At 40.0% G+C, this 576,716-nt stretch overlaps 6 protein-coding genes across 20 annotated transcripts; 2 read left to right on the top strand and 4 right to left on the bottom strand.

Moving 5' to 3' along the window:
• Positions 1 to 1,201: 1,201 nt before the first annotated feature.
• On the top strand, positions 1,202 to 86,205 carry REPS1 (RALBP1 associated Eps domain containing 1). Of its 5 annotated transcripts, none has more exons than XM_047733660.1 (20): positions 1,202 to 1,890; positions 44,231 to 44,354; positions 45,887 to 46,083; positions 46,213 to 46,366; positions 46,876 to 46,943; positions 47,518 to 47,680; positions 47,963 to 48,026; positions 49,292 to 49,446; positions 61,184 to 61,305; positions 64,662 to 64,742; positions 70,638 to 70,725; positions 71,958 to 72,059; positions 74,180 to 74,252; positions 75,554 to 75,672; positions 76,676 to 76,740; positions 78,859 to 79,044; positions 80,165 to 80,260; positions 82,284 to 82,432; positions 83,158 to 83,263; positions 85,937 to 86,205. In XM_047733660.1, exons 1-20 carry the CDS (start codon positions 1,738 to 1,740, stop codon positions 86,003 to 86,005), a joined length of 2,334 nt encoding a protein of 777 aa, XP_047589616.1. In that variant the 5' UTR covers positions 1,202 to 1,737; the 3' UTR covers positions 86,006 to 86,205. The 5 variants fall into 5 exon arrangements, with proteins under 5 accessions (XP_047589616.1, XP_047589615.1, XP_047589614.1 ...); XM_047733659.1 differs by having other exon boundaries at positions 46,876 to 47,006; positions 74,183 to 74,252; XM_047733658.1 differs by having other exon boundaries at positions 46,876 to 47,006.
• Positions 86,206 to 87,830: 1,625 nt separating this feature from the next.
• Positions 87,831 to 163,966, bottom strand: ECT2L (epithelial cell transforming 2 like). 7 transcript variants are annotated; one of them, XM_047732107.1, is made up of 22 exons: positions 163,871 to 163,966; positions 152,038 to 152,164; positions 150,766 to 150,878; positions 131,526 to 131,688; positions 128,137 to 128,389; positions 127,065 to 127,233; positions 126,187 to 126,325; positions 124,361 to 124,529; positions 120,356 to 120,484; positions 115,124 to 115,216; positions 113,405 to 113,587; positions 111,540 to 111,643; positions 109,188 to 109,313; positions 105,718 to 105,804; positions 104,312 to 104,526; positions 103,195 to 103,342; positions 101,199 to 101,272; positions 100,943 to 101,099; positions 100,206 to 100,271; positions 98,762 to 98,850; positions 89,925 to 90,097; positions 87,831 to 88,460 (listed from the first exon to the last, which is right to left on the bottom strand). In XM_047732107.1, exons 2-22 carry the CDS (start codon positions 152,137 to 152,139, stop codon positions 88,333 to 88,335), a joined length of 2,880 nt encoding a protein of 959 aa, XP_047588063.1. In that variant the 5' UTR covers positions 152,140 to 152,164; positions 163,871 to 163,966; the 3' UTR covers positions 87,831 to 88,332. The 7 variants fall into 7 exon arrangements, 5 of the variants coding, with proteins under 5 accessions (XP_047588063.1, XP_047588064.1, XP_047588065.1 ...); XM_047732108.1 differs by lacking the exon at positions 109,188 to 109,313; XM_047732109.1 differs by lacking the exons at positions 100,943 to 101,099; positions 101,199 to 101,272.
• Positions 163,967 to 165,908: 1,942 nt separating this feature from the next.
• On the bottom strand, positions 165,909 to 178,580 carry CCDC28A (coiled-coil domain containing 28A). Its single transcript, XM_047732114.1, has 6 exons — positions 178,422 to 178,580; positions 176,368 to 176,567; positions 175,465 to 175,628; positions 171,904 to 172,058; positions 169,997 to 170,019; positions 165,909 to 166,452 (listed from the first exon to the last, which is right to left on the bottom strand). The coding sequence occupies exons 2-6, from the start codon at positions 176,523 to 176,525 to the stop codon at positions 166,398 to 166,400; spliced, it is 555 nt and encodes a 184-aa protein (XP_047588070.1). The 5' UTR covers positions 176,526 to 176,567; positions 178,422 to 178,580; the 3' UTR covers positions 165,909 to 166,397.
• A 78,005-nt stretch (positions 178,581 to 256,585) lies between these two features.
• NHSL1 (NHS like 1) lies at positions 256,586 to 506,411 on the top strand. Of its 5 annotated transcripts, none has more exons than XM_047732101.1 (9): positions 256,586 to 257,248; positions 426,079 to 426,231; positions 452,159 to 452,286; positions 470,171 to 470,363; positions 474,517 to 474,648; positions 480,840 to 484,076; positions 484,592 to 484,724; positions 489,174 to 493,253; positions 506,402 to 506,411. In XM_047732101.1, the coding sequence occupies exons 1-8, from the start codon at positions 256,966 to 256,968 to the stop codon at positions 489,907 to 489,909; spliced, it is 4,995 nt and encodes a 1,664-aa protein (XP_047588057.1). In that variant the 5' UTR covers positions 256,586 to 256,965; the 3' UTR covers positions 489,910 to 493,253; positions 506,402 to 506,411. The 5 variants fall into 5 exon arrangements, with proteins under 5 accessions (XP_047588057.1, XP_047588058.1, XP_047588062.1 ...); XM_047732106.1 differs by lacking the exon at positions 256,586 to 257,248 and adding an exon at positions 379,204 to 379,488; XM_047732105.1 differs by lacking the exon at positions 256,586 to 257,248 and adding an exon at positions 422,708 to 423,272.
• HEBP2 (heme binding protein 2) lies at positions 505,385 to 514,195 on the bottom strand. Its single transcript, XM_047732113.1, has 4 exons — positions 513,985 to 514,195; positions 513,091 to 513,226; positions 512,128 to 512,308; positions 505,385 to 506,115 (listed from the first exon to the last, which is right to left on the bottom strand). The coding sequence occupies exons 1-4, from the start codon at positions 514,084 to 514,086 to the stop codon at positions 505,917 to 505,919; spliced, it is 618 nt and encodes a 205-aa protein (XP_047588069.1). The 5' UTR covers positions 514,087 to 514,195; the 3' UTR covers positions 505,385 to 505,916.
• A 14,146-nt stretch (positions 514,196 to 528,341) lies between these two features.
• SMIM28 (small integral membrane protein 28) lies at positions 528,342 to 533,377 on the bottom strand. Its single transcript, XM_047732086.1, has 2 exons — positions 533,260 to 533,377; positions 528,342 to 528,913 (listed from the first exon to the last, which is right to left on the bottom strand). Exons 1-2 carry the CDS (start codon positions 533,368 to 533,370, stop codon positions 528,434 to 528,436), a joined length of 591 nt encoding a protein of 196 aa, XP_047588042.1. The 5' UTR covers positions 533,371 to 533,377; the 3' UTR covers positions 528,342 to 528,433.
• Positions 533,378 to 576,716: the final 43,339 nt, after the last annotated feature.

The following is a 576,716-nucleotide window of genomic DNA, read 5'->3' as shown; positions in this document are numbered from 1 at the left end:
AAGAAAGGTAAAAAATTATTTAAAATAAAGTATCTTCGGTGCCTGGGTGGCTCAGTTGTTAAATGTTTGCCTTCGGCTCAGGTCATGATCCCAGAGCCCTTTATTCGAGCCCCATGTCAGGCTCCCTGCTCAGCAGGAGGCCTGTTTCTCCCCATCCCACTCCCACTGTTTGTGTTCCCTCTCTCACCATCTCTCTGTCAAATAAATAAATAAAATCTTTAAAAATATATATATTTTTAAAAGGTAATAAAGGTAATAAAAGCCTGTAACTATGTACTAACATCCCATTAAGGTCTGGAGTAAAATGAGTAAAGATTGACTCTACATGGCACAAATAAGACTATAAATAGCTTCATGTGAATTAAGATTTTTGTCTCCAAATGAAACAGGGCAGGTTTTGCTGCCAAAGTGCTGCTAAAAGACTTTTGGGTTTTCAGTGTTTTTTGATTCTGGAATTACGGGTAAAGGACTGGGAACCTGTAATGATGTGGGCCCAGGGCCCACACCAGGTTACAAAGTTGATGGTATATATTTGTGGCTCTAAGTTCCCGGTGGCCAGGACGACCTTGTACATAGAAGAGAACTTTGCCAGTTTTTCTCTCTATTCAGCAAATTTCGTTTCTCAGGTCAACATGTTTTGGAACAAGAGTGGAAGTTAAGCCTTAATGTTAGTGTCACTATGAGAGCTCCCAGATAGACTGAATGTTCATAGTTCTTTGGAGCACCCAGAAATATTGCATTTATTCTCAGTAACATCTGACATCTAGAAGGTACAAACAGATACAGTAGTAATAACCTGAACAATGTTCCTCTTTCCATGAATGTTTATTAAGCCTTTAGTGTCAGAAGCTTCGAAACAATCTAAACAGCAACGGGTATGTAAGTTGCCTTGGTGTTAAAGAGCTGCTCCTGTGGGCCCCTAGTCCTCACGTCCCCGGGGTCCCAGCTCCTCCTCTCCCTCCGCCTCCCCCCCCCCCCCCCCCCCCCGGGCTCGAGGGCCACCCGGCCTTCCGCCTCGGGGCTCCGGCCACCAGGGGGCGCTGCGGCCCCCCTCTCCCGGGAGCGGCCGAGCCAGCCCGGTGGGTGTTTCTCTCCCTCTCGCGCTCTCTCCTCCCGGCCTCACATCCGGGTCTGGAGCGCGGCCGCCGCTGTCAGTGTTGGTGCGGGCGCGTCGGGGGCCGGGCCGGGGCGCAGTAAATGGCGGCGGAGGGAGGCGGAGCGGCGGCCACGCTCAGCTCAGATCCCCCGAAACTTTAGACTCGCAGCCTCACAACTTTCCGGGAAGTGCCGCCGCTGCGGGGGCGTGGACGGAAGGGGAAGCCGAGGCGGGAAGTCTTGTGGGGTGGGGGACGCTGCGGGGAGCCGGGGAGACTCGAACCCGCGGCGGGGGCGGTGGCGGAGTCCGCCCGTGCCTCGCGCCGCCGCGGCCCCCGCCTCCTTCCCCGCGCCCTCCCCTCGGCCACCGAGCCGGAGCCCGAGCCTCGCCGAGCCGAGCCCGGGACTGCGCGGGGCCTCGCAGGCGGCGGCGCGCCGAGCCCCGCCGGGCCCCCTCCTCGCGACCTCCGGGCCCTGTTGCTCGGGCGCCCCCAGCGCGCGTGAGGCCGGGGTTGGGGCTCCCCGCGGTTTCGCGGAGTCAGGAGGAAGCCGGGCCGCGCGCAGCCCCCGCTGTCCCGGGGTCGTGGGGCCGGGTCCCAGGTCTTGCATGCGGGGCGGGGCGGCCGTGAGCCGGAGGCGAAGATGGAGGGCTTAACGCTGAGCGATGCGGAGCAGAAATACTACTCGGATCTCTTCTCCTACTGCGACATCGAGAGCACCAAGAAGGTGGCGGCCAACGGGCGGGTGCTGGAGCTATTTCGGGCCGCGCAGCTGCCCAACGACGTGGTCCTCCAGGTAACGCCGCCGCCCTCGCCTCCGGACGCGTCCTGGGTTCTGCCGGACGCCGACCGGTAGCTTCCCGGCGGCTCCGGCCTCGGGCCGTCCGCCTCCGGGGGTGGGGGGTGGGCGCCGTTTCCAGCAGAGCCGGCTGTGGGCTTGTGCCCCCGGGCTGGGGCCGCAGGTGCTCGGGCGGCCCAGACTTGCGCCACGGTCGAGGGGGAGGGGTCGCTGTTAGAGGACAAAAGTCATGCAGGGACATGGTGGGGGTTGGGGGGGGGGCGGACGTGTGTGTATTAAATCTGAAGGGACCAAGTCCATTATCTCTCGGCTGCCCCTGAGAATGTGTTTTTCAGCATTGGAAGAGCAACTTCAGATTAAGGATCTTGGATTGTGACCATGTCTTTGAATCCTAGATCCTGGTGTGTATAACATGACTCTTCGGTTCCTGCAGAGTAGTAAAGTTACCGGTATAGGTAAATTTTTTTTTTTTTTTTTTAATTCTTGAATTAGCCAGCAGACGCCACAAAGTGGGTTGTGTAGGACTCGAAGAAGCAATTTTCTTAAGGAAGCTGAATTCTTAGGGAGATCAGAAATTTGAATTTGTAGCTAGTAGTTTGCAAGTAGATATGTATGGAAAGAACTTGTAGTTAGTGTGGCTGATGTAAACTGGACTGTTTTCGATTGCCATTCGGTAACATTCGGTGGAACTTGTGGATTCGGGTTGGGAGATAAGTATTGAGCAGCTGGAAGTCAAACGTGCGTATTTGCCTAACTCCGATCTGTAGCACTAGAGGGAGAACCAAGCAGAGTAAATTTTGAGCTTTGTCACATCTGTTTTTAAAAAAGGAGGTTTCCTAGAAATTCTTATCTAGTGTATGTAGTGAACATTGTTGTTACTCTGTTTAATGATTCATGGTTGCTAGTCTATCTAAACAGCATATTAGGAACAGGTTTTAAGCTTTCATCTTTACAGTGATCCAAGCCACTTACCCACATCTCCAAAACTTAGAGCCATATGCATGGGTATAATGTAGTATACTGCAGAGAGCACTGAATCAGGAGTTTTGAGGCCCCGGGTCTTTGACCCCATTTTCTTGTTCACTAGCAGTGGGACTTTGGGCCAGGCACTTCCACTCTTAAAGGGCAGATGTGGTCATTTAAAGAATGAGAGTCAGGCAGGTTCCTTCTAACAAAAATTCTGGAAGTATAAAAATGTCCACAGAAGTCTCTCTGTTTTAGAACTTGCCTGTGCATTAACTATGACTTAGTTGAATGAGTTCTGCCCTTTTGCATAATCTTGTATGTTTTATATTGGTTTTTTAAAAATCTTGGGAGGAGAAGTTGGGTGTCTTAAATACTAACCTGTGGGAGATTCAAAATTTTGTGCTATTGTAAAGGGACAGAGATTAAATGTTTTGGATTTCACTGGCCACAGTCTCTCTCCAGTATTCTTTGTTTTTGTTTTTGCAACCCTTTAAAAATGTAAAAATCATTCTTACCTCAAGGGCGCATGAAACCGGGCCTGTAGTTTGCTGACCCCAGCTAAGAATGGTGGTGACTGTGTGGGGTCCTTTGCTCACCTCATATGGCTTTGGAGTTAGACTTTTAGAGGTCTGGTCAGAACGTGCTCATTAATGCTTATTGCCCTTTTTCCTAGCAATTGAAAACATACTTTCAAGTTATTTAGGAACTAAAATTAAGGCAAAACTTTTCAAGTTCTAGTTCCTTTCTGTTTTTGGGGTGGGGAGGAGTTGAAATAAAATAAAAAAATTTATTACTTTTTTTTAATGGTGCCAGAAGATTTTTGGAATTTTAGCATATTATTTAGGATAGACAAATCAGTATTAATTAACCTTTGCTTGACATATGTTTAATCAAGTTATTTTTACATTTTGCTCAGTTTTGTTAACATTTGAAAATAAATTCTGGTTGCCTTTCAATATAAAGAAAGGGCTTACATAGCATAAATATTCAGAATTCAGTTACGAATTAGAAGCTTTAGTACCTCCCTGAAACAGAACTCTTAGAGTAGTATATACTAAATAGTATTTTGGGTATCTTGAAGGCAGTTTACTTAAAAATCTGCCTAAGACATAAAATGTGAGACAAAAGAGGACTATGGATTTAGGTCTCTTAAGCGTGTTTGGGATTGTCTGAAAACACAGCCGCCTGTTGCTTTCTAAGTGAGGAACATTTGAGTCAACTCGAGTGTATTGAGTCAGCTACTTAACTGGGCTAGGCATTTGCAGGACATGGAAAGAGGAGTGAGAATCTCTCAAGGACCTTGTAAACTACCCGGATACACACGTGTAACATAAAATACCATGTGAATGTGTAGGAGAGGTACGAAGGAGGTATGAACAGGAAAGTGTCTTTGACTTAATTGAGATGGGACTTTAAATTAGTGTGGAGGGAGGGCAGTGGGATGGAGGACTTCCCGACAGAAAACATGACAGAAGGTAGAAAGTGTAGGAGCCTTTTCAAGGAGTAGCAGATAGGTTTTGCTGAAGCTGGAGTGTGTCTTAGGGATAATGGAACATAGAATTAGAAAGAGACCATATTATATTAAGAAAAACCCTAAAGAACACGCAGAAGATTTCATATTTCAGTAGGCAGTGGAAACTTGTTGGTTTTGACCTAGAGTGAGGAAAGGTAGAGTTAGCGGAAGGAGGCTCGTGCAGTGGTCTCCAATGGTTGCAGGGTAATGGGCATCCAGACCCAGGTGACAGCTGTAGAATAGGAAACAGATCTGGATGAACAGGTCTGAGTTACTGAAGGACTGCTGGGTAGACACTCTGTGAGGTGCTTTGTTGAATAGTGTTTAATTGAGGCCAGATTATCAAGGCTGGGTGGAGAGCTTTGAACTAATTGTAAAGGTAACAGGGAGGTGTAGTTTAAGAGAAGTGACTCATAAAAGGTGTGCTGTACAGGACCTTCAGGAGATCAGTGCAACTGGAGTTAGAGGGAAGAAGCTGGAGATGAATTTGGGGATCCATTCTCTGTTGCATTTATGAAGTGGTGAGGAACTGGGTCATGGTGCTCAAATGCAGGAGTTGGGGACATTGTGGGGAGGATGATTTTGTCTCCCCGGAGGCATTTGGCACTGTCTGGAGACCTTTTTGATTGTCATAACTTGCAGGGAGGGAAGCAGTTCTACTCGCGTCTAGGGAGAGAGGCCAGTGATGCTGCTAGACATCCTACAGTGCAAGGAGAACCCCCACAGCAAAGGTGTATCTGGGCCCAGATGTCCGACGCCAGTGGTCCTGAGATTGAGAAATCCTCGCCTGGACTCTGGTGGTAACAGTGAGACCGAAAATGAGGCTAGAAATTAGGTAGGCTTGATGGCCTGGGTGATGCTTAGAGGGAAGAATAGAGCAAGGATTGGACTCTGTTGGACACCACTCACCACTTAGAAAAGGGGCAGAAAGAGAGCCTGATTTTAAAAAAGATTCTGGCGACTTTGATTTCCCGCATTTTGAGGTGGTGGTGGAAGTCTCTAGGAGATAGTTGGAAACTCATGGACATTTGTCCACACCGAGTACTTGTTCTTACAGTGAAATTTAGGTTTTTGGGCATCTTCCTCTGCCTTTCTCACCCAAGTATCTCAGGGTTAGGGGACGGACAGCTGCTTACACTGTGAGCATGCATGTACACATCAGGGCTTTGATTAATGTAGTAGTTTTCAGCATTTGTTAATAAAAATCATGAGAAAGCTGAGTCATCTGGGGGAATGAGGATAGAGAACAAAGAACAGAGGGCTGAGGACTGAAGGAGGAAGGAGCTGGCATTTATTGAGTGCGTGTTATGTGCCTTTTACTGAGCAAGTCATTTTCATGCAAGAACTCATTTGATCCTTACAAGAACCAGTGAAGTGGGTATTATTTTTTATTTATTAACAGGAATGTGATAGCCAGAGAAGTTAAATAATTTGTTAGTAAATAAAGCATCTCTCCTTTACCATTATTCCTTGCTACCTTTCAGCTTTTCCCTTTCACTGTTCATGTGATTGGTTTGCCCATAGTTCTTCTGAAGAGCAGAGATTTAAGATTGTTTGATTTTGAGTTATGTATGGATTTCCTCTTTGCATAGTGAATAGTTTTATGTATGATGCTGTCTTGAGACACAGCCACTTAAGAGAAATAGGAAGAAGATCTTGTAGTTGGTATCCTGTGCATACAGAGATACAATTTACATTACAACTGTCAGACAGACATTTTGAAGTATATTCATTACACTGATTTTGGAATAGTAGAGTAAGACTGGTGCTGAGTGTGAAGGTTTGTTTTGGAGACAGTGTGTCAATAGACAAAGTGAATGAACTAAAGCTTTATAGAATTGTGCTCCACAGCAGAGAGGAACAGGACTGGGCGGAGAAAAATTTGGTTCATAGAATTTAATCATGAGGAATTTTGCCCTTTGCTAAGCAAAGAATAAATATTTATTGACTTAAAAATCAGAAATAATTTATTTTTTTAAGATTATGGAAGGTATGCTACTACATTAATGAGTATGTTTTCTTAGCTTTTACTTAAAGCCTCCATTTGGGGAAATATTTTAAAACTTCATATAGACTTTGAGTGCATAATAGCTTGATAAAAGATTCTAGTACTAACAGTTCTTTCGTTGAAGGTTATAACCAATGTACACCTATTCATGAAGCTCAAGAAATCTTTAAGGTCATTTATGTTGAACAACGTCTTGGTAGAATATTTGAGTAACACATTAATGGGTGAAAAATGACAACAGTGAAATAGAAACCATTTTGTCTTTCTAATTTTGTTCAATTATAAGATCTACTCATTAGTGATAATATTAAAATAGGGAAGCAGCGCTTCATTTGTTCATTGAAAGTTATAAATGTAATACAAGTAAATGTCAGGCTTGTTATTTTGAGGTAGTGATTTCTTATTTGTAATTTCTGAATCACTAAAATAATTATAACAAACTACAAAAATAATCTTGCCTTTAATCAGATACTTTCTGTACATGATTGAAAAACACCATACTGTTTGTGAGAGAAGTCCTACTTAATGGCTTTTTGTAGTGTCTTATTTACTTTTTAAATTTCTTTTTCCTAGGGCGCCTGGGTGGCTCAGTGGGTTAAGCCGCTGCCTTCAGCTCAGGTCATGATCTCAGGGTCCTGGGATCGAGGCCCACATCGGGCTCTCTGCTCAGCAGGGAGCCTGCTTCCCTCTCTCTCTCTCTCTCTCTCTGCCTGCCTCTCCGTCTACTTGTGATCTCTCTCTGTCAAATAAATAAATAAAATCTTTAAATTTCTTTTTCCTATATCATATCATGCTAGTTTTAGTCTTTTAAATTAATAGTCCAGAGTTAGAGTCTTGGTATTTGGGGAACTCATGCTTAGGATTTTGATGGAGCTGTAAGAGAGAGGCTGGTAATAAGGAGCACTAAACATGGGAGGCAAATTCTGGTCCTGTCTTTAGCTAGCCTTGTGACCTTGAACAGATCACTTAATGTCTTGGATTTTTCTTCTCACAGCCAGAAGTGATTGGATTGGGTTTTTCAAAGGTGTTATAGTGTCAAAATGGCCCTTCTAGCCAGCCACACCTTTAAGAACAGAACACAGTCTTGAAATTAGTTGCTCCATGGTTTTAACACATTGATTTGTTACATTCTTTTGAAGAAAATCTCAGCCTGGAATGCTAAAGTGACTATATGTGTATATATACATGTGTGTATATACACAGGTGCATACACACACGCACATGAGCAGGAACTAATTAAATGGTTGTAAGGTCCATGGTTCCTAAATCTTCAGCTATTTGGCCAGTGAAAATTTGAAATGGGTGATAAGACTTGACATTTCTCCTTTTCCTTCATATATGTTTCATCTTCTATAGCCTTTCCTATGATAGGTGTATCTTCATTCATCTTTTCCCTCCTTTACTTCTATATAAAGAATCCATGTCTGGTGGGTTGTGTATATAGGCATGACATAAAAATCAGGACATAATAACTTTGGCTCAGAAATCTTTTTTAAGTTCATACCATACACTAAGTTTCATTGAGATTTAGTAAATTATAAGACTTAGGTCTTAAAAAATACTATATATATTTTAAGATTTTATTTATTTATTTGAGAGGACAAGACAGAGAACACAAGGTGGGGTTGGAGGGACAGAAGGAGAGGCAGAAACAGACTCCCCACTGCACAGGGAGCCCTAGGTGGGGTCCAGTCTTTGGACTCCAGGATCATGATCTGAGCCGAAGGCGTACATTTAACTGACTGAGCCACCCAGGCATTCCCCGAAAATATTGTATCTTTATTTCAAGAACGGACTTCTTGTTGAATTTGAGTCTACCTTGTTAAATGATGAAGCCATTTATTAGATTATGTATCTTCTAATGTTTTTGGATTGCAGTTTCCTTTGAATTTCTGGTGCACATACTAGACATCTGCTTAGAAAACACAGTTCACAAAATTGTGCCTATAATCGGAGGTTGCTAGCCTTCCTCCAGTTTAGTTAAGCACATCCCATGAACCTCTATATTAAAGTTTTGAAGAAGAGCGGACCTGTGAAGTGCTAAATGTAACATCTTTCTTAAGTCAGTTTTGTATATTTTCATGACTACTTCTTGATGGCCACTATTTAATATACACCTGTATGTGTGTGTATATATATGTGTGTATGTGTATTTTTATTCAGGGGTGGGTGTCTATAGCAGTGGTAAAAACTCAGAAATCTTTCCTGCCTTCATGGATTATGTTAATGTTAACATTAATGTTGATGTTAAATGAACTGTATATGGTTAATATAAATCATTGCACACTCTAGGGACCTACTTAGTTGTAAGGGAAGGTTCCTCTGAGGAGACATGGACAGAGATAAGGGAGAGAGAATGAGATGTTTCACAGAGAGGGAAAGCATGTGAAAGGCCTGAAGCTTGAAGGGCTTAATGTGCCTGGGGAAATGAGAAGCTGGAGCACCTTGATGGGGGTGCATGGACATGGTAGGGACCACATACCGCAGGGCCTTGTACACAGCAATGAGGAGTTTGGGTATTAAATTATGAAGAGTTTTTAGTAAGAGAGTAGCATCATCTGAATTACGTTTTTTTAAAGATTACCCTGCTGTGTAGAGAAGAGAATACGGGACAAACAGATTGGCAGTGGATATGCAGTAATTCAGATAGGAGATGATGATGTCTTAGATTAGTGAAGTGGCAATGGGATTGAGAGGAGAAGACATATTTGAGATTTCTTGAGGCAGCAAAACTAGGAGGACATGATAATGGATTGGGTATGGAGCATAAGGGAGAGAAGGGAGAACTCAAGAGATACTGCTGGAAGTCACCATTATCGTATGGATAGAAGAGAGGTTTTTTTGTTTTGTTTTGTTTTTTGGTGGAGAGGTAATGGTAAATTCAGAAGTTTTTTTGTTTCTTTTGGTCATAGGTTCTCAGAATCCTTTAAGATTGTCGGGTAGGCCTCTACCAGAGAGGATCAAAGATACTTGGCTTGGAGATGTCAGTTTCAAGATTACCAATGTATTATTAGTGATACTTCAAAGCCATGAAAATAGATGAAATCAGGGAGGACAAGAAGCAAGAGACTATAGAGAGGAAAGAAGGATTGACTAGAAATAGAACCCTGAGGAGTGCAGCACATTTCTAAGTTGGGGAAACTGTAAAGCCTCTAGGAAGGAGGCCAAGAAGGACACAGTGGTTGTAGGGAAATTAGGGATGTATATTGGATTATGTCATGGATCCTAAGTAATGTGAGTATTTCAAGAAAAGAATAGTTAACTGTATTGAGTTTGGCCCAGAGGTTGAGAAGATGTGGGCAGAAATATGGCTGTTGGTTTGGCAGTCTAAAGGTTATCAGTAACTTTGATGAGCCAGTTTCATCAACTGGTAGAGGTGAAGCCAGATTAGAGTGACTTGAGGGAAACCGGATGGCCCAGGAATTAGGGATAGGGCGTGTAGATAGCTTTTTAAAGAAGTTTGCAGATGGAAGAAAATAGACAAGGGGTAGAAGCTGGAGGTATATGAGGATATAAAGGAATTCTCTTTTTGTTACTTTTTTGAGTATTAAAAATACTGCAGCATGATTTCAGTTAAGATTAACAAGGGAAGAAAGGAAGATGAGGAGAGAGAGTATTGAAAAAGCAGGATTGTTCAGAATCCTGGCTATACAGGATGGTCTTAACAGAAGAGGGATTCCCTTCCTCAATTTTGAAAGGAGAGAAGGAGGAAGAGCATGGATATAGAACCAAGTAAGTACATAGGTTCAGTAGAGGAAAATTAGGACAGTCTAGCTTCACAGTTTCTACTTTTTTTTACAAACTCAGACAAGATTAACAGTTTAGTAGTGGGAACAGTCTGAATATGAAAATAACAGAAAATCTATTTACAGTAGCATCAAAAAGAATAAATATTTAGGAACAAATTTAACAAAAGATGAGGCACCTGGATGGCTCAGTTGGTAGAGCATCCAGCTCTTGATCTCGGGGTTGTAAGTTCAAGCCCCACAATGAATATAGAGATTACTTAAAAATAAAATCTCTTTTAAAAAAGCACCAAAATTTTTATACTACGGACATTACTAAGAGATACTGAAGATTTAAATAAATAAGAAGGGGTGCCTGGGTGGCACTGTTGGTTAAGTGTCCGGCTTATGGTTTCAACACAGTTCCCAATCTCAGGCCTGGGAGATGAAGCCCCACATTGTGCTCGATGCTGATTGCAGAGTGTGTTTGAGAGTATCTCTCCCTCTCCCTCTGCCCTCCTGCTCTTGCTTACTCTCTCTCAAATAAATAAAATCTGTAAATAAATAAATGGGGACACAGTCTGTGTTCATAGTTTGGAAGATTGATATTGTTAAGATGGCAGTTGTCCCTGAACTTAACTGTAGATACAGTAGAATCCCTATTAAAATCCTACTAGGTATTTTTGTAGAAGTTGTAAAGCAGAACCTAAAATTTATAAGGAAATACAAAGGACCCAGAGTAGCCGAAACAGTTTTGAAAACAAATAAAATAGGAGATTTGCCCTACCTAATTTTAAAATTTACTATAATATACGGTAATCAAGACAGTGTGGTTGGAATAAGACTAATAAGCATGAGGGACACCTGGGTGGCTCAGTCAGTTAAGTGTCTGCCTTTGGCTCTGGTCATGATCCCAGGGTCCTGGGATCCAGTCCTGCACCTGGCTCCTTGTTCAGTGGGGAGCCAGCCTCTCCCTCTGCCTGCCTCTCTCTCTCTCCCTCTGTCTGAAAAAGAAATAAAAATATTTTTTTTAAAATGAAATTGTTGCTCATCAGAAAAAAAAAATTTTAAAAAAGACTAAGCACAAAAATTAATAGAACAGAAATTAGAATCCAGAAATGAACCCTTATTTATGATTACCTGGTTATTTAAAAAGTGCCAGGAAAGTTTAATGAGGGAAGTATAGTCTTTTCAACAAATGGTGCTCAGACAATTAGATATCTTTATGTTTTAAAAAAATGGACTTGGACATATTGTTGTATATACTTCACACCATACACAAAAATTTTCTCAAAATAGATCATAGACTTAATTATAAAATCTAAAACTGTAAATTCTAGGATACATTAGAGAAAATCTTTATGACCCTGTGTTAGGCAGAGTTCTTAGATGACACCAAAAGCATGAATCATAAAAGAAAATACTGACAAATTAGACTTCATTAAAATGTTTAAAAACTTTAGCACCTCAGAGATTACTTAAGAAAGTAAAAAGACAAGCCACAGATGGGCAGAAAGTAGTTGCATATTACAAACACTGTAAAGGTCTTTAATCTAGAATATATATATAAAGAAATTTTACAACCCATAATAAAAGGAAAAAACCAATAAAAATGAGCAAAAGATTTTAATGGATATTTCACCAAAGGAGACAGTGTAAATGGCCAATAAGCATATGAAAAGGTGTTCAACATCATTAGTCATTAAGGAAATTCAGATTAAACCACAATGATGTTATCACACCCACCAGAATGACTATAATTAAAAAGACTGACATTACATGGTATTGTGGAGAAACTGGAACCCTTCTGCACTGCTCTTGGAGATGTAAAAGGTATAGCCATTTTGGAAAACAGTTTGGCTGTTTCTTAAAAAGTTACACGTAAACTTATCATATGAATTAGCAGTTCCACTCAAAGGGATCTACCCAAAAGAAATGAAAATGTCTACAAATGAAGAATTGTAAATGTCTGTTAGCAGCCTTATTCACAGCAGTCAAAAATTGGAAAGCAGTCTAGCTGCCCATCAAATGTGAATGGGTAAACAAAACATGGTATCTCCATACAGTGAAACATGATTTTGTAAAAAAAAAAAGGAACAAATTACAAAATACTACAGCAAAGATTGATGTAAAAAACATGGTAAGTGATAGAAGCCAGATACAAAAGAGTATGTGCCTATACAGAATAGTGGTTACCTAAGGCCAGGGTAGGAGTGGAAACACTGGAGGAAAACATTTGGGGTGATGGTAAAGTTCTGACATTGGATTGTGATGATGATGCACGACTCCATGAATTTTCTTAAAATTCTGTGAATCATGCACTTACCCATGGTTAGATTTTATGGTATATAAAGTATACCTCAAAACTGTAAATTTTTTTGAAAACAGTTTTGCAGGGTGAGGGAATGTATGAAGTAGTCACCGTGGAGGATGTGAAGGTAGGATGAGAATAAAGGACCGTCTACTATCTGCAAAATACAGTTCTAATTCCAAAACCTCAGTATCAGCACCAGTACTGGAATAATAATTCTGGCTTACATTTATTCACTGTTTTCTGTGTGCTGGCTCTGCCTGTCTTATATGTACTGGATTTTTTACTTTGTACATTATTTAATAGGTTTAGAAGGAGCTGAAAAAGTTGTGACTTAGAATGAATTAAGACCAGTTTCACATGATGTGATGAGAACTGGGTGTTAAATGCAACTGATGAATTATTGAACAGTACATCTGAAACTAATGATATACTGTATTTTGGCTAATTGAATTTAAGTTAAAAGCAGTTTCTGTTGGCTATGAGTGGTATGCTGAATTTATAGACACTTAATTCAGATATCCTAATTTTTTGGAAAATCGCAGGAACATAATGCTCAAAAATAATCTGAGTTTGAGATAATCGTACTTTCTAAGTAGTAATTTAATCAAACAGTAGTTTTAATCTACAGGAAACACTACTTCCGGTTGTCTTCTATTAAAATAATCACTGTTGGGACTCTTGGTCTCCACTCAGGCCATAATCTCAGTGTCCTGGGATGGAGTCCTGACTCGGTCTGGAGCTCAGTGCCGACTCTGGTTAAGATTTTCTCTTCTTTTCCCACTGCCCCTCTTAGTCCCCTCCCTGCACGTGTGCACATGCACGTTCTCTTCCTGTTTCTCTCTCTTTCTTTTTAAGATTTTATTTATTTCGGAGAGAGAGAGTGAGTGAGAGCACAAGCCAGGGGAGAGACAGAGGGAGAAGCAGACTCCCTGCTGAGCAGGGGGCTCTATCCCAGGACTCTGGGATCATGACCCAAGCCAAATGCAGATGCACAACCAACTGAGCCACCCAGGCGTCCCCCTTTCGCTCGCTCGCTCGCTCGCTCTCAAATTAATCAATCTTAAAAAAAAATAATCACTGTCAGTCTCATTCAGTGTCATGAATCTTTTTGTAGGCTAAAATCTTTTTTTTTTTTTTTTTTAAGACTTTATTTGTCGAAGAGAGCGAGAGAGCAACAGTGAGAGCACAGGCAGGGGGAACGTTTGGCAGAGGGAGAAGCAGGCTCCCCGCTGAGCAAGAAGCTTGATGCGAAACTCAATCCAGCACCCTGGGGGATCATGACCTGAGCAGATGCTTAAGAGACTGAGCACCCAGGTGTTCCATTGGCTAAAAGCTTTTAATGTTACTTTGAAGTGCTGATTTGGTGTTTTTGTGTTTCTGAATTTTTGTATCCAGGCTGAGTTTGCATAAGTAGATATGAGACCCAATCCTCACAATCATATGATATACTGTGTTGGATGAAAAATAACTAAAAATACTGTCCTCAGAGTGATTATTGCTTCTTGTCCATGGATAATTATGTCAAATGTTGTATGTGGAGATAGATATCTCTATATCCTTGAAAAGAGAAATTGTTGGCCAGAAACTAAGTATTACTGATTTTTCTTCATGTCTCATTTATGACTAGAAGGATCAGAGGTTTGTTTAAACTCAAGTGTTAATTGATACTGTATTTTTTAATAGTTGATTTAGAAGAGTTCATATTTGGAGCACCTGGGTGGCTCAGTTGGTTAAGCATCTGGTTCTTAATTTCAGCTCAGGTCATGATCCCAGGCTTGTAGGATAGAGCCCCCCCTTCAGGCTCTGCTGGGCTTGGAGCCTGCTTAAGATTCTCCCTCTCTGGGGCGCCTGGGTGGCTCAGTGGGTTAAAGCCTCTGCCTTCGGCTCAGGTCATGGTCTCAGGGTCCTGGGATCGAGCCCCACATCGGGCTCACTGCACAACGGGGAGCCTGCTTCCCCCTCTCTCTCTGCCTGCCTCTCTGCCTACTTGTGATCTCTGTCAAATAAATAAATAAATCTTTAAAAAAAAATACAAATTAAAAAAAGATTCTCCCTCTCCTTCTGTCTGCCCCCTCTTCTTTTCTCGCTCCCTGTCTTTAAAAAAAAAAAAAGAATTTGTATTTTTTAGGGCACTTAATTGTATTTCATAGAAAAATATTTAATTGTAACACCCTTACAATATTCTATGTCAACAAGTATTGAGTACAGTATAGTCAAAATAGGAATGTGACAATTCTAGATTTGAATCTCTGCTTGGTACTTATTAACTCTCTTACCCTGAACAAGTAACTTAACCTCTCTTGAAGACTCCCATTTCCTCATTTGTAGACTGAGGATAATACCAGATAATATCAGACGTTTTCGTAATACCAAAGTGAAGTGTAAACATGCAGCAAAGTACCTGATTCTAAGAGGGTGATCAAATAAGTTTCATTCAGACAAGCTCTGCTTTATGAGAATACTCAAAATTTATAGGATCTTGGCTTTATTTTTTTTTTAAAGATTTTTTATTTATTTATTTGACAGAGAGAGATCACAAGCAGGCAGAGAGGGAGGAGGAAGCAGGTTCTCTGCTGAGCAGAGAGCCCGATGCGGGGCTCGATCCCAGGACCCTGAGATCATGACCTGAGCCGAAGGCAGCGGCCCAACCCGCTGAGCCACCCAGGCGCCCCAGGATCTTGGCTTTAATAGCAGAAATCTCTCCATATTTCTTCTAAGCCTAGATTTATATCTTTTATTATTTTTGTTGCATGAAGTTAATAATAACTGCCCCAATCCTTTGATCCTATCAGTAATGCCATTTGTTTCACTGTTTTACTATGGAATTAGAGGATTTGTCCTTTTGAAATGCAGTATACCACCAAAAGACGATAATAAAGGATGATTTTAAGGTTTATGTAGCTTACAGAATGGTGATAACCATTAACAGAAATAAAGAAGTGAGGAGGATTCTATAGTTTTGTGGGGAGACATTGTGCTGAATTTTGGATGTGCTCAGTGAGATGCCATGCTCAGTCCATCTGTGTTAGCAAGATTCCGTAGGGATTTCAAAGCTTGAGAGTAAGTAACAGCTGGGTAGCCTTAAAGCTTGTGCAGACTTGATGGTGGTTTCTGAATGAGGCCATTCACTAACAATGAAGATTGCAGACTTCATTATATTTGAAATGTTCTTTCACGGTCAGTGGTAAATTGCAGTGTTGTCATAGAGATTTAGGTATTTTCACTTAAGACCTCAGAGTTTTTTTGAAATATTCTTGAGACCATGAGCAAGGCAAGGTGGATGTGGAAGTATAACACTTCCCTGAAATTAGTATAGCCTCCAAAAAGTTGAACCTTGGATGCTAAACCCAGAATCATTTGCATGTTTAATTTACTTTTTTTTTTTTTTAAAGATTTTATTTATTTATTTGACAGACATCACAAGCAGGCAGAGAGGCAGGCAGAGAGAGAGGAGGAAGCAGGCTCCCTGCTGAGCAGAGAGCCCGATGCGGGGCTTGATCCCAGGACTCTGAGATCATGACCTGAGCCAAAGGCAGCGGCTTAACCCACTGAGCCACCCAGGCGCCCCTGCATGTTTAATTTAAAGGGTTTGCTAGCTATTTGCAGGCAGTCCCCACAGTCATCCATACATAGTGTGATTGCATCTTAGCTGAGGAGTGACTCTTTGAGCTAGAATAGTCAAGCCTACGAGTTGCCATCAGCATCTCATTGCAGCTTTGTGGTTCTTGTTTAACACAAGATCTCATTTAATCCTTATAATAAGCCTGCCAGGTATTGTTATTCCCATTTCATTAATAAGAAAATGTATGATTTTATGATTCTCTAGAATTAATGAATTCTTAAAGATTTGTGAACAAATTCCTTGAAGGTCAATAACCCTATAGCTGTAGTATTGCTATACGATTTTATTTAGAGGATGGTACTATTGAATCCTGTTCACTGAATATTCAAAATACATATTTTTCCTATTTAATATTCTATAATAACATTATTCATTAATTCAGGAATCACTATTAAACACCAGTGTATGCATCCAGGGCACTGAGTGTTTAGAGCTGAGTGAAAGAGACCTGGCTCCTGCCCTTCTGATAAACTTAAATCTTTTCTCCTAAGCTCCAACACTCCAGCAGGGTAATTGTTCCTGTTGAGTTCATGATTGTATCCCAGACACATTTTTGGGTAAATATTTGTTGAATGAATATTTATTGAATGAGCAAGCATAAATTTATCTTTTTTTTTTTCAGAAGCATTTTTGCTTATCACTAACTTTAATAGTGTAATAATAATAAAATAATAACAATATAACACATACTGTTGTGTAGTGCCAACTATATGCCAGCTACTGTTTTGCCCCCTTTACTAGTATTAATTCATTTAATTCTCAATGTGGATACAGTTTATAATCCCTGTTTTTAAAATGAAGACACGGAAAGGGTAAGTAACTTCTCCAAGATCACACAGCTAGTAAATGGTAGTTAAGATTTAAGTAGTCCTGTTTGTAAGAACTATGTTCTACTTTCTAAGTTTTATATGATTAATACTTATTATCCCACTTCCATGTTCATGTCTTTGATTTCTAACATATCTAAAATACTCTAAATCCCCACATTTCTTCTTTGAAATTATTTGACTTTTACAGACCATGTTGAGAGGCCCATATGTGCTTGCAGTCTGCCCCTAGTAGTGTGAGTCCATTCAGAATCTAACAGCTGGGGGCGCCTGGGTGGCTCAGTGGGTTAAGCCTCTGCCTTCGGCTCAGGTCATGATCTCAGGGTCTTGGGATCGAGTCCCGCATCGGGCTCTCTGCTCGGCAGGGAGCCTGCTTCCCTCTCTCTGTCTCTCTGCCTGCCTTTCTGTCTACTTGTGATCTCTCTCTGTTAAATAAATAAATAAAATATTAAAAAAAAAAAAAGAATCTAACAGCTGCAAGTCCTCTTTGCCTATGTCTTTCAGGCAGATGTCTTCAAATATTTTGCAAATAAAACTTAAAAATAGGTTCTTATGCTACATTTATTTAGATAACTGATTATTTTTAGTAGTCTGCTAAGTTTACTAATAATTTTATTAAAATAAAGGGATACGGGATGCCTGGGTGGCTCAGTCAGTTAAGAGTCTGTCTTCGGCTCAGGTCAGATCCTAGGGTCCTGGGATCGAGTTCTGCATCAGGTTCCTTGATCATCGGGGAGCCTGCTTCTCCTTCTGCCTGCCTACTATTCCCTCTGCTTGTGCTCTCTTTCTCCCGTCTCAAATAAATAAAAATTTTTTTAAAAATAAAGGGATACAACTCAAAACGATTTTTATGTAAAACATTTATATAAAAACAAAGAACATCGTAATAGATTGTTTTATTTGCTAAAGCAAAGTTAGTCAAGATCTCCTCTAGGAAATCTGGGTAACATTCATTCATCTGACTTTTTTGAGGTCCTGCTTATTAGCTCCAGAGGACTGAAACTTGGGAGAAAGTTTATGAAAACATGGTTTGGATCTCCTTAAAACAGAGGCAGTGGCTTATGCCATAGATATGTAAAAGATCAGCTAGGATGACTTTGTAGAGTACAAGAAAGGTAGTGAGGAAGCCTGAGGTAGCTGCTTAGGGTTTTGGAGGGAAATGAGCGGAGAAGCAAGGAAATAAAAGAGTGTGTCATGGAAAAGAGTAGTCTGTCACATGCTACAAAACTCAGTATTGTGTTTCACGGAGGTATAAGAGTGAGAGATTACTTGCTGACAAGTTTGTATATTACTTTCAAAACTATTTTTTGATTTAGACTCTTGGTTAACGCTGACTGGATTTTTCTTGTACATCCTCCACATTGTTACTGAGATTTTATTTATTCTTCCTTGGTATCCAGAACAAATCCTTCTCATGATGAGTTCATTTCTATATTGAGATAATATGCAAACTAACTCATTTTTTTTAAAAGATGTATTTGTTTATTTACTTATTTGACAGAAAGATAGAGAGCACAAGTAGGCAGTGCGGCAGGCAGAGGGAGCAGGCTCTCTGTGGAGCAGGGAGCCTGATGCAGGACCCGATCCCAGGACTCTGAGAGCATGACCTGAGCCGAAGGCAGCCACTTAACCGACTGAACCACCCAGGTGCCCCAAACTAACTCATCTTTTAAAGTCCTTTGGTTTCCTTTATAATCTTTATCCCAAACATAATACTTATCTAAGTAATCTGAGTCATCAAGAAATCTCTGTAATGTTCTGTTGTTTTCCATGGAACTAGAGACATATTTGCAATAATAATTCAGAAACTTTATAATATACTACTGCTGCTTTGTTTTGTTTTGCTTTAATTTGACATCCTGCTTCTTAATTTTTCCTAATCATCCCAACAAGATAATCCTTCTATAGTTTTCCCACACTGTTCTGTATGTTTGCATTTGCATACGCCTTGTATGCAGCCTCCTGTTCATATGTATATCTTTTGCTTGATAAGTGGCAAGCAACTTGAGAGCAAATATTAATTTATCCTTATTTGTTTCCCTCACATCCCTGTTCATGATAGGCATCGGAAACCTCCTGCATTAGTTAATTGACACTTCAGGCCTTCATTTATCATCAGTACATTGATGGGTCCTAGCCTAATGTCATGATTTTACCATACTATTTTAAAAATTTCGAACAACAAGGATGCCTGGGTCGCTCAGTTCTTTCAATTACACTGAGAATGCTAGTTAATACTTTTGAAGTTGTTCAGGTGAGTCGAATCAGATAAAGTGAGCACGCATACTAATAACTTTTCTTTAAGGCACTGTACCTCAACTCGGGGCATTTCTCTTAATTTGTAAAGATGATCATGGTTCACTTTAGAAGTAAGCTCACAAGTTTCTCTGTCCTTCAGAGGTAAAATTTCTAATTTTTGAATTTGACAATAAACAGGAAGTGGTAGACAATCTAAATAAGGAAATAGCTATGTTAGTAGTTTCTAATTTAATTTAGTTGACACTTTGGGAGGTAAAGTGTAGCATTCTCATAAAATGCCTGGCCCAGCAATAGACCTATCAAATCTGTGTATTCCTGTCTACCAGCCTTCAAGTTACCTACCAACTCACCCCCACATTTCGCAGTCTTGTTTCTGATTATTCTCTTAACATGGACTGTGTGTTCCCACCCAACAAATCTGTTTTCTGTTTCTCAGTTACTTGTTCTGTATCAGTATTTTCTCATCGTGCTACTTTCTTTATCTGCAGTACCCTCCCCTAACTTCCGTCGGAACTCCCTCTTTTTCAGAACATGAATTAGCTTTTGTAGATTTGGAAATCTAATTTGAACAACCTCACCCTCAATCTGAGACTTGAATTTGTCTCCTACCCACACTTTGGTATGTGTTTCGCACTAGGTTGCTCTTTGCTCATTTATGTCATTGTTTAGCTGCTTTTCCAATAGATTTACATCTCGACAGTATTGTAAGCAAACTGAATAAAATCCAGGTTTCTTTTATTTTGTGACCTCATGATGTCTAGAGCAGCAAAAGCACATAGTAGATGTTTAGAAAATGGAGCTAGCTTTTTCGGGAAAGGCCGTTGCTTTGCCTTGCTTATTGCTGTGCTTTCATAGACGTGATTGGGATGATGATTAAGGCAAGTCTGGACTCCTCACGCAGGGAAGTAAAAAGTGGGGGTGGTGAAGCTTGAAGCCTTGGATGTTCCTCTTCCAGCACTCTGGGTGCTCTCTCTGCCCACCCCAGACAACATTCTGGGCATGAGAAGAGAAGAGGAGGAGGTGGCGAGAACAGGAACAAATAGCACAGAATTCTCTGAGCTCTGACTTTGGTGCTTTGCTGACCAACATTGCCAGTTCCCTTCATCCCTTTCACAACCTTCTCCTCCCTCCCCCCATTTCTTTTTTTATAGCAGAGTGACTATGAGAAGTTTACCGAGAAACAAAACTAGGAATTGGTGGGCAGGTAAAGAAATTATGGTAGAATTTGGATATCTTGGCACTACAGCATATACTTGCTTTTATAAAATGGAATAAAGCACAGTTTCACTCAAGTTCAGTGTACCTGGCTGAAGGTGGAAGACCACAGACCCACCTAAAGATGAGGGCTCGAGGCATACACAGTATCACACACTGATAGCACATTCCCTAGCCAGGCCACTAAGACTTGTGCCACGTCAGAATGACAGGTTACACTGTTTGTCGTGGTCTGTATAAATCTCGCAGGAATAAGAGAAATTGCTCATGGGAAACCTTTGAAACATCAGGGCCTACTGTTTTCTCTGCCTCTCTGCAAAAAGCTAAGGATTTAATAGCCAGAGGAAGGGAATTTGTGGTCAGCTCTTCTGTTACTACCCATGATTTTGAACCTTGGAGAAAGAAACCTCTTACTTTCCTCATCACTTCTCTGCAAATTCCCCCTAAGACTTGATTCTAAAGTGAATCCAAATGTCATGTTTCTGATTTGCATGTAACAAATGGCCAGAGTGGTATTGTCATAGTTACTAATTGTATCAAGGCTATTTTCTACATAGTGCTCTGCTCTTTTTTTTGCTTCCTCTATTTGACCCTGCACACCCATGGAGCTGCCTTCCCTATTTTTCTTCCTTATACTGCCAAATAACAAATGACCCAGATTCTTCTCTACTGCCTATATACTCTTCTTAACCACTAGTAATCTAACTTTCATATTACCCCCACTCTCTCTTTTAAAAAAGTATATTCTTTTTCTGTTTTTAAGAGAGGGTTCTTGGGGCGCCTGGGTGGCTCAGTGGGTTAAAGCCTCTGCCTTCGGCTCAGGTCATAATCTCAGGGTCCTGGGATCGAGCCCCATATCAGGCTCTCTGCTCAGCAGGGAGCCTGCTTCCTCCTCTCTCTCTGCCTACCTCTCTGCCTGCTTGTGATCTTTGTCTGTCAAATAAATAAATAAAATCTTAAAAAAAAAAAAAAGAGAGGGTTCTTACTCTGTTTTACCATTTCCCTTGCAATTGACACTGAATTACTTCTTGGTGGGTGTTCTCTTTTTCCCCCCGCTCACCATGATCCTGAATTATTCTGTTATTATATGTCTTTAGCATCCTCTCTTCATACCGTGTGTCTTTCTCTTGTTCAGAATTAAGTTTTACTCCTTTTCCTTATGTCCAACCTGTGAGATCTTTGAGATTTTCTTTGAAAGATGTCAGCTGATCATTTTTTTCTGTCTTTTGCATTACCCAGCTGAGCTCTTACCAGCTTATTGCTCAGCTACTGCAGTAGCCTCCTGAATCTCGACTAGCTTCTCCGTAATTGTTAAAGAGTACATAAGTGATATATGACACTCTTCAAAGTGCACGGTAAAAATTAGTCACATTCAGAGCCTCACTGTTGAGTTCTGTCCAGTTTGCTGCCTAGCCACCACTGGACTCTCTGCTTTGACCTGTTGTTGCACTGCCCGCGCCCTGCCGTGGCCCCTGAAATTAGAATGCCCACCTTGTTTAGACTTAGCAAAAACCCGTGCATTCTTTAAGGTCCAGATCAGGCTTTCTTCCCCCTCCCCCCCAATAATACTATTTTCAACCAGAAGTAATCCCTCTGTAATTCTTACAGTATCAAGTCCTAATTATGTAGCATCCATTATGAGCCAGATGTTGAGCTTTTTGGCGTATGATTAATTTTAAACTTAGAGGACAGATGTTATTCCTGTTTTATAGCTGAGAAACCTGGGGCTTCAGAGGTTATGTGCTCAACAGGAACTGGGATTCAAATCCAGCTCCATTTGATTACAAAACTTTGTATTCAAGACACCAGCCGTTCTGAGGTATAAAATTACAGCCTTATATCATGGCTTATCTTTTTCAATCCTGTGTTGTGTTTACAACTAGGTCAGAAGTTCCTTTGTCGGTGGGTTGGGGGGGGGTTGGAATGTGTGTTAGAACTTTGTGTGCTTCTCAGGGCCCACTATGTACTTTGAACACTGTATGGAGTACTTCAGAGAACATTTTGATGAGGTATTCCTATAGTGCTACTAATTATAATAACCAGTCTGCCTTCTTTTTGTGTGAGAGCATTTTCTAAAATGTGACTATAAGAAAGACTGCAGGCATGGGTGCATACTTGGTTTAAGGGAGGCAGTAGAAAACATTTGTTTCCTAAAATGTCGGATATACACCCACCAAGATGTGAAATGTGCTTTCACAGTAAGAAAGCTGTTTCCTTTTCAGTTGTTTTCCAGGTCTGGTGAAGGAGAAATTTCAGTTTGCTACTAATATTTTTTAACACCTTCCTAACACATTACTCTTACAGGCAGACCTTGATGGATCCACAAGCATATTTTGCAGATAGTGTTATTTAGCTGAAATTAAGTAACAGTTTTGTTTTCCTTGAACTTGTTATTGTTTCTGTTATCTTCTGTTTATTTCAAGTGATACTTATTTTTTATTGATATTGTGATACAAGTTCCTTTTAAATTAGGGTTTTAAGGGGCACCTGTGGCTCAGTTGGTTAGGTGCCTGACTCTTGGTTTGGGCTCAGGTCATGATCTGAGGGTCCTGGGCTCAGGTTATGATCTCAGGGTTTTGGGATCAAGCCCTGAGTCGAGATCTGTGTTCAGCATGGAGTGCTTAAGGATTCTCTCCCTCTCCCTTTGCCCCTCCCCCATTAGCACTCTCTTTAAATTAAATAAATCTTTTTTTAAAATGTATTAACTTTTCCTAAGTCCCGATGTAACAAAGAAATACTAAGAACTTAACAGAACAAGTACCCCATGAATGGGCAGAATCTGTGAAGGTGATGTGAGGATGCCTCAAGTTTGGGAAACAGTGGCTTAATGGGAGAAGCCAGACTTTAGAGTTTCTCAAAGCTAGATTCAGAGACCCCTGGGTGGCTCAGTCGGTTAAACGGCTACCTTCTGCTCAGGTCATGGTCCCAGGGTCATGGGATTGAGTCCTGCAGCAGGCTCCTTGCTGGGCGGGCAGTCTGCCTCTCTCTCTCCTCTGCCTGCTTGTGCTCGCTTGCGTGCGCTCTCTCTTTCTGTCAAATAAATAAAAATCTTTAAAAAAAAAAAAAAAGCTAGATTCATATTTTGGCCCAGCTGATTTTTAGTCTGTGATCTTGAGCAAGAACTTTCTTTGCCTATTTTGATTTGTAAAATGAATATAACAATACCTACTTTTTAGGGTTGTTTGAGGTGGTTTGATATCTTTACCAATTTTGTTACTTTCTTTAGTATTATTTCCTCATTTAGTCAACTAAAAATCTTTGATAGCATTTTAAAGACATAGTTTAATTCTTATGATTTCTTACTCTCAAGCAATTACTTAACTCCTGTGGGCCTTAGTTTCCCTGGACATTAGTTTTCTTCTGCACGTTGGGAATAATATAGCACTTGCATCATAGGATTGTTTTGAGGACTAAATTAATTCGTAAAATACTCAGAATTGTGCTTGGTACGTGGAGTGGTTCTAGATAGCAATTAGATACGTTGTTTTTATTTCCTTTGAGAGGTTGTAGCATCTTGGAAGATCCCAAGAACTTTTTTCTTTGTTATCATTATTCTGACTAGGGGAAGGAAGGTGTTTTGTGATATTTGTATATGTTTATTAAACACCTGTTGAGTATAAAGCATTGTTGCACTGGAACCATGGTACACTGGCAAGGGATAATAAGGAGGTCTTTAGCAAAACTGCTCTGAGCTTTTTATACCTTAAAGTGATTGCAGCGTGCAGTTAAACTCAAAAGATTTAACCCCAAAGAACTGGAGGGATGAATGTTCAATCACTGTGAGTTTCTATATGTTACTGTACTTTCTAATTGAGTAAAATGCTGCAGAACATTTGAGATATATATGTATATATATCACTGTTTCTTTAAGGTGGTGTCATGGGTTCATATTAGTTTCATGATAATATTTGCCACTATTTTTTTAAAATTTTTATCTATTTTATAAAACATACCTGGTTTTAGGACAGGTGGTGTTTTTATTTATTTTTTTTTAAAAGATATTTATTTATTTATTTATTTATTTGACAGACAGATCACAAGTAGGCAGAGAGGCAAGCAGAGAGAGAGAGAGGAGGAAGCAGGCTCCCTGCTGAGCAGAGAGCCCGATGTGGGACTTGATCCCACAACCCTGAGATCATGACCTGAGCTGAAGGCAGACGCTTTAACCCACTGAGCTACCCTGGCGCCCCAGGTAGTGTTTTTAAATTCTGCGGGTTAGTTCCTAGGATGTTGGTTGTAAAAACAGATGTGGTAAGCCAAATCATTTCCCTATTTTTTTCTTCTCCCCCACCCCATTTTTCTTGAGTAATTCGATTGGTGCTGTATTGATAGAAGGGAAAATTGACCCTAAGACATAACACAGAACAAGTGCAGAAAGTTTTCGGTATCAAATATTTAATCCAAAAATATGATAAAACACTCATTTACAAAATAAAAATTCTGATGCTTGATTTTATACCAGATATTGTTCCTTTGGAGCTAGAGTACAGGACCAGGTTTTAGCAAGTAACTTAATTATTTCCACTTAAATCCCCGATTCAAGCGGTGAATTTAACTCCTTTTATTTGTGCTCATCATAACAACTCACATTTAAATATACATCTGTGTAATTTTTTAAAGGTGGCACATAGCTAGAAATCTTTGGTACTTTGGCAGAAAGAGATTTTTGAAAATTAGATGTTTTCAAAGAGTAGTTTGCGTTGTAATTATGGACTTGATATGAAACTTGTATTCAGAGAAATAGTATTTGCACTAGAAGGGATCTTAGAGCTAGAATCTAGACCATTCTTTTGTTTTGGAGGGAGGTTGTGATATATTATGTAACTTACTTATATTCACATAACAAGCAGTTATCAGCACTTGATCTTGTGGTCTGCCCACCAAAGAACCAGAAACTCTTTCTTTTATGATGTAACATAGTAAAGCTCTGGTGTAATTTACCTTACTATGTGAATTTACCACTGGCAAACGTTATCCTTTATAAAATAAGGTAGTGGTTAAGAGCATGGGTTTCCATCTGTGTTCTGTCAGGTTACTGTGTGTCCTTCAGCAGGCTTTCCTGGGTGTCAGTTTTCTCATCTGTAAAACTCTACCTACCTTAGAGTTGTGAGGATGATTATATTGGTTAACATGTTACTGAGCGTGGATGGGTACCAGACATAAATGCACATATGCTATTACTGTTAGCTTATTATAATCATCATTATTGTCATTTATCCTGTAACAACCTGCAGTAGCCTGTGGCACAGGGTAGAGTGTTATCCTGAGTGGAATGAATGGTTTCTGTTTATCACAAGTAACAGCAAGTTCCCAGGTCTGTGTTTGCTGATGCCTGACCAGTGGTGCAGAAGAGTATATATCAGAGTTACATCACAGGTGCTTAACCATGTCCACTCAGACTGCTCACAGACTGCAGACACTTCTGAGATCCCCTCTGTTCTGTGTGTTAATGAAGAATAATGGGCCCCCAGTCCTCCCAGTAACTGCAGTAGTAATAATAACAGAGTGCTGTGGGTAAGGACACAGTGTGGAATCCTCAGCTTCCCACACTTAATTCAGCTTCTCTGTGCTTTCATTTTCTTACCGGGGTGGCTCGGTGGGTTGGTCGTCTGCCTTTAGCTCCGATCTGATCCCAGGGTCCTGGGATCGAGTCCTGCATCAGGCTCCTTGCTCGGCGGGGAGCCTGTTTCTCCCTCTGCCTGCTGCTGCCCTTGCTTGTGCGCTCTCTCTCTCCCTCTCTCTCTGACAAATGGATGGAATCTTCGAAAAAAATAAAAATAAAATAGGGTAAAAGGCTCTGTCTTTCAGGAATGAAAGTTCCCTTTGTGGAGACCGAATGAGCTAATTTGTAAAGTTCTTAGAATGATACCTGGCCCACAGTACTTAAAAATGTTTACCTTTTATTATTATTTTTTTTTAATTTGATAAATCAGGAGTTGCTGTGGCTTTAGAATAGTCCATTAGGCCTCCATGTAAGAAAACAATGACAGGGGTTTGATTACTAGTAACAGTTCCTGAAAAACATTACTCCTTAATCAAAAATTAATATTTAATACACCATATCATTAAGAAGTGTTGGCTTTTCCTGTCACCTTACGCATCTTACTGGTTAAACGGGATCATTTATCATTTAGAGTATTTTAGAAGGGCAGTTACAAGTCTGGGTTTGCTTGAGACGGTCTAGCTCATACCTCTTGTCCAGGTGTAAACAGTACCCCCTTTCACTCTTGTAGATGTCCCAGGTTGGCTGTGCATTTTATAGTCAGTCTAAGTATAGTTTACTGGCTGGATTTATTTTACGAGACTATTCCCATGCCCCAATAGTATTTTCTAAAGGCATACACTACTATTTTAAGCTTTAGATGGTTTATGGTATTTTTCAAAATTACTTTTGCATTTTTGTTGTTTTTCTCCTTACCTTTAGTCTGTGTTTTAGTTTCTTTTTTTAAGTTTTTTGTTGTTGATGTGGAAAATAAAAAAAAAAATTTTTTAATTGGGAATTTGGGACTTGAACTACCAATGAACTTTATAGGCATACTGTTTTTCATATCAGACTTCTTATGTTTAGAGGCTATCAGAAGTGTTTTGTTTAGAAACTAATGACTGTGATACTGATTATAAGCTGTAAAATATTTATTGGTCTATATGTACTATCTTTATCATAGTAGGACTGTTAATGGGAGTGTATATGGCCCAAAGCAAGTAAAATCTATGGTCATATATTGCTGAAAGGAATCTCTTTAATTATCTATACTATCCAGAAGTTCAAATTAAGAACTCCATAAAATTTAAAAATCTGATGTGCTTGGGTGGCTCAGTCAGTTAAGTGTTTGACTTTTTTTTTTTTTTTTTAGATTTTATTTATTTATTTGATAGAGAAATAGCACAAGTAAGCAGAGCGGCAGGCAGAGGGAAAGAGAGAGGCAGGCTCTCTGCTGAGCAGGGAGCCTGATGTGGGACTCGATCCCAGGACCCTGGAATCATGACCTGAGCTGAAGGCAGCAGCAGCTTAACCAGCTGAGCCACCCAGGTGCCCCAAGTGTTTGACTCAGATTTCAGCTCAGGTCGTGATGTTAGGGTTGTGAAATGGAGCCGGGTGCGTGAAGCCTGCTTGAGATTCTCTTCCTCTTCCTCTGCCCCTCCACCCCTCCACCCTGTCTCTCCCTCTTTAAAAAAAAGATTTTTAAAAAATCTCTCTCAGCCTTCTTTCCTTCCTGCTTCCATCCTTCCAAGATTTTATTTATTTATTTATTTGAGAGAGAGGGAGCATGAGCCGGGTGAGGGGTAGAGGGAGAAACAGACTCCCTGCCAAGCAGGGGGCCCGACGACGTGAGACTTGATCCTGGGACTCTGGTATCATGACCTGAGCTGAAGGCAGGGGCTTAACCAACTGAGTCACCCAGGCACCCCCTCAGTCTTCTTTTCTGTTTACTGTTTAACTCAACACATTCTTTATGGTTCCTTGCTTTAGCAAGTAGAATAAAACCTGTCTTCTAAATACTAATAAGCTTGTAGGTCCTATGGCAGTAATCTGTTATAGTGTGTTCTTTTGATAAATTTCTATGATAATATCAGTAGGTTAAGAAAGCATATAATATATTTAAACTCTATTGAAAAGTTACAGGAGACATTCGTAGTTTTTCTTTGTATTGAAAAGTATACCTTTTACAAATGTAGAAAGGGAATTAATATTTATCCAGTACTTATCTGATATTTCAGTGCCTGATATATAATAAGGGCTCAAGAAAAGACTGATATACTTATTTTTGAGGTGCTTTATAAAATATTGTGTGCCGTTGTCAACAAAACAATGTGTAGACAATTTTATTTTGTCTAAGGACATACTATTGAGGAAAAACTTGGAGAACTCATACTTAAGAGGATTGAAAAGAGGCTGAAATATGAAATGGAAGTTATGCATGAAGGTACAGGTGACAGAAAAGAATCAAGAGAATGTCTTTTTATTTACAGAATAAGGTAAAATCTTAGGCGAAAGCAAAGAAGCAATGTGGTCTTGAACCTTAGGTTTTAAATGAAAGAGCATTTGAGGTGTGTAAGGAGCAATAAGCACTAATGGTTTGGGGTAAGAAAGAACTGTAGCAAAAGTGAGATGGGGTGTTTGCTCTGCTACAACTTCTAAGTGTCTCGGAAAGCTTGGTAAGATTGCGTTCACTTTAGATTTGAGTTTACTAGGGAATTGGCAGTGGAGTTGGTCACAAAGTGTTAGCTAAAGTCATTTAGGAATACAAATGTACTTCATGAGGGTAGTAATAGGGCTTATTCACTCGTTAGTTGGACGGGTTGTGTATTTAAATTGCTTTTATAACAAAGGAAAATACTACATATTAGTGTGTCCACATAGTTTGTAAACAAACTAAGCATACTCTGTGTGGACAGCAGTGTTTGAAAGGAAGTGAAGTCATAATGGAAGGGCTGGGCTTTGATGTATGCCCCTATCATCTTTGCCATTGCTTTTTTTTTTTTTTTTTTTTTTTTTTTTTTTTTTTTTGCCTTTTCTGCTTACCACAGTGTACTCTAGTGGTGAAGGGGATGTCAAATGTGCATGGATCATGTGTAATCCAAATTACTTTGCACAAAGCAAATAGTGTTTACTATTAGAAAATATTTAACTTTTAAAGAAATGGTAAAAATGATCTTTCCAATCAGAAAGATTTAATTCTCTCTCTCTCTCTTTCTCTCTCTCTCTCTCTCTCACACACACACACACACAAGATTTAATTCAGATGAAGACTAATAGAATGAATTTGGTACATCAGGAGGGTTTGGGCACCCTGAGGGAGCAGTTCCTTCAGCACTAAGTGCACAGTACAATGCCAGATCTTGCCTTGGTTCCAGTATGATTAAGTCATACTCTCTGGCCCCAAGGATCTTAGTAGAGGGAGGGGGTATCAGAAGTGTGTGGTTGGCTAACAATTACACAGATAATTCAAGGAATTCAGATGGTAGAAGCTAGAGTACAAGTCCAAAGAAAAAGTCATTCACTTATGGAGTAGTAGGAAGGATGGACAATGTTAAAGGAAGGAGGAGGCTTTTAACGGTGTATGTGAAGGAAGCGGTATAAATTTAATAGTCAGACATAAGTGACCTGGTGAGAGAAAAGCAAAAGCATGAAAATAGGGTAATCTAGTCTAGATTGGCCAAAGTAAGAATTTGGGGGTTGTAATTTGAAGAGTCGTGGAAGCTGGACTTAGAAGTTTTTTCTTTTGAAAATAATAAACATTATTTGGAGCTCTATATTAGGATTCTCAATCTGGTAGCCTTGTGCATGGGAGTGGACAGAGATTGCAGCAAAGTTGAATAAAAAATAATTCTTTCATTTATTCTCCCAGCCAACAAACATATTGATACTTGTACATCAGGGGTTGTTCTAGGTGCAAGGAATGTAAGAGGTCTTCCTTATACTCTGGAGTCTCATTCTTCTGGGAGATGTTAACAATAAATAAACAGTAGGGTGCTCTAGAAAGGTCTCTGAGATTCAGACACTTGAGCTGAGACCTGACTGGCAGAAGCCAGCCAAGCAAAAATCTGAGTGGTAAACATACAGAGGGTACAGCAAGTGCAAAGTCCCTGAAGCAGGAAGCAGGAACAGTCTTTTTTTTTTTTTTTTTTTTAAGATTTTATCTATTTATTTGACAGAGAGGGCACAAGCAGGAGGAGCAGCAGGCAGAGGCAGAAGCAGGCTCCCCACTGAGCAGGGAGCCTGATGTGCTGATGGGATGTGAGGCTCCATCCCAAGACTTAGGATCATGAGCTGAGCAGAAAGCAGACACTTAACCATTTGAGCCACCTAGATGCCCAAGGAGCAGTCTTGATTTACTGAAAGAAAAGAGGAAGAGGTGTTTCAGAATTCCTGTATTAGTTAAACTGTGGGAACGAGTATTAAGAACTGTACCTGACAGACCAGTGAAGGATGAGGTAACACATTATCTTAGAATTAATTTCCCCTGGTTATTCTTCAGTTTTCTCAGTACCTTGAGTCACTTTGCCAGATAACAGGATCTTATATAAAACCATTATATAATGATGTATTAATGGCCTAAGAATAATATTTTTCTCTGCATTCAGAATCTTAGCTTGAAGCACTCCCAGGACCATTCTATAAACAGGACAGGTTAATATATAATAATGCCTGTGTGTGTGGTTATTGTTCATGAAATTTGGTTTCACTTTTTTTTTTTTTTAACTCTGCTTGCTAGGGGACCTGAAGGGACATTATTGAAGGTTTGCTGTTTATTTTATGCCATTTTTGTAGTGTTAACTATAGAACACCCTTTGGGGACAGAACATGTAAATAGGTGGTCCACATATTTTAGTTCGTCAGCATATGCTTTAAAAATTATTTTGATTCCACATTTACTTCTAAAAATGAGAACATATCAGAAAATTCTAGATTTCCAGCTTCAGAAATCTGAAGATGGCTTCATTTGGCAGATAATCTTCTATAATAGCAGTTATCTAGAGCTTAATAGCAGTTTCCTTCACATCTGCTCTCCTAGGTTCACTATGTCCCCCCACCTGGCCAGTTTCACTAATTTATGCTACTTGCTTGCACCTGTAGACATTGTGTTTCCAGTGGCTGTTCTGGAGCCAGGGGCAGATAGCATTGCTGATGAAGGAAGAGGTCCTCTTATCACTGCTCTCTATTTGTACTCTGTAGAAGAAGAGGGTATGCTCTATAATACCATTTCTCCAAGTTTGGTCTGCAGACCCCTGGTGGGTGAGGTCAAAATTATTTTCATACTAATAGTAAGCTGTTTTTTTTGCCTTTTTTTCTGTGTTGATATTGCATTGGTAGTGCAAAGTAGTGGCAGATAAAACTGGTGTTTCCTTAGCACAGGTGAGTGCATTTACCAGATTTACTAGTATCGTGTTCTTTACTGCTGTGCAGTGAACAAGCCAGTTTCAATTAGAATGTTCTGTGTATAGACCTGTACCCCTGGAGCTAATAATACATTATATGTTTATAAAAAAATAAAAAAATTATTTAAAAAAAGAATATTCTGTGTACAAAACAAACTGAGGGTTGCTGGGGGGGGGAAGGGTGAGGGTTGTGGGGTTATGTACTGGGGAAGGTATGTGCTATGGTGAGTGCTGTGAAGTGTAAATCTGGCGATTCACAGATCTGTACCCCTGGGGCTAATAATACATTATATGTTAATAAAAAATTTAAAAAAAAAGAATGTTCTGTGTATAAAAAATAATTTTATTAAGGCTTTATCCTTGAGCATATTTCTTTTTAGTATTTTGTGAGAGGAAATGTAAGTGTGCATAGAGCACTTCTCCTGCATGCTAAAGTATGATGATTGTCTTGAGGGAAAGTACTTCTTTTATTTGAGTTGTGAGCTGTACTGTTTTGTTTTTTTCATGAAACACCGTTTTTCTTGAAAGAATGGCTAGCTTGAATAATGGGCAGCTATTTTCTTGCAAGTGAAGAAAGTTGTGCGTGTCACTTAAAACAACTATTGCTTTTTATTACTAATGGTGAAATTCAAGCTTTCTGACAAAAATTAGGATTTTTGAAAAACTTTTGTCTGCAACTAAGTGCTTGACTATTTCTGAATATTTAATGACTTTTCTGATGAAATTGATGGTGATATGTTAATAATGTTGTTTTTAAAATATTTTATAAACAAAATGTGTCTACTTTTAGAAGAGCTCCATAGCTCAATGAACTAGTAGTTTACTAAAGACCAGTGAAGGGTACAGTGCATCTGGTACACCAGTGCATTTTAATGTAAGCTATGCAAAAGGTATGATATGGCTTTGGATTCCATATTGCAACGAAACTTTCAGCAATTACTATTTGTTGAGTTTTGTGTAGTATCAAAACACAAAATGAGAATTATCTGACAAGGTTATATAAATCATCTGTTTTCAGTACATATCCGTATGAAGTGAGAGTGTTTTCTTACATTTAAAACAAAGCAGCATTTTGGGATGATCAAATGCAAGGCAGGTATGAGAATCTTTACCTAACCTGGACATTAAGGAAAAATTGCCTATATATAAAACAAATACTCTTTTCACTCAGTTTTTTTGTTTGTTTGTTTTAAAGATTTTATTTTTGAGGGAGAGAGCATGTGAGTGGTGGGAAGGGCAGAGGGAGAAGCAGACTCCTAGCTGAGGAGGGAGCCCAACATGGGATTAGATCGCAGGGTGCCGGGATCATGACCCAAACTGAAGGCAGACACTTTACCAACTGAGCCTTCTAGGTGCCCTTTGTTTTTGTTTTTAATCTCAGTGCTCAACATGGGGCTTGAACTCCTGATTCCAGGATCATGAGTCATATGTTCTACCTACTGAGCGAGCCAGGCACCCCTTCACTCAGTTTTTTAGTTTTGGAAAACAGTTATTTTCATAAAATTTTATGTTAAATGTAATCAGATTCTTATTTTTAAATGAATTTATACATACATATTCTTAAATTTCCCAATTCAAATTCTAATATGGCAAATACCAATAAATATAACCTACAAAAACAAAAGCTTTGGGGGAATTCTCAGTACTTTCTATTTATTTAAAAATATTTTTTCTCAGTAACTTTTTAAACATGTATAAGTGATCCTAAGACTAAAAAACTGTGAAAATCACTGCTCTAGGGTCTCAGCATTGATTCCCAAAGTGTTTTATTCCAAGCATCTGATCTGTGAACCACTAGTTATGAAGCATTTTAATAGAATCTGAACCAAAAAGGAGTTTATTTCTAGGCTGTAGAGGTTTTTTTAGTGCCTCTTATGGTCTAAAACTGCATTGTGTAGTCTCCACAGGGGCTGCAATATCTCTCAACTTACTCAGCTCCTGAGTCTTCAACTTGACTGCTGTTCTTTGGAATACATTTTTGGAACTACTGCTCCATAAGCATGCCAATGTTAAAGAGTTCTGTTTAGCTATGCCTTGGAGACAATTGGGAACAGAGAGCTTTGGGCTTAGACTAATAAGGCTTTGAATCCTGGCTCTGCCACTTATTAGCCTCAGTTTCCTTTCCTATTAACGAGGATAATGGTAGCCAATATTAGAGAAGTGTTCTGATCATTTATGATAACAAGTAAACAGCCTTCCTAATCATAGGTACTCTGAGTATAATTGTTCCCTACTTTTCCTACTTTAATTTCTCTAGTAAATGTGAATCTTCATTACAGATATTCCCATGTTAGTAAAGCTAATGAGTCTTAGAGGTGTAGGGACTAGTCTAACAAGTTACTGGAACAAGACAATGACACTGATTTGGTAGCCAGTGTAGTGCATACATGTAGACCAACCTCCCTGGGCTTTCAGGCCAGCAAAAATATAGTCAGCTTTGCCACTGATTCAGTCCCATTTAACCTTTCATTTAAAAAATGAAAGCAATAGAGTCACCTCATTTTTAACCTGATAATGACTATAAAGAGAGGATTTTTTTTTTTTCTTGAAAATTTCAGTTATGTATTTGAGAGCGTGTGAAAGAGAGAGCAAAAGCAGGGGGAGGGGTCGAAGGAGAAGCTGGCTACTACTGAGCAGGGAGCCCCAGGCGGGACTTGATCCCAAGACGCTGGGATTATGCCCTGAGCCGAGGCAGTCATTTAATGGACTGAACCACCCAGGTGCTCTAAAGGGAGAATCTTATTTTCTATTCTGTTTTATTGTACAGTTGACCCTTGAACAATACGGGTTTTAATTGAGTGGGTTCACTTACACATTTTTTTTTATTAACACAGGCACAGTATTGTAAATTTTTTTCTCTTATGGTTTTCTTAATAACATTTTCCTTTCTCTAGCTTACTTTATTGCAAAAATGCAAAGTATAAACATTTAACATAGAAAATATGTGTTAATCAACTTCATGTTATTGATGAGGCTTCTGGTCCACAGTAGATTTTTAGTTAAGTTTTTGGGAAGTCAGAAGTTTAAGTGTATTTTTGACTCTGTGGGGGTTTAGCTCTCCTAATCCCTGTGTTCAAGAGTCAACTGTATTAAACATGCATAAAATTTCATCTTGGGGAGAATATAGGCGCTTTCTAGGATGCTTCTCCATATTATCTAGTTTCAATATAATTCTCATTCTGTTTTTTTGAGTTTTTATATTTTGTAATTCAGCTCATGGATTCAAGCTCAGATATGTAATTTGGCGCCTACTTTGATCTTTTTTCATTTCAAATAAGAAATAACTTCTATATACCTTTATTGTTGCTAGCATTCCCGTACCTCCTGTTCTGAGCCTAGGATGGAAGAGCCTCTCTTACACATTTACACTGCTTTTTTGTTGTTACTATGTTCTAGGCACTCTGGGCTATACGACATGCTTTAGCAGCTAGTGAGGGTACTTGCCCTGAGGAAGCCAACATTATCCTGGGAAAAGGACAATGTACAGCATGTCTTGGTGGAAGATTAAAGGCATAACTTTGAATTATAGCTCTGCCGTTTAGGCCCTCTGGCCTTTGTTACTTGGCCAGTCTGATTCTTTCTTCCTCTTTAAAATGATAATAATACCAATTCTGCCACATTATTTTTAGGATTAGATGGGGAACACTTTGAGTAATTAGGACTGTGGTTAGCATTATGTGTTCTCAATAAATGTTAATGCCCCTCCCCTACCAACAAATGTACCACCACCACAGTATTTGTATATCTGGAAGTAAAAATATACTCGTGTTCTTTGCTCTTTGGTGAGCTCTTTGAGTTATTATTAAAGAGCTATTTATTCTTGTTTTTATACAGTTTTAAAAGGTTGGTTCTATTTCTAAGCCATGGTGTGCAAGGCAGAAGGCCAGCAACTAGAAAGCCTGCTGATAGAGTAAAAGAAAGAGCTTGGCAACAGGGAAAAAGTCACAAATGATTAAAAAGAACAGGAGAAAACAAAACTCTGTGAATAGTGTTAGTTCATTAGGTGAAGAAAAACATTCCACTTTTGGGGCGCCTGGGTGGCTCAGTGGGTTAAGCCGCTGCCTTCGGCTCAGGTCATGATCCCAGGTCCTGGGTTCGAGCCCCACATCGAGCTTTCTGCTCAGCAGGGAGCCTGCTTCCTCCTCTCTCTCTGCCTGCCTCTCTGCTTACTTGTGATTTCTCTCTGTCAAATAAATAAATAAAATCTTTAAAAAAAAAAAAAAAAAACATTCCACTTTTTTTTAGGGGCTTTGAATATATAACTGCAATATAGTATAATATACTAATTTGTTTATAAAATCTGTATTGCTAAAAATATGAGTCTGCTTTTTAGATCCTTCAAAAATATATTTTTGTTTTCATCAAAATAATATCTGCATAGGATTAAAAAAAAACAGGGATTATAAGGGCTTTATGGAAAAGTGCAACAATTTCCTCTCCTTCCCCTTTCCTATATTTCATCTTGGGTTTCAAGGAAGTTGATGCTGATGGGTTTTGCCTCCAGTAAGTTGTGATTCTCTCTATTTGCCTTGTGCTGGTCTCCAGTTTCAGGGGCAGCACTTTGCTCTGCGACCTAACTTTTCTTACAGATATAAGAAGAGTTCTTGGTTTTTCAGTCTGTTTAGCTTTTTGCTTGTTAGGAGGGAGTGTTGACTTCTAAGCTTCTTATGTACTAGACCAAAACCCAGAAGTCCATGCCTTTTTCCCTTCAGCTTTCTTATCCTTCTCTCTGAACTTGTTAGCTATACTTTTACATATTCAGTACTGAGAACATTTGCACCTTGTTCTAAAATCATAATTCTTAATTTAATATGTTCTGACTTTAGATTGAATCTAAAAGTTGAAAAGCAAAGTGTGTCTACATTATGAAGACATAAATATTTTTAGTGCAGATCCAGTACTATAGTACTATGTTTTGTTTTGTTTTTAGAATTTTATTTATTTGACAGAGAGAGAGCACACAAGGGGAGGGGCAGGCAGAGGGAGAGAGAGAAGCAGGCTTCCTGCTTAGGGTGAGGGGCTCCATCCCAGGACCCTGGATCATGCCCTGCCCTCCCCTCCCAACCCTGTTTGCCTTTGTATCCATTTCTTCCCTTTTATTTTTTCTGAAATCTTCTTGGAGCTTTCTGTCATTCTGCTCTAATTTGGACTGGTTGCTCTCCAGGTCATTTGTATAGCTGTCATCCTGCAGCCTTATTTCCCTATTTTCTTGATGCATATCTGCTTTTTTCTGGAGGCTTTGTCTCTAAATTTTGCTGAAAAACATCCTCAAATGTTTTCTCAAGAAAGAGTTCATAGGACATAAACTTTATTTAGATCTGCATTCATGAAAGTGTTCTTTCCATCATCTTCATGCTAGTTTGGATACAGAATTCTAGATTGAAAATAATTTTGTGGGGGGCGCCTGGGTGGTTCAGTGGGTTAAAACCTCTGCCTTCGGCTCAGGTGATGATCCCAGCGTCCTGGGATCGAGCCCTGCATCGGGCTGTCTGCTTGGCTGGGAGCCTGCTTCCCCTTCTCTCTCTGCCTGCCTCTCTGCCTACTTGTGATCTCTGTCAAATAAATAAATAAAATCTTAAAAAAAAAAAAAGTTTTTTCTTAGAAACTTGAGAGTGTTGCTTTATTGTTTTCTGATTCAGTGTTAACTGATGAGAAGTCTGATTCCAGTCCAGTTAGTATTTCTTCTTAGTGATCTGTACCTCTCCCCCTTCTCCACTTCATTTTTACACATATTCTGGATGCTCTGAGGATCTTCGTTTTATCCTTGCTGTTCTGAAGCTTCACAGTAATGTGTTTAGGAATTCCTTAACCAGTTGTGTTGAGCCCTCAGTAGACTACCAGTCTGAAAGCTTTTGTCTTTAGATTTGGGGAAAATCTCTTGTTCTATAATTATGAGTCTTCTATTTTCTCTGCATTTTTTTGTAGACCTCATTTATTAAAAATGTTAGCCTTCCAAATTAATGCTGTTTTTCTCTCATTTTCTAATTCAACTTGTCCCTTCCTACTTCTGGAGAAATTTTTCTCTGTCTTCTAGTATTTCCTTTGAACTCTGTGTATCTCTAGACATCTTATTCTTTGGTTGTTCCTTTTTCATAGTATCCTGTTATTGTTTTATGGATGCATTACTGTGTTAAATCTGTCAGAGGATACTCACTAGAGTATTTTTAAGTGCTCTTTCTTTCTTGAATTCTTTCTCTCAGAGTTTTTTCCTCTTTTTAAATTTGATAGTTTTCTTCCATTATGTAGCTTTTCCTCGGTTGCTTATTGATCTCTGGTAACCTGTTTATATTTAATGCAACAATAGAATAACTGAGCTCTTTGTTCTTGCATTTAGTTCCTTAAAAGACTGCCTTCCTTTGGAAGGAGTGGACCAGGGGCACCTGGGTGGCTCATTCGTTAAGCATCTGGCTTCAGCTCAGGTCATGATCCCAGGGTCCTAAAATTGAGCCCCGCCATCAGGGCTCCCTGCACAGCGTGGCCTGCTTCTCCCTCTCCCACTCCCCCTGCTTGTATTCCCTCTCTCACTGTCTCTCTCTCTCTCTGTCAAATAAATAAATAAAATCTTTAAAATAAAAAAAAAAAGGAAGGAGTGGGCCAGATGCTGACTCTTACTGGATTACTAAATGCAAGAAATAGGAGCTTTTCTCTGGGATAGCAACCCTTGTCCATATCAGCTGACCTGGTACTTCCCTACATTACTTTAGAGATATAACTTCCAGTTTTTTGTTTATTTATATTTGGAGGGTAAAGTCTGGTTGCTAATATTCTGTGAGCAGCTGCAGAGATAGGGATCTTGATCTCTCTTCCAATCTCACCCTTAGTCATACCTGGTCTCACTCTAGGCATACCCCTGCATACCACTTTTAGGTGAGTCCCTGGATTTTATGGGGCAAATTCTTCTCTGTAGGTATTGTTGGCACTGATTTTTTTCCACCTACTGTATTAGGCATGACTCCATCTGCTTTCTGATTGCTAACATTTGTTGAGATTTCCTGCCTGTTCATTGTTTCCCCTTCTCTGTTACTAATTTTTGTGGATTTATTCCCTTACTCTCATTTTAATAAGATTCCTGAAGGGAGAGGAGGTAATTTCCTGTGCTCAGTGTATTGTCTTAAACAAGAACTTCAAAATACTTATGAAGGCTTGAAAGCATCCTATATTTTAGAAGACTTTCCATCAAAAATTATGATAAAACCCACTTTGAGGCTTAAAGGCATTAACTCTTAGCTCTCAGGAAAATGTGGTTTTCAACAATGACTTAGTCTCTCAAGTCTCTGAATAAAGAGCATTATGATCAGGGTAGTAAATAAAAAGTAATAATTATATTGTGGACCAGACACTTTAGTGTTTTATTAAACACAGCCTCATTGAATGCTCACAGCAATCAGAAGAGGTAGTATATTATTTCCCCCAGTTAACATAGAAATTCAGACACAGTAAAGTAATAAAACTTGCTCAAGTACTATATGATACAGAATGATTCCCTAACCACGTTGATCTCTGTAGGTATTAAAATGAACTATAATCTAGTTTACCTTTTCGTCCTGGAAGTTAGTGGCTTTTGATGAAGTATTATGGAAAAGAGCATTCAGGGAGAAAAGTCAATACTGACTTATTTAGGATTGATATCCTTGTGAAGCCAATAAAATTAATGAAAACTTTCGGCCCTTCTCTCTTCTGTCTCAGACCACATAGCTAACTAAGTTCTTTGCTGGTCAGTAAGATGGTACAGTCATTCAGAGTTTTTTTGGAGTACTTGACTGTGTTACATTTTAAAGTGTATTCTGTTTCTAGAAATTTGTCCTACAGTTCTACAAGTGCACTAGCGTACATGTGTGGGAATGTTTACGGCATTATTTGTAATAGAAAGCTAGAAAAACCTAAGTGTCCATCAGTAGGGGATTGATTAATTTGTAATAGGTATGTCCATGCATGGAATGCTGTGTAAAAAAAATGAAAAAGACCTATGCTGATATAAAAAGATCTTCAAGTAATATTGTATGAAAAGAGTCATTTACAGTATGATCCTATATGTGTAAAAAGTATATGTTAAGTATGTGCACTCATTTATTTGAATACATGTGGAAAAGATGGGAAGAACATATGAAAAGAGTTGTTATTCTGATGGAGATTGTAGGAATTTTTAAGTCCATATCCTTAAATACCACTTATTTTACCATGAACATGTACATTTTACAATGTTATGAAAATAAAGCTTAATGGTTTTCAGTAGCTCTTGGTAGTATACCAGCAACACTAGCTGGTCCTGGGTTTCCTAGGTAAATTACAATCTAATGGGGGAGGTCTGGGAATCCATATCCTAACAGGGGCTTTAAGTGATTCTCAACATTAGGCAGCTGTGCACGCATGCTCATAAATATACATAATTCAGACTAAGAGCAAGTTACCATAGAAAGACAATTTAAAAAGTGAGACTACTTTGAATGATGCTGAATTAATAATAAATTTCAAAATTTGGAGGTGATAAATGATTTGTAGGAAATTATCAAACATTTTAAAGATAGACTAACCTGGTTTATTCCACTTGACCTGGAAGAAAGTGAGACACACATCAGAGATACTGCTCAGCCCATGTCATAGGTGAATTCTTCTGAATCTTTATGGAACATATTTCTAAATCTATTTAAAGTATTTCGGAGCAGAGAGGAGAAGAGTAAAACTTGTTTGTTCTGTTTACAAAGCCAACAGAGCACCGTTTCCAAACCTTTCAGGTATAGATAGGGGTTTTGGGGTTCTTGTTTTTTGTGTTTTTGGGGGCCTAATCATTTTAAGATTGTGGTTAAAATTTTATAAATATTATTTGAAACAGTAATATACACCATGACTAAATGAAATTCATTTTAGGGATCAGAAGACGGTTTGATGTTAGGAATTCTGTTAATAGAATTATGAATATTAATAGACCAAGGAGAAAAATTATGACCTTTTAGTTTTCTGCCCCAAAGTACACACAATAAAATTAATATGTTTGTGGTTTTTGAAAACACAGAACCCCAAACAAAGCTCTTAGACCGGTGGAACTAGCTGAATAGTTTTCTTCCTTTTTAAAAATATTTCATTCATTCATTCATTGAGAGAGAGCATACTATGCACACAGGTTGGGGGTAGGCACAGAGGGAGAGGGACTTGGAACTTGCTGAATAGTTTTTCTTTTTAAAAATACTTTATTCATTCATTCATTCATTCATTTTTTGAGGGAGGGGGAGCACATGCTTGTGCACACTCAGGGTAGGGGCAGAGAGAGGGAGAGAGAATCTTAAGTAGGGTCCACACCCAGCGCAAAGACCCACCTGAGGCTCCATCTCTTGACCTTAGCTGAAATCAAGAGTTGGATGCTTGACTGACTGAGCCACCCAGACTCCCCATAGCTGAATAGTTTCTTAACATAACAAAGGTGTTACAGAGTGTTAGCCAGTATCAGGCTTAATGGTAGAACACTAGAGGTGATCTTGTTAAAGTTAGGATATATTTCCATTCAAGTTAAAATCTGTTTATTTTGATAAATGATTTTAAAGAGTATTTGGAGGAATAAGCAATATGAGAATATTCCAGTAAATTCTAAACAAGAAAAAAAAAAGATTGAGGGCTGGGCTAATCTATCAGATATTTATTGATTCTATTATTTATTTTAAGAAGATTTTATTTATTTGTTAGCGAGAGAGAGAACAAGAGAGAGCATGTTGGCAGGTGGGGGGTGGGGAGCAGAGGGAGAGGGAGAAGCAGGCTCCTTGCCTAGCAGGGAGCCTGATTCAGGCAGCTCCTGGGACCCTGAGATAATGACCTGAGCCGAAGGCAGGTGCTTAACCAAATGAGCCCCCCAGGTACCCCTATATCATATATTTGAATATTACAAAAACTAAAGTAAGGAATAGCTATATGAAACTGTGTAATACATGTAGTCAAAAAACTCCATGTATGTGTGTGAGTAGTCTTTTCAGGTTACTGGAGAAAATATGAAAAAAAACACTCTCATATAATAGTGGGAGAAAAAATTTCAATAACCTTTTTGAAAGGCATTTGGCAATAGTGAATGCATTTTTAAGTATATGTATACTTTGGTCCAGTGCTCTGCTTCTAGGAGTTATTCCACATATTTTTTAAGAGACAAATTTTGTCTAATTCACAAGGTTGTGATGATAAATCAGACCTGATACTGTTTCATCAGGGATCGTTTTTTGTAAGTTTGTATGTTACAGCTCCTTTCCGCCTCTGCTGTTTCAAGAGCTAGTGGCCTCTCTAATTGGTATAGCTCGGAAAGATAGACATCAGTGACACATATGCCTGACTTGGGCCACAGAATGAGTTCTGTAGATGATGTAGCCAGGATTAGTTATAGAGAAATACCTGCAAATATTTTGCCTTTTAGCCCTTTTATTTCCCTTTTCAAAATCTCATTCCCCTTTTCTGACAGGGCAACTTAGAATTTTGTTACATCTGATACCGTAGAAAGATAATATCCCTTCTTGCTCTTCTACGCCCGCTGCCCCCCAAGCCCCTTAGAAAGAGCTTTGGGTTTGTAATCAAAGGACCTGGCTTCTTGAGCCAGTTTTTCCACTGGCTAGTAGCTCTGAGACTTAGGAGAATCAAGAGTACTCTTCTAAACTTACTTTCCCTGAGAGCCAAGCATGCTAACCTGTCTTTCTCCACTTACAGTCCTCATGTTTATTCCTTAATCCATTGCAAATGAGATTTTACCCTACTACATCTGTACTAGTGCTTAAGCGGCAAAGACCTCCTAATTATAAAATAGAGTGTGTTTTCTTTCCTTTTTCATTTGGCCCCACTAATTCTTTTGTTTGGAAATTATTAGTTTTCTGACTAAATAATATAAAATATTTTTGGTAGTAGATACAGACTTATATAAAGAAAACCTAGAAAAATCCCTTAATCTCAGTACCCAGAAATAATCACTGGCATATTCTCTTCCATTTATATGTACATATCTTAATAAAACTGGGATTATACTTTTATATGCCTGCTTTGTATCCTGCTTTTTGTTTTCATAACATTAATACTGTAAGCAGTGAGTTTTAACTGTTGTATGGTTATCGCATTATGTGGTAGTTTAATAATCAACTGTATCTATTTTGTTCTTGTGTTAAGTTTAGGTTGCTTCTTACTGTGAACACCTTTGTACGTGAATTTGTATGTGCAATAATGCTTCTCTTTAAGGTTTGTTCCCACCTTCCAGAACCTCTTTCCACCCTTGATTTCCTCCATATGCTGGTACTTTTCCCCACTGCTTCTTTCATAGGCTGCTTTTTACACCTACCCTTAGGTTTTGGTGTTCTCCACGTTCCCTTTCCCTGCTCTGGGCTTGCAGGCAGTCTCATTTACTCCCTTAGCTTTAGTCATCACCTGGGTTGTCTGGTTCAGTTGTGGAGCACATCTCCACAACATGCTCCCTTCTTCCGAACTCCCCCCTCTGCATTTCTTGTTCCTTGGGCATCTCCTTCTGACTGATACCTGAAACACATTATAACTAGGATAAACAAAGCAATTACCTGTGATTTCCTTTGAGGTCTTCCCTTTATCAAACGTACATACAGGGCATATTTTAGATGTTTTAGATTTATTTTATAAGCAAAAGTACCTAAGATGTGTAATGATCCTTTACAAGGTGCCAAGTGGGCAGAAAAGAATCATGGAAAGAGACAGTAATCATAACAAAATGCCTGCGTATCTTTCAAGGCTATGTGGCCTTCTTAAATCTTACCCTCATTTTCCTCCTAGTTCCCTAGTGTGAACCTGGCCTTTTATCCTCCTTGCCCTTTAAATTTACACTGAAGTGATGCCCCTTAGTGGCAAAATCAGGAACTTCCTCCATTGCTGATCAATCACATAAAAATGTCTTTTCTTGTGGTTATTGTGATTGTGACACATTGCTTAACTGTTTGTGGGTGCTTTTTTTTGCAATTCTAGTAAATACTTGTGAATTGTTACCTAACATCGAGGTACCCTAATCTTTGAGTGTTTCAGGAGAAAGAAAAGAGACAAATACGCTCCCTTTCTACAGGAATTTGTATCTTTTGAGAAGGTGAGACAAGGATACTTAGTGTTTATTTTGAAATGATAATGTCTGTACAGTAGACATTATTCCAACTTTTGCAGTTGTCATTTAATTTCATAACCGAAGCTGCTTTTTTCTAGTCTGTCACGTACTTGTCATAGCCAGTCTAGAAATACTTGTCAAATGACTGGAATGAGGGTGTAGATCCTTGAAGACCTTCGTGCTTTAAAAATGCAAAGCAGGGGCACCTGGGTGGCTCAGTGGGTTAAAACCCCTGCCTTCGGCTCAGGTCATGATCCCAGGGTTCTGGGATCGAGCCCCGCATCGGGCTCTCTGCCTACTTGTGATTTCTCTCTGTCAAATACATAAATAAAATCTTTTTTTTTTTTTTAAAAAAAAGCAAAGCAAAAATTGTTTTAAGGAAAAGTAGTATAGCCACATTAAATACAATATGGGAAGAGGAAAAACCCTGCTCTTAATCTCTCCTAACAAAATTGCTGATAGATTTGTATATCTCTTTTTTTTTTCAGATTTGTGTTTATGTGGTTAAAATTATGTATCCTACTTTTTTCTACTTACTGTGTCATTTTATGACTATTACTTAAAATGGCTGCATAATAATCTATTAGTTGCAAGAACTTTGGGCCCTGTTGTATGCACAGTGTATGAAAAGTAGATGATATATTGTTTCTGAAAAATAGAACTCTTAAGAGAAAATAGTCATTCTAATAAAATAAAATTGCTTTATCATATGGATTTTACCAAGTAGGAGAACCATAACCTTCTTATTATAAGGTCAGTGCCTTTTAATTTTCAGACTCATAAACCTGAAACCTGAGGAAGCTGGTCGTCATTTGAGTGTAATATACCATGTGTCAGCTATGTATTTTGGAGAATTATAAACAGAAGTTAAATACCTGCTTATTTGGAGAATTAGTATTATAAAACTTAATATTAACATTGTGTTCTTTTATAGATTATGGAGCTTTGTGGTGCAACGAGACTTGGTTATTTTGGAAGAAGTCAGTTCTATATCGCTTTGAAACTTGTAGCTGTTGCCCAGTCTGGTTTCCCTTTAAGAGTGGAAAGTATAAATACAGGTAAATATGGAATACATTAGTAGCTGAAATGAAAATAGACTTATGCTCACAAACGAAGTAAAGTCAGTAGAATTGTTGAGTCTTCCTGACATTTTAGTATTCTCTCTAGCTTCATTCATTGGTTCATTGGTGAATATTAGAAAAATATCTCTGTCTTAAACCTGTTATGGTGTGTATGTACTTAATACATATTTGGTAGTCATATAAAAATTGTTAATAGTGGTGATTTTTCAGAATTCACTAAAAGTTGCTTAGAGAGATTTTGGGTGAATAATTGTATCAAAGTAAATGATGGATTGTAGTGACTGACCACCTTCTTATGTGCCTTCCTTATTTTCTTCTTTTCTGATTCGTATAAAACTACATAATGCTTTGTGGTTTTTTGTTTGGGAAGACTGTGCATTTGACATTAGAAAGTTAACCAAAACTTTCTGATTTGGATAGAGACAAAGTTAAAATATTGGCAGACTAAAACCTACACACAGACCTTTGACTACCTTAGAAGTGTCACCTAGGATAATTAGTTTTTCTGTGATTGGGAGGCTTATTGATGCCGAAGTCAGTGGAAATTCTATAAAGGTAGCATTTAAATGCAGAGTTCTGTGGTTGTCATAGGGAAAAGAGGAAAGAGAAAACTTGAGGCTTTCTGTAATGTTGGTATTTTTATAAATAGTTTTTAAGCACCAGGTTCAGTTTATTGGTCAATGTGAGGTTTTCATTTTGGACCTCTGTTTTGCCTCACATCATTCTTCTAGAATTGAGAATTCATATTCTTTTCAAATAATTTTGAATTCTTTTACATAAATACTGAGTAAGCTTAGTATTTCCAACTCCTTAGTATGGAGATTCAAGAGAGATAAAGATAGTCATGGTGAAGGGAAGTATACTTTCTGCTAAAAATTCTGCTTCTGTGTGTGTTTTCCAGTCTAAAGGTGTGAGCTGTGACTGATCTGCAAAGAAGTTCTTGGTTTTCTTTCTTCTCTGTTTATTTGAATGTAGGATATCTGCCCATAGAAATGTCACAAGCCAGATTAAAGTGGACAGCTATCATGCCTTGTACCGTGGTGTTGGTAGGGGAACAGTAAAATATTTTCAGGAATTTGTGCCGTGAAGTGTCTAGATTAATCTAGTCTCAATCTAGTGATATATTCTCTCCTCTACTAACAGCTGAGCTCTAACATATAAAGAGAATCAGTATGAGCAGAAAAGAAATTGTCTAGACCTTCAGGTCAGACTGTCCTGGCTTCAGACTCTTGTCAGTTACTGTCAGTGACCTTGGCACCTTGTTACCTTAGTTGCAAGCACAGAGCCAGATAGGATATTTATTATAGCTATTGTTATTGCCTTTAGAAGGACAGTTTAGTGTTTTACTACTTTCTAGGTTAGAGTCTCCCTAAACAGTGAAAGGGAGTGGTAAACATATGTGTCTGTCTCCGTTTTTTTTTAAATTCTTTCTAATATCTAATTCATATTTCAGTTTTAACATGTGCTCTTTTTCATTTTAAAGTAATAATAATTTCTGTGGTTAACAGTAAAGGACCTTCCTCTGCCAAGATTTGTTGCTTCAAAGAATGAACAGGAATCCCGCCATGCAGCCTCATATTCTTCAGATTCTGAAAATCAAGGGTCTTACTCTGGTGTAATTCCCCCACCACCTGGAAGAGGACAAGCGAAAAAGGGATCTGTAAGCCACGATACTGTCCAGCCTCGTACATCTACAGATCAGCAGGTATTCATGTACCTGAACGTGTTACCAGTTGATGGCCTGTATAGATGTTTACATTAAAGCATTTAATGATACCTTATTAATGAAAATGTCACCTTAAAAATATTTAAGTCTTAATAATATTCTCTCCAGGATCCTGCATCCCCAGTAGTTTCACCCCAGCAGTCCCCACCAACTTCTCCACACACATGGAGGAAGCACAGCCGTCACCCCAGTGGGGGAAATAGCGAGAGGCCTCTTGCAGGACCTGGGCCATTTTGGTCTCCCTTTGGGGAAGCACAATCAGGTATTTGAAATTCTTTAGAAGTGAAGGTTATTTATTAAGGGTGGTAAATTGAAGGAAACTTGATACTATTCCTTTAAGAGTTGCCTCCAAGGCAATATTTAATTATAAATTAAGCACCTTAATTAGAAGCAAAAGCCAACCATGAAAGTTTGTAAGCAGATGCATCGCTTTGAACAATGGTAATTGCATTTACTTATTCATGTGATGCTTAGACAGAAGTTTATAGATACCAGATTCTCTGAAGATGAAACAAATAAATAATGATTTCCCAGAATATAAGGTATATATTATATTAGTTCCAGTATTGACAAGGAAAGCACAGTAATAATTTAAAAGAGGTATAATTTTAAGTTGACAGAAGACATTCACTTTGGAAATCATTAACATTTCTTCAAAGTTAGAGTTTGAAAGAAAACATTTATAATATGTGTATGAGGAGTTATAGTACAAACCTGGTAACTGTTTTTTTCTCTAGAAGTGAGCCAGCATGTGTACCCTTCTCTTTCCAGGTTCTGCTGCTGCTGACGCAGTGTGGTCGGGGCACTCTCCACCTCCACCTCCACCGCAAGAAACTTGGGTCAGTTTTGCAGATACTCCACCAACCAGTACTCTTTTAACCATGCATCCTGCTTCTGTCCAGGTGTGACATTTTATTGGTATTGCATTTTTGTTTGCTTCATTCAGAGTATTGCTACAGTCATTTTTTTTAATATATATTTTGCTATTGCAAATTTTGTAAATACAGGTTCACTCTTTATAGAACACGGAACTCTGCTCTGTGTCTTAGTCTGTTAGCAGTGGAATGTTTCAATATAAGTTTTGGCTGATTTTCTTTCTAATTATTCAACGAAGTTTTGAAAGTTTTCTGCGCCTAGGAATATATTTGCTTGGCTTTCTTAGCACATTTTTCATAACTTTCTGTTGCTTACACACTGCTGTCATTTTACGCACTTATATAATCATTGTGCAGAAACATTCAGTAACCTGATTATAACAAATATGTGGTTTGGTGATGACTTTGTGAAGACTTCTTATATTTTAAACATCCACAAAAAGTAAGTTTTAATTTCAAAGATAAATAACCTAGCAATCTTGGTCCATATAATTATATAGATAGATATTGTACTGAGGAAATAAATGTTTCATTACAGGACCAGACAACAGTACGAACTGTAGCATCAGCTACAACTGCCAATGAAATTCGTAGGCAATCCAGTAGTTATGATGATCCCTGGAAAATAACAGATGAACAAAGACAGTATTATGTAAATCAGTTTAAAACCATTCAGCCTGATCTAAACGGATTTATTCCAGGTGAGTTGTTAAAAACAAATTCTTCTGGATGGGACAGGACAGAGTCTCAATTTCATAATTTCAAAGGCATGGTTTTATTGGTCAGAGATTATAAATGATAATTCTCAAATTGTTTATCTAAAGAGTTTATAATCACTGGAGAAAAAAAACATGACATACACACATGTTAAGTTTCCTACCTTTTGCCACAGTGATAAAAGTCTTAAGACTCTTAACCTCACATTTTATTCTTGGGTGTGTAAGTTCAGCATAACATTAAACAACACTGTTTTAATATTTCAGGATCTGCAGCTAAAGAGTTTTTTACAAAATCAAAACTTCCTATTCTTGAACTTTCTCACATTTGGTAAGTGTGGTATTTCACATCAGTTCTGTAATATGGGTTGTTTCAGAGGAGCTTCCAGCAAGTAGATTTTCAGACCTTAAAAAATAAACTATTAGAGTAACCTTTTCAAGAATATGTTCTCGAAGAACTCAGTAATGATCAGCTTTTGTCTCACTCTCTGGAAAAGAAATAAGTGTCTACGGCCATACCACCCTGAACGCGCCCGATCTCGTCTGATCTCGGAAGCTAAGCAGGGTCGGGCCTGGTTAGTACTTGGATGGGAGAAAAGAAATAAGTGATGCCAGTACAGTGGTTCATTAAAAAGTGCTCAAATTCTTTAAGTTGTATCTGCTGTTTCTTGTTGCTAGCATAATGCTTGGAATAAAAGCTAATTGGTTCATCCATGGTTATATGTAGCCCATCTGGTTTTTAACAAGCTTATACCTATTATGTATTATTCATACTATTAGCTATACCTATACCTATCCCAAGTCATGAGCTTAAGAACAGTGCTTAGCTCCCACTTAAATCCCAGCTAAGTCTTTGGATAGCTGCTATGTAGTTGGAATTAGTCAGTCTAAACAAATTATAATCACAAATTACTTTTAAAAAACAATTCTCAGATAAACATAAATGTTATTTCTACTTTAAATTATTTCATTAGTAGGGTTTTTAGTAGCATAGAGTGCTATAGTAGAAGGAAGATGGATAATGCCTAAACTGAAAAATCAAGAACTAGCAACGTATACATGCTATTTCTAGTGTTACTTGTTAAATACAAAAGTGGTTGCTTCTGCATCTAGAAAGTGGAAGAATGGTGGGGGCGGTGTTTTTGTTTTTGTTTTTTAATATCAAGCCTTGTAATTCTTTTGGATGCTTTAAGGTGGATACATGTACCTTTGATAACAATAAAAATGAAGGTTTTTAAATTTTCAGTGACTTATTAAATAGACCTGCCTTTAAACTAAATCCTGTTACTTAAAAATGCATATGGATTAAAGTTTATTTTTTGGTGGTTTTACTTATTTAAGCTGTTTGTAGCATTTTATTATAAGAATTTCAAGTATTCAGAAAAGTTTAAGGAATTGTGCCTTGAATGTCCATATGCCCACTGCCTACATTTTGCAGTCAGTTTTCTGTATTCTCTTTTTTATACTTCTTCCCATCTATGGGATTTTTAAATTTTTTTTTTGTACTTTTTCTGGAAAAGGGTTTCTTTTGCTTCTTTTTGAGACGTAAAGGGATCCAAAGCAGATGATTATATTTATAGTAAGTTTGTCTTCTAGGGAACTTTCAGATTTTGATAAAGATGGAGCATTGACACTGGATGAGTTTTGTGCTGCTTTTCATCTGGTAGTTGCTAGGAAGAACGGCTATGACTTACCAGAAAAACTCCCTGAAAGCCTAATGCCCAAACTGATTGATTTGGAGGACTCAGCAGGTAAGATTGGGAGCTGAAGGTACCTGGTTACAGGCCTTGATAAACATAGCACTTGATTCTTTTTTTCCTTTTTTAAGATTTTATTTATTTATTTATTTGCAAGACAGAGTGAGAGAGAGAGTGAGTGTGCAAGTAGGGGGAAGGGGAGAATCTCAAGCAGATTCTGTGCTGACCACAAAGCCCATTTAGGGCCAGTCCCATGACCCCAAGATCATGACCTGAACCAAAACCAGGAGTCAGATGTTCAACCAACTGAGCTATCCAGACGCCTCAACACAATTCTTAAAGCAAAATCAAGATAGTTGTTAAAACATAAGAGCGCAGGGGTGCCTGGGTGGCTCAGTCGTTAAGCATCTGCCTTCAGCTCAGGTCATGATCCCAGGGTCTTGGGATCGAGCCCCGAATCGGGCTCCCTGCTTGGAGGGAAGCCTGCTTCTCCCTCTACCACTCCCCCTGCTTGTGTTCCCCCTCTCACTGTGTCTCCATCAAATAAATAAAATCTTAAAACGAAAGAAAAAAAAAAACTTAAGAACATAGACATTTCATTAAGAGTAAGTAGGTTTGCCATTCGAATGTGCTCTATAGGCTGAACTTGGATTAATGGTTTATTTAGTCAGTTTTAATAGGTTTTATTTATTTTTTAAAAGATTTTATTTATTGGTCAGAGAGAGAGAGACAGAGCACAAGCAAGGGAAGTGGCAGGCAGAGGGCAAAGCAGGCTCTTGGCTGAGTAGGGAGCCTGATGCAGGACTCAGTTCCAGAATCTGGGACCATGACCTGAGAGGAAGACAGATGCTTAACTGACTGAGCCACTCAGGCATCCCTGTTTAGTCAGTTTTAAAGAGACAAATAATATATGCCACTATTTCGGTTTAACTTTTGACTTCCTGAGATTTGGAGAGCATTTCACAGTATCTGGTTGTTTGCCACCTATAATTGCATTATATATTGTCTGGGGTGGGCGAGGTAGCCTGTCTGCATTATCAACGTTTTTCCATTGAATGCATCTTAATTCGTTGAAGGACTATGCCTGGTTTATCATAAGACCGATGCAGTGTGCAAGCATTTTCCTTTCAAAAGCCCAACTCTTTTCTTCTGACTAAAGAAATCTGGGAATTTTGTGTTTGATTATAGATAGTGCTATTTTTGTTACCATGTTTACAAGAATGCTCTTGTAAATGCCCATATTAACTGGTAACTTTCTTTAAAAGGAAGCAGAACTTTTAAAGGGTAAAGAAATGAGTAAAATTCAGAATGAATAAAGGAAATCTTAACGTTAAATTCTTAATGAGCCTAATTAAAAATTACCGTTTTCAGTTTTCTTATGTCAGTTTTTTTTTGGATGTTATGATGGAAGGAATTTTATACTTTTAAAAGAAAAATTAAAACAGAATTTGGCTCTCAAAAGGGCCTTCATCTATTAGGCAGTGTCTGTTTAACCCACAAAGACACATGATCTGACCTTATTGCCTAAATCATATAGAAGGAATCATATGCATGTTATGAATGTCACAAAGAGAACAGTATCCTTGGTGTTAGGAATCTGAGTCTGCTTCTAGTTTTGCCAGTTATTCCTGTGACCCTGGGCAAGTTCTGACCACTTACTCTGTTTTTTCCTTCTGTTTCTCCACCTGAAATGTGGATTTGATGCCATTCATGTTTCAGGACCTGAATTGTACACTGACCTTTTATCACTGAATAAATTGATTACAAACTTTAGCATTGATTTTATGTTTTTTAGAACATTATCTTAGGAGAATCCTAGGATTTTCCCAATCATTTCAGGTAGTTATTAGGTATCCTCTAATTTGAGCTAAGAGCTAAGTATTTTTGTCAGTAATTTTGCTTCACAGTACTTTGATTTACCCAATTAAGAAATGAATGAAAAGAATTGTGTCTAGCTTATTTGATAGTAGCCAAAGGGGGAAGAAATTTAGTAGTTTCTACTTGGTGTATCGTTTTAAAAATTGGGCCTTGTATTTGGAAATTTTCTGTGACATTAATTCTTTGAAAACTGATAGCATACAAATACAAGAAAATAAGTCAAGTTTATTCTGTTACGTTATTCTCTAGAGACTTGTCTGAACCTGTTATCTGTTGCATTCAGATTGGTAAATCTGGCTATTGCATGTAGTCAGTGGTATTTGTTTTGTTTTGTTTTTAAAGATTTCATTTATTTGAGAAAGAGAATGAAAGAGCATGAGTTGGGGAGGGAGGGGCAGAGGGAGAGGCAGAAGCAGACTCCCTGCTGAACAGGGAGCTGGAGGCCTGGGCTCCAGGGGTCTGTCCCAGATCCCTAACTAAGATAGTGACCTGAGCCAAACCAGACACTTTTTAACTGACTGAGCCACCTAGGCCCCCCATTGTTTTTTGTTTTTAATTTAAATAAATTCTGGTTCTTCGTAAACTTGGTCTACAGACTGAATTTTAGGGCTCATGATTGAAGAATTTCTTTTATGGGCATTCTTTTTTTTTTTTTTTTTTTAACATCTGTTAAATCTGTTTAGCCAAGAAACATGGGTTTTTTGGCCTGCATTTATCTGTACACTGTTGCTCTAATTTTAACTTTTTAAAGGTTTCCGAAGATCAGATAATTTTTTCCCATTCCAACACAGTATTATGTGGTTTTCTGATCGAATTTATTATAAACATTTGACTACACAATATTAAATTCAGATCTGCTTTGCCTACTTACAAATGATAAATTTAGAATTCTGTTAATTTTGGGGTGGGAGAAACTGATTAATCTTTTTTTACCTACCTCTGATAAGGCTGAGGTTCACAGTCCACAAAGTCCTTTGAGTATAGAAATTATTGCGTGACACTGTGGATCCATCAGTATCCACAAAAGTAATTTAAAATAGCTGTGTTTTTAGAAGTTCACGTTAGAAGTTTAGACACTAAAAGGGACATACCCAAACGGTTTCTTTTGGCTGATCTGAGAATTTATTACAGGAGGCTTTCTGACTGACAGGCAAATGTTACCTTCTGTTTTCTGTGATCTCTCGCAACATCACTTACATGCTGCTTATTATGGCACACATCACACTGAATCTTGTTCTTTTTTTCCTCTTTCTACTACCTCACTGAGCCCCTTAAAAAAAAACAGGAAATGCATCATACTCATTGTAGTATCCTAAGGACATAGCACTTTTAAATTATTGAGTGAATTAATGTTAAGTGTGCCACTTTTTAAAGTAGTATATTTTTATATCCCATCTTTGAAATATAACTGTTACTATAAGTTTGTGATGTTGGGACATACTAAAATATTAGCTCTGCAGGTATTCTGTATTGGCAATTTAAATAACTTATCAAAAAATAAATAGTGACTAGTGGTGACTTGAGTGACTTGAGTTACAGCCACTTGAAGTAACCAGATTAGGCTTTCTGTAGGCATGCAAACATGGCTTGGGGACATTTATAATTTTTCGAAAATTATTTGACCAGGTTCATAGGATTAAATAGCCGATAAAACAGAACAACTAATGAGCGTAGGTAGAGTGCTTATTTGGGCCTGCATTGAAATATTTAATATTTAAGATCAGCACTGAATTTGGCAGCTAGAGTAAATACAAAGGGAGACTTTGTTTTTATTGTCTTACCAAAAAAAAAAAAAGAGAGAGAGAGCATACCAAAATTCATCTAAGGAAACACCTTTCTGAAGCTGTTATTTCAAGAAAGAATGTTCATCTTCTAAGAATGGTTATCTACTTAAAAAAACAGAGTGACCTGCTAATCTGCCACAACACGCTATATCTTAAAAGGACAAAACCAAACATACTTAGATGCTGTACACTTCAACTCAGTTCACAGAGATTCTGCTTTGGAGCACAGTTGCTATTTGACACACAGCTTTTGTGATTATTTGGTAAATCTCTTTCTCTCAAACTAGCCTGGAGGATCCAAGTGGGTAGTAACTGAATCAGTCTTGTTCGTTACGTTTCAGCACCTAACAGGGTACAAACTGCGTATTTAGGTAGGCGCTCCCATGTTTGACATGACTACATAGCCCAGCCATTTGTTTTTAAAACTCCTTCCTGTCTTTATAACCCAGTACTCACGAGCAAATCAGCAATATCTGCTTGAGATGCTCAGAGCGGGAGAGGAGTTGTTCCCTGTTCCGTCTCTTCCTCCGTCATCACTCCTTCACATAGTAAGTTGGAGCATGTTTCATTGTTGCTGATACGGTATATAATGTGGGTCCCAAAACTCCTTGCAAGCTTTCTGATAGGAATATTGTTAAAAGCCACAGACTTTTTATGAATAGTTTACCAAAAATCCATACTTGAGACTAACTTGTGCTAAAATCACTGTTGAGTTTTCTGTTCATCCAGAAACTTTTAGCATAGAAAAGCCAACACAAATAACACATGGAGATAACTGTTTTCACCAAGTACAATCACACTGTACATCCTTGATTTTTTTTTAATAGTGCTGAACATCTTTATACTTTGTCACATACAGGGATGTCACATTCCTTATCATACCATGTATTCCATAATATAGATGCACCTTAATTTAACCCGTGTCTTAGTGATGGATTTTTGGGTAGTTTCTTGACTTTACCTTTAAAACTGTGCTGTTTAAAAAAAAAAAAGTACATATATCTTTATTTTGTATAAACCATTCTAAATCTTTATTTTGGAAAATTCACTCTCCCAAGTACCTTTAGTTGCAGAGGAAAAATCATGAAAATATGCACTGCAAGTATTCATCACCAACTTTACACTTAAGGAATTGCTTCAAGCACCCCCTCTCCATGCATCACCCCTACACATGTTCTTAATGCTGGTGTCATTTCTTTCCAGATGTTGTAGCTGACAAATCAGGACAGTTACAGATATTGGCGAAAATGTACCATTTAATGAAACTGGTCAAAATAATTAGAACTCCTCAAATTCCTGGTGAAGACATTAATAAGACTAGATAATATTTGAAGGAGAAAATTTCTACAAGGATGACCCAATAGGGGCTTTAAAAGATTATGATTTACCTATCAGGGGATTCATAATAGTCCTTGGGAATAATTACTGATACTTTTAATTTTTTTTTTTTAAAGGAAAAATTCTGTATTTTTTCTTTACAATTGTGCTGCAAAACTCAAAAGCAAAGTGAAGGACATCTATCTTCCTCTGTTAGAAAGAGGACTCCATGGAAATAAATGGGAGCTTTGTCATCTTGCTCAATACTGTATCTTTATTTACTGTGCTTATGTACAGGCCCTCCATAAATGCTTACTGATTGAATTCATGTTTTTATTAATTGTGCCACTAGATTACACCCCAGAATTGTAACATCTTTTATTCTTCGGTCTTTATACTCATTTTTACAATGTTCTCTGTAAGTTTTGAAAACAATAACTAATTGATATTTTTCATCATGAAATTCTAATTATCTTAAGTGGATTAACATTAAGTGGGCTTCTTCATTTTTAGCTGTATTTGGATAATGAGAGCCTCCTAGCTGTAGGTAATAATCTTTAAAGTATAGTAACTGAGTCAAATAGTAGCGCCTATAAAATGCTGACCAGTTGTGCCCCCCCCCCCCAAAAAAAAACAGTAGGCTACAATTTAATTGGGATTTTGGGTGACTTTTGTTTCTTTCAAACCTTGTTACACACATTTTTACCTTCACTTTAAAAAAAAAAAAATCCCTTGGGGAAAAAACTGAGAAACTTCTACATAGACTATATCGAGTTCTGCTTACTGAATAAGTTTCCGTTTTGTGGACTGTTGAAAATTAAAATTAAATTTTCAAATAGAATGTAGTTTTTTGATGGATATGACACCATTCAAAACAAAGCATATCTTAAAATTCTTTAATTTCTTTTGCATTTTCATTGCATATCCCAATCTTTTTTTTTTTTTTTTAATGATTTATTTGAGAGAGAAACAGAGAGCAAGTGCATGAGAAAGAGCAAGTGAGAGAGAGAGCAAGCATGAGGGTGGAGGGCAGAGGAAGAGGTAGTGCTTGACTCCCCACTAAACAGGGAGCCCGACCCAGGCCTCAGTCTCAGGACCCTGAGATCACTGAGCCAAAGGCAGATGCTTAATTGACTGAGCCCCCCAAGCACCCCTGCTTATCACTATGTTTTAAATGTGAATGAAGAAGGTACCATTAGTAGTTTTCCTTGAAGACTTAAAATTTGTCCAAATCTGTTTATTTTTTATATAAGAACTTTTTAAGGTCAGCATAGTATTCACATTTCAAATAAAACATGTAGTTGTGGGGCGTCTGGGTGGCTCAGTGGGTGAGGGCCTCTGCCTTTGGCTCGGGTCATGATCCTGGGGTCCTGGGATCGAGCCCCACAACAGGCTCTCTGCTCAGTGAGGAGCCTGCTTCCCCCTCTTTCTCTGCCTGCCTCTCTGCCTACTTGTGATCTCTGCCTGTCAAATAAATAAATCTTTTTAAAAAAAATGTAGTTGCTTTTGCTTTTATAAAGCTAGTAAATGAGTTTGCAGCTTAACTTGAGGCTTTGTGATTGAAGAATTCTTCCTAGATTTATTTGGCTACTTGAAAGCAAAATAAGTTTTAAACCGTAAGACTTTAGGGAGTGTATATATTTCTATAAGATTAATAATAGCTGGCAGTCATTTTCTTTTTCTTTTTTTTTTTTTAAGATTTTCTTTATTTATTTGAGAGAACGAGAGGGGAGAAGGTCAGAGGGAGAAGCAGTCTCCGTGTGGCGCTGGGAGCCTAATGCGGGACTCGATCCTGAGATTCTGGGATCATGATCTGAGCCGATAGCAGTTGTTTAACCAACTGAGCCACCCAGGCGCCCAGCCTGCAGTCATTTTTGAAACAGTACTAGCATGTTGAGTGTATTACTGAGAAAAACCTAGAATAGAACTGATGCTCTTTAAGAAAGAGGTGGTTCAGCTGGTACACTGTACTAAACTGAATCTGGCAACTTCAGAATGTTTGGAGGCTAGAAGGATGAAAATCACTGACGGTATTTTTATTTTATAGTATGATCTTAAAAATGCAGTTTGCGCTCTTTTAATATTATCATTTCTAACATTATTTTTTTAATGGAAAGTTTTTTTAAGATTTATTTATTCATTCATTCATTCATTCATTCATTTGACAGAGAGATAGCACAAGTAGGCAGAGAGAGAGGGAGAAGCAGGTTCTACACTGAGCAAGGAGCCTGATGGCAGGGCTTGATCCCAGGACCCTGGGATCATAACCTGAGCCAAAGGCAGCCGCTTAACTGACTGAGCCACCCAGGTGCCCACATTTCTAACTTTAAATGTAGATCGACAGTATGTCAGTGTGATCACACTGCGTTGTATCTTCCAGACACACTTTCATACATGGAGATACTTTTTACATAAAAGCCCTTTCGGGGTTTGCCTTAACAAATAATTTAGGCTCATGCTCTTCTTTTTCAGCCCTGATGCTCTGATGATGTCAGGGGCAGAGCAGAACCGTCAGGAGGGAGGCAGGGTTGACACAGTGTTCCAGCAGGAGGCTAGGTTGGAACACTGCATCAGGTAAGAGTAAAACTACACCCCTGCCTCCGTAAGGATACAGTCTCAAAGACTAACTTCTGTGGGTGGGCAGGAAGCTCTTTCTTGGAGTTTATAGGGAGCCAAGTTGAAGGAGGTGCAAGTTTATTTACGCACCTGATTCTTCTCCTCGGACTCATGAGTATTAGGATATATCCTTTCTAGAACTTAGGTAATTTGCTCTTTTTCTACGACCATTTGTTGTTCTGTATATGAAGCAGGAAAGAAGCAATGTGTAATTTTGTGAATTTATTCCAGAAATAATTTTTGGAGTTTCTAGGACAGTGAATTTTCGAACTTTTAGTCTTAGGACCCTTTTACATTCTTAAAAATTATCGTGGACCAGGAAGAGCCTCTTTTTACATGGATTAGCTCTATCAATAATTACCCTATATAAAAAAATAGTTACTGTATTAGAAATTAAAACTGATAAATTTCATCCTTTATTTTAAAATAATAATAGTAAGCCTTTTATGTATTGACAGATATTTTTAGAAAAATAACTGTATTCTCCAAAATTTTTAAAATTTTTAAAAATTTTTAAAAAGTCATTATAAATGGGGTGATATTGTTTTACATCTTTGCAATTCTCTTTAATATCTCGCTTAATAGAAGACAGCTAGATTCTCATACTTGTTTCTGCGTTCAGTCTGTTAGATGCGGTATTTTGTTTGACGTGTATCAGAAATTGGCAAACTATGTGCTGAGGACCAAATCCAGTCCCCTTTGTAGCCCACAAATGGGGTAGTGGTAGTGTGTTGTTCTTAATCACTGGGGGAAAAACAATATTTTATGACACATTAAAATTCTATGAAATTCAAATTTTAGTTTCTGTAGATGAAATTTTACTGGAACACAAACCAGTCTCATTCCTTCCCGAATTATCGATGACTGCTTTTGCACTGCAGCAATTGAATATTTGCAACAGAGACCATGTTCGTAGCCTGCAAAGCCTAAAATATTTACTTTCTGGCCCTCTGTAGAAAAGGGTTGCCATTTTCTGGTATGTGAAGGAAATGTGGCCTCCATGGTAAAATGGAGGACTGTTTTCAGATAATTACAGATATTCTTTGGTATTACCCCCAAACTCAGCAGATGATAATTTCTTAAAGGTTGATTGCATTGCGAAAGCTGAAATCACACTAATGAGTTGTTTGTACTGTTACATTAAAATCCATAGGTCTGTCTTACACTTTGAATACACTTTGAATGAATCTTTTACCCCATTGCATGATTTTGTAACAAGTGCATTGATTGTAAAATATCAGTTCATTGAATTATACAAATCTTTGAAACGTTGGGATGTTTTATTATATCAAAAAAGCATATTTGTTAATTTAACCAATCTTCTCAAAGAAGGATTAGGAAGCTCTTGAGAGTATGGACATGGACACACATTTTCCAAAATTCTTATTTTTGCTGAAAGCTCAAGCTTTGTCATTTATAACAAGTACTGAAGACAGTTGGTTTCCTTGAAATGTCAAGCTCACTAAATTCATTTTTGAGAAAATGCCTGCCTAATACCCAAATCTGAATAATTATAGTTTATCAGCTGTTCTTTCAGGAAAAGTGGTGTTCCATGAAAAAAGTAGCCTGTTCAGCTGACAGCTGAATCACACAAGTACCTTTCCTTGAGACAACTGTAATCCTTGATGCAAAGCAGAGTGCTTTATATGTATTTCCTCTTTTTGCCGTACAAAGTACTAAGAGGATGTGTTTTCAGAGTTGAGGTTTGATAAAAATAATTTTTACTGTGATAGTTTTGAGCATTCTTCAGTGAAGTTGCCATGCATGTTTGTTTATTTTAACTAGAATGTGTGGGAGTAAAGAATATAATGACTAATATTTTGGTGCCACTGCCTTGATTCTTGCTGATAAGCCAGCAGTTTTACCTACCATTGCTTTTGCATCCTCATTGTAGGTGCCAACACAGAAAAAAAGCATTATTATCATTACAAAAACCACTCTGACTTTTCAGGACCCCCCACCCCCAAAAGAGTGTTAGGGACACCCAGGAGTTCGTGGACCACAGTTTGAGCACTGCTACTCTAGGAAAATAACTCTTAGAATAACGATGATGTGTAATTACTTGGGTGAGTATTTTACTCCTCACCCTCATGAGGCTGGACCCACTGCAACTTTGTACCCAGTGAATCAGATTTCCAGTCTACCCCAAATTGTAACTGCCATGAGGTGGGGATGGGGTACAGTCCGATCCTAGATTTGTAAGTGAAAGACTGACAGGAGAAAGGTCTGGAATCCAAACTGCAGCCCCAGTTTGCCCTAAGGTGACATTTAAAGCTTAATTGATATAGTCTGACTTTAAGTAGGTTCTTTTGAAAATTAATCTTTCTGTGTAGGTAATACTATTTTAATTCTATTTTTCTTCATATGAATACCTGCTTTGGGGGCTCTCTTTCAGACATTTCTTCATGTACCACCTTCATTTCACTTTCAGTTAACATAGTCAAATTTATAGCCATTATCTTCCTTTTCTTAACTTCCTTTCCACTGGTTATCATAGAAAAAAAAAATCCATAATTGTCATTTACACTAAAAACCACAAGCTACTCCAACGAGGGATTTTCTGCTGCTATTTATCATAACTTTTTCATTAGTCTTTCTCTAAGAGCTTTGAGTCTTCATTGACTGTTATCGGAAGTGTTGGTTCCGTACCACTCTGATGCATTTACTGAGAAAGGGATAGAATTAAGGGAAAAAAAAGCAATTATTCTTGATCTTAGAAAACAAAAATTTATCAAGATATGATACCTTTCTGTAAATTAGAACTCTCAGTTTGATAGGAAAACAAAAATTTTTCAAGATATGATGCTATTCTGCAAATTAGAACTCTCAGTTTGATGGGACTATAAAGAAGTCATTTCAGGATAAGTAGATGGGGAAAGTATTTTGAGATAGACATGTAACACAAATAGGGCAAAGAAATTTTGAGAACTTTTTCAAATAATAGGTAGTTTTTGTTTTTGTTTTTGTTGTTGTTGTTGTTGTTGTTGTTGTTTTTTAGGAAAATAACAGTAAAGAAGAATGAATTTAAAATGAAAGAGAACCTGAAAGGAACTCAGATAAATACTTGAGTGCATAGTATGTATTAGATCCTAGTATGTGTTAAGTACTAAAATGTAAAGAATTTACTAATGAATAGAAAGGTAAAAACCTTTACACTGCTAAATTATTATATGGCTCTCTGTTTAGGAATTTAAAGTACAGTGCTAACATTTAATGGCAAATGTCGTTTTCTGATGGAGAAACTCAGGTGCTGTTTTATTCAACTTGCTCATGGTCAAACAGTGGGATAGTGACAGATATTAGAACCTTATTTTTGATACAAGTTCTCAGCAGATTAGGCATTCACCATTAATTTGGCAATTTATGTGATTTCCATAAATTGTAAAATTTGGGAAGATTGGATTCAGAATTCAGTTGCCATTGAAATTCCTTCTGTTTGTACATTGTAATGTAATTGTAGTGATAAAAGTTGGCTCATTCACTTTGCTCTTTGCCCACGCCTAGGACTCTTTCTTTCCTTTTGCTGTCTGCCTTGCCAATAGATGTTGCTTTTTGGTAACAGAGATTTGTAGAGAAAATGTGAGTGAATTAGTTATAAATCAGCAGTTCCCAAATTATATTCCAAGGGAATATGGAGGAATTTCATTTGATAAAAAAGGTCTGTGTTTGGGAAAAACCTGATTTAAATAAAATTTATTTATTCGCTGTAGGACATTACAAGTCTTTGATATATAGATATGCATGGGGGGAAGGTCCATCAGGAAATTAGAATATCCCCACATTTATTTGAACAGAAAGCCTAATTTTTTTTTCAAGATTTTATTTGAGAAAGCCTAATTTTTTAAAGCACTTTAATGATTAATATTCTATGAAATACACTTTGGGAACCGTTATAAGATTATTAGAAAATGATTCAAAGCATGTGCCCTATTGCGTTATTGTTATGTATAACACTTTTTTTTTTTTCTATTTATGCCTAACTATATTTTATTTTCATGGAAAGCTATGGTTTCAAGTAGAGAATAAGTATTACATGACGTTGTTAAAATGTTTATTTGGGGAACATAATAAGGAAAGGGAAGTTAGACTATAAATTACTACTCGTGAAAATCTTCTGTTAGGTTTTCTTTTATAAGTACATATTCCTAAACTAAAATATATTGTTTATAGAGAATTTCTCTATTTTTCAATTGCAGATGTTGGGGATCAGCCAGGTGAGGTAGGTTATTCAGGCTCTCCTGCAGAAGCACCTCCAAGCAAGTCTCCATCAATGCCGTCACTAAACCAGACTTGGCCTGAGTTGAATCAGAGCAGTGAGGTTAGCAGAGCTTCCCTTTTCTTTTACTAACTTAAACTGTTTTAAGGTAAGAAGTTCCAGACAGAGTAATTTCAGCATATAGCTCTTTTGGTGTGCATGCACAATTGAGAGAACATACCCAGTTATGACTGTGATAAATGTTTATAATTACGTGACTGAGGTTTTCAAAGTACTTTTTCATAATAAATATTATCGTTTGGTTTCCACCACTCATTACTGCTAAAACCTTGTGAGTTAGATGGGGCAGACGCATGAAGTCAACAAAGGGGTGGATATCTTGGCCAAAATATCTCATAGCCAGTGAGGGACTAGAGCTAAGGTTTAAACACAGATCCTTTGACATTCAGTCAGCTGTGGCGCCCACCATATCACACTGCCTTCTCATTCCTGTAGCAAAGTATGTGATAATTAATATATTTGGAATCTTAGCTTTGGAAGTGGTATGTGAGAAGTTGCTAATCCAGCTTTCCACGTGAAAAGTGCACTTTCTACAACCCAGGCTATTTATAATAATTCAGTTTTATGCAATACAAAATGGAAATGATTTCACTGTTAAATGCAGTGGTTAAAGAAAAGTCCTGTAAGACTAGGCACAGCCTGCAAAATGGAATTGCTCCCTTATCACTTTGTAATTCCTTTATAGAAAACAATAGAAGTAGGGCCCCTCTGATTAGAAAGAGATTGTCTGAGGCCCCCAGGCTGTTAAACCTTAGTGCTCTGTAGAGCTCCTATTGAAAACTGTTCCTGGCTGTTAGGGTAGTTTTCTTTGTGAACAAGTTAATTTTTTCCTTAGAGTTTTTAATATCACCGTCATAGTGCTACAAATCTAAAAGTTTGTTGACTTTCAAGAAAAAGAGTCTAAGCTTTCTATACTTTCCATGTATTTTAAAGGCTGAAAAGCACTGGATTAAAGTGACACTAGTTAATTTTGGACAGTTGAAAAGCAGAGAAGTAACTGGCCAGTTTAAAATACTTAACTGCTGCTTTAGGACATGATCACAGATACTGGTGATCAGACATTATAACACATGTATTATAAAACAGCCGTTTAAGTATTTTTTTTAGAGGGAGGAGTTAAGCCTTAGAAGAATTTACTAGTACTGAGGCTTTATAGAGAGTAGGATCAATTTTCTCGAGATCACTAATTTTTGCTGCATTTATTCATTTGTCATTTTTTAAAAGTACTATCAGATTAAAAATGTTTATATTCCCTTGGTACCAGTTCATAAATAAAAGCAACTCTCTAAGAAGCAACTCAATTCTAAAGCCCATCTTCATTCTAGGTAAAATTGTGATGTGATCGTCAAGCCTAGGAATGGAGTCCCTTCCAAATTCTGATTCCAGTAGTTGCATTTTCCCTTAAATATTCCTAGCAAGTTTCATTTTGTAGTATTTGCTAAAAAGATCATGAATGTCATATTTTTTTTTACTACATGTGGAAAACCAGAATGTTAATAAAACTAACATTAATTTTGAGTCCTTCCAACAATAATGCTTATAAAAGATACCTACTTACAATATGGAATTTAAATTATCTGTTTTAACTTTCTACCACAAAGCACTAATACTCTCTCAGCAAATACTTACTCAGCACCTGCGAATCTGAAGGAGGCACTGGGTAACACTAATAATAATCCCTAACATCTATGGAGCACTTCTGATGTGTCAGCTCTGCTCAGAAAGCTCTCTACGTGTATTAACTCTTACATCCACAGTCTATGATCTAGGCATTATTAATCTCATGTTACAGATGGTAAAACTGACACACAGGTTAAATAACTTGCCTAAGGTCATACAGCATACTAGGATTACAGTAGTCTGGTTGTAGAGCCTGTGTTCTGAGCCATTATACTAAAGTTACAAAGATCAGGGTGGTTCTGCTCTCCAGGAAACTTACATATACAGTCTTACAAAACCAAGTAGCACTTCGTGTTACCAAATAGGACAGGTAGTGCCTTTTCTTGGGCAAAAATCTTCTACATCTAAATTTTTCTCCACAATTAGATAATTAGGATTTTTTAAATTCCTTCATTACCCCTGCAACAATAATTACTGAGGAAACTACACTAACATCATGATAAAAGTGAATTATTGTGGGCTTTCTTTAAGAATCACTTTGAATGCATCAGGATTAGGTTGTTGAAAATTTTATTATCTATTTTTGTAAATAATTTTCAGCAACACATTTGCTAATATTTAATTTCTACATGTCTTCTCAAATTGAATATCACTATTTTAAATAGTAAGTAGAACTTTGAAGCATAAAAATGTATACTTTTCCATACTGAATTATAGAAAGGATTTTGGTTACTAGAGTAGGTGTGTCTGTGTGTAAACATTTGTATGTATATATTGTATATGTGTAGATGTTTTTCCTTCTTTAGAGGATAACTGATAATTCTTAAGCAAATTTTAATGATAATTTTAATTCAGTCTCAATATAAAAATATTATGCTATTTTATTACTGAGATCTTCAAAACAAATGGAACTTACTAAAATTAATATTGACTTATCACTCCACCTGTTTTAAGAGGTATGCTATTTGTGTGTGTACCTCTTTTAGAGGGGTAATATTTCATATCAAAATCCATCTTTTCTATGTAACACGTACTCCAATGCTTGATTTGCTCTCATTGTGGCCGCATTCTGATTTTTCTGGCATGGGGTGGGGATGGCGCCCGACTGGCAGCTCTGTCTTGTGGTCCAGCATGGCCCTGTGCGCAGTGCTTATGGCAGGGGCTGACTTGCTGCAGGTTGGCATAAGCTCAAACATAGATTAATTCCAAAAATCATTTATCTCAATTATATTTTATTAAATATCTAGACACATGTATAAAATATGTGCACGTCCATAATAGAATCATCTTTCAGGGGTCGCACTGGCAAGTCACACTGACTTGCTTTGTTTTGACCAAAACTTTGGTACACAGGATTCATTAGCGTCACCAAATTGATCCATTAACATTAGAACTTTGAAAGAAGGATTTGAAGTAATTCTTTCTTTAGTCAAGACAAACTCCTTTACATTTTTACTTTGTTGCCATTTATACCACCTAGACTCTGTTCCTATATTATGTTTTGAGTTTTAACTCTGTGAGACTTGGAATCTCTTCCATTGAGATTGTGATAAATTGTTATTAGACATTTGATGTGAAGCTGCTCACCTTACATTATAAGATGACCCAGCATAGATAAGAATAAAATGTTTATGGAAAAATAGAAATTACAGAATTTTGTCAGGCCTCTGAAACACAACTTGCAGTGCAACCTCTGAATTACTTTGCTAAATCTTCTCCAATGATCTTTTACTCCATCTTTCTCATCATGCTGACTTGTCTCTCCTCTGTCTGTTCAGCAGTGGGAGACATTTAGTGAACGCTCTTCAAGCTCACAAACTCTGACCCAATTTGATTCTAACATTGCACCAGCTGATCCTGTAAGTCAATCACTTAGCTTGCTTGTTTGAAATTAATTTTATTAACCCAAATTTCCATTCATTATGGTTTTTAGCTGATATGCATGATTGAGTGGAGTGCTTAGAGGGAAATAATGGCAGGCTTTCAATTTTTGTGTGCTTAATGGTGGAAAGATTTTTTTAAATCACATTTTTTGTATTTTCTAGTTATTTTGATGAGAGAAAACTGGGTGTTTTTAAAACCTAGTATATGTGTCTAAGGAAGCATTTTGTGAAAATTGATTTAGCTGACCTTGTTTTCATTTGCCAGTTAAGTGTTATGTTCTAGTAAACATATACTGTGTATCTCAGTGCAGTGACCCTTAGTAAATACTATTTTATTTGTATGCTTACACATCATGTAATATGTACTTTGTATGTAAATATGCAATGTCATCTTTCATTTTAACAGTCCAGTTAGAATGGCTTTGACTTAACTAGTATGTTGAGTTCTGTTAAAGAGAATCAAGTTCAGCAAAAAAAATACAGAGTTGTTGGTCACAGATTCCCATTGTGCAAGGGAGCCTCTGTCTTGTCTTCCTGTGGCTCACTGTGTTGCTCTGAAAATGCTACAAAGTTCACATCCTGATTTGAAGAATAAATGCTGTCCCCACAGAATTAATTTCATATAGACCTTACCTGTCCCTCAAATTATTTGAAATCTTTAAAACCTTAGCTGTTAATCATTCTTCTCACTCTTTACTCCTCCTTTTCCTTTTATTTTTATTTTTTTCTCTTAAAGAGGGGGACATACTAATAGTCACCTTTCAAAAGAAAAAAGGAAGTAGGAAGGAAAGAAGAGAGTAAGGATAGGATTTTTTTTTTAATGAGTTGAGTGAAAAGATACAGAGAAAGGGACATCTTTTGAGATGTTTCTGATCAAAGAGCCATCAATTTTGAATCAAATATAGTAACACCTTATTTGATGTGGATTTGGGAGAAATGGCATGTAAAGATAGTTCATCCTCAGTAGTTTAAATTAATGGATCTTATCTTTGCTTTATAATTTTAAAGAGTTAAGTCTGAAATAGGATGCTGTTACAGTGATTTCAAACAGATTAAGTATGGAAGTGTTTTAAGTGTCTGTTTCATAGTTTATTAATTAATATGTAGATCATCTGTGCCCTTTGCTTTTCTCATTGCTATTTTGAGGGCATTAATGTTTGGTTTCAACCTGAAACTTAAGGAGGAATAAAAAAGCAAAACATGATTTCTGCTTCTTATTAGCAGTTTTAATTAAGGTCTCTTGGGAAGTGACAGGGGTTATAAACTAAAAGAAAGTTTACCTTTGCTCTAAGGTTTATTTCTCCATATTATCTCATACTTACATAGTCAAGTTAATTTTATTTAAAATACTTAATAAAAATGCTTTATTGGAAAGGCAGGTTTAATGTAGGAATACAGAACTGTTCTATTTTATTCTCCAACCCTTAAGAGATGGTGAAAATAAACATTCATGGTATTATGATTTTTTTGGTCAGGCCAGGAAAGAATAATATATATAAAAACCTAGAACTCAGAGACAGAATAAACTGATCTGTAACTGGCAGGAAGTGCCAGGAAATATTGACTTCATCATAATGATGTTCTTGTAACCTCTTAGAAAAAATACCCAAATTTATGAATTCTAGCTCTAATGTTTAAAGTTATGTGGCTCAGTACTTTCTTTTGTCATCTGTAGTGTGGCAGGAAGCTGTAGGAAATTAAAAATGGTTAATTGCTATTTTATTTTATTTATTTTTTTTAAAGATTTTATTTATTTGACACACAGAGAGAGATCACAAGTAGGCAGAGAGAGAGGAAGGGAAGCAGGCTCCCTGCTGAGCAGAGAGCCCAATGCAGGACTTGATCCCAGAACCCTGGGATCATAACCTGAGCCGAAGGCAGAGGCTTTAACCCACTGAGCCACCCAGGTGCCCTGGTTAATTGCTATTTTAAACCTGAATTTAGATCTCTAAACTTGATAAAGTTGGCAGTCTTAAATATTTATAATCTGGTACCTAGAAATATCTTTTTTCTTTTATGGTGATAAACTTAAATCTTAACGTTGTTCCCCAACTAGTGATATTACTTTAAACTTGCCATTAGGAGAATGCTTGATCTCATTGAGGATCTAAGTTCTTATCCTTTATTTGATACTTACCTGGCAAAGTGCTTTCTACAGAGCACAGCCTATACCCATAATCCCAAATGATCCTTTGCAAGTCTTCTGTAAATAATTGTGAGTAAATAAGGTCCATACACATTAGAAGAGAATCACCTAAAGAAAAGTGCCACAGCAGTTCTAATATGAATTTACATACCTTACACTGTTGAAAATATGTAATGGAATGTTTTTAAAAAGCTAAAATTTGGTAATTAGCCATTTGCTCAGTTAAGTGGAAGTCTATGAAAAGCCCCACACTTCTCTGTAGCACTTAGAGACATCTGTATCACACAGTGCAGGGATTTCACATACAAACTCTGTATCACACAGTGCAGGGATCTCACATACAAAAATAGGCTCCCAGAATTGTAATGAAATTAAGCTTCTGATACCTTATTTCTAGAAACTTGATTGATTTTGTTGAACTGCTTATCATTAATAGCCTCTGGTAGAATCTGCTTCTGCTGCTAAATTCTAGACTGATAAGAAGTGTAGTGCACTAGTCTTTGCTATGATTTATGCCTGATCTTGAGTGCTATAGAACTTCTGAGTAATTCAGGGTATAAAAAGGAAGTTCGTTTGATTACTGATTATGGCCAGCTAACTCACCTGGTTTGGTAGAGCCCTCTTCTGGGTGCCTATGATATTCTCTAGGAGTATAAAAATGTCAAAAAAATTCCACTCTTTTTTTTTTTAAAGATTTTATTTATTATTTGACAGAGAGAGATACAGTGAGCGAGAGAGGGAAACACAAGCAGGGGGAGTGGGAGAGGAAGAAGCAGGCTTCCCACTGAGCAGAGAGCCTGATGTGGGGCCTGATCTCAGGACCCTGGGATCATGACCTGAGCTGAAGGCAGATGCTTAACAAGTGAGCCACCCAGGTGCCCCCAAAAAATTCCACTCTTAAGTAGACCACAGCTTAATCATGATAAGTTGGTGGTTATAATATAGCTCATTTTGATAATTATACATAGCTGTGAACAAGGTTGTTCAGCCACAGAGAACTATGGGCTCACTTAGCCCAGTGTATTTGGGAAAGTTTTCACAAAAGAGGTTATGTTTGTATGCTGAGTTTTGAAAGAAACTATAAATTGACAGAAGTGGACAAGTGCATTACAAGCAGAGAGAATATCACAGGCAGGATCTGTCGAGTGTGCTGGAAGTATAGAGGAGACATGTCAATGGGGGGATGACAGGGCTAAGTGTGGTTGAAACCAGACTGGAAAGATCTTTGTGTGATAGACCAAGGATCTGAACTTAATCTCATAGGCATGAGGAGCCCGCCAGGAGTACCATGACAAGATGGGGATGAGAAAGAGGCAGTTGGGAAAGATCACTCAGGCAACAATGCGAAGGGTCAAGAGAGAGCAAGAGAATGAGTGACACAGAAATGAGACTCGGGCAAGATAATGGGATTTAAGACAAATAGAAAATACAATATATGAGCATAATGAATTCAATAAAGTATACATAAAATCAGGTGCCCAAATATATGACATAAATGTGCCATGAGTGATTAGGAATGGGTTTCCTAAAGTTGATGAGGTGATTTGAATAGGTAGAAGAAACTGGGCAGAGCCTGCTAGTCAGTCTTTATACTTTTTTCTCTATTTTTAAATTAGAGGATGCTAATTTGGAGCATTTGATGGCTCAGGACACAGAAGCATATCGGCATTCATAGTTCTTCATTTGAATGTCGAAGTGCTTAGAGTGATAGAACTCTCTATCCTGCAAATAGCAATCACGGACGGAGCTTCTGATATATATGCTAGCTGGAGGTTAGGCCTGTCATCTGTGAAGAGCCCTGCAAGGAATTTCGGTGTCCTGCTGGCAGCCAGACCTGCTGGACTAGAACTGTCGCAGGCGCACAGCAGCCAGTGGTAGCATGGCTGAAGTATGTGATACAGAATTGATGTGCAGACACAGAAACATGCAGATTATTTAGAGGATGGCAGGAACAGTTACGATTTTCTTTTCTTGGAGTCATTATCATGCCTTCCATGTATTGTACTGGAAATATATGAATAGGTTACTTCATAGTTCCAACTGTTAAAAGTTTTATAAATCTGATTTTATACACCCAGAGAACATATATTAGATGAATATTGCTAATTAAAACATCTACTAAAATTTTTTTGCATGTTTTTTCCTAGCTTGTTTGGGTTTTGGAATAAGAATTTATTGACTCATGAATTACCATTTCTTTTTCCTTTGATCTTGCCTTATAAGGCTAAATTCTGATTCTTATGGCATTTATTTCTGCCACTAAAATTGTGAGTTAAGAAAGTAGTAGTTATTCCTAAAGCTGTGTTTTTTTATAACCATAACTACAACAAAGAACATCTTAAGTGTATTGTTAAAAATATTTTCCTGAAAGTAACTCATTATTTTGTGAGAAATCTAAACTTTTGTCCAGCTATCATATTCATCTTTCTAACTATAATATTCATCTTTCTAATTTTAGAGTTGTAGGGGAAATGTCAGAGCTCTGTCCACAATCTTGCTGGTGTGGGGGCAGAAAATTACTGTGAATGGATCTATCAGTATAATTGCAACAAAGAATTTGTTATAAATTGATTGAATGTAGAGATTATGACAGTAAGCCAGGGAGACTTGTCAAATACGAGACAGTATGCTAGAATGGAACTTCCTCTAGCAGAGGCTTTGTGTTACCTGGTACTTTCAATCAAAAATAGTGTCTGACTTAAACTGAAAAGTCATTATCCTTCACACTGAATCATAAACATAACTCCTAACTAGATACTCAGAACTTAAGGATCTCAAGTTCTGGTCCTTAGCTGCACCATATACAAAATATGAACTGACACCACACAGAAGGAGCTGAGCCCCTTACCAGTACTGGTCTCTTGCTGTTAAGGCAAATGCTCGATCCTATTCTGTTCCTCCCCGGTGGGTCTCAGCTCCCAGGACCAGGCCTACATGTGGCCCCAGGAGCACCTTTCTCGTTTTGTTCTCTTTCTGAGAGGCTTATATCTTCGTCCTCTCTTCTTACTTTGCTGTTTGCATTCTTTTCAGAAAGTCTCTACTACCAGTTTCCTTAATCCCCTAACTAGACTTGCCACTCACGAAGTTAAGGAATATCAGATATATTTCAGTCATGAAAAGGTTTAAGAAAAATACTGGAATGTTAAAGAGGAGGATTTACTTATGCCTCTTTAAAAATGGATGCCATTGTGGAAGTTTTAAATAGCTCTGTAGGACTAATCTGCAGAAACTGTGTATCGTGCTGACTTACAATATAGCAAGCACTATTACCTTTGTTTTATATGGGAAAAAAAGTGAATGTCATTTTTTTTCAGCAGTTTAGGGGAGAAAAAGTTCAGTCTGTTAGTCTTTGGGTTCTCATGAAATAGTTCACTTTAACCTAAAAGGTTCAGATTTATATAATATCATGAGATCATCTTACACTTTGCCTTTGAATATTGTCTTCTACCTTAGGTAGTTTTATAGATCTTATTTTTTTCACTCAAATCTTTAACCACTCAAAAGTTAAAATGCACTTTTTATAAAAGAAGTCAGATTATTAGGCACACATAGTGAACTTGATTTTTCACATGTAATTCTAAAACTTATAATTAAGAAATTTATTTTCATGCTTGCCTTAGCATAAATAAAAAAGTCTATTTAAAGTGTTGTTAGTTTTGATTATTTCGTGGTATCAGCTTGGCATTTTTAATGCAAAGTCTGTATTTCCTCCCATCTGTCTTTAGGATACCGCTATTGTTCATCCAGTTCCCATTCGTATGACTCCAAGCAAAATCCACATGCAGGAAATGGAACTGAAAAGAACTGGCAGTGGTAAGGAAGCTGTTGATGGATTATAGTTTAGACTAGCATCTAACTGAAATACACAAATAATTATTCTTTGAGGGCTCGAATTTCTTACATAATTTTTTATTTTTTTAATGGTACTTTCTAGAAGTATACATATATATGTATGCTTGTATATGTTGTTCAGTTAACATGACAGTTGCAAAAGGGAAACTGTTGAGGGGTTCCTGAATGGTTCAGTCATTTGGGCACCTGACTGTTGATTTTGGCTCAGGTCATGATTGTGGGATCTTGGGATCTAGCCCTGTGTTAGCCTCCAAGCTCAGCAGGGAGTCTGCATGAGGATTCTTTCTCTCTCTCTGTCTTCCCCCACCCGCTCCATCACTTCTCCAGCACACACTCTCTTCTCTCTCAAATAAATAAATCTTTTAAAAAATTTTAAGAAAAGGGAAACTGTTGAATTTATGTTATAAAGTTTAAAAAATAAGGACACTTGGAAATGTGACTTTTCTAATACCCTGTGGGTTGTATTTTTTTTAAAGATTTTATTTATTTATTTTAGAGTACATGTAAGCGGGGGGCAGGGTGGGGGGTAGGGGAGGAGAAATGGGAGGGCCGGAAGGAAAGAGAGAGAGGATCTTACACAGGTTCCATGCAGAACGCAGGACTCCTGTCACAAGACCCTGAGATCAGGACCTGAGCTGAAATCAAGAGTCGGTCACTTAACTGGCTGAGCCACCCATGTGCCCCAACCCTGTGGGTTCTTATGATGACTGCTATGAACTTAGATTTAAAGTACGTTCAGATTTTAACTGAGGAGGTATATGTTAAAATAAATTTTGGCTTTGACATTGTTTTGATTAAACTCTTGAAGTTTCTCCTCATTTTAGATTAAATGCTTTAGTTAGAGGTATATTTATTTTCTCAAAAGTATATTTATTTTCTGTATAAGTCAGCATCATAAATTACTTAATTTTACAACCATTTGTGTGGTGTCTTAAGCAGTTACTCTGAAGGGAAAAATTAACAGAATATGAACATGTAAATTGACTTTTTTTGTTATACCCTATCTTCTGTTATGGCAGAAAACAAAATTCTATATGAAAAAGCTTATATTTCTATTGAAAATGCTATTTTGTGTTGTATCTCCTGACGTTTATCTGCTACTTCTTTGGAATATAAAAATGAAGCCTTATACTCTGAAGTCTGTGAATTTATTAATTCAGTTCTTGTACTTCTACCTATTAATTTTCTATTAGATCATACTAATCCCACTAGCCCATTACTTGTGAAACCATCTGACCTGTCAGAGGAAAGTAAGATAAATTCATCGGTGAAATTTGCTTCTGGAAATACTGTAGGTAAGCAGAAAAATAGTATTACAGTTTCCATTTGAAGTTGATTAAGTCTGGACTTAGAATCTGAATAATTCAAATGTATAGCTATTTCATATTACCTTTACTGAGTAAAGTGGAGATGAGTCAACCCTTTTAAATACCCTACCCTCTGTATGAGTAAATGGTTACTTATTGCCTGCTAGACCTGCTTCTGTTTGTCATCTCTCTCAGTTAACCACATTTAGTCCATGGACTCTTTCCCCCTCACTCCTTTGTCTCACAGGAAACATGCATTTATTCAGCATATGTTAAAAGAATAGCATATGGCAGGCTCTGTTCTAGACACTGGAGATTTAGCAGTTAAAACAGAAGGAAAATCTTTGCCTTTGTGGAGCTTCCATTCTGTAAGGGATGTAAGAGGAAAAAAAGAATCTTAACTCCTGTCTTAGGAGATAAATACACTTGATAAGAATAAAAGCTGGGAAAAGGAAGAGGGAGTGACATTTTAAATAAGGTGGTCAAAGAAGACCTTACCAAAAGATGACATTTGGGTTAAAACTTGAAGGAGACAAGGGATTCGGCTATGAATATTTGAAGGAAGACGTTTCAGGCATAGGAAACAGCACATGTGAAGCCCTGCTTAGAGAACTGCCTTCTGCTGGGATCAGCAGGCAAACACCTGGAATATAATCAGTTAGCATATGGGACACCTGGGTGGCTCAGTCGTTAAGTGTCTGCCTTTGGCTCGGGTCATGATCCCAGGATCCTGGGATCAGAAGCCTGCTTCTCCCTCTTCCACTCCCCCTACTCTCTTGCTGTCTCTCTCTATCAAATAAATAAAATCTTAAATAAAAAAAAAAAGAATCAACATAATTGGCTGGCAGAAGTAGCAAGTGGTAGAGGAATAATCGGGGAGCAGTGTAAGAGTGGCTTTTACTGAATGAGACAAAAAGCCATTAGAAGATTTTGAATGGAGATGTGCTCTGCTCTGACCTTCCTTTTTTAATGAGGATCACTATGCTGTATTGGTAATAGGCCCCAAGAAAGCAAGAGTCAAAACAGGAAAGGCCATTTAAAAAAACAATAAGAATAATACATACAAGAGAAGAGGACGGCTTGGCCTATGGTGGTAGCAGTAGAAATGCTGAGAAGTGGTCAGATTCTGGCTGTATTTTGTAAGAAAAGAGCATAGGATTTGTCTACCTGTGTGATACAGGATGGGGCTGGGAGGTCATGGGCAATTCAGGGAATTTTGGTCTGAGCCACTGGGAATTGAGGAAAGCTGTGGTAACAGTAGGTTTTTTGGGGGGATAAACAGAAGTTGAGTTTTGGACATCTCAAGTTTGAGATGCCTCTTGGTACATCCACATGGAAATATGTTAGTTTTAGCATCTTTTCTGTACCAATTAAACAATTCAGTTATTTGCTAAGAAAAAGGAAAGGGACACATTTTGAAGTGAAACTGAACCAAATAACCAGTCTCTTCACTCTGTAATCCTTGAAAGTAAATAGCAATGTTCCTTTACATTGTCCCTGATTTTCTATTTAAAAATTTGTCATTGGGACGCCTGGATGGCTCAGTTGGTTGAGCAGCTGCCTTCGGCTCGGGTCATGATTCCAGTGTCCTGGGATCGAGTCCCGCATCGGGCTCCTTGCTCGGCGGGAGCCTGCTTCTCCCTCTGCCTCTGCCTGCCATTCTATCTGCCTGTGCTTGCTCTCTCTCCCTCTCTCTCTGACAAATAAATAAAATCTTAAAAAAAAAAAAAAAAAAAAAATTGTCATTGCGTCACAGCCATTAGTCTGCCTCTGGGACTTTGCTCCTTCATAAGATTTTGAGGATTTGGAAAAGATATTTTCTGAGGTGAAAAATGGGAAATATCTGGCTTATCTCATAAATTTTATTATTGTCTAAGCAGTTTTTTATTCCTATATTAACTTTCCTAGATTATAACTTAAATATGTCATGTTTAACATGATTTGTATGTAATTTTTTACATTTAATAACACTCAGGTGAACTGTTAACCTATTAGCCAGTCTTTAAATATCTTTGATTTGAAATAATAATTATTACATTTGTTTAGAGTATATAGGGTAAGAAGTGAATAAAAAATTGTTATTAAATAGGATATATTCCATTTATCAGCAGATGGGTACAGTAGTTCAGACTCTTTTACTTCGGACCCAGAACAGATTGGAAACAATGTAACTCATCAAAGGTCAGTATTTCTGTCAATAAAAAGCATATTAAAATATCTTGTTACATTTTAATATTAAGAATTCTTTTAGAGCCAAGTATGAATTATTTTCCTCTATTCTTCAGTTCTCTGAAGGCTATTAACTGTTGATTTAAGTAGAAGGAAAATAATTTTGATTCTTTTTCAACTTTAATAGGAAAGCAAGAGGAGCCCTTATTGTTCCCATGGTATCCTCTAGAAGGCCTAAAAAGAGTTATAGTTAGGATTAGCAGTTTAATATAGTCCTTTTTGTAAGTCAGCAGTTGCGAGTCTGTTTAAGTAATAAATGTACAGATTTCCTTGTATAGCCTTATGGCAAGTGCCCACAGAATTCTGTATTTTAAGATGCCATCTAGAAGCAAACACCTAGTGTTGGGCTCCCTACCTACCCTGGAGATCTGCGTTGCATATAACTTCTCAGGCATAAATACAAAAGGTATGGGATAGGATGAAGGTGACAAGGGATTTGTCTGTAAGGGCTTAAGTATCCTCTAAAAATTGTGTGCAGGACGGAAGCATCTTTTTCCCCTCATCTTTATACATACTAAGTATCCTTTTGCCACATGCTTGGAGAATATAAAGAGAGACTAGTAGTATAGCATCTTGGAAGAAATTCCAGACTCAGACTGCTTCTTTGTATAATTACTTCTCTTCAGTCATCTTGGATTTTATTTTCCTTTTATCCCTGTAAGTGAGGATCAGATTCCCAGAGTCCATGTGACTCTTTTCAGAATACAGAAGACTTTGGTAGCAAACATGTGAATCTCTAGGGCGGGTCCAAAATGAGCACAGCCACCATTATAATGAGATTGTCTGTGGGGACACAGAAATGGGCACCTCACGTAGTTGAGCCAGATTCTATTTCAGCTTATCAAACTTCAGACTTTAAATAAGGTGAAAGCTAACCGTGTCTGAAAGTAAAGTTTCCCTTTTGTGAAAATGGTTTTTCAAACTATTACTATCTTTAATTGAGTGGGAAAATGTTACTAGGTTTGTGTCTACTGAGTTTATCATGTTTAATAATGAACTTCCTTTTCAAATTTTTTGAAATTTGAAAAAATGTATAATTATGCTTCATAAAAAGATTATTTGCCACATTGAATAATTACTTATTTAATGTATATCAAAGATCTTGTCCTTATTCATTGTAATACTTACATGCCACTTGAGAAAATTGTCACACCAGTAAGATCCTTTAACTGTTTAGCCAAGTTTGAAAGCTTAAAAAGAAAAAAGCTCCAGTACCTGTAACATGACCAGTTTTAATGGGATGAATTGTATAGGTCTCATTCAGGAACGTCACCTGATAATACTGCACCACCACCTCCCCCTCCAAGGCCACAGCCTTCTCATTCCAGATCATCCTCTTTAGATATGAATCGGACCTTTGCAGTCACCACAGGTAAGGGTTAGAGAACCATAATAATCTATTATTTGATTTTAAAGTTTGTTAAAGAGCACAACATTTTTATTTTATATTCTCTTACTGTGTCTTATTTTTTTAATTATCTGAAGAGAAATTTTGAGTTTAAAAGGTGTCAGATGAGAGGAAATTTTTTTCCCTTAATGTGTTTGAGTTTTCATGATAAAGATAGGAACCTCTGAGAGATGCTGCAAGAGATTTTAAAACAAGCATGTGGAGAGATCAAGAAGAGAAAGCTGATAGGTCTTCAATTAGCTGACAAAGGAGAGAAAAGTCTCACAACTTTTTCCAAGGTTTTAATTTTTATATAACTGATTTTATTGTTATTAATAAATGTTGATCAGTATAGAAAAGTTAGGATCAGAGGGTGATGATGTTCTGTTTTGGGATGTTATGGTTTTGGAATGTTGAGGAAAAGAGGATATAATAGTAGGCCATTGGGTGTGTGGGCTAAGAAAGATTATATTATTTGAGAATCATTTACATAGAAATGATTGAGTGAAGTATTAGATGCAATGAGAAAATTTGGAAGTCTGCATATTTTATAGCTGAAGAACATTCAGAAATAGAAGAAAGCCAAGAATGGTTAATATTATGGAAACAAGCTTGTCAAGAGTGCCTTGTGCAATAGAACAAGAGAAATGTGGTCTGAGATAGAGAGCCTGGTGGCTCAGTCAGTTCAGCGTCCAACTCTTGATTTCACCTCAGGTCTTGATCTCAGGATCATAAGTTCAGGCACCACATTGGGCTACACACAAAACAACTCCCTTAAAAAAAAAGAAAGAAAGATAAGAGGTCTGAGAAAAGGCCATTAGTCTTGGTCATTAGGTCATACCTAGATAGTTTTACAGGATACCAAATGCCTCCTGATACTTACCAGGCATTCTTAGCAGTCTTTATCATTTGATCACATTCACTCCACCTATTTGTTCTACTAGCAAAGTATGTATTTACTAAAAAGACAATCTGTGTATTTACTTAGGACAACAACAGGCTGGAGTTGTTGCCCATCCTCCTGCAGTGCCTCCAAGACCACAGCCCTCACAGGTAATTCTCCAATGTATTCATTACTGACCAATTATATTTGTTAGGATTTGCTTCTAGTCTAGAATTATTTTGAAGATTAGGAATTACCTAATTGTCATTCTTAATGAGCATTTTCTTCAGGGAAGCTAAGTCTTATTTTGGAAGTCAAGAATAATGATTAGATAGAAACTTTAAAAGTGGACCAAATGATAATGTCTTGATAATGGAAGGTTTAGTGGAGAGAACAGTGGGTTGGGAGATAGGAGATGTCCCTGTCTAGATGTCCCTATCTAGACCCAGGACATATCCTGGGTCTAGCAGAGGCTCCATGACCTCACTGCAGCTTCCTGGAGATGTTACTCCATCCGTAAAGGAAATGTAAGTTGACCGCTTCATCCCTGCCAGGTTGAAATTGTTTCCATCTAGTAGGTTCTAAGACAGATTCTGGATTATAGCTGATAGTTTTTTATTTGACTGACTGGCCGACTGCCTTTTACATGAATGAATTTGGTTGATTTTTCTGAGTTAGATTCCTACAATGAAGTTGATTATTTGAAGTTAAAAAGATGGTTTCTTAATCATCAAAGATACTGAAATTTAAATATTTTGTTTATCTAAACTCTCAGCAAAAATACTTGTCTTGGGTTGAACTGTGAAACCCAGTGAGTTGGTCACTTGACTCAAGAATCAGTCCAGTGGGGAAGACAGACCTACAAACAACAATTACAGTAGAAGAGCTGTGCTAGATATATTTATGAAATGCTTCAGCACAGCTTGACTGACCAGTAAAGTCAAGGATCACATTGGAAAGGTGTTAAGTAAAATGAAGGAAGTGAGACTTTAAGCAGAGACTTGAGAGATCAAGAGGGCACTCCTCTCAGAAGGAATGATGTGGCCTGGCATATTCCAGGGAACAAGAGTTTGTTCAGGGCCGCCAAATGATGGGGATTGAGGCTGAAGAGGTGGGAAAGGGACAGAGTATCTCTGTATCATATTAAGGACAGAAGTCTTATAGGAGAGAGAATTTTTAAAGGGTAAGCAGGGAAGAGCCTGCAGATTTCTTCCTGTAACACCCTGTACTGCTGCTGTCATAAACTCACACTGTCTTAAGTCCTCGTGTACTTGTCTCTTATCCTGCACTGCACTGCTTCATTAGGGCATCCGACTTATCTGTTCATTCAGTGTAATTTCCATAGTGCTTGGCCAGAAGTTACATTTGGATTAAAGATTTTAGAAGGATTGCTCTGGCAAAGGAGGCGAGGACGAACTGAAGGGAAGTACACTGAAGTATTGGGAGGATAGTTAGAGCAGTGGTTTTCACACTTCAAAATAACCTTTCCAGAAACATTAAAAAAACAAAACAACAACAACAAAAAAAACTTGTTAAAAGCACAGACTCTTGTGCAGTAGCCTAATTAAGAAAAAGCTAGATGTTGGGGCTCCTGGGTGGCTCAGTGGGTTAAGCCGCTGCCTTCGGCTCAGGTCATGATCTCAGAGTCCTGGGATCGAGCCCCGCATCGGGCTCTCTGCTCGGCAGGGAGCCTGCTTCCTCCTCTCTCTCTGCCTGCCTCTCTGACTACTTGTGATCTCTCTGTCAAATAAATAAATAAAATCTTTAAAAAAAAAAAAAAGAAAGAAAAAGTTAGATGCAAGTACAGAGTCAAAGAGTAAGACCAGACCCTTCTTCTCCTTTAATGTACTTTCTTTGCAATAAGAATTTGCAAAAGTATCTTTTTTTTTTTTAAGATTTTATTTATTTATTTGACAGAGAGAGATCACAAGTAGATAGAGAGGCAGGCAGAGAGAGAGAGAGGGAAGTAGGCTTCTCGCTGAGCAGAGAGCCCGATGCGGGACTCGATCCCAGGACCCTGAGATCATGACCCGAGCCGAAGGCAGCAGCTCAACCCACTGAGCCACCCAGGCGCCCCAAAAGTATCTTTCTTACTGAAGGTTTGTCATCTTAATTTTTTGAGTGTCTCAGCATTCCACTTACAGTTTTTAGAGCTAGATGCTACCGTCGCTCATCTCCCTGAATTTACAGATACCAAAGCATCTCTACAGTATATTTTCAAAGAAGAAGGTAGCTGACGGTGATAGACTAATGAAGTGTGTGTTCCTCCATCCTGACCCATTGTGTAGGCTCCTGGTCCCGTTGTGCATCGCCCAGTGGATGCCGATGGCCTAATCACTCACACTAGTACCTCACCCCAGCAGATACCAGAGCAACCAAATTTTGCAGATTTCAGCCAATTTGAAGTATTTGCAGCATCAAACGTCAATGAAGAACAAGATGATGAAGCCGAGAAACATCCAGAGGTCTTACCGGTCAGTTTTAAGGGCTTATTTAATTTTCTGCTGGGAAACTCTTCCCACATTATATTCAGAAGCAGGTCTGTAAGCAGAGGAACCTCTAAAAGAGCAGATACCAGAGTGGACATCAGCGAGTAAAATATCTGCTGCTGCTGCTGCTTTAGAGAATTTATATTCCCTGAGTCTGTGCTTCTTAATTAGCTAATTGGCCTTAGATACCTGCTGGTTACAGTATAATGCCTAATGAGAATCAGAATGTGGTGGGGCGCCTGGGTGTCTCAGTGGATTAAGCCTCTGCCTTTGGCTCCGGTCATGATCTCAAGGTCCTGGAATCAAGCCCTGCATCGGGCTCTCGGCTTGGCAGGGAGCCTGCTTTCCCCACTCTCTCTGCCTGCCTCTCTGCCAGCTTGCTATATCTATCTCTCTCTCCCCATCAACTACATAAATAAATAAATAAAATCTTAAAGAAAAAAATCAGAATCTGGGTAGAAGTTAGCTGTCATGGGAAAAGGCACAAACAACCATCCGGGCATGCCTAAAACACTGCTCAGGAGCTCGCATCTGATGTGTGATTTGGTGAAGATTTGCATGTCACAAGTGGCTGTGGTTACCCTAGCTACACTCCATGCATACGATGTGAGTCACATTAGTTAGACCTACAGACCACAGGCTGCCAGATTCCATCTTTACAGACAGTGTTTAGGAGATGCTCTTCAGATCTAGTGGCAGGAACTTCTGCTAGCCACTTCTTCGAGCCTGAAACTTTTTATCTAGGGCTGGGGCCACTTGGGGTATAGCCTATGCTATCAGGAAGTCAGGGGAGGGCCTGAGGGGAAGTACAGGTGTGTACAGGGTACTGGTACTCATGCCTCTGGGGCAGAGGCATCCCCCTGACCCCACCACAAGAACTTTCCAAACAGTGCTGGGCTGCATCCTCAGCCCTCTCCTGCTCTCCACCCTTCTGCTATAGAGAATGGCCATTTTTAAAGGGTTTTCTCACAGTCCTTATTATGAGAATGAATATTTTCTTAACATTTTACTCTCCAATTTGTTAGCATACATATTTATGCATAATATACTGCTTGTGTATATACTGCTTATGTATAATTAGGAATGATAATATATTCATCTCTAGGTTGAAAAAGCTTCTGATTCTGCAAGTTCTCTTCGAGTTGCCAAAACAGATAGTAAAATTGAAGAAAAGACAGCTGCTAGTGTCCCCGCCAATGTGGTACGTGATGTCTTCTATAAAATTGATTATTTTGTACATATAAAAAGTTACATGACATCATTTTCACTTCGTAAGATTTTAAAGATGACAAAGATCTTAGAAGTGAAGTTAACTGCAGAGTATCTAAGCCATTCCACTGCCTTTAACTGTAATATATTTGGCCTGTTTCAAAACAGGGTCTGCCTGTTTAAAAATTCTAGGAGGTGATGGTCTGTCATCTAGTATATGCCATAGGTTCTCAGAATTTATATGGTGATGACATTCTTCCACATTTGGAAAGTACAACTTCCTTATTGGTCAAATTCCATTTGTTTTATTGCAGTCATAAGTGTCATAAAGAAAAATTACCAACCCTCTAAGGGTGTTGTGCTCTTTTTCTTTGACATTTTGGGAATAATTTTTCCCCCAACATTTTATTATGAAAAGGTTTAAATATAAAGTAAAATTGAGAGAATTTTATATTATATAGATCAGTAAACCCACACCATGACTGTACCATTAATATTTTACTATACTTGCATTATCACATACTGTCCATCCATCTATCTATGTATGTCAATCCTTCTTATCTGGTTTTTGTATTGCAAAGTTAATTATAGGTATTTGCATGTTTTTCCACTGAAAGAAAAGTTTTGGTAGTTTTTTTTCTTGTTATCACGCAGAGATTCCCAGCAGTTATTACAGCATGTGCTTCTGAGAGTGCTTAAACTACTCTCTCGACACTATTTTTTACCATATTTTTGTGATATTTTTTAAATAGTGAATTTTATTTTTGTCCGCTCACAGCAACAAATCAAAAATAGTATTTAACCAAAGATATGGCAGTTGATTGTCATTTCTATTTATTAACAGATCAGGTTATGGTAAATACCAAAATAACATATTTGAATCTGTTGAGGGAAAATACAGAATTTTTAAGTGTCCACTCGTATTTGGGGGTTATAATTTTTGTGCATCTTAGTTATTGTTTTTAAAGAATTTCCTGGCTTTCTATTTCTTTATAAATTGCTTTATTAAGATGACATATTTTAGGGCACCTGGATGGCTCAGTTGTTAAGCATCTGCCTTTGGCTCAAGTCATGATCCCTGGGTCCTCGGATCGAGCCCTGCAATCAAGGCTCCCTACTCATCAGGAAGCTTCCTTCTCCCTCTCCCACTTCCCGTTTGTGTTCCTTCTTGCAGTGTCTCTCTCTGTCAGATAAATAAATAAAATCTTAAAAGAAGAAACACATTTTAGTATTTTTGACTAGGAAATCCTGTAATGATAATGGATGGATATTTCTGGAGACTCCCCCTCCTTTTTTTTTCTTTTTAAAGATTATTTGAGAGAGAAAGCACGAGGTGGAGCTCTGAGGGAGAGGGAGAAGCAGGCTCCCCACTGAGCGGGAAACCCTACACAAAGCCCAGTCCCAGGACCCTGAGATCCTGACCTGAGCCAAAGTCAGATGCTTAACCTACTGCGCCACCCAGGGGCCCCTGGAGACACCCTTTTATATTTATTAAGCAGTATATATATTGAACATCTTCCTCGTTAATATTTAAATCATGAATATTACAGTTTTGAGTCAGATTTAGGCCTCAAGGAGCTTATGTCACCCTTTTTTAAAAAGTGGTTAGGTCTATTTCACAGTTGTGACGTCAACCCAGGAACACCCTTTCACACTGAAGTTGAACTTAGCCGTGTTAAAAATACATAAATTGTTTTAAAGTGGGACAGGTGGGGCACCTGGGTGGCTCAGTGGGTTAAGCCTCTGCCTTCAGCTCAGGTCATGATCTCAAGGTCCTGGGATCGAGCCCCGAATCAGGCTCCCTGCTTTCCGCCTCTCTTTGCCTGCTTCTCTGCCTACTTGTGATCTCTCTGTCAAATAAACAAATAAAATTTTTTTTTTTAAAAAGTGGGTCAGGTGACTTTTAATTTTTGGAGAGGAAGCAGTGTAAAGAAAGCAAATGATGTTGTAAACTGCTGAGTAACTGCGAATGTCTTGAAGACATCCCCATTGTTAACGGACTTCTTCTCTTGTAGAGCAAAGGCACCACATCTCTTGCTCCACCACCTAAACCTGTTCGGAGAAGATTGAAATCAGAAGATGAATTAAAACCAGAAGTTGATGAACACACACAAAAGACAGGTGTCTTAGCTGCTGTGCTTGCATCACAGCCTTCAATTCCTAGGTAATCAGAGCTGTCCCTAGACAAAAGGGGCAAAAAGCACAGCACTTAATGTATCAGAATGAAGGAAATTATGGTCAGACTGGGTCTCTAGTTGAGAAGAGGGTCCCAGGTGCTCCTCTTTGAGAGTTTTTTGAGTAGTTGTAATATTTTTCCCCCTTTCTGTTATCTGGCTCAATTCCAGCTTCATTTTAACAACCTAATGCAAACCCTAGAGCAGAATTTTTTAAAAATTAGTATAGAGTAACAATAAGATTTTAACTATGGTTGCCTGAGCCAAGAATCAGCCAACTAGGGTTCATGGGCCAAATTTATCCCGTGGCCTATTTTCTTAAGGCCCAGAGCTAAAAATGGCTTTTATATGTGGTGTAAAAAAGAGAAGGGAGAGAAAAGAGAAAAAGAAACCAAAAACAAGAATATGCTGCAGAAATCATATGGCCCACAGATTAAAATATTTACTATGTGGTTGTTGATAGAAAAATGGTTACCTGCTCTGGACTAAAAGGTGATTCTACAAAAAAAGAATGAGAACAAAAACAATAAAACTTAATCTTCTGAAACTTAGATACTTTTGGTTGACCACTGAAACTGAGCAAATGATGTTGAGCTATGCTATTAAGGCAAAAGATGTTCCCTCTACTTTCTGGATTTAGAGAGAGGTCAGGGAAGAATGGAGAGAGTTTAAAGAGAAATGACAGTCATATCTTCTTGCCCTCTTATTTTCTTAGGTCTGTTGGAAAAGATAAGAAAGCAATTCAGGCATCAATTAGACGTAATAAGGAAACCAACACAGTTTTGGCCAGATTGAATAGTGAATTGCAGCAACAATTAAAGGTATTCTGAATCTTTACTTGGGGAATTCCATGGACTCAGAACATCTCAGTTAACTGGAGCTTAGAAGTGATCCAGCATTTTTAAGCTAGTTTGAAACTTCCCAGGTAGTAAGAGAAATGTGTATCTAAAATGTTTTTTACACTGTTGAATCTTTGTATATTAGAAGGAATTTTGTATACTCAATTCTGATCTGATTGTCTTACCATATATTTATTTATATATATATACACACACATATATATATGGTTTTATATATATATATACGACACACATACGTGTGTGTGTGTGTCATATATATATATGCACATATATATATGGCATCACTGTTCCTGTAATATTCCTGAACTTTCCTAATGAAACCCAAGAGAGGAAATGTGACCTTGAGCACCACCAAGATGATATATGTGGTTCCCTATACTCTTACTTAATTCTAAGATGACTTGAGTATTGTTGGTTTATCCTTTTATCAAAGACAACTCAGAGTCTCTTAAAGAGAGATAAACTGGTCTAAAGAAGATGGGGACAGTTGAGATCATTTTGCATGTGGAAAAGGACAGACAAGCCTTGGGTAGAAGTGATGCTTATGGCCTGTGTGTACTCCCATCATTTACACTTGAGAGGAATGGATATGTTTTTCTTTCTTACCACTGTGATTTCTTTGAATCTCTGCAAATAAAAATGAGCTAGAATCATTTATGGTTTACCAACATTAAGCATTTATATCTTATAAACCAGTGACTCTCACATCTCAGTGTGTATACAGTTAGTCAGTGGTCGTGTTAAAATACAAATTCTGATTCATATTAAATACGGAAAGGGACCTGAGGATTCTTCATTTCTCATAAGCTTCCAGATGATGGAAATGCTGCTGGACTGTTGGTCCCACTTTGAGTAGCAAGGTTATAAACCACAAAGACGAGAGAAGAGTCCATGAAAGTGTAAAATGAATGCAGAGTTATTTTGTTCCCATAATATTCTGTTGGTATCCCTCATCCAGCATTTATCACACTATCTGGTATTATTATCTATGGCACATTTGTCTCTTTTCCCTACTAAAATGAACTCACTGAAAGTAATAATTTTTTCTGTTCAGGGTGCCTCTCTCTCTCTCTCTCTCTCTGTGTGTGTGTGTGTGTGTGTGTTCCAAATTCCAAACCAAAATACATTATACATTGAGAGAAAAGAGAGAGGGATGTGTTAATGCTCAGGCAGGACATCAAAGTCAGCGAGGACTCCTTAGATAAATTTGTAACCATCCTGTCTCTATCCCTAAAAATCTAGCTCATGTTAGGATTTGATAAATATCTGTGAATGAATGATATTTTTGTATAGCTCTTTGATCAGAGAAAATATTTGTAGTCATTCTGTGATTATGAATTTGGTCTGTTGTAAAAGAAGACTATAAAACTAAGGATAAGCTTACTAGTACCTTACCTTGATAATGAAAATTTTGTTGACACTTGTTTTCCTAAAGAACTAAAGGCACCTATAGAAACATGTATATAGGAGCTATTTGTAAAATCACTTTTCTATCTTGAAAAGAAAATAGGAAGTATGGTACAAAATAGGAAATGGTTCTGGTTAAAAAAGTAAGCATGTTCGAGAAAAAAAAGATGAGTTAGGATTTGCTGGCTATCTGAAAAGACTGCTCACAATCAACAGTGGTTAGAAATTCTGATTGCAAAATAAACTTATTCTTTGTGAAACCAAAAGTCAGATGCGGTTCAGGAGTTATCAGGACCAGATAACATCACCAGGGGAAAGAATCTGTGCTGATTGGTTCATCTACTGTTACTGCGGGGGTAGCATCTACTGTTACTGCGGGGGTAGCATCTACTGTTACTGCGGGGGTAGCATCTACTGTTACTGCGGGGGTAGCATCTACTGTTACTGCGGGGGTAGCATCTACTGTTACTGCGGGGGTAGCATCTACTGTTACTGCGGGGGTAGCATCTACTGTTACTGCGGGGGTAGCATCTACTGTTACTGCGGGGGTAGCATCTACTGTTACTGCGGGGGTAGCATCTACTGTTACTGCGGGGGTAGCATCTACTGTTACTGCGGGGGGTAGCATCTACTGTTACTGCGGGGGTAGCATCTACTGTTACTGCGGGGGTAGCATCTACTGTTACTGCGGGGGTAGCATCTACTGTTACTGCGGGGGTAGCATCTACTGTTACTGCGGGGGTAGCATCTACTGTTACTGCGGGGGTAGCATCTACTGTTACTGCGGGGGTAGCATCTACTGTTACTGCGGGGGTAGCATCTACTGTTACTGCGGGGGTAGCATCTACTGTTACTGCGGGGGTAGCATCTACTGTTACTGCGGGGGTAGCATCTACTGTTACTGCGGGGGTAGCATCTACTGTTACTGCGGGGGTAGGCCTTCTGCAAAATGCATGCATTAGTAACATCATTTGCAAATACTGGCTTTTCTGATAGTTAAAAAATATTTTATTACCCTGATTTATTTAGTAAGAAAAAGATTTTAAGATCATATTTTAATAGTACTGACATATAAAGAAACTCCTTGCTAAGTTGAAGTATCCTCTTAAAATATGAATGACTCTCCCTTTGTCTTAACAAGTTTAAATTGTTTTCTTGATGCTGAGTTGTTGTTAGATGTGCCTTCATTTTTATATACTTTGAAACATAACTTTGCATCTTTTTCAGGATGTTCTTGAGGAGAGAATTTCTCTGGAAGTTCAACTGGAACAGCTTCGACCATTCTCTCACCTATAAGCCAATTGCCGTTAACTGTGAACATACCCATTTTTAAGCAGTTTTGGGTTCAAGCCAGTTTGGAGACCCAAACATTCAGCTCACTGCTTAATTCAACATTAAATTTTATGATTCTGTTTTGCCCTATATGTTCACCTGTATTTAAGTATCTTTTATTTTTTAATTTCAACAATAAAAGGGTCAGGATGACTTTTCCTGGAGGATATATTGTGTTTGTTGGCATAGCCCAACCTTCTTACTCCATAGTATCAGGAATACATAACATTGGTCCAGTATACTTAAGTGGCCAGAACCTCACACTGATTTGATTTACAGAATGGCCTTCCCATTTGTATCTCAAGCAGAGACTGAAATATTTGCAAAAAAAAGTCAAAAAAATAAATTGTCAATTTGTCTTTTAGGTTTAATATTTTACATAAAGCATCTATATTTTGTAAAAATCTTGAAAATGAGTTTCCTACTGAATTTTTTATTTTAAAGAACTGTATTGGATGAGGCATTCTTTAACCATAATCAGCATTCTTTAGGAGTCATGTGGTACTTTTGGGCTTCAACTTGGAGGTCAGATTTTATAATTTTCCCAGTGAAAATTGAGCAGTTTCACCAGTAACCTAAAATTGTTGTGTGTGAGATTTTTAACTCAGCAGTCATATAAACTTATGAAATAGCTATGAAGTCAGGTCTTAATTGTCCCCTGGAAGCAAAGGGAAAGTGTTGAACTACAAACGACATAAGTACTGTCCACATGCAAACATCATCATTTTTTGCATGATTTATGCACTTAAGTCTTAGTTAGAAACTTATGCTTATCAGTTGCTACATTTTGTCAGCTATTTTGTCATTCAATCTTTGGTCATAGAGACTGGTTTTTCCCGTTAACAGAGCTTCTAAAGTGTGTCCTGTTCAGGTTGAAAAAATGTCTTAGGATTTGTTTCATATTATATGATATATACATTTTGATCATATATGTAAATTTGCATTCACTGCTGACTAACAGCAGATATTCCCTTTAATGGTTTATTCTATGGGATCATAGATGTTAGGCTGCATGGATATATCGTAACAGAATCAAGGTGTGATTTTACACTAAAAAACTGCACAATATTTTAACTTCTCTACATTTTTTAACAAGAATTTAAATTTTTAAGAATTAGAAGGAATTTATATGTTTATTGAAAAAAGAAAATGTTTAAAATAGCCCAGTTCACAATCCTAGATTGTACTAGTAGATTTTTACTATCTTAAAGGAGAATATGAAACAAAAAGGAAACTGACAAGTGAAAGTTTCCAAGATCAATATCAACTTTAAGTAAAAAATATTACTATTACTGCATACATTAGCAGAAGTTTCCAAGTGGCTAACAGGTTATGACTTCAGTTTGTTAAATAATTAGATGAAGGTTTTAAAGATACAAAAGACCACGAAACACATGTTTTGCTGTTTCTCTTCAAACAGAATTGTCTTAAGTTCTTTATATTTGTTTCTTTTTAAAAAAAATCTTTTTATATTTACTTAGATCACAAGCAACAGGGAGTGGTAGAGGGAGAAGCAGATCCCCCACTAAGCAGGGAGCTCGATGTAGAACTTGGTCCCAGGACCCTAGGATCACGACCTGAGCCTAAAGCAGATGCTTAACCAATGAGCCACCCCGGAGCCCTTTATTTTTGTATCTTAAAGGTATTTTATGTTGTTTTTTTTTCCCCAACAGCCAATTTAGCAATGTCTAATTTAACTTTTTAAACCTCTTACTTGGAGGGTCTAAAAATTTTAATTTTGCAACCAAAAAACACTTCAAAATCATAGGAAACTTTTTAGTACTTTGTAGGAATTTATTTTTAATGCTCTCTGGAGGAATATATTCATATTAAAGACATGTGACAGGTTTTTTGCCAAACTGCCATTTATATTTTTATACACATTTTAAAATCAATAATTATATCATGAAAATTTATAATGATATGATTAGTAAGTCAACAAAATATTTCTCTAGACTGATCATTTAAGAAACACTTTTTTATTCTGACTTTTTCATTAGTTCATAAAACAAAACTTTAAATATGCAATTATCTTTGTTGTGTTAAATTTTACTGCCTATGAAAAATAACCACCAAAAGAAGTGCTTCAAAATTTTGGACTCAAGTTGTTCTTCTGTACATTTCTTTGCATAGTTGAACATAGATGATAAAGTTAAAAGTTAGGAGGGACTTTATGGGTCATCCTACTTCACTCTCCCCATCCGTGAGAAATCATTCTGCTTCCTGCTGCATCTTCTGGAACAGGGATCTCTCGGTCTTTGCCAGGGAGAATTAGCACCCGTAATATTTTCTTACTTCTCCATACTACTTTTGATTGCGCTTTGAAGTACTGACAACCATAGGAATTTATCATCCTCAACCTCTGTAGCACAAATCCATTCACGTTTTGGACCATGAAGAATAAATGCATTCTTGATATCTGTAAAAATATTTAAGGTCCACTAATTAATCTTGGCAGGTCACAATCAAAAGAAAAGAAAATGTTACAAAATTCAAGAATTGACCAAGTCATCTTTAAGAATTTTTTGAAAACTAAAAAGGGATTCCAACAGATACAAGTCCAGTTTAGAATATAACTTCCTAAAAATACTGAATAATTCAAATATAATCTAAAATAATCTTTGCGATTGTGTAATTCTAATAGCAGTTATTTTTAAAAACTGGTAGATGATGTCATGTTCTTTAACTCCTTGTCTCGGTCCCTCTGGAAGGAGGACAGTAAAGGTCCCTCCCAGAAGGAACCAGTAAAGGTCTGCACTAAGAGTTGGTGCAGGTAGAGATGCTGAGAGCTAGGCCTGGACCACCTTGTTGGAATTAAGCCAACTCTGTAGCTGGGTGCCAGCTGTCTAGCGGGTTACATAGTGATGTTTTGACACAGACCACAGCTGACTAAAGGGAGATTGAAAGCAGATGTCCTACCCTCTTTAACCATTCCTGGTGATTATAGATAACTAACTCATATCAGTTGAGTTTGTTTTCTAGGTGGAAATACTTATTTTCTCCTTTGGTGTTCATTTTTTCTCAGGCTCAGATTTAAAAATGAGGCTAAAACTAAAGGGAAGGAATCCTTTTTTAAAGGGTGAGTTCCTTCTATAAGACCTTTATTCCAGCTTTAACCTTAAGTCCTGCCTTGACATGCGGTGAAGAGTATTGGAATGAGAGCTGTTCCATTCAGATTGCCTAACAGAAACTGAGAAAAGAGAAGGATCCTTTTAAGCTTGGCAAGTAAAGTGTAGGTAATAGCTAAAAATAGACATAGTATTTTTAAGTAGGATTTCTTTTCGTAACAGATGATAGTTCTATTGAGGTTATTAATGAATGAAATGTTTGTTACTAAACATCCTTTGCAAATCTGTCAGTTACAGAAGAACTATCAACTTGAATATGAACTTATGGAAGCAAAGGTACACTTCACTGTAATAATCACTGTAATAATCACTTCATCTTAGTGGAATGGAAATAGCATATAAAAATCTAAACTAGTAAAATCTATAGTCAGTATTGAGTCCTAGTAAAATGGAAAAGTGATAGGTAAAAGTATAAAATTGTAACATTTACAAGCTGTGGTGAGTAGTGGCTCTCTTGTCAGATTGCTTCAAAGAGCTCAGGATGATGTGGGTTCGTGCTTCTCTTTGTGATTTTTGAAAGTTGTTTTCCTAATATGTAGGGTACCTGTCTGACAATGCCAGCATTCCTTTCTTTTGCTATTTCCGATAGATGCAAGTTTACATTAATGAAATCCTAAAATTATTTGGAGAACTATTTGCAAACTTTGAAATGAACATTCCAGTACTTTTCCTACTTTATATTTTAATAGTTAATGAGCATTATGTAATACGGGTTTCTAAAGGTCTTTAACTCTTGGAAGAAAAAGAATACATACATTTAGAATCTGGAATGTCCTCTATAAGTAACCTATGAAGGGCCACTGATGCAATGAACTGGTAGGTTGATTTTGAAGTCCACTCAAACGGAGTATGAGCTGTGCCCCGACTAGAAACAAGCAGTGCATCATTGAAGAGGAAAAGACTGAGGTCACGGGTGTGTTCATAGGACCTGTGTTAAAGTGGAGAAGGGTTACATGGTAGGCATACACACATGCTTTGTTACACAATTCACCATTTTGGCGTTGATAAGCCAGTAGTTGGTGGTTTTGCCCGCTGCAGACAGGTTGAAATGGCTCATTGGAGTTCTCAGTAGTTTTTCTCCTGGTGTAAATAGTCTCTTCTGTCTCTCAGACCACTCCTATAGGGGGGCCTCAAGGCTTCTGGTGGAATGCTTTGAACTTACCTAACACTGGATAAGCATTCAGTGTGGGAATGTGGAGGAAAGAGACATTGAACTTTTCCTCCTTTACCACATGAATCATGCTAGAGCTGTGTTAAACTTCTGTCAAGTTTGGTATTTTGTGTCTGATGTATTTGGGCAATCTGGGGAAAGTTTCTGTTTGGTTTGGTTTCGTCTTCAGTGTAACAGGTTGGGGTAGAGAAAAGCACAAGAACCAATATGACATAAGGTGTCTTAAGTACACAGCCGGGAAAAGAAAAGCATTTAACTACTAGCTAGGAAATTAAAATTTTCCTAATTATGGTTGGGGGGAAATCAATAGATAACATACTTCCATCAGTATGAAAGGTGAGAATTAAGTTAACTCTTCATTTTCACGGAGGTTGCTATGATGGTCAGCTGTAGGCATGTTTACCAGCAGGCAAAATGTGCCCTCAGCCTCCGTCTGTTACCCTCATTACACTGTTGTGTTATTGGAGCCAGGTCTTGTGCTTGGCAGGCACCAGTGTACTCTCCTTTGGGTTTGCTTCTGTGAGTACTCACCAGGGAGTCAAGCAGTGTGTTGGGGAGGAGTGGAGTGGGGGAGCGCCCACTTCCCAGTATCTCTAGCCTCTCTCCCCCCACGTTGGGAGGATAACCAAAACCTTTTTTCTCTTAGAAGCATCAAGCAACCCTCACTTGCTCGAAGGAAGGGAGTCCATATACTGGCTTGATGTTCAGAGGAAGTCTCATTTTTAATCTTCACTATTTTTTTTTAATTGCCATTTGAAGTCTACATAACCTTTTACATAAATGCTAAAGTGTCATCAATTCATACCATTGGCTTTTTTAAGTGTCCTTTTTTGTTTCACTTTTCTCTTTTGGCTTGGGTCCCTTCTCCCTTCACTCAGGTCACCCAAATTACCCAACTCCTACCTGTCTGTCTTTGTTTTCTTACTTGTTCAGGTAATCACACACATATGTACATATATACACATCTATTTACAGGTAGGTTGCCATTATTTTACAAAAATGGTAATATCCACACTCTTTTTCTGTTTTTCTCACTTAGCAATGGAAATGACTTCAAGTTAACTGGTATGGCTTGCTTTATTTATTTATTTATTTATTTATTTAAAGATTTATTTATTTGAAAGAGAGAACGTAAGTGGAGAGAGGGGCAGAGAGAATCTCACACAGGCCCTACACTGAGTGGGGAGTTCAATGCAGGGCTTGATCCCAGGACCCTGAGATCATGACCTGAGCTGAAATCAAACTCAGATGCTTAACCGACTAAGCCACCCAGGTGCCCCTTTAATTTATTATTTTTAATGGCCAAATAATACTTTATGGTGTGTGTAGACCATCATTGATTCAACTCTTCTCCTTTTGATGTCCATTGGTGTGTACAGGCTTGGGTCTCTTTCCTACCTTCTTTTCTCCTTCCTTTCACTTGTTTATGGCCAGTATGTGCAATGTTCGAATAAACTGATCTTTATTTACAATCAAATCCCTTACATGTGTTGTTATTTCTATCAGATAGGCTTGGGGGGGGGTGCTGTGGTGGGCAGGTAGGATTGATTGGTCAAAGGTTTTATGTATTTTTATCAAAAACCTCCGGATTGCTGTCCTTAAAAGCTACTATAATTGCCACTTAGAATCCGTTTTATATAATAATGGCTCTGACTTGTACATAATACAAACTTTAATGTCCCTCTAAATTACCTGGAGATTTTTGTTAAAATGCAATTTGAAGGTAGTAGAACTAGAGTAGTGTGAGAGTTTCTGCATCTCTGACAGCTGCCTGACGATGCTGATGTGCAGACCACATTTTGAGGAGTGAGGCAGTTAAATCATGTATTAGTTACAACCATGTCATGCTAGGTGAAGGACTGGATCCAGGACTGAAACATTTTTTTTTTAAGATTGTATTTATTTATTTGACAGACACAGTGAGAGAGGGAACACTAGCAGAGGGAGTGGAGGGAGAAGCAGGCTTCCTGCCGAGCAGAGAGTCCGATGCTCGATTCCAGAAGGACCCTGGAATCATGACCTGGGCGGAAGGAAGACGCTTAATGACTGAGACATCCAGGCACCCCCAGGACTTAAAAATTTTTGAAGAATACTGTATTTCAGGTTCAGCTATTCAGAGAGTGTTAGTGAGGTCCTGGCTCTATTAGGTGTATGGATAAACAGAAATGCCCAACCGCTGGAGCCAGCCTTTCCTTTTTCATGCATTTCCTTCCCATTTCTGTGTGGCTGTGAGTTAGGCTGGAAGGAGTGGGTACTTCACATACACTGATACCTTGCAAGAAGCAATATTCTAGATCAAGTTGGTAGGATAGTCTGGCAATAATGGTGCCTATAGAACTAGGGATGAGGGAGAGAGGAGGCAAGAAAGGGAAGAGATACTTCAATCTGTGTGTAATGGTCTGTATGTGGTGAATGGCCACTCTAGTAAAAGAACCCCACCCGTATTCTTGCCCTCTTTTTGTTTAGCAATTTTACCTTACTACTGGATATGAACAATTATTTCTCCTATCATACCAATTTAGAGAAATGTTCAAAGCTATAAAAAAATGCGCTATTAAACTGAATTATCAGAGAACGTAATACAAGTTTGCTTTAAAGAAGTGCCTTTGAAAGGTAAAGAATCATTTTTTCATTCGGAAGTGGTAACCCCGAGAGTGGAAATAAATGAAAGAATTCCAGTTTTGTGACCCACGTGGATCGAGCGGGTGGTTGGACCCAGGGAAAAGCAGGAGCAGGCACATTATTAACTCGGAGTTGAGACCACTTGTCATCAGAGGACATAAACAGGGAAAGAGGCTTGAAAACACACAGGTTTTCATTATTTCAATCTGATTATGAGAATGCTATTTAAAATAAATCTGAGTTCCATCTAGAAAAAAGATTTTCAAAAGCCATTTACTAAGTTAAGCCCTTCCACAGGCTCCTGGGTGGCTCAATCAATTAAGCATCCAACTCTTGATTTTGGCTCAGGTCATGATTTCAGGGTTGTGGTATTCAGCTCCACGTCGGGCTACTGTGGAGTCTGTCTGTCCCTCTTCCTCTGCTCCTCCCACCACTCATGCTCTCTCCCTAAAATGAGTGGATACCATTCTTGTAAATAAATAAAGCCCTTCAAGATCTCCAACAATTTTCATCCAAAAACGAGACACACTAAAAAACATAGTAACTCCTCTACATATATAAAAGTAAATAATTTCATCTCTCATATTGACATAATAGAGCAAAGGAAGTGGAAACTATGGATCCTAATAACGTTTCAGAAAGCCACTTCTCATATTCAAAAGAACCAACTCCAAGGGTAGATTTTTTTCTCCATGAACTTGGATAGGATTTCTTTCCTTGTTCAGAAATAGGTCAAATGACTCAGCAAAATGTAACAGGTCTGTTATAGTTTAAATTCCTAACATCATTCTAGAAATGTTTTATTGTTGTTTATTGTATTAGAAGGCCAAAATGCTGAAGTACCCAATTTCTATAAATACATAAAACCTTGAAAGGAATTTTACAACCTTGGCATGAGCAGACGACAGCGAGCCGTAGGTTCTCTGAGCTGACCTGGGTCAAAACTGTAGCTTCTACACATCCACACTCTGACTTGAGGATTACAGTGGCTTTCTGAGTTTCCAGGCTAAGAGCCAATTCAGAGCCAGAGTCCAATATCTCTGGGAAGTCCCCTGTACATAGCTGCCCCGGTAACTGACTGTAGACCCCTTGGGTAAGGCTAAAAAGAAAGTTTACAATATGCATTTTTGGCAGTGTAATAGGGTTTTTCCTCAAGAGGACTTGGTCTGAGAAGTGGATGTCTCTCCCTTTGGTGATTCAAAGCCATGTCACTGCTCACCAGTCCTCGAGGGCTCCGCCTTTTGTCACCTCGGCATCAAGGGAGGGAAAGGGGAACAACAACAAAAGTCTACTTAAAAACCAGCAGGCTGAAAGCCACATAAGTGAAAATTGGTGTTTTCTGGAAAAACGATACAATGAAAGTACCAAATTACATAATATATTATAAAAGCTTAAGCTATCCCCAAATTCTGTGGGCTATATTGACAGAGGGACAAATAACTCCAAATTTCTTAACTCTTAAAAATGACACTGTGACTTCATCTCTACCCAGAGGAATTTTTTTCTTTTTATGGTGCAAGTATTTACGATTTTGTTCTGTGTCGTGGCTCTTGTTTATCAGTAATTTGTTTAGTACTCACTGCTTAGTTGCTAAGTTTATTATGAGGAAGGCTCAGTTCATCTTTCTAACCCGCTGGTCTCATCAGTAGACAGAGCACTGAGACTTGGTTCTGAATTTTGGACCAGCACTTATTCTGTAGCCTCAGAGAACTTACTTAAATCCAGATTCCCACCCATAACATGGTTCCAGACCTACTTGCCTCAGGAAGTGATTGTAATGAGTGTATCAAATGAGAGAATGTAAAGAATATGGTGGGGCCTGGCTGGCTCAGTTGGAAGAGCATGTGACTCTTGATCTCGGGGCCTGTGAGTTTGAGCCACACATTGGGTGTAGAGATTACTACAATAAATAAGTAAAAAGCATTAATAGAAAATATGGTAAATTATAAAGCCTTATACTCATGTAGGTCAATATTTTATGTATAAATATAAACAGAGTTTCCTCTGAGTAGAAATCTCTAATGGAAGTCGCGGGAATGGGATTTCCTGAGTTTTATGTGACTTTCCAAAATGATAGAAAACAAAGTTACAGACTAAGTATTCTGTAATATCTTTTGGAATATGAACCTATCTTGCATTTACTGAATTTTAAAAGTTAATGTAAAGTTACATTTAAATTTATTGCTTGACAAATCACTGAGATGGTGCCTATTTTAACATACATATACCTCATAATTAGATTGTAAAATAATTTAGTATTCTCCCATGATCCTCAAATTCTTAAATGTATTCTCTTTGCCCAAATGCTAAATTCTAATAACTGAGCCCTTTGGTTTCTGGTGGACAAGTAAAGAGCTTGCAAGTCCTAACTTCCATCCTCACAACAAAAAAGAAGCTGAAAAACTCAGCATCAACAGCTCTTCTTTGCACCGTCAGAGAATCAAAGCCACAAGGTAAACTAGCACCCCAAAAGCTGGAGAGACACACTGATACAGAGAAACACAGCTTACTGGAGGCAGAACCTCCCCGCTGGAGCAGTGAACTAGTTTTAAGAGATTAAGAACTCCTGGAAGCCTAGCCTGAGGAGAACATTCTCTCCCCATTAGCATGAATTTAAAACTGGCATATGTTTTACTTCCAGGAGCCCCACCAGGTTCTCACTGTGAAGATCAAAGAAAAATGTTTTCATCCATCCTGATAGGGAGAGGAAAGGTAGCCTTTTTGAAATGTGCCTGTAGAGTTCTCTTCTCCTTACCAAAAGACTTCCCTCAGGGGAAACTATTTTACCAGAATCTAACCAATATGGGGGAAGGGAAACACCTACTTCCAGCCCCTTCTAGCCTTCCTGTCTCTTAGAGACAGTACACAAAATGGAAGGAAACAAAACAAGAAACAGAAAGGAATGAAAAATATTTGTGAAAGTCCTAGCCTGGGGCACAAGCTCACTAAAAAACTAAGACCTAACCATGAAACTATAGAACTCTTCCCTTCTCCTCCTTTCCCATTTGATACCACATCAACAGAATTCCTTATAATGACAAGGGGTTATAGCTAAAAAGAACTAGAAGGCTCGGACCCCTATTTAAGCGGTCTCTAGGGAAACTCAATGAGGGAGACAGAAACAAGAACACCAAAATAAATTGTAGCCTGTGACACCACAGCTACAACAATAGTAAACACAGGCTAACATCTAGTCATATAAACATAAAACCTCACACTGAAGACCTATTTGCCTCAGTTCCTTTCACTTAATACATTATGTCTAGCTTTCAACAAAAAATTACAAGTCATGCTAAGAGGACGAAGAACAGTTTGATAAGGCAAGCATCAGAACTAGACTTATACGGCAGGGATGTTGTTGGAATTATTAGACCAGGAATTTGAAATATTTATAATAAATAAATCAAGGGCGCTAATGAAAAAGTGGACAACATGCAACAAAAGAACAGATGAGTAAAATAAAGAAATGGAAACTCTAAGAAATAATTAAAAAATTTTAGAAATTAAAAACACTGAAATGGGGGCGCCTGGGTGGCTCAGTGGGTTAAAGCCTCTGCCTTCGGCTCAGGTCATGGTCCCAGGGGCCTGGGATCGAGCCCTGCGTCGGGCTCTCTGCTCAGCGGGGAGCCTGCTTCCTCCTCTCTCTCTGCCTGCCTCTCTGCCTACTTGGGGTCTCTCTCTGTCAAATAAATAAATAAAATCTTAAAAAAAAAAACACTGAAATGGAAATGAATAATGCCTTTGATGGGCTTGTTAGCAGCCTGGACATAGCTGAGGAAAGAATCAATGAGCCTGAAGATACATCAATAGAAACTTACCAAGTGAAAAGCAAAGAGGAAAAAAAGATTGAAAAAGAAAGGAACAGATTAACCAAGAAATCTGGGACAACTACAAAAAGTGTACATAGGTCTAATGGGAATATCACATGGAGAACAAAGAGAAAGGAACAGAAGAAATACTTGAAGTGATAATGGCTGAGAATTTTCTAAAATTATTGACAGTTACCAAATCACAGATCCAGAAAGTTTAGAGAATACCAAGCAGGGTATACCAAATACCAAAAGAATACCAAATAGGCATATTACATTCAAACTCCAGAAAATCAAAGACAAAGATAAAATGTTGAAAGAACCCAAAGAACAAAAACAAAACTAAACCAAAACAAAACAAAAGAAAAAACCCACTTTACCAAAGAAGAACAAGAATTGCATTGGCTGTCTCCTCAGAAACTGACAAGCAAGAAGAGAGTAAAGTAGAATAAGTGTTGAAAGAAAAGAACCCAGCAACCCAGAATTCTGTAGCCAGCAAAACTGTTCTTCAAAAGGGAAAGAGAAATACAGATTCTCAAACAAAAATCATTGCCAGTAGGTCTGCCTAGCAAGAAATGTTAAAAGAAGTTCTTTAGGGGGCGCCTGAGTGGTTCAGTTGGTTAAACAGCTGCCTTCGGCTCAGGTCATGATCCTGGCATCCTGGGATCGAGTCCCACATCGGGCTCCTTGCTCAGCGGGAAGCCTGCTTCTCCCTCTGCCTCTGCCTGCCACTCTGTCTGCCTGTGCTCGCTCTCTCTGACAAAAAAAAAAAAAAAAGTTCTTTAGAGAAAAGGTAAATTATGTAGTTTGGAAACTCAGACTTACATAAAAGGAGAGTGTTACCTTCATGTATACATGAAGGTAAAATAAATTCTAAAAAAAAAAAAAAAACCAGGGATAATCCTAGCATGTTTCCTACTACACCAGCGTGTTTAGAATTGTTGGTTTGATAGCTAGTCTCCTCCCATCACTGCAGCTCGTTTCTATCGCTACTGAACAAAAACAACCAAACAAATAAAACAAAAATACTGATCATGAGAAAAGTGATAATTGCATGACTTTTCATTTAGAACTACTCTAGGCAAGAATAGAGGTGAAAGCATTGGGTTTCTTCCAACCACTCCCTGACCTACACCTATGGGAAATATTCATTGAAATAACAGGCAAATCAATTTTTATTTCTTTTATTGGAGTTGGACAAATTAAAGGAGTTGATTTCTCTCCACTTGGTTAGTTGTTGAATTGTCATCTTTGCCATTAATACTGACAATATAGTTTTGCAAACAATTTTCTAACATAGATATCAGCAAATTATGGCCCCACCATTTGTTTTGTGAATAAAGTTTTATTGTAACACAGCCACACTTGTTCATTTATGTGCTGTATTATTTATGTTATGCTGTTTTTATGTTATAATCATGAAGTAGTAAAATCATCTGGGCAACAAGACCTAGGATATTTATGATCTGACCCTTTACAGAAAAAGTTTGTTCATCCTTGTTCTAAAAGAGGAAAGGGGATGCTAGCTTATGGAAATTGTCACCTGCCTTTTGTTCTTACACTGCTGTAAGCACTGTGCAAAACAGAAATGGTGAGACCTCAATATAATGATGGTCTCTTGGTGAGACCTTTGTAATACTAACCTCAATAACTATCAGGGTAATTAACTGGTCTTCTCTTTCTTATAGGTGAGCAAATCACTAGTGTGTGACACTCACAACACTTGGCTCTCCTTTCAGTAGGAAAGTGACCAACCTCAGAATTCCTGCTTCTATGCAGTTTGTGGTTCTGGCAGAGATTATATGTTTTCTCCCAATCCATCCAGTAACTGCCTGGAATGTGAATAGGGTAATAAAGCTCCAGGGGAATGTATGTTTAAGTTTTCAGTCCAGTGCAAAGATCTGTTGCAGACTTAGGTCAGCCATTGTACTGGATCCCAGGTACAAGATAAGCAAGACTAGTCACAGCCATAGGACAGTTCAATGCTTACCTTAAAGAGAAACTTACTGCCTCATCACAGCAGTGAAGTTGGGCTACATCTTGGACCCTAATCAGATATCTGCTTTCTTCTGATAGAGTCTATGAAATAAAAAAAAAAATCAGAAACATTCATAAATTTGGAGAAAATAAAAAGTATCCCACTGAAGAACTGTTTTATATCCCAGAAGCTGTGTTGAGTAGAACTCAGTTTAATTATGAAAAAGTGGATGTTTTTATTATTGACAAAACAGGTTTTTGGTTTTTTTTAGAAAGACCACAGACTTCACAATTAAAACTATATTTGAGGGTGTTGTCTAATTTTTAAAACTACTGAAATTACTGTTTTATATATAAATGCTCGAAAAGTCTTCCTAGTATTAAAAAAAAAAAAAAGGGGGTGGGAGCAGGTAAGATGGGGTCTTTGAAGAAAAGGAAGTGAATAGATTGTTAAAAATTCAGAAGTTAGACCCTTGTACTGATCTAGCCATGAGATGATCACTTGATGTAAACAGTGATCTAGAGATAAATTCCAACTCTGTGAGTTCCAAGATTTTGGACTTTTTGTAATCCAAACTCCACTCTCCATACCAAAATGTGCAGATCTGAATTCTAATAAAACAGCTCCATCTTGTTTCCCCAATTTGACCAAATGAAAATGTTCAAATTGGTACTTTAGTTCAACATAATTCATATATTGAGCTCCTACTATATGCCAAACATTAGATGACAAGTAAATTGTAGCTCATGCCTGATGACGTTAACAGGGTTGTAAAAATGTGACAGAGATGTTCAGGGTGCTGCAGAATACCCAAGACGGGGCTTGGGGAGAGGGGCTTACAGCTGGAGATGTTGGGGAAACTTTACAAGGAAGATGATGATAGAACTGGATTTTTAAAGGATGAATAGTTTACCCAGTGGAGTGGGAAAGGCAATTTCAAGAAGGAAAAGCACGGGCAAAGCACAAATGTGTGGAGAAAGGCTAACATTATTGGAGAACTAAGTAGATTTGCATCATTTGATCATCAAGTGGAAGGCAAGGCAGTAAGAGAGAAGGTAGACTGGGACCAGATGATATTCTATAGGGAACAACTAACACCTAAAAATTTTTTCAGATATCCTCAGGGCACAGAATCCTACACCAGGCACTATGTATAGGAAGATATAAAACAGTAGAATACATGGTCCCTTTCCCAAAAGGAGGTCATGTTCACAGAAGTACCAGTTAAGGAGCTAAGACTGCAGAAAAGTTATGGGATGGGATCAAGTCCACTTGTGTGTCTTCTCGTATGCATCTTTATAGCTAGCAAGGATGTGAACTGTGAAAGCTTGCCAGCACACAGCACGCAGCAGGCATTCAACAGATGGTAGCTGAGTCGAAATCTACAAGCCTCCTTTTGCCAGTAACTTGATATATTCATGAGCATGAGATGCAGTGAGTACGTCAGAATACGTACCGGGCATCCCCAGACGATTCTCTGTATTTCTGACAGCTGATCTTTCATACCGATGTTTTGCTTCATCTAGCAAACAAAGGGATTTTAGGCAAACTGAAATTATGAAATTTTTATATGTAAAAATAGATTTAAATATTTTATGGCTCTTGTACACGGCTCAGGATTTTCACACACCTTAATAAGAATCTCAATTTTGTGTCCCCAGTGTTTGAAGACAAAGAGGCAAGTGACAAGACTGTGTTCACAATCTTCAGGGCAAAAGAGGTTATCTGTCTACATTCAGCCCAGATGCCCGTGTAATATGCACATCACAACAATATTTTCAGAATGATAGTACTATCTTCAAAGATGCTGAATTCTTTCAGAGAATAATTATGATTGCAATCTTTACTGACGCAGGAAAGTTCATTAATAAGAAGTACCCTCAAAACAAAGGATTTTACTTTTTTTCTTTTCGTTGTCTAGAAAAATCAATCCAAATATTCAATTCTTCACACTTTCATATTAATAAAAGTTTTATTGCACTTATCCACGTATCTGAAAACATTCTGTCTCATGTTGTTTGGCTTTGAATAGACCCTCTTAGTGCTCAAATCACTGAACCCAATCATTTCACATTAAGAGGAGGAAAGACTTGAAGTATGCCACGAAAGGATAAGGTATTTCATGATCTTTGAGTCAGTACGACAAAGTATTGTGACATTTATAAAGGACACGAACGCTCATCAGCCCCCAACCTCATCTATGTAACGTTTGTATTTTTTGAGTTGGTCAATTGCAGTGGTCAGGCTCCCACGGTCAGCGTGTCCTGCGGGAGTGTGAAGCCTCAGAGCATAGAGAAGATTCATATATTCTTCAAATCTTCGCGATGGGTACAAAAGCAGCTCCGGGAGGCTGTATGAGGCAGAGAAAAGGGAACCCTGGTCGCTCTCTGAAGACCAAAGTGTGCCATGTCCTTGGGGCGCCCCCACTGTGCTCTCCCTCAGAACTTACCTCAGCATTTTGGTAACAACGGTCCTATCATGTCTCTTCAGGAAAGCTCGGAATGCTGGTGTCATTTCTCTGGACTAAAGGTGAGCATTATGTCAAAATTTTGCTCTGTATTACAGTTCCGCCAGAACAGAACTTTTGTTCCGCCAGACAAGCATGATCTATGAAGCACTCAAAGCAAAAGGGCAACAACTACCTCAAACCAAAGTTCGACTAGTCCTATCGAGGCTTACTAATATACTAAGCACAATGTATTAATTATATCGTAAATTAACCCTATTCCGTAAACTTAATCAGTATAGACAAAATGGACTTTGCAACCAGCTAGGCCTGGATTAACATTACAATTCTAATTGAATTCTATCTAATTCTATGAGGCCCTGTCAAGTTATTTAACTTCTCCAAGCCTGAGCTTTCGCATGGATTACCCTACCTAACTCTTGTGGGTGAGGGGAACAATCCTTTCCATAAGGATCCTGCCCGTCAGGCAGTAAATGCTATCTCCACAGTAAGAAACTATTAATAGTATTCACTGTAATACTGCAGTTAACTATGTTTTCCATAGAAACATCATAAAGGGGCTCCACTCTGCTAAATATCTGTTTTAAAGTGTATCCTTTCATCACCGTTAGAGCACTCAGGAAGTGACCTCATTTGTCTTAGTACATAAGTGCCTCAGAGATGCCAGGAATGCATCAAATAGTCACGGGGTGTAATATTAACAGCTCACGTTTACTATTTATCTGCACACCCCATGCTAGTGAAATAGATATCACTATTATCCCTAACTATAACAATTTTAGTATCAATTTATAATATTATGTGACACTTTGCTTCCATTCTTGTCCTAAAGTTTGGTTCTCTGCAATGGCCTTATTCACTCAACTTTCACATAATCATTGTTCAGCAGTATTTAAACTCTCTTTGTGCGATAAGAATGATACTACATCTGAGGTCAGGTGAGGTGAGGTCAGGGAGACATCTGAGGTCAGGACTTGTCCAGAGGCCTCCAGGCATCCAGGCCTGCCCCTGAGGGCCTCAGTCCGGACAGGTGGACACAGTCCAAGTGAATATAGTGGACGCTAGAGGAAGTGCAAGGGACACTCTTCTGCTCCACTTTTGACGCACATTGAAGAGGGAAGAAAGAGAGAGAGCTCACTGCCTTCAGAGGAGAGCCCAACAAAAGCAGTGCGTGGCACAGGGGGGAGCTGAAGATTCCTGCCCAGACTACATACGGCTTAAGTCATGAAGGGAAAAATTGTTTATCATGAACTCTCCAAGCAATGGAAGACAAAGAAATCCTTATTTCATAGTGAGATTTCACAAATGGAGTGTCCTTATTCTAAGAAGCATATGGATTATTAATTCCTTTTCTCCATAAGAGCCTTGAACTCATCAAAGCCGCAGAGCACTGTGTTGGCAGAGTAGAATCAAGGCTCTTGCTCCTGCTTCGACCCATTGTGAAACATTTCTCTGTAACTAAACCACAGAGTATTGGGGCAGGTAGATGAAAGCCTGACAGTTTGTATGATTAGTTCAGTCCAACAACAAGTTCCTGGGTCCCACGTTCAAGCGTGTTAACCCTCAACTGTGTTAACCCGTAGTGATACAAAATTAAGTCAGGGGCCCCGTCCTCAAAGAGCTCACCGTCACCTGGAAGCTAAGGGTGGGGAAGAAGTCTTTCCTATTAATCCTAGTCCTTTGTTTTTTGTTTTTTGTTTTTTTTAGAGATTTTTTTATTCATTTATTTGACAGACAGATCACAAGTAGGCAGAGAGGCAGGCAGAGAGAGAGAGGAGGAAGCAGGCTCCCCACTGAGCAGAGAGCCCGATGCGGGGCTCCATCCCAGGACCCTGAGATCATGACCTGAGCCAAAGGCAGAGGCTTTAACCCACTGAGCCACCCAGGTGCCCCAATCCTAGTCCTTTGGATTGCACACAAAAGTTCCTTTCAAGCTCAGAAAGTCTCATTCATGCCTGGATGGTAACTCAATCATTACCTTCTCTATAGTTCTCAGAACAACCGGGTAATTGTTGAAGAAATTGGTATATGTGTTCAGCTGGCTTCCAAACTTGAGGAATATTTCTCCCACGCAGTGGGCTGGGCCCCATTCCTGCAGTCTGTCTCTCAGATTGTCTAGAAACTGCCTGCCATATGAGAAAGCATGCCGTGAAATATGGCCTGGGATAACCTAGAAACTTAAAAAATAAAAATAAATTAGTTGTTATTTGTGCGGCCTGGCCAGGCTTTTGTCCAATCTGTCTGCCTGACACAGAGCAGGGCAGATGTGCCCGGAAGGGAGGAGGGGCGGGGAGCAGGGGTGTGAAGGAGGAGGTTGACTCTGGTAGAGTCTTGCCTCTTCCTCTTAATTCCCTGAGTCGGAGCCCCAGGCTGGCCTCCACAGGACTGACCCTTGACTGTCCCACTCCCACGTGGCCAGCCAGGCAGACAGGGAAGGTTTCTTACAGTCCTCAGAGGAGAGGGTTCAACTCACTTCAAATGCTATAACTCCTGATCGGCCCACTGCTGTGGACCTGGTGTCACCCGCCATTCAGCTGTCACAGGCCTTGAAATAGGGACGAGGCCTAGTCCGCCCTCTTCCTTCTGCAGCAGCTGGGGCCCAGGGAGGGTGACAGCATCCAAGTTACCCAGAGAGTTACTGGAAGAGTGGCCCGGTGTATCTGTGCCCACACCCATGATCACTTTTCTGTGTGATCATTCTTGAAACAATACACTGTCATTCAGCTGACCCCTGGCCTTGGTTCTCTCAGCCCAGTATCCCATGAGACCCCTTGTTTTCTTTCCCTTTGCTCAACCGGACACTGCTAAGAACGGTGCCAGACCGTTCTCCTTGCTCCTGCCTCGGGGTGAACAGTGTATGGAATAGAGAACCCCCAGGCCCTAAGCTCCCCTCCGGGAACCGTGGTGTGGAAATGAGGCAGGGGTCGCCCCGGGGCCTCCTCACTATCAGTCGCAGCCCTGTGGCGAGAGCCCTCTCTTCTGAGATGATTAGGGGCTCCACGAAGGGGCCCCTTAGTACAGCTTTTGAAACAACTAAGTGTGGGTTCTTCCAACGGCATCATGCGTATTTGAAAAAGTGCCTCTTCAGGGTTTACCTATTGAGACTTAAAATCTGTAAAATATCTGAGAAAATGATGTGGATGTTTGCAGCACTGAGAATCGCTCTGTTTGATGACAAGGCTGCTTTCAGGGGCAATACATAGACATCTCTCACAATTTCCAGCATCTGCACATATTTTCTCTCGCTCTGTAAAAGTTCCCCAGCAACTCTCGATCGCTTCTCAGCTGAGTCCATCTGGAGCTTTCTCTCCTGTAGAAAGGCATGAGGAACACAAAGGTTACCGGGTTAGAGCCTCAAAGACCCTGAAAAGTCCAAGGTGGTAGAGAAATGACGGGCTGAAGAGTCAGGCAGTGACTCACTCTATGAAATACTATAAACACACTGTTCTTGGTTAAGTTTTATCTAAGGAGTTAAAAAAAAATTGTACCCCATCTGGCAGCTGACTTGGAACCCATGTTACATTTTTATGCGTACGATTTTTTTTTTAAATATTGGCGTTCTCCAATATTTATAATCATTTCGAATAAAGGTTTCCATTTGGAACCTTTCGTTGTTGTCTTAAAACAAACATCAGGTGTTTATGACCAATAGTGAGATGAGAGGCTGTCATACTCACGGCACGACCTGAGCCCCCTCGGCCTTGGTGATTCCTGGGGGTGGATCTGAGGGTGGGCGAGAGCCCATGCCGCAAGGTCCACACCTGCGCCGTGAGCAGCAGGTGGATTTGCTCAGTGTTGGGGGGATGGTGGGGAAGGAGCCCGGGATTGAGGTTTGGGGCCTGAGGGATTCATGTGTCTCTGTCCCCTGGCTGTCGGCCCTTAGGGAAGTCCGTTAAGTGTTGTAACTTGAGTTCCTCATCTACAAAATGGGGTTTTTAACGTCTACCTTAAAGGATTCCGAGAAGGAAAATACCATGATGAATTCTTTGACGAGGGGAGGGGTGAAAAGTGTGTGTGGCGCATGAGGAGAGGACAGGCCCCAGCCGCTGCCTGCCTTCAGCCTCCTCCCTGCTCTACCTTTTGCAAACAGAAAGACAGGGCCCTGAAATTTATATGGGTTATACCCAGACTTTGAAGTCAGACCACCTGTCGGTGGGGTAGTTAGAAACTGTGACCCATTGCTTTAAATTCTGTCTTCGTGTCCTATTAGAAGATCCAAGTAGCACCAAGATGGCTCTTGCTCCCAAGATACACACTTGGTCCTCTTGGTTCGACTTCTTTTCAGAACAGGACTTACTCAAAAGAAAAATCTACCCTTGGATTCCCCCCTCAATTATATTTAGGATTGGGTTGTTTTTTTTTTTAATTTCCCTAAGGGAAACTTTCAAGAAAAAAAAAAAAGAATTAACCATAATAAAGACTGAAGACTTTTTTTTTTTTTTTTTTTTTTGGTCAGGAGCAAAACAAATGGAAAATTCTCACTGTGTAAGGATGGGCTTACCAGTTTAATCAGCATCTCCAAATTTGGATCATTTTTGCTGAGACTTGATTTTGTGTTCTGTGGTTTGTCTTCTAGAACATTTCTTTCCTGAAGATTCAATGCAAAGTTGATTATCTGGGGGCAGGCCTTGAGCTGTCTAAGCGCCCAGTGGGTGCTGTGCCATTAGGAGGCTCCAGTAGCTGTCTGCACTCAACCACGCTGTACCCCGAATACAATGAATGAAGCACTTGACACATTAAATCTTATGTTAAGAAAAAAAAAATAACCTTCGGCTTCCTAAGAACTACGTTATACTTGACAAACAAAAGTCAGGGCAGCCCCCTTTTCCTCTGGGGAGGCAGGGGACTGACGCTCAAGGAATCCCACCCAATCCCGGCTTCTGCCTCATTCGTCCCTTGTCACCTGAGGGCAAATGGCTTATCTTTTGAAATTGCCAGAAGAAAGCTCACAGCACTTTGTAAAATCCACCCCTTTTTTTATCTAATGAAAATGTGTCAGAAACAGTTCTCATGCTCTCTCTAGACCTGTTTCCACATTTAAATATAGCATATTCTTTCTTCACTTTCCTTGTTAGCTGTTCTTGTGGCTTCCATATAAATTAGCACATTAGAAAAAAATAGTCCTGGGGCGCCTGGGTGGCTACGTGGGATAAGCCACTGACTCTTGGTTTTGGCTCAGGTCATGATCTCAGGGTTGTGAGATGGAGCCCTGTGTCAGGATCTGCACTGGGCAAGGAGCCTGCTTAAGATTTTCTCTCTCACATTCCCTTTGCCCCAACTCCTCGGCTCTATCTCTCAAACAAAACAAAACACAACAGTCCCACCTGCGGCCTGCAGGGTCCACCGAACAATGGAACAATGGTTGACATTCCTGATTATCACAGCTGCCCTTCCCTGTCAGAGACAAAACTACTCATGGTAACCCGTTGAGATCTACGGGTGAGACTGGAAGAAAAACATCAATTAATAGCCAAGACTTTTTTGTTTTGCCTTACTCTCCTCAGACAAAATGGAATTTTCATTTTGTATCTGCAGCCATGCTTTATGGCTGCCCGAAGCCTTCGTGTAAGAGCCAAGGTCCCCCAGTGCAGCAGGCAGGCTTCTCCCCAGTTTGCATTTTTTTCCCCCAAGAGAAGGTGGGGGGTAGGGGTGGGGGTAGGGGGGTGCAGGGGGAGCCAGAGAGAGAATCTCGAACAGGCTCCAGCCCAGTGCGGATTCCACGCTCAATCTCACTACCCTGAGATCAGACCTGCAGTGAAATCAAAGGTCAGATGTTTCACTGACTAAGCCACCAGTCGCCCCTAGACGATTTTTAGATTAAGATGTCATTCCTTACTTTGTTTTCAGGTATGAATACAGAGGAAGTAACAGGAACAGCAAACTTGGCACGTTTATAAAGGAACTCTTATTTTTGGGTTGGTGGGCCTTTGCCTAGGCTCTCTCTCTGAGAGCTCTGATTACATGGTGGGAATTTTCCTACCTTGTCTGCCTTTTCCAGATACATCCTCAGTTATAAACAGAAGACTGAGGGGTGGGGCGGGGGGCACATAGTTAACTTCTAACTGAGAAATTGTCTGTGATGATTAATTTCGTGTCAACTTGACTGGGCCACGGGATGCCCAGACGTTTGGTCAAATCGCTCTGGGTGTGTCTGTGAGGGTGTTTTTGATGAGATTGTCACCGAAATAGGTAGACTGAGTGAAGCAGCTTGCCGCTCCCTAATGTGGGTGGGCCCGATGCAATTAGTTGAATGACCATAGAATGAAAAGCCTGGACCTCCCTCAAGTAAGAGAGAATTCCTCCTGCCTGAGAGCCTTCAAACTGAGATACTGGTTTTCTCCTGCGTTTGGACTTGAATTGGAACATCAGCTCTTCCTGGGTCTTGAGCCTGCCAGCTTTTGGACTAGAACTGTACTATTGGCACTCCTGGGTGTATCTCCAGCTTATAGGCTCACCCTGCAGATTTTATGACTTCTTAGCTTCCATAATTATGTGAGTCAATTTCTTATAACAAATCTGTGTGTTTGTGTGTGTGTGTATATATACATACATGTATATATGTACGTATACATAAATGTGTATATATGTATGCTATTAGCATATATGTGTATATGTATATATGTATGTATGTGTGTATATGTATATATGTATATGCATGTATATATGTATGCTATTAGCATATATGTGTATACATAGTAAACTATATATATAGTATTCTATATACAATATGATATACTATACATAGTATAATATATATGGTATAGGATATTATATCCTAGTGCATATATAGCATACATATATACATACATACATATAAATATAAATACACACACACACACACACACACACACACACACACACACACTATTTGTTCTGGTTCTCTGGAGAATCCCGACTGGCGCATGGTCCATGAGAGTTTCCCGACCCAGCGCAGGGCACATGTAGCAGCAGGGCTCTGGCTTAAGAAGGCTTGGACGCCCCTGGAAATGTGTTAGGACTCTTCTTGGAAAGGAAGTTTGTGCTTGGGAAATATGTCACCTTGACGGGGAGGACAGTGAAAGCAAGGGTCCTTCCCTGGTAACAGGCGCACACCTGCGGGCCTGCCATGTTGCTGAGCGGGTCTGCAGCCGTGGCAGAGGGGACGCTGTGCCCAGCAGCCCTCCTTGCTTGCCCTTCCCTGCACTGTGCTGTCTTCGAAAGAAGTGTGAGCAGAAGCTTCAGGAATAGCAGGTTCACAGGGCAACAAATTATTTGTCTGCTTGATAGAACTCCCAGGTGTATTCCTACCAATAGTTTCCATGGGGCTGGGGGTGGCATCCCCAGCCTTCGATCATCCTAGAGCTGATTTTTCTATGAGCGTCACGTGGTTCTGAAATGACATTTTCATAGCAACCAGCTCTCTGAATGACAAGGCAATTTTCCGTGTTTTCCGAATCCTGATTATTTCACGGAACCAAGGGGGATGGCTGGGTTCTGAACATACTACTGGCAAAATTATTCTTGCTTGCTTGAAGAACTGGTTTTCAAAGCCACTTTTTTTTTTACTTTTAAGTATTGGAATCTCAACTAAGAAAAGAAGAACGTGCCCTTATTTCACCAAAAAAGTGTCCTAAGCTGCAAATGAAAACACTCTTTCATCTGTGCCAGGGCTCCACCGAGTGAGCGGATCCGTGCCAATGGTGCCTGGGCGCCTCCCGCCACCCCGCCGTGCTACCCCAGTCGGTGAGGCGGCTTCCGCTCGGAGGTGGCTTAATGTCACTCTTGGTGTGAAACTACAAAACACCCTTTTTAAAAATAATAATCCGTGAAAGGGAAGTTCATGGGAGAAATGACAAGTTGAAGGCTTTCCAAGTAGAATTATCATTATTGTTTACGAATCTTTCTTTCTTTCTTTCTTCCTTTACAAATTTCTTAACCTCAGGTGTTTAACTGCAGCAAAATAATGGCATAAAATTGCAGCAGTCACTTTACCTTCAGGAGTAAACTGAACGCTGCCTTTGGATCACATTTTGTTGGAATAACATTTTCTTCAAAATCCTCGCTCCCTTTACCACACCTCTTCAGCAGAAAATTGGACAAAAACTCCAGAGGTTTGTCCTAAAAAATTCACCGCCCCCAACACACCAAAAGAAAAAAGAATTTTCGGTTAAAGCATTCACCTGCAAAACAAGTCAACACAGGTACCGCAGAAAAGAGAACATATTTTTAGTAGCGTTTTCTTCTTTCTACCTAAATGATAGTCTAGAAAATAAAGTATTATTCAGTCAAGGTCTGTAAGTGGGACTTTGTAGTAATTTCAGTTCTCTTATTGTCATCCAGTTAGGATGCCAAGGTCTTGTGGGAAGCTCTCAAGATGGTTAGAACCAAAGTGGCCCAGAGTGGCCCACATCAGTCTCAAGGCCAGATGAGGAATGGTGACAGAGGGGAGCCTGCTTTCTCAGAGTGGGGGAGAGAAGCATGGAAGGGGCCCTTGCAGCAGGATGACAGTGCAGAACAGTCTAGGACACCCCCCATTTGGTTGCATCTCAGGCTACAGGTTTGAGCACCGGCAAAATGACGTCATATAAAATTATTTTATTTTTTTTTAAAGATTTTATTTATTTCTTTGACAGACAGAGATCACAAGTAGGCAGAGAGGCAGGCAGAGAGAGAGGAAGGGAAGCAGGTTCCCCACTGAACAGAGAGCAGATGCGGGGCTCGATCCCAGGAACCTAGGATCATGACCCGAGCCGAAGGCAGAGGCTTTAACCCACTGAGCCACTCAGGCGCCCCAAAATTATTTTAAAACAATTCGGTTGGCAGTAAGAACACTGGATCTATACCAAACAATGTTTAGAAATTCTTTGGTCTGGTCTTTCAGGAGATAGTGCAAGATTTTTCAAGATCTCGGGGTCATCCTTATGACAGCCCTGGTCATTTTACTGCCCCGGCTGCCGACGGGTGGCTGGACAGTGAGGAGCTGGGTCTTCAGGGAGACAGATCATGGCCACCTGCAGCTTCTCAGCCTCCACACTGTGCACAGCTAGCTCCAGAGATGCCTGCTGCTTCCCCAGGCAACCAACTTGAAACCAGAGCAGACCCCTGGTAGATAAAGAAGACGTACAAAGGCGATGGTAAATTCATCCACAAAGTAGAATTAACTACAGTGGAAGAGAAGGATTGCGGATCATTCCGTGGGGAACTGAAGCCCTTATGTGGCATCAGGTACATTACTATTGTCCCTGTTCCTAGCCTGTTCTCCACTTCCCCAGAACAGAGCTGCATAGTCTGTGGTCCTAGAGCCTCGCTGTTGTCTCGGGGCAGACAGAGGTCTCGGAAACTGTCTCTCCTCACTATTTTCTGATGCGTGGACTGACTTTTCTGGGAGAAGAGCCAAGACTGGTCTCTGAAAAAAATGCTTCTTCACGCTTCCCCAATGCCTGTCCCCAACCAAATTATTGATTTGCTTATTTCTGTTCTTTTGTGTTCTCTTTCCCTTCCTGTCTCAGCTAGCCTTTTTTGCTCTTCATCATTTCCTATCGGTTTCATACTTACTTGTTTTTCCTATCATACTATTAATGGTTTAAACTGTTGAGTAATGTTTATGTGAATCATAAAACCACTAACATGTTGTTTAAGGAAGTCACTTCTTTTTTTTTATTTTTAAAGATTTTATTTATTTATTTGACAGAGAGAGAGATCACAAGTAGATAGAGAGCAGGCAGAGAGAGAGGGGGAAGCAGGCTCCCTGCTGAGCAGAGATTTCCCCCCCCCCCATGTGGGGCTTGATCCCAGGACCCTGAGTTCATGACCTGAGCTGAAGGCAGAGACTTAACCCACTGAGCCACCCAGGCACCCCAAGGAAGTCACTTCTGACTGAAATTAATCATAAGACGGAAAACAGTGCACAATGCAAATATGTTTTAAATAACCTAGAAAATTTTTCCTGTTTAACTATTTTTTAAAAGAAGATTTTAGTTATTTATTTAAACGAGATAGGGAGAACATGAGCAGGGGGAGGGGGAGATAGAGGGGGAGAAGCAGGCTCCTGGCTGCCCACATGGGGCTCTATCCCAGAACCCTGGGATCATGACCTGAGCTGAAAGCAGATGCATAACCAACTGAGCCACCCAGGTGCCCCTATATTTGTCTGTTTTGTGTACCTAATACATTTTGGGCCCAGAATCTCTCAGTGGCTGTTTTTACAACCTGATGTAATTTCTCAGAGGAAATTGTGCCTCCCAAGGGATAAACTGGTTAAAAAAAAAAAAAAAATCAGCACAAACTAAAAATGTTCTTAAGTGTTAGGTTTTTAAAGTTTGCTTTCTTCAAAGAAACACTCACAGAATTTTCTTTTGAAAGTTCCATCAATCCATCTGCCAGAGTTTGTGCAATTTCTTGGTTATTCAGAATGTTAGCCACATGCATGTTGTCAGAAGTAAATTGCCCTGCAAATATATAAGGCCATATGCCTTGGAATTAATTTATTAATTAATAAAGATGTGATCAAGAGATGGTGATCAAGAAAACAACTTATTCCTCACAGTTGCTTTTTAGTGTATTAAAAAAATGTGAAGCATAAAAATTAAAATTCTACTATGCCGTGGGGATTATCCACCATGATAAAATATGAATTGAGCAAGAGTAACTAAACATAAAGCATATTAACAACTACCCACCCTGGTGAAGCTATATTAAATAGAATCTATAAATTGGACAATAAGGAGAGAACATGTGAACATTATAAACCTTATAAGTTTAAATTTTAGATTCTCTTTCCCACCAAAATTTCCTCCTCACACCCCTGTATCTTTGAGTTCAAGACTTAAATACTTTGAGTCTACAGCAAATAACATACAACTATAGTTACACAGACATCTTTTTATATTTTTAATACTTTGAACAATGTGCATTGATATGCAAATAATTTTATTCCATCTGACTTCTCATTTCTTACAAATATCATCAAAGAATACGTCTATCTTGAAAAAAGCTAATTTTTTTTTCTGCTTTTCTCTTTGGTCCTTAATTATCTGTGTAAAAAACCAGGAGAAATCATTTCTATATAGCCTTATAAACTTTTTAAAATACTGGCTGAACATCTACTAAGTGTGGTCAAGCAGATAGTACATAAATCAAGAAGACAGCTCCCTGATTTGGAAGCATTTATGTAAAGTGATGTAGGACATGCACTGACATGAAATTTCCACATGCAAACACCCATTGTGTAGACAGTCATTGTGGTGATAAGGACCTCAACAGGAAGCAGGGCAAGGAGGGGAGAAGGAAGTAAGACATAATTAAATAATGACTTAATTTCAAGGGTATTTTAGTCAGATGGGAAGAGTTAAGGGTAAGATAAATAGGTGGTTAAAGATGGATGCGGTGGGGGCACCTGGGTGGCTCAGTGGATTAAAGACTCTGCCTTCGGCTCAGGTCATGATCTCAGGGTCCTGGGATCGAGCCCCACATCGGGCTCTCTGCTCAGCGGGGAGCCTGCTTCCCCCTCTCTATCTCTGCCTGCCTCTCTGCCTACTTGTGATCTCTGTCAAGTAAATAAATAAAAATCTTTAAAAAAAGATGGGGGTGGTGGTCATTTAGCCAGATGATAGGTAAACAAAACAAACCAAAAATTTCATCTTAAAGAATAGACTTAGGGGAAGCTCTGGTTGACACAGAAAATGACTTCCAAGACTCTATTATGATAGATTAGCCATGTGTAGGGACTGCAAATGGGATGATAAATTCAGTGATGTCCAATAGGTTCAGCAGAGGTCCGGGGAGCCCCCATCAAACTGAATATTTTATATAGAAAATACATAGAACATAATCGTAGAACAATTTAAATAGTGGGTGCTGTGTCTAAGAGGAGCTTAACTTTTAGAGCAGGCTGGGGTGGGAAGAAGGGCAGAGCCCTCTGGCTTAGCAAACACTCTGTGAGCTTTGTCTAGTCAACCCACTGACTGGCATAGGATTAGTAAAGCGCCACTATTTAAAAGGAACTAGCTTCAGCATTTTGAAGATGAATATACTTGTTGTCGGTGGATAGTCATTACCTTTGAAAGGAGATATGAAAAACAAAGGAAAGAAAGTTTTACTGAACAGGTATAGAAGCCAACATTTGCTCGAGCCCTTCCTGCCCTGGAATTCCCTCTAGTTACGAAGGACCTTCATGATGAAACAGCAAGAGAAGCAGCAAGAGTTCTTACCTATTATCCTGGCACTGATGTTCTTCTGTAACTCCTTGAAAAGAGGGCTTAACTGTTTCCTTACTGATTTCAAGGTGTCTTCCAGAAAATCCGTGAGACTGGACCACGTCTGCAGCTTTGATTCCCTGAAGTAGATGGAACAGGGAGTCCTTTCCCACGGTCGTCCCAGCCAATCACCTAGAACTGACATGACTTCCTCCTTTTAGTATTGCAGGTCGGAGCTCCGATGAAAGAATTCCTCTTGTTTATAGTACAACAAAAACTTAGTTGTGTTTACAGCAAGCTTATTCCTCTCTCTCATTAGAAGACTAAGAGAAACACCCATCATCTGCTTTCAAAGGTAAAATTAGAAGCTCCAGAAGGAATAATTTCAAATGCTACCTATCTGTTCTTTGACACATAAGGTTGATATTGTTACATTTGAAATCAAAATTGAATAGCTCTGGGATTTGTATATCAGGAAGCAGAGTGGGCAAGAAGGTGCTGATTTTTCTTTAGATCCTAAAATGAACATACAAGAAAACCCCACTCTGCCTGGTTTCTGCACCGTGCCATCCGAAGTCATCTTGGGCTAGCCAAACCTATGGCTTCCTACATCATGTCAGGTTGCTCTCTCTCTCTCTCTAAGTTTCTCTACATGACTGTAGTGGGTGCTTAAAGAAATTCTCTCCTTGGAAGAAAAGAAATTCTATCCTTGGAAGTCAATTACTGGATGATGCTGGGACATGTTAAATCTGATTTTGTGTCCTCAATGGATAGATAGCCTTATTTGATTCCGCTTCCCCCTTTTTACTGATAAACATGAGCAATTCTTTATGACATGCTTTCCTAGAAGAAAACTAAGAAGACGAAAGGGAAAAGGAAGATGAACCGAAGGAAGAGGAGATAGAGGAGGAGAAAAGGAAGAAGAGCTGCCCCATAAAAATCAGTGTTTGCTCCCTGCTCCCCGCTGCAAGGCTGCCGTCCTCTCTGCAGGAGGCCCAGTGTGTTGTCTAGCACTTGGTCCTGTAGCTACAGAGCTGAAATTAACAAGTGACTTCTGCTACAAAAATCTAGCAGGTCAATGTGCTTTTCTGTAGATACGTGGAATCTTTTCCCTTACAGGTTTCCAGTCATGCCAGTTCTCCCCAGGTTTGAAAGTCCCTTAGAATATGGGATTAGAGACGTCATGCTTTATGTGGTTTCTACGTGGTCCCAAACCCTATGTAATAGGAGGCCAGGGAGTTTTAAAGGGGAAAATGGTTCTTGTTACTTTAGCAGAGCAGTGTGGTTTTTTTTTTTGGTTAGCCAATGTTACATTCGCATTTAATATCTGCAGCTTCAGTATCTAAGTGAAACTAATTCCAGGTGTATATTTTATCCTTGTTTTCCTCTCAGATAATGCAGTTGAACTGGAACCTGAGCAAGCCTTCACTCTCTCTTCAGAGCTACCGTTCTAATTTCCAAAGGAAACCACATTGATTCCGTCTCACTAATAATTGCTCTTGGTACTTGTTATTTCTCTAGATCAGCAACTATCCATCTTTAACTATTAAAAATGATGTTTTCAACAGGGTTTGTGTACATGATGGTTTGAAGCAAATATTTGTAATAAATAATCCCTTCCTAAGCACTTGATAGGACAGTGGGCAGTGGGAAATGACACAGTTTGGGTAGTGACAGCATTCCTTTTGAGAGGGGATGGAAGACAGTCACGTGGTCAGCCCCACATACACTTACTGTGCTGGTAAGAGCCGGTTGCAATTCCAGTAGGGGCAGTAAAGAACGTGCCAGTTAGTTGAGACAGCTGGGAAAGAACTTCCAGTCCTGCCTCTGCAGAGTCAAAAACACTTTCATTGGTTTACTCACAGGTTTTCCCTTGGAAACATTAAGTATTACTTAGGAACGCTAAGCTGGCCAAGCAAGACTGCTAGGATTTCTCATCTTCAATTCAAATCCCTATGGAACAGTCCGTAAGCACTTTATATAGCCCACCGCTAAGTGCTGAAGACCAGACGCTTAATTAACGAGGACTAAACAACAGAGTGGAGAGACCGTGCAGGAAGACTGACCTGGTACATATTTTCAAAGTCGGAATACTCAGGACAGAGACAGAGAAAAGTCTACGTATACTTTCTAAAATAGTCTGACTCAAAGGAGATGTCTCCTAAGAGGACAAATTTAAAACTGTTGGAACCGCTCAATACGATGGTCAAACTTGAGTGTGGCATTAATTTCACCCCACCTTCAGCGACCCGGCATAAAGATTGGATTCATCATATAGAAGGAATTACTTTGATCGAAATTAATACACTGGGTTATATTTCTTAATTCTTTGTGGTCTAAGAATAAACAATTACTCCAAATTGGTTGGAACAAGATGGCAGTGGCTGAAAGGTTGGGATGTCTCTCATTTATTGGGGTCTAATCTTTTAATTGGAATGGATCAAAGAAATCAAATAGAGTCCCTAGGTATACCTACATCTGTGTAGTCAGTTGGTTTCAACAAAGATGCAAATCAAATGCACTGAGAAAAGGATAGTCTTTACAAGGAATGGTGCTAGAAAAATTAGATATCCATAAGTTAAAAAAAAAAACATGAAACTTCAACCCATACTTCTAAAACTCTATGAACAAGCAAATAAGTCAATAGTTCAGAAATCTAAAAGTCAAAACTATAAATAGTTTAGAAGAAATTCTTTATTTCTAAAATAAAGAAAATCTTGTGAACTTCAGTCAGATAGTGTCCAGATACAACATTAAAACTATAACCTAAAAAAAAAATAAATTTGACTTCACAAAAATTAAGAACTTCATCTCTTCAAAAGGGACCATTCGGAGAAGAAAAACATAAGTCACAGAGTGAGAGAAAATATTTGTAAATGCCTTTTCTAGAATACATAAAGAGTTCTCAGTAAGAAAACAACCTAATTTTAAAAATGAGCAGAAGATTAGGACAGACAACCACAAACGAAAACCAATGAGTGGCAGATAAGTGCAAGAAAAGATGTTCAGCATCATCAGTCATGAAGCAAATGCAAATTCAAACCCCAATGAGATACTCCGGCACTCCCACACGCACGGCTAACATTAACAAGACTACATACCCGTGTGGGATACTACGCAACTAGAGTTCTCATACATTGCTTGTGGAAATGTAAAATTATACAACTACTCCGGAAAACAGTTCAGCCAGTGTTTAAAAAGTTAACACCTATCATATTGACCCAGCCATTCCACTCCTAGGTATTTATCCAAGATAAATAAAAGCATATGTTCACACATAGTTTCATAGCTACTTTCTGTGTTAGGACCCGGGACCTGGAAAGAACTCAAATATCTATCAACAAGTGACTGAATAAACAAATTGTGGTATATACGTACAATGCAATAATTCCTAGCAATAAAAAAAAACAAGGAGCCATTGATACAAGCATCAAACAGAGGAATATAAAATAATTCTTCTGAGTGAAAGAAGCCTAACAAAAAAGAATGCACGGTGTATGGTTCCATTTATAGAAAATTCTATAAAATACAAACTAATGCATTGTGAAAGAGAGGAGATCTTTCACAATGTGGCTAATTCAGGATGGGGATAGGGAGAAGCAGGAGGAAAAAACTGCAGACTGGCTTGAGGAAAATTTGGGGAGTGGTGACTATGTTCCTTATCTTGATTATTTTATGGTTTCACATAAAATATTTTCACATGTCAAAATTTATCTAAATGCACACTTTAAATATGTACAATTTATCTTACATTATTTAGACCTTGATAAAGCTGCTTGAAATTTTTTAAAATTTTATTTATTTTATTATTTATTTTAGAGAGAGACTGTGAGTGATCAGGGGGGAGGGGCAAAGGGAGAGGGGGAGAGAGAGAATCTGGAGTAGAGCCTCGCTAAGCAGCAGCAGCAGCAGCACCTGGGAACTTGTCAGAAATGAAAATTCTCAGCCCCCATGCCAGACGTGGTGAGTGAGAAGTGCTAGGATGAGATCCAGTGGTGTGTACTTTAATAAGCCTTCTAGGTGACTCAGATAGACATTACCACTTGAGATCCAGGGCTAGAGTCACTATGGAGGTGTATCTAGGTTGAGTGTATACAGGTGAGGGAAAGTTTATGGTCTCGCTTTCTCTCTTTTTAGCACAGGAGCTGGCACTACAGGTGTTCCTGGTTTGATAGGAATGACCGAAGAAAGAGGGAGGGTTGAGGCTGTCGGAGAGAACTGAGTGTGGGAATGTGGTCGTGAGGAGGTGAAAGGGGGTGGGATACAGAGCGCAAGTGGGTGCTGATTTGAGCAGGGCTGCTTCCTCCATCGGGACAGAAGGGAAGACAGAGAATGAAGGTAAGAGGTGGGGTACGTGGTGGGTTTGGTGGTGGGAGGGAAATTCGGGCGTTTTCTCAGGGCTGTAAAAGGTGAGGTCAACAGCTGAGAGAGAGGTTCTCGAGAGATGGATGAAGGAGGGGAGGGGATGATGTAGTCCTCTCAGAGAGTGGGAAAGAAATTTACCAAGGGAAGGTGGGGGGATTAGTTGTCAGTGCCGCAATCGCATTTGATATTTATGGCAGTGAAGTCAGGTTAGATGAATAAGAAAAGCCACAGCACTGTTTTCAACCCAGCTGCTTCGTGCAGGCAGTGGAGAGCATGCAGACGGTGGTGTTTAAGGAGCACTGGAGTTCAGCCGGAGAAAGGGAGACAAAGAAGTTCAGATTCTTTGCAACAGAGTAATGATAATGACAACCATTGAATGCAGGTTTAACAAAGAAGGAGCGGAGGATGGAGACGTGGGGACAAGAGAGTGGAAATGTGCGAGTGTGTGCATTGGAGGTCTTGAGGCAAAGAGCTGACACAGTAGGAGTATTTGGAACATGGATGTTTGGAATATTTGGTGCATGTTTTGGAGGTGGTACTCAGAAAAAAATGTTGGAGATCAAGCTCTCGGAGGCCTTACAGCTACAGGGATGATAAGCTCCTGAGTGATACCTGAGGTGGCAGAAAGAGATTTTTGGACTGAGAAGCTGAGTTCTTTCATCTGAAGCAGGGTCTTGATGGCTTGTCCAGGTGGAAATTGTGTTTGATGAGTTCAGGGGATGATTTGGGGGCCAAAATGGTGGTGAGAAATTTGCTGTTCAGTGCCATCAACTTTCACTTGAGACAATTTTTAAGTCACTAAATCTATTGTTCGTCCCCCCTTTTGCCCTATTCCTGATCCCTTTCAATGCCTTATTTTCCCAAATCCTTTCTTTTTCTTCTACTCCAGTTAAAAAATTTCCTTTGCAGGGCGCCTGGTTGGCTCAGTTGGTGGAGCATGGGACTCTTGATCTAGGGTTCTAAGTTTGAGACCCTCGTTGGCTGTAGAGATTACTTAAAAAAATAAAATCTTAAAAAAAATTGCTTTACTTTCCTTACAAAAGTAATACTAGTTCATTACAGAAAATAGGGACAAATAGGAGATAAAAGGAAAGGAAAAATAATAAAAGGAAAGAAAAGCCCCTTATCCAACTGTTGTTAATACATTTCGTATATATCCTTCCAAACCCTTATCTATATCCTGCCGCCCTCCCCCACGCACGCACAGGTTTTATTTTATTTTATTTTATTTTTTTAAGATTTTATTTATTTATTTGACAGAGAGAGATCACAAGTAGACGGAGAGGAAGGCAGAGAGAGAGAGAGAGGGAAGCAGGCTTCTTGCTGAGCAGAGAGCCCGATGTGGGACTCGATCCCAGGACCCTGAGATCATGACCTGAGCCGAAGGCAGCGGCTTAACCCACTGAGCCACCCAGGCGCCCCCACGCACAGGTTTTAAACAAAGGAATCCCACCCTCCATATTCTGATTTCAAAAGTAGGAAACCTGAAAAACACATCTGGAGATAGATGCTGTTAATAATTGTGTTATATTTCCTCCTAGATTTTTCTATGCATATTGTCTTTAGTTAAGATTACATTAATTGTCATAACTGTGTAAAACATTTTTTTATGATTTTATAATTTGTTTTCTTTTAAACCCCTTCCCATCCTTTTGTTTTTCCCTTTCCCCTGGTTGAAGCCTGCCAGAGGCATACTTGGCATGTACGAACAGTTCAGGGAAATGTGAGGATTAGAGCGAACTTTAAAACTCACAGTTCCCTAAGGAACGGGAATAAGAAACTGTTTGAGAAAATTTAATTTTATACTCCCTCTGCCTTGCTCTGCTTGGCATTAAAAAAAAAAAAGCCCATGAATGCAAGGCTTTTATTGAACAGATGTCTAAAAAGCGAATTAGTCTTAATGCTTCTAGAGTTTCTCTTCAAGTACTGAAATCAACTTTGAGTTCTAGGGACTGATATTAGACAGATGGGCACTTAAAATGATATCAGACCTCTGGGATCAGCAACCAGTCTCCTCTTTACCAAGCACTTGGCTGTTTTTAATATTCAAATATTATTTAAGTCTTTATTTTTATTGTATTTTTAAGTGTATTTATTATAAGTGTTTACATTATTTTGATACAATTCTTGAGGGTAAGGTGCTATTATACTAACTTTCATATGAGGAAACAGGCCCATAAACTTGCCTAAGGCCACACAGCTCAAGTGGCATGAGTGGGATTCAAGCCCAAGGTCCTTGGTCACCAAGTTCATGCTCACTCCTTCTAGGTTCAGAACACAGCAGGGAGGCTTTTCTCAGACCAACTGATTATGGGTTCAGACATTTTCCCCTGTGTAGTGGAGACTGGTTTTATTATATTTTCCAGAAGAGCTACAGATAATATCCCTGGCTGGCTCATGTCACTAGTAGCCTTATTCTGCAGGGACAGTTTCCTCAGACCACTAACCCCAGCTCTTTCCCCCTTATATACCTGAGGGTATGAGGTGTAAGAGAAAAAGAAAAAAAGAGTAAAATGTGACTGAATCATTTGAACTGAAGGCATTTCAAAAATTCCCAAAATATCACTGGGGTAGGCATGACCACTGCCTTTGAAAACTGACCTGATGCTCCAAGAGGTACAAAGAGGTCCACATGACCCCCTTCTTCTTCAGGGGCCACATAGCTTCCTAGTTTCTCCCAGAAGTCTCTCACTTCAGGTCTCAATAAGTTTCCAATACCAATTTTATAACCTGAGGAAAAACTCAAAATGTCATATTAGTTTGTAACTTTATCATGAGCAGAAACTCTTAGCACTCTGGGAAAATGCGATCCTAATTCAAAAAGCTAGAGTCTGGGGGCGCCTGGGTGGCTCAGTGGGTTAAAGCCTCTGCCTTCAGCTCAGGTCATGATCCCAGGGTCCTGGGATCGAGCCCCGCATGAGGCTCTCTGCTCAGCAGGGAGCCTGCTTCCTCCTCTCTCTCTGCCTGCCTCTCTGCCTACTTGGGATCTCTGTCTGTCAAATAAATAAATAAAATCTCAAAAAAAAAAAAAAAAAAAAAGCTAGAGTCTGCTCGTAAGAGCCTGATCTGGAGCTTGCCCATGCTCTCGTGCTGCACCATATTAGGGCCACAAAAGGACTCCTGCATGGCCCACACTCTCCTTCACGTTGTGGATTTACTGGACGCTGTGCGCTTAGTTTTAGGACCTTGTCTCTCGGCCTTCACTGAGCAGCAGTGTGCATTAGCAGGCTCCCAGGGTGTCAGGGAAGGTGGCCAGTCACGCCCATGTTTTCCACCAAGTTGCAAAGCGAAGATGTCAGCCAAAAAGATAAGTCATTCAGAACAGAAGACTCCCAGAAGGTGGTAAACATCACTGAAACTCTTACTTCCTGGGACTTCTGTATGATGATTCAGTGAATCTCTATGTGTCTAGGCCCATTTCTAAAGGTGTTCCGGACACTCTGAATTCTTAAATCCCAGGAACGAAGTGAAAACAAAGTCAGGCAAGAATCCCAACACTTCACTTCTTTCCATCGAGACATCCAGGTACAGAATGGAAGGACCTCGTCAGATGCCTGGAGTAAGAGACTTTATTTGTTGTTGGTTTTAAGACAAAAGCTCCTGGGGAAACACCATGATCATTAAAAGGGAAACTTTAGTTTTCAGTTATTTTGTTATGTTACTCTCGATTTAAAAAAAAAAAACAAACAAACCAGTGTGGGACGCCTGGGTGGCTCAGTCAATTAAGCATTCGACTCTTGAATTCCATTCAGGTCATGATCTCAGAGTGTGAGACTCAGCCCTGCATCCGCTCTGTGATGGGCGTGTAGCCTACTTAAGATTCTTTCTCTCTCCCGTTACTATCTCTCTTTCTCTCTCCCCCAATCCCCCTTAATAAATAAATAAATAAATAAATAAATAAGAAAACAAAAGGCAAAGTTTGGAAATCTTTCTCATGTGCAGAACAAAAAGTCTGAGATGTTAGAAAACCCTAACGGGTCCTTCTACTCCATGAGAGGTAAACCTACTACACTACAGTATAAATTTGTAATCAATACCTCTCCTCTCCGTCATTTAGAGAAAAGCTACCATGTAATTAATCATAAATATAAACCCCACGCAACAACTAGTGCTGTGCTTTACTTTTGGGCGAATATATAAAATTTGATGTGGAATACAACTTGTTTCAGGCATAGGTAAACTAAACAAGAAAAGACAAAATAAGGTAACAATAAATCAAAAGTAGTTTATTTTGTTAATAAAACTTACTAAAACTATTCCAAGCATGCTGAATTCTAGAGGTAAGCAAGTCTTCTTGCTCAGCTATAGGCCCCAAGAGTTAAAACCAGAAATAGACAAGACTGCTGAACTCATGCTTCAACGAAAACCCATTATGCATATTTCTTTTTGCACTTTCTCGAGGAATTGATGAGATGTTTTGCAATGACTGGAGCATTCCAATCAGAAGGAAAAGCCCTGATAGCAATGGAATGCCTAGAAGACCACATACCCCCAGGTCCCTTTCCCTGCCTGGGATCGTGGCTGAATATATCCCTACCCCCACTCAGGAGCACGTGCTGCCTGCCTGCTCACTGGCACGTACCCTGCTGAACTTGTCTCCATAAAACTCCAGTGTCTATCTTGCAGGTGGAGAGGTCAATTGTTAAGGGTTGAGCCTGCCACCTCCCCTGGCTACTGGCACCCAAAATAAGTTTTTTTCCAAACCCTTGTCTCTTGCACTCAAGAGACAACGCACTTCGCTTGCCAGGAATTTATCCGAGTTTGTTCAGCAACAGTGTTGACAAACCCAGCCAGGAGCTAAGCTTTCCAATCATACAGCCCTCTTGGGATTCCCCCAGATGGAGCAGTTGGCCCCGGCAGAGCACCAGGCTTTCCTGCTCGTTTCCCGAGTTAGCAGCTGGGACAGATCACTGGATAAAGTAGCCACAGAGACAGTATTTGATGGGTGATTCAGGTACCCACTGTGCCATTTTAGGGGGTCCCCACCAGCTGGATCCTTGACCATCTTATTCCCTTTCTCCCCTCCTCTCACAAAGATGGAAGATTTCATGCTAGTAAACCTTAAAACCATTCTATCTTAGGTATAACAAGGAAAGATGTAAGTTATAGCATAAAGAAGAGTAGAAGCTGAAAATTTAATTCTAAAACAGTCATCATCTCCTTCCCTATGAGAAGGATAACCATTGGCATTTTTAAAAGATGATCCTTAAAGAGTTAATGGTATCAGCCAATCCTTTTCTTTGTGGAATAAGCCATTTGGAAGTATAATAAATGCTGTTCGTGTACACCAACTTATAGATCATGGGTTTTGCTGCTATTAAAATTGCTACACTTTCATCAAACTTGAAGCTTTTGTGCATCAAAGAACACAATAAATAGAGTAAAAGGCAGCATACAGAACCGGACAAAATATTTGCAAACATCTTATAGGGTTAATATCTAAACTGTATAAAGTATGTCTAAACTCAATGGAGAATATCAAATAAACCCATCAGAAAATGGGCAAAGGACTTCAATAGATGTAGATAAAGAAGATATACAAATAGCCAATATGCATACGAAAAAATGTTCAACATCACTAATCAGTAGACAAATGCAAATCAAAGCCATAATAAATATCACCTTAAACCCATCAAGATATTACTGTCAACTAAAAACAAGCAAAAACACAGAATATAACAAATGTTGGTGAGGATGTGAAGAAATTGGAGCCCTTATGCACTGTTGGTGGGAGTGGAAAATGGTATAGCCACATGGAAAATAGTATGGAGGTTCCTCAAAAAATTAAAAATAAAATTACCATGTAATTCTGCAATCCCATGTATGGATATATATCCAAAGCAATTTAAAGTAGAATCTCAAAGAACTGTCTGCACACTCAGTGTTCATAATAGTGCTATTCCCGATAGCCAAGAGGTGGAAGCAAGCTAAATGGCCATCAGCAAATGAAAGGATAAACAAAATGTGGTCTATACATACAATGGAATATTATTCATCCTTAAAAGTGAAGGAAATCCTATCTTAAGCTACAACGTGGATGAAACTTGATGACATTAAGTTAAGTAAAATAAGCCAGTCACAAAGTGAAATACTGTGTTTCACTTATGTAAGGTACGTAAAGTTGTCAAATTCATGGGAACAGAAAGTAGAATGGTAGTTCTTAGGGGTGGGAATAAGCGGGAAAAAGGAAGTTCTTATTTAATGGTGTGATGCTTAATTTTTCATGTCAACCTGACTGGGCCATTGGGGTGCTCAGATACTTGGACAAACAGAATTCTGGATGTGTCTGTGAGTGTGTTTGGGAATAAGGTTAATGTTTGACTAGACAGACTGAGTAAAGCAGATTACTCTTCCCAGTATGGGTGGGTCTCACCCAATCCATTGAAGGCCTGAATAGAAGAAAAGGGCCAACCCTCCCTTGAATAAAAGGGAACTCCTCCTGTATGACTGCTTTGAGCTGGGACATCAACTCTGTTAGCAAATTGAAACTTAAATACTGTTCTGAAGGTCATACATGTAGACAAACACCACATTCGTGCAAAGTTGGTTGTTGCTTTCAACCACATTCGTGCAAAGTTGGTTGTTGCTTTCAATCTCCAGGCTTACCTTGGAGTAAATTGATTTCTCTGCTGTCTCCATCACTAAATATCCCCATACTCTGTACCTTCTGCCCATCCAGAGCTTTTTCTATGAGATAAAGCAGGCTCTCCAAGGTTAAGCCGCTATGTTCGTACACCACAAAAATGATACCTGCCTTAATGCTCTCCACCACCATCTAGAAAATGAAACCAAAGCCCATTATTTTAGAATATTTATTCACAAAATAAATAAAATGGGTATGTAATCTGCTGTGATTTTTAAATACTTTTTTCCAGAAATTATAGAAAGAGGAAATAAGCTTTATCATTTGTTGGTTTCTTTTTCAATGATTTTATTTCTTTTTTAATTATGAGAAGAAAATTAAGTACACTTTAACTCCAGCACTCAGAGATAAATATTATAACAAGTTAAATTATTTTCTTCCAGCCTTTTTATCATTGTACATACCCATGAAGAGACATAGATGCATCTCTTAAAAAATAACCAAATTGAGATAATATGATTTGCAATGGGCTTTAAAATAGATTTAAAGTTTTCCTCTTAATCATGAATTTCTGAATTATCAATATTGATTGATTAAATATTTTCCATTTAAATAAATACGAAAACCACTATGCTTTGAACTCAGCAACCAAATAAACTATTCGTTATGGTAACGTTAATTCACTAGCAGGAGATAGTTTGGAAAGTCATTAAGTCAATGATTTTTTTTTTCTCCCAAACCTCATGCAACTTCCTGAAGGTCACAGTTCAAATTGAGCAGAGGACTACCACCTGGTTATGTCCTGTTTTTTGCCTAAGCACCCAACACATTCATAATAAAAAAAAAGTAATCATGGCATAGACTTATGTAAAGAAGACAAATAGGAGAATGAACTTACTTTGAACTAGATTTTTCACCCATACTCTGCCACTGGTTATCCTTTGTGCCCAGCCTGATGCCCATTATTAAACATTAGGAAACTATTTGGGGCCCACATGGAGGTCAAAACTCTGATCTTGCTTTCATATGGATCCCCGGAGCTGGCTGGTTATAAATGATCTGAGTCAATTTCTAGATGCCCAGAAAGAATACTGATTTCGTATCTTGAAAGCAACCATTTTGTTACAAGGAGGAAATTTTTTAAAAACTTTCTAAGTAGGCCAATGAATGGAACCTACGGAATGTCATCCCTTACATATGTCCCTCTTTGTGCGTCATATATACACACGTATATGTGCATGTCATAGACACACATGTGTGTCGTATATCCATTGTGTTCTATATGCATATACACATACTCACGTATATATAAAAATACATGCTTCTATGTCTTCATTGTGCTTCCTTCATTTTTATTATATTCAAATTAAAATATATAACTTTATTATAAAAAGAACGTAATTTAATGGCACCTCCCTGAATAGACCACAAAATAGGATTTCTGAGATTTTTCTTGTGAGAAATGATGGTTATATGATAGTATTTAGTTCCTTGGGCATTGCAAAGAGGTTTTAAAATAATTCTTAATCACCTTGCTCTTTTTTGGGATAAGTACGACAAATTCAGTTCAATAAGAATTCACCAGATACTTAACTAAATGCAAGGTAGTTTTGGCCTCTAATGCTTTTTTTAAAGTAATTTTGATTTATGGTTATCTTTATTGCTTCTGATTTTTAAAAGTGCTCTGGGTCTGTAAATTTCCACTTAGACCATGTTCCTTTTAGAAGAGGAATCATTTTCATACATACGGAGGCCAAAAGATTGTTACACATCCTCTCATCTAGATGAAAAACAAAACAAAACAAAACACCCAATTCAGAAAAGGGCAGGCCTCCTAACATACTCTTACCTCAAATGCAGGAATCCGAGATGATATTAGTAAGAAGTAGGGCTGGGACGCATATGAAGAGCTGTCATCATTTTTCTGAATTCCACGCCAAGTCTTCTTCAATAATGAAGGGTAGGAATGGCTTCCAGAAACATTGCTTCTGTAGGGAAAAGAAGGGAATAAGTGAAGTGTAAATTTCCTATTAACTGGATTTTGATAACTGAGCACCAAAGTGTTGTCTGGGCATCAGTTATACTGAACAAGGCATGGGGCCTTTCGGAACTCAGTCGCTCCCTACAGTTTTGGGGGACAACAGCAAATGGGGCTCTGGGGTGGGGTGGGGCCAGAGCTGGCTTCTGGGCCTCTTTTCCTCCATTCATGGGATATTGGAAAGGTCTCCTGGAACTAATTTAGCTTTGTTGGGCACTTAAAATGAATGTAGTGACATACTGAGGGGTTCAAAATGACATTTTAAAAGAACAGCTGAGAGATTTAAAAATTTCCTAGATCATCTGGTTCTCCCAGCTCTCTAAATAATGTCTCCATTCTCTTACCCATTACTCCCACATTCCCATTTGGATACACTTACTCCAGGAAAATCAATTCTGAAAACAAAAATGTTACTTTTGCTCAATAAATTGCAAAGAAAATGTACTACATCACAGCCTCTTTGCAGGGCCAAGAATATTTGAAATATAAAATTTGAATGTTACAGATTTCCCTCAGAAAACATGTCAAAGACCACTGCTTTTAAAGATTAAAGAGTTATTTCCATTGCTATCTCATAGGATATGAGCCAGATAATTATACAAGCTCCCTGCGAGTTAGCTAAATTATTCTAGAATGAATTCTTGGTATCATGGGATGTCTTGAGCCTTCAGGAGATGGAGGTTGCTTACCGCTTGGGCAAAGCTTGTAAGGATGCCAAAATTAGCTGTTTCTCCAAAGCTTCATGTAATCCCACTTGATCCCTCAGAGCCTGGGAGAGCAGTGGCTGGCATTTGGATTTTAACAATCTAGAGCAGCGTGTTCCGCTCACCCAAGGGGGTCGAACTTTGAATAACTCCTCTGAAAAACAAACAGCAGCAGCCTCTGTAGTTTACTTCATGCTTCTCTCGGCCAAGTCTACATAGATAAAGGCATCAAAAATAAAGCTGTACCAGGGCACTATTCCAAATGGCAATAATTATAGCCCTTTTTACAGACTCTATTTGGATTTCTTATCCTCTCGGCTCCAAGCTATGGCTCCAAGTTACCAGTCCTGTCAGGTCAAGAAACAAAGCTAAAAAAAAAAAAAAGAAAAAAAGAAAAAAAGAAAAAAAAGAAACAAAGCTCAGAGAACGAACACCTCTTTTCTTGTGGAAAGCAGTTAATCGATTTACAGGTTTCACATCCATTTCTGCCCTTTGTCTTGGCTTCAAGTAATCTCCTGTTTATTATGATCTCACAGAGGGTGAGTCAGTAAAAAGAAGATGGCAGGACTCCAGTCACTTTTGTTGTTCTGTTGTGCACTGTGCAAATCAGAAGGCTTGGCTGAGAGAGGCTCTTACTCTTCTTCCCTTCCTACTTTTCTTCTTTTAATGCTGTTCTTCCTGCTTCCATTCCCAGTTTCACTTCTCCCCTCTGTTGCTAATCTCAATTCTTCTCTCCTGCACCTATTTCCTTGTTTTTGCCTACGTTCCTTGTTCCCTCTCCTTGTTGTTGTTGTTTTCATCTCATAAACCTGATTGTAACCAGAGGAATATGGAGGCACCGATATTGGACTTTCTGTATCTCATCTAAAATCTTTTTTCTTACTCATGAACTTGAAATATACGGGGAGGGGGTGGGGAGAGGAAGAGCTTGCTTTAGAGAATGCCACCTACACACTCTTCCAGAAAGACCTAGCTATCCTCCAGTGTGGGAATCTGTATGTAAATCCATTTGTTTCTACAATAGTTGGGTAAGACATCATTTTAAAATGCTACTTACTCTTATGTAGTGCAATTTTCTCCCAAATTATTTTTCTTAAGCACTTTTCTCTTTGTCTCTCCAGCAGCTCCTCATCTTCTGTTTTGGGCTCGTTCAGGGTCCCATAGACAGCAGAGGCTTCCCTAGGTGTTAGCCAATCTAAGCTCGACACACACGCAATATAATGATGCTTCCAAGCACCGTACTCGTTATCCGTTGGCGTATAGGGCAGAAACCACCCAAACCTAATGCATTTGGGCATCCATAAGCAGTCCTACAAAAAAAGAAAGGAGAAATATAAATTGCAAGAAATTTTTAAGGACCGTTTCCTCATAATAGTGTTTCCGGCTATGCAGATAATTTTTCTTTACATTGGGATTTCTGGTGCAGCTGACTTGTCATCTAAACTGGACACAAACAAAAAAGAAGCATACCTTACTCCATACAAGAATAGTCTTTGATCACAATATATGTTATATATGAATAAACGTATTAGTCATCTCTTGCACCTGGTCCCACAGCATTTGGTTAACCCTAATAGTAAAAAATAGTAGTAAAAAATCAGTTTGTTTCAGACCAGACCTCCCCCTGGGAACACCTTCGGTTGAACCATATGATATTGCCAATACACAACCAGCTTTGATAAGTGGAAACAGCAAATTTCATGTAGTTTAATTGAATTAAGCATCTAGACAAAATACCATAAAACAATTATTTGAAGGCCTGTAGAGCTACCAGGGCAATAAGGGCTCCTGTGAACATGACCCCAGAGAGAAGGGAAACTAAAGAGGTAAGCCTGATCCCTGGCATTTGACATTTCAAGGCATTTGACAGTTCCAAAGTAAAGCTCAGGCTGAGAAGAAGAGCAGAAAATTATGGCTGAAGGACATGGAACCTAAAAAGTATTCTCACAAGGAAGAAAGGAAACAAATTTAAATTCAGGGCCCACTAAGGGGAAAAGCCCTAGTAATCACACCAGGCTTTCAGTTGAGATGGTTATCAGCAAGGGTAAGGAATTACACAACCTCTCACCAAGACTGAAACTAGTTTTAAAATATCTCCTTTTCTGACTGGATTTAAGTGATCTATTCCTAGCCTAACCAAATGCCAGAAGCAAAATCAAATTCTCTCAGGAGGAAGAGAACATCAAGCCGAGGCTCAAATTATTGTATCGATATTTTATATCTAATATCTAGTATCCAATACCAGCCACACAAAAGGATAACAATTGTTTGTTTCTCCTTTTGTCATTTATTATCTTTTATTAAATAGAGAGAGACCCTCAGGAGAACCATACGTTGTAATTGTTAGGCAGGAACTTAAAAAATAAACAGTCCTATAATTAATATGTCTAAGAAGTTAAATGGCTAGGTGAGAATTGTGGCAAAAATAATCAAATCAACATTGTAGAACTGAAAAATATAATAACTGAAATTTAAAACTCAATGGACCAGTTTAAAAGCAAATTAGAATCCAGCTAAAGAGATAATTAGTAAACAAAAAGCTAGAAGTAAAACCCAGGTAGAAACACTGAAGGCCAAAAAGATGGAAAAGACACAAAAAACAACATGAAACTTGTGGGAGATGGTAAATCAGTCTAACATGTAAGTATTGGAATCCCACAAGAAAAAGAGCAAAAATAGGGCAGAAACAATATATATATATATGGAGATGCTGTGTGAGAACTTATCAAAACTGATGGACATTAAATCTCAGATTCAAAAATCACCGAAAAACATAAAGTGGAAGAAACACACACACACACACATACAACACACACACACTTCTGGGTACATCATAACAAAATTGTGGAAATCAAAAGATAAGACAGAGAAAAAAAAAAACCTAAAAGCAGCTAGAGAAAATAAAAATATTGCCATTAAAGGAATAACAATAAGACTCCCTACTTCTCAAAAAAAAAAAAAAAAAGGTTTATGGAAGACAGAAAACAATAGAAAAATTTCAAAGTTCTACAAAATTAACTGCCAACCTAGCATTGAAATTCCCTGTGAAAATATCCTTCAAATACGAATGTAAAACAAGATATTTTCAGACAAAAATAAGAGAATTTGTCAGCACCAAGTTGCACTAGAAGGAATATTCAAGAAAGTTCAAACGGAAAATGATCCCAGATGGAAACTCAGAGACGCAGGAAGATATATGACAACAGAAAAAGTAAATATGTGGCTACTTATAAGTAAATATTGACTATATCAAATAATAGTCGTGATGTGTGTGTATAAATAAATAATTATACATATATATAAATTTAAATGTGTGTATTTTATGTGTGTATAAATTTAAAATATTTGACAACAGTATTGAAACTGGGTGGAAGGGGACTGAAGGGGAATAGAGAGAGTTAAAGGGTCCTAAGCTCTTTGCATTATCTCAGATGTGGTTAAAAAAAAAGGCCCTAGGATGAGTGCTATAATCCTAATATAGCCATGAGAGAACTGCTAAATAATTTATAATTAACAACTTAAAAAACATTTATGTACTCTAAAAGACAATTTTTAAAAAGCCAATAAAATAACTGGAACGAACAAAAAAAAAATAGTAAAACGGCGGACTGAAGCTTAAATAGATCCGTATGTACACATACGTAAATAAAAAATTACCCTAGCTAAAAGCCAAAGATTGCCAAATGTTAGATAACAAGCACCAACAACTAACTATATTCTGTTTACAAGACCTATTCCTTAAAGATAAGGACATAGGTTGAAAGGAAAAATCGGTGCAAACACTTCGCCCAGGTTCTTAAATGCTGTAAATCTAGGGCTCACGGTTGGTTTGCGCATGGCCTCTCCATAGGGAGCGAAGTATTGTCTGAGCTCAGAAGCTCAACGCAAGCCCACCCTGGGAAGTCTGCTCACGTTGAAGAGGTAAATTATTGACGTGTCCTCAAAGTACGTCTGCCATGACATTTTATTAAATCTTTAAAAAGAAAAAGAGACAAATAGGGCAGAGGCAGAATTAATGGCAGAGGATGTTGAAAATCCCTTCAACAGATGTCAGCCAAAGAGCGATCAAAGGACACTGTGGTGCAATAACAATTTTCAGGGTGAGTTATCACAGGCAAAATAATATCATATAATAACCACAGCTTACCTAGTATCTCATGAAAAAAGTGGACATCTTTAGTCAAGATAAAACATTTTCTAGATAATTAAATTGAGTAATATGAGATTATTAAAATTACAAGAATTATTAGAATAGTGTATATCCCCTTACTTACAAAATAAATTCTTGTATTTAACTTATCCCCATTTTTTTTCTCTGAAGGGCAAGTTAATTATGGTTCAAATACCCTCCGTTATTATCTTCAGGGAAGGAAGGTACCTCAACTGCCGAATGACAGAATACAGTGGTATTTGGGCCCTATTACAGAGAAGTGACAAGTAGTAAACCTGTTCAGTTAAAAACTTCCAGGGCCAGCTGACTTGTGCAGCTGCACACAGATCTTTCGGATTCAGAAAGGAAAAGATATAGAGAGAAATGAAGCGCGGTAACACTGTAGAGAAATCCACTTTGGCCACTTGTGTCCTTTCTGAAAACCAGTCTTGGACAAACCTAAAAAGAAAGATACAGAAATGTAGTTCAGAACACTAGTGTCTAAAACCGATAAAAAATCCAGTATAAATATTGGTCTTTGTTCTTTCTAGAATCCTCTAACTATATATATAAAAAAATGAAATCCTAAATAACATAGGGCTAGATTTTTTAAAATACTATATCGACTTTCACTGATCCATTCTAAAGAGGAAATGAATAATAAAAATATCTAAAATCCACAGAGAAAAAATCTGAAATACATTTAAGCTGTAAATGTGGATTTTCTTTTTTTCTTTTAACTCCAAATTCAATAAATAAGCAAGTCCTGTCAGCACTACAAATACCTATCCCCAAACCCAGCCACCTCTCTCCATACCCATTGCTGTCAGTTTAGTGCAAAACACATCCCCCTCCATCCTGCACAACTGTAACAGTCCCTCCTGATGGTCTCCCTGCTTCTCTTCTTCCCAGGGTCCATTCTCTACACAGTAGCCCAAGTGGTATTTTTAAAAATGTAAATTAGATAGCATCACTCATGCAAGTAAAACCCTGTGAATTCCTGGTGCAATTAGAATAAAAACCTATAGGGGCGCCTGGGTGGCTCAGTGGGTTAAAGCCTCTGCCTTCGGCTCAGGTCATGTTCCCAGGGTCCTGGAATCGAGCCCCCCGCGTCGGGCTCTCTGCTCAGCGGGGAGCCTGATTCCTCCTCTCTCTCTGCCTACTTCTCTGTGATCTCCATCTGTCAAATAAATAAATAAAATCTTAAAAAAAAAAAAAAAAGAATAAAAACCTATAGTGACCACATCACACTTAGTGGTGAAATATTAATTCCTTCCTCCTAACATCAGGAACAAAGCAAGAATGTTCATTCTCACCACTTCAATTTAACAGGTACAGGAGGTCTTAGCCATTTCAACAAAGCAGGAAAAAAAGTAAAAAAATATACATATTGGAAAGGAAGAGTAAAACTATCTCAATTCATCTATGCGGAATCTACAAAACAAGTTTTTTTTTTTTTAAAGATTTTATTTATTTATTTGACAGACAGAGATCACAAGTAGGCAGAGAGGCAGGCAGAGAGAGAGAGGAAGGGAAGCAGGCTCCCCGCTGAGCAGAGAGCCCGATGCGGGACTCGATCCCAGGACCCTGAGATCATGACCTGAACCGAAGGCAGCGGCTTAACCCACTGAGCCACCCAGGCGCCCTACAAAACAAGTATTAAGAACAACTCAGGAATCTACAAAACAACCATTTAAATTGTTGAACTTATTAGTATAAAATTGTGAAGGTTTTCCTTTATCTTTATCATCTTTATGGTATCTAGAACAATATTTCCTTTTTCATTCCTGATATTGGCAATTTGTGTTTTCTCTTTTAGCTTGCTTATCCTTGCTAAGAGTTTATCAATTCTACTACTATTTAAAAGAAAAAAAAAAAAACAGCTTTTGTTTTCATAGATGTTCTCTATTCATTTTCTATTTTACTGGTTTCCACTCATTATTTTTTTCCTTCTGCTTAGTTTGGATGTGATTTGCTATTTTTTTCTAGTTTTTTTTTTTAATCTAGTTATTTAAGGTGGAAATTTAGAAAGCCCCTTTTTCCTTTTCTAATATAAGAAATTAAATAATATACTTTCCTCTAAGCTGTGCTTTAGCTACATCCTACCCATTTAGATGTTGTATTTTCATTTTCAATCAATTTGAAATATTCAAATTTCTCTCATGATTTCTTCTTCAGCCACAGGTTACTTATAAATGAGTTAATTTCGGGGCGCCTGGGTGGCTCAGTGGGTTAAGCCGCTGCCTTCGGCTCAGGTCATGATCCCAGGTCCTGGGTTCGAGCCCCACATCGGGCTTTCTGCTCAGCAGGGAGCCTGCTTCCTCCTCTCTCTCTGCCTGCCTCTCTGCCTACTTGTGATTTCTCTCTGTCAAATAAATAAATAAAATCTTAAAAAAAAAAAAGAGTGTAATAACCATTTAAAAAAAATAAATGAGTTAATTTCCAAATATTTGGGATTTTCTTGATATTTTATATATTTTTTTGATATTTTATATTTTTTAACCTCAAATTTTATCAAATTATTGTTTAAAAATATACTTATTAGATTTTAATAGTTTTGAAATGTACTGAGTCTTATTTTTTGAACTAGGAAATTCTGTATCTTAGTGAAAGTTATTTTGATCATAAAAAACATATGTTTGGAAGTTGTTGGGTTTAGTTTTCTATAAATATTAGGTCAAGGTGGCTGAAAAGATTGCTCAGTTCTATATTCTCCCTGATTATTTTTTGTTTAATTGTTCTATTATAATTCAGTCAGTTTTGTTTCATGTAACTTGAAACTCTATTATTTGGTACATACATATTTATAATTGTTATGACTTCTTGGTGAATTGATCCTTTTCTTTTTATAAAATGTCCTTCTCTTTCTGTGAATATTCCTTGTCTTGAAGTCCATTTTGTCTGATATTAATATTACCATCCTACTTTTATATGCTCAGTATTTGTTGGCATATCTTCTCCTATCCTTTTACTTTCAACCAGTGGATGTCTCTATATTTACAGTGTATCCTTTGTGGTCAGTATACAGTTGGATCTTGCTTTTTGTTTTTTTGTTTTATTTATTTATTTTTTTAAAGCTCATTTGGCCATCACTGTCTTTTGTTTGAGGGTTTAGTCCACTTATATTGAATATAATTATTGATACGGTTGAATCCAGGTCTTGATTTTATTCTTTGTTTTTATTTTCCCATTTGTTTTATGAAAATTTATTCTTCCTTTCCTGCCTTGGTTTGAGATAATGAATTTTTGTACTCCATTTCAATTCGTTTGTTGGCTTTTAAGCATTCATCTTGCATTATGCAAGTAAGTTGTTGCTAGGAAGTGCAGTATGCATCCTTAGCATTTCATAGTCTATTTCAAATGAATATTCATATAAACTTAAAGAACAGCGCAATGGTATAGTTCTTGCTATCCTTTATGCTTTTGTTACAATACTGCACCTACTTACGTTATAAGCCCTATAATACACTGGTTTTTCTTTACACAGTCATATATCTTTAAAATAACTTGAAAATTTTATGTTTTTCCACACATTACCATTTCCTTGTAAATCAAGTTTCCATCTGGTATCAATTTCCTTAGCCTGAAGAATTTCTTTTGGCATTTCTTCACTGCACATCTTCAGACAATAAATTTTATCAGTTTCCTTTTATCTGAAAATATCTTTATTTCACCTTAATATTTGTAGTACAATTATGAAACGCGTTAATCAATTTTAATAATTGTCATCTTGCAACCAATCTGGTTTCAGTCTGTATCATCTTCTCCTCTTCTTCTCCCTCCTCCTCCTTCACTCCTATTTTATTTTAAAGCAAATCTAAGACATCGTATCACTGTATTCATTCCACCCACTTAGATGTGGTATATTTTCATTATCATTCAATGTGAAGTATTCTAATTTCCCTTGTGATTTCTTCTTTGATATTTCAGTGTGCCTCAGTAAACAGCAAGAGCGTTTTTAAAAAAAAAACATATGCTATAACCATCAACATGCTTAAACAAATTCAACAATAATTTCCTAATGTGATATCTACTTTAACTTTTTTTAAAGATTGATTGATTGATTGATTGATTTCAAGAGAGGGAGGGAGAGAGCATGTGCACATAGGGAGAGGAGAAGAGGGAGAGGGGAAGCATGCTTCCTGCTGAGCACAGAGCCTGACCTGGAGCCCCATCTCACCAACCTAAGATCATGACCTAAGCTGAAACCCAGAGCTGGCAGAGAGGCAGGCAGAGAGAGAGGTAGAAGCAGGCTTCCCACCGAGCACAGAGCCCAATGCGGGGCTTGATCCCAGGACCCTGGGATCAGGACCTGAGCCAAGGCAGAGGCTTTAACCCACTGAGCCATCAGGTGCCCCGAGAAGACTTCTTTTTTAAAAAGATTTTATTTTATTTTATTTTATTTCAATCTATTTTATTATTATTACTATTATTATATATTATCATATATTACTATATAATATTAATATTTTATTATTATTTAATTTAATTTAATTTTAAGGATTTTATTTACTTATTTGAGAGAGAGAGAGCGTGAGCTGGGAGGAAGGGTAGAGGGAGAAGCAGGTTCCCCACTGAGCAAGGAGCCTGAGGCAGGACTCGATCCCAGCACCTTGGGATCACGACCTGAGCCGAAAACAGACACTTAACTGGCTGAGCCACCCAGGAGCCCCCATTAAGAAAATTTCTTACATTGCTCCGCGCATGCCACCTAACCACAAATGGATCTTGAATGTACAGAAAATCCAAGGCTCCAGCAAAATGATCATCTTCAAGGCTATATAGGCCTTAGACCAAAGAGACATTTTATGGCCCACAAAGGAGGCTCTGCTGACCCTGTAGTCACCAACTACAAAAAAAGAGATAATACCTGATTGCCCTCTTTAGATACTGGCAATAAACATCAGTTATAGTCCCAAACCACCAAATAAGTCATCATATTTGAATAAGAATCACTGGAACAAAAATGTTTGGAAGTAATCCCATGTTGGTAAATCAGACTCTTCCCTGGAACCACTAATCTCCTCCAAACTCAGTAACATTGTAGATGATTGTGGTGAATCTCACGGCTGATTGGAAACGTTGGCAATAAGGATTTAGCAGAACTCCTTTATCTCAAGCCATTGGTACTCCAGAATTATTTCTCATGGTTCAGTGGCCACTGCTGCCCTGGTACCAGGTCCTAATGGACACAGATAAACTCATTGAAAGAAAAGTCCTATCTCTGAATAGCTCTCATTCTGCAGTGTGTCTTCTCTGACTTTCTCTGACCTCTAAATGCATAAACTAAATTCCCACAGGGTGGGTCAAGCCCAGAAAGTTCCAAAGTGAAATGAAAATGATACCTCCAATTAGGAACAAAAATGAGCTTAGTTACCTTCATAAACAAGCTGCTGAACACCCAGGAGACCCAGAGACCGTCCTCACCACTAATTTACCCAAACTGCTGGCCTAACTGGGGCCTCATCCATAAATCTTGGGAAAAGGAAAAATTCGAGCTTGCAACAGAACACCAATTAATAATACATGTAGAAGCAATTAAGAAGTTAGAAAATGAGCACTTGGCCGCTATCACAGTAAATAATTACATCAGAAGAGAGTCATCAATGGAGACTAAAATTGGTGGGTGAAACTATGATGAGGAACAGGGTATTTGCATAGATTCTAATACTTTTAAATTAATTTAAAATTAATCACTCAAAGACTTTTTAGTTACTTATTAATTATTAACACAGTACTTAATAATGAATCATTTTAACCAAGTGATAAGTCAACATCACAAGCCATGGGACAAATCGACATCATATGCCCCTAGTGTGATCTGCTGAGTGTCCCTTCTGTGTAATTCCTGCCAAGAAGGCAAAACCTGAATGTAATCTTAAGGACTTATCAGCCAGCCACAAACTAAAGTTCATTCAACCAAGTAGGTCTGTACTCTTCAAAAGTGTTAAGTAATAAAAGACAAGGAAAAACTAAGGAAATGCTCCACATTGAGGTGGATATAGAGACATGAAAAGTAAATACAATAGATGACCCCGGATTGGATTCTGGACTGAGAAGGGAAAGATGATTATAAAGGACATTGTTGGACCAGTCAGGAATACTCAGGTGAAGTCTGTGGATTGGACCCTAGTATTGTACCAATGCTGATTTATTGATATTGGAGGATATACTTTGATTTTTCAGCAGAATGTCTTTATTTTTCCTGGAAATGCATAGTGACATGCTTAGGGTTAATGGGGCATCATGTTTGCAGCATATTCTCATGTGACTCAGAATAACAAGGCAAAATGGTAAAGTGTGAACAGTTGAGGAATCCAAGTGAAAAGTATAAGGAATTATTTGTACTATTTTTGCAATTTTTCTACAAGTTAAAATTTATTGCAAAATAGATTTTTCTTCTTTTTTGGCTTTGTTTTTTGTTTTTAAAGAAAAGGCTACCTGCTTCCTTTGCAAGGCTTAATTAATAATAATAATATTAATATATTAATATATAATATTAATATATAATATAATAATAATTAATAATTAATAATATTAATATATTAATATATAATATTAATATATAATATAATATAATATAATAATAATAATAATAATCGCCTATTATTTTGTGTTTTTCTACTCCCCTGACTTTATTTTAGGTCACTGCTCTTTCTTGATCCCTCTCCATGCACCTTTATCACAACCTGAGATAGAATAGAGTGGTTTAAAATGAACTTGTTGGATCTCACTCACATGTGGAATTAAAGAAAGAAAACAGGGGTAGCTGGTGGCAGAGTTGTTTAAGTGTCTGACTCTTGGTTTCTGCTTGGGTCGTGGTCTCAGGGTGGTGGGGTCGAGCCCTACATCAGGCTCCACACTCAGCATGGAATCTGCTTGAGTTTCTCTCTCCTCTTCCCTTTTCCTCTGTCCTTCCCCCACTTCCCCTCTCTAAAATAAAAAAATTTAAAAAATTTAAAAAATTTAAAAAATTTTTTAAAAGAAAGAAAGAAAACAGGAAGGGGAGAAGAAAAAAAAGGAGAGAAGGAAACAAGCTGTAAGTGACTCTTAAGGATAGGGGGCAAACTGAGGGTTGATGGAGGGAGGTGTGGGGAATGGGGTAGATGGGAGATGGGTATTAAAGAGGGCACTTGTGATGAGCACTGGGTGTTGTATATAAGAGATGAATCACTGAATTCTACTCTAGGAACCAATATTGCACTGTATGTTAACAACATTTAAATAAAAATTAAAAAATAAAATGAATCTGTTGGGAAAAAATTAAAAAATGAAATTAACCTGTTGGCATGCAGTCAGGGGAAAGTGTGTGTGTGTGTGTGTGTGTGTGTGTGTGTGTGTGTATAAGCAGGAGGGCAAAGAATGGAGTTATGGAGTTGGGTTTGTACTGGCAGCATATAGTAGCCACAGACAAAAGTATCACAAGGGGATCCTCTCATTGTTAATAGATTAACAATCAAGCTGAATGAGGCAGTGACAACACCAAGAACAGTTAATCCCAGTGGATCCCTGACCTAACTCCCCAGTGTCCCAGGCAGGCTTCACAATCCTTTCACTGGCCCTTGGAGGACAATATGATCTCATTTAGAATTATAAAACAGATCCATCAAATAAGGTGCAAAACAAAAATGTTTTCTGCCTCTTTTTCAAAGATGGGTCTCAGTACCTTGATTTTCCATTCCCAGCCCACAGCGTCTACTGTTCCCTCCCAGCCAAGCAAAGGAGAAGAACTAAATCTGAGTTACTTTTTATTTATTTAATTTTTAAAAGATTCTATTTTTAAGCAATCTGTACACCTGGCATGGGGCTTGAACTCAACAACCCCGAGATCAAGAGAGGCAGACTCTACCAACTGAGCCAGCCAGCCCCTCCAAAAATACTTTTTTTTTTAAAGATTTTATTTATTTATTTGACAGACAGAGAGGTCACAAGTAGGCAGAGAGGCAGGCAGAGAGAGGGGGTGGAAGCAGGCTCCCTGCTGAGCAGAGAGCCCGCCTCGGAGCTCAGTCCCAGGACCCTGAGATCATGACCTGAGCCAGAGGCAGAGGCTTAACCAACTGAGGCACCCAGGTGCCCCCCAAGAATACTTTTTAAAGTGGACTTCAATTATGCATGTTTTATATTTGTTACCAGCCCGCACTGCTGCAAGTACACATGCAAGTATAATGAATCTTAAGCAAGAAAGAAGGAAAATGCTTCAGTCACATAAAAAAAAAAAAAAAAAAATCAGTCCCCAAGCAGCAGAACTAGGCTAGTTTGCAGTAACGACATTGCGGCTCACTGCATTTTAGTTAATGTTACAAAGTAAGAAATCCGTGAAGAGAAATAAAAACATGTAAGGAGACAATGAACAAAATGTGCTTTGCTCCCTTATTGTGACAAGGATAGCTTCATTTAAATAATTCATGACACTGCTTTGCAGTGTGCTACTGAATGTACAATGTGTACTTTGCGAAAATAACAAGGCTTAGTAATACAGAACTTGAATCTAATTCTCGGCTCTTAAATTTCTGATAGGATCTAGAGAGAAGCTGCCTAAACTGTGAGGGAAATGACCGGGAGCAGAGTTTGCAGAGGTGGCCTGGAGAGGGGTCAGCCGAGTCGGCAGAGGCCTTTTTGTCGCCTGCGTGGCCCTCGTGGTCTTGTCTGGTGGCTTTACGCACACCATCTGGCGTGGCCAGGGCCTGAAGTGGGCGGGTTTCCACACGGATGCCAGCGTTGCACAGACTAATGACTAGGTTTGGGGCGTAAAGCGAGTGGAGAACCATGTGCTGAAGTCTTTAGTGAAAGAGAGAGCAAAGCTGGGTGTGAGGAAAGCAACAAGGAAGGGCAATTGAAGAGTGTCTTTAAAAAGATTTTAAAATAATGTATATGCTCTGATTCATAGTTACATGGATAAACATAAGCATAAAAAAGCAGAAGGTTCTATCTGGGGGGTGTGATTATGGGTGATTGGTATTTTCCTCTTTTTGCCTATTCACATTTTCCAGTGCCTCCACAAAAGCCTGGTGTTATTACTGAACAGATAGAGAAGGCCCTGGGCTTCCACACGTGTCGTCCCAGCCAGGAGGCTCACCCATTCTCCAAGTCTCTGCTTGTCAGACCTCCTTGGCATCCTTCATACTCCAGCCAAAATGTCAGATCCTCAGGGAAGGTAGCAGCCCATCCCTTGGGCTGGGTGAGGTTGCCTTACTTTTTCTCTGTCACTTAGCTCTTTATCTGACATCTATTGGGCTTGCCAAGCCTACTTGGACTGTGGGAAATAAAGAATAATGCATGTACACAGACCTGTCATTATTATAGAAGTGCTGTATCACTTCTCAAATATGATCCATATGGTATAACTTATGGCCAGTGAAGCAATATGGTGCCAGGGAAGGAACAAGACATTGTGTGTGGAACCAGCGTGGTAGATCTGTCATGTGGCTAGTGGAAAGCTATTTTTGCAACAATATGGGTGACCATATAAGGTAACGATAGTGAAATTTTAGGGGTACTAACAGAATCCCCCCCTCCCTAAGAGGCTGACCATTCCTGCTGCCCAAACACTTGCCTGTAGGAGGAGGCTACCACCACTCCCTCAGCTCTGCCTCCTTGCTGCCTTCTCCTGTCCTTTGCTGGAACCTGTATCCTTTACACTCCAGGTGCACTGTACTGTAATCTAAGCATGAGTTTTGAATTTCCATTCTTGCTGACCCTCAAACTCAATCCATTTTGGGGCTCACTCACTATTTCTAGTCTTTCTCTTCCACTGGGCTACATGCTGCATGAAAGAAGGCATGTGGTTGTTCTGTTTACTGCTGTGTCCCCAGCATCTGGTATGGTGCTTCTAACTTGGCAGGGGCGAAAGAGATATGTGTAAGTTAGAAAGCAGAATGAAAAAAGTAAATAAATAAAAAATAGAATTTCACTGCTTATATGAAATTTCTGTTCATTGTAACAATTACCATTATTGTAGTGGCCCAAAGAAGTACACATTTATTTTTCCAGAGTTCTGGAGATTGTTAAGTCTGAAATCAGTTACCATGGGCTAGGGGTAGGCAGGGCTGGCTCCCTCTGGAGGCTGAGAGAGCAGAATCAGCTTCCTCCTCCCCTTCAGGCTCTAGAAGCTGCCTGCCTTCCTTGGCTTATGGCCCCTTCTTCCATCTTCAAAGCCAGCAGCACATTGTCACGTGTCCCCTTCTCTCCCACTGCTCCTGACATCACATTGTCTTCTGACTGCCGTGCCTCTTACATCCCTTGGAAGGACCGTTGTGGTTATGCTGAGTCCCGGTGAGGCAGGGTAATGTCCCCATCTCAAAATCCGTGATCACGTCTGCCAAAGGCCTTGGCCCCATAAGGGAATATGTGCAGTTTCCAGGAATGAAGGCGTGGACATGCGTGGAGGCTAGTATCAAGTCTATCTCACTGCTCCGACTTCTGAGACACAGAAAACACTCCCAGATATTTATGGTGGTGCCACGTTGTGTTGTCAGACAGCCAGTGAGAGGCATGGATGCTCCCTTGTCCTATTTTAGGATAAGATTTGTTCCACTGAAATACAAACGTCAGAGGGCAGGAAACTTCTACACTCAGGTGTTGAATCCCACGCACACTGAATTGGGCTTGGCACATGGTAGGCACTCAGCAAACATTTGCTCAACGCTGGATGAACAGACAGCACTCTTTTGAGCTCACCCATAACTTACTCCCCCTTCTTTAGGTAAAATAACCTCACTTCCTACGTGGTGGTCCACGTGGTCCTATAGACGCTGACTCTATCCCGGGCTTCAAAAACAGCATATGATCAAGACTAATTCAATTCATCTGGGTCAGTCCCCTGGCCACAGCAACTGGCAGAAATGGGCAGGGACGGAGACTAGTCCAACCACAGTGAAGCTCCAACAGAGAAATTATTTTTATTTCTGTACACAACTGAGGAAACATAATGATGAAGCCATGACTGCCAAAGGCAGAGCAGAAGAACAGAAAGAATGAAGGCGCTGGGTTTATTACTGAGCCTCTGAATTGAGCTTCAGCCGTAGTCAAACCTACTCTGGATTTTTCAGTTGTACGAGAGGGAAGCTTCCCTTTATTATGTATGTTAAGCTTAGGGTTACTTACAAGGATGCATTTGAAGACCACTATGCATCAGCGCCAGAGAAAGATGTAAAAGGCATCTACAGACACTGAACAGGTAATTCGGTTTTATTGAGAAGAGAAGGGACAGGGCGCTCATGCCATCTGTGCTCCTGCCTCTGAGAGTAGGACTGAGAGGTGGAAGAAGCCTTGGAGCCTTCAGGTCACCCAGACCTTGTGTCTTACACTTGGCCGTGTTCCACATCGCTCTGGGAATGGAGGAAAAACTACTTTTCCAGCCCCATCCTCATGGGCTGAGCCAAAATCTCCATGGGTGGGGCTCAGAGTCCATGGATTCACAAACTGCAAGAGATCCTAATGGGCCAGCCCTTCTCAACAGCAGTGGATTTGACCTCATAGGGCAGCAGGTCTTGATGCTTAGGCCAGGACAAGTGCAAAGCACTGAATGTGTGTGTGGTGGTCTTAGGAGTAGGCGTAGCTCCTTCTTGAGGCCCTGAGCTAATTGAATATTGAACTACTGGATGACAGTCTGATGGCTCTCTCCTGCGCGTGAAGAACATCGGTTGACTGCTAAATGCATTTTGTTTTTCTAAATGTAGCTGATTCACAGCTAAATTCTGGAGAGTTGATATGATCAGAGAAGGTATAAACTAGACCCATTTTAAACCTATTTATCTTCCTTTCAAATAAGCAATAGGGAAAAATCAGAGCAGCTTCAGAGTTAGCCCTCGGGGAGGTAATCAGGGGCCAAGATCTTCCGTATTTTCACTTTGCCTCCTTAGTAGTTGGCTCTTGTCCTTAGCTTTGTCCCCTGAGGTAATTTCCAAATGACCACTGTGAGGAGTGAACCTCACAGAACAGGAATCATTGGATGAGAAGGGCATGTCCCTTCCTTGAACCCCGACTTAAGTCCCTCTGAGTGTGAAGAAGACTCTCCCAGAAGCTCTCTAGTGGCCACTCTCTATGTCTCCTTGGGCAGACTTAGTATCTACACACCCTTTCGTAATCCAGACACCACCAAGGGAGTGAAATCCTCGTGATTCTGTCCCAGCCTGGTCACCGTTGGTGGGGCACTGACAACCCACCTCTGAGACAGATACAGCCTTGGGGGAAACGCTCCCATCAGGACTATGGGGAAGAAGCAGGGAAGGGTGTGGGCAGGCGGGTGATCAACAGTGCGCCCGCTAAGCAGACACTGAGGAGAAAAGGAGAGATCTTTCCAACTGCCGAAGTGTCCGATCTACCCAGCCTTCACCGACGCCTGCCCCTTACTGCAGAGCTCGCGTTTAGCTCCATCCTTGCTACCCTTTAACCTTGATGTATGACTTGCATGGATTTCTTTTTTCTTTTTTTTTTTTTACGATTTTATTTATTTGACAGAGAGAGAGAGAGATCACAGGTAAGCAGAGAAGAAGGCAGAGAGGGAGGAGGAAGCAGGCTCCCTACAGAGCATTGAGCCCAATGCGAGGCTTGATCCCAGCACCCTGAGATCATGACCTGAGCTGAAGGCAGAGGCTTAACCCACTGAGCCACTCAGGCACCCCTTGCACGGATTTTTTTAAACGGGTCAATGTGCTTCTACTGTCTGGTACTGTCACTCTTTCTCTTATTTTCTTTATATGTGTGCTTTCCTTAGGTGCTGCGATCCATTCTCTTTCCTGGATTAGCTTTAGAATTGGTCTCCCAAGGTCCATAAAAAATATCCTATTTGGGGATTTGTACTAGGATTGAATTGAACTTGGAGGTTAATTTAGAGGGAATTGGCATCTTCAAACATGGCACATCTATCAATTCAGGGTTGTTGTTGTTTTTTAAAGATTTTATTTATTTGACAGACAGAGATCACAAGTAGGCAGAGAAGCAGGCTCCCCGCTGAGCAGAGAGCCTGATGTGGGGCTCGATCCCAGGACTCTGGGATCATGACCTGAGCAGAAGGCAGAGGATTTAACTCACTGAGCCACCCAGGCACCCTTGTTGTTGTTTTTAACTATCCTTTAACACAGATTTATAATTTCCTCCATAAAGGTCCTGCATTTCTCTTTTTAGTTTTATGCAACAGACATGGGGAAGCAAAGCTGAGAGAAGGCAGGGTGCAGAGGGGGGAGCACAGGCAAGCCCGCCAGCCCAGGGAACATTGTTTGAATCCAAGGATCTAGCCTGGCCTGAAGCTAGACAAATCTTAAGTCAATACATTCCCATTTCTTCTTAAGCTGGTTTGAATTTCATTTCTGTTCTTTGCACTTGAAAACATTCTGACCATGACCCCAAAAGTAATACCCAGAGAGAGGAGGAGGAAAGATGACCAAAACCCACTCGGGGTACACTCAGGGCATTCTACTTCTGCTTCTGCCCACCACACTCCTGGACATCTCCTGAAGAGATTCTTAAATACAGAAGAGAGACAAATGTTTTCTTAAAACCTTTCTCGATTTTCCTATGATGTGTCGGTGAATTTGACTCCTCCTATGCAGAGAAGTCTCAGTAACCGAAAGGATTCTTTGTAGCTGTGGAAGCTAATCTCATGTACTTTATAAATGGCTGGTGGTATTAATTCTCAGGGCTGCTGCATTTGGGAAGTTGTGCAGTGAGCAACTTCAAGAGGGGCCATTAGCACAGACGACAGTGTGACACACCATCCTTGGGTATTGTAACTGAATAATTCTTTTCGGAATTGTCTTATAGAAGTCTCAAGTCAATTAATTAACAAAAAGTCTTGAGTGCTCGCTTCGGCAGCACATATACTAAAACAAAAAGTCTTGAATGAAACAAAATATTAGTGATCTCCCATATTCGGGAATTTGTAATATCTTGAAATTTCTTCCAGAGAGCTACATATGAAAATTTTTTTCTGATGATTTTTTTGTTATTATCAGGAGAATTTTAGATATCATCCATCCAATATGCATTTACTGAGTGGCTACTACGTACTGGCTATGTCTTTAAGAGTTAGGGACACAAAGAATCACCAGAAAAAGTTCTTGCCCTCACAGAGAAGGGGTCTAGTGTAGCAGGCAGACAGTAAATCAACAAGTACTGTACATAACGTAATGTGGGGCAGTGTGAAGTGTTGTAAAGACAAGTCAGACATTATAAAGTGTGGCTCCACCCCTGTAGAGAATGGTACCGCTTATAAAATGGGAAGTGAGAATCACAAGGGCACAGGCTTCACCTAGCATAAGACAGTGACCTTCCCACCGTCCTCTCGCCCTCTGTCCCCATCCCCACCCAGTGAAACAGCTCGGGGCTTTTGGGTTTCTCCTTTTTCCTTTAGACTCAAGGATTTTCCTTCTTTGCTTCAACCACCTCTCAATAAACCGCCCCAATGACAAATTATGGTTGTGCGTGAGCATCTGATCTGTGTGGAAGGATGGGAGCATGTCCAAAATACAGGGCTGAGGAGAGGAAAGAGCCAGGATGACCCAGATTTCCAGACTCATCTTGGATGTTTAGGAACCCGGTGTACGTTTGATATGCCTCTGTGCCGGCCGCTGCCTCCACCCAGAAATATTCTGCCTTACAAATGGGTGCTCAGGAACTCAGTGACATGAAGCTGCTCCATATTCAAAATTAACCCCAATGCACATTGTCTCTGAGACATTTATACACCAGATTCCCTCACTGTTCACAGATGAGATAGACCTCGTCCCCTGAGCTTTCCCCGGGGCTGCTTGGAAAGAGTGGCCGGGAGCAGTGAATTGGAACTAGGGCGGGGATTCTCTCTTAGGTGTACATCAGCTGGATGATTTTTCTGCCCCACCCCTTTTCTAGTTGGCTCTGATGGAGACAAATGACCAGAGCTAATCCTCCACCGTTTGTGATCTCCCTCTCCCCCCCGCCCCGCCCCGACACACACACACATGAGCAGACAATCCATCTGTGTCTTGGGACTGCAGTTGCATGAATGTTGCCCCAGGGACCCACCAGGGAAAGCTACAGGTTTGAACAGCTCCAGCCCTGCAATGAAAGGCCTTTGTATGGGGCGTTGCCTGCCAGGGAGCCCTGGCAATTTGAAACCGGTCCCACCAGTGTGGCCAGGAGACGCAAACTTCCCATGGGTTTCTCGGAGTGACACACAAACAGCCCAGTTTCCTTTAAGGAGTCAGGAAAATTCAGCCCGGCCAAGTGGCAGGGGGATGACACCAGTGGAATCATTTAGACAGGTGGCCATATAAGCATAATGTGCTGGGGGAGAAGCCATGATAGACGTTTGTAAAAATTGCTGGGAGTGAAAGACGTGCAGGGAAGGCTTCCCAGGAAAGGGGCCATCAAAGTCAAGGTGAGGAAGAGCTTGCCCGAGCTATGATATAAGAAGATGAACCCTTGAAAAATGTCTTAAATATCATAAAACTTCATTTAAGAAATCTTAAAGCTTTGTACTCATTTTTATCATTCAATAAACTTTACTAGTGTTCAATAAACCTCACTTTGCTGCCCACCAAAATACTACTACTACTACTAATAATAATAAATTGAAAAAATAAATCTTAACAATATGGAATATAAGGACAGAAAAGAAAAATCTTAGATATTGGAATACATCTCATGGAGATTAAGAAGAAACTTTCAAAGAAAACTGTGACAACACAGTCCCAACAAATACCACAATATTCTAGTTAAGCTTTGTAGCTGTAAGTGCCTGGTTTAAGAAAAAAATTATTCAGAAATTGCACAAATCCAGCCTAGCTTACACAGAAAGATTTCAGACATTCAAGTAATGCTGAATTCTCTCATGTATTCACTTGCTTTTTAAGTGGTGGGGGAGCAGGGACTATAGGAATGAATAAGGTTCAAAAGAAACGCTTGTTAATTAAAAGTTGATTGCATGGTCACTATTTGACCCAGCGACAGATCGAAAAGAAATAAAGACATCCATATAGGAAAACCGAAACACGAATGTTCAGAGCAGCATTATTCACAGTAGCCAAAATGCGGAAACAACCCAAATGTCCTTAGGAATAGATAGATAAAATATGGTATAGCCGTACCATGGCAGATCATTTAACAATAAAAAGGAAAGGAATATTGATATGTGCTGCAAAATGGATGAACCTTGAGAACATTGTTTTTTTGTTTTTTTTTTTTTTTTTTAAAAGAAAAGGAAACCACAGTCCCCAAATGGTGTCACGTAGACCAAGTTGCCAAACTGGGCTTAATACCAGATCTAATTGCAGTTTCAGCCTCCCCCAGAAATGGGGCCTTAACCGGTCAGTCAGGAACATGTTTCTTTCCATATCATCCGGGTCCTCTCCATCCCCCAAGGAAAGATGAGGTAATCTGCATGATAAGACATGCTGCTTCTCCCCTAGCAAACACCCTTGTTTGGAACAATCCTTTTCTTTTGCACTGTCTTGCCCCCCATCCTCCATCCATAAGAAACCTTCCTTCTTTTGTTTTGTATGACCTCTCAGAGTGCTGCTCTACTTGCTAGAGGGGGTGTTGCTGGATTCGTGAACCATTCATTTGCTTATTTAATAACATGTTTATTTCATATTTTTGATGAAGCCTTTATATACTTGAGAACATTTTTTAAAAGATTTTATTTATTTATTTGACAGAGATCACAAGTAGGCAGAGAGACAGGCAGAGGGAGAGGGGGAAGCAGGCTCCCCTCTGAGCAGAGAGCCCAAGCTTGATCCCAGGACCTTGGGATCATGACCTGAGCTGAAGGCAGAGGCTTTAACACACTGAGCCATCCAGGTGCCCCTTTGAGAACATTTTTAAAAGGTTTTATTTATTTATTTTTGAGAGAGGAAGAGAGAGCACGAGCCAGGGGAGGGGCATAGGAAGAGAGAGTAGCAGACTCCTTGTTGAGCAGGGAGCCCAATGTAGTACTTGATCCCAGGACCCTGGGATCATGACCTGAGCCCAATGCAGATGCTTAACTGACTGAGCTACCCAGGAGCCCTCATGAACCATTTAATAAAGCCAATTTGATCTTCACATGTACTTGGTTGCTTTTTGTTATTTAACAAGATTATAATACATGAAAGTAGCCAGTCACAAAAGACCACATGCTTTAAGACTGCATTTATTTGAAAAGTCCAGAAAAGGCAAATTTATAGAAACAGAAAGTAGATTAGTGGTTGCCCAGCACTGGGGATGGATATGCGGAGTTAACGTCTAATGGTAGCAGGTTTCTTTTTGGGGTGATGAAAATGATCTAAACTTAGAGTGTGGTCATAGTTGCACAGTTCTGTGAATACACTAAAACCACTAACTCTGTACATTTTAAATGATGAGTTTTACTCTATGTGAATTATATCTCAATAAAGATGTTTAAAAGGAATTTGACTGCACTAACTTTAAAAAATAAAATGAATTGGGCTTTTAGATTTAATCAAAATCAAGCACAACTCAAACTGCGTTAGACTATCGGTAAATGGTTTCTGTAAATGTTGGCAGGAGAGAAGACATGGCTGACCCAGAGACATGGGGAGGAAGTAGGAGAAGAAAGACCTAATCCGGACTTGGGGGAATAAACTAATTGATGTTCAACAACAAAATCCACCACTACAAGTCAGAGCTGGCTTCAGGATGCCAGCTCTAGAGACCAGAAATTGACAAAACTTCTAAAAAAAAAAAAATATGGAATTATAGCTTCGTGCAACTACGGTAGACAGCTCTCTGCAGAAAGCCAGCTGCTACAGAACAGAGCGAAGTAATTCCACTGAACGGATTAGTTCCATATCCTTGTGCCATAGAAAGAATTCAGGTACCAGACAAAGGATACAGTTTCCAGTGACAAAATGTCAGGCCTGATGTTAATGAGCCTCAAAATACACCACGCGATCTCTAATGACCTCCAGTGGTTACAGCTAAAATTGCATGGTTTATGATACATGAGACTAGGACATGATGTACCACAAGCAATTACAGATTTGGGTTTCGGTCTGTTATTTTATCTTGAAAGCTGTAAAGTTGGAGTAAAAGGAAACCTAGCCAATGACTGCTATGAAAAGTTCCCTTCCCTGATTTTTAAGCATTGACGAAAGAGCCTATTTTTTTCTGTGGCCTGTCCTTGCAGCCTCTCTCAACACAGCCAGGAAGGAGTCTGTTTGCTTCCAGTAACCTGGTGACTCCATCAGGGCCAGTCTCTTAGTGACCCACCACGCACTCCCGGATGCAGGAGAAAGCAGACGAGGGAGAAGACGAGCAAACAGGTAGGAGAGATGAAATGGCTGATTGAAAGAGCCAGATAAAGGAAGTGTGAGAAAGAGTGCGAGGCAGGTATTGCAAACTAAAATAAGCCAATTTGGTTTTGCATAACTCTGATACTTTCTGGAAGCTACCTAAGAAGTTCAATGGTTACAACCTTACCACCAGGTTGTACTAAAAAACAGCTAACCCCAAATGATGCCATACCCAGAATTTCCCTAAAGAAACCTAGCAAACAAGCCCAACCACTCCATACAGTCTCCTCCATGGGCTCGATGAAGTCCTGGCTCTCTGTTCTTTGGGCAAAGGTTTACTCAACTGAGAAAGTACAGTGTTCTAGAAACGGGATTCCATTATTACCCTTCTTGAGAGCCTCAGGCTACCAGAAATCCCTAGACTGACAAGGCCATTTACCTGGGGATAAAGCCCTATAAGCACCTGCTACCAGGCTGGCTGGATTCCTCAACCAGGCCCAGGCATGTTGGAGGGCTCTCCCGAACATTTTCCATCCCACATCTGAATACCTTTAATTTCTCCATTTCTAACATTCCTCTGACAAATGAACAAGCCGCTGGCTGTTCTGATGATAACTGATGTCTGATATTGGCTCTGCTCATTAGCAAAGTATCTTGTAATAACTGAGACATTGTGACCGTTCCAATACAATGCTAGCTAACCACCCTGAGAGTATTAATTCCTGATCAAAACGGTAGGTGCTCTTGCATGTAATTTCAACCAACGCTTTCAAATAGCACACCACCTCTGCTGGAGTATCTGAAAGCAAATGGCAGACACTATGGGAGGCCAGGGCAGGAATAAGAACAAGGACCCACTGGCAATCATGGCCACTGCAATACGAGTCTCGTGCATATTCCTAAATGTTGCTACCATGGTCACTCCTTGGGGATTTTTCAGATCCATCTTTTTGTGTTACAATTATTTTTGGACTGCCTATGTGCCAGATATCTACTTGAAATATATTGTTTGTCCGTCTGATGGTTCTGAGGAGAATCCAATATAGTAAGGGAATGTTAAAAATTCACTGGCTGAAGCTTCTGATGTTTACAAAAACCAAATATCCCACTGCGGTAGGAAGGTGTGAAAGCCCCCAAGTTTCCATTTCATCCTTAAGGAGGAAGCAGCACTAGAAGATTCTGTCTGTAAACTTTAAAATGCCAATTGCTTTATTTGTTATTTTGGGGAGGGGGGGAGGGGAGAAACCCTAGAAGGTTAGAGAAACATTTGACCAGATTTTATTTCCTTTCAGAACCCATGCTAATTGCATCCTTAGGCTACATTTACCTTAACTGTGATTTGGTGCATCGTAAAAAAATCGTGAACAAGAATTCTTGACGTTGCTTGTGAGTCCAGAGGTCAAACCAATGACTTATAAGAGCAACTCTTTCCTGAAAGAGCTGTAAGGGGGAGAAAATATCACTTTCCTGTAAAGTTCAATCTATTCTCAGTTGCTAAACAGTCCTTAGGCCATCTCACAACCTCACAGCTAATAACTGCACAACACATTACAGTTCACAAAGCCCTTTTCACTACGTAGTAGGGGTCTGTCCCTTCAGCTTAAACTGCTTTTATCTGGGGATGGAGACAAGCCCAGGCTTGTTGGGTGGGCTGGTGGGAAAGGCTGGTCAGGGGATGTAATTACAGTGGGTCCTTAGGAGGGCCCCTTTGGAAAACAAAGTGGTAATGAATCCTGGCTCTTGTTTCTACCTAAACGAATGTGGCCTGGGGTAACAGATTCCAAACATTTCATCATGAAAACACATACAGGCTACACTTGGATTGTGAAAATGGGACCATTTGAAGAAGGTATGATTTTACTAACCCACAGTCCTACATCCTCACAGTTCCTACCAAAACAAAGTTAATAAATATTGCTAAGTAGCCATTGTTAGACATGTCTCTAAGGAAGAGATACACCAAGGACAGCACCCCGCCCCCCCAAATCTAGGTTTCAGTCCAGCTTTGCTCAGATGATATACACAAACCTACTGGCTTTCTTCCTGAGTCAGGCTTGGGCCCTAGCCCGGCTAGTCTCCTTCCCTTGGGAACAGGACTGAACCCACATCTGCTGTCAGCCTTCTCCATTAAGGGCTGCCTAAGCCATCCGGTGACTTACTAACTACCTTTCATAGGAGTGGGCATCCCCAGGCCATCAAACTGACTGTTGGCACGGGAAAGAAGACAGGATTAAAGAAGTATGCAGAGAATTAATTACTCATTAATACTCTCCACACCAAATACCACCAAAAGCAGCTCCTCTTGTCTCTCCCCCAACATACTGTGTGTTCTGGAGGCTTCTATTTTGTCCCTGGAGGTATAGAGGAAAAGGGAGGCAGACCTTGAGCTTCCCCATAAAGTAGGAGTTGGGGACTGAGGTGAGAAGAGACTGTCTTTGGTGCAGACAAGTGCAGGTTTACTTTTGTTTGAAGTGACCCCAACACTAAATTCTTTAGAGGTTTTGTTGTTGTTGTTTTATATGGCAACATGAGACCCAATTTATCACGGTAAAATTGCCTTACAAATTAACCTTGTTTTGTTCTAGAGTATGTAACTTACCTGTCTGTTCAATAACTTGTTGCCGAAAGGTGTCCAGGCACTGAATCTTGTGTGGAAGCACTCCATTTCCAAGGTTTTTCTAGAAGAATCCCCTGCTGACATCTCAGCAAATTATTTTCTTCCAGCCCTAAGAAATATAGGTTCATTTCAATAGATGCTTAATGATGATCACCTAGAAACATTCAGTATATTAATGTTGTCCTTGTAGGAATCACATAATTTTAGCCATTCATTCACATCTCTATATTTACAGAGAAAAAATTATAGCAAATGATGTATATGTACATCTCCGTGGAGGAAAAATCCATACAAATATGCAAAGGGAGTTCATGAACTCCAAGTCATTGCAATTTACTCTGTCCTCATGCGTTCACACCCAAATGTGGATCTAAACCAGGGTTGTTTTTCACTTTGCTGGGAAAATGACTCAGAAATGGGAACAATTCTGTGCCAGCCAGGAATACTTTTTCTTCCCTGGAAAACAATAATTTGAAGGGCTTAAAAAGGGCACTCCCCCTGTCTGTCTTTTTAGGACACAAAGAGTAAAGAGAGAACAAACTTAGGCTAATGTAATAGTTGTCCATTGCTGCATAACAAGTGACCCCAAAATTTAATAGCACAAAACAACAAGTCCTTATTATCTCGGAGTTTCTGTGGGTCAGGAATCTACACAGAGCATAGCAGAGTACATAATTCGTCTGCTAGGGCTGCCGTAACAGAATATTACAAACGAAATGCCTTGAACAGCAGAATTTTGTTTTCTCATGGTTCTGGAAGCTAGAAGGCCAAGATCAAGGTGCTGTCAGGGCCGGTGTCAAATGAGACTGCTCTGTCTGGTTTGTATATAGCACCTTCTCTCTGTGTTCTTACAAGGCCTTTCTTCTGTGCACACCAGGTGGGATGGGTGGGGAGTAGAGAGAGAGAGAGAGAGAGATCTTTGGTGTCTCTTCCTCTCCTAATAAAAATATCAGTTCTATTGGATTAAGGTTCCACCCTTATAACCTCATTTAACTTTCATGACTTCTTTATACACTCTTTCTCCAAATAGAGTTAGAGTGGAGGTTAGGGCTTCAACATGAAATTGGGGGGAGGGGCACGATTAAGGCCATAACAGGTACTTCTGCTTCAGAGTTTCTCACAAGGCTGCACTCAAGGCGTTGGCTAGGTCTCCAGGCTCATTTGAAGGGTTTGAAGCTCTTTCACATGGTTGTTAACAAGATTCAGTTGTTCATTGTTTTGACCAAAGGATATTGATAAAGTGAAGATGTGTTACTTCTGGGTCTAGGCCTTAAGAAGATTTGCAGTTTGTCTTTTTGTATGCTTAGGATCTAGCAGCCGTGTAAATAAGCATGGGCTAGATTACAGAATAATGAGAGACCCTATGGAGAAACAGAGGTCGAGGCAGCCCAAAGCTGTTTCAGCCACCTCAGCCCAAGCACCAGATGTGTGAAATGAAGCCATCTTGGGTCTTCTCTTTCAACCGCGCTTCCAAGTGAATACAACCATATGAATGACCCCAGGCCATAATAGGCAGCAGAAACAATGCCCAGGTAAGGCCAGCAAACCCACAGAATCATGAAAAATAATGATTTCTGCTTCAAGCTACCTGGTATTTTTTATTCAGCACAGACTGACAGAGCCACGTGCTGGTGGACATCCAGAAGAGTCTCATACAGCTGGTGAGTGTACACACTGGTGTAAGTCCTTTGAAAAATGGTTTGGCATTATTGCCTCAAGTTGAACATATGCATACAATGGACTCAACAGAAAAACATGAACATGTGGACCAAATATATCCACAAGCATATTCACAGCTCCGTTGGATAGCTCTAAACTGGAAACAGTGGAATCATTCACCAGCAGTCAAATGGATAAATATATTGTCATATATCCATGTGCTGGAATGCTGGATATCAACGAACAATCTGCCACGACACACAACAATGTGTGTGAATCACACACAGAAGACATTAAACAAAGAAGCTGGAAGTAACAGGCTACATTATATATAATTTAGTTTATACAAAGTTCTACACTACAGTGTTAGAAGTCAAGATGGTGGTTCCCTTTGAGGAGGAAAGAGAGAGTATGACTGGCAAGGACATGAGATGTGTCTCTGGGATACAGGTCCTGATCCAGCAGTAGGAACCCAGAGGAGTTCACTTTACAATTCATTGAATTCTACACTTAGGATTTGCATATTTTGCTGTGATCTTCCATTTCTAGCAATGTTTTTAAAAAGATATCACTTAGTGGGACACTGGGTGGCTCAGTCAACTGAGCATCCAGCTCATGATTTTGACTCAGGTCATGATCTCAGGGCTGTGAGATAGAGCCCTGTGTCAGCTCTGTGTTGGACATGGAGCCTGCTCAAGATTCTCTCTCTCTCTCTCTCTCTGCCCCTTCCCCTACACTCATTCTTGCTCTCTCAAAAGAAAAAAAATATCAGTTAAAAAAAAAACCAAAAACTATTAAGTACCTGAAAAAAAATCAAAGTACAGGGGCACCTGCGTGGCTCAGTTGGTTAAGCATCTGACTCTTGAATTTGGCTGAGGTCATGATCTCAGGGTTGTGAGATCGAGCCCTGCATTGGGCTCTGTGCTCAGCAGGGAGTCTGCTTGTGCCCTCCCCTCTTCTCTCTCTTTCTCTCAAATAAATAATAAATAAAATCTTTTAAAAAGTAAATTAAAAAAATAAAAGTACAAACTTTATGAGTAAAATTATAAAATTTGGGGGTGCCTGGGTGGCTCAGCTGGCTAAGCACAACTCTGATCTCAGCTCAGTCAAATATATTAGTCATCTCAGGGTCGTGAATTCAAGAACCAAGCCCTATTAGGGGCGCCTGGGTGGCTCAGTGGGTTAAGCCGCTGCCTTCAGCTCAGGTCATGATCTCAGAGTCCTGGGATCAAGCCCCGCATCGGGCTCTCTGCTCAGCAGGGAGCCTGCTTCCTCCTCTCTCTGCCTGCCTCTCTACCTGCTTGTGATCTCTCTGTCAAATAAATAAATAAAATCTTAAAAAAAAAAAGAGCCAAGCCCTATTAAAAAAAAAAGTTAAAAAAGAAAATTATAAAATTTTATTGAAGAACATTTCCAAAGAACCTAAATAAATGGCGCTATATGCTTTTTTCATGATTTAGAGAATTCAGAAGAATGAAGAGATTAATTTCCTCAAACAGATTCACTAACTCAGTGCAATCTCAATTCAAAAAATCCTCAGAGATATTGTGGTATGTGTGTGTAACTTGAAAAGCTGATTCTAAGATATTTATGGAAGTTTAAAGGGCCAAAAATAGTCAAGTCAATCCAGAAGAACCAGAGAAGGAGATGCATTTCTAGATATAAAAACTCACTATAAAGCCAGAGCAATAACATGACGTGACATTGGTATGGAGACAAATATCTAAGGCAGGGGGGACAGAAGAGAAAGTCTAAAAGAGAATCCTGTATACATGGTACTTGTTAGAGGATAAGTCAAAGAAGAGATGGATTTTTCCATTTATAGAAAACAGAGCATCTGTTTAAAAAAAAGAAATTGGACCCCTTCCCCACACTGTACACCCACACACACCCACACACCCACGCACACACAACTATCTGAAGGCTTTTTTTAATGTATAAAATAAATTACACATGGTTTGTGAATCCCTAGAAGACAAAATTAACAACAATGTATGATATCAGAGAGACAGATTTTGGATCAACCTAAGTGGGAAAACAATCACTTCAGCAGCATTAGCTGTCTGGGGAGGTTATGTCAATTACTGGAGATACTAAAACACAAACCGGATGACCACTTGTCTAGTGAGGGTTCCAGCATCAGAAAGGTCTAAGTTCCTGGGAGTTCCATGGTGTAAGGTGAGCACTCTAGACTCTGAATTCAGAAAGGTCTAAGTTTCTAAGCAACCCTCTGTTATTATATATTCCAAGAAGAGAGGGAACAATGGGGCCCAGAGTAGCTGAAGAAACTTTATGGGAGAGCCAGAAGATTTTGAGAATAAGACAAACATTTGCAGGTCCTCTGTTCTTACCACACTGGAGAGAGATGGAAGAATGTTTTAAAAACAAATATCTTGGAAAGGCATGTACCAGATTGGGAACTATTTTATTGTATTTTATTTTTAAGATTTTATTTATTTGAGAGAGAGAGTGAGCAGGGGGAGGGGCAGACAGAGGGGGAGAGAAAGAATCTCAAGGGGACTCCCCGCTGAGGGCAGAGCCTGACTTGGGACTTGATCCCACAACCCTGAGATCATGACCTGAGCTGAAATCTAGAGTCGGATGCTTAACTGACCCAGGCACCCAGGCGCCCTGGAATAATTGTGGAAATACTATAATGACAACACTGAATTTGGAACCCTGTTCTGACTCTCCTTTCCCCCAAGTGAAGCTTTACAAGTAATTTAGCATCTGAGCCTCAGTTTCCTCATGTGGAAAGCAAAGCAATGCAATGCTGTGCCTTGGCAAACTACAGTGTAATAATGTGTTGTTCAGAGGAAAACCTCATGGCAATGTGGGAAATTAAATACCTCCTTCTGAATCAACATGAAATCAAAACAAATCCTTAGTTTCCTAAGATACCCAGCTGTTGTTATGTGAAATCCCTCCAAGAGCCAACATAAGGAGTTTTGATTTAGCAAGTTCTTGAGATTGTTATTATCCTCTGTGTTAAGGGATCATTGAGTTACATAATAAGCAGAACATTGCAGAAAGAATAGTCACCATCTCTGCTAGTGGGTATAAATATCTGAGTATGGTACATCATATATAGATAGAGATACAAATATAAAGATAGAGATACAAATACAGAGATGGGGATTGGGATATAAATTTCCATGGGATTATTTATATTCTTCTAAGATGTCAGTTTTGTGGATTAGTTATCCAACCCAGGGAGAAATGGCATGTTGGCAATCATTACTTCTTTATTTTCTTTTTAAGATTTTTTTTTTTTTTTAGATTTTATTTATTTATTTGACAGAGAGAGATCCCAGGCAGGCAGAGAGGCAGGCAGAGAGAGAGAGAGAGAGATAAGCAGGCTCCCCACTGAGCAGAGAGCCCGATGCAGGACTCATCCCAGGACCCTGAGATCATGACCTGAGCCGAAGGCAGAGGCTTTAACCCACTGAACCACCCAGGCCCCCCTCATTACTTCTTTAAATTGGATGATTTCTTTTCATATTCCAGCATTTTGTATTTCTCCAAATAGTAGCTCCGTAAGAAATTAATAGGCACTTCCCAGAAAAACAGAATCTGTGGTTAAATATGCTTGGGAAATGAATGATTGAACAAAATTAAACAAGTTTCTTTTTTATAAGATGTTTTGGACACCTTAATATGTTGATACTCATGAATCTCCAAGAGGAGGAAACGATATGCAGCATTTCCCTTGTTCATTCTTTTTTTAATTTTTTTTTTAATTTCTAAAGCTTTTCTTTATTATATGACAGAGAGAGACATGAGAGAGAGGAACACAAGCAGGAGGACTGGGAGAGGGAGAAGCAGGTTTCCTGCCGAGCAGTGAGCTCGATGTGAGGCTCGATCCCAGGACCCTGGGATCATGACCTGAGCCAGAAGCAGACCCTTAACGACTGAGCCACCCAGGCGTGCCTCTCTTGTTCATTCTTATAGGAGCCTATCATGATGTGTATCGGCATTGTGATATGATGATCATGGTGGTTATCTCATGCTGTGTAAAAGAGAAGCCCAAAACTTAGGGGCTTAAAATAATGAACATTTATTATTTTACAGTTTCTGTGTCAGGAGTCAAGGCATGGGTTTACGGGGTCCTTTGGGTCACAGTCTGACAACCAAGTTTCAGATGGGGCTATAGTCATCCAAAAGCTGGACAGGGGAATGATCCACTTCAAGGCTCATGTCAGTGGTCGTTGGCAGGATTCAGTTCCCACAGACTACAGGAACAGGGTCTCAGTTCCTTGCAGGCTGTTAGCTGGAGGATTCCCCTCCATGTGAGCTTCATTTGCTTATTAGCTTACAAAATGGCAGCTGGTTTCCACTTAGGTGAACAAGTGAAAGGGCAAGACAGAGCAGGCAAGATGGAAGTTGGAGTCTTTGTGTAACATAAGCGCAGAAGCATCACATTTTGATTAGTCAGAACATAGGTGAGTAAATGTGGTTAGCAGCCCACATTCAGCCTGTCAACCACATTTGTAAATAGTTTTATTGGAATACAGCTAGTCAAAATTATTTACATATTGTCTATGGTTACTTTTATACTGTAGCAAGAAGAACTGAGTAATTAGGGAGAGACTGTAGAGGTCACAAGCCAAAAATATTTACTACCTGACCCTTTACGGAAAAAGTTGGGCAACCCCTGCATTAGAAACAAGTCTAGCCCACACCCGAGGGGAGGGGATTCATGAGGGCATGGATATCAGGAAGTTGGGGTCATTGGGAGCCATTTTAGAACATGCCTACCACTAAATGCCTGCACTGATTTGGCATTTGGCAATATTTGTTGAATGAGTAAGTGAATAATTGTTTACATCCCCTAATTTTCAAATTCAAGGGCTGAAAAGCAAGTTACAAGCTAAAACAAAAAGCCAAATTCCTTCACAAATTATTAGGACTTGACACCTGTGTCACAACTGTGACAATTATCAACTTGTGTAGATCTTATTAGTAATCTCCATCAAGATGTTAAATGAGGTAGATGGTAAAATAACCTTAGGACTGAATTAATATGTACATCTGACACATTATTCTTTCACAACATCAGCAAATTGGAAGAAAGGGAAGGTTTTAGGGTGCTCATTTGGAATGTGAATTCTGGGGCAAGAATACTTCTTGTGAATTATGTTTACAGTATGGCAGTCCCTGATATCTTCTATCACCAAGAGCGACTCAAAACCTCAGTGTACAAAACCAAATTCTCATCCATTCTTCATCTTTTCTCTGTGCCCTTTCTCCTAGAGCCAAAATACTGTACCATGAAGTTCTTCCCTGATCGTTTAGGATTTCTCTTGTTCTTACACAAAGTAGCGAGTCACGTCTAGAAAAGTAAAGGTCCAGCCACTCCCGTGCTTATGGCCCAAGTGTCCACTGAATTGAGGCCCTAGCATGAGTGACACCAACTGGATACCCTTTCTTACCTGACCATGGAAAACAAGGGCTCTAAATGTTTCTGAAGTGTGTTGCAAGAAGGAAATGAAATTGGAGACCCCAATCTGTGGTTCTTCTCATTTAGAACTAGATCTAACATACATGCTGTTACAAAATCAAAGTGGGGAGGGAGCCGTGTGAGAAAAGCTATGGTTATTTTAATGTTTGTTTGAGTGGCTACTCTGACCTGCACTGTGCTAGTAAATCTCTTCCCCATACTCCAGCTCCTTCACTTCTCCCATTCACCCTGGCAGTTAGACGACAGAGGAGAAAGGCAGGGTAAAGGAAAGCATCCAACGTCAGACAGGGAATAATTGGTTATTAAGTTTAAAAATTATACTGGATTTTCCCTAAAGAGCGAGTGTAACTTAAATGGATTGTATGACTGCTATGGGTTCATTTGGAAATAAAATTTCTTTTACATGGCTGACCATACAACTGGCTATTGATGAGGAAATCAGCAACTGACACTAGCAGTTCTTTGCTTAGCAAAAATAAAAGGGGGGGGGGCGGCGCAAGGTGGGGAAGAGCTTGTTGTGTGACAACCAAAGCCAGATTAAGGGTTAGGATGGCTGGGCAATTGGCAGCCCGTACAGAGAGCTAAATTGTCACTGGGGTAAAGCAGAATCTTACTGCCATTAACGGTTTCCCTCGGTGATTTCTTACACAGCAGGAGACGTGTAAATTCACCTAGTCCTGCTCCACGGCAGGACTCAAGTGCTCAAGTGATTTGAAGGGAAATTAGAAACAAAACATTGTTCCCTGCCACAGAGGTACCTACATTTGAGTTCTCTTATGATCCACACATGCAAATTGTACCATGATTCATTTATTCTCTACAACTTAATCCCTTGAGCATGTTCTATATTTTCAATATTTCAGAGGCTATGCAAAGTCACCTAAACTTTCCAAAATATATATGTACCTGACATTCCTTCCCTGAGAAACTTTTAGATTCTATGCACTGGAAAAAAAATTCTATAGAAAGTCTTCCTCTTGCATCATGAAGAAGGAATAAACTACTCAGAGTGGGGCAGAAACCCCAATTTAACCCCTTAAATATGCCTCTCAAGAGTTATCTGGGGGGAACCTGGGGGGTTCAGTTGGTGAAGTGACTAACTCTTGATTTCCGCTGGGGTCATGATCTCCCCTGAGTCCTGAGATAGAGCCCTGAGGCTAGAATCTGCTTGAGATTCTCCCTCTCCCTCTGTGCCACTCCCCCACGCCTGCTCAAGCATGTGTTCTCTCTCTTTCTCTCAAACAAATCAATAAAATCTTTATAAAAAGTTTCTGGTTCTAAAGATTGCAAAAAGAACCAGAGTACAAGAAAAATTTGTGTGATTAGTGAAAGACAGAAGTAAAAGACTTCCAGATAAGTTAAATGTATTCAGGGCATGAAGAAACATGACTTATTTTGAACATAAAGTGGTATATAATTTTTATTAAATGCACAAATTAGTAATGGATAATGGAAGTGATGACATGTTTGGAGGAAACCTGCACTATTGGTAGCACAGGAGATGCTAAGAATGCCACGTTTGTGAACCCAGACTGGACACGATCAAATGCTGGATTGGCTCACTGATAAATAAGTTTAAAATTATAAAATTACTCTTCTCCTACCCCCTCAACCCCCCATGTTGCATCTCCTCTCCCTCATATCAGGGAGATCATATGATAGTTGTCTTTCTCCGATTGACTTATTTCGCTAAGCATGATACCCTCTAGTTCCATCCATGTCGTCGCAAGTGGCAAGATTTCATTTCTTTTGATGGCTGCATAGTATTCCATTGTGTATATATACCACATCTTCTTTATCCATTCGTCTGTTGATGGACATCTAGGTTCTTTCCATAGTTTGGCTATTGTAGACATTGCTGCTATAAACATTCGGGTGCATGTGCCCCTTCGGATCACTACGTTTGTATCTTTAGGGTAAATACCCAGCAGTGCAATTGCTGGGTCATAGGGTAGTTCTATTTTCAACATTTTGAGGAATCTCCATGCTGTTTTCCAGAGTGGTTGCACCAGCTTGCATTCCCACCAACAGTGTAGGAGGGTTCCCCTTTCTCCGCATCCTCGCCAGCATCTGTCATTTCCTGACTTGTTAATTTTAGCCATTCTGACTGGTGTGAGGTGATATCTCATGGTGGTTTTGATTTGTATTTCCCTGATGCCTAGTGATATGGAGCACTTTTTCATGTGTCTGTTGGCCATCTGGATGTCTTCTTTGCAGAAATGTCTGTTCATGTCCTCTGCCCATTTCTTGATTGGATTCTTTGTTCTTTGGGTGTTGAGTTTGCTAAGTTCTTTATAGATTTTGGACACTAGCCCTTTATCTGATATGTCATTTGCAAATATCTTCTCCCATTCTGTCAGTTGTCTTTTGGTTTTGTTCACTGTTTCCTTTGCTGTGCAAAAGCTTTTGATCTTGATAAAATCCCAATAGTTCATTTTTGCCCTTGCTTCCCTTGCCTTTGGTGATGTTTCTAGGAAGATGTTGCTGCAGCTGAGGTCGAAGAGGTTGCTGCCTGTGTTCTCCTTGAGGATTTTGATGGATTCCTTTCTCACATTGAGATCCTTCATCCATTTTGAGTCTATTTTCGTGTGTGGTGTAAGGAAATGATCCAATTTCATTTTTCTGCATGTGGCTGTCCAATTTTCCCAACACCATTTATTGAAGAGGCTGTCTTTGTTCCATTGGACATTCTTTCCTGCTTTGTCGAAGATGAGTTGACCATAGAGTTGAGGGTCCATTTCTGGGCTCTCTATTCTGTTCCATTGATCTATGTGTCTGTTTTTGTGCCAGTACCATGCTGTCTTGATGATGACAGCTTTGTAATAGAGCTTGAAGTCCGGAATTGTGATGCCACCAACTTTGGCTTTCTTTTTCAATATTCCTTTGGCTATTCGAGGTCTTTTCTGGTTCCATATAAATTTTAGGATTATTTGTTCCATTTCTTTGAAAAAAATGGATGTTACTTTGATAGGAATTGCATTAAATGTGTAGATTGCTTTAGGTAGCATAGACATTTTCACAATATTTATTCTTGGGAGGGAGACAAACCATAAGTGACTCTTAATCTCACAAAACAAACTGAGGGTTGATGGGGGGAGGGGGTTGGGAGAGGGGGTGGGGTTATGGATATTGGGGAAGGTATGTGTTATGGTGAGTGTTGTGAAGTGTGTAAACCTGGCGATTCGCAGACCTGTACCCCTGGGGATAAAAATATATGTTTATAAAGCTGTAAAAAAAAAAAAAGAAAGAAAGAAAGAAAGAAAGAAAGAAAGAAAGAAAGGATGAATACCCAAGTTTTGTAGCAACATGGGGGTACTGGAAGAGATTATGCTGAGTGAAATAAGTCAAGCAGAGAGAGTCAATATTCATATGGTTTCACTTATTTGTGGAGCATAACAAATAGCATGGAGGACAAGGGGAGATGGAGAGGAGAAGGGAGTTGAGGGAAATTGGAAGGGGAGGTGAACCATGAGAGACTATGGACTCTGAAAAACGATCTGAGAATTTTGAAGGGGTGGGGGGTGGGAGGTTGGGGGCACCAGGTGGTGGGTATTGTAGAGGGCACAGATTGCATGGAGCACTGGGTGTGGTGCAAAAATAATGAATACTGTTATGCTGAAAAAAATAAAAAATTTAAAAAAAAATTATAAAATTAGGGGCGCTTGAGTGGTTCAGTCCTTAAGTGTCTGCCTTGGGCTCGGATCCTGGTCCTAGGGTGCTGGGATCAAGCCTGGGTATCAGGCTCCTTGCTCTGCAGGAAGCCTGCTTCTCCCTCTCCCACTCGCCCTGCTTATGTTGCTTCTCTGGCTGTCTCTCTGTCAAATAAATAAAAATGGAATCTTTTAAAAAAAATAAGTAAAACTATAAAATTAGATCTTCAACAAGCAGCAGCCATACTATTTAAACTCGTTCACGAGAAATGAACAGTTCTGGCTGTTCTCAAACTTTCAAGTCTCTAATCCCTACTTTCTCCTTCTGAAATAAGTTTTAGAGCATGATTTCTGAGGTTCCCAAGGTGCACAACTGTCAAGACGGGCCTGAAAACAGTGGCCTGGGTTGTGCTGAACTTGGACAGGGATGATGTCAGGATATTCTGTTCTGATAGGTATGGCAAGAATGTTTAGTAAGCGCAGCATGAATATTTTTCAAAAAGAAAAATATATATAAGTATCATGTCTTTATTTGTCCTGTTCATCAAATCTTAGCATATTAATTCCTAGAGCTATGCAGTTCTAACCAGGCACCGTATTCACCACAGAGTCTGTATTTCCCTTCTACGCCCACCCCACCACCGGACTCCCCACGCAGCCGGGACGCCAGGGTAGGAGAGTGAGAACTTGAGAACTGGCAGGAAGAGAGGAGTTGGTGTGAGCCAGTCTGGGGTCGAAAGAAAATCAGTGCTTTCCAAAGTGCTCAATAACTTGACTCCATTTCTATCCCAGATGAATGCTCTGGAGGAGGTTCAGTTCCCTTGCCACCCGCCCAACTCAAATCTACTCAGATTTTTGTTTCTCCCCAGAGTCACTGCAGGGTTTTCTGGATAATTGTCCGGCTGCGGAGGTTCTCAAGGTCATGGGGGGAGGGAGGGCAGTGTCCTCCTCAGCGCTGTTTAGGGGCTCCCAGGCGTGGCGAGGGGAAGCCTGTGCCCATGGGATCCCAAGCAGAAGATGCGCGGCCCAGAAGCAAGGGTTTTACCTCCCGGAGGTGGCCGAGGGACCGGGACCGGAGCGACTGCCTCCTCTTTCCACCGCGAAGTGAAAAGCAGGAACTCTAGCTAGCGGCCGCAGCGGGGCGCCGCCTCCATGGAGACCGACAACACCCTCCCCATACTCGCACCCCCGCGCCCCCGCCCCGCGCACCAGGCCGCGGCCTTCCTGCGCCTGCGCGCGGGGACAGCTGGCCCGTGTGCGCCTTCCCCGCCTGCCGCGGGCGGAGCCCTGCCGGGTTCCTTCGTCGTCCCCCGGGGAGCCTAGGGTGGGACCCCTGAAGGCTTGGAGCAGAGGGGCAGAAGCCGTGTAGCGGGACCTCAGCCAAGATGAGATGGGACGCTGAAGCCAGCAATATTAAGGCCCTGGGATGGGAAAGGTGGGGGATTATCTTTGGCAAATCCTCAGACTATTTTAATACTTATTATCAATTTTAGCGTTATACAGGAGGAACCAAAATCAAAGCAAACAAGTTTAAGGGATCTGGAAGTAGCACAGAATATAATAAATGGCTTGCTCTGGCAGTATTTTTTTTTAAGTAATTGGTAATTAAAATTTGTCTACAGAGAATACGCAACACCTATATAATATATAATTTTGTTCTAATACAGTTTTGTTCTAACCCAGGCACCTTTTTTTTTTTTTTCCTGCTGCCTTTAATATGTTTTCGTATGAAAGGGTACAAATTAGGTAAGCTAAAATTTTATTACCTGAGGCCCCCATGGGGCTCCTTGACACAAAGGACAAATAAACCAAATGAATAAACAAGGTCAATTTGATGCTCTGTCGCTAATCCACAGGAAACAGCTTTTGCTTTACTCTGTCTCAGGACCCATCCAAGAAAAACACGTCACGTGGCAAAATTTCCTTTTGCTCTGTCGGGTCCTGAAATGCTATTTGCCCACCCTGGAATCCCTGTTTTTGCAATCCACGTGAAAAGTTTAGAAGATTGTCTTTAACGGTCTGCCAATTTTCTCATTTTTAAAAGGGGTATCAAAAAGACCCACTAGATAAGTCGGTCAAAATTCTTTGAACTCAGAATGCCAAAAATTACTAAAATCAAGATTTGTATCATTCAATGACTTTCAGTCTCCCACCCCCGAATAGGTGCTTGTTTCTCTATCCTGGAAACAAGGAAGAAGCATGGGCCTCTTCTAAAATGTGAAGGCAATTGAGCTATGACTGAATAAACATAATGTGGCATATCTACACAATAGGATATGATCTGGTTATATATATATACACATATATATACACTTGCCATATATATATATAGTGCTGACATGCTACAACACAGATGAACCCTGAAACCCTGAAAATATTGCATTAAAGTGAAAGAAGTCAGTCATAAAAAACCATGCTTGATTCCGTTTCTACACAATGTCCTGAATTGGCGAATCCATAGACAGCAAGTAGATTACTAGTTACAAATGGCTGGGGGGGTTGGGATATGGGGAGTGACTGCCAATGGGCTTCTTTTTGAAAAGATGGAAGTGATGAAAATGCCCTACAATTAGATTATGGTGATGGGTACACAAATGTGAATGCAGTAAAAACCACTGAGCTGTACACTTGAAAAGGTGTATTTTATGGTGTATGAGTTAATTATTTCAAAAAAGCTGTGTAAAATGGGCAATTAAACTGATGATGTTTGCTGTGAATTTGTGGTGTTAGCTGTTGTGATAAGCAACTTATACACACCTTTTTACTTTCTCCTCATAACCAGTACAAATTGGTTATTAATCTCATTTCTAGATGAAAAAAAGTTAAACCCAAAGAAACAAAGTAAAGGTGCATGAATAGAAAGCTAAGGGGCAGAATAGGGATTCAAATCAAGGTCTGACTTTAAAGCCCATGCTCTTTTCATGACTGACATCAATACTGAAATGTGTACAAGGTGCAAAATCTGGAAGAAAATTACATAACCCAAAATTTTATAAACACAGTGTACTCTGGAGGATGGAAATCTTGTATCCCCAGATTGAAAGACTACAGGGCTCTTCAAAATAAAACAATAAAGACCAATGTAAAACAATCACTTTTATTAAAAATAGCAAATTTCACAAATACTCATTTACCATTTTGTTGTCACTGGCCACTGGAAAACACCAGTGTGTGTACTGATTGTCTAACGTAAACTGCAGCAGGGCTGCCACAAAGCCTGTGCATCATCAACTTATAAGCAACATGGGAATAAGTTTGGTGAGCTCAGGAAGGAGAAACCTTCAGCCCTATTATTAACATTCTGCACAATGCATTTCAAGTATAACCCCCATAAGGCAACAATGGAAAGCATAGCAGCACAACCTGATTAAGCCTTCAACAAGGCCGAGGCTCCGGTTAGGATGAATAGCAGCGAGTCAAATTTACTAAAAGCAGGAGTGAAAACAATCATTGCACTGGCACTTTAATCACTTTATTCCTTATTGTGGAAGGTGATTCTGCTACTGGATTCAGCTGGGAAAGTAACGAATGCTGCTCCTCTTCAAGCCACAAGAAAGCAACCACATGTCGTTTTAGCTGGTAGAAGTATTTGGAACATCTTGTGCATCAGCCAAATGTAGCTTTTGTCTGAGTTTATCGTTAAGAAGATTTTCATTCTGTAATGAGGACTTCTTTTAAATTATGGGAAATTACACTCAGGAGCTGAGAAAAAGTTACTAAAATAAAGGAAATATGTTTAAAGGGCAAGTGCCTATGTGGCTGAGAAACCTGAATGTAACAAGACAATTTTTAAACATAGTTAAGTTATATATATATATATATATATATATATATATATATGGTGTATAGTATATAAAGTATATAAATTAGAAATATATATTATGATAATATATATTAACATATTAATTAAATAATTATTTTAATTACATATAATCATAATTATTTATTATAAATATATAATTATAATTATATATAATTACTATAACTGTATATAATTTATAAAATATATTAATTAAATAATATATTAATATAACTAATATAATAATAATGTATATTCTTATATAAAGTATATAAATTATACTATATCCGAAATCTGAAGACTTAAAAATAGTCACTAAATCAAGATTATGTTCCAGGTTCTAGTAGAGCACAGAATTATTTTAATGTGGCAAGAATTATTTTCACAGTAAGGAACTAATAAGAGGTAAATATGAAAACTTCTCAAATGATAAAAAAATCATTTCTCTATCTAATAAACACCATTATTATCTCTATCTAATTAAATTAAATTAAATTATCTCTATCTAATAAACACCAGTTTATTATCCTTGGGAAAACAACTTCTTTGTAAAGGTCAAAAATAAAATTATACCTCTAAATCTTTTCTTATAATCTTCTGAATTATTCTTTAAGAAGATTGGAAACAGGATGGAATTCCTGCAGATATTCCCTTTCCTTATTATCATTGCCTTTCATCTCTCTGTATGATCCACCTGCTACCTATTTTTTCAAGACCCAATTCAAACAATGAAATGAGAACAATTCAATGTTAGCAAGACACACACGGCAGAAATTGCTAAAATACATAGACATGAGTATTGCCAAAGACATTCTTGTCCAGTTGGAAAGCTGAGATTTAACATACACAAAAATCAACAGAGACTGAAATCGGCAAAATGCTAGTCTGAGGTACAAATAAAATGCTTTATGGAAGTGGACAGCTTTGGTGTTATTTGATAAGGGAAAGGGGGAGGCCAGAGCAACTCGAGGTAGGAAGTACAACCTGAAAAAGGCATCACAGTGAGCATGAACATGATGTCTTCTTTGACATCCAGAGAACCAGCTTAGCAGCAATGAAAAATAATGAAAAATATAAGAGGATATGTAGGTTGTGATCATACTACTGAGAGCCTTTAGAAAGTCTGACATGGTAAAAAAATTAGTCTAAAATAAGAATGGCAAGATGACAGTGATGATTTTAGGAAGAATTATTTAGTGGTCTAAAGTCTACAGCAGCACTGTCCAAAAAAAAAAATTATATATATATATATATATATATATATATATACACTGCAAGCCACAGATATAATTTTTAAAATATATTTTACACTAATATATCAAAAAACTATCATTTCAGCATATAATCACTATGAAACATATTGAAATATTTTATATTCTTTTTGTAACACTAAATCTTTGAAATCAGATGTACACATTATAGTTCTAGCACATTTCAATCCATATTAGCTATTTCACCTGCTCAGTAGCTACATGGCTAATGGCTGCCATATTAGACAGTGCAGCTCTAGAGGTGGAACAGAAGAAATTTGAAAGGTTAGGGAATAAAGTGATGAGGGTGAGGAATGAAGAAAGAATAAAAGGCAGAGCTGATGATGCCTGAAAACTAACTATAATTAATAAATGGCAATAATTTTCTGCCCACGTCCAGGTTCAATGGCAGAGAGTGCCATGAGTAGCAATGTCTGGTATAGTCATAGAAGGAATTTAAATAATCTTGGAGACTGAAATAACAGAGGCAACTGATGACAGAGAGGGAAATTAGAAGGGGAAAATCTGAATACAGAGAGAACAATTATTACAAATGAGGAAACTAGGGTTGCCAAACTTTGCTCAAGGCTACACACCTGCTTACCAAGATTTGAAACCAAGCAATTCAAAGCCCATGCTCTTGTAGTCTATCATGTTGCCTTGTTCAACCGTGGTGACTCAATCAAGCCAAGTGGTAAGATAAGTAAATCTAAATGTTAAACAAAAACTCAGAGGATAGGAGATACTGCTGTGTCATATGCATAGAAAGAATATAAAGCATAGAATAGAGAGCTCAGAATGAATATAAGGAAAAGAAAAAAGAACTAGGAACTACTACTAAGAGAAGCCTCATAATTAACTCATATCTAATCCTCAAATTAAATCCTTCTTGGTAATGATATTTTACATTAATGTCTCCACAGTTTATGTGGCTTCTCAAAACCTTATTTTCTTCATCTGTAAAATGGTAAGTATAATACCACGTACTTACAAGGGTAGGACCAAATAAGAAAATGCATGTAAAGTCCTTCATAAAATACTTGGCAAGTAGTAAGTACTTAAGATTAATGATTTTTATTACAGGATTTGTATATACCTCTCTAATTCTTCACTGTTGTTACTGCATAATTTAGCTTTTTTTTAAAAAAAGATTTTATTTATTTGACAGACAGAGATCACAAGTAGGCAGAGAGGCAGGCGGCGGGGGGTGGGGGGGAAGCAGGCTCCCCACTGACCTAAGCCAAAGGCAGAGGCTTTAACCCACTGAGATACCCAGGAGCCCCATAATTTAGCATTTAATAACAGTATATGTTATTAACAATAATGGTTATATATATATATATATATATATATATTTATTTTCTACAGTTTGGAAAATTTCATATACACATCATTATATGTAGCAATTACCCCATATTACAGAGGACACTCTGAGATGTTAAACAACTTACCCAAAATTAGTATCAAAACCAAATTTCAAAAATCAAATCTCTTGACTCCACAACCAGTATCCTTTTTAGTATCTCATTATTTAGTCCAAAGGGACTAAACTCTCAAATTAAATGATTTTATAGGCAGAATCATTTCTTATAGTTTTTATATATCTCACATTGTATCTGCATCTCTGTCCAGAAATACATTTTGTATAGTTCCTGAAATAATTGCTCCAAACTGAAATGTCAAAACCTGAATATTTTACATATGCCTTGGTGCTTTCCTTTAAGCTAATCCTATAATACACTTTATATATGCATCTAAAGTGTTCTATGTAATGATAGTAAATTAAGTATGGCATTTTATGTCCACATATCCAACTGCTCTTTAATTTAAGAATCCAAGATTCAAAATAATTTCTATGGCAATAGCCTAATCCTCAATTCTCCTGATTAATATTTTTAAAATTTGTTTTAGAAATCCAAAAACAACACAAAGCAAAACAGAACAAACCAGAAACAAACAAAATGGCAACATACAAAAGCAACTAAAAATTCCATTTGGAGACCAAAGGGGAAGAGAAATGGCTCCAGTAAATAATAGTAGGTATCCTTGTTCACTTGATTGAGCTATTCACTGGAGTTACAAGGTGTAAACTTTTCACTGTTGATATTAGACAAAAGGATACATGGAAGAATTCAGTTCTTCTAACTGTAACACAAAGAAACAAATTTAATTTTAATTTTTATAAGAAAAATATCTTAGGTAGGTCATGTTTACATATTTTAAAATAAACTATTTTTCATTTAAGCTTTCTTTAAAAGAAAAAGTAAAATATTGAAAAAACTTTCCAAAAATTTTCAGGCTAGGAAATTCACTTATACAAAATAATTATAAAGTACCTTTAGCATTTATTAAACACATATATGAGAAGAGAATGAAACCAGATAATAAAAACTGGAGTTTTGTAAGGATTCTTAAAACCATGAATAATTATAACATCTCTATTAATAGTTTTAAAAAGTTGACATTTTCATGATCAAACTCCTTAAAACCTTTGTAGATTACAAAAAGATTTCACATATCATTCAGTTTTCAGGATGAGGTAGAATTAATCACACCTATTTTACAGAAATGTTACAGAAACAAAGTTATAGAAATGTTAACTAAATTGACCAAGTTACACAGATATATCTGAAATGCAAACCCCAGACTAAACAAAGGCTTTCTGGTTTCAAATTCAGTGTTCTCACCATACCATAGTCACTTTCCTAAATGTACTGCAAAACAAACCTGTATTTATTTATTAAGAGGAACTAGTAGAAGGAAATACTTGTAAGACTGAACATAGTAGATGTAAAATAAACACAAAGGCTTGAAACATTGAAAGTATGGGCATATCATTTCCTGCACATTTCGTTACTCAAAGGATAAAGAGAAGGAACAGAAATTAAACATTTTTGTCATTAGTGAATATGGAAACTATTCTGAAACTAAAGTACCAATTTTTCTTTTATTCAAAATAAATGTTTAAAGAGACCAATTTCATTAATACCTTCTAGTAGAAGAACCATATGTAGTGTTATAGATGGGATTATATCCTCCCCAAACTCATACATTTTAGCCCTAACCCCCAATACCTCAGAATGTGAGTGTATTTGGAGATAGGGTCTTACAAAGATGGAGTAAGTTAAAATGAGGTCATTAGTGTGGGCCCTAATCCAGTATGACTGGTGGCTTTATAAGAAGAGGAAATTGGGACACAGGTACCTACTGATAAAAGGGGACTGCCATCTAAAGATGAAGATGGGTATCTACAAGCCAAGGAGAGAGGCCTCAGAAGAAACCAGTCCTGCTGATACCCTGATCTCCATCTCTGGGGCTCCAGAACTGTGGAAAGAAACTTCTAGGGTAACCAGTCTATGGTGCTTTGTTACAGCAGCTGTAGCAAGCTGATACACATAGCATGTACTAAGTTACCTTAAATAGCAAATACAGTTCTGTATTTAGAAATAAGTGACCACTAGATGAGTGAATAACATAAATGTATACATCACATCAGGATCTTCTATATATTAAGATCTTATCATATACGGACAGAAGTGAATCTTTCACTTTTGGATTTGCCAGCATTCTCAGAATATATGCTTAGATGCAAATATGACAATTTCTTTGAAATATATTTCTTTTTAAAAAAGGGTAGAATACAACATGTGTGAAACTTGAAAATACTACATTAAGTGATAGAACCCAGTCATAAGGAGCCACACATTGTTTGATTCTCTTTATATGACATATCCAGAATAGGCCACATCCACATAGAGAGTAGATGAGTGGCTGCTAAGGGATGAAGAGAAGGGAGAATTGAGAGGGATAGGGTTTCTTTTAGCGGGTGATGAACATGTTCTGGAATTAGACAGTAGTGATGTCTGCAAAACACTGTGAAGGTACTGAAAACCACTAAATAGTATACTTTAAATGATTAAAATTTTTATGAAAATTTTATAATAAAATTTTTACAATATAAATACAATAAAAATTTTACAATAAAAAATTTTTATGAAAGAAAGAATAAAGAAAAAGAATTCCACTCACGTCAGACAGAAGCCTGTCCAGATTGGAGTCACTGGCTGTTTTTCTCTTATCCTCAGGAAGTTCCTCTAACTCCCCATAGAGCTCCAAATTCAAGCGAGCTAATTTCTCCTGCATTCCCCGAACATGTTCCATCTGTTCAATGGAACATTCATTTCCTGGGGGAACATCCCAGAACATTAATAAAGATTAGGACAGTTCAAACTAAAAGCCTTGAGGAAAAACTTCTAAACTCAAGGTGCTCACAGGAAATTAGCTTTCTTTCTGTGGTGAATTACATTGGTAATGACTGCGTATTTTCTGTGCATAATCACAAATCAAATCCTGTTTTGAAAGGAAAACAATGATAATCTAAGAAACAACTGTGGGCACTGAGAAAATCAAATAGGAAAGATTTTCTGCAAAAAACAAAACCATTCTGTAAAAAACAAAACCATGACTCAGTTGGTGCAGGGTTATGAGTACAAGCCCAGTGGCGGGGGTGGACATTGCTTGAAAATAAAATCTTTCAAAAATTAAAAGAAAAACGAAACAACTAATACCCAAAATCATCCCTTAGGTAAAGAAAGTTCTTTTTTTCGATAGTAATATCATTTCTAGAAGCAATAGCGTCATCTAATCATGTTCAATTTGACAACTGCCATTTGAACTGAGTGACCTAATATTTTATAAGAATGAGTAACCTTGAGACTCCTATAAGAACTTCAACCATGAAAAAAAAAAGAACTTCAATCATGAATCATTTTGCCACCAATTATATATGCCTCCTTTAAGAAATAAAAGTGAAAATATTTATGAAGAATATTATGATGCATGAGAAACACAGTGTAATATTCAGTTGTATACTCAGTAATGCAAGATAGCTTAATTGCTGAAGGACAGGTTTTACATTATTTATTGACCAGAGTTCTCTGAGGTGGCATTATCATTCAGGGCAGCTAATATATATATAGTACATGATATATTACATATTTCATACACTTTACATATAGCCTCTACATCCTCTTTTTTTTTTTTTAAAGATTTTATTTTTAAGGAATTTCTACACCCATTGTGGGGCTTGAACCTACAACCCTGAGATCAAGAGTCACATGCTCCACTGACTGAGCCAGTCTGGTGCCCCTAGTCTCTACAACCTCTTGATACTAAAGTTTTTTTCCTAAAAAACCTTGGTTTTCTCAGAGGTATACTATAGCTCAGCTAAAGTTGAAGTATAAAATATAGTATAAAGTATAAAGTTGAAGTATATATCTTGAATCAATAGGAATTCATGTATATTACACTATAATTTCTTCCAGCCAGCTTTATATCATCTTTATATCAACAATATTATGTTGACTACTGATAATTTTTTTTTTTTGACAGAGACAGAGAGATCACAAGTAGGCAGAGAGGCAGGCAGAGAGGCGGCAAGCAGGCTCCCTGCTGAGCAGAGAGCCCGATGCAGGGCTCCCTCCCAGGACCCTGAGATCATGACCTGAGCTGAAGGCAGAGGCTTAACCCACTGAGCCACCCAGGTGCCCCAAAATTATCAAAACTGATAATTTTGAAGCTAGTTACAGCTCTTTAAAAGTCATCCTTTAAAAGTCAGATATTTCTGAGATATTTAAAAGCCTGATATCTCTGAGAAAATATCTTGTATTTCCTTTGTTTTTCAACAATTAGTAGTAATCTGGAAGGTCAAGTGGAAGAAATACCCCAAGAGAGGGGCGTGTGTGTATGTGTGTGTACACATGTATAAACTGGCACACATATAAATGCATCAATTTTTAACATACATAGAGAGAAAAGAGGGGGACAATATGGATTAAAAATATAAAGAAGCAGAAATCATAAGGGATCCAGGTGAGAACCAAGAACCAACATGAGAATAGAAGCTCCAAAAGGATAAAAAGGAACAGATGGAGGTGGAATCAATTAACAGAAAAAATGTTCCTTTAGATGAAAATGAGCTGGTAGATATGAAGGGCTCACTGATCCCCAGGCAGAATTAATGAGAAGAGTTAAAGAAAAAAAATTCCAAACATTGACCCCTCTAGTGTCATCAGCATTTTATGAAAGAACTCTTTTCTCTGAATTCCACCAGCAACAGGTATTACCAGTCTTTTAATTTTGTCAGTCTGCTGGTATGAGGTGGGATTTATTGTATTACTATTGCATTTGTGGTCGTTAAGCAGCTGAATTGCTCTTTGTAGGACCTCTACCCAGTTTTCTATTTGGTTATTTACACTTTTATTGCTGGCTTCAAAAAACCAGCATGGGGCGCCTGGGTGGCTCAGTGGGTTAAAGCCTCTGCCTTCGGCTCAGGTCATGGTCCCAGGGTTCTGGGATCGAGCCCCGCATCGGGCTCTCTGCTCAGCAGGGAGCCTGCTTCCTCCTCTCTCTCTCTGCCTGCCTCTCTGCCTACTTGTGATCTCTATCTGTCAAATAAATAAATAAAATCTTAAAAAAAAAATTAAAAAAAAAACCAAAAAAACAAAAAACCAGCATGTATGCTGATGACATTTATGCATTTGTGTGAGATTCTTCATGTGTGCATCCAATAATTTTCAAACTGCTTTATACAAAATACATGTACATAATTTTATCAGACAAGACTAATAAGGCAAGTTGCAAACTGAATACAAAAACTGACTACATACTTTGAGAACTCATATTCAAAACAACCTACTCAGAGTTCTTTTTTTTTTTTTTAAGATTTTATTTATTTATTTGACAGACAGAGATCACAAGCAGGCAGAGAGGCAGGCAGAGAGAGAGGAGGAAGCAGGCTCCCTGCTGAGCAGAGAGCCCGATGCGGGGCTCGATGCGGGGCTCGATGTGGGGCTCGATCCCAGGACCCTGAGATCATGACCTGAGCCGAAGGCAGAGGCTTAACCCACTGAGCCACCCAGGCGCCCCACCTACTCAGAGTTCTTAATGGGACAATCCGTTAACTGTTCTCTAGATTCATGAAAGAACAAGAAAATCAGATTCTTCAAATTCAAAAGTAAGGAATGGTGGACAAAAATTAAGTTTAGGCTTAAAAGGGTAAATAAAAATGATCCCGAGACTTTCCCAAACCAAAACATTAAGTCTCAACTATTTAGCTGATGAAGAATATTTTTTATTTGTTACTTTCAGGATCATTATTCCATAATAGCAATCCTACATTAACATTTCAACCAACCATCCCTTCTTAAAAAAAACTTTTTCCTGGAGCCTGGGTGGCTTAGTTGGTTAAACATCTGACTCTTGATTTTGGCTCAGGTCCTGATATCAGGGCTGTGAGATGGAGCCCTGCATGGGGCTCGGCACTGGGCATGGAGCCTGCTTAAGATTCTTTCTCTCCCTCTCCCTCTGTCTCTCTCACCTCTCTCTCAAAAATAAATAAATAAATAAATAAATAACCCTTTTTCCTGAAATTTTAGAAGATAAATTATAAACCATTACAAATGAAATCTAGGGTGATTGCATTTTATGCCTCTGGACTCTATTTTTTAAATAAAAGAAAATGATACTTTTAAAAGAATAGGATGCAAACATCTTGAAAAGAAAAACAAAAGGGAAATATCTATGGCTTGCCGAATGCTTGAAGTTTTCCAGAGTGGAAATCATTCAAAAGGCTGAGAAGCCCTCTCTCCATCTCCTGAACGTCTGAGACGTCGGTGAGGAAGGAGTGCTGAATAGGAGTCGGTTGTGCACCTTTTCCTTCTCCACCCTGAGGTCTGGTCTTTTCTTTCATCACTCTGCAAAGATGATGCAATACAAACATTAACTGTATATGAGTATCTTTAAGAAGAGAGAATTATGCATATATAAAGTACACATAAGATACATGTATTATCTTGCTTTCCAAATATCTAATACTACAGAATACTCATATACATACAGCAGTATTATATATCACACTTGAACTTGTTGCTCCTGTTTCCTTTAGAGCCTCAAGACAAATGATGGTCACCAAATATTAATAATGAGTTACTTCTAGGTGGTTTTAAATTTCTTCTTTGAACTGTTCTTGTGTTTGAATTTTTATAATAAATATGAACCATTTCTATGACAGCAATGAAGCCAACCTTTTTAAAAAAATAAAATTACCAAAGCACACTCAGCTTAGTTTAAAAAAAAAAAAAAACAAAATAATACATTATATGTTCATTAAAAAAAATTAAGTACAAAAAAAAAAAAACAACCCTGTATATTTTGTTCCATTTTCTGGCTAGTGCATCAACTTTGTCTATTTTCTTACTCAGTCTATTTTAATAGGAGACTAAGTAAGGGCCTTCAAACCAATCATTCATTCTGCATGTTCTAATCCCTACACATTGTAACCTTTATAATTTTTTTTTCTAGATCACATATAATATGTGCTTCAACTGTTTTGAAAGTTAAGCCAAGAGAAAAAAAGTGTTATAAGAATTACTGGATTTAGTATTTACCTTGATAGCATGTTGCTGTGATATTATGAAAGAAAAAAAAAATCACCTTTTTAACTTTGGTCGCTGTGAAGTTGACTGTGATGCAGGATTTGAAAACCCTGTGCTTTTACTAACCGGAATGGCATTTTTTTTGGCATTAACAACCTGAGTAGAGTGGGCACTAAAAGACTTAGGACTCCTCCTCTTCACTTTACGTTCCTCCATTGTTCTAAGTTCCTTACTGCACCAAGGCCAACTTCTTAAAACCTAAGGAAATACAGCAAAATGATACATACAGGCTAGAATATGCAAAATTGAAAGGGGTTTAAAGACCCACTTCATAGGCTGATACCAATATATCAAGAATTTCAGAGGTCATTAGATAAAGTTAAAATAAGAAGCCCTTAAGTTTAACCTATTGTGCTGTATATACAAAAACCCTAAGCAAAATTGCCAGTTAGAAATTTTTTTCACCATTTTTTTTGTTCATTCATCCCACAAATATTTACTCTCTTTCACCTCCCAGTTACTATTCTGAGTATTGGGAAAACGGTAGTTAACATGACAAAGTCCCTTTCCTCAGAAAGCCTGCATTATAGAAGGGGAACAATACATTTAAAAAAATAAACAAAATAGCCATGTGATATTCTCAGCCTGACTCAAGCTCTAGATGGTCTTTAAATCTCCTGCTAAAATCTGTTCTTGGAAGAACCAACTAGATTTAAACAGATGTGTAAATGAAAGGGGTATCTGCATTTTAACTAATAACTAGAAAACTTATTTCAACCACCAAACAGAAACTGAGTTTCTGCCTAGGGATAATACTGATTCTAGTTCCTTGATCAACTGAAGTTCTGTAAAATTAAACTTGTTCCATGACTATTTTGAATATATTTTCTCCACCTATTCCCAAGGATACATGAAACTGTATTATATATGTTTAGGTTTGCTAGTATCAAAAAAGTTACACTGTGAAGTTCCAGCTGGCCTTACCATAGAGAACACAGATCCAATCTTTTCCCTTTACTTCATGTACTTACCAGCTTTATTTTCCTAACAGCCATCTATCTAAAAATATCCTTCTATATTTTCTTTTTACTTATGCACACTATTAAATTCTTAATTACATTGTTTCATGTATCGTGAGATGAGAAATTTACATGGCTATTTACCTCATCAGGCTGTAAAGTGCCTTAGCAATATTAGCCCTTTTTGTGTACACTGTGTTGAATCTAACTATGCTCTGACCATACCAAAAGATTCAAATCCACTGATTATACTCATAACATAATTGAGAATTTTGATGAAACCAGATTTTTTGCTATTGTCTAAAACTTGGTGCCACTAGCACTGGAATTTAAACCATTTCAGCTCACTTGGCTCAGGCTGACTCTAGACAATTATAACTGGAGATATGATACTTCTAAAGAAGTAAAGGTTTTCAAGGAAAGGCTATAATGACTAGCCTTTAATTCCAGATACCAAGTGAAAATTCATTCAAATCCTGGCTAACAGTTTTTCCTTTAAGAAGCATTTTTAGTAACAGAATAGGCATTTTTGCACTGTTTCAGCATGCAACACAAATTAAATGGAATTTTAATAAGTAACTGAACAGAGACAATGGGTTATTAGTTCTCCAAAGAGGTAAGCATCTGTATAAACACATAAACACACTAACCTTTTATTTAAATGATGCTAAAACATATTTGGTGATACGAGAAAAAGAAAGGGAAAGAACCCTACGAAGTACAGTAATGCAAATAAACCAACAGTGGTTTAAACTACGATGTACCGAAGGGCCAGGGCTTGAAATCTGTTTTTGGAAAGGCAAATCTCTGCCCCAAGAGAACCAAAATCTTTCCTGTACACCACGTAGCAAGGAAGGTTTTAGAGAAGGCCTTCGCAGACTGCTCACAGTTACTCACACACGGGTTTTGATTGCCAGGAACCCACAGCCTCCAAACAGGATTACTAGGAATCCCTCTTGACTTCACCTCATTCCCCTTCCCCAGTCAGCCGCCACGGTGACCCTTCAGCTCCGCGAATTGAGCAGTGGCCAGGGTAGTTGGTGAAAAGGGCCTAACGCGACACTGCCAGAGCGCTTTCGCTTCCACTTCATACCTGAGGAAGGAGAGGATCGGGGTCCTCTTTCTCAAACTGCAAAGACCCCGAAGCCTCCGAGGCCACTGCCGCAGCTGCAGCCTGCGACGCTACTGCTGCAGCTTGAGCCGGGGTCACATCCCGGACCCGGCCGCCCTCACAGTCCCTTTTGTTTACGGAAATGACGTAGGAGGCGGAGCTTCCGTGCCCTGGCGGGAGCCTCGCCTCTTCCTGCCCCACCACTGCGGCTCGCGTCTTCGGCCTTGGAACTTCATTGCTTCCACTGTCCTGCCCTTAGCTGTACTTTAGGTGGACGTGGAAAGGAAGACTTCATAGTTGGGCTTTTATTTTGGGTTCTGTGGCCCAGAAACACAGAGGGCTAAGGGATGGTGGTACAAGGAGGAACGGGAAACTCAGCCCCTTTTCTGGAAGCTGCCCCGCCCCCTGGGTGAGTGTCAGTTCCCACGCACTACAATTCCCAGCATGCTATTCGAGCAAGCCCGGAGGCGGAACCGGAGTGTCGCCATAGCAACTGAATCAACTACCTCGCCGGGACGTCTCAAGGTAAACCAACTTCAACTTGGAAGGCAACGTGAAAAGCCGTGCTTCTGTCTAAGGACCCTAGGCCAAGCCCCCTAAATGAGATTTTATTACTATCAAAAGCTACTTTGTTCAGGCCCGAGATTGTGCTGATTTAGAGACAGTGTGTGAGACAGAGCCACAGAGGTGCAATCTGGAGTGTTCTTTCTTTTAATTTTTATTTTTTTAAATTTTATTTAATTTCAGTTAACATATAATGTATTATTAGTTTCAGAGATAAAAGTTCAGTGATTCATCAGTTATATGTAACACCCAGTGCTCATTATATCCTGTGCCTTCCTTAATGTCCATCACCAAATTACACCATCCCCTCATCCCTACCCTCCAGCAACCCTCCGTTTGTTTCCTTTGATTAAGAGTCTCTTATGGTTTGTCTCCTCTGATTTCATCTTGTTTTATTTTTTTCTCCCTTCCCCTATGCTCCTCTGTTTTGTTTGTTAAATTACATATATGAGCGAAATCGTATAATTGTGTTTCTCTGGTTGACCAATTTCATTTAGCATAATACCCTCTAGTTCCATTCATGTCTTTGTAAATGGTAAGATTTCATTTTTTTTGATGGCTGAGTAGTATGTGTGTCTGTGTGTATATATAAATACATGCCACATCTTCTTTATCCATTCATCTGTTGGTGGACATCTGGGCTCTTTCCATAGTTTGGCTATTGTGGACATCGCTGCTCTAAACATTGGAGTGCAGGTGCCCCTTCAGATCATTATGCTTGTATCCTTTGGGTAAAGATCTAGTAGTGCAATTGCTGGGTCATAGGGTAGCTCTATTTTTAAATTTTTGAGGGACTGCTATACTCTTTTCCAGAGTGTCTGTACTAGCTTGGAGTGTGATTTCTCTTACCTGAAATCTAGAGTTCTTTCCTGAGATAAATTTTGTTCTTTGAGATTTACTAGAATTTCCTTTAAACTGCAGAAATCCCTCCTTTGAATTGACTGTTAAATGGACATCTTGTGTAAATTATGCTAATCGGATGCCTTATTCCTAAGGACAATATTTAAAGTATAAGAGCTTTGATGAACAGCACCCTGTAGCCCCACCACTAATAGACTCTGTAGCATAGGTAGGAAAGGAGGAGTGCTGTTGGGGAATCTCCTGGTAGTGACGGTGATGCCAACATACGGGTTCACAGGCTCTGGACATAATAAGCCAGACTCTCTCTTGGGAACTCAGGAATCTCTCTTCTTTTAAAAAATATTTTTCTTATGGAAAATTTCAAACATATACTAAAGAAGATGGAATAGTACAATGAACCCATTGTACCCATTATTCACCTATTGACTCATGACTAATCTTGTTTCACTTAAATCACTCCCCTACATTTTCTCCTCTTCTCTATTATATTGAAGCAAATCCCAAACATTATTTAATCCATTATATTTCAGTATTGGTCCCTAAAAGGTAGAAAAAAGTAACCGTAATATCACTGTTAGCATTAAACAGTAATAATTGCTTAATATTACTAAATATCCAGTCAGTGTTCCAATTTCCAATAGCATTGTAAATGTCATCAGGTTTTTTTTTTCCACATTTCATTTGAATCAGGAATATTTTTTTGTTAAGTCCTCAGGTGATGAATGGGTTTAGAAGCCAGTTTTTTACATCCTTATTTCTTGACATACAGACTCACATTGCTTCGCCTTGAGAAGGTCACATTCTAAAGGAAAAGGCAGGTATCTCAACCCAAAGCAAATGGCTACTCTACCTCAGTGCCTAGAGAAGAGTCATCGCCTTATTGTTCCTGTGGTTCTTATATGGAAGAGGTTTTGTTTTGTTTTAGTTTGGAAACCTATTCATCATTTGCTTAGTGTTTCTCCGCATACTTTTCCTGCCATACCAGAATGCCTACGCCAGGATAGATCAGGCTCACTGCTTCTTTGCATGCTTGGCTCTGGAAACAGCTAATAAAAAAGCTCTAAAACAAATGAGCTTGCCATATTCACGAAACTGAAAGAATGCTAGGGTATACCGGTCTGCTATAAGATGTACATGTTAGGCATTAGTGAAGGGCTCAAGAATAAATACAGAGATCCTTATAATGTATTTTACTGCCAGCTGCTTTGGAAAAACAAACGGGATAAACAACAGACCTGAAAAATTACGAAGACTTAGACATTTATAGGATTCTTACATATATGGTCTTTGATTTATTTGTCTTCTTCATTAGCCATAAGTTTCTTCAGGCCAGATACCGTGTTTTGACTTTGTATTTTAACTGCATTGCATAGAATGTGACATAAGGTAGATACTTGATAAATGTGTGTATTGTGAATTGATGATGTTCTCTAATTTTATTTCTGAAAGGAAAGTAATTTCCACAATCCCTCTTTAAACTCCAAAGTCCAAAGATCTAGGCCTAGTCTCAGTGCCAATCAGATAACATCACTAATGCCCAGGAAAATGCTCTTTTTTAGGTGGACAATTTGTGTTTTGGTACACCAGTCTTCATACCAAAGAGATCTGATGAAGGAATTAATCTAAAAATTTAGGGAAATTGTTAATTGAGTAATTATTTTTCAACTTAATATTTGGGATAGTTTAGTGTATGATTTTCCAAAACTAAGGTTTTAATGCAATTTCATATTCATACTTCCCTTTTATGGCCAAGAATAGTTAACAGAATTAGGGAATGGTTATCAGCAAGAGGACAGTTCATCTTTCCAATATCTTTTCTCGAGTTCTTGTCCTAGGAGCACTCCAACTTTAGAAGAGGACTTGTGTCATGGACTTAACCAGAAAACAAAGTAAACCATGGACCAGCAAATTATCTGTACTGCCTGACAGCCCTTCCATCCAGCTTTCTCTCTTTTGTTGAATTTTAATTTAAGTGTAGCAGTATTACCAAAGAGTACCACAAGACTAGTAAGAAATCCTTGTAGGGATAGCTTACAGTATAGAAGAGAAAGTAGAAGGTGGGGAGAGGGGGACGGAGGTTAGGAGGGAGGGAAGAGTAGAAGGGGCCCTCATAGCACTTTGTTTATATCTCTATCTAACAAGGAAATTTTAAAATGTTATTTAAAACCTAAATTGCTACCACTCTGTCTTTTAAGAGTTGCCATAATTCCTATTAAGGAGAAATAAGTCTTATATAGGGGGAAAAGAGGGATGAGGTTCTAGGCAGATGGCTCATTGTGTGTCATAATATAGCAATAAGTGTAGGATATGCACAGGTCGACTGGAGGCAGAGTTTAGGGATATGAAACTGAAAAAGCTGAATTGTTCTACATGGTAAAGTGGAAAGAATTGTTCACTGTGGGAGTGGGTAGGGGTTGGGAAATCTTGAGAAAAAAGGCAGTAAAGAAGGGAGCATAGTGAGAAAGGAGGGTCAAAGTGGTGGGAGTGATAGGACTTCAAAAGGATCAATGAAGTCTATTGTCCAATTTGTAATTGTTAGTGTTGCTGTAATTACGCACACACACACACACACACACACATCTTCCATGCTTCCAAACTTCAGGATAAATCCCCTTCAAACCCAAAGCTTTGTATGAATTAATCATTATGAAAATCAAGTAAAAAGAAGTTGTATTCTCCATCTTTGGGGAGTTTACAAAGAACAAGAGCAATATGTGTGTAACAATAAAGTGGTCAATGAACTGCACCATGTCAGGTGAAGCAGGAGCTTAGAGTCCAAGGTGATGGGGAAAATTACAAACCATCGTCTATGTTACAATCTTAGAAAGGAGAGAGAGGAGTTTTCCACCACATAGAGACAAGTATTATATTCAATTTCACTTCACTCCTTAATATTTTATTTATTTATTTATTTTGAGAAAGAGAGAGAGAGAGAATGAGTCGGGGTAAGGGCAAAGGGAGAAGGAGAGAATCTGAAGCAGACTCCATGCTGATCCCCAAGCCTGTCACAGGGCTGGATATCACAACACTCAGATCATGACCTGAGCCAAAACTAGGAGTCGGTTGCCCAACTGATTGAACCACCAGGTACCCCTCAATTTTGCTTCACTCTTAAAGGGCAAGGGGTACATGGGGTGACACCTGATAATATGCTGGTGTCTCTTACTAGGAAGGAACTAGGTTTTATATATTTTTATATTACCAAAGCCTAGGGTAGCATCAGGCATACAAGAGAAGATAAGAAAATATTCATTAAATTAATGAATAAATGAGGAAAAATTAGACCCAAATGATGGCAAGTGGCAGAATGGTAATTATTAAATCAAGTGTTACCATAAGTCCAATTACTTTCAAGAATGAGAATTTAGATTGAGTCTTAGTCATACCTACCTCTGATCTCCAGGTGGCAGTATTATCTCATATAAATTGAGTCCAGATTCCTTTTAACTTTTGAGACCATAAATTGATTAAAATAAAAACCCAGTTCTTAGTTTATTTCCGTAATTGTACAGAGCCAAAGAAATAAAATATAACTACATGAGATTATGGCCTTTTCTCCCAGTTTCAACACAAGTGAGAATTACTGGTAGTTCCTAATTCAAGCGGTTTCCAGAATATTAATGGTAGATACAAACTGGGGTACTTTGTTTACAAAACACATGTATTCCTTCGAAGTATGAAAACATGTGTGTGTGTGTGAGAGAGAGAGAAAGAGAGGGAGTAAGTGAGTGAGGAGTAATATGTCTAGAAATAAATCATCTCCCAACAAATAGGGTGACAAGATTAAATGCAAGATGGTCAGTTAAATGTGAATTTCAGATACACAAAGAATACTTTATTTGTATAAGTCCCATGCAATACTTGGGACATGCTGATACTAAATATTCCTTGTGTATCTGAAAATCACCTTCAACTGGTCATCCTGCATTTTTCTTTGCTAAATCTGGCAATCTTACCAACAAATATTCTGTTGTTTTTAATTCCAAAATAAGCAGAACTTCACCAGGTCTTCAGGACACAGTGGTGTTTCCTTATTTGGAAATAGGAAAGGAAGTAGCTGGTAGGATTGCCTTCCTTGTTGTAAGTCCAACCTTCTGCTCGTGTGTAGATCATAGTTCTTCAGCTGAGTAACTTATTTTCAGGAAACTGACCCCTCAGGCAAATGCCGATGGTATAGTCCAAAGAGGTTATTTTATACAAACACGGTGGGGTTTTTTTTTTTGTTGTTGTTGTTGTTTTGTTTTTAGCATTTGTGAGTTTGATTGTAAAAGCCAAGCTCTGTGCATAAGCAAGGAGATCCTGGATCCTTTCACCTGTGATTTATACTTTTCAGAGGTACCTGAGGTACACCAGCTATATCAACAGAAATAGATGAACAATTTATGGAATAAGCCCTATTTCAAAAAAGCAAACAATTTTCTGGTAAATTAAATTACATGTCATTAGTTCTATGCACATTTGTATTTTTTAAAAGAATTTATTTATTTGAGAGAGAAAGCTCTAAAATTATGTGTGTGTGTGGTACACAAACAGGGGGAGGGGCAGAGGGAGAAAGAAAGAACCTCCAGCAGACTTCCCACTAAGTGTGGAGCCCATTGCTGGCCGGGCTCCAGCTCGGGACTTTGAGGTCATGGCCTGAGCCAAAATCAAGTCAACTGCTTGACTGACTGAGCCACCCCAGGAGCCCCACATGTTTGCATTTTTAATGTAAGCATTCCCTATCTTCCAGATAAAATGTGCTTTAAAATTTCATTTGCAAATATTTCTGAAATCAGAATAAGCTTTCCATAGAAACATTATTGAATTAGTCAGATCTTCAGGTTACCTAGTAAAAGTGTATTTAATTGGTTATATGACTGAAACACTATTTGTAGTTAAATTCTCTTTAAAGGTTAAAGTAATAAAAGTATTTTATTTTATTTTATTTTATTTTAAGATCTTATTCATCCATTTGTCAGAGAGAAAGAGCACAAGCAGGGGGAGCAGCAGGCAGAGGGAGAAGCAAGCTCCCCACTGAGCAAGGAGTCCAATGTAGGACTTCATCCCAGGACCCTGGGATCATGACCTGAGCCGAAGGCAGACGCTTAACCAACTGAGCCACCCAGGTGTCCCATACAAGTATTTTTGAAAGAGCAAGAAATTGAAAATGTTTTTAAAATGTTGAATGTTCATATTTGAGGAAATACCAATGATCCATGCTTGTTTTGCTCTTGCTCTATACCAGAGCCATTTTAAAGACTTTAAATGGATTAATTCATTTAATCCTCATAATAACCCTAGGAGGTAGATTCCATTATGATCCATTTCACAGATGAGGAAACTGGGACAAAGGATAAATAGTTGCCCAAAGTCACACAGCCACTAAATAGAACTGGGATTTGAGGCAGGCTATGGCCACCTTAACCACTGTCACCACAGCTACATTAATTTCAAATAAAGAGGTAAGGGAATTGTCTGAGAAGATTTTGAAGATGACACCTGTCTGATCACTGTCTAGGATAGTACACTGTATCGTTCACCAAGCCTGGGACAGTTCAAAGTGAATGGCAGGTCTTTTCTTCATTTTGATGCAGTATGAATATTACTTAGGTGTTCACCGATCATAATGGAGTTATTTTGGAGTTTATGAATGGAATGAAGGATGTCAGAAAGAGGGAGAAATGTTTACCTAATGAGAAGCAGAAGTGAATTGAAGAGTACATCCTTCTAGGGTATGAGAAAGAGATTTCTGGGGTGGAAATCAGTTACTGAGCCAAGACCTGACAAGAAGAATAAAAAGGAGGAGAATTTGATTTTGCATAATTATCTACATGAATCTGGAAGGAGAGGTGGGAGCAATATTGCCTTGTAGTATTGTTAATTATATCTAATTCACTTAGATTTGTGATTACCTGGGGTGGTCTTTGTGTCCCCCAATTGTGGCAATAGTGGACTTGCCAAAGGACCCCACTCTAGGTGTGGTCTAGGTGGTGGTCTGTCATGTGCTGAAGGCAGAATCAGACTTCACAGTTGGTTGCCTCTAGACACTCTGTCTACCCTTTACCCTTGCCAAAGAGATAAGAGGTAGTGAGGGTGAAGGGGAAGCCCCAAACTTACTCTTTAGGAAGCAGAGCTCTGACCCTCCTACCTAACTAGTTCTCTAACCTTTGGCCTCTGTTTCTTAAGCTGTGAAAACAGTGATGATTTTGCCCACTTTGTGATGTAAGCACCTGGCAAATATTAGCTCTGGTCCCATTTAATCTTCACAACCATATGAGGTATCATTCCAGTTTTCCAGATGTGGAAAAGGAGGCTCAGAGAGGTGAAAGCCCTTGTTTGTGTGCTTTTCATAATGGTGGAGATCGGCACCCTGTTGCTGAGCACTGATGCTGTTGATCTTGTCTTTGCTATGCTGCCTGCAGCAGAAAAGGAAATCACTGGAATGAAATGGTTTACAGTGTTTTTCCGGAGTGAAAGTTTTAAAAACCTTTTGCTACTGCAGTCCTGATAAATAGGGGGAAAAAAAAAAGTAAAGCCTAGAAATGTATTTTCCTAGGATAACAAAAATAGAAAGGTTTTTTTTTTAACAGAAAATATGTTTATACATGTTAAAAAAAGCTTTCAAATTATGACGAAATATACATTTGTGGCATTCATTCATTATAGTGATTTTTATTTGAAAGATTATTCTTTACTGCATGGGTAATGCAAACGTATTCCACATATATTTATTGAGCATCCACTCTATGCCATGTATTTTCTAGGCTAAGTGAACAGTACAGACAAAAATCCCTGTTTTCATGGAGCTTGTATTCAAATGTGAGCATGGCCAATTATGTAGGAATTAACCAAATCATCGTTATAGAATAGAAAGGGTTGAGTGTTAGGGGAAAAGATTGAACTGGGAAAGGGGTTAGGGTTGTGGTTGGGTGGTTGCAGTTTACACGGGGCATTCCAGAAAGGCCTAATTGGGCAGGTGAGTTTTGAGCAAAGACTTGAAGGAAGGGAAGAAATGGATCTTGAGAAAACCTAGGAGCAGAGCAGAGGAAGGACCAACACCATGGCGTAAGATGGAACATGCCCTATGTGTGAAAACCAGTAAAGAGGCCAGGCTGGCTGGAGGGGGATGAGTGAGAGAAAGGGGGAGAAGTGGTGGAGTGAAGATGCAAGACTATGTGGGCGGAGGGTGGGGAGGGCTGGTGGGATTACATGGGACCTTACAGGCTATGGGCTTTTTCTCTTTGAGAAGTAAAAACACCTGGAGAATTTTGAGCAGAAGAGTGACGTGATAAGGTCTATATTTTGATATATCACTACATCATGCTGCTCAAAACTCTCCAGGTTGTAGAAGCTAAAGGGGAGAAGCAGGGAAGCCGATTTGGAGAGCATTGAGGTGATGATGCCTGGACCAGGGTGGCATCTGTGAAAGAGGTGAGAAGTGGTCAAAACTCAGATGCATTTTGAAGGTAAAACTAACAAGGTTTACTGAGAGATTGGGTGGGGACTGTGAGAAATAAGTCAAGAATGACCCCCAAGCCTGAGCAACTGCAAGAAGGATTTTCCATAGACTAAGATGGGAAGACTTGTGTGCTAGAAGTGTGTGGGAGGGGGCAGGAAGTTCACTGTTGGTTGTGTTATGTTTGAAATGATGTTTAGACGTCCAAGAGGAGATGTTGAATAAACATCGTATATTTAAGTCTGGAGCACAGATCTTGCCTGCAAATATAAATTTGTCCAGCATATTATTGGTATTTAAAACCATGAAATTCCATGAGATCACCAAAAAAATGCAGGCAGAGAAAACTACTAAGGACTGAGCTCTGGAAAAAGGAGGAACAGCAAAATTAAAGAATGGAAACCGAAAAGACTAGAAAAAGAGAAAATTTAAAAATATTGACAGAATGTGTGCCATTCACATTTTGGCACGTATCATTCCAGATCTTTTTTCCTTGTGTGTATGTGACTTCCTTTTCTAAAAGTTAGTTTTAGGAATGTATTCTAAATTATCACTTTATAGCTCTCCTTTAAAAAAATTGAGTGGATTATTATATGTATGTGATATTAAAGGAAAGTTATTGAAGGTTTTATAATGAAAAGGACCTCTCCTTTCCAGAGACAACCTGTGTTATCAGTTCCATCTCATGCATGTATAAGTATATGAATGTATGTGTGTGTCTGTGTATACAGATGTGTTTCCCATCCCTCACAGGTAGGCTATACACATTGTTCTGCAACTTTCTTTTTTCACTTACCAATGTATCTTAGGTGGTGCCTGGGTGGCTCAGTGGGTTAAGCCTCTGCTTGCTGCTCAGGTCCTGGGATTGAGCCCCACATCCGGGGCTTAGTGGGGAGCCTGCTCCCCCCGCCCCGCCCGCCCCCAACCTCTCTGCCTACTTGTGATCTCTGTCTGTCAAATAAATAAATAAAATCTTAAAAAAAATGTATCTTATGTTTTGTTCCATATTGACATATACAGAGCTGCCACTTTCTAAGTATTGCAATATATTAAGAGGTGACTTACCCCTGGGGCTAATAATACATTATACGTTAATTTAAAAAAATTTAAAAATTAACAAAAAAAGAGGTGACTAATACGATAGCTGCCCAGATTTTTCTAGTCAAAGCTGTCAAGTGAACATGCCCCGAGGGCCCCCTCCCCCACTCAAGGGTCAGGCTGAGCTTTCGGTCTGTCTCTCCTTTTATCCTGTTTTTCCTTCTCATCATTCAGTTCTTGGTTTCTTCTTTTTCTCCTTATAGAAACATGTCTACCAGGAATTTCATCCTCCCACAGTTTTCCTTGTTTTCTTTTTTGTCCTGAGAAAACGTAGCTGTTCATTCACTGAATATGTAAGCGTTTTCTACCTCTTTGGAATATAACATGAACTAGGGGACAGAGTCTACAGGAGCTCCTGCCTAACGGGAGACGCAGGCTTGTAAACAAGTGATTACAATGCCACATGATACATGCGGTGACACAAAGAGGAATGCAATGCTTGGGAAGCATGGGGAGTAGAAGGGGGGGAAGGGGAGACTAACCCGGCATAAAAGGTGAAGCTACTGTAAGACAGATAAGCAGAAGTACAGCATGTATGGCCAAATAAAATGGTTTCTGTCCTTGGGCCTAAGATAAGCAACAAATTCCTTGGCCTGGGTGAGCAAGTCCTTTATGACATGGCTCTAAGGTGCCTGCCTTCTTTCCCTCCTATTCTACTTACCTTTCTCTGTCCTTGGAGGCACCTTCTTAACTCTGCTCTCACACATTCTGTTTCCTTAGCCTAGAATACCCTTTCTTTTACCCTTCCAGAGCTCAGTATTCTTAGCATCACCACGAGAATGAGAATAGCCAAATAAGCAATACAAATAATTTTAGTAGCTAAAACCCATTATGTACAAACTTACAGTCTCATCTAATCCTTTTAACAACTGTATGAGGTAGATACTGTGCTAGCTCTATTTTTTAAAATTAGGATATTAAGGGTAAAAGATATTAAGTAGACTATGAAAGTCACACAACTAGTCAGTAGTGCAGCAAGGATTCTTACCTAGCTCTAGCTAATCCTGAGGTCCACCTCTCAACTTCTGTTGCTGCCCAGAATTAACTCTTTAGTAAAATAATTCTGCAACTTAAATATCTTAAACAAAAATTTCTTCATCTATACTCTAGTAGCATTATCTCCTCACTTATTATGCAATTAGCTTTTACTTTTATTTTTCTAAATGGCGAAAGTTATGTCTATTATAGAAAATTTAAATATGCAAATAAGCAAGTTTAGAAGAATAAGGGAATTATTACCCGTGGTCCCACATTCTGGGGGAAAAGACAATTTTAATCAACAGAGTTCATCCTGTATGATTCCATTTATATGGATTCTGGAAAAGGCAGAGGGAAAAAGAACAGTGGTTGCCAGAGGGTGGGCTACAAAATGCATTAGGGCTGGTAGAAATGTCCTGTATCTTGATTATGATGGTGGTTACAAGACTATGTATGTTAAGATCAATAGAAATATACACTGAAAAAAGTACATTTTACTGTATGTAAATTATACCTCAATAAATCTGACTGAAAAAACACCTTGAGGTATATCTTTCCTCACTTTTTCTTATGCATATATAATAAATATATATCTTTAAAACTGATTTATTTTTTATTAATATATTTTTTAGAACATTTTAGATTTATGAAGTTCTCAAATCACCCCTCATATTATTAACACGTGACATTAATATGATACATTTGTTGTAATTAATGAGCCAATACTGATACACTTATTTTACCTAAAGTTCACAGATTGTTCAGATAGCCTTAGTTTTTACCCAGTATTCTTCTTCTGTTGCAGGATCCCATCCAGGATATCCATATTACATTCACTTGTCATGTCACCTGAGACTCCTCTTGGTTCTGACAGTTTCTCAGACTTCCTTGCTTTGATGACTTGACAATTTTGAAGTACTGGTCAGAGATACTATAAGATGTCTCACTGTTGGAATTTGATTTTTAATCATGATTAGACTGGAGTTACAGGTTTTGCAGAGGAAGACCACAAAGGCTAAGTGCCATTTTTATCACATCGGTGTGATGCTTTATCACCCACTTTTCACTCAAAAATATATCAAAAACATACTTTTATTCACTTCATAAATCTGTAGCTGTCTTTTTTTTAAAAAAGATTTTAGAGAAGGGAGTTGAGGGAAATTGGAAGGGGAGGTGAACCATGAGAGACTATGGACTCTGAAAAACGATCTGAGAATTTTGAAGGGGTGGGGGGTGGGAGGTTGGGGGCACCAGGTGGTGGGTATTGTAGAGGGCATGGATTGCATGGAGCACTGGGTGTGGTGCAAAAATAATGAATATTTATATTTATATTTATAATAATGAAAAAATAAAAAAATTAAAAAAAAAAAGATTTTATTTATTTGACAGAGATCACAAGTAGGTAGAGAGAGAGAGAGAGGAGGAGGAGGAAGCAGGCTCCCTGCAGAGAGCCAGATGCAGGGCTTGATCCCAGGACCCTGGGATCACGACCTGACCCAAAGGTAGAGGCTTTAACCCACTGAGCCACCCAGGCACCCCAATCTGAGGCTGTCTTAATGGTGATAATAATATACTATTGTATGGATGTGGCAAAATTCATTTAACCAATCACCTATTACTGGACACTATAATATTTTACTATTACAACAAATGCTTCACTATATGTATTTGTGTAGACATGTTTGCAAACTTGGTGATTTCCTTACGGTGAATTCTGAGCTCTGAGGATCTGCTGAGGTGAGCTATATTCACTTGTTATTGTTGTTGTTACTGTTGTTTAAGGTTTTGGCATGTAGTACTACAGTGTCCTCCAGAAAACTTGTTACCAATTCCAGCTTCTAGCAATGGAATTCTTCTAGCAATGGTGTTTCAGTGCTCTGTGTCCTTCTAGCTAATTCTGGATATTATTCTTTTCAACCTTTGTCAATTGTAGTCGAAAACGTATCATGTTGCATTGTATTTGTTTTCCTGTTGGTGTCTTCTGCCAGACAGGGAGCTCCTAAAGGAAAAAGACTATATCCTATTCTTTTTCCAATACCCACAGTCTTAAGTTTCAACCTGAAAGAAACAGGAACGCAGCTGAAGGTGGGGCAGAGGGCGGGCTGGAGTCCATCCGCGACTGTGTGATCTGACAAGAGAACGCGTGCTAAGAGAGCGTTTTCACCATCAGTGGGTGCAATCGTATACTCTGGGCCAATGCCCTATATGCATTATGTAACCCAAAGGCGTGGCTCTAAGAGTGTGAGCTTCAGACCAGCTAGGAGAGAAATCAACACTAGACTGAAAGAGGGTAAAGAGGATCTTGGTGTTTTCCTCAAACAACAAGCATAATGGTTGGGGATTTATTTCACCATCTCTGAAAAAGAGGATCACTTGATAGTTCTTTTAAATTATAATGTTATTAATATATTCCCATATCATAGCTTTTTGAAAAAAATAAATATATTTTTGAGCTCCAGATCTTTTTCTCTTAGTACCTTATGTGTCAGTGATAACTGCCAAAAATTTTATTATTCTTTTTATCTATACACTTCTCTGATATTTTATCTGCATCCTCTCTTGTAAAACCTTGAATTTCTCCCCTTTTTCATACCCTGCTCTTCCCAAATCTCAGTGTCACTTATAATACTTAATACATTATATAACCATACTGATAAATGCTGTTGTTTCAATTTGTCACTGGAAGAGGACACTATAGAAAAAGAAAAGGAAACAATTTTTTTTCATATTAAATATTTTTAGTTTTGTTTTCTAGTTTTGGTTGACTCACTACTTATTAGCATCTGAGAAAAGAAAAATGTTTTCAAGTCCTGTTTGTAACTCAGCAGACTTTTAAGATTAAAATTTTCAATTTCAGTGGGAGATTTTCTCAAGGTGGTGCTATTTGGAGTATACTTCCCATCTAAGAATTTGCTAATGTTATTTGTGGAGACTTCTCCATCCTTCCCAGTTAACACTTAAACTCTCTCCAGGATGTAGGAGTGCCCTTCCAATCTATGCTACAAACAGTGGGACCAGATTGTGAGATGGGATGAGAGAGAGAGAAAGAGAGATCGTAACATATATTAGGACATAATGAAGAGAAATTCAAAGATCCAGATAAGTTCCTGGAATAAGAAATGACACAGTATTAAAATTAACTTTACACTTTGGATCTTCTTGTGATCTATAATCTCTTAGTAGCTAAATCTATCAGTAGAGGAAAATAATTGATGCTGTTTTTTCTAAGTAATCTTTACATCCAACATGGGGTTTGAACTCAGGACCCCTAGATCAAGAGTCACATGTTCTACTGACCAAATCATCCAGGTGCCTCTAGTTGATACTATTTTCTTACATAAAAGAGAGGAGTTTACAAGATGATGACAAAATGTCTAAAACAAATACTCTATAGTGAAACAAACCTAAGCATTGCTCCTATTAGTTAATTTATCATAAAATCATTTTTCCTTTATATACACATGGAGTTATAGGCATTTAAATCGAATGCTTTAAAAATATGCCTTTAGTTTTATCTCTTGTCCTTAGTAATTGCCACATTAATTGTCTTGATTGGATGACTTAGAAAAATTCAATAATTCCTTTCATGAAAACATCAATAATTACGGTATTTGAAAGGGTCATTGTCTCTAAGTTAAATTGGTTGATATTTTAATAGCATATTTTTGTTGCTATGAATAAATTATATTTATTATTCAACTAACAATGCTTAAACAAACTTACTCTTAACTCCTGTAATCTAGAATTTAGAATTGAGTTAAGATAAATAAAAGTCAGAAGAATAGAAGGTGGGAAACATTTAAATTATCAAGATTTGTTTACCTGAGACTGTCACTGAGGGAGAAGGAAGAGGATCAGAATTGAGTTACAAGAAGTAGCTTCATACCATTCCTATCTTTAAAGGATCAAAGTTGATAAGGATTCTAGAATGTTTCCTTGACAATCCGAGGAAAGGAAATGTAGACTCTAATTCTCCTCTGTCACATTAGAATTTAGGTATTTAATGATCAGCTGGTAATCATCAGACATTTAGGGAAACTAAAATGAACATATCTGACTGAATCCCATGACTTTAATTCCAGAATGTTAAATCTTTTAGAATAGATAGAATATTACAGCTGCATTAAACCTTTCATAAATGAAGTTAGACATAGAGATTTCCCAATGAAGTATTTCAGAAGTTTCCTAGACCCTATTAAGGTCTTTGGCAGAGAAGTCTGCAGAATGATGTCACCTAGTCAAATATTTTGATAAAACAAGATCTTCAGACGGAATGATAAATTTAGCCATTTTATAAATCAGTCAAGATTTTTTGAACAACTTTGCAAACTGAAGATGGCAGAGGCAGCTTTGCCCATACTAACAATAAGAAAACAATAAGTAGTGTTCTCTGTTGCCATTAGGTTTCTGCCCTGCTCTAAAGCCACCTGTCTGTCCCTACTTCTTAGGCATCTCCCCAAATCTGTGCCATGGAACACTGGTATTCTGTGTATTACTGGTAAGACAGTAATAGAGCTTACTGAAAAATAGATGCCTGCGTAAAATTTTTTTTCTAAAATGTATTTTAAATTCTGTATATGTAAGAAAACTTCTAAACACCTTTAAGAAATTATTAACATGGGATAATCTTTGTTGAAGAAAAGGAGTGCGAACTTCTGTGCAACAGAAGTCACTTTTAAAAAGTTAAAAAAAAAACAACAGAGACTGAAGAAGTTACATGCCACACATGTAACAGATAAAAGATCAGACCCAGAATATATAAAACATGTGGACAAAAGGTACGAATAGGTAATTCACAAAGGGAAAATCCAAATGATCAATAAGCATGTAATGTTCAAATCACCAGTAATCAGGTGAATGAAAATGAAAATGAAAATAAATACCATTGAATACTGAGATTTGCAAAAACTGAAAAGTCTGACAATTTTTTTTTAATTTTATTTTTTATAAACATAAATATATTTTTATCCCCAGGGGTACAGGTCTGTAAATCACCGGGTTTACACACTTCACAGACTCACCATAGCACATACCCTCCCCAGTGTCCATAATCCCACCCCCCTCCCAACCCCCCTTCCCCCATCAACCCTCAGTTTGTTTTGTGAGATTAAGAGTCACTTATGGTTTGTCTCCCTCCCAATCCCATCTTGTTTCATTTACTCTTCTCCTACCCCCTCAACCCCCCATGTTGCATCTCCTCTCCCTCATATCAGGGAGATCATATGATAGTTGTCTTTCTCCGATTGACTTATTTTGCTAAGCATGATACCCTCTAGTTCCATCCACGTCGTCGCAAATGGCAAGATTTCATTTCTTTTGATGGCTGCATAGTATTCCATTGTGTATATATATACCACATCTTCTTGATCCATTCGTCTGTTGATGGACATCTAGGTTCTTTCCATAGTTTGGCTATTGTAGACATTGCTGCTATAAACATTCGGGTGCACGTGCCCCTTCGGATCACTACGTTTGTATCTTTAGGGTAAATACCCAGCAGTGCAATTGCTGGGTCATAGGGTAGTTCTATTTTCAACATTTTGAGGAACCTCCATGCTGTTTTCCAGAGTGGTTGCACCAGCTTGCATTCCCACCAACAGTGTAGGAGGGTCCCCTTTCTCCGCATCCTCGCCAGCGTCTGTCATTTCCTGACTTGTTAATTTTAGCCATTCTGACTGATGTGAGGTGATATCTCATTGTGGTTTTGATTTGTATTTCCCTGATGCCGAGTGATGTGGAGCACTTTTTCATGTGTCTGTTGGCCATCTGGATGTCTTCTTTGCAGAAATGTCTGTTCATGTCCTCTGCCCATTTCTTGATTGGATTCTTTGTTCTTTGGGTGTTGAGTTTGCTAAGTTCTTTATAGATTTTGGACACTAGCCCTTTATCTGATATGTCATTTGCAAATATCTTCTCCCATTCTGTCAGTTGTCTTTTGGTTTTGTTAACTGTTTCCTTTGCTGTGCAAAGGATAAAAGGATAAAATCCCAATAGTTCATTTTTCCCCTTGCTTCCTTTGCTTTTGGCGATGTTCCTAGGAAGATGTTGCTGTGGCTGAGGTCGAAGAGGTTGTTGCCTGTGTTCTCCTCAAGGATTTTGATGGATTCCTTTCTCACATTGAGATCCTTCATCCACTTTGAGTCTATTTTCGTGTGTGGTGTAAGGAAATGATCCAATTTCATTTTTCTGCATGTGGCTGTCCAATTTTCCCAACACCATTTATTGAAGAGGCTGTCTTTTTTCCATTGGACATTCTTTCCTGCTTTGTCGAAGATTAGTTGATCATAGAGTTGAGGGTCTATTTCTGGGCTCTCTATTCTGTTCCATTGATCGATGTGTCTGTTTTTGTGCCAGTACCATGCTGTCTTGATGATGACAGCTTTGTAATAGAGCTTGAAGTCCGGAATTGTGATGCCACCAACTTTGGCTTTCTTTTTCAATATTCCTTTGGCTACTCGAGGTCTTTTCTGGTTCCATTTAAATTTTAGGATTATTTGTTCCATTTCTTTGAAAAAAATGGATGGTACTTTGATAGGAATTGCATTAAATGTGTAAATTGCTTTAGGTAGCATAGACATTTTCACAATATTTATTCTTCCAATCCAGGGGCATGGAACATTTTTCCATTTCTTTGTGTCTTCCTCAATTTCTTTCATGAGTACTTTATAGTTTTCTGAGTATAGATTCTTAGTCTCTTTGGTTAGGTTTATTCCTAGGTATCTTATAGTTTTGGGTGCAATTGTAAATGGGATGGACTCCTTAATTTCTCTTTCTTCTGTCTTGTTGTTGGTGTAGAGAAATGCAACTGATTTCTGTGCATTGATTTTATATCCTGACACTTTACTGAATTCCTGTACAAGTTCTAGCAGTTTTGGAGTGGAGTCTTTTGGGTTTTCCACATATAGTATCATATCATCTGTGAAGAGTGATAGTTTGACTTCTTCTTTGCCAATTTGGATGCCTTTAATTTCCTTTTGTTGTCTGATTGCTGAGGCTAGGACTTCTAGTACTATGTTGAATAGCAGTGGTGATAACGGACATCCCTGCTGTGTTCCTGACCTTAGCGGAAAAGCTTTCAGTTTTTCTCCATGGAGAATGATATTTGCGGTGGGTTTTTCATGGATGGCTTTGATAATATTGAGGTATGTGCCGTCTATCCCTACACTTTGAAGAGTTTTGATCAGGAAGGGATGCTGTACTTTGTCAAATGCTTTTTCAGCATCTATGGAGAGTATCATATGGTTCTTGTTCTTTCTTTTATTAATGTGTTGTATCACATTGATTGATTTGCGGATGTTGAACCAACCTTGCAGCCCTGGAATAAATCCCACTTGGTCGTGGTGAATAATCCTTTTAATGTACTGTTGTGAATCCTATTGGCTAGTATTTTGGTGAGAATTTTTGCATCTGTGTTCATCAAGGATATTGGTCTGTAGTTCTCTTTTTTGATGGGATCCTTGTCTGGTTTTGGGATCAAGGTGATGCTGGCCTCATAAAATGAGTTTGGAAGTTTTCCTTCCATTTCTATTTTTTGGAACAGTTTCAGGAGAATAGGAATTAGTTCTTCTTTAAATGTTTGGTAGAATTCCCCCGGGAAGCCATCTGGCCCTGGGCTTTTGTTTGTTTGGAGATTTTTGATGACTGTTTCAATCTCCTTACTGCTTATGGGTCTGTTGAGGCTTTCTCTTTCTTCCTGGTTCAGTTGTGGTAGTTTATATGTCTCTAGGAATGCATCCATTTCTTCCAGATTGTCAAATTTGTTGGCGTAGAGTTGCTCATAGTATGTTCTTATAATTGTCTGTATTTCTTTGGTGTTCGTTGTGATCTCTCCTCTTTCATTCATGATTTTATTTATTTGGGTCCTCTCTCTTTTCTTTTTGATAAGTCTGGCCAGGGGTTTATCAATCTTATTAATTCTTTCAAAGAACCAGCTCCTAGTTTCGTTGATTTGTTCTATTGTTTTTTTGGTTTCTATTTCATTGATTTCTGCTCGATCTTTATGATTTCTCTTCTCCTGCTGTGTTTAGGGTTTCTTTCTTGTTCTTTCTCCAGCTCCTTTAGGTGTAGGGTTAGGTTGTGTACCTGAGACCTTTCTTGTTTCTTGAGAAAGGCTTGTACCGCTATATATTTTCCTCTCAGGACTGCCTTTGTTGTGTCCCACAGATTTTGAACCATTGTGTTTTCATTATCATTTGTTTCCATGAATTTTTTCAATTCTTCTTTAATTTCCTGGTTGACCCATTCATTCTTTAGAAGGATGCTGTTTAGTCTCCATGTATTTGGGTTCTTTCCAAATTTCCTCTTGTGATTGAGTTCTAGCTTCAGAGCATTGTGGTCTGAAAATATGCAGGGAATGATTCCAATCTTTTGATAATGGTTGAGACCTGATTTAGGACCAAGAATGTGATCTATTCTGGAGAATGTTCCATGTGCCCTAGAGAAGAATGTGTATTCTGTTGCTTTGGGATGAAATGTTCTGAATATATCTGTGATGTCCATCCGGTCCAGTGTGTCATTTAAGACCTTTATTTCCTTGTTGATCTTTTGCTTGGATGATCTGTCCATTTCAGTGAGGGGAGTGTTAAAGTCCCCTACTATTATTGTATTATTGTCGATGTGTTTCTTTGATTTTGCTATTAATTGGTTTATATAGTTGGCTGCTCCCACGTTAGGGGCATAGATATTTAAAATTGTTAGATCTTCTTGTTGGACAGTTCCTTTGAGTATGATATAGTGTCCTTCCTCATCTCTTATTATAGTTTTTGTCTTAAAATCTAATTGATCTGATATAAGGATTGCCACTCCTGCTTTCTTCTGATGTCCATTAGCATGGTAAATTCTTTTCCACCCCCTCACTTTAAATCTGAAGGTGTCTTCAGGTTTAAGATGAGTTTCTTGTAGGCAACATATAGATGGGTTTTGTTTTTTTATCCATTCTGATACCCTGTGTCTTTTGATTGGGGCATTTAGCCCATTAACATTCAGGGTAAGTATTGAGAGATATGAATTTAGTGCCATTGTATTGCCTGTAAGGTGACTGTTATTGTATATTGTCTCTGTTTCTTTCTGATCTACTTCTTTGAGGGTCTCTCTTTGCTTAGAGGACCCCTTTCAATATTTCCTGTAGAGCTGGTTTGGTATTTGCAAATTCTTTCAGTTTTTGTTTGTCCTGGAAGCTTTTAATCTCTCCTTCTATTTTCAATGATAGCCTAGCTGGATATAGTATTCTTGGCTGCATGTTTTTCTCGTTTAGTACTCTGAATATATCATGCCAGCTCTTTCTGGCCTGCCAGGTCTCTGTGGATAAGTCTGCTGCCAATCTAATATTTTTACCATTGTACGTTACAGACTTCTTTTCCCTGGCTGCTTTCAGGATCTTCTCTTTGTCACTAAGACTTGTCAGTTTTACTATTAGGTGACGGGGTATGGACCTATTCTTATTGATCTTGAGGGGGGGTTCTCTGAACCTCCTGGATTTTGATGCTTGTTCCCTTTGCCATATTGGGGAAATTCTCTCCAATAATTCTCTCCAATATACCTTCTGCTCCCCTCTCTGTTTCCTCTTCTTCTGGAATCCCAATTATTCTAATGTTGTTTCGTCTTATGGTGTCACTTATCTCTCGAATTCTCCCCTCGTGATCCAGTAGCTGTTTGTCCCTCTTTTGCTCAGCTTCTTTATTCTCTGTCATTTGGTCTTCTATATCGCTAATTCTTTCTTCTGCCTCATTTATCCTAGCCGTCAGAGCCTCCATTTTTGTTTGCACCTCATTAATAGCTTTTTTGATTTCAACTTGGTTAGATTTTAGTTCTTTTATTTCTCCAGAAAGGGCTTTTATATCTCCCGAGAGGGTTTCTCTAATATCTTTCATGCCTTTTTCGAGCCCGGCTAGAACCTTGAGAATCGTCATTCTGAACTCTGGATCTGACATGTTACCAATGTCTCTATTGATTAGGTCCCTAGCCTTTGGTACTGCCTCTTGTTCTTTTTTTTGTGGTGAATTTTTCCGCCTTGTCATTTTGTCCAGATAAGAGTATATGAAGGAGCAAGTAAAATACTAAAAGGTTGGCAACAACCCCAGGAAAATATGCTTTAGCCAAATCAGAAGAGATCCCAAATTGTGGGGGGGGGGGGAGAAAGGGGATAAAAAGAGGTTCAGAAAGAAAGAAAAAAAAATTAAAAAAAGAAAACCAATAAAGAAAAAGTATAAAAAGAAAAAAATATATATATATATAAGATAAACTAGTTAAAAAATGTTAAAAAGGAAAAGGGTAAAAGTTAAAAAAAATTTAGCCGAAGAAGAAAAAAAAATTGAAAAAGAAAAGAAAAAAAAATTAATTTAACTGCAAGGCTAAAGAATCATGGGGAAAAAGCCATGAGTTCCGTGCTTTGCTTTCTTCTCCTCTGGAATTCCGCCGCTCTCCTTGGTATTGAAACTACACTCCTTGGTAGGTGAACTTGGTCCTGGCTGGGTTTCTTGCTGATCTTCTGGGGGAGGGGCCTGTTGTAGTGATTCTCAAGTGTCTTTGCCCCAGGCGGAGTTGCACCGCCTTTACCCGGGGCGGGCTGAGTAATCCGCTCGGGTTTGCTTTCGGGAGCTTTTGTTCCCTGAGCGCTTTCCGTAGAGTTCCGGAGGGCGGGAATGAAGATGGCGGCCTCCCAGTCTCCGGCCGGGAGGAGCCGAGAGCCCGGGGCCCCACTCCTCAGTGCGCCCTCAGAGAACAGCGCCCAATGACTCCCGTCACCCTGGCCTCTGGCCGCGCTCCGAGCTGACCGAGCCTGCGACCGGTTCAAGGCAACCCCGAGCTGAGAGTCACTCCTCGGCTCTGTCTCTGTAGCCGGCTTCCCCGTTCTAATACCTGTGAGTTCTGCGACACTCAGATACCCCCGATCCTTCTGTGACCCTGTGGGACCTGAGGCCACGCTGACCCCGCGTGGGCTTCACCCCGGTTAAGCCTCTGGAGCGATGTCCCTCAGCGGAACAGACTTTTAAAAGTCCTGATTTTGTGCTCCGTTGCTCCGCTGCTTGTCGGGAGCCGGCCCCTCCCCCCGCGGTCTATCTTCCCGTCGCTTTGGATTCACTTCTCCGCCAGTCCTACCTTTCAGATAGTGGTTGATTTTCTGTTTCTGGAGTTGCTGTTCTTCTTCTCTTCGATCTCCCGTTGGATTTGTAGGTGTTTGTAATCTTTAGATAAGCTATCTAGCTGATCTCCCGCTACCTGAAGTAGTCTCAGCCTGCTACTTCTCCGCCATCTTGACTCCTCAAAGTCTGACAATATTGAGTGCTGTCAAGAACGTGAAACAGGAGTCTCACACTGCACATGGGAATATAGTAAGTACCATTCTGGAGAGGTGATTGGCAATATATCTGGTAAATTAATGATGTGCTTAAGGCATGGTCCAGCAGTTCTACTTTTTTGTTCCCAGTAGTTTTCCTTCTAGGTACACTCAGAGACATATTACTTCTAGGTATAGTCACACAGGTGTTCATTGCAACATTGTAACAACAAGACTTAGAAGCAATATATGTGTATAAAATGTGCCTAAATTGGAGAATGAATATACCAGGAAATATTCATTCATTGACTCAAGGAACATTTATTGAGCGCCTCTGGTATGCTGGTGCTGTTCTGGGTATCAAGGATACATCACTAACCAAACCAAAAATATCTGCTCTCACAGAACTTACAATTCATTGAGGGGGATGGTGTGGGTTGGGGAGAAGAGATAGGAAAAATATGATGTATAAGAGATAGTGAGACGTGTTGTGGAGAAAAGTAAAGCAAAGAAGGGGAGTGGGGGGAGTTCTTGGGTCGTCAGGAGGATCCTACAGTGCAGGTGCCATCTGAGTAAGTCCTGGACAGGTAGGGAGTGAGCCGTCGGAGGAGTGTCATGGGCACAGGAGGCTACAAATGTGAACACTTCGATACAGGTGGATTCCTGGAGAGTTTGGGAGACAGCATTGGTGGGACAGAGGTGGGTGAGGAGGGGGCCAGTGCCTAGAGCCAGGTAGGACTAAGATCACTTTGAAGATTTTATTTATTTGAGAGAGAGAGAGAGAGAGAGAGAAAGAGAGTACATGTGAGCACAAGTGGGGGAAGGGAGAGGGGCAAGCAGACTCCCTGGTGAGCTCAGAGCCTGATGCAGGGCTCGATCTCATGACCCTGAGATCATGACCTAAACTGAAATCAAGAGGCAGAGGCTTAACTGCCTCAGCCTCCCAGGCGCCCCGGGCCTGAGATCACTTTGAAAACTACTGCTCTCTTCACTGGGGCACAGGTTTTGAGCACTCACAATATGCCCAGCACCACTCCAAGTTTTTTAACATGTATTTTGTTACTTAACTCTCATACTTGCCTTAAGTCTGTTTTAGATATCCAGTCCCATTTCATAGATGAGGAAACTGAGTCATGAAGAGGCCAACTTGATTTGGATCAGTAAATTGTGGCATGCTGACTCAAACCAAAGCCGACTAGCTGACTCTCAGCTGCTAGGATGGCTGCTTCTTGCCTTTGCTCTGTCTGGTGCCACATGTCCTTGCACCATCCTCAGGGAGCCCCCCAGCCTTGTTCACTGTCACTACCTTGAATTTTAGTCCCATGTCTTCTGGAATGTGGGAAGAAACAGGATAGGACAATGAACTTTTCCCTGGCCTCTTGATCCTTTCCATCTCCCCAGTACCAGCATAGCAGGCTGTACCAGTCTGCAAGAACTTCCTAAGGAAGGGCTGGGGCAATTCCACAAGGGAGTTTCACAAATTGGACTTTCACTTAATTCTCAAAAGGGAAGGCAAATTAGGATGTAGGCCCTTACAGGAACATCCCCCTTCCCACTTATCCCTGTTCTAACCTGGTTTCTCTCTATTCCATTTAGGCACCTCCTCCTATGTGGAATCTTGCATAGCCTCTTTATTATCTGGGCAAGAGCTTCAGACCTCATTACCTCCTCATCACTAGTTTTCTTCTGATTTGTTAGTGGTAGTAGTGGTGGTTTCCTCTTCCGTCTGCCACACGTATTTATGATGTTATTCTATTTCCACTATAAATTAAATTTTTCTGGGGCGCCTGGGTGGCTCAGTGGGTTAAGCCTCTGCCTTCGGCTCAGGTCATGGTCTCAGGGTCCTGGGATCGAGCCCCGCATCGGGCTCTCTGCTCAGCAGTGAACCTGCTTCCCCCTCTCTCTGCCTACCTCTCTGCCTACTTGTGATTTCTCTCTCTCTCTCTCTCTGTCAAATAAATTTTAAAAAAAAATTAAATTTTTCTAACTACACTCATTTTCCACAAATTTGAAGCTGGAAGAGGCCAATTAAAAAAAAAAAAAACATATTGGGTGTCTCACACTTTCTGAATGCAAAAGCAAATCTCTAAATACTTCAAAGTGAAGCTGAACAATGGCTCCAGCAGCTTTTAAAAAACTGGGAAGTGAGGGGCACATGGCTCAGTCAGTTAAGTGTCTGCCTTCGGCTCAGGTGATAATCCCTGGGTCCTGGGATTGAGTCCTGCATTGGGCTCCCCACTCAATGGGGAGTCTACCACTCCCCCTTCTTTCTCTATCTCTTTGTGTCAAATAAATAATAAAATCTTTAAAAAAAAATTTTTTTTAAAGCTGGGAAGTGAATGACAAAAGCAAGGTCAAGGGAATGTTTTTGGAATATGCTACCATTTGGGGTATAAAGATATTTTCAGCAAGGACACTTGAGACTCTGAGAGCAGCAGCTGTCTCTGGGGAGATACAGTATTATGGCTCAAGGGTAGGAGGCAGAGAAACTGGCTTTTCAGTCTTGACCTTTTGTACAATTAGAAATTTGTTTTTTACCAATATGCATAATACATTTTTTTTAAATAAAAAATTAAAAGTTTGGAAGTGAGCTCTTGAAAATATACAGTGATTTTTTGTAACAGCCTCTTTCAAAAGTATTTGGATATCGCAACCTATGCAACATTTGTTTTGCTCTGATGCATCTTGTGAAATGCAGCTTCATTTTGTGAGGACGAAATGAAGTAGACTTGATGCAGCCCCTGATATGAGGACCTGACCTACAGCATGACTCTCAACATCAGGTGTCCACATTATGGGGGGAAAGAACCCTTTCTCATTTAATATTTATGCATTTACTAGGTATATTAAAAATATGAGAGATGGGGCACCTGGGTGGCTCAGTGGGTTAAAGCCTCTGCCTTCAGCTCAGGTCATGATCTCAGGGTCCTGGGATCGAGCCCCACATCGGGCTTTCTCTGCTCAGCAGGGAGCCTGCTTCCCTTTCTCTCTCTCTCTGCCTCTCCTGCCTACCTATGATCTCTCTCTCTGTCAAATAAATAAATAAAATCTTTAAAAAAATATGAGAGATATTTAATGGTCGACATCATTTATTCTTAATAAACAGTTTTGATTTTTAAGATGGGGACACAGCCAAATTTGATCATTTCTTGCAGTTCGCCTGAGGGACAGATTTGGCTGCCTACAGGCAGGCACTGTATCCACTGGTTTTCTGATGGTGTTTTATCAAGATGTTATTACAGTTAAAGGCATTTTACTTTGATGGTCATCCATGAATACATCATAATTATAAAAAGTACTCTGGGGTCAGTTAGCTTTGGGAAAGGGTGGAATATGAAACTCCTCAGTACTTCTTTCTTTCTGGTTCCCATTCACTCTCTCCTTTTGTGAACCTTTGCTTTAGCCTAAATATTCTACCCCTTGTCTCCTGGTTCCACTTCGTTTCTTACATTTTCCAGACCTTGTGTATAATCCTTCTCTCATCTGGACCTCCTCCCTCCACATTTATTTATTTATTTATATTTATTATTATTATTATTATTATTATTGATTTTATTTATATGTGTGTGAGGGAGGGAGCCCACAAACAGGAAGAGGAGGGACAAGCCGACTCTGCACTGAGCACCATGCCGAGCTCGATGAGGGCTCAGCGCAGGGCCCGGTCTTGACCTTGAGATCATGACCTAAGCTAAAATCAAGAGTAGGATGCTTAACTAACTGAGCTGCTCAGGCAGCCCCCTTCCCCTCCACTTTTAAACCTATGCTTTTGGGACCAGAAGAAATCTACCTCTTCCTTTAAGATTTCTCTGACCATCCCCAGCTGCAGTGATGTGAGACTCCACCAAACTCCTACCAAGTACCATTTCTTTACCTCACTTCATCGTTATCATTTACTAGGAGCAGTAGACAGAGTATGCTCCCCCACCCCCCAAGATGTCCATGTCCTGATCCTTGAAACCTATGAATATGTTAGATTCCTCATGGTAAAGAGGAATTAAGATTGCAGGTGGAATTTAACTTGCTAATCAGTTGATTTTAAGATAGGGAGATTTTTCTGGGTTATCCAGGTATGCGCAATGGGATTTTAAGAATCCCTGGGGCGCCTGGGTGCCTCAGTGGGTTGAAGCCTCTGAGCTCAGGTCATGGTCCCGGGGTCCTGGGATCAAGCCCCTCGTCTGGCTCTCTGCTCGGCGGGGAGCCTGCTTCCTCCTCTCTCTCTGCCTGCCTCTCTGCCTACTTGTGATCTCTCTCACTCTCTGTCAAATAAATAAATAAAATCTTAAAAAAAAAAAAAAGAATCCTTAAAAGTGGAAGAGGGAGGCAGTAGAGAGAACCAGAAAGATGCAGCTTGGACTCAGCTCGACATTGCTGGTTTTGAAGGGTGCCTTGAACAAGGAATGTGGATGGTCTTAGAAGCTGGAAAAGACAAGGAAACGGATACTCTGATGTGAGCCTCCAGGAGGAATGAAGCCCTGCTGACACCTTGATTTTAGCCCAGTAAGATTCATTTCAGATTTCTGATCTCCCAAGCTGTAGAGATAATAAATTTGTATTGTTTAAGCCACTAAATTTGTGGTAATTTGTTACAGCAACAGTAGAAAGTTGGGGCACCTGGGTGGCTTAGTTGGTTAAGTGTCTGACTCTTGGTTTCAGCTCAGGTCTTCATCTCAGGGTTATGAGTTCAGGCCCTGCATTAGGCTCCACACTGGGCGTGGAGTCGACTTAAAAAAAAAAAGAATATTAATATACTAGGATGGCTTATTTTTTAGGTGTCTTGACATCATCCTTTTAAGTGATTTTTAAGTTCTGAGTAGAACTTAAGGTTATCAAGCCTTAAATATCTTTATAGGTTAACATCAAAATGTATATTGAGCACAGAAAGTGTCATCATGGGGTGCCTGAGTGGCTCAGTGGGTTAAAGCCTCTGCCTTCCGCTCAAGTCATGATCCCAGGGTCCTGGGATCGAGCCCCTCATCGGGCTCTCTGCTCAGCAGGGAGCCTGCTTCCCTCCTACCCCCCCGCCTGCCTCTCTGCCTACTTGTGATCTCTGTCAAATAAATAAGTAAATAAATAATAAATTTTTTAAAAGATTTTATTTATTTATTTGACAGACAGAGATCACAACTAGGCAGAGAAGTAGGCAGAGAGAGAGAGAGAGAGGAAGAAGCAAGCTCCCTGCTAAGCAGAGAGCCCGATGCAGGGCTCAATCCCAGGACCCCAGGATCATGACCTGAGCGGAAGGCAGAGGCTTTAACCCACTGAGCCACCCAGGCGCCCCCTAAATAAATCTTAAAAAAAAAAAAAAAGAAAGAAAGAAAGTGTCATCATCCCAATTCTAAGAATCCAGGAAGGAGGGGGGAGAGTTAATCCACTGAGAGACTGTCTGTATACTGACTTTGAAATGCCATATACACATGCACAGCCTCCATCCAGCAGGGCAGTCATTCCCTGCTTTAATAAAATTCTGATAGTGGCCATGAGTATTTATACTGGTATTAAAAAGCTCTCCTGAGCAGACTAGAAGGACAGAAATGTAATGTGTGCAGCTTCATACTGAGTCATTTATTCAATACACATGATGTGAAGGCTTTCAGATAGCTATTTTATTTTTATTTATTTTTCAAGAAAGAGAACAGAGCAGGTGCACAGTGAGGGGGCGGGGGGAAGGGGAAGAAGGAGAGGAAGAGAGAAAATCTTAAGCAGGTTCCATGCCCCGCACAAAGCCTGACTCAGGGCTTAGTCTCATGACCCTGAGATCATGACCTGAGCTGAAATCAAGAGTCGGAGGCTCCATGACTGAGCCACCCAGGTGCCCCTCAGATAGCTATTTGAGAAGGTGGTTCCATTGCTTGACTGATGTTTGCAAAGCCAGTAGTTAGCATTTATGGTGTGCTCATTAAAAACCAGGAACAATTCTAAATGCTTTACACCTATTATCTCATTGCACCTTACAACCCCCCAAATAGGGTCTATTATCATCCCCATTCTGAGGAAACCGAGAGACAGAGACATTATGTTGCCCAGTGACCTAGAGCTTGTAAGTAGTGGAACAGTGATTCAGCCCTAAGCAGCGAGTTTCCAGAGCCCAAGTTCTGAATTTTAATTTGTACCTTCTTATTGGTTTATTACCCATTTTTTTCCCACTTGACGGCCTGTGGTGGTTAGGTAAAAGTTTAAAAATCAATGTTAACTGAAGGTGGCTCTTATTTCATTCATTTTTTTCCTACATCTTCTCTTATCTTTTTTTTTTTAAGGATTTTATTTATTTATTTGACAGAGAGAGAGAGATCACATTAGGCAGAGAGGCAGGCAGAGAGAGAAGGGGAACCAGGCTCCGCCCTGAGCAGAGAGCCCGATATGGGGCTCAATCCCAGGACCCTGAGATCATGACTGGAGCCGAAGGCAGAGGCTTAACCCACTGAGCCACCCAGGTGCCCCCCTACATCTTTTCAATCTGATTTATTTTCTAATCTGTATTTGGAAATTTTTACCTCATTTGAATCTCAGCTTTTCTGCATTATTAGCTTTGTCAAAGTTCAGGTGGGTGCAGGCAGTAATCCACCATAAACGGTCAATAGTATATACTAGGGTTTACTCATTTGTGAATATTTGGATTAGAAATTAAATTTGACATTTGCATTCGCAAAGAACATGTTTTTGTTCCATTTATTTACATTAGATTCTCCTCCATATAACCAACATTATAGCATAAACAGTGAATATATGTTTGGTGAAATTTCGGGTGATATCTATGTTCTTTGACCTTTGTTTTCCAAATCCTTTTAATGAATGTAAAACTTTTATGATGCAAAATGCTATATATAGATGTTAAATCACAAAATTACTCCTACTATACTGATTTTATGTTTTTCCACTTCACTGTATTTTTTTTTTAAGATTTTATTTATTTATTTGACAGAGAGAGATCACAAGTAGATGGAGAGGCAGGCAGAGAGAGAGAGGGAAGCAGGATCTCTGCTGAGCAGAGAACCCAATGCGGGACTCGATCCCAGGACCCTGAGATCATGACCTGAGCTGAAGGCAGCGGCTTAACCCACTGAGCCACCCAGGCTCCCAAACTTCACTGTATTTTTAAACCCATTCCCATCTTATTGTGACTACTTCAATGACATCATCTTATTCTGTAATATGAATATATTACAGTTCACTTTGCGAAGATTTAATCACATTTTCTCATTTCAGTTGTGAGAAACAATGCTACAGTAAATACTTTGTAACTAAATTTTGTAGACTTTCATTATTTCCTTAAGATATATTTCTAAATGTAAAAATGCTGTGCCCACAATTTGTGGGCTTTTAAAGCAGATTTTCATGGCATTTTAAATATAGGCCAAATTTCCTACCAGATCCCTCCAGAACATTCATACTATTTTCCCTCCCCCTCTAGCATTGCTTGAGAGGTTAGATTTCCCCCTTCCTTGACAACACTGGAGACTTTACCTTGTATTATCTGTGAGCTTAAACACTTCCTTGTAACATGCATGTGTCTTCTTTTATTAATTGCCTGCTTTAATTTGTCTATTTAAAAAATCTTATTTTCCTTTTGATCAATAAAGCCTTCTTCTGAATTAAAGAAATTAACTCTTTGCCCTATTTCTTTTACATAATTATTTTCCCATTTTCCCTAGCTTTTCATTTGCCTTTGCATTTTGTTCATGGTGGGGTCTTTTGGTTTATTTGTTTGAACTTGAATCAGCCAGATGAATACTTCTCAGTTCTTGGCCTACCTTTTTTACTGCTTCATTCAAGGTCCCTTTCACATGGTAGCTAATTTTTTCTATTTTCCATCCTCCTTCTCCAGCCCTCTTGTCCTACACCTACCCCTGGCCCTGGGGTCCTACTCTAAAGAGTGACATCTGTAGTACAGGTTCTTTTTTTTTTTTTTTTTAAAGAGCAGTTTTCTTTTTTTTTTTTTTTTAAAGATTTTTATTTATTTATTTGACAGAGAGAAATCACAAGTAGGCAGAGAGGCAGGCAGAGAGAGAGGAGGAAGCAGGCTCCCTGCTGAGCAGAAAGCCCGATGTGGGGCTTGAACCCAGGACCTGGGATCATGACCTGAGCCGAAGGCAGCGGCTTAACCCACTGAGCCACCCAGGCGCCCCTGTAGTACAGGTTCTTGAATGCATATGTGTTCTTTCAATATATAGATATGGAAATGTATACAGTGTTGTTTAATGTGTGCAACTCTTTTAAATTTTTCTGAATTACACTGTGCTGTGTAGACCGCATAGATTTTGCTGTGTCCCTTTTCTTTCTCACTCAATGCTATGATTTGAAGATGAATTCTTGTTTTAGTATGTGTATCTATAGTATTCCATAGTACAAAACCACAGCATTTAAAACTTGTTCATTCTAACAATGGATACCAAACTTCCCTGAGTGATAGACAATTTTGGCGTGACTATCCCTACATAGGCCTGTAACACTGCTGGGTGAGTTTTTTTTCTGGACCTGGTTCTCAGTTACTTTTGTGCTATAACCTCTGTAGCAATGTGATGAAGCCAGTGAATTCCTCAAAATAGTGTTTTTAAATGCCTAAGATAAAATGCATAGGATTATAAAAGCAATTATATTAATATACAGTAAATGTGTGCTTCTTTATTGATGAATTAAATATGTAATAATAAATAACTGACAATTTCAAAGTAGTGATAGCCAGAAATAATGTAACATGGAAATATTTATTATCTTTATTTATCCCAGTGTCACAGATATTGTCAGTCTTAATGTGGTTTGTTGTCTACATATGTAATCAAAGAAAATGCTAGATCTTATTGGCCCATAGAGCTCTGTCTCTGGGAGGACGTACCCCCAACTGTTTGTGTGGAGTTGTGTGTACCAGCAGTGCACTTTTGGCTCTCACTCCACGTAGTGAGTGAACCTGTTTGACAACCAAGCCTGAGTTTTATCTTCCCCCATCCGTTGGTCAGAGGTTTACACCTCTGTAAGGCATTAGTGTACTAGGAATAGGACATAGGGGAGCTTGGGCCACCTGTTTATGTCACTTACCTGAATGCTGGGGCCATGTGGACCTTATCCTGTGTGTACCATTTACCTTTTATGACAGATGACCGTTAACACCTATCTGAACTTACTGTTTGATGGGTCTTATCATCTCGAATTCATGATGGCTTGCCCTGGTTGCATAGTCATCTGGACCCCCATTGTCAGGAGTTCAGTCTCTACTGGGGCCTACTGGTGTACTAGACTCCACTTTTCTAATGACAGCTAGTTCTCTGCCACCAAGGCACCCCTTTTCACCAAAACCCCAAGGTCTGAGTTGCAACTCTTCTATTAAGGTTTGCTTGATTTTTAATATCTTTAAATCCTTGAATATCAAGGATCTTGATATTGAATATCAAGGTATCTTGGTTCTTCCTTAGCATATGACTGGAGTGACCTAAAATTGTTAATATAGTTTCTCTTTCCCTAGAAATTGCTTAATAAATAGGTTGAATTTGTTTTGCTTAATAAATTGCTGAATTGCTTAATAAATAGGTTGGAGCAGTATTCCTAAATTCAGTAAATGCTGTCTCTAAAATTGAAAGAGGCCCCCCAAGCCCTGTGCCTCCTAGTGCTAGTGGTGCAAGGTACAATGCTTTGTCCTATTCCGTAAGTGGTCTGTCTGTGACATCTTGGACTGCTGGACCTCTAAAAGTCTCACACAAATAGCAGGACTGTGAATCTTTGCAGTATTTATCTCCCACCCCCTGGCATGCAGGGGTCTTACTAGCATCCTGAATATTTGTCACTTTCTCTTTACCAAGTCTATTTCTGATGACATGGTAGACCAGCTTGATTTTCTGGGGAATGTCAAGATGATCAGGAATTTCACAGACAATCTTGTGAAGAAAGCAGAAGACTTTATATAGGCCTGAGTAGAGATGTACTGCCATCCTTTTCATGTAAAGGTAAACTTTTTTGACCCTCTTTACTCTTAGATATTGAAAAGAACATGTTTGTAAGTTCAAGAGCTATATGTATACCATATACCAGAGCTTATATTGATCCTTTATTTTAAAGATACTATGTCCAGCCCATCAGCTGCGGTTGGAGCTACCAAGTGGTTAAGTTTAATGTATCACCATTAACCACCATAATCTGTCTGGTTTTTGCAAAGGTCATACAGGTAAATTAAACAGGGATGTGATGGAAACCAACACCTCAGCATCCTTTAAATATCTGGAAGTTGTGTAAATTCCTGAAATTCTTCTCGGGATATGTTTGCTTTACTATTTTGGCAATTTGATTCTAGTGGAGATGGAGAGGGTCATTTTCAAGGATTTCTTCATAGCCTTTCTTGCCATGGTGACTTTCACACAGCTGTTCAAGGAGTGTGAAAATTCTACCAAATGGTAAGTACATCCATTCCAATTTCACAGTGGGGACTGGGAAAATAACCACAAAATAAGTTATTTTGTGTCTTCTTCAAGACTCGATTCTGCAGCATTTTGGGGGATCACAGTAGCATGGAATTCTGTCTTTATCACTTGACAACCATAAGTCCTTTCACTGCGCAGCGGTCTAAATGGCAATTTGGGTTTGGTCGTTTCGGTGGCAGTTCAGACTCTATTCTGTGACAGCCCTCAAAAAGTCTGGGAAGACTCCTTCTGCAGTGTTCAGTTTCTATAGGAAAGGGCTGCAAGATTGGGGGGAATGTTTAAGGTGTATACTCGAGAAGGTATTCTAAAGTCCTTCCTCAAAGAGACCCATGCTCCCCTTTTATCATAGGCTAGGGTCTATGAGCTAGTTTAAAGACGGATGAGAGGCCACAATATTTTTCCATTTTGTAACTGTTGTCCATCTTCTCAGCAGTTGTTCGTTGTTGTTGTTGTGTTTGTTGTTGCTGTTTTACAAGGCAAGTAAGTCAAGTAACAAGTTGATTGGATAGCTGTCTTGCTCCTAGGAATATCATAATCTATTAACCATCAGCATGGTTTCTGTAGGCAAAGATACTTTGATTGCCATTCTAGTCTTGCTGCCTATTACAGTAGTTATGTCCATATTGACACTGCTGGTAGGTGCCATTGCTTGGCCTCTGCCGTTCTAGAATTCTATCATCTCTTTTAAGGCTGGTTTCAAGACTGCATTTCTTCAACTTATAGAGGAAATGTGTCATTGAGTTTCTCAGATGACCCAGTGCAAACTTTTTGGTGCAATTCTCATTCCCTTAGTGAAGTCTTCCTGGAGAATATAGCCAGATGGTGGGTGCTCTGATCATATGCGGTAAGTGCAATAAATCTATTTTAACATTTTTATCTCCCTGAGCCTCAAGACCCCTTCCTCACTATCTCCAAAGTAGTTCTGGCATCTCAACCTCATTTACAGCAAGAAGTCTGTCTGGTCAACCTTCAGGAGTCTATCTCAGCAGCAAGAAGGATGACTTGAGATTTCCTTTCCAGGAGGCATAACATCAAGTCACAGGAGAGTGCTTCGATGTCAACAAGCTCCCCACTATGCAGATTTATTTTCTTTCCCTTTACCACCACCCTGATTGAACATTCTCGAAATACGCTCCCACACATGTTCTAGTTCTTGCCAGTACCTATTATTCTGGTCCTATAATTGTTTTGATTGTATAAGCTATTTCCTCCCGGAGTAGGAAATGTATTTTCCCGGTAGACACTTGTTATTCCTGAGGCAATGGAGGATGTGGTGGCAGATCTTAGAAAAAAAAGCATTGTCTTGCAAGATGCCTTACTCAGGTGAGGTTTTTCCAAAGCTTCCAGTCATTGTGAAGTTTTTCTCTCTAGCAAGGGGGAAAGGACTGCTTCTCCTGATGAAAGATTGATGGGAATCTGGGGACTCACATTTTCTCATTTACCCACCCAGATGTCAGGGTACCACGGTTCCTCCCAGGGCCTTGATGAAGGCACGGAAGACTGAGGCCATGCACTCCCTCTCCTTGGCAGTTTTGCTGCCCTTCAGTTAAATCTTGGGCCTGATTTCTTTTTTTCTTTTTTTAAAAAATTTTCAGCATATATTGCCCTACAGCCACAAGAAATGAAGGACATTTTATTTATTTTTTTATTTTTACCCCTTTTTCTTTTTCTTTACTTTTTATCAAGGTGTAATGGACATAGAGCAAAGTATATGCATACCAAGCATGGTGCTTAATATATATTGACCTTTGTGTACACCCTTTTGACCATTACCCAGTCAAGACACAGACCATTTCCAGCACTCCAAAAAGGCTTGCTTCTTCATGGCCCCCTCCCAGTCAACATTTTCCCCTCGAGGATATCACTGTTTGGCCTCATTCATCATAAATGTGTTTTTCCTGTTCCTTAACTTCACATAAAATAATTTGTGGTTTGTCTGCTCGTTCATCATTGTATCTGTGAGATGCATTCATGTGTTGTGTGAAGCAGTAGTTTGTGTTCATTGCTGTTCAGCATTCCATAGCATACCACAATTCATTTATCCACTCTCCCGTTGATGGACATTTGGGTGATTTCCAGTTTGTGCTATTATGATGCAACTGCAGTGCACATTCTTACATAGGACTTCTGGTGGATGTAAACACTTATTTCTTTTAGGATTAGAATTTCCCAGCAGTAGTAGAGTTGCTTACTTATTGGCCATATGTACATAAAACTTTAATACTACCAATCAGTTTTCCAAAGAGGTCGTGCTGATTTAAATGCCCCACCAGCAACGCATAAGTTTCCATATCCTCACCAGTTACTTACTTCTCATTGGCGGCCCTTTTCATTTAAGTCATTCTGGTGGGGTGGTGGCAGTATCAAATTACAGTTTTAATGTATATTTCCTTGATGAATCATGACATTAATCATCTTTTCATATGCATTTTGCCATTTGTTTATCTTCTGTGTGAAAGAGTTTTGGACATGGTTTTTAAAAATCCAACCATATAGGTTTCCTTTTCTCTTTTTGATATGTAAGAATTCTTTACATATTCTGAATCTAAAATCTGAGTACTTTGTTGAATAGATGCTCCAAGTCTTGGCTTATCTTTTAACTCTTTTTTTTTTTTAAGATTTTTATTTATTTATTTGACAGAGAGAGAGAGAGAGAGAGATCACAAGTAGGCAGAGCAGCAGGCAGAGAGAGAGGGAGAAGCAGGATCCCCTCTGAGCAGGGAGCCCGATGCGGAACTTGATCCCAGGACCTGGTATCATGACCTGAGCTGAAGGCAACCAGCTAGTCAACTGAGCCACCCAGGTGTCCCTTAACTCTTTTTTTTTTTTTTTTTAAGTAATCTGTATACCCAACATGGGGCTCAAACTCATGACCCTGAGATGGAGAGTGGCATATGTACTGACTGAGCCAGGCAGGCTCCTTGCCTTTTCACTCTCTTAATGGTGTTTTTCAATGACTAGAAGTTCTTAATTTTAATGAAGTCCATTTATCAATATTTTCTTATAGTTAATGCTCTTTATGTTCTGTTTAACCTCAAGGTCATGAATATGTTCTCCTGTGTTTTTTTCCTAGAAGCCTCATTGTTTTACTATTTATATTTAGGTCCATGATTCATCAGAATTAATTTTAGAGTATGGTATGAACTAAAGGTCTAAATTCATTTTTCCCATATGGATATCTAGTGGATCCAGCACCCATTATCGAAAAGATGCTGCCATGGAGAACTTTTGATTTTTATAGTGGGCTTTGAGTTGGTAGTTGGAGGACGAGTATTTTGTTTTCTTTTATCAAGACTTGAAAAACAGCTAACAAATGCCAAACCATTCTGTAATTCTTATAATTACTATTGCCATCTATACTACTGCCAAATTACCACATAACCCATGTTTTGCCTTCTACTTTCATCATCTTCCAATCCAACATAGATTATTGCAATTCGTGAAACCATTGTTATCAGAGATTATAGCTATCTTACATGCTACCAACGATGGGGTTCTTTTTGCTGCATGACCAGTGGGCTATCCAGGCTTAGAATCCTGTCTTGAGGGTTTTCTCTCCATGGCCACTTCTGATATCAACTTGCTTATTCTGGGTTTCCCCAAAAGCACAACCCTGTCTAGGGTTACATGGTGGTGGTTTTTTGGGGACGTGATTCCAGGAAGTAGAAATGAGAAACCAAGGAAAGTGAACTAGGGAAGGAGGGAAATGTAACACGAGACTGCGTTATGAAGAGATTAGTGCTTGTTCCTACTGAGAACTTCTGCAGACCTCTGTGGAAGGGACAGGATGAGAAGCATTTCCTCCCACTGCTGGTGTGTACTTCTGCATGCGTTGTGTCGGTCCCCGTGGGCTCCTGTGTTGTCCTGCACACAATGTCAGAGAAGCTCTGGGTGGGAAACAAGAATGTGAGACCCACTTTTGGGGTGAGATGCTGAGACAGAGAAAGAGTGAAAGCCTATGTGGAAGCATTTGTAACACAATCAGATGTAAGAAAGGGAAATGTACACAAAAAATTTCTAATAGCTATTTTTTAATTGAAGTATAGTTGACACACAATGTTACATTAGTCTCAGATGTACAGCATAGCAGTTCAACAAGTCTATACATTATTTTGTGCTCATCACAAGTGTAGCTACTGTCACCATAAAACCCAATTATAATACCTTTGACTATATTCCCTATGCTGTACCTTAAAAAAATTTTTTTTTTATTTTTAAGTAATCTCTACACCCATTGTGGGGCTCCACCTCACAACCTGGAGATCAAGAGTCGCATGCTGTACCCACTGAGTGAACCAGATGCCCCCCATGCTGTACCCTTGTCCCCATGACTTACCCATTCCACAGGTGGAAGTCTGTACCTCCCACCCAATGCATATGTTCATACAGCTTGTGAGCTCCAAGAGAAACAATGCAGCCAGGTATCAAATAGTATCTGAAGCTCAGTGTTACAAATCCCCTCTTCATATCTGCTTTTCTCTGTGTATCTGCTTCATCTCCAGGTCCTGGCAATACAGCTTTCTTTGCTTCATAGGTGTATGGTGAGTAGGACACCATCTGTGGCTTTTGTGTTTACATGTTCCCTATTCAGTATAACAATCAGAATGAGCCAGAAGCTCTTTGTCCCAAATCTGGATTCCCTGAGATTAACTTTGATTGGTTCAGCTTGTGCCGCGTATCTGCTGCTGATCCGATATATTTGAACCAGTGGAGTGGGGTCATGTGGTTCTGATGTAGCTGCTGAGGATGCACTCCTATAGATTTGGTATAGGGCAGGGTTGTTGTCTTACAGGCTAAAGAGAATCTCTTTTGGAGGAGACCACCTTCTGTGGTATTCACTACAGCCATCAAATCTCTTAAAAATCTTAGGACTTCTGTCTTTGGTATAATGCTAAGAAAGTCTTTTTCTACCCCATGATTATATAAACACATGTTGTATATTTTCTTCCAATATTTTTATGACTTCTTTTTTCAGTCAAGTATTTAATCCTACCTGGTATCAATTTAGGTATAAGTTATGAGATAAGGACCTAACTTTAAAAAATTGCTTAGCTTTTCATCACCAATTATTTAATAATGCATCCTCTTTGCACTGATTTAAAATACCATTTTTTTCATATACCAAATTCTATATACAACATGTGTGCCTGTGTGTGTAGGTATAGAACTGTTTCTGGAGTTTTCCATTGGTTAGTTTATTGTTGTTTTAAATATATATATATATATATATATATATATATATATATACACACACACACACATATATATATATATAATATGTAGTATATGTTATAGAATGCTTCAAAACTAATATGTATGCCATGAAACAAGTACTCTCATTGGTCTCACATTCCTTTAAAAAAGCAATTGAATCTATCTGTTTTACCTTTATACTGACTAGCACAGGTTCTATGCATACTAGATAATGATGATAATAATTATAGTTTAAGCATATGTATGCATGATTAAATATAAAAATACATATTTATAGTTTTCAATATGCTTTCATAAAGTGTTATACATTATCAAGAAAAGAGCCTATTGATACATTAAAACATTTCTGTATTTGGTACAGTTTACATGGCAAGCTAGTCGATTTTGTTATTGTTCCAAACAATTTCCCTTCTTGCAAAAGAACTATGTGTCTCTGCCCATTATAACTTTGCAGTACCTCCTGTGAAAGTACACATCCTTGATCCTTTGACGTCAGTCTTGGCTACATGGCTTGTTTTGGGCAATGGTGTGCGAGTGGAGGTGACTTACATTATGTCTAAATAGAAATGTTGATTATTACTATGTGTTTTGCCACCCTTCTCTCTCTGTTCCCTCTCCCATGAGACTAGCATGTCTCTGATACTGAAGAAGGCATACGTAACAGGAGAAGAATTATGAGCCACTCATGGCTGATGAGCAACATGAATGAGAAATAATCCTTTATTGTTTTAAGCCACTGTGATTTGGGGTTTGTTCCTGGAGCCTTACTAGTAAGAACTGACTAATACACAACATCATCCTGACTGTTGACAATCATGTTTTGAATAATTATCAGTTAAGCAGATCTGGTTCAGGTAGATAGCTTTTATAATATCTTGAGAAGTTCTTTCAAGCGTTTTTATTGGGGCACCTGGCTGGCTCAGTTGGTAGAACATGTAACTCTTGATCTTGAGGTCATGAGTCCAAACCCCACATTGGCATGGAAACTACTTAAAAAAAAAAAGAGTTTTTATAAATAGAGTAAAAAGATTAATTAGGATAATTGAGACCTCACTATGGACATGTACCACCTAAGTTTTATTCAGCACTTACCTTAAATCCAGTCAGGTATTAAGCTATTTACGTTATAAGTAAAAGAGACATTTAAAACAAGGCCTAATAATGGTGATGATTATAAAAATATATTTGGCAAAAAGAGAGATTGAATCTCAAAGAAACTCATGACCGATAGATGTCTTCAAAATCTGGAACATGTCCAAGGCAGTACAGGGACAGTTAAGTGTGATCACTTGAATGCTCTGGTGTTAACATGACTTTCACACTCTCAAGCTCTGCTTCTCTTAGTGTTCTTTTGCTCTTCTCTCTGCTACCAAATGGCTTCCTTACAGTTTATCCTGTACCTTTTCTCTTCCTCAAAGCTGCTTCTCTATCTGTAATTTCTGGTTTTACATGCCTTCAGCTTGCTCCTAAGTTTAGTTTGCTCCTGGGTCCTTCCAGGACATCTTTGAAGTATCAGCTTCCCATATTAGTTGCCTCATTTATACTCTCCCATTTCAAATTCTTGAGAGGATAGTTGTTTCACCCAACTCTAGTGGGTTAAATAATATCCACCACCCTCGTGGAAAAAAAAAAATCACGTTCACTCAGAATCACAGAATATGACCTTATTTGGAACAAGGGTTTTTACAGATATGGTTAAAGTATGGCTAATGAGATGAGATCATCCTGGAGTATGATGACCCCTAAGTCCAATGATGAATGTTATTATAAAAGACAAAAAAGGAGAAGACATAAAGATGCAGAGGGGAAAAGGCCCTGGGAAGATGGAGGCAGAGATTAAAAGGCAGCCACAAGCCAAGAATGCTAAGGATTGTCAGCCCCCAGAAACTGGGAGAGAGACACAGAATGAGTTTTCCTTCAGAGCCTCAAGAGGGAAACAACCGTACCAACACCTTGATTTCAAAATTTTAGCCCCCAGAACACAGAATACATTTCTGTTGTTTTAAATCATTCAGTTGGTAGCAATTTGTTATGGCAACTTTTGGAAAGTAACACTTATTCTCACCTCTGAGGGCCTTTAATGATTACAGGCCATTGATTGGGCTATGGATTGGGCACCCCTGGGTGAAGTACTCAGAGCCAAATCATGGGCAGGGGGGTGGTTTGCTTTGAAGACACTGCACATGGGGGACGTGTAACTGACGTGTCTAAAACAATTTAATGCTTGGCTGCCAGGCTTCCACAATCTCCTCCCATGTGGACAGAAGTGTTTCACCTGAGGTCCCCCCATTCTCCCATATAGCACTGCCTGTGTCTGATGGGATGAACATCTGGGGGTGATGTCATAGGGGCATTTCAAAAATACCTGTCAATATTAGAATTCTGATTTTGTAGTCAATGTCCATTTCTCTTTTATTTAATTGAACTCCTGCTTAGTGTTACATCTTTGATATTTAGTATCCAAAGCTGAAAGTGAAGTTCTCAAATTTGAGTATGATCTACTTTAAAAGGACGTAGATGTCTGAAGACCCTGGAGTATTGACTTAAATCATTTCATTTTAACAATAAAGCTATCTTATTACGTGTGTGTGTTTTAAGATTTTATTTATTTATTTGACACACAGAGAGAGAGTACACAAGCAGGGGGACAGCAGAGAGAGGGAGAAGCAGGCTCTCCACTGAGCAGGGAGTCCCATGTGGGGCTCAGTCCCAGGACCCCAGGATCATGACCTGAGCTGAAGGCAGACACTTAACTGACTGAGCCACCCAGTCGCCCCTTCCTTTACAGCATGTTAAAATAGTGTGTTAAAAGATACAAACCCATAGAGCAGGGGTTGGCAAAATGTTTCTTAAAGGGTCAAATAGTAAACTTTTTAGGCTTTGTGGGCCATGTCATTTCTATTGTGACTATTGGAGCATGACAGCAGCCATGGACAGTACATAAATCAGTGAGTGTGGCTGTGTTCTAATAAAATTTTATTCAGGAAACACTGAAATTGGCACTTCATATAATTTTCACATGTCATGAACTGTTATTCTTTTTAAAATCTCCCCCGCCCCCAACTATTTAAAAATGGAAAACCATGGGGTGCCTGGGTGGCTCAGTCAGTTAAGCATCTGCCTTCAGCTCAGGTAATGATCCCAGGATCCTGGGATCGAGTCTTGCATCAGGCTCCCCCCGCTTCTCCCTCTCCCTCTGTCTGCCACTCCCCCTGCTTGTTCTCTCTCTTTCTCTCTCTCTCTCTGAAATAAATAAATATTTTTTTTAAATGGAGGAAACCATTCTTTGCTAGTGGCTATATAAACACAGACCATAGGACATATGTGGCCCATGGACTGAGGTTTGCTGACTTCTGTTATAAAAGATGCTTGATCTTCCTTATCCACCCAAAGTCACTCCTTGTTTTATTAGTAGGACTTTCATTTCCTTTTGGGAAACGTCTCCCCCACCCCACCTCCCATGGAAAATTGTCTGTCCACCTCAGGTTGTCCCGGGGAGCTTGCGGCCTTGGCTGATTGCTTCCATCGGAGTGAAAGCTGCAGCTGCACGGGGTCTCCTTCCTCTCTGTCTGCAGGAACTTGTAGCAGTCAGGGAGCTGTGAGCCTGGAGATGCCAGAGGCTGCCGCATGAATCTTAAGAATGAAGCTGACACAGCAGAATGCTGAGCCAAGAAACTAAGAGAAATTGGATTTTTATTACATTTTTGGAGCTCTTATGTCAAGCCACTCAGGACGCTAAACAACCCCAAGGCTTTTCCACTACATGAATAAATACATTTTCGTTTCTATTTAAGTGAGCTTGGGTTTGGATTCTGTCACAATCACAAGATACAAACTGCGGCAAACCTCTTACCTCTAGTGCTTATTATAACGATAGAAGAAAAACAAAAATTAAGTGCCAAAACCACTACCAAACCAGAAGAGTTCAGATCAACAATGTTATTTTTTGTTTTCTGAAGCTCACTTTCTCCTCCCCAGATGGTAAAGAACATGGCATTGATGACGACGTTGTGGGTGGTTTGGAGTTCTGTATACCTTTGTGTACTTCACATTAGGTGTGTGCTATGTTGGGAGTCATTTCTTCACGGCTTTTCTCTTTTGGAGCTATTGCAAAACCTTTGTTCACGGAGTTTGTTATGACAACATTCAGCCTTCTCTTGGTACAAATGTATACTTTACATAATCAGTCTGTTTCTGTACTTTGCTTAGTTGCTAAAATAAAAGAACATCATAGTGCTTGCTGTTCAAATTATATTCATATCAAATTAGAGTCATTTTATTAAATTACTAAAGGCAAAGTCTTTGATCTAAGAAAATGTGTTTCAACTATGAATTGAAAAGAGAAGCTTTGTGTTTTCAACAGGTGTTGAATTCAATTCAACTGGATTGTGTCTGTTTGCCATTGGGACATACTGACTTTCAGGAACTAGACAAGCCTCTGATATCTAGACCTGCGTCATTCATTTTGGGCCCAGTTTCTGTACCTTCCTCTGACTCCCACTTATATCCCATAATTCCACTCACTAGTGTGGTCTATTCTATAGGGGATTTTAAACTAATTGCACAATTTTTCAGAGTCTCTTTATCTCTAATTGCATATAAAGTCCTTGTACTAGTTTGTAGTTGGATTACTAGAATCTGTACATGTACTGCCTATTTTAACTAGGAATGGTGAATTAGTCACTTACTGCTACAGAAATCCAGCAAAGATCTCACAACCACTCTGGCTTATGACAGGAAGCCCAAATATAGGCAGCAGGGCACTGGCTTTTAGCTTTAGATGAAGTCTAGGACTTCCTCTGTATCTCACTTTGGGGCCCAGACTGAAGGGACAGCGGCTAATTGGCATAGTCGGTATTCATGGCAATCACGGGAATGTGAGACATTGAGCCAAAGGACACAGAGACATTTAAGGTTTTGTGTATGTCATATTTACTGATGTTGTGTGGACTAGAGCAAGTTATATGGCACAATATCAGCAAAGTGGGGGGAACACCCATCCACTCTGGTGTGCTGTAGGTTTCCATGGCTGAGGGATTGAGGGAAGAATTATGAACAATAATCCAGTATGGTACATATGGCCTCACTTTGTATGAACTTTGTCTCTGTTCCTCCAACCCTTTGATCTCAATTTCTATTAGTAATATGCCCTGTGGGAGTGAAAGGGCTTTCTATAGCAAGTTTGAATTTTAAAGGAAAAGAATAGTTTCCAGATAGCTTAATGGCCGTGAATCCAGTGGCTGTTATAGCTGAGTATTCATTTGGCTCAAACTTGTGGCTTTGTTGATTTTTTTAAAAACAGATTTTATTTATTTATTTGTTTGAGAGAGAGCGAGCAAGCATGAGTGCAAGCTAGTGAGCACAAGCCAAGGGCGGAGAGGGGCAGAGGCAGAGGTAGAAGCCCGCTACCCACTGAGCAGGGAGCCCCAGGCAGGGCTGCATCCCAGGGTCTTGGGATCATGACCTGAGCTAAAGGCAGATGCCCAACCTATTGAGCCACCCAGGTGCCCCCTTGTGTTGATTTATTTAATGACAAAATATTTTAAAATATATTAAGCTTTAATTTTTGTGTTTTCATGCAGTAAAAAGTAAGCTACATGATTTCATTTGTGTATCCTTAAAAGTACCATGTAAATTAGTAAGAGGTTTCATTCACAGCCAGATTTGTAGGACCTAGCATAGTGCTAGGGCATAGACTACATGCTCACTAAATATTTGTTGATTGAAGTGCATTGTTTTCTTATTTACTAATGATTATCAACAGATAGTAACTTGCACCTGAATAGAATTTTCTGTTTTAATACAATGATGTATATATTATCAATATTCCCCAACCTCATTAGTGACTGTGAACCACACCAAAAAGGTGTTTGTAATGTGATGCACTGAAAAATGATAAGTTTGTGTTTGCTCTTTTCAGGACCAATACAAATTATTGGTTCCTGTTTTTCTCAGGTTCCCCCCCCTCCAGGTTTGTTTTGTTAAAGAGTATCTATTTACACCACCTTTTGATGTGCTAAGAGCCCTTAGAAGAATAACTACATGGATAGTTAGAAATATGTACAAATATAGGCAAAAATCTATGAATTTTTAAGTTTATAAATTTCCAATTTATAAATTGCCATTTAAAATGACCTCTTAAAAGGATTTAAAATTAAAATGAAGCGTAATGTAGATACAAAAAGATCAGGGGCGCCTGGGTGGCTCAGTGGGTTAAGCCGCTGCCTTCGGCTCAGGTCATGATCTCGGAGTCCTGGGATCGAGCCCCGCATCGGGCTCTCTGCTCTCTCGGGGAGCCTGCTTCCTCCTCTCTCTCTGCCTGCCTCTCTGCCTGCTTGTGATCTCTCTGTCAAATAAATAAAAAAAAAAAAAAAAAAAAAAAAAGATCATCACGAATGAGAAAGGCAATAAAGAATATGTGCCACTTGAAGGGTTATTTCCTTCTTAGAAGGAAGTAAATTAATTCCTATAGTTGATTTTATGAAAAACGTTTCATAAAACAAAAAGAATTTAATTGAAAAACAGTTTGCTTCTCACGATAGGTCATCTACTTTGGGTAAGAGCAGGACCAAAGTAACAAAATGCTTTCTTGGGCTTTCTTCAATGATTCTGAAAGTTGAAGCTATTTCCTTTTCTTTCTTACAGGAAACATTTATTAGAGCTTAAACATGCATTAATGTCTCAAGTTATAATCATCTTGCCAGATACACTTATGGCATAAAGAGAGGAAGGAAACTAATATTCATGAAGTGTCTACTTTATGCCTGATAAGGTGCTAGAAGCAAATACTTGTTAAGACGAGAAATATTATCATTTCAGAAGAGAAGAAACTGGGCTCTGAAAGTTTAAGTGACAGAATTTTTTCATTCCCAAATCATGTTCTATGACATGAGCCAAAACCCAAGAAAATGGTCTATTTGATAGTGTAGTAAACTGGCATGAACTTCACTTGCAAGTTCAATAATTATAGTGTAGTAAAACCAAGTTTTATTTAAAGATAAACAAACGACAACTGTGTACATATGTTTTGCAATAGACAAATCACAGTGGTCCAAAGTCTTATAGTGGGTATTCCCCAAGGCCACATAAGAGGCCCTGAGGAATAGTTCAAATGTGGATCTACCCCTAGACATTTTCCCATCTTGGGCTTAAGTTGACACGTTGACTCCTCCTGGCTGGAATTTCTTCCTGTGGTTGTCCCTGCAGCGCTGACCTTCCCCCTAACCTCGAAATCCACTTCCTTTTCTGGTGGTGTCTTGTTTTTCTCATGCTTCTAGACCCATTTTCAGGTCTGGTGGAGCCTCTAGACCTCATTCTTTGACATTTCTTGACTTATAAGACTTGAGATTCTTTCTAATTCAGGCAGGAGTTTTCTTTTATCAAATACTTTTCCTAAATAAGGGGTTCCTCCTCTTGGTGGTAAATTATAAACATTTAGCAAGTGCTTATTGTCTTTACAATTTGTTTCTAATGTGTCCATCCTGTGTTCAAAGAACATCTACCTAAAAGCAATCACATAAAAATGGAAGCTGCCAGGTGAGCGCTACAGACAGGAACAGTAAGCATGACTTTATAGGAGGGAAGAATGAGCATGGACTAACATGATTCTGAAGAAGTTGAGACTAGAGCGGGCCTGGGAAGGATTAGATGACCACAGATCCTCCACGTCCAAGTCTAACATCATGCTCTGGCTAGCTTGAAAGGACACATCAAAGGCAAGAGGAACACAATGGGGCTCCCACATTGGGGGAACAAAGGCATCAACATACTCTTTCTCCTGTACTGAGTCATCTCCCCTCTCCCCCTACAGAACTTGAGGGTTTGCTTTCTTCTTGGTCCATGACTTAACTCTCAGAGCCCGGGATAATGGGAAAACACCAAGGCGGAGACATACTTATGGCTTCTGTGTTGTCTAGCCCAACTCACAGAGTAGGAGATAAATATCAGACAGATACTCTGGTCATAGGAATAACAAAGGCACATTTCCCTTAAAAGAGCTCACGTGCAGGGCGCCTGGGTGGCTCAGTGGGTTAAAGCCTCTGCCTTTGGCTTAGGTCATGATCCCAGGACCTGGGATCGAGCCCCACATTGGGCTCTCTCCTCCACAGGGAGCCTGCTTCCTCCCCTCTCTCTCTCTGCCTGCTTCTCTGCCTACTTGTCATCTCTATCTGTCAAATAAATAAATTTAAAAAAAAAAAAAGAGCTCACGTGTACCTTCCTGGAGACCCTATTGGTAGGATGGGCAGTATAACAATAAAAAATAACTGGTGGCATCTGGGGTGGCTCAATCTGTTAAGCACTGGACTCTTGGTTTCCACTCAGGTCATGAACTCAGGGTTGGGAGATTGAGCCCTTCCCAGGCTCTGTGCTTAGTGGAGAGTCTGCTTGAAGTTTCTCTCCCACTGCCCCTCATTCATGTGCATGCATGAGCAAATGTTCTCTCAAATAAATTAAAAAAAAAAATTAAATGGCTAATGGCTCAGATTTGGGGATAAAAAATATTGTCCCTTAAATAGTTGTTCTAAGTGTAACCATAAAAATTGAGTTAGGTCCAGAAGGCTTCACCTGAGCTAAATGCAGAACTTGGAAAAGTTATCAGATTTTATTCCATTGTTCCAGGTGAGCTGATAGTAAATCCTCAGGGGAGCTGATCAGAGGTCTTCTTTGCTTCTAGGTGCTTCATACATGTTCATGGCAATACCTACTTGGTGAAGTGGTAGCTCTATTACAATGGCCTAGAGAAGTTAACTTGTCCACATTTATGAAACTATTAAGTGACTGATTAAACATTTGTTGGGATGTGAATGTCAGTTCATGGATTAAACTAGTTTTTATTTAATGCAGTTGAAGAATTAACCACCTGAGAGTCAAATGAATAGTTCCAGAGTGCTCCACCACTCTAATTCACTAATTTGCTGACTTAGCTTAATTTTTAATGTGTATGGAAATGGTGATGACTTAACGTTACCTCTCCCAAGTAATGTATTTTTATTTAAAATTGGTTGGGTGTAAAGATAATTTACAAATAAAATCTTCTTTAAAATTTTAAACAAATAAAACTGGCACTTGGATACATTTCAATGCAGTAGTTATTTTTTCTTTCTTTCTTTTTTTTTTTTTTAAATGCCATATAAACTTGCCACAAATGAAAACTTACTGCAAAGCCCCTGGAGTAGATGTGTGTACAGCACCACAGCTTAGGCTCAGATGTGATGGTGTGGTGGGGGGAAGTGGTAGACTTACAGGGTCTTTTCTTCCTCCATTTCTTTTACCCCCAAGGTTATCCCTGAGTGACCCCAGTGGAATTCCATGCCCTAAATTATACATGTAATAACCAACCCCTAATTTAATCCCAGGGGTTTAAGAACTCAGATCTGGTAGATCTATGAAGGTCTTCAAGTGTACACCCCATGGGTTGACATGGAGCCCTTTTATAGCAGCTAAAACCTTGCTTATAGTTCAAAAGTCTCTTTCTTTTAGAGGGGATTGACCTAATCTAGAGAGGAGAAATTTTCTCTCGCTCAAGGTTCAATTGTGTCATTTTGATGATAAAAACTAGAAATAGCCAAAAGCTGTCTCCGCAATTCATATCATCTCATGGGTAGGGGGTTAGGGAAGGGAGTGGTTGAGCCCACTTATCTATGTTTGGTTCTGAGAGTTGCCATATTGATTTACTTCATCTACCACTCCCCAGCCCCAGAATGAAAAACATTATGTAATTATTATGTTGTGGTATTTTATCTTAGTAGTGAGGGATCTTTTTAACTTCTTTGGGGAAAAAACTGGAAAGACTGACTTTATTATGTTTCCACATATCAGAATTCCATTGATACTGTCTTTAAAAAAAAAAAAAGATTTTATTTTTTTGAAAGAGTGAGCAAGCATGAGCAGGGTGGAGGGGCAGAGGGAGAGGGAGAAGCAGACTCCCCACTGAGCAGGGAGTCTGAAGCAGGGCTCCATCCCAGGACCTCAAGATCATGACCTGAGCTGAAGGCAGGTGCTCAACCAACTGAGCCACATGGGTGCCCCAATATTGTCTTTATTTTTTATTTTATTTTTTAAAAAGATTTTATTTATTTATTTGACAAAGATCACAAGTAGGCAGAGAGGCAAGCAGAGAGGGCGGGGGGCGGTGGGGGGGGAAGCAGACTCTTGCGGAGCAGAGAGCCTGATGCAGGGCTGGATCCCAGGACCCTGAGATCATGACCTGAGCCAAAGGCAGAGGCTTAACCCACTGAGCCTTCCAGGTGCCCCTTAATATTGTCTTTAAATTACATATTCATTCTCCATGAAAGTGAAAAATGTTTAAATGTTTCTGTTATTAATTTGATTCTGGTAATATACTCAGGGAAGCAAAATTCACTATTGCCCATCACATAAAGCAAATTTCTCAGGGTTTTAAGTGCAATTTGATAAAACATTTAAAAATTTTTTTTTCTTAGGTCCTTTATAAAAGTCTTTGGAAAAAGAAATTACTATGTCAGAGAGCACTCAATTTTCCCTGATGTGTTACTTTTATCAGTTATAACTATGTTTGCCTACAAGCAACTGAAAACCCAAGAAAGAGAGGCTTAAACAGGGGAAGGATATGTTTGCTTCCAGCAATAGGATATCTGGAGGTAAGCTTCCAGAACTGGGATGATAGCTTAGCATGGTGTTCAAGGGGCTCTCATTTTCAACATCGGAAGATACCTTCATTTCAGGCCTCATGTTAGTTACAAGTGGGAGAAGGAGGAAGAAGGAAGGGCAAAGTGCAAAGGAAACTGCCAGCCCAATCTTTAAAAAAGCTTTTCTAGAAGCCACAAGCAGAGACTTCTGTTTATACTGTATTGGCTGGAACTGAATCACATGGCCACTCTGCTGCTATTCAGCCAATCTAGGAAAGCAAGTGTCTCTGTTTTCTACCAGCCAATCTAGGAAAGCAAGTGTCTCTGTTTTCAACCAGCATACTAGTAGAAGAGGCTGGTTGGAAAGGCGGTGAACCAGGAAATAAGGGAGCCAGTTTACATGATCTGCCACCACTGATTGGGGATTCTTCTCTTAACTGATACTTTGTCACGTGGAACTATTTTAAACAAAGAGTTTTCAGTTCAGAAGTTCCATTTGAAGAATGCAATGTCCTTACCACTTATTTCCTCTTTTAAATGATAGATTTGGGCTGTCTTGTCTCTAAATAGCTACTTACTGTAGCTTGTGTTTTGAAAGCCTCCTATCTAAGATCAAATGACAAAATGAAGGGAAACATCTTGTGACCTTTTTGGTTTTAGTCATTTGGGATGTATTTCTTCCCAGGACAGACAGTTCAGTATTTTTAAATATTCTGATGTTTATTTGTTCAAGACCAAGATAGAACTATCATGAATAATGAATACATGACAAAAGAGCCAAACAACGAGGTTCACACTTTTGAAATTTATTTGAATCTATTGATCTAAAACAGTTCCCATTAAAGAACTGCATTATGTTTGTCTAGGAGGCTAAAATTTTGCTAATTTCAATGGGTAAATTTCACATTGTAGCTCTTAAATGCTATTAAAGTCATCTAAACATTTTTGATTGATCATAAAAATATCTAATTTTGAGTAGCAGATCCTATTTAATTCTAGTCATCAGATTATTGCAACTCAGCTTAAAAAATATTTCTTTTTACAATTAGAAGAAAACACCCTCATTAGAGTAACTCTGTAAGAGAAGATTCTTTCATACATCCACTGTTATGACTACTTAACGTTTTTGTATATTCTGCTCACGAAGAGGAAATAATAATAGCCAGTGTCAATTGAATACAAATCCGATCCTGGTAATTTTATATGTATTACATAACTTCATCTTCTCAAAACCCCTGGAATCCTGGTGTAGTTCTATCTCTTGTTTATAGATGAAGGTAGCTATGGTTAAATAACTTGCTCAAAGGCACATGGTTAGCAAGTAACATAGCTGGAATGTGAGTTCAGACAGTCTTCAAAAACCTCAAAATTCTCAGGATGTGAGTGGGGCGCGTCAGACACCCAGGAGGCTGAAACACACTCGAAGGCTCGCCAATGCTTTTCTGTCCTCGTATCATGAGATTCTAGACTCCAGTTCCCAAGAAGGATGGACAGCTCAGCCGTCCATCCGTAGCTTAGCTCCGAGATCCACCGGTTCTTGCCCTTGCTGAGGGCTGAAGTTTGCATGTCTCCTTAGATTCTGTGAGCTCCTCTGTAGTGTTCAATAACCTTTGCCTTAATTTCCAGAATATCTCTGATGCTTCTTAGCAAGGAACACGGATACACAGGTTTTGTGAAAACCTAAACATTTGTCCCATAGGAGAAAGGACTGTTTCCAACAAGAAATCTATAGATGAGTTTAAAAACAAGTCATCAGGGGACGCCTGGGTGGCTCAGTTGATTAAGCAGCTGCCTTCAGCTCAGGTCATGATTCCAGCATCCTGGGATCGAGTCCCACATCGGGCTCCTTGCTCGTCAGGGAACCTACTTCTCCCTCTGCCTCTGCCTGCCATTCTGTCTACCTGTGCTCGATCTCTCTCCCTCTCTCTCTCTGACAAATAAATAAATAAAATCTTAAAAAAAAAAAAAACGAAAAACAAAACCAAGTCATTAGAAAATCCGATAGTCTATTCATAAATATGACACAGTATTACGTTCCTTATAGCCTATCCTAAACAATCCTTAAAATAGTTATTTCCTAGTACTATTTGGTCATATTATTACTTGAAGTTACACGCATTGGCCCCTAATACATTGACCCTAAGATTGTGTACATTTGGCCATTTCCATTTGGCAGGGACCTTACCTCTTTTACATAGTAGCTAGTACACTGTTTATGCTCAGTAAAAAAAAAAAAAAATTTTTTTAAATTAGAGACTAAGCACAAGCAAGGAGAGTAGAAGGCAGAGGGAGAAGCAGACCCCCCACTGAGCAAAGCACCTGATGCAGGACTCGATCCCAGGACCTTAGAATTAGCATCATGACCTGAGCCAAATACAGTTGCTTAACTGGCTGAGCCACCCAGGCATCCCTCAGTAAAAATTATTCCTACTCTTTCATTTGTTTTAGTTAAGCAAGTTCTATTGGGTTGATTCATGTGTAAAAACTTCAAGCAAAACAGGCAGACGGAAAATCTTTGAACTCCTCCCAATCCTCATCCCCTCACTTGAAGTGAACTCAATTATCCATTGGAAGTGGAACCTTCTTTTTGTCTTCTATCCATTTACCTACCCAGGTCCACATAAAGAACTAGAGAGGTTTGTTTCGTATGTTTTATTTTTTTAAAACTTCAATATGCTAAAGAATGCAGTTTGCTCCTTTCATAACAATGTGACATGCTCTTTCGCATGTCAGTTCCAATGGCTCCGTTTTACGCTTTGCAACTCCTGCCAGGTATTCCATGTTGTGGGTCTACAACGGATTATTTAACAACTCCTCTTCTGATGGACAAGTCAGTTGTTTGTGATTGTTTATCGTTACACGAAGCTGCAGCGCTTCTCCTTGTGAAGGAAATGTAGGAAAGGAAACTCCTCCTTGCCAGTGGTTCTCTAGGAGGAACATCTAGCCGTTGAATTCTTGAGCTGAAATATGTGTGCTTTAAAATTTTTAATCGATGGTAAAAAAAAAATGAACTCCTAGCCAACTACCACAATCATGACCATATACCGCTAGTTCCTTGTGTTCACACCAAATTTTTAATTTCTCATCAGTGACTCTTTTTTTAAATAAAGATTTTATTTATTTATTTGAGAGAGAGAGAAAACATGAGCACGGAGGAGGGGCAGAGGGAGAGGGAGAAGCAGGCCCAATTTGGGGCTCCATCCCAGGACCCTGGGCTCCTGACCTGAACCAAAGGCAGACGCTTAACCGACTGAACCACCCAGGCGCCCCTCTCAACAGTTACTCTTACAATCATTCTTACATTTCTTCTTTTGGTTCCTGTCTCTCATACTTCCATTCCTCTAAATGACTCATACTGTCAAGATACATATTTGGTGACAAGGAATAGAAAATTTACTCACACCAGCTCAGACAGGAAGGGTAACTTACTAGCTCAGGTAACCAAAGTATGGGGTAGGCCCCAGGCTAGCTGTCTCTCAGGGCCAACAGCGCTTGAGGCCAGAACACTGCCAGGACTCATTCTGCTTCTCAGTCTCACTTTTTTACTGCAGTTATAAAAGGAATAAAATAATATAAGGAGTTCTTTATATTCCGATACAAGTCCTTTATCAGATAGATAGATATCCATGGCTTGTCTTCTAGTTCTCTCTCTCCCTCTCTCTCTCCTTTCTCCTTCTTCTTCTTCTGTTTTTTTTTTTTTTGGTGGGCAGCAAAGCAAAGTTTATTGAGTGACAGTACAGCGCTCCTAAGGAGGAAGGAGACCCTGAGGATTGCCCTTGTTTTGTAATTCTCTTAAAAATATCTTTCAAAAGGTATAACATTCTAATATTTACCAAGACCAGTTTATTAATTTTTTTGTATGAATTGTGATTTTGATGTTGTATGTATGTATGTTGATGATCTCTGCCTAACCCAAAGTCACAAAGATTGTCTCCTATGTTATCTTCTGGTAGGTTTGTAGTTTTAGATTTTATATTTTGGTCAATGATCAATTTTGAATTAATTTTTGTGTATACTGCAACGTATGGGTGGAAACTTATTTTATCTTTTTTTGTAATGGATATTTGATTATTTTAGCACTGTTTGATGAAAATATGGTCCTTTCTCCACTGAACTGCCTTTGCATCTTGGCTAAAAATCAGTTATCCGTGCATGTATGGATCTCTCTCTGCACTCTCTGTTCTGTTGATTTATTTGTCTATCTTTGCTTCAATGCCATACTGTCTTCAGGAGTATGCCTTCATAGTAAGTGTTGAAGTCAGGTAGAGTTAGCCTTACCTTTGTTGTGTGGTTTCGAAGTTGTTTGACTTTGTCAGGTCCTTTGCATTTCCAAGTGAATTTTAGGATCAAATTGTCAATTCCTACAAAAATGCCTCCTAGGATTTTTTTTAGGTAGATTTTTATCTTAATTGAGCAAAATTCATACCACATACAATTCACCAGTTTTGCCTTTCTAAGTGTATAATTTAGTGATTTTTGGTGTATTGACAAGGTTGGGCAAACATCACCACTCTTTAATTCCAGAACATATCCATTACCCCTAAAAGAAACATTGTATGCATTAGCAATCACTCCCCATTACCCTCCCACCAGTTCTTAGTAACCATAAATCTATTTTCTATTCTTTGTGATTTGCCTTTTGTGAACATTTCATATAAATGAAAGTATACAATATTTGCCCTTTTATGTCTATCTTCTTTCACTTAGCATAATGTGTTCATGATTCATGTGGTAGCATGGGTCACCTACTGCGATTTTGATTGGAATTGCATTGGATTCATAGACTAGTTTGGGGAGAACTGGCTTCTTAACAGTATTAAGTATTCTGACCATGACAAGGACTCTCCATTTATTTACGTCCTTAATTTCTCTCAGCAGTGTTTTATAGCTTTTAGTTTGGAGGTCTTGCACAGATTTTGTCAAATTTTTCCCAAAATATTTTATGTTTCTGATGCTATTGTAAATCATTTCTTTTTCAAATTCGAATGTCCAAGTGCTCATTGCCAATATATGGAAATACAATTGATTTTTGTATATTAATTTCACTGATTTTCTCTAGTTTTTATGTTTTCTATTTCTTTTATTTCCTCACTAATCTGAACTATTTCCTTCTGCTTACTCTGGCTTTGATTTGTTTTGCTTTTCTAATTCCTTAAGGTGGAAGCTGGATTGTGATCTGATACCTTTCTTTTTTCTAACATAGATAATTAGTGCTATAAATTTTCCCACTAAATTATTATACTTTTCATTTTGTTAAAAAAAAAAACTTTTCCAATTTCCCTTTTGATTTTTTCTTTGACCCATGGATTGTTTAGAAATGTGTTACTTTGTTTCTAAATATTTGAGGATTTGCCAGAGATCTTACTGTTACTGATTTCTAATTTAATTCTGTTGTGGTCAGAGAGCATATTTTGTGTGACTTGAATCCTTTTAAATTAATTGACACTTGTTTTGTGGCCAAAAATACAGTCTGTTTTAGTAAATATTCCATGTGCAATAAAAAAAAAATTATGTTTTCTGTTGCTCTTGGGTGAAGTATTCTATAAATGGCAAAGCAAACTGATAGGGCCATTCAATTTATTTTTTCTTGATTTTCTGTCTACTTGTATTATCCATTTTTGAGAAAGAGATATGGATATCTCTGACTATAATTGTGGATTTGTCTTTTTTCCCTGCAGTTCTGTCTGTTTTTGCTTCTTGTATTTTGAAACTCTGTTATTAAGAACATAAACACTTACAATAACACAGCGCACCTGGCTGGCTCAGTTGGTAGAGCATGTGACTCTTGATCTCAGGGCTGTTGAGTTCAAGCGCCACGTAGGGTGTGACTACTTAAAAATAAAAAATAAAATCTTAAAAAATTTAATGGTGTGACTACTAAAAAATAAAATCTTAAAAAAACCACTTATCATGGCATGTCCTCTAGATGAATTGGTTCCATTATCATTATAAAATGACCTTCTTTATCCTAGTAATATTTAAAGTATTTTCTTGGGGAGCATAGAGTTTGTTCTTGTTTTATTTTCTTAAAATCCAAGCTGACAATTTCTGCTTATTTGGGGGACATTTGGATTATTTACATTTACTGTGATTATTGACATGCTTGATGTAAGTCTACCATTTTGCTGTTTATTTTCCATTTGTTTCATCCATTCTTTTTTTTCTTCTCTCTCTCTCTCTCCATTTTGAAGTTTAATTGAGCATTACTTCTGTGGTTCTACTTTATCCCCTCTATTGGCTTGTTAGCTATAGCTCTTTACTTTGTTATTTTTCTGGTTGCTTTGGGGTTTATAGTATGTGTTTTTAACCTTTCGCAATCTACCTTCAAGTGATATTATATCACTTCACATTTTTTAAGTAACTTACAGCAGTATACTTTCATTTCTCTCCTCTCAACCTTTATGCTATTGGTATAATATGTTTTAATTATATATGTTATTAACTCTATAATCAATCCACTGTCATCATATTTGTTTAAACATTCAAATATCATTTAAAGAGATTTAAATAATGAGTGAAAAAACCATATAATTTACCTATATAGTTACAGTTTCCAGTGTTCTTTATTCCTTTGTTTATATCCATATTTCCATCTGGTACCATTTTTCTTCTGCCTGCAGGACTTTCTTTCCTTTTTTTTTTTTTTTTAAGATTTTATTTATTTATTTGACAGACAGAGATTACAAGTAGGCAGAGAGGCAGGCAGAGAGAGAGGAGGAAGCAAGCTCCCTGCTAAGCAGAGAGCCTGATGCAGGGCTTGAAGCAGGGCTTGATGCAGGGCTCGATCCCAGGATCCTGGGATCATGACCTGAGGCTTTAACCCACTGAGCCACCCAGGCACCCCAGAACTCTCTTTAATATTTTTAAAGTGTGGGTCTCCTGGTGATGAATTCTTTCAGCACTTGTATGTCTCAATAAAATATGAAATTGGCGGTTAAGACGATTTGGTCTTTGTCCTTAGGGTTAGTTGTCAGTTTATTATAGGTTTGAATGTGGAGTATTTATCCATATTTATATTTATATTTTTTAGCATAATAATGTGGTTTTTTAATTGGAATTTTATTAGTTTCGCTGCTTACAGTGAACCAGGCTTTGTTCCTGAGTGAAAGTGCTGTCCTAGAGTACAGGGTACAGCAGTTTTTAGCCCTCATGGAATCTATAATTCAGCCATGGGATCTCACAATCAATGCATCTAATTCCCATTCAACATTTTATTATAATGGTGCTTAGATTGCCCCAAAACCTCAGTTTCCTTTTAAATCCTGGGGCCCTTTATGAGAAACCTTTATGAAATTATTTTCAACTTTTCTGCATTCCCTTGATTCCAATAATTTGGAATTATTCAATTGCTATTTTAGTAGTCAATTAAACTTCTTTAGAATTCCTAAGATTAGAAATTCTTGTGGAGGGGCACCTGGGTGGCTCAGTGGGTTAAGCCTCTGCCTTCGGCTCAGGTCATGATCTCAGGGTTCTGGGATCGAGCCCCGCATCGGGCTCTCTGCTCAGCAGTGAGCCTGCTTCCTCCTCTCTCTGCCTGCCTCTCTGCCTACTTGTGATCTTTCTCTCTCTCTCTCTCTCTCTCTAAAAAAAAAAAAAAAGAAAAAGAAATTCTTGTGGAAAGAACAATCAGAAAACCAGAGAAACGTATAGGTTTTTGCGACTTTCTGGTATATTGTAGTGACCGTGTAACAGTTTTTTCTCATCCGAGCCATCAGCTGACAGCTTCTGATTCTCCAAGGAACTTTATTTAGCAGAGCAGCTGTTGGTTTTTTTCTGTCAGAAATTCAGTTGAAAGATATAGCTTGATATAGCTCACTTAGTGGCAATGATTATTTTGTCAATGCCAATTACCCAGTACTAATTTAATAAGTGAAAGTAATTTGGAAATATAAACTGAGCAACATTTTTGTCTGGTTTGCCTGTGGTATCAGAAGTAAATATATAGCTTTGTTTTACATTTCCTTAGCTAACAAATGTAATTGTTAAACATTCTATGAAAATACAAAAGCTTCAAGACTAAACATATTATAAACCTTTGAAAAAATTTTCCATTAAAAATTGATATTTTTTTAAAAAGTTCATGTTGTTGATGGATAATGAGTGCCTGTGGGTTAGGGCACAGGGTGAGAGCCTTGACCTCAGGCCAGAGGTCCAGACTACAAATAGAGGGTGGGATAGAATGAGGCCTGGACAAGAACAAATAAAGTTAAAGATACAGAACTTTGTATTAGAATTGTTCAAAATGGAAAAATAGAATGGGCTTTTCCATGAAGTGGTGAGTTTCACAAGATGTGTTCAGCAGAACCTGGGCAATATGCAGTGTCATAGGATATACCTGTATTAAGGAAATGTGATTTCCAAAATCCCTCCCCATTTTAAGATTTTAAAAATTTTACTAGTGCGGGGCACCTGGGTGGCTCAGTGGGTTAAGCCGCTGCCTTCGGCTCAGGTCATGATCTCAGAGTCCTGGGATCGAGCCCCGCATCGGGCTCTCTGCTCGGCGGGGAGCCTGCTTCCTCCTCTCTCTCTGCCTGCCTCTCTGCCTACTTGTGATCTCTCTGTCAAATAAATAAATAAAATCTTTAAAAAAAAAAAATTTTACTAGTGCTATATATTATAGCAAAGGTTAGAAATAACACAGTGTTCAACATCAAGGAAAAGATGACACAAACTATGACTTACATGCCTTAGAGAATATATAAAGTTACAAGTTTACAAGCTCAGTCATTAACGACAAGTTCTATATAAGTATTTTAAAGTATTAAAAAAACCCAAAATTACCAGTTTATATGGATTATAGGAATATAAAATATGCTTTCTAAGTATTATTTAAATATTTAAATACTTTAAAGAGATAAATAATACTTAAAAACAATAAAAATGCTTGAAATAATAAAGATTAATGACGGGGCGATTCTTTAATTTTAAATAACATCTTTTAGAACCTTAGACATTTTATTTTAAAAGAAAATCTATGTATTTTATTTAACATAATTAGGGCTCAGGGAGGAACTAAGGATTAATTGCTTAATACCCACAACAACCCTAAGAGATATTATTATATGTTTTTAAGTAAAAAAAAAAAAAAAGCAAGGCGGAAAACAGTGTACAGAATGGTACTACTATTAAAGTGTACAGATACAGACCTAACTTTGCATGTGCATCTGGAAGAATAATTCTGTCTGTCTGTCTCTCTCTCTCACACACACACACACACACACACACACACACGCACACACACACACCTGCCTCTGGAGAAGGGAACTGGGGTTCAAAATGAGTTCAATGCATTTTTGTACTATGCAATTAAAAAAATTTACATGTATTACTTAAGAATACTATTTAAAAATAATCGGGGTGCCTGGGTGGTTCAGTTTGTTAAGTGTCTGGCTTCAGTTCAGGTCATAATCTCAGGCTTCCTGAGATCAAGTCCCTCACCGGGCTCTCTGTTCAGCAGGGAGGAACCTGATTCTCCCTCTCCCTCTGCCCCTCCCCCCACTCATTCCCTCTCTATTTCTCAAATAAATAACTAAAACCTTACAAAAATAAAATATGAATATATGAACTGTATTACAAAAAAAAGTCTTTTTTTTTTTTCTGAATTTGAAGTCCGTAAAAAAGGTCCAGTTGCATGACCAGAAGTCAACACTTCAAATGGGTTGGACAAGGCCATAATGATCATATATGAGCAAATGCCATAAGGATCATATATCAGATCCAGAAGAGACATCCAGACAAGAATGAAACCAGCCACCAGATCATGAAACAAAGACTAGGACAAAATAAGAAGTTTAAGTTAAATGAGAAATCGTAAATCAGGAAGGAGAACAATTTTTAGGCCAATGCCGTATCAAAAGGTTCTAGCCACCAGATGATCAGACCTAAAGATGGTTAAGAAAGTCACAACCACCAAAGGGTCAAAAGGCCTGGGGGTCAGGGTTTATACAGCAGTTCATTTAGAAGCAGCAAACTTTGAGTCCTGAGACTGCTTCCTAATGGTGACCCACGGGTCTCTTCTGCGGCAATAACGTTGTCAGCAGGCATAAACTAACATACTTGAAAATTTGGGGAGAAGAGTGCTATTCTTTTTAAATCTTTTTTTAAAGATTTTATTTCATTTTTTATTTTTTTTAAAGATTTTATTTTTAAGTAATCTCTACACCCAATGTTGGGCTCGAACCCACAACCCTGAGATCAAGAGACACGCTATTCTGACTGAGCCAGCCAGGCACACCCTCACCAAATCATTTATTTTTTTAAAAAGGTTTTACTTATTCGACATAAAGTGAGAGCGAGAGAGAGCCTGAGCAGAGGCCAGAGGGACAGAGGGAAAAGGAGAAGCAGGCTCCCCACTGAGCAGGGAGCCTGACGATGCAGGGCTCTATTCCAGGACCTGGGATCATGACCTGAGCAGAAGGCAGACGTTTCACTGCGTGAGCCCCCCAGGCACCCCTCTCTAAGTCACTTAATCAGCAGACTGACCCTAGGGTTTTATAAAGGTGTTGTAATGTAGTCCCATCTGGTTTACTCTGTCGTTGGAGGCCAGAAACATCATAGTCTAACTAGTGTATTTTCTGTTACTGCTGTAATGAAGTACCACAAGCGAAATGGCTTAAAACAACACAAATTTACTGTCTTCCAGTTCTGGAGGTCCAAAGTCCAAAGCCAGTTTCACTGGGCTAAAGTCATGGTATCCAGAGGGCTGTGTTCCCTCCAGGGGCTTTAGGGGAATATCTATTCTCTGCCTTTGTCTACCCCCGTTCCTTGGCTTGTGACTGTCTCTTCCGTCTTCGCATCTCCTTCTCTGACTCGCTTGCCTCCCTCTTTTCCCTTACAAGGACCCTGGTGATTACATTGGGCCCAGCCAGATAATCCAGAATAATCTCCCTTAAATAAATCTAATGATTATGGACTTTAGTGCATCTACAAAATACCTTCACAGCGACACCTAGATTAGTGTTTGATGGGATAACTAAGGATTATAGCCTCACCATAAAGCCATCATTATATTTACCTATTATTTTTCTTTACTATGACCAGTATTTATATATGTTTACTTGTTGAAAAAAAATTATTTTTATTACATGATGAAAAACCCATATCACACCCCCAAAACATAAAATATATGAAAATACTTGTTCAGTTCCAGCTAGATACCACTGCCTGCCAAAGGTTGATCCTGTGGCTTGGTCTGTTTACAAAAGGAGAGCACCGAGGGTTAGAGAGATGTTGACATTTTAGCACCAAATGAACCTTTCTCCTTGATAGGAAAAGAAGGATTGAAAGACTTTCAAAAGAACATGAGTTTCTCAATATTTAAGGAAGCATCCTACATAAAATCTTATCACAGGCTGCCAGAGATTCTGTTTCAAACTTTGGGACACGTTGGCATCATGTTTTCAAGTCCAAGCTCTTGAGTGAGACAAGCTGAATTTAAATCCAGAATTTTGGGCATGCCTGGCTGGCTCGGTTAGAAGAGCATATAATTCTGGATCTTGGGGTCACGAGTTCAAGCCCCACACTGGGTGTAGAAATTACTTCAAATAAATAAAGAAAATTTATAAATCCAGAATTTCTCCTTCACTTACTAGTTATTCACTGTTACACTGCCTCTATGAATTCATTTCCTTACCTATAAAATGATAATAAAACCTCCTTCACAGACTTGGTAGTTATTTAAATGACATAATGTACTTATAGCCCTTGCATGTATAGATAAAGGCATAATGCCCAGCACATGGTATGTGCCTCAAAAATGATGTCAGTCACTTTTAAAGCAGAAAGGCACTGTAGTAACTCTGATATCAGGACACTTTATGGAACTGTTAACTTTCTTCCTCCCCACCTCGAAGTTGAGAGACTTGGCCTTGACCTAACCTCTTCATTTTTAAAGATTTTTTATTTATTTATTTGACAGACAGAGATCACAAGTAGGCAGAGAGGCAGGCGGGGGGCGGTGGGGGGGCGCGGTGGGAAGCAGGCTCTCCGCTGAGCAGAGAGCCTGGTGCGGGGCTCAATCCCAGGACCCTGGGATCATGACCTGAGCCGAAGGCAGAGGCTTTAACCTACTGAGCCACCCAGGCACCCCCCACTTTTTTTTAAGTTTTTTTTTTTTTTTATTTTTTTAGTAACCTCTTCACTCTTGAGGTACAGAAAAATAGCACTGAACTTTTATTTCGACTATGGAATCAGTATCACAATTCCTATCTAGGTGACTTTGTTGAAGGGGCACAGAAGGGGATCCATGTGGGAATTGTGGGCAAGGTCCCCTGAGCAATAGATACTCAGTCCTGGCTTGCCATAATCGTCATGGTATATCACCAACAGATACTGAGGGATGAGCACCTCCCAGGGTGACAGCCTTGAGAGTACTGTGTGAGGTAGCCTTTGTGAGGGTTAGACCGGATGTCTGCCGCTCACTCTGGGAGGCCATCTGGAAGCTGCAGTTCATGTGAATTTGAGCTACTTTATGGCTGAGAGGCACAAGCTAAAAGGAATAAAATTATAACTTGCTCAGAATTGTACTCCATATTTCCCCTTGGCTGCCTGTTTGTTTCTCAGTATAATCTGAGATGTTGACTAAGGTCCACAAAAATCTAGGTGGTTTTGGGTACCAAGCTGTCTTACAAACTACCTTTTTCTTTAACTTCCTTGTGGCCAAGATCAGCAAGTATAGTTTAGGATTAAACTGCAGAAAGAGTGGAGACGCCTCAGTGGCTCAGTTGGTTAAACATCTAGTTCTTGATCTCAGCTCAGGTCTTGATCTCAGGGTCATGAGTTCAAGCCTCGTACTGGGCCCCATGCTAGGCATAGAGCCTATTTAAGGAAAAAAAAAAAAAAAACCCAACAACTGCAGAAAGAGTGCTCTTTGATGAATGATGCTCATATGTTTAAATGTTCTGATTTGAGAAAACTTGAGTCTCCTTACATATAATTTTTAATGGTTGTTTTTTTTTCTTAATAAACTTTGTTTAGATGCAGAGATCTGGGGAAGACATTATTTCAACTCTTTATAGGCACACATTTTTTTAAAAAATTGGTCATCTCTATAAAATTGTAATTGTATATTGAATTATTGCCAAGTTCTCCTAGTTTATTGGGAAACATGAGTTATGGCTAAATTATTAATGTAAGTTAAAACTTAATTCTTGAAATTACAGTTGGGCTTATTTGAATAGAAAGAAGGCCCTGTTTTCCAAATTGCATTTCCATATTACTTTTGTTTATTTTATTTTATCTTTTAAGATTTTATTTACTTATTTGCGAGAGAGAGTGAGCAAGCAAGAGAGAGCGAGAGCAAGCTGGAGCAGGGGAGGAGCAGCAGGCAGAAGGAGAAGCAGACTCCCAGCTGAGCAGGGAGCCCGACTGGGGGCTCAGTCCCAGGACTCTAGGATTATGACCTGAGCCAAAGGCAGACCCTTAATTGACTAAGCCATCCAGGCATCCCGTATTTATTTTATTTTTATTCTTTGGGAAAGATTTATTTATTTGTTTTAGAGAAAGAGCACCAGCATGAGGGGCAGAGAGAGACAGAGAGAGAATCTCAAGCTGACTCTGCACCAAGGGTAGAGCCTAAGGTGGGGCTTGATCTCGACCAGGACCTGAGCCCAAAGCAAGAGTCAGAAGTTTAACTGACTGCACCACTCAGGCATCCCCATATTACTTTAAAAATAGCCTAATGTTCCTCACACCAGTCAGAATGGCTAAAATTAACAAGTCAGGAAATGACAGACGCTGGCGAGGGTGCGGAGAAAGGGGAACCCTCCTACACTGTTGGTGGGAATGCAAGCTGGTGCAACCACTCTGGAAAACAGATGGAGGTTCCTCAAAATGTTGAAAATAGAACTACCCTATGACCCAGCAATTGCACTGCTGGGTATTTACCCTAAAGATACAAACGTAGTGATCCGAAGGGGCACATGCACCCGAATGTTTATAGCAGCAATGTCTACAATAGCCAAACTATGGAAAGAACCTAGATGTCCATCAACAGACGAATGGATAAAGAAGATGTGGTATATATACACAATGGAATACTATGCAGCCATCAAAAGAAATGAAATCTTGCCATTTGCTATGACGTGGATGGAACTAGAGGGTATCATGCTTAGCGAAATAAGTCAATCGGAGAAAGACAACTATCATATGATCTCCCTGATATGAGGGAGAGGAGATGCAACATGGGGGGTTAAGGGGGTAGGAGGAGAATAAATGAAACAAGATGGGATTGGGAGGGAGACAAACTATAAGTGACTCTTAATCTCACAAAACAAACTGAGGGTTGATGGGGGGAGGGGGGTTGGGAGAGGGGGTGGGGTTATGGATATTGGGGAGGGTATGTGCTATGGTGAGTGCTGTGAAGTGTGTAAACCTGGCGATTCACAGACCTGTACCCCTGGAGATAAAAATATATGTTTATAAAAAATAAAATAAAATATTTTTTTTAAAAATAGCCTAATGTTAATGACCCAAATAGGCACCCATTCTTTCTCAGTCTTATGCAATTAAAACAGTATTTTACAGAAGAGAGCTGGCTTGCTGTAGTTACAGTCTTACTTTGGAGAAAAATAAACTGCTAAATTGCTTTTCATTGAGATGAGGCATAGATCCAGATTTTATGCAGCCCAAAGCTTATGCAATTTTGGAGTCCTTCTTGGAGGAAAAAAAAAAAGAGAATACCAAATAATTGACTTTGCCAACTTTACAAAATTATGTCATTCTGTGGACACATTTGTAAGGTCCCCTTACAGGGCTTAGGAACCATCATGGGAAGGGGTCCTGAGGGTTCAGCTGCATTACCTCCATAGTAAAGGCACCTGTGACTAAGATATATTTTTGTGGACATTTCTGAGAATGTTCCAGTTTCCCAAATTAATTAAAAACCTTGGGATGGGCAATAACACAAATAATCAGTTAGCTACACAAGATGATGAACACTGTTATTGACAGTGGTCCCTTAACATATTTATTTATTGACGTATGATAAGACAATTAAAATTTCTAAAAATTCTAAACAACTTTCTAAAAATTCTAACATTTTGCATTTTTAAAAAATTTTTTTCTTTTATTTTTTATTATTTTTTTATTTTTTTTTAAAGATTTTTATTTTTTATTATTATTTTTTAAAGATTTTATTTATTTATTTGACAGACAGAGATCACCAGTAGGCAGTGAGGCAGGCAGAGAGAGAGAGAGGAGGAAGCAGGCTTCCGGCTGAGCAGAGAGCCCGATGCGGGGCTTGATCCCAGGACCCTGGGATTATGACCTGAGCTGAAGGCAGAGGCTTTAACCCACTGAGCCACCCAGGCGCCCCACATTTTGCATTTTTCAATGGGAATAGCCAGAATTACCAGTAGCCCTTTCACAAGACGTGAGAAAAATGAGAGCAAAGGATTACACCTATCTGAAAGCACTTTTTCCCCTCAGTATAGATTTTTCTCCTGGAGACTTACTAAGTAAGAGAATTATATCTTAGTTGTATTTACATAATTACATTCTCAATGAATTACATGCATATATTAGGTTTCACTAGTGGTTGAAAAGAAAAAGAAAAAAGAAAAGAGTAAATCAAGGAGACTAAACTTAAGTAACTTCTCTGTAACTGGGGAAGATCAATTTTCTCGACCATGCTTTGCTTAGATCTCCAGGATCCAAAAGAAGTAGACAACTTAGATATTTACTGCATGTGGGAAATGCAAGCAATCTCTATAGATGATTCTAGAGGAAACTTTGTTCCTTCCTGAAGAAGAGCTTCCTGAAATAAGAAAAGAAAGTCCTTAATTTTCCATTGTGACCAGAGGGACTTGGTCTCTGACTTCTTTCTTGTATGAGGTACACAATTTTAACAGCCTAATGTTTGCTCATGTCTTTCTTTCTTTCTTTCTTTCTTTCTTTCTTTCTTTCTTTCTTTCTTTCTTTCTTTCTTTTTCTTCCTTTCTTCCTTCCTCCTCACTCTCTCTTTTTTCTTTTTCTCTCCCTCCTTCCTTCCTCCCTCCCTCCTTTCCTCCCTTCCTTCCTTTCTCCTTCCTCTTCATCCTTCTCTCTCTCCCTCTCTCTTCCTCCCTCCATCCCTGCCCCCACCCCCTTCCTCCTCCCTTTCTTCCTTCTTTCCTCTCTCTATCCCTTCCTTCCTTCCTTTCTTTCTTTTCCTTCCTTCCTTCCTTTCTCTCTCTCTCTCTTTCTTTTCTTTCTTTCTTCCTTTCTTGAAGATGAAGAATGAAATCATGAGATGGCCAGAAGAGGGAGGAAGGAGAGGGTAGAGGCCGAGAATTAGGTTCCTCAGTTAGACACTGGAGAAGGAAAATAATGAGTTTATTGAATAATAAATTCAACTGAGTCCCCTCATCATCTCTTGAAACGATATTTGGAGCATGGACCCTGGATAAGGGAGAGGTCTGCTGTTTGGGTAAGAGGATTTGGCACAGCCAGAGAGGGCAGGACACACTCCATCTGGTCAGTCTGGGCTGTGGGGGGCCACTGCAATTGCTACGGGGGCTCATTTGGTTCAGGTGCCTCTCCTTGATAATGCATAAGCAATATTTGTGGCCTTAGAACACTAAAAATAATAAGAGGGGTTAACTGGGAATGATGGCACCCATATTAAATGATTAATTTATAATTAATTTAAATTGCCCACACCTTGCCTTTTCAACCAAGGATTTGAGACAGCTCAGGAGATACACATGTAAGAAACTAAATACCGTGTTTTAAAAACTATTGTCATGGAAAATAGAGTAGAAGGTTGATAATTGTTGTGGTGATGTATCCTGGTCAGGAGGGCACGGACACTGCAATAGAACAGTGAATTTGTTTTAAAGTTTCACAGAGAACAAAGTGAAAAGGGAACTAGGGTCAGTTAAAAATTTTTAATTAACCACGAGAGGAAAAAAATGTTTCCTCTGGGAAGCAAAACTTTCATTAGTTTAGAAAGGAATTTCTCAAGTGAAGCTATTATAAACAATATTCATAGCAAACAAAATAATCAGTTTATAAGCTGCTTTTTATATTGTCTGTTGATGAAGGCCAGCTGAGTTTTCAGAAAGCTGCTGAGTAAAAACAGCTCCACAGGGGGTGCCTGGGTGGCTCAGATGGTTGAGCATCTGCCTTCGGCTCAGGTCAGGATCTCAGGGTTGTGGGATCGAGTCCCCATGTCAGGCTCCAGGCTCAGCAGGATGTCTGCTTCTCCCTTTCCTTCTGCCTCTTCCCCTGCTTGTATGCTCTCTCTCTCTCTTTCTAAAGAATAAGTAAAATATTAAAACAAAACAGCTCCACAGGGAGTAATCCATACTATGGAAAGGACCCTATATGGATTACTAAGCAGTTGCACTAAATATATAAATATGAAATCAACACACTAAAAATAATATGTATTAGTGTAATACCAGTACTTCCAATTCTTTCTCAATAAAGTATTGGAGAAACTGGCTAAGAAATGGTTCTGATTTGGGTTTTCTTTTTATCTTTCGCCTTGTTCTTTGTAAACTTCATATATTGAATAACTGCAAAGGGTTTGTATCTAACTGCTCTGATTGAGATGAAGCGTTGTTCATTTGCTGTATTTAATTTTCTACCACTATTTTCTCTCTCTGAATCATAGGATCTGCGTTAGTTCTTGTGGTAGTTGCTTTTAGAACAATTTGTAAGTAGAGGAGAGACCGCTATACTCTTTGTCATGAGGAAATAAGGCCCAGATAATGTAAGAGTTTGGTACAGGGTCTCACAGCCAATTTGGAGCACTTCTGGAGCTAGAATTCACTGTGCTTTCCATGACATCATAGGCTTTTCCAGTGAAAATCTCTCCCCTTCCTTGACTTCCTGGACACTAGGTTCTTTGGGGATTATCTCAGGCCTATTTGAGGAACTCTTTTCCATTTCTTTTTCTGGACCTTTTTTCTACTCTCATCATTTCAGTGTGTTCTTTGACCCCTGGTAGTGTGATACAGTAGAATAGTTACGGATCTTGGTGCCTTACCTGGTTTCAGACTCTGACATATTCTTGTTAGCATTGTGATCTTGGGCAAGGGGCTTCATTCTACCAAGCCTCTCAGTTTCCTCATGTATAAAGTGGGGATGATAAAACCGAACTTCAGATTGCATGAGGATTAAGTGAGATAATACGAACAAAATGCCTATCACAATCCCTCACACATGAGAGATGCTCAGAAATACAGCTCCCTGTCTATTCCCTCTTCCTTGGTGAGCTCCCTAGAGACCCGGACTCCTTGCCTGTATGCAGTTTTGAGAAAGTCACTTAATCTTGTTGATTCTATTTTCTCTTGTCAAAAATGGAGAAAGTTCTTACTGTACAACATTGTTGGGAAGCTGAAGATGACTGGAAGTCTCCAGGAGGACGGTCAATAAATCTTTGTTGAATCTGAATCTCATCTCCTTCCTGAGTTTCACTTAATTACTACTCCCATGATGACCTCTCCCTGTCGTATTTTCCACACTGTTCTTCTCACTTGAGCATTCGGCTCTATTTCTAACTACTTGTTGGATATTGCCTGGATCATCCACCAAGGGGTATAGTTATTTTTATTTTTAACTTGTTATATTCAGAACTCACCTTCGATCTCTTCCTCATCTTAGATAGTTGACAAGCCCTTTCTCCTGACCGTTACTTTCCCATGTCTTCTCCCATTTCTTCTCATTGTTCTGGTCATTTTCTATTCATTCTCTACCCATCACTGCCATAAACGCTGATTCCTATGCAGTACCTCTCAGTCTCCCTTGCTGGGTGGCTTTTCATTGGAAGCCCTTCTTTACAAGAGAGAAAAAAGTTTATGGTCTTCCAGAGACCGCAGTGCCATTAGATTGGAAGCTGAGACTACCCGCTCGGTTATTTGGGGCTCCTCCTGCCACAGGATGTAGTGGCTACTCACTAAGGAGAAATTTGGTTATTCATTCACAAAATAGTCGATGGAAAACTGTTGTCCTCAGGACTCAGATCCTGCAGGAATAAAGGTTTGGGTTACCCCAACCAATGCTGACCATGAGTAAAGAGAACATGGCGTGGGTGGTGGAAGAAGGGACTTGTGATTATCAGCTTTGACCTCAAGACTCGTATAGAGGTGGGTACATAACTTCTGCTAATTGAATTTTTTTTCTTGTATTCTCCCACTTTCCTGCTACCCTATATGAAGTTCTGAAGTCAGTTATTATTACAACTTAGGTCCTTCTCAGAATATAATTGAATTGTGCGCCTGGAAGGCTCAGTCGGTTAAGCATCGGCCTTTGGTTTAGGTCATGATCCCTGGGTCCTGGGTTCCAGCTCTGCCTTGGGCTCCCTGCTCCCTTTTCCCTCTGCCTCTGCTCTTCCCCCTCCTTGTGCACTCGTGCGCGCTCTCTCTGTCAAAAAATAAATAAATAAAATCTTAAAAAAAAAGATTATAACTGAATTGACATTATCCAGTGACTGACAGTAGCTCAAGGTGTTTCTCACAGTGCTTCTCTTACTCTGGGGATCAGAGTATTTCCATCTGAGGGAAGAGCAAAACGGATGCTAAGAGGCAAAACTTGTGGGCTCTTCTGGTCAACCTCCATTTGTGCCTGATTGTCTTTCCCCACATCTATTCTCTCTCTGTCCTACCCCAGGACTCTGATCCCTGTGGATTACACCACCCAGGGGCTTCCAGCAGTGTGAAGTACAGGCAAGAGATACAAAAGCAGGAAGGGAGAGGTTGGGATGTTCCTCCACCACTCCTCCTCTGCTTCAGTGCTATAGACATTTGGCAGTAAATACACTTCGTTTTTTATAGGTGGTCTTCTTCTCCAACATTTTCTTTCTTTCTTTTTTTTTTTTTAAGATTTTATTTATTTATTTGACAGAGATCACAAGTAGGCAGAGCAGCAGGCAGAGAGAGAGGAAGGGAAGCAGGCTCCCTGCTGAGCAGAGAGCCCGATGTGGGGCTCGATCCGAAAACCCTGGGATCATGACCTGAGCTGAAGTCAGAGGCTTTACCCACTGAGCCACCCAGGCGCCCCTCCAACACTTTCTTCCTCTTGACCCTTTTTCTAGGTCAGGTTCTATGGGAAATAGACTGATACTCTGCCTGTAGGAGGTTTCCTGGGGAGTGCTCTTGGGGTTACTACTTGGGATGGGAAAAAGAAGGACACAGGATTGGGCAGAGAGAGTTGGGATGGCCCCGCGGTTAGTTGTCTTGACTTGGAGCAAATGGGCTAGATCTTTATATCTCTGTGTAGATTAGTCTTTGATGCAGTTGCTGGGGGAGAGCATGTCTTCAGTGAGGAGGCTCCTTTTAGTGGGGGACAAGTTCCCAAGAGGGATTTGGCTAATGCCCATTGACCACTTGCTTTCCCAACTGCTGGTGGATGAATTCAGTCCTGGAGGGGGATTGAGGTGGTGTTCCCCTTACTCCCTTCAGACTGAAGGGTCTTAATGGCTACTCACTATTGCTGGTCTCTGGGTGTCCCAGCATCTATTGTTGGCACTCTTAATTTACTCACACCCTGTGCATTGTCTCTTTGTTAAATTTTCTTAATTGAATGATCTGAGATGATTTGTTTCCTTTCCAGACTCTAATATAGATAGTAATTTAGAAACCACATAGATACATAAATACAAATTCTCATATGTTCAAGAAGAAATAAAGTATCCTATAATAGGGAGACCTGATCTGGCTGGGGAGGCGAGGACAGGTTTTGTCAAGGAAGTGACATTTGAATCTAAGTCTGAAGGCACATGATGTGATGAGCACTGGGTGTTACATGCAACTGATGAATTATTGAACACTCCTTCTGAAACTAATGATGTCCTATGTATTGGCTAATTGAATTTCAGTTAAAAAAATGAGAAAAAAAAACTGAAGGGGGAGCCAAATTAACTATGAAGAAGAACATGTGAGTGGGGGGAGGGGGAGAGGAGGAGAGAGAGGGTGGAGGGAAAGAGAGAGAGAGACAGAGACAGAGACAGAGAATGTTCTAACTAAAGAAAACAGTCTGTCGGGCAGGAAATAAGGCTGGAGAAAGACAAGGAAAGCGGGCTTTGGGCTTTATGGCCCTTATTAAGGATAATCCTAAAGATAATGAAAAAGCTTTGAAGGTTGTTGAGCTGAGGAGGGACACAATCAGATTTGCATTTGAAGATCTCTCTGGCTAATCCAAGACTAGTGTAATTTTTTTTTTAATTTTTTAAAGATTTTATTTATTTGACAGAGAGAGAGAGATCACAAGTAGGCAGAGAGGCAGGCAGAGAGAGAGAGGGGAGGAAGCAGGCTCCCTGCGGAGCAGAGAGCCCGATTCGGGGCTCGATCCCAGGACCCTGGGATCATGACCTGAGCCGAAGGCAGAGGCTTTAACCCACTGAGCCACCCAGGCACCCCAAGACTAGTGTAATTTTTAATTTGGGGAAAATTACCACTTACCTGCCTGTGTCTGTTAAAAGCAGAAAAACCTTTTTGGTTTCTAGAAGTCTCTAGACGAGCTAGACAGAAGTTGCTATCACTTGGCAAATCCTACATATAAACTAGAGTAATTTATGGACAGAATGCTACATGCTTGGGTGCCTGGTATATCTTTTCAACACCTTGATGATTTGTTGCTCCCCCCCACCCCCCACCTGCTGGGTAAGATAATAGTGACAATATATCAGCCAATAGACTTTTAATACAACAACAATTTGTACCACATATCAAAGAGTTAGGCGGGTGCACCTGGCGGGCTCAGTCCATGGAGCCTGTTTGCAAAGCTTGATCTTGGGGTTGTGAATTCGAGCCCCACGTGCGGTGTAGAGATTACTTTAAAAAATAAAATCTTGGGGCGCCTGGGTGGCTCAGTGGGTTAAAGCCTTTGCCTTCAGCTCAGGTCATGGTCTCAGGGTCCTGGGATCGAGCTGCGCATCGGGCTTTCTGCTTGGCAGGGAGCCTGCTTCCTCCCTCTCTCTCTGCCTGCCTCTCTGCCTACTTGTGATCTCTGTCTGTCAAATAAATAAATGAAATCTTAAAAATAAATAAATAAATAAAATCTTTTTTAAAAAGTTGGAAAATACTGTATACTCTATCAGAACTTCTTATGTTACTTTCCACTTGTTTTTGGAGTCCTTACAAAATACACAAACTTCTACAACTTTGGTCTTAGAATTGATTTAATAAGATTTCTTTTTATTCTCTCTTCAGGTCTGTTAATGAGAAAACATAACTGGGGATTGCTAGTCATGATTCCACATTCAGATGTGGTCTAGGACCTCAGGGCTCCTTTCTTGGTTTCTCATTTTTTGATGACTAGTGAGACTAACAGAGGCCCCCAGCAGAGCCCAATCCCTTCCTGAATGTTCAGAGTGAGGAAGAGGTGACAGCCACATAGGAATGTTGTGACACTAGCATTGCACAGTGTTTCTATCCCATTATCCTTCCTTGACACCCACTTGCCTTACTTCCCCAGAGATGTCCAGAACCAGGACCTGGGAGTAATGTGCCATTGTTTTTTGTTTTTTTTTGTTTTTCCTTTAATAATTTGGACATGAAGTTTCTCTTCATCTAAATAATTAACCTTAAAGTCTGTTTCTGTCATCTCACTGGGTTGGTGTTATTGACTGAATTTTGTCTCTTTAAAACATATGTTGAAGTCTTAACTCCCAGTACCTCAGAATGTGACCTTATTTGGAAGAATGATATTGGCAGATGTGTTAAATTAAGATGGAGTTTGGGGTGCCAAGGTGGCTCAGTCGGTCGAGTGTCTGTCTTTGGCTCAGTTCATGATCCCAGGACCCTTGGATCAAGCCCCGCAATGGGCTCCCTGCTCAGTAGAGAGCCTGCTTCTCCCTCTTCCTCTGTCCCCCACCTACACTTGTGCTTCCTCTTGCTTTGCTCTTTAATAAAAAAAATCTTAAAAAAAAAAAGATGGAATTTTACTGGAGTAGGGTGGGCCCTTAATCCATTAAGACTGGCATCTTTATAAGAGGAGAGATACTGAGCAGAGACAGATGGGAAGAATGTGGCCATGTGAAATTGGAGGCAGAGATCAGAAGGAAACATCTGCCTATAAGCCAAGGAACACCGAAGCTTGTTGGCAAATACCAGAAACCAGAGGAGGCAAGGAAGGATTCTCTTTGACAGTTTTCAGAGGGAACAGGGCTCTGCTGACATCTTCATTTCCAGCTCCTAGAACAGTGTGACAGTAAATTTCTGTTGTTGTAAGCCACCTGGTTTGTGGTAGTATGTTACGGTAGCCTGAAGAAACTTATATAGTTGGCTTCAGTTTTTTTTTCTAAGCCCCTGAGGTGAAGCCCTACACCTATTATCATTTAAAGTTTGAGTCATATTAGGTAAAATTTACTGAATACTATACGAAAAAATTTATTGAGCACTACAGAAAATATTTTGTTTTAGGGTGCCTAGGTACCTCAGTTGGTTAAGTTTCTGACTCTTGATTTCAGCTCAGGTCATGATCTCCGGGTCATGGGACTGTGCCCCACATGGAGCTCTTTGCTGGACATGGAGCCTGCTTAAGATTGTCCTTCTCCCTCCCTCTTTGCCCCTCCCCTCCCTCACACTCTCTCCCTCAAAAAAAAAAAAAAAAAGAAAAAAAAAAAAAGAAAAGAAAAAGAAAATACTGTTTCAAATGGAATGAGGACTTTATTTCTATTAAAGGTAGACTTTAATTTTTACCTTTTGGACAATTATCAAGAATCCATCAACTTGGGGTACCTGGGTGGCTCAGTCAGTTGAGCATGGGCCTTTGGCTCAGGTCCTGATCTCCTGGTCCTGGGATCAAGCTCCCTGTCCAGCTCCCAGCTCAGTAGGGCATCTGTTTCTCTCTCTCTCTCCCTCCCTCTGTTCTCCCCACTGCTCATTCTCTCTGTCAGATAAATAAATAATTAAAAAAAAAAAAAGAATCCATCAACAATGCAGTTCGCTTTTTTCTCATTAAGAACATTTTTTATTTTTAAATTTAATTTATTAATAAACTAATTAATTATTAGTTTCAGAGGTAGGAACATTTCTTTTTTAAATTCAGTCATAAGTCATTGATCGATCTCTGAAATTTTAAATTTGGTGCCCCCTTTCTAGTCACCACACTCTTGCCTATTTTTCCCTCAACTCCTTTGCAGACACTGAACATTCTCTTGGACCTTCCCCGTATTGTTTATGTGAAACTCTCCTGTTATATTTAGGCAATTTACTTACTTTTGTCTACCACATTCTTTACCACACACTCTGTAGTCAGCCTTTTAATGATGACCCTCACCATTACCTGGACCCCCACCCCGTCCAGCTGATATTCACACTGTGTTGTTCTGCAGCGGGCGGATAGCTCTGTTCTGGGGTTCTACAGTGCAGAGGGTAGGTCTGTGTACGTGGGGTTCACTCCTTACCCAAGCTGTCCAACTTCCCTGAACCTTCATTCAGTAGTTCCTTTATTCACCACTTGTTGAGTTGCTAAGAAACTCCTCACCACTGCCTATTTCTTAGATCCACTCCAACATGATTTTTTCTCTCCTTACTGAGACCTAGGCCATGTGGCAACTTCACTTGTATTCTCATCCTTCCATATTCATCTCATTCTCTCTAGAATCTTCAATCCTTGGATCACTTATTACTTCCTCACCTCATAAATTCCTATGTATTCAACTGTAACAGAAAAACCCAACCAATAGGAGTTTAAGCTAGTGCTTCTTAAACTGTAAAATACATCTGAATCACCTAGGGAGCTTGTTAAAATACAGATTTTCATTTAGTTGGTTTGGAGTGGGCCCTGAGAGTCTGTATTCTTACAAACTCCTGGGTGACGGTAATGCCCATGATTCCCAGACCATAGGGATTTACACCTTGTGTGCATATGGAGTCATCCTTATGGGGTAAGCTCAGTATTTGCAAGATGCCTTTGATTCCCCTGGTCTGCCCCTCATGGTGTCAAGATCCTGCTGTAGCTCCCATCCTCACTTGAGTTCATCCAAAGGCAACAGGTGTGGGTCTGACTGGAGATGAGAATGAGAGAGCCTTTCTCCTCCCCTTCTCCTCTTCTCAGGGAGGTAAATATTTGTTGAAGTCTCTCAATTCACTTTACAATTCATTGGCTTGGAACTGGGTCACACCTGACCGACCACTGTCAAAACAGAATGGGATAGATGAATTATGATTTATGTCAAGAGGCTGGACATACTGGTAAACAAACAAGTTAAGTCCTGTCAGGAGAAAGAGGGAGGATGGCCCAATAGGGCAGGCATTTTTAGCGATATCTGGTTTTCAAGTATCATCTTGAAGTGAAAAATACTTTTTTTTATAATATGGCTTCGTCTAGCCAGTTTTTGAACTTCTTTTTAGGCAGTTTTCTCTGTGACTGTTCTAGTTCTATCATATGTATATCCTCTCTATCCATATGCCTGAAATTTGGCTTTTGTCCCCACTGTCATAAAGCACTTGCTCTTGGGGAGGTTGCCAGAAACCCCTTCCTTGCTCAACTCCATCAGCCACTGGTGGCCACCTTTCCACTCTTAAGCCCCTCTGCTCTTGGAATTGGTGAGACACCACTCAGATTTCCTCCTTACTCCACACCTCCTCTTTCCTTCAATGTTCCCTTCTCCTCTTCCTGCCCTCTGGCTGGGGACTTGCCCTCACTTGGATCTTAGCTCTCTGCCCATCATTCCTTATATTCATCTGTTAGCTCTTGGGACACTGATTCTCATGGCTGTGTCACCTCTCTGGCGCCCAATTCCCATGTGAATTCCACCCTCAGATCTTTCCCTGCCCAGCACATACTTCTAAGTGCATGTCACACCAAACATCTTCTCTCCCAGACTGCTTTCTATTCCCATTTCCCTTTAGTAGGTGGCATTAAATTCCTCTCCAGGTAAATTAGCATAATGTTTTGTTCCGTTCTATTATTTCATGGGATGTTCAACGGTTAAGTTGTGACTGATGCACCAGGAAATGACATACTGGATACCAAAATCAGTTGTGATTCAGACTAAAATGTGGAGATTTCAAAGTAACTGGTAGAGGGCTGGTCAGATTCTCATTCATGCAGAGGGTGCAAGAGTGAGGTGACTGAAGAATGGCAGGGGGAGGGGCTTGAGATCTTATTTGCATAGAGTTGCACTGGGAATTCTACCTTCATGCTCCGCCTCTCACCCCACCCCCGACTGTGGGCAAGAGCACTGGCATCTCATATGAAAGCCCAGTGAGGAGGGCTTCCCCCTGGACCTCTTGGAACTTGGCACAGACAGTGGGTAGTTGCTAGACTCCCACCTGAGGAAGGCATCCTATGGCAGCAGAGTAGAGGGCTATGCCTGGGATGGGGGTGATTATTCTACCTTTTAACGATGAGCTTTCTAAAGGTGTTTGGACTTCAGAGACCACATGTAGAGTCCACAGTAGGGAGTCATTTTAAAAGAGATTCTGCGTGAAAGGTCTCACTGGAGGGTTGATAGAACCCCAAGAGTAAGATCTGTGTGGAGTGGACTGAAGGAAAACACAGGCTGAGGTAGAATAAGTAGTTCGAGAGAATTCATTGCCTATATCTCAGAATTATGGTCAGACATTCCCAGTGTGGGACCACAAAAGTGTTCATGGAAACTTCAGCTTCAAATATCTGGCAGTCCCAGAGGGTGTGATGCCCTTTTGTCAGAATGCTGGTCAAAGTGCAAACTTCCGGGCCCCCCCACTTTTCCCTCTCCTTATTATTGTTAGCAAGTTGGCCAGGATGGGGTGAGATGGAGCAGGAGAAAAGCCCCTTGCCCTCACTTCTGCCCCAAGAAAGTCTTTGCAGGGAAAGGGGGCAAGATTTTAATTACTGAATGGAGAACATGTCTTATCTTTTAGAGTAACAGTGGGGTTTTCTATTACCTGAGAGAATAAGAGAGTTGTGGAATGCCTTGAGTTGTCATTCAGTTGAAGAGGAAGTACTGTCCTCCTTGAATGGGATAGTAGGCAACAAAACTTAAGTTATGGGTACTCCATGAATCCTATTTATTTAGCATTCTGGTTACACATAGTTTCAATTCAGCTTCTGGAGCACTGAAATCATTTGACCATACAATTCTATTCATGTTGCCCCAGGATTACAAATTTACAAACATGTCTTTGGCTCCTTTTATATTAGTTTATGTGGTGAAACTGTATTTCTTTTCAGACTAAGAAACAGTCTCAAGGGATGAGGATGAATGCATCAAGAATAATGCTTAGCCACAAAAGACTGTGGAAGTGCTAAGTAAATGTTATGCATTACAGACAACATGTAGCTAGACTATATAAAGACCTAATACATCTTAATAAAAAAAAGGGCAATAATCCAATTGAAAAATGGGCAAAGGATCTGAACAGCCACTTCTCCAGACACACATTATCTTCTTCCAAAGAAGATAAACAAGTGGCCAATAAGCACATGAAAGATGCTCAAAATCATTAGCTCTCAGGGAAATGTAAATCAGAACCACAACAATATATTACTTCACAACCATTAGGGTGGCTATAATAGAAAAGACAGATAGTGACAAGTATTGGTCAGGACGTGGAGAAAGTGGAACCCTCAGACACTGCTGGTGGGAACATAAAATGGTGCAGCTGCTTTGGAAACCAGTCTGGCAGTTCTATGAAAAGTTAAACATAGTCACCATATGATGCAGCAACTCTAGTCCTAGGTGTATATTCAACAGAACTGAAAACATATCCTCACAAAAACTTGTACATGAATGTTCACAGTGGCAATATTCATACTGGACAAAAAATGGAAACCCAGATGTCCATCAGTGGATGAATGAATCAACAAAATGTGATACCCATACTACAATGGAATATCCATACAATGGAATCCATTCATAAAAAAGAATTAAAGTTCTGATATATGGTACAACATGGATGAACCTTAAGAACATATGCTAAGTAAAAGAGGACAGACACAATGTGGCACATATTACATGATTTCCTTTATATAAAATGTCTAGAAGAGGCAGATACACGGAAGCAAAGATGAGTGATTACTAAAGAGAACTGTTCGGGGTGGTGGGGATGATGAGGGGGTGATTAAAATGTTCTAAATTTGATTGTGGTGATGTTTACATAACTGTGAATATATTTTAAAAATACTGAGTTGGGACACCTGGGTGTCTCAGTTGGTTAGGTGTCTGCCTTCAGCTCCGTTCCGTCATGATCCCAGGGTCCTAGGACTGAGTGCTGCATTGGGCTCTGTGCTCAGTGGGGAGCCTGCTCTCCCTGCTTGTGCTGTTAAATAAATTAAAAAAAAAAAATCTTAAAAAAAAAAAAAACTTGAGTTGTATACTTTAAATAGGTGAATTGTATGGTATGTAAATTTTAAATGCTATTTGTGGTCCGTGGGACTGGGAGCCTCATGACGGCAGGGACAGAGCCTAAGGCATCTCTAGCCAATGTCTCAACAAATACTTCCTGAGGAGACAGCATATTTGTATACTGTACCTCATATTTGTACAGTGCTTCATAAATTTCCACGCATTTTTTTTCACTGAGAGCAGCAGTCCCTTTGTGCCTCATAACAACTCCGAAGGTGGTCAGAGTGGGTGATTATGAGACTGTTATTCGCCCATATCATGAAAAATGATCTGCTGTACAACAGGGGAAAGATCTCAAAAACATTTCTGCTACTAAATTTTATCTCAAGATGCCGTCTCTCAGGCCTGTTTGTCTCGCATTTCTCGTGTCTCCCAGAGAGAAGAATGCACTTTGTGCTACTTCAGCACAGCTCTGATAGACGGGTTCCCAAACCGCAACCCAACAGCAAGCAATTCTGGTCACTTGTGGGGCCGGAACCAAAGAACCGAGATTCCTTTTTTGAGCACAGTGATGAGACCAGCAGGATTTTAGCTTTGGGATTTTGGACTCGGTCTTCTCAAATACTTCTAACCATAAGGTTTGAGTCGGTGTCCCACAGCCATCATGTCATTAGCAGTTAATTTATAAGCACATTCCAGGCTTAATTCAGGTTTCTCAGTTCTGGTCCCCTCTTCCACTCCCCATTCCTCCTACCCCCATGCTTGAGAGAATAAACTCAAATTGCACACATTTCAGCCAGAACCTTTCCAGTTGGAGAGTAGAAGCCACCTTGCTATGCAAAACTCAGAAAAGAAGCCCTGAATGGTTTTATCCAATTGGGACGCGGACTCCTAGTCGCCTACAGAACCCCCTGGCCACTGTGCGATTTCACGATGTTCTCCTTTAGGTCCACCCAAGTGGCCAGAAGCCTTGGCCGACTTCCAAGGAGACCCTCAGAGGTCCCGGGGCGTTCCCTGCGCGGCAGGGCGTGCTCCACTCCCCGCCGCCGCGGCAGGAGCGCAGGTGAGCAGCCCAGCGGGGTTCGCCGCGCAGTCCCCGGCGCCTCCGCCTCCGCGGCGCCCGCGCTGCGCTCCACCCCTCTCCGCGCCGGGCCCCGGGGCGGGCGAGGGCTCGGCGCAAACACCCTTGGGCTTTGGAGGGAAGTGGGGTGGCGGCGTGGGATCCCCCAAACTGCTTGGCTTTGGCGGCCGCGGCCCGCAGCGCGGAGACCCGGGGCCGCCACCTCCCCTCAGGCGCTGGGCGCGGCGGCCGCGAGAGCCGCAGGTGGTTCCCCGGGCCGGCCCTTTTCTCCTCCCCCTTTCCTTTCTTTCGCCTCCCCTCCCTCTCGCCCGGTGTCTGCGGCACTTCCCCCGCTTCCTCCTCCCTCTCCAATCGGGAGGGAGGGAAGGAGCCGCCGGCTCTTTCCTGCCTCCCTGCAAACTTGAGCGGGACTCCCGTCTCCACTCGCCACGGCGGCCACCGAGTCCCGCGCCCGGGAGCTGCTCCTCGAACTTCCTCTCGGCGCGCGGCCGGGCACCCCGGCGGTGGTAGGACTCCTCTGGGCGCCAGGCAGCCGCGGCTCCGACCCTCCGGAGCCCTTCCCCGCGGCTGCCCGGTCTCTTTTGCCTCGCCGCCCTACCGCCCGCCCGCGCGTCCGTCGGTCGGTCCTTCCTGCCCGCCTCGCCTCCGCCCCGCCGCAGGAGCCACCAGGCTGCCCCGCGGCGCCCCGCCGCTGCCCGGACATTCCTTTGTGTTGGATGCGCACTCGCGCCCCGCGCCGACGAAGGGCGGACTGAGGGCTGCGCTCGCCCCGGGCGGCCCGCCGCGCCCCCGCTCCGCCGCCCCCCGCCATGCCCTTCCACCAGAGGACCGTGGAGCCCGCGCGGCTGCGCCGGCCCGAAGCGGCCGGGGCCGCGGGCGCGCCGCTCTTCCGCTCACTGGAGCAGGTCAGCTCGCACGCCTTGGTCTGCCTGCTGGCGCAGCTCGCCGACCTGTCGCGCTGCGCGGGAGACATCTTCGGCGAGCTCGAGGGCCAGGCGGCGGCGCTGGGCCGCCGCACCGCCGCGCTGCACCGCCGCCTCGACGCCCTGCACGCCGCCGCCGCGCGCCTCGACCACCGCCGAGTGAAAATCCGTGAGTGGCGGGCGGGCCGGGGGAGGGGAACGAGGCGGGGAGGTGCCGGGCCAGCTGCTCCCTCCCGCCCCCTGGCGGTCTCGGGTGGGCTCTCGGGCCGCGGCGCGGAGCCCCGGACCCCCAGCATCCCAGCACCCCGCTAACGTCGGCTTCTTGGGTGGGCACGGCCTGACCCCGGACGGGGCTGCGGCGCAGGTGGCAGGAGGAGCGGCGCTCTTCGGCTCTCGGATTCCCGGAGGTTCTTGTCCGCTTTGGGACGAGTGGGCGCGTGGTATGGGAATTGGGCCGGCCGGTCCCACTGTCAGGTCCATCTCTGTGTGGGAGGCTGAGAGGAGACCCGGGGGCGCTGTACACAGCGGAGGAGCCAAGGTCGTGGGAAAGGGTCAGGGGAAGGTAGTCTGTTCGAGAAGCCAGGGTACGATATAGATATGGATATAGATGATTACAGTTCTTGAGACTCCGGCAGGATCTGTAAAAATCTCTCGGGATCTCAGAGAGCTTTGAGGCTGCTTGTCACATTTCGGAACCGCGTAAGACGCTCTTACCTGCAAACAAAAGTATGTAGACTTTTAGTTAGAGTGTGTGTACATGTGAGTGCGTGCGCGCGCGCGTGTGCTATTTTACCTACTGCCCCCCCCCCCCCGCCAGTTCTTTATGATTCACAGGACCTTGACCTTGAGCTCAGACTTTCAGTCCCATTCATCTTTGTCTGACCTAGTCCAACCCTGAAAATCAAGTCTGTGTCCTGACGTAGTGATCTCTCTAGCACCCATTTCAGCAGCTTAACGAGCTCCAGTGAATGAAGTAACTGGAATTTCCTGCTGGCCCAAAGCAGAGAAACTTTCCGTATGATGCTTGTGTGGTTTCTCCCCGTTTTAGTACATGGACTTGGTCATAATTCTAAGTGTAAAGAATAAATTGGAGATGGTTGACGGATTGCAGGGTGTGAGGGGAGGTGTTGGTGAACACACGCCTAGATTTCCGCAGCTCTGAATGAAATACTGTCTCTCTTACAATCACTTCCTATACAGTTTCAAATAGCTGGTTTGTCATTTTTTTTCTCTTGTTAGAAAAACTTAGCTATATTTTCCTTACGTTAAAACCGGAAGTGTTCGAGTTTTCAGTACGTTAATACCGGTGAGATTACTTGCATCCTTCTCCGCGTTGTGAAGTTATCATGTGATGACTTTACATTTTATATCTGTTTCATTGTGCTGTCAACAGGTCCTGGTAAGTTGTGGACAGTTCCCAACTGGGGAGGGCTTACTCCTCTCCCACCAAAAAATGAGAGGGGGAAAAACTCAAGGTGGTCTCACAAAGTTGTTGGACAGAATATATCTACTGACTGTGAATAATTACCTTGTGCATCAGGATATACTGTCTTAGTGGAATGTCATAGCCCTCTTGGTGATGCCTCGTTGCTTCTATGGTTTGTTTTATTGTTTTTTTTTAATGTGGAGTGAGTATGTGGGTCAACGAGAATTTCACCCTTGAGGAATGACGTGATGAGGCAGATACGACTGGTAGGTTTACTGATCTTCTGTGGGAGTTAAAAAAGGAGTTGGCCTGAAGGTCAAGAACTCTTTCTGTTGCTAGTTTTGTTTTGCATTTAAGCATTACTTTTTTTTTCTCTGTGTACATACGCACCAAATTAATGTCCAAAGCCAAAACTGTGCAAATGTCCTAAATTAACTAAAATTGACTGATATAACTCTTTTTAAAACTTTTCACAAGTTTGTTTGAACCTTAAATAGCTTTGATTTTATACCAGAAAACCTGGCTCATCATTTTTTTTTTTATGATTGAGAAAGAAGGCTTTTATTGAATGTAATTATGTGTGAGAGTAGAAGCGCACATACAGAGAAGGAAGCCAAACTGTAAACACATTAGTTTTTGTGGTTTTTCACCTTCATGCACTTAATGTTTTTATTGTCGAAAAGCAATGAAACACCTGTGCATTCATTTTACTTAGCTTCTATTAGGATTTAAGAAAAAAACAACTGCCTTAAACTTTGTTCCTGAGGGAAAGCTACATTTTGAAATCATTTTGGTACCTTTGTAGACAGGCCTTCTGAGTAACATAATCCATTAGAATGGACACGTAGATTTTTACGCTTGGAGTTGACTGAGAAGGCCATCTACTTCATTACCTTAGCAAGAGAGGAAATTGAGTCCTAGACAGCTGAAGGCCTTCTCATTGGCTCACCTGCTTGTCCCACTGGATATATGCTTTACTTTTAGGATCGCATGGGACATAGGAACAAAGCTTAGGTACATTCCTCAAATAGTCCAAAGGATAACTATGACTGTTAATTTCATTCGTCTTGTCAGATAAACCTTTTAATGAGTCTCCCAAGGAGCAAGTAGCAGAACAGAACAGTTTACCAGAAGCCGACTACAGCGGGAGATGATGCGTATTTCCTTGACTGAAGGGTTGCTACTGTAATTAAGGGTGTGAGTGCAGCTGTTTTAAAAACATACAAACTTTATCTTTGTAACAGAGAAACATTTTAGTGCTATGGGCAGTGATTCTAAGACATATTTCATCAAGTTTGCCATTCCTCAAAATCTCGTAGGTTGTTATCTGACATATCCAACATAACTTTTTGTAATAGGTTGGGGAGAAGGTACCTTACTTTTTCTCCTATTTATTCTTTTTATTTTTTAAATTTTTAAAAATTTTAAAATGTAAGTTCAATTAATTAACAGTGTATTATTCGTTTCAGAGGTAGAATTTAATGATTCATCAGTCTTACAGAACACCCAGTGTTCATTACATCATGTGCCCTCCTTAATGTCCATCATCCAGTTATCCCAGCCCCCTACCCTTCTTCCCTCTAACAACCCTCAGTTTGTTTCCTATGATTAAGAGTCTTTTATGGTTTGTCTCCCTCTCTGATTTCGTCTTTATTTTTCCTTCCCTTCCCATTTGTTCTTCTGTTTGTTTCTTAAATTTCACATATGAGTGAGTTCATATGATAATTATCTTTCTCTGATTGACTAGTTTGCTTAGCTTAATACCCTCTAATTCCATCCACATTGTTGCAAATGGCAAGATTTCATTTTTTTGATGGCTGAGTAGTATTCCATTGTGTGTCTGTGTGTGTGTGTTTGTATATTATCTATTCATCTGTCGATGGACACCTGGGTTCTTTCCACAGTTTGGCTATTGTGGATGTTGCTGCTATAAACATTGGGGTGCAAGTGCCCTTTCGGGTCACTACATTTGTATCTTAGGGGTAAATACCCAGTAGTGCAATTGCTGGGTCTCTCCTGCTTATCCTGAAAGACTCCCCAATGCTTTCCAGACATCCCCAGGTTGGAAGGAGTCCTCCGATAGCATCCATTATGGGCGTCCAGTGTATCTATCACCACATTGACTAGCATGGGCACAAATTGTATATTCACTTCTACTCCCCTCTGCTAGATAGCAAGGTGATTGAGGTCCAGGATGGCTGCATCTTTATTTTTCCAAAGCTCTGAACAGTGCCTAGAATGGGATAACTCAGATATTTGAGCTGAACCAGTGTTTGGTTTCTTAGTGCTCAGTATCTGGAAGAGTAACTACAAAAGTCTTCCGGAGGGACTGTAATACTGACTGCCTGCTACAAACTATGTGAACAAGACAATAGTGTTAAAAACAAATGAAATAGTAAACTTTCTACCTTTTTAAGATTTTGTGCTGAACCACTATTATGCTGTTTTCTCTAAAGTCAGACTTCATTAATTTTGCTGTAAGTGCTTATTGAAAGGAGTAACAGTAGCTAGAAATGTGGATAGTTATCTTTCAGCCCTGTAAGCAATCAAATTTTTCTATGCAGAAATCAATAGACACTGAACTTAATAGCCTCTTTCATTATTAAGCCCCATGTGATTTTAATCTTTTTATAATTAATCACACTACACTTGTGGAGTGCTTTTATGACTGAGAAAATGTTTTTCATATTTGTTATTTGACTGGAAATTTTGTGAGGTAGGAAGGTCAGGTTGCATTTATATCCATTTCATAGACAAAGAAATGGAAGTTCTGGAACTAGTAGGTATATGTTAGATCCACATGGATTTCTGATTTCTTCACCTTAACAGTATTTCCTGGGTGAATATGAAATGTAATTGTGGAATACGGAAGAGGAAAAAAGATGCTTGTTGGCTTTTCTTCTTATAGGTCCGGAGAAGCAGAAGGTTTAGATTGTAGAAATATTCCAAGTTCAGGGAGCTTTGCACAAGGGCAGCGGGCTCCGTTTGCATCTAGTGTGTGTGAACTCCCACGGAGTTGGTTTGGTTCTCAGCCTGGTGAGATTTTTGTGATGGCCTTGATAGCATACAGTTTTTATGGGAGAGATGAATGGTGTTGCAGATAGTTGGCGGACGGAAAGACTGGATAGACACCGTCTTTGCATAAACGAGCTTCTGTGGTGTCTGCGTTGGGCAGATGCTATAGCCTGAAACTGTCTGGATGCTGCTCTAGGTGTCTCGCTGCCTTCTCCTACATCCCAACAGACTGCCCCTTAACCTGACCAGAGGGCGGGTTGTCCTGATGTCAGAATATCTTTGCTTCTTCCTCATAATGAACCTTGGTGGGTTTGCAAGGTGCTTGTCAGAGTTCTAAGGACAGAGAGTGGAGGCTTCACTGCACTTCTAAAAACAGGGAGTATGGTGGTTTTTGTACCTGCCTGCCCACCTGCTGGTAAAATGTTTGTATTGCTGGTGAAATTGACTTAAGACTTGCTTTCATTGAAACATACTACTTGCTAGGGAGGGTGTTGGTATAAGAATGTGGTCTCCACCCACCTCTAATCCCTGGAGGGCCCCTAAATGTATTGACCGAAACTGAGGGGAGCTGAACAGCCAGATTGCACCTTAGGTTAAGGAGGCTTTATGAGGTGAGGCAGTGTTTTCTGTACTTGCCTGACAATGAGAATTGTCTAGCACTCTTGTGAGAGTTAAAGATTTCCAGAGCCTTCCAAAGCCCTACTGAGCCAGAGCCTCCAGTATGTTTAACAGATGCTGCTGTGTACTTGGAGGACTCGAGAACTGAAATAGAAAAGTTCATTGGATTGAGAGTTGAGAGACTCGAATCTGGCTTCATCTCTGCGGTTCTCTATTGCAGGTCTTGAGCCATTTACTCAGCGCCTGTAGGCCTCCGTTTCCTTATCTGTAAAATAGAAACTTGGTCTGAAATAACCTTTACTGGCCTTTGCAGTTTTGGCATTTTGTGATTCTAATGAGGGATTGCTATTTGATAGTACTGCAGATGACCTTGCAAATAGGACTTTGGTCAGAAATCCCTCTCGGATTCTTAAGAGTAGGGATTTAAAAAGTTTTTTTTGTGTGTCTGAAATAAACTCTTCTTGACTACAGGGACTCTTTCAAACCACGGTTCACTGACATGGAGGGCGTGGAGCTTCATGTCCTGAGGGAATGGGGGCTCACAGCTTCCTCCTCATCTTTAAAAAATGCTGACTATCAGTATGGAAAGAGAATTCTTGTTTAAATGCATTTGCCATATGTCACATTTCTAAAAGAGAGGTTTTGTTCTGTTTTGTTTTAAATTATGACGGTGTACTGTTTAAGCCAAACATCAATTTATTCCTTGACTCTTGGGCGTAATACAATTATCTGGTTCAAAAAGCTACCTTCATTTATGTTGGAATGTTATTCTAACAATAATTTAATATTCCTCTATATTAGAGGAAAAGCCAATATTAAAATTTCATCTGTGTGTATTGTTTTAGGATTGGGACTAGCAAATGAAAAAAATTTTAAAAACGAGAGAGAAATAGTTGAGATTTTTAGTATTTTGCAACAAAATTCAGAAAATGATGCAGTGTTTTCCTCTGGCTATTATTTTAATGTCTTAAAAAAAAAAACAAGTTTTGGGGCACCCGGGTGGCTCAGTGGGTTAGGCCTCTGCCTTCTGCTCGGGTCATGATCTCTGGTCCCGGGATCGAGCCCCGCTTTGGGCTCTCTGCTCAGCAGGGAGCCTGCTATCCACACTCTCTCTGCCTGCCTCTCTGACTACTTGTGATCTCTCTGTCAAATAAATAAATAAATCTTAAAAAAAAAAATCAAGTTTTAAGTATAAGATAAAATGATTTATACTTAACTGGGCACCTGGTGATTTTTTTAAACCATTTAATTACGTTTCTCCTCAAATTGGCTTTTATTCTGGGATGAATTATTTCTGCAGGATTTGCAGCTCAAAAGCAAGAGGCTGGTGCTGATGGTATTCTTATCTCCATACATTACCTTTGTGGTCTGCACTTCTGAAAAACGCGCACCTCACAGTGCCTTGGACAAATGTAGCAGAATAGTTGGAGCTTTGGTTTCTGCATGTGGGCTCTTCTGAGCCAAGGCCCTGGAGGTCCCAGCCTCAGTCCCTTTCCTTGTGGATTAAATGACATGTCTGTGAAAGTATTTAGCACCCCTCAAACAATGACATTACTGATATCGGTTATCTATGCAGTGGCAGTAGTGCAATTCCAATTTCTGGCATCGGGGTGACTTTTTGGTGCCCGAGAATGCCAACAGTGGCTGTTGGAACATTAGCTATTGGCTAGATTCTTGAATACAGGAGTCTCCCCTTATCTGCGGGCCGGGGTGGGGGGTGGGCGGCATTCTAGGACCTATGGTGGATGCCTGAAGCCATGGATGGTGCCAAACCCTTTGTATACGATGTTTGTTCCTGACACAGTGTTAGGCTGCTATTGAACTTCTGAAGAGGGGTTCGAAAGAAGATTGTCTGCTTCTGAACCGTGGTCACTGGGAGTAACTGAGACCATGGAAAGCTGAACTGCAGGTCGGGGGGTCAACTGTAGGTACAACAGCTCCACAAGGTGGATACTGTTATTCTCTCTCTCTCTGACGGGTGACGCAGTTAAGGCACACATAGTCACTTACCCACGTCCCTAGCTAGTAAGGGATGGAGCTGGGGTCTGAACTAAGGCAGGCTTGTCTCCAGAGCCCAGCCTAACCATTCTGCGGTGCTGTCTCTCTTGAAATGATGACATTATGTACTGGGTGAGGAAAACTGACCCCAAGAAGATGGGGCGAAAGCCTGTCACATAGCTGAGGGAGACACCTCCTGGCTTTCCAGCTTTTCCTTCTCTTTTTGTTTTGAAACCTCTCAAACTGCTAGTGGATAGCCAAGAAATATGAGACCTGATCTAAAGGACTTCGCATGGTGCCTGGTGCATCGCTAACATGTATTTAACATTTCCTGTTGTTGTGTGGGGGACTGAGAAGGCCAAGTTAGTGTCTGTGTGCACATCGATGTCCACCTATTACCCGGTGGCCCAGTCCGTGTGGGCCGCTCTGCTGAAGCCCACACAGTGAAAACTGACCAAGTTAGAGGGGAGCTTGTGTCGGCGAGAAACATAATTCGAAAACCAGGAAGTTCGGCCCAGGGATCTTAAAGTGTATGTGGTTCTTGACAGCAGCATTCAAGGGCTGTTCTTTCTCTTTTCTTCCTAGGTGGCGGGGGTTGGGGCTTGGGAGAGCAAGCCCACCTCTTGGGGCCTTTATATATATGTCCTCTTTCTCAGAGCCCTGTTCACCCCCATTTCCTCCGATTGGAGGAACTGTATACCTGGCTTAGCTCCCACTTTCGTTTCCTAGACGTAAAAGCTCCCCCTTTTACCTCATTTGCACAGGAGGCTCCTGAGCCTCCGTCTGCACCCTACTCCTCCTACCTGATTTCACGTTCCCACTCCGACCTTGAGAGGCCCAGCTCAGACCTCCGCTCTCCCTGGGCATCTTGGAACTCAGAGCCCATGTTAGCATTGTTTCATTCATCTCGTGTTCCCCACACTTTCTGAATCATCACATACACCAGGGCCTTGTTTAAAAATGGATTCCCGGAGATCCTGGAGATTTTGAGTCATCCAGTCTGGGGTGAGGCCAGGAGGAACATGCCCAGCCAACAAGAACCCTCAGGTGATTCTGATTAACCCAGTTTTGGAAATACCAGTCTCTGTTGTGTGTTAGGAATCTGGTCCATGGAGGGTGGCAGGATTTTCTTCCATTCATGAAATGTATTTTGGGTTATTCTGCTAGTGCTGAGTTGTGAGGATTACAAGATGAATACTTTACAGTTTCATGTGGGTGATCAGATATGTAAATAAATATTAAGGAATAAAGTTAACCATCATTTATAACACTATTTCTATAAGAAAATCTATTCTGAATTCTGAATTGCCCATTTACGATTGGATTTTTAGAAAATCTCTAACTTAGAAGACCTGCCTGTAAGCATGTGGGACAGTGGCTCTTCCTCACATACAAAATACTGATTTTAAATGTTCAGAGTATATTTTGCTTACAAACTGTATTCTGAGAAAGAAATATAAACCTTCTAGAATACAAGTTCTTTTCCTTGTGTGTTGGTGGATTTTTCTTTTCTTAGTAATGCTTTATTTTGACTTATTCTTCTGATTCGTTTTACAAGAAACTTCTATGTAGAAAAGTAACATCTTGCTTTGGGAGGACAGGCAACTGTTTCAGGTTATTCCTGCAGGGATGTCCTTTGTTACACTTTCCTCTTTTCCCTGTTCCTTTTCTGATTAAAAGCTGGTAAAGATGTTATCAGTAATATGTAGGGAACTGTGTGGTACCGGGCTGGTTTAAATTGTAGTAACACATGGTAAAATAGAATGGGGGCTTTTTACATGATAATATTAGCCATCTGATAAAACGTTCTGAGAACCGAGAGACCACCATGTGTAGCAGAGGAAATTGAATTAAGCAGATGCTATGCTGTGCAGAAATCAAATTATGCCCGATTCTCCTGGCATCTGAGAGCTACTGCTGAGGAGAGCTGTGGTTTCCCAGCTCGTGGTCTGGCTGCTGCGACCGTCACTGAGGCAAGGGCACTGTCCCCCCTCTCTCAGGATTTTCCAGTCGTACTCCTTAGCTGGCTCCTGGCATGACAGGCCCAGAAGTGCAGGCGGCGAGACGTAACAGCCAGTATTCTTTACCTCTACATTAGACGAGGGACAGGGTTGCCAGAAAATCATGATGCATCCCGGTCATCTTAAATTTTCATTTAGTTTATTGAGCAGGCCATACATTTACTTTGTTGGAAAAAACGGATACAGAAAACTCTGCAGTGAAGTCTCAGTTCTTCTACCCTCTCTGCTTTGTCATCCCTTCCCACTGGAATAATCACTTTTATTCGTTTCTCCCTGTTCTTCCAGAGTTTCTTTATGCAAGTATGAAAAATAATTATTTCATGTTATTTTCCTTCCATTTACCATACGCATAATTTTGGGATTATCCTGTTGCTGCTCTTTATTTGTATACGTAACCCAAAGTGATTATTTTAATTGTTTTTTCTGTGTCTTGTAGCCAGTTTCTATTTGTGAAATTGTACTACTTTTTTTTTTTTTTAAGAGTTTATTTATTTTGAGAGAGAGATTGCACGTGCACAAAGCACGGGGAGGGGCAGAGGGAGAAGGAGAATCTCAAGAGGACCCTGAGTCTCGTGGAGCCAGGTGAAGGCTAAATCTCTTGACTCAGCTCACCACCAGAGCGGAAACCAAGACTCAGAACCTCAGCTGACTGAGCCACCCAGGCCCCAAAATTGCAGTTCTTTTTTGTCAGAAAAAATGCAGTTGATTTGGTAAAAATAAGATGAATTAACATTGAAATGTACTGTTAATTTAAGCTCTTTCTTATTTTTTTGTATTGCTAATGCTTTGATTTTAGGTATATTTTAAATAGAAGCTTCTCAAGAGGTGATTAATCTTTTCCTGTATTAAGAAAGACAAAGGGGGTGCCTGGGCGGCTCAGTCGATTAAGCATCTGCCTTCAGCTCAGTCATGGTCCTGGAGTCCCAGGAGAGAGCCCTGCATCAGGCTCCTTGCTCAGGGGGAAGGTCTGAGTCTCCCTCTGGCCCTCACCCCACACATGCTCTCTCTCGTGCTTTCGCTCGCTCTCCCTCTCTCTCAAATAAAATCTTAAAAAAAAAAAGAAAGAAAGAAAAAGGGAGGAGGCTTCTGTTAAATGTCTGTAACAACACAGTATAGGTTGAGTTATTTAAAGTGGGCATTTTCCTGCCTTCTCTCTGGATATCCTGCATGCTGAATGTGAATTACTTCCTGGCTTGGGAGGGGACTACTACCAAGATAGAGCTGCATTTGAATTTCTGTGTGGAATGTTTTACTCTGACATAGTGATTTCATTTGCTAAATAAATGCATTTGGTCATGAAGTCGGCTTCGGATTTTGATTTCACTGGGTTGGTTCTAACTACCTTGCCTGTAGAGGCCGATAGAGAGTGACGTTGTCAGACATGTAAGGGAAGCAACTATGGTCATTTTAATTATTTTTTTCCCATTTGTTAACCTGTTTAAGACCAGAGGTTTGTACTGAATTAGTATAGGAAATGAGTAATTAAAGCATTATTTATGAATGTAACCTCAAAAATGTAACACATCCTACCATGTAGTTTTGTGTAAATAAAAGTACATTAAAAAGCTTTAGCTCGGAGCACCTGAGTGGCTTAGTTGTTAAGCGTCTGCCTTCGGCTCAGGTCATGATCCCCGGGTCATGGGATCAAGCCCCACATCGGGTTTCCTGCTAGGTTGGAAGCCTGCTTCTCCCTCTTCCACTCCCCTGCTTGTGGTCCCCTCTCTCGCTGTGTCTCTGTCAAATAAATAAAGAAAAATCTTAAAAAAAAATGCCTTTAACTCGTATGGGGCTCCTGGGTGGCATAGTCAGTTAAGCGCCGACTCTTGGTTTGGGCTCAGGTCATGATCTCAGGGTTGTGGGATCCAGCCCTGTGTGGGGCTCCGTGTGGAGTGTCCTAACTTCCTCTCTCTCCTCCCTCTGCCCTTCCCTGTCACACATTCTCTTTCTCTCTCTCTCAAAATAATAAATCAATTAAAAAAAAAAAAAGCTTTAACTCTTAGAAGTATGTCATAAAATAGTTCTGATTTATAATACTAATGTATATTTATCATGAAGTTCAAACCTTTAAAATGCAGAATATACAGAGAAGTATCACAGCCCAGAGAGTGTTGAATTCCTCCTTTTGTGCTCATATATCTGTATGAATCTGTATGAATGGCTCTATAGCAACAGATGATTTTTTTTTTTAACAGAACATAGGGCGTCACTCTCTATAAATAGTTTTGTGTCCTGATTTTTTAAAACTTGGGTTATATTGTGAGAATTTCCCCCAGGTCATAGACAACCAGAGACTGTTTTAAAGAGGAGAGGCATCAGGAGGCATGTTTCTGAAGATCTCTTACTTCGCACTGGCTCCCCAGTGAAGTCCTTTTGATGTTCTCTGGAGTCTGTTTCCACAAGAGTTATCATGTGGACAGAAGTTTGTTATCTTCTGGGGCTTCCTAGGGTTTCTTCTCTGTGTTATTTGGGAACCTTTAAATTGCACTCACGAGGTAGCGTTTAGGAAAAGATGTGCCGGAATTCTGTCAGTCCAATAGATCGCTAAGTCTTTGTCATTATCCCCTTTCTGGACAAATTCACCCTCTTTTATGCTAAGTTTGCTGACCCACAATGACAGTTCTCTCTATCTTTACAGTGAATAGATCATTGAGTCAAAAGATGGTTGTATTCCTTTCCTTATTGGTTCCTTACTGAGTAGTGTGCCTGTTTGCTAATAAATTATGTTGCTTTTTTTTTTAAAGGGAAGTTACATCTCTTTTTCCTCTAAAAAAATAAATAAACATTTCCCTTCCCCCTCCACAAAATGTCAGACATCTGTCTCTAGATTCCTCACCTCGGCTAGTGCCTTCTCTTGCAACATACGGGGTCTGTTTAGATTTAACTCAACAACTTTTCAAAACAAAGGTCTGTCGCCCCTTGCTGTGAACTTTTAGCTCTCATTTTGTGGGAAGATGAGGATGAAGCTTGCTCCTTTTATTCTAAACGTTGATGGTTTAATTGGAAAATTAATAGTCTATAGAAACATTGAGGGACTGGGCAAACTCACCCATGATAATGGTTGCAGGGATTGAAGGCATGAAAGAGGGTGGGAGAAATGTCTTTCAGTGCCATTAGTATATTTTACATGATCTTAATATATTGCTTGCAAATTGCAAGGTCTGCTCAATAAAAATAATTCATATTAACATTTATGGGATCATATTTATAGCTAACATTTATAGGATACTTACTATGTGCCAGTTTCATTTAATCCTCATAAAAAAACTGTATGAGAGACATAGTACCAGCCCCATTTTATTGATTTACTGAGTGGCTACAGAGAGGTCAAGTAATTTGCCCAAGGTCACACAACTGGTAATTGGTAGAGACAAAATGTGGTATATGTGAGTTCTGGGTTTAACACTTTATTTGAAGAACTATAATTATTTTTTGGTGAGTTTTTAAGTTCATATTAATACTGAAAAATTTCTGAGTTTGGCTAGGAATTTTTCTCTATTTGGTATTTTCTATTTTCTTCTGGTTATTTTAAATCATTGTGCCCAGTGGCATGATGTGTGGAGGTGAATTAGTAGCGCCTGTGATAGTGCTGTTGTGAACTTGTAGGAAATTAATCAAGTTTATTTGATTCTTTGAGCTGCACTGATGAAAGGTACTTTAGTCTCTAGTATAAAGTCCTTTTGTTAATGCTTTCCCTCATTCTGGCTTCTTTTCCAGACGTTCGTAAGCAGTGTCAGAAGACAGGTGATGTAGGAACAAAATTCAATTTCTGGCTTATTTTGATTTGATATGTTAGGGGAAACTTCTCTTTCCCTGCTCTCCCCAAGATTTCTGTCTTTAAATGCTATGACGCTGTAACACATGCTCTCAAGCCTGTACCTCAAGGACGTCACTTAGTTTCCTTGTTAGTGATAGAGGATAGGAGGAGAAGCTGTGAAGAGACTAGCTGGCCTTTCCTCAGCTCTTGAGAACATTTACCTTTGTTGACGGAAAATACCTGCAGTTAAGTGGTACTTGCTGGTGGCACCAGCCAAGAACTTAACTTAAATCAGCAGTTCTCAAAGCGTGATGTCACCAGCGTCTCCGAGGAATTTGCTAGAAATGCAAACTCTAGGCCCCACACCAGACCTCCTCCATCAGAATCTGTGGGGATAGGTGCAGCAGTCTGTGTGTAACAGCCCTCCAGGTGATTCCGATGCTAAGTTTGAGAACCACCATCTGCAGAGCCCGAGGGGTGAATCTTCTTAGAGACCTACCGCCTTTGCTGGGCTGTGGGCCATGAATGGGGCTGCCAAAGCTCGGTTCTCAGAGGCTTCTTTAGATGCTGGATCATATGGTCCAGGACAGTATGAGTTTATGTACTAATGCTTCATTACCGTACAACAATGAGAGTCTGGCTTTAAGAATCTTTGAATCCCTGCCAATTTGTGCTTTAGAAGCCCATTGCTAGCGGGCCTTCACCATTTGGAGATTCGTGACCTGGCCCTGGGCGTGTTTGTCTTCCTCAGGGCTGAAGGCAGCCTCTCTGATTTCCCTCTCCCTAGGAACTTTAAACAACACCCAGAGAGCAGAGGGGTGACTCACCACAATCACAGGGTAGGGATGTACTTTCTAAACAAAATCTGAGGAGAGAGGATTGTTCTCCCTAAATACTGCTTATATAAAACCCCCATTTCGATATTTCAGTGTCTCCTAGAAGACGTAACTAGGAAAACTTTAGGCAGACATGGGAAATTGTACCTGCGGATGGGACATACACATTTGAACAAACATGAGAAGAATATGCAAGCATGAACGTGCTGAGTGGTTGGTGTGCTGTTGCTGGTAGTGGAATCCTATTTGGCTTTCCCTGATATAATTTAGCTTTTCAATTTATGTAATCTGCTGGTAAAGTAGCTGTTAGTATAGTATAATCCACTGTAATTTGGAGAAGTGAGAGATAATTGAAGCAGTTTGATAAAAGGCAGCAGAACAGGGTGGTTAAGAGATAAGGTTTACTGGCTGTGTGATCCTCAACAAATTGCATAACCTCTCCGTGCTTCAGATTTCTTCCTCTGTAAAATCGGCACTGTACTAATGGTTGTGCAGATAAAATGACATATTCAGAACAGTGCCTGGCCCAAAACAAACAATAAATATTAGCTGATAGATACTTCGGACTGGCCTTTGTTATTTTTTAAAACTATTTTTACTTATTTTTTCCCAAGTGTATTTTTAAAATCTAAACATAAATAAAGCCAAGATGTTGGAATAAGGGATTGGACTTAATTATTTGATTTAACTCTTAAAATTTCCTAATGACTGTGCTTGTGTTCTAGTTGAGTTTTCTAGATAGCTGATGGCTAGGTTTGATAATTGGACATAATGTGGGAGGTGAGATCATTGTTTTGGATATCTCAATAATTCAGTTCTGGAAGTCTAGAATATTGGAGTAAGTTTATTCAGCATATTCTCTAAAAATGGTGTTTTGGTTACATTTCTGATACGAGTTTGTTTTGATGTTGTTTTCCTCTTTAACATTTGAGATCAGATAAAATCAAGTCAGGGGTTTTGGTTTGTTGAGTTCTAATAAGTTGGTTTTATTACACATGAAATCTCTAACTTAGAAACTTGTCAAGTTACAAAAGTTAATTTGTAAGTTGTTTTAAACTTACAAATACATTTCCTCTTATAAACCATGTTTCCAAAGCATGACCAGGCACAGGGCAGTCCTCCCAAAGCTTGTTTGTCCTGAGTATAGATATGCAGACCTGCAGTGCTGCAAGCCCTAATCATCACGGAAGAATTTTCTACTGCAAAATGGATTTTAAGTGATACGTAAGATCACGTTTTGCCGTCCTCCCGACCCTAAGCTCTGTGACTCTGGCTTCATCTATAACATAAATGATTTAGATCAGGCCTCCAGATTCCTTTGTAGAGGGAGGTGGACTTCATGGTTTCATGAAAGCAGGATATGTGAGTATGAAGCTTGGGAAGCAGGGTATAAGAGCGTTTCCAGGAGTGTGGGTGCATGAGACTGAACCCAACCAGAGTGTTGGCTGGGACATTCATTCCAGGTAACAGCTCCAGGCCAGCGGAGTGAAGGTGAACCCTCTGGGAATTCGTGGGGGGCAGTTGGCAAGTATATGCAGAGTATTTATATCTGTAGGTAAGAAGCTACTTGTTTTGCCTCTTTTACTTTTTTCTAGGAGTATTTAAATGGATAAGGGTGAGTAGTTTTATCAGTTTGAAAAGCCCACTTATTTATTTTTTTTCTTTTACTTACCTCTGTTTTTTTTTTTTTTTTTAAGATTTTATCTATTCATTTGACAGACAGAGATCACAAGTAGGCAGAGAAGCAGGCAGAGAGAGAGGAGGAAGCAGGCTCCCTGCTGAGCAGAGAGCCCGATGCGGGGCTCCATCCCAGGACCCTGGGATCATGACCTGAGCCGAAAGCAGAGGCTTTAACCCACTGAGCCACCCAGGCACCCCGTACTTACCTCTGTTTTATAGGGGCATGCATTTACATTTGATTTCTGTTCAAAGATTGTGGTTTTTTTTTTTTTTAAAGCGAATAACATGCAAAGCATTAAAGATCCTTTCCGCCTCCCCTGTGTACTCTCTGTAAAAGGATCTGAATTGTTTATAGAATCCAGCAAGCTTTTGGTAAAGTACATGTTTTTAATTCATGTTGAACACATGAAGAAAAGACAGACTCGAGCTTGTAAAAATTATTCCTGTCAAGTCCCATGTAGCTTCACATGTCAAAAAGGACATGAAAATGCTTTCCCCAAGCGGCCATGTCTTAACAGTTTATGTCCTTCAGGGAGTTTCTTGGAAGGAATTAAATTCTGGGAGGTAACATTTTTCTTTCAAGTTCGATTTCCAAAGTGAAAATGAAATTCTGTTTTTTAACTTGAACTTTGAAAAACATTCAGTGAAGAGCTTTGAGAACTGTGCGATGATTGTGTTCCATGGAAGTGGGCTTCCCCGTCTCTGTAGCCAGAAATGAATCTTGACAGTTTTCTTTGTAGCTGTAAAAATGAAGAGAGAAAGGAAAGAAGAGATGAAAAGTGCTGAGTCTGGGAAACTGTTCTAGTTACTTAAATCTTAGCTGCATAAGTGTCTGTTTATATTAATGGAGTAGGACCAAATAACAATAGTCTTTTTTTTTCGAGTTAAATATTTCCCCACTGGGAAATCACTTTGCAAATTCCTTAGGCTTTCTCATTGAAAACCTATGAATAGCTAAAATTTAATATTTAGCATAATTAAGAAATAGTTTTACTGTTTTCCAATCATAGTAGCTTACGAACTTTTTTCTTGACTATGTGGGCTAATGGAGAGTAGATAATAGGGAAAATGTAGAAATACTTTTACTGTGCTATCTCCTTTATGTTTTGAGAGTCATATGGAGTACTTTAGGTTGATCCATGGTCATTTTTTTTTTTTTTTAATAGAAAGAATTAGATAGTGTTCTGAATCATCTATTGTGTCTCTTTTGGTCAGTTTCTCCCTCCTTCCCCCCATTTCCTATTAGAGATAGACCTTTCACCTCCCAGGTGGCATTGTGGATCTAGACCAAGCTGAAGAATCCTTTTCATAGATGGAGGTTTTTAGTTTCCTGGTTAGAGATAATAATTAAATACTTTAATTTTTAAGTTTTATTGTCGCGTGGTGGATGGTCAGAAGTATAACTATGAGGGGAAAGAAAAATCATAAAAGGAAGGAGTGATAAAATTCTTCATTGACTAATAGTCACTGCATTCGAAAGGTAATATATTATTCTGAGCATTCACTAAAAGATGTCGCCGCTATGGGACAACTAAACCACCTGCTTTGACTTTTCCCTAACGACTGAGGGGATTTGTGGTGATTCATTTCATACCATATACCTTTCCCTTGATGATGAGCTGGCTTCATGGCCATGGAAATGAGCAGTGTAGGCTGGCTAGAGTGGAAAACCTCTGGACGTGGAGAGTCGTTTAATATTTTTAGCTGATTTTTAAAAAATTTACTTTGTATCTTTTAACGTCATTCTGGCTTTGCTATTTCACATTTTTATAGTCTTAGATATTATGTTCAAGGTGAAAATTTAGCTCCTTTTGCTTCCCTCCATCTGACCCCTGCCATACATGCCTTACCTTGTCTTCCCACATCCTACTCCACCCCACCTCCCTGGCCCCGGGATACTTCTATTGTAGTTTTGTTTAGTTCAGCATTCAGTGTTGACAATGTTAGGACAGCATACACTGTTCAGAGCAGAGCCAGGTCATCAAACACGATTACTTTTCCTTTATTGTACACCTTCTGTTTCACCTGGCATTAATACTGGCCCTTTTTGGTGTGTGTGTTTTTATGTGTTTGTTACTATCTTATCTTTAGACTCTACCCTATCCATATCTTCTTTTTACCTTAAAAATTCTCTCAATTTCGTCTTTTGAATAAGCTTTTCTCCCAGAGCTTTCTGATCTAATCTAATGTAGGATGATTCTTCTTTGTGGCTGGTACCTGTCACTATGTTCTCCTTCACTATCATTCTGGAGATTTCTTCTCTTTTTTTGATGTCTGTTTCCTCTATCACATTCTTCTTGGTTTGGTCCTTCATTTTGGTGGAGCTCTATTTATGGTAGTGTCCTGAGAAATACTGTAGAACACACAAATTTTTTGCTTGTGTATCTTCTCATTTCTTTGGTAGTTTTGCTGGATAAGGACTTCTAGGTTAAACATTTTGCTTTTTCTATTTTGAAGAGTTTGCTCTTTCAGTTCCTTTGGTCTTTAACTTTTCTAATCTTGGTATTGAGAAGGTCGAGACATTCCGATTCCTCATCCTTTGTGTGTAACTTCCTTTTCCTCCCTAAAAGATTTACATTTACAGTCAGTTCTTTAATTCCAATATTCCAAAATCTCAGGGATGTCCTTTGGGGTGTGTGTGTGTGTGTGTGTGTGTGTGTGTGTGTGTGTGTGTGTGTGTGTGTTTGAAGCTGTTAGCTTTCCAGTGACCATGTGGAAAGAAGGCCAGGTATCTTTGCATTTAGAATGTCTCTGTTTACTTATCCCTCTGCATTTGGTAGGTTCTCAGGTGTGCCTTGTATTCTCAAGCCAGAAACCCTCTGTTTTAACCTCTTTTGGGAATTAACCTCCAGTCTTCTGCTGGGGTGTGTGAGGGGCGATCACTGGTGACTTGGAGTGGGATGAGGGACGTAGGGTTCATAATTGCATAAGCAATTTTCAGTCGATCCTTATTTTAACTGTTACCCCTTTCCAAGAAAATCAGTTGCCTTCTGCTTCCAGAAGTACTTGTCATGACCCATTCCTGACCCATTCTAAGCTTTGAGAACTCTGCAGTGTAAAGTGACTAGGTTAATTTTCCTCCAAGCTGGTTTAGGATTGGCTTTATTAAGTCTCCAGTTAAATACTGCTTAACTTGTTCCTATTCCAGAATTTTTCTCAGTACCTCTTCCATTCTCTCCATCTTCTTAAAACAATTCCTTTGTTGTTGTTTTAGTGGGGCTTTGAGAGGGATCTAGATTTGATGCTTGTGTTCATTTCACCGCTGCGCCACACCCCCCTTCCCCCCATGCCCAGAGCCCTGGATGCTTTTTTTGGGTATGTTTGTCTTCTCAAACAGAATACCTTTCCCTCCCCCTTCCTCCCTCCCCCTTCCCTGTTCTGTTGTGGTTACCACCATTCTTCTCGCCATCAGACCAGACTATAAGGGTCAGCTTTGACTTTTCATTTCCCTTCTTTCCTCCATCACATAGAGAAGCAGTGAGCAATTTCTCTCTGAACAAGGTCTTCCTTATTCCATAGAATGAGTCATGAGGCCACCACATTCATGGGAAGGACATAAAAGTATCAGAGTAGACAGGGGCTTAATGGCTTGCCCTAGTGAGGACCTTCCATTCTTAGTTGGAGAGTCCTTTCTGCTCCCAAGAAAGGAGAGATAAGAGCTGGGTCTTCAGGGTGTTTTTCTTCAGGGAAGGTGATGTCTTCTGGGTTGAGTGGGCACTCTCCATGAAGGGCTGATAGGAAAAAAGGCCGTTTTGGGGGCAGTTTTATCATGTCATCACCAAGACTAGAGAACCACTCACAGCATTTCTGACACCATCTGTGTGAGTATTCCCCTTTCGTTAAGTAATTCTGACACACACTACCTGGAGCTAGTGGAGACCTCACAGGCTAAAGGCTCAGTCCCATAAGACTGTTCCCCTCTTTAGATGCCAGCTGCAAGTCCCAAGTTGTCACCCATATTTCTCACCAACTGGCTATAAATTGGGAATTCTCATGACCCTTTCCTCCAGTTTGATGATTTGATGTAAACTCACAGAAATGAAGGTGATGCTTACTTAATGTGTATTGGTTTATTATAAAGGATAAAGAAAGGACATAGATGAAGAGCCACACATGGAGAGCATAGCAGCTTCTGTCCCCGTGGGGTCATTGTGTACTACCCTCCTGGCGTATGCGTGGGTTCACCAACCAGAAGCTCCAAACCGCATCTTTTAAGGTTCTTAATGAAGGTTCCATCACATTGGCATAGCTGATTAAATCATTGGCATTGTTGGTTGAGCTCAGTCATTCCCCCCTACCCCATGTCTTCCCCTGAGGTTGGGTGGGAGTGAGAGTGGGGAGAGAGAGGGGCTGAAAGTTCTAACCCTCTAATCATGTGGTTGGTAACCAGCCCCCATCACCTAGAGTCACCTGATTAATGTAAATTCAGGTATAGTCGAAAGGGGCTTGCTGTGAATAACAAAGATCATCCTATCTTCTCTGCCACTCAGAAAATTCCAAGGAACCAAGATCACATACATATATATTATACTTACCAGCTCTTATCATTTTGGGGCCACATCATTTAAGTGGTCTTTAAGAATTTTCCCTCTTCTGTCATTCCTTGGTTTGTCAGATCACCTTGCGCTTTCCTTCAAAATGAATGTTCCTGAAATAGTCGTCCTTATACTTTTTTTTACTGAAGTCTAGTTGACAACAGTTAATGGCAATGTTATATTAGTTTCAGGTGTACGGCATACTGATTTGACATTTGTGTACGTTATGAAATGCTTACTGTAAGTCTGGTCACTATCTGTGACCATATGAAGTTATTATAATATTATTGGTTATATTCCCTATGCTGCATATTACATCCCTGTAATTTATTTATTTTATAACTTAATTCTCTTCACTTCTGTATTTATGAGGATTTCTGTTTTGTTTTGTTTTGTTTGTTGTTTGTTTTGTTTTTCAGGTCCCACACATTAAATCTTGAGGTTATTTGTCTTTCTCTGACTTAGCATAATGCCCACTAGAGGCCATCCCTGTTGTTTCAAAGAGCAGTTTCATTCTTCATGGCTGAATAATATTCATTGTATATGCATACCACATGTATTCATTAATCTGTTAATGGACACTTAGTTCCTTGCATATCTTGGCTCTTGTAAATAATGCTAATGTGAACACAGGGGTGCATACATCTTTTCAAATTAATATTTTCCTTTTCTTTGGGTTAAATACCCAGAAGTGGAACTGCTGTATCATATGATATTTCTATCTTTAATTTTTTGAGGAACTTCCATATTGCTAAAACAATCCTTATGTCACTTCTTTGGTGAAGACTTAATGCCTATAAATTAGTATAAAGTCTTGACATACAGGGTGCTTTCTAATCTGATGTATGACTTCCCACGATCCAACAGATGGGCATTTCAGTTTCCTTTGCTGGCTACATGACCCAGGCCATGTCCCATCATCTCTCCTAGTTTCCTCCTCTGTAGCATGGAAGGATTGTAATGTCCAGCTTCCAGAGTTGGATGGTGTTCAAATGAGATAAATATTTTATAAATGAGAGAGACAGAGGGAGTATGAGTGGGGGGAGGGGCAGAGGGAGAAGGAAAGGGATAAGCGGACTCCACGCTGACTGCAGAGCCTGACATGGGGCTCTATCCCAGGACCCTGCGATCATGGGCTGAGCCCAAGTCAGATGTTTAACCAACTGAGCCAGCCAGGCATCCCTAAATGTTCTTTATGTGCACATACAGATATACAGACAGAGCAAGATCCAAATGTAGTATCAGCAGATGCAGTTGAAAGAGTGTTGGAATTTTGAAGATTTCTCCTTCTAGTGTATGATGCTTAGATACTTGGGAAAGTTACGTCACCTCTCCAAGGCAATTTCATTTGATATGTGGGTGAATGAAATTACATGATCTCTAGAATCCAAAGTAAAAGAAAGGGTGTTTTTTGTTTTTGTTTTTTGGGGATTTGTTTAAAAATTACTAAGTAGCTGCACAAATTGTGGTAGTCTGAACTGACATTCAGATAGAATGGATGATAGGGCAAGAATTGAATTTCTGGTGACTTCATTATATAGTATGACTTTGGTCATTGAATGCAGTCAACATTTTTCTCTATTTGGGTTAATAAAAGGGAATTATATTTTCCTTGAAGTTCTGCTTAAAGTTGAGACCGTCAAAGCTGGTTTAATATTTGGCATATATGTCCCTTATAAATGATTCTTCCTGAGTGATCCTAAGTTTTTCACACAGTCCATAAAAAAGATATTATAATTTTTTTTCTGATTTCAGAGGAAGAATTAAGTATTGGCTGCTTAAACTGCAGAACTATAAAAGTAATGAACTTTCTTCATAGTCCTCTTTCTCAGATATCTACTGTTGACAGTCAGTGTAAAACAGGTTTTGAAAACCATGGATGTTTTCCAGTTGCCAATACCTCATTTGATAGTTCCCTTTCTAAGTGAATGTTAATGACTATATAGAAAGGATATGAAAGTGAAAATAATAAAGTAAGGATATATTCCTTGAGCAGGCAATTAAAGAGTCTAAAATTCTTTCTGATAGTTGTTTTGCATTGGACTGATTTGGGATTTGGTGAGTGAATGAAATTGTAGAAGAGACTGAAAACATTGTGGTTGACCAAACATTGACATTTTATCCTGCCTTTCCCCCTATTCTTTAGAATACTGTCTTGAGTATATGCATTTCCATTCAGTCCTTTCAAAGAGAAATTATATTGTGTTGAGTGATGGTCATACTAACCTTCATTTTTTTCTATACAGCAGAACAGAGGCTTCACTTGGATGATTTTTTTTTTTTGCATTGTCTCAGGTTATAACATGACATGAAAATCCAAAATTTTAGTGTAGACTAACATGCAATTCTTCATGTTGAAGTTTTCTGTTATTTCATGCTGTCTTTTAATAATGCAAAAGTTCCTTCATTGTTTTTTTGATTCTTTCTTTCCTTTTACCTCATCTTGACCTGTTGCAGAAAGAAATATTCTTTAACTTCAGTGAGAAGGACATTATTATATGGCTCAGTCAATAAAGCATGAGGCTCTTGATTTCGGGGTTATGAAATTGAGCTCCATGTTGGGTGTAGAGATTGCTTGGAAATAAAATCTTAAAAAAAGAAAGAAAGAAGAAAGAAAGAAGAAAGAAAGAAAGAAAGAAAGAGATAAAGAAAGAAAAATTAAAGTGTTAGGAAGTTAAGCCAGTGCAGAATCTGAGAATCTGAAAGGCCTCCTCTAACAGTAGGGTCAGTAGACGGAGGACTGAGAAATCTGGGGGATTGAAAAGGGAAGATGGAAAATAGACAAAATTATAATGAAGGGCTGAAGAACTCCCTAATTTGATTGCTATTATTTTTTATTCTACTTTACTGATGTGGTTTTTGTGATGGTTCATTTTATGTGTCAACTTGGCTAGGCAATGGCACCCAGATTTTGATCAAACACCCATTTAGATATTGCTGTAGTGTATTAATAGTTTCAGAGGCAGAGTTCAGTGATTAATCAGTTTTATATAACACCCAGTGCTCATTACATCCCATGCCCTCCTTGATGCCCATCACCTAGTTATTCCATTTCCTTACACTCTCCGCTCCAGCAACTCTCAGTTGGTTTTCTATGATTAAGAGTCTCTTTGGTTTGTTTCCTTCTCTGATTTCCTCTTGTTTTATTTATCCCTCCCTTCCCCCATGCTCTTCTGTTTTGTTTCTTAGATTCCACATGAGTGAGATCATATGATAATTGTTTTTCTCAGATTGACTTATTTCGCTTAACATAATACCCTCTAGTTCTATCCACATCCTTGCAATATGACAAGATTTCATTGTGGTTTTTTTTTGATGGCTGAGTAGTATTCCATCATATATATGAACATCTGGGCTCTTTCCATAGTTTGGCCTTTGTGGACATTGCTGCTATAAACATTGGGGTGAGGACGCCCCTTTGGATCACTGTAATTGTATCTTTGGGGTAAATACCTAGTAATTGCTAGATAGGATTAGCTAGGATTAACATTTAAATCAGTAAACTTTGAGTAAAGCTGGTTACTCTCCATAATGTAGTTGAAGATCTCAGCCTATCCCTGAAGTTCTTAAGATCCGAAAGTACTGAGGTCTCCCAAGAAAGAGGATATTTTGGAGGATATGCCTCCAGACTGCCTTTGGACTTGGCCTACAACATCAGCTCTTCCCTGGGTCTCTAGCCTACAAGGCTGCCCTGCAGATTTTGGGCTTGCCAGCCCCCATAACTGAGCCAGTTCCTTAAATATCTTTCTCTCTAAATGGATGGATACACACATATGCACACACACATATCCTATTGGTTTTGTTTCTCTGGAGAACCCTAATACAGGTTCAACATAACTAGAGTCAAGTTGTGTTTTCTATTTACTGAGTTTGTCTTTAACATTTAACTCCATCTAGGGTTTTTGAGTCCTTTGACAGATAACTCTCCTCTTACCAGGCAGTTACCTGATTCTACCCTTGCTCAGTAAGTATCCTTTCTTGTGCCATTATATTATTGTAATTGTTGGCATGTGTGCCCGTTGCCCCAGATGAATCTGGAGCTTCCTGAAACCGAGGGTTTGCTCCTACTAGCTTGTGTAGCTTGGGTTGTCAGCTTAGGTGGCATGTAAGAATTTGTCAGTATGTGTCTATTGAGTGGAAGAGTTTAGCTCTTACCTGATACTAGAAAAAAGGTGAAAGAAGCACAAAATGAAAAGGGTAACTGGTAGGACCAGTAGAGGTGGCCAAGCATGTTGGGAGCATCTTCTGGATTGTAGCCTGTCCCAGACAGCAGGTATGAAATGTACTGTGGTTTGGATACCACAGTGAACCACTATCTCATCAGTATTTGTTTTAAAATTTGTCAAAATTTATTCAGGCATGGCTTCACCAGTCATGGCCAGATAAAGTTAGACTTAAAAAAATACTCCTTAGGGACATTTTCAAGAAAACATGGAAGCATCAAGAAGGAGGAAGAAGGAATGCTTGTCCCCTCACTATTTACAGTTAACTATGAACATTTTTTATATAGATCTACCTCAAATCTTAAATATACTGAGACATATGCAATGATAATATATCATATTTGTCATTTGTTACTTTCTTTTTCAAGTAAATATGTCATCTTTTGCTGTTTTTAACTATATTTTTAAAACCTTTATAGTATTCCATTATAAGGAAGTATATATTTATCAGTTTCCTTACTATTAGACATTTGATCTCTCTCTCTCTCTCTCTTTTTTTTTTTCTGTTTTCATCTTGGGCTCAGTGAACATATGTGCATCTTGGTGTACTTATCATTTCCTGAGTACACATCTTTCTGTACTTGGTTATTATTTCTATTATTTGTTAGAAGTAGAATCTCTGGATCGCACGTAGCCAACTTTGTTTTTACTTATTTATTTTTTTAAAATTTATTTATTTTAATAATCTCTATACCCATTGTGAGGTAAAGCTAACAATCCTGAGATCAAGAGTCAGATGCTTTTCTGACTGAGCCAGCCGGGTGCCCCTAGCCAACTTTATTTTCAAAGGAGATTTTTGCTGTAAGTTAAATGCCCTTCAGAAATGTGTTATCAATATACATTAATTCCAGTGGTTTATGAGAGATCCATGAAAAGTGCTCTTAAAACATGTACAGGTATGTAACAAATTGATTATTTTTTCTTCTAGGACATGTTGCTTTTTCTTTTTTTTTTTTTTTTTAAGATTTTATTTATTTATTTGACAGAGAGAGAGAGAGATCACAAGTAGGTAGAGAGACAGGCAGAGAGAGGAGGAAGCAGGCTCCCTGCTGAGCAGAAAGCCCGATGTGGGGCTCGAACCCAGGACCTGGGATCATGACCTGAGCCGAAGGCAGAGGCTTAACCCACTGAGCCACCCAGGCGCCCCATGTTGCTTTTTCTTAAGCCCTCAAATATTCTGCATTGGATCTTGTTCAACCTGTTAAGCCTATTAGTGATTCTACCACGATAAATTAATAGTCATTATATATCCATGCTTGTTTGAACAAAATGCTCAAGCATCCAAAATATGAGTAGCCAGTCTTACAGCATTCATGAGTGACTCACTTGTTTGTCTAAAATGAGAGAGGTTGGGAGGAGGCGAGTCAAATGACTGAATCTTTTTAAAGGAACCATGGTATAGTATGTAAGACCTAAGGACTTGCCCCAACCCCAGTCCTTGTGGGAGAGAGTAGAGCACAATAAATCATGATGTGTTGTCACAAAATTCCAAACTATGATAAATTATACAACTATCAGTTGAAAATAATGGTTTTTCAAGGATCAGGACCATACATTTCAGTTGGGACCTTAATGTGTTTTTGGTAAGAAACATTAAAAGAGTAATAGTGCTTCCTCTTTCTTGTACGGATTATAGTTAAACTGTGCTTGTTATGTTTTTAATGATGATCCAGGAACCTTTTGGAACTGAGAGGAGTCTATGAAAGTTACGGGGCCTATTCTGGTTGTTTTTGTCATTACAGTTGTTGATGTTTATAAAGCCAAATTTATTTAACCTTTAGAGCTATCATTTATTCTAAGATCTTTTTTGAAAAAAACAGGTTTATTCTGGGAATAAATGTGTTTCTCATCGAAATTCTTCAAGACTCTTTTTTCTTCTTAGATTGAATTCATTCTCCATAGAGCTTGAGCATGTTCTAGAAACTTCAAATCTCTAGTCAGAACATGAAGACATGGTTTGGTAGGATCAGCCCTCCTGTTTCTTATTTCTGCTTATTGCTGTTAACTAATCTAATAAAAGGTAAATCTATAATATGAGAAATGAAATTTAAATTGTTTCATGTTTAACCTTTTTTTTTTTTTTGGTGAAGTCACATTAAACAATTATTGGAATTTTGAAAATGTACAGATCAACATAAAGTGGTTCCCATGGTATCTATAAATTAAGGGGGCATATGGGACTGAATACATCTGGCTTTCTGTGTCTGTGGTCAGAGTTCTATATTTTTCTCTCCCGAGATTTCAAGGGAGGAGTATGGAGTCCTTTTATAAAGAACATTTCTGTGTAATCGAGTTTGTGAGTGTGATTCCTTAAGTATTCAAAGGGAAGTACTAAAACACACATTAGACTGAAAGTTTCCTTGCCTCAGACTCAACTTATAGATCATTGAAACCTTAGTTGTTTCAGTATAGCCTAATTAAGAAGTAGGGGAAGTAAAAAATGTGAACAAATGTTTTAAAAACAGAGTACTGATCCTGGGTGTGCTCCTGCAGAAGGGGAATTATGTAGGTGTGGTTCCTGCTGCTGGTTAGAGTCAAACCTGCTGGGCTAAAACCATGGGCTGCTGTGTCTTCAGCTCTGTAGATTTTACAAAAAATATATTTTGTGTCAGCAAAGTAATGATGGGTATGTGAGGTGTTATGTGAGGGAAGGACATCATAGAAGTTATGTATTTTAGAAAGGGTGTGGTAGGTGAAAATACCTCTTGGTCTCTTAATTAGCTTTTAATGTTAGTTGCCTGACCTGACTTCAGATTATAATTCATTTATGGCAATAAGTCAAAATGTCATGAAATATTTTTACTAGTGTGTATCTTTGTGATTCCTGTGCTCTTAAATCCTCAGTGAGTCAATTTTAGATTAGACCATCATCCTCTTAACTCCATAATTTGGCAGGAGATGCCCAGGATTATCTTGGCTCTTCTATGATTGTCGAGAAATAAAAAAACCTCTGACACAGCTGTCATTCAGAAATATCTTAATTTACTTATACTCTCACCAGTAGTCAGGAGAAGTAGTCAGAGAGTGATTTTATAAGAGAATAGTTAAGAATGATAGTATCTCAAGTGTATCATGTGTGTGCCAATTCCTGTTCTCTTGCCCTTTGCCAGTATGTGTAAATGTTGAGTATGTGTGTCAGACCTGTCTTGGCGTGAGTTCAGCTCAGGTGACTAGAGTGTAGGCATAATATGGATGAGGGAACAGGGGTACAACTGTAAATTTAAAGGAAGCAAAACATAATTAGAGTATTTTTCCTTCCTGTTAGCCCCAGGAAATCCTTTTGTCATTAAGGTGGATTTTGTCAAATCACTTAAAATTCTTTAATTCTAATTTAAAGTTAGAAGCTCTCAAACAGACCATAATAGGACTCAGTTATAGTGCCAAGCTTCAGTTTTAGGAGGGCTGTAGATGCAAATTTTTGCCAAGATAGTTTTATGATTTCCTCATCAGATACTCTTAAATGATATATTCAGGAACCGTTTTGTTGTTGTTGTTTATTTGTTTTTTTAACATTTCCAAACATTGTATCTTAAAACTCCTATTTTGGGGACAGTTGTTTTCTCATTGAAATTATTTATAGATTTTTTTTTTCCTTATAGATTTAGTTCATTTTCCAGATAGTTCAGGGACATTCTAGAAACTTCCAACTTCTATACAGAAATTAAAGACATGCTTCATAGAGACAGGATGGCTCAGTCTTGGTGTTTTTTTAAACTTTTTCTACTGCTATTAACAAAAGGCAATAAAAGGTAAATTCTTTTAGAATCCAGATGTGAGAAATGAAATTTAAATTTTCTCATGTTTTGATAATTTATAGTATTAAAACAAACATTGGTTTTAGTGCTGACGTTATGTTAGGGACTGTTATCTTCTAAAATGCTTGGGCATTGGTTTTTCTTGGGTAAAATGATTTTCTTTGGTCTCTTAATATGGAGTCTTTGGCCCTGAGCTTCTATGTTATCCAAGGCAATGAAGATTTGCTTATAAAACTATTCTAAAAATGTATATGAGTTTCTTTTAAAAAACTATGGAATGGGGACACCAGGGTGGCACAGTGGGTTGTGTCTGACTCTTGGTTTTGGCTTAGGTGGTGATCTCAGGGTCTTGAGATTGAGCCCCACCTGGGGCCATACTCAGCCTACTTAAAGCTGCCTCTGACCCCGCCGCGCACCACCCCTCCCCGCAGTGCACGCACTTTCTCTCTCTCAAGTAACTAAATAAATCTTTAAAAAATTGTGGAATTGACAATTAAAATGTAAATAATAAAACCTGGGTTGATTTTTCAAGTACTTGATATAGGTACCTTTCTGCTGTTTTGGTTGTAAATCATGCAGCCTTCTCAGGGGGGTGTGTTAGTGAGTGAGTGCCCATTTTTGCATGAGTGTGGTTAGCCTGGAGATCCAGTTCAAATGCGATGTCATCTTTGAGTTGAAACATAAGAGTGTGTGTGTGTGAGAGAGAGAGAGAGAGAGCGTGTGTGTGTGTGTGTGTGTGTGTGTGTTTGTAGGGTGGAGAACAGTGCATACAGATTGAAGCAACTTTAAGTCAAGCTGAAATCCTCTAAATGAGAATTGATCATTGCAGCTAATAAATATGGAAATGGATAATAAGATATGGTATATAAGGAAACATACATTTTCTTCATGGTTGTCCTCTAAACGATAGTTTGTGGTGTTGAGAACCTGCCTCAGGTTTCCTACTAGTGTTTTTTTAGCTGGCTAATTAGGATGTACCACTGATATGATCCAAAAAGTGGTTAGTTCCAAAAGAAGTTGCCAAAAGAAGGGAAGCCTAGGTGTGTGCAATCAGGGAATTTATGCCCATTTTATTTAGAAGGGACTGTCAGAAATTTATCACTGTTGTACCTGTATCATCCCAATGTGCACCGGCAGTATTGTCTTCTCTACTCTTTTATATATTGTTGTATTCCTTCGATCAGACCTTCCATTTCCCTGTATTATTCTAGATCCTCTTACAGTCCGAGCAAGAGGATGCTATGCTGCTGATTCCCCCACAGATGATCTGTCACTAGGAATGTTTTCAGCTGCAACAGAGAGACACCGATTTTTCTCAGCTAACGGAAGGTCAAGCAGGTAGGCAGTCCAGAGTCATGCAGCTGCCCAACAATGTTAAGGACCTGCTCCTCCTGTTTGGGGGGCCAGCCATCTTTGTCACAGGGGTTCCTCCTTAGAGTCGCCGGTAATCTGTTGCATCTTCAGGATTTACTCATAGCTGAAAGAAGAGGTCAAAGGGGAGGACTTTCTGCTAATGAGGCTTGTTTTGGGAGAGGTGATCTCTTTCTGGTGACTTCTGCCTACGTGACATTGGCAAGAACCATATACATCCACTGCTAGCTGCAAGGGGGTCATGTGCTTTTATCTCACACGTGGCCACCCAGGATATATTCATTGGTGCTGTGTCAGTAAGGAAGCTGGAGTGGATACTAGATTGTCAAAGCATTGTGTGCCCCAGGATGCCATTGTTCTGATGATTTTACCCTGGATACAATACTTCTGAAGTAATTGCTTATCTAAAGTGATAGTACTTCGTGTGCCTTTGCTTACTTAGTTCTTTTAGTTTCAAAGTTAGAATGGAAAAAAAAAAAAAGAATGCAAAGTTAGAAAACAAATGAACAAAACCCCCTTAGTATTTTCATAGAAAGGAAACACCAGTGGTAATTTCATTTTCCGCTATTGCTATTGAATATGGACCATCTTTTCTCTAACTTATCTCAACCCTGTAAACTAGTTAAGAACTCATCCCCAGTGAGGTATTTGTGTCAGAGATCCTTTTTTAAAATCATAATTCAACATTCTCTTATAGAGCAGCAGCTCTTAGAGGTAGAGTGAAGAGCTGTCAATGGCCTCTGACCTCACAGAGCTTCTGAGCTGGTGAGACAGGCGACTGGCTGCTCAGCGTTTGAGAGGGAGCACGAGGGACAGCTGGGTACAGAGGTCAGAGGTCATGTTTTTACACAGGTTGTGGGAGGAGGGTGACAATGGGGACCAAAGTAGTATTATTATTTAATTCCCACGTTTTAAGTTGTCTTCTTATGTGTGTTTAATTAGTTTATTAAAGAGAGATCTTTCCCTTTAATTAGGAAGGAAAAGGACTTTTATGATTCATGTCATTAGTACCTAGTCCCTCCTCTTACTCTCCTTCCCTCCTTGTTTTATAGCTTTGTCAACAGGCTCTACTCACAGTTCTCAAAATAGGCATGTAAGGTTTGCGAGAATATTGTGGAGTTTAGTTTCCCCAAATAAAATGTTAAACTAATAAAATCCAACCAATCCAATGTAGAAAGAAATTCTTAAAAAAAAAAAATCAAACAATATTGGAATTCCTAGGGACAGAAGTTGTCAATCTGTCTTCCAGTGTCCTCCAATTCCATACACTCATAGGGATGTATACTAGAGTGGGGTTGGTTTATTTTCACATAATTGCAGTCATACTATAGGTATTGTTCTGCAGCTTGCTTTCTCTTTTTCCCTTGTAATACCTTTTGAAAAAATTCCTTACAGTACACAGGGAATAGTGGTTTTCTCACTCAAAGATGGTACCACTCCCCCCACCCCCGGGGGGTATTTTTAACCATGTAGGGGCGTTTTGTGAAGAAATCCCTTGTTCAGTATGCTCATAGTATCCCACTGAGAAACAATGGTAAGGAAAGACCTTGTCTTTTGGACATTTCTCTGTGTAATTAAGGAATGTGATTGTACCGTAAGTTTTTCCTTACCAGTGGTCAGTGTCTTGAAACATAGGTCTCTGTGCATCTGTAAGAGCTAGCATAAATTACTGGAAGAACTGCTGGGTGAAAGGGTGTTTAAATTTTAGTTATATGCTCCCAAATCATTCTTCAAAATGGCTGCACAAAATTTACAGTCCTAATAACAGTACACACATTTTCCCACATCCTTTTCAACACTTGATAGTATCAGTTAAAAATGTTTTGCCAACATAATAAGAAAAAGTGAAGTCTTGTTTAAGTTTCCATTTTCCTGTCCAAAGGGCCTAGTATAGTACACTTTCAGTAGAGTGATAAGTGACTAATTTGCTTTTAGAGAAGCACAGTTAGAGCTCATCTGTTCTAGATATCCTGCTGCCTGTTTCATTCATGTTTCAGAAACAGTCCTATTTACAGATCAGTCAGCCCCTTTGGAGTGTCTTTTTAGTCTCATCTGTGGGGAGTGTCATACTGACACTGATTGGCAGGAGTGATTTTTATGAAGAACTATGAATTGGTGTTTGTACAGAGGGACCTCTGTGTGCCAAACTCTGGTTGCTGCCCAACCGGTGGGTTGGTGAAACCAAATTAGGGAGCCTGAGCAGGATGAAAAAAGAACCAGAAGAGAAAATAATGGAGAGTCTCATATACACTAAAGGTATGACATGTTTCATGAAACATGCGTTTTGGTATGTGGTTTGGATTTGACTATGTCTTTATGTGGGTATATGTATATGTGCATAATTAATGTCTGTTGCATTGTGATGTAAAATGTCTCTCAGTGGGTTAAGGATTGCTGATCATGGCGAATCTTAGCCTTAAAATTTTTTTTCAAAACACAGTTTCTTCCTATCCTAATTGAGGCAGAAGTTTCATACTTGGTTGTGACATAAAAATACTACTAATAATAAGTTGCTAACAGTATCGATACATTGCAAAAGGTTAAAAGCCCAGACTTTTAAAGGAGCTTAAATGCTTAAAGATAGATGTCACCTAATTGGACTTGGGATGCAATGGGTGTGGAAAGCCAAATTGGCTTGGGTACAGGATGAAGAAATGAAGAGTTACACCCTACTCCAGTTAATTTCACTGAGCAGTGTAATTTATCTCCTCCCTGCGCTGGCTCCTGCTCTTGACTTGTGGTAGCTGTATCACTGTGCAGGCAAGAGAAGGCAGAGGAAATCTTGATGCCCAACAGTTTCTCCCTGTGAGCAGGCACATGGACAGCTGGTCATCTAAGAGTAGTAACTTGAACTAGTTTCCAGTGTGTAGCTTCCCTTAGTTCCAATCCAGATCTTGTGTTGCTTAGAAAATTACCTGCTGGTGAGGATAATAAATGGTGATAATTAAAAAAAAAAAAAAAAGGCTATGGAACACTGCATGTGGGTGTATTTAATTACCTGGCAAGTGTTCATATTTCTAGAGTGTGAAACTTATGGGTAAACAATGGCCTTTCTGTTAAAGATTCTACCCACACTTTTGTGTTTCTTCCCTTTCACAGTTGGGTATTTTCCATCACTTAGAGAGCAACGGTAACTGTTAATCTGTGTTGTATAGTGTATTTCCCAAGTGCTTATATTTTTTCATTTGTTTTACTTCAATCAAATCTAATTTTCTTATTCAAATTATTGCTCAATAATTGCATCTTTGTGAAAGATGCTATCATTGGAAACTTTCAGTCTTATTTTCTGGATTTATAATGGTGTTTGAAAATTTGTGCTTTTAAAGTTCTGTGTTATAACCATAAGTTAATTTCTTCTGAATTTTATAAGGCATTACTGATACATTTTTGGCAAATGTAAACACAAAATAATGAATATTATTTCACAGACCAAAGAAGATGGGAAGCGAAAGGTCTTTAAACACCATAACAATGAATATTAGTGGGTACTTATGCTCCAGATTGTTACTATGAAGCCTAAAAAGGCAGTGTTGACCTTGAGTATACTTACTATATAACTTTAAATTTAGGTAAAATCTTTTAGCCTCCAAAATGTTTAAATAATTGTATACATATTCTTATTTCCCTTAATCCTGTCTATGAGGTGGCATCCTGGAGACAGAGCATGAGTTTTTCTGTCCATCTCAGTGTTTTCCTGGTGGTACTGAGGCATTTTGATACTTTGTGATTTCGGGTCAGCATCTCCTGTCAACTTTCCAGTCAGCATCTTCTATCAACCTAACAAAAAGTTTGCTTATGTAAGCACTTTGAACTCTTTGCCAGTGGTGAATATAATGGCACCGTTTCTGTCCAGTGTCTTATGGAACTTCCATGGGTGGTTCTTCTCTAAACCATGTTTATTACTCTCCTTTGTCTTCGAAAATACTCCTTACCATTCACTGTTCATCTGAAGAAGCTGCAGCAAGAAAAAGACAAGATATGTGACCTGAGTGGATATTGAAGTTTCATAGTTTTCTACTTCAGCCCTTCTATTTTGTTAACTCGCATATTCTGTGTAGTTACTTGAAAATGATGTAGATGCTAATTTAGCCAGTTGGCTTGATGAGAGCATCTTGCACACTGGAGGAAGAATTTCTTATTATCAGATGTTTGGAAGTGAAAAGGGGAGCTAATGTTGTAACACATTATGCTCCATATGTTAAATTGAGGAAAATGTATTCTGTTTCTTTGAATTGAATTCTTTGTGCTCTTCAACAAGTTTTTGCTTTTTCTTTTCTTTTTCTAAGGTATGCCCTTCTTAAATTTAAATCATAAGAGAAAAGGAACAAGTCCACATTTAGAAAAAAACTAAGGAAATGCCGGTAAAAGTTAGAAAAAAAAATTTATATATTTAAAAATATTAGCTATTACATTAAATTGGTTGGTGTATGTAGTTAAGTCTTAACAGATGAGTGTTATGGCATGCTATCAAAATAGGAGGCAATTAAAGCAACTTTATTAGAAAAAAATTTAATTTGCTCCTATTGAGGAAGACCCACACAGAGACTTTCAGTAACAGAATTCCATGGTTCCTTCCAGGGGCTTCCACTAGAAGGAAATAATGATCTGTATCATTTGTAGGTCTAATTGATGGGAGATCCGTACTGTATCCAATTTCAGAATGGCTTCACTGACTGGAAGTAAAGCCCCTGAATAGAAATGGTATATGAATTGAAAGTATTCTCTGCCTTTCCCAGTGAGGGACTAGAAGGAGTTTGCAGAACCCACGTTGGTCTGTGAATTGTGGATATGAAGGTTGAGCCACTGTCTGCTGTTGTCCCTCCACTAATTCTGCCTGTTAGCCTGACAGTCATCCTTTTTTTTTTTTTAAGTTTATTTTTATTATTTGACAGAGATCACAAGTAGGTGGAGAGGCAGGCAGAGAGAGAGAGAGGAGGAAGCAGGCTCCCTGCCGAGCAGAGAGCCCGATGTGGGGCTCCATCCCAGGACCCCGAGATCATGACCTTAGCCGAAGGCAGAGGCTTAACGCATGGAGCCACCCAGGCACCCCCTGACAGTCATTCTAATGGCTGATGAGGGTGTATATACTTTCCTGTAATAGCCTGGTGTATCATTCCCCTTGCTCAGCTTCTGGGGGATTATGTGATGCATAATAAATAATGGCTCAGCTTCTATATGCAGCTCCTTATTAATGTTACCAATAAATGATTAGACAATTAAAGAAAACACCACAGATGTTAAGGTACAGATTTTTATACCATCTCTGTTCAGTTATCCTTTCAAGGCTGAGTGTATTCTTCTTACCAGGAGGGATTTTTTTCCCTTCCCTCCACCCACTTACCTTTCCCTACCCCCATCTATTACATTTCTTTCATATAGTTTACCTAGCCTTTTTTATTCTTGCTTCTTCCGTGGTGCTAACCCAGAGAAATATGGTGTAGGTTCTGCAAGTGGAATATAAATTGCCCTCATGGTCTTTTACATCAGGAGACTCCGATAAACGATTCCTCTAGTATTTATACCGTCGTGTGGGCCCCTCCCTCTCAATGTGGGTTGGGTCTGAGGCTTCCACTGACTGAATCAGCAGAAGTGACAGTGTGTAAGTTCTAGGCCTAAGCCTTAAGAACTCCGGGCAGTCCCATCCAAGAAGTCCAGTTAACCCTAATGGAGAGGTCACACAGAGAGGGAGAGGCCCGGCTCTTCCAGTGTCCTTTCTGGTCCTTGCCAGCTCAGTGTTAGCCTCACGTGACAACTGGCAAGATGAGCCAAAAAGAACTGTCCAGCCAAGCCTAGCCTAGATTGCAGAATTATAAGTAAATAAAACAGCTGTTTTTACAGCCACTAAGTTTTAGGATCGTTTGTTATACAGCAAGAGAATTGAAAAGACCCTTACGTTGAATAGACATTGATAAATAGAGTTCAGTAGTTACTTAGCAATATTTGTATTTTTGTCCTAGAAAGGCAAACATATGTTATTGCCAGTCAGTTATTAGAATAGATTTATCAATGTATTACTTGCTTTGTACTCATGGAGTTACGCTGACAGGGGAAGAAATGAAATACTCATTGTAGAGGTTTGTGACTCAGTGCCGTTATAATTAAGTGCAAGCTTTGCCATCACTCCTGAGTAAACTAGTGATGACTTAAAATTTTGGCTATATTTTAGACCACAAAGTTGGAAGAGAAATGTATGTGAGAAAATTAGAAATACTGTTTTCTGATGAGACAAGTTTTTAAGTTCCGTTTTCTTCCAGAATTCTTTTTCTGCTTCCATTGACGTTTCAAGCTAAATGGCTCTGTAGGTTGACTGATTACAAATGTTTTCACTCAAGCGCACTAGCTTTTAAATCTGTCTGTAAGCTGCTTTCTTAAAAAAGTGAATAAGCTTAGGAAATAATTATTCCTCAAAGTACACAAAACTCCTGAGCAAGCTTTTGTTCTGTAGACAGATCTGATTCATCAAGAAACATCAAGATAATTGTCACGATTTAAATTTTTAAAAGAAACCAAGAAGCCTTTGGCTCAAGTGTAAAACTTTCTGTTGCTTTCTTGGCATAATGCCTTGAATTGAATATTTTGTGCTGTACGTTGCTCCATTTTTTTTGTTTTGCTTTGTATTTTTGCCCCTGGGACAGGAAACTACAGAACAAAATATATTCATGTTGGTAACCAGTGCTGGTCCTTGGGTGACTCACTGTTCTTTACTGATTGGTACAGAAAGGAGAGGCTGACACTTGAATGCTGCTCCCTAGTGGATGCCAACGATGAGCCAGGGTTTTATTTTCTCCTCATAGATATTTTGTAAAGCTGGGGATCTCTGTTTTGACGTAAGAAGAAGAACATTCACATCGAAGCACTCTCCAATCCATAAATTACTTCTTTTAGGTGGGGTAGTGTGCTCCCTTTTAATTAAAATTCTTAAGGGGTTCACACAGTTTAAATTTGAATACACCAGTGTTCCCTCTCTCTTGGGATTAATCTGTGTGACTGTAAAAAGCAATTTTGTAGAGAAACATTTTCTTACAAGACTGTAAGCTTCAGGATGGCAGAATCATGCCTTACTTGCTGGGGACTCTCAAACTCAAAATCGAGGACAGGTGTTAGTATTTGTAAGTCTCAAATTATTTTTTGAGTTAATGAATTTAGCTTTTTAAAAAACACTTTGTTTTTCAGGAGTTTCTGGTCTAGATAGAATCTCAACAATTCCAGATTGGCACATTATGTTGAAGGAATCATGTTTTCCAACATCTTCAGTAGATAGTCACCGATTTTTTTTTTTTAACTTCAATTCTATAAAATATAGATAAGTTTTAATTCAAGTATCTATAATATGCTGAGTTTTTTCAGTGTATTATTTCTAATCTTACAACAAACAGATCATTTGGAGTTAGGAGTTAAAAATATTATGTAGCTGATTTTCTTAAAATTCTCTAGTGAAAACCGGTGTGACAAGGGATTTATGTGGTATGTTAGGAATGTTTAGATGTTTCTGGAATTACTGAGTTGGAAGATGCTTGGATAAGAAAGATGCATTGTGAAGGCTTTTGTAGTTTTCTATTTACATGACAAAAGAAAATTTTTAGGTTTTTGGGAACATTACTAGGTTTCTATGTTAACTGCTTGCATTTAAATTTCTCTCCCATGTGAAAGAATATAAAGAAATTTTGGTTCCTAGATTCATCTTTTTGCTCAGATTATATCCTACTCTATTTCATTCATTAAAACACTTTGAAAAATTTAAGCAGTACATATTGAGCATTTATTTTATGCCAGATCCTCTTAAATTCTTGAGGTACCTAGGTGAACAAGAAGATCAGAGTCCCAACTCTGAAGAAGTTTGGATTCCAGCCCCGGGAACATACAAACAATAAAAATGGCAAAAAGTAGACATGGTAGAGGTTATAAAGTGATAGGTGCTACAGAGAAAATAAAATAGGTTTAAGTTAAAGAGAGGGCGTGAGTGATCATTTTAAATCATCCAGGCAAGCCTCATTAAGAAGGTGACTTTTGAGCAAAGCTGGAAAAAAGTGAGGTAGTGAGAGAGAAAGATGCTTGGTAGGAGCAACTTCCCTGCAGAAGAAAGTGTAGGGGAGCCATGAAAGGGCCAGGGAGGGGCCGAGCAGAGTCTGGGGGCCCAGGCTGCCCTCCCGCCTCTGAGGAATGCTTTGATGGTTCAGCTTGGTCCATTGCTGTTAGATCCTGAGGGACCTTGCTAGGAATGGTCACTGTCTATCACTAGATTACCATTCATCCATTCATAAAAGAACACCAAAAAGGAAAATTACTAGAGTAGAACCACATAGTAAGATGTCACATTGAAACATTTGTTTTGTCCTTTCTGGTTTGGAGCACCTAAATAAATCCTACAGTGCCTCAGTGACAGATAATTGTAGTTCCATCGAATTCCTGGGGAGGCCCCAGAGGCCTTTCAGATGTTCAGGGTTCAGAACTATTGACCTCGTATTCAAGGTTAGAGACCATATAAATTAGCTAATTAGAATGAGAGGAGTTGGAGTATGAACATTCCTTGTATCTGTGCCTGTACAAAGCAAGTACTCTACAAATATTAATTGAATCTAGAACCAGAATTTTAAACTAGAGGATGAAGTGTAATATTTACATACATATATAGAAAACATGTCAATTTTTAAGTTAATTTTTATTTAAGGGTAATATTTTATCTCTTGTGTCATTTCTATTTTGTCTCTTATCCCCTTACTCCCTTACCTCATAGTCCCTGCTTCTCCAAATCAAAATCAAGTTGTGAAATAATGACAGTAACAATAATAGCAGTGCCTGTGTCTCCTTTTTGAAAACATTGTTTTATTTGTGTGTTACATCTTTGCAATGGCGCAATACAAAAGTGTTTTTGAGAATTTTTTTTGTCATCTCTTATTCTGTGACATTGTATGATTTTAAATGACTAATATGTACCAATTTCAGAAATGTTTTCTTTTTTATTGAAAGTATAAGTCCTCTGGTTCTGTTAAAATGGTACCTAATTATAACATAATTTTGGTGACTGAGCTATATTTATTTAGGGCATACTCTGTGTCAGGAGTTAACTAGGTGCTGATACTGGTGTATCTCCATCTTATACAATACATACAGCTTTTTTTTTTTTAAGATTTTATTTATTTATTTGACAGAGAGATCACAAGTAAACAGAGAGGCAGCTCACGCGGGGAGCATGGGGGCGGTGGAGCAGGCTCCCTGCTGAGCAGAGAGCTGGATGTGGGGCTCCTTCCCAGGACCCTAGGATCTTGAGCTGAGCTGAAGGCAAAGGCTTTAACCCACTGAGCCACCCAGGCACCTCAATACATACAGCTTTAAAAACTTATGTAAATGAGCACATGCATTTGAATATTTGCCCTGCCAGTTTTAAAGATGTGTTGTTGTTCAGATTGATTACTTAATTCTTTCCCCATAATGAGAAATAGAACGAATGATATCTTCATCTTCAGAATTGTGAGGAATAAAGATGGTGCTGCAGAATGATCTGCAGAATGTCTAGCATAGTGCTTGACACATTATAGGTCCTCAACAAATGGTAGCTGCCCTTCATCAAAAAAAGTTGTCCTGTCCCTTATTAGCTACTGTTTTGGTTTAATATGTTTTCATCTTTGACATGTCTCTACCTAATATGTTAAGCTTACCTGTGCTTACCCTCTTCTTCAGTCTTTTGAAAATAACCACCTGAGTATTTGATGAGTACGTTTATGAAGCAGATCCAATATTTAAAAGAATCTTAGAGTAACGTATTTTGAGAATGATTACCCTTTAATTATAGTGTCCTTCTTTGAACTCTTGAGTTTCCTTTTTATTATCTTTTTCACTTCTCTGCTCACAGCCCTTATCTCCCTGTGCTCGGCCTCCTTTTGGATCTCCCCTCTAATTACTAACTCCCTCCCCACTTGTATTCTACTGTCTGCATTGTTGCTGGACTAAATTTTCTAAAACAACACTGTGCCCCTTCTTTTATTTTCTTAAAAAAAATTTACATTGTCTCCTTGTTACCGAGTCTAAACTCCTTTGCCTAAATTTCATGGTTCACTACAGTCTGAAACCGTCTTATTTCTTCATTTATTTTAATCTTCCGTGATTCCTAACCCATTTATTCAGTGGGGACTGTAAACACTGGTATATATATCATATATGTTCCTATCTTGAAGCTTTTGTGTTCGTCTGTGTGCACCATTCTTTCTACTTAGATTGCTCGTCCTCATTTTCTCTACCATAAGTCAAACCCATTTTGTCAGGGTGTATTCAATTTCTGTGGCCTCTCCAGTGTCTTTTTCTGAGTCTAATTTCAGTAATTCCCCCGCATAAACTAGTAAAAAATTAAATGAGAGAATGTATTTGTAAAGTATTAAATGCTCATTTTAGTCTTATCTCTAGAGAAAAATTTAAATATGAATTCTTGTAGAATCCGGTAGCCAAGTGCTGACTACCCAATGAACATTTGAGTGTTTTGATTCTCTATAAACTCCTACTTTCTTTAATTGATATTAATATGAATTTGGGAGTCTAACATAATATTGTTTATAAAGGAAATTTAATCATTTGCTAAACTGAAAGACTATTAAAAAATCATTTGGAATAAATGTAAAACATGATACCTTTTTTTCTTTGTGGGTATTTATTTGAATGTGTTCATTGCCAGTAGGCAGAACATCTGAGCTGGGAATTTGGTTTGGAAGCACTTAGGAGTAGGTGGTAGCTGAAGCTATGTTGGTGTTAAGATTGCTCAATGAATTTATAAAAGATGAGAAAAAGGCAGAGTGTAAACTCTGGGGAAAAAATTACTTTCAGGGATATCCAGAGGAAATTGATCTCAAAAATAAACTGAGAACAGCATGGAAACTGAGAACATTGCCTGTTGGTGTCAGCAAAGCTGACAGTTCACGTATTTTTGGAGAGTTCAGTCTGATATTTTATCAGCCCACTGCTTGGAAAGGTTCCAGATTGAAGGTGGCTTTGGTTTTACCCATCAGTCAATATTTTTAACACATCTACTATATACAAGGCATTTCAGAAGTGCTGTGAAAATACTAAGACATTACAGAATAAGTTTGGTTGCCCTACCCAAATGTCAGAATACTAGGTTCCTTTCACTTATTAGCTTGCCATCTCATGACATAAAATAGTAAAAAAAAAAAAAAAAACATACAGTGAATAGGAACTTGATACAGACAATAGACCTATTAAGACAATAATAGGTAGTGATACAGAAAACGAGACCTTAGAAGTAATAAAGGGAAAAGCTCACAAATGTACATGCTTTACCAGTTTGTATGGTAACTCAAGATGTTCAAAGATAAGGCTGTTTGCAGTTCTCCCTGAGATTAAATATGAGTCTTGCTGATGAGAATTCTGAAATGCTGATAGAGCTCTATCAGGTATATGATGAAATATAGCATTCTGGATTAAAAAGCTGAGTTTCTTCAAAAAGTAACTAAAATTCAAAAATCAGGAGATATATATCCTTATATATAAGGACAAGGCACTTGTATTTATCAGTGTTTTAAGTAGTTCAATGAATAAAAGTTATTATATGGCAATTCCTTATTTTGTGGTGAATGAAATACACTTACGCCAAATTTTCTTAAGTTTTTAGATAATGCTTTCTTAAGTTTTTAGATAATCCTGAAGATGTTTTCAGGGATACCCTTAATTCTTCTCAAGTGTATAGATGGAGGTAAGAAGTAATTCAACAGTTTCCAAATGGCTACTAAAAAAAAGAATTTCCTTGAAGTTCCTGATTACGAACACTATGAATTTTGTTGTTTCTCCTCTTAAGACAAATCAGGTAATTCCGATGTGAGTATGAATCTGCTGTTAACCCAGATTTAATGTTATTTAAACAGATGGCACAAAAGAAGAAAAGTCTTTTACCATCACTTTTAAGCAAAGCTTAAACTTATTTATCCTCATCCAAAGGCAGTTTCTCTCTGTTTTGGCCTGACTTCTGGGAGCCCAGAACTCTTAAAAGATGTTTTCTCGAAAATAGTGAGCTCTTTTCTTGTCTGTCCTAGTATTCTTGGCTGCGCTTCTTATATTCTGGCTGCTTTTACTCATTAATATTCAGCTTGATCCATAGTGACTGAAGAAGCAGCAAAGGGCTGGAAGTTAGTGCAATGAAAGGTCCTAGGAGGGCTTTCTGAGCAAAGATGCAAATATCTCCAGGAATAATGTAACCAAATTTCATCTTCTCAAGTCCAAGTTGAATGCTTGAGGCTTTCAACTGATTCAAATAGAAAGTTTTTGTTTTCTCTTCCTTTTGATGTAGATTCAATTAGGATTTAACTTTTCTGCCTCCTTTACAGTTAAGTATGCTTTTCTTGTTGAAAAGAAAGTAATGAATCAGGTTAAGTTAGGCATAACACATTTCTTAGCTTAAGCATATTTACATAGATTGTCAAATATTAAATTGTTTAGTTTTGCTGAACTGCTGTCAGCAGTGTGGCTGAGATGAAATTGATTGTAAAAAAATGGAAACTGTATAACTTTAGAGTGTCTCGTTTCCTTTTTAGCATTTTGGAAAAAACATATTTAGCTCTTCATCCAAAGATACGATTATTTCTTTCGAAGACTGCTTTGAAAGGAGTAAGCAACTTACACAGTTAACGAGGCATTACAGTGTAGAGTCTTTTAATAGAATTTTTGGTTTGTTTTCAGGAGAAAGTGATTGTGATCTGTTGGAAAAAAATCTGAAAAAACACATAATTAAGGAAAACGGTCATTATTTCTCCAAACTGTACTACTTTATAAAACCTGCTTCCACAGAAATCAACTTCTAATTACTATATATTTGCTTATTAATGTTTGAGGCTTTGGATAAGTTTAGAAGGAAATCCTGTTACTGCAAATGTTTTTTAACAGTTGCCTCCACAACTAAATCTGTGCATTAATAAAATTAAAATCTGGTAATTGCCTCTCTTTAATTTAATGTACTGTTGTTATAAAAGTTATTGGGCTACAAATACACTGGATACTTTCAAGTCATAGTGGGATTTGGCCCACATTGAAATAATTACGGGTGAAGAGTCCTTGTTAACTCAGTTCAGTTAGCCAACACAGTAGTAGCTTCTGGATAGGGCCGATGGGAGGAAAGTAGAAATCATTATCTCCCACATGGTGGCTAACTTAATATTCAGTTACACTATGAAGAGAATATTCCTACACCTATGGGTCGTGGAGCTTCCTAATGTTATTTAAGTATTGAACACTTTTTTTTTTGAAGTTGCTACCATGGAAGACAGCTGTGTTTTATTGTTAGCATTCTGCCAGTGCTGTTCAGAGGCTGGCATGGGGTAATTGGAAGTGGTTGAGTGCCATATTGACGTATCTGATGTTTTCTTTTAACCCTGTCAGTGTTTGATAAAAACGTTGAGTTTATCCAGCAGTCATCCTGTAGATGTTTACTAAGCACTCAATTATGTGCCAAGGTCAAAAATTTCTTGTAGTTACACAGTTTCTGCAGTACTAGTTTCTGCCAACTAGTGTGGCTTCAAATGACTTTAGTCTTGGTTAATGGCTACTATAGACAGAGAATGGAGGGACATTCTTTAATTACACAGAAAGAAGTCATTCAAAATCAGTACTTTAGATTACATATTGAATAATTCTTCTTGGGGGTACTTGGGGTAACTTAAAATACTGAAGTGGGGAATTATCGTAACTGTAGGATGTAATATTGCAAAATGTAAAGATAAAGCTATTGTCTGTCAACTTTGTGCAGCAATTCTGATTTGTCTTGTTGTTTGTAATGTCAAACATTAAAATAGTCTCCAGGATGTACATATTAAGGAGTGAGTATAGGAAATTAACATATATTGATCATAATGAATGATTATGTAGATGTTTATGTTTTATGTATATGTGCATATATTTAAAAACCTAAAGTAATTAAGTTTTTTCAGATTAAATTTGTTGACAAAAATATTTAAAAATAAGTTACAGAACTTACCTGAATAAATTTCCTAAATCTAGTATACTACTAATATGTTGTAATGAATACAATGAAAATTAAGATTTTTTCCTTCTTTGATGAATGTAGAGCTCATTCAGTTTACATGGTATGTGTGTGAATGTGTGTCTGATACTTTGTCCTAATATAAAATCAACTGTGTTAATCGTCAAGCCACTATCATATTAGTAATCTAAGGTTATATACAGTGGGCTGTGTAAAACTTAGTGTTGTCATTCTTTTTGTATCTCTAATACAGAGGAACCCAGAGGAAACAAATGGGGGAGCTAGTATTGTAGACTGAGTTTTCACGTACAAAGGAGAATAGGTTCAGGAATATTCCATATAGTAATATTGTTGGTATATGTCAGCCAAACTTTTTGTATATTAATTATTTATCCTCAAAATACAGGCTAAAGGAAAGATAATTTTCTTGATTATGTTGACCTTTAGAAATTGACAGACTTCATCGAGTGTAGTTTGAGAATTGAATTTTCTAGGTATAGAGTTTTTATGGTCTTATTCTTCTTCGGAACAGGTTTGACATTAACTTGGTATTTCTGCAGTAGGAAATACTGAATAGAGAAGATTATATCTCATCACCATCTCATTAATCCTATATATTACCCTTAGAGGGGAAAGAAATAGCAAGTATTCCAAATTTCTCTATGGAGAAAGTAGAAAGTCGATTGTTTTGGGTATTTTATGTGCAGCAGAAAGTTAGATTAGTTAGAAATGTACTGACCAAGTAAGAATCGTATATGATATGCAATAATGTTTTTGTTTAGTCTTGATTATTAATAGTGATAGTTACAATTTTCAAAACATGTTTGATTATGTAAACAATATTTGCTAATGCTGAAAATTTGAAAATATAGCAACCTACTACAGGAAGTTGGTATATTATTATGTTTTATCTTTTTTCTAATATTTAAAATTTTGAGGGATAGTTGAGATTTAAGTGTATATATGCATTTATGTATAGGCTGTCACAGTTTGATGATTTTTTTACATTTACCCTTATCATGAGTGTTTCCACAAGTGTTTTCATATTTTTTGTGGTTGTTAATGGAAACATAGTATGCCATCATATGAGTGTTCCATAATTCAGCCAGTTCCCTATTGTTGAACATTTTTCCTGAGTTTTTACTATTATTAATTTATTGTAGCTTGCCATAACCATTAGTGAGCATAGTTGCTTAATTTTTTGATGAGTATTTTTGTTGTATCTGTTAATAATGATAAAGTTTGTACATGAAGTACGTATATGACTTTTACCATGATTTAATTGAAACTTTAAGATGAATACACACACAAACACAATTAGTGTATTTTTTACTTTTTGAAAATTTTGATATTATTCAGAAAAAAATGCTCCTTTGAGTAGCATGAAGATTGGCTAGGCAGCATTTTGCAGTGTCTCGTTTAACCATTTTATTATTTTATTTCTGTGGCTTTAGATATGATCATCATCATCTTTTTAACACTATAGAAGTGTCAAATAAGTTGTTGAAAGAAGGAACATATAAGGAATCCATGGAGGAGGTAGGTGTCATAGTAGAAATACGGGAATAGGAAAGCGTACCTGATTAAATAGGGAGAGGGGTCATCCTCACTGTCCTCATTTCCCTCTTTAGAAGTTTTGTGACTTGGAGGAGGCATAAATTTGAATTGAATATCGAAACCCTCTAACAGTTAATGAATCAATTACAGAGGGTTTTTAATGCAACATTCAACTCCTACTTTGAGGAATCAGCTGTGTTTTAAATTCTCCGGCCGGAGCAAGCTATTGCTTTGTTCTTGTCTTTATTTCTATATTATATACTCTATATAATTTTTAAAAACCTCTTGCACTTCAAATTATTATTTAAAAATTTTTTGAAGAGGATTACCACGTAGAAATTTTTTTAAAGTCTTTTCTTCCCCTTGGCTCTTTCATTAGTGTTTAAGAATACAGTTGATTTTTGTGCATCTTTTTCTCAGGTAACACTGCTGCATATTTGTCATTCTAGAGGCAAAGGAAACATGAATCTAAAGAGGAAGTCTGGGATAATGGGCTAAGAAGGACTAGGAAAAATGCAAATGGCTCCATAGGGGCAGAGAGGGAATGTTGATTACATGTACTGAAGTTATCAAAACTGGGGAGCAGGAGGTACAGCCAGGAGCTGGGATGCTTCACTGAGGCCTGGTCTCTTCTGTGACACACACATAAACAGTAGGACAGACAAGAAATAAACAGTAGGACAGACAAGAAGAGACTTTACATCAATTATAGGGATGATTTGTTTTGTGAAAGACTTCTTCCAGTCAGATTTTTCCATTTCATTCACTTGGATATTTTTTGGGTAATGGAATTTTGTTACCTTTTGAAATTTCCTCTTTTTTAATATAGATTTTCTTTCCACTTATCAGATTTATTGATGTATTTCCAATTCACACATCTTTATAGTTTTGTTCATTCTAACTTTATTTTTTCTATTTTTATTGGTTAAAAAAAATCTATTCCCTTTAGGCATGGGTAGCTAATTTTCGAAAGAATTGTGTAGTTTTTGGTTGTTAATTTCCTTGCCTTTTCTTTCTTCTATGTGGGTGTGTATGTTTATTGAGTTTGCCTTTTCTAATTTTATTTTGGCTTGTTACTTTTTTCCTCTTCTAAGTTATCAAGCCACTTGGTTTATTATGCTTTTCTTTTTGCTTTTAACTTTGTTACCAATATAATCACTGAGTCTTACAGCAAGAACCTCCCCTTAGTACTGCTTTTGCGGTTTTTCATGCATTTCATTAACTCACCTATTAAAAAACATTTTATCATATTCCGAATTTCATCCCAGGTTCAGTGTTTACGATATCTTATTTTTAGTTTGCTTATATTTCAACAGTATTCAAGTCTGATTTTTTTTTTCTATCCAATTTTGTTGTAATAACTGCTAATGGGCGGCTGAATTTTTGACTTAGTGCACGACCAGTTTTTTAAGTGATACGGTTAGAATGGAAAATACAGTCTGTTCTTTGGTCTTATTTATGTTCGCCTATGAAGCTGTTAGGTAATTCTAGGCTCATGTCATTGTCTGCTTGAACTGTTGTGCTCTGGCAGGGCCTTCCAAGTCTTCCGTTCCATCTTGTCCTTTTGTCTCCGCCACGTCATGCCAGCGCTCCTTCTTCTGTTTACGTTGCTGCTAGCTTTGCATATCAGTGCCGGCTAGACGAGAACTTTTCAAAATAGATTTGCTTTAAAACAACTTGAAGTTCTTTGCTTGATTCCCCAATAGCTAGTGTGATTTAAGCACCCGCTATCCATGATGGTAGTTACTTTTCCGGACCTCATCTCATTTAGCCTTTAGAGGATCCCTGCAAGGTAATTCTCATTTGACAGAGGAGTGTCTCATCTGACTGAGGCATTCAGAGGTTGGACCTGTTCCCCCAAATCATATGCCTCCTAGGAGAAGGATCCAGCAGGCATAGGGCTGTCTGCTTGCTGGGGCTGGCTCCGAAGCATGGTCTTGCTGTTATAGTGACAATGATGCCGTTCCTCTGTTCTGGTTTTTACACACACCCGGTACACCGGCAATAGCCCCCAATTTTTCCTCTGCATGTATTATTGATAGGTAATCAATTGCATTAAAAATATTTAATGGTACTTGCAAAAATAGGACATTATTCCATTTGTTTTCTTTTATGTTTGATGTATTTCACAGCTGAGCTACCAGATGTAATTGATACATTTGTGTTCTTCTCCTCTATCCCTATAGTTTTTGCATTTTCTTAACTTTTGCCCTTCTGGGATGGACTCGAAATTCTGATTTTCCATGGACCTAAACAGAAAGATGTTCTAGCTTATTCTAACTAGACAGCTCTGAATTTTCCAAGTATCTGGCTTGTGTGCCATGGACAGTATCATTAACTCTGCCAATGATCTCTGTACGCAGGATCAGTCTGCCTTACCTCTGTTGTTAATATGTCAGCAGTGACTCTAGGAAAGTGGCAGAGGGGTAGGGACCACACATGTGGGTGCTACTGTGTCCTGATCTGTCCCATACACCCCTCCTCAGTGTGCCCCATCCCCCCCCCTCAAGACTAGCTCCTAGGACTGTTCAGGAAGGGCTACTCATACAGGGGGCCCTCTCACCGCAGTTCTCCTCCCCAGCTGCAGCTCACGTGCGCAGCCAGGTGGAATTGTCCACGAGGACTCCTATCCTATACTCCACTCTCTACTTCTATACATCCTATACTCCACTCTCTACTTCTGCCCAGAAGATACCCAGCACGTTGGATGAAATTTGAAGATTGGAGGCCGACTCACAAGGTCATGAAAGGGAGGACAGTTGGGAGGTCTGCCTGCTTGTCTTGGGCCTCTGTAGCTGTCTCCCATCCCAAGGCATGAGTCAACATTGCAGTGAACTAGAGGAGGTTGTATTTGCTGAGCAATAATCGGGAATATTATTACATGGTTTTTGAAAGTAGAATCCTCTCCCCTCACAATTCAAAGATACATTTGTTCTAATGTTAGATGGTTATGTTTCAGCATGGTTATAGAATGGCATTTATAGACCAGAAAAGAAAGAAAGACATGCTTATATTTCCACTTTTCCCATTAACACTTATAGTAAAATTGTTTGAATTAATTCTTCCTATGTTATATTAGCAGTCACTATCTTGAATTCTTTTCTTAGACTGCTGTAGAGTGTAGTTTTTGAGTAAGTCATATTCCATGATTATAGTAATGGGATCCTTTGTGAGGTTCTGTTGCTACCCCTTGCTCTTCTCAAAATAACTCATGTTTATTAATTATAACATGTTGTTAAAGTTAAATTCTTTGGGGGGAACCTGAGTCTCTCTCTCATAAATTCTTCCTGCCTTCTTGCTTTTGTTGTGACCTCCTCAGATGTTAGTCTTGTCGACGGATTGTTTCAGATCATTTAGGTCATGAAATACTTTGCTCCATCTTCAAAAAGAACAGGTTTTGCCTCAGTTCCAGCCCTGTGGTGACCATTTCCTTTGTACAGATTTTCTTTTAAGCTCTTCTTTCTCTTCACCCCAATCTGAAGGGTTCTTTTCTTTGCATCTTAAATGTTACCTCATCTTCTTTCTTGTCAGGACCTGAGGAGTATCTTGTTTTTTTCCTATGTGTGTATGTTTTCAAAATATTGTTCAAAGCCTTGATCAGTAATTTATAGTTGTTTTGCTGTTGGACTCTTCCTTTCCAGTTCTTAGAAATTAAATAAATGCATATATTTCTGCAGTTTTTGTTCACACTGTTCAGTTTCTCAAACCCTTTTGGTTTCTACAGTTTTCTTGGTGCAGGAATTTATTTTGGGTTGTTTTCATTCATTTGTGCACATTGTACTAGTTTCTTTTCAGATCAGTGAATTCTCTGGCGTGGGGTGTGGTTTTGATTTTGTCAGTTTAGCTACGCCTTTAGCTTCTTCCCAGAGGACTAGTTCTTAAATGTTTTGGAAAGGTGGACCCCTTTCTGGGTTTGAACACAACTCCTGATGGGTATCTTAACAGAAAAACTGCAAACCTCTTCCCAGAAGAAGGGGCATGAATACACAGTTTCAGAGCTGCATAGATCCTGAGTTTCTATAGTCTTCTCCCCCCTCCTTTTTATAAATTCCATGGAGAACATACTATTACACATTACTGCTTGAACTTGCTTTTTCACTTAAACCTATATTGTGCCTGTCTGAGGCAGTCCTTTAATTAGGTAGGAATGGTGAGTATGATAAGTAGCAGTCCATCAATCCCTCCCGTAATTGCTAGAGTTAATTTAACTTGCTTTTAATAACTACATTATCATGTCCTTCCTCTATAAATAGGCACTTATCTTGGGGAAATTTTGATGGGCCATTTTGTATTTACACGTTTTTCGTGTTATTATTTTAGGTAGCTTGTACCTTCCTCTTTCTCACTCTCATAGACGTGGACAATGTAGAAAAGGCGAAAGGAGCTCCTGAGGCCGGTCCAGGGACAGCTGGACCAAGGGGTTAAGACAGATGAGAGGGTTGTGAGGACATTGGCTTCTTGGTGATGCTTTATATGTAGTTTTAAAGTTTATTAAAAACAATTCCCCCAACTTTGTTGAGATATAATTGACATATGACACTGTATATATGCTTTTAATATCAAGCATTACAAATTAGATTTAACACACAATTGTTGCTCAGACAGGTGTCCCGTTTCATTCTGATGTGATTGGGGGGCTCCCCCTGACTGGCGAGCCACTCTGGGCAGCTCATTATTTCTTTCGTTCACACACAAGTGTTTTAGAGAAGCATGAAATTCTGAGGAGGCAGAAGAAAGAAGGAAAGCTATTCTTCCCTACCATAATGGTGCTTCTTCAGTTCCCTTCATCCCTTCCTCTTTCTGAATATTAAAGTGGAATATGTTAATTAAAAAACTGAGTTCCTATCTTGTGGTCAAGATTTCATATACTTCTCTGGCCACATGAAGCCGGTGAGTGGTTTTTCTGCAATGATCTACACTTGCCAGAGAATGATGTTTTCAGGCAATGCTTTGCTCTCCACTTGGTATATTTGTTATTTGAAAAGTGCTTCCTCTTTTCAATTGGACAGGACTTGCCCACAGCTACTCACGGGTGTTGTTCACGTTGCCCAGTGGTCTAAGTCATTCAAAAGATCGTGGTTTTGAGCCAGGTCTTCAGTGTGCGCTGGATCCAGTGGAGGAGCTTTTGTAAGCCGCACATGCCCAAGCATTGCTCTCATCCTGCTGATTGAGAGCCAGGGGCTGGGGCCCGGGCATGTAGGTCTTAGACTCTCCTTGGGTGGCTTCTGTACAGCCTTGATTAGGAAGTACTGATCTCACAAGTATTCTTCCTCTAGCATTACCAAGAAAGTTTGCCTAGTTTTTCTCTCCAGAGAAAAAAAAGTCTCCACTGTAAGTTTCTCTTAGAGTAATGCTTATTTGCTAGCTGCCTATAAAATCCCTCTATATAAAAGTATCCATATATCCCTAATTAATGAATTCACTAATGGGTGTTTTCTAGTTGTGAAACTTCCCCTGGGCTCCACTGCTGTGTATCTGTAGTGTTTTAGTCAAAGCCAAAGAGGGGGCACAAAGGTTCATGAGAAGCATTGGGTGGACAGAGTCAAAACATGCGGCAGTGGTGTCCACAGGCATGAGTATGAAGCTGTCTTCACCGGCCCCTGCACTGGGCTTCACCAGCACAAGGCTCTTTGAGCAGCAGGGGACCGTGCTGGGATGGGACAGGGAGGGGACGCTATGCCTTTCCATATGACACAGCCTGTCTCCCAGGAGATGGGAAGGTGGTGCCTGCTGTTCTTGTGAGTGCCCAGCAGCCGCAGAAGCTCTGTCAAGCTTAGCTAATGCCTGTCGATTGTAATTTTTTTTTTCATTCTGTTTTGCACGTGTGACTTTCTCAGCTGTGCTGAACATGGCAGACTCATGCTGTCCTGGAGAACAGTGTTTTCTCTTTAAGCAGGTAGTGGAGGGAGGGAGGAATGCAGTAACAGCTGGATGAGTGAATGAAAGGTGTACTGGATGACTGAATGGAGAGAGGGGGCTTGTGGAGGTTCAGACGAGGAAAGAGAAGCAGAGATGGGGGAGGCAGTTCACTGAGTAGCCTTTCCAAAGAGTCTGGGAGGTGAGGTGGATCTCATCAGGGTTGAGGGGGGTGTGGTTTGTCTTGTTCTCAGGCAGTTCTTTCGTCTGCCTGGAAAGATCGCTTCCCACTCTGATTAGCAAGCATTTCCCGTCCACAGCCTTGCCCTCACCACGTGGTCACCCCTTTCTTTTTTTTTTTTTTTTTTTTTTTTTTTTTTTTTTTTTTTTAAAGATTTTATTTATTTATTTGACAGAGAGAAATCACAAGTAAGCAGAGAGGCAGGCAGAGAGAGAGGAGGAAGCAGGCTCCCTGCTGAGCAGAAAGCCCGATGTGGGGCTCGAACCCAGGACCTGGGATCATGACCTGAGCCGAAGGCAGCGGCTCAACCCACTGAGCCACCCAGGCGCCCCTGGTCACCCCTTTCTATAGAGTCCCTCATCTTCCTCCTCTCTCCTAATTTAGTACCATGGTATTTGAGTTGCCCTTTCTACTTCCCCATTTAATTAGTCTCTCTTGATTTCCTTCTTGCTTTATGTGAGTGAGCTAATTTATCTTCCCAAGCAGTCAGTCACCTTATCAAGAGCAGCCCTGAATGTTAGGTCCATTCTTTGTCCCCACTGCCTCCAGGAGTGCAGTGCGGGAGTGTACGTCCCTGCCCAGAGGCTCCACAAACTCTTCCTTTGGGCTTACGGCTTGATGGATGATGGATGATGTGCCCCAGACTGGACCAACCCTAAGGACAGTGGTTTGTGTGACTTCAGTTCATTGTGTTTCTTTGACCTGGTTCTAGCTGGCTAGGCTGTTTTCCTCCAGAGCTTACTCACTTTGCTAATAGTCTTGGTGGGAGGATAGGGGGATATAGAATAGTTTCAAAAATTCCAAAGATCAAGTAAGACCTGTTCTGGACCTCTCCCCTCTGGTTCAGGTGTTGTCAAGTGGGCCCTGTGGTCTGGTTTATCCAGATTTGCAGGAGCTTCCCTGCATTTGCTAAGCATTGACCCAAATACTTGGTGTGGTGACGTCTGCTGAAAGAACTTTTTCCTGATTTTTCTGATTTCTCTGTCTCTCCTTCCATTACTCCCTCTCTCTCCTTCCCTCTTCCCACCCTCAACCTCTCTTACTAGAGAATTTGTAATATCAAGAATTGTCGTCTACTACCCCTAAAATAAGTTTGGCTACTCAGTAGAGTTAGTATTCTACTTGAAGTTACAGTTTCCCATTGACTAGTGTCTTGGTGTTTAAGAAGTGGAGTGTTCTAGACTTCATATCTGGTATTTATGAGTCACACCGGTGACCTTTAAATTTTGTGTGGCACCTGTACAGCAATAATGGAAATGTGACAGTTTGTACACTTTGCGTGTGGTCCCTTCAGTATGTATTTCAGAAACAATACTGAAAAGAAATAGAATTCACATATGAGTTGTTTCTAGTATGCTCTGCTTCAAGAGAATAGCAAATCAGATATTAGATTTTTTATTTCTGGGGTTTTGGTAGATAGGATTAGAGCAGGTATTTTGAAATGGAGTACTTAGTCTGCTTCCATGTCAGGAGAGACATAACCAGGAGTCATGGGTCTTGGTGTAAAGTTGGGCATTATACCTTGGGTCAGTGGATATCAGTATGTTTGAACTGTAGCACTTTTTCCTCCTCTTCTTTCTATTATTGTTATTATTATTACTATTATATTAGTAGTAGTAGTAATAGCAATAAGAGTGGTAATTTTAAGAACCTGGCTTGCTTAATTCAGTTCTTTATGTAACAGAGAGTGGTGGGTTTTTTTGTTTGTTTGTTTGTTTGTTTTTTGATTTTTGTTTTTAACTGGCCACTTCTATTCATCTATAACTTCAATGTCTTTTTATAGTTAAAGAAGATGGGGAATATGTCTATGAATGGGATAATCATTTTCACCAAGAGAATAGCTGCATTGACAAGAAGAGACTGAAAGGCAACATTTTAAATACATTGTGAGAGGACCTTGAACCATGCAACAGTGCAGATTTTTGGAGGGCACAGCTGGAAGTCTGTCCTGAGTGTGAGAGGGCTTGGATGGCTGGCACGACCTGGTCCATACTCCGCAGCAGCTTGTGAGGCCTGAGGTTTCTGACACTGAAGGCTGAGACCTGGGTAGAGCTGGGCTTACTTGCTCTTTCCTAGAGCCCTGGAGCTAGGTTATTTGAACTCAGATCCCAGATATGCCATTTTCTATCTGTGTGATGGAGGGTATATGATTGTGATCTAGACTGTCTCAGTTTCGTCAGCTGAAAATGATGCATATAGTAGCTGCCTTGTGGTGAAAGGATTCAGTGAGTGACTTAGAATAAGGCCTGCTGTATAGCAGGTACTTGCTTCATTCTGTCCTCATTTAGCTACAAATAACAGATCCTAAGCAATGGTCATTAACACATTTGGATGTTTAATTTTCTCCTGTAATGAGAAGTTCAGAAGTAGGCAGCCCTGGGCTGGTGTGGTGGTTTTAGGACGCTGCCATCAGATTCCAGTATTTCCACTGTATCCTTAGCTTTTGTCATTGTCACCTCGTAGCCACAGAATGGCTGCCTCAGCTCCAGCAGGATGATCGTTCCAGGGAGGACGAAGGGCAAAAGACAAGAGGACGAGCACCAGTTAAATTGCTTAATCTTCTAAAGAGAGTTCCCAGAAGCACCACCCATCAGTTTTCCACTTATATCTTGTTGGCCAGAATTATATCACATGGCCTTAACAGTAAGGGAGGAAAGGAAATGTAGTTTTTTTAAGTTGGGCACATTATCATTTTCAACAACATCAATCTTGTTATCGGTAATGAGGAAGAAGTAGGAAATGGATGTTGGATAGGCAAATTGGCAGTGTCTGCCACAGCACTTGATAGTCCCGCAAAAAGTATCCTTGCATGAGACTAGCCCCAGAGATGGGAACCTTGGAGGCAGGAGGTTTCAGGATCCCATAGGAACTGTGGAACCATACAGACCTTCTGGAGATTGATTCATAGACCGCAGCAGAAGCATTCATTTCCCTGACATCCCGGAGTAGACATGAGCTTCGCATTGACCCATTCCACATCTTTCTCCTGGTTCCTCAGCCTTGCCCACCTCCCTTCCCCTCCCTGCCATTACTTCCCAGGGGACTTTAGTGTCCTTATCAGACATTCTTCCTCTATTCTGTTGCCCATAAGTTCCAGAGTGCTTTGCAGTAGCCATCTGGCAGTTCCATCAGCACCCAGCACTGAAGCCAGGACTCAGGGCAGCCCGGTCCTCCACCTGGGGTGGTGAGCAGGCAAGTGGCGTGCCTTTGGGGAAATTTCCAGGGTCCAGCTCTCTACTTTCTGTACTTATTCGCCTTCTAATCAAATTCTTAGGCCTGCGTACTTCCTCTGTTTTATTGGCATTCCATTCCCATGCTGAGTGTTGATGAAATGGAAAAAGAGCCTTTGCCTGAATTTGTCAGCAGGGGAAACTTGGCCCGGGGTCTTGGACCCAGGCACGGTGTTTCCCATCTGTGGGGGCCATCATTAGAGGGATGAGCCTACAGTAAGGGATTCTGAATTTTAGGAAGGGCAAGAGGCCAGATGTCATCATCTCAAAGCTTACCTCAGTCAGAAATACGGGAAGATTTCCCAGCATGGAAACAACCACTTAAAACTTGGGCTCGAGCTTTGGGATAGTCCGTTTTACTAATAGCCAATATTTTGGCCTGCGTTTTGGTAAAAGCACAATACCAGCCAGCATTTAAGCAGCTTTCCATACCTGTTCTCAGTGGCCTTACTTCACCTCCAGAATCTGTAAACTTTCCATGAAAAAAAGGCCTGGTCTGGTGGTTTCTCAGGATTTGCTTAAAATCTTCTATTTCCATTAGGTCTCAATAGAGAGCCAGTGCAAATACCATTAAGGGTGGCTCACTATGGAGGCACGAGTACTTTGTCGTCTGGCTGAAACCGAAAAGTGGTATCTCCAATCCCTTCTCTTTAAAAAAAAAGATTTTTTCCCCCTCGATCAAGTGGCTTGTAAATGCATAGATCAGCAAGGGAATTTCATTTTTTAAATATATATAATTTGTTTACTGCTCTTTTAAATTCTGCAAACCAGCTCATTTAGTACACGGGAGATATATTTAAAGCCCACAAGTAAATGATAAATGTTACTGTTCAGATTAATTAAAAAGGAAGATGGTCGAAAGACTATCATGTCAACTCAACTCTATTTTTTGTATATGGGAGATTTCTCATAGTAAAATCTTCAAACAGTGTAATTCTCCTTGTCCACCCTACCCACTTCTTAGTCCCCTCCTCAGAGGTGAGCCATCGTCTCACTCTGTCATACATCAATCCAGACTTTTTCCTATGCATTTGTATTTGCCCACGCAAATTATCCTTAAACTTGCCTGTAGGATTATACTGTTCGCCTGTCCAACTTTGTTTTTAACAGAACAATGTATCTTAAAGGTCATTACATACCAGTACCAGTACGTTTATGCTTGTCTCATTCTTTTTTACGGCTGTGGAGTAGTTGTGTTAGAGCTACGCCATAATCGTAGTTATCATTTAGATTGTCGCTAATGTTTTTGTTCCGGACATTGTTTGGGGGGGTATTATAGACAATGGTGTAGTTCTTGTCTCTGTCTTCTTTTATATATGTTGTAGTGTTTCCCTAGGGTAGAGGCGGAATATTTCAGGCATAGAGTATGTGCATTTAAAATGTTAGTACTTCCAAGTTGCCTTCTCATGTGGCTGTGTATGCCGGTATACCCTCCCGGTAGCAACATATGTGTTTTTTGTTTTGTTTTGTTTTTAAGATTTATTTATTTTAGAGAGAGAGAGAGAGAGAGTACATGAGTGGGAGGAGCAGAAGGAGAGGAAGAGAGAATCACAAGCAGACAGCACACTGAGCATGCAGCCCAACATGGGGCTCCATCTCACAACCCTGAGATCAAGACCTGAGCTGAAACCAAGAGTCAGACGCTTAACCGATTGAGCCACCCATGAGAGTTACAACATACTTTTTAAATTTGGCATTTCTTTTCTATGTTTTTTTTTTTTTTAAGATTTTATTTATTGATTTGACAGACAGAGATCACAAGTAGACAGAGAGGCACGTACAGAGAGAGAGGGGGAAGCAGTCTCTCTGCTGAGCAGAGAGCCCGATGCGGGGCTCGATTCCAGGACCTTGAGATCATGACCTGAGCCGAAGGCAGAGGCTTAACCCACTGAGCCACCCAGGCGCCCCTCTTTTCTGTGTTTTTCAAGAGCTGTTAGTGCTTCAGGAAAGTGATCCCGATTCAGGAGTAAATCATTGAAATACCATTTTCCCTGGCCACTTGAGTTTAGGGGTAAACAGATGATGTAGTCCTGACTCACGAGATGTGGCCAAACACATGCTGAAGGATGCATAAGAATTCCCTTTGCAAAGACAGACCCAGGAAGAGAGGCGCTCTTAGTTTGCACGTATCATTTCACCTTGTGACATCTGTAGCACGTCCCTCCATCTTTTGGTAAGAGTGACATGCTGAGGGAAGACAGACCGAAACTGGATTGCCCTTGGCTGCAAGTAACAGAAATTTACCTGAAGTGGCTTGGATTGGGTTTTCTTTCTTTCTTTCTTTTCTTCCTTCCTTCCTTCCTTCCTTCCTTCCTTCCTTCCTTCCTTCCTTCCTTTCTTCCTTCCTTCCTTCCTTCCTTTCTTTTTCTTATCCTGACTCAGCTTCTCAGTGACGTCATCAAGGCTCGGGTTTACCCACCTTCCACATGCTGACCTTATGCTCCTCGCTTCTTGGTCACAAGACTGCCATCTCCGTTCTGTGGAGAAGCAGCTCCCATTGAGCAGAAATCAAAAACCTTTGGCAGGGGGCGCCTGGGTGGCTCGGTGGGTTAAAGCCTCTGCCTTCGGCTTGGGTTGTGATCCCAGGGTCCTGGGATCGAGCCCCGCATCGGGCTCTCTGCTCAGCAGGGAGCCTGCTTCCTCCTCTCTCTGCCTGCCTCTCTGCCTACTTGTGATCTCTGTCTGTCAAATAAATAAATAAAATCTTAAAAAAAAAAATCTTAAAAAAAAAAAAAAAAGCCTTTGGCAGAGGGGCTCTTTCATTGCATTGCCAGTAGTGGGTCACAAGGACTGTCTTTCCCCCCAAAGGGTAAGATATCAGGCCTAGCGGGAAACCCTTTTCCTGATTTGCTTATTAGACCCATCATGATTTATCTCCTACTGCAATCTTTCCAGTCATACAACAAGTAAATTATCTTTCTGCTCGAGCCATGTTGGGTTGGGCTTTTTGCCATCTGTAGCTACAATAGTTCTAACAGATTCAAATAAACAAAAAGGAATATAATGCCAAGGATGACTGTGCTTCTTTAAGGCATGAATTTAGTTATGTGCTGCTTTGATGGCAGTGTGTGTGCTATGTGTGCCTTTCTGGCACACATTCCTTACATTTGCTGTTAATAACGCTTTTACCCTCCTGTAGGACACCTGTCCCATTCTTGGTTTATGTGACTTTGGGGCAGCTGCATAACCGCAAGCCCAAGTCCCAGGCCTGGACAGAGGTACCACCGTGGGTTCACTGAGCCAGCAGCAGTCAGCCCTGGGGCTGCGGCTGGAGCTCTCCCCAGACAGGATGCAATGAACAGAGGGCCAGTGCAGCTGGGAGGAGAGTTTTGTGATCAGGTCTTTTGAACCATCTTTGGACACTTCCCTTTTTGCCTACGCCTTTTAAGGTGTGTCTCTAGTATTTGCTACTGAATACCTAGAACTAACCTCCAGACCTAGCTTTTTAAAACGTTTTGGTCAAATCTTAGTTGGCTCAAAGATTTGTTGGGTGCTTTGGGAGGAGGTGTTGCTAGAGTCCTGTGCCGGCCACCAGCCAGCCTCTCTCATGTTCTCTGTGTGGGAGCCTCCGGGGGTGAGATGGGGAAGGAAGCTGAGAGTGTTCTGGTACATCCTCAGGTCAGATAAAAGGGAGGAGTATGGCATGAGGCCAGGAGCTGGAGATACATGGTGCCGCTGAGCACATCTGTGCCTTCAGAGGGACATCCCCAGGGGACGCGTGGGGGCGGTCCAGCTGTATCGGCAGGAGCCATACGAGCGGTAACTGTTGAGCATCACAGTGTGCTAAGCACCGTGCTATGCACTTTGCATTCATTATCTCATTTAATTCTCGGAACAGTTTCTGAGATAGCTGATACTGATGTCACACTTCTATAGAGAAAAATGAAGGAACTTGGTTGAAATCACACAGTGGGACTTGAGTGCAGGCAATCTGATCTGGGGGCCCTTGGTGATCTTGGTGATCTATTTCCAGCTGGCCCAGCTGATCAGGTTCAAAAGACCTGATCACAAAACTCTCCTCCCAGCTGCATCGGCCCTACCAATGCAGCATCTACTGTGTCCCACATTTTTCCCACCACTGCTGCTGGGCCACAGCTTTGGTCCCCAGCTCACCCTTCCACCACTCCGTGCACCATTTCTGTGAGCTTTGGCCTGTGCAGCTGTGTCCCGTTTGAGGCCTACGGTAAATCTACTTGCTTATCCACTTGTCCTGGTCACTTTACTTGAAAATTATAGTAGTCTTAGGAACTCTCCATCATGTATTGTCTATACCAGCAATTCTTTATCTTTTTGGAATTGTGCACTCTTTGGATAAGCTTAGTTCTTCCCACAGAAAAGTGCATATATACATGTAAATTTGCATACAATTGCATGAGATCATAGTATGCCGAAAATCACTGTTTGTTGTTGTTGTTTTACATGCCTAGCATCTTAGAGCCACTAACAGACTGACGTGTAACGTCGTGAGGGTGAACAAAATGTTCCAATCCTGTAAATCTTTTTCCTGTGTTTAAGAGCTCCTAATTTCCCAGAAGGGAGGGATAGTCTCAGTCTTATACCGAATTTGTTTGGATATGATGATGTAATGAGCACAGTTATTTATTTTATAAGTTGTCTAGTTTTATTTATAGTGGCTGTTGAAGGAGACCCCTCTGCTTTATTTTTTGCCAAATCAAATCATCCTTGTTTCAAATGGTAACTGCAGTTTGTAGTCCAGAGTAATGGATCAGGGATTTTTTAATAGGAAGTTAAGGGAATTAAAATGGAAAGTTTAGTAGAAATAGAAGTTTCAGTATGGGTAACAAGTTTTATCAAACTTAATAGGCTCAAGAAATGAGTTTGTGCCTCAGACCTATCACATTATAACAAAGCCCGTTTATGGAGAAGGCAGGAATTTTTGGATACATATTGCATTGAAATGTGTAAAATTTTCACCTCTACCCTTTTACCAGTTTAAGTTGACTTGCACATATGGAACCTGAAAAAGAGCCTTTTTTTTTTTTTTAAAGGATCAACCGTTAAAATTCTGTTGCATATATGAATTATAGCTTTTATGTTTGGATTATTGGTGCTAAGATTTAAAAACCTTGAGACTGTTTTTTGGGTGTGTGTGTGTTGAAAAGTGGCTTCCTTTATCTGAGAAATTGCCTGCTATGAAAAACATGTCATTCAAAGTAGCTTTCATGATTCTCTGATGGACAGACCTGTTAGTGCCTTTCAAACAAACTAAAGCCTTCATTTAATATGATTTCTGCTCCTGTGAACTAAAATATGTGCTTAGACAAAGCAGTATCCTAGTCTAGAATTCTTTTGTTGGGGCTCACTGTCATGGAACAGATTTTCCTGCTCAGCTGCTGCAGCCGTGCCCTGTGGCTGGACAGGGAGTGCCGCTGGCAGTGTGAAGGTCAGCATCAAGGGCCTGGGCGGCAGCAGCTCTCCACTTAGGAAGTTCCCGTAACACCACCGCGTCTCCCCAGAGGACCTCAAAGAGCCTCACACCTCTGAGGGCCCAGAGAGGTGGACTGTCCTCTCTCGCTGTCACCTGCTGTTAGAGTCTAGGTCATGGGACTTAATTTTATTTCATAGTAGGTATGAGTTTAAAGACATTACAAAGCATCCATTTGGTCTCTCCAAGTGAGTAGCTGTCTTTTGGAAACATACGTCAGCATTTAGCTCTAAGGCCATGTGGGAGGGAAGAAGGCAAGTAGGAAACTCCATTCAGTGGTTATAATCACTGACAGTCCTCACCTTTATGGGGCATCCATCACTGCTTTTGCTTTTGTTCCGTGCAAAGCAGCTTGCTTTTCTTGAGTTCCCTGAGCTTTTGTTCACTGGAGAATCAGAGTGTCCACATTTTAAGCCTGATTACATTCCATCTCACTTCCAACTCAACTGCAAAGAAGTGTGCACAATTTTAATATGTAATATGTAAAAAAAAAAATGTAATATGTAAATTGATAATCATTGCTATGAGACTTTGCTTTTTTGTCTATGGACCAGATGAGGTGTTTTTACCTTTTTTTTTTTTTTTTTTTTGAGATTTTATTTATTGGAGAGAGAGAGAGTGGGAGGGCAGGGGTAAGAGCAGAGGAAGAAGGACAGGCAAACTCCACGCTGACTGTGAAACCAGACACGGGGCTCAGTCTCACAGCCCTGAGATCATGACCTGAGCCAAAATCAACTGACTGAGCCGCCCAGGTGCCCCAAGTTTTTGCCTTCTGATCTGTTTCAGAGATGATCTGTGTTAGCACTTTCTTTTTCTTTTGGTTGGTTATATTTGTTGTCAGTATGTTGAGAAGTAATGTTTATAATGGCGTGACATCAGAGAGTTTAATAAGGTAGAGTTGTTCTTAATGAGATGAAAGGAGAGTTAAGAAAAGGAAATAATTCCTAAATGGGAGGGAGCATTACAGGCAGGTGCACAGGGTATCTGGTAGGACCGGAGAGCATTGTATCCACTTCTTGGGCAGCTCCCATTTGAGGAGATTCTGTCTTGAATAATTAAGGAGGTAGCACAGGCAAACCAGATGAAGGTGAGCAGGGGCCCTGTGAATCACAGAACACAGAGAGACAATAAATAGGATGATATGTGTGGGGAGTATAGACACATGATTCTAGGTGCCTGGTGGCCAGAGACCTCTGAAGTAGGCAGGGCCTTATCATGGCTCTATATGGCCAATGGAAGAGATTTGGTCCCAATTTAAAGAATTGGCCTGGAGTCGCATGGTCACTATGCTGTGGGCTTGTTCAATGAACAGAATCTACTGCAAGCATCCCTCATGGTGGATACTGTGGGGCTTAGTATCATTTTGTTATTTTGAAATTTTGTGATGGTGGTTTATCTGTTCATTAATCATAGTCTGTAGCAGATGGAATGAGACAATGGAGATAGTCCTTCTCTGTGGGGGATGAAATATTTTAGTGGTGAGAGGGGAAGGAGGAGGACGAAGAAGATACAGTGTTAACTGTCCAGGCTGGAGTTAGTGGAGGGGAAAGAAGACTGTTTTGTTTTTGTTTTGTTTTAAATTATTACTGTTATTTTTAATAGAGAAATAGAGCACGTGTGCAAGAGGGGGCAGGGGCAGAGGGAGAGAGACTATCTTGAGCAGGCTCCATGCTCAGTGTGGAGCCTGATACGGGGCTCGATCTCATGACCCTGAGATCATGACCTGAGCCAAAATTAAGAGTCAGACACTTAATCAGTTGAGGCACCCAGGCACCCTCGAAGGCTGGGGTTTGTGGGAGAGTGTCAGGCACAGCAGAGCACTGCTGAAAGCCCTAAGTACTTGCATTCAGGAAGCCCGTTCACCTGTGTTACCTGAGTTTCCAAAACTCCCATCTAAAAAAGCAGAACAGGGGCACCTTGGTGGCTCTATCAGGTTAGGTGACCAACTCTTGATTTCAGCTCAGGTTATGTTGATGGAGCCCAGTGCTGGGCTCCATGCTCAGTGTGGCAGTATCTGCTTGACATTCTGTCTCCCTCTCCACCTACCCCTTCCCCCCACTCATGCTCTTTCTCTCTCCGAATTTTAGTATATGTGCTGCCGAAGCGAGCACTCTCTCTCCGAAATAAGTAAATGACATCTTTTTTTAAAAAGCAGAACAATAATTCTCTTTGAGTTATAGTTAAAGCGAAGAGAAGGGAAATGAGATGTTCAAGAACGTGCAGTTAGGAATTGAGAGATATGGTAAAATTCCTCCAATCGGTGACTCCAGAACTTGTGTGCTGGCTACTCACTCTCGCCCTGCTTGGTGGCCATGGAAGCATTCCAGCTCCTTTCCTCCCAGCATTGCAAGCAGCTTCCTTCAGCAGAGAGACTGCTGTGTGAAGAAACCCTTAACAGCATAAAACTCTAATCAGATGAATATGGTGCTGGGCCTACCCTCTGTTATCATTTTGGTTATATGATACCTCACTCTGTTGGAAATCTAGCTTTTTGGTTGTGCCTAATGTCTTAGAAATACCCTTCAAATCAAATAATAAATGTGGGAGAACAGAGCTAAGAGAACCAAGACCTTTGTCTTTTCCTGCCCAACAGTGCCTTGCCCCGTACTTAGAGCTGATAATAATCTGTTATTTTGTCCTGCTGCAATAGTTTAATTCTGGCAAACTCTTTTGAGGTAACAGTGTGAACTTTTACATTTTTGTTTGTTTACATAAAAAAGGTAATTAGATGAGCATATGCAAAAAATGATGAAATGCGAGTTAGGTCTGTTGTCTTGTTAACTGTGCTCTGCTGATCAGTTTCCTGCTTCTGATAGTGCGTTAGAGTTGTAAGATGTCCTCATTGTGGGAGGCTGGGTGATGGGCACACCAGTCTCTGCACTATTTTTGCAACTTCTTAGGAGTCTATAATTACTTTAAATAGGAAGTTAAAAAGTAGAGAGGATGTGTCACTAAAATTATTGTTAAGGAAATCTGAGATTTTTCTTTAGGTTTGAAATAATTTGCTACAACTAAATTATAGCACAAACCACATACTCATAATTCATTCATTCACAAAATATTTGTTGAGTTCTTTGTGTCCTAAATTATCCCACTTGGAGAACAGGAGAAAGGTACCCTTCTTCAAGGAGTTAGCCAGAAAGACCTTCACCTTATCTCTTTTGTTTCTGGGCTGTGGAGCTGGAATTTTTAACCTGAGGTCTACAGATTTCAGGGGTAATATTTGTGTGTAAATGTGCCTTCTACAGAAAGTATCATTGGTGGTCATCAGACTTTCAAAGGTTAAGGACTGCTGCCTTGGGTGATTACTTCCCTTGGATGTATTTTTGAAAAGAACTGAAGACTATATTGGCAGATTTTATTTATTTTGTTTATATATAGAGAGAGTGTGTGTGAGGGGGAAGAAGCAAAGAAAGAGGGAGAGAGAAACTTAAGCAGACTCTGTGCAGAGTGCAGAGCTGGACATGGGGCTTGATCTCAAAAGCCTGAGCTCACGACCCTCAGATCATGACCTGAGCTGAAACTAACAGTTGGATGCTTAACTGACTGTGCCCCCTGGGCGCCCCAGCACTGAACACATTTTTATTAGCCTCTCCATTCCACATGGCCAGCTTGGCTAAACAGCTCTGCTATTCAGAATCTGTGTGGTCTATTAAATTAGTTCCAAGTGAAGCTTAACATTCACAATATATTTTATATGTTCTCTCTTCTATAATGGTTGGTAGGTTGGTACAGGTGTGTGATTTTTCTCTCAAAACATTCAAATTGATCTGGAATTTATATTGAACTATATTGCCCTACAACTGTTGTTGTGCCCCTTGGTAGCATTTAGTGTGTGACCTGTTTGCATTTTAAAGGGGCGAGATGTTCTTATGCAAGAGATTCAAAGTGAGAGAAGGGGATTTGGGACTAAAATGAGTCTGGTTACACGTGTAAGAATTTATAATGGCAACTTTTTGGCCAGCCTTTTGTCCTTAGACTGTAGGCCACTTGAAGGCAAGGGCTGAACTCAGTCACATGTTCATAGCATCTAGTGTGGGGTCTAGCACATGGTAAGTGTCCAGAAATTATTGATAAAAAACCTTCTCTTAAAGCTCCATTTCTACTGTTCAGGTCCCACCAAGTTCATTTCCTGTGCATTCAGTACTTAGGAACACACAGGAAATCTTTACACCGATCACCGAGTCATACCAGCTAGAGCACTGAGTGATGTTTTGTTTTCAAAATGCTCAGAATCCTCAAATGGTTTCCTCTAGAGGTGCATAAAATATTATTATTCTTTCAGCAAACTATTTCATTTAAAAACTTAAAACTAATAGTTACATTTGGTTAATTTGGGGAGTTGAAGGCATTCTTTCTCCTTTCCATAAAAGGAAACAGAGGCCAGCAAGTAACAACTTGAACTGAATTAATTTTTGTTCGTGTTGACAATTTCTCTGTTTGTTGGAGGGCTTTTTCTGTGAGTGCTTTACATGCTTAACCATGATGATGTTCTTTGTAGATTTATGAACTGTCTGGGAAGGCATTCTGTTTTAATTTCTCATAGCAAAACAGTGTCTTGAGTGTATGTTTTCTTAATGCATGTGACCATGAAAATGTAATTCTAAACATTTATGTATACTGATGATTAAAAGAACAAAAAGCATGCCATATTCATTAATGTAGATGCTCTTAGCTGCATTATCCATGGAGAATAATAAATGCCCCAAATTGTTGGAAAAAATCTGAAATTAGATTGAATAAAGTTTTAAAAGTAATTCTATTAATATAAAAAATCATTTGCATTTCTGTGGGAACTCAAATTAAAAATTCAGTACCTATATTTGCTCTGAAAAAAATGAAATAAGCATGTACAGGATCTGTATGCTGAAAGTTATAAAATGCAAATTTTTTATGCTAATGAAAGAAATCAAAGATGACTTAAATACCTAGAGACATACCATGTTCATGGATTGGAAGAGTCACCATATTAAAGATATCCATTCTCCTCCAAATTGATCTTAGATTTATGTCGTTCTTATCAAAGTGTCAGCAATGTTTCTGTTGTTGTTGTTTGGCTGCTTTTTTTGTTTGTTTTTTGGGGGTTTTTTTTTGGTAGAAACAGCTAAACTTACTCTAAAATTCCTCTGGAAAATGAATGGCCATAAAATGGCCAAAGTAACTTTGAAAAAGGAAAAGAAAATCGGAAAAATTACTTCTCCTTATGTTAAGTCCTACTATATAGGCTGCAGTAATCAAGACATTGTGGAGTTGGAGATGGGTAGACAATAAATAGTTGAGGAAAGCAGAACAGAGGACTCAGAAACGAGCCATACAAAGTGCTCAGTTTTTGACAAAGGAGAAAGACAGTTCAAGCCAGGAGGGATTGCTTTTTAAACAAATGATGCTGAAGCAACTGGACATCCATTGGCACCAAAAAAATAAATAAGTAAATAAATAAAAATAATAAAAAATCTTGAACTAAGCCTAATACCTGATACGAAAATTAACTCAAAATGGATCATGGATTTAATGTAAAACATTAAACTACACAACTTATAGAAAAAAAAATAGAAAACCTTCAGGATATAGAATTAGGCAAATATGTGCACATACATTTATCCGAAGAGAGTATATAGATGGCAAATAGCATATGAAAAAATGTCTGACATCACTAGCCATCAGAGAAGTGTGAATTAAAATCATATAACTAAACGAGTTATCATTACATACCATTTGAATGGCTAAAATAAAAAGTAATAAAAATTGCACCATATCTGCATTACTGGTCCAGCCACTCTGGAAAATAGTTTGGCATTTCCACTTAAGAAATAAAAATGGAGGTGCACTCTTGGGCATATATCTCAGAGAGATAAACCCTTGTACATTATGTTAATAGCAGCTTTGTGATAACCAGAAAGTGCCTAAATGTCCTTTGGTAGTTGAACAAACTGTGGTACATCCATATCACCCATATTCAATAATATTTAGTAATAAAAAGGTACAAATGATTGATACACAAAACAAAACATGGATGAACCTTAAGAAAATTATGTTGAGTGAAAAAAACCAAAACATGTTGCAGGATTCCATTTATAAAATAGTCATGAAGTAACAACTGTAGAGACAGAGAACAGGTTAGTGGTTATGAGGGGTTAGGGATGGAATGTGAGTGGCTATAGATGGGGTAAAGCATGGGGGAGCCTTATAGTGATGATATATAGAATTTGGTGGCAGTTCTGCAGAGTGACATGTAAAATTGCATAGTTACACATGTGTACACATACAAAATTAGTCCATATGTAACAGGTAAAATCTGAATAAGAGTGTGTTGGGGCACCTGGATGGCTCAGTTGTTTGGGTGACTGACTCTTGATTTTTGGCTCAGGTCATGATCTCAGTGTTGTGGGATCGAGCCCCATGTGGGCTTTACACTGGCACTCAGCACAGAGTCTGCTTGTCTCTCCCCCTGCTTGCAATCTCCCTCCTTCTACTTGTGCTCTCCACAATAGATATATAGATAAGTAGATAGATAAAATCTTAAAAAAAAAAAAAAGAAGTGTGCATTGTACCATTGTCAATTTCCTGGTTCTGATACTGTGGTGTAGTTATATAAGATGTTAATATTGGGAGCGGGTGCGTGGGACTTCCCTATACATTTCTTTGTGCCTTCTTGGAAATTGATAAGGACTTCAGAATTATGATTTTTTTTAATTATGATTTTTTTAAATATAATTAAGATTTTATTTATTTATTTGATAGAGAGAGAGAGAGAGAGATCACAAGCAGGCAGAGAGGCAGGCAGAGAGAGAGGAGGAAGCAGGCTCCCTGCTGAGCAGAGAGCCCGATGTGAGGCTCGATCCCAGGACCCTGAGATCATGACCTGAGCTGAAGGCAGAGGCTTAACCCACTGAGCCACCCAGGCACCCACAGAATTATGAGTTTTTAAAAAAATAAATCTGGGGCGCCTGGGTGGCTCAGTGGGTTAGGCCACTGCCTTCGGCTCGGGTCATGATCTCAGGGTCCTGGAATCGAGTCCCGCATCGGGATCTCTGCTCAGCGGGGAGCCTGCTTCCCTCTCTCTCTCTCTCTGCCTGCCTCTCCGTCTACATGTGATCTCTCTCTGTCAAATAAATAAATAAAATCTTTAAAAAAATAAATAAATCTGATGGTTCATCTTCACATCTTAAAAAAAATTGCAGCTTAATTCTTAGTTATCATTTTTCAGTGTATACTTGATGCTGTCACATTGTAGTCTTGAGGTATAATGATACGCTTGTCATGATTTAAGGGTTTGTAATCTGATAGAGCTTACGAAAATATTAAAGCATATACATTTCCTTCTTCTTTAACCTCAGTTCTTATTTTCAAAATCAACGAATTCCTGAGTTTTTGTGGAGCTATTGCCTGATTTAAGAAAAACTTCTATAGTCAGTTATTAGCCATTATTTTTTTAACCAAAGAGTAATTGTTTTAAAAATAGTACTGCTCTCATGTATGTTTTCTGCGTGGCTGGTGTTGTTGAGCAGTAGTAACAAGTGTGCAGAGATGGACCTGAATGTATCACAAAAGGTGGAAGGGGTTTCCAGAAACCTGTAGAGTATATTTTACAGCTTCTTAATGACTTAGGTATTGGCATAGCTTGAGAGTCAGTATACATGAAACTAGAGAACATAACTAAACAGATTGCAAAAAAAAAAAAAAACAAAACAGTGGATATGGTTGCTGCGTTAGAGTGAAAGAGTTAAAATCTGGCCAAGGAATATAATGAAAAGATGCCCAACAATCCTGATGAAGTTTACTTTAGATTAAAGTTCCTGGATGAGGGGTACCTGGATGGTTCAGTTAAGCATCTGATTCTTGATTTTTTGGCTCAGGTTGTGATCTCAGGGTTGTGAGATCAAACGCTGCATAGGTCTCTACACTGGCTGTGGAGCCTGCTTAATATTCTCTTTTTCCCTCTCCCTTTGCCTCTTCCCCTGCTCTCATATCCCCCTCTCTCAAATAAATAAATGAATCTTAAAAAAAATCTTTTAGATGGTTAACAAATGACTTAGGAATGGCAGCCCTTTCCAAGTAGCTATTGTATTTTGATACATAGTGATAAGTGTAGACGTTTCATGTTACAGACTGACGTGGCCATTTTTGTGGGATGAAGTTTCCAAAGGACATTTTGGAATATTGAAGGTTGGGAGTATTATAAAACATCATTTTTCCTCTCACAAATTAAAGTTTTTGATCCCCATTGTTGCCAAACATACAAATTCTCACGAAGAATTAAGATCCAGGTGTCTGAATTCCCTGTTAACTAGAAACATTGAGGTTATTAAAAGTATCAAAAATCGGGCCACCTGGGTGGCTCAGTTGGTTAAGCAGATGCTTTCAGCTTGGGTCATGATCCCAGGACCCTGGGATTGAGACCCACATCAGGCTCCCTGCTCAGTGGGGAGTCTGCTTCTTCCTCTTACTCTCACTCTGTGCGCTCTCCCTCTCCCTCAAATAAATAAATAAAATCTTTTAAAAGAAAGGTATATCAAAAATTATTTTTCCATTTAAATTTACTGTAATTTGATAAGAAAGAAATGATCTGAATCCAGGGCAGCATGGGTTGCAATTGATTTAGCTTAACGATACTCACTTTTGATTAAAAAGTGAAAGTCTTAAAATATTTAGAAAGTTTTTAGGTTTGTGTCACTCAGCAACCTAGAATTTAATGACCCTTTAGAGGCTGATAAACACTTCATTTTTGTAGCAGGCATTGCTAAATTAAGTTTAAAGAAGGCAGCGAGAGAACATCAAAACACCTCTGTTACTGCTTCATTTTAAATTTATTACATTCTTCATCGGGGTATCCAGAGTATGATATTCTGAATTCTTTCAGCATCAGTCAACAGAAAAGACATGCAGATGACATTGGAAAGTTATTTTCTAGCCTTTCTGCAGGTACTAACCTCACCCAACCTGAGACCTGGCCTTGAGATCAGATTGGACCCAACTGCACGTCTGCCATTTGATAATCCCAAGGTGTCTTAAGCACTGGAGGATTCTAGATATCTGGGTTAGACATGTGGCTAGATGAACCAATTCTAATTTTGTTAGCACCATTATTTCTGCATTTATTATACACGGAAGAAAAAAGACTGACACGTTCCAAATTTTTTTAATACATTGCAAGTTACCATAAAACATCATACGGTGTTGAATTCATGTTGAATAAAGTATGTCATAGAATTCAAAACAGCTAGGTAGCTCAGAGTTTTTGATGAGGTTATAACATATCCCTGTGTTGAGAGGTAACAGACAAATCTGATCCTCGTTTCACAGCTGGAAAAACTTGAACACCCGGAGAGTGGGTGGTTTGCTGGCCATCAAGTGGGAAAGCTGCGCTCTGCACTCTGAACTTTGACTTTCACATCTTGTGCAATCTAATGATTGAAAACATGAGCGTGACCTGAATTAAAAAGAAATGTGCAGAAGGCTGTGTACTGTAATTTCATCTTCATTGTAGTGCTTTGGGTGTGCAGACGCTGCCATTCTAGAAGGAGCAGACAGGATCCAGCATTGGTTAGAACTGTATAGTTTCTCCCTTGCTGCCACTAGGAGAAGCTGCCATCCTTTTAGTTGGTTTGCACCAGTCGGAATCTGTGAGCATTGTGGAGAAGGGATCCATGCTCAGATATTTTTTTCAGAAGGATCTAGAAAAAGGACAAATGAATCCTAGGTGGGCAGTAGCCAGTTTCACCCCACGCCGGGTCTGTTAGGGACCATGGCAGCGTTTGGAATAATTGAGGCAGGGAGGCAGGCAACTACATGCTAGAAGGCTTTAGGACATCCTTTAATTGGTAGTACTTGCTCATTGCTAATACTTTGTGATATCCTTTTCCTGTCTTGGAATGGGAATTTCCGACGTATTGCAACCCATCTATGCACAAAAGAATTTTAAAGTCAATGTAATGTCCTAGCTGTTAATGTCAACAAAATGACCATTTGTAGTTTTTCCTGTTTGTTGCTCTGGCAGAACTGTACTAGAAGGTGTCATGAGATGATTAGATGCTTACATGATGGGAAAGCTGGTGACTCACACGCTGGGAGCAGTGGTGTTATCACTGATGCAAGTTTCAGAAACGGTGAACAATTACTGAGAAAGTTCCAAATGAAGCAAACCTGAAACAATTCTTTCAACATCAATGGTATCTGTATTTCTGGAAAACTTAGCATGCATTAAATTCAAGCACAAAGATTGTGTTTTTGTGTAAAGCAGAGGTGAGTTTCTAAGCTCAGATAACATGGAAAAAGTTGTTTGTTTTTACTGATTAACTCTAGTGCTTTTGAAATCTGTGAAGGGTGTGGGAATATACTGTCCCACACACCACTTGACATCCGGTCTCACTGCTGCCTGCTTGCACACTGCCAGGGGTGCGACAGGCTGAGAGGCTACCCATGTTTCTCAGATGCCTGCTAAGGTGAGATACTCTTCCCATTGAGAACTACTGTTCATTTCCTACTGCCTTTGACGATTTTCTTACTTTTCAGGGGGTAACTTCCCCTAATTTCTCCGGCTCTCTTTAGATCTAGTGGTGTGTGTGGGTAGGGGAGAAAGAAGACTGTAGTTGGAAGTAGTGGAGAGTATTTTGATGATTTTTGCATTAATTTGTGAGGAAATGGGTCTCTACTCTTGATAGTGCTTCTGCCCCTAAAAAATCATTGGCCTGACTTCATTTTCTTCATTGTTAAGTTGGAGAGAATACTTAAAAACTGTTGTGAAATGACTGTTAATTGGGATTTTTTTTGACACCCCTAACTATTCTGTATTGTTGACTATAAAATTTCAAAGTCTTGCAACCACCTAGTTTTGGTGATCCAAGCAGATTTGGTCATTGACAGCTGAATGTGTCTCTGTAATTTACCAGAATTGTTGCTCTATTTGGCCGGTGTGTACCAGCAATCAAGCTGATGGAGTAGACATAGTATTTGCCACAACATAATAGTAAACTTATTATAATATTGACCCCAAATAACGTTAGTCATGTTGCATTTCATGATTTTGTAAAGGTCCGCACCTCTGCATGCCACATCTCCAGAGCCAAGATGGTTCAGGGTACCTGATCCCCACATTCAGTATGGGCTAGGTTGGACACTAAGCCCAACCTGGCCTGTCAGTTTCTCCTCTTGGGAACTGGTATCATAAGAGGGAGAGAAGGAAAGGGAAAGGAGGAGGGGGAAGAGAGGGAGAAGAAGGGGAGAGAGAGAAAGAGAGAAAGAGAGAGAGAGATTTGGTTCTTTTGTGTAGTAGACTTGGGTGTTAGGACTAAAATAAGGTGTTGGCATGGTTGGTTCTTTCAGAGGACCGAGGAAAGGAACTATTCCAGGCCTCTCTCCTTGGCTTGTAGACAGCCATCTTCATATTGTCTTCTATTTGTATCTATCTTTGCCTATAAATTTCCCCTTTTTATAGGGTTACCAATAAGGATACCAGTAAGACATTGGATTAGGGCCCATCCTGATGGTCTCATTTAAACATAATTACCTCTGTTAAGACCATATCTTCAAATAATGTCACATTCTGAGGGACTGGGGTTTAGGAGTTCAACATATCTTTTTTAAGGGCGTGGGGGTCACAATTCAACCTATCAGAAATGTTCTAAGCCAGTATCTTACCATGTGGACTGGGGAGAACAGGAGGATGATTTGCAGAGAGAAAAAAAAAAAAAAAGGCACAAACAAGACATTGGCAGAAGTAATTTCATGGGTTCCCAACTTGTCATTTCCATTTTTTTCTGGAGCTCACTTGTATTCCTAATGTTGGTTTCTATGAACTACCATTGTGGCCTTCCAGTACACTCCCCTTGTTTGAGTTTGTTTAAGCTGATTCTGTTATTTTTTAGCCAAGGGATGCTAATTACTAGAGAACCAAACTGAGACCCATATTGTAGTATGCTACTTTAAGGAACTAGGGATTACCCTGTAGTTTTTGTGAGGCAGTCACAGGGTAGATAAACTGCAAAAAGGAAGCAGGAAGTACCATTAGAAGCCTGCTGTAATCAAATCATGAGGTAGTGGAGAGAAGATTGGAAAGTAGCCAATAGATCTTGGTTCTTTCAGAGTACCTGTTACTGTATTTTATGGACTAAATGTTTGTGTTTCTCCAGAATTCATGTGTTAAACTCCTAAACCCCAATGTGATATCTTAGGAGGTGGGGACTTTGGGAGGTAATTAAGTCATGAAGGTGGAGCCCTCACAAATGAGATTAGTGCCCTCTGAGGAACAGACATGAGAGCTTGCTTCTCTCTCTTCTCTGCCATGTGAGGATTCAGGGAGATGACCTCCCCCGCCTTAAGCAAACCAGGAAGCAGGCCTTCACCAGACACTAGATCTGCCTAGGTTAGCCACTCATTTGGTGGTATTATTATCATAGCTGCCTGAACTGACTAAGGCATTATATAAACTCTTTCACTTAATTAGGCCTGAATTAAAGATGTGAGTTAAAGAGATTCAAAGAAAGAAGGATAGTGAGGAGTCCATGGTGATTTTGAACGTTCTATCTTGGGCAGCAGGGCTGATGCATTGGATATTACCAACCAGAGGACTGTCTGTGTTTGAGGAAGGACTCTGAGTTTTGATCTGGGAGTGCTGAGTTGGAGGGCCTGCAGGGTAGTCAGATGGAGATTGCCAGCAAAGAAGGTGGATGTGGTAACTGAGTGTGGGTGCTGGAAACATTATAGCCTGTGATGGTGATTGAAGCCATGTTGACTGAAACAGATCACCAGGGACTAGAAGAGAGAATCCTAGAACAGGTCATTTAGGAGCATCACATTTGAGGGGCAATCAGAAGAGTATCTGCAAAGAAGACTTAAGGTAGAGAAGCAACCATCTCATGTAGCAGTTAGGTTTCAGTAGACCCAACAAACATGGCACAATGGTGACCCAAGTTATGAAGCGGTGTTACTGTGCACTGAAGCAAGATCCGTGCATTGGGAAAACCGAGGCAACACAGATTGTTCCTTCAAAACTGCAAGAAGGGGGTGCCTGGGTGGCTCAGTGGGTTAAGCCGCTGCCTTTGGCTCAGGTCATGATCTCAGGGTCCTGGGATCGAGCCCCACATCGGGCTCTCTGCTCAGCAGGGAGCCTGCTTCCTCCTCTCTCTCTGCCTGCCTCTCTGCCTGCTTGTGATCTCTCTGTCAAATAAATAAATAAAATCTTTAAAAAAAAAAAAAACTGCAAGAAGGGAAGAGAATGACTGCTCACAAGTAAGGCAGGATAGAAGGAATGTTCCCACATGAAGGGAGAAATCCATATTCCTTCCAAGATATGCTACTTAAAATAGCCATTATTCATTGCGGAGTGCCTGGTGAAATGCTCTGTGTACATTATTATCCCCTGTAACCCTTCCACAGACCTGGGAAACTTGAGAGAGAAAGTTAAGCAGGTAAATTCTTCCTGCCCTACTGCAAATTCATGCAGCTTGTACAGTGTCCAGCCAGTACAACAGCCCAGTGTGTCTGGATATCAGGTCACCCTATCTCCTACACCCACCCTTTACCCCTAAAAAACACAACAGAATGAATTCAAAAACTCTGCTAACTATAAGAAAATGCAGGAAAGGAATTTAGGCCATCTTCTGGAATTATAAGATGGGATTTGGCAAACATACTACATTATTGAATTAAATGAACAATAATAAGTTGAAAAAAATTGTAAATGGCAGTTAGAGACACACGGGTCCCGTTTAGAACGAAACTGGCTCCAGGGTTAAATGTGTAAATGAAATAATATGGGTGGAAATTAGAGACTCACTTGGGTGGGGATTGGGAAAAAAAAAATCAGGTAATGGAAATTTAGATGAGCACTTTCAATAAAGGTCAGTAATATAAGAAAGGTCCTCACTAAGAGAACAATTAACCAACCTAGACACACTTGTCAGAAAGCAAGAAAGGCGTGAGTTTGAACCTGAACTAAGAAATGAGAAAGTCAAAGATGAATGCAGGAAAACTGAATAGGAAGCATATCATGAAAGAGAACCTTCCCTCACCCCACACATGATGAATATCTATTAAGAGAGAGGAAAGGGAAGAAATTAATAAAAAGTTGTTCTCCACTGGGGAAGTCAAATGAAAGTGTAACATTAATGCGCATCACATCTTTTCGGCTATGTGTAAAAGGACACTTGTAAAATAAAACCATGCAGTTCGTAGATTGAAAATTATCATTTATTGTAGTAATGCCTACTCACATTCCCTACCTGCCTGACCAGGAAGCCTGACCTGTTTCTCAACGACCCAACCTCTTCTTACTCATCTGGCATAATCCACTGAGTACGTAGTAGTCCTCCATAAATACCTGATAATTCTGTGTGTTCTTTCATTTCCATTTGATGCTGGAAATTTAAGAGATTAAGGTCTTTGTTAGAGGACTTTAGGTACCTGATCAACAATTCATTAGCTCAGTAAAATAAACACTATTTTCAACTAAGAACTTGGAAGTCTTAAGTTTACATTAGATTTTCACAATGTTGATTATCCCTTGGTTTTTTATGACATTTGTATTTCTCTTCATTTTCTTATTTTTAGCCCAAGATGTCCTGTTGGGAAACTTATTAGATATCTTTATATTTAAGTGTACCTTTGTCAAATTGACATAAGACTATATGTTACATAAGAGAACAATGTTCTATTTTGTTGTTTGTTTTGAACTTTTTTTTAAAGATTTTGTTTATTTATTTGACAGAGAAGATCACAAGCAGGCAGAGAGGCAGGCAGAGAGAGAGGAGGAAGCAGGCTCCCCGCTGAGCCAAGATCCCAATGTGGGGCTCAATCCCAGGACTCTGAGATCATGACCTGAGCCGAAGGCAGCGGCTTAACCCACTGAGCCACCCAGGTGCCCCTTGTTTTGAACTTGTAATTGAAAGTGGACATGTATACAGGCACCTGCATTATATTTAAGTGCTTCTTAACTTGTAGTGTCCTCTATTTATTGAACAACTTGATAGTAGAGTGAGTTTGTCCTGCTTCTTGCATTTTAATGGATCGTGAGATTCACTTCTAGGTCTTCCTAATGTGCATTTGCTAAAGAAGCAAAAGGGCAATGTTAATATTCAAATAACTCAAAAAAAGGAATACCATTTACCTGGGACCCACTAGAGGTAAGGCACATGGGGCTTTTTGTATACTACTCAATATTTGGCGGTTTCAACTTTTTGATTCCAGGATAGGAATCTTGTGCACTTGAAACTTTCTTTGGTAGAGTTTTTTTTGGTTGAGCTTAACTCATATGCTACTGCTGCCTCTAGAGACCATTTAAAGACCATTATTTCATTGGAGCTTTGAGAGTTCTCCCCCAGCTCCCCAGTTGAATCTAGGTGAGAAATGGAAGTGAATTTAAAAAGGTACATGAGCTCCTTAATCCTTAGGAGAAGCTCTGATAAATTAGTTTCAGCAGACTCCTTGGGATGTCTTTCTGTGGTGCTATTGATTCTTTCAAGAATCTTAAGATAATTTGGCCAAACGGAGCACCCCTTTTATAATCTTAAGCCTATTAACAAATGGAATCCTGTTCAGTTATATGCCATGATAGTTGAGCAATCCACGTTAGTCCATCAAAATCCTTTTTTGACACATCTACATAATCCCTTTAGTCTATTTTTAGAGTTATTAAGTGAAAAAGCTTTCACATGACCCTGGAGGCTTTCCACAAGACCATGGAGGCTTTCCATTGTAGTTTAACAGTAGTTAACATGTTGCATTGTTTGTTGGAAAGTGCAAAGTAGCTCAAAGCTGGCCTGTCAGGGGACGCTATCCTTAGAGCTGGGAGGGTCTCAGGGCTGGTAATAGAGCCTCTTCATTTTACAGTCACAAACCCTGAGAGTTGCCATGACTTATCCAGGCTGATTCCACTGGTCAGGCATGGTCAGTTCTGACCCCTATGCCCTGTGATTTTACCTGCATCAGATTGACCCTTGAATATCTATGGACTTTCAGATCTTTGCCAAAGATCTTTCCAGTTGCTTGGCATGAAAGCTGCAAAGGAAGAGGTACTTTCGTCCTGGATATTCTTGTTTTTAAGTTTTCAAAGAGAGATTTACGACTTTTTTTTCCTCCTTGGGGTGGGAAGAGGGCTGTGTTAAAGGGAAAGGAGACTTAGAAATGCTACCATGCAGTTAATAAGAAGGAGAAAGGTGGCCGCATTGGAGGCACCTCCGTCTGTCGAATACCAGAATCCCGTAGCACAGACATGCACAGCTGGGAGCCCTGGCAGCCGCAGACCCTTCGCTTTCTCTCACCGTTGTCTCCATCAGGACTCATGGTCTTGTTATCTAACCATTTCTCATACCTAACCAGTCTTTATGCTGGACTATTTTTACTCATTCAGTGTGCATAGATACCTTTTTTGCTTATTAAAGAAATTCAGAAAGGAAAGAGGGAGAAGTTCTTTTTATATTCTATTCCAGGGTCCCCTATATTAAAGTTGTTGGTTTTTTTTAAAATTAATATGTCTTTGATTTTAACTCTCTCCCACCTCTTGTCCAAGCCTTTTTCTGACATACTCTGCTTAGGGACTATCTGTATAAGATAGGCTAAGTAAATATACTTTAGGAAGAAAACTGTTTTTCAGAAGTCACTTTCTATCTCTTGTAGGGGGTTGACCTACTTACGAGATCCACTAGAGGCTGACACCCTGAGCTGTGTAGCATACAGTAGTCTCGGCTTTAGCATGGTAGACATTCTTGGTTTTGACTTTCTCAGGTACCATCCAGAGAGCTTCAAGCTGTGTAATGAAATGTTGAGTCCCAAATTCAGGTCATACACTGGTAGTGGGCTGTGTGGGAGAGCAGGGGTTTAGGCAGGTGTGAACCCACAGACCCCCAGCTGCAGCCACCTGCACGTGCAAGAGCTTTGTGGAACGAACACTCCTTATCCTAAGCACTGTGCTCCTCTCAAAGTCATATGTTTCTGTTCCCTGTGAAAAAGTCCCAGAAAAGAAAAGGGCCACCTGCAAATGCTATCGTTTGTCTGTAAACTTGGGGACTCATTAAAATGTTGCTAGGTAGCCCTACCCTTATTAATGTCAATGTGCTCAATTTATGGTACATGCACAATCAGTTATTTGTCTATTGACTTCATCTTCCTAGGAAGCAGAACGGTGGTTTTCAACTCTGGCTGCTGCTCTTTGGGAATCATGTTGGAGTCTGTAGATTTGGCATTGGGCCATACATCTGTAGACTTAAAAGCTCCTTAGGTGATTCTGATGTATGGCCATGGTTAAAAACCACTGAAATAGACTAGAGCATGCAGATCAAAGAGTTCAGGGGAAATACGCCACTACTCTGATTAATTCTGCAGGAACAGGTATAGGGACTGTTGCTTAGAGTCAGGGAGTGAGTTCAGAAGCCCAGGGGAGTTGGCAGTCTGGTTGGCAATGAGAAGTTAAGCTATGAAGGATTTAGCTCAGTTAGGCTCCTTCTCCTAATTCCACTTTGACTTTAAAAATAGAGACTCTTGACTTACCCTGAAATAGTTGTGAATCGGAGTCTGCTGTTCTCTGCTACTAAAGAATAAAAATATGTGATGCTTTTAGAAAAGTCATTCTCTACTCTTGCTAGAAGATACTGAACCAGTGTAGTGTGTTTTTCATCTATTATTCCCAACCACCACCTCCCTTCCAGATAATAAATGTGACCAAATAAACTGAAATTTCCCCCTCCCCCTATTCTTGGAAATTTACAGCATCATTAGCATATCAAAAGCTGGGAGAGTTCTGCTGTTAGCGAAACAAAAAAACTTTTTAAAACTTTGTTTGAGTTAAACAAACGTATTTGCATAGGAAGAAACTTTTTGCTTCTCTACCTACAACGAGACACTTTTCCCTTAACGAGACACTTTTCCCTTAACGCCAGTTTTGGGAAGACTGGCCAAGTCATTTTGATTCAGTAATTTCCTTACAGTTAATTTCTGACAGATGAACCTCTTTTTAAAATCTCCTTTGAAGTTGGACTGAATTAACAAATGGAAGGCTTGGCAGAGCAGTTTACTAATTCATAACTATATCCCTCTGCTTTCTTTGTGTTGCTAAGTACTATAATCTTTGACCCGAAAGGAAGAATACTGCTAACAAGTAAATATTTAAAAGGCCCCATGAAGTATAATGTGCATGAGTTTGTGCCTGGGGAGCCGTCTGCTGGATGAAAGAAATGACTTACTTTTCATCTCCTAAATGGGCTGTTGTTTTACAGTAGGTTGAAAGGAAGTATTTTAAGTGCTAAGAGTTAGATCTCTTTTTATTTTTAGGTTTAGTTAGCCATTCACTTCACTGATTTGAAAGTGGCATGGTAAGTCATGATTCCTAAGTGTGTCAGTGTCCTGAACGAGTAAGTTAGTGTTCCTGTGAACGAATGACCTCTGTGCTACCAAAGACTACTTGGAACCGTTCGAGGAAACGGAAGCATGAGTCATGGATGTGCTTGAAGAGTAGCAAGGGGGACTCGCTGACTCCAGAGCCAGCCTTGACGTGTGGCAGAGCAGGCAGAGCCCAGATAGGGTGATACTAAGGCTCTAGTCTCCACTGGGCCACTGACCATCTCAGGGACAGCGGTCTCATGACCAAATGTCCCTTCCGTGCATGATGGGAGGTGTGAATTATGTGTTGTTAAGCATAGCTTCCAGCTTTAAGATTAACGAGTCTTTGAATTCTACTGATTTTCTGGTTTGTGTGTAAGTGGGTGTGTGTGTTTTAATGACCTTCAGATGGGATTCATCAGGGCTTCATGAAATTAATCTTTATTTTTTAGATTTGAAGTGAACTGCTCTGACAGAATTTGACTAGGGGAGTCCATAACAGAAAGTGAGGAAGCAACTAACTTTGATTTATAAAGCTGTGGGCTGCTGATTTTCTATGGCTGTGGCATTTGGTATATAGGATGATGCAGATGTAATCCTTTTGAAAAAAGGTTCATTACTGTTTACAGGCAAATGTTCTATTCTTTTTTTTTTTTTTTTTTTGAGGATTTTATTTATTTATTTGGCAGGCAGAGAGGCAGGCAGAGAGGGGGTGGGAAGCAGGCTTCCCACTGAGCAGAGAGCTGGATGTGGGACTCCATCCCAGGACCCTGGGATCATGACCTGAGCTGAAGGCAGAGGCTTTAACTCACTGAGCCACCCAGGTGTTCCCAAATGTCCTATTCTTATCAGGATTTATTTTCAAAAGCTATAAAATAGTTTCTAGCTACCTTGTTCGATACGCCTTATTATGCTTTCTTTTTTTTATATTTAGATCACCCTGCTGAAATATACTAGGTATTTCTCCTTAAGGAATTCTTAAGAATAGCAACCCGCATATCTGACACTTTGTAATTTTTAACTCTTGCTACAGAGTTTCTGCTGTCATTATTGTATAAACTTGTGTTCTCTTATTTTCATTCAGTTGTTTTCTTTCATGCAACCTAGGTTGACAAGTACTGTGAAGTGTTGGTGCTGTGCCTAGAAATTACCTATGTATTCTTTAAAAGTGATAACCTGCTTTATCTGGCATTAGGTTTGGGGAGCAAGTAAGTGTCATTTTCTTAAGGGTCATGATTAATTTTCTTTAGTTTTATTTATGGCCATGAGAATATATTAATTGTAAGAGAATAACTGTGTAAGAAAAACCCCAAAATATTTCATATGGTAACTTTCAAAGTTAAATATTTGAAAATTTCTGTTATTTTATCTTTTCTTCTGCAGCTCAAGCCATAAGGTACTATTTGCCGCCCGTATTCCCTTATTGAAAAAGTTGTGTCAGTAGCCCTTTACCTATTCTCCCCCCCCAACTGTATCCTGTAAATTCTTATGTTCAAATAGATTTGTCTGACAATAATGGTTTCCGTCTGCTGTAGGTCTGTGTCTGACTCATACCCTCACTAGGTGATGATATTGCTCTTCTTGCTTTTTGTTTTTTTTTTTCCCCCGTAGGTGGCGATATTGCTCTTGTTTTTTGGACTTTTTCTATGGGGTTCCGAGAGGCATGCTCAAGACCAACTTGCCAATAAATGTGTGTTGAAATCAAGATTGGAGTCCAGCTTTCCCTCATTCACATATTTGTGCTTTTTGGCTCTCTGTCATACTGGCGTGTTTGGGGGAGGGAAGGGAAGGAGGAGGAAAGGAATAAAGCCTTATTTCTTACATTATCTATTAAGCAAATTTTTAGTGAACATGCACAGACTTAAAATTGTTCTTCTCAAAGAATTGTTCCATGTTGGTGGAAAGGAGAAAGGATAACAGGGTACCTAAGGCACACTAAGGCGTCCTGTGGGGCCAGCCTTGTGGCACCATGTGAGCTTTCAGGATGGAGTGAATAAATAAACAGTAGTCACTTGGCAGGTCAGAAGTGATGCTACAGAGGAAGGGGCACTGAGACCAGTCTAGAAGGGCAAGGTGGAATTTATGGTGGGGTCCTAACTCAAAGGCCAAAAGCTTGGATTTAGTTAACGATCGTGGCTGGAGAGCTGAGTTTGATGGGATTGGGGCTGTGGTTTGAGGCAGACGTGGCAGGGTATCTTGGCCAGAATAAGCATGGAGGTGGATCCCGCCAAGGTGGAGTGCTGCTGGAGCTTACCCTAGGGAAGAGGGAGAAGGGCCCAGGGGCATCTTGACTCCTCTCAGCCTTGTTTAGACTCTGTTTTGTTCAGAGGAAGGTTATTATCTTTGCCTTGGTAGCAAGGTGGGAGTCGGGCTTCAAAGGAAACCTCGTGATTTGAACAGTCAGGGCCTCGTGAGTAAGAGTGGAACTCTTGTAGAGAAACAAGGGTCCCCCTGGAAGTGGGCAGTGGAGCCTGTGGTGAGGTGATTCTTGCCATTTATGAGGTGGATCGAAACAGACAGGATTAGAGGAGGTGTCAGTCCTGGGTGAGGAAGAGGGAGTATGGGGAGGCGTGGGGGGCAAGTGGAGCCCTAACTTCCAGCTCCAGACAGAATTTGTAAGGTGGGGGATTGAAAATGCAAAGTAGGGAGCAAATTCAGGCTGTAGACAGCGATCAGGAGGCAGGGATGAACCAGAAGTGAGAAGATGGGATCCATGAGGTTTTGAGGTGACCAGGAGGGACAAGGAAGGGGTGGGCGAGACAGCTCCCAGCTGAGTGGAGGGCTTGCCTGGCCCCTGTGTAATCTGGGCCAAGCAGGGAGAGGTTTGTCAGCCCCGCCCACCATTTGTTGCTTCGCTGGACAGCTGGGAAAGTGATTCCTAACCTGTGGGGCCACACATTAGGTTGTGGGATACCTGTCCCTCAGGTAGGTAATACATAGGCGTGTGTGTATGGGGGCAGCAAACTTGTCTGACAGGCTCCCCAGGTAATCCCTGGGCCCTTTCTCCAGAGGTTCTGTGTGTCCGGAGTGGGGCCCCAGGGTCTGTATTTTAATAAGCACCACTAGATCATGCTGCTTATCAGGCAGGTTTGAGAAACACTGATCTGGGGGCCTTGGGTATGCTTCAGGCTGGACACTGGCCTCTAATACTTTTTTAGGTCCTCACCACTGCTGCCATTTTAAGTACAAGAGATGCTTCTGAATTTTAGTCTGTAGGTTATTGAGGTGAGTGGATACCTGACTGTTTTTAGGTTCCTTTGCTGGTTCCTAACCTAGTCCTTGCCTGTGTTTGAAGACAAATCCCACTTTCCCGTGAATCCCCCTAAGCCTCCGCAGCCTGGGGCTTTATGGAAGGTGGGTTGTTCTGTTCTGCCACCTACCGGTAAACTGCCTGCAAACCGTGCGGTGTTTGGAGAACTGTTTGGTGAACGGCCTCCGGATGTGAGACCGCATTGCAAACATGATTCTCAATGGACCGTAGATGAGGCATGAAGTCTTACTTCTAATAGAGCCAGCTGCTCTAATTTAAACCTTTTACACTTAATGTTGCAAATCTGACACAATTAATTTCCTCTCCTCCAGAGCTTTTTCCAGCCCAGGTGTTAAAATGTTAATAACAACACGTTTTGAGATTAGTTTGCGGAGTTCATCTCAGAAAGAATTTTTTTTTTTTTTTTTTTTTTTTTTTTTTTTTTTTTTAACATGCTGCCTGTCTCTTCCAAGGACAGATGATTCTGGTGATTCAGGGCAGTGGTGAAGACAGATGGATTCAGGTTTCAGAGCGTTGGAGAAGCTCGATCTCGGAAAATCGCTTTACCTCTTACCATCAGTTGGTTTGCAGTGTATAGTTGTTGTATACCATCATCATCATCATCATTTTTTTTTATTTTTTTTTTAAAGATTTTATTTATTTATTTGACAGAGAGATCACAAGCAGGCAGAGAGGCAGGCAGAGAGAGAGGAGGAAGCAGGCTCCCCGCTGAGCAGAGAGCCCGATGCGGGGCTTGATCCCAGGACTCCGAGATCATGACCTGAGCCGAAGGCAGCGGCTTAACCTACTGAGCCACCCAGGCGCCCCCATCATCATCATTTTAAACTGCGCCTCTCTCTGGGTCCCAACTTGGGCAATGACCTACACCTGACAATTTCTGAACATTTTGGGCGAACCTATTGGGCTTAGGGCCACACCGTGTAAAGTGCTTAGATGCCATTCCTACAGGCATGGAGCTGGCATCACAGTGTGGCAGATAGCCTCTCCAGTTCTTTGTTTCCGTATCTGTAGAATGAAAGTGACAGGCTCATCTCTAAGATCTCCTTTGGTCCCAAGCTTCTGTACTTTAAACAATCAGCATGAAGTATAGGATTTGGTTTTCCCAGTGACTGTGGAAGGCCGTGTCTGCCCCTTCGGTTGGGTGCCAAGCTTTCACATTCTGGGCACCACTGACACCAACATGTCATCAGGTATTTCTAAGGAGGCTAATTTCATGCTTTGCATTCAGTGACCTTTTAGACACTTTTTTAAATTAGAATTGGAAAAAGGGCAGGCTTCTTCCTTTTCTTTTAAATATTATTGATTGAAACAGAACTAGCATTTAATACAGTTCTATCTATAAACAAGATATAAACTTTCTTAAAGATTAATTGGTTCTTAATTAGAGGTGGGGGCCATACCTTACATAAACCATGAAGCTTTTTTTTAAAAACATATGTGCCAAACAGGGGCACCTGGGTGGCTCAGTCAGTTAAGCACCTGCCTTCAGCTCAGGTCTTGATCCAGGGTCCTGGGATCAAGCCCCACATCAGGCTTTCTGCTTGGCTGGGATGGTGGGGGGGGGGGGTTGTCTGCTTCTCCCTCTGGCTCTGCCTCTCTCCCCTGCTTGTGCTCTCTCTCTCTCTCTCAAATAAATAAATCTTAAAAAGAAACATGTGTGCCAAACAGAACACCCAAAACCTAATCTACACATAACCTATTGAATAAGAATCTCTCATAAAAGATGCTTTTGATGTGCAGCCGTAGTTGAGAATGAAGGCACTTCTACAGTGCCAGTTGGGGCTGACTTATCTCGTATCTCTTTAGGCAGTGCTGGGCCACCAGCATCGGGGGATTTGCAGTGCACTCCCTGGCCCAGGACCCTGGACACCTGTAAATACTTGTGGATTATCCCTTCTGTTTACATCCCTCTCTACTACCTTTATTAGGCTGGTGGCAAAACATCTTATTAGACTATTGATTTCTCTTTTTTTAAGATTTGATTTACTTATTCGACAGAGAGGTAGAGAGCACAAGCAGGTGAAGCAACAGGGAGAGGGAGAAGCAGGTTCACCACTGAGCAGAAAGCCTGATGTGGGGCTCAATCCCAGGACTCATGATCTGAGCTGAAGCAGACGCTTAGCCAACTGAGCCACCCAGGCATCATCCTTCAACTATCAATTTCTTTAGTTATACTTTAGTATGAGGCCATCCCCTACTAAGGTAAATTATATTTTTGATCTTTCCTCAGACTTCATTGTAATCTCATTTTATAGAGGCCATACTTATTAATTCTTAAATGAATTAGGTTATTCTGTTTTTTTTTATTTATTTAAGGATTTTATTTATTTATCTGAGAGAGAGAGCACAAGCAGAGGGAGCAGCAGGTAGGGGGAGCAGCAGGTAGAGGTAGCAGCAGCCTCCCCGTTGAGCAGAGAGCCCAGTGCAGAACTCAGTCCTGGAATCTGGGATCATGACCTGAGCCGAATGCAGATGCTTAACTGACTGAGCCATCCAGGAGCCCCAGTTAGGTAATTCTTAAGTGATGTCAGTTTCTTAAGTGACATCATTTGACCTGATCTCAAATGCAGGCTGTAGCATGCTAAAATTTCCTGTGTGCTGAATAAGTAGTATTGAACTGTGTGATAGATTAAAAATTATTTGAGACCGTTTTTTTCCCTTTTCTTATTTTGAAATGTAACTTACTTTTAGCTAAACATTTTCTTACCAACAATAACCAATAATGTGTATTTTATGGAACTGTACAGTAACTGGCGTTTTTCTTCTGTGCTCATTTATTTTCCCTAGAAAAATTATCAGCAAAGGGAATTTTGGAAAATGCCTGGAGCACATTTTGAGAGAGAGAGAGAGGTGGTTTGACAAAATACCAGCATTTTCTTTCTCTCTCTCTCTCTCTCTTTTTTTTTTTTTGCCATTTAAAATGTTATTACCAATGAGGTAAGTAGCCATACCTGGGCTATTTTTGTAATTCCTTTTAGGTTGTCAGATTTTACACTTTACTTTGAGCCATTCATTGCCTCATCATTCTGGGGAGAGAAATGTGCCTAATGACTGTGAATAGGACACAAGCGCAGTGACTTGAGAATCTTGTCATTATAGGTGAGATGGGGGCGCTCATTCCTTTCCTTGGAGACTGTGGTGTGAGTGAACTATTTCCCTGAGGGGAGTCAGGCCCTCCATTCCAGCTCCCCATGCCCTCACTACAGGTACCAGGCACCAGGTGCAGTTCAAATCATCTGCTCCCGGCCTCACCTGTCATCTCGCTTGTCGCCCGGCCGTATCTGCTTCAAGACCTGTAAGGTCAATGGCTACATCTTTGTTGCTACTGCTGCACATAACCTGGGAATTACGGAGCGCTAATGATGTCAGCATCTACTCACTTCAGTTTTCGGAACAACCTGAAGAAAGTCTGTGGCGTCTCCAGCATGCGGGGATTTGAGCCTAGGAACGAGAACTGAAGGCATTCCCCACCTGGGTGCCTTTTGAGGCCACACTGTCTGGGTTCTGCCATGTCTGAGGGGGACAGTGGAGGGGCTGGGCTGGGGTGGGGGCTGGGTGGTTGAGAGGGGACTCCCTCTAGTGCCTTCATTGTGCTTGCTGAGCTCTGTCAGCCCACTCCCGGCTGCCTTCGTGGAAAGGCTCTAGTGTTTTTTTAGTACAAGTACTTCATCTTTTCTTTGAAGTTCTCTTTGATGGCATATCTCCGAGTTCTGTATTAGAGAAACAAAGGTTCTCTTGACTTAACCATCCATATTTCACCCAGGGGAACAAGTGTTTCAACTAAAAATTTCTGAATGTCTTAAGGGTTCTTTAGGTCTTTTGTTTTCTAAATTTCTCCTTATCACGATGAGTTTATTATCTGAAGGCTGACAAATGTGATTGTACAGGGACAGCTAAAGTAGTCATTATCAATTAGAGTCCCCTTCTTTAAATCGCCTTTTTACTTGGAGAGTTCAGTGAGCCTTTTTACTTGGAGAGTTCAGTGACTGTCGGAGGAGTTGGCAGTGTCTCTGACTGTAAAAATTGTTGAGCTAAAGAAAAAAACATATAAAGATAAAGCTGTCTTTATATTCTGCGTGTTAGGTTTTCATGAGTTCCAGAAAGGTTAAATTTGTTAGGCTTTTTAAGAAAACATTCTTAGGCAATGAGTGAAATTTTAATAGACATAGTATATGCAAGAAACATAAGAGGCCATGCCCTTAAGCAGATTTGCACATCAAGTAGAGAGACTTAGAGATCGGTTTTTAGATATATCCTGCTGTGAAATGTTCCTTTAATTACCTGAATGAGATTGTAGGAAAAGGATCAGGTAGACTGGTTTATAAGAGGTACCACCATGGTTCCTTTAGTTGCAGAGTGAAAAAGTTCTAAATATTAACTATTTTATAAAAATAATCTTAAAAATATTTGGGGATTATAATGCCATCTGTGAAACTTAGAGAAAACAGTATTGTGTCTTATTGATGAACACACTGGTATTCAGAAAAAGTGTGAAAAATATGTTGGGAATGATACAAACCAAATTTAGAATAATGGCTAAACTGGGAGACTTGGGACAGGAGGGATATTTATCTGTAACATTTTATATTTTAAAAACTGAAGCAAAAATGTGAAATGCTAACTATTACATCTGTGCTGATTTCTCTCCTTTTCCCTATGTTTCTAATAACTCTGAGTGAAAATTAAACATTAGATGATTAAAAATTTTACAGTGTAGCGCAGCCTGGCTAGCTTAGTCAGTGGAGTGTGTGATTCTTGATCTTGGGGTTGTGAATTTGAGCCCCATGTTGGGTGTAGAGATTACTTGAAAAAATTTTTTTTAAAATTTTATGGTGTATGTTTAGCATACACAGTATGGAAAAATAGAAAATCCAAAATAAAAAATTAAAACAATCTGTTATCCTGTATTCTGCTTATAATACCCACTGACAAAATTTTTAGTATATCATCCTAGTTTATGTTGTATGTATTTGGTATTATATCTATGATGTTTGTATATTTTCAGTGAAATTATAAGTAGGGATTTGAACTCTGCACATTTACTTGATATTCTAATATAATTTAGATGTTGAATTTAGGTATTGAAACTAGTGATTTTTCAAATTTTAACATGCAAAAGACGCATCTCGGAAGCTTGTTTAAATGTGGACTCTCAGGTTCTCTCCAGAGGTGTGTATTAAATAGACTTCAGGAATGTGCATTTTTAATAAGCCCTTCTGGTTCCCTCCTTCCCCACCCCAATCCATCGTGATTCTGATACAGGTGTCCTAAGAAACACAGTTGGGTAAACATTTGTGTGAACTGTCTGTGCTTGGGCAGTCCACACAACTCTGAGCACCACTTATACTTCTTTTTCTAATCAAAGGTCAGCAAACTATATTCTGTGAACCAAATACAGGCCACCACCTATTTTAGTAAATACAGTTTTATTGAAACCCAGCCACCCTGATTTGTTTACTTATCGTCTGGCTACTTTTTTGCCACAGTGGCAGATGGAATAGTTGCAACAGAGACAAAGCTCAAAATGTTTACTGTCTGGCTCTTTCCCAAAATTTTGTTGACCCCCGCATGTAAGCTAGCATTTCTTGTGGGAGAATATCAAAGAAAGTCCAGTAAAGAAACTGGAGTACATTTAACAGGAGAAAGTTGAAAAGTAGTGATGAAGAGCATGTCACTGACCCATTTAATTTAACAAGCATTGATTTAATCCTTACTGTATTCCGGGTACTGTACACACGGTGACACAAGACCTGGTTTTCCCAGTTTACAGTCCTTAATGACCGAGATGTGATGGGGGTGAATGCAGCATCTCTTTTTATGGGGTGCTTTGGAAACAGACTAGGCAGGGCATCTAACAGTCTAATCCTTGCAGTCAGGAATGGTGTCCTAGGAGTCTTCAACCCTTGGTAACTTGACCAGCAGGTGCCCATGGTACATGAGATTCAGAACCATCCATCTCCTCCCCCTGGCTTGCTTCGATGACGGGAGTGTATCGTTGTTCCTGAAGCCCTGGTCACGCTTGGCTTGCTTTGGCCCATGGAATGTTAGCAGCTTTAATGCAGATGTGGCTTGGGTAGTTGAGTTTTGCTCTTTGGTGCCATTGCTGTGAGAAAGATAAACTTGGACTGGCCTACTGGTCCTAGGATGGGGAGGACAGCCACCTAGAGGCACGCAGAGGCTAACCTAAGGTAACCAAACATTCTGGGATACTTGGGACTGCCCCAGTTTTAAAACAAGTTCCATATCCTGGGAAATTCCTCAGTCTTGAGCATCCTGGGACAGCTGCCTTGGAGCAGAGCCACCCCCAACTGAGTCCAGCCTGAACTAGCTGACCTCCAGGCAACCCACAGAGTGATGAGAAATCATAAGTGATTGTTGTTTCAAGCCACTGAGTTTTGGAGTGGTTTCTTATGTAGCACTAGTTTAGTGATATAGTTAGTAATTGTTTGCTTATTTGGGCTAGATAGCTCCTGGGCGAAGGTGTGAAGAGTGCATAAAAGTTAAGCAAGTGGAGAAGATGAGAAGTATTAATCATGCATCAAGCACTAGGGGCTTGGAGTATGGTGTGAGTTGGCACGTGGAGGACAGCATTGAGTGGGGCACAGCTGAAAGCCGGGCAGCCCATTCCTTAGGGCATTATGATAGGCCCGGGAGAGACCTGAAGGCTGTGGCCATGAGTAGGGAGAAGGGAAGGCTAAGGTTTTGTTGTCAGGCAGACGCCTCTTCATTTTAAAAATATTTATTTATTTATTTATTTGATTTGGCGGGGGCAACCAGACTCTCCCCTGAGCGTGGAACCCAATGCAGGGCTCCATCCCAAAACCCTGAGATCATGACCTAAGCCAAAACCAAGAGTCAGAGGCTTAACCGACTCAGCCACCCAGGTGCCTCATCCATCAGATATTTCTTCAAATTTCAACTCTGCTACCTAAATAACTTGGGGACCTCAGGCAAGTTGTTTTACCACCTTTATCCTCAGGATCTACAAATATCAAATATGTGTAATAATACATTTCCCAGGGTTTTTGTTAGAGGGGAATAATCTAACGGGAAAGGGTGTGTTGTTTTCATTCTGACTCCACACTTACTCTCAAGATGGCGGCAAACAGCCTGGCTGCCTGAAAGGCAAGAAAGTTGAATGTGAGCATGATGACTGTCTGCTTAGTGCTTTCGGAACTTCTCAGAGTTTTCTTTGGCCCACCAATTTTTTTTTTAAGGTTTAAATTTATCATTCATTTTCATTCATTTATGCCCCGGGGAAAAGGGATTATTTGGATTTGAGGAGAAGGAGTACTTTGAAGATTACTGATTGTATTCATCTACATATTCTCAATAATTTAAAAACTGCTCTTCAAATTAATGCCACTTTGGCAAAAAAAAAAAAAAAGTAGTGCTTTTTATCACATCATGATCTACTTAACACAAAACTAAAAATATTTTCCTATATGGGAGAAAAGAGTATATGGGAAAACTGCCTCTCAGTTTTGCTGTGAATCTAAAACTGCCCTTTAAAAAAAAATTACAAAAAAAAGGGAAAAAAACAGGAAGAACTGAAAGTATTTTCCAAATTAAAAAAAAGTTATTTTTCTCCCAAACAGTCAAATCAGGCATTATTGGCTTAAAACTGAATTTTTAAAAAGTAGAACCTTGAAACTTCCAGCCTTTTATTTTTCCTTATTATGAAAGCGAAAGCATACTTACCTGACAAAGACTAAAAGATTCAGAAAGGATGGGCATGAGGTCACACTGTGTTGCCAAGTCAGTGCAAACTACCTAGAAGCATGGTATCTATACTTCGAGACCCTTATTAGTGTTCTTCCCGTCAGGTATTTTAAAAGTTGGCAGTTGTTGACAGTTGAAGCAGCTTCCACTAGTTCCTATAAAATGAACAGAAATGCTTAGAGATGTCACAGATGGCAAAACTCTCCTTTGGTGTCCCCCGAACCTGTTTCTTAAGGCTTTTGCAAAAAAGGCCGCAAACACTGTGGCTTAAAAGATGTAGATGTGTTCTCTCACAGTTCTGGAGGCCAGAAGTCTGAAATTGAGGTGTTGGCAGAACTGCGTTCCCTTCAGAGGCTCTAAGGGAAGACTCTGTCCTTTTCTTCTTCCTGCTTCTGGTGGCCTGGCATCTCTCCTCAGCTGGTGGCTACATAGCTCCTGTCTCTGCTCCCATGCTCCCATTGCCTCTCTGCAAGGTCTCCCACTGCCCCTCTCCTATAAAAGACTTGATAAGATGCCTTTGGGGCCCACCTGGATAATCCAGGATAAACTCCTTTGTCAAGGGCCTTCACTTAATCACAGCTACACACCCTTTTTCCATGTAAAGTAACATAGATGCCTTCCCCCCCATTACTAACACTAAAACATTAGTGATTGTAGGGCTGTTAATATTCTACTAACCCATTGTTTTTACCAAATTATCATGTGAGCCAAATTCAGTGGTATACTGGAGCCAGCGTGTACTGGCTTTGAAATCCCGTTCTTAAATTTTTAGGATCTTAGGATTTTTTTTTTCATTTTTTATTTTATTATTGTATTTATTATTTTAGATTTTATTTCAACTCAAGTTCGTTATCGCAGAGTGTGTGATTAGTTTTAGGGGCAGAATTTAGTGATTCAGTTGCATATAATACCCAGTGTTCATTACATCAAGTGCCCTCCTTAATGCCTGTCACCCAAGTACACCATCGGCCCCACTGACCTCCCCTCCAACAACCCTCCATTTGTTCCCTGTAGTTAAGAGTCTCTTATGGTTTGCCTCCCTCTCTGTTTTTATCTTATTCTATTTTTCCTTCCCTTCCCCTATGTTCATCAGTTTTGTTTGTTTGTTTGTTTGTTTCTTTCTTTTGTTTATTATTAACATATAATTTGCCCCAGGGGTACAGGGCTGTGAATCATCAGGTTTACACATTTCACAGCACTAACCATAGCACATATCCTCCCTGATGTCCATAACCCAGCCACCCTATCCCTACCCCCCCACCCTCAGCAACCCTCAGTTTGTTTTGTGAGATTAAGAGTCTCTTATGGTTTGTCTCCCTCCCAATCCCATCTTGTTTCATTTATTCCCTCCCTACCCCCCACGACCCCCCACCCTTCCTCTCAAATTCCTCATATCAGAGATAGCATATGATAATTGTCTTTCTCTGATTGACTTATTTCGTTCAGCATAATACCCTCTAGTTCCATCCATGTTGTTGCAAATGGCAAGATTTCATTTCTTTTGATGGCTGCATAGTATTCTAGTGTGTGTGTGTGTGTGTGTGTGTGTGTGTGTGTGTGTGTGTCTGTATGTATATATATCACATCTTCTTTATCCATTCATCTGTTGATGGACATCTAGTTTCTTTCCATAGTTTGGCTATTGTGGACATTGCTGCTATTAAACATTCAGGTGCATGTGCCCCTTTGGATCATTACATTCGTATCTTTAGGGTAAATACCCAGTAGTGTGATTGCTGGGTCATAGGGTAGCTCTATTTTCAACTTCTTGAGGAACCTCCATACTGTTTCCCAGAGTGGCTGCAGTAGCTTGCATTCCCGCCAGCAGTGTAGGAGGGTTCCCCTTTCTTTGCATCCTTGCCAGCATCTATCATTTCCTGACTTGTTAATTTTAGCCAGTCTGACTGGTATGAGGTAGTAGCTTGCTGTGGTTTTGATTTGTATTTCCCTGATGGCGAGTGATGTGGAGCACTTTTTCATGTGTCTGTTGCCCATTCAGTTTTGTTTCTTAAATTTCACATATGAGTGAAATCATATGGTATTTGTCTTTCTCTGACTGACTTACTTCACTTAGCATAATACACTCTAATTCTATCCATGTCGTTGCAAATGGCAAGATTTCATTCTTTCTGATAGCTGAGTAGTATTCCATTGTGTATATATCACATCTTTTTATCCATTCATCAGTCCATGGACATCTGGGCTCTCTCCATACTTTGGCTATTGTGAAATTTTTACGATTTTGGCATGCTGGTTGTGAATTGTTGGTAACTTGAAATTGGCCATAGTTGAAGTGTTTACATGGAAATACTATGGATTAGGGCTTCCCACACCCCTCACCCCAGATGGTTTACCAAGACACCATTAATTGGCCAAACTCCCCATCACTAGGAAGTTCTTCTGAGAGTACCTCTCACCCTGTAGGACCCTGTCAGAGACCCTACTTGACTTAAGGACCCTAGTTGTTTCTTTTATTCTCTTTCTTGCACTAAGTTAAAAATAGCTGTGTGTCTATCTTTTGTCCTAAAATACACTTCAAATTCCAGGATGGGGTTCTGTCTTCTGTGCTTTAGAATCAGCCTGCCTGACTGATCTCCCAGAAGGAGATCAGTGAATACTTGACCCGATCCCTTTATTTGGGCTCTTTCCCATTTCTGGAAATAGTAAAAAACTGATGGCTAGGGGAAATTGCAATAATCCCAAATATATTTATATATTTGCATTTCTGTCTCTTTCCTGTTTGTGAGTACAGGGTACCACAAATGTATGACTTTTGTGTACTTCATGCCTAATTTTGTTTACTCACATTGTTAGAAGTTAAGATTTGTCTGGGTTAGTGGAATCACTGACGTTATTAGCAATGTCTAACACATGTTTGCCATGGCGTGGCAGCGTAAGAAAGGGTAGCCAAATTGAAAAAATGTCTCTTGAAAAACCAAATATATATGGCCCATAGTGAATATGGTTTTACAAAAAAAAAAAAAAAGTGACCCTTAGAGGGTCACTTAAAGGTTGATGGAAAATTTTTCTTTGTCTTAAACAGATACCAGGAAAAACGGATATAAAAAAAATTTCCACCACCACAGAGTAACTACATTCATATGGTGGAACACAGGAGGTCCTGCCCTGTCTGTGTGGATTATCAGATAAGATGGGGGCTGCATTTTTAAATTTGGCTCATTATTGATTGCCATAGGTTATGAGCCAGATCCCTGGATTCTGGAGTCTTGGCAGATGGAAGCAGCGCAGAATGTCCTAACAGAGTAAGAAAAGCGTAGAGCCTCGCAGTTAATGACCCTCTTCTCAAAGTGAAGCAGTCTAACTCTATGACCAACAGAATTTTATTAGTACTCTTTAACTCAGAATTATATATATTTTTGGTCAGCTGACAAATTTTGCTTTGCTTTTGCCTTTAGGAATTTAGTGATAAAGGAATGAGGGCTGTAGAGGTCTCATTATCTCCTTTTCCTGAAACATGTTAAGATCAAAAGAAAGAGGTACATGCAAATGAATAGATGGTTCTGTCTACCAACAGTCACTCCTCCTGGCAGTGTGTAGCTATCCTAAGAGATAATGGAGATCAAAAGATGAGATCCCTGCCCCTAGGAGGCAGTCCAGTCTCGTACTGTGCTAACTCAAAGTTATCTGGGGGCTGGCCCTGCTCCCTGCTCTGAATCAGACTCTCCATTTTAATAAAATCTCCCGTGATTTATGTACATGACAAAGTTTGTGAAGAAATGGTTGAGTAGGTAGTAAACATAATAATAATTATTGGATCCAGTAATTATTGGATAACTGGAGAGGCCATAGGAAAGGCATAGGAAGTACAAAGAAGATCATGATTTAAAAACTTTTTTTTTTTTTAATTTGGAATTTTATTTCAGTCTCAGAGCAAGTTCATCCTTGTTCTTGTATGAGAAGAGTCTCAAAGTTAGTGTTCACTCTTAAGGGACCTTTTCAGCCGAACCCCTTGGATGAGGACATTTTCTTAGTTAGGGCTGGGAAGGAGTTTGACTCTGGGTAATCAACTGCTCACCTGGCCTCTGACACTCCATGGCACCCGTCAGTCAGTGATGGCTTCTGTCCCAGGGACAGCCTTTATCCCCTTGCTGTGCTGCCCTACTGCTCCCATATCAAGTGATCCCTCGGGAACAACGTGGCAAAGTCTTCGAGTGTCAGATCACTTCAGGAGTCCCTTTCAGATAGGAAGACGTTGAAAGGTGGGATTCAGGCTTGGGATGATCTATAATTATAGATGTTTGCATTTACTCTTTCCATTTGAGGGGAACACCATGTTTGTTTCCCTGAAAGGAATGTATTCTCTCTTTCAAAGCTACGGCTTAATAAAAAGGCAGTGCTTTTCTCTTTTAAATATTGAAGCAAGCAGTGGTTGGTGAGGGAACCCTGAATTGTCTCTGAATGGGTAATTGGCAACGTTTTGTCTTCCATGACCTCTTTCTTGAGTAAATCAGTTTAATTCCTTAGGGGTTGGGAGGGGATGACAAGGAGGATTTAGTGTTCTGTGGGAGTTGGCTGCAGTGGCCCTGGGTGTAATATGTGTTTTGTTTTTTTTTGTTTTCTTTTGGTTTTGTTTTGTTTTCTCATTATAAATGTCTGGCTCAAATTGTTTACTTCTAGATATTGAGATAAGCTTTCACTATTAGTGTGTACAAACTACCTCATAGAAAGTTTGCATATCAATCTACTCTTAAATTATTTACAAGATCTGACAGTTGGAAAACCTACCGTTCCCTGTCCCAGACACTAAAGGTCCCTGTGGGTTGTCTGGGTGATTCATGTGATAACCCAAAACGGTGCACACTGCACTGCTCCTGCCTGGGTAGGGCTGCTTTGCAACACTTCCCAGTTGAGAGCGGCTCCTCTCACTGCTGTGGCACCTTCGTCTCTGTTTTAGGCCTTCTATGTGTGCACCCCACTTCCAGCCAAACTAGCCCACCTCACCGGCTCCACCAGCCCACACTGTTCTCCACTCATTTCTCAGGGCAGGGTTCTGCCTCTCTCATTCCTTCTTCTAGGTTTGAAGGGTGAGGGTCAGGGCAGGAAAGGTACACACAGAAATGAAAAGCTGCAGTGCTCATTGGTGGCTTTTGAGGCCAAAAAACTGATGGCACTTGAAATTAGTTCCTACTCTTGGCTGGCGTTTTCCACAGATGGCAAATGGGGCAATTTCACGCCCGGGTGGGTTGAGGGGTCTGTCTGATCCAATGATGTCTTGTCACGTTAAACAGTTTTTATTAAATGGAAGACTTCTGTTTGAGCAGAAGTCCTTTTTAAGGATGTCAGTATATATCGAAACAGGAAATCTTGTTTCTTTTGGCAAGGACTTTCCAAATGTAATCGATCTCTCCATTTGGCTCTTGCTAGAAACATAAATAAATCTTTCCAAATTAATGGATATTTGATTTAGGAGTATCCAAAGAAGATGATGATCCCAGAACTTCCTTTAGTAATATATTCTGGTGCCTCCCAGTTTTTATCATTAACTTTTCTTTAGTGTTGGACATAAGTCATTCCTAAAATAATACAATTTCTTGTCCTTTTGTCATTAGTGATGGCTAAATTTCTCACCACCCTCAAGTGTTAAGAACTTATCACAAAAGAGGTAATGAGTCATAAACCTGGTGTAGTCCCGCCTGAGGGTGTTAGCCCAGAGGTTGCTCCCGCCATTTCAACTGTGGGACGCCCACCTGGCCAGTCCCAGGGCGAGGGTGCTGGCCAGCAGGCAGCTGTGGCAGAGCCCTTGTACTAAAGCTGTATATGTGGTTCTGTGGGGGCTTATCAACTCCCCCTAAACACATAATTGAAGCAAGATGATTTATCTGATTCCTCGAAGCCTGAAGCCTGAAGCCTGAAGCCTGGCAGTGGTAAAGCGGTAGGCAGGGAGCAGTTATTGGCACCTGCGACGACAGCAGAAGTTTCAGTTTGACAGCCTGACAGTGAGGGGGAGATTAAAAAAAAAAACCACCGCATAGTAAGGGATGCAGACAAAAATCTGTGCAGCAGGTCTGGTTCAAAAGTCTGACCAGAGTGTATTCTCTTGTAGATTTTCACAGGGAAAAGTGTGAAATTAAGATGTTTTATTACACTGATGATTGCACTGGAAGAAACCGGGTAGACTCTCCCAGGGATATTGCACAGCAGGGTTACTGTGAAGATCAGCAGGGATCTCCATGGAGTGCCGGGCACTGAGTAGCCTTGAGCCTGGCCCCTGGGAGGGGAGCTGTAGATTTGTGTGGCTCTGGGATCTGGATGGTTAAAATATGTGGCTCATTGTAGTTGCTAAATAAATATGGATTGAATGAATGTAACAGCTTTTCAAGCAGCCTACTTATGATTTCCTAAGCGAATGGGAGTACACACCTAACGTAGATCGTGAAAGCTAATTTAAACTGCTTAATTTACTGTTTTGTTTTAAACTGTTACATTTTTTTTTTAAAGATTTCAAATTTATTTATTTGACAGACGGAGATCACAAGTAGGCAGAGAGGCAGGCAGAGAGAGAGGAGGAAGCAGGCTCCCCGCTGAGCAGAGAGCCCGAAGTGGGGCTCGATCCCAGGACCCTGGGATCATGACCCGAGCCGAAGGCAGAGGCTTTAACCCACTGAACCACCCAGGCGCCCCAAACTGTTACATTTAAATTGTTATGTTCTCTCTTGGCTATAGAGGAACTCCGATCCAGTTGTAAAGGTAATTAATTTATTTGACCTTCTTTTACATAAAGCAAGATGTTAATCATCAAGCGCCAGTATGATAGAAATGTGGAAGAGCTGGTCAGTAGAGAATTTGTTATTGAGCAGACATATCCATAGGTCTTGTGAATAATGGGAAATACATTAAGTTGGAAGTCCAGCATATGTGTGCATTTACTTTGAAGGAGAGTCTTTTTTTTTTTTTTTAATTAACATAAATGAACAAGAGTCTGGAGTCTAGTCCCTGAATGGACCAGTTAGCCTTCTTGGCTGCTTGGCAGTGGGTGTTCCTCCAGCCCCCTCTCATGGGCTTGTTCTCAGATGTGTGGAAGGATAGGAAGGACCGGCGGGAAACACATCGGTTACTAATGACACCTGTTCGTCTCTGCTATTGTGTCTACAGGTGCACACACTCCAAGGAGGGTGGGTTGGAAAAGCATCCAGCAGTACTCCCTGAATGTAAAGAACAGTTCAAGGTTTATTTCAGAGCTTAGGTATTCCTAAATTTAAAATCTAGCTGTAGGATGGAGACATCAGGGAGGAAACACGATGGTATTCTTTTTCAGGGAGGTCCATAGATCCTTAGAGAATGCATATGAGGATGTCAGGGGTTCCACGAACCTCTGAAATGGAAGGCAGCATTCAAGATGTTTTTATATTTTTCTGGCACAATGGTCTTTTAAAAAATTTTTTAAATTTTTTAAAATTTAAAATTTGAGAATTTTAAGATTCTCAAAATTGTCTTTGACTCAGAAAGAGTATTTGAAAAAAAAAAAAGGAAGATTATTTGATGTTTGAACTATTATAGGCACTGGTGCTCTGCATGATATTATTTTTGACTTTATGGAAGTGATCAAAGTAGAGGTATCATTCCAGCTTAATAGCTCAGAGTGCTTGCTGATATAGCTGGCAGCCCCAATAAGTGGCAAAACTTTGAATCCAGTGGGGTCTGATATGACCTGGTCCCATTCCTGACTCTTCTGAGTGTACTGGGTATGTCATATGCCTTGTCTGGGCCTGAATTTCCTCATCTGTGAATTGAGGGGTTTAAACTACATGAGCTCTTGAGGACCCTTTTAGCTTTCAACCAAGCCTCTGTTTCCCCTAGATGCCTTTAGCTTCGCCCTTAGTTCTTGGTGGCTGTTCTGTGTCATGGTTTCCGCGGTAGTGTGAGGTGTCCATCTGAGGAATGTTTTGCAGCAGTTGTGTTTTTCTTCTACAAAGGTCTCAGTCCTCGTAAGCTTTTAGAGCCCTTTTCTTAAAATCTCAGTGAACGGTGGTAGATGTATGATGCAAAATCCCTCTTTTATAATTTTTTCAAAATTATTTTTATTAACATATAATGTATTATTATTTTTATTAAGATATAATGTATTATATTAACATATAATGTAAATTTGGTCTGTGAATTATGAGGCTTACACATTTCACAGCACTCGCCATAGCACATACTATGTGGACACATATGACACATATGTGGACAGTGTGGACACACACTGGGGAGTGTCCATAACCCAACCACCCTGTCCCTATCCCCCACCTCCCAGCAACCCTCAGTTTGTTTTGTGAGATTAAGAGTCTCTTATGGTTTGTCTCCCTCCCTATCTCATCTTGTTTCAATCCTTACCAAAATACCATCAATTTTTTTCGGAGAAATGGAACAAATAATCCTAAAATTTATGTGGAACCAGAAAAGACCCCGAATAGCCAGAGGGATGTTGAAAAAGAAAGCCAAAGTTGGTGGCATCACAATTTCTCTTTTATCATTTTTAATCAGAGTTTGTTTTCTGTTGCACTGGGTTAGTTTTAAAATGTTTGCTCAATGCTGAGTAAAGTGAGTTGGACTCGGTTCTCTACTCGTTGCTTATTAGTCTTACTCTGAATAACGCTTTGGGGAGGGGATGCCTGACTCAAGTCTGTGTGATGGACAGGTAAGGGGACTTTTAACGCCCGCAGGACCATGGGATTATGTTGGCCTTGGGTAAAATGCTGCACCCAGTGCATTCCAGCGTGTGGCTCTAAATGTTTTGTATGTCATGTCATGATTCATGGTTTTAGGAGTCTCAGGAGCCTGCAGCTAATTGCTGCTAACATAGCTCTCAGATGATGGTTCTCCACGATATGATGATCCTTCCAAGCTGTAGAGGAATGACCTGTAGGGGCTGCCAGCGGGAGGCAGAGGAGGGTCCTCCACCCCACCCCACACCCCGGCTGCTGGCGGGAGACCGGAGGGGCAACAGCAGGTACATGAACGGCTGCATTTCACCTTCGCTGAAAGCTGGGAGTGAAGGAATAACTGAGTCAGTTTAATTCTCTTCGGAAATACATTTTCTCAGCTGATGAGAAAAGATCAGTGGAGGAATGCTCGATGTTTATAAAACTATACGCTCTTTTAAACTTCCTTATCAAAATTCTACCTTCAGATGGGTGGTCTGACAATTAATAATCAAGTTCTTTTTTTTTTTTTTTTAAATTCCCAGAAGTCTGTACTCTGCGCAGACTTCCATATAGCCCAGCTTTGCACGAGTTCAGAAGTTGGAGCTGCGGGCTGAAGTGTTGCCTGTGGGGAGGAGGCGGGGTTTTTTGTGTCCAATGAGGAGCCTTCGCTGTGGGGAGAGCCTATCGCCTTTCACCCGAGTGCTTACCCTGTAATCCCGGCGATAGCCACGCCGCCCGGTTTATTGTTTGTGGAGTCCTGTGGATCCTGAGCGATTCACCGACCGCAGAGAGGGCAAGTGGGCGCGTCATGATTCTGTGCCGAGCGGCGACAAGGGAGCCGACCGCTTTGATCTCCCCCGGGTCACCTGTGTGGGTGAAGTTTACACGGGGCGCCCGGGTTGACGCCGAACCTCTTTCTCCAGCCTGAGGAGTTCTTCCGTCCGTCTGCCGCAGAGGGCTGCTCTCGCGGCTCCCTGCCCGCGTGGGGAAGGATGCTCGGGACGGGAGCAGGATTGCAGGAGGGGATGCTGGGCACACACCAAAGAGTCGGCGTGCCTTGGTTTTGTTCTTCTCCAAGTCCTGACAAACGTTCCTGAAACGAACACCCTGCTGCATTTTTAAAATTATACCAAACCAAGTGCCACAGTGTGGCTAGGATAATTTTTGTTTGTTTTGTTTCCTAACCCCTCATTTTCCTTTTCTTTGTAACTGGGTGACATAGAAGCAGTCTTCCTGCATAATGCCGTGCCTGACTCTCAACATTGTCTGAATAAGTGGGAAGGAGCAGGTTCGTTGGAAGGACATGGAACGATAGTGAAGCCGAGCTTCTTTTTTTGTTGGGCTGTGCTTTGTCTCTAGTCGATGTTGGTGTGAAAGAAGATGAAAAAGGAAGGCTCTTTCAGACTCAAGTCAAATGCAGGGTCTCTCTCACGTGCTGTGAGTTGGATCAATTTCTCCTCCTTGTCCAGGCAGACAAAGAGGCTGTTTCGCAGTGATGGAGAGCTCTCGGTTTGTGGGCAGCAGGTGGAAGCAGATGATGAAAACTGGAATTACAGAACCCAGCCCAGAAAAGGTGACTGATTTTTTTTTTTTAATTTAAACATTCTTGCAGGTTTGCAATGTAGCGTTCATTTTCTTTCACTGATTTCCCTTCATGGTTTTTGTTTTGTTTTGTTTTGTTTTTTTGTTTTTTTTGCCCCGTTAGAGGAGTTTTGTTTGTTTTTGTATTGGAATTCGGCGTCATCCATTTGTTTACATGTCTAAAATCAAAGTGCTCTTCCAACTAGATTCAGCTTGAGGTTGTGTCCTTCTAAGAAGGATAAGATAGCTGTTAGTGGTCCTCAGCACCCCTTCCCCTCAGCAGATCCACACACTCAGATGACTTGTGAAAAGTTCAATAGTAAGCCACCCTCACAGAAGGAGTCTTCTTCTCTTACAACTTGAAGTTGGGACATGGAGCTCTTTACCGAAACAATACACTGAGAAAACTTTGGAAATCATGAATAGTCTTCTTGTGTCTTTAAGAAGACTGATGAAGGATGCAGACACTTGAATTAAACAGGTATTAGAATGACATCAAGGAAAAGGAACACATGAAGGGCTTGCCCTTGATACTGTGGCCAAAAGAAGTTTTTTGGATTTCTTTCAAGTTCCTTTTCAGACCAGTGTTGGCCTCTGTGCTTGGGGTTAGCATGTTTTGCCTTCCTTGGGGTGAAGAAAAATATCAGTCCTGGTGGGAGAGAGGGAAATATTTCAGTATTTCTTAACACACCCCTATTTTGTATTTAGAATTTCTGAGTTCTCCCTTTTAGAATGTTTACCGTAGAGCTCTAAAATGCTTTCCCCCTTTGGTGCTGTGGCAAGGCCCGGTAGGGGAGCGCTATTTAAGTATTACAAAGGAACCCAGTCCAGACATTCCTCCTGATTGTGTTTTCCCTGTTTATCGCATTCTTCCCGTGCCAAGAGAAACCTCGCTAGAATCTTTCAGCGACCTGTTCTTTCCCATATTTTGGGAAACAGAACAGCCGAATCCTGAGAGAATAAGTTGCATATGGGCCAATGGTACAGTGTTTTTAGTCTGCGGACTGAGAATTTAACACAACTCTTCCTCGAGGATGCTGTGTGTTAAACAGAGTGTTAAACAGTTTCTCTATTAAAAAGTCTTCTCTATTAAACTGTGGCACAGAAGGGACTAGCTAATGCTCTCGGAAGATGTCAGTTGTTTATTATGTCAGGAAAGAGGCTCTAACAGCAGTCCACTGATAATTGAGCTTAAAGACGCAGGTTTTTAGTTCAAATGTGGAGTAATTGCCACACAGAGAAGAGTTATGTGGTTTAGTAAGTCCATGAACTTTGCTCTTCTAAATCAGGAATAAGCTGCGGTTTTGGTTAATGGGTGGGTTGTAATGTTTGAGGCAAAAATGTTTGCAGGGCGGATACAGTAGTCCTGTGGTCATCAGAGGGTGTAGTTTTGATTCCATTGGCCTTTGCCAAAGGTTGTTCTTTTATGACTTGTTTTAGATCAACTGCCGTCAGGTTTCCGTTAAAGACTCTAGACGTGTGAGCACGTGGCTTTAGGATTTCTATCATAGATGCTCCATCTAAATTAACATTAAAGGGAAAGATAACTGTAAATATGCATGTATTAGTTTTAGCTGGGAAATGAAGCAAATACTGTACACTTGACTTGTGAAGAATAATGAGGTTATTATAGAGAAGAGGGGTGACTTGTAAAAGGAGGGAGGACTTGTTTGTGCAACAACACAAAAGATTGTGCCCTTTATCCCTTAATGTAATTGGGGATATAGTAGCCCTGTGAAGAGACATGGAAGCACAATACAGTGTGTAAATTTATATGGTTCTTAGAAATAATTGGAGATGGGTAATACTGCCATTTTTTGTCATAGGCAGCAAGGGGAAATCCTTAAAAAGCTGCCTGTAGATCAAAATTTTTACATTTGACTTACAAAAGAAAACTGGCTCTCAACTTTGACATTCTGTCCCAGGGGCATTGATCTTTGACACTTGATCTTTATTTCAAGTAGTTCTTCCCTTTGGAGAAATACAGGAGTGATATTTGTTTGCACTTCCAGATCAAAAGAGGATCAGTCTTTCACTAAAATTACTCAAGATTGGAATTTTTTTCCTAGGAGTATCAAATAAGTTAAAAGTCTAGCAGGGATTATCAGTCAGTGCTAAGAATGCCAATGGCCACGTTAGGATTTGGTGGCAAATAAACATGCATTGAAGATACATCCGTCTGATGGGAATTGTATAGCATCTTTTACTTTACTATTTCTTTTAAGATTTTATTTATTTATTTATTTATTTGACAGAGATCGCAAGAAGGCAGAGAGGCAAGGCAGAGAGAGAGGTGGAAGCAGGCTCCCCACTGAAGCAGAGAGCCCGGTGCAGGGCTGGATCCCAGGACTCTAGGATCGTGACCTGAGCCGAAAGCAGAGGCTTTAACCCACTGAGCCCCGCAGGCACCCTAGCATCTTTTACTTTAGATCTGCCTGCCCAAAGCACATACATTCGAGACCACATACTTTCCTTTCACCCTGCTCCCCAACTCCCCTATCTTATAGTAACATTTTTTGATCTACACAGGTTTCTAAAAACCTGTTATCCTGCCTCCCCTCCCCCACACGCACGCACACACCTCCACCAAGTAGTGAGCGTTAGGGGTAGGTCAGTGTAGCTTAATAAGTCAGCCTTGCTTCAGGGTTGTATCCTATGTCCTCCCCACCCCCTTGGGATAGCTGGCTGCTGGGGCTGCCGGTTCTGCAGCCGTATGCCTTTTTCCCTTCCATCTAGCAGGTGCTGCGAGGCCAGAGTGCTTGCGTGCTCCCTGCCCACCGTCTCCCCATCACATCGCTTTGCAGAGTCAGCCCACTGAATCCTTACTGTCCTGTGGGTACTGTGTTGTGTGCATGCTCATTTTTTTTTTAAAGATTTTTTTTTATTATTTATTTGACAGAGATAGAGAAATCACAAGCAGGCAGAGAGGTAGGCAGAGAGAGAGGGGAGGAAGCAACTCCCCGCGGAGCAGAGAGCCTGACGCGGGGCTTGATCCCAGGACCCTGGGATCGTGACCTGAGCTGAAGGCAGAGGCTTTAACCCACTGAGCCACCCAGGCGCCCCGCATGCTCATTTTATAAAACAGTTCTTAGAAGCTCTTTTGAGAGTGAATCTCCATGCTGAGTTGCTTGTTAGGACCATCGCAGTAAAGTTTTTAAGTAGTTACCTGTATGGATATCTATCAAGACACAAACCTATAGGCTTGCATTTTAATGTTGTCACATACACTCAAGAGACTAAGGATAAAATTACAGTGCTTGAAAATTCCTTGGAGAATGTTCCTATAAGATTAGATGCTATTAATAGGCATCTTTCCAATTATACTACTTTTCCTGAGCCTAAAAAGTAACTAGAAGATACATACTGGTATGTCCAAAGCAATCACAAGTAAGCACCTGATGTTTTCTTTTGTTCCAGCACCTGGCAAGTTTCAGAACTTCAAAACTATTGGCATTTGTACTGAGGAAGGTAAAAATGAATTAAGTAATAGCAGTTACCAGTTCTTATGTTCTTAGTGGGATATGACCCATTAAAATAGCAGATTATGTTTTGACTTAATTAACTGTAAAAATCAAGGATGTGAATCAGTATCTTCTTGAGTATAAATTTAGTGAATCATGAGCTGTTTCATTCGATGCCTGTGTAATAAAAAAGTAGAAGTCAGTTGTAGGTGAGACAGTATATACCTTTTCACATGGAGTTGTGGGAGCATTTATTGAAGGAATTTTTAGTACTATGTGCACAAAGAAATATAGCACACAGGCTGGGAAGTCATGGAGTTCATACTTAAGTGGAGGAGCAGATAGGACATCTAAGGGGATTATAGGGAAAATGCAGGATAATTGTGAAAAATGGAAAATGAATATCTTAGATGAGAAGGTCCAGATAAAGAAACTTTATCTTGAGCATTTTCATGTTTTGCGTGGTCTTCTGGCTGTTAGCATTGATTTGCACAACATTTAATGAGCTCCTGCTTTGTTTCCAGCACTGTGGAAGGTTCTCAAGGGAAACTAATGACTTGTATTTATTCTGTGCTCCCCCATCTTGCTCACTTACCCTTCTCTTGTCAAATAAAACCAAAAGAGGTGGAATAATAATGGGGTAGCCTCTCACTGAGCAAAGCATGTTTTGTTGTATCTCCAGCTCTGTTCAGCTGAGCAGAGGCGTGATTGATGATCCTGGTATTGGCAGGTCAGCGCATAGAGAGGGTAATTGACATGCAAAGCCTCAATTTAAACACTACTTTCATTCTCTTCTTCAGGACTTTTTATCATATATGCTAATAACATTACCAAATTTGAATCATTTGAATTTCAGTTCCTTTCCATCCCAGAAAATACAAAAGATGACTAGAGAATGGCTTTACTAGGCATTAAGGATAATGAATAATCAATACACTAGATAATCAATTGTTGAGTATGGGAGTTGGTTATATTTCAAGTAATTTCATCCCAGTGTCCTCCCTAGTAAAACAATTGCAGAAAACAGGATCCTTGTGCATAATTAGATTAGCAATGATTTCAGATATTACAATAGAAAAAATGGCATGAAAGACCAAAAGCTACAAGGTTGAGATCCTGTTTCCATGTAAATAGCTATGATTTATTTCTGATCATAAAATCTTTAAAATGTTGGGTTTTAAGGGCATTTTCTTCTTGGCATTAAAGAAACTTGAAAAGTAGTGGCAAATATTGCTAAAGTAGCCCCCTGAATTTGAAAGTAAAACAAGATAAATAAGTAATATTTATTCAGAGGGTCACCATGTACGTTGGAAAAAGAGCTAAATGTAGTTTATCTTGGAGTTTTACTAAAAGGGATGAGAAGAATATTCTCGGTGCAGTGAATGTAATGTTTTCCTTCTTATGTTTTACCGAAGCTGACATTCTGTGAAAGAGACACACAGTGAGTGCCACTTAATATTTTATCTGGTTCATTGAAACTGCCCTTTATTCACCTTTGATTATTTTTTTCTTTTGAAGATGGGAATCTCTGTTGTTTCGCTGCCTTGTTTTATTGCAAAATGATCTTATTTGTTATTAAATTGATGAAGTTATGTTGAAATGATGTTTTTATCTAATATCCTTCCTTTACTTACTTGTCTTAAAAAGTTTGTGGATTTATTTTGAGAATTAGACACTTATTTAGATTATTAGAAATAGAGTGTTAAAAGAAGTAACTTACTGTCAGAACATTCATTTAGAAGTTAGTAATCTATATTCTTCATGGAAATGTCTTTGCTCAGTTTTGAAAACTTTTTTGAGATTGTCCTTTTCAAACAGTTGTTTTTTAAAATAATTTCAAAAGACCCTAAACATTAATTGGGGTTAATTTTTATAAGTCTCTTGCAATTGTTTCAGAATGTGTTATATTTCTATGTAATTTCAAGGGTTTTTGGTTTAACCATAATATTTTCTATCAAAATCTCAAATGTTTCCTTTTTTTTTCTTTCTTTTTTTTTTTTTTTAGTGACACTACTGCCTCTGAAATACTTCAGTTAACTCCAGCCTTATCAGTTTTTGCTCCTCTAGGTCTCTTCTGTCTGTACCTTCTTGTCCATCCAAGCTATAGTTCAGGCCTTCCTCTGCTCTTACCTGGCTTTCTGAGTGGTCTTCTACTCTTTCTTACAACCTCTACTTACTCTTATCTCCTTTTGAGCCATCCTTGAGTCTTCCCCAAATGCAAATATAATTGGGTCACTCTTTTGTTGCTCCCCATTGCCTACACGATGAAGCCTATCTCACTTAAAGTAGCATGGACCCTGCACCTCTGACCCCTCCCCATCCCCTGCCCATTTTAACTCCCCATGTAGCAGATGGATGCAATGCTTTTTCACCATGCCATCTCCCATGCCCTGTGCCGCCATGCTCCAGTCCCCGCCTCTGCCTGCTGACTTCTGCTCCATGTTCTTTGCTTTCTTTAGAGCTCTGTGAAGCCTTCCCTAATTCCCTAGGGGCAGAGCTGATACTCCTTTCTCTATGTTATTTCTCCACTGTCTACAGACCTTGGTAATTATGTTTTTTATACGCTGGATGATATTTACATTTTATGTGTCTGTGTCTTCAGCTAGACTATGAACTCTTTTAGGACAGAGACCAAGTCTTACTTATTATCTTTTTTATTCCCCAGGCTAAGTGCTCAATAAATGGTGCCAACTGGGTCACCATAACTCACGTGGGACCCTGTTCATAGTGCAGTTTGCAGAGGCTACCATGCCAGACGGGGTGGGGTACTAGTAGCACCGTGTGCTTTTTGTATCCTATGTACTGACGAACATCTCCATCACCTCACAAGTGCTCCCAGCCTTGAAGCCTGTTGAGGGTGGCAAAAGAGAGCATTCCCTTTGTGGGAACATAATTTTAGCGGCATCTGCTGTTTCCTGTTGCTCACTCACACTGCGTGTGGATCAAATGCTTCATGGAAACGTCTGATCACGAAGGTCTGGACCATTAGGGAAGCTGGTTAGGAAACAGAGATGAGGTATGAGAGGGGATGACGCTATGTCTGGTAAGGCGAGGCAACAGGGTGCTCTTAAGGTCTTCTTCACTGGTTTCCCACTTCCACCCTTGCTCTCCACGCCTCTGGCTACCCTCCCGCCAACCCCCAAATAAGGCTAATTTTGACAGAGGAGGCTCAGTGGTCTTGCAAAACACCAAGCGTAAGTCATGTCATGCAACTCCTCTGCTTTAAATTCTTCAGTGGCTTTCCTTCTCAGGCAGCTCGATAACTAGTCTTTACAGCGTGCTGTGTTGCCCTACCCCCATGGGCTTCTCCAGCTGCATCACCTGTGCCTTCCCCTCACTGTCCTCTAAGTCATATGAGGCCCCTTGCTGTTTAGAACATGCCCTGTGACTTGACCTTCCCCTCCACCCAGAGTCCCAGCTATGCACACTGCTCCCTCCCTCTCCTCTTTCAGCTCTTTGCTCAAAAGTCATCTGAGCGACCCTTTGTTACCTCTGACCTCATCCTGACCTTTCTATTCCTATCTCTGTTTTTCTCGAAAGCACTTACCACCATTGATGTACTGTATACTTAATGTACAGTTGGCCCTTAAATGAGACAAGGTTGAGGGGAGCTGACCCCTGTGCAGTCTAAAATCCCATATAACTTTTGACTCCCCCCAAACTTAGCTACTCATCCCCTACTTTTGACCAGAAGCCTTACCTCTAACACAAAGAGTTGATTAACATATTTTGTATATTATCTATATCACATACTGTATTCTTATAGTAGAGTAAGCTAGAGAAAAAAATAAAATCATAAGGAAGAGAAAATATATTTATAGTATTTATTGAAAAGAATCCACATATAAAAGGTCCTGCACAGTTGAAACTGCTGGTGCTTAGGGGTCAACTGTATTTATTTTCAGTACTGTCTCCTAAAATTAGAATTTAACCTCTAAGACAGGAGAGACTTTTTTTTTTTTTTTTGTATGTTTTGGTAACCAATGTTCCCCCAAGTCTGGCACATAGTAGGTATTGGATAAATTTTAGTTGAAAGACAGAATGAATGATACGAGGAATATTAGGTCAGGAAATCTGAATGTTTTGCTTCTGTCACTTGTTAATAATGTGGCCTGGAGCAGCTCACATCATCTGTTTAAATTCTAACAATCATTTCGATAAAATGGGATGGGCAGTAGGTGCAGCTCACTTCTTGAATAAATGAGTATATGTTTATAGGTACTGTGTCAGCTTACCAGTATTTAATGGTACTGTCCAAGGGGTTGGCAGTCTCTTCATGACTGATAGTCAATCAAGTCAAAAGATTTTGTATCCTAGTATAGACTATACTACTTTGTAGAATTTCAGTGTAGAAATAAGTGCTTGTATAATCTATACAACCCAAATGGAAGCTGCCACCCCCTTTACATAATTCTTCAAGTAATATATACCACAGTTTTTATGTCAAATGCTGAAATGGTTAAAATACTAAATTGAAAGCTGTGTCTAAATCAGTGCAGCTGTGGCACCTGGGTCGCTCAGTGGATTAATAAAGCCTCTGCCTTCAGCTCAGGTCATGATCCCAGGGTCTTGGGATCCAACCCTGCATCGGGCTCTCTGCTCAGCGGGGAGCCTGCTTCCCCCTTCTCTCTCTGCCTACTGCTCTGCCTACTTGTGATCTCTCTCTGTCAAATTTAAAAAAAAAATCTTTAAATCAGTGCAGCTGCCCGTAAGTATTAACAACAGCTAACGTTTAATGACGGCTTGCCATGGCTAGACCCTATTAATAACACATTATGTGAATGAACTCATTTAGTACATGTTGTCTGGATACTGTAAGTATTTAATAAAAATAATAGTTTGATAGCAAGGAAGGGTCATTCGGGAGAACTGAAAACTGAGCAGAGAAACTTAGATGTGATGAAACTGGGAACCCAGCGTGTATCTTCAGAAAGAGAAAGGATGTTGAAAGCATCTTAGAATCTTGGACCCAGTATCTTCTGTTTCAAGGGCACATGCTCTGCGTTGAGACTCTTTGGGCATGTGCTTCCTACTTTACCTGAATTTGAAGCTCTTTGAAATCTGGTCTGTCTTATCCAGTGTCTTACACTTTGCAAGATAGCGGGTAGGTATTTCTTGGTTTTGGCACAGAATGGATTGGATCATAGGAACCAGAACTTGGACTTGAGCCTGATCACGGTAGGAACTGTAGAGGCTGAGAAGTGACAAAGTGCTAGTGGAAGTGATTATACAGGTACAGGAGGAAAAGCAGTTATGGAACTATAGATTTTCACGTAAGGCTTTCTTTATTCAGGGAATAGGATTTAATAGTTACTTGTTATTGTCACACAGCGTCTCTGATTTTCTTAGGCATTGTTGTATGTTTTCTAGCTTTATGAAATGTGGGTAGTCTTCACATTGTAGTTCTAACCTTCCTAATGAAAGATGATATTTATGGGGATCACTGTCTTAATAAATGTGATTGGAGAGTTTACATATAATCAGCATACATATTGTCTATATACAGAGCTTTCCCTAGGCTGGGTGGGGGGTAGAAGCTGGTTGCAGTGATGTCTCTGGGGTCTGTCACTCTTCAGCCTACTGAACCTCTCTTTTCTGTACTACTGAATTTGGCATCACAGACTGCTCTCTGTCATTGATGGCTGACATTTGATGACTAACTAGTTATCAGAGACATTAAGCCAGTAATTATTTACTTAGTTCCTGCCAGAACCCATCACCCGGCTGGATGCATAACATTTTGGCTATTTAAATATGTATGGTACATGGTGGGCGCTTGCCTATCAGGTGTCTGAGATGGTCTCCCTGAGGGGATTTGTTAGCTGGCGTTCCCAGCTAGTGCTGTCGCACTCATCCCCCCCCCCCCCCCCCCCCCCCCCCCGCCACTTCCTGGCCAGTACTTCCGTTTACTAGACTCATTTTATGATCTGGGTTTGTTTTATGGATTCTTGTGTTTTGAGAGCTCCTATTTCCTGGTAGACTTGATACAGAGCAATGCGTTGAGAAAGCCATGTAGAAGGAGCCAGCCTCTCTCAGATTCAAAGAGAAAAAGGCTTGAATAGTGAGTAACCTGGAGTGACCCTGAACAAAGGGCTTTCCCTAGAGTAGGCCCTCATTAAGGCTGGGGGAACAAAGAGTGACTCCACTCTTTCATTTTCATGCCCTACTACTTTTGAAAATGTGTGTTGGGGGCAGTAATCAGTGGAAGATAATGGGAGAAGGAGGCAGTAGACTGGAGGAAGGAAGGAGCTGGATAGGTTATAAGGAGAGAAAAGCAAATGAGTCTCTGTATTTCTCCATGCTGCCTTCCCTTTTTTCTGATCCCATCTTCTAACTCAGTAAAGTGATGGTAGTCTCCAGGGACTGGTCCAGTTTCTGAATATGCTGTTTGTACAACTAATTGTACACTTGGAATATTTTGGGGTTGTTTGTTTTTAAGATATAGCTTAATAAAGTTTCTATACGTGGTTGAAAAGGTGTGGAACCAAGGATAAAGGCTCATCTGTCCACTGGTTAAAATATTTTAGTGGCACACGTAAATTATCTGATTGGGTTTGATATATGTTTATCCTTCTCTAAGAAAGAAAAGCCACCAGCACTTAAGATTTCAATAAACTGTATCACTTTGTTTTTTTCTTTTCAGTAGACTTTAAACGAGTGAGAATAAATATATTTTATTGTTGGTACAGTTCCTTGCCCCTGTTTCTGAAGGTTCTCTTTTACTCTGTAACTGGAAACGCCTCAGCGAAAGTAGAAACTGGGTGTCAGGTGTTTCTGGATTACATTTTGAGATAAACCAGAATTCCTACCTGAACACAGGTGTGTACTGCTTCAGTCCTGATTGGTTGGCGATTCTTTTACAAAGCACACAAAAGACAATTTGTGAATTTATCTTGGTGGATGGTTGTGACTGGTATTGGCTTGGTTGCTGTGGTCATCTTGACCAGTAGTTATTTATTTACATAATTTTTTCACCAACAGAAAGTACATAGAGTGCTTTTGACTTCCTGGAAAAAGAGCTTTGATTTTTACCTTAATTTTATTGCAGAGTTAGTCAACATACTATTCCTACAAAAAGATCTTTTAATAATTTTTCTTTTTTGCTAGCTCTCCAGTTCTTTGTCCATAAGTATGAATGCCTGAATGTTGTTCTGTTCTAAGGATCCCTCTTCTGTTTGATTTGTAAGCCATTTTGAGACCCCTTGTTGGTTTGGGGCATTCTTGTGTGCTACTGATGTTTTCGGAAGCTGGCGAGGTTGGGATTTTTCTCCATCAGCATTCCTTCAGATCATCAGACCTTGGTTACATCCCACACACGGGGGTATGTGTTGATTTATCCACTTGATCTGTGTTCTTGTGTCATTGGAACCATGGAAAAATTCCATAGCTGACTTTAGAAATCAGCTTGAAGGTTCTATGTCAAATTCAACTAATAAAGGTTGTAACAAAAATCCAGTTAGTAATATTTCCTCTACTTTCCAAGCAAGTTGAGCTAGGTTGTTCTATAACAAATGCTTCTTTGGGATGGAGTAAGGAATCTTCTAGAGTGGAACTATGGTGTGAATGTCTTGAGTTTTTCAGTGCCAGAAAAGTTTAATTATACTTGACTTTTTAAGTCAGTGACCTCCAAAAGTTTTGCCTGTGTCTTGAGTAATGAGGACACTTTAAATTGGTTTATACTCCACACATTGCATATACAGTTGACCCTTGAACTTACATGTGGACTTTTTTCTGATAAATTACAGTACAGTACCGTAAGTGTATTTTCTCTTCCTTTTGTTTTTCTTAATAATGTTTTCTTTTCTCTAGCTTACTTTAGTGTAAGAATACAGCGTATAATACATATAACATCCAAAATATGTATCAATCGACTTGACGTAATTGGTAAGGTTTCCAGTCAATGGTACGCTATTTAGAAGTGAAGTTATTGTAGAGTTCAAAAGTTGCACAAAGATTTTCAACTGTGTGGGATTGGGGGAGTGGGGGGAGGAGTTGGTGCGCCTAATCCCCATGTCATTCAAGGGTCAACTGAACACACATACTCACACTCACACACACGCATATAAAATGAAGCAAAAGTTTTGTGAAGCTATTTCATTATTGCATGACTCCATGTGATACTATTTTCTTTTGTTTTATTCTGTGTTACTAGGCAGAAATTGTCAGTCCTGACCTACTGAAATGATGACTCCCTTACTAGGTCACAGCCTTCAGGAGGCAGAATGCTGCTTTCATTGACTTCACTTCTTTTGGTAGGTTCTTAATATGTTTATGTACCAGGCTGCTCCTTCACAATGTTTAGAATAGTCACACACTGTGATGGAGTTTCTGTGGATAGTCCACTGTCCTATCAGTGTGGTAGAAAGGTCTCGCATATCTGAGGCATCACTGAGATGCAGTGAGGATTTTGGTGCATCTCAGAAATCATCTTCTCCGAGAACTGACTTACGATCATGAGCTTGTAAGCATTCTCCGCAGTAAGTCCTCTTCTAGGTTGACCTCTGCACCCCTCACCCACTACCACATCAGTGAACAAGGGTAAATGCTTAAAAATTAGGCAGGACTGAATGATTTCTGGTGTAAACCTTGTTGCCTGATGGAGCACAGTGTAAGAGCCTGCCCTCGGCCGATTATGCACACCTGCTAACCCACCCAAGGGAAAGCGCAGGGATAGCAATGTCTGACGAATTTCTGCCTTATTCTGGAGATTTCTCTGCCATTATGCTTACTGGCCTACTGTCTGTCCCCCTTAGAGGAAAACCACTTGAGAAGTTGAGGCTACTTAACTTCACTTTCTAATCGTTGGACTCTAGCCTCTATCTGTCAGACATCTGATGTCTGTGTTGGAGGGAAAGCTGCATTTTCTTTGAAACATAAGGTTACTGTAAAAAACTGGTAATTGGTTAGAGATACTTTTCTAAATTGTGATCATATGGACTACATGTTAGCTTATACAAAATGTTAGAGGAACATGCCTTTTATTTGTTTGTATTTTCATATAACAGAAGCTTGCCTCATTCACCTTTCAGAATTTTAGAACAATTTAAAAATTTCTTATGAACATCATTTCGAGGTATACTCCGCAGATAGAGTCTGTTTGCAGGTTATGGTTTGCCCAGTATTCACACAGGCGTGGCCTTATTACACTGTTATGACGGTCCTATGAGATGGGCAGAACAGATGGCATTATTCCCTTTTGGGCCAGGAAAGCAGTCCCTGAAAGATTAAGTGACTTACCTGAAGCCATATAGATAGTAATGGTATAGATTGGATTTGAGTACACTTCTTTGTTTTGTTTTGTTTTTTAAGATTTTATTTATTTATTTGACAGAGATCTCAAGTAGGCAGAGAGGCAGGCAGAGAGAGAGAGGAGGAAGAAGCAGGCTCCCTGCTGTGCAGAGAGCCCAATTCGGGGCTCGATCCCAGGACTCTGAGATCATGACTTAGCCGAAGGCAGAGGCTTTAACCCAGTGAGCCACCTAGGCGCCCCTAGCAAACTCCCCGCCGAGCAGAGAGCCCAATGCGGGGCTCAGTCCCAGGACCCTGAGATCACGACCCGAGCTGAAGGCAGAGGTTCAACCCACTGAGCCACCCAGGCGCCCCTGGGGTTTTTTTTTTTTTTTTTAATGTTATGTTAATCACCATAGAGTATATCATTAGTTTTTGATGTAGTGTTCCGTGATTCACTCTTTGCGTGTAACACCCAGTGCTCCTGCAATCCGTGCCCTCCTTAATGCCCATCAGTGGGGTTACCCATCCCTCCTGCCCCCCTCTAAAACCGTCAGTTTGTTTCCCAGAGTTCATAGTCTCTCATGGTTCGTCTCCCCCTTGGATTTTCCCTCCTTCATGTTTCCCTTCTTTCTCCTAATGTCCTCCATGCTATCCCTTATGTTCCACAAATAAGTGAAACCATATGATAATTGTCTTTCTGTGATTGTTGAATCCACTTCTTGTGACCTAGACCCCACACTCTTTCCATGACACCGTGCAGTATCTCTGCCCGTCGTCAGCACAGTCGAACCTTGTTCTGATGCTTTGGTGTCACCATGAGTAGTCACGGAACCTGTGAGAACCTGGTGATGCCCTGGAGGTTGCTGAAATTTGTCAGGATCTTTGCTTTGGCATGAAGTGGGTCTCCGCTGCCTGTTGCCTCTGCCGCTTCTGCTGTACTGCTGTCAGCTCTCTTTGTCCAGGTAGTTATGGCCGCCTCTTGTCCTTGCCGCTCTCTGATTTGGTATTTCTAATTGGTTACCTGGTGTGGAGGGTCTGGGCAGTCTGGTTGATTGCGATAGTATCGGTCAAAAGATGATAATGAGATCCTGAGCCATAATCCTGTGAGTGATGCTCTCTGGTCAGAGACCATTTTGGCTTCTTCCTTCTTGGCTGTATTTTGAGTTGGTTGAGTTTGTTGGAAAAGTGATCTCTTGATAAGTAGGATGGGACTGTAATATGTAAATACGTTTTTTACATGTTTATCTTCTGTTGGCTTTTCTTCTTGGTACAGTTGAATAAAGCACATGTTCGCATTAATATTATGAAATTGTGACTATATTTGGGCATCTCAGTTCTTTTTGTAAATGTTAGATTTTTAAACACTTCTATAAAATCACTCTGAGTTTTCAAGTAGGATTACTGCCTTGACCCAATAAGCAAGTGCTTTTAAGCTGGGTTTCACCATTAACCATTTTCCCTAATAATGTGTTATGTTCTTGCTCTCATCTCCCTCTCCTCTCTTCATCCCAGCTAATACTTGGATACCACATATATTTTCTTGTTTTTTGTATGGTTGCTTCCCCAAATATTTGCTTCCCCAAGCATTTAATTTTGTGTCTTCTTGTCATCTGCTTCAAAAAGTAAAAAAAAGAAAAAAAATGGTGACAATGAGACCATATTTCTATAACTGAAATCAGTTCTCCACTGAATATTTTTAGGCAAACACTGTAAATGGCATTTGATCCTCACTAACATAAATGGGAGTTATATAACATTTGTGACTGAAAAAGCTGTTGGACTCTGTCTTTCCTGTGAATTTCTTTTCTTTTTTTTTTTTTTTTTAAAGATTTTATTTATTTATTTGACAGAGAGAGATCACAAGTAGAGAGAGAGGCAGGCGGAGAGAGAGGAGGGAGCAGGCTCCCTGCTGAGCAGAGAGCCCGATGCGGGACTCGATCCCAGGACCCTGAGATCATGACCTGAGCCGAAGGCAGCGGCTTAACCCACTGAGCCACCCAGGCGCCCTTTCCTGTGAATTTCTTAATAAACTACTAATATCCCAATACTCAGAAATAACAGGGGCTTTTAATAGCCTGTTTGAAATGCTGTAATCCCCATATTGCATCCTAGGCCCATAGCAGTATCTCAGTGAATACCTAGATTTATACATAGGACAGCTCCAAAAATATTGGGATGCGATTTGAATAAGTTGAAAGTAGAGTAAAAAAAAATTTTTTTTCCTATGACTCAAGAAATGAGGCTCAGAAAAAAGTAACAATTTCAAAGAGCACCGTTATCCTTTCTTTCATTCTCCAAATATTAGAGAATGAATAAAAGATGCTCACTCCTGATGTCAGAACAGAAGTTTTTGATATCCAATATAGTTATTATATGTTTTGGTTATAAGGTCTCAGAGATAATCATTGTAAAGATGTCTTTCCTTTTAGATAAAAGTGAAATCCCAAATAATAAAGTTTTAGGTGTATACCTAATGCGAAAACTCAACTTTAGCAATTATTTAGAAGTAGTGACTATGTATTTTCCCCTCTTAGTGTCATTTAAGAGTATTTTAGTAAGGATTTGTATATAGTCTCTGAGGGGATCCAAGCGGTTACCTTGACAAAATAAGACAAATCTCTTAGGGCTGGGAGGAACCTCGGAGAGGCCTGTCCGCTTCCTTGTGGGACAGATAAGCAAGGATCCAGGAGGCTTGCCGCAGACCTTACAGCAGACTGTGGCCCAATTAGGCTGTGTCCTCCCTTGCCTTTCTCCTCTCTTCAGTGGTTTTGAGATTTTGTTCCTTTACATTCCTTTCGTTTTGACATTCCTGATGGCTCTGTGAAGGTCAAGCGACAGATTCCTTTGCTGACCTTACAGGGCGGGTTTGGAAGCTTTTCATTCACTCTGTAGCACGCAGAAAGTTTTCTCAAGTGGAAGATAGGCAGCTTACTAATGATGGCAAAGGCAGGAGGGGGACAACATCAGCCTTGAGAATAGGCTCTCTGGTGTCACTTTTATTCCCTTACAAAAGTAAAAATTCATTTAGCTTTCAAATTGAAGGAAAAAAAATCTCAAACTAAACTGCTCCCCTTCCCCCAACACACATGCACACACACCCCCAAAAAACAAACAGAAAACCCCAAGGGCCCTGGGCTGATGCCTTTCTTTTGTATGAACTGAGGTCCTCAGAGACAGTCAGATGACTTAATAGAGCTGTCAGAAGCGCATCTGCTTCAAAATAAGTGCATTTTAAAATTTTAAATGTAGTATTCTATTTTTGGCATATAACCTTTTTCTCTGGAGGAGCTATAGATTTTACTGTTATTAATAAACTGTCATTCATTTGCAGAGATGCATTCAATAAAGCTAGAACACAAAGTAAATGCCAGCCACTGCATCGACAGAATTATAGGTGACTTTTAGCAGGACTTACCATTACTGATGTCACCCAGAGAAGGGGGAGGGTGAGAGACAGAGAGAAAGATGAGTGGGGAGGGAGTGAAGGAGGAAGGAGGAAAAGAGGAAGAGGTAAAACAAAAATAAAAAAGGGAAAGGCTTAGATCTATTTAGCATGATCAAAGAGGAGGATCAGAAAAGATCGTGTCTGTTTCTGTGGCTTGCTCTGTTCTCTGTGGATCTTGTAACTCTGTGATTATCATGCACTGTGGCAAGACGCCACCCTCAAATTGGTCTGCCAATTTGAAGAATAATTTTCTTGCTTATTTTTATACTCCTAAGGACAGGGAAAAAGACGGAGGGAACCTAAATGGTGTGGTTTCCTCCGACCATTATTGTTGTAAATCCTATGGGTCCTGAAATAACTGGCTATTCCTGGAGTTTCAAGCTGCCTGGCCGCTCCAAAGACTTGGCACTTGAACGGGAAATGATTAGCTCCTTCCTTTAAACCTTGTCACCACAGTTTAAGTGGGTCACAAGTTGGAGAATGGGATTTCAGAAGTAAACTATCTTTTTGATGGAAATCCTCTAGTTCTTTTTTTTTTTTTTAAAGATTTTATTTATTTATTTGACAGAGAGAGATCACAGGTCGGCAGAGGCAGGCAGAGAGAGAGGAGGAAGCAGGCTCCCCGCTGAGCAGAGAGCCCGATGTGGGGCTCGATCCCAGGACCCTGGATCATGACCTGAGCCGAAGGCAGAGGCTTTAACCCACTGAGCCACCCAGGCGCCCCTCCTCTAGTTCTTTATACAACTTCGAGCTTTTCCAACACATAGTTGGCTATAAAATAAAGTGGTTTCAAATTTATATGTCTTAAGTAACTTAAATATTAGAGTAAATATTCAGTTCCCCGGGCAGAAATTATCAGGAGCCTGGGCATTTGAACTTGGTACATCTTCCTTGTATCTTTTCCCTTGATGATTAAAGATAGTAACAGTCCAGTTACTCTCTGGTTATGGGTTTATGCTTTGTTAACAAGTAAACTGTGACAGAACTTGGGTTCCTCTTGGTTGGCTGGTACATGATCTTGAGTAGTTCTTCTTTGTAGACTGACTTCTCTTTAGAATGATTGAGGAGGGTAATTTTGTGGGCGGAAGAGTTGCACCTGTTTCTGAGGCTGAAGATTGGTTATTGTTTTAACTTCCTTAGATTACTCAGGTGTTTAGGGGAAAAATGATATAAATGACCTCTTCATTTTAGGTAAGCTTGTTTGTTGTTGTTGTTTTTGAAGGGTTGCCACTGATGCTTATTTCCAGAGTTACACACTGGTAAAATATACAACATGAAAGGATATGAGGTTATTTTTATATGCTTTAAACTTAAACTCTCCAAATAGGCACATATTAGGCATATTGACAATGGCAAAGCTTTTAAGGAAATGACATTTAGACTCTAGGTTTTTTTCTTTTTCCTCCTATGTTTCATTATAATTCTACTAGGAAAGGGTATTTGGGGTCATTATTATGATATTTTTTGGTATCCTCCCTCCCAGCTGAACACACTGACTTCAACATTCTTGTACAGATATTTTAAAAACAATTTTTTTTTCTTTTCCACTTCCGTGATCCTTCAAACATTTAATTAGGCTGAATGAGAATAGGAAAAATGCTTTCTGAGTTTGTTGGAGAACTTGTCTTCAGAGAGAATGGTATTTGTGTTTGTGGGTTTGAAAATGAGGCCTCTTTAGACTACTAGCCATTTTTTATGGTTTTTTTTTTATTGAGACATAATTTACATATAATATTATAATACAACATAATGATTTGATATTTGTGTATATTGTGATAGGCTGTTAAAGAAATGATGATTTAGGGACACCTGGGTGGCTCAGTTGGTTAAGTGTTTGCCTTCAGCTCAGGTCATGATCCTAGGGTCCTGGGATCAAGTTCCATGTCTGGCTCCTTGCTCAGCCTTGTTCTCCTTCTGCCTCTCCCCCTTGCTTGTGCTCTCTCTCTCTCAAATAAATAAATAAATAAATAAATAAAATCATTTTTAAAAAAAGAAATAATGATTTATAAAAATTCTACCATCAGTTTGACTGTTAATGGTCATAACTATTAATAAGGAGTTTCAGTATAATTATATGTAGGGAAAATATGTATTTAATTTTAAGGACTATGTTAAATATTTTTATGATGTCTCATAGCAATCATTATACTGTTGGAAATATATCTTGCCCAGTTTTTATACACTTTCCACTATTTTGCTTTTGGACGAGATATTGACGTGATAATAATTGTGGTTTATGCTACAAACATTGACCGTCTGTTCTGTTTCAGGTATCCTGCGGGGCATTGGAGGTTAAGTGAGAATGAGTCCTACGTTGAGGACTTCTCCTTGTAGGTGGGCAGAACTGAGACACTCTGATCACTGCGTAGAAACAGTGCTGCGGTGACTTGTGCAAGGAGAGATTGATTGAGAGGAGCAAGGTCCACAGGCTTAAGAGAAATAGAAACAGGCAGTGGGGGTGGGTGCTGCATTTCGGATGAAGGAAATGATTGTCTGATCAAAGACAGTAGAGGTATGAAGCCATACAGAATATGGCACAAAGCCTGCTGACAGGGCTGAAGGGGGAAACGGCCAAAAAAATTCTGGGGAAAAGAGCTGAGTCCAAGTGTCAGACAGGCTTTTATTGCTAGTTGAGGAATTTGGGGTTTATTCTACCTTGTGTTTTTTGCATAAGTGAAAATATCATCACCATTATCTTTATCATTATTATTATTATTGGTTATTTTCTTAAAGGAGAGAATAGAGCACTTGGAGCTCTTTTGGAGAGGTGTAGTAGGTATGTATGAAAACAGAATAAGGAATCAGATTTAGAAAGAAAAAGTAAACTACTGTAAAGGAAGCAAGGAGTGTTATAGCTTGGAGAAACATCTCAGCCACAGGTAGAACCTTTGGAAGCTCATCCAGCAGGATAGATGGAGCAAGGTTGCACAGTAAAGCGTCTTCCGGCTGCTGTCCCTCACAAGGCATACTGTGTTTCTGAGGCACTGGGTGGACTTAGAGAAGGGAGCCCAGTGGATGGCAGTGGAGTCCGGGCAAATCTGCACAGCTAAGAGAGATCAGGAAAGGCTCCAAGATCATCTATGCTAAGAGCTCAGGTCAGCCGGGAAACTTGTTATTACATTCTCTGGGGTAAAAAAGAACCAGAGGGACCCAAGAGTCCTTAACAAAAAGAAAATCAAGTCATTTGGCTCTTAGGAGAGTGAGGGTGGCATGAATGAGATGAGAGATGGATTTCACAGTAGAGAGCCAAACGAGGGCTGCCTCCTTGGCTGTGATGTCGTGAAGTCCAGAGTTAGCCGTGAAGAAAAAGAAAAAAAGAAATAACCCTAACAACTGGCTCAGGAAAGCGTATTTTAAAATGTCCAGTGAGAGCAGAACTCCCGTGATTCCTGGAGGAAATATCGTGACCTATGTGAAGTTCCTGAGGCCAGAAGGCACCAAGGAACCCTAGTGAAGGGTTTGCCGTTCTCCTCGACTCCATAGCGGATTCAGGTCCAACACGGAGCAACCCGTCTCTATAGAGAGCGGGGGTTCCAACGCCTCCTTCAAGAATGGTCGCCCTGAGATCAAGTAGGTCATCCCTGCCTCCACAGTGCAGAAGAATCCAGCAGGAGACAGAGTCTGATGATGATAGGAAGAAGAAGTGTCTAGATCAAAGACCCGTGTCCGGATTTTCATAGGATGAACTAACCCTGCTACAGAAGGGACCAGATTGGGGCACTGAAGTGGGAGAGCTAGCCAGGGAAAACATAAAATTAGCCAACTTAAAGTTTTGATGCTATCATATTTTTTCTTCTTTCTCTTGGGCCTGTGGTAGTAATAAATATATGGAAAAACTTGAATGTTGGTAGAAACTGCAGTGTTGTAGGACAGTGAGGGAGCGGGGAATGACTCAACCTTTCCAGACATGTCCAGATGTGGCTGCTCAGCCTTGGCTACCAGGGGGCTTCCTCTCTGGTCCTTCTAACCTTAAAAGTATCAGAAGGTTTCAGCATCTTCAGTCTCTTGTAGTATAGGGGAAAATGGAACATGGCATTTGGGAATAGGTCTTTAATCCCCTCTGACTTGTAGAGTGCTGAGATGCATGCCTAGAGATGGGGGTATGAAGACAGGCCTTACCTGGTGGAATCCTCCTCTAGTTCGTGTGAAACAAACTCTGGAATGGGTGTAGAGAAGGATTTTTTCATCTTTGTCTGACTTTTTTGGTAAGAGCCAGGATCAGGGTACATAGAAAGAAAACCTGGTTTGCCTGTTTTTCTTGTGTAAGTGTTCCTTGTGTTTTGCCAGGAACAAAGTAAAACTTTGATTCACTCATTCAATGTATCATCTAAATTAATTCCTAATTGACTCATATTCTCACTATTTTATTGAAACAACAGCATTTTTTTTTTTTTTAAAGCAACAAATTTCATAGCACTGGAGTAGTTTGGAAGATGTAAGGGTCTAAAAATTTTTGGCTGTTTGGTTGGTTACCACTCCCTCTGGCAGAGATAATAATGTTAAACTTTAACATGACGCTGGATGTTGTAATCCTCCAAGGGAGAGAAGTGGTTGTGCTCTAAGGTCATGGCTGGCAAAGGCACCTGTGTCCAGTCCAGAGGGCGGTGGGTTCGGCAAGCATACATTGTCCCAGGCCTGCCCCGCTTAGGCGGGCTTCTCAGCAGCTCTCATTGGTGGTGACAGATAATAATCATCTTCCTGGGTAGTTCTTATTTTTTTCCCCCTAGATTGAACAGTGTGCCTTTTCAGGTTTTATTTCTCAAATATATTCACAGTTGTTTGATGGTACAAGTAAGGGATTTTTAAAAATATCTCGACATAATTTCATGTTTAATATTAATAAAAGCATATTCCATTTCCATGGCTTGAGTTTAGTGCTGTGACCTTTTCAGGTGGGTGATACCTATAATTTCACTAATTTAATAGAAGATGGTATTCATGCTATTTAAAAGTATTATAGGAAGATTTTTTTTTCTTTTTCAGTAAAAATTCAGCCACAGTAACATGGATAAAGTATGGCTTTAGGCCCATGTAATTATAAATTGAAGTTAGTTTAAAAAGAAAAAAAAAAAATTTGTTCCCTTCTTCCCAGAATGCTTACCTTTCTACATGTATTCGTTTCCTAGGGCTGCTGTAATGACAACAAATGGGTGGGTTAAAACGACAGAAATCTCTTCTCTCACAATTCGGGAGGGCAGAAGTCCGAAATCAAGATGTCCACAGGGCCATGCTCCCTCCAGAGGCTTGACTCTTAGAGCTAACTTAGTTCCCACATTTAGTGAGCTTGTTGGCAGCTCAGGAAATTGCTGTAGAGACCAGCGGGATAATGGTATGGAAGTGGCTGCAATCAGGTTCACTTTGTTTTTTGGTTCAGTATTCTTTCTAGCATATACAGTCACCTCTATATGGAAAGGTTGGACTGTGAGTATTCAGAGTGCTGGTAGAAGCATGTAAGCCCCCCAAACTCTGTGTACTGACCTGTGTTCAGAAGTCTTAATTCTCTCTCTCTCTCTCTCTCTCTCTCTGTGCAACTTAAAAATCCAAATCCAACCCAGAGGAATACTTTCAGGAATACCTTGACAATTCGTAAATTGCACAGGAGATACCCCCCACCCCCCAAACGGGAAAGGACAAGGAGTGACTCTGCCCATCTGTGGGGAGGGTCACGTAGTGAGATGGAAAAGGCTAGGTCAGGTGCTTGATTTTGATCTTGATTCAGCTCACTGCTGGTTAGCTGTCCAAATCACCTCATCTCTGAACCCTTTTATCAGATGAGAACCGTTCTGTTCTAAGGGTTAATATCACTGGTTTTCATTCCACATTCAGGTTTTTCTACCCCAGCAGCTTCTGGCTAGGAACCTCTTAATATTTTTTTGTGTTCATAGCAACTAGTACCATGACTTCCTCATGGTAGGGAACTTATGAACTGGGCACTGCTGGAAATACTGGAAGATGACGAGTGGAAACCAAATGAGGGTATGCTGAGCGGTATGTTAAAAGCCAAAAGACACAGAGCATCTACCCCGTGTCACAAGGGCTGCAGCGAGCACCCCAGGACACAGACAGACAGATTGTTTCTGTGAGTCAGTTTCCTGCATCCCGTGGAGTCAAGAGGAAGACCTGCACACAGTAACGGGCTTCACAAACAATGGGGACTTCCGATGGCCAGGGGGCTCGAGAGTCTCCGAGCATCTCGAGGGCACTCACAGTTCAGACAGTGCTTTCAAGCAGGGTGCTCCCGAGGCCACATTCGTAGACCGTTTTCTCTTTAGATAGGCAGTGAAGTTCCTTCGATGGCTTTTTAACCCATGCTGAGAAGTTTGCAGTAATCGTGAACTCGGCAGAGTGAATTTAACTCTTGGATGGAGGAGAAATTAGCAATCTGACTGTGGCTGCCGCAGAGGGAGAAATTTACAGCCTCCAATGCCGACTGAAATGGACTGATCTTTGTTTCCTCTGAGGAAGGGCAATGCCGTGGAAGTGTAACACGTTTCGGATTGGAATCCTAACACTCCAGTTTATTACTAGCAATGGTGGTAGTCATGATGACAGTCAACACGTCCACAGTGCTTACTCTTTGTTCGACACTGTTGAGTGCTTCACAGAGACCTACCCGTTTATCTCGACTCCGACAGCTGTGTGCAGAGTTTCATACCGTGATGTTTAGTGCTAATTATGTCCCAGTATATGAATTGTTCTACACCAGGAAGAAAAAAAAAAGTTAAGGGTATGAGTAACAAAGGAAAAATGAGGTCAAAGAATAGGAGTCATAATTAATAGCAAAGAGTTAAACCGAATCAAGTGATTTCCTTTTTGTGCTGTCGATCACGTGAGGTCCTGCATCTGGTGCAATGGAAAATGCTGATAAGACAAACAAATGGGCTTGCCCTGACGTGGGTCTGCACTGGACTGAGCGAACAGTGACTGCTCAGCCCCGGCGCCCCTCACTTTTCAAGATGATCCTGGCTGATTCCATGGTGTGAAACAGCGTATGAGAGATAGGGAGGTGTCGGCAGCTCAGCCCAGAAAGCCAGGGATTGGGCAGTGGCTTACTGTAATCGCAGTTGCTGGCTGACTGCCCCGCTCTCTGGCAGTGAATGTGGGGAGGTGGGCTGGGGGACAGCTGTGCCTAGCACTGCAAGCTCCATGGGACCGTAGAGCACCAGCCCCCCATGGCACTGCTTCAGAATGTTCTGCCTGAAAGGTGAGGGGGTTTTGGGTCCATTCGGGTGGTGAGGTTTTAGTTAAGAAAACGATCATCTAGCATCAGAGTCTAACTCAGTGCTCACCTAGCACTATTAAAAGCAAAGTTTGGGGGAGTTTGCAAGTATGAAAGTGAAAAAAGTCATTGTTCTTTTTCGTTGTTGTTGCCAACAGGAAGAAAGACCTCCTGCTGGGGAGGTGGAATTTTCTTTTAGACAGAAAGGATATTTCTCTGTTTGGATGTGTTTTGTATGCATTTTCTTATTGACAAAAGTAGTTACAAGTTTAGAATTAAGGAAACTTAATGCAAGTAGGAATGGTGTACAGTTGTAGCATGAGTTCTACCAGAGAAGCTTTTATGGGGTAAGTTGCTCCTGTAAAGGATCAGAGTGAATGGGAAGGGGAAAGCTATTCTATTGCTTGAAGCTTTAATATGTGAATTCAGGAACGAAATTAATTTTGTTGTACAACATACTTCTTGTTCTAGCTACGGATGGATGATAGTGCTTACTAAGTACTGTAAGATGGAGAACATATGAGTATATATAGAGACTCCCTGATTAGTTAGGCAGTGTTTCCTCTTTTTAGGCAATTATTTTTTCTTCAAACTCTATTTTTGTTCCAGCTCTTATCTTAATGTAATTAATTTAGACATTTGAGAATGTGTGGGCCTGTGAGATTGTTGGAATGGAAGAGTTAAAATGAATTCTCTTGGAACCGGAGTAGACTATTTTTTTCATATATTTCAGCGTATGTTATTCTGTTGATGGGAAATTCTTGACAGCTTTTCAATTTTTGGAAATGAAGAGGTCCTGTCTGTCTTGCTTTGCTGATTTCTCTTTGTCCACAAAGCCCACTAATGAGTTCTAGACATGGATTTTTTAGTTTCCATGTTTACAGATTTAACTCTAACTTGACACCTTAAAACCCACCACTGTCTTTAATATAAAACTTTAGTTTGGTGTATTTGTTTCTATGGTTGGTATAAATTTGATGAAATCAAGGGGGTAAAAACAAACAAGAACATCACATTCTTCCCTCCCTAAGAATTCAATTAGCTCTTGCACTAGAGAGTTCCTAGTTGCAGTGGATTTCTAAAGAGCTCTGTTTAAGACTGAAATGAATTTGAATAGTTCTGAAAAATAATTTTAGATGAAATGGCTTATGGGCTCTCATAGTACTGTTTGTTAAAAAATTGTTTGCTCAAAATAAACATAACTAGGAGGAGCCAGAATTCAGTATTATGGGAGGAGGCTGTAGGCTAACCTAGTGTAATTTCCACAGTGTAGTTGAAATCATTATGATCTAATGACATCTTAAGGTTTAGGATTTTTAATTGAATGCAGGTGTGGAGTTGTTGCAGGATATGACTTCTGCAGCTTCAACATATTTGTCTCCACCCATTCCCATAACAGCAATTTCATTTTATTAAAGAATCTATCAACTTCATGAACTCTTAGTTTCCTTGGTAACTTGGGAAATTTTAGAAAGTCAAGTGAATGGCACGTGATGACAAGCGAGTACTTTTGTGCTGAAGTGTGTGTTCAAATCAGGAATCCACAGTCCCCTTTAAAGCCCACTTTCTGATCTGCCAGCAGCCAGGACAAACAGTTGACATTTGGCTCTCTTCCTGTGATTAATATCCTTTTGATTTACAATAATGATTTTTAGGTCGCCCTTCCATGCTTCCTGTGAGGCAAACTCATGAGAAAGTAATGGTGACTGAGCCTGAACACAGGAATATGAAAGGCTACTTGCGGACACTTTCTGTTTCCTACTGTGTTTGTGTTTCCCTCTATTGGAGACTTTTTCAGGGGCTTTCATTAATTGGCCTATTTCTATGGCCATCTGAGGTTCTAAGGGCTCTTGAATCTGTGGTTATGATTAGCACGGATGTTAAAGGAAAACACGATTGCCCTTCGTTTGGGTAAATCATGTTCCCGTGTATTTTTTTTTTAATTGTTGAGAGAAAACATTCCCATCAGATGGTCTCCCACATTATTGTAGGGTTTCCTCTTCTCCAATTAGACTGTTTATTTCTAAAGTCATGTCTATTCAGCTTTTGGTAGGTAGGATACTAGAAAAAGTGCCTTCTTGGAAGAGAGATGTCATCTTTGTCATTGCTGTCTGCTCTTAAAACTCACAGTTGTAGTCGCTCTCTGTTACTGCCATTGAAGTAGCTCAGATCCATTCAGTCCACCCAAGTTCATTTTGTATGAACAATGTCTCGGCTCCCAGTCTCTCAGAAGACGTTCTCTTAGGTTCTGCCAAGGGCCCTGTGGTTAACAAATCTCTGGTGTGTTGTTCCTTCATTGTGTAATCAGTGATGCACTGTGGTCTCGGAAATGAGTTTCCAGCTAATCAAATAATGTGATTAACAGTTAATGACCATGCATATATTGTAAACCATTTGTGGATTACACCATTCAAAATATTAGAAAAAAAATATTTTTGCCACTGATACTGAGTGGAACATAAGTTTCTCTGAGACGATTCAGAATGCAAATTTCTTAATTACAGCCCTCCACCTTCATCTTTGTAAATATTAATTATCTTTGCAGTGCATCTCTAACTGTGAAGACTGTTTTTTCCCTTTTACTTTCCAACCCATCACAGACATATATTTTATAAAACAACATTATGTCTTATGTGATGTCACTATTGTATCAAACAGCCATACGAGTCCTTAAGCATTTAATTTGTTGCCTGGAGTACTCTGGTTGCAGACGGGTAGCAAAGCATTGGCCAACTGGCACTGGTTAGGAGACAAATCTGGATTTGTTTCCTAGAGCTTCTGTAACAAATTACCAGTAGGCAAGTGGCTTAAAACAGAAATCTCTTTTCTCATAATCTAGAAACTAGAATCCAAAATCAAGGTGTGGCAGGGTCACGTCCCCTCCGAAATCTCTTACAAAGGGTCTTCCCTTCTTCTAGTTTCTGGTGGCCTCGGGTATCTCTTGGCTGGTGGTAGCATCTCAGGCCCTGTTTTCACGTGGCCTTTTTCCTGGGATATCTCTATAATTTTTATATAAGGACAAGTGTCATTGGATGTCAGACCCACCCTAATGTAGTATATGACCTCATCTTTAATGATTTCATTTGCAAGGACTCTCTTTCCAAATAAGGCCACATTCTGAGGTTCCTGGTGGATGTGGGTTTCCAGGGACACTATTCAACCCATTAGAGCAGAACATGTGTAAAATCACACTGATTGAAGGTAGCCTTATAAGAGGTGGGCACAGCACTATAAGAATGACTGTCCTTGGATGCTGCACTTGAAGCTTGGTGCAAGCTTAAGACAGGTTTGTATGTGCAGGGAAAAGGGTGAAGCATATACTAGGGTCAGTAGCCCTAATGAAAATGTTGCCCTTTTCTTTCCTATAAGTGATCCAGTTTTCCTTATGAAATCTTAGCCTGCTGAGAAAGGGAAAAAACAAAAGACAAAATTGAACTTGATTCACTGCAGTCATCTCAGTGTGAGCCAAAATTTAAACAGTTGCATTAGATAGCTCAGTCAGTTGGATGACTCAGTCTTTCAGAATTCTCCTCTATTATCCCCCTTCTCTCCAAAGTGGATTTTGTCCTTAGTCTTCTTATTAATATAGCACAAGTGATGCATGCTAAATTATGTACTTTTGATGTAATTTTGTCATATTTGCAACATAATTTTAAAAATTGTAAAACAATTTATGTACATAGTTGAGTTTAGAGAATAAAGTATTATTTTAAAAATGTCATTCTTAATGTGGGAAGGAATCATACACCTATCCTTTTGTGGTCCAAGAATAATTTCAGTGTGTTTTATGAGCATCATGGACCTTTAGTTTCTGAATTTAGTATTGGGTTTTACCCAGTCAGCATTCTCCCCAGAGATTTAAACCTGGCTTTGGTGTGTTGGACTAGATTCTTTCCCTTTCTCAGCTCTTACTGCCATTGGAGATCTAGAAATCCAGTTTCATGGATTGGAAAAGTGGTAAATTCTCTGGGGTGGGTGTATCCCAGCTGCCTGCGTGCTCAGCATGGTAGGGTCCTGTCTTTATTCTTTTCTGCTTCACGAGTTACAAACTTAGGAAAGCCTTTAGGTTGTCTAATAATAGCAAAGAGTTATGTTGGAGATTACAGCTATGAACTATCTCAGGCATGTGCTTCTGCTCCCACGAGGGCCGTTTATACTAGAAACTCAGCTTTCTCCCTCCTTGTGCATCCTGGAACGGATCACAGACTGCTTTCCAGTTGTCTCGTGTATGTTGTGCATGTAAAAGAATTCCTTAGATTCTTTTCTTGGCAGCATTTGGAAAATAATGTCTGGAATCAGAAACAGATTTGTTATTTCTGTGCTGAAACAAGTGTATTTTTCAAGTTAGCTAGCAAGTAACCATTTGCTCTGGAAGGTTCCCCACCCCCTTCTTAAATCAGTGTTAAACTGTCAAGGAAGCATTGAGCAAAGTTTATGCTATTTGCCGTTTGATTCAGAGCATCACTTTTAAAGACTTTAATAACCAAAATGCAAAGCGATCTTGAAAATGTCGCATCTTTGTGAATCTGGACATTTTACTATGCATACATTTAGATTTTGAGTTTTACTTAAATTAACAGCAGCTTTTAGAACTGCAGCCCTTCAAGTTTCTCTATTTTCCCTCCTCCTTTCATTTAAAAATTGCGTATAATTGTTAGTCAATAACCTGCAGCTACCAAGGGGAATTCACATTTGCTCAATCTGCAATTTAAAGTAGCGCTTTTAATAAACGCACTGGTGATATCATGCATTTTTCAAACTGGCGGGCAAAGCCCTTGAAATTTAATAAACCAAACAAAGCTGGCCCTTTACTTCCTTTGTCTTTCCCTTGAAAAGTCTATCATGCTTTCTGGTTCTTTCTTCTTCCTGCAGTTAAAGTCTTGTTTTTAAATATGTTAATGGAAGGAGAAGCCAGCTCACCATGCTGAATAGATAATACAGTATAAACTAGGAGATGCTATCCTTAAGGAATGAAAAGGCAGTTAGCAGAGCTTTGCTGCCTGAAGCTCACGGAGCTGGGGGTCTGCTCATTTCTGGAGCATGCTCTGTGTGAAGATAGTAGTGCTCTGGGTAATTTGGTGGAACTGAATCAAATGACTCGAATTACTGAAAGCACTGGCAAAGGTTTCAGTTAAGTTCTCCATTTTAATATCTCCTGTTCCATTTTTACCTGTTCTTGTCTCCTCTTTTCCCCTCTGTCTTTTCTAGTTTCTTTTCCTTACCCCCCCCTTACCCTCTTCGTTGGGGGAGCTGTATCATGCTTAAGCTGGATTGAACTCCTAGTTACGGAGGTGTGATCAGTAGTCTGCACACGCGTTAGTAAAGGTGATAGTTAATAGACGAAGGCAAATGGATCAGTGCGATGAAGGCAATTTACCACTCGGGACACCATGTCACCACCATCCAGCAGGCACAAAGGTATGGAGGGGTACGTATTTTCCCATTTTAAATCTCAGAAGGAAACACTGCTTGAAAACAACCTAAGGGTCTTTAAGCAAATTAATAGCTTTTGTGTGATTAAGCAGCTTGTCAAGATTTTTTATTGGGGGACATTGGGTGGGAAGGTGGATATTCTTAAGTTGAAAAGTGTCAATTATTTTATAAAATCATACATAGCAATTGAATTTGAGATGAGGAGGTCTTAACTTGACAGGCAGTACAACTACACACTGTTCATCCTCCGTATGCTGATGACATAACACTTAGCAGGTTTTATTAGCTTAGGTTTAGGTTTTTTATTGTTGTTACTATCAAAATGTGGCTGATACTGAGAGCCTTTGAGACAAAAAGCTATGCTGACTTGAACTTGGGCTGAATTTGTGTGTGTGTTGGGGGGGTGCACGGTAAGAGAAATATGAGCGTTCATGACCACTTTTTCTTTGGAATGTCTTGTTATAACAAAAAGATATAAATAACATAAGGTGAACTCTAGGAACTGTGTGAAGTATAATGTAAGTGAACTTCTATTTAAGTGCAGAGTGGTTTTCAAAGGTCAGATTATGGCTGTTTGTTCTTGAGAAATTTTACAAGACAGCATTTGAAAACAAAGAGAGAATCTCTGCTTCTGTGACCGCAAGAAGGTATCTGTGATCTTTCTTTCAAAACGGTGCAAGCTTCACTGCTCCTGAAACTTTGGACTGGAGGTTGTGACAAATGCCTCTGCTCTCCCAAGTGAGCCACTGTTCACAGTAGGAGTGGGAGGGAGGAGAGGCTGGATGGAGGCTTCTGAGGGTGTTTTCAGGAAGGGGAGGCAGAGGGTGGCCCCATTGTTCAGGCCATGCTCAGGAGAGAGGCGGGAGTCTGGGAGATTCTAGAGGTGGCAGAACGTTGGCTGGGGAAACTGACTGACACCAGAAGTTAAGAGCAGTGGTTTTTCTCTTTCAAACAGCAAAGTTCCTTAGCAAATGCAGAGGGGGTTTTAGAAAATGCCTGGAGATGAGACGAATATGGCAGGGCAGAAGAAAAATAAAGCAGGTGGAGGCCTTCACTCCCGCTGGTACTCCATTGCTCCATCCCAGCCATCTCCTGCAGATTGAGTTTTTGCTGTATCCAGACTCTTTCCTGTTGGTCAGAGGACAAAGAAAGCTCTGGTCCCTTCATTTTTCCTGGAAGAGTGTTGCTAAACAGAATACCCAGCTTTATGCAAAAAATAAAAAGGCCAGTAGTCTTCCCAGGTGGCTAATTTGTACATCTAAATTCATCCAAAATCTGCTGATACTCTGAAATACCTCTGCAGTTCATCTTATCGGGCCAAAATAAACTCTTAGGTGTAAGAGTTTATTCCTCAGGGGCACCTGGGAGGCTCAGTTGGTTAAGCGTCCAAGTCTTGATCTCAGCTCGGATCTTGATCTCAGGGTCCTGAGTTCAAGCCCTGAGCTGGGCTGCATGCTGGGTGTGGAGCCTACTTAAAAAAGAAAAGTTTATTCGTCAGATATTGATGGGCACTGACCATATGTCAGGCGCACGCCCTCCTCTGTCTCCAGGAGAGTCTCCGTCTCTGATGCCGCTGGGTTTCTTCAGCACCCAAGGCCTCCAGCTGCTTTCCTGTCCACTTGTAAGCCCTTTTGGCAATTCCTCTTTCCCCAAGGTGGACTTTGAGAAAAAAAAGCAAAGTTAGAGACTTTTTAAAGAGGTTTCCTGCCAGTTATGACACAAATAACAAGAGTAGCTAACAGGTTAGTAAAGATTCAGTAAATCCCAACTCTGTCTCTTAACAATACAAGCTTGAGTAAAATCTCCTTCGCTGTTAGAATACAACTACCTGATAAAATACTGAGGATTAAGTAATAACATATGAGATGGTGGGCATTTCTTCACAAATATGTAGTAATGCTATTTAAATCTGACCTGAGTGCTTTATAAAGTTACTGATTATACCTTCCTTGGGCTTGTGAAAGTAAGGACTAATTTGTACCTTCATATGTGAATATGGTGTAGCTATCCAGGGAGAATGCTATCCTTTCGGATTGGTATCACAGCATATTTACACCAATCTTTGTAAAGTTTTTGGTAGGCACAGTCATATAAATACACCTAGATGATACAAAGTATTAAAAGTCACATTTACTGGCAAACGCGCATGATAGCAAGGCAAGGATTTTGAAAGCCGTGGAAGCCAGCGGAGGGTATCCTGATACCAACTTGATTCTGACTGCTTCAACACCAGTGGAAATGTTTCCTGGAAGAGCAAATACTTGCTAAAAAATTGGAGCAAGATTTGGACGACTCATGATGCCTTTTATAAAGTTGTTTTGTTTTCACACAATCTCTCCATAATTATATGAGCAGAATGGATGGATGGATCTTTACGTGGGGAGCAGTGTTCTTATTTTAGGCTGACTGCTGCATGAGCAATTGGTAATGAAGTCTCCTTATTGCTGGGTTATTTCTCATCTCACCATATTCCTAGGTTCTCAGTAACGGAAGCCCACTTTTCGTCTCAGATAGAATAGGCTAGTAAGTGTAAATGTTGTCCAACTGAATTGTCAGTAAATTATAATGGAAGTCTAAAACAAATAGCGTACTGGAAAGATGACATTGTGTATCCATCCCTCCAAAAATGCAGGCCTTAAACACCAAAAGTACTGAAAACAGATGGGTACATTTTTGATGGCTTTAATCTTGTCTTGAATATAAAACATTAGTTTGATACTTATCATCACTTTTTTTTTTTTTAAAGATTTTATTTATTTATTGGACAGACAGAGATCACAAGTAGGCAGAGAGCCAGGCAGAGAGAGAGGAAGGGAAGCAGGCTCCCTGTTGAGCAGAGGGCCTGATGTGGGGCCCGATCCCAGGACTCGGGGATCATGACCTGAGCCGAAGGCAGAGGCTTCAACCCACTGAGCCACCCAGGCGCCCCTTTCCATCACTTTTTGATATAGGTTTACCAGATTACATCTATAAGGACGGCTTCTTTTCAGTTCCCTACTGAGAACATCTAAAACTTTTAAATGTCCAGTGTCCTTTCTGCTTCCCACAGAAAGTTAATGTTAGCATGGCAAATGTGCTTTTTGGCTACTGATAGCAAATTTGGTTGGAAATGAGTTTCTGTTACTTGCTCCCTGCCCCTTACTCACCTTTATGAAATTGCTGAATGGATCCATTGTTGGCATGTTATCTGCAGGAGATAAAGTGTCTGAGAGCCGTGAGGAAAACAGGATCCCCTGAAATAGATGAGATGCCTTTGGCATGTGACATACTAAAGGGTTCTCCCAGACTACTATTTGGGATTGTGTTTGACTAGATTTTCTCTGCTTTAATTTCCCCATTCCCTCCTTTTAACATTGGAAAGTGACCTCTGTGTTCTGTGCACGAAAAGCAGCTACCTTTCTCTGTCTCTTCCTTGATATTTCCCCGTAGCAGCAATGAGGTCAGACTATACAGATGTATTCAGTGTAGAGAAATGAAGAGAACAGTCTTCTCTCTGCCAGAGTACTGCTTCCCTCACACCCAGCGAGAATTGTTACCGTGAGGTAATTCTCTAGCCAGTATCAAGAGTCGTTTGTGATTTTCTAGTAAGGGAACCGAGTATTTGTAATATGCTGGTAGCACCCCAATTTTATTTCCAAACTTCAAATATGAATATCCATCTGCCCACTCCACATTTCCAACTAGATTTCTAGTAGACGTCATGAATACATCAGACTCCTGGTCCCCCTCACACTTGCCCCCATATCTGTTCCTCATTTCAGCTGGGGGACAAATGCATCTTTCCAGTTGCTTACACCCAAAACCTGGAAGTCCTATATGTCCCCTTTTTCTTTCATACCCCACTCAGTGTGTCAGAAAATCCCATTGACTCAATTTTTAGAATCTTTTCCACAATCCGATTGCCTCCCAGACCACCACTGCCCCCTCCTTGCCTGAGTCCCACCTTAGTTTCCCTTTACAGACTGTTTCAACCCAGTGGCCCGAGTGAACCCTTAAAAACAAAAGTGATGGTTCCACTCCTTTGCTCACAAGTACCTTTCACGTGAAGTAAAAGCTCGAGTCTTGGCAATTTCTCTGTATTTTGGGGGGTGTCAGTCATGGGCCAAACCTAAGCCAAAGAGAAGATGGGTTTGGTGCCTGAGCTACGGGATTTGTAGCTCTGTCAAATCCTCTAGTCTGGTGGAAAAGGAAGAAGGTCAGTCATGTTCTTGTCTGATGCTCACAGAAGGTGTGATCTTTAATGGGATTCCTTTGTCTTCTCTGCAATGGGAATGAAGATCGTGCTACCTGATTTCATTTTAGCAATAAAGGTAGCAACCTGTGGCTTTAATGTGGCTACCAAGATATACCTTTACTTTTTACTAAATAGCTTTGATAAGAATTTTGGTTGGGATTTTGGAAAATTGATCCCTATGGCTTTTTTGATAGGGAGCCTATCCAAATTAGAAAGCTCACTTAGATGTCTAATAAGCAGCTCAGTTTTTATTCTTTTTTTTTTTAAGATTTTATTTATTTGAGAGAGATCACAAGTAGGCAGAGAGGCAGGCAGAGAGAAAGAGGAGAAAGCAGGCTCCCTCCGGACAGAAAGCCCGATGTGGGGCTCGATCCCACGACCCTGGGATCATGACCTGAGCCGAAGGCAGAGGCTTTAACCAATTGAGCCACCCAGGCGCCCCTCAGTTTTTATTCTTATGCATGTATTTGTTTTGCTGAGCTTTGTGTGTTATAAGGAATAGCAAAAGTCTTTTCATGGTAAGTGCAAGATATTTTACTCTTTTATAATACCACAACTTTTTCTTTCATAGCATTATTAAAATGGAGGGTAGGTTCTGACCCCCTCATTGAGTGTGATTTGCATATTCTTTGGGACATGTACTACTTTTTGTGTGTGGTAGTGATTGGTGCTTTGGCTTCTCTACTAGATTCTAAGTTCCTTGGGACCCTAGTGCATTAACTTGACCATGAAGGAATTCCAACTGATATTTGTGGATTAAAGGCATGAAATATAATATGCAACCCAGTTTAAGTGAAACAGACTTCAGACATCACTCTCCCTGAAAATAAATGGGCTTTTTTTGAGGATAGCTTAAAATATAAAAGTGGATTTTTCTACATTCAGCTGATAATAGGTAGGCAATAAGTAGAGCAAGAAAGATTTTTAACTTTCAGAGTCTTATTTTCTGTAACAACCGGATTGAAAAATCTAATGGAATGATTTCAATCATAAATGGCTTATAAGAGTGGGAAGCTGGTATAAAGGAGAAAGGTAATGTATTTCTAGAAACTCAAACATTGTGGTGATGGGGAGGGTAGGGAGGGAGGAACATTTCTCAGGTGTTTTCTTGGTCTTTGAAGTGGCAGGTCACCCAGGGAGATGGCCAGTGCCCTCTTGTTTCTTCCTAAGCCCCATTCTGAAGGGCTTACAGTTCTCTTGACTAAGAAATTGAGGACTTACTCACCAAGGAGAAATGCACCCTGATCCAAGCACTTTTTTCTCTCTTAGATTTAAACACACACACACACACCACCACCACCACCACCACCACCACTCCAATGCATAGTCTGGTGAATGGGCAGTTGAACATGGACAAAAAAAGAAGAGTGGTAAAATTTTCTTTAGAAGTAGATTATTTTGTCTTAGCAGATCATTTAAATATGTGAGGTTTTTTTTGTTGTTGTTGTTTTAATTTAACATGTTTAAATACTTCCATTGGAATTATACTTCCTTTGGTCTTCTCATCCCTTGTTCTAAATTTTCAGATCTGCTGGATGATTTTGTAGGGTTCCCCTGTATGCAGTTCATTCTATTTCCATTATAACCTTTGTTCCCCATTTTCTCTGTAAATATGCGTACAATGTGGTCACTTTGTTCTTCTGTTTGTAATAGGTGCCATGAGGACAAGCTGGTTATTATTCAGGACCTTATGTCAGAGTACACCTAGAGGTGCTCTATTAATATCTGTTGAGTGATTGAGTGCTTAGCTGCATTCAGGACTTTATTCTTTCCCTTTATCACTGTGATGGTTATTAAACGTTATAAGAACTTTGACCTAGAGGTTGTCTTTTCACCTCAAAAAAATGAAGATGACCAATCATTTTAATGACCAATTGAGATCTTACTAAAATGCCCATTCAGGATTGTGAGCCTGAAGTCTTCTCGATTTTTTTTTAAGATTTTATTTATTTATTTGTCAGAGAGAGAGAGAGCGAGCGAGCGAGCACAGGCAGACAGAGTAGCAGGCAGAGGCAGAGGGAGAAGCAGGCTCCCTGCTGAGCAAGGAGCCCGATGTGGGACTCGATCCCAGGATTCTGGGATCATGACCCGAGTCCAATGCAGCGGCTTAACCAACTGAGCCACCTAGGTGTACCTTGATGTTTTAACTGTGAGTAAATTTCTGCATGTATAGCAGAAAGAGTCTTAACCTAGGAATCAGAGTTTCTGATCCTGAGTCTATTATTTACTGACTCTGAGGAGGCCACGCAAGCTCTCAGAGCCATTTCCGCCATCTAATAACTAGAAGTGACTGCGCTGTCTGCTTGGTGGGGGTGATTCTTTGGGAATCAAATGAGATGAGGTGCCTGGAATGTAGTGGGAAACCGGCAGTCCTCTGTCTCCTCCTCTCCCCGTCTACACTTCCTGTCAGTTCTTCTTGAATGTGCTCTGTCCTCTCTGTCTCCTGGGCTAGCCCTGCCATAGTGTGGTGACGAGTAGTATTTTGTTCTTTTTCTGGTTTATCAGTCTCCTAATGCCCCGATTTTAATCTACTTGCTCTTGAGAAGTACTCAGACTCTCTCCAGAATGTGTTTTCTCCTCTGGTAAACCTCAGTCCCCTCACCATATCATTGTTTTTAGAGTAAAGTCAACTTCCTTACCATGATATAGACAAGCCCTTCATGAAAGAATGCCTCCCGATTTTCTTCAGCTTCAGTTCCCACTAGCGGCTCCCCCTTCTATAATTCACCACCCTTGTTCCTCTTTCTCTGCATGTGCCAGGACCCTCTGCTTAGAAGGAATTTCTGTTTCTCCTGCGGTGCATCACCCTAACATTCAGATTGGACTGACAGGACTGCACTCAGATGTTAGCTCGTGTAGAAATCCTCCACACTAACATTCCCAAGCTGGTCTTAACTTCTCTAGGCCGCCTGCCACGTTGTCATCCAGCAGTTTTCTTTGTGCTGGGCAGTAAGGCAGAGAACGCGTTCTTCATTGTCCTTGATGCCAAGAATCGCATCTAGGTTGGGTGGTTGAATTAATTCGTTAGTACTTGAACATTTTTAAAAATATGAGGGAAAATTCTGGTGTATCAGCTGGCTTGGTATTAGAAACAAAGTAGAAAACCTTACCCTAACCCATGTATAAAGTTATAAATTGTTTCACAGCTGGGATACTGTGCTTCATTCTAGCTGTTCCCTGTGGATAATTTCTGAGGTGTTGAAATGCACAAAAAGTTTCAATTAAGATTATTTGCCTTGGAAGGAGAAGTAACTATGCCAAGAAATCCTAAAATAATTTGGATTTTACCAGGGAAAATCATGTTTGGGATACAGCAGCACAGTATCCTATAAGGGTAAATGACATGGAGGTTGTCAACCAGAGCTAGGTATTCAGAACGAGGGACATAGTGTTCATTACCTGGGATGGTGGTACAAACTAGAAATATTAACTCACTCAAGAAAAGCACAGATAACCAGTTAATGATTGATCATAACTGATTATCAAGGTGAAATGGTCTGAGTCTTCTGGCCTTGAAGGAATCCAAATAGTGGAAAACTCCACCCTGCCAACTCTGATGGGCAAAATTTTGGCCCCCAGGACTTTCATCCCCTGGTACCATGCCTGTCAATATGTTGTACACGGCAAAACAGGATTTTGCAGCTAGAGCGAAGGTTACTACTCAGTGAGGGAGATTAGCCTGGATTATCCAGGTAGGTCTAATGTCATCATAGGAGCCTTTAAGAGCTGAGCTTTCTCCCCCCTGCTGGCAAATGTGAATTCAGGGAGGTTCTAAGCCTGGGAAGGAAGGATATTCAGTGTGTTGCTGGCTTAAAGATGAAGGGAACCACTAGGAAACCCTTGAGAAGGCACTGAATTTTCCCAACCACCTGAATGAGCTTGAAAGCAGATATTCCTCCATAGCCCCCAAATAGGAAGCCAGTCAACACCTTAATTTGGGTGAAATCTTAATCAGAGAACCCAGAAGCCTTCTGGATTTGGGGCCTACTGAACAGTGAAGTAATAAATGGGTATTGTTTTAAGGTGCGAAATTCATGGTAATTTGTTAAAACAGCGGTAGAGAACTACTACACCAACAAAACAAAACAAATGGGGTGGGGGTATGGGAACATCTTGCTTTGGGGACATTTCTGTTGGGAAGACTTGATTTCCAGTGGACCAAGTTCGAAAACACTAGAATTGAATGCCCTTTCTGACGGTTGTAAGGGGTCTTTATTTCTGGCTGATCTGAAATCTCTCTCTGATGTCTGGAGCATCATAGTTGATCCAAGCCATGCCACCGAGTGTGTCTTAGACTTATGGCCTCTAAGGGAAAATCAAGGCTAACTGTACATTATCATAAGCTTACTTTGTCCAGGAACAGTTAACAATAATAAATCAGAGCAGTGAAGATTGTTTTTGGTAGTAGAATATCAAAGGCTCATTCTCAGTTTTTCCAAGTGTTGTGTAAGTGGGACATCTGAGATATTTGCTTCTTTTTAGCCTTGTTTTTCTAATGTTGCCTTTGTGAGAACCATCCTGTTGGTCAAAGCCCCCTTCAAAACCCAGTACTTGAAATATACTTGTTTTTTGTTAATAAAAATAGAGGAGTTGATTTGATGTCCTTTAAGAAATACTGTACTCTCATTGCAATTCTTTTTTTTTTTAACATTTTTTTTTAAGGATCTTATTTATTTACTTCACAGAGAGAGAGAGAGAGAGAGATCACAGGTAGGCAGGCAGAGACCCTACTGAGCAGAGAGCCTTATGTGGGTCTCGATCCCAGGACCCTAGATCATGACCCGAGCCAAAGGCAGGGGCTTAACCCACTGAGCCACCCAGGCACCTCTCTCATTGGAATTCTAAAAGCCATTTATTTTAGTCATACAGTGCAAGACAGGCAAAAGTCTTAAGTCTGGGCTATGCTTTGCCGATATGGTGAATTTATCTACATGACATATTAAAGCAGTTGGCTTGGTATTGGTTGGCTTGAAATATTAGAACACTGGCAACTGCATAGGGTAATAATAATAGTCAGAAATTAACAGAGCTGATAACCCTACTTAATCACTCACCTTTGTAGGAATTAAGTGATGAGTGCCTATATCTTTCTAGAGGAAAATCATGAATTATACATTTATTCCCCACAAACATGAAATAATAGGCTCATAAATAATTCTCTTAATGACTAGTCAAAGAATGAAAATTAAAAAGACAGGCTACTGACTTGATGGGCCACTGGTGCCAACAAAGTTTAAAAACCTGACAGTTTTTGTTTATTTGTTTGCTTTGGTTATTTTATGTGTGTAATAAATTTCAGCTGTAATCCTTAACTTGGAAATGAGTTTTATTTGATTAGCACATTAATTTCATCATCCAGATATTGTCCTCATTTTCTTTTCTAAGCCAGTCTTTCTTCTGTATCTTAGCATATTTGATTTTTTTTTTTAGTTTTTTTTATTTTTTCAGCATAACAGTATTCATTATTTTTGCACCACACCCAGTGCTCCATGCAATCCGTGCCCTCTACAATACCCACCACCTGGTGCCCCCAACCTCCCACCCCCCACCCCTTCAAAATTCTCAGATCGTTTTTCAGAGTCCATAGTCTCTCATGGTTCACCTCCCCTTCCAATTTCCCTCAACTCCCTTCTCCTCTCCATCGCCCCTTGTCCTCCATGCTATTTGTTATGCTCCACAAATAAGTGAAACCATATGATAATTGACTCTCTCTGCTTGACTTATTTCACTCAGCATAATCTCTTCCAGTCCCGTCCATGTTGCTACAAAACTTGGGGATTCATCCTTTCTTTCTTTCTTTTTTTTTTTTTACAGCTTTATAAACATATATTTTTATCCCCAGGGGTACAGGTCTGCGAATCGCCAGGTTTACACACTTCACAACACTCACCATAGCACATACCCTCCCCGATATCCATAACCCCACCCCCTCTCCCAACCCCCTCCCCCCATCAACCCTCAGTTTGTTTTGTGAGATTAAGAGTCACTTATGGTTTGTCTCCCTCCCAATCCCATCTTGTTTCATTTACTCTTCTCCTACCCCCTCGACCCCCCGTGTTGCATCTCCTCTCCCTCATATCAGGGAGATCATATGATAGTTGTCTTTCTCCGATTGACTTATTTCGCTAAGCATGATACCCTCTAGTTCCATCCACGTCGTCGCAAATGGCAAGATTTCATTTCTTTTGATGGCTGCATAGTATTCCATTGTGTATATATACCACATCTTCTTTATCCATTCGTCTGTAGATGGACATCTAGGTTCTTTCCATAGTTTGGCTATTGTAGACATTGCTGCTATAAACATTCGGGTGCACGTGCCCCTTCAGATCACTACGTTTGTATCTTTAGGGTAAATACCCAGCAGTGCAATTGCTGGGTCATAGGGTAGTTCTATTTTCAACATTTTGAGGAACCTCCATGCTGTTTTCCAGAGTGGTTGCACCAGCTTGCATTCCCACCAACAGTGTAGCAGGGTTCCCCTTTCTCCGCATCCTCGCCAGCATCTGTCATTTCCTGACTTGTTAATTTTAGCCATTCTGACTGGTGTGAGGTGATATCTCATGGTGGTTTTGATTTGTATTTCCCTGATGCCGAGTGATATGGAGCACTTTTTCATGTGTCTGTTGGCCATCTGGATGTCTTCTTTGCAGAAATGTCTGTTCATGTCCTCTGCCCATTTCTTGATTGGATTATTTGTTCTTTGGGTGTTGAGTTTGCTAAGTTCTTTATAGATTTTGGACACTAGCCCTTTATCTGATATGTCATTTGCAAATATCTTCTCCCATTCTGTCAGTTGTCTTTTGGTTTTGTTCACTGCTTCCTTTGCTGTGCAAAAGCTTTTGATCTTGATAAAATCCCAAAAGTTCATTTTTGCCCTTGCTTCCCTTGCCTTTGGTGATGTTCCTAGGAAGATGTTGCTGCGGCTGAGGTCGAAGAGGTTGCTGCCTGTGTTCTCCTCGAGGATTTTGATGGATTCCTTTCTCACATTGAGATCCTTCATCCATTTTGAGTCTATTTTCGTGTGTGGTGTAAGGACATGATCCAATTTCATTTTTCTGCATGTGGCTGTCCAATTTTCCCAACACCATTTATTGAAGAGGCTGTCTTTGTTCCATTGGACATTCTTTCCTGCTTTGTCGAAGATGAGTTGACCATAGAGTTGAGGGTCCATTTCTGGGCTCTCTATTCTGTTCCATTGATCTATGTGTCTGTTTTTGTGCCAGTACCATGCTGTCTTGATGATGACAGCTTTGTAATAGAGCTTGAAGTCCGGAATTGTGATGCCACCAACTTTGGCTTTCTTTTTCAATATTGCTTTGGCTATTCGAGGTCTTTTCTGGTTCCATATAAATTTTAGGATTATTTGTTCCATTTCTTTGAAAAAAATGGATGGTATTTTGATAGGAATTGCATTAAATGTGTAGATTGCTTTAGGTAGCATAGACATTTTCACAATATTTATTCTTCCAATCCAGGAGCATGGAACATTTTTCCATTTCTTTGTGTCTTCCTCAATTTCTTTCATGAGTACTTTATAGTTTTCTGAGTATAGATTCTTAGTCTCTTTGGTTAGGTTTATTCCTAGGTATCTTATAGTTTTGGGTGCAATTGTAAATGGGATGGACTCCTTAATTTCTCTTTCTTCTGTCTTGTTGTTGGTGTAGAGAAATGCAACTGATTTCTGTGCATCGATTTTATATCCTGACACTTTACTGAATTCCTGTACAAGTTCTAGCAGTTTTGGAGTGGAGTCTTTTGGGTTTTCCACATATGGTATCATATCATTTGCGAAGAGTGATAGTTTGACTTCTTCTTTGCCGACTTGGATGCCTTTAATTTCCTTTTGTTGTCTGATTGCTGATGCTAGGACTTCTAGTACTATGTTGAATAGCAGTGGTGATAACGGACATCCCTGCCGTGTTCCTGACCTTAGCGGAAAAGCTTTCAGTTTTTCTCCATTGAGAATGATATTTGCGGTGGGTTTTTCATAGATGGCTTTGATAATATTGAGGTATGTGCCGTCTATCCCTACACTTTGAAGAGTTTTGATCAGGAAGGGATGCTGTACTTTGTCAAATGCTTTTTCAGCATCTATGGAGAGTATCATATGGTTCTTGTTCTTTCTTTTATTAATGTGTTGTATCACATTGATTGATTTGTGGATGTTGAACCAGCCTTGCAGCCCTGGAATAAATCCCACTTGGTCGTGGTGAATAATCCTTTTAATGTACTGTTGAATCCTATCGGCTAGTATTTTGGCGAGAATTTTTGCATCTGTGTTCATCAAGGATATTGGTCTGTAGTTCTCTTTTTTGTTGGGATCCTTGTCTGGTTTTGGGATCAAGGTGATGCTGGCCTCATAAAATGAGTTTGGAAGTTTTCCTTCTATTTCTATTTTTTGGAACAGTTTCAGGAGAATAGGAATTAGTTCTTCTTTAAATGTTTGGTAGAATTCCCCCGGGAAGCCGTCTGGCCCTGGGCTTTTGTTTGTTTGGCGATTTTTGATGACTGTTTCAATCTCCTTACTGGTTATGGGTCTGTTCAGGCTTTCTATTTCTTCTTGCTTCAGTTGTGGTAGTTTATATGTCTCTAGGATTGCATCCATTTCTTCCAGATTGTCAAATTTGTTGGTGATTTTTTTTTAAAAGACTTTATTTATTTGTCAGAGAGAGAAAGTGAGAGAGAGCATACAAGCAGGAGGAGCAGCAGGCAGAGGGCTCTCTGCTGAGCAGGGAGCCCCATGTGGGACTCAACCCTAGGACCCTGGGATCATGACCTGAGCTGAAGGCAGCCGCTTAACTGAGCCATCCAGGCGTCCCAGCATATTTGATTTTTTTTTTTTTTTTTGAAAGAAACATTTACTTAGGGGCACCTGGGTGGCTCAGTCCTTTAAGCATCTGACTCTTGGTTTCGGCTCAGGTCATGAGATCGAGCCCTGCATTAAGCTACTTGCTCAGAGTGGAGTCTTCTTGAGTTTCCCTCTCCCTCTCCCTCTGCTCCTACTCCATGCACACACACCTTCTCTCTCTCTCTCTAAAATAAATAAATCCTAACAACAACAAAAGCAACAAAGAAACATTTACTTAGTATGAGAGCCAATCCACTGCATGGAAGTGTTTGAAGGCTAGGCTGGCCGCTGAGTCTTCACATTGTACTACCTTTCTTCCTTGGTCCTAAAACCTGGCACAGTTATTAACCCAGATCTGCTTTGATTTTTTTTTTTTTTTTTTTTTTTGGCTTTTCTTTTTCTTCTAAATATGTTCACCTCTTCTTCCTGAATGGAAGCCTTTGGCTCTTTCTCCATTCTACCGTTCTCCTTTACTTTCTTCTTACTCCAGTTATTCCTGGAGTGTTAGGAATATATTTCTAAAAAGCAAATAGCAGAAACAAAATCTTGATATTTTAGGCTTATCATGTATCAAGTGAAATCATATTGACTTAAGAAGCCTTATAATTATGTCAGATTTTGTCAGATTTATAATTTGTAGGATTAGGTCAGATTTTGCTTTCTCCCCATTAATTCTCTCATCTGAGTCTTAGATACACAGTTTACCCGTTCCCAGTAAATTAACAAAATGTGAATTGGAAAATGGCCCATGGACCCCAGAGGAGGAATTATAGGAGGAATAAATAAGAAGCAGGATCTGGTCTCTCATTCACAGGTTCCTGTTTGGGGCTTTCTAATCCCTGATGACTTGGGCTTTACCCATAGAACTGTGTAGCCGTGGGGCAGGTCACCTAACTTCCTTCATCTCTGCTCTTTCATTTCTAAATTCAGATGGTGATTGCCTCACTGATAAGATTTTCATGAACTTTAAATGGGCTAATATGGGGAAAGCTGGCCTGGAACCGTGTCTCCCCCCAGTAACTATTAACTGATGTTTTTCTTTCTGTCCTATGTGTGTTATAGGCTCACAGCCTCTGCCCTTCTAACTGGTATTTGTTGGACTGTAGTGCCGAACAGGATCTTTTCACTTTGGGCTTTCAGTTTCCTAAGTGGATTGGTAAGGGTCCTAGTATGTACCCACTTCTTTTCTACTTTTCATATGTAAATGCCCTCCACAAATGTCTGGACACTGGTAATCCCGCTGCACTCTGACTTGCCATTTCCCGTGAGCTATAAATTCATGTATGTAAATGTAAATGAGGATGTAAATGAGGGGATTTGTTTTCATGGTGTGACAAGCTTTATAAGCCTCATAAACTCTTTTGTCACTTTGGATTTTAAAAAGAATTTTTTGGGGGAGGGCGCTTCCTCCTTCCCAGCGTCAGAGTCTCACGCTGCTGTTTGTGAGCACAGTGGGAACGGTCATCTAAATGTCTGTATGGTTTTTGGTGTTGCACAGTGTTTTTCTTCTTCTGTACTTAACTGAAGTTTCCCAAATATGTAACTGGGAAGGAAATGCTTATCTGTACAAAATCCAGTGCAGCCTCACAGAGCTGGTCTTGACCATCTCCTCTGTCAAAAGATTAAAGGGGAGGAGACAGAGGAGGGGAGCCCTAGCTTGGTGTACTGCTTATACAGCCTGCTCAATTTGCTTTTCCTGTTTAAAAAACATGGCAAAGCAAAGACAAGCCCAAGTTATACATATGACAGGGTATATTACTTCTTAAAACATATATTCAAGTGCAAAGAGGCAGGATAGATGCTGGGGGAGTTTCCAAAAAGAAGTATCAAGAATGACAGACTTCTTACAGATTCTGTCAAGATGGATTTTATTCAGCTTGAGACCTTGTGGCAGGTTATTTTATAATTCATTAGTATTATAGATAAAAAGTAGAAAGAAAAGAAGATATTTGAATACAAAAGTAGACTCTCTAGAAAGTAGTGATACAGAGGAAGTTAATCTCAAAACTGGTGGGATGTAGCCAAAACTGCATGCAGAGGAAAATTAGTAAACCTACATGTTTTTATTTTTAAACAAATAAAAATAAAAATCAGGCTCTTGAGGAAAATCTTGAGTGATTGAAAAATCTTATAATCAAAATGGGGAGAAAAATGGCAAGCCCACTGGCATGAGTTTCATCTGCCATAGGTGTTCTGGGTAAAAAAGACAGCAGGAAAATGTCCTATATAAGAAGGAAGAGAACTGAGAGCTGCGTATGGCAAAATGTTTTAACATTAGGACTTGGGAAACTGAGAGCACATTTTAAAATTCATTTTTAATCTTGGGATCATTTTGGCCAAATATTTTCAAAAAAAATTTTTTTTTTCTAAAAGACTTCCTTATAAGATCCCCCAACACATTGCTCCAACACTTAAGTTGTCCTTAGAACATTCCTGCACACATTAGTCCAGCTAACTTCTGTTTTGTTTTGCAACAAAAGTGTATCCATCTTCTAGCTTTGGATGCATTGTATAGTGAGTGTATAGGACCGAAGCCTTGCTGTTTCTGACAAGCCAGAAGTATTCTCTCTGTTAGCGATCTATATCACATTATGTTGCCCAAAATGGAAGTTAGTGCCCTTCTGTCATTTCAGTGGTAAAACACCCAAGGCCCAGAAACATTGATGTTCCAGGTCTCACACAGAGGGTTGAGACCTGGGCCAAAGACTACTGTCTCCTGCATCATTTGTGGACAGCCCCGTTGCTGTCCACTGACCTTTTCAAGACCCTTTCAACCAGTTTCCCTTCTCTTTAGCTTTTATTACATGAAGTTTGGCAGGCTGGGCTTCCTTCCATCATTCACATGATTTTCAGAAAGACTTGCTTTTTTATTTCTAATATTTCAAAATGGCCTTGGGATAAATTTTATGATACCCTTCAATATTTTAAAGCTCTGTTTATACTGGAATGCCCCTCTACTATGGGAAGAAAACCATTAAATCAATGTGATAGTCTTTCCTTTTTGGAAGACTTTCTGGCAGTATCTACTGAAGCTGAATGTATGCATTCCCTATAAACCAGCAACTTCCCCTTCTAGGAACATGCCCAATATCGAGGCATAAATGTGTCACCAAATGACATCTGTGAGGATGTCCAAAGCTGTGCTATTCGTAAAAGCCCTAAACTAGAAAAAAAAACAAATGGGCATGAATCATGGAATGGATTTGTGTTCTCTTCACCAAACAGCATTAAGAATCAACCAGTACTTGCCATGTGGATCCCACGGTTGAATCTCACAAACATAACGTAGAGTGAAAGAAGCCAAACACAGGAAGTATGATCCTAATCATATAAAATTCAAGAACCAGGCAAAACTAACCTCTGATGACTGTGTCAGGGTAGCAGTCACCTTTCGGGGATGGCAGAAGTGACTGGAAGGCCATGAACAGAGAGCTCTGGGAGCTGGTCATCATCTCCATCTTGATCCAGGTACTGGTGACATGGGCAGGCACTCACTTGGTGCCACACATGTATTTTGTGCACTTTTCTGTGTCCAATAAAATGTTTCCTTAAAGTCCGGGCTTAATTTGACTTTCCATTTCTCCCGCTTTGAATCTGTGTGTGGCTCTGCTCTCTGTCTGCTTTGCTAAGTACTCATTCGTGCCTTGTGTATTCCCAGGAGTCCTATTACATGGTGAGTGGGTAGGAGGAAGCCTCCAGCACCACAGACCTGGTTTGAATTCTTGCCCCCGCACTTGGCATGCTTATGGCTTTTGGATATTACCTAGCTTCTTACTGAGCCACCATTTCCTCAACTTGAAAAATGGGGAAAATTCACGCTCCAGTGCCCTAGGGCTGTGATGTGAGTTAAGTGAGATATTGTGCATGAAATGCTCAGCTCAGAGGAAGCACCGTTTGCTTCTAGCTATTATTTTTCTTTTGTTTCCCTAAAGACTGTACTGTGCTTTTAACATATAGAAACATCTTGCCATTTGGCACCAGGCTGGACCTACAGCATAGACACAGGTTTAGGCTTTGCATTCTTGCGTCCTTGGAGATTACACACTCTCAATTACTTCTCTGTTATAGTACTTCATATTCTTTTTTTTTTTTTTTAAGATTTTATTTATTTATTTGACAGAGAGAGAGATCACAAGTAAGCAGAGAGGCAGGCAGAGAGAGAGAGGGAGAAGCAGGCTCCCTGCTGAGCAGAGAGCCCCATGTGGGGCTCGATCCCAGGACCCTGGGATCATGACCTGAGCCGAAGGCAGAGGCTTTAACCTACTGAGCCACCCAGGCGCCCCAGTACTTCATATTCTTGATTCCAGATTGGTTAACCAATCAAGAATTCCTCTCTCAGTCCACTGTCTTCTATTCCTGGAGCTATTTGCTTCAGCTTTCTTATCTTAAAAAATTATTGACGCCTGGGTGGCTCGGTTGGGCGGCTGCCTTCGGCTCAGGTCATGATCCCAGCGTCTTGGGATCGAGTCCCGCATCGGGCTCCGTGCTCTGCAAGGATCCTGCTTCTCCCTCTGACACTCTGTCTGCCTGTGCTCTCTCTCTCTCTGACAAATAAATAAATAAAAAATCTTTAGGGCGCCTGGGTGGCTCAGTGGGTTAAGCCGCTGCCTTTGGCTCAGGTCATGATCTCAGGGTCCTGGGATCGAGTCCCGCATCAGGCTCTCTGCTCAGCAGGGAGCCTGCTTCCCTCTCTCTCTCTCTCTCTCTGCCTGCCTCTCCGTCTACTTGTGATCTCTCTCTGTCAAATAAATAAATAAAAATCTTAAAAAAAAATTATTAATTCGCTGCTCCCCCCACCACCTTAATTTTTTCATCATAAATAGATTAAAAATGCTGGGTGAGCTGTAAGACTTTGTGGGTGGACTTTCCTTAATGGCCTTGATGGGTACCTTCTGCCCAAATGAGTGAGTCTTCTCAAGAATGTTCGGAACTTGAATCCAGCCATTGTTAGTTGGTGGAAAGATGATGTCTGCCAGTGTTGTACAGAAAGGTCATGAAAAGGTGCAGGGGCTGCGGGAGGAGGGATGGAGGCCCTTTCTTTTTTTGATTAATGAAACTCATTAATTCAGAAAATAATTCCCAGCCTTTCTGCCTGAAGATTATTGTCATTCATTAACCCAGATAGTTGAATCCTTTCGTAATGCGAATCTAAAAAAGGCTCTGTGGTGGCTTGTGGGCTCAGAAACAAATTAAGAGATCTTGAGGAAAACCCAAACATTTTTGAAAAAGGAAATTACAAGGACTTATTTCAGTTTTTTAAATTATGTGACCTCACATATCCTTCAGTGCTCACATATTTTTCTATCTTGATAGCAAAGCTTAGTAATCAATCACGTGCTCCACATCTGACCTTGCTGCTCCCCCACCTCCTCTTCACTTTTCCATATATCCGAATCTGGGTGTCTGGCCCCCCGCTACTCTGTACATTCCCCTCAGGGATACGGAAGCATCCACATAGCCAGATGTGATGGACGGAGCTCTCTCTTGGCCTTATTAGCATTTTCTGGAAAGCTGGCTACTATGTTTTCCCTCCTCACAAGTCTTTCCTCTCTTCATTTCAAGGAACTACTTCTTCTGTCACTTCTGGCTTCTCCAGAGGACCTGCCTCCTCTTTTTCTAAGGAAGAGCCTCAGGGTTCAATCTTCTGTTCTCTTGTATGCCTGCCTTCTTACCCTAAGTGCTCGCAGTCAGTGGCTTTACGTATATGTTCTGTGTGCTCATTTCCAAGTTGTTTTTAATCTCCAGTCCTGACCTCTCTTCTGAGCTTCATGCAACTGCCTCTGTGAGATTTCCACTTGCGTGTCCAATAGACCACTCTCATGTATGATGTCTGGGTTCCTTTTCCCTACGAAGGTTCCTCCTCCCGGGTTTTTCCCTTCTCCGCAAATGGCATTAGTGGCCTCCACCCAGGTACCTTCCGGGAAAAAGTGGAGTTCTCTCTGATCCCTGCCTTTCTCTCCATCCTGCATCTTTCTAATCTTTCTGTTCCACCTCCAAAATCTATTTTGAATCTACCCATTTCTCTTTTCCCAACACTAGTTCAGGCTACCATCATTTCTTGCATAGTTCATAACAATAATGTCCTATTTCTACTTGCCCATACACAATCCCTTCTCCACACAGTGGTCGAAGAGATCCGATTGAAGTTGGTGTATGTGTTGCAGAAAGTTGAACACAAGGTGGAAATGGCCAACTTTTCACTTAGGCTCTGGCATAGACACACATGGCTCTGAATGTTGTTTGTTTTTAAAAATAGAACATTTCGGCAACATAAATGTGAAGAAAAGCATTGCTAACCAGCCCTATCTGATTTCCTGAAATGAGGGGAATAGGAAATACTGCCAGTGTGTTCTGGATCTTTCTCCTGTGAGCTGGTTAGAAATCACTAGCTGTGTGAGGAGGAGTGTCCTTTCTGAAGCACAGGGAAAAACTACCACAGAGAACAACAAACAAGCAGACACTATGCTTGTTTCCAAAGATTGCTTACAGAATTTTCCCATGCTCCCCTGCTGATTTTCTGTTGGGGGTCTATGTGTCATGGACAATAGGAATGACATCTTTTACAAATGTCATATTAGCCTTGCAAAATTAAATTATTTATGTATCAAGATGGGAGCAAATTACTTTTTCCATCTGAGATGATAGCTTTCTGATGAAAAAAAATGCACTGGATAGGAACATTAATATTTCATGCCTTTATTATAATACCTGAGTGTTTATGAAGAAGTGAATATTTGCAAGTTATGAGATACATAGAAATTCCATTTGATTGCCATTGTTTCTTGATAAAAGTTGAAGGTCTTCACTCTATTAAAAGAAAAATTGAATAGCAGAAGAGGATTTCTTTTGAAGATTTCATTTCTATTAAATTAGTACCACAGATTATACTGTGAAAAAATGCTATTGAAGATATTACTAAATACATGGTAAAGCATTTTTATTCTGCCTCATTCAGAGAAGGTTTATTTGTACAGTTCTGCCCAGAAAAGTTATATTTTCTCAACAGGTGCTTACCTGTAGAGTGCTTTATTCTTCAGGGGCATTTTGTTTTTAATTTTACTTCTTCATTTTCTTACAGTGTTTTTGAATTTTTACTTATTTTTAATTTTTTTTTAAAATTCAATTTCTTCAGTGGCATTTTAGAAGTGTACATACTGAAGCTACTATGTCATTGCTTAGATTATGCATGGTCTTTTCCATAAGAACTTATACATAGTAGAGAATGAAGGCCAAACTTATATTATTTTTTTTCCAATTTTGAGTACATAAGGTAGATGGAAACGTGATTTAATTGAATTTGCTCTTTTAAAAGATTTATTTATTTATTTATTTGAGAGAGAGAGAATGAGAGAGAGCAAGCATGAAAGGGGAGAGGTCAAAGGGAGAAACAGTCTCCCTGCTGAGCCGAAGGCAGTTGCCCAACCACCTGAGCCACCCAGGCGCCCAAGTTTGCTCTTTTAATTTGTAAAGTCAGATTTCAACAACCCATGGAGTATTCTAGTTTCCTGAAAAGCATTGCTGTGAATCTTACACCCTCACCCGTATCACCATTATTTTTCTTGCATGACATGAATTTGAACAGGTCTTTTTTTTTTTTTTTTTAGATTTTATTTATTTATTTGACAGACAGAGTGAGAGAGATCACAAGCAGGCAGTGGCAGGCAGAGAGAGAGGGGGAAACAGGCTCCCTGCCTAGCAGGGAGCCCAATGCGGGTCTCAATCCTAGGACCCTGAGACCATGACCTGAGCCAAAGGCGGAGGCTTAACCTACTGAGCCACCCAGGTGCCCCAAACAGATCTTTAAAAACAAAAAACGAAACAAAACAAAACAAAACCTTTTTTTTTTTTTTTTTTTAAATGTTCTCATGAAAGGGAGCCCACATGAAGAAACCAATCCTGGACTGTGTTGAGTTTTTCTACTCAACAAGTGACAGTGTTGAATACTACTTGCTGAGTTCTTGGGACTACCAACACAATCTGAGTGAAAGAAGTCTCTGTCTCAGCTTTTGATTCAGGGAATTCTGGTGTAAATAAACATTCTTCTGGATTTGAATCAAAACTGATATAAGCAACTACAAATCCAAATTGATTTTGGACTATATTAGCGATTTTTCTTCCTGAAGAACCTGGCTAGAGGTGCCTGGGTGGCTCAGTCGGTTGGGCATCTGCCTTCGGCTCAGGTCATGATCCCAGGATCCTGGGATTGAGCCCTGCATCGGGCTCTCTGCTCAGCGGGGAGCCTGCTTCTCTGTCTCCCGCTCCCTCTGCTTATGTTCCCTCTCTTGCTGGGTCTCTCTTTGTTAAATAAATAAATAAAATATTTTAAAAAAATAACTTGGGTAGAAATCCTGCAGCAGGTTCTGTCATTAGCTCGCCCAACTCCTAGCTCACATCTTCCTGGCCTGACTCCTTTTCCTATCAGGGTAGCTAAGCAAATGCCTTTATTCCCAGACTCCTTTGCAGCTAGAGTGCAGTATGTGACCAAGGCTCTATCAAGCAGTACTGAATTTGGTTGCAGTGTGTAGGTATATAGGGTCTTTAGATCTACTTGTACGCCTAGCTGCACTACCAGCCTCGTGCTCTTCTGACATTGACTTCTGTGGACACTTAGCATCCAGTCTTGCATGTGATCAGTGATAACAGCAGGTGGCAGCAACAGCAGTGTTTCACTGTGACAGTCTTCGCCATGTGGCGTGTCAACTTAACCTCTGGCTCTCCTGGAGATTTTGAAAGCTCCTTAATATCTCTTAATAAATCCTTTTTCCTTAATATAATGAGTAGATTCTTTTGTTTCCACCTAAGTGTTCTGACATTGGCTTCATAGCCACCTGATAAGGCGTTGTCTGTCTTGTTTCCATTACCTGATATTCTTTCCCTAAATACTGATAGTGTAGTTGTTAGATGTTGTTGGGCGTATCAAAATTTATGCAAATACTTCAGCTGTTTATAACCAAGATTGGGGGAAAGTCAGCATTTTAAAAATAAATACAGAGAATATGTTATTTTTCAATTATGGTCTTTGATCATGACCATATCATTTATGCAAATCCCACTCTTAGAAGAAAATCAGTTTGTCTAAGTAAAAAATAATCAGGAACTACGGTATTCACTCAAAATTGCCTGACATCATGAAATTGAAAGAGAAACTGGTAAGGCTAGAGGCTAACCCAAGGCAGTGGGTGGCCACATCCTACCCTTGGACTATTGGTGTTCCAGTTGGAATAGGTAAAGCATTTCAGAGAGGCAGGAAGTGTTAGGACACAACCAAAGGTTAGGCATGGAGTCAATCATGAACATAAGGAAGACAGATTATTTACCCCCATTCCTTCTTTCATCAACATTAGCTCACCTTGGATTTATAGAATTTGCCTAACTTTTCAGTTCACTTTTCCTTTGTGTCTACAATTCTTCTAAACACAGACCTCTGTCTTATATAAAAACCCTTGATGTTTGCCCATAACTGACTGAGGTCTAACCTCTTTGACTTGATAGGTAAGATTCCTCACAACTGCTCCTGATTTTCTTTTCTAGCTGTATCTCCCACTGCCACCCTTGTAAACCCCACTTGGTCATCCCAGTGGGCCAGCAGATTGTCTCAGGCAGGTCCAACTGCAGACACCAGTGTAAGCAGAAGGGGATCTAACACAGGGTTTGTGGTACTTACACAATCATTGGAAAAGCCTGGGGAAACAAGTCCAAGCTGAACTTCCAGGAATGACTCCCAAGACGCCATTTCAGAACTGGCTTACCAAGGGCTCCCGTGGTAGGGCTTGAACACTGAGACTTAATTATCGGTCCTACTGAGATGCTTCAGCAACCAGACTTACCAGCAGAAATCACCAAAGCAGCAAGAGTGTGGGCTCAGGTCCTCGGTGAGATCCACCAGGTATACTGGCTTTGCAAACCAGGTGTAAGGGAGATGGGCAAATGTGGTTTTCAGCTTCTAGATATTCAGGCAGTGCACCCTGCAAGGTGGTCTGGGGCTTGAAGGCAATGTACACCATCCATTATACATGTAACTCAGTATTCCCAACACAGACAACTCGCTCTCTTCACTGTGCCTTTACTCTTGCTCTTTGGTTTAGTTGGAATGTGTTTCATATCCTTCTCCATCTGTCAGATTCTTATTCATGCATCACACATCACCTGCTGTCGTTTCCTCTGATACTGTTTCCTTCTAGTTCCCATTAGAGGGCACCCTCTATTTAAAAATGTGTCTTATTAACATTTGATTGCATCAGTCTTCCATCCAATGGAGTTCCTAACAGACAAGGAATAGGTTGTTTATTCACTCATTTTGCTCTTCAGTCAGCAGATTTACTAGCATCTCCAAAGCCAACGAAAGCCCAGTTTCTGTCCTCAGGGAGATAAAGTTCAATTATGGAGGGATAAGCCACAAAGAAGCAGATAATGACTCTTCTGGAGAGAAGGCATGGGAGGCAAAATGGTTAAGCAGGAGTTTATAAGAGAAGGTTGTCTTCATCTTTGGGTCTTTGTGCCTAATGTTGTGCTTGGTGTGTAGTGTCCTTAATAAGTCAAGGCTGGAAATGAATGAAATGACTTTTTTGAAATGTACTTTCGTGTCTAACTAAAAGCTATCTACCAATACTGTGATGCTTTAACATTAGTTATTTTTTTTTTAAGATTTTATTTATTTTTTTGACAGAGAGAGAGATCACAAGTAGGCAGAGAATCAGGCAGAGAGAGGGGGAAGTGCGCTCCCCACTGAGCAGAGAGCCCGATGCAGGGCTCAATCCCAGGACCCTGAGATCATGACCTGAGCCAAAGGCAGCAGCTTAATCCACTGAGCCACCCAGTCTCCCCGTTAGTTATTTTCTAATATCATAGACTAAAGCTAAATTCTCTGGTACTCATTTTGTTTAAACTTTTCCTCCTGTAATTTATTCCTTTAATAAAATAATAATTGCATACCTACTGTGTTTCAGATCTGGCACTCAGCACCTAGGCCTTGTGGATCCAGAGCCATGGCCTCTGTTCTATGGTCCAGATCATGTGTCTTGTTGGAGATAGAGTCACCAAACAAAGAATTATACCAAAATAGGTAGTAGTGCTGTAAGGAAAGTACGGGTCTTGATGAGAGTGAATAATAGGCAGTGTCAGTGGAGTCAGAGGGTCAGGAAAGGTTTGCTTTCCTGAAAAGATTGTCAGTTAATCTGAGACCGAGAGGATGATGGGAAGAGAGTGGGTTAAAGGTAATTCACTGGTCCTTCTGGCTCCCATTTTTTCCCTAGCAACGAAAGAGTTTTTCCTTTAACTCTTTACTTCTCCCTGTCCTCCAGCTCCAGTAATCCTTTGGTTGCTAATATATTTGGTATTCAGGAAAATAAATTCCAATTTAGACCCACAGGGAAGCTTTTCAAAAAACAATTTACATTTGTGAAGTGAAAGTAGTGTAGTCCTCATCCGTGTGGGATTTTTTTTTTTTAAGATTTTATTTATTTATTTGACAGACGGAGATCACAAGTAGGCAGAGAGGCAGGCAGAGAGAGGGAGGGGGAAGCAGGCTCCTTGCTGAGCAGAGAGCCCGATTCGGGGGCTCCATCGCAGGATCCTGGGATCATGACCTGAGCCGAAGGCAGAGGTTTTAACCCACTGAGCCACCCAGGCACCCCATGTGTGGGAATTTTTATTTCATTATTTGCCAGCCATTACCTAGGGGAAGTTTTCACTGAGGTTAGACTTTTGTGGCATTGAAGGACAGGTGCTTTTAAATTCAACCAACTCTTTCCCTCCTTCACCGATTCATAAAGATGGATGATTATCCCATTTTTCTGAATGTTCCCAGGAATGTTATGTGTTGTTATGTTGTCTCAAATTGGGGAGTAGCTGACTTTGCAAAACGAATACTTGGATTTGGCTCTGGTCCTACAAAATTATCAGGGGGGGCTTGCCACGTGTGAAATACACAAAGCATTAAGTCAAACGGTTTCAAAAATTAGCCTACGAATGGATTATTCATTCTAGTGCATGAATAGATTTAGAGTAAGTACATTGTATTAGGAGAGTAGGAAGAAAAATAAATGTGTGTGGAGAATGGAGGCAACTTTAGGGAAACCCAGTGGAATTCACTAGTCCTCCTTTGATCAGTGTGGGAATCTCCTGAAACCCTTCTCTTGCCATTTGCATCGACCTGAGAGGAATTTGCAGGCTACTGCTGAAAGCAGCCCTCTGCCCCCAGACTCCCAAATGATCCCCTTTACCACTGTGATGTTTTTAGGGCATGCTACACATTTTATTTCTCTCTGAATGAAGCATTCACGTTGCCATTCAACATGTCTAGTTTGGGGTGCATTCTAAGTCAAATTATACAAGAAGCTATTTGTGGCATTCAGCAGCTGCAGAAAGAAGAGGCTGTTTGGGGGTGGGGGCAAGGGAGAGTGGTGGCGTTAAACACAATGTAAGTGAAGCTAGAAAGTTCGGAGTATAGTGTTATCATTGTTGATGGTTAGGTGTGATTGTATTGACAAGAGGAGGATGGAGGTTACTCTGTGACCAAGTGAATTTTATCCTATTTCAACGTGGGATGCCCTGCAGGCACAAGCTCTTGGTAGATGCTCTGGGGTAAATGCTCTGGGCTTTATTTTGATAACGAATGTGATCTAGCCTCCAGAGTCTGTGGCTGATTCCTCTATCCAGTGGGGTACAGTTGGTGAGTATCTCTCTTCAGAAAGCAGTTATAGTAAAATAATTCCATTTCATTCCATTGTGCTTGGACATCGAGACAAGCAGAGAACAGTGTGGGTGCTTTAGGACTGCCTTTGAGAGCTGAAATGTTTACTTGGTTTTAAATATGGTTCACTAATGAAAATTGATTGTGGCAGCCCCGTTTAAACGTGTCTTATCACGTAATGATTTATATGGACTGCTATGCACAAAGAGATGGGTGTTTCAGATAAGGGGATAAAAATGGGTTGAGCTGAGTCTTCTGAGAGCTGCTGTACAATGTGACAGAGGTTTGGGGGAAATTATTTGGCATTGTAAGAACCTCCCTGCATTATTTTCTCCCTAGGTATCTTACTTTTCTTTTTACTCTGGTTCAGGAAAACATTGCATGTCTTTATTATCGGTCAGATTTTTATAGCGCTTTCTACTCCCTTCTGCCTTTTTTCCTTAGTGAAAAAAAAAAAGCAATAAATAAATAAATAAATAAATAAAAATTGAGGTAGGTAATCAGTGTACAGAACTACAAACTCTCTGTACCTGTCTCTCTGGTTCCAAGCTTGCTACTTTTGACTGCATGTTGAAGCTACTGTTGGAATGCATGAGAAAGACTGCTAATGTCAATCCTTCCTATTTTAATTGTATCTGCTACAGTGTGAAGAATTCCATGATTTTTTTTTCTGCTGTTTCCAGCCCTGCTGATACTGAGGGGGAGGAGCTGAGCATATCGTTTTAACAAAGTCAGTGGCCAGCCATTACTTAGCATCAGCATTCTTGTTTTGATTACCATTTGATTTTTCTCAGATTCTGTGTGGGCCTAATTATGTGGGCTCTGCAGTCAACACGCCTCCCTTCCGTCCAGCTGTGTCGTAATTGTACTGCCATCAGGTCCCGGGGGTGGGGTGCACTTCCGCCGTGTGGGGACAGAAACCTGCCCTGGGAACTCCTGGCTTTAGAAACAGTAGGTTACTAGAATTTAGAGACACTGAATATATGTCCCCCTGTAATAACTGATGTCTTGTCTCTCGCTCTTATTTGTTGTTTGCTCATTAAAATTATCCTTATCTCTCGCAATTGACAAGAAAAACCAGTGAAATAACATGAAAGGTTGAGCTTAGAGGAAGGTTTGTTTGTGTCAAAAAAGGCTTTCCTTGACTTTAATGAAAGTTCTGTACTCCCTAGAATCATTCTGAATATCATTTTATGCCTGGCTGACCTTCCTTTGCTCCCGCTGTGACACCTCCAGCATAATTACGGATCCTTCCTAGCCCTCCTGCGTCATACCGAGCTAGGCTTTCTCCGTTTGAAGAATTCTGCTGTTGTCTATCCTGTAGTTGAGGACACTGTAATTTTTTTTTTTAAACCAACCCTAATGAGATAAATGTTGTCCTTGCCTAGGTCAACCTTTACCATTGCTAGAAAACCAAATACGGCTAGATATTTAATGTTGCTGTCAGTTCCTCAGCAAGCCAGAGCTGTCTATCTTAATTTGTCTGATTATCATTTTGCATGTGGACCAGCTGGCCTCTTGACAAAAGCAGTTGGTCACACCAGTTTATTAATTGTAGCGCTCATCTTAACCATATGTGAAACCATATAAGCAGTCACAGGAAGCAGAGGAAAGAAAAACAGAACAGTTCGTGAGATGGTTCCACTGCTTAGAAAATAAGGAGTCCAAATGATTCTTTTCTCTAAATCTTTATACATACTGATCATTAATTGTAACTAATTTAAGCAATGAGAAATACGCTTTTCCTTCAGTCATTTTATTTTTTATTTTTTTTTTTAAAGATTTTATTTATTTATTTGACAGAGAGAGATCACAAGTAGACGGAGAGGCAGGCAGAGAGAGAGAGGGAAGCAGGCTTCCTGCTGAGCAGAGAGCCCGATGTGGGACTCGATCCCAGGACCCTGAGATCATGACCTGAGCCGAAGGCAGTGGCTTAACCCACTGAGCCACCCAGGCGCCCCTCCTTCAGTCATTTTAAAGAAAGTATTTTTCTTTCTTATGGACAGTCTGGCTTCAGAATCCTTGTCTCTCTACATGGAAACACTCTCGTTTGGATATCTGTTTGGCAAGAGTGTATGTTTTGGTTGTAAAGTGGACCTCTTTTTTCTTCACTGTTTTTCGGTTAAATGTAGCTGTCCCGGATAGATTCAGAGATGTTTCACATCATTCACGGATGCTTCCTTAATCCACGCTTGGTTGCAGATGCTAGGCAGTTTATGAAAATTCACAGAGATTATGGAGTGTGGGTCTTTCTTCATTGGAGGGAGATGGGAACATTCTTTTGAGACCTGTTAAATCAGAGGCATTTCTTCCAAGCTCTTCTGTCAAGAGACAGTTAAGTAGCCAGGATCATTTTCCTGTGCGAATGTTTCACTGGCTACCAGTCCCCCTGCAGGGGGCGACCTTCTACTTTATTTCATCAGCCACCCCCGAACCCTCCCCACATGGAGTCTTCATTAGGATGTCCCCCTTTGTCCAATTTTAAAAAGTACAAGAGAGCCCAGAGTATAAAGCACTTTAGCTAATCACATGACTCTTAAATTAGATCTCTTAGATCATCACACTACACTTTGGCTTTTCATTCTACAATGAGGTTTTTTTTCTTTCTTCCTTGAAGATTTTAAAAGAAAGGTTGAAATTGATTTTTTTTCTTTTCAAATTTAAGGTTCATTTCCCTTTAAGTTATTTTTATTATAAAAGGATATAATTATGGTAAATTTAATAGCAAAGAAAATGAGTCTCTAAGATGTGATAGACCCCTAATATGCATTCTGTGTTTTGAATGATTGAATTAGGAAAGGTGAAGTGAGTTAAGTTGAGAATTGAACTAATTGATATGTAGCTCTACTTATATACATTATTTCTCTCCTGAATGAGCCTTTATATTCCTAATGTAGGCTGAGTAGAATGAATTAGATGAATCAGTACTAATGTGGGTAGACAGATTAGAGCTATACAACATTTCATGAATAATTGGTACAAGCCTAAGAGGCTTACAGTTAATGAAATTATTCCTTCTCTTTCTGTGAGACAGACGTATTTCCCTTTTGAGGATGTTCTCCTTGAAGCAAAATGGCCTATATTTTTGAAATAAAGAGTTATTAAAGCCCTGTCAAGGAATACCACTTAAGGTTAATATTTGAAGTGAAATTTGAAAAACAAACAGGGGCATGCCAAGTCAGGCTAAGTCAGGCATTGAACATTTCAGGTGGAAGACTGACAAGTGCAGCTGCATAGAAGCAGAAATGAGTGGACATTTGCAGCCCTGCCCCACCAGCTTTTCCCATTGAAGGGAGAGGCAGCGTAGGAGCCCAAGATGGAGGGTTAGTGTGGGTGTTGGATAGCTATGTGATGCACTGCAGGTCGCTTAGTTTGTAAAATGAAAAGGAGTGGATGGGATGCTCTTTGGGAAGGTCTTCAGCTCTGTCTAGGTAAATAGGAAATCTCCCTTTTTCAACTTGCCCTTGCCATATCCCTGCTCACGGGGACTTCCAGCCTCACGGCCCATTCCCTTCACAGAGCTCTCCACCATCAGTCCCACCTCATGCCCTGCATCTCCAATCTCCAGATTTTCCCGGGCCCTGCATTAGACATTGCTTCCTTCCAACCCTACAGGCAGGACTGAATTTCACATGCTGTGTCAGCAGGACTCCTTTGTGTTTTGGACTTTTGATTGGGGTTCTGTCTGCCTCGCCTTTGATTTGTTCAGCATTTGTCACATGAATATTGTGGCTTGACTAAACTAGTCACAGTGATAGCAGACGCTTTAAAATTGGCTGAGCAGATGGTAGCAATGGTTTTAGACTAAATTATTAACTAGGATCCACAGCAGAAGCCTTGAGCTTCAACACATGCAGAGTAAAGGGTATTTTCTAGCATCAGAATTAACTGGTCAAGTGGATGCCAGATCAGGTTCCTTCTAAAGAACTGATACATTATCATCTCCTAAGGTTTCCCTTTCTACACCAACCACCTCCCTTCACTGAGGTTTCCCTTTCTACACCAACCACTGCATATTGATGGAGAGATTTCCATCGGTCTTGTTTTCAATATGCCATATGATTCATCATTAAAGATTAATTCAGAAGCAGAAGGAAAAGAAGATCATTGTACCCCTGAAGTTCTAGAACACTGGAGATTTTTAGCATGCCTTCGTGAAATAACATAACTCAAGGGACAATTAATATAGTTCTTCATGAGTGTCTATCATCAGACACGTGTTTTCATTCAGGGAAAGTATTTCTACAACATTACCTTGCAAATGTGTGTGTGTGTGTGTGTGTGTGTGTGTGTGTAACTTCCTTAAGCAACCATAGAAAGCACAAGATGAAAATCATACCTGGGATATAACTGAAATTTCCCCACTTGTCTCTAAACGGCCTTTCTTTTATAGCTGGCTTATCTAAAACTAGTATCCTATCCAGGAAATGGACCTCATTGTGATGGCCCTCAACTCTCCTTTAATTTGGCATATTCCTTATTATAACTATTATTGTTTTGTTATTGTTATTATTATTATTTGACTTACCAGAGAGGCCAGCAAAATGTTCCACTTTTAGTTTGATTTCATTTTTTCCTCTAGCTCTTGTATTCCCTGTAAACTGGAAAAATTTTGTCAACAGTGTTTAACCTAATTTTACTGTAGGTGATGCTTCTCCTTGGTATTTTCACCACATCAGGGGCCACATGTATTACTTGTCCTATTAGCATCTGCTGGATTACGGGGATGGCAGGCTGGTCCTTTCACTGAGCACTTGCTCTAATATTCCTCTTATATGACAGCTCTGCAGTAATGGAACATAAAAATTGACAAGTGGATCAAAGAAGTTTTGAATGCATAAGGTCTTAGACTTTTGAGAGAGGATTAGTAGAAACTTGGAGAAAAATGCCTGATGTGAAAAAATGAGAGATCCTTTAGTCACATATAATCAACTCACCTTTTTGGGTTGTTTCTAATCAAATAAATACCTAACAGCCAGAACTTGTAGTCAATTTAGTTTGTCTTGAATAATATAAAGTATATTTTTTATCTCTGTGTTAAATCCTTACAGCTGTTTTTTTAATATCATAAATTACAATTGTGTCAACTGTAGATTTTTTTTTAAAGTCCTTTTATCGTGAAATTTTATCTCCCTGACATTCAATTTTATGTCTTGGGATCCTGTATTTTATCTGAGAGCCCTATTTTTTAAAGTTACTCTTTTATTTACACATTTATTGATTGTTATCAATTATTCTGCTGTGTTATTTGCTTTGCAACTTAATAATTGTTATTTTTATAAAAATTATAGACCTATGTAATTGCCCTCAGTGTGAAAAGTTTTTATAGAAACAAGAAGCACAATTCTTGCCTCCAAAAGTTAGAGTTGTGGGAAGACTTTGTTTCTTAATAAACGGGAGGGGGCACCAGCGTGGCTCAGTTGGTTAAGCAACTGCCTTAGGCTCAGATCATGATCCTGGAGTCCCAGGATCAAGTCCCGCATGGAGCCCTCTGCTCATCAGGGAGCCGGCTTCTCCCTCTGCCCCTCGCCCCTTTCATGCTCTCTCTCTCTCTCTCTCTCAAATAAATAAAATCTTTAAAAAGATAAATAAATAAACGGGAGGATAGGACTAAACTTTCTATAAGTTTATTACTAAAACATTACTATGAATGTTTAAGTAGATTGTTTTGTTAATTTTTAAATATTTCTCTCTTTTTTAAGATTTTATTTATTTATTTGACAGAGAGAGAGAGAGAGAGTGTACAAGCAGGGGAACAGCAGGCAGAGGGAGAAGCAGACTCCCCACAGAGCAGGGAGCCGATGTCAGGTTCGGTTCCAGGACCTTGAGATCATGACCTGAGCTGAAGGCAGTTGCTTAACTGGCTGAGCCACCCAGGCATCCCTAAATATTTCTAAAATCTCTTACTATTAAATGTACACTTTATTTTATAGGCCGAGGGGCCTTGTATTGGATGCTTTCTGCTGTGATGTTTTGCAGTGTTCCGGGTCTAAGAAGTACAAGAATGCTTGGGTGTGTCTGTGGATTTAAAAATTGTATTTCAAGTATTCTAACCATGTGTAAAGATAACAAGGATCCCTAAATTAACATAGTCATGTACAATCTTTTATTTCAGATGTTAAGCTTAATTTTTAAAAGTAGCCTAAAACGAATCAACAGTCAGTAAAAGTCCTGTTTATAGATAAGGTTGGGCTAAGAGCTCTCATGTTTTAAAGAGGTAAAATTCCTTTGAGAGGAACTTAATATTATCTTTTGGTATATTGCCCTGATCAGAACTCCATTATATCTCATTTTTCTTTCCCTTACCTCCCTTCCAATTTAGAGAACCACCATGAGCTTTACTGATTATTCCATTTTCAGTTGATCAAGGATTCACATTTTGTGTGATTCAAAATGTGTATACTACATGGCGTCACACCTGCGTATGACTCTTGTGGACAGTATTTGAAAATGTTCCTCTTTAGTAAGTACTGTTTCACAATGTTTGTGAAAGTTTTTTGTATTCAACATAAAGACTTTTAATGCCACAAACTCACTGAATGCACAGAAGAGGGCCTGAACTTTTGTCTAAGTGGAGATGGGGCCATGGGGGAAGAATTCAAGGGGGCTAGAAGCCTTTTCTGTGAGCTCTGGGAGACTTAGACAGTGCTGCTCTTAAGAAACTCCTAGGTTTAAACGTATCTTTTGTCCTTAGTAAAAGTAATGAGGTTGTATTTTAAGGCTGTACTTCAGACGAAGATGTGGGTGTTAAGAGAGTCATTTATTAAACAGCCAGATAGACTGGTTAAGACCAAGGTAGTTGTAGAAAAATGGCCCCGAATGAGCATTGATTCGGGCTCCTCACCTCGGGCACACATTGCTCCACTAGCGCCCAGCTTCTCTTGTGCCCCTGGTCCAGTGCATTCACACCCGCTGCTCATCTGGCACTAGTGATCTCTTTGAAATGTGACACTGGCCTTATAGCTTTCCCTTTTCAACTCCATCAGTGACTCCCTGGCCCACCAAAGAAAACCCACCCCCTTATGGGAAGAAAGGTCCTTCGCGGTCTGGCCCTGCCTCTCTCCACCTCCCTTGCCACCTTTTCCCCACATCACGCCCCCCCTCCCCCAAGCTTATCTGGAACCTCCCTGTGACCATGACTGTTTTCTCTGAGAGTTCCCTCTTCCACTTGTACTCCAAATGGGCTGGGTGCCCTTTACCATCTTTTCCATTAACATCATAGTCTTATCTCTCTCTGTGCTTGTTCACTACTTTATTATTCTTATCTCTTTGGGTGTTGCTCCATTGGACTCTGACCTTCCTAAGGTCAGGAACCAAGTTTGACTTACTTTTAACCTGGATGTCGGTTGTAGAAACGGGGAAGGGGGGTGTCAGTTAATAAGTTCTCTATGTAAAATTTCTGAGTGGTTCAATGCAAATGCATAGTTATAGGTAGAATTTTTAGACTATGTATTACTTTGCAAAATATTTCTATAACTCTTTGCTTGTATGTTGTATACCTACTCCTGGAAAGTAATCCAATCACTGTAGAAATAATCAGATAATTCCTAGGAGAAAAATTTTAAATGGTGGTCAGAAATGAGATTTCATTTCACTGAAAGACTAAGCAGAAATGTTGGAACGTTATAAGGATGCAAATATTTATGCAATAGTAGTGGTAATAGAATTCTCGAGGATAAGCCACCAGGATTGTTGAAGTGATGAGGAGCATATTTTTCTGTGTAACATTTGGCAGTATTTTTAAAGAACAGTGATTCTCAAATATTTTTATTATTTATGTGTCTAATAAGGATTTTTGTAAGGTACAATTAGTTGAATATACTAACTAAAGATATCTTTTCCCAGCTTTTAATATGTGCTAATGGAAGAGAAAGCAGGACACCCAAATTCTCCTCTTAGCTCCTACATTGCATTAGCTTCTAGATCTCAGTTTTCTCATTTTTGACTGAAGATGAAATGTACCCGTCTGGTTCATTGAAAAATTGACTATAATAGTTTTTATAGAAACAGGAAGTTCTTGATAACCAGTTGGGGTTTGGGGGAAAGCAGATTAGCTTAAATTAGCTGTCCAGCATGAGATAATGTGAAATTTAAGTAGAAGTTAGCAATATGGATCTGGAGGACATACAAATGAAAGACAATAGTGTGAGAGGAAGATTGAGCAGAGTCTTTAAAGGCAGTAGCATCATCTCTGGATCATCAGTCTTTTTCTGTAAAGGTCCAGATAGAAAATAGCTTCAATTTTACAGGCCATACGGTCTGTGTTGAACACAGCCCGAGAGCAGCCATAGACAATAGATAAACTAATGGGGTAGTGGTGTTCCATTACAAATTCATTGTTGGACACCACAATTGAAATTTCATAGAATTTTCACATCATGAAATATTATCCTTTAATTTTTTTTCAACTATTTAAAAAGGCATCAGCTAGTTTTGGCCAAAGGGCCTTAATTTGCTGACTCCTGCCTTTTCTCCAGTAAAAGCATCAAGGTTTCAAGAGGGAATAAGTAAACAGCGCCTGACACATGTTTAACGACAGGCCCTTTGAAGCTTGTTAAGAGTTTGTTAGAACTAGGGGCACCTGGGTGGCTCACTGGGTTAAGTGCCTGCCTTCGGCTCAGGTCAAGATCTAAGGGTCCTGGGATTGAGCCCTGCATCGGGCTCTCTGCTCAGCAGGAGCCTGCTTCCTTCTGCCTCTTTGCCTACTTGTGATCTCTCTCTCACTCTCTCTCTGTCAAATAAATAAATAAAATCTTAAAAAAAAAAAAAAGAGTTTATTAGAACCCAGAGAAGGAACAGTGAAATGTAGGAAAGGAGCAAGTGTTATACACAGTGTTGATGAAAAGCTCAAGAACTGGGTCATTTGTGGTATGTAATTAAAGATAATTAGAAGAGGAGATCGAAGACCATTGGTACTATGGTTCCTGGTGACCACTGGGAATTTTTTGTAAGTGAATAGAATTTTAGGCATTAGAAAAGATAGTGTATAGTACCTGGGAGTGATAGTTTTAGAGCAATCTTTCATGGAGGTGATAGTTTAACTCTGAGACAAGTAAACAGACTGAGGTCTGTGAAGTTGATTCCCCTTCTGTGAAAGCATGACTGACCCTTCATTAAGCTGAGGACTGCTTAGCTATGTCTTAAGAGTTTACTCATCTATGTGACGAATATATATGCTTACCACATATCAGATACTGTTCTAAGGACTTTATCAATAATAACTCCTTAAATTCTTATAATAACCTTGCCACATAAATACTTTTATTTTCTCCATTTTACAGATGAGAAAACCAAGGTATAGAGAGGTTCCTCCTGTAGTAAGTGACTAGTATACTGGATGGGATGGCTCCAGTATTGGGCTCTTCATGCCAACCTATCCTATAATGTCAAATTTACCATGTTAGGGCCCCTGGGCACCAGGGTCAGATGGTTAAGCATCTGTCTTCAGCTCAGGTCATGATCTCTAGGTCATGGGATGGAACCCCACAGTGGGGCTCCCAGCTCAGGAGAGAGTCTGCTTCTCCCTCTCCTCTGCCTCTCCCCTTGCTTGTGCTCCTTCTGTTGCTCTCTCTCTCTCTCTCTCTCAAATGAATAAATAAAACTCTAAAAAAAATTTTTCCCATGCCTGGGATATTTAAACTTTTTTCCCCCTGCTATTTATAGAGCTAAAGTTGGAAGAGGAGGTACCATGGATTTATTTATTTTCTGTTGAATGTATAAATGGAGCTATTAAAAAAATACTAGACACTTCCATTAAAAACCTGGCTCTTAAATAAACTATGACACGGAGACAGTGCAAATTATAAGCCTGTTCTCATGCTGATATGCCGGCTGTAAAGTAAGAGATGATGAAATTATTGGGGAAATCTTTATAAGTAATAAGCTCTTTCAGAATGTAAACTGATGTGTCATGATGTGGTAAATACCCTAATTTATTTGGCTAGTATCTGAAGATCTGGACTTGGAGGGGGGGCAGCACGGAATGATGCCTAGAGGACAATGTGGCCTGGAGCCCAGCATGGAAGCCTGCTCCCAACTCCCAGCCTTACCACTGACTGGTGTGCAACCAAGTAGTGCTGTCATCTGGACGCAGCTACGGCCGCTTACTATCAGACTTAATACCAAGTGAGGAAGGAAATTCCTCCCCGTGTGACTCCTACTGCAGTTCATTTGCTTAGAGCACACCTCTGACTTCCTACTTCCTAGTGGACTAGAAGGGTCTTCCCTCCCTCCCCAACCAACCTTCTCCACCCCCTACCCCTTCCCCACTACCCAGTGATCATATCCCCTGTTTAAATGAGAACCAGTGGATTCACTGTAGATTTTTGTTTTATTTCCATCTCCTCCTTAAGGTTTGTACTAACATTTCATCTTTTCCATGAGGTCTGCCCTGACTCCTGTTTAACACTGCCGTCTGGCCTGCTTCCCTAGCCCTACCATCTTTTTTATTCTTCTCAGCCTTTTCCTTTGTCCATTCACTTACCACCTTCTAACACGCGGTACAGTCGTTTACTGTGAAATCATACAAGCCCCTTGAGGGCAGGGATGTCCTGGAGGTAAGGTACCCGAGATGCGTGGTACCGAGAATGTTCTCGGTATTTACCTTTGGACTGAATGTGTGGATGCCGCCGTTGTAGACATGAAAAGCTTCAGGCTGTTTCCAACCCCGAGTATGTCGAGTGACATGGAACCTCCGAACCTTGGGGGTTGTGAATCAGAAAGCTTTTGTCTAGAAGCTCACCCGCTACTACTTGTCTCTCGGGCAGTGAGGCTGAGACGGGCAGTGAGGCTGAGACGTGGCTCTTGAAGTAGAGCGAGGTCACTCTTGCTTATAAATCTGTTTTCCTAGGGGGAATTTCGCTTGCTAATTGAAGGCAGCTCTATAATTTAACTTGGGAGTCATTTCTCATTTGAGTCGTTTCTTGTTTGCCATCTGGCCATGTAATTACTTTTAAGTAAAACTATGTACAGGATGAAAGAGCACAAATTGGAAATCCGATAATGTGGATGGTGAGATGATAATATGTGTGTGGTTTTTTTTTTGTTTGTTTGTTTGTTTGCTTTGCTTTTGCTGTTGTTCAAAAAATAAGATTAAGGGGGGGGGCATTTGAGGAGGAATCATTCCAGAGCTTTCCTTAGAGGGAGCCCCTTATATAAATTTTCTTCTTTGACTAAGAGCTTTTGTTATAAACGAAATGTTTTGAATTAGTGGATTATTACATTTTTCCATTCATTTATAAGTCTGGCCCTAAACTGTGAAACCAGAGGTTGTCTAACATGTCTCCAAAGCTGTTCTGCTGCGAAGTGGAACCGGGCAGAGGTGTGAGCATCATTCTTTCCTTTCATCCGTTTTCTTAGTATTCTCCAGTCTGTATTCTTTTCCTTTTTGTTCCAGTCCCTTCACCCCGGAAGTTACTTTCTTAGTGCCAGCCTGAATATTATTATTTCTGAAGCTTCCCTTTCACTTTGCTCCCCCAGTTCTTGGAGGTTAATTGCAAATGGACAAAAGAACCAGAACCCAGTACTGTATATTCAAGTTCAAGAGAAACCTAAATAATGTTTGTTTGGAATTACTGTTCTCCCTCTTGGGTAGGGGCGGGGGAGGGGAGGAGGCTGGAGTGTGGAATTTTTAAACCAGGTGCTTAGATGATAATTAAATTTAAAATACAGATTTAAATCATTAGGGTACAATTGTAATGCTGATGTTCAGTCACTGGCAAAAACCAAACCAATCCAAAACAAACAAACAAACAAATAAAAAACTGGGTGAGAAGACCGGAGGTACTAATTTGCATGAAAATGCAACCAAGTCATCACTTAGAGCTCTGTGGAAATTCTGTTTGTAAAAGTTTTACTGCTTGTAAACGTTCCTTTGGCGTGGGAGGCAGAACGTGGGGGTGTGGTCAGGGAAACAATGGTTTGGCTCTGTCCCCCCCCAACCTCCAAATCAGTTCGAATGCCTGAATTAACTGGAGAGTCAAAGAACCAGAACACACTTGCTGTAAGACTTTTGGGCTCCAGTAAACAGATCTGGATGTTCCTAGTAGCCTAGTGAAAATGGGGAATACATTTGCTTCACCTTGACTTGCATAGAGGAAGATCTGCACTATTTTCACGGATTCCACAGAGAAGAAACTTTGGATCAGTTGAAGAGAAAGTGAATAAATGAGCACCGAGGCAGAAAGACTGATGTGGCTATCATGCAAATAAGAACTCTGATTGGCTTTCTCTTTCTTTCTGTACACTTTGTCACTGCAGCTCTCAGCCTTAAAGATTAGGTTTCAGTGGGAGCTTTTCAGGTTCAAGGACTGTTAATGGCTTGTAACTGCCTGACAATAAACTCAGCCTCAACATTACATCAGCCCCCAGCAGATGTCTAAGGATTTGAGACTGGAGGGAAAAAGTTAGAATCTGGAGCAGAAGGATACAGCTTACTACCTGCCTGATGGGCTGAGCTTTTAATGTGATTTAAATTTCTAAGCCCTATGTACGCATCCTGGAAATGGTGGCCTTCATTAATGCAAAGATCAAGTCTTTCATTAAACTTTTTAAGAAAAAAAGTAAGTAATTTCTCCTCCCCCCTCTCCGCCCCCCCCACCCCGCGCGCGCGCGCGTGTGTGTGTGTGTGTGTGTGTGTGTGTGTGTGTGTGTGTGGTACTATTTCATCTTCTTGAGTGATGGAATTGGAATGTGAAAACATTAATTAGCACAAGTTAAACTCCATTCTCTACTAAGTTGTTCAAATACCTCTGACTTTTATAACTCTAAGGCAGAATTATGTGATTTTTAGCATGTCTTATTTATTTATGGTTGGAATTTTAGGTGAATTCACTTCTGTGCTTCTCAAAAGAAGCCCTTTGAAAAAAATGGGGGTGGGGGAAGCCTTGTATTTACCTTATCTCTGCCTTGATATATGTTTTTTTAATTCTTCAGCTTACCGTGCAGGGAGGCTGTGTGATCTATCCTGTATTTTTTATGGGGATGATCCTCTAAAACTCCCCGGAATTCTCTGTTACATATTTCAGAGCTCTGGGACAAACTGTCTAGACTGATCAGTCACTGTACAGTACACAGCGTTTGTAGCATGGCTTCATTGTGTACTGACCCTTGGTTTACATGTCTTTGATCCAGGTGCTTCTCCTTTCTCCGCAGAGTGTAAATATTACAGATACATGGTTTTGTTTTTACATAGCTGTTGGCTTAGTTTAGTTGAGCTTTTGGGCCAGTGATTTAAACTAGATTAATGTGGTTGGGTATGAGCATTGGTAAGAGAGACCTTGGAGGAAGCAACAAAGAACAACGCTCTAGGCTCATTTTCTGCGGCTCCCTCGGTGGGAGGCTGTCTTTGGATGGACTGATTAAAATCTGCCCTGGCATGAGTGAGATGCTCTGAGAAGAGACAACTGTGCTTTCATGGGAGCCAGTTGGTAGCTGTACAGTGGGGCCAGTGGCAGGACTGCACAGACGCAATTATCATTTCTTGGATTTGATTTGAAATTGGCAAATAGGAAGTTTCACTTTTAAATAGTTTTCAACTATGAAGTGTGGTAGTTCAGTCTTCCAAATAAATGCACACCAGCAGGAAACATTGCAATTAACTGTGGCTGCCGTTTGGAGGACATAGGGTGAGTTCCGTCTTACGCGAGATTATCAGGCACGTAAATAAGGGCCACATCCTATCTTTGTGGATTTTATGTATTAAGATTGGTAATTACATGCAGCACACAGAACAGTTTTTCAACTGAGGTTGAGGTTACGTGAACTACCAGGTTCCTAATTTACATGCTTTTGTCAAACGTTAAAAGTGGAAAGCACACAGACGTTTCTGTTTTTAGTTTGATGTCTAGTTCGCGATGTTTATTTTCCCATTTAGTAATTTATGGGGAAGGTGGGATGATTTGAGAAATGAGGCTTACAGAATTTAGTAGCTGTAGAAAAGATGGGTTGATAGGTTAATGGGTTATGGGGGAGTGCTAACCTGTGACTCAGGTTCCCAGGAGTGCAAAGAAAGGCCAAGTTCCCCTTTAGCGATACAGGTCTAAAGTCAGGGTCTCTGTTACCGTAGATGAATTTCACTCCTGCCACAATCATGCTTTACATATATTAATTCATTTGGTCTTTGTAACAGCTCTAATGCTGTGCTGTTGGGTACTGTAAGTGAATTTGAAATACATTAGAACAGAAAGGTTCAATAGTTGATGCATGCTTATTCATTTTATTGTGAGAATCTGTTTATGGTCTCGTTTCCAGGGACATACTGTGTTGTAAGAATGTGTATGCTCAGTGTGCTCTCTGTAGCCTACTTCAGAGTCAGGAAAGACTTGCCCCTGGCTCACAATTCTAGGATCTGCTGGTTTTATTTGTCACCCCCAGGAAATGCTTCAGCACAGGATTTTCCTCTAAAATTGCCTAGGCTCCCCTACATCTGACTTACAGCAGCAGATATGTAGAAAGGGTTAAAAACTGTTGATGCGTGTATTTGGTGCTGTAGCTTCATGGTGGGCTCCGCTGGTATCCCCAACTCTGTCTGTGTTTCAGGAACAGAAAGTAGACACGGAGATCCCAAGCCCTAGGTGGATCAAGGAAAATTATTTAGAAGATTTAGGATACTCATGATTACCTGTTGTTTCCCCTCTGATGTACTCTTTTGTACTGGGAAAACTCAATTGAACTGGGTTATGGTGGGAAGGGTCAATTGCATTGGAATTTAAAAAAAAATTTTTTTAATATAACAACATTCTTTGGGAAAAAAGTATTCCATGAAAGCAGGAAACAGAGAAAGTTTGTAGCACAAATTGATTTCTACTTCTATTAGACATGCTATTTAAATATATTTCACTGAATGTTTATGCTTAATTTTTTAAAAAAAGTTGAGTTTATTACAATGATGTTTTAAAGTAATGCTTTAGAGAGGAAACATTTGGTCTGTGCCTCTTGGTAGGAAATTTGTTTCTGTCTTGGCAATCTAACATTTACTGTTACAAAGGCAGTGTATAGTTGGATAATAAATACTCATTGTGGCAGAGTTAAGTAGGAATTGGAGGTCTCTTTCAGTTTTCTTAATTGTTTTCTGACTTTGGAGTCAGGGGAGGGCCTGAAATGCTGGGAAGCAAGTAACTGAAGAAATAATTCTATCAAAATGTGGTGGGGGATGATGGGCAGTTTCAGCTTTTCCTTCAAGAGACAAAACACTGTGAAGAACCCCTAGAGCCTAGTTAAACCTTACGCAGAATTTGCCCCATTTCCCCTTTTTTGGCCCTTACCCCATGGATGTGTTAGGCACCAAGAACCCATCTTGATGGAAAATATTTGGAGCCACTGACGCTTACTTGGGCACCAGAATTCATGCTGCCTTTCTTTCTACAGCGGTTTCCAACCTCGATGAGGAGAGTCGATGGACAGTCCACTACACTGCTCCATGGCACCAGCAGGAAAATGTGTTCCTTCCCACCACAAGACCACCCTGTGTAGAGGACCTGCACCGCCAAGCCAAGCTCAACCTCAAATCAGTATTGAGGGGTAAGATTGCCTCCCCCCAGCTTGCTGTTCTTGGAGTACTGGCAATTAGAATTGAAAGCACAAATGTGATCGCTCTTTGTAAAAGAAGATCTATTTATAATGAACACATGGTATGCTGGTTTTTAAAGACTAGATCATAAATACTTCCAGCCTAATACATGCCTAATAGGTTCTGGTCTCTGTAGAAACCTGCCAGTTTACAGACATGCAAATCTATCCTCACCGAGCCCACCCCTGCTTGGAAACTCTCTTTAGCCTGTTCAAACCACCAGTACTAATGTAATCCAAATAAACCCCTGCTGACATGCAGAATTTTGCGCCTGTCTTTTTTTAAACCATTGTAGGTATTCAAGGCAAATTTGTTAAAGCTAATACTTTCTAATGGTTTGTTCTGTTTAGTTCAGGTTGGGTGGAAAGGGGACCTATATATAGATTTTGAGTTCAAAGTGGTTTGTTTATCAGGACTTGGGCAGCACCCAGCTGCTCTCCTCTTAAGCATTGGTTCTGTCAACAGATGGGCAGAGTGCCCTGCGGGCGGTAGGAAATATATAGGAAGAGTCTCCTCCTATATCTAGTTTAAAAGCTTCATTTTTCTTCACATTACTATGGATGTTAAGAAGTGTAACTGTGGGAAGGAGGGCTTCTCTTAAAAGTGGTAAAGAAGTTGTTCTTTAAAAGAGGAAGGAATGTCTGTTAAGATTCAGAGACTTTTTCCTTAAAAAAGCAAACTAAGGTTCTTGTTCTACCAGATGCTGCTGCCTCTACCAGTTTTCTCCTCCCAGGCAATATTTGGGACATTGTTTATTTAAAAAATGCTTGTTGTCAGGGCACCTGGCTGGCTCAGTCGGACGATCACGTGACTCTTAATCTCAGGGTCTCGAGTTTGAGCCCCACATCGGGTGTGGACATCACTTTAAAAAAAAAATGCTTAAAAACTATTTGTTGTTTTGTTGTTTATCTGAAATTGAAATTTAACTGGGTGTTCTGTATCTTACCTAATAGTGAAAAACTTAAATCTAGAAGAAGTCTTTTTTTTTAAGTTTTTATTTATTTACATGATAGAGATCACAAGTAGGCAGAGAGGCAGGCAGAGAGGGGGGAGCAGGCTCCCTGCTGAGCAAGTGCCCAATGTGGGGCTCGGTCCCAGAACCCTGAGATCATCACCTGAGCTGAAGGCAGAGGTTTAACCCACTGAGCCATCCAGGTACCCCAGAAATCTGTTATTGATTCAAGGAAAACCCAGCATGAGGACCTCAACTGATACTTATTAAATACTTGTCTACATGCCAGATTCAGTTCTAAACCCATTACTCTTATTATATCATTTAATCCCCAGAATAATGCTGCTTATTATTATGCAGATTTTACAGGTGGTAAAACAGAGACACACAGATCTGAAACTTGCTAAGATCTCTAAGTTAGTTAATGGCAGAACCAGGTTTTAAACTTGGACAGTCCTAGGCTACAGAACCCATATTCTTAACTGCTGCATTATATTGCCTTTAACATTCATTTGTTGGAACTCTTTTCATTCTGGTAGAAGTGCAGGCTATAAAGCCAGGGGCTTGGGTCTCAAGGAATTTGTACGTACTTCTATAGTACAAATCAAGTGCCCAAAATTGTTCTGTTAGGAGTTAGAAAAAGCAGAAAATTTCTGCTTCGAGAAAGAAGGAATAGCTATCACTAGACTCACAATAGATAGGGTATTCTGAACAGAACTCTTTATAAACATTTTAGATGATAGCCTTATTTTTCTTCCTTGATGCTTTTCTAATGCTTAGAAAAGCAGTATGTATCTTATAATATCTTATGTATCTTACAGTATCTTACAGTATCTCATATCCTGTGGTCTTGGCTTTGGACTGTCCAGAGCTGAGATTATTGGGTCCCCCTTTTATGTAGCCTGCCTAACCTGTGTATTTAGTGACCAAAAGCTTAAATGGAAAGAATTCGATTAGTTGGCCTCTTCTGTTTGGCCTTGGCATTGTACTTCAACCTTTGTTGCCTTCATGATATACCTAAATCCAGCCAAAATTTCTTCTATATCCCTTCCCTATGATTTATCTTCCGTACATTTCGACCAAGAGCGTCTCTCCTTATAGTTCACCTTCTCCCCCAAAATAATTAATAAGAATATTAAATGGCACAGTTCCCAGGACAAACCCCAGAGGCAGTGCCGTTGTTAACATTTCTCTCTGAGCTAGGAACAACAGAGCTCTGCATGGCTGGCTTGTAGAGAACGCTTACAGGAAGGTATGTGTGAGTTTGAGGATTCAGGACTGGCTGTTTTTTGATTGCTCTCCAGGAAGTTGTGCTTCACGGCCTCTTTCATGTATTTGCAAGTATCAGATCAGAGTTTCTCTTTTCTTCCCTGAGAAAATTGACCATCTATATATAGATTTTTCTGGTTTTATTTTCCTTTTGATTATTCAGTAGCTTCATGTGAAACATCATCACCACTGGTTTTGCCTACACTTGAAGGTCAATGCTTTAGTAGCTGCTCTCATGTCCTAAAACACCTCATCGAAGGGATTTGCTATTAATAAAGTTAATAACTTTGGAAAATTCTTGGAGCTCAACTTTTATTTTTATTTTATTTTTTTTTAAGATTTTATTTATTTATTTGACAGAAATCACAAGTAAGCATAGAGGCAGGCAGAGAGAGAGGAGGAAGCAGGCTCCCTGCTGAGCAGAAAGCCCTATATGGGGCTCGAACCCAGGACCTGGGATCATGACCTGAGCCGAAGGCAGCGGCTTAACCCACTGAGCCACCCAGGCGCCCCGGAGCTCAACTTTTAAAGTTTGGATTTAAATACTCCTGAAGAGATTTTTAGATAAATAATAACTTTTTTTTTTTTTTTTTTTTTTTTTTTTTTTAAATGTTTTTTCTTTTATTTATTTGTCAGAGAGAGGAGAGCGAGCGAGCACAGGCAGACAGAATGGCAGGCAGAGGCAGAGGGAGAAGCAGGCTCCCCGCCAAGCAAGGAGCCCGATGTGGGACTCGATCCCAGGACGCTGGGATCATGACCTGAGCCGAAGGCAGCTGCTTAACCAACTGAGCCACCCAGGCGTCCCAAATAATAACTTTTTAAAGCAGTGATTGAGGAAGACGAAATGTGGAAGAGCATCTGAGTGGTTTCCTCTTCATTTATTTACTTTTAATCACATGCACAGAAACTTTACATCCCAAACTTCCCCTCCTACACCATGTTCACAACCTGAGTTAATAAACACAAGTGCGGAGCATTTATGGCCTCAATATCAGTGAAGATTAAAAAGAAGAAATCTGGTCCCTGAATGTATGGCACTATGAAGACATGAGATTATATAAAGCTATCAGTTTAAGTTAATTTGCCCTCAATGTTCTTCACTTAAAGATATAGAAAGGTAGCTAATTATCCACTATGAGTGATCTGTTTTGTTCCTTCTCTTCTTACTGTGACCTTATCCATAATTTTCAGGAATGAAAGCTGTTCATTAATGTTGTAGGTTGGTGCTTTTTTTGTAATCATCAAATGCCATCATGTTAAGTTCTGCCAGGTTTAGGGGAGCTCAGCTGTCCTCTGGAGGATCATAAAATGTGGAGGGAAGTGATGCAATGAGTACTAGTTAAATTAATAACTAAGTGTTGTAAATATTCGCTTATTAAAGTAATGCAGAAATGCTTAAGTTGGTAGAGTGAGGAAGGCATGGGTTTACTTAAAAATGTTTTTATGAAAAAACTGTTTGAGTTGGCACATAAAGACAGATAATAGACTCAGTTTAATAAGCATTTGAGCGTCAATTCTGTACTATGCCAGGAGTTTTTTGTTGTGTGTTTGCTTGCGTTTGTTTTCTTTGGGGGGTGGGAGGGACTATGCCCAGAGTTTTTAAATGAACTAGGAAAAGTTCATGGGTCCTTTAAAGAGCTGAACTTGCTACTTTGTGTCAAGATTGAAGTAAATAGACAGTGATGTAGTGGAGATGTGTATGATGTGCAGTGTGCAGGCAGAGAGCTCAGTCTGCTGGAAAAGAAAAGCATTGGGAGAAACCCCCCCCCGCACCACCACCACCACCACCACCACCTGCCCACTCTCTGATCCCGCCACCGAGGAGGAGGTGGGCATCATGTGGCATATGGAATACCCAGAGCAGGTGTCTTCTGTGTGCAAATGTACTCTGTGCTGGTCCAAATAGGTCCAAATTAACTCAGGTTCGTATCTGTTGTTGGCTAGTCTCTGGAGAATTTGGTAGAATTTGGTGACCATGCTCTTAGACCAAATGATTTGATTTTGGTGATTTGTTATGAGAGATGTAGGTAATGATTTACTGCTAATGACCTTACAAACATGGACCTGATTTAAAAATATTACTTTGATATTTGGCTCAACAGGACATCTGGCTGGCAGCGAGTAGTTAATTTCTGAAGGTGGATCCCATTGTCTAATAAGAATTCATTTATTGGGGCGCCTGGATGGCTCAGTGGGTTAAAGACTGCTTTTGGCTCAGGTCATGGTCTCAGGGTCCTGGGATCGAGCTCCACATTGGGTTCTCTGCTCAGCATTCTGCCTGCCTCTCTGCCTGCTTATGATCTATCTGTCAAATAAATAAATAAAATCTTAAAAAAAAATTTTTTTTTTAAAGAATTCACTTATCTTTTAACTGTATTTCCAGAAGAATTCTACCCTTTTAATCTCCATGGTTGTTTGAACCATTCATGAACTTCATCTGAATTAGATGGGATGATAGGTAACCTTTACCTAAATATCTATGTGGATAATTTTTAGCATTAGTCAAAGGGCCACATTAAATGGGAAAAGGGGGGTTGAGGGATGGGGGTGGTTAGGTTAGGCTGAATGAAGTGTTCAGATTTTATTTCTTTTAGAGCTTTAGGACCGCATTCAATAGTTAGGAGCATGTCAAAGGCTGAAATAAAGACATGTTATTTTCAAGGCTCCATCCCCCAAAAGCCCAACCTGGGAGAGAGAGAGAAACACAGTTTCTCACAGTATGTTTAACAGACAGTTTAGTTACTGTGTCCACGTCCACTCCTGCCAGAATTAGTTCACAGAGCATCTGTTGTTGTATCGAAAATGTTCCCTAGTCACTGCTATCCTTCCTGAAGAAATACATTTTAACAGGTCAGCGCAGTCTGTGGTTCTAGAATTAGAAGTGTGAGCACAGGGAGGAATGGCGGATCTGGCCTGTGTTAATTCAGTCAGTGGGTTATATATATTATAGGAATTGAGGATTTACAGTGTGAAGAAATGACGGTTTGTACCAACCGGTTAAAAACAGTAGTTGTTGTTTTTTTTTGTGCGTGCGTGCGTGTATGCTTCCCAACATGTTCAATGCTGGAGAAGGGTACACCTCTCTCAAAGTTATGGACAAGGTTTCCAGGTAGTTTCAGCGGGGTTCCTCTGACAGGTCGTGACACACAGGCTTTATCTAAGGCTCACTGCATCTGCCTTTTATGTCAGGAAGCTTCCTCGTTGGCCTTTGGCTTAGATACGTCTGTTCTGGGAAAGGTTGCGGGATTCTCTCTGGATTTGATGAGGTGGCTTGGCTATCTTACCTGGCTGCTTTGGGCACGTGGGTCCTGTGGGTTTGGCCATAGATGCTCCTGTTGGGGGTCCTGTGGCACTTCTCATGGGACTGTTCGGGGGATGCTTTTGGAGGTGTGGGCTTGTGGATGTTGACCAAGAGCTCTCTCTCCTGGAATGGTCCATCTGCTCACCGCTGCGGACGCACTGAAGATGAACATCTGCTTTGCCCACCTGTGCTAAACATGGATTATTTTTCTTCTCTGTTACTTTTTTAAAACTATGACATAGAACATAAATACCTAAAAACATTGTACAATGTAACAAATAGTTATAAAGCAAATATCAAAAGAACCATTACCCTGGTCAAAAAGTAGACTAAGACCTAAACTCCAGAAGCCTCTTGTTCTTGCTTTCCAGTAGGGAAAAATTCAGGTTTAATGAAGAGAGTCTGGGTCACATCTAGGTTCAAATCCTGCCTGTTATGTACTAGATATCTCTGATTTGAGTTTAATTTTGATTTTTGTTTATTTGGCAATTTGACCTTGTTTATGCATCTGTAAAATAAAGACCATCATATCTGTGTTTATGGGGAAAAAATTAACGTCCCTTTGCCAAGTATCTCAGAGTACCTGCCCCTAAAATTGGAAGCAGTGTTTGTAGAGGGAAGGGTGCATTTTAAGTGCAACAGAATATGGATACGAAGTTGCAAATCTCAGCCCTCTTTCCCAAATGGCTATCCTGATTTAGCTGATGCTTTCCTTCCTACCTGTTATGCTCCAGAGATATGCTGATGGGAGGAGGGAGAGGAAAGGAACCAGAAATATCAGTCCGATGACAAGGACAGCTACAGACACTTGGCACTCAGTGTCATTTTGTCCGTATAAGCAAGGTGACTTTTTCTCCTACCCACCTTCAACCTCTGAAAGAGCCTAGATTGCTAGAGCTGGAAGGGACCCCCCACATCCTCTGATTAATAAACCTCTGTTCATTTTGTAGATAAGTAAACCAAGGCTCCTGGAAGCGAAGGGGTTAGTTTATAGCTGCTTTGCAATTGATAGATGAAGAGGTTGGGATTTGAAAGGTTGGGATTTGAAATCCGGTTTCTTGCTCTGCCCACACCTGTCCCTTTGGATCTAAGATCCTGAGGGCCCTGAGGAAATGCTTTGATGTCTGCCATCAGCTTTCCGAAAGGTCACAGGGAGCTGGAATGGAGAGGCCTAGGGCAAGTTTGGTTTTGTTAGCCGATTCACTTAAGGAATGCAGATTAGCTTGTGGTTGCCCAAAGGAGGTCCTTCACCCTTGCTCTGGAAGTCTTCTCTTCGCTCAGTCCTGATTTCATTGAAACTCAAGTATAAGAGAATAAAAGGAGGGAGGCTATGTCAGGGGACATCGGGTATGTTAAGTATCTATAACTGCTGTTTCATTTTAATGGCATTTGGTGCATATTTTAGGGCTGTAATAGGTCATTAGTACTTCAGTGGACTTAAAAAAAAAAGGCACAGATTTTAGAAGGGACAAGAGAAATATAAGGGGAACGGTGATTTAGCACTCCTTTGCCTGGTCCTTCCTTGTGTTCTTCCAGAAGAATCCTTAGGTAAAATTGATAGGTAGGAGGAGAAGAGGAAGTATCACTGTTTATTTTTAATTTTTTTAAGATTTTATTTATTTGTTTGGCAGAGAGAGAGAGATTGCAAGTAGGCAGAGAGGCAGGCAGGGGGGGTTGGGAAAGCAGGCTCCCTGCTGAGCAGAGAGCCTGATATGGGGCTCGATCCCAGGACCTTGAGATCATGACCTGAGCTGAAGGCAGAGGCTTAACCCACTGAGCCACCCAGATGCCCCGAAGTATCACTGTTTAAAGAAAGGTTATTTTTAATATCTTGTAAGTCAGAAATGTTAAATAACTTAGATTCATTCATACAGAATTTTAACTTAGTTTCTAGTTTAAATAAAAATAGGTCTAGAATTCAAGTAGGGAGAGTGGTACACCATTCTGGAAAAGCCACTCAAGAGGGGTAAGGAATATATTGTCCCATCTTTCCTAAAACATAGCAGCATCGGCATTTTGTTCAGTTGTCATAACTAGTCAGGAAATCGAGATGCAAGGCCAGAACTTGTACTCCAGGGCCGCCAGGAGCCTGTGAGATGTTGGAAAATCCTATCCCATTTTTGCCCTTGGCTTCCTGCTCTGGAAAACAATGGATGATGTCTAAGTTCCCTTCTGAACTCAAAGATTCTGCTTGGCCTCTCAGTACTTACTGCTTACGGGTGACGGATGTGATGTTCTTTGACACCAGAATAGAACTTAGTGCTGAGTGTTAAGTCCCAGCAAACTGGGTTATTGACGATCTAAGTTGGTGTTGCCATGAAATTTTTCTAAGTGCATCCTGCAGGTAAAGCACAGGCCGGGTATTGTGGCTTGAGTCAAAGAGGAATGACGTTGCCGCTTTCCAGGGCAGCTTAAAGCTTGCTGGAGAGATAAGATGTCCCTGTGAGTAAGAGGGCTGATGAGAGTGGTATTACAGAGCCTCACCCCTGCCCCTGGGTGTCATCTTTAAAACGTAAATCTGATCATACCTCTCCTTTGTTAGAAATTCCCTAGGAGCCCCTCTCATACACAGCTCCTTAGCATCTAAGAACCTTCATGATCTGCCTGCCCCCTGTTGGTCTGGCTTTATGCCTCCTACCACTTGTGCCTTCACTTGAAGGGTAAAGTCCTTGCATTGGAATGCTAGCTTGCCTTGTGCTCCGTTTCTCTGCTGCCTGTCCGGGTCTCATCCTTCTTCCTGCTGTATCGTCCTTCTTTTTGCTGTATCGTAATCTCTTACGCCTGGCTGGCAACGCCCGTTTCCCTGGAAGAGTCATCTTGTGGTTGTCTGAGAACCCTGAGAGGTTTTCCGGGGCTTTCCAGGACACGCCTTCTACCCTTTCCCATACATTTCCACAAAACCTTACAGCCCTCCATTAAACTGCATAGTCTCTGTTTACTCATGTATCTCCCTGCCTGATAGCGAGACCCATTGGGAGCAGGACCTTGTTTTGTCCTTTGTGTGACTCCAGCACACAGGCTGGTGCTTAACTTCACTAGGTTGACTTTTCAGAGACAAGTGGTAATGTTACGAAAAGCTGCTCTTTTTCTGTGTTCGGTATTTCATTGGACGGTAAACACTGTTGTGTTTGTGGAAAGGTCACCTAGAACTCAGGAGAGCAGTGAGGGCCGAAGCCGCAGCACAAGGAGTGAATGTGCAGGAGTGAAGAGTTGGAGAATGGCTAGGGATAGGGTTGAACCCTGAAGCCTTTACTTTAGGGGGCTGGAGAGGAGAAGTTGGTGAAAGAGTAGTTGGGGGAAGAAGAGAGTCAGGATGGGCGGTGGTGACGAGGCTCACAGAGGGGGAGAGAGTCTGGAGAAAGGATACTAAGCTGGTCGGTCGTTAGGCCGCCATTGGTGACGTTCAAAAGCGAAGGGTCAAGGAAGGCTTTGGATGTTAAGAAGCCAGATTTTATGGGAGAAGAATTATTTTTATAAGCAGAAAAATAATGCAAGACATTTTTTGAGAAACAAGGAAGTAGAATAAATTGATGTCAGCAAAACAAAGAGAAGAAGGGGACAGTATTTCGAGGTGTGGCAAGATAGAGGTAATATTAACTTGTTTTAAAAACTAGAGCCAATTCAAACATGGTTGTAGACAAAAGGAGCCCAGGAGGAGGGGAAAGATCACCGATACTAAGAGAGAATGGGGAGGATGTTCCCTGAGGATACAGAAGCAATAGGCAGTGAACTCAGGGCCACAGGTGGAAGTCAGGTTTCCACCTGTGTCTCCTAGACAGAGAATTGGGAAGAATTTTGAGATGGAGCAAAAGAAATGGCAGAGTTGTTCATGAGATGGAGCTGGAGGCTTGACAGAAATATGGCCCTCCACTCTATTGCTGGCGATTTGGTGAGAAGAATTACTTGATTTGGTGCTCTTGTTCAGTGCTTGTGAATTTAATTAGGTTGACTTTTCAAAGACAAATGTTTATGTTATGTGTTATTGAAAGCTTTTTTTTTTTTTAATATTTGGTATTTCATTAAACTTCTTTTGGAATTTTTATCCTTAGGGAAAGTTAACCAACCTGATGAAACAATGGATCAAATTCTCTATTGAGGAAAGGGAAGAGCAAAGACAAAAATGAGGAATTAACAGAATGGAAATGACATGTGAACGAGATTGTTTAACTTCTCTTTTAAGATTGGAGAGCTCGGGGGGCGCCTGGGTGGCTCAGTGGGTTAAGCCGCTGCCTTCGGCTCAGGTCATGATCTCAGGGTCCTGGGATCGAGTCCCCCATCGGGCTCTCTGCTCGGCAGAGAACCTGCTTCCTCCTCTCTCTCTCTCTGCTTACCTCTCTGCCTACTTGTGATCTCTCTCTGTGAAATAAATAAATAAAATCTTTAAAAAAAAAAAAAAAAAGATTGGAGAGCTCGGGAAATTTTTTATAATACTAACTGCCCTGAGTGGGGTAAGGCTGAAATAGTTGCGGAAGTCTGATGCAAGAGCAAGAGAAAATGAACAATCACTGCTTTTTCACTAGGTTAAGAGACATGTTGCCTTTTTTTTTTTTTTTTTTTTTAAACGGTAAGCAACACACAAAAGATAGACTAGCAAAGAGTCACTTAAATGATCCAGGTCTTAAAAAAGCACTCTGGATTGTTTCAACAAAAGGCTTTTTGTTTTGTTTTTGTGTCCACGGCTAGTCTGCTGTTTCAGCAATTCTCTTTTAATTCCTGATAAAGTGAGTAACTTGAGTGGCCTCTGTGTTGCCCTCCGTGCAGCATAAAAACGCTACATTGAAGGTACTGTGGATAAGGTTTGTTATCACTCTCCGTACCACTGAAGTCCCTAGGTGTTGGTTTAGAATCTTTGCTGGCTATTTGATACTGAGTAACCTTGGTAATGCTCCACTATTGCCAATGAGAGGGCTTTCTCATTCTCAAGTGAAATGAGATCACCTCCCATTCGGCTGTGCTCTGGTGCCACTCAACCAGAACTGGCAAACTCTTCACACGCTCCCATTAATCATGGGCACCAGAAAACGTTCACCTTAATTTCAGTCAGATTCAGTGCTTTGAGTCTCCTTGAATTAATTTGGGCATGTGAAGAGAAGAAGTATTAAAAACTAGTTTTCTACAATAGCAAGTCACCTCTACAAGTAAATCTTCCATGGTTGGCTGTGAAAAATAAAGCTAAAGGTTTTATCCAACTGCTTAAGTTTTAATATTTAATTCCTAATTTGGGGGGGTTTTTATTCCACTCGTACAGAAATTAACCATAGAGGGACGATACTCGTCAAAATGACCTTTTTAAAACCCTTCCACATAAAGGGAAGTTCCCTGTGGTGTTGAATGTCAGTGAGGGAGACGTTTGTCCTGGGATTGGGAGCAGGGTGGTGCTTTCCAATACATGTTTACCCAGTAGTCACAAACGCATTTCCTGTTTGACTTTGAGCTGATGACACAGTTAACAGTGTGTACACCGCCTTTCCAACCCTGATCACTTTATTTCCCCAAACCCACTATGTAGATTGAAATGAGAATTCATTTGGAATTACGTTAAATAATTTTTAAGCATATGACTTCTGCAGTCTCCTTGTCATTCATCCCCGCCTCCCAACCTTGGCAAAGAAAACTATCCATTTCAAAGGCGTCCATTCCATCACCATTTCCTGTCTTCTGCCTTACTCCTACCCGAAACTTCTGGGAGCTTTATTTGATTCTATCCAATCAGAAATCTTCTGGGTATTATCCATAATACAGTTAGTTTGTAAATACTGGATTTAATCAGTTTCCCTGAAATTCTGCTGAGACTAAATTTCCTTGGATAGATAACCCTGATTGAGCACTGGACATCATCTTCCCTACCTCATTCCCTTCCTACCAGCTTTCCCTTATCCCTGATCTCCTGAAGATATGATTGCGGCCCCGCCTCCATTGGGTTCTGTGTTGATACTGGCCCCAGCCTACACTTCCCAGGTGTGGTTAATAAACACTGATGCCATGGCCAGTTTAGACGAGACAAGTCATATGCCTTGGGTTTATTAAGGTGGAAAGCATGTTCAAGGATAAAGTACATGGGGGAGAGGAAAGGGACGGCACCTCTATCATGTAATCACAGTACGCTTTCAAGTCCAGTCACAGTATGCTTCAAGTCCTTATCATTCATTCACTTAATGAACTCACTGGGTACCTGCTAGCCACCCACACAGAGTGAGATCATGCAGGGTTTAGAAAGCATTGGGATTTTACTTTCAGGGCCTGGGAAGCCATTGGAGAGGTTTGAACTCAGGAGTGACATAGTCTGATTGGTCCTTTTTAAGTGGCTCAGTCGGGTTCTGTGTTAAAGTTCATATCAAGGGGGCCGGGCGGAAGCAGGAGACTGGGTGGTGATTACCACAGTAATCCGGTGAGAGGTGGTGCTGGCCTGGATTAGGAAGCTTCCTCCTCAGTTGGAGCTCAGTTGGGATATTAAAAGCAAGAACTCTCCCAGCATTTTAAAGGAGGCTTGACAGGCAAGGCACTCCCGCAGTAGCAAAGTTAAAAGATTTTTCTGCAATAAAACAGTATTCTTTAGGAACTGAAAGTAGTACCAGATAGAGCATTTCTCCCCTCTGCCTTGACCCTACCCATAAATTCTTCTTCATCTTTTGTTTCCTGTTCCCCGCTGAAGTTACTCTTAGTGGGTGTGGATCATTTGTGACAGACTAAGACCAATCAACCCTCCCTTCCTCTTGGGTCTTTTGGCATTTTTCACTTAGAATATCTAGGAAATACCAAACTTCCCTAATTCTATTTCCGTCTTTTCTCACGCTGTGACTCCCAGACTAGCAGCATCACCATCACTTGGAAATTTACTAGGAATGCAGGTTTTCTGGCCCCACCCTGGACCTGCTGAATCAGACACTCTGGGAGCAGGCTCAGCAATGGGTTCGACAAGCCTTCCTCGTGCTTCCAAGGCACCTTAATTTGGAAAGCTAGGGCTCTGTCAGTAGTCATGTGAACTTGTTTATCAGTCACCTACATTGTAAGCCCCCTAGAAGTTGGAACATAGCCCTTCAGCTCCACTAGCTCTTTACAAGCTAGGATTTGAACATAAGCTGTTCTACTCTCAAGAGTTTGAGCTCTGAACTCCTGCTCTTCTGCTCTCTGGCTGTTAGCAGAAAGTGACTTAAGCAAATTGGAACTCCTTTCCTTCCAGGGAGCTCCCTTTCCCTTGACACTTGGGTGATAGTTCACGTACTTTCTGATCGGCCTTCTTTCTTTCTTTCTTACCCAGTTAAGCCAGTTATTCTCTAGTACTTGGAACATGTTGTTGTACACACACCATTAAGAGAGAAGACATTTGCTTTCTGAACTTTAGAGAGGCTTAGGCTTAGTCATTAAAGCCATATATTTTCTCTTTATCCTTTTATGTTTTATGGTGCTTTGGATTGTAAGTATCATTGTAGTGATGACTGGTGAAGAAGCAATCTTATGGGGGCAGGTGGGTGGCTCAGTGGGTTAAAGCCTCTGCCTTCCGCTCAGGTCATGGCCTCAGGATCCTGTGATGGAGCCCTGCATCGGGCTCTCTGCTCAGCAGGGAGCCTGCTTCCTTCTCTCTCTGCCTCTCTCTCTGCCTACTTGAGATCTGTCAAATAAATAAATAAATAATCTTTAAAAAAAAAAAAAAAGGAAGCAATCTATGGACCCAGCTATGTGTTTTTTGGAAGATAAATTTGAGTTTACTACTTCAGATATAAATAATATGCTTTTATACCATAAAAGTATTACTGTATAATGACATAAAAACTTCTACTCTAAAAGGGGGAGGGAAGAAAAGAACCAAACATTAGTTTAATATTAAACCAAAGAGCATGTTTATTTTAAATCTGTCACTTAAAATAGCTATCAAATTATCTAGGAAAATATCCATATCAGTATCCAACATCTATATTAAATTCATGGTATCTTTAGGATTTAACAGCTTTTCAGCTCACTTGGTAGGCTACAAATAACCAAGGAGCTTAAAAGGTTTGAACATCTATAATCTCTTAATTATTCCACTTATGATTCTTAAAAACAGTTTAAATTAAAGTTCAACTGTTTTGAAGAATTTTCAAGAAAATCCAAATGTATTTTGGGAACATCCAATATGCCTGATTGGCAAGGCAGAATCTGACTACAGTATGAGAATGATTTTTTTTCCAGTGTTGCCAAACCCAGTAAATTAATGAGCTGGAAGGTAAATCCCTTCTGTTTTAAAATGCATTTTGGTTTAATTATCTTAAGAAAATAAATTCCCTAATGGTTACAAAGCATAATATTTAAGTGCAACAGATTTTTCCTATGTACTTACTTGAAAGCTCAAATTAGATTAGCTATATAATACCCAGTACAGCTATTAGACTACAACTGATACTCTTTTAAGCATACATGTTTATAGCCTTATGTGTTCTCAATGCTCTATTCCTGGACAAAGATATATAATAGAACTGGCCTTTTACCCTGTTGTTGATAAATCTGATGGATAAGTAACTGGGATAGAAGTTTGAAAACCTGAATCTTCTAGAAACTTTAGACCTGAGTATCATAATCCATAAGACACAGATCTGTTCTACTTCAGTTTCCACGAAATACTTTAAACACAAATCAAACAATGATGGCCAAGGGCTTTCAGTTTAGAAAATAATGCATTTATTTAGTGTCAGTGGTAATGACTTTAAAAATCAGTGATCTGAAAAAAGGACTTTTTTAGACTATGGTTCATCATAGGACATTCTCCCTGAAGCAGCGCCTTATGACCATTATTTTTATAATTAATTTTGGAAGTAGAGTCCTCCCAATTTCAATGACCTTGAATTACAGTAGGAGGATTATGAAAGACTTAATACTTTTAAGAAGAAACCACATTCAGATTTTAAAATATGGTGTATCTGGAATGCTCTGCTGTTGTGAAATGCCAAAATTGTACTTTTGATTTGAATGTTTCAAAACTTTCTTAGCAGTTCATACCTGCACACACTAACATTAACCTGAAAAATGACAAAATTAACCTTCTTAATTGATCCTTCTGGTTTTTACTAGAGCGGCATTTGTTTCAAATTTTTCCTTCATCATTCCTTCCCTTGTTTTCCACATAGTCTAGCAAGGCAGCCACCTTCTCACTTTTTTCCTTTTAGCATCCCCATATACCACATCATTTCTTGGGGAGTAGAACACCCCATTATGCTTTCAGCGTCTCTTCTCCTTCCACAGCTCTTCCTTTTCCTCATTTAAGCAAGTCAGACTTATTAGCCCTATATTGAAGATAAGAATTTTCTTTCTTTGAGTATAATTCAGAATTTTTATAATTCATTTAATTTTTCACTATTGTATGTTTTCTCTCACAGAATTATAAATATGAAAAAAAATCAACTAGGGCAAGTTATGCCAGTCAGTGATTAAAAATGTCCATGTACTTATTAAAAAAAAAAAATGTCCATGTACTTTTACTGGCATCACTGTGATTGGCTTTCTCCTCCTGTGGGTAACAATCAGACTCCTGTTGTGGGGGTGCCTGGGTGGCTCAGTGGTTAAATCTCTGCCTTTGGCTCGGGTCGTGGTCTCAGGGTCCTGGGATCGAGCTCCGTAACTGGCTCTCTGCTCAGTGGAGAGCCTGCTTTCCCCTCTCTCTCTGCCTGCTTTCTGCCTACTTGTGGTCTCTCTCTCTCTCAAATAAATAAAAAATCTTAAAAAAAAACAAAAAACAAAAAAACCAACCTCCTGTTGTGGTTTATTTGGGATTTATGTGTCTGAGAAGTTTTCAGCTGAGTCTTAGCATCTTAGGCAAGAAGAAGGTGATAAATGCAAATAAGATCATGTCACTTCTCTGCTCCAAGTCCCCAGAGGCTGTCCCCCAGCTTCATGGGGGGGGACAACTTTCAGGGCCCCACATAGTCCCTCCTTTACCTGTCCAGCTGCATTTCCTACTATTTTCACCCCAAACTTTTCTCTAGCTCTTTCTCAGGGTGATGGAACTTACTTTAATTGCTCAAATATCCCTACTCAGGCCAGCTCCAAATGCCATTCCCAGTTCCTTTATTGGCTCTGTTTTTCTCTTAGCCCTTAGGACCTTCTAACATGCTACATAGTTTACTGTTTTTTCTGTTTGTTGTCTGTGCTGTCATTAGAGTGCAAGCTCCATGAGGACAGGAATGTTTCTTCTGTTCACTGTAGAAACTTCTATGCCTATCAAAGTACTTGGCAGGCAGTAGATGCTTCATGAATATTTGCGAATTAATGATAAATATGGCATGGGGATGCTTTGCCTTGTAGTCGTAATACCTGAGTTCCCAAGGAGAGAGAATTATCTTAGGAACTAAGGACTTTTTCTAACTATGATTCTGCTTGGCAGTAGATGCTACCATACCTCCCACTCCTTCTCTTCGCGATGCTTTCATGAAAAACATCAGTTGAACCTTTGTACTGTGTAAGGCATGACAGAGTTTCTGAGGAATATGCAGAATGGCTTACAATATTGAAAAATTCAGGCTAGCATGGAAGGCTGAAGTGACTGGGGAAGGCTTTGTGGAAGAGAGGATTTGAGGTAAGCCTCAAAGGTGGATTGCATTTGGATTAAGCTGTCTTGAGGTAGCACAGTGAGGTGAGCTCCCTGTAAACATGGCCACCACCACTGTGGGCCAGTAGGACCTACGCTGCTGCCATCTGTGGGATTTGGGGAGTGATAATGCTGATATACAGGCTGTGTTAATATGTATAATTAATATAATTTAAGAATTTATAAAATAACTTGAGAAAGGAATCAGAAGATTTTCTTTTCTGTCTTAAAATCTGAGTCTGCTAACATTTTCATTATTTCTGTGAGAGACATAGTATTTTCACCTATAGACCTGCTTTACCCTTAAGGAAAAAGACTTTCCCTAATCTTAAGTCCTGAAGACCTTAAATATCAATATTCTTTAAGATAAACGTATACTGACTAATTTCATACTCATTTTTTTAATGAAAATGCAAATGTAGAGGGAAAAAACTATAATAGAGCTAGTTGAATCTCTTTCCTTTCTAGGAAAGAGCTTAAGGGCACTAAATCCCCAAACCCAAATCATTGATTTGCTAGATAAAGGCTAGTGTTCTTTTATACATTAAGTGTGATCCCGGGAAGATTGGAGGGGGGTAGTTTCTCATCACAGCACTCTTGTCAGCTGTGAGTTGTTAACCTCAGGAAAGAACACCAGTTCTGGGGTCAGAGTGCCTGGATTTATTGTTGGCCCCGTCACTCGGAGCAAATTTCTTTTTGTTTCTCAGAGTTTTCATATTTAAAATGTGGAACAGCTTTGGGTCATTGTGAGGAGTAAGTGGCTTCCTGTGCATGAAGTGCTTATTTGGAACGGTGGTGTGTTTGTCCGGAGCCCTCATCACAGTTCCTACACAACAGCGACTGCTCCGTCTGCTGAGGGCAGTGACCATCTTGCCTTTCCCACCACGGAGAATAACTCAGGACGTTAGAGATGAGTTCCTGAAGCCCAGAGCCTGCTCTTCAGTATCCAAATTGGGCATTTCCCAATGTCCAGTTCCTGCCCTAGTTTCTTTCAGTGATGCTTTGACACTCTTGCTGAAGGGTGACCACCCTCTCGCCCCATTTCCTTGACAACACTCCTAAGTTTCTTCCACGTATTAGCATCTCTTGGTTCCAGACTGTGTAAATTTCCTGGGCCTGCCATGACAAAGTACCACAAACTGGGTGGCTTTGAAAACAACAGAAATTTATTGGCTAGATGCCCAAAACTCATGTCAGCAGGACCATGCTCCCTCCAACCTGTAGGGGAGAATCTCTCTTTGCTCTTCCAGCTTCTGGTGGTTCTGGGCATTCGTTGGCTTGTGGCTGTATAACTTCTAATCTCAGCCCCTTTCAAAGGCTTCCTTCTTTCTGTGTGTGTATGTCCCTGTGTCCTTACGTGGTCCCATGGTCTCTGCTTTCTCTTCTTACAAAGACAGTACTCATAATGGAGTAGGGTAGGCCCTCATTTTAATACCCTCATTTTAACGTGATTACATCTGTAAAAGCCCTGTTTCCAAATAAGGTCACATTCACAGGTACTAGGGATTAGGACTTCAACCAGCCTTTTTTGGGGACACAATTCAACCCATAACACTATCAGATCAAAGGACCTCAGTCCTTTTCCTCTCTTTCCTTAAATGCATTTACCAAGTGCCTGGCTGATACTTGACCACTATAATGACATCCATAGGTATGAGGCTTCCTGTCATGTAAAACTGATTAGATAATAACTTTGTAAATATTTCAGTTAGATCAATTCAAATATTTTAGCTCTATTTTGGATTGAAAATAGTTAAGAAATAAATGCTCAGGCAATTGGGAGAAAATCCAGCTATCAGTGCCGTACATAGTTAGGCAAAGAAGTAGAGCCTCATAATGTTTTGGTAAAGGTAGAGCCAAAGCCTTGGTGAAATTACAGAATCTTGAAGAACTGTACAGCCAAGCATATCTTGTTATGGAATTGCTCACTGGCTTTTACAAGTGGAAGAGTTCGAGGTATTCCTGGTTTATGTGGTAAATCCTGGCAGCCATGTCCATTTTCTGAGCACCCACCCTGTGGAGGTTTCTGTGCAAAGTTCTGGCATATCCCTACCTCAGCTCTCACATCAGAGAGCAGAGCACTCAGAAATATTTGTTGAAATATTTGTCTCATGTCTGCCTCCCAGATGGACTAATGTCCCAGCCTTACAGAGGTAGAATCTGAATTTCCCACAAGGTTAACATGTTGTCCCCTAGACCTCATAGGTAGAAAGTAGGGGCCTATCCACCTTGATTTCCAGACAATCAACTGCTCCTCCATGTGGAGTCCCTCCAAATGGTTAGCTTCCTGTTCCAGCAACATAGAGAGTAGCCTTTCATTGCACTTGAAGATTCCACATCAAAAGCCTCTCAACCTCATTCAAGAGGGATTGGAAGTAAACATTAAGTAAGACTACTGAGGATCAGGAAAGTCTTTGTTTCAGTGTTGCCTGTCCATTTGGAAGAGTCATCGGAGCAGTTTTGAGTATTGTCATTTTGCCCTTTGCTCATGAGGTAGGGTGGTCCTTTCTTGTCCCCTCTGAAGTTAGGTGTGGTCATATGGCTTGTTTTGTCCAAAGAAATAGGACTCAAGTAACCAGGGGTTATTTCTGGCAGAAGTTTCGGGAGTTCACGTGAGAGGCGCCACATTCTCACTGTGCTGCATGTGATCAGTTAGCACAGGTACTTCCCTCTTTTCCGGTCCCCGAGGGCCTCTGGTGAGCAGAGCCTCTGCTAGTTCTGCTTATGCCAGGAGAATGTTCGGCAAAGATTCTTCTAGTTTCTTAAGTCATGGAGTTTTTGGAACTGTTTGTAACTGGTGCATATTCTAGCTCATTGTGACTGATTCAATAAATGTAAAAGCAAAACATGGAAATTGGAAATTCATCAAGAATTTCCAGCAGAGAAAATTATTTTGAAAATAACTCTTTAAACTGTCTTAATCTAACATATTAATATGAAAAGCCTAACGAATAGCCAAATGCATGAAGGTTTGGAGGCCAAGGCAGGCTAAATTCAGAAGATGGTTAGATCACCAGCCAGTGGTATGACATTGTTTGTTTTTTTTTTTTTTTCTTCTATATTTAAAGCTTTGGTCTACCAAGGAATGTTCACTCAGTGTTCTTGTGCTAAAGAAAACCGTTTGACATGAAAGGGAAGAGGAGGGAATTTGTGGTTGGAAAACCAGAGGACACAATGAACAGTGAACCTTTATCCAAGCAGGACTATGAGAACAATAGCTCGGTTTTACTCCAGATTTCTATTGCAAGAGGAGTATGTGTTAAAGATAGATCTTCTGTTATATTTAGTATCTCGTTTCTAGCCTGTAGCTGCTGGCATAACTGGCTTTAAATTATGCTTTGCCTTGCAGTTACTCGCAGGGTAGTGTTGGAAAAGTCTTTGTCTGTTCATGAGGGCTCGCACCTACTTACCTCTCACTCTCCAGACAGTAAACTCCATTTAGTGAACAAAGCCATGGTTCTAGAAGCTGAGAGCTGTTGCAACTTGACAAGAGGAGATTTTCCTAGATTTTTCCTAGTTGGAGTAAGATAAGAGAGGATGGAATTTGATGACTTTACTGGATTTCAGAAATTTGATAAGAACAAAAAAGTGGTCATCCGCCATAAATGTATGCTGTCTAGTTTCACCTTAGACCCAGCATCTTGTTTCATGGACATACTACTATTTAAACATTTCTGTGCTCAAGCTTCATGGTGGCAAAAAGAGGCACTGTCTTTTAAACTAAGGCTCAAAAGGTAATGGTAGAAGTTCTGATAACTGGCAGATTTTTCATAGTTTTATGGGTAATTTTGCAACATTCTGGTCTTTTTTTTTTTTTAAGATTTTATTTATTTATTTGACAGACAAAAGATCACAAGTAAGCAGAGAGGCAGGCAGAGGGAAGGGAGGAAGCAGGCTCCCTGCTGAGCAGAGAGCCCGATGCGGGACTCTACCCCAGGACCCTGAGATCATGACCTGAGCTGAAGGAAGAGGCTTTAACCCACTGAGCCACCTAGGTGCCCCCACAACATTCTGGTCTTTTAAGATTTAACATGTATCAAGTCATTTTAGCTATTTTTAATATTGCTACCAACATCAGAACTAATGTCACTTTTAGAGATGATCCAGCCCAGCAGCCCCTCCATATTTTCTAGCAAGGAACAACCTCACATGATAAGTGCTCCCAATATGTAAAAAGATTTTCAATATTGTAAAACGGTGTAACTTGGGGCAACTGGATGGCTCAGTGGGTTAAAGCCTCTGCCTTCGGCTCAGGTCATGATCCCAGGGTCCTGGGATCGAGCCCCGAGTTGGGCTCTCTGCTCAGCGGGGAGCCTGCTTCCCTTCCTCTCTCTCTGTCTGCCTCTCTGCCTTCTTGTGATCTCTGTCTGTCAAATAAATAAAAATAAATAAATAAATAAATAAATAAATAAATAAATAAATAAATTAAAAAAACGGTGTGACTTGAAACTTCTACTTCTTGTAGGGACGGTTAGTGAAGGATGAAGATTAATTTGAACAACAGAAGGATTTAGTTTAAAAGGGCCTTGGTTTGAGGGGCCTGGCTGGCTCATTCGGTAGAGTGAGTAACTCTTGATCTAGGGCTTGTGAGTTTGATCCCCCCATTAGGTGTAGAGATTACTTAAAAATAAAATATTTGAAAAAATTAATAAATAAATAAAAGGGGCTTTCACTTTGTGTTTTGTTTGTCAAGTATTTGAAAACAATGACTTATGAGTAGTTACAAGTGGTAACAGTTTTTCTTGTTTTTGTGTGTATGTGTGGCTGGCTGCATTTCATTTTTTACTACTTCTTTCAAGTATAACTAACGTACCGTGTTTTATTAGTTTTAAGTGTACAATATAATGATTCAACAATTCTATACATTCCTTCAGTGCTCATCACAATCACTGTACTCTTAATTCTTTCATCTGTTTTAACCATCCCAACCCATCTCCCCTCTGGCAACTACCATTTTGTTTTCTATTAAATATAGAATATATAGTCTGGTTTTTTGTTGTCTTTTGTTTCTTTGTTCATTTGTTTTGTTTCATAAATTCCACATTAGGGGCGCCTGGGTGGCTCAGTTGGTTAAGCATCTGCCTTTGGTTCTGATCATGATCCTGGGGTCCTGGGATCAAGCCCCACATCAGCCTTCTTGCTCAGTGGGAGACTGCTTCTCCCCAGCCTGCCGCTCCCCCTGCTTGTGCTTGCCCTCTCCCTCTCTCTCTGTGTCCAATAAATACATCTTTTTTAAAAATTCCACATATAAGTGAAATCATATAGTATTTGTCTTTCTCTAACTTATTCAGTTAGCATTATACTCTGTAGCTCTCTCCATGTTGTTGTGAATGGCAAGATTTCAGATTTTTATGATGAATATTCCATTATACATTTATACACACACATCATTTCTTTATCCATTCACTGCTTGATGGACACTTGGGTTGCTTCCATAATTTGTCTGTTGTAAATAAACCTGCAGTAAACATAAGGGTGCACTTATCTTTTCAAATTAGTGTTTTTATTTTCTTTGAGTAAATACTCAGTAGTAGAATTAGTAGCTCATATGGTAATTCTATTTTTAGTTTTTTGAGGAACCTCCATACTGTTTTCTACAGTGGCTGCACCAGTTTGTATTCCCATTAACAGTGTGTGAGGGTTCCTTTTCTGCATGTCCTCACTAACACTGTTTCTTGAGTTTTGATTTTAGCCATTCTGACAGGTATGAATATCTCATTGTAGTTTTGATTTGCATTTCCTTGATGGAGAGTGATGTTAACACCTTTCTGTGTGTTTGTCTATCTATGTCTTCTTTTGAAAAATGTCGGTGCATTTCCTCTGCCCAATTTAAATTGGATTATTTGGGGGTTTTTGGGGGGGGGAGTTTTTATTGAATTGTATAAATTCTTTATATATTTTGGATAACGACTTATCAGTTATATCATTTACAAACATCTTCTTCCATTTAGTAGGTTGCCTTTTTGTTTTGTTGATAGTTTCCTTCACTGTGCAAAAGCTTTTTATTTTGGTGTACTCTCAAAAGTAATTGGATTTTTTTTCCCCTTGCCAGGGGAGACATATCTAGAAAAATGTTTTTATAGCCAATGTCAACGAAATTTTTTTCTAGGAATTTTATGATTTCAGGTCTCACATTTAGGTCTTTAATCCATTTTGAGTTTGTTTTTGTATATGGTGTAAGAAAGTGGTCCAGTTGCATTCTTTTGCATGTACCTGTCCAGTTTTCCCAGCACCATTTGTTAAAGAGACTTTTTGCCCATTGTACTTGCCTCCTTTGTCAAAGATTAATTGACCCTAAAAGTATCGGTTTGTTTCTGCACTGTCTATCCTGTTACATTGATCTATATGTCTGTTTTTGTGTCAGTACCGTTCTGTTTTAATTACTATAGCTTTGTCGTAGATCTTGAAATCTGGGATTGTGATGCTTCCAGTTTTGTTGTTCTTTTTCAAGATAGCTTTGGCTTTTTGGGGTCTTTTATAGTTCCATGCAAATTTTAGGATTATTTGTTCTGTGAAAAATGCTATTGGTATTTTGAAAGAGAATGAACTAAATCTGTGGATTGCTTTGAGTAATGTAGACATTTTAAACAATATTAGTTCTTCTAATTCATGAACATGGAATCTTCCCCTTTGTTTTTGTCATCTTCAATCTCTTATCAGTGTTTTATTTTCAGAGTACAGGTCTTTCATGAATTTGACTAAGGTTAATTGCTAGGTATTTTATTCTTTTTTGGTGCAACTGTAAATGGAATTGTTTTCTTAATTTCTCTCTCTGCTACTTCCTCATTAGTGTATAGATATGTTTTAAAGATTTCTGTATATTAATCTTGTATCTTGTGATTTTACTTAGTTCATTGATCAGTTCCAGTAGTTTTTTGGTGTAATATTTAAGGCTTTCTGTATATAGTACCATGTTTTCTGCAAATAGGGGAAATTTTGCTTCTTTACCATTTTGGATGCTTTTTATTTCTTTTTCTTGTCTGATTGCTGTGGCAAGGACTTCCAGTACTATGTTGAATAAAAGTGGACATTCTTGTCTTGTTCCTGGTCTTAGAAGAAAAGCTGACAGTTTTTCACCATTGAGTATGATGTTAGCTGTGGGTTTTTCATATATGGCCTATATTATGTTGAGGTATGTTCCTTTTAAAGTGGTAACAGTTTCTATTGGTTTGTGAGACAAGGTTCACCCTGGATCCTTAGGAGACTATAGTTTATAGGACCACAGAAAAGTTAACTTGCAGCACCCAAGTTAATGAAATGTAAGATGAGTATTTTTTCCATCAATTTTAAGGTAATTAAAAATCAAATCAATATTTACAGAATCCCAAAACTTCTCACAGAACACTGAAAACTACTGATCATGCTTTATATAATACTCTCTCTGTAGAAGGAGAGTATAATTCTGTTACATTTAAATTTTTTAGAGAAATTGTAAATATTGGAGAAATGGGAAAATATTTCTCACTGGAAAGGGTTAGATTATTATGAGCAAATCCTCATTAAAAAATAAACGGTGTTCTGGAAATTTCAGAATTAAAAAAAAAATCTTTCCATTTTACGCAAGAGTGGTTGACAGACGAGCCCACAAATTAGCCCCTAACTAACTGAAGTAAAAGTAATTACCTAGCATGTGATTACGTCATGCATTTTTTAAAGTTAGTTTGGCATTCTGAAAGATTCTCATGACTATTTCCTGAGGTTTTTACAAATCTGATTTGCAGTTCTGGATTGGAAACTCTGTTCACTCCCACTGTGAGGTAGCAAAGGAGAGTAAGGATTTTTTTCCCGCTGGTTGGAGAATTTTTATCCTTTCATTAAAGTGACTGTTCATCTCCTCTCTATGGGGGAATCATAGATCCTAGTGTTACAAAGGCACTCTGAAGATGCCCTACTTTAGTTCTGTGCCATTACGTGCATGGTTTTGTGAAGCTGTGCAGAGAGGAAACTTCCAAAACCGAACACATTTCATGCTCCTTCAGAAAGCTGGATATTTAAAGGTACACTGTGGTGAGTGAACCCCTTTTGCAAGGCAAATGCTTCCCTAAGGTGCTGTCTGGGTAATAGAAAATCTCCTGGGGCTTTAAAAAACCATTAATACTTTTCTTGCTGCACTTGCCCCACCGATCCAAGTAATTAGCACAATGGTTCCTCCGTGAAGGGAGTCCCTAGCCTCTAAGTAGCCAGTGGTCCCAGCCCCTCTGTGAAGCAGAGCATCATGCTCCTGGTTACCTTCCAGGAGCCAGGCATTTCTCTGTAGACTGGCAGACGTCTCGACTGCCACTGGCCTTTTACTAAATTCCACTCAATGATTATAGCCTGTTTGGCATCAAAGTTAAGTTGAGAACTAAAAATAAAATGAGGGCATCGTTACCCATGATTTCTCATGTCACTTCCAGCTGATGAGTCTTGGAAAGAAGCATAGCATGAGAATTGCTTGTATTTTTTGATGAGGAGTTACATAATCAATTGCTATATATCAAAAATAATAGTAATTAAGCCCCTGGGTTTAAATTCTGAGGTCCATTGCTTATCTGCATAACATTACTGAACAAATAATTTAATTACTTTAAACTGATTCAGAGGGCTGTTGTGAAGTAAAGGAAATCCTATTAAAACACATGAACAGGGTATATAATGTGTAATCAGTGTTTTAGTAATTCTTTGGGTTTTTTTTAAAGATTTTATTTATTTGTGTATGTATGTATGTATGTTAGAGAGCATACAAGTGGGGGGAGGAGCAGAGGGAAAGGATCTCAAGCAGACTTCATACTGAGTGTGGAGCCCAGTGCGGGGCTCAGTCTCATGACCCTGAGATCATGACCTGAACTGAAATCAAGAGCTGGATGCTTATTAGATATCAGGGAGATTCAAATCAAAATCACATTGAGATACTACCTTATACCAGTTAGAATGGCCAAAATTAACAGGACAGTAAAAACAAGTGTTGAAGAAGATGTGGAGAAAGGGGAACCCTCTTACACTGTTGGTGGAAATGCAAGTTGGTGGAACCACTTTGGAAAACAGTGTGGAGATTCCTTAAGAAATTAAAAATAGAGCTACCCTATGACCCTGCAATTGCACTACTGGGTATTTACTCCAAAGATACTGATGTAGTGAAAAGAAGGGCCATCTGTACCCCAATGTTCATAGCAGCAATGGCCACAATCGCCAAACTGTGGAAAGAGCCAAGATGCCCTTCAGCAGACAACTGGATAAAGAAGATATGGTCCAATGGAGTATTACGCCTCCATCAGTAAGGATGAATACCCAACTTTTGTATCAACATGGACAGGACTGGAGGAGATTATGCTGAGTGAAATAAGTCAAGCAGAGAGTCAGTTATCATACGGTTTCACTTACTTGTGGAGCATAAGGAGTAACACGCGGAGGACATTAAGACAAGGAAAGGAAAAGTGAATTGGGGGAAATCGGAGTGGGAAACAAACCATGAGAGATTGTGGACTCTGAGAAACAAACTGAGGGTTTTAGAGGGGTGGGGGTTGGGGGATGGCTGAGCTTGGTGTGTGTATTATGGAGGGCATGTATTGCATGGAGCACTGGGTGTGGTGCATAAACAATCTTGGAACACTGAAAAAATAAAAAAAAGAGCTGGATGCCTCACTGGCTGAGCCCCAGGCTCCCCTTTTAGTTGTTTTTATCATCATTTTCATTATTAATAGTGTTTCTTTGACATCTTATACTTAGGGCAAATATTACTAGAAAAGGTAAAGAAAGAGGAGTAAACAAATCCTTTTTTTTAATGCCCTTTCTCCCCTCCCTGGCCTATACCCTCTGTAGAATGTGACAAACTGAGGCGGGATGGCTACCGAAGTTCTCAGTACTACTCCCAGGGACCCACCTTTGCAGCCAATGCCAGCCAACTCTGTGATGATTATCAGGATGAAGATGAAGAAACAGATCAAAAGGTAAGGCTTCCCAGTTCAACATGGGATCTTGAATTGGGTCTCAGAACAGGAAAAGGACCTAAGTTGAAAAACTGGTGAAATCAGAATAAAATCTGGTTTCAGTTAACAATGCTATCCCAAATTAATTTTTTAATTTTGACAAAGGTACATGATTATGTAACACATCCACAATACAAGAAGCTAGATAAAGGGTTCACAAGGGGTTCTCGGTGCTATCATTACAACTTTTTTGCAAGTCTAAAATTAGTCTAAAATTTGTTTGAAAAAATAAGGTCAGGATTCAAGGATCTCATTAAAAGGTCACAATCATTGAATATTCTCTTTTGGATAGAAAAAAATGAAAAGTCTTTTATTTTTGTTGTTTTGGTTTTTCATATGACTTAAGAACCCAGTCATATTTAAAAAAAAAAAAAACACCTCGAAGTACAACAGGCACATGTCACTGTTTCACAAGTGGTCAGTGTTTTTCAGAAAGATTGAATAGAGGGAGCCCTTTAATATTACGGCACCCGTCAGTTCACTGTAGAGATGCTGTTTCATAATGCGTGGTCCTTTTTCTCATGCCATCTCGTATGGTAAGTGCAAACTACTTAAGACAAATATATTTTCTCAGTAATAGAAGCCTATGAAAGAATAAAAATGTAGGGAGATTTTGACTTACATGTTTGTGGGGTTTTTTTTTCCTTTTTTTTTTTCATTTTATTTAGTACTATGGACTTAGAGTTTGGACATGTTTTGGTTTAGAAACCACTTTTAATTTAAGAAATATCAGCAGAATTAGGTCAATATATAAATGTGTTCCTGTTTAGGGAACATTATTCAAAGTTTATTGTCTTTCCACAAATAAATAACATCAGAGAAAAGGGTGGATAACAGTTAACTGAAAACGGGAGAGTACTACCATAATGTTTTAGTCTTCTGGTGATGATGGGACCCCAGGTGGTTTTTTTTGTTTGCTTGTTGAGAATGTTTTTTCCTGTTCCTTTAAAAATATTTTCACACATTAGTTCTTTGGGACTTAAAATACACAAAGAAGTTCTCTTACTCTAATAGGAAAAGCAGCTACTTCAAAATTGATCTGGTTTTTAATTTTAAAACTTTTTATTTTTCTCTCACTGACATGAATAAGAAAAATAGAAATTAGAAGATGAATTATGTAGTCAGGATTTTTTTCTGTTCTTATTTTAAATTTTTTTTTCAGGCTTATTCAAATTATAATTGACAAAATAATTATATGTATTTAAAGTGTGATGATATGACATGTGTGTGTGTATATATATATATATATTTTTTTTTTTTTTAAGATTTTATTTATTTATTTGAGAGAGAGAGTGTGTGTGAGCAAGAGAGCACAAGTGGCAGGGGCAGGGGAGAGGGAGAGGGAGAGGGAGAAGCAGGCTCCCCACTGAGCCTGGGCTCCTGACCTGGGCTGAAGGCAGATGCTTAACTGACTGAACCACCCAGGTGCCGCCACATATGTATGTGTTTAACACGCCTATCACCTCACATAGTTACGTTTCTTTTGCATGTGGTGAAAATTCTTAAATTTTACTCTCTTCTCGGATCTTAAGTACACAACACAGTAGTATTAACTGTAGTCACCATGCTATACATTAGATTCCCAGAGCTTGTTCAACTTACAACTAAAGGCTTGTACCCTTTTGACTGGCATCTCCCCAAATTCCCCACCTGTGAGATTTGTCTTTCTTTATTCAGATACACTTCAACCTTTTACTGATGCTAAAAGGAGGAAAATTGAGTTTAGAGTGGGACCCAGTTATTAGACAGAGCTGGTTTGGGTGCAGTGTGATTATGTAAGTTGTGAATATCCAGGAGTGTAGAGTCCCTTGGTGGCAAATTGACATTATGGAGACGACATCCAAAGGCCTTCTGGAAAGTGGAATTGTAGTTTCTAAATTCTCACACAGCTGTTTACTTACGATGATGCTCACATCTGAGGGAAGTCTTGTCTGTGGACTAGTTTCTATTCCTGTGTGCATTGCAATGGGCCCCTTTAAGCAGCCCTCTCCCAAATGTGGAGAAAGTAAAAAATCCTTATCTCTGAGAACACAAGGCTCCTGTCACACTGAAAATGAGTCAGCCGATAATGATAATATGGGAAAGAATATATGCATAAATGTCATCCTTTAGATGATAGGACATGACATATGACAGATCCTGTTAAGTGTAAGAAGGACCATAGCGTCACTTGGTAGCCCTGGGATCCACTAGAGCGGAAACCAGAGTTGGCTGTGGAACCTTAGAACTCTTTTTGGGGCCAAATGCTGCTTCTGTAAAATGGAGGCATGGGAGCAGCGGAGGAGCCTTCGCTGGTGTGTGTGTGTGGGAGGGTGAACTGTTTCGGAGGCTCCCTGAAAAACCCCTCTGGGTTATAAGCTCCATCACAGTGTCTGGACTCACAGCCTTCCTACTCTTGGATGTTTATAAAAGCGCATAGTTGCTTTTAAACCTTACCTTCCTTTACTGCTATATGCCTTTGGGTTAAAGTGTTTTTGAAATCCTTAGAATATACTGTTAGTGATATTTAAAGGGAACTTTTTTTTTCTTAAATATATAGAACCATGTAGAAGTATGTTCAGAATTTTTTAAATTATCAGGCCTGAATGTCTTCTCAATCTAAGAAATTTTTTCAGAATAAAATAAATACCAAGTTATATAATGTATTAATCATGAATGATTATATATTAATTAAACATCTGCTAACAAACTATTCCGTCATGTTAACAAACTGACTTCCAAAAAAAAAAAAAAATTGACTTCCTTCCTTCCCTCCTGCCCTCCCATCCCGTTCTCAGTTAGGCTATATCATTCAGTGTTGCTTTAACTTCTATAACTTCTTGGTTCCACAGAACATCCAAAATGCCACTTGCCTCTCACTGTCGCACATCCAATTTGATGGCCTTGGAGCACATTCTCCACTTTTTGTTTATTCATAGCTATTGGATTAATTACAGTGTTCTGCACCAGACCATATGCTTTTTTAAATTTTTTTTAAGTAACTATATATAAGTCAACAAGATCTAGTACTGCTTTCAGTCACAAAAGCCTAAAATTGGTGTGGAAATTAACCTTTGTAGGTCATTGTGCTTTTTCTGCCACTTCCTATGGGTCCCCCCCCCACCCCGCAACTTAGTGCTGAAGTAGCTTCCATTGAAGGAGAAGGTTTCATTGGTGTGTACCCCACATAGTGCCTAGTGCATGATGGGCTATGTTGCTGGCTCATTCATTCAACAGTTATTTCCAGAACAGTCAGTACTAAGTACATACTCTGAATCAGGAGTCCTTATTAAAAATCTCTCTGTCCCTCCCCTCACTGCTCACCAAATCACAATGATGCACAGAAGTCTCTACGTGGCACAGCCATCATTGGTCGTCACTGGGACATATTCCTTTATCCCTCCTCAGTGTGTTCCTGAACATAACTACTTTAAGCACAGACTTACAATTCATTTTCAAGTTAACTATTACTCAGGTCCTGTGTGCCAGGGACTATTCTAGGTGCCGGAGACGTAACAGTGAAGCAAGCAGAAGAAATCCTTGCCCTTAATAGTGGTTGATCTGACAGTGAGACACGAGTAAATTAGCAGTGATGCTGTATTAGAACATGATAGACACTCTGGAGGAAAATAAAGCAGAAAGAGACAGAGGGGAGGTTGCCGTTACAAATGAAAAGGGCAAGTCTTCCTGAGCAAAGAGGTGATTGGGATGAAAAGAGTGATCCAGGCAGAAATCTTGGAGAGCATTCCGTGGAGTAGAGCAGCTGATGCAATAAATGTTTCTTAAAAATATATGACATATACCAGATACTGCAAAAGGCAATGATTAGTAAGGTATCTGTACTTGCCTCACGGAAGTTACAGCTCTCTGGTAGGGAATAGACAGAATAAAAAAGGTTTTTACATATTACCTGCTGCAGGAAGTGTTTGTCATATAGTAGCATGTGAAAGAGAAATTCTTCTGGCTTGGCAGTGGGGAGGTGGGGGAGGGTTAGGGAGAGGATAAGGATATGCAGGGGGAAGAGTCATAGGGCTGTTGCAGTTGGCAAGTCATACCGAGGACTAGAGCAAAAGAGTGGCTGTGTCAATGGCAAGAAAGGGAGATTCTAAGAGGTGAAATTAAGAGAGGGTGGTATCCTGGGAGCTTGGAGACACATTTCACGTCTTAGCTTTGCCACTTGTTGGCTTTCTTCGGATGTATCACTTGGGCCTTCCAGGCATTCATTTCCATATCTAGAAAGTGGGAAGTGGATCTTTTTAAAACGCTGCTCTCATTCATTCATTGACTCAACGAATACTTATGCAGCATCTCCAACAAGGCAAGCTCCTTTGTAGGTTCTGCCGACCCATCAAGTGAAAAAGACGAAGTCCCTGTCATCGAAGGGAAAACATCAGTAAGCGAACTAGAACACAGAGTGGTGATACATGTTATGAAGAAAAATACAACAGTAGTAAGTAGAGTTTTAGAGTGACAGGGCTGCTATTTTTAGATAGTGTGCTATTTTTAGAGTGTCCAAGAAGAGCTCTCTGAGGGTGTCATTAGAGTAGACCTCAGAATGAAGTGTAGGAACACCGCATGTGACTGTCTTTGGGAAGAAGAGATAGTAAGTGCAAAGGCCTGGAGACAATAATATGGTTATCCTCTGGGGGAAATAGCCAGATACCACCAGAGTGGCTGGATTGGGCATGGTGAGAACTTTGGATTTGTTGTTCCTACGTGAGATGGGGAGGTCCTGGAGGAACTGAGGCGGAAAGTAGTATGATCTGATTTACTATTTAATATAAAGCTACTATATGGCGGTAAGACTGTGGAGAGTTGAAGTTGGAAGTAGAGAGACAAGTCCCTAGGCCATTGCAGTAATCCTGGCAAAGATATAGATGATGTGGGCTGGGCCCAGGGTGGCAGTGGTACTATTTTATTTTATTTTATTTAAGATTTTATTTATTCATCTGAGAGAGAGGAAAAATGGGAAAAGGGAGGGAGCCAAACTAGGACTTGATCTCAGGACCTTGAGATCATGACCTGAGCTGAAGGCGATGCTTAACCATCTGAGCCACCCAGGTACCCTGATTCTAGCTTTATTTTAAAAGTGCATCCTATAGCATTTCCTGAAATTATAAGAAAAAGAAGAGTCAAGGATAATTTCATTTACTGTCTTTCCAGCTTGATCCCTCTAGAATGTCATTTCTTCCTCCCTCCCTCCCTCCCTTCCTCCCTTTCTTGAATCCCATTTCAAAAATTATGTGACCCTTGAGAAATTCTCTTCCACTGACCCTACCCTCTTCATGTTGTCAGTCATCTTCCCCTGCTTAGATTTCATGGCCCACACTTATATTCTCTTCTTTGCATACACTTTGAACTCTGCTGGCCCCTCTCCCCTTCTGCCAGTTTCCTACAGAAACCTGTCCCCTAGTTTAGTGCAGCTTTACCCCTGCTCTGTACTAAAGCCTAGTTAGCTGAACAAGACTAGAGGAAAACACCAGCGTCTATAAGCTAGCTGTACTGTAAATTCCTGACCTCGAACCTAAAGTGGCAGCAGTCCTACCATATCAGCTCATCATTCATTCTTCCACTCTACCAAATTATATTTCACATCTTCTTCTCAAATCTCCAAACACCATGTTCTCTACTTTACTCTCAGATACTTAACTGTCTTTGATATTTACTACACTGGGTGGGGGCAGGGGGGTGGGGTGCACACAGTCCAAAGGTACATCCTTTCACAATCAGACCTATTGAACTGCTTGCATCTGTTCCACCATCTACTCACCCTTTCCTGCCACTGTAATGGGTGAATAGTCCTTGCTTCTTTCTACACTGTTGTATCCCAAGTGCCTAAATTTGGGTTTGGCATGTAGTGAAGACTCGGTCGTTTTTCAGTGGAATGATTAAGGCCAACTTCTCAAGGACTTCATAACTGCAGTTGACCCCTCTTCCTTTTACCTAATGAGTTTTCTTTCTCTGTTGCATCATAACCATCATTATTTGAACATGCTATGTTTTCTTTCATCTTGATGGAACCCTCCTTTGACCTTTCATCCCCCTCCAAAGTCTGCCATGTTTTCCAGTTCTTCTTTTAAAGAACTTCTCCAAGGAACTGTCTAGACTTGCTATCAACACCGCCTTTTCTCACAGTCTCCTTTGAACCCCCTCCAAATAAGCTTTTATCCCCACCATGCTACTGAAATTACTCTTGTTAAGTCTAATCATCATGTCTACCTTGCCAGATCTAATAGTGAGTTCTCAGCCTTCCTCTGATTCAACCTCTCAGCAGCCTTTGACATAGTTTACTATTCTTTTCTTCTTAAAATACTTTCTGTGCTTGGCTTTCAGGAGACCACACACTCTGGTTTTCCTCATTGCTCATGATCCATTGCTTCTCAGTCATTTATTGGATGCTTTTCCATGTGTCTGAACCTTGGTGTAATTCTCCTTCTCTGAAACCCGCTCACTCCTTGGGTGATTTCACTGAGTCCCATGACCTTAAGTTCCATGCACTGAAGTTTCCTAAATTTCTATTGCTAGTCCAGACTCATGCATTTTTCTGCTTATTATCCATTTCCACCTAAATGTCTTATGGGTATTTCAGATTTCTCAAATCCTAGCATGTGATTCTCCCAACCCTACCTGCTCCTCTCATAGTTTTCCCCAGCTCGGTAAACCATAACTCTATTCCACTAGATGCTTAAGTGAAAAATGTTGAGAACTTTCTTGATTTTTTTTTTTTTATTCTCACACCATAAGTAAATTCTATAGAATTACCAGTGATTGAACCACTACTAAGACCTCATATCTGACATTATGTAATGATTAAGTTGAGGGCATGTTTCTGAGAGTGGGTGGTAGGGGCATGTTGGAAGTGAGGTTGTGAAGGACCAAGGCAGGAGAGAGATGGATTAGCTCTTTGTGTTGAGTTCACCAAGAGTGTTTACTCGGATAGTGGTGGAGGGAGATTGAGGTGGGATCACAGGAGGGCCATGCTAAATGAAGGAGTTAGCTTTTATTGCATAGTTCTTAGGAAGTCACCAACATATTTTTGAAGCAGAGCACTTTGTGATTATGTATTTATAACAAAATTTATATATACCATCTTTTGTTAGATGAAACTGATTTTCAAATTTACATAATGTATCCAATCTAACTGTAGAACTTCTAGAAAGGGAGTATTTTAACAGACTGATTTCTATTTTTAAAAATAGAGAAATTTTATAAAAAATTCAGATGGGATTGATCGGGAAAAAAAAAGATAATTAAGATAATTATGTTAGGTAGTAGATGGATTTACTAATCTTATTGTGGCAATCATTTTGCAGTCTATACATATATATCAAATTATCACATTGTATACCTTAAACTTACACAATGTTATATGTTGATTGTATCTTGATAAAGCTGGGTAGAAAAATGAAGTCCATTTAAAAAAAAAAAAAAAAAAGGACCAAGTTGTGAAAAGCACCAAGCTTGGATGGTTTCGTAGAGAAGGTTCTATTAAAGCTTTTAAAGAGTAAGTAAATCCAGGCACCTGGGTGGCTCAGTGGGTTAAGCCGCTGTCTTCAGCTCAGGTCATGATCTCAGGGTCCTGGGATCGAGTCCCACATCGGGCTCTCTGCTCAGCAGGGAGCCTGCTTCCCTTCCTCTCTCTCTGCCTGCCTCTCTGTCAAATAAATAAATAAAATCTTAAAAAAAAAAAAAAAAGTAAGTAAATCCAATGCTTGAAACTTTCGCAGAGCAAAGAAAAAGAATATGGTGTGATTTTTTTTTTTTTTTTTAATGAATTAGCTTAACTCTGAGGCCACCAAACCTGACAAAGACTACACAAAGCAGAAAATCAACTGGCCAGTCTCACTCACAAATATTGTCATTGGAAGTCATAAGTGGAATGTTAAGAAACATAATCTAACAGCTCATTACAAGACAAATACTAAAAAATCAACCTGGATTTATCCCAATAATAATGCAAGGATCTTCAGTATTGGTTAGTCTAATCACATGGCAATCATATTGAAGAGAAAAATCAGGTCAAAACCATAAATACTGACAAGGTATTTGATACAATGCAATAGCTATTCTTGATTTAAAAAAAAACCTATAATATAGGAACAAGTAAATACTCAAAAGTTAAAATGTATCTGCATTGTCACCAAATCCAACATGATTTTTAATGAGCCATTCTTGTTAGAGTGAGGCATAAGACAGCACATTCACTATCACTATTATTGGGGAAGACTAGGCAGAACGATTAGAAAAGGTGTAGAAGAAGAGGCTCAAAAATAGGAAAGCCTGAGATGATATTATCATTCTTTGTACACGGTAAGTCTGTATACTTGGTGAATCCAGAAAATAAAAATTTGAAACCACAATCAATAGTAGAATTCAGTGACAGAGTAAGGTATGAAATTGATGTATAGAAATCAATAATTTTCATATCTACAAAAGAAAGTTATAAGATGTAGGAAAAATCATAAGTCGTGCTAGCAGACAAAGTAGAGATAAATGAATAAGTGTAACATTTTTGTGCAAAAAATTTTAAATACTGTAGAAGAACACAAGATTTGAATAAATGAAAAGACTTATGCTCTTAGAGGACTCAGTATCAAAAAACTCATTTCTGTCCAAGTTAATTTATAAAATTAACACAATACCAATAAGAAGTTGACTAGTTTAATTTTGGTATGGTTTAGAGTTAATTTGGGGGAAGGGAAGAGGAGGGAGAGAACATTGAACCAGAGAGGCTGAATCTTAAGGGTCAAAGCTAGGAAAGCTGTAAGGTCGAGGAGCACTAAGAAAAGAGAACTGGCCTCACCAGGTATTCAAGAGTCAGGAATGACTCAGTGTGGAACCTGGGTATACAGACCAGTGGAACAGAATGTTAAATAAAGAATATAAAGTTCAGGAGGAGACCTAAATCTTTATGGTATATGACCAAGTTGGCATTTAAAATCTCATGGGAGTCCAGTAACTATAAAAGGGGCTCCCAGCCAGCAGTTTATGGTTTCCGTGTTAAAACCAAGACCCTTAAGTGCAGTTCGTGTTCTTAAAAGTCACTCTGACAGTTGGGGTTATTTTAGATACAGACAATATAGACGTCGATGTGAGGGAAAATTCTGGGGAAATACTTCAGTCTGTATTTTCCTTGGTAAGCCATATGGTGGGAACAGTGGACTACATAGACTTTAACAAGTGCTTTAGGCTACAAATACTCTGACATTGAAAGAAGCATATAGAGTGAAAAGCATCTAATTTGCATTCAACCATATGAAGCATTTATTACATGCCCAGGATGGAGGCACTCTTCTAAAATGAGAGTTACTAATAAGGTAAAGGCTAAACACCTAAATTAGTACAGAAAACCTAGGGGACATGTGTTCTGGGTGTTTATTCTAGAGAATTATTTATTCTACAGTCTATCCTAATGCAAAACATTTACGAAGTAGGACTCCTGTTCTTGGTGTAAGGAATGGTGTTTTGCTAATGATACCTATATGTATCTTTCAAAGTGTAACAAGAAAAATAATTAACATATCCAGTGATAGAAGTTATATATAAACCTGCTGATTGAAAAATGCTGTCTGCAAAGGGTTTTAGAAATCTCACAAAATACCTTTTTTTTTTTTTTCTCAACTGTGAAATCAGAGAGTAAGTCATTGCTTTAGTACTGGTGGAGTCTTGAGGGTTTTTGTTTCTTTCAGTTTTCAGTGTGTACCAGGTACTACCAAACAGGTTTTTCGGGTATTTGAAGGAAGTTCAGTTAGAGATGGCAAAACATTTCCTGTGAGTTGATAGGGCATTTCTTCAACTGCCATCGTTGGAGGTTGTATTTGATGATAGGTTCACTGCATCAGGGAAACATTCATAGAGGCCCCATTGTCTCAAAAGAAGGGATGTCAGTCATGGGTTACTCAATCTCTTGTGTAAAATTAACCCCCAAACACATAAATTAGACTGGGATTATAGCAATAAAAGGTTGTCTTTAATAGTATTGATAGAACCCCAGATTTTCCATTTCCTGTTATTCTTTGAACTGGCATCTCAGGTTCTGTTTTAGTCCTCATTGATGAGGCATATTTAAATCAAAGAAGGACTTTGAAGAAGACAATAGGACAGGAGCCTTGCTCTGTAAGTGCACAGGTGGGAGGCTTATATCACATGATGCTTGAGAACACTGATTTGGGGTGGCTTTTCCACCTGTTGAAGCCGAGTAGTCTTGCGTAAATTGCTTCTCTCCATGAGCTTCAGTTTCCACACTATAAAGAGTTATAAGCCCCGTGTTGTGGTTTGCTCAGGACAGGACTGGTTTACAGCTGCTAGCGTGTGTAATTATTCAGAGCACCCCCTTTCACTTTCTAAGGAATTCTGGCTTTGATAGTAAATTACATGGCTACCTTACCTACCTTGGAGAGGGATGTGGTGAGGTTGAAATGAATTGAGGTTTATGGAATTCTTCGCTGGTGCCTGGCACACAGAATATGCTCAAGTAATGATTAGTACAGTATCATTAAACTGCTTGATTTTTCAACAAGACTTGAAAGAAAATGACTTCATGGACAGTGACATTTGGCCACTCTCCCCGTCATCCTCAGTCTCTTATTCCACCCACATAGAATTTCTTGCCTAAAGCAATGAATTTGAGAGTTTTGAGCAACTACTAAAAAAATTCTGGTGGTTTTGTCTTTGTAGGTTATCGCCAAGTAGAGCTACTAGCGGTCATACTAGTATTAACTTTATAATAACGGTACAACATTTTAGAACATTTTCCAAACTTTTTACACAGTATATCTCCTTTTCCATGGGAACTCCTGTGAAAGAAGTGTTTCGTAATCATTACTATCATTTTAGTGATCTGAAGTCTGAGACTCAGAATTTATGAAATTACTTACTTTCCTAGGAGCACATGGCTAGGGTGCGTCAGGGAGGACATGAGTGCAAGGCCTCTTACTTTATACTCCATTTCCTTTTCCTTGTGCCATGTTGGTGAAACAAAAGGGCAAGGTTATTAAATGAACCAAATTCCTTCTCGTTATGCCTGCTATTGTCATTTTTCATTCTACTGTTGACTTGTCTAATAGTCATTCATTCATGATTTTTGGATTTTTTTTTTTAAACTGTTTACATGCTCCTTGGCCTCAGTACGTACACATAGTACCTGGCCTCATGTGGTTTATGGTCTGGAAAAAACCCATGATACCTCTAGATGCAGTCATTTGTACTGGGCATCTCTGTGTGAGTCATTTCAGGGCACTGTGGGAACACAGATGTGTCCGCTAGCTCCATGTGTTCAGTGTGCTACAATTTGGGACACCTTGTTACTCTGTGTCTTGCAAGAATGAGAGGACTGGGGACGGTCATTTTTCCAGGCCTTTATGCATTCAGACCAGTGAGGGTGTCTCTAGTAACTTGTCCCAGTTTCTCTTGTTGTAAACATCCCATTACACTGGAATAAGGCTCTCTTCACTTCTGCCTTCCCCTCTAAATGGGGACACAGCATTTCTGTCTTGTTGATATTTCTATCATCTCCCAATATGGAATCAAGTGCCAGCATGCGGAGAAGTTGAGGAGCCAAAGACTAGGCTTAATGCTGTATGTGAATCTATTTAGTACTTACTGCAGCCACAAGAGGTAGCTTGGATTATACACAATCACAGATGAAGAAACTATATTTTGGGGAGATGATATCATTGCTTCAGATCACGTAGTTTTAAGATACTGAAACTGAAATCTCTCTTTTAGATCAGTGTTACTGATTCAGTTTATGTAAAATAAATACACATATTTAAATTATACAATTTAACAAGTTTTGACGTATGTTAATACACATGAGCCCATCACAGTCATGACAGTGAACACCCTCAGCATCCTTAAAAGTGAGCCAGGATTCAAATCCAGATCTGTGTCTCCAGAGCTCCTGCTTTCCCATGGGGAGTATATGGGGGAATTGAGTGTTAGCAACGTCAGCCTTCTTCTCCTCACCTCTTTCTCTTTGGGCATTCTGAATTGTTGAGATGACAGAAAGAACAGCTTTTACAACCCAATTATTCATCGATAAAAGAGGGAATAGATAAATATGGCATTGGAATGGAATGTATGCCCATAAAATGAGTGAATTGTAGGCTCACACAAAAACAGTGTTCTTATATCTTAGAAACATAAGAACACAACACAGAGAATGAAACCATTTTTATTAAAGCCAAAGCAAATATAAACATGTAATTTACACCTGTTTGTACACACATCACAAAAAGTCAGGGGATGATTAGTGCATAGCTCAGGAGAGGGGTTACCTTGGGGGATGCAAGGAGGAACATGGAGGTAGATGCGGTTATTGGTAATATTTTATGTAAATCATGGGTTGGTAGTAAGTTCTGATATAGTCATTATGTTATGTTACATACTTTGTATATATCATTTATGGAAATTCAAAGATTAAAAACAAATGCTGAATGATTTTAAACATTTATGTTCTAATTAAGTATCTTCTGTTATTTTAAGGGAAAGATCACTTAATGTAAGAGTTGAAATCCACAGTATTTTAACTCAATAGGTAACATTGATAAAGGGGCTAGCTTTGTAGTAAATGGAATAATACACCGATGGGGAGAAAAGGAAGACAGTTACTTAATAATGTGGACATGGTCACCACTACTGGGCTGTCATGGGAGTTGCTGAATGAACCATGAACTGTGTTTCTGTGTGGATCCATGTCTACCATCCCTTCTTTTTTGGTTGTTGTTGGTCCAGAGGGGGAAAGAAAAATAGGAGAGAACAGAATTAAGTCTGATTCTTTTTTGTCTGAATACACTGAGGGTAGAGGAAGCACAAGCCAAAAAAGACTGCAGAAGTTTTGACACCTTATGAAACCATCTAAAATCTTGAAAACCAAGAGTAAAGAGAGGTGTAATTCTGGGAAGAAAATCACCAAAGACTGAATAAGTGTCCTACAAAAACGAGTGGATTACATGTTGACATTCTCTTAAATAATGCTCTGTATAGTTTCATCTGTTCTGTATTTTCATGTAATAATTGCTACATGAGTGCTAAATTTAGCTCTGGTTATAATTCTAGTTTCTAATTTCTAAGAGCATAGCAGATTTAAAAAAAAAGAAAAAGAAAGAAAGAAAGAAAAAGAAGCCTGGGCTAGTCTATGATTCACAGTTAAGCTCACTTTTTGATAACTTGGCCAGCTGCCAAAGACATCATATTTCAGGCTCCACTGTCCATCTGGTGGGAGCTTGTCTGATTTCCAGACAGAGCCTAGTAGTCTCTGAAATGCAGGTTTGCAGCATCCAAAATCTACAAAACAAGTGCTGGGGTGGCTGGTGACTTCCCTTTCTAAATTAAGTATTTTGGTGCAAGATATTGTGGCTTCTTGGTTCATTTGTGACTCTCCATTCCTTCCAGGACTAAGATATGGGGAATTGATGCACATTATTGACCAATGGACATGTCTAAAAACTGCATTTAAGTTCTGAAAGCAAGCCAACTTTAAACTCAATGTTTAGAAAAATAATTGAGTCCATATTGAGGGATTCCATTAATACGGAGTGTGGTGAAGCTATTGGAGTTACTGTCTTCTGAACACAGGGAGCTTGAGTTGCTCAAAACCTACAACTACGAGATGACAGAGCCAGGGTGCTGATGCTTAGTGTTTCACTCTGGGGAATAGTGCTTCTTTTATTACACCACACGTGGGAGCTTTTATAGATTTGCAGAAGGTTTGTTCTTAAATAAGAGATACAAATGGAGATTTTTATCTTTGGATCAGACAACCCAGTAATTGATTGCAAATATTGCCGGGTTGATATTTTACACTGTTTAAGAGACTTTGAGGGGTCAATTCTGGGTTCTAATCCTGGTTGTTCACTTGTGTAGTTCCCAAAAGTAAACTTCTTTGCTCCATTTCCTTATTTATAAAATGAGGCTAATGCTCTAAAGATGAAAATGAGGTACCAATTTCTTTAAAGCCTGCAACCCAGAGCAAGGCATGTAGCAATCAGTTACTAAATGGTGACCCTTTGTTAGTGAAAATTCTTCAAGGTTTCTCCATGCAGTTCTGATTTAAAGCTTCATGGAACTTAAATTCTCATGGGAGAGATAAACAAGATGAGTAACTGAAATTTATGGATACAAGTGATACGTGCTAAAGAGAAAGAACAGAGAGGGGAGAAACAGAATATTGGGGAGGAGTTAAAATTTTAGGGATACTGAAGAAGTATTTGATACTGAAGAAGACCTCAACAAGAAGGGGACTCTTGAATGAACACCCAAAGAAAAATAAGATGTAGATGTCTAAGGGAAGAGCACGTCAGCAGATGGGAGCAGCAGTTGCAAAGGCCCTGAGGCAGGCAGGAGGGTACATGATATATACAAGAAAGTGCATGGAAAGGGTGGTGTGGCTGGAGTAGGATAAGGGATAGAATAGCAACAGGTCAGAGATAGCAGAGGGCCAATGGCAGATCACGTAGGGCCTTGAAGGTCATAGTAAGGATGTTCGGGAGCTTGAGCAGAGGAGCAACATGATCAGACTTATATTTTAAAAGGGTCCCCTGGCCTCTGAGAAATACACTTAGAGTGGGAGGGTAGTCAACATAGACAGAAGCATGGAGACCAGTTGAGAGACTAACGTAATAAGCCAGAGCATTACAATATCCACCTTACTGGAGTAATTATGATGTGTTCTGCTGTTGAGATGCAGGAGGTTTTTTCCTGTGCCCCTTGCTGTGTTTATAAATACTAGGAGGAATAGGAGTCAGATTGTTCTGGAAGTCATTACTGTCCTGGCTTTAATTTTTCTTTAGTACGTTTAAGCACTGCATAATAGTCACATTTGTATATAACGTTATTCTGTGCTGTGCTTGGGAAATTTTCTTGCAAATTAAGGGATCACTTTATAGAACAGATTACCTTTGAAAGTTGTCATACTGGAGCTATCCCTGGTGATTATCCCATGGCAGCAAGACTAAACCGAAGGACTGTTTCATTGTGATCAGTTGTCAGTCCTGATGCTGTCAGCCAACTAAAAGCAAAGTAGGTTACTGGGGCTGATGAGCACCACTGAGATGCACACAGACTGTGAGACAGTCTCCCTTGGTAGATGTCACATGGAAAAGGGAACCCTCTCTGCAGGATGTCACCCTGCTATTTATCCTCCACGAAGCTGCGGCTTTACTTTTCTCACTGTTAGGATGTGCTTCCCATGGCCTTCAAAGCTTGTGCCATATTTCAGGATTACCTGAAAAATTACTTCTCTGTGTACATCAGAAAATTGAAGTAACCCAGTTTACTAGGTAGAGGCTCAGTCTTCAGTGTCCTGAAACTTTCATGAAATTCTCGTATAAAATTAGTTTTAATTTGCTTTGTATGCGTATGTGTGGGTCTGTGTCTTAAGGGTAGAGAATATATAAGTCAATTTTTTTTTTTTATATAAGTCAAATTTAACAGGAATGTTACAAGTGTGAAAAGGCTGGAAGTAATGTATTTATATGACTCTGGCTTAGCTACTGCTGCTGACCCCAAAATTCCTTTGATTGTCTTTCAAGGATCTGTAGGAGTTGTAACCATTTTCCCAGAAGTGGATTAAACATGAATGGATATGGTATAATTTAGTACCATAATCAGATGTCAGTAACATATGCTCATCATAAGTTGACTATATTTATTTGTCAGTTTAATTACAAATATTATTTCACATTTTCCTTTGGTGGGAAAGAAACTTGAATATCATTTTAGATGTTTTTTGTATCAAGAATATAAAGTCAACAATAGAGATGTTTAATTATGATTTATTTTATATCATTTATTTCCACAACACCTTTATTATTGGTAGTGTTTTTTCAATAAAAGAAAAAATTGGGTACTTTGTCAATTCATGATTTTGCTTTCCTAAAGTCACGTTTTATGACCATTACCTTCATTTCCATGATATTTGTCATAGACATTTTTACAGATACCAGAGGTCTTAAGAGTAGCTCTTTGGGGGGATTCAGGAGGTAAACCTATAGCAAAGGAAACTTTAGTGTTCAGGAATAGCCTGGAGATCACCTGACCAACAAGGATAGAGTGAATGGACTCCAGTCTTCAGATTATTAGTCTAGACCCTGTCCCCAACACGAAACCATTTCTGTTGGCTCTTCTGCAGTCTTTTTCAAATTTGTGGAGGGCTGGCAGTTGTAGAATAAAAACAGATATTTTGCAATAAGATGAATCCATTAGTAATAAGCAGTGGTGACAGTGTTCTTCTAAGTGAGTGAAATTTCTAACTGACACATTTCTATAAATTTCTTACCAGTGTCCTCTTAGAAACTTGCGTTAAATCCAGAAAGATATCAATGCCTGCCTTTTAAAGATAGATGAATCCTCACAAATATGATGTTGAATGAAAGAAGTAAGTTACAAAAGAGAATGTACACCATGGTTTCCTTTGGTCGAATATAGGCAAACAAAGCTATGGTATTAGAAGTGAGGAGGGTTTTGCATCTGTGGGACCTACTTTTTCGTTCCGTAGTTTGAACTATATATATAATAAACTGTACAATCTGTAAAGTTTTTATAGAATAAATATTCAGCTGTGAAAACTGGTTAAATAAAACTAATATTTCTTAAAAAAAAAAAAAGAAGTGAGGAGGGTAGCCCCCTTTGTGGTTTGGGGAGGGAAGTGTTGAACTGACTTGGGTGCTGGTGACACAGATACTCCTGGGGAACCTTGGAAAAGTAAAACTCTTTTAAATGCCTTATTTTCACAGGTGGAAGTTAGTTGAAATGCTTTCAACTCGAAGAGCCGTTCTTAGACATTTATTGTATGTTATTGCCATTTCCCAACAAAAGCCAGTTACCCTTATTTGGTCATCGTTGTTTGTGAGCACACTGTATTTCTTTTGAGGTCTTGGATCTGCTCTGTCGAAGAACCAGCTGCTCAGCAGCCACGTGAAGTCGATCAGAAAGTGCTTGCCAGCTTTCTTGCTTATGCTTTTTAAGATGGTTTGGGAAGAAAAAGATGGAAGACGGGCTCCCCAGTTAGGATGTTAATCTGTATCAAAACAGACCCTGCCAGAAATGTTTTCATGGAATTCTGATAAGGCTCAAAGCAGAGAGCTTCAGTCAGCTTCTTAGAATTTAACAATTTCACACTGATTTTTTTCATATAAGTGGTTTCAGAAGAGCACACACAGTTGAGTAACAATAGCCTTATGATTTCAGAAGTGTTCCTTGAGGTCAGTGCCTAAAAGAAATAAGATTGAGAAATAGAAATTACTGTGAGCAAATAAATTTTTTTTTTAAAGATTTTTTATTTATTTGTCAGAGAGAGAGGGAGAGAGAGCAAGCACAGGCAGACAGAATGGCAGGCAGAGGCAGAGGGAGAAGCAGGCTCCCTGATGAGCAAGGAGCCCGATGTGGGACTCGATCCCAGGACGCTGGGATCATGACCTGAGCCGAAGGCAGCTGCTTAACCAACTGAGCCACCCAGGCGTCCCGCAAATAAATTTTTAATAAAAATGGAAACCGATGGCCACAGCCATGATGTTTCTCTAGGCTTCCTGTGGTAAACGAAATCCATAAGCTTTCTGACCAGAGTAAGTATAGGAAAAGCGGGAAGAACTGAAAAGATATTGTGGGTCAGCAAAACCTTTTGCAGTCCTCATGGTTTAGAGACTAAGGCCACTGTGTAAATCGTTTATATGTAACTGGTCAAGCTTAAGGTGAAGAACAGTTTTCTTGCAAACCATTGCTTCTTTCTTAAACGTGACCTTTTTGTTTGGTTGCTTTAAATCAGTTTAAAAAAAAATTTTTTTTAAATAAGAAACGTGTTTTTAAATGTTTCTGCCAGCTGTTTACATGCTATACCTCTTCTTCCTTTTCCCTTTTCCCCCTGTAGTGTTCTATTTCTTCATCAGAAGAAGAAAGACTTATTTCCATCAGGAGACCTAAAATGCCAACCTCAAGTGACTTCTCTGACCTTAATACTCAAACAAATTGGACTAAGTCACTTCCCTTGCCAACACCAGAAGAGAAGATGCGACAGCAAGCCCAGACGGTCCAGGCTGATGTGGTTCCCATTAACATAACTGGTATGCTTTGCTATGCAGATAGGTTTCTAAACGCACTTGGGCTTTTGTTTGTTACGTGCTCTTAGCATCTCATTTATAAATCAGCGGTAAATAGCTGTACTCTGGCTTCCTGCTCTTTGTTGAATGAAATTCCTCAAATATTAAAACTTGTGCGTGCATATGAAATATTTCTTGCTTGTTAGAACACTGTGTTACCAAAGGTTGATACCATGCAATTCATCAAAAGTGTGTGTGTGTTTTTTTTCATTGAATTACTTAAAATATCTTACTTTAAATATTTTATTTGAGAACATCTTCTAAACATGGTCCTGGGTAAGAAAACAATGACATGTTTCCCTTCTAAAGGGTTGTTTTATATAGTATTTATAGAAGTGAAGAAATAACAGTTTTGTGATATTTCTAAATGATACATTTTCTTACCTTTTTGTCTTAAGTAGAAAAAGGGAAAAATTGCTTAAAATAATATCAAGTGAATTAACAATTTTAAGTTAATAGGAAGGCAAAATTATATTTTGATTCCCATAAATTTGAATTCTGCACTCTTCAAATAAAAATCGGTTCCTTCTGAATATAAAATTTTTAGAATATGTTATATTAAGTTGGAATATGAATATTGCCAAATATGAAATTCAAGTTCTTTTAGAATATTATGCTTAGATTTTAATCATCTGTGATATTTAAGGGGACAAATAACAAGGTACATAAAGCTCCAAGGCAATATTTCACAAACTTAAAGGAGTTGTTAAAAGATTAAAAGTCAAAATTTTCCTGCTTTCTCAGTTCCAGAGCTCACAAAGATTGGTCAGTGGTTTTGACGGGAGGGTGTACTAAATATAAAATAGATGTGTTAAGAGTTAACATTGGATAGGGTGTTCAAATGAAACAGATTATTAATAATCATCATTGATTATCAGTCCTTACAGAGCAAGATCTATAGGGCAGACCCCCAAAAAACAGGTGACCAGTAAGGATGAATTTTCATAAAAAATTAGGATGAAAACCCATAGCACCCTTGCTGTACTTCTGAAGGTACCACTGTTGATCACTGTTAGAAAGGTTTTTACATTTTGATAATTATTGCAGATTTTGTAAAAACCTTATAGACGTTTAAAACTTCCACTTAGAATAAAAATGACATCTATTTTGAATCCCAGAGAAATTTAGTAAATAAGTGCATGAATTATTTTAAATTCCATGTACATTTTTCCATACCTATTGTACTTAAGCCTAAAGAAATACCATAGTATTTTATTCCATTTTTCTTAGCAACTAACATTGTTGATCTTTCCGAATGTGATTCTCAGGCACCTAGGTCATATCTTTTTAAGATTATTTTTCAAAGTAGCTGTGTTTCAGAAATAAAGTGTGTTTATTGCTTGGTGGAATATGTGGACACATATTTTCTGTAAGAAAATGCATTACATTATTTGATTGATTAAATGCAGCAGAAACATAATTACATTATATATGATTAAATGCCTCAGCAGTAGTATTATAAGATAAGATTGTGCTATGAAATATGACAGTCCTTAATGGAATTAGGATAAATGTATTATCCTGAGATTAGGAAATTTAAAATGGAGTAACAATAGCTTCAGAAATAAAGAATTATTTGCAATGAAATGCATTGTAAAAACAGTAAACAGTGCTATATCTTTGAGCTCTAATTCTCTCCTGTTGATGACGTAAGTGGATATGAAGTACATAGAATTTAAAAGGAGTCGTTCAGATATCACAGAGGAAAGGTGAATAACAATAAAGAAGTGAGCAGTATGAGTTATGTCAAAATGCAGTTGACTTTTGCGTGTTAACATTTTCCAAAATGTAATAATTAAATATAGTACCTAATTATGTATTTCTGGATCCAAGTGCTCACATATGTACACTTACATTTCATGAAGAGATGGCTTTTTTTCATATTCTGATATAAAGAAGCATTGTATTTAAATTTTTCACTTTCAGCAGTCAAATTGACATAGGTGTTATATAGCTTCTGCTACTTAAATGTTGTATTTCTGAAGCCCTAGAAGACTTTTGAAACTAAAATGTAGCTTCCCGTAGGGAACTGTCATATGTTCATTTATTTGGATGAACATTGACCGTCTAGTTTGATTTTCAGTCAGGTTCGGCAGAGGGAAGAAATGTCGATAAATACACTGTTTCCCATGCAGAGTGAAGCCGGCCAGGCATAGAGGTAGAACATTAGCACAATGAGCCTGCCGGCTGGAAAATCAATTTAATCCCTTTAGTCATAGTCCTGTAGGGACTTATCATTTTCTAGGAGTTGAAGAGAAAAAAGTGTTTCAAATGAAATGTATCTATGCGTAGGTTTCATATTCTGCCATGTGGGATAATAAGCTTCCACCTGGAAGATAAATAGAGGGGTAAACATGCTTCAGCAGTTTTGACAAACTGGCTTTGTACTAATGTCTGAGTTAGCTACGTTTATTTCTAAGTAGTAACCATGACTAAGGCTGTTTTTCAATGAAAGGGAGGGACTTAGTTCCTCTCAGCAAGTATTTATTAAATACCTACTTTGTGTCTGAGTGACACAGGGGGTGCTAAGGTATGTGAGTCATGATTCCTACCCTCAAGAAATGTTTAGTCCACCAGGAGGGACAGACCTTTTAGGTCCTGATGCAAGATGGAGAGTTTGGTGCCTTTAACGGCATAGATCTTTGATGTCCATTCTCACGGTTTGTTTCTTAATTTCCTTGGAGTTTGGGTGCCTTATCTTTTGGTTTTTTAGGAAGCAAAACTAGAGGGTAAATGGAACTATCAATGTTTTGTCTTTTCTTAATGCCTTGATACAAGGAAATTGTTTTCCTCTGCCATAGGAACTCATGGACCACGGAAGTCCTGACTTGCCCCTTATGAGCACCATGTATGCTCTCGTAGTGATGCAGTTATCACAGCGTTGGCTCCTTCTGGTGTCTCACTGTCTTCTCTCAGTCCTTTCTGGTTTTCTCCATTAGGAACAAAGTTGCAGGCATTTTCAAAGTTGCCAGTATTTATTTAAGTTTGTTGCTTCCTGGGTGAACTGCGTTTTGATTGTTCAGATCTTTTATCTTCTCTTTAGATAAGTTTCTATTTGCAGTTTATTCCTATTTAAATAGAGGGTACACTGTACCACTATGAATGTGCATCAGTATTGCTAAAAAGAGTAAATGTTTTCATACTTATTTTTTACAACATAAGAGTGATGGAAGTGTATAATTTGTGTACCTAATATATTTTTTAAAATCTCTTTTTGAGGAGAATAACCATTTACAAAGACAGTGTATAGAAGTTTATTTAATTAAACTGGCAAATAATTTAAAGCAGACCAATCAGTAACTGATACTGTATTATTTTATGGTTTCCCATTGGTGTGTTAATCACACAAGCTCACGATGTAGAGATAAAAAAAAAGTCCTGTTGATATGGCATTCTAGGTTTGATTGCAAAATTACGGGAAATGTCTGAATTAAGATCAATTGTAAAAGGTGATTATAAAACAGAGAAAGCAATTCAGCTTTAATAACAGCAGTGCTACTGGGTCTCATTGTGGTAAAAGTACTTGATCATTATAAGGCTTTTTATTGGTCGTGATAGTTGTATCTCACACCATAGCAATAACCACAGCCTGTCCAAATTGTCAGCCTTCCTGACTGAAAGAAAAAGCTCTTCATCCAGAAATCCTTGATAAGTTATTTGTATCATTCCAGAGGACAAGACATAAGACAAGAGATAACCAAAACCCAATATGCCCACTGCCGTCTCACGTACGCTGATTTAAGAGAGATTCAGTGACCAGAGGGCCTATGTAAAACACTTCCAAATGAGCCATTTTTTTAAAATAACACAGAATCACTCTTCAAGTGTGTTATTAACAGATTGGCCCTTGTTACCCCAGCATGTCTGCAAATGAGATCAAGGTGTTTCCTTTGGAAGGACACACACCTGGAAATGAAAAAAAAAAAAAAAAGCCTTATGATGATAATGTGCTTTCCTTCCTTTTTTTGTCCTTCAGCATTCATCCATCATCATATGACTGGCTAACATCATTATTAATACCTTCTTATCATTTTACAACCAGCTTCTGGAAGAAAGTGCATGGTGTTGGCTTGCTTGAAAATAACATTGCTTTGCTTGTTCTACTACTCTATATTAGGGGAGAATTTCGATCGCCAGGCCAGCCTTCGGCGGTCTCTAATTTACACAGACACTCTGGTAAGACGACCGAAGAAAGTCAAAAGGAGAAAGACTATTACAGGAATCCCTGACAACATACAGAAGGAGCTAGGTATGGCTCATCAGAACTGTATTCTGTTGCCCCTGGTTACTGCTCAGCATTACACGCTAACCTCGTTACCGTGCTTATGAGATCAATACATTCTGATAGCCGTGTGGTGTCCCCAGAGGGACAGCTTCTCCTCCTGAGTGAGGCACTGGGTGCAGGTCTTAACATCCCATGCAGATGATTTGTTGAATTTTGGAGAAGGGAACAGGAAGAGCTTACATGAAAACTGTTAACTGGGATGATGGAAATGTACAGTCATGTCCTCATCTCTGTGAACCTTGCACACCGGGTATTTCCACAATGAAATTTACCTTTCATTTCGATCTTAAGTTTTCATAAAACTGAAAACTCATTCTAGGACTTCAAATTATGAATATAGACTCACTAGTCATACTGACAGTGTTGGTGGCATTTTGTCATCCAAGAGACAGTGGTATGGGATATTTAGTAAATTCCAGTACACTAGAAGTAGTCATTTGTGTTGGATAGTGCCTTAGGAGAGCTTCCAACGAAACAATTTCATAGGTTTCTGGTCAATATTTTCCAACCTGTGATAAAAACAGAGAAAAGACACCTTCCCCTTTTGGGGGGGCTAGTGGAAAGGATTATTTACTTCATAATTCACGTATTCAAATTATTTCTGCTTATCTTTATATATACTTTGGATAATCCTTTCCTTCTATATTCACTTCCTCTCTCTGGTTTTTATTGGGCCCATTTGGGAATGTCTGCAAGGCAGCAGAGAGCATACTGGGTAAGGGGCAGGTGCTCTGACACCACGCTGCGTGGATTCGAACCCTGCCCCTGCCACTTACTCTCTGGGTGGCCTCAAGCTGATTACTTGACCTCTCAGAGTCTCCTTCTGCATTCAAGTAGTGTGGGTGCTGATGCTAACAGGGCATATGTCACAGGATGGCTTGAGGAATTCATGAACTTAGACAGGTGAAGCACTTGGTGCCTGGTGCTATATGTTCACTATATGTTAGCATGAGAGCTGCTTTGATAATTACTGTTGAGAACTTAATACTACCTATTTTGAAATTTGCCTCTTTCTTCTCTTCAGCCTGCCTGTGGAGTGATTTCCTTATAGTTACTCTCACCTGATGTGTTTACTTTCATTTACTATTGAAGTTTATAGTCTAGAAACTCAGAATAATTATTTCTGAACGTGCCCAGGAGTCTTTGAGTCAAAATGAGCTTATCCTCAACATGGTGATCTGTCCGTTACAGCACTTTGAGGTGGCATTGCAGCTGCCGACATTGTTCCTGTGCCTTTTTTCTCAACACCCCTGCTTAAATGCCTTGTATTAGCGACAGAAGGCTCTTCTCTACCTGGTATTCCCTCTTACTGCCGCCCAGTTCTGCAGTACGTACGCTCCACCTTCCAGCCTGAAGCCACAGTGGGACAAGAATGGTGATGCTTTACTTTTGCTCTAGGTAGTTCCAGCGACCCAGATGGCATACAGGTGCCCATCTTATTTCATAATACAGGGTTTTATCACAAACAGAGGCAAGACCTCATCCATAGGATTTATGAAATTTGTCTTTGGTTCATGCCGCTGCATCTGCTTCCAGATCTGGGCCAGTCCTGCTCATTCTTTCAAACTCTTTATTTTTTTTTTTTTTTTCTCTCCTTTAGGTGACAGATAACTAATGTAAGAAACTAGTACATACTCATATGTTCAGTAGATGCTTAATGGGCTAATATCTTACAGCATTCAGGTAACATTTGTATTTTAAATGGTCTTTCAGGGGATGTTCTTTAACCTAAAGGAGTGACTTTAAAAAGATGGACCCTTTGTAAGATAACAAGGTTGATGTTTTGAGGTAGTCTACATGCTAGTGGCTGTACTACCAAATAGGTAGGTTTTGGATGGCTTTGTGCAAAGAGTGTAAGAACAGTTAGGCCCAGGTAAAGAGATAAATACACACAAGTATTCAACATGAATTCTCTCTCTCTCTCTATGCCCCTCAGCGCGCGCGCTCTCTCTCTCTCTCTCTCTCTCTCTCTCTCTCTCTATATATATATATATATATATAATAGGATTTCTAGAACTTCAGAGATAGGAACTTTTATCACTTTTATTACCAAACAAACCAGTATGGAGCCAGTAACTTAGTTGCCTCTTTGACCTTGCTAGAATGATCTGATCAGCTAGGTAAATCATGTCTTCTATAATTTTATTTTTAAAATCAATGATTGAGTCCCCAGGGCCCATGTTCATTTCTCTTTTGCATGTAATATAGAAACACCAGTAATGCTAGAGGAAAGAAAATAGCTTTCCCCATATCATTGCATTGTGATTGCCAAGCAAGAGACAGTTGATGTCATTTCATAGTCAATGACATGACCTGGATCCTAGCTGGTGGGACAGTTGTATCTAAGTTAGAGCTACTTTAAAAAAAAAAAAAGAAAAGAAAAGAAAAAGAAGGGAAAAGAAAAAGACAACAATTTTAGTTTTATAGAGAGGCTAGTTGGAAGGATTAATAGAGTAAGGGAAAATAACATTTAAATACAGTAACATTCAACAGAAAATTTGGATCATACATTTTTCTTCATTTTATGACTACTGGGTGATCTTGCTTGTTCTCCCCAATATTTTGTACTTGTTAAGTTATCTGGTGGTTCAAAGCTTTGTACTACCTAACTAATGATTCTCAAAAACAAACACTTAGTATTTTCTGTAAAAATTAGACTTTTCTAGATATAAAATGGAGGGAATTTGTCAAACAAATGAGATAAAAAGAGAAATGATTATAAAAAAAAAAAAGACATTCACTAAGAAAGATACTTACTATTCACTAGAACTTGCCCAAGTTGTTGGGGATTTGGATTTTTTTAAAAATCTAACCAGAGATTCTTCCAGAATTAGAGAGCTGATTGTGCTTAATTCTATGTGCTTTTCACTTCAAAATCCATAAATAATGGACTCTAGAGGTGAGCCACTTAATAATGCTAAGTCAAGGTATGATATTTATTGTTTCAAGCAGTTTATGGCTTATAATTTGTTGCCTTCCATAATTTTTTTTACTCTTATTAAATGTACATAGAAATGTACTTGAACAGCCCCTCATGAGTTTTCATCTTCTAGAATCAGGATCATTTTGTTGTTATATAATTATATTTGGTTACTGAATAATTTGGATACTTCTAGAACAGTACTTCTTCCCCAAGCAGAAAAAGTTCATTTAAAGGAATCCCCTTCTTGGGGCATCTGGGTGGCTCAGGCAGTGAAGCTTCTGCCTTTGGCTCAGGTCATGATCACAGGGTTCCTGGATCTCACCTAGCGGGGGGCTCCCTGCTCAGCAAGGAGTCTGCTTGTCCCTCTCCCCCGGCTCACGCTTCCCCCACCCCTTTCTTTCTCTCTCTCTGTCAAATAAATAACTAAAATCTTTATATAAAATAAAAGGAATCCCCTTCTGAATAATTATTGATAGTTTGTACTAAGAAGATAAGATCAGACACAACTTTTTTAAAAATCCACATATTAAACCATAAATTAACTAACCTGCAGATATCTGCCTTCATTGTCAATGTCTTCATTGATTACATGTTTTTAAAAAAATTGAATATCCCTGTAGTTTTATGTAATAAGTAAGAAATATATATAATTATTTCTTCACACTATATTTTATAATTAGATACATCCTATTAAGAGTTTTAACAACACCTCAGAGGTCTATATTTGTTTACACATCTCTTTTCATAGTCTCTTTCTGTTATTTAATTCTGGTCAAGATCCATTTATTTGTGTCCTTTAATATGCGACACTTTTTGTACTATGAAAATATTAGAGGCTCTGTTCTGGGAATGGAACTTCAGTGATCCCTATGATCGATGATATATGAGTTATTTTTTACGTATATTTTTAAAGGTCTTCAGAAAAAATCATTATTTCTGTTTTTTGTTTTTGTTTTAAAGATTTTATTTATTTATTTATTTATTTATTTTTAAAGATTTTATTTATTTATTTGACAGACAGAGATCACAAGCAGGCAGAGGCAGGCAGAGAGAGAGGAGGAAGCAGGATCCCTGCTGAGCAGAGAGCCCGATGCGGGGCTCGATCCCAGGACTCTGAGATCATGACCTGAGCCGAAGGCAGCGGCTTAACCCACTGAGCCACCCAGGCGCCCCTAAAGATTTTATTTATTTGACAGACACAGATCACAAGTAGGCAGAGAGGCAGGCTGGGCGGGGGGTGGGGGGGGGGCGGTTGGGCAGGGGAAGCAGGCTCCCTGCTGAGCAGAGAGCCCGATGGGGTGGGGGGCAGGGGCTCAATCCTGGGACTCCAGGATCATGACCTAAGCTGAAGGCAGAAGCTTTAACCCACTGAGCCACCCAGGCGCCCCAAGAAAAAAATCATTATTTTAATAAGAAAGTTGTGCTGGGCCGTAGATGGTGGACAAATTGCTATATTTCCATTTTCAGGAGCCTAGAATGGTTTCATGTTCAAAATCGTTAACTGAGAGAATCAGTATATTGTTTATGGCTCTTACAGATAGTTCAAAATCTACCACTGATCTCATGCAAAAACGACTGCAATTTTGAAAGAAAAAGTTAGTAAAATCCATTGTTGAATGGAATAAGGTATCTTGAATATTTGGAATCAAACTGGTGCAAACTGATACAGCCAAACTAGTCAATTTCCCCCTTCAGAAATCCCAAGTGGCAAAAACTTTATTTTTTGTTTTCTTTCCTCAAAGTGGACTTTTCTCCTCCTCCTGCCCACTGCCCACTTCTTCTCTTTCTAGGGAAGAACCTTATGTGTATGTGTGTGTATCTGTCTGTCTTCAGTGAGTGTGCCTGGCAGAGGGTAGGGGAAGGAAATAGATGCTCTCTGCTAAAAATACAGGTATGAAAATATTCTCCATCATCACAAGTGAGGGAACAGGCACTTTATGCTTTATTCCTCATAGGGTGACATCTCCTTTGTGGTTCATACAAGAACATTGCTGCCATATTTGTAATATCCTTTGCTGTTCAGATGAGCAAAGCGCTTTATAGCCAGCCAGGGACAGTGGTTAATTCATGTGGGATAGGGAGGGAGTTCCCAGGAATCCCATCACCTCCAGTGTCCTCACCCAAGTGAGCCAAGATGCTGGCAAGTACTCAGCTTGCATTGCTCAGCAAAACCCCTGCTGGAGATTTTTTTTAAGTTTTTGAAACAATGTAGAAAAAACTGGTTATACTGTTATTTTTCAAGATTTAATGTATCCTAATGGTTACTATGCATGAATTGATTTTTTTTTTTTTTCCCCTCTCTCTCCACTTTGGCTAAGTTGTTGGTTTATGGGGGTTTTTTGTTGTTTTTTTTTTTTTTTTAAGATGCTGTTCCATTCTAGGTAGCTTGAAATCAAACTGTTACCTACACTTTAGGGTTGTTTTTGTTTTTGTTTCTCATCCATTTCCCTCAGTTTGGCCCTCTTGATGCCTTTTTTTTTTTTTCCTTTTCTTTTCTTTAAATATACCTACTCTCAGTTTGGTTGTAAAGCTCCAAGAAATGAGTAACTATAATTTGAGGAAATACTCACTGGATCAGTTCCTGCTGCTTTCCCCCCACCAGAACACAACAGATTGCTTCTGGATTTTGAATGTCACTGACAGACAGATGACAGTGGTGTAAGATGGATAATGGAATGGTTGAAACACAGATGGGCCTGTAAATCACTTTTCCTTAGGATTTCCTTCTGACATAAAAAATTAATGTAATTAACACTGTTCTATACCGATATCCCTTGTAAATAGTGTCTCTGTAGCCTCCTGTTGAACCGTTCCATTCATATGTCTTTGGGAAAGATGGTCACAGCTTGACAAGATGCCCTGCACAGTCACCTGGTGGGTGACAGGCCACCTTGAAATCTTTACTAAAAGGATGTTCTTTGAAAAGTAGATCTTCCAACAGGCACTCAGCCTTGATCTCAAAGAGAGTAACTGAGAATTCCATATGTAGCCCTTAGTCTGTAGGAGGATTTGAAGTACAAATCAAGAGACATACATGAAATTCCTAATAAAGGTTTTTACTTTAGGAGCTGTCAGTAACTAAACTCTCACTCTGGTGCCTACAGGAGAAAAGAAACTAGATCAAGTAGAAAATATATATATATTTTTAAATACAACAGGGTAAGGGGAGGAGGGTACAGGTGATGAACTAAGATATTTTTAGATAACAAGCCTCTTTCTGCTTTATCTCCAGCATCAGGCACGGGCCAAGATGATGTTGGGGGTCACTCAGTATACACCCCAGACCACTACTCTACACTAGGAAGGCTTGATAGCTCTCAGTCTGCGGGACAGCGCTCAGAAACCAGGGACTCCAGCTGTCAGACTGAGGAAGTGAAAGTTGTACCACCGTCTATGAGAAGAATCAGGGCACAGAAGGGGCAAGGCATTGCTGCCCAGATGAGCCACCTCTCAGGCTCCTCTGGGAACATGTCTGTGTTGAGCGATTCTGCGGGCATTGTATTCCCTTCCCGCCTCAACAGTGATGCTGGTTTCCACAGTCTCCCACGTTCTGGGGCGAGGGCGAGTGTTCAGTCCCTGGAGCCACGGCTGGGTGCCCTGGGCCCCACAGAAGACCTGGATGGCCCTTACGCCTACCACAGCGGTCACCCACAAGATGATGAAAACTTAGGACATTTAGGAGGAGCCTCAATGACTGGAATGCTTTTGAGGCCCAAGTCCCAGGCGCTGAGGCCTTTTGAGAATGTAATCAGCCCAGCATGTGTGGTCTCTCCTCACGCCACCTACTCCACCAGCATCATCCCAAATGCCACACTCTCTTCCTCCTCGGAGATTATTATTATTCACACTGCTCAGAGTTCAGGACAGCTGGGCAGCAAAATTACCAGCTCCTCTTCGTACACAAAGTTAAAATCCAGAGACCACCTCCTCTCCAGGCATGCTAATAAGGAGGACCATCAGCCTCCCAGTGGGAAATGGACAGAGGGTCACCCCAGCATTCTTTCACAGGTCTTAGATCCTCATTCCCCCGGTGCAACCACACTGTTGTCGCTCTGTGACTCAGCGGTCTCTCTAAATACGCCAGAACATCAGGAGAATGGATCCCAAGCCATGAGCTATAACTGTAAAAACCACCTGAGCTCTCCAGCCCATGCCCAGGACGTGGATGGCAAGAGTGAGTCCAGTTACTCAGGAGGTAGGGGGCCTGGCAGTTCTGAGCCCTGGGAATACAGTGCCTCTGGTAACGGGCAGGCATCCCCACTGAAGGCACATGGGGCGACTCCTGGCTACTCCACTCCCGGGAGTAACGTGAGCAGCTGCAGTTTGGACCAGACATCCACCAAAGATGATGCCAGGTCCCTGTATTCAGAAGAGCACGATGGCTACTACACGTCTATGCAGCCTGACCCAGGACGCAGATCTGGAAACCAGAACAGTAGTGATGGCTTTGGGAACCCCAGGCACAGTGTGGTCAACGTGTTTGATGGGAGAGCTCAGAAAAACCAAGGGGACCGGTCACATTTCCATGACAAGTCTCTCTCGCGGAATATCTCTCTGAAAAAAGCGAAGAAGCCGCCTCTGCCACCCTCGAGGACGGACTCCCTGCGCAGGATTCCCAAGAAGGGCGTCCAGTCAAACGGGCAGGCGCTAAACGAGAGCCTGATCGCCTCCCTCCAGCACTCGCTGCAGCTGAACCTCCCGGGCAAGGGCGGCAGCTCACCCTCGCAGAGCCCCTGCAGTGACTTCGAAGAGCCTTGGCTGCCTCGCTCCCGCAGCCAGAGCACGGTGAGCGGGAGCAGCAGCATGACCTCGGCCACCACCCCCAACGTCTACTCCCTGTGCGGGGCCACGCCGTCGCAGAGCGACACGAGCAGCGTCAAGTCCGAGTACACGGACCCTTGGGGTTACTACATTGACTACACCGGCATGCAGGAAGACCCCGGGCACGCCGGCGGGGGCTGCTCGGCCGGCAGCAGGGCGCCGGCAGGGAACGGGCCAGTCCACCATGTTCACGACGGAGCCAGGACCGTGATGCCCCAAGTGCCTGGTGGCTCCGTCAAACCAAAGATCACATCGCCGGAGAAATCCCACCGGGTCACTTCTCCATCCAGTGGGTATTCCAGCCAGTCCAACACGCCCACAGCACTCACCCCAGTGCCTGTGTTTTTAAAGTCAGCGTCACCAGCAAACGGGAAGGGGAAGACCAAGCCCAAGGTGCCAGAAAGGAAGTCCTCTCTGATATCTTCAATCTCCATCTCCTCCTCGTCCACGTCTCTGTCTTCCAACACTTCCACGGAAGGGGGCGGGACCATGAAGAAGCTGGATTCGGTGCTGGCGTCTCCCCCTGCCCCTCTTCCTTCTCTTCCCTCACCATGTCCTGCGGACAAGTCTCCTTTCCTTCCTCCTCCCCCGCCTTTAGCGGATTCCCCCAACGGCTCTCTGCCTCAGTCTCCCCTCTTCCCCCCTCCACCGCCAGAAGTTCTCACTCCCTTCTCTCCCCCCACCAGCGCGTGCTTTCCTCCTCCCCCCAGGGCCCTTAGCCCCCTTACTCTGGGTGCCCCTGCTTCCCTGCCGCCTGCCCCCGCTTCCGGACCCTCCTCGGCTCCCCCGCCTGCCCCACCCCTTGACCCCAAATGGATGAAAGATGCCAGGCCTTCTTTGAAAAAATCTGGCCAGCCAGAATGCTCCCAGGAGGCCTTCCGGCAGCCTCCTAACAAGGAGGAGGGCAGCAGACCCCCCATGCCCCTGATAACCACTGAAGCGTTGCAGATGGTACAGTTGAGGCCCGTGAAAAAGAACTCAGGAACCGAGCAAGCACTGTTATGTGAACAAGTATCTCAGGAAAAACGAACTCCGGTTGTTCCCCAGTATCATTTAAAGCCATCTGCTTTCATGAAATCCCGAAATAGCATAAATGAAATGGAGAGTGAAAGCCAGCCTGCCTCTGTGACAAGCTCGCCGCCGACTCCTGCCAAGAGCTTGAGTCAGGGTCACCAGGACAGTGCAGCCGAGCGTGGCCTCCCGAGCCGCAGCCCCGGCAGTGCTGAGGAGTCTGAGGCTGCGCCGGACCCCAGGGCCGCCCCGCTGCAGGAGCCCCCCGGCCCTTCACCCAGCAGGAAGCCGCCCCCCATTTCCAAGAAGCCCAAACTGTTCCTCGTGGTGCCGCCTCCGCAGAGAGATTTCATAGCGGAGCCCGCGGAGAACGTGAGCGGAGCATCACCCAGCCCCACGAGGGGAGAGGCAACAGAGAGTTGTAGAGCCAGGGCTGGTGCTGAGGAGACGGGCTCTGGCAGCTTGGTTCTCGAGGGAGGAGCCGCAGGATCCGTGTCTCCGGATAGAGTGAAAGCCAATGTCCCCATGGTGCAGCCCGATGTCTCGCCAGCCCCCACGCGGGAGGAGCCAGGTGCCGAGAACAGTGCAGACGGTGGAGGCAGCGTGGAGAGCTGCCTGTCGCTCCAGGACGGAGGGCGTGAGTATGCTTTTCTCTTTCCTTCCCCTTGGACCATATGCAGCCCCTGTAGAAGAGAAGGCTAGTGCGTGTCCCCGGGAAAGCCAGCAGCACGCGGGCTGCCGGTGCCGCCATACACTCAGGTTACCAACTAGGCATTTTAAGAAATTAAAAAAAAAAAAAAAAAATGGAGATCTCAGGGTATTTATTGCTTCCTGAACGTCAGAAAATAGAGGGGTAGGGTGGTCTGCAGCAGACAGGGTATTAAATAGCAAGGAGTAGTAGTCTCCCTTCTGGAGAGCTGCAGAGAAATGTTACAACAAGATTTAAGACACATTCAGTAGCAGTTCTAGACTTCAACAGAAAAGAATGAGCTCTGGCTCTCCTGATCAGAATGGAAGATCAAAATGACAGACCCCACTGCCTGCCTGTCCTGTGGTCCTCCATTGGCAGGAATGGCAGGGACAGCATATTGGGAAGCCTGGCTGAAGACTGAAATTCAAGTCACTTGTGCGTCCTGTGCTTGCTTCTTCTAGCAGGGGTGCCAGAACCTGACACAGCTGGTTCTTCCTCCGAAGCCGGTGACTTCCTTAGGGAAGAAGGGAGTGATGAGGTGATGACCCCCAGTAGACCCCGGACCACAGAAGACCTTTTTGCAGCCATTCACAGGTATCTAAAACTCCTTCCTCTTAATTTTGATCTTTACGAGTCTACCTTTCTGAATGCTTCCTCACTTTGTCTTCCTTGAGTTTTTTCCTGTCACCCATTAGCTCGATCATTTATTTTTGGTGTGTTTCTGTATTCTTATTTCCTCTGACTCCCAATTTCTGTTTTACTTTGTTCCACTGATTTTTATGATGCTATGGGGGACAGAGACTCCATGTGGTGCCTTCTGCTTGGCATTGCGCTTGCTGGCAAGACATGCAATGTGTCAGTCATATGACAGAGTATTTCAAGAATTGGATTAGAGCAATGGATAGTCCAGTCCAGGATGAACGAGGCTGTTTTGTGGACATAAGCTACACAGACCAGCTCCACAGGACTTCTTTCCTAAGGGTGTGTTGTGTTTTGTTTTGTTTTTAAAATTATTTTTGTGTTACAGAAATTTCAGGATTTTTTAGTGCAGTTGTCTTGGCTACTTAAATGTTTCAATACAAGAGTACAATCTTTTCAAAGCAGAGTGGAAGGAATTAAAGTTGTTATTGTATACTGTTAGTGCCATCTACTGGCACGAGAAATTGTTGGGTTTAAAAAAAAATGTAGAGTAAATTTTTCAAAATAACTGCCTGAACTGTTGTTATACTTTTTACATGTGGTCGCCTTAGAGAGTGAGTATAATTTAGCACGAAAACTATATACTGCCTTTTTTCTGGTTGTAAACAGCCTGTACTCCCAACAGTGTCGTTGTAGGGATTGATAAGGTTGTACATGTTGCAAGTACTTTGAAACACAATGCTGTATAAACCCTTTGCTTCCTTCTCGACTTCTTTGCTGCAGTATTTTCAGATAATTCTTATGAATGTCCTTCTGCCGCCAAGGCCTTACACAGCACTGAATGGAGGTCCCTTTCTTCTTCCAGAGACAAAGATGCCCATAAAGTCATTTGATTCTCTGTGTAAATTACCTTGTGTCAGGACTGTTTTCCCTTCTTGGAATTTAACTGAAAAGGCTATTGTGTGAGATGAAAAACATAGGACTGTCCTGATTTGAAATTCCCCGTGCAGCATATAAATATCTAACTTGGAGGGGAGTGGTGGAACCAAGCGAGGGAGTTAGGTGTTTGTCAAGAATTTTGTTCTTTACCTCTTGACTCTAGTATTGATATAATATCCCCAAAGACCCTAAAGACTGCCTCTTCAACATCGTCTTTCTGACTGGTATCTTTGATCTCATTAGAAATCAATGAGGTAAATGGTACATACTCATCCTGTCTGATGGCTGAGTAAAATTAAAGAGGGCACGTGATATGATGAGCACTGGGTGTTATATTCAACGGATGAATCATTGAACGTTGTATCAAAAACTAATGATCTACTATATCCTGGCTAATTGAATTTAAATTAAAAAAATCAGATAATCCAATCGGAAAAAAGAAATAAAGAGGTAGCTGCTTATGAAACTGTTTCTCAGAACAGTGAAATGAAAATGCTACATGCTTTGAAGCCAACTTTAGTGGCATTTCTAGAAGTTTATCCAGATGTTTCTAACTCTCACCGTGCTAGACCCATAATAAGCACTTAATAAATATTTTCTGAATTAAATGAAACCGATTAGAATTTAACTCTTAGGAATTCTTCCAAGACTTGACGTCTTTCATTTAGTCTGGAATGCACTGGGTTGCTGAACACGTAGGCATATAGATTTATAGTAGCGGTCCCCAGAGAAGACGTGTTGCTGATGGCTCTGTCTACTAACTACTTGGTCTCAGTGAGGAACCCAACTGTTGTGGGGCCAAGTTACTATGTGCTTTCCCAAAAAATATGCCAAAGTTCGCATCCATATTTTACTTTGGGAAGCTTCTTAAGGCACCGAGAAATCTGTGGTTTCTCCTACTAGTGAATTCTATCTACTGCAGACGTGGAAATCTGCCAGTCTCTATTATTCTGCGTACACATGGTAGAAATAAAGGCCAAGTAGGGTATGGATCACAAAGAGAGCAAGGACACCTGCTCATTTCTGTTTTAGCATCGATAATGTATTAGCAGACATAGGAAAAATCCACTGAAGTCTGATTTTTAGGGCTTAATTTTATATTTGTCAGCACTAAGCTAATAATTTAAAAGAAGGAGTATCTCATCTGTACCACAGCCTTCAGATTTTATAATGCAAATTAATTCACTTCAGATTTAAAGCCAGATGGAAAATGTGGAACACCAGTTGAGGTGTGAAATTTTTATATTTATTGAAGTAATTAGTTTTCAAGCCCATGTTAACTGTTTGAGCACTTTTTATAGCCCTCTTCTTTAGAAATACACACACAGTGTATGTGTGCGTGTGTATATACACATGTATACATACGTTTATGCCGAGAATTCATAGAATTCATATGTTTAGATTTAATTCTCATTTTCGGGCCGCAGCTGCTCTTGAGAAACAACAAAACTTTTATAAATTCCCATTTCCTATCTTAATTTGAAGTCCACAGTTAAAGGCCATAACTTGAATCAGGGGTAGCCAGGGGCTTGATGTGTGGGTCTTAGCACACCCTCACCTTTTAAAACCCAAACAAGAACTTAGGCTCCAAAGTGGTCCCTGCAAGGATCCGGTGAACAGAGCTGCCCTTGAGAAGGAGCCACTAGAGGTCGTGAGGTCACGTGCTGCAGGCGGGGAGATACTGCATCGAGTCCTCGTTCTTGGAGAAGGCTGTGTGGCTTGGCTCTTTGGCCTTAGTTACCTTCTCTGGTCAGACGGGTTGAAGTCATTTCCAGCTCTGAGATGCTGAGACGTTATTTCTGTCGGCTGGTCAGGAATGTGTGCCAGAGCGCCGCTCTCTGCTGACAGCGGAGCAGGGCCATTGACCTAAAGTATCAGAGGCCCAGCTCTACAGCCTCTAAGGGGCTGGTGCCATGTCAGCTCTGGCTGCCCTTCACACTTTGTTTTTAGCCTTTGCCACTTCCTGTCTTCCACTTTGGGGGCTTCCTTTTGGCCAGAAGCATGGAGAGGACCCAGGGAGCACCAAGCCCCCAGCAGCCTGCAGGGCCCATCCTCTCCAGTGCTTGGTTGTGCAGGCCTGGTCAGAACAGCGCAGAAGCCTGGCCTGGTGGCAGGGCGGAAGAGCTGGAGTTCCCTGAATGACAGTTTGGTTAAGCACATCCTTCATGCCCGACACTCCATAGCTGTTACTTGCACTCATCTTTATTGGTAAAGTGTGAGCTCTCCACTGTTTATTTCCCCTTCCAGGTAGGAAACTGAGTCAGAAACTTCAACTTTCCCAAGGTCACAGAGCAAGGTAACTTGAGTGTGGGATTTAACCCAGGTCTCTGTGACTCTGGGGTTCTTTAGCTCACTGAAGCCTCACAGACCTGTGAGGTTAGTATCCTCACCCCCATTTTGCAAGTACGAAAGCGAAGTTGCAGCATAGATGAGTAGCTTGCCCAAGGTGCCACAGCTGGAAGTGCTCAAATTCAGTTCTTTATCTGTATATACAATAGCATCCTCTTTATCTTTCCCTGCTGCATATGCTGGAATTTTATAGCAAACAAAGAGGTAATACCCGTGTCTTTATTTGATTAAATGTACCAAGTTTCCTTAAAGCACCTGCACTTAGCTGAGAGATTCCTTGCAGACTGAGTTGTTCTTAGGAAGACACCAGCAAGGGGCCCTTTGGTTCATCTGCTTTATTACCCCTGACTCACTCTTGGTACAAGACACATGGAACAGTGAGGTTCTTAGAGACTGAAGACAAGAAGCACCTCCAGGAAACATTTTACTTATCCCTACCGGCCCCTCCTCTTTCACATTATCCCCACATTCCTCAGATTTTCTTGATTGGTGGGAGGTTGTCTGAAACCAGTCAGGCAACAGAATGTGGTGTGGAAGGTTCACCCTTGTTTTCTGGAAAATGGGATTTTGAGAAGTTGACATAGGGTCCAGTAAGAGCCAAGGAAGACGGGTTTTATATCAGACTCTAGAATGACTAATAATGCAGAGTTGTAGAGTCATTCTAGAACCTGAGGGTGGGGGTTTACCTCAAGGTAGGCAATATTTTGGGGGTTGGCTTACCCATTAGCCCTGTTCAAGGGCTAAGGTCAAACAAGAAAAGAAAGAGTAGAGAAAAGGGTGGTTGGCACTGAAATGCTCTCAAGATCAGTCCAGTATAGTAGAGTTACATAAAAATGGCAATTATTCGTAAATTTTGAAGTGATCCTCACCAAAATAAGTTAATAATCATGTCTGAGATGTGTTTCAAAATAATCCAGTGAGGGTAGAGATGAAAGAAAGATGACCATAAGTTAATCATCCACCATAGCGGGGTCAGGGCTCACGTGATAATACAATGAACTATTAAAGTAACTCTTCACAAATGGTGATGTGAGTATGCAGTGAGTAGCGTGGTTGTGACTGATGTCCCATGGTCCCCTGGGAGTTAACCTTCATCTTAATATCATTAAATCTCAGATCCAAGAGGAAAGTCCTCGGCCGCAAAGATTCAGATGAGGATCACTCCCGGAACCATTCTCCTTCCCCTCCAGTGACACCCACCGGTGCTGCCCCCAGCCTGGCGTCCCCAAAACAAGTGGGGTCAATTCAGAGAAGCGTCCGTAAAAGCAGCACCAGCAGTGACAACTTCAAAGCTCTGCTGCTAAAAAAGGGGAGTCGCTCAGACACCAGTGCCCGCATGTCTGCAGCCGAGATGCTAAAGAACACAGACCCTAGATTCCAGAGGTCAAGGTCAGAGCCTTCGCCAGACACCCCCGAGAGCCCATCCAGCTGCTCCCCAAGCAAGAACAGAAGGGCCCAGGAGGAGTGGGCCAAGAACGAAGGCTTGATGCCTCGGAGTCTGTCCTTTTCCGGCCCCCGGTACGGCCGCAGTCGGACCCCACCTTCTGCCGCCAGCAGCAGGTTCAGCGTGCGGAACCGGATCCAGAGCAGCCCCATGACCGTTATCTCGGAAGGCGAAGGGGAGGCCCTGGAGCCGGTAGACAACAGGGCGCGTTGGGCCCTGGGCACGGCCAGGGGGTGTTCCCTAGATGGACTGGTAGGGGGTGAAACGGACCGGGGCAGCCTGCTCTGTGGTGGGGAGCCCGCCGCCTCCCTGCAGACACAGGGTCCCAGCCCCACAGATGGGCCGGTCCGTGCCGAGGGCGCAGATCCAGCAGAACAGAGTGGAGGTCCTCTTCGGGAAGAGAGCTAGGGACGAGAGCCTGACTCTCCTAGGTAATGCGAGGGAGGCATGCAACATGTGGCTCTAGGAAAGCCCGGCACACAGGTACCCTTCCCTGCCTGGCCTGCGGATCCCACTCAGCGTTCGCTCCGTTTCTGCCCTGGGCCCCAGCACGGAAGAAGAGCATCACACAGGACTCACTTGGCACTTGCCCTGTGGCTTAAAAGCAAGTAGAAGCTTAACTTCTTAAAGTGCTTCCTGGGGAAGACTTTTTTTTTTTTTTTTTTTTTTGCAAAATGCTGGGTGTTTGTATGGAGGGGGTTGTGTGTGTGCATATTGAACACTTTACATGTTTAAAAAAATACACACATATAGCGTGTACAGAGTGGGAGAAGGAAACACAGTTAAGCTGGGTAGAGGAATGGAGGCTTCTGGACTAGGTGGTAAGAATCGGTTTAAAAGTATCACGTTGTCAGAAATTAGTGAGTTCCTGAAGAAGGGAGTGAGAGAAGCTTTCTTCTAAGAAAGAGGGGGCCTGTGCATGGGTGCCCCTGCAGAGGACACATGGCAGTGCAGGCCCCAGTGTGCTTTCCATGTGAGCCATGTATGTCATGATGAACCCAAAACGATGGGAAAGGGCTAACGGACTAATGGGTTCAGGTACTTTTTTCTTGGGGGGGCGGGGTGGGGGACTTTGTTTCCTTTTCGTGAAATTGGCAAACACGTGGAGGGGACATGCTATAACTCGGAGCCAGCTGCTGGTGCAGACATAGACTCCCAGCTCTCAGCCTGACTTTGAGACACATGGGTCCTTCTGTACTGAATTCCCTCCTTGAGGAGCAGTAGAGGCCTCCTTGAGACTAGCAGTGAGATGGGCATATGCGGGAAGGGTGAGCGAGGAGGGGGCACGTGAGACACTGCTAGAAGCGGTTTCCTGCTTAGTCAATAAAACTATTTTTCAGAATTAAATTTGAAAACTTGCACTACAGAACTGTGGGTGGAGATTTTCCTTTTACAACTGTTTGTACCAGAGTTTAAACTTCCATTTGGCAATTTCTTACCATTTGAAATGTCAGCATTTGCTAACTTTTGGATATCCTTTTGGTTACACCAAAGAAAAAGGTATGGCTATTTTTCCTTGAACTGCCTACAGTATCATGTCCTCATTTGGAAAGGTTTATGAGAATCGATTATATATTACCTTACTTTGAAGAAAATGCTGAATAGCTCTTGTTAGTCAAATAAACTAATACAAATTGGCAGGGCTTGACTATTAATTAGCCCTGGGAAATGAGTTTTTAGATTAAAAAGATTTTTTGCATCATTTGGTTTGTGAGTTTTTATATATTTTATAAGGAATTGAGTTGGCTAATTACCTTCTAATCTTCTCCAGTTAGAATTTTAATACTTTTAGGCATGGGAGAAAAGTGTGTAAAGTATTTATTTTTATGTCCTATTCTTGTGACCTCCTTTCCCTGTTCTCTCCCAACTGACGTGGACTTGGACTCCTGTATTTGTTGGCTAAATAAAATAAGTCTTGTCTTCTTCATTCGAAGGACCTAAGAGGACAGTACTGAGATTCTTGACCTACGTACAATGCAGCTGCCAGTGGTCATTTTTTTTGGTATAAAAATATCATCGATAAGTTGGACTATATAGGCCAGATTATCAAAGGGTTTGTTATACATTACAGCTTTAGGTACCCATTTTAGACATGTCTTTGAGACAAAAACAAACCTATAGGATTAAGACTTCTCCCATTCTCTGAAGAAAACAAAACACTTCTTTTCACACAACCAGAAATCAAGACCTGACATTTGGCTGAAGGCTAAAGGACTTTTTACCATTTGGAGCAATTGTCTACTACATTGGGCACAAGGATCTTTTCTTCTAAATTTTAGAAAAGTGGTGTTGGCTTCTGAATATGAAGTCTTCTCATAGCTCCCTAAACAAGATTAGAATGTACGTGGATATGAGAAAACCTTAACTTAATATATAAATCATTTATGTCGAAGGTATAAAGTAAACAACATCAAAACTAATTATAAAACTATTTAAAAAATCCCCGTTTTTTAAAGAAAAAAATATTAGGTTTTAAAATTTGCTTTGAATAAAACAATTATAAAGTAAATATTTGAATGTTATTTCTTTTTGTTTGTACACTCACTTTTGAATAATAAGGTAGGCCTCCTTTCATGGAACTGTTGAGTGCTTTGCTGGATACAAACAGAACAGCAGCGAAGACCAGAAGGAGCCTGTGGGAGGTGGGGTCCCAACAGAGAGGAGATAGAATGTCACAGACGCTGTGGATGGTTCCATCTAAAAGGACATATGGAAAAACAACTCTGAACAATGTCCTATCGACTCTTGAATAAAAAAGGAAAAATGTCTTGACCGATAGATAGTTCAGGTGATGTGGCATGTGGAGGGATGCGAGAACTTCTCACAGGCGTGCATGAAATATAGGAAGACGAGAATCTAGATTTCACCCCTGAAACATATGGCGTCTTTGGCTTTGCTGCTTTATTCCTCCGTGAGGACTCGCTGCTGGTAACAGACCATATCATCTTTAAAAATTCAGTCCACATAGACGTGTGACCTTTCCTCATACCCTGAGACTGTTAAGTGCCAGAGAATCGTAGACAGAAGCCCTGGGGCTAAATTATTTCCACCTTATTTTTCCTGAGAGTTGGGGAGAGAGACAAATGACCATGGGGCCTGTCAGTGGGAAGCCACCTCACCTTTGGTCTGATTTCTGCCCTCCTGTTTCTGAAGAATGTCGATTGTGAGACCATTGCTTCTCCTGTGGGGATGTGCGTTTATTCGTTTAGGGAGTCATAGTAACAAGGGGAAAAAAGGAGCCATTTCCACATCTCTGTCTTCTGCCTGCCCTGCAGCACCATGCCCGGCTCTGTGATGGGCATCCTGGTGGGACAGGTGAAGCATGGGATTGGCTTTATTCGTTCTGCCTTAATGTGTTTTCAGCACATTAACTGAAGGTGAATAACCATTTACGTTCCTGAGAGTCCATCATGAAATGAGTACAACAGGATAACTGGGGTGGATATTAGGATATTTTCGGGGGACAGGGTTGGAAGGAGGGTCTTTCAAACGAAACATGGACCTGACTCTTCAGGTCCGTTTGATTCTTGAGGCCTGTTTTTCTGTAATAAGCTATTCAGTTACTGTAATATAGTTTCTTTCGATGAGCTTCTCTAAACCACCTTCTACACAGGCCAGCCTTTACTCATAAAAGAGGACTGGAGCGCAATCTGTAGTCATTTGTTCAGCAGTGAAAAAAAGCCCTTTATTAAATACTTCTAATGTGCTAGGTAAAGAGCAGGGATCCTAGGATTAAAAAAATGTGGTTGAGAGTTTCCAGATCTAGTGAAAAAAAAAAACACAAACTGTAAACTGTGTCAGAATAGAAGAGAAGAAAGAGCCCTCTGGCCTTCACAGCCAGCCCTGTTGGGACCCGACCCTCTGTGTGTTCTCCTTTACCACCGGAACAACTGATGTTGATTCATACTGGCGACGCACCCAACCCAAACACTACCTCACAGCCTCCCCTGTAGTCAGGAGGGCACTGTGGCCAATGAGACATGAACAGTAATCTGGAAATCTCCAGGATGTTTGCCAATACAGGAACCAGCTCCATCCCTTGTGGCTTCCTTTCTCCCGTTTCTCCCTGAATGAGTGGGAGGCTAGGAGAGGAGCCATACTCTTCCAGCCTTTCAGCACCAATGGGTTGAAAGCCGCATGTTGTGGAAGGTGGAGGAGAAAGGAGCCTGGTCCACTGATTACCTCAAGAGCCACTGTACCATCCTTGAGCTATCCACCTCCAGGCACACTGGGTAAGTCATTTTTCCACTCGTGGTTGAGGGATAAGGTTCTCAGAGGAAGGTATCCTTGCCTTGACTTTTTTTTTTTTTTTTTTTTTTTTAGCCCTCTCTATACCCAGTGTGGGGTTCGAACTCACAACCCTGAGATCAAGAGTGAGCCAGCCAGGTGTCCCAGGTGTCATTGCTTTTGACTAGGTAGATGTGGGGAGGGATTGATGATGAACCTGAACTGAGGCGTTATGGCAAAGGAGGGTTTCACCAAGCAGGGGAAGCTGACAGAAGAACACTCCAAATGGAGGGGCAGCATGAGCACAGACACACAGGCCAGGTGTTCAGAGGAAGCCACGTAGTCTCTAGGGAAATGTCTCTAGGGAAACGTAGTAGGGCACGAGACTGGAAAGGTCATCTCTGGCAAGAATGTAGAGGACCCAGGATGCTCTCCCAAGGAATTTAGGTTTTCTGTAGTATTTGGAAACAGTGAAGGTTTTATAAGAAGGAGAATGGTATGACCTGGCTTGGTTCTTAGCCTTCTAAAGCTACACTCTTCTCTGTTGACTACATCTAATTCCATAGCATTAAGTGTGTGTGTGTGTGTGTGTGTGTGTGTGTACTGGTGACTCCTGAACACCTCCTCTGTGATCTCCAAATCAGTAATACCTACTGCCCACTCAGAATCTGCATTAAAGGTATTTTAAACTTAATATCTCCAAACCATTCTTCTATCCCCGCCCAAAACACGCAAATCTCTACCTTATCAATTAACAACATTACACACACAATGGCTCATGTGCCATATCCAGGTTCCTTCTTGTGCCTGTTTCCTTTTCACCGACGTCTAAATCCTAAGCAAGTCATGTCAATCATACTGCCAGACTATTTCACAAATCCAGTCACTTCTCACTGGTTCCCTTGCTACTGCTCAGGTCGAAGTTGTTTTCTCCCACCCAGACTCTTGTAGAAGCTTCCCAACTGGTCGGATCTTTAAGGCGCATCTTCAGTTACTCTTAATGTGGCATACAAAATAAGCTCTTAAAAACAATTCATAGCCCTCCAGTGTTTGGAACCCTTCGAAGACTATTACCATCAGAATAGGATTCTAAGGCCTTGCTGTGACCTTTAAGATCTGCCACTGTTCCCCTCACTCAAAGGGTCTGGCCTTATTCTGGTTTCAGTCCCTGAGCAGAAGCTACTCCCCACCTCAGAGCCTTTAACTACTGAAAAGAAAAGTTCCTCTATTTCTATGCTGCCTTAGTTTCCTTGGCAAGTAGACACCAAGATCATGAAGAGTGTCAACGGTTTTATTGGAGTATAACACCTTTAAAAGGAAAAGGGAGAAAGGAAGATGAGGCCAGGAAAGCTATCGGATGGCAGTCCTGACCTTACATGTCTGCCTAGCCTATGAGAACTCAGGAAAGCTCATACACTAGCTGGTCATTTGTTGGACAGAAACAACTAGGTCCTTTACCACTGCCTTACTTGGTCTTTGGTAAGAGGTTACACAGAGAAAAACGTGCCTTCAGTTTCCAGTACTTAGTGTGATTATTGGCCACCAACCCTTTCTGATTTTGGGAGTAGTATGACCTTAGCTTAAAAGGTCATACTACTGATGAAGCCAGCAGTTAGAGGCTGTCAACCAACTACACTATTTGAAGCTGGCTGGCAAGCCTTGAAAAGAGATCTAAGTGGCACATCTCCATGCTTGCCACGGTCCTCCCCGTGCACCTTGTAGGTCCTCTTCTCCCTTCCCCCCCAACCCGCCCCACCAAAAATCATGAGAGCCGCTCCTCCAGGGCTCTGGTGGACTCCTTTGCATGAGGAGAAAAATGTTTTAAAGGAGCATGGTGGGACCAACTGTAGCCCTTCCTGCCATTGGCCTGGGGCCACATCTGATATTCATCATTTCCACGCCCCCCATGCCCCTCCATGTCCTTTACCTTCAACTGCCGCCTCTGCTCATCTCCCTGGCTTTCCTAGCAGTGTGAACCAAGCTGTCATTCCCAAGGGTCCTGAGGTCCTGAGAATCAAACCATTCTGGGACTAGGGTTGCTACACTTGTCCATTCACAGTTCCAACTGGGCAAAGGATGCCCCAAGTGGGAGTCATGTCCCTGGGGGTTCCTGCTAGCCTCTGTTTCTGCCACCATTGCTACTTTATTTGTGTGCATGCTATGCCAGCACTGGGATGGGCACCAACAAAAGCTAAGGTGCCAGGCTGAGTGCCTTTCTGGTGGGCATAAACATGTGAGACAGCGCTTTTCTTGCTCTGTGCCTGCTCTCATATGTCCATCCACATGCCTCCATCCTCAGACTTCCTTGTCTAAGTCATCCTTTCTTCTTTTTCCTTTCCAAACTCTGGATCCATTGGCCAAGCCATTTGCCATTGCCATGACTCCAGGTATATTTCACCTTTTCCCTTGCAAAGTAAATGACCAGGTCCATTACCAAAAACCCTGCCCTGCCCTATTTTTTTTTTTTTTTCAGAAAAATCACAGAAATTTTTTCCTCCAAGTTGTCTTTCAACATCACCCCTGAGGATGCTGTCCCTATTGATCTTGCACCCTCAGAGTAAGTTAAGTGATCAGTGCGCCAAGTTGAAGTTTTTCCCTCTTCCTTCAGCTAATCATACAGGTCTTCCAAATAACCAGAGGGAGGGAAGCAGTGGGAATGGGTGTAAGCAGGGGGAATGGGTGCAACCATGATGACACAGGAGTTCGGGTGGTCTTTTCATGCAGCTTGCTTATGTACTCTAGTCCTGCTCATGCTTGCTTCTGGATGTATCATTTCTGTGTTATGATGGACCACTGGTCCTGCCAACTTTATGACTATGAACGTAAGATGGGCAGTTTTGGACACATCATCATGTGGTGTTTCATAGTGGCATCTCTCCTAGGGCCTAGTAGCCTACCTGAAGCTTTTTTTAAAAAACCATGTCATACTCTTCTGAAGTTAGCAAGCCTTGCTTCAGGAACCCCGGGACCTGCATTGTGATTCTCCCCCTGGGGCTTGTCATAATTCTACATTGTTTTCTTTTCATTGCATTTCTTTCTTTTCTTTACCTCTGATAACATAAGTCTGAGAGATCACATGGGCCATGCTGCTAATTCCTTCCTGTCTGTCACTTCTAGGTCTGTTCCTAATCCTAATTGATTTTTTTCCTCCTAATTAAGAGTCATAATTTTGTTTCTTTACATATTTCTAAAAGATTTTTTTTTATTGAATGTTGGGAGTTGTTTGTTGGTGGATTTTGTTGTATTCCTTTAAATAGTATTGGGCCTTATTCAGGCACACAGCCAAGTTTCTTGGGATTAGTTTGATCCTTTCAAGGATTGCTTTTAAGCTTCATTAAGGGAGGTCTAGAAAACTCTTTGGTTTAGACAATTAAACCTCACGACTAAGGTAATACCCTTGTGAGGCACTAGCGGATGCCCCCCTGCATTTTGAGTTATTTCTACTCCTGCTAACAAAAACAAAAACTGTTTCCTGCCTGAAATATGATCTGTGAGTCATTTCTTCTACTGTTTTCCAGTTGTTCATTTCTTGGCTTGGATACTTTCTTCTTATACCTTCACAGATCAGTGCTTGGCCAAGAACCTAAGAGGACTCACTGTAGATATAGAGAGGTGTGTGTGTGTGTGTTTCTTCATCCTCTATGCTGCTGAACAAATTCTGTTCCCTTTGGCATCCCCTAATACTGATCTCTGTCTTCTCAAATGTCTTCTCAGTGAGCATAGGGGCCTCTGTTTGGCTTCCTCCTACCTGCTTTGCTGCCTAGAAACAGCCTCAAAGCCATAAGCTTGAACAGTCACTGAACTCACCTTTCCACACCCACCCAGCTCTCCCAACCCCTTCTCTCTGAGAGCACAGTTAGGTACTGTGGCTTTCAATGTCTGGTTCCTAGTTCACCATCACAACTAGAAGTGGATGTTCACCCGAGGATCTTTAAAAATATTGCTCAAGGGAATACTGTTTTTGATTTAGTGGGCCAGTTTGGAAAGAGAGGGGTTAGAAGCTTAGACTCTTTCCTCAGAAGTCAAGAAATCAATGTGGGGTCATCTTACCTTCCAAGTATGCCAATTTTAATTATGCATCCAGGGATTGAGGCAAAAACCAGTGCTTGGTCTGCAGACCCAGGGAACCAACTGGAAGCAAACTTTGATTAAAACTCCATTTATTTTCTAACCTCCATATGCTCTCACTTTAATGAGGAAGAGGAACTATGATGACACCCTAGGTTTCCAGGCATCCAATGTCATTTGGGAACCCAGTGTATCTGGGTAGTTCCCTGTCTCCAGGGTACATCCACCTGAGTAAATGGACACAGGTCCCTTTAGAAAAATACTGGAGGACTCATCAGTGTGCATACTTACTGAAATATTGTGGGAAACTTTTCCTGGGAACCCAACCACCTCTTCAGCCAGTGAGTTTTGAGTCTGAAAAGAGGCTCAACTCTGGAAACTGGGCAAGGGGTCAGTGTTGTGGGCAGGGGTGGGGGGCGGTGGGAGTGGTGATCTCAGCCCCCTGCTTATCCATTCCTGCTCTCCTTGGGTTATGTATAAAGAACATTACCCTTGTTGGCTACCCAGTCTATTGTGTCCTTCCAGATGCCATGTTCTAGTAACCATTTCCGTGAGATCATCACAGGATAGGCCTCCTGGGCTGCCCTTTTGCCCTTAGTGTTTAACACGATCATTAACTCACCCTGGTTTCTGCAATGAGCGCTGCCACCTGGGCTCTTTGGAGTCTGCCCCTCACCCACATGGCTGTCCTGACAAGCTAGATTCCTCCCCAGCCTGTCCTGCCAGCCTGGGCTTCGAAGGACAGCCACTGCTCAGCACGTGGTTTTGCTCACACACCTGTCACATGTGCCTTTCCAGGAGGATGTAATTGGGCCACTTGCTGAACAGCGGGTCCTCCGGGCCTTCCCATGGAACATAATTGCTATGGGCTGAATTGTGTCCCCTCCCCCAAGTTCACACTGAAGACGTCCTCAGCACCAATGCAGCTGTTGTTCAGAGATGGGCCTTCGGAAAATAACTCGGTTTTGATGAGGTCATGAGGAGGAGCCCTCAAGTCGGGCTTAGTGTTCCTACAAGAAGAAAAATAACCATCTTGTTGGTTCACAACTTGCTCAGGAACCTTCCCCGGGTGTCATCTGAAGTTGGGCCCCAAACGCAGAGGGCAGGGAGAGAGCAAAGGAAGAGGTAAACCGCCTCATACGGGTCGGTGGCAGTTTCGGTAAACAAGGGAACAGGGGAGGTTTGTCTTAGGTAGCTGCATGACCTGGAGTTTTCCGCACCTGCCCACCAGAACCTCCAAAGTTTTCCGCGGACCCACTTATCTGAGGCTTCCCCTCCCGCGGCTTCAGGCCCCGCACCGGAAGCTCCTCCTATGGAAGTGTGTTCAGAAGGTCAGGAGGAGCCCAGCGCTGTGTCACCATGCCTGTGTCCCTCACGTCGCCTTCTCTCCTAGCATAGGAATTTTGTCACCTCACGTCCCCACAAGGGTGAGTATAGCCCAACAAGGTATTTTGAAAGAGAGAGACCATATTCACATAACTTTTAGTAGAATAGTTTGTTAAAATTATTTCAATGTTATTATTGGTTATTGTTAACTTCTTACTGTGCCTACTTTTCATAAACTTAGACGTGATCAGAAGTATATAGGTATAGGAAAAAACCAGTATGTATACGATTCAGTACTGTCATGGTTTCAGGCCCCCGCTGGGGGGCTTAGAATGGATCTCCTGAAAAAAAAAGAAAAAAGAATGGATCCCCTGCAGCTAAGAGGGTACGACTGTGCCTAGAGGCCTTAACTGAGCCCCATCCCCGTTTCCATCCCTGGGCTGTGACCTTGTAGGAGTCCCTAGGAGCCAGGAGGACAAGAGGAGCGTGCATTCCACCCATAGGGGCGGTCGTGGGGAGCCTCCCACTGCCTGGGTCCAGCTCTGGGGTCAAGTGGCGTGTTCTTAATGACCTCCTCTGATACGTCCCCCTCGGCCACACAGGGTTATTGTAAGACAACGCTGTCTGCAAACCAGCAAGCCGGCCTTCAGAAGGCACTGAGTTGGCCAACACTCTAGTCTGAGCATTCCCAGCTGTTAGCACTGTGTGAAGCAAATTTCTGTCGTTAAAGCCCCCCCGCCAGTCTATGCGGTTTGTTACGACAGACCTAGCAGACTAAGACAAAAATCAGGTGGGTCTTATTGCTGCCCCTAACTATCCAGCATGGGCCCTTTCGTGAGCTTTGCATTCCTTCCTCTGTTCTCTCTCCCTGCAGCTCAGGCATTTTGACATTCCGATCACTTTTTCCAGGCCTCTAGGAGCCACCCACCTTAAAGCCGTGAGTTTGCACCAATCCCTGGAGTTTTTCTCACGGTATTAAATCCTGTATCCTAAGGGATAACCTCAAGCCAGTAAGCCTTCCCTTTATCCAGGCTTTTGACTGAGCACCTGGGGAACCGGGGCCCAAGTGCGCCATCTTGGCCTGCCAGTGGGTGGGTGTTGGCTAGGTTCCACAGCACCTGTGGCATGTTACCCATTTCTTCCTTCGTCAAGGCCTGGCATGGCCCCAGCCAGGTGATGCTATGACTTCACTTTGGGTACAGGCCTGGGAGGTGGGGGACGTCAGCTTCTTGGGACACCCGTTGCATTATGGGGACAGATCTCTCTGAATATAGCATTTCCTCCTGTTAAGGTGGGAGAAGGGGAAGGTTCTTAATGGGGAAAGGCTAAGCCTCTTCTGCAGGCCCAGAGTGTTCAGAAACTTTTAGGGAGTCAGAATTGTTGGGGGCATCCACCTACTGTCCTCATCATCCAGGTTTGGTCCTGACTTTGGTGTAAAAAAGGTTGTTTAGTTGAATTATTTTTTTTTTAAGATTTTCATTTATTTATTTGAGAGAGAGAGGAAGAGCCAGCGAGAGCAGGGGAGGGTAGACTCCCCAACTGAGCCCAGGGAGCCCAAAATGGGGCTCCATCCCAGGACCCCAGGATCATGACCTGAGCCGAGGGCAGACGCCCCAGTGGAGCCCCCCAGCTGCCACTGGTTGAATATCTTGGGTGGTTACTACTTTTACCATGAAATCCTGTGCTTGACCTACAGCTTTTTCTGATGAACTTCGGCATGAGGTGAGGGCTTCTTAGCAAAGAGACTCTGGCTCTCACACTTAGTTTTAAGTTGTCTGTTAATTGACCTCAGCTTTTCCTTATCCACCTGGAGGACATCAATTCAAGTTAGTAATAACCATTCGAGTCCATTACCCTTGTACTCATTACCCACCCCCACCACACATCTGAGACACCTGAAGCATCCACGGCCATTGCCCGCTTCTCCAGGAGTAAGTCACCTAAAGTTTTAATAACTAGACAGCCCTCTTATGCCCGGAGTCGTCTATGCACTGCCTGCCCACCAGGGATGTGAGCCTCAAAACCAACCACTCAGGGGGTAACCCAGTGTCAGGATGCTCTTAGCGCCCGTAATCAAGGGCCACTCTGACCCCAGTTATGCCGGTTTGACCCTGGGATGGAGTTAGAGCACAAGAAATGTATGACAAAGTTACAGGCTCTGAAAGGAGAAAGGAGAGGCACGATTGTGGGGGTGGAGTGAGCTGTCAGGCTTCTTAACAGATCTAATGACGTCTCCTAGCCCCCCACAGAGCTCCAGAACAAAGACTGCTTAGGTTCTTGCTTCATCACTTTGCTCAGTCTTTGGCTGGACAATGCCAGAAAACAGCAGACTATCAGTTCCCACTGCCTTGCTCAGGCACAGACTCTCTATGCCCGGAGAATAGTGTGTCCTTATCTTGAATCTGCAGCCAACCCTGAAGAGAGTGTCAGCTAGAGACATCAGCTGACCACAGCCCTCAAAGCCAGGCAGCTGGTCCTTTCTCGAATGTGGATCTGAGGAGTACAGCTCCATGTAATTGGAGAAGCCCCAAGTCCCTGAAAAGAAATGACCGGTCTTTGGCCACGGTTACACTAAGTACCAGAGATGACCAAGGACAACTTCATGTCAGTAATCTCAGCTCTAAACCAGCCTCCTACACTGGCCTGGGCAGCGGCAGCCTCACTCTGGGAACCGCGCACCTCCACCACAAAAGCTTGATTCCTAGGGTATTCCTAAAGGCTGCTAACCCTTGACCCCTGCACTTCCCACAACCCTGTACCAGATCAGCAGTTTCCTTTGTCCAGAGAGCTAGAGAGACTGCAAGCACAGCTCTCTCTTCTCTCTCTTGCTCAGCAATCACTACGCATAGCTTTTTGTTCTGAATACTGAACGTGGCCTCTTCCTTTGACCCAGTCATCTCTGCCCAAGGTGTCCCCAATCTTGGGGACTGACTGGCCCCTTCTCACCATCCCAGTCTCAAATCTCTCTTCCTCAGAGAGGACTGGGCTGTCCCCACCGTGTGACGTCTGCTGTCCCTGGTCATGCCACCCACCATCCCAGAGCCTCATTTCATCTATACCCTCTCCCTCTCCAGAAAATAAACCCCATGAGGACACTCACTGCTGTATTCTCAGGAAGGAGGACTGAATGGAAGAGTGAGAGGCGTTGTGGGATTGGATAATTATGAAGTCGCCGATGAGAGAGTGTTTCTGTCACCGCCATGTCCCAGCCCCCGTGCATAGTGCAGTGCCTGGAACGTGGTAGACATGCCACTATGACTTCTTCAAGAGTGAAGGAAAGCAAATGACCTTCCACTGAAATGTTTAGGGAGAAAGGTTAAGTGATAACTAGAAAAGACAGGATAAATGCACTGAATTTAAGTGAATTGTTTTCAGAGTTTGGAAAAGATAATCTCATGAAAAATGGATGGATACATCGACATGTGGAGAACTCTGAGGAAAGCAGTGATGGCTGGGGGACTGCCCAAGGAAGACACTGGATCGCTCTTTCCGGAGAAATCAGATCACCCAGGCAAAGGAGAGATGGGAATTATTGTCCCCTGCAAAAGTCTAGGGGGGAACTAGGATTTAATTTTGGGGGATAAGGACGGTCAGGCAGAATCTGAACCTGTTGGTAGGCAGGGTGGTTAGGACATGTGGTGCAAGACAGCTTAGAGAGGAGAGGAGGGGTGCTCGCTGATGGGGCAAGAGAGTTACACCAAGAGCAAATGTGGAAGGCTTAGCCTTAGAAAAGAGTCTACACAGAAGTTTGCTATAGATAAGAGAAGAACAATCTCCACAGAAATGTTGACATAAGGGATATGTGGTAGTCATTGCCAGCCATGTTATTAAAATAACTGATTTATTGCTATGAGAAATGTTCTCTGAATTGATTGAGGGCTGAAAAATGTTTTAGTTTATGATTTATGGGAGAGAAGGGGGAAATGGGATATCCTGGACTTGAATGGTACAAAATGCATTTTTTTCTGGAACATGTTTCAGATTTCAACTAGATGTTGGCTATCAGAAATATGCTTCTCTTGTTAAAAATGGAATTTATTGCATAAGAGGTGCCTATTTGCATAGAACTATAAGGTAAATATTAGAAATATTTACCTCATACAAGTAGAGACTAGTACTGTGGACAATCTAGTGGGAGGGCTAGAAGGGGTCCTCCAGTTGGTTTCTTTTAAATGAGCTAAAGAAGAAATTTAATTTCTTTTTGGCAAGCATAAAAAGGCAAATAACCTTGGGAAATAATTGCCTGAGATTTTAAAATTTTATATCCGTAAGAATTTCAAAGCCAGAAATCTAGCTTGTTTTGTATCAAAAATGACAATCTAGGGACGCCTGGGTGGCTCAGTTGGTTAAGCAGCTGCCTTCGGCTCGGGTCATGATCCCAGCGTCCTGGGATCGAGTCCCACATCGGGCTCCTTGCTTGGCGGGGAGCCTGCTTCTCCCTCTGCCTCTGCCTGCCATTCTGTCTACCTGTGCTCGCTCGCTCTCCTCTCTCTCTGACAAATAAATAAAATCTTAAAAAAAAAAAATGACAATCTAGAAGGAAGCTCTGAGGTCATCATCATATTGATCATTGCTCATGCACGTTGCCTACGCAGGACGAATGGCTCCGTATGGTCCCAGCCACTCGTGGCCCAAGAGAGCTGCGCTCTGCCGTCTGCCAGTGGGGCGTAGCAGTTAACACGTGGACCCAGCAGTCAGACCGCCTGGACTCCAATTCGCCTCTGTTCTTACAGCTTCTTCTGGAGCAAGTTACCTAACAGCTCTGTGCCTCACATCTTTGTCTGCAAAAAGGAGCTGCTAGAATGTGGCACAGAGTTGTTCTGAGGGTCGAATGTAGTAATTCAGGTGAAACGCTTAGAATGGTGCACCTGGAAGGTAATCCAGAAATTTTAGTTAGCAATGGGAACTGTTAACTATAGGTATGACTTTATCTAGGTTAGCAATCCAGGTAAGAGAGAATGGGAATTATTGTCCTAGAGAAGGGTCTGGGGGACCTAGGATTATATTCACTATAGCTGTCCCGGTTAGGGAAGTTAATTTTAAGAGATATCACATCATGTTGGGGTTGACAGGACCTTAACATCTATGGTTCCATCCTCTTGCCATTGGATACTTACATCTTCTCCGGAAGTGATCACACGGTCTCTGCTTAAACACACACCGTGACGGGAACTGGAAGCAGTGTCATTCACGGGCAGCTGCGCTGTTGGGAAGTTACTGAGCACCAACCTGCCTTTCTCCTTCACCCCTTCAACCATCATGCCCTGGGAGGCCACGGTAGTCACTGCCTTTCCCACAATGGGCTTCCTCTCTGTGGAAGAAGACTCCAACCACCCGTTTGACCTCAGTCTGTACTTCTGATCGGTTCTTGCCGGCGTGTCTGTTAACTCAAGCAAAAGACCAGGTGGGCAAAGTATCCCTGATGGGAACTGAAACTACCTGCTCAAGCAGTGAAGACTCTGTGTGATTGAGCCCAAGACAATGATCCACCTGGCCTTTACTGCCCACCCACGTGTACCCACCGACCTTTGTCCCATGTTGTTCTTAAATGAACCTGGAAGTATTTTCAGCATGTCAGGGATCATCCTTAGATGCCAGACCCCAGTCTTCCCAGTGCTAGCCTCAATGAAATAAATTCCTTTCTTGTTTCACGACCTCTCATCTCTCTGCCTTTGGATTTTGTCAGCGGCCAGTGGCTGAACCTGGTCTGTTTGGGACCCCCAGAGCCAGGTGCTTTGGCATCTTTGGGCTCCGGTTCATCTGACATCTGTAGGACAAGCATGTTCCAAGACAATCGGGCACAGATTTCAACCTCCTTGATTCTGTGGCAGCCCATTCGTTCAATAATTATCATCATTTTTATATGACCTCCCAAACTGCATGAAATACTTTAAAAATGCATGTGAATTTTAAAATTACATGTTTGTATACATGCCTTTGGGAAAGAACATGTCTTTATTGAGTTTCAAAATGGGATAGAAGTCTCTAACTTCATAAATTTGGTCTCTGTCATGAAATATTATTGACCCTTCTAGGTATGGTTGGAATTTTCTTATGCAGTAGGGGTGGTTGGAGGGATGCGGAAGAGTAGCCCACAGAGAATGTGACTGGGTCAGGTGCAAAAGAATCTGATTTTTTTTTTTTTTTTTAAGCATATCCAGGATAACCAGGCATAATTAAATAGGGTCTTTTTTTTTTTTTAAGATTTTTTATTTTATGACAGCGAGAGACATAGTGAGAGAGGGAACATAAGCAGGGAGAGTGGGAGAGGGAAGCAGGCTCCCCGCTGAGCAGAGAGCCCAATGCGGGGCTCGATCCCAGGACCCTGGGATCATGACCTGAGCCGAAGGCAGATGCTTAATGCCTGAGCCACCCAGGCACTCCAAGAATCTGATTTTTGCTTTCAATTGAACTTCACCTTGTGAGGCTTCACAGCCGTGCCACACAGAATACCTCTTTAACATTTTTTTTGATAATATCTGGAGGGGATAACATCCAAAGGACACAAATCCAAGTTGAAAAAGGCAACATGATGTGAAGAAGGGTCAAGTAACAGGACACTTCCCGGGAGCCTCACAGAAGTAAACTCCTCCAGAGCTGTGACTGATTCACATGTTTCTAGAATACTGTCCCCTGTTCCCTGTGCATCTAGATAAAGCTTCAAACATTAAAAGGCACCTTGGAAATAAGCTCAATTCATCGTTGTTCTCTCAAGTAGAGCGACTACTCTACATTTTACGGGTATGCAGTGCTGATGTCTACAGTAAGAAACGGAACTTCCTGGGGTTTTTTCCTCATTCGTTTTCTTTGGATGGTTCATTTTTCTGAATCAACCATACTTCGTTATTTCTATCAAGCAACTTGAAAGGACTGTTGTAGCCTGCCGTGTAGTAAACCTTCTCATTGAAAACTTTTCCTTCTTCCCTCAAAGTACTTGCTAATGTCAAAAGTTGTTCTTGATTTTTTTGAGCACTAGAGAATCCATCGAAAGCCCTGCAAAGGAGAAAGTAAATAACCATGAGTGATGTTCATGCCGATGTAAATGTCAGTCTGAAAAGGACGCGATGAAGGCTGGATCAGGTGCAGCTTCCAGGCCCCTCACCCTCAGTTTCTGACTGGGCCATTCCTCTCCTCTGGTTCCCATTCCCAGCGCCGCCTCACCACACACGGAGGAGACCCAGGAAGAGGCACACATCCCAGCTGCTGGCAGGCAGATTTGGAACTTTCACCATCTCGTGCTCTAACTCTTGCTTCTCAGACTTTTCACGAGTGTGTACAGGTCACCTGGGAATCTTGCTCAAATGCAGACGCAGGAGGTCTGGGGTGGATCCCGAGAATCTGCATTCCTAACAAGCTCCCCTCATGGGGTTTCCTCTGACCAGCTGAGGCTGCTGGTCAGAGGAAACCCCCTTAGAAGACTCCCTTTCAGACTTCCAATTTTCTATGGAACCGTTCCCCTCCCCTCTGTCCCCCTTAGGAAAAGGGTAGGTGCCACATTACTGATGACTATGATAGAGTTTCGACCCTATGAATTTATAGTATAATGGAAGATGGAAACATTTTGGCAACTCTTTAGATACAGCCTGAGAAGAGATTTAATGGAGACAGGATCGATATGCTTGGGAACACTGAGGATATTTCTGAATCAGGGGTAAGGGATGTTGTCTGGGTTCAGTCTGGAATGGTGGATGGTTTTGCTGGGCCAGAAAAGGGGAAGGAGAAGAAACCAAAGTTCAAAAACACAAATTCATAGTGAGGCACAAAATGAGCTCTGAAAGGTGAGTCAGAGCCCGAAAGGGGAATCTCGTATGTTGGCTCAGGGCCCTTTTGAGATTATTATGAAGGATGCTGAGCACAAAAGTGACTTGATAGATCTGGGAAAGACAGATGGAAAAGAGACTGGAGGGAAGGAGCCAGTTTGGAGGTTGCTATGGGGATGGGGAAGAAAAGACAGTCAAAAGATTTAAATAACAAATGGGAAAAGAGAATCAAAGTTTAAGTATAGATTTTCAAGTATATAAACAAAACTATCCTGAGGTTAAATTATGACAGCACTCAGACCTAGCTAAGTTGTTGTTATGTATAGATGATGAATTTGACTTTGAAGAATAGGAAACACAGAAAATCATGGATATTCCCAATATGGCTTCTTTTGCATAAGTTGTATTATCAATGTGCCAGTGGAAAAGCTTAGTCCTACCATTCTGCAGGTAAGATGTAAGGTCTCAAAGGTACAAACCATGTGTACTTCATTCAACGATGTTCATGAGGCACCTAGAATTGTTCCTGGCACACAGTATCGTTTAAACCCTCATCAAATAGTGTAGGAATCTAATATGCACATGTACATGAAATAAAATGTTGAAGATAAATTGATAAAGCAGTTCTAATTTTCAGAATGTTGACCAATAATGATAATTCTGAACCATATGTTTACCTCCTAAATCTATTATTTCCTTAATGAAGAGCCAACTCTTAGTCTGTTCTGCCTAAAGGAAACTTGCTTTCAGATCCTATTTCTGCCCTGACATCAAATCTCAAATCCCCCTAGTTAGAAATCATCTTTTGTTCTCTGAATACATATTGTTCTACAATGACCCATCACAGCTTTATTCAGTACACAAACATATGAGTCTCTTCCCACGCACCTGCCTTGCTAGGAGCTGCAGGGTATGAACAGAGGACCATGTTCCTGTATTGTTGAGAAACTTACAGTCTGTACCTCTATCACTCTAATTTAGAATAACAGAAGAACAGAGTGACTAGCTAACTGGAGAAACTGAGGAAGGCATCGCAGAGGAGGTACCATTTGAATCAAGTCCTAAAGGATGAAAGTGGATGCTCCATGGAGAGGAGAAATGAAGAGCTAGAACTAGTAGCAAAGTCAAGGTGCACGTTTTAATATTTTACAGAAATCAACTCATTTAATCTTCATGGCAACCCTATGAGATAGGTTGGTACTATAACTATATATATTTTATAGAAGAAGAGCTTTGGGCAAGGAAAATCTGAGGAACCTGCCTGAGGTCATGGGTAAAGACATGTGGAAGGTCCTAGCCACAGTGATCCAGTAACAAAAAGAAATAAAAACCATCCAAAATGGCAAGGAAGAAGTAAAACTTTCACTATTTGCAGATGACATGATAGTATATATAGAAAGCCTGAAAGACTCTGCCAAAAAACTGTTAGATCTGATAAATGAATTCTGTAAAGTTGCAAGATACAAAATCAATTTACAGAAACCTGTTGCATTTTTATACACCCATAATGAAACAGCAGAGAGAGAAATTAAAGAATCAATCCCATTTACAATGGCACCAAAAGCCATAAGATCCCTAGGAATAAACCTAATCGAAGATGTAAAGGACCTGTATTCTGAAAACTATAAAATATTGATGAAAGGGGCACCTGGGTGGCTTTGTTGGTTAAACGTCTGCCTTCGGCTCAGGTCATAATTCCAGAGTCCTGGGATCAAGCCCCATCTTGTGGGGTGGGGGAGGTCCCTCCTCAGTGTGGAGTCTGCTGCTTCCTCTCTCTCTTCCTCTCTTCCCCCAACTCATGCTTCTCACTCTCCCTTTCTCAAATAAATAACATCTTTTAAAAAATAAAATACTGATGAAGGAAACTGAAGAGGACACAAAGAAATGGAAAGGCATTCCATGCTCATAGATTGGAAGAACAAATATTGTTAAAATGTCTATATTATACAAAGCAATCTACATATTTAATGCAATCCCTATCAAAATACCAACAGCATTTTTCACAGAGCTTGATCAAACAGTAAAATTTATATGGAACCACAAAAGACCCTGAATAGTGAAAGCCACCTTGAAAAAGAGAACAAAGCTAGAGGCATTTCAATTTCAGACATCAAGTTACATTACAAAGTTGTAGGAATGAAAACAGTATGGAATTGACACAAAAATAGACACATAAATTAATAGAACAGAATAGAAAACCAGAACTGAGCTCACAATTATATCATCAATCTTTGACACAGGAGGAAAGAATGTTCAATGGGATATTGGATCATCTCTTCAACTAAGGGCACTGGGAAAATGGGACAGCAACCTACAAAAGAATGAAATTGCCACTTTCTTGCACCATACACAAAATGATTCAAAATGGGTTAAAGACCTAAATGTGAGACTTGAAAGCATAAAATTCTAAAAGAGAACACAGGCAGTAATTTTCACATTGCCCATAGCAACCTTTCTAGATATGTCTCCTAAGGCAAGAGAAACAAAAGCAAAAGTAAACTATTGGGAATACATAAAAATAAAAAACTACAAAGTGAAGGAAACAATCAACAAAACTAAAAGGCAACCTACAGGATGGGAGAAGATATTTGCAAATGACATATCTGATAAAGGGTTAGTATCCAAAATATATAAAGAACTTAGAAAACTCACCACCTAAAAAAACAAATCCAATTTAAAAATGGGCAGAAGACATGAACAGACATTTCTCCAAAGAAGACAAACAGATATTATGGACACTGGGGAGGGCATGTGCTATGGTGAGTGCTGTGACATGTGTAAACCTGGCGATTCACAGACCTGTACTCCTGGGGCTAATAATACATTATATGTTTATAAAAAAATAAATTATTAAAAAAAAAGACAAACAGATGGCCAACAGACACAGGAAAAGATGCTCAATATCACTTATTAGGGAAATGCAAGTCAAAACTACAATGAGATACCACATCACACCTATCAGAATGGCTAAAATCAACACAAGATACAACAGGTGTTGGCAAGGATGTGGAGAAGGGGGAACTTTCTTGCACTGTTGATGGGAATGCAAACTGGTGCAGCACTCTGAAAACAGTATGGAAGTTCCTCAAAAAGTTAAAAAAGAAAAAAAAAAAAAAACTACCCTATGGTCCAGCAATTGCATTACTAGTTATTTACCCAAAGAATACAAAAATACTAATTCAAAGGGATACATGCACCCTGATGATTACAGCCTGATTATCAACAATAGCTAAAACAGGGAAACAGCTCAAATGGGTGAATGGATAAAGAAGATGTGCTATATATACACAATGGAATATTACTCAGCTATAGAAAGAATGAAATGTTGCCATTTGCAATGACATGGATGGAGCTAGAGAGTACTATGGTAAGCAAAATGAGTGAGAGAAAGACAAATGTCATGATTTCATATGTGGAATTTAAGAAACAAAATAAATGAGCAAAAGGGGGGAAAAAGAGAGGCAAACCAAGAAACAGACTCTTAACTATAGAGAACAAACTGGTGGTTACCAGAGGGGTGGTGGGTGGGGGATGGGTGGGACAGGTGATAGGGATGAAAGAGGGCACTTGTCGTGATGAGCTCTGGGTGATGGATGGACGTGTTGAATTCCTTAAACTAATAGGATACTGTATGTTGACTAACTAGAATTTAAATAAAAACTTAAGAAAAAGGAGAGATGTGGAAGAACATGGGCTGCTTGGGGAAGGGTGGGAAGGTCAGCGGAACATAACTAGTGGGGAGACATGTCTGGGCCATGTTTTAAAAGACATTGTGAACAATCTGAACTCCGCCCCCCCCAAAGCAAGTGGAAAGTCACAGAGATTTCTAGTGAAGTAACAGGTTGAGGTTTTTGTTTTGCTGCTGTTGTAGTAAGAAAGACCATGGATTCCTGTGAGGAGCACGAGGGGAAGGGAAGGGTGGGCAGGTTACTCCCAGAAGCTGGGAGGCTACTGAAGTGGAACAGTCAAGACCTGAGATGAAGAGACATCCGAGCATCTACTGAGGGTCCAGCATTGTGCCGAGCCCTGAGGGATACAGAGATGACTGACGTGTGGTTCCTAGAAGATGGCGACCTGAAGAAGTCACAGGGAAGGGGAGAAGGGAACAGAATTGTGGATCATTTCCAAGGAGACTGGATCGGATCTTGTAACCAGTTGTCAGGGAAGAGTGCGCTGATGATGGCCTTGGAGTCCTGCTGGGGAGGTTATCTGGTGGATAAAGGTCACTGCTCACATACATTGAGGACTGGGGAAAGCTCACTTGTAGAGCTGTTGACTTTAATCCCCACCTACCCCCGCAATGGAAATGTCCAGCAATTAGGGTAATCAGGGCTGGATACACCAAATTTTGAGAGTCACTAGACACACGTGGTTGAAGCTTTATAAACAGATCACTCAGCGTAAGTCTGCTTTGACATGGGGGTCAATGCGAGCTGTCAATAGCACTTTCTGGGTGAGAAAGAGGAATGGGAGGAGGAGAACGGCAAGACAGTGACTTTCTGAGACATAACAGGATGAATCAGCATCCAGAGAACAGATGAGTCAATACACAAAGACCGCAGGGGTCACATGGGCAAGAGCGGTCATCATGTGACAAAGGCAAGGGCACTGCTGACGGTGACAAGGGCATTCCCAAGGAGATAGTACAGGCTCCCCCAGACTGTCCGTGGAAACAGAGACAGATTCCTTTAGTGGGTGAGTGGTGACAAGAGGGAGAAAGGAATAAAGTGACACCAGTACAAGACTCTTAGCATGTTCTGTGCATGTTTTATATTTCAACAGAGAGAATTTAAGTTTGACACAGGTACTGGAAGCCAGAAACAGTACAAGGAACCACTCAACGAACAGAGGCAATGACTGCTGGAAGCAGCCAGCATCCCTCGGGCTGGGGCACAGTGGAAGAGTCTGGGGCTATCGGAATCTAGAAGCTGGGAGGAGGGGTACTGTGCCCTGTGTGTTAGGATTTTTGTTCAGGGTTACCTCAATGGCAGGTGGAGATTAATGTGCATTGTGTCTTAGCTGTGTAAGGTATGCAACAAGCTCTTCATTACATGAATGGATTGTACCTTGCAGTAGCCCCTTAGTAACACATAAAACTAAGCCAGGAGGGAAACACCATGAAAATGCGTTAGACCTCTTTTTTTACCAGAAGGGTGAAAAGCCCAATGAAATGGCAGAGGAGCAAAACCGAGAGCAGGCAAGGAAAGCTAGCAGTGGGCAGGGCCATAAATTATCTACCACTTACCGTACAAACACAGTCATTTCAGCTCTGTCTTCAATGAAGACATCTGACTCTGAAGGCCGGGGCGGATCGGATTGCTGCTCAGAGGGGATGTACAGGGAAATGGTAATGATAGACTCGCTAAAAGGACCTGAACCGGGCTCCACATAGCTTGTCACCGGAGCTGTCATCTTTATCTTCATCTCTGGACCATAAAATAACATATTTAATGCCATGAAAAGACCGTGAAAACAGATTTAGTTTCTTTACGACTACTTCTAAAAACATAACCTATTATTTTTTGATTGGAGTTTCCTGACTTACATTATGGTACTGACATAAAATTTACCTTTGAGATAATTTTCATCCTTAAAAAATAAGGGCAAATGATTCAATTATCCCCTGGCCACATTAAACACTTTCTCTACTATTAGTATTTTTGGTTAATAAAATCTAGTTTTAGGGATGGAAGGGAAAATTAGAGATCATATAGTACAGGCTTATCCGTCTTTCTTTCTTTCTTTCTTTCTTTCTTTCTTTCTTTCTTTCTTTCTTTCTTAACAATTCAGAAACTGAGATCCCACAGGCTAGGTGACCCGCTAAAACACAAATAGTGAAAGAGCTGGACCCAGATGTCTTGAGACCCTGAATCTTGGGTTCTTTGTGCCTTCCTGCTTCCTGATCACTCTTAACCTACCAGTCACCAAATTACCTCACCCAATTACTAGCCATGAAATGGACTTAACAGTAGTTACACAGAGGCCTAGCTCATCCAGCAGAAACAGACAAGAACAGAGGCTGAAAAGCACTGGCCTCCTCTAGACTCTGTTAAGGGTCCTGAGCGGAGTGTCTGCATTCAAACACTAAGTCTTTGATGATCTCATTATTTTTCTGTTCTAAAGTATCTTTCTTTAATAAGCTAAAACACAGGAATAAGCCAGGGGACTCGACCGCAATATATATAATTATAAGGTAAACTGTCTTCACCTTTCTCATTTTTGCCTTGAATGTAGCCGTTCAGCTTTGTAAAACCAGTCTGGATGGCTGAATCCCAGTCCATGGACTCAACGGAAGTGCTGACCCACTTGGCGGGTCCATAGTGCCGGATCTCGTAACTTCCGGGCTAAAATGGAACAGAGAAAACTGGGGGAAGCAATTCGAAAAAGACAGGACGTGCGAGGCAACAGTCCAGGTTCCCTGATCTCAGGTCCACCTGGGATGGACCCCGGGTTCTGGTTCCTTCAACCTGGCGGGGCCCCTCTCCTGAGGCTCCCATCCTTGGATGAGAGACTGTGGAGGCCTCCGCCCCCCGCAGAGGTCGGGAGTCGGCTCCGTTGACATTAACACCTAGCATCTGTTAGGTCCTCTGGGCTGGAGAGTCCTCTGCGGGCTCTGGGACCTGATCAATTCCTTTTTCTTTCTTTAACCTCACAAGAAACTGAGATGTGGCCAGTTGAAATGGAGATGTGGCCATGATCCAGGGTTACGGCTAACCAACCGAATTTTCCCCTCTGAGCAGGAACGGAACTGGGGACCCAGACTTTTTTTTTTTTTAAATTTTTTTTTAAATTTTATTCATTTGACAGAGAGAGATCACAAGTAGGCAGAGAGGCAGGCAGAGAGAGAGAGATAGAGAGAGAGGAGGAAGCAGGCTCCCTGCCTAGCAGAGAGCCGGACGCGGGACTCGATCCCAGGACCCTGAGATCATGACCCGAGAGGAAGGCAGAGGCTTAACCCACTGAGCCACCCAGGCGCCCCCCCAGACAACTTTTTTAAAATTGAAGTTTTTACTTAAATCTTCGGGACCCTCCGGTCCCACTGCAAAACCTCCGGCGCGTTCCGGCCCGCACCCGACCGTCCAAGCCCGCGGGAGGCGCCTACCTGGGGGCCCGCGTCCTTCGGGGCCGTCCAGCCCGGCGTCTCCACGGCTTGGGCCGCCGCGCGCTCGGCTGTCGCGGGGTCCGGCTCCAGCACCTCGGCCATGGGCGGCGCCGACGCTCGGGGGGAAAGAGGCTGGCGAGCCGAGCCAGGAAGGGGCCGCCCCGCTGCGTGTGCGCGCCGCTCCCGCCTGCTCCGCCGCGAGTCCCCGCCCCGGCGCTGCCCGCCCAGGTCACCCGGCCGACGCGCGTCCCTCCTCCCCGCAGTGCGGGGGACCCGAGTTCGCCCGCGCTTGGGCCGGGAGGGGGCGCTGCGACCGCAGGTCCGGCGGGGCCGCGCCCCCTCTGCCCGGATCCCCCCCACCCCCGCCCGCAACACCGCAGCGGTGAGGGCGGGAGACAGGACTGCAGGGTTCGCTTAGGCGGGCGTCCTTTGGGATTCCCTCCCGTCCCCTGCGCGCAGAGGTGTCGGCTGTGGAAGCCGGGGGTGGAGGACTCAGAGACTGGCTTGCGGGGTTTCTGGTGTAACCGGTTTGGGAACCTCTCTGCGGCTCCACCCGCGCAGGAAGCCGGTTCTGCAGATCGGGCGACTCCGGAGAGCGGCGTGAGCTCGGCCCGCACCCTGGGTGCACTCAGTGGGAGACGGGAGGGAGCCTGCTCGCCCGGTGGGACGGTGGACAGGCTGCCGACTGGGACCTTGGCTGTATCTTCTGCCCCACCCCCTCCCGCCGTGGGCCCAGGGCTCCGTGCACAAATCGGATCCCGGGCGCAGCCAGAGACATGAGGTCCTACTCACACCTAGAAGGTGTCCAAGGTGCCCAACAGCCATCAAGGTCCGCCGGGGGAGGAGTCAGATGGGGCTACAGTCAGGCCTGGAGACAATCTTAAACTGTCCTGGTTTAATGACCTTTCCCTGGAATGATCCCAGAACCTCTGAGGTGGTCCCACTAGAACTATCAGGCTGGAGGGAGGGAGGTGAAAGGGGGGCAGAGAAATGAGGGGGTACAGCGAGGTACACAAAGGACTCTGTGCTTCTAAAACGTTGTGGTTGGATTTATCCTTTATTTTTCCTAAGAGCTTTACTGAGATATAATTCACATACCATCAAATTCACCCATCTAAGGTGTACCATTCAGTGTTTCAGTGTACTCACAGTTGTGCAACCATCACTACAATCAACTTTACATTTTCCTTAAAGACTTTTATTTTTTATTCCTCAGAGAGATAGAGAGCACAAGTAGGCAGAGCGGCAGGCATAGGGAGGGGGAGAAGCAGGCCCTCGGCTGAGCAGGGAGCCTGCTGAGGGGCTCGATCCCAGGAGGCTGGGATCATGACCTGAGCGGAAGACCGCCGCTTAACCTACTGAGCCACCCAGGTGCCCCACTATAATCAATTTTAGAGCATTGTTATCACCTCTTCCTGGACCCCAAACCCCATACTCCTTAGCCATCACTCCCCAATTCCCCATTCCCCAGCCATAGGCAACTACTTATCTCCCTTCTGTCTCTATAGGTTTGCTTTTTCTGGCATTTCATATAAATGAAATAATGCAGTGTCGTAAGGTCCCACTCTCTCAGGGCTTACAAGGAACAGAACCTTATTGCTCAGGGTTCTGGATGTGGGAAGTCCAAGATCAGAATGCTAGCAAGTTCAGCGCAGGCTCTTTTCCGGGAGGCAGACTGCTGGTGGCGTCCTTACAAGGTGGAAGGGGCAAGGCAGCTTTCTCTGGCTTCTTCTATAAGGGCACTAATCCCATTCATGAGGGAGTCTGCCCTCCTAACCTATCACCTCCCCAAGGCCCCACTTCCTAATACCATCACATAGAGCATTTGGTTTTCAAAACATGAGTTTTGGGGGGATGCGAGCATACAGACCATATAGGATGCAGCGTGTGGTCCTTTATCACTGACTTCCTTCACTGAGCAAAATATTTCAGGTTTCATCCATGTTGTAGCATGCATCCTTGCTTCACTCCTTTTGGTGGCTGAGAATATTCCATTGGATAAATATTTTTCATCAGTTGATGGACGTTCGAGTGGTTTCAAGCTTTGGGCTATTGTGAGGATGCTGCCACAAACATTTGTGCCCAGGTTTCTGTATGGACATGTTTTCATTCATCTTGAGTGAATTCCAAGGAGTGGGATTTGCTGGGTCAAATGGTAACACGGCATTTAACTTTTTGAGGAACAGCCAGACTGTTTTCTAAAGTAGGTGTACCCTTTTAGGTTTTCATCAGCAGGCTTTGAACAATCTGTTTCTCCACACCCTCACTAATGCTTGTTACCACTTTGCTTTTTGATTATAGCCATCTTATTGTGCATGCCTGATGTAAAAATAAGGGTGTTTTGAGCTACAATTCACATAATGTAAGATTCACTACTTTAAAGTATACAGTTCAGTGGATTTCAGTATTTTCAGTACGGTGTACAACCACCATCACTATCCAATTCCAGAACATTTCATCACTCCAAAAAGAAACCCCATACAATTGAGCAGTCACTCCCAATCTCGAAAAGCTCCCAGCCCCTGGCAATCACTAATTTATTTCTATCTCTGTGGATCTGCCCATTCTGAACATTTCATTTAAGTGGAAAATAACACGTGTTCTTTTGTGACTGACATCTTTCTCGGAGTGTAATGTCTTCAGAAGTCATCTGTGTTGTTGCACATATTAGTGCTTCATTCTTTTTTATTGCTGATGACCATCCCATTGTGTGATCCTACTGCTTTTAAAACAATTGATGTCCTCTTTCTCCTTTCCCCTTCCCTGTCCTAACTAGTGGACACATGATACTTGCTAGTGTTTACATCAATTTTATCATTATGCTGATCTAAGTTAGAATTCTTTAGTGAAGGGGCGCCTGGGTGGCTCAGTGGGTTAAGCCGCTGCCTTCGGCTCAGGTCATGATCCCAGGTCCTGGGTTCGAGCCCCACGTCGGGCTTTCTGCTCAGCAGGGAGCCTGCTTCCTCCTCTCTCTCTGCCTGCCTCTCTGCCTACTTGTGATTTCTCTCTGTCAAATAAATAAATAAAATCTTTAAAAAAAAAAAAAGAATTCTTTAGTGAAGGCGAAATAATGAATTTTGACTGATTTTTTTTTAAAACAGCCTGATTATTTTAACTGCTATCACATGTGATCCTTTGCTTAAGTCACTTGGCAAAGTTAGGAATATAATTTTACTTCTCAGAAAGTTTTTTTTTTTTTAAGATTTTTATTTATTTGACAGAGAGAGAGATCACAAGTAGGCAGAGAGGCAGGCAGAGGGGGAGGAGGAGGCAGGCTCCCTGCTAAGCAGAGAGCCCGATGCAATTCGGGGCTGGATCCCAGGACCCTGAGATCATGACCTGAGCTGAAGGCAGAGGCTTAACCCACTGAGCCACCCAGGCGCCCCTACTTCTCAGAATGTTTTAAGAGAAAAAGAAATAATTTACATTGTTTAAGACTCCTGTTGTTCTTTTCATCTGCAGTTGTAGAAAAACTGAGGCTGAATTTGGAGACATTCACTTAATAGGGTGTGGAATGCCCAATTAATGAAGATAACAGCAGGTGACTCAGTTGAGTTATCTATATTTATAAGGTGATAATTAGCCACATGTAAGAACAGAAGGAGGGAAAGAAAAGGATTTATTTCAGAATAATAGGATTTCAGTTAGCATGAATTTAATGAGATTCAGAAGGCTCAAGTTTTATACCCATATGTCAAAATAATCTAGCTAGTTTTCTTGTTGATTAATTATGGTAAAATTGTTCTATTAGCACATATTTAGTCACTGTTTGTATGACAGTATGAAAAAGATACTCTGTTGAAGCTTTACAACACATGTGGTGGTGCCATTGGGGGCGAGGGTGGGGGTGAGAACAGGTTTCTGCACTTCACCCCAGCAGGGGAAGGAGCCTGCATAGCCCTGCGGCAGTGGCCGCAGTCGGTTCTCATGACTTGCAGCAGCTTTGTTCTATAAAGTCACCATGAGTGACACCTGGGTGGCTCAGTCAGCTAAGCTTCTGCCTTCAGCTCAGGTTATGATCCAAGGGCCCTAGGACCGAGTCCCTCATCGGGCTCCTTGCTCAGTGTGGGGTCCTACTGCTCCCTCCACCTGACGCTCCCCCTGCTTGTGCGCTCTCTCTCTCTCTCTCTGACAAATAAATAAATAAATCTTAAAAAAAAAAATCAAGCCATCACGAACATTGAATTAATGAATCCCGAACTATTGATTCCAGAGGAAATACAGAGGTAGGTTCCTGTGAACCTCCGGTCACAACATCTTTGCCAACTCATCACTAAGTAACCTTGTTTTATATGCGTTATTGTATAAAGAGACCTTATTTAATAGATATTGTTGGTTCATGAACATTGAGATCTTCACCAACAACGCTGTAGCTCGTACTTTAATGAAGCTTATATAACACACATATCTCCTCCACTTGAGTGCTATGTTCAGAGGCCATTTTAAGCAACAAAATCAACAAGAAGCACAAAAATGCAGAAAACCACAGAACTAAATAGACTGCAAAAAAGGCTTGTTTACTATATGACAGCTGAGACTAGAAGGCAGAGAGCTCCACCTTATTTAACCTGAGCCGGGAATGCGTGCCTCGCGTGGCTAGATTTTCTCACAGCTCTCCACAGGCAGATGTCCACCAGTGACCAAGAAGGTGATGAGAGCATTGGAGTTCTGAATACAGACCAACAAGTCAGTGAACTTGCACATACAGAATCTGTGAACAAGGAGAATCAATGATAAATGCTTCCTGCAGAAAGTTACACAAGTCACTTCCATCCATATTTCATTGACTGAAGCAAATCATAGACCTTGATTCACCTCAAGAGGGTGGAGAAGTTCAGTCACACTGTATTCGCAAAGAACTATTGGAGAGAATTGCTAATGTTCATTACTGATACCGTTTAGTCATTCATTGATTAGTCCATCCTTGTGGCAGTTTTTCTTTTCCAAAGACATGGACCATATTATCTTCCAACCAACATGTTGTCCTTATAATATGGGACATGGACAACATGTTGTCCTTATGGCTTTGATACATCCTCCCTACCCACCCCACCGCACCCCCTCATTGAGGGATGGAGGTCTATGCTTCCTTTCCTTGAAACCGGGAAGGTTTGTGACTCCAGGATAAGTCACCCTGTGTGACTTCTGAGACTAGACCATTAAGGACTTCCACTTGATTTTCTTTGGCACAATTAATCTTAAAATCCAACAACTATGCCGAAAGGAAGCCCAAGCAGCTCCAGCTCCATGGAGAGCCTGTGTCTGGGCTGACGGTACGCATCGACCCTACCCATGTGAGTGACCTTGTGTTCAGACAGCGCCAGCCCACCACTACTGAGTCACCACCAGACATCCTCAATTCTTCCAAACTGAGGCCCCAGAGGTCGCAGGGTGGACACAAGCTGTCCTGCAGTACCCACAGAATCTGGGAGCATAATTAAATGGTTATTTTTTTGTGCCACTAAGTTTGGGGTGTCATGGTTTTCAGGATAATAACTGAAAAATTACCTTCTATGTAAAGTGCTATAGTAGATGTTGGGGGGTTTTAGTAATGCACAACCTGTGGTTCTGGTCTGTCTTGGTCTATCTGGTCTATCTATCTTATAGTGAGGCATTGTTTACTCTGGGGCCACTCTTGCATCCATAATGTAATTAAATATTTGGTCTTTTTAGCGTTGCCACTATCTCAAATATGGCAACTGTAAAATGGGTAGAAACTTGGTAGTCTAACAGGAAGTGTAACCTTTGAATTTGCCTGGCTTCTCCTTTAGTTTTGGTGAGAATTAGAATACTCATCCATTATTGAGATATCAAGACAACCCACTGAAGCCCCTCTTACATGAAGCACTTTACTCAGGGCCTGACACGTACTTGCTTAAAAAAGTTGAATGAATGCCAGTCAGAATTTATCAGACGCATTGATAGTGACTCAGTGTTTTCAGGAGCACCTGTGAAGCTCCTTTCTAATGGGCCACAGAAAATGAAGAGACATTTATTAAATGTGGGGCCAAGGAATAGAAGGCTAAAGTCTAAAACCGAGAATGTCTTGAAAAATTAAAATATCGATCCTAATCAATATGAGGCCTGATATCACTTCTGAGACTGTGGGGAGTGGTTATAAAAACAAAGGAGAGGGATCTTCATACTGATTTTAAAAGGTTCATGCTTTGAAATAAAAAGAGACCACCAGCTCTGCCACAGCTAGATAGCTTTCACTCTCAAAAAACTCTTACCTATGGGGCTTTAGGTGTTGCCATACATTATTACATTATTTCTTGATTTAGAAAAAATGGAAGAAGTGGTAGGAGTGGGACTCGATTCCCTAATGACACTTTTAGAACAGAGGTGTTCAGTGTTTCAGTGCTCCCAGTTCTGAGAGGAGGAGCCACACAGCCCCAACCTAACATACACCTGTGAACCAAGCAGCTCTTAGCCTGCTCATGGGTCCCGCAGAATGGTCTCTCCAGGCAGTTCCACACTTGACTTTGTTCAGGTCTGCATGTTCAGAATGAGTTCCAAGCATGGGAGAGGTCAGTGGCAGATTGACTTGGCTCCAAGATGGAGGAGAAATTTAGCAGTAATGCCTGGGACATCTCGTCTTTTAGACCAGTGCTCCTCAAGCTGTCTGTGATGAAGAGCCTTCTCCCTTTAAGAAATACTTTCTAGTTCATCAGGAACCAATATGTGATTCTACTGCACAAGACTATAGGCAGCTCACTATGTGGATCTTAATCCATGAGTTCAACAAGAATTTAGTTGGTCTATGCCATGCTCAGTGAGATGAGTCTACTGAAGATGTGCATGGATTTTGTAAAAATGTTGAATTCCTGTGACATTTTTAAACACTTACTGTCAATTTCTCTAGTTATTTTATCTCAGATCGGTGACAAATAGTTTGTGAGCCAGCACCATTTCGTGGCTCATACCTTGAAGAATACTGATTTAGGTGACCTTCCCAGTCTCCTGGTGATGTTTTGGAAGGTTATTATTGATTCAATTTCTTTAATAGATAGAACCTTATGCAAATTGTCTGTTTCTTCTTACATGAGTTTTTGCAGATTATATATTTTAAGGAATTGGTTCATTTCTTCTAGGTTATCAAATGGGCATGGAGTTGTTTATAGTATTTCTTTTTTTGCCCTTTTAACATTCATGGAATCTGTAGTGATGTTTCCTTTTTTATTTCTGATATCAATAATTTGTATCCTCTTTTTTTTTTTTTTTTTTTAGTTGGCCTGGCTTATCAGTTTCATTTATCTTCAAAAAGCCAGCTTTTGGGGATGTCTGGGTGGCTCAGTGGGTTAAAGCCTCTGCCTTCGGCTCGGGTCATGGTCTCAGGGTCCTGGGATGGAGCCCCAAGTTGGGCTCTCTGCTCAGCGGGGAGCCTGCTTCCCTTCCTCTCTTCCTCTGTGCCTGCCTCTCTGCCTACTTGTGATCTCTGTCAAATAAATAAAATCTTAAAAAAAAAAAAGCCAGCTTTTGGTTTCCTTGATTTTCTCTGCTGATTTCCTGTCTTCATTTTAATTTTCATTAATTTCTTCTCTAATTTTTATTACTTACTTTCTTCTGCTTACTTTGGATTTAATTTGCTTTTCCTTATCTAGTTTTGTAAGGTGGAAGCTTAAATAATGATTTGTGATTTTTCTTCTTTTCTAATATATACATTAAATAATGTAGATTTCCCTCTAAGCACTGCTTTTGCTGCATCTGCAAATTTTGATAAGTTGTATATTCCTTTAAATTTAGTTTTAAATATTTTTATTTTCTCTTGAGTTTTCTTCTCTGCCCCATGTATTATTTACAAGTGGGCTGTGTAAGCTTTAAGTATTTCAGAATTTTCCAGCTATTTTTCTGCTACTGATTTTTTAGTTTAATCCCAGTGTGGTCTGACAGCATACATTGTATGATATCAATTTTTAAAAATTTGTTACACCATGTCTTGTGACCAAGAATGTATGTGGTCAATCTTGGTGAATGTTCCATGTGAGCTTGAGAAGAATGTGTATTCTGCTGTTGTTGGATGAAGTCATGTACAGAAGTCCATTATATCCAGTTGATTCATGGTAATTTTTCAACACAACTATGTTCTTACTGATTTTCCACCTGTTAGATCTGTTTCTTATGGAGGGGTATCTCCAACTGTAGTCATGGATTCATCCTTGATTTCTATCTATCAGTTTTCCTTGCAATTCTATAAGTTTTTGCCTCAACTATTTTGATACTCTGTAGTTAGGGGTATATGCATTAAAAAATGATGATGTCTTTTTGGAGAACTGACTTCTTTATCATTACATCATGCTACTCTTTATCTCTGGTAACTTTCCCTGCTCTGAAATCTGCTCTGTCTGAAATTAATATAGTGCAGCTTTTTTTTTTTCTGGATTAGCATTAGCATGGCATTTCTTTCTCCATCCCTTTATTTTTCGTGTATATGTGTCTTTGTATTTATTGTGGGTTTCTTGTAGACAAGATAGTTGAGTCTTGTTTTTAATCCACTATGACAGTATCTTTATTTCTTTTTTTAAAAGATTTATTTATTTATTTGAGAGAGATAGAGAGAAAGAGAGAGATACAGAGGGCATAAGCAGAGAGAGTAGCAGGCAGAGGGAGAGAGAGAAGCAGACCCTCCTCTGAGCAGGGAGCCTGATGTGGGACTCCATTCCAGGACCCTGGACCATGACCTGAGCTGAAAGCAGACACTTAGCCAACTGAGCCATCTAGGTACCCCGGTGTCTGTCTTTCAATTGGTGTATTTAGACCATTGAACTTTAAAGTATTATCGATATGGCTGGGTTTATATCTACCATATTTATTACTGTTTTCTATTCCTTCCCCTTTTTCTTTGCTTCTTTTTTGGTCTTCTTTTGTCTTTTGTCCTTCTAACTGAACATTTTAGAGGATTCCATTTTCTCTCATTTCTTAGTATATTGATCATACTTTTTTTTTTTTATAACTTCTCTTAGTTGCCCTAGAGTTTGCAATATACATTTACAACTAATCTAAGTCAACTTTCAAATGGTACTCTACTGCTTCACCAGTGGCATGGGTACCTTATAATAACAAAATAGTCTTAATTCCTCCCTCCTGTTTCTTGTATTATTTCTGTTATTTATTTCACTTATATGTAAGCTATAATCATCAAATACATTATTGTTATTATTATTTTGAACAAATTTTTACCTGTTAGAACAATTAAGAAAATTTCCCAGTTTTGTTTGTCTGAGAAAGTCTTTATTTATCCTTCACTTCAAAGAATAACTTTGCAGAATACAGAATTCAGGCTGGTGTTTTTTTCTCTCTTTCAACCATTGGAAATTTCACTCCATTCCACTAGATTGTGTGGTTTCTGAAGAGAAGCCAGGGTAATTCTTATCTTTGCTCTTCTACAGGTAAGGTGTTTTCTTCCTCTAGCCTCTTTCAAGATTTTTAAAAATTTATTTATTTATTTATTTATTTTTTAAAAGATTTTATTTATTTATTTGATAGACAGAGATCACAAGTAGGCAGAGAGGCAGGCAGAGAGAGAGAGAGAGGAGGAAGCAGGCTCCCCGCAGAGCAGAGAGCCCGATGTGGGGCTCCATCCCAGGACACTGGGATCATGACCTGAGCTGAAGGCAGAGGCTTTAACCCACTGAGCCACCCAGGTGCCCCTTAAAATTTATTCTTAAAATTTATTTTATTTACTTTTTAAGTAGGCTCCATGCCCAGCGTGGAGCCAAATGTGGGGCTTGAACTCATGACCCTGAGATCAAGACCTGAGCTGAGATCAAGAGTTGGACATTTAACCAACTAAGCCACTCAGGCATCCCAAGATTTTTTTTTTTTTTAAATCTTTGATTTTCTGCAGTTTGAATACAGTACACCCAGCTGTAGTATTTTTGTTTTTTTGTTTCTTCTTTGGCATTATTCCTGCTTGGTGCTCTCTGAGCTTCCTGCGTCTATTGTTTGACATTAATTTGTGGACATTTGCAGTTATTATTGCTTAAAATATTTCTTCTGGGCCTTTCTGCTTTTCTTCTCTTTCTGGTATTCCCACTATGTGCACGTAACACTTCTTGAATTTGTCTCACAGTTCTTGGATATTCTGCTCTGTATTTTTTTTTTCTCCTTGCCTTTCTGTTTTAGAAGTTTCTATTAACATATCCTTAAACTCCAAGACTATTTCCTCAACTGTGTCAGTCTACTAAAAAGCCCAGGAAAGGCATTCTTCTTTTCTGTTTCAGTGTTCTTGACCTCTAGCATTTCCTTTTGGTTCTTTCTAAGAATTTCCAACTCTCCATTGATCTTACCTATCTGCTCCTGCATATTGTCTACCTTACTCCTTAGAGCCCTTTGCGTATTGATGATAGTTATCTTACATTTCTGTTCTGATAAATCTTGCATATCTGAGTCTGGTCCCAAAGCTTGCTCTGTCTCTTCAAATTGTTTTTTTTTTGCTTTTGTTCTTGTTTTTTGCCTTTTAGTATGCCTTATAGTTTTTGTTGAATGGTGGACTTGATGGACTGGGTAAGAGGAACTGCAGTTAAGAGGTCTTTCCTAACGTAGTAGTGGTTTGGTGGAGGGGGGGCAGGGTCTATAGTCCTATGATTAGGTCTCAGCCTTTGAGTGTGGCTGCTCCTCTGGGCTGTGAACCTCACAAGGGCTTCTCTGTTTTTTCTTGCACTCCCTTAAGTAGAACAAGATGGCTAGAGAAGCTGGAATTGGGTATTTTCCTTCTCCACTATAAGGCTAGAGCCACATAGGGTTAATTAATCCCCAGGTTAATTAGGCTTTGATAAAACCCAGTTGATTAGGGCCTGGTAAAACAGTTTCATCTGAGGGCATGACTTGTTAAGAACAGAGTGCTCTGGCCATTTCAAAATGGTTCCTTTCCTTTCTTGCTCTACCAGAAAGCATGAGAGGCTTTTCCTCAGATCTTTACTGTGAGAACCCAGTAAGACTCCTGAGGCAAACTCACAGAGTGTGGGGCCCCTCTGGACTTTGTAACTCTCTGATTTGCCCCCTCTGAGCCTCCAGCAGTCTGTTGATTCCGATTCAGGCCTCCCTATGCCGGCACTGGTTCCTGAGGAGGTTTTTGCTCCTGGATTTCTACTCCGATAGGTTGTGCTTCTCTTTCTCTCACTTTGGGGGCAGTGGTTTGTCCTGTGACCTCTGTTCTCTGATGGAGATAAGAAGTGTTGATTTTCAGTTCAGCTTCTTGTTGTTGGGAAGAAGTGATGGTTCCAAGCTCCTTTCATGGCTGACCAGACATTAGTCCTTTCCTTTTTACAAAATGATGTCATGCCGATATTTTCTGGTCTAGTGTAGGATCTAGTGAAAATGTCCACATTCAAGTCACTGTTTCTATTATACTGCCTCCCATTCTTAACCTTTTCTGGCTATACAATTTCTTCCCAAAATACTTCTCAATTGCTAAAAATCTAGTTCTTTGATTTGTGGATTTTCTTTAGTCCCACTCTGTCTGGGAGCATTAGCAACCAGTCCCACTGTGTTTGCCAGTTGTGTCAACATGTAAGCAAGGATGTAGTTTACTCTGTTGTTGTTAATATTCTGCTTGCAAATCTGTTGGATATTAGCCTGGTGGCTTCAGGCATGTACAGAAAATGTTGGGTTATAAATGATGGTTCAAAGCTTGATTTACAGATCTAGTTTCCTCTCAGCCTGGAACCTTCCATCTATCCATAGTGAATTCAGCTGTGTTTTGTGGCCTAGTCACATCAATGAATTGCTTTCAGCCTTGATTTTATATTAGAATCACTTGCTTTATTTCAGTTAACTTGGCCTAGGTGGGTCCTGGTATTGGTAAGTTCAATTAATCCTACCATGCAACTGGGGGTAAAATCCACTGCTCTGTGGTAAGGGTCAGCAAACCTTTTCTTTAAAGGACCAGATAGTAACTATTTCAGGCTTTGAAGGTCCTTACAACCTCTGTTGCAATCACTTAAGTCTGAAGTAGCAACCATAGGCAAATGAGCACTAACTTATGTCCCAATAACTTCATTTCTAGACACCAGAATTTAAATTCATATAATTTCACGCATCACAAAATCCTTCTCCCTTTGATATTTTTTTTTCAACTATTTAAAAATGTAAAAACCATTCTTGTCTCCAGGACGTGTAGTTAACAGGTTACAAGCAGGATTTGGCTCATGGGCTGTACTTCGGCAACCTCTGGTTAGGAGTTTATCTGCTGCTTCAGTTTGGTTCCAGAGGAGAAAATCTTTCTTCCTTAGATCACTGATATATTTTAAAGGAGTCCTATCATTGACTAATTATTTTATTTATTTTTAAAAATTTACTCATGTATGTATGTATGTTAGCACGCAAGTGGGGGTGGGAGGTGGCAGAGGGAGAAGCAGGCTCCCTGCTGAGAGAGGAACCCCCCCCCCCCCACGTGGGGCTCCATCCCAGGACCCTGGGATCATGACCTGAGCTGAAGGCAGGTGGTTAACTTATTGAACCACCCAGGCATCCCAGACTAAATCTGGAACTAATTGCCTCATGGTTGACTAATTGCCTCATGGTTGCAAGATGGTTGTAGCAGCCCCAGGTGTTACATGAGACATATTAACATCCAGCAAAGATGCACAGTATTTCCTCGTGTGTGTGTGTGTGTGTGTGTGTGTGTGTGTGTGTTGTTTTTAAATGAGGCAACCTTTTCTAGAAAAACTCTCTCCTGCATTTATCTCCCCTTAGGTCCCAAAGATCTGATCAGTTCCTGGTAGAGGAATTGAGGTCACTGTGATTAATTCTCATGATGCCTCCCCTGGCGTTGGGAGGGATCTGGTCTTACACAAGTGGCCTCAGGATCCCAGACCAAATCAGGGTTCTCTTAGCAAAGGAGGAGGAATGGAGGTTAGCAAAGGAGTTGGAAAAGAATAAACATAGTTTCACCCAGAACTAGATCCTTAGGATTTAAAAAAAATAACAATTTGAAGAAGGCTCTCTGCTGAGCTTTTCATTTCCATTTGTTTTATTTACTTCCCTTAATGGCCACCAGGGAATTTTTCAGTATAATTTTTCTGAGAGAAATTTTATTGATCTTCATTCTAATAGCTTATATTTTACATTAGTTTAATAAGATACTATTATTTCTCTCAGATTCTATTTAGAAATAAATGTATCCTATTTGGGCTTACTTTGTTATCTTCCTAAAACCGTATCACATTGTATATCTAGCATAAAACTGCTTATGTAAAAAAGTAAAAAAAAAAGTTTTTTGTTCATTTTTAACCATCAAAGTGTCGCCTGGTTTTTGTCTTACAAAAACAACAAAAGAAGAGTTTTACCAACAAAATTAGAGTATCAAATACAAGTTCTAGAATCATCCACATCACTCTCCTGCTTCCTCTAATACCTCCAAGGGATTTCTGATCTGCATTCCGTGTGGTAAAAGCCCCACCTCTATCTCCCCATTTGAAAATCATAGAGGTAGTTTTGTATCCTTCCAAACTAAGCTGGGCTCCTCCTACTGAGCTCCTTGATGCCCAACCAGGAGTTTGGCCTGAAATTCCACATTTGCAATTTTCTTAGAAGAACGTCTGGTGCAGTGGAAGGTGCTCTACCCCAGAGGGGAGAGGCTTCTGATCCCAACTCTTGATGAGGTATTTAGTCTCAGACAAGTTACTTAACTTCTCCTCATTCTAGTGTTGATACCTGTAAAACAAAAGTTTGGGCCATATGATTCATGAGGTCCCTGTTAAAGCTAGTCTAGGTTTCTCCTCACTGTGTGATCCGAAATTTTGACCTTTGCTTTCCAGTGTTAAACCAGTATCTACTCTGTTACTACTGCTTGCTGTATGCCACACAGTTGCTCATGGTGTCCCCTAAGATAATGTCCTACCATAGCATTGAGGGACAAGCCGTGATGCTCTAGTGGGAGACTGTCCCACCCAATAGACGGGTCCCTTTTCCATTCTAGGAGGCAAATTAGAACACAAGTCAGCAAGGGCTACATCAAGAAGGAGATAATTTTGGAGAGCTTTATTAGTTTTTTAAAACTAAAATGTCTGCACATGTCTCTCTGTACCTTCATTCTTAATATTGAGCCCCACTTTACCATTTTTTAACCACATAACTGACCACTGCAGCTCTAGAGATATTTTCCTTCTAGAATTCTCCAGCCATCTTGAAGCCCTCACATAAAAGTGAAGCCATAAAACCCTGAAGAACATGCGTAGGAAGAACCATTTTATTTGGTGGCAAAAGCCGTTTCCTTTGGCTTAGCAGCGTTTCTCTTTTCCTTCAGAACTCGTCCGCAGGCTTACCAGTAATTCTAAGGGTTTCTCAACTCACATAGAATTTTCCTATTTTTTTCCTCAAGGGTGTTAAATATTTTAGATAAACCTAGCCCTCCTCACGACAACCTAGGAGAAATTTTCCCTAAGGAACTTGAGAATGGTTAACCAGAATGATATCAGCTCGAAGCGCCCATTCATCCAGGAGTCTCTTAGGTCCAGAGGCCTCCCCACCGCTCGCCTGGCCCGGCTGGCTCCGGGAGGGACTGCGAGCTGTGCTCTAGACTGTTCCCAGCTGCCCTTCCTATCTGCTTCTCCCGGCTGGGGGAGCGCTCTTTACAGGGGGGGCCCGCCTCGGCCTCCGGAACCTCCGTCCCCTGGCGATTCCTGGTGGCCTCCTCATAGGAGGGAGGCAGGCCCGTGGAGAGGAGGGCCGCCTCCCGGGGCACCGGGGAGTACGGGAAGTCCTGCTCGCCTCTCCCGGGGAAGCCCGGCAGGAAGTCGGTGGCCTCCTCTGCGGTGGGGTGAGCTGGGGGGTCGGTGCTGAAAACCTGCCCCTGGGGTCGGGGAGCCTTGCAGTGACGGTACAGGAAAAGCAGCAGAAAGGCCAAGAAGAGCAGGATGGTCGCTGGAAGAAGGATGCACAGGAAGGGCTCCACGTCGTCTTTGGTGGAGCTTATCTTCTGGGTGCCCTGGAATTCGGGAACGAGGCTGGGTTAGGAGAGGAGGAAAGACTTCTGCATTCCTGAAGCTCCTCTCTTTGATCTTTTATTCCTATCTTCCTTACCCGCTCTGAAAACCACCATGCTCCTTTTTTTATGCCAATGGGCTTGAGCCCATGGGAAGTAAAGTAAATGGATGAGATAAAGGATGCATCGAGATGTCAAAATACATATTGTCGACATTCTACCATAGCTCCCTGAAAGTGAACCAGGAGAGTGGGTTTTAGTTGGTCAGCTCACCATGCATTCTTTGAACAGGAGCTCTTACTCTTTATGGACTTATTTTATTTAGAATTAGACCAATAATGTGGTATTACCACAAAAAGTATCCTATGGAACTCAAATTATTTAATTCTGGAATGAATTCTGACATTAGGTGTTCATATGCCATATTAATATTTGAAATATGAGTTGATCGCTGATGTTTATGATGAATGAGATTTTAAAATTCCTTCCATTTGTTTTTGCAATTTTGGTAGAATCAATATGGAAACTTGTGAACCCTTTATAGAAAAAGAATTGTAGAGGCACCTGGGTGGCTCACTGGGTTAAAGCCTCTGTCTTCTGCTCAGTTCGTGATCCCAGGGTCCTGGGATTGAGCCCCACATCGGGCTCCCTGCTCAGCCGGGAGCCTGCTTCCTTTCCTCTCTGCCTGCCTTTCTGCCTTCTTGTGATCTCTGTCTGTCAAATAAACGAAATAAAAATCTAAAAAAAAAAAAAAAAAAAAAAGAATTGTATTCTATTGCAGCCTAAAATTTCTCTAAGTGGCTGTGTAGTGATGATTTGCAGCCAAATTCCTGCAACATGCAGTTTATAGCTGTTCAAGAGGGAAAAAAGCCTGAATTGAACAATAAAGTTTAATGAATCTTATATAAAAAAAACACCCCCCCCCCCCAAGAAAAAACCCGACCTAGTCTAGGGTATTATTAAACTAGATATGAGAAGATTTCTGCAATATCTGTGCTTTGAGAGTAGAAGTCATTTGTGGATTCTATCTGGTATTAACCCTAATTTTTTGGTTGTTAGAGTACAATCTCTACAGTGTAAGCATATTTGGTGCTTTTTATGATATTCATCATCTGACTTTGCATCTCAGTCAGACTTCAATGCAAACATGAAATTAAATATTCCTGAAAGTTCAGAGACGCCTAGGTGGCTAAGTCATCAAGTGTCTGCCTTTCGCTCAGGTCGTGATCCCAGGGTCCTGGGACCAAGCCCCGTATCCGGCTCCCTGCTTCTCCCTCTCCCACTCTCCCTGCTTGTGTTCCCTCTCTCACTGTGTCTCTCTCTGTCAAATAAATGAATACAATCTTAAAAAATAAAAAAATAAACATTCGTGAAAGTTCAGTAGTTTAAAAAAAATTGCAGATAAATTCTTTAGCAACCCAGGAGGTATTGATTTTACAATATTAGCTCACAAGGTAATGATGGTTCCTGACAGAGTAAAGAATGTAATCGCCATGAAATGATGCTTCAGCAGCAAGGCAGAGAAGCACCAAAAATACTGCCCCAAACTGCAGAGATGTTGCTTTAAATAAATAGTGAGGTATTAAAAACTTCTCTCTTATGTGAAGCATAAAGCAACAAACGTGTTTGGATGCACTACTACAGAAGGAAAAAACCCTTGAAGCCTTACATTGTGTTTCAAACAAACAACCAAAATACTAAGCTCTTTATCTACTTATTTAATATAAAATATAATAATAAAACTATGAGAGCCAGGGATCTTTCCTTGATTTTGGGGGGTAAGGACAACTTTTGCTGTACTCTTTTGCTGAACTCTTTTTTTAAAGATTTTATTTATTTATTTGACAGTGGCCATGACCTCTTAAGAGACTGGCTTATCTAGTGGTGTTTGCATTGTCTTCTTTTCTTACTAAAGAATTATGTATTATGTTGATTCAAAATCAGATAGTTAATTTAGTATTTATATTGCCAGATATTTTGTCCTTGGTAAGATGAGTTCAGATATTTTAGCTTAAAGTGCGTAAAAATTAAAAGTGTGTTTTGTTTTGTTTTTGTTTTTGGAAACCGAGTATCATTTTTGGGGTTTGCTGGCTTTGAATTCTGGTAGGACTTTCTAATACTTGCATGACGACGGACCATTTATTAATCCCCATGGGCCTGGATTTCCTTCTCTATGAAATGGAAATAATATCTTTTTTGAATGGTTGGGATGATGATTTAATGAATCAATGTGTGTAAAACACTTGGTGAATAACAGATATGTATTTTTACCTCGGGAACTCACATGGTTAAATTTACTAGAAAATAAAATACTAAAAATAACTAGAAGAAGTCTAGAAATTTATTGCTAAGGTTAGAAAATGCAGTGAAAATAAAACTAGCATTACTATGTTTACATTTTAATATATTTTTTTCAGAAAAAATATTTTTGTAACAATGGATTTTATGTGTGTGATTGTTGTTTTGTTTCTAAGTTATGGGTTCTTTCTGTTTTCTTATACATAATCTATCAAAACTATTAACTTAAAACCCGTTGTGATATAATAGGACATTGATTACAAAAGCCATAAGAATAGATGAACTCATAAATAATTTACTACCATTAGTAAAAAATCAAGTTGGACTCCAAAGCAATTTAACTATGTTTAGGCTTTTTCTCCAGATGAATTGTTAAAAATATTAAAGCTGTTTAAACACTCTTCAACCTTGATAAACATGGATCATTATGCATGACTTAGTTTTCTTCATTCTCCATCAATTATATGGACGATAATAGTTTCTAAACAGTTGTGGGCATCAAATTTTAAATTCTCCGTAAGTTCAGGGCACCTGGGTAGCTCAGTGGGTTGAAGCCTCTGCCTTCGGCTCAGGTCATGATCTCAGGGTCCTGGGATTGAGCCCCACATCGGGCTCTCTGCTCAGCAGGGAGCCTGCTTCCCCCCACCTGTCTCTGCCTGCCTCTCTGCCTACTTGTGATCTCTGTCAAATAAATAAATAAAATCTTTAAAAAAGAATAAAAAAAAAATAAATACTCCGTAAGTTCAAGATGCATAGAGTATAAAGAGACTTAAAGAGACTTAATGTTCTAGTTAAAAGATTTTGTGTAATAGACTCTGTCGTTTATGGCTATGCCACTTATGGTATTATCAGTATTAGTTGCATTTTTTTTTTTTTGAAATTAGTTGCCAAATTAGTTGCCACAGTCCCCTCCTGTAATCAGTATTTCCATTGGTTAAGTTTATCCAAATATCAAGTGGAACTAAAAGACTTATCTAAGATGGCAAATTCAGACAATTTCTCGAGATAACTCCTCTTGTGTTATCTCTTGTGTCCTCTTCTAGTTAAGAGAAGCACAGAGCAACAGGACAAATTTATGATGATGGTCTCCTTAATCTTCTCTTTTACTAATTCTTGTTATATTGGTTCAAGTTGTTTTGAAATTTTTTTTAATGCGGAAAAGATGTTTACTTTTCTAGTCAAATGTTATTTGTCTCATAACTTTTAATATTTTTGATACATATATTGACAGCATTCTTGTTCAGGGAATATTTTTCAAAATATTCAGTGAAGAGTATGACTGTTGAAGGATATAAAATCATAATTAAATATATGCAATTTAAATGTTAAATATAAATAATGTATAAATATATAAAAATATCTTTCTGTAAAAGGTAGTTTGGGAGAATGTAAATACCAAACTCATCAGTTGATTTTCCAGACAACAAGAAATTAGGTTAATTTTCCTCTCTTTGTGTAACAGCAGTATCTCTCCTTTCCCTCCTGATCATGAAACTGAGTTCTTAGGTTTCTGCAAATATTTTTCCTTTCTGCTGCCACAGATTGAGTCTTCTTTGGTGATTTCCCAGACAAAGCAGAGCAGCTGCTGCGTTTCTTAGAGACAAAAACCTCCTTAACCCTCTGCTACCCTGCCCGAGGTAAGATCTTTGGCTTCTCCTAACTCCTGGAAACACGGTCATTCTAAAGCCACAGGGAGCCTCTTCGTTATTGTGTATGTAGACATTGCTTTACTGTGCAAAGAACAAAGTCCTAAAACCAAGGCATAAAGATTTGTTGACTCCTCCCTTCAGGTGTACTTTGATAAACTTGATCTATCTGGAGTTCTTGGAACATATTTGTGGCAAATTTGACCTGAATCCATCCTTGGTCAAAGAATACAACTTTCCAATTACTTTCTTAGACCATGCCAGTCAGTGAATGAATATTTCTGTTCTATCCATAAAGTAAAATGTTGCTACTAAGTTTTAAGATCCTAAAAACATAGGCATAGTTGGTTTTAAAACTGACAAAGACACTTTGGAGAAGAAAAGGCTGAAGTCATAGATACAGACCTGCAGCTGGGTTTCCAGAAGAGGTAGGCTTGGTTCACTCGTTAACCACTCATATGTCCCCCTGCCGGCGTGGCCAAACTTCCTCCAGCTGCTGGCCATCAATCCCCGCATGTTTCCATCCGACTGATGCACCGACCACCCTTCCACCTCACCGCCCAGATTCCAGCAATACTGCTTGCTCTTGGCCTGGATCCAGCTTGGATGTGCTCGGCTGATGGCTGTTGGTAAACTCGTTCTCTGATGAGTGGCAACCGGGAAAAGAAACCAACCAGAGAGACCTCTTGGGGCTGGCTGTATTTAAATTCAGTGCCTCTGCATTTGTTTTTGTGGCCTTTATCACTGTGAGGATTGGCATCAGATATCAGACACAGAATAGATTTCAGACAGAGACATTCTCTGCATTAGTGTTATTACAGTGCAGTGGACGGTCTCAGTGAGAAAAAACTGTTTATATTGAGATATAAATAAGACCCTGTCCCTTCCCTCACCACATCCCTCTCCAGAGATAACAGCTCAGCAAGAAAAACTACCCAAGCTGAATTTCCTTTAATTATTTCTGGGTTCTATGATACAGAGAGAAGGGATATTTGGTAGAGAAGCAAGAGTCCTTTGTAATATTTTAGTGAATTATTTAGATGAAAGTTGCTAATGATAAAGTTGTACAGCAGCCAGACGGACAATAGCTCAGATTGTTTGGAAGAAATATTTGCTGGTTTCGTTAAAAAAAAAAAAATCAAATCACCAACACTTTTTGGTAATCTTGGGAACTTTATAAAATTATAATAAGCCGAAAATAAGGAACTTTCAATTTGAATATTCACTGAGATAACTTTGGGATGTCTAATTCAACATATTTGTGAAGACGTGAACATTTAAGACATGGTAGTTGGATTCTCTTTCTTTTAGTGGAGGAAACTTCAGTTTCAAATATTTATTCAATTCATGACAACTCAATATTGCAACTACCCACATCCTGATCTAAGCATCATTTCCATCCAAGCAGCTGTCATGATGCTGAAAGAGTAACTAGGATTTTTTTCTAAATTAGAATTCTTCCCCACTGGCCCATGGTGTCCCATGGATAGGTTTCGGGGATGGGGTAGTGAACTCACTTCACTTGAGATACAATTTCCGAGGAGAAGCCATCGTTCTCAATACCTTTTCTTTTCCTTTTTTTTTTTTTTGAGGAAAGATATACATTTTTTTTTTACTACAGCACATCAAGCAAGTCTTGGCTACATTTACATATTTCTGGATGTCAGTTATTCCAGAATTTATTTCAAATGTAATATACTTCTGAAAAAAAGTTTCTTATAGAACTTGACAATGATTTGAAGTTCATATGGAATGAGTTTATCTAGCCAGAAGCATTTTGTTTTATTTTTTCAGTGTTCCAAGATTCATTGTTTATGCACCACACCCAGGGCTCCATGCAATACATGCCCTCCTTAATACCCACCACCAAGCTCACCCATCCCCCTGTTCCCCTCCTAAACCCTCAGTTTGTTTCTCAGAGTCCATGGTCTTTCATGGCTCATTACCCTTTCAAAGACAGCAGCCCTCCTTGATAGAGTTTGGCTCTTTGCCAAACTTCTCTTTTGTGGTAAGTTTTCACCAAGTTTCCCAGCACCTGGATCAGTATCCTAGTGTGGAATGCTTTATCACTTTCTCCTTTTAGTTCTTGCCATGGAGTAAGTTGATTTGGTGCTCTCAGTAAAAATATTGCTTTGTCCCACTGATGTGTTCCTATTTTAAGCCAGACCTGTATCCCCACACTGGTGTATCCAAAGCATCTGGCCACCAGTGCACTATTTTGCTTTTTTTGCATGTCTGTGGCTTTGCCAATATTGTCTCCTCAACTTCTTCACTCTATTGACTTCAATACCTTCACTTCTTAAGAAGCAAGTTGGAAATCTGGATCAAAAGCATTAAATAGGCACAATGTAAATGTTGGACCCTCCTCTAGTACTGAATGAATCAGATACAAATTCCCGCTCTTCTAGAAGTATTTTTGGGGACCAAGAGAAACAAATCAAATAAAGTATCAGAAGGTGATACATGTTATGGAGAAAAAGGAAGAGCAGATTATCGGGGAAGTCAACTATGACCTCAGGAAAAGTAATATTTGCATAAAAAGCTGAAGGATGCAAGTGATTCAGCCATGAAGTTATCAGATGGAAAAGTATTGCAGACTAAGGGAATAGTCAGTTCAAAGGCCCTGAGGCAGTCACATGCCTGGTGAGTTCTCAGAATGATTAGAGGGTCAGGGTGGCAGGAGCTGTAAGCCAGGAAAAAAGTAGGATATAAAAGAGAGTGAGGAGGGACGCCTGGGTGGCTCAGTTGGTTAAGCAGCTGCCTTCGGCTCAGGTCATGATCCTAGCGTCCTGGGATCGAGTCCCACATCGGGCTCCTTGTTCTGTGGGGAGCCTGCTTCTCCCTCTGCCTCTGCCTGCCACTCTGTCTGCCTGTGCTCTCTCTCTCTCTCTCTCTGACAAATAAATAAATAAAATCTTAAAAAAAAAAAGAGAGAGTGAGGATATGTCGGAGATGGTAGGACAGAGGGTTTATAGGGCATTGTAAGAATTGTGGCTTTAAGTAAAATGTAGGGGCCATTTTACTCTAAGTAAAATGTGGAGTTTTAAGCAGAGGAGTGATAAAATCTGACTTCCATTTTAAAAGGATCACTCAGGTTCATCTGTGTTGGAAATAGTATAGGTATTAGGGCAAATGGAGGGAGACCAGCTAAGGCCTCTTTTAACAATTCAGGAGGAAAATAATAGGCCAGAGTAGTTGCAAGGAAGTGGTAAAATTCTAGACCTATTTTAGGAATAGAGCCAACAAGATTTCTGGTAGAACTGAAAGTGCTAAAAATAGGGGGAAAAAATCAAGGAGGACTCCGTTTTAGGCTTGAGCAATAGGAAGGATGACCATTCTCCTTTACAGAGAGGGAGAAAGACCGGATGGGGCAAGTTGTGTTGTTGTCTTGTTTTGTTTTTACACAAGAGGAATAGAGAGAGTTGAGTTGAGACATGGTAAGTTTGCGATGTGTGTGAGTTTGGGTATTCCAATTTGGAGTTCAGGAGTGAGGACTAGGCCACAGTCAATAGCTGAAACTCATTGGCAAAGAGATGGTATTTGAAACTACAAGAATTACGGAGATCACCAAGAGGATGAGGGTCAATAGGGTGGGGAGACAGGGAGTGGCCAGTGAGGTGAAAGAGAACCCAAGAATGTGAGGTATCCTGGAATCCAAAGCAGGAAATGTTTCCAGAAGGAGGGGATGATTGTCTCAAAAGGTAGGTACTGTGTAAACAAGAGGATGGGTGAGATTTACTACTGGATTTAACAAAATGAGCTTGGGGAAGAGGTGTCCTTGGTTATTTGGACAGGAGGAGTTTTGGTGGAGTGGTTGGAGCAAAGCTTGATTGGAATGGTTATAAGAGAGAAAGGGGGAAGCAAAATTGGAGGTAGTGAGTATCAACAATCTTGGGTTATTTTTGCTTGAAAGGGGAGCAAAGGAATGATGTCGTAGCTGGATAGAGAAGCAGAGTTAAGAGTTATATGTTCAAACAGAACAAGTTAATAGATTATAGAGAAATCATCAATATATATCAACCCTCAATAGTTCTACTTCTAGGAATTCATCCTAAAAAGATAATCTGATGAATACTCAAAGATAATATGTTGTTGAAAGATGATTGAGCACACCTTAAATGTCTATAACAACAAACAGATTTTTAAAAATTCCACAAAATACTTAGCTAATAAGCTATCCATGTATAAAGACAGATTATCACCTGAAAAGAAATACCAGAAAAATGTAAACATGTTTACCACATATTAAGATGAACTTGCCAGAAACTTACATGTTTATTATAAATTTTCATGTCTCTACATATAGAAAAAAGTCAATGTTAACAATGGTATTTTTTCTACGTGGTGGAATTATGAGGGTTTTTTTTTTTGGATGAAACTATGGTTCTTTTTGCTGATCAACATTGGTCATTTTTCTATGAATAGAGATATTCTACTTTCAAGAATTACCAAGAAAAAAAAACTTCTTGTTTTTTTTTGATTCTGCTGGTCTGTGGAGCAGTTGGACCCAGGGCAGTCTGCTTTAGTTGTGAGACATAGTTCATCTTCTGGGTCAATAATGGAGAAAAATCCCGGAGAACTCCTGGATAGGGAAGATTGAAATGAACTAAAGATGCCTATAGAACAGTAGTAGGTCTTTTTTCCCCATATTTAATTCTAAGCTAGTAAATACATTTGAATTTTAGCAAACTGGTCAGTGCCCTTTCTCAGGATGCTATTATAGGAATTAAATAAGCTTATATTTGATTAGGAGAACTGAAAACTAATCAGTAGATGGCAGGCAGTGCTGTGATGAATCATTCTGCCTGAACCAGAGTTCCATGGAGACCAAGGGTTCACTTAACGGTCAGCAGATCTGGCCTTGGGTTTTGTTTGACTTTGTCCCTGATAATCTGGAAGGGAAGAGTCCTAAACAATGTAACTAAATCCGCTAGCAATAATGGACTGAGCAAGGAAGATATGCCAGAAATGATTTTTTAAAAAAACTAAACAAGTATGACAATAGAAAAGGAAAAATTATTGCTTTGAAGTTTACTTTGGAAAAATATGAACACTTATGGAAATGGAAAATTTCCATTTTGAACAGAAGATTAAAAAACATTTTATGAAGCTATAATTAAGATAAATTAGAATCTTAGTGTTCTTATATGCAAATTCTGGTGAATCTTAGCATAAAGATCTTCTGTGTTCTCTTTGATAAATTTTGACAGTTTTATTCACCCTTATAATCACCATGTAAAACAAGATATAAAACCTTTCCATCACCACAGAAATTTCCTTTTTCCTTAAGTCAACTATTTTAAAATTCCTGTCTACAATGGAAAAATAATTTTAAAAATCTCAATTCCTCCCCCAGATCAAAAGCAGGATATGAAATGTATAAGCTTACTGTATTTTCTGGTTATGAACTTGGGTATCTTCAAGCATTTGGCCTTTACTTTTTCTATACCTGGAATCAAGGCAAATCTAGTATGTTTAAAATAGTATAATGATCACAAATGTTTGGAAATCAGATTGATATTCTTGAACTTAAAACTGGAACTAAGTAGGTGGATACATTTAGATTAAAAATCCTTATGTAATTTGTCTATGCATGTTTTCTTTATTCATACATATGACAGGGAATGGGTTAGCTGGGGTGGAGGAGTTCCAGTATTTAATCCCTGAATTGTCATATATTATTATATTATCTATTTTTTTTCACAACTGTGAATTATAAGAATTCTTCCTAATTTGCAGATTAGGAAATTAAGGATTAAATAATATTTGGGGAAAATTTGCCAAGGTTTTCCTAGATCCTATAATTCCTGGAGCCAGATCTGGATGTCCCCATGCCTCATTGTCTGCAAAGCAAAGCAAGTTTAAGATGATGAGGGCTGTTCCTCTTCTCCAACATGTAGCTGCCTCCAGCTTGATGTGCAACCTAGAACTGGCAAATGTTGTATGACTATAAATACGAGGCCTCTTACAAAAAAATCAGTTGCCTTCAAACTCCTTTCTCTACCATTTCCTTTTTGAAATGGTTTGCCTCTGTCACCATCAGCCCAGACACATGTGGCTGGCTCCCATGCCATACACATGCTTTCATTAGTTCACAGGTTGTAATCTGTGTTGAAATTGTCTAAAAGTCTTTCTTGACCTCCCTAATAGAATACAAACAATTGTCTTTTAAGTCTCAGAACACCCAGTCCAGGTGTGATGCGCAGTGGGCACTCAAAGGCTTTGGGAAGAATGAAGTTCCGGAGTCTTCTTTTACATGTAATCTCTATTGCTCTATTCGACACTGTCAGACGACCTCACCAGAGGGTTATTGGATTGTATGTACTGGGACGAGGGGGACTTTTGGGTTGACCTGGGAGCTGCTGGAACTACATCTAGGTACTGGACCTGTTCCCTGCTCTGTGGAGGTCTCTGCTCAAACTCCACAGGGCTGGCCCTTGGGAATCTGTGGGTCTATACACTGTGCAGCACCATTCACTTGAGCTCATTCAAATCCCCCGAAAGATGCTCTCAAGAACGCGCATTTAAGCAAGGTCACTTAAAATATCCAAAATGCTCTTGGGAAAATTTTAATCTGAACCCCACATTTAGCAAGTAGTTTAGAGTGGAACAAATAACAGAAGTGGCATATGTTTGGGATAGGACAGCTCCTGAATAAACAGCAGTTACTGTTGGCCATACAGAAGAACCTCTAGAACATCCATTAACTCTGATTTAAATACATGTTTGAAGTCCTCATTTGTATCAAGGTCTTCTCCCTCTGGTTTGGAATACTATCCTATGATAAATGCTTGATAAATTTGACCTCATGATTTAAAATAAGAGAAATGAATTCCAAATACATCTTGGTTGTTTTCATGTGAGGCCTGATCATGAAGACAATGTCTTTTCCTTCAGCAAGCATTTTAGTATTTTTGAAATTATGATGTAATTAAAGTCAGTGTGTAGGTTCCCAGTATTTCTTCCCCTATAGACATCAGTCAGTACTTGTGCGAGTGTGCCCAAATGATAACAACAATGAAACCTGAATATCCCCTACCCTTCCTACAAACACACACTTAGGCGAGCAGAATGAAATCTTTGGTGGGTGTGTGACTCCAGATAGAATTATGGAAATTCTTTTCAGGGGCAACCAGTTGGCAGGACCATTTGGATTGTGCGAGAATTTTATTTATACCTTCATTCACTTTTTGTGGTTAATTAACCCATAGCAGTATTTCTGTTTACTGTCTCATTTCAAGAACTTCCATATGTACAAAAAATGGGCCTTTTAGCAACATTTCCACACACATAGATCTAAAATATTGTCCTGTTTATTCCAGATAGTATTTTATGGACAGACTTGAGCAATTTAAGGATATATTTTCTTTTTTTTCCTTCAAATTTTTATTTAAATTCTACTTAGTCAACACACAGTGCAATGTTTGCTGTAGGAGGAGAACTCAGTGACTCATCACTTACATACAACACCCAGTGCTCATTGTAATAAGCGCCCTCCTTAATACCCATCACCCGTCCCACGCCCCCACCCACAGCTCTCCATCAACACTCAGTGTGTTCTCTATCTTTAAGAGTTTCTTATGGTTTATTTCCTTCTCTTTTCCCTCCCTTCCCATATGTTCACTGTTTTGTTTCTTAATTTCCACTTTTGAGTGAAGTCCTATGGTATTTGTCTTTTTCTGACTTATTTTGCTTAGCATCATATGCTCTAGATCCACCCACTTCATTACAAATGGCAAGATTTCATTCTTTTTGATGGCTGAGTAATATTCCTGTGTGTGTGTGTATGTGTGTGTGTGCCACATCTTCTTTATCCATTTATCAATCAATGGACATGTGGGCTCTTTCCATAGTTTGGCTATTATTGATAATGCTGCTATAAACATCAGGGTGCATGTGCCCCTTCAACTTGTATTTTTTTATCCTTTGGGTAAATACAAAGTAATGCAACTGCTGGGTTGTAAGGTAGTTCTATTTTTAACTTTTTGAGGAACTTCCATATTGTTTTCCAGAATGGTTATACTAATTTGCATTCCCATCAACACTGAAGAGGTTCCCCTTTCTTTGCATCCTAGCCAACACTTGTTGTTTCTTGTGTTAATTTTAGCCATTCGGACAGGTGTGAGGTGGTATCTTATCATGGCTTTGATTTGTAGAAGATGTATTTTCTTTTAACACGAAGTTGGTCCTAAGTCAAGCTAACCAGAAATGAGAAGCTTCTGTTTATGTAGGCCACAAACACTGCATTCTAGTTTAAGATCCAAAGAACACAGCACAATTATACATGTCATTAGATGTTTTTAAGAGATTGGAGGATGAAAACAAGAGAAAATGCCTGACCTCAAGGCAATTACCTCTTTTTCTTTTATTGTATTCTGGCATAGTTAGTTTTTTTTAATTAACATATAATGTATTATATGTTTCAGGGGTACAGGTCCATGATTCATCAGTCTTACACAACTCACAGCATTCACCATAGCACATACCCTCCCCAATGTCTATCACCCAGCCACCCCACCCCTCCCACCCCTCTTCCCCTCTTCCCTCCCGCAACCCTCAGTTTGATTCCTGAGATTAAGAGTCTCTTATGGTTTGTCTCCCTCTGTTTCATTTTTTCCTCCCTTCCCCTATGATCCTCTGTCTTATTTCTCAAATTCCTCATATAATATGATGTGAGTGAGATCAAATAATTGTCTTTCTCTGATTGACTTATTTCACTTAGCATAATAGTCTCAGTTCCATCCATGTTGTTGCAAATGGCAAGACTTTAGTTTTTTGATGGCTGCATAATATTCTATTTGTATATATGTCTCACATCTTCTTTATCCATTCATCTGTTGAGGGACATCTAGGTTCTTTCCACAGTTTGGCTATTGTGGACACTGCTGCTATAAACATTGGGATGCATATGATTCTTCGGATCACTACATTTGGGTAAATACCCAGTAGTGACACAATTAGTTTTAATCTGTCCTTTATAATCAAAATATATAGGGGCTTCTCAAAATAGAGTATGGGGAAATAGTCAAAGTAGCGATCTTTCAATAGAATCTCTTTGTCAGAAATAGACCTAAATTACACCTCATTTGTTATCCATTCACAGCTGACCTGTTATATCCCTAAGAAGCTAATAAGGCAACAGCTTCCCAGGAGAGCTTGTCCATGGCCCTGCATTACATTTCTCTTACTGATCATGCTCTATTTTGAGGTTTTAACCAAGAAGGAAAAATAAAAGCTGAAAGAAATAACAAAGGATATAAACGATTCAAAATGTGGGTAATCAGCTTTTGAATAACCATTGAATTCTTTGTCAGACTTTTATGAGAAGTAGTCAGATTTGAAATGACATCAATGCCCATATGTAGGAGAATGGCTGAACTGTGGTGCATCCAGACAAAGGCATACTATGCAGCTGTGTAAGAGAACAAGCATCTCCACGGATGGAGGATTGGGGATGTGGTGTTAGGGATGATAGGGACAATACCTCTGGGTATACTTTTTTGTGTAATTCTGACTCTTAGAAGCTTCATAAGGTTTCATATATCCAAAAACTTATTTTTCTATAAATTGATCACTTTTATGTCTTCAAACTTACTGACATCATTGATATTAATTCTCTTTAAAATCACACCTGTGGAGAGGAGTCAAGATGGCGGAGAAGTAGCAAGCTGAGACTACTTCGGGTAGCGGGAGATCAGCTAGATAGCTTATCTAAAGATTGCAAACACCTACAAATCCAACGGGAGATCAAAGAGAAGAACAGCAATTCTAGAAACAGAAAATCAACCACTTTCTGAAAGGTAGGACTGGCGGAGAAGTGAATCCAAAGCGACGGGAAGATAGACTGCGGGGGGAGGGACCGGCTCCCGGCAAGCGGTGGAGCAACGGAGCACAAAATCAGGACTTTTAAAAGTCTGTTCCGCTGAGGGACATTGCTCCAGAGGCTTAACGGGGGTGAAATCCACTCGGGGTCAGCGTGGCCTCAGGTCCCACAGGGTCATAGAAGGATCAGGGGTGTCTGAGTGTCGCAGAGCTTACAGGTATTAGAACAGGGAAGCCGGCTACAGAGACAGAGCCGAGGAGTGAGCTCTAAGCTTGGGGTTACCTTGAACCGGTCGCAGGGTCGGTCAGCTCAGAGTGCAGCCAGAGGCCAGGGTGACAGCAGTAATTGGGCACTGTTCTCTGAGGACACACTGAGGAGTGGGGCCCCGGGCTCTCAACTCCTCCGGGCCGGAGACTGGGAGGCCGCCATCTTCATTCCCGTCCTCCAGAACTCTACGGAAAGCGCTCAGGGAACAAAAGCTCCCAAAAGCAAACCCGAGCGGATTACTCAGCCCGGCCCCTGGTATTGGCGGTGCAATTCCGCCTGGGGCAAAGACACTTGAGAATCACTACAACAGGCCCCTCCCCAAGAAGATCATCAAGAAGCCCAGCCAGGACCAAGTTCACCTACCAAGGAGTGCAGTTTCAATACCAAGGAGAGGAGCGGAATTCCAGAGGAGAAAGCAAAGCACGGAACTCATGGCTTTCTCTCCATGAATCTTTAGCCTTGCAGTTAATTTAATTTTTTTACTTTTTCAATTTTTTTTCTCTTCTTCTGCTAAATTTTTTTAACTTTTACCCTTTTTTAACGTTTTTTAACTAGTTTATCTAATATATATATATATATTTTTTTTCCTTTTTATATTTTTTCTTTATTGGTTTTCTTTAATTGTTTCTTTTTTTTTTTTTTCTTTCTGAACCTCTTTTTATCCGCTTTCTCCCCACTCACGATTTGGGATCTCTTCTGATTTGGCTAAAGCATATTTTCCTGGGGTTGCTGCCACCCTTTTAGTATTTTACTTGCTCCTTCATATACTCCTATCTGGACAAATGACAAGGCGGAAAAATTCACCACAAAAAAAAGAACAAGAGGCAGTACCAAAGGCTAGGGACCTAATCAATACAGACATTGGTAATATGTCAGATCTAGAGTTCAGAATGACGATTCTCAAGGTTCTAGCCAGGCTTGAAAAAGGCATGGAAGATATTAGAGAAACCCTCTCGGGAGATATAAAAGCCCTTTCTGGAGAAATAAAAGAACTAAAATCTAACCAAGTTGAAATAAAAAAAGCTATTAATGAGGTGCAATAAAAAATGGAGGTTCTCACTGCTAGGATAAATGAGGCAGAAGAAAGAATTAGCGATATAGAAGACCAAATGACAGAGAATAAAGAAGCTGAGCAAAAGAGGGACAAACAGCTACTAGACCACGAGGGGAGAATTCAAGAGATAAGTGACACCATAAGACGAAACAACATTAGAATAATTGGGATTCCAGAAGAAGAAGAAAGAGAGAGGGGAGCAGAAGGTATATTGGAGAGAATTATTGGAGAGAATTTCCCCAATATAGCAAAGGGAACAAGCATCAAAATCCAGGAGGTTCAGAGAACCCCCCTCAAAATCAATAAGAATAGGTCCACATCCCATCACCTAATAGTAAAATTAACAAGTCTTAGTGACAAAGAGAAGATTCTGAAAGCAGCCCGGGAAAAGAAGTCTGTAACATACAATGGTAAAAATATTAGATTGGCAGCAGACTTATCCACAGAGACCTGGCAGGGCAGAAAGAGCTGGCATGATATATTCAGAGTACTAAATGAGAAAAACATGCAGCCAAGAATACTATATCCAGCTAGGCTATCATTGAAAATAGAAGGAGAGATTAAAAGCTTCCAGGACAAACAAAAACTGAAAGAATTTGCAAACACCAAACCAGCTCTATAGGAAACACTGAAAGGGGTCCTCTAAGTAAAGAGAGACCCTAAAAGTAGTAGATCAGAAAGAAACAGAGACAATATACAATAACAGTCACCTTACAGGCAATACAATGGCACTAAATTTATATCTCTCAATAGTTACCCTGAATGTTAATGGGCTAAATGCCCCAATCAAAAGACACAGGGTATCAGAATGGATAAAAAAACAAAACCCATCTATATGTTGCCTACAAGAAACTCATCTTAAAACCGAAGACACCTCCAGATTTAAAGTGAGGGGGTGGAAAAGAATTTACCATGCTAATAGACATCAGAAGAAAGCAGGAGTGGCAATCCTTATAGCAGATCAATTAGATTTTAAGCCAAAGACTATAATAAGAGATGAGGAAGGACACTATATCATACTCAAAGGAACTGTCCAACAAGAGATCTAACAATTTTAAATATCTATGCCCCTAACGTGGGAGCAGCCAACTATATAAACCAATTAATAACAAAATCAAAGAAACACATCGACAATCATACAATAATGGTAGGGGATTTTAACACTCCCCTCACTGAAATGGACAGATCATCCAAGCAAAAGATCAACAAGGAAATCAAGGCCTTAAATGACACACTGGACCAGATGGACATCACAGATATATTCAGAACATTTCATCTCAAAGCAACAGAATACACATTCTTCTCTAGTGCACATGGAACATTCTCCAGAATAGATCACATTCTTGGTCCTAAATCAGGTCTCAACCATTATCAAAAGATTGGAATCATTCCCTGCATATTTTCAGACCACAATGCTCTGAAGCTAGAACTCAATAACAAGAGGAAATTTGGAAAGAACCCAAATACATGGAGACTAAACAGCATCCTTCTGAAGAATGAATGGGTCAACCAGGAAATTAAAGAAGAATTGAAAAAATTCATGGAAACAAATGATAATGAAAACACAATGGTTCAAAATCTGTGGGACACAACAAAGGCAGTCCTGAGAGGAAAATATATAGTGGTACAAGCCTTTCTCAAGAAATAAGAAAGGTCTCAGGTACACACCTCACCCTACACCTAAAGGAGCTGGAGAAAGAACAAGAAAGAAACCCTAAACACAGCAGGAGAAGAGAAATCATAAAGATCAGAGCAGAAATCAATGAAATAGAAACCAAAAAAACAATAGAACAAATCAACGAAACTAGGAGCTGGTTCTTTGAAAGAATTAATAAGATTGATAAACCCCTGGCCAGACTTATCAAAAAGAAAAGAGAAAGGACCCAAGTAAATAAAATCATGAATGAAAGAGGAGAGATCACAACTAAAACCAAAGAAATACAGACAATTATAAGAACATACTATGAGCAACTCTACGCCAAAAAATTTGACAATCTGGAAGAAATGGATGCATTCCTAGAGACATATAAACTACCACAACTGAAGCAGGAAGAAATAGAAAGCCTGAACAGACCCATAACCAGTAAGGAAATTGAAACAGTCATCAAAAATCTCCAAACAAACAAAAGCCCAGGGCCAGACGGCTTCCCGGGGGAATTCTACCAAACATTTAAAGAAGAACTAATTCCTATTCTCCTGAAACTGTTCCAAAAAATAGAAATAGAAGGAAAACTTCCAAACTCATTTTATGAGGCCAGCATCACCTTGATCCCAAAACCAGACAAGGATCCCAACAAAAAAGAGAACTACAGACCAATATCCTTGATGAACACAGATGCAAAAATTCTCGCCAAAATACTAGCCAATAGGATTCAACAGTACATTAAAAGGATTATTCACCACGACCAAGTGGGATTTATTCCAGGGCTGCAAGGCTGGTTCAACATCCGCAAATCAATCAATGTGATACAACACATTAATAAAAGAAAGAACAAGAACCATATGATACTCTCCATAGATGCTGAAAAAGCATTCGACAAAGTACAGCATCCCTTCCTGATCAAAACTCTTCAAAGTGTAGGGATAGACGGCACATACCTCAATATTATCAAAGCCATCTATGAAAAACCCACCGCAAATATCATTCTCAATGGAGAAAAACTGAAAGCTTTTCCGCTAAGGAAAGAGGAGGACACAGGCAGCAACTTCTTCGACCTCAGCTGCAGCAACATCTTCCTAGGAACATCACCAAAGGCAAGGGAAGCAAGGGCAAAAATGAACTATTGGGGTTTTATCAAGATCAAAAGCTTTTGCACAGCAAAGGAAACAGTTAACAAAACCAAAAGACAACTGACAGAATGGGAGAAGATATTTGCAAATGACATATCAGATAAAGGGCTAGTGTCCAAAATCTATAAAGAACTTAGCAAACTCAACACCCAAAGAACAAATAATCCAATCAAGAAATGGGCAGAGGACATGAACAGACATTTCTGCAAAGAAGACATCTACATGGCCAACAGACACATGAAAAAGTGCTCCATATCACTCGGCATCAGGGAAATACAAATCAAAACCACAATGAGATATCACCTCACACCAGTCAGAATGGCTAAAATTAACAAGTCAGGAAATGACAGATGCTGGCGAGGATGTGGAGAAAGGGGAACCCTCCTACACTGTTGGTGGGAATGCAAGCTGGTGCAACCACTCTGGAAAACAGCATGGAGGTTCCTCAAAATGTTGAAAATAGAACTACCCTATGACCCAGCAATTGCACTGCTGGGTATTTACCCTAAAGATACAAACGTAGTGATCCGAAGGGGCACGTGCACCCGAATGTTTATAGCAGCAATGTCTACAATAGCCAAACTGTGGAAAGAACCTAGATGTCCATCAACAGACGAATGGATCAAGAAGATGTGGTATATATACACAATGGAATACTATGCAGCCATCAAAAGAAATGAAATCTTGCCATTTGCGACGACGTGGATGGAACTAGAGGGTATCATGCTTAGCGAAATAAGTCAATCGGAGAAAGACAACTATCATATGATCTCCCTGATATGAGGGAGAGGAGATGCAACATGGGGGGTTAAGGGGGTAGGAGAAGAGTAAATGAAACAAGATGGGATTGGGAGGGAGACAAACCATAAGTGACTCTTAATCTCACAAAACAAACTGAGGGTTGATGGCGGGGAGGGGGGTTGGGAGAGGGGGATGGGGTTATGGACATTGGGAAGGGTATGTGCTATGGTGAGTGCTGTGAAGTGTGTAAACCTAGTGATTCACACTAGGGGATAAAAATATATGTTTATTAAAAAAAAAAAAGCAGTGTAGGCAGAGAATAAATCTGGAATCAGATGACTAAAAAAATAAATAAATAAGATAAAATCACACCTGTATCTATGGTTTTGTCCTATTTTTCCATCCCCAGTTTCATTTGTGCTTCCTATTTTTTCATCTTTGAACAAGATTACAGATTTGTCAGTTCTATTAATCTTTTCTAAAGACTGTTGGATTTCCTGATTCTTTCTTTTTCTATTTTATTAATTTCCACTCTATTTCTTTTCTTTTTTTCTTTTGAATTTATTTTGGTGCTCTGATGGCCCTAAGTTTCTTGAGATAAATGCTTAATTCTGGACATTTTTAGTCTTATTTTCTTTATGAGCAGTTAGAGCTATAAGTTACCCTCGGGCTATAAGTTACCCTCAGACTATTGCTTTAGCTGCATCCTCCAAATTTTATTATATAGAACTCTTATTGTTTCTGAACATTTTAAAAATTCAGTTATTTTTATTTGTCCCAAGACATAGACATGTATTTAATTTCTACCAGTCAGAGGATTTTCTTTTTACACTTGTTTTTTTAAGATTTTATTTATTTATTTGATACACAGAGAGAGAAATCACAAGTAGGCAGAGAGGCAGGCAGAGAGAGAGAGGGGGAAGCAGGTTCTCCGCTGAGCAGAGAGCTGGATGTGGGCCTCGATCCCAGGACCCTGAGATCATGACCAGAGCTGAAGGCAGAGGCTTAACTCACTGAGCCACCCAGGTGTCCCTGACATATTTTTATCAGTATTTTGAAGATATTGTACTGCTGGCCTCAGTAGCTGTTGTTAAGAAGATAATTACAATTGCTAGGTCCTTTACCTGGTCTGTCTCTTCTGTCTGGTTGTCTTTAAAGTTTTTTCTTTGGTCTTTAATATCATTATGCAATTAAAGTTGAAGATATTTTATTTAAATCTTATTATAAGTTGTGTTTTATACATCTATGGTTCATGGATTCCATTCACTTTTGGAAAATTTGGACTTACTCTCCTATTGTTTTTCTTTCATTCTTTTCAAAACTGTGACTAAATATATTTTAGATTTTTCATTCTGTTGTCCATATCTTTTAACTTCTCTTCACAGGTTCTGTATCTTTCATTCTGCATTTAGTGACTGGCTAGTAAATTCTCTTCTCCTCAGAGTCTGATTAGCTGTGAAACATTTCCATCCTTAAGTTTTAAATTTGAACAATGACATTTTTCATTTCTAGATGCTTTGGGGTTTTTCCCCTTGAAAGTGGTTGGCAACTTTTTATAGTCTGTTATTCCTAGATTTTATTTCTGGAACCTGCTATTTCTTATAACTTCATTTCTTCATCTGGTCATTTAAATATCTGAATCCTTTAGAATCAAAGTCTGTTTGTTTTTGCTTCATCTCTCTTAGAGTGAGAATGTATTTTTCCTGTGTAGTTTTTACAGTTGGGAGCTCATAATTTGTTGAACCTGATCTGTGAGAATCCTGATACTAAATTGAAGGTGTTTTCTCTAGAGGTGATTTGTATTCAATACTAATGGGTCCAAAACCAAGATGGGATCACTTGAAATAGGGAATTCTGGATTAAACATAGGAGCTGCAGATTCAGCTTATTTGTCTTGTTCTAAGCCTCAGGCTCAGCCTTCCAATTCCATGGTGACCCCTGCTCTAGTGTCATATGCACATCACCTTGCCTGTCAGATTCCCAAGTGCCCTGCTGTGCATTGCTATAGAATGGAACATTTCTTAATCTTATTTGATCATGGAGCTTTTTTTGGGGGGGGGGGGTACTCATTTTCAGATTGTTTTCTGGTGAACCAATGTTCTAGGGTTCTAGTCCAACCCCTTCATTTAATAGAGAAGAAACTGAAGCTGTGTGACTGGGCCAGTGTTTCACAATGAGTCTATGCTAGAATGAGGGAAAAATCCTTTACATCATATAACCAACATGATTTCAAACCCTGGAAAGTCCATAAATAGAACATCCATTTCTTCTTTGGTGAAAGTATTCTTGTATGGGACATGTCTTACCATTGGACATGTTTCTAAGAGCTGACTATCTTGGGGCAGATTGATATTTGGGGCAGATATTGTTAATATATATAAGAAAAATCTTACATTGTTTTGGTAAGGGGAACCGTGAGATTGATGTTTTCAGCAATAACAGGTTTACAATAACAGTAAGAGGCTTAGATATTGTTCTGGGTTAGGGGTATGTGCTGTGTAGTTTCTCAAGCATTAGGCTAGGTGATTTAGAAAGATATTTGTATACTCTAGGGTATCGCTGTTGAAATATGGAGGGGCGAGCCATTAATAAGTTCATGGCTCAATTTATCCAGATGAAAGCCTTTGAATTGAAATGTGCATTATTTAACAGCCCCCATTCTTTGACATACAATTGGGATACTGGTGATTTAATTTGGGGACATTGGGTTTGAAATGCCAGGTTTAATCTGCATTTTCATCTTAAGGCTCATTCCTTCAGCAGTATTTATAACTCAAAATTTTGCTGAATCATATTTCAATTTCTTGCCTTTATATATTGTACTTTACACATATTTTTAAAACTCCTGCTGGTAGTTCTTCCTGTAAATAGGTATTTGTTATGGTTGTTATAACATAATACACAGTTTATATTGAATTGAAACTTGGAACACTTTATCCCTTAGTCACTGAGTTATACTATTGTTTGGAGGAATCTTAGGTAGTGGAGTCTAAGTTCAGGGTTTCAAATTCTAAATTAACTACCAAATAAGTGGTATAGATCCTTTATTACTCATCAGTACTTTGTCATTTGTTGAGCAAGTATTTCTATTGAGTTTTTTAAGTTTTATTAACATTTAATGTATTATTTGTTTCAGGGGTACAGATCTGTAAATCATCAGTCTTACACAATTCACAGCACTCACCATAGCAATACCCTCCCCAATGTCCATAACCTGGCCACCCTATCCCTTCCCCACCATCCCCAAGCAACCTTGTTTATTTCCTGAGATTAAGAGTCTCTTATGGTTTGTCTCAATCCTAATCCCATCTTGTTTCATTTTTTCCCTCCCTATCCCCCATAATCCCCTGCCCTGCCTCTCAAATTCTTCATATCAAAGAGACCATATGATAATTGTCTTTCTCTGATTGACTTATTTCGCTTAGTATAATACCCTCTAGTTGCATCCATGTCATCGCAAATGGCAAGATTTCTTTTTTGATGGGTGCATTGTATTCCATTATATATATACACCACATCTTCTTTATCCATTCATCTATTAATGGAGATCTAGGTTCTTTCCATAGTTTGGCTATTGTGGACATTGCTGCTATAAACTTTCGGCTGCGCATGCCCTGTCAGATCACTACATTTGTATCTTTAAGGTAAATACCCAGTAGTGCAATTGCTGGGTCATAGGATAGCTCTAATTTCAACATTTTAAGGAACCGCCATACTGTTTTCCAGAGTGGCTGCACCAGCTTGCATTTCCACCAACAGTGTAGGAGGGTTCTCCTTTCTCTGAATCCTCACCAACACCTGTCATTTCCTAACTTCATAATTTTAGCCATTCTGACTGGTGTGAGGTTTTGGTTTGTATTTCCCTGATGCTGAGTGATGTTGAGCACTTTTTCATGTGTCCGTTGGCCATGTAGATGTCTTCTTTGCAGAAATGTCTGTTCATGTCTTCAGTCCATTTCTTGATTGGATTATTTGTTCTTTGGGTGTTGAGTTTGATAAGTTCTTTATAGATTTTGGATACTAGCTCTTTATTTGATAGGTCATTGACAAATTCTTCTCTGATTCTGTCAGTTGTCTTTTGGTTTTGTTGACTGTTTATCTTTTGCTGTGCAAAAGATTTTGATCTTGATGAAGTCCCAATACTGCATTTTGCCCTTGCTTCCTTTGCCTTTGGTGATGTTTCTAGGAAAAAGTTGCTGGAACTGAGGTCAAAGAGGTTGCTGCCTGTGTTCTTCTCAAGGAGTTTGATGGATTTCTATGTCACACTGAGGTCTCTCATCCATGTGTGTGGTGTAAGGAAATGGTCCAATTTAATTTTTCTGCATGTGACTGTCCAATTTTCCCAATACTAAAAGAGACTCTTTTCTCCATTGCACATTCTTTCCTGCTTTGTTGAAGATTAGTTGACCATAGAGTTGAAGGTCCATTTCTGAGCTCTCTATTCTGTTCCATTGATCTATGTGTCTGTTTTTGTGTCAGTACCATACTGTCTTGATGACTACAGCTTTATAATAGAGCTTGAAGTCTGGAATTGTGATGCCGCCAAATTTGGTTTTCTTTTACAACATTGCTCTGGCTCTTCAGGGTCTTCTCTGGTTCCATATAAATTTAGCATCATTTGTTCCATTTCTTTGAAAAAAATTGATGGTTATTTTGATAGGGATTTCTTTAAATGTGTAGATTGCTTTAGGTAGCATAGACATTTCCACAGTATTTGTTCTTCCAACCCATGAGCATGGAATGTTTTTCCATTTCTTTGTGTCTTCCTCAATTTCTTTCATGAGTACTTTATAGTTTTCTGAATACAGATTCTTTGCCTCTTTGGTTAGGTTTATTCCTAGGTATCTTATAATTTTGGGTGCAGTTGTAAATGGGATAGACTCCTTAATTTCTTTCTTCTGTCTTGCTGTTGGTGTATAGAAATGCAACTGATTTCTGTGCACTGATATAATATCCTGACACTTGGCTGAATTCATGTATGAGTTCTAACCTTTTTGGAATGGAGTCTTTTGGGTTTTCCCTATAAAGTATCATATCATCTGCAAAGAGTGAGAATTTGACTTCTTCTTTGCCAATTTGGATTCCTTTAATTTCTTTTTGTTTTCTGATTGCTGAGGCTAGGAGTTCTAGGACTATGTTGAATAGCAGTGGTGATAGTGGACAGCTCTGCCATGTTCCTGACCTTAGGGGAAAAGCTCTCAGTTTTTCCCCATGGAGGATCATATTTGCTATGGGTTTTTCATAGATGGCTTTGATGATATTGAGGTATGTACCTTCTATCCCTACCCTGTGAAGAGTTTTGATCAAGAAAGGATGAACTTTGTCAAATGCTTTTTCAGCACCTATTGAGAATATCATATGGTTCTTGTTCTTTCTTTTATTTCTTTTATTTTTTTGAAAGATTATTTATTTATTTGATACGGAGAGAAAGAGAGAGAGAGAGAGGTCACAAGTAGGCAGAGAGGAAGGCAGAGAGAGAGGGGGAAGCAGGCTCCCCACCGAGCGGAGAGCCTGATGTGGGGCTCGATCCCAGGACCCTGAGACCATGACCTGAGCTGAAGGCAGAGACTTAAAGCACTGAGCCACCCAGGTGACCTCTTGTTCTTTCTTTTATTAATGTATTGTATCACATTGATTAACTTGTGGATGTTGAACCAATCTTGAAGCCCAGGAATAAATCCCACTTGGTCGTGGCGAATGATCTTTAGAATGTATTGTTGGATCCTATTGGCTGGTATTTTGGTGAGAATTTTTGCAGCCATGTTAATTAAGTATATTGGTCTGCATTTCTCCTTTTTGATGGGGTCTTTGTCTGGTTTTGGGTTTAAGGTAATGCTGGCCTCATAAAATGAGTTTGGAAGTTTTCCTTCCATTTCTATTTTTTGGAACAGTTTCAGGAGAATAGGTATTAATTTTTCTTTAAATGTTTGGTAGAATTCCCCTGGGAAGCTGTCTGGCCTTGGGCTTTTGTTTTCTTGGAGATATTTGATGACTGCTTCAATCTCCTTACCGGTTATGGGTCTGTTCAGGTTTTCTATTTCTTCCTGGTTCAGTTCTGGTAGTATATATGTCTCAAGAAATGCATCCATTTCTTCCAGATTGTCAATTTTGCTGGTATATAGTTGCTTGTAATATATTCTTATAATTGTTTGTATTTATTTGGTGTTGGTTGTGATCTCTCCTCTTTCATTCATGATTTTGTTAATTTGGGTCCTTTTTCTTTTCTCTTTGATAAGTCTTGCCTGGGGTTTATAAATCTTATTAATTCTTTCAAAGAACCAGCTCCTAGCTTCATTGATTTGTTCTACTGTTCTTTTGGTTTCTAGTTCATTGATTTCTGCTCTGATCTTTATTAGAGAGGTTTGGCTTTTCTTTGCTGTTCTTTCTCCAGGTCCTTTAGGTGTAGGATTAGGTTGTGTATTTAAGACCTCTCTTATTTCTTGAGAAAGGCTTATGTTGCTATATATTTTCTTCTCAGGACTGCCTTTGCTGTGCCCCAAGGATTTTGAACAGTTGTGTTTTCATTTTTATTTTTTTCCATGAATTTTTTTTAATTCTTAATTTCCTGGTTGACCCATTCATTTTTTAGTAGGATGCTCCTTAGCCTCCATGTATTTGAGTTCTTTCCAACTTTCCTCTTGTGGTTGAGTTCTAGTTTCAAAGCATTGTGGTCCAAAAATATACAGGGAATGATCCCAATCTTTTGGTTCTGGTTGAGACCTGATTTGTGACCCAGGATGTGATCTATTCTGGAGAATGTTCCATGTGCACTAGAGAAGAATGTGTATTCTGTTGCTTTGGGATGGAATGTTTTAAATATATATGTGATGTCCATCTGGTCCTGTGTGTCATTTAAAGCCTTTATTTCCTTGCTGATCTTTTGTTTAGATAATCTGTCCATTTCAGTGAGGGGAGGTGTTAAGGTCCCCTACTATTATTGTATTATTGTTGATGTGTTTCTTTGATTTTGTTATTAACTGGTTTATATAATTGGCTGCTCCCATGTTAGGAGCGTAGATACTTAAAATTGTTAGATCTTGTTGGACAGACCCTTTAAGTATGATATAGTGTCTTTCCTCATCTCTTATTATAGTCTTTGGCTTAAAATCTAATTGATCTGATATGAGGATTGTCACCCATTTCTTTTGATGTCCATTAGCATGGTAAATTGTTTTCCATCCCCTCACTTTAAATCTGGAGGTGTCTTTGGGTCTCAATCGAGTTTCTTGCAGACAGCATATTGATGGGTCTTGTTTTTTTAATCCATTCTGATACCCTATGTCATTTGATTGGGGCATTAAGCCATTTACATTCAGGGTAATTATTGAAAGATATGAATTTTGTGCCATTTTATTGCCTGTAAGTTGACTGTTACTGTATATTGTTCATGTTCCTTTCTGCTCTGTTACTTTTAGGCTCCCTCTTTGCTTAGAGGACCTCTTTCAATATTTCCTATGAGACTGGTTTGGTGTTTACAAATTCTTTGAGTTTTTGTTTGTCCTGGAAGCTTTTTTCTCTACTTCTATTTTCAGTGGTAGTCTAGCTGGATATAACATTCTTGGCTGCATATTTTTCTCATTTAGTTCTCTGAATATATCAAGCCAGTCCTTTCTGACCTGTGAGGTCTCTGTGGATAGGTCTGCTGCCAATCTGATATTTCTACCATTTTATGTTACAGACTTCTTATCCCGAGCTGCTTTCAGGATTTTCTCTTTGTCACTGAGACTTGCACGTTTTACTATTAGATGATGGGTGTGGACCTATTTTTACTGATTTTGAGGGGGTTTCTCTGTGCCTCCTGGAGGAGGAGGAATAAAGGCTTATTCCCTTTGCCAGATTAGGGAAATTCTCTGCTATAATTTGTTCTGCACCTCTCTTTCTTCTTCTGGGATCCCAATTATTCTAATATTGTTTCATCTTATGGTATCACTTATCTCTCAAATTCTCCCCTCATGGTCCAGTAGTTGTTTGTCTCTTTTTTTCTCAGATTCTTTATTGTCCATCATTTGGTCTTCTATATCACTAATTCTCTCTTCTGCCTCATTTATCCTAGCAGTAAGAGCCTCCATTTTTTATTGTACCTCATTAATAGCTTTTTTGATTTCAACTTGTTTGGTTTTAGTTCTTTTATTTCTCCAGAAAGGGATTCTTTAGGATCTTCCATGCTTTTTTTCAAGCCCAGTTAGCACCTTGAAAATCATTATTCTGAACTCTAGTTCTGATGTATTACTAATGTCCATGTTGATTAGGTTCCTAGACATTGGTACTGCCTCTGGTTCTTTTTTTCTTTTTTTTTTTTTTGGGGGGGGTGAGTTTTTCTGCCTTGTCATTTTATCCAGATAAGAATAAATGAATGACAGAACAAAACACTAAAAGGGTGGCCATGACCCCAGAAAGAGATACACAAACCAAATCAGAAGAGACCTGAAACTGGGGAAAGAAGAAAGGAGGATAAAATACATATATATGTATTTTATATATATATTTATATATAATATATATTATATAATTAGATATATTAATTAGATAAATACATATATGTCACACACACACACACATATATATGTGTGTGTGTGTGTGTGTATATATATATATATATATGCTAGACTGTGAATAGAACAGAGCTACACACTTGATTTGGGGTGTATTTTGGTCTGTTAGAGGAAATTACCTCCCAAAATTTTAAAGAAAGAAAAACTTATATATATATACAAAAATTAGGGTAAATATGATGAAGGGATGAAATATGACTGTAAAGATGAAAAGTTGTAAAGAATCATGGGAAAAAAACCCATGAATTCCTATGTGTTGCTTTCTTCTAGCTCTGGAGTTCCACAGTTCTCACTGATCAGAGAACTTGGTCTTGGGTGGATGTTCTTGCTGATCTTCTGGGGGTGAGGCCTGTTGTAGTGATTCTCAAATGTCTTTGCTGGCCCTTGCCAGGGGCCAGGCTAAGTAATCTGCTCCATTTCACTCTCAGAAGCTATTGTTCCCTCAGTGCTTTCTGTATAGCTTTGGAGGACTGGAATGAAGATGGCCACCTCCCAGTCTTTGGCCTGTAGGAGCTGAGAGCTCAGGACCCCATGCCTTAGTGCGCTGTCAGAAAAAAGCAGTAAATCCTTCCCATCTCCCTGGTATCTGGCTGCACTCTGTGCTCACCTGGCCTGTGACTGAGCATTTTTATCTCTGGCTCATGGCCCCATTCAGAGTCTCCAAACCCAACAGATCCCTGCTGCATGCTCCCCTGCTGCTCCTCCTAGAGGATGAAGGAGGGGGTCTCCCCAGATCTGCCCCTTGTGGGGTCATGCTCAAACAGCAGTGGCCTGACTGTGCCTCAGATCATGGTGTAAGGTAATCCCGAGCTGAGAGCCCACTGCTTGGCTCTGTATCTGCAGCCAGCTTCTCTGCTCTGATACCTGGGTGCTCTGCTGCACTCAGACACCCCTGGTCTTTTTGCGACTCAATGAGTCCTGAGACTACACTGTTCCTGTGAGGACTCTACTCCTGCTTAGCCTCTGGAACAATGTCCCTCAGGGGAGCAGATTTCTAAAAGTTCTGATTTTGTGTTCCATGGCTCTCTCACTTGCCGGGGGCTGGCCCTTCCCCCCGCAGTTTATCGCCCTATGGCTTTGGATTCATTTCTCCACACATCCTACCTTCCGGAAAGTGGTCAGTTTTCTGTTCCTAGAATTGCTGCTCTTCTTCGCTTCTATCTCCTGTGGAGTTTGTTGGTGTTCAGAATGTTTTGATAACTAACTAGCTGAACTCCTGGGACCTGATGATATTTAGGTCTTCTACTCTTCTTCCATCTTGCTCCTCTCTCCCTCTGTTGAGTATTTTTATTAGTAGCATTAGTATTTTATTATTTTTTGAGTTTTAATTTTAATTCTAGTTAATCTACAGTGTCATTAATGTCAGGTGTACAGTATAATGATTCAACAATTCTATACATGACCCAGTGCTCACCACGAGAAGTGCACTCCTTAAGTCTATCACCTGTTTCACCCATCTCCTTCTCCCCTCTGGAAACCATCATTTCCCAGTTCCCTATAGTTAAGTCTGTTTTTTTTTTTTTTTATTTCTTTCTCTCACTGTCTGTCTTCCCCCTTGCTCATTTGCTCTGTTTCTTAAATTCCATATGAGTGAAATCATATGGTATTTGTCTTTCTCTGACTGACTTATTTCTCTAGGTCTATCCATGTGGTTGTAAATGGGAAGATTTCATCCTTTTTTAGTGCTAAGTAGAAGTTCTGTTGGATATTTGTTATGTTCTAGGCAGTATAAAACAGTCTTTGCCCAGGAAAGCTTATAGTTGTGTGTGGGACAAGCAAATGAATAGTTAGAATGTGACGTGAAGCATTTTGGGCAAATGTATGCTAAAAGAGCTCCTAGAACCATAAATGAAGGCATCTATACCAAACATGGATGTGAGGAATGGTCTTTTAAAATAAATATACCACCAGCTCTTTTCTCACTCTTTTCCAATCATTCACCACTCTCTTTAAATCCTTTGCCAACTGCCTTTCTTTTCTCTTGGGCTCAGTTTTTCTCTCTGAAACAACTATTAAGCAAGAACTCTGTCCTATTTTCATTTTAGTCAACTTTCTTCATCTTTTCTTATCCACCATGGTGGGGATTGTGCTAAGAAAGTCCTGTCCTTTTTGTCCAAAGCAAGTTCTGCTGCCCTAGGTCCACCTCCAACCTATGATCCAACCCAGTCTCCTCCCTCTTGAGATCCTGTTCTCCTTTTCCAATATATATCTCCTCTCTCTCTCTCTCTCTCTCTCTCACACACACACACACACAAACACTCTTGTCCCCTTCTCTAATAGCATGGGAGGCCACTTTTATCCTCCATCCCTAGCAGTCACTCTTGAGCCACTTTCTTTCAAATAATTTCCCCTCAGTCCATAAGCACTAGATTATCTCCCATCCTGAAATAAATAAAACAAAAACTTTAATTTTTTTCCTAGGTCATTTTTCCTTCTGTGTATTCCATGTTTTTCTCCTTACCACTGCAATTTAAAAACAGTCATCACTCCTGCCTTCCCTTCTCTCAATTGTTCTTTGTACAGTTTGTCTTCTGCCCTCACCCTTGTCCTGAAATTAGTCTGACGAAAGTCATTACAGCTTTCAAATGGATGGTAGACTACTTCCAGTGTTTATACTATGTGGTATTCAGACTGAATGCTCTTTTTTTTTTAATTTTTTATTTTTTTTATAAACATATATTTTTATCCCCAGGGGTACAGGTCTGTGAATCGCCAGGTTTACACACTTCACAGCACTCACCATAGCACATACCCTCCCCAATGTCCATAACCCCACTCCACTCTCCCAACCCCCCTCCCCCCAGCAACCCTCAGTTTGTTTTGTGAGATTAAGAGTCACTTATGGTTTGTCTCCCTCCCAATCCCATCTTGTTTCATTTATTCTTCTCCTACCCCCTTAGCCCCCCATGTTGCATCTCCACTTCCTCATATCAGGGAGATCATATGATAGTTGTCTTTCTCTGATTGACTTATTTCACTAAGCATGATACCCTCTAGTTCCATCCACGTCGTCGCAAAAGGCAAGATTTCATTTCTTTTTATGGCTGCATAGTATTCCATTGTATATATATACACCATATCTTCTTTATCCATTCATCTGTTGATGGACTGAATGCTCTCTTCTTGAAGGGCTCATTTACTTGACTTTGGGATATCCTGACTCTGCTGCTCTTCAGTCTAGCTGGTGGTGGTTTCTTATATTTCTCTGGGAGCAATGCTTCCCTGGGCTACCGTTTTTGCTCAGCTAATATTACCCAGTATTGAACTTTCCAAAAAATCAAATTTAAATAAAATAGCCAAATAGGTTAAATAGAAAATACTAGAAAAAAAATTCCTATGCAATAATTAACCCAATGATTAATATCATTAATAGTAACATAAATTGATATCAGTCCAAGAAATATTAACCGAGATTTAAGGACATTTAATAATAAAAGGGTCAATTTGTTAAGGTAACAATCTTGTGCTCGCTTCGGCAGCACATATACTAAGATGGTATAACAATCCTGAATATATATACCTAACAACCACACTTTAATATATGAGACAAAAGCAGAAGAAATTAAAAGAAGTAATGGACAAATTCACAATTTTAGTTAGAGATTTTAACATTTCCTCTCAGTATAATTGACCTAGTTAGTATTTATAGAACATTCCATCCAACAACAGTAGAATATAATTCTTTTCAAGATATATGGCATACTCAACAAGACAAACCATATTATGGGCCATAAAAATTCCTAAATAGAAAAGAATTGAAATCATGTCCTTTGGAATTTAAATTGGAAATCAATAAGAAGATATAAGGAAAATCTCCAAATACTTGAAAATTAACATGACTTTTAATAACAAGGATTAAAGAAGAAATCACAAAATGAAATATTTTGAACTGTTATCTTAAGAACTTGAAAAAGAAAAAAAAAGAACTTGAAAAAGGAGTGGATTAAACACATAGTGAGAAATGGGAAGGAGACTAATAATACAGTAGTAGAAATCAAAGAAATAGAAAATGGACAAAAATAAGGAGAATTAATGAAATTAAAAGCTGGTTATTTGAAATAAATCAACAAAAGTACCATTTATCCAGATGGGTCAAGAAAGAGAGGGCAAAAATTTCTAACTTTGGTAATAACAAGGGAGTATTACTACTTGAGATATTTAAAAAATAATAAGGAAATATTATGAGCAACTTCAGGCCAATAAACTTGACAAATGAATTAATAAATTCCTACCAAAGCTCACTCAATAAATAGATAGACCATGTGATTTAGCAATTACATCCCTAGGAGTCTATGGGAGAGAAATGAAAATTTGTATACATGCATGTGTAGCAGCGTTGTTCATAATAACTGAAATGTAGGAACAACCCAAATGTTTATCAACTGATGAATAATAAACAAAATGTGGTTTACCCATACAATGACTATTACTCAGCTATAAAAAAGAAATGAAGTACTGATACATAGTACATGTTATAATAAAGGTGAATGTTGAAGACGTTATGCTAAGTGAAAGAAACCAGTTATAAAATACCGCATATTGTATGATTCCATTTATAGGAAATCTCCAAAATAGGCAATTTTAGAGAGAGAGAATATAGATTAGTGATTGCTTTAGGGCAGGTGGAGGGGGTGGTGATAGATAAAGTGTATGGGATTTGAGGTGATGGAAATGTTCTAAGATTTACTGTGATGATAGTTCTGCAACTTTTTGAATCTAAAAATTGCATTAAATTGTACACTTTAAATGGGTGAATAATATGGTATGTGAATTACAGCTCAATAAGGCTGTTATATAAAGAAAAAGGTAGATAACCTGAATAGCCACTATCTACTAAGGAAATTAAATTCATAATTTAAAACCTTCCCCAAAAGAAAACTCCAGTCCCAGATGTATTCATTGGTGATTCTACTTAACATTTTAGGAAAAAGAGCATCAGTTTTACAAAAACCCTTCTGAAAACTAGAAGAGAAAGACAACACTTAACAATTAATTCTATGAGGCTACCATCACTTTTTTTTAACTATTCAGTTAGCTACTGTATAGTACATAATTAGTGTTTGATGTAGTGTTCAATGATTCATTAGTTAAGTATAATAGCCAGTGCTCCTCACAGCAAGTGCCCTCCTCAATACCCATCACCCTATTACCCAATTCCCCACCTCCTCCCCTCTGATGCCCCCAGATTGTTTCTGGGGTCCATAGTCTCTCATGGTTCATCTCCCTCTCTGTTTTCTCCCCTTTCAGATTACCCTCCTTTCCCCTATGGTACTCCTTGCTATTGCTTATGTTCCACAAAGGAGTGAAACCGTATGATAATTGTCTTTTTCTCCTTGACTTATTTCACTTAGCATAATCCCCTCCAGTTCCATCCATGTCGATGCAAATGGTGGGTATTCATCCTTTCTGATAACTGAATAATATTCCTTTATGTATATATACCACATTTTCTTTGTCCATTCATCTGTTGAAGATCATCTCAGCTCCTTCCACAGTTTGGCTATTGTGGACATTGCTGCCACGAACATTGGGGTGCACATGCCCTTTCTTTTCACTACATCTGTCTCTTTGGGGTAAATACCTAATAGTGTAATTTCTGGGTCATAGGAAGCCTACCATCACCTCGATACCAAAGTCAAAGGCATGACCAGAAAAGAAAGCTACATACCAATATTACTAGTGAATATAGATGTAAAAATTCTTTTTTTTTAGATGTAAAAATTCTTTTTTTTTTCAAGATTTTATTTATTTGTCAGAGAGAGAGAGAGAGGAGTGAGAGTGAGCACAAGCAGAGTGGCAGGCAGAGGCAGAAGGAGAAGCAGGCTCCCTGCTGAGCAAGGAGCCCGGTGTGGGACTCGATCCCAGATGCTGAGATCATGACCTGAGCCGAAGGCAGCTGCTTAACCAACTGAGCCACCCAGGCATCCCTAGATGTAAAAAATCTTAACACAATTTTAGCAAATTAAATCCAGCAATATATGATAATAATAATAATAATAATAATACATCATGAGTATTATGGACTGAATTGTGTCCCCTCCAAAATTCATATTTTGAAGGCTTAACCCCCAATGTAACTGCAGTTGGAGATAGGGCCTTTAAAGAGATAACCAAGTGTCCGTGAAGTCATAAAGCTGTGGCCTTTATCCCATAGGACTGATGTCCTTATAAGAAGAGGGAGAGGGGCGCCTGGGTGGCTCAGTGGGTTGAGCCTCTGCCTTCAGCTCAGGTCATGATCTCAGGGTCTTGGGATCAAGTCCCACATTGGGCTATCTGCTCGGCAGGGAGCCTGCTTCCTCCCCCCTCTCTCTCTGCTTGCCTCTCTGCCTACTTGTGATCTCTCTCTGTCAAATAAATAAATAAAATCTTTAAAAAAAAAAAAGAAGAAGAGGGAGAGATGCCAGAGATCTTTCTCTTTGCATATGCACAGATTTTCATCTGTGAAAACTCCGCAAAAACATGAATGTCTGCAAGGCAGGAAGAAAGGTCTCACCAGAAACCAGTCCTGCTAGTGCCTCAATCTTGGACTTTCAGGCTCCAAAAGGTGAGATAGGAAGTTTCTATTGTTTAAGTCCCTCAGTCTGTGGTATTCTGCTAGGGAAGCTCCAGGAGACTAACATAATGACCAAATGGAGTATATCCCAGGAATGAGAGTTTAGATTAACATTAAAAAATATTAAGCTGATTTTTCACCATATTAACTGACTTAAAAAAGAAGAAAAAGAATTTGATAGCCTCAACAGGCATAGAAAGAACATCTGACAATCTTCAACAATCACTCATGGGAAAAAAAAAATGTTTCAGGAAACTAGGTATGAAAGAAACCTTTCTCAGCCTGATGAAGAACAGCTAATATATTTAATGGTGAAAGACCAATGCTTGTCTGCAAGGGTCAGGAATGAGGCAAGGATGTTCTCTGCCACTACTCTTATTCAATATCTTATTGCAACTGAATCCTATAATAAGGTTGGCAAAAGAAATAAAAGACATGCATATTGGAAAAGAGAAGTGAAATTATTTTGATTATCAGTTGATGAGATTGTCTAGATATTCCATGGAATTTACAAAAAAGAAATGCTCCTAGAAATAATTGACTTTTATTAAGGTCTCAGGATATAAAGTCAGTATAGAAAAATCAATTGTATTTCTGCATATTAACAAAAACTGTTAGAAGTTGAAAAATAATATAAATTATAATAGTAAAAACCATAAAATACTTAGGGACACATTAAACAAAATACATGTAAGAATTGCACACAAACTTCAAAACATTACTGAAAAAATTAAAGAAGACTTAAATGGAGAGATATGTTATATTTCTGGCTCAGAAGAGTTAATGTTAAGATGTCACTGATCCCTGGGGACTCCTGGATGGCTCAGTCAGCTAAGTGTCTGCCTTCAGCTCAGGTCATGATCCTAGGGTCATGGGATCGAGCCTCACATTGGGCTCTCTGCTCAGCAGAGAGCCTGCTTCTCCCTCTGCCTGCCACTCTGTCTACTTGTGCTCTCTCTCTCTCTCTCTTTCTGATAAATAAATAAATAAAATCTTAAAAAAGGGGGTTCCTGGGTGGCTCAGTGATTAGGCATCTGCCTTCAGCTCTGGTCATGATCTCAGGGTCCTGGGATCCAGCCCCACAAAGGGCTCCCTGCTCAGTGGAGAGCCTACTTCTTCCTTTCCTTCTTCTGCTCCCCCTGCTTGTGCTCTCTCTGTGGCTGTCTCTCTCACTTTCTGTCATTTAAAAAAAATATGTCAATCATCCCTGAATTGATATACAAATCTAATGCAATCTCAACTCAAATTCCAGCAGATTTTTTTGAGGAAATTAGTAAGATTTTCTAAAATATATATAGAAATGAAAAAAACTTGGAATAATTTCCAAAAAACACTTTTTTTGAAAAAAAAAAAAGAAATTGGATGATTTACTATGTAAATCAAGAATTTAAAGATGTACAGTACCCATGTTGATATGATGTACTAACATGTGGTGTGGTACAAGCATCTAGACCACTTCAGGATAATGGAGTTCAGAAATAAATCCAAATCTATTGATTGTTCTGAAAAGGTAATAAGGTGAATCCATAGGGAAAGGCTAATCTTTTTGATAAATGGTGCTGGAACATTTTTAAATCTACATGCAATGAAACAAACCACAAAGCTTCCTTTATACTGTACAAAACAACTAAAAGTGGATCATTAGACTAAGAGTGATAGCAAAAACACTACTAGAAGGCAATACCAAACACATTTTTTGTGAATCTAAACAAAGATTTCTTGGGTAAGATATGGAAATTGGGAAAATAAAAAATGAATACATTTGATTTCATCAATATTAAAACTTCTGCTTTTCCAAATTTACTATTAAGAAAATGAAAAGACAAGGCACAAACTGTGATTTGCAAAACCTGTATCTGATAAAGGACTGTATCCATAATATAAAAATAACTTTATATATTATGTGTGTGTTACACACACAATGTTACATTAATTTTGGGTGTATAGTAGTGACTTGACAAATCCGTATGTTATGCAAGGCTCACCATAAGTGGGGCTACCATCTATCCCCATACAACACTATTACTGTACATAACTATATTCTCTGTGCTGTGCCTTTGATCCCCATCACTTATTTATTCCATAACCCAAAGCCTGTACCTCCCACTTCCCCTCACCAATTTTGCCCATCCCCTAACCCCCTATCCTCTGGCAACACCAGTTTATTCTCGGTATTTATACATCTGTTTCTACTTCTTTTTGTTTCTTTGTTCATTCTTTTTTTTTTTTTTTAAAGAGTGTCCATTTAAGCGCAATCATATTGTTTTTGTCTTTCTCTGTCTGAAAATTTCACTTAGTATAATACCCTCCAGGTCTATCCATGTTGTAGAAAATGACAGGTCTTACTCTTTTTTAAGGCTGGGTGATATACCACTGTGTATATATGCCATATATTATTTATCCATTCATCTATCAATGGACATTAAGTTATTTTGGTCATTGTAAATAATGGTGCAACAAACACAGGGGTGCATATATCTTTTCAGATTAGTGTTTTTTTGGGTTAAGTGCTAGGAAGTGTAATTATTTGTACACTATTTTCAGTTTTGATTTTTTTGAGGGACCTCCATACTGTTTTTCACAGTTGTTGCACCAATCCACATTCTCACCAACACGGCATAAGGGTTCCTTTTTCTCCACATCCTTGCCAACCCTTGTTACTTATCTTTTTGATTCTAGCCATTCTGACAAATATCTTACTATGGTCTTGATTTGCATTTCCCTGATGATTTGTAACCTGGAGCATCTTTGCATGTGTGTGTGTGTCATCTGTATATTTTCTTTGGAAAATTGTCTAATCTTGTCCCCTGCCCATTTTTTAATCGATTTTTTTTTTTTAGTGTTGTATAAATTCTTTGTGTGTTTTGGATATTAACCCTTTATTGGGTATATAATTTGAAACTATCTTTTCCATTCAGTAAATTACCTTTTTGTTTTGTTAATGGTTTCTTTTTTTTTTTAAGATTTTATTTATTTGACAGAGAGAGAGATCACAAGTAGAGAGAGAAAGAGGAGGAAGCAGGCTCCCTGCCTAGCAGAGAGCCTGATGTGGGACTCGATCCTAGGACCGTGAGATCATGACCTGAACTGAGGGCAGAGGCTTAACCCACCGAGCCACCCAGGCAGCCCGTTAATGGTTTCTTTTACTGTGCAAAAGCTTTTTATTTTGGTGTAGTCCCAATAGTTAATTTTTGCTTTTGTTTCCCTTGCCTGAGGAAGGAAATATGTTGCTAATGACAATGTCCAAGATATTACTCCCTATGTTTCCTTTTAGGAATTTTAAGATTTTAGCTCTCACTTTTAGGTCCTTAATCCATTTTGAGTTTATTTTTATGTATGGTGTAAGAAAGTGGTCCAAGTGCATTTTTTTTGCAGGTAGCTGTACAATTTTCCCAACCTCAATTATTGGAAAGACTGTCTTTTCCCTCATTGTATATTCTTCCTTCCTTTGTTGTAGATAAATTAGTCATATAAGTGTGGCTTTATTCCTAGGCTTCCTATCCTGTTCCATTGATCTGTGTGTCTATTTTTATGACAGTGTCAGACTGTTTTACTAGAGCTTTGTAGTGTATCTTGGAACCTGGGATTGTGATACTGCCAGTTGTGTTCTTCTTTCCCAAGATTGCTTTTCCTGTTTCAGGTCTCTTGTAGTTCCATACAAATATTAAAATTCTTCTAGTTCTATGAAGAGTCCTGTTGGTGTTTTGATAACAGTTTCATAGAATTTGTAGGTTGCTTTGGCTAGTATGGACATTTTGGCAATATTTTTCCAATCCATTTCTTGCAATCCGTGAGCATGATATGTCTTTCCATTTGTTTGAATTGTCTCCAATTTCTTTCATCAATATCTTATACTTTTCAGAGCATAGGTCTTTCATCTCCTTGTTAAATTTATTCCTAGACATTTTATTCTTTTTGGTGTAATTGTAAATGGGACTATTTTCTTAATTTCTCTTTGTGTTACTTTGTCGTTAGTATATAGAAAAGCAGAGATTTCTATATGTTAATTTTGTATCCTGCAAATTATTGAATTCATTTGTCATTTCTAGTAGCTTTTTGGTGGAGACTTTAAGGATGTACCATATGGTACCATGTATATGGTACCATGTACCATATATATGGTATGATGCCATGTGCTAACAGTGACAGTGTTACTTATTCCTTACCAATATGGATAACTTTTATTTCTTGTCTAATTGCTATGGCTCAGAATTCCAGTACTATATGGACTAAAAGTGTTGAGAGTGGATACCTTTGTCTTGTTCCTGACCTTAGAGGAAATTTCTAAGTATTTCACAACTGAGTGTAATGTTAGCTGTGGGTATTTAATATATGGGCTTTATGTTGTTGAGGTATATTCCCTCTAAACCTACTTTTTTGAGAATTTCTCTCATAAATGGATGTCAAATATTGTCAAATATTTTCTCTGAATCTATTGAGATGATCATATGATTTTTTATTCTTCATTTTGGTAATATGGTATATCACATTGATTGATTTGCAAATATTGAACCATCCTTATATCCCCAGAATCAATCCCACTTGATTATGGTGAATGATCTTTTTATTCTTGCTGTTAAATGCAGTTTGGTAATGTATTGTTGAGGATTTTTCATCTATGTTCATCAGGGATATTGGCCTACAGTTCTCTTTTTTTTGTACTGACTTTGTCTGGATTTTGTATCTAAATGCTGGTCTCATAGAATGTATTTAGAAGCTTTTATCCCTCTTATATTTCTGGAATAGTTTGAGGACTATTGATATATTAAATGCTTATAAGTATTTTAATGTTTGGTAGAATTCACCTGTGAATCCATCTGGTCCTGGACTTTTTTTTGGGAATTTTTTGATTACTGACTCAATTTCATTACTAATAATTGGTATGTTCAGATATTCTTTTTTTCTTGTTTCAGTTTTGGAAGATTGTATGTTTCTTCCTAGAAACATTTTTTTTCTTGGTTGTCTAATTTATCCAATTTGTTGGCCTGTAATTTTTCATAGCCTCATAACCCTCTGTATTTCTTTTAAAAAATTATTTATTTATTCAAAAGAGAGAGTAGAGAGAGAAGCAGAGAAAGAGACAGACAAGCAGACTCCATGCTGAGTGTAGAGCTTGACAGGGGCTTGATCTCACGATGCTGAGATTGTGACCTGAGCTGAAATCAAGGGTCAGACACTGAACTGACTGAGCCACCTAAGTGCCCCTTTAAAGATTTTACTTATGAGAGAGAGAGAGAGAAAGAGAGAATGAGTGGGGGAAGGGAAGAGGAAGAGGGATAAGCAGACTCCCCAATGAACATGGAGCCTAACAAGGGCCTTAATCTCAGGACCCTGAGATCATGACCTGAGCCAAAGTCAGATCCTTAACTGACTGAGCCAGCTGGGTGACCCAACCCTCTTAATTTCTGTGGTGTTGGTTGTTACTTCTCCTTTCCATTTCCGATTTTATTTATCTGAGTCCTTCCTCTTTTTTTCTTGATGAGTCTGGGTAAAGGTTTATCAATATTGTTTATCTTTACAAAGAAATAGCTTTTGGTTTTATTGATCTGTTGTATTTTTTAGTCTCTATTTCATTTATTTCTTCTCTGATCTTTAATATACCCTCCCTCCTATGAACTTTGGGGTTTGTTTTTCTTTTTCTAGCTTTTTTGGGGGGGTAAGTGTAGTTTGTGTATTTGAGATTTTTCTTATTTCTTGAGGTAGGCCTGTATTGTTATAAATTTCCCTAGACTTGCTTTTGCTGTGTTCCAGAAATTTTGGACTATAGTTTTTTTTTTTTCCATTTGTCTACATGTGTTTTTATTTATTTGTTTATTTTTAAAGATTTTATTTATTTATTTGACACAGAGAGAGAGAGAACACAAGCAGTGAGAGTGGCAGGGAGAGTGAGAGGCAGGCTCCCTGTTGAACAGGGAGCCCAATGCAGGGCTCAATCCCAAGATCCCATGATCATGACCTGAGCCAAAGACAGATGCTTAACTGACTGAGCCATCCAGGCATCCTTGTAATTGATTTCTGTTTTCATGCCATTGTGGCTGGAAAAGATACATGATATGATTTTAGTTCTCTTAAAATTTTTAAGACTTGTTTCATGGCCTAACATATGATCTATCTTGGAGAATACTCCATGTACACTTGAAAATAATCTGTATTCTGCTGTTTTGGGATGCATTGTTCTGTATATGACTATTAAGTCTCTTTGGTCTAATGCTTTATTTAAAGACACTATTTCCCTATTGATTATTTGCCTGAGTGGTATATCAATTGATGTAAGTGAGGTGTTAAAGTCTTCTACCATTAATGCATTGTTGTCAATTTCTCCCTTTGTTAAGATTTGCTTTATTTACTTAGATGCTCCAATGTTTGGTGCATAGATAATTACAATTGTTATAGACTCTTGTTGGATCAACCCTTTGACATTAGGTAATGCCCTTCTTTGTCTCTTGCTAATCTTTGATTTAAAGTTTGTTTGCTTAAAATATTGCTGCTACTTTGATAAGTGATTGCTCCATTTTTTTTGGTATGTTTCCTTTTACTTGTGAATTTTTCTCCTTTCATAATTTTCTTACTTCTGATTATGACCTTTTCCTTTCCATTTAAATGTCCCTTAAACATTTTTTATAAGGCTAAATTAGTGCTAATGAACTTCTTTAACTTTTGTTTTCTGGGAGACTATCTCTCCTTCAATTCTGAAAGATAACCTTGCCAGCAGAGAATTCTTGGTTTTAGCTGAAAAATCAGCTGATAGCCTTATGGGGTTACCCTTGTTTGTTACTAGTTGCCTCTCTCTTGATGATTTTAAAATTATCTATCTTTAATATTTACTGTTTTGATTATTATGTGTCATGATGTGGACCTCCTCGTGTTCATTTCATTTGGAACTTCTGTGATTCTTGAAGCTGGATGTTTTTCCCCTTTCCAGGTTTGGAAATTTTTCAGCTATTAAATCTTCAAGTATGTTTTCTGTGCTTTTCTCTCTTTTTCTAGGACCCCTATAATACAAATGTTTCTTTGCTTGATGTAGTCCAAGAGATCCTTTAAGGTATCCTCACTTTTAACATTCCTTTTTCAGAAAGAACTCTTATCATAACAAGAAGACAATGTGACTTAAAAATGCATAAAATATTTGAACAGTATTTCATCCCCCCCATCAAAAAAGGGAAACAAGAACACAGAAAGATTCTCAACATCATTAGTAATTAAGGAACTGCAAATTAAAGCTATAATGAGATGTCACTACATATCTTTCTAGAATGGATGAGATTAAAGAGATTTTAATCTTCCTGATAATAAGAACAGTTTTTAGCAGGGCTATGGAGTAACTAGAACTAGTATACTGTCTGTGGATATGAAAATAGTGTCACTTTGGAAAAATGTTTCAGTCAAAAAAAAAATTAAAATCTGCAATGTCACCACTTGGTATATACCCAGGAGATTTGAAAATATATCTTTACATAGGCACCTATAATTGTTTATGGTGTTTTATCCATAAAAGTCTCTAATTGGAAACAAGACAGTGCACATCAACTGAAGAATGCCAAAACATTGTAAGAATCCTTACATTGGAACACTTGGCAATTTAAAGAAATGAATTTTTAAAAAAGATTTTATTTATTTATTTGACAGAGATCACAAGTAGGCAGAGAGGCAGGCAGAGAGAGAGAGGAGGAAGCAGGCTCCCTGCTGAGCAGAGAGCCTGATGTGGGGCTTGATCCCAGGACCCTGAGATCATGACCTGAGCGGAAGGCAGAGGCTTTAACTGACTGAGCCAGCCAGGCGCCCTAAAGAAATGAATTATTGACACATGCATCAACATGCAGGAATCTCTGAAAACTTACCCTTGTATAAAAAGTCAAACACAGGGCGCCTGGGTGGCTCAGTGGGTTAAAGCCTCTGCCCTCAGCTCATGTCATGATCCTAGAGTCCTGGGATTGAGCCCTGCATTGGGCTCTCTGCTCAGCGGGGAGCCTGCTTCCCGCCCCCCTCTGTCCCTGCCTGCCTCTCTGCCTACTTGTGATCTCTGTGAAGTAAATAAATAAAATCTTAAAAAAAAAAGAAAGTCAAACACAAAAGAGTATACACTGTACAATGCTATTTATATGAAACTGTAGGGGAAAAAAATCTATAAAGAAGAAAACAAAATAGTGGTTGCCAAAGGCCAGGTTGGAGGGGGATGACTGGCTGGTAAGGGGATATGGTTTGGGGATGAAAGCATTACCTATTGTGATTGATGTGTTAGCCACATAGTTTTTTATTTGTCACACTTACCGAATTGTACACTTAAAACTGGTGGATTTCACTATGTGTAACTTGGACATCTATAAAAATTATTTTGTTTAGAATGCAATAAGAATGCACAGTACATGAGGCACACCTGGAATTGTTTGGGTAAGTTGGCAGGCTTGAAGGAATTTTTGGAAAAGCAGAAGCTGACTGGGAGCTCCATGAATGCAGGAGGGTGTCTTTCTTGGGCACTACTGCGTATCCAGTCTCTGTCCTTGTGCTCAGCTCATGGTATGTGCTCAGTAGAAACCTACTGATTGAATGAAGAATGATAGTCTTTCCGACTGTCAAAGAATGAAGATTGGGACCAAGAGAGAGCAGTGTGAATTTCCAGAGATTGGCAAGGAGAGGACGGGAAAGTAGAATAAGCTAATTATGTGGAGCCCTCAGTGCCACGATTGTACATATTAACTATACTCTAATGATAGTAATATTAAAGCTACATTCTGTGAAAACCAAACAAATAAATACGTGATCTTAAATTTTTAAGGAGGAAAAATGATACACGAATTCCTCTGGTAACTGTGTGGATGGAAGCTAACGGAGAGGAGAAAGTTTGGAGTGAGTGCTCTCAGTGAGGAGAGCATTTGGGAGGCTGTTAAGACATGTGGGTCAAAGGAAAGTTCAACTGTGGTAGAAATGAACATAAAGAAGGTCTTGGAGATCTTTGTCCTTTCCTTTTTGCGGACTTTTGATTTGGGCCTAGAAAATATTTTCCTTTTAAAAACAATTTTTCTGATTATTTAGAGTAATCCATGGCACAAGGATTAGAAAATTAAACATAGAAGAAAATTAACATGTCTATTAATTTTATCAACTTAAAAATTTTAGTATCTATACTTCTGATTTGTGCACTTATGATTGTATGTATTTTTTACACAAATATGAAGGTTGGATGAAAAAATGTTAAGTTGGAAAACTGCAGTTTAAGGAGTCTTAGGTAGTTTCTGCTTTCTAGGGTAGACCCTTCCTTTGTGTTGGGAGATATCCTTCATTCTAGCAGAAGTCCCAAATTGTTGAGGAATTGACCCCAGTGCAGAAATTTCAGCCTGAGTTGTGTTCTGTTTAGTAGAAGTTGATAACTGGTGGTAACATGATTTGCCCCTGACACTTGAAGATATTTTCTACATACAATTGGAAACTTCAGCTCCTTATGCCCAACTGTGAATGGGGGTCCATATTTGGGCAAAAGCAATGACATTTGTCCAAGTAATTGCTTTCAGGTGGAGGGACTGGTAGACTATGATTGGACTGCCTATCAGACAGTGTGACCTGGACTGAATGAGGTCTTGGGAAATGTTCTTTGGATTTCTTACATTGTGAAGGACTGAATCATGAGGATTAGATCATAGTCTAGTTGTTGTTCACCTGTCCAATCATCCCAGGACAGAAAATGGAATAAATATTAAGTTAGAGGAAAAAAGGATGGCTATAGCCTCGAGGGCAAAGTAGGTCAATGTTTCAAAGGAGACCGTTGACAAAAGAGTCACAACAATGGTATGAAACAGGGTGGGGGCTGAAGGTGTTCTATATTTCTTCCAACCTTATTCCTAGAAAGTTTTAAGGACTGTGGAATTATCAAGAAAAAACAAGTGGTTTTTTTTTTTTTTAAGGTAAGGAAGTGGAGGGAACTGTCTAGAAAAATATTGCTGAGGAAGGGGAGTTTATTAATAATAGAGCAGTTATAAGATCACCACTGTAATTGGATCAAAAGCAATAAAAGTGTAATTCTAGAGAATGACTGCTCCATCCTTTTGGGCTGCTATCACAAGACACCATCAACCGGGTAGCTTATAAACAACAGAAATTTATTTCTCACAGTTCTGGAGGCTAGGAAATCCAAGATCAGGAACTGGCAGATTCAGTGGCAGAAGAGAAGCTACTTCCTGGTTCCAGATGAATGTCTTCTTGTGTCCTCACATGTGGGGAAGGGCAAGAGAGCTCTTGAGGTCTCTCTCATAAGAACACTAATCCTATTCATGAGGGCTCCACGCTCTATCTGAATCACCTCTGAAAGACCCCCCACCTCCTAATACCATTACATTGAGGATTAGGTTTCAACATATGAATTTTGGGGGGGAAACAGTGTACAGTAGTAACCCACTTTTTTTTTTAAAGTAGATTTTGGGTCTAGCATAAATTAGACTAATAGAAAACTTTGATTTCTTGCTATTTTGAAAAATATTTAGACTATCTTGTGCTATTCTGATAATCAAATATTCAATTACTATATATCCCATTGAATTTTGCCTATTCTAGATTAATACAAATTTTAGAAATGTACACATAAATGCTAATTGGGTGCAGTTTTTTGATAAGTTTTATAGCTTTTTAGGTTATTGTGCTCTAATGAGTTTTTGAACGGGCCTATAGGTCAGTAGTAAAATGCATAAGCTCTGGGGCAAGATTGGTTAGTGTTCTACTTCTATTTAAACAGAAATGAGTTTGAATGATAGGTAATTTCTTTAAGCTGCAGGTTCTTCTGTAAAACATGGATAATGCCTTGCTCAAAACTGTCCTGAGGATTTTATGAAATAATCCATGTCAAATGCTTTGTACTTAAGATGTTCTCAGTGTTCACCACAGTGAGGATAGGAAATGCTATTTCTCTTATCAAAAGAGAATTATAAACTTAACAAAATTTTTTTTTTTAAAGATTTTATTTATTCATTTGACAGAAATCACAAGTAGGCAGAGAGGCAGGCAGAGAGAGAGGAGGAAGCAGGCTCCCTGCTGAGCAGAAAGCCCGACGTGGGGCTCGAACCCAGGACCTGGGATCATGACCTGAGCCGAAGGCAGCGGCTTAACCCACTGAGCCACCCAGGCGCCCCTAAACTTAACAAATTTAACTCTGAAAGCTCTTTGGTCAAAATCCCCTTTCTCAAGTCTTTTTTAAATTGATATATAATTATCATACAATGTTATGTTTCAGGTATGCAACATATTGATATAACAGTTCCATACATACTTTACTCAGGGTTCACCACAATACATGTAGTCACCATCTGTCACTATACAACATTATTGCAATGTTATGAATTATATTTCATATTTATATTTTCCATCTCTCTGACATTTATTTTGTAACTAGAATTTTGTACCTCTTAATCCCCTTTGTCTATTTCACCCATCTACTTTCTGGTAACCATGAATATGTTCTTTGTATTTAAGAGTCTGGTTTTTTTTGTTGTTGTTGTTCATGTTTGTTTTTAGATTCCGTGTATAAATGGAATGATATGGTATTTGTCTTTCTTGGTCTGATTTATTTCACTTAGCATAATGCCCTTTAGGTCCATCCATGTTGTTGCAGATCACAAGATCGCATTCTTTTTTATGCCTGTGCAATATCCCATGATGTATTTATACCAAACCTTCTTTATCCATTCATCTGTTTATGGACACAGGTTGCTTCCATCTTGGATACTGTAAATAACATTGCAGTAAATCTAGGAGTGCATGTATCTTTTCAAGTTAGTGTTTTTGTTTTACCTGGGTAAATACCCAGTGGTGAAAATTATTAGATGATATGGTATTTCTACTTTTAAGTATTTGAGGAAGCTCATACTGTTTTCCACAGTGGATGTACCAATTTACATTCTCATCAACAGTGTATGAGTGTTCCCTTTTCTCCACATCCTTGCCAAACTTATTTTTAGTCTTTTTATACTTATCATTCTGCCTGGAGTGAGATGTCTCATTATGGTTTTGATTTACATTTCCCTATTTATTTGTGATGTTAAGCATCTTTTTGTGTGTCTGTTTTCTATCTGCGTGTCTTCTTTGGAAAAATTCAGGTCCTCCACCTGTTTTTTAATTGGATTGTTTTTTGCTGTTGAGTTGTATATGTCTATGTATTTTGAATATTAACCTTCTTATTGGAAATGCCAGTTGCAGATATCTTCTCTCATTCACTAGGTCACCTTTTAGTTTTGTTGATGGTTTCCTTTGCTGTGCAAAGAGTTTTTACATCAGTGTAATCTTAATAGTTTATTTTTGCTCTTGTCTCCATTGCCTGAGGATACATATCCATAAATACGTTGCTAAAGGTGATGTCCAAGAGATTACTGCTTCTGTTTTCTTAAAGGGGTTTTATGGTTTCATTTTTTAAAATTCTCTATTTTATTTTTTCCTTTAGTTTGATTGTTTTCCATTACTCTGTCTTCCAGATCACTGACTTGTTCTTCTACAACCTCTAATGTGCTGTTGATTCCCTTCAGTCTATTTTTAAATTTTAGGTATTGAATTTTTTCAGCTCTGATTCGTTCTTTTTCAGGCTTTCTATTTTTGTTGTTGTTGTTGTTGTTGTTGGCATTCTCACTGAGTTCCTTCACTTTTTTGTTAAGTCCAGTTAGTATCTTTATGACTATAACTTTGAATTTTTTATTGGGCATATTGCTTAACTGTTTCATTTAGCTCTTTGTGTCTTTTGTCTTATTCTTTCATTCGGGACACATTCTTCTGTCTTCTCATTTTGTCTAACTCTCTGTATTTGTGTCTAGGTGTTGGGCAGGTCAGCCATATCTTCTGGTCCTGAAAGTAGTGGCTTTGTACAGAAGAGAGTCTGTGGCACGCCACAGTGCAATACCCCCTGGTCATCAGACCATGTGCTTCAGGGGTGTCCTCTGTATGGGCTGTTTGGCTCTACTGCTGTGGCTGAGCTCCAACTGCTTTCTGCCCAGCTGGGTGCAATGACCCACTTTGCCTACTATGAGCACAAGGGGTAGGGTTTGTTTTGCCTGCTGTGGAGAGGCCTGAGGCCACCAGAGGTTCATTGGTGAGTGGGAGCAGCAGTCAGCCTACATGTTGGCAATTGGCTTCCCTGCCTCAGTTGTGGGCACACTGAATGTCAGGACTTGCTCCCTGAGCAGCCAGCTAAGAACCTGCGCTGTTGGAACTGTGGATATTACCAGTGTGTGGAGCTATCTTCCTTTCTGGCCAGGGCTGCTTACAGGGTGTGGTGCTTGTGGTATTCCATTTGTGATTAGGTTCACTGTGGGTTTGGTTCCTGGCCATGTCTTCATCCTTCCTACCCTTTTCAATGTGGCCTTCTCTTTGCCATTCACTGTGGAAGGTCTGTTTTGCTGGTCTTCAGGTCACTTTCAGGGTTAGTTACATAATTGTAGCTGACATCTTAGTGTGTTCATGGGATGAGGTGAGCTCAGGATCCTACTACTCTGCCATCTCTCTGTCTCCCTTCTTGATCTCAACTCTTTAGACAAGAATGTGATCTAAATAAAGACTGGTAAACTACATTCCCTCCCTGTCCCCATGGATGCTGAGGGACCCAAGTGGGATTGAGGGTCACCTGCTTCAGATTCTGTGGGTTATGCCATGGAGTTTTGCCACTGATCCATTTCTGGCTAGTAAGGACCTGAAATTTGGGTATCTGGTGTGGCTAAGAGAACTTGTAAGTATTCATGCTAATTATTTCAAAGTGTTAGCTAGGCTACATATTCCCCGAGGGAATATTTTATTTACATGTGACTTATTTCTAACTAAAAAAAAAAGGTTTTAGGCTGTTAATAAACAAAAACAATACAAAATGAAAAAGCAAGGGGATAGGTACTACTAGGGAATAAAAGTGAAACAATTCTTTTCACCTTGTGGAAGACTTGAACTTTGACTCAGACCTGGATTTGAATGCTGTTTTCTAGCTGCCTCCTTGGGAAAGTGATCTTCATGTACTTTCCTTCCATAAGATAACATGATTGACTCTACCTTGTTTAAGTGTTGCAATGAGTGAATAAGGAGAGTCAAGAGATGCAGTAGGTAGAATGGTGCTTGTGGTTTGCTCATCCC

This window comes from Lutra lutra, chromosome 6 (genome assembly GCF_902655055.1).
Source record: "Lutra lutra chromosome 6, mLutLut1.2, whole genome shotgun sequence".
NCBI classification, from domain to species: Eukaryota; Metazoa; Chordata; class Mammalia; order Carnivora; family Mustelidae; genus Lutra; species Lutra lutra.
The sequence above is the reverse complement of the archived record's forward strand: the minus strand, read 5'-3'. Positions and strand labels throughout refer to the sequence as shown.

Excerpts from the sequence above, each read along its gene's own strand:
- REPS1 (XM_047733658.1), top strand. The coding sequence starts at position 1,738 with ATGGAGGGCTTAACGCTGAGCGATGCGGAGCAGAAATACTACTCGGAT. Across the intron at positions 48,027-49,291 it reads CTTGAACTTTCTCACATTTG|GGAACTTTCAGATTTTGATA; the intron begins GTAAGTGTGGTA and ends TTTGTCTTCTAG. Across the intron at positions 76,741-78,858 it reads CAAGACCACAGCCCTCACAG|GCTCCTGGTCCCGTTGTGCA; the intron begins GTAATTCTCCAA and ends CCCATTGTGTAG.
- HEBP2 (XM_047732113.1), bottom strand. The coding sequence starts at position 514,086 with ATGGCCGAGGTGCTGGAGCCGGACCCCGCGACAGCCGAGCGCGCGGCG. Across the intron at positions 512,309-513,090 it reads TCAAGGCAAAAATGAGAAAG|AGATGAAGATAAAGATGACA; the intron begins GTGAAGACAGTT and ends TTTATGGTCCAG. Across the intron at positions 506,116-512,127 it reads GAAATGACTGTGTTTGTACG|GGCTTTCGATGGATTCTCTA; the intron begins GTAAGTGGTAGA and ends TCTCCTTTGCAG.
- SMIM28 (XM_047732086.1), bottom strand. The coding sequence starts at position 533,370 with ATGCGGGGATTGATGGCCAGCAGCTGGAGGAAGTTTGGCCACGCCGGC. Across the intron at positions 528,914-533,259 it reads TTCTGGAAACCCAGCTGCAG|GGCACCCAGAAGATAAGCTC; the intron begins GTCTGTATCTAT and ends CCCGAATTCCAG.
- NHSL1 (XM_047732101.1), top strand. The coding sequence starts at position 256,966 with ATGCCCTTCCACCAGAGGACCGTGGAGCCCGCGCGGCTGCGCCGGCCC. Across the intron at positions 452,287-470,170 it reads ATGAAGAAACAGATCAAAAG|TGTTCTATTTCTTCATCAGA; the intron begins GTAAGGCTTCCC and ends TTCCCCCTGTAG. Across the intron at positions 484,725-489,173 it reads CTTTTTGCAGCCATTCACAG|ATCCAAGAGGAAAGTCCTCG; the intron begins GTATCTAAAACT and ends ATTAAATCTCAG.
- CCDC28A (XM_047732114.1), bottom strand. The coding sequence starts at position 176,525 with ATGGAGGAACGTAAAGTGAAGAGGAGGAGTCCTAAGTCTTTTAGTGCC. Across the intron at positions 170,020-171,903 it reads TGGACAGGCTTCTGTCTGAC|TTAGAAGAACTGAATTCTTC; the intron begins GTGAGTGGAATT and ends TTTGTGTTACAG. Across the intron at positions 166,453-169,996 it reads GAAGAACTGAATTCTTCCAT|ACAAAAGCTACATTTGGCTG; the intron begins GTATCCTTTTGT and ends CGATAAACTCAG.
- ECT2L (XM_047732107.1), bottom strand. The coding sequence starts at position 152,139 with ATGTCAGCAGGGGATTCTTCTAGAAAAACCTTGGAAATGGAGTGCTTC. Across the intron at positions 131,689-150,765 it reads TGCACCAAATCACAGTTAAG|GTTTGTCCAAGACTGGTTTT; the intron begins GTAAATGTAGCC and ends CTTTCTTTTTAG. Across the intron at positions 100,272-100,942 it reads ACAAACGTTACATAGATGAG|ATGAAGCAAAACATCGGTAT; the intron begins GTTGGGGGCTGA and ends TTTGTTTGCTAG.